The sequence below is a fragment of the Neofelis nebulosa genome, chromosome X (genome assembly GCF_028018385.1).
Source record: "Neofelis nebulosa isolate mNeoNeb1 chromosome X, mNeoNeb1.pri, whole genome shotgun sequence".
Classification (NCBI taxonomy): domain Eukaryota; kingdom Metazoa; phylum Chordata; class Mammalia; order Carnivora; family Felidae; genus Neofelis; species Neofelis nebulosa.
In genome coordinates, this window is record NC_080800.1 from 124783988 (window position 1) to 125360703 (window position 576716).

At 37.8% G+C, this 576716-nt stretch overlaps 2 protein-coding genes, 1 long non-coding RNA gene and 1 pseudogene across 5 annotated transcripts; 1 reads left to right on the forward strand and 3 right to left on the reverse strand.

The window, feature by feature from the left end:
- Positions 1–72125: 72125 nt before the first annotated feature.
- On the reverse strand, positions 72126–73913 carry LOC131502491 (melanoma-associated antigen 9-like). Its single transcript, XM_058713265.1, is given in 3 exon segments — positions 72126–72362; positions 72506–72675; positions 72677–73913. Coding segments are annotated over 2 exon segments (1125 nt in total). The 5' UTR covers positions 73745–73913; the 3' UTR covers positions 72126–72362; positions 72506–72618.
- A 23-nt stretch (positions 73914–73936) lies between these two features.
- Positions 73937–75149, reverse strand: LOC131502492 (uncharacterized). Its single transcript, XR_009257066.1, has 3 exons — positions 74897–75149; positions 74201–74303; positions 73937–74044 (listed from the first exon to the last, which is right to left on the reverse strand). It is a non-coding gene; the product is annotated as an uncharacterized LOC131502492 (long non-coding RNA).
- A 100716-nt stretch (positions 75150–175865) lies between these two features.
- Positions 175866–482997, reverse strand: GABRA3 (gamma-aminobutyric acid type A receptor subunit alpha3). Of its 3 annotated transcripts, XM_058712477.1 has the most exons (11): positions 482458–482552; positions 481910–481994; positions 375827–375992; positions 353289–353410; positions 275644–275711; positions 248474–248694; positions 226140–226222; positions 212915–213058; positions 202676–202828; positions 194158–194369; positions 175866–176692 (listed from the first exon to the last, which is right to left on the reverse strand). In XM_058712477.1, exons 3-11 carry the CDS (start codon positions 375964–375966, stop codon positions 176357–176359), a joined length of 1479 nt encoding a protein of 492 aa, XP_058568460.1. In that variant the 5' UTR covers positions 375967–375992; positions 481910–481994; positions 482458–482552; the 3' UTR covers positions 175866–176356. The 3 variants fall into 3 exon arrangements, with proteins under 3 accessions (XP_058568460.1, XP_058568463.1, XP_058568461.1); XM_058712480.1 differs by lacking the exons at positions 481910–481994; positions 482458–482552 and adding an exon at positions 482979–482997; XM_058712478.1 differs by lacking the exon at positions 481910–481994 and having other exon boundaries at positions 482458–482570.
- Positions 357709–358236, forward strand: LOC131501948 (small ribosomal subunit protein eS24-like; annotated as a pseudogene).
- Positions 482998–576716: the final 93719 nt, after the last annotated feature.

Here is a 576716-nt window from a genome sequence, read left to right on the forward strand (position 1 = left end):
ATGTGGAATTTGAGAAACTTAACAGAAGACCATAGGGAAAGGGAAGCAGAAAAATAGTGTCAAGCAGAGAGAGAAGCAAACTATAAAGGACTCTCAAATAGAAAGAACAGAGGGTTGATTGAGGGTTGATGGGGGGTGGGGGAGGGGAAATGGGTGATAGGCATTGCTGGGATGAGCACTGGGTGTTGTATGTAAGCGATGAATCATGGGAATCCACTCCTGAAACCAAAAGCAAACTGTATACAGTGTATGTTAGCTAACTTTACAATTATATTTAGAAAAAAATAAACATTTAAAAAATCTGCTTCATTGAAGGGACATCTGGGTGGCTCAGTTGGTTAAGGGTTGGACTCTTGATTTCAGTTCAGGTCATGATCTCATGGTTCATGGGATTGAGCCCCACGTTGGGCTCTGCACTAACACTGTGGAGCCTGCTTGGAATTTTCTCTCTCCCTCTCTCTCTGCCCCTCCCTCTCTCTCACCCTCTTTCCCTCTCACCATCACAATCAAGATGCAAAATATTTGCATTACCCTAAGAAGCTCCTGAATTTCATTTTGAAGCAACCCCTGCCCCCAACTACCACTCTTACCTCTCATCCCAGGTAATGCCACTTACCTAATTTCAATCACAGTGCATTAGGTTTGCCTATTCTGGAACTCACATAAGTGGAATCAGACTGCATGGATCCTTTTATGAATGACTTCTTTTGCTAAATATTATATTAGTAAAATTCATCCATGTTATGTGTAGCAGTTTATTTAGTTTCAATACTGAGTAATGTTCCATTGCATAGATATATCAGTTTGTTTATGCACTCACTTTTTGATAGATATTCATATAATTTTCAGTTTGGAGCAAACATACATAAATATGCTACACAATTTTGGCTATAAATTTTTGCCTGGATGTACATTTTCAATTCTCTTTTGTAAAAAACATACAGCAAAGGAAACAATTTTATAGAACCATCTAAACCCTACCATTGTTTTATTACATTTGTTTCATCATATATATCCATCCCTCTATTGATCTATTTATCTTATTTTTTTGGTGTGCATTTCAAAGTAAATTAGAGACAAGTTATTTCCCTCACAAATATTTCATTAGGCATTTCATTAAATAGAGTTCAATATTTGTTTACAGTTTTTTTCTTTCCATTTAAATTTTTTTTAACGTTTATTTATTTTTGAGACAGAGAGAGACAGAGCATGAATGGGGGAGGGTCAGAGAGAGGGAGACACAGAATCTGAAACAGGCTCCGGGCTCTGAGCTGTCAGCACAGGGGCCCGATGCGGGGCTCGAACTCACGGACCGCGAGATCGTGACCTGAGCCGAAGTCGGCGCTCAACCGACTGAGCCACCCAGGAGCCCCTTTCTTTCCATTTAAAACTTACATACAATGAAATGTAAAAATCTAAAGATATCACCTAAGTTTTGACAAATGCCTACACCTGAGTAAATAAAATCCTTAGAAAGAAGTAGAACATTATCATTACCATTATTAATTTATGTTCCTTCCTATTCACTCCTCGTCTATACTATCCTCTGGAAGCAAATATTGTTCTAGGATCTTTTCAAGATGATTATTTTGACTGTTCTAGAACTTCATATAAATAGATTCATACAGTATGTACTCTTGTGTAAGTCTTCTTTTGCTCAGGCTGAGATTCATAGTGCATTTGTGTGCACCAATGGTACCTTCATTTTATTGCTGAGTAGTCTAGAAATATTTTTTAATTCATTCTCCTATTGACAAATATTTGTTTCTTAGTTCAGATTTTGACTATTATGAATAAAGCTCCTATGAACATTCTTATACAAGTCTTTTTGTGAGCATATGTTCCATTTCTTTTGGATACTTAGGAGTATAATAGCTTTGTCATATAGTAGGAATATGTTCAGTTACAATAAACTTCTAGAACTTTCTTCAAAGTGGTTGTAGCATTTTAAACTCCAACTAACAATGTACAATTGCAATAGTTTCTCCCATAACCTTTTAAAATTTTAGCCATTCTGATGTGTGTGAAGTGGCATTTTCTTTTGGCTTAATTTTGCATTTCCCTGATAATTTCTGATGTTGAATACTTTCTAATGCATTTTTTGGAAATTTATATATTTTTGATTAAGAAGTGTATGTTCAAACATTTTGTCCTCTTTTAAAGTGTTCTTTTTTTGTCTTTTTCTTATTGAGCTGTAGGGTTTTTTTCCCCAATACATACCCTGAATAACAGTCTTTTGTCAGATATATGTTTTGGGAATTCTTTCTTCCAGTTTGTGACTTGCCATAAATTTTTATTAATAGTGTCTTAATTATGAGCAGAAGTTTTAATTTTAAGTCTGCTTTATTAATTTTGTCATTTATGGTTATTGCTTTCTGTAGCCTAAGGAATCTTCGCCTACACACAGTTTATTTTTCTTTAAAAGCTTCAGAGTTTTAGGGTTACATTTAGGCCTGTGATCCATCTTGAATTAATTTTTGTTTACAGTACGTGAGAGAGATTGAGGTTAAATTTTTCAGTGTAGGTATCCAGTTCTTCCAGTATCATGTGATCAAAAGGCTTTTATTACCCATAGGATTGGTTTGTAATCCTTATGGAAATTCAAATGACTTCGTAAGTGTGCATCTATTTTGGGGCTCTGAATTCTGTTTTGTTGCTCTATGTTGATATTTCCACACTGTCCTGATTACTGTAGGTTTATAGTAGGTCTTGAAATCTGGTAGTTTAATACCTCTGACTTTGTTCTTATTTGTGGAGGCTTTTAATTTTGATGAAGCTCAAGTTATCATTTTTCTCTTTTTATGATTAGTGTTTCTTTGAGTCCTGGCTAGGATAACATTTGTCCACTCTATGTCTATGAGAATTTTCTCCAAAATTTTTATCTAGTGTACTATTAGTTTCAGGTGTACAATACAGTGATGCAATAATTCCATACAACATCTTGTAGTCAATACAATAAGTGCACTCCTTAATCCTCATTCCCCCACCCACCTCATTCCCCTACTCCCCTCTGGTAACCATCAGTTTGTTCTCTATAGCTAAGAGTCTGTTTTTTGGTTTCTCTCTCTCTCTCTCTCTTTCTCCCTCTCTTCCTCTTTTTTCCCCTTTGCTTATTTGTTTTGTTTCTTAAATTCCACATATGAATGAAATCATATGGTATTTGTCTTTCTCTGACTGACTTATTTCACTTAGTATAATACTCTCTAGCTCCATCTAAGTCATTGCAAATGGCAAGATTTTATTCTTTTTGATGGCTGGGTAATATTCCGTTGTATATACTGTATATACCACATCTTCTTTTTTTTTATTTTTTTTAATGTTTATTTATTTATTTATTTTTTATTTTTTAATATATGAAATTTACTGTCAAATTGGTTTCCATACAACACCCAGTGCTCATCCCAAAAGGTGCCCTCCTCAATACCCATCACCCACCCTGCCCTCCCTCCCACCCCCCATCAACCCTCACTTTGTTCTCAGTTTTTAACAGTCTCTTATGCTTTGGCTCTCTCCCACTCTAACCTCTTTTTTTTTTTTCCCTTCCCCTCCCCCATGGGTTTCTGTTACGTTTCTCAGGATCCACATAAGAGTGAAACCATATGGTATCTGTCTTTCTCTGTATGGCTTATTTCACTTAGCATCACACTCTCCAGTTCCATCCACGTTGCTACAAAAGGCCATATTTCATTTTTTCTCATTGCCACATAGTATTCCATTGTGTATATAAACCACAATTTCTTTATCCATTCATCAGTTGATGGACATTTAGGCTCTTTCCATAATTTGGCTATTGTTGAGAGTGCTGCTATCAACATTGGGGTACAAGTGCCCCTATGCATCAGTACTCCTGTATCCCTTGGATAAATTCCTAGCAGTGCTATTGCTGGGTCATAGGGTAGGTCTATTTTTAATTTTCTGAGGAACCTCCACACTGCTTTCCAGAGCGGCTGCACCAATTTGCATTCCCACCAACAGTGCAAGAGGGTTCCCGTCTCTCCACATCCTCTCCAGCATCTATAGTCTCCTGATTTCTTCATTTTGGCCACTCTGACTGGCATGAGGTGGTATCTGAGTGTGGTTTTGATTTGTATTTCCCTGATGAGGAGCGACGTTGAACATCTTTTCATGTGCCTGTTGGCCATCCGGATGTCTTCTTTAGAGAAGTGTCTATTCATGTTTTCTGCCCATTTCTTCACTGGGTTATTTGTTTTTCGGGTGTGGAGTTTGATGAGCTCTTTATAGATTTTGGATACTAGCCCTTTGTCCGATGTGACATTTGCAAATATCTTTTCCCATTCCGTTGGTTGCCTTTTAGTTTTGTTGGTTGTTTCCTTTGCTGTGCAGAAGCTTTTTATCTTCATAAGGTCCCAGTAATTCACTTTTGCTTTTAATTCCCTTGCCTTTGGGGATGTGCCGAGTAAGAGATTGCTACGGCTGAGGTCAGAGAGGTCTTTTCCTGCTTTCTCCTCTAAGGTTTTGATGGTATCCTGTCTCACATTCAGGTCCTTTATCCATTTTGAGTTTATTTTTGTGAATGGTGTGAGAAAGTGGTCTAGTTTCAACCTTCTGCATGTTGCTGTCCAGTTCTCCCAGCACCATTTGTTAAAGAGACTGTCTTTTTTCCATTGGATGTTCTTTCCTGCTTTGTCAAAGATGAGTTGGCCATACGTTTGTGGGTGTAGTTCTGGGGTTTCTATTCTATTCCATTGGTCTATGTGTCTGTTTTTATGCCAATACCATGCTGTCTTGATGATGACAGCTTTGTAGTAGAGGCTAAAGTCTGGGATTGTGATGCCTCCTGCTTTGGTCTTCTTCAAAATTACTTTGGCTATTCGGGGCCTTTTGTGGTTCCATATGAATTTTAGGATTGCTTGTTCTAGTTTCGAGAAGAATGCTGGTGCAATTTTGATTGGGATTGCATTGAATGTGTAGATAGCTTTGGGTAGTATTGACATTTTGACAATATTTATTCTTCCAATCCATGAGCAGGGAATGTCTTTCCATTTCTTTATATCTTCTTCAATTACCTGCATAAGCTTTCTATAGTTTTCAGCATACAGATCTTTTACATCTTTGGTGAGATTTATTCCTAGGTATTTTATGCTTCTTGGTGAAATTGTGAATGGGATCAGTTTCTTTATTTGTCTTTCTGTTGCTTCATTGTTAGTGTATAAGAATGCAACTGATTTCTGTACATTGATTTTGTATCCTGCAACTTTGCTGAATTCATGTATCAGTTCTAGCAGACTTTTGGTGGAGTCTACCGGATTTTCCATGTATAATATCATGTCATCTGCAAAAAGCGAAAGCTTGACTTCATCTTTGCCAATTTTGATGCCTTTGATTTCCTTTTGTTGTCTGATTGCTGATGCTAGAACTTCCAGCACTATATTAAACAACAGCGGTGAGAGTGGGCATCCCTGTCGTGTTCCTGATCTCAGGGAAAAAGCTCTCAGTTTTTCCCCATTGAGGATGATGTTAGCTGTGGGCTTTTCATAAATGGCTTTTATGATCTTTAAGTATGTTCCTTCTATCCCGACTTTCTCAAGGGTTTTTATTAAGAAAGGGTGCTGGATTTTGTCAAAGGCCTTTTCTGCATCGATTGACAGGATCATATGGTTCTTCTCTTTTTTTTTTGTTAATGTGATGTATCACGTTGATCAATTTGCGAATGTTGAACCAGCCCTGCATCCCAGGAATGAATCCCACTTGATCATGGTGAATAATTCTTTTTATATGCTGTTGAATTCGATTTGCTAGTATCTTATTGAGAATTTTTGCATCCATATTCATCAGGGATATTGGCCTGTAGTTCTCTTTTTTTACTGGGTCTCTGTCTGGTTTAGGAATCAAAGTAATACTGGCTTCATAGAATGAGTCTGGAAGTTTTCCTTCCCTTTCTATTTCTTGGAATAGCTTGAGAAGGATAGGTATTATCTCTGCTTTAAACGTCTGGTAGAACTCCCCTGGGAAGCCATCTGGTCCTGGACTCTTATTTGTTGGGAGATTTTTGATAACCGATTCAATTTCTTCACTGGTTATGGGTCTGTTCAAGCTTTCTATTTCCTCCTGATTGAGTTTTGGAAGAGTGTGGGTGTTTAGGAATTTGTCCATTTCTTCCAGGTTGTCCAATTTGTTGGCATATAATTTTTGATAGTATTCCCTGATAATTGTTTGTATCTCTGAGGGATTGGTTGTAATAATTCCATTTTCATTCATGATTTTATCTATTTGGGTCATCTCCCTTTTCTTTTTGAGAAGCCTGGCTAGAGGTTTGTCAATTTTGTTTCTTTTTTCAAAAAACCAACTCTTGGTTTCGTTGATCTGCTCTACAGTTTTTTTAGATTCTATATTGTTTATTTCTGCTCTGATCTTTATGATTTCTCTTCTTCTGCTGGGTTTAGGCTGCCTTTGCTGTTCTGCTTCTATTTCCTTTAGGTGTGCTGTCAGATTTTGTATTTGGGATTTTTCTTGTTTCTTGCAATAGGCCTAGATTGCAATGTATTTTCCTCTCAGGACTGCCTTTGCTGCGTTCCAAAGCGTTTGGATTGTTGTATTTTCATTTTCGCTTGTTTCCATATATTTTTTAATTTCTTCTCTAATTGCCTGGTTGACCCACTCATTCTTTAGTAAGGTGTTCTTTAACCTCCATGCTTTTGGAGGTTTTCCAGACTTTTTCCTGTGGTTGATTTCAAGCTTCATAGCATTGTGGTCTGAAAGTATGCATGGTATAATTTCAATTCTTGTAAACTTATGAAGGGCTGTTTTGTGACCCAGTATATGATCTATCTTGGAGAATGTTCCATGTGCACTCGAGAAGAAAGTATATTCTGTTGCTTTGGGATGCAGAGTTCTAAATATATCTGTCAAGTCCATCTGATCCAATGTATCATTCAGGGCCCTTGTTTCTTTATTGACTGTGTGTCTAGATGATCTATCCATTTCTGTAAGTGGGGTGTTAAAGTCCCCTGCAATGACCACATTCTTATCAATAAGGTTGCTTATGTTTATGAGTAACTGTTTTATATATCTGGGGGCTCCGGTATTTGGTGCATAGACATTTATAATTGTTAGCTCTTCCTGATGGATAGACCCTGTAATTATTATATAATGCCCTTCTTCATCTCTTGTTACAGCCTTTAATTTAGAGTCTAGTTTGTCTGATGTAAGTATGGCTACTCCAGCTTTCTTTTGGCTTCCAGTAGCATGATCAATAGTTCTCCATCCCCTCACTCTCAATCTAAAGGTGTCCTCAGATCTAAAATGAGTCTCTTGTAGACAGCAAATAGATGGGTCTTGTGTTTTTATCCATTCTGATACCCTATGTCTTTTGGTTGGCGCATTTAATCCATTTACATTCAGTGTTATTATAGAAAGATACGGGTTTAGAGTCATTGTGATGTCTGTATGTTTTATGCTTGTAGTGATGTCTCTGGTACTTTGTCTCACAGGATCCCCCTTAGGATCTCTTGTAGGGCTGGTTTCGTGGTGACAAATTCCTTCAGTTTTTGTTTGTTTGGGAAGACCTTTATCTCTCCTTCTATTCTAAATGACAGACTTGCTGGATAAAGGATTCTCGGCTGCATATTTTTTCTGTTTAGCGCACTGAAGATATCGTGCCAAGCCTTTCTGGCCTGCCAAGTTTCAAAGGAGAGATCAGTCACGAGTCTTATAGGTCTCTCTTTATATGTGAGGGCACGTTTATCCCTTGCTGCTTTCAGAATTTTCTCTTTATCCTTGTATTTTGCCAGTTTCACTATGATATGTCGTGCAGAAGATCGATTCAAGTTACGTCTGAAGGGAGTTCTCTGTGCCTCTTGGATTTCAATGCCTTTTTCCTTCCCCAGTTCAGGGAAGTTCTCAGCTATAATTTCTTCAAGTACCCCTTCAGCACCTTTCCCTCTCTCTTCCTCCTCTGGGATACCAATTATGTGTATATTATTTCTTTTTAGTGTATCCCTTAGTTCTCTAATTTTCCCCTCATACTCCTGGATTTTTTTTATCTCTCTTTCTTTCAGCTTCCTCTTTCTCCATAACTTTATCTTCTAGTTCACCTATTCTCTCCTCTGCCTCTTCAATCCGAGCCGTCGTGGTTTCCATTTTGTTTTGCATTTCGTTTAAAGCGTTTTTCAGCTCCTCGTGACTGTTCCTTAGTCCCTTGATCTCTGTAGCAAGAGATTCTCTGCTGTCCTGTATACTGTTTTCAAGCCCAGCGATTAATTTTATGACTATTATTCTAAATTCACTTTCTGTTATATTATTTAAGTCCTTTTTGATCAGTTCATTAGCTGTTGTTATTTCCTGGAGATTCTTCTGAGGGGAATTCTTCCGTTTGATCATTTTGGATAGTCCCTGGAGCGGTGAGGACCTGCAGGGCACTTCCCCCGTGCTGTGGTGTATAACTGGAGTTGGTGGGCGGGGCCGCAGTCCGACCTGATGTCTGCCCCCAGCCCACTGCTGGGGCCACAGTCAGACTGGTGTGTGCCTTCTCTTCCCCTCTCCTAGGGGCGGAATTCACTGTGGGGTGGTGTGGCCCGTCTGGTCTACTTGCACACTGCCAGGCTTGTGGTGCTGGGGAGCTGGCGTATTAGCTGGGGTGGGTAGGCAAGGTGCACGGGGGCGGGAGGGGCAGGCTTAGCTCGCTTCTCCTTAGGTGATCCACTTCAGGAGGGGCCCTGTGGCAGCGGGAGGGAGTCAGATCCACTGCTGGAGGTTTGGCTCCGCAGAAGCACAGAGTTGGGTGTTTGCGCGGAGCGAGCAAGTTCCCTGGCAGGAACTGGTTCTCTTTGGGATTTTGGCGGGGGGATGGGCGGGGGAGATGGCGCTGGCGAGTGCCTTTGTTCCCCGCCAAGCTGAGCTCTGCCGTCCGGGGGCTCAGCAGCTCTCCCTCCCTTTGTCCTCCAGCCTTCCCGCTTTCCGAGCAGAGCTGTTAACTTATGACCTCCCAAACGCTAAGTCACGCCTGCTGTCGGATCACAGTCCGTCCGGCCCCTCCGCTTTTGCCAGCCCGACTCGGGGGCTCTGCTTGGCCGGCGAGCCGCCCCTCCGCCCCGGCTCCCTCCCGCCAGTCCGTGGAGCGCGCACCGCCTCGCCGCCCTTCCTACCCTCTTCCGTGGGCCTCTCGTCTGCGCTTGGCTCCGGAGACTCCGTTCTGCTAATCCTCTGGCGGTTTTCTGGGTTCTTTAGGCAGGTGTAGGTGGAATCTAAGTGATCAGCAGGACGCGCGGTGAGCCCAGCGTCCTCCTACGCCGCCATCTTCCGGAACTCCTATACCACATCTTCTTTATCCATTCATCAGTCGATGGACATTTAAACTCTTTCCATAATTGGCTATTGTTGATAATGCTGCCGTAAACATCAGATACATGTACCAGTTCAAATCTGTATTTTTTAATCCTTTAGGTAAATACCTAGGAGTGCAATTGCTGGATCATAAGGTAGTTTCATTTTTAACTTTTTGAAGAACCTCCATACTGTTTCTCAGAATGGCTGCACCAGTTTGCATTCCCACCAACAGTGCAAAATGGTTCCCCTTTCTCCACATCCTCACAACACCTGTTGTTTTTTGTGTTGTTTATTTTAGCCATTCTGACAGATGTGAGGTGATATCTCACTGTAGTTTTGATTTTTATTTCCCTGATGATGAGTGATGTTGAACATCTTTTCATGTGTCTGTTGGCCATCTGGATGTCTTCTTTGAAAAGTTGTCTATTCATGTTTTCTGCTCATTTCCTCTTTAACATCAGTTATAGCAACTTCTTACTAGATAAGTCTCCTGAGGCAAAGGAAACAAAAACAAAAATAAACTATTGAGACTTCATCAAAAAAAAAAAAAACTTCTGGAAAGTGAAGGAAACAATTAAAACTAAAAGGCAACTTATGGAATGGGAGAAAATATTTGCAAATGACATGTCTGATAAAATGTTAGTCTCCAAAATACATAAAGAACTTATAAAACTCACTATCCAAAAAACAACATAATTAGGTGTTTTATACTTTTAGCTTTTACATTTAGGTCTATGCTCAATTTCAAATTAATTTTTGTATATGGTGAACAGGGGTTAGAGTTCATTTTCCCCATAAAGTATCTGACTATTATAACACCATTTATTAAAATGATTTTCCTCATTGAACTGACTTGACGCATTAGTCTAACATCAATTAAATGTATGGACAAGTGCTTATTTCTAGACTCTCTTCTATTTAATTGATGTTTATGTCTAACCATTATATCAATACTGCACTGCCACTTTACTGTAGCTTTATTTTATTTTATTTTATTTTTAAACTACTCTATTAAAGTATGGATGACATATAAAAATTGTACATATTACTATACAGAACTTGAAGAGTTTGGAGATAAGTATACAGACATGAAACCATCACCACTATCAAGGCCATAAACATAACCGTCATCTCCCAAAGTTTCTTCTTTTTCTCTTTACTATTATTATTTTTATGTGTGTGTGGTAAGATCTCTTAACATAAGATCTACCTTCTTAGGAAATTTTAAATATACAGTGTTATTATCTATAAGCACTATGGTGTATAGTAGTATCTCCAAAACTTATTTACCTCATTGATGGATGAACAGCTAAAGAAACTTTGTATCCTTTAACCATTGCCTCCTTATTTTACCCTCTCCCCAGTGCATGGAAACCATCATTCTGTTATCTGCTTCTATAAGTCTGACTATTTTAGATTGCACATATAACTGAGATCATATAGTATTTGTCTTTCTGTGTCTGGCTTATTTCACTTAGCATAATGCCCTCCATGTTCATCCATGTTGTCACTAATGGTAAGATTTACTTTTCTTTTCAGGCTAATATTTCATTGTTTGTATTTGCCATATTTTTATTTTTATTTATTTTTTTTAAATTTTTTTTTCAACGTTTTTTATTTATTTTTGGGACAGAGAGAGACAGAGCATGAACAGGGGAGGGGCAGAGAGAGAGGGAGACACAGAATCGGAAACAGGCTCCAGGCTCCGAGCCATCAGCCCAGAGCCTGACGCGGGGCTCGAACTCACAGACCGCGAGATCGTGACCTGGCTGAAGTCGGATGCTTAACCGACTGCGCCACCCAGGCGCCCCATGTATTTGCCATATTTTTAAAAATTCATCCATCAATGGATGTTTAGGTCATTTCCGTAGTGAATACTACTGCAGTAAACATGGGAGTGAAGACATCTTTTCAAGATCCTGATTTCAATTCCTTTGAGTATATACCCAGAATCAGCATTGCTGGATTGTATGGTATTTCTTTTTGTAATTAAAAAAATTTTTTTAAATATTAAATTTATGGGGCGCCTGGGTGGCTCAGTCGGTTAAGCGTCCAACTTCGGCTCAGGTCATGATCTCGCGGTCCGTGAGTTCGAGCCCTGCGTCGGGCTCTGTGCTGACAGCTCAGAGCCTGGAGCCTTTTTCAGATTCTGTGTGTCCCTCTCTCTCTGACCCTCCCCCGTTCATGCTCTGTCTCTCTCTGTCTCAAAAATAAATAAACGTTAAAAAAAATTTTAAATTTATGGTCGAATTGGTTTCTATACAACACCCAGTGCTCATGCTAACAGGTGTCCTCCTCAATACCCATCACCCACCCTCCTCACCCTCCCATCCCCCATCAACCCTCAGTTCTCAGTTTTTAAGAGTCTCTTATATTTTGGCTCCCTCCCTCTCTAACTTCTTTTTTTTTTTCCTTCTCCTCCCCCATGGTCTTCTGTTAAGTTTCTCAGGATCCACATAGGAGTGAAAACATATGGTATCTGTCTTTCTCTGTATGACTTATTTCACTTAGCATAACACTCTCCAGTTCCATCCACGTTGCTACAAAAGGCCATATTTCATTCTTTCTCATTGCCAGGTAGTATTCTATTGTGTATATAAACCACAATTTCTTTATCCATTCATCAGTTGATGGACATTTAGGCTCTTTCCATAATTTGGCTATTGTTGAAAGTGCTTCTATAACCATTGGGGTACAAGTGCCTCTATGCATCAGCACTCCTGTATCCCTTGGGTAAATTCCTAGCAGTGCTATTGCTGGGTCATAGGGTAGATCTATTTTTCATTTTTGAGGAACCTCTACACTGTTTTCCAGAGAGGCTGCATCAGTTTGCATTCCCACCAACAGTGCAAAATGATTCCCCTTTCTCTACATCATCGCCAGCATCTATAGCCTCCTGATTTGTTCATTTTAGCCACTCTGACTGGCGTAAGGTGGTATCTCAGTGTGGTTTTGATTTGTATTTCCCTTTCTCATGCCATAATAAATCATTCCCATGTACCTCATACTGGAGACTGCTGTTATAACCACCATGCTCTAGAAGTGCACTGAATTTACTTCTAGTAAAAGCCAGTTACAAACATATCCTGACCAAGTCAACAGAGTTCCAGCTCTGCCATTACTCAAATTCCAGACAAGAGGTAGCAGTTGAACATACAAGATAAAGAAAGGATAATTAATAGGGTAGGACCAGGAGAAATTTGGACCAATTGTGAATCAAACCAAAGGTGGGGGATTCAATCAAGACAGAAGGGTGGTCACCTTCTCTAACATAAATGAATGACACAGGTAAAGATTTGTGCTAGCAGAGGTAGTTTTATATATTTAATATACATGGCATAGGAAAAGTTCCTCCTGTTTTTATTTTGTGTATAGGAGAAGTTTTGTGCTGAGAGTGGGAAGGAGTTAAGGGAGAAAGATGTTTGAAGTTAGCAGATAAGTTTTGAAATAGTTATTATGGATAAATGGAAGATAATTTGGCAGGGGGCTGTGGTACAATTTACAGGCAGTGTTGGAGAACTGTATGAAGTTGATGATTATGCATTTAGAATGAGATCAACCTTCCTTAAGTGCAACTTTCTCCAGCATTATTCAGATGCTAAGACTCAGGCACAGAGAAAGCAGATTGTTCAATTTATGCAGAGTTGGGGTTACAAAAAAAATGAGAGGCAATAAAGTTTGGAGAAGGCATTGTCAAGGATGCAACTGAATTGATGAGTCATTTCATTCAAATAGGATAAGGGGTCAGGCAGAAAAAAGAAAGGGATAGAAGATTGGAAGTGGTAAAAAAAAGTCAGTAGTTTTTGAGCCTCAATATGTTGAAGAATGGTCATGCTGGAGAGTAGATAAGCAACACAGAATGAGAAGAGTTTGTGGTCAGAGTGCACATAGCTTGAAATACTGGTTCTGGAGGTGGAACAATTACAGGAAATGTTAAAGTCTATGGTGTAAAAATGGGAGTGGGTGGCTAAGATCAAATGAGGAAAGGGTCTTTGGAAACAAGGATCCTAAGGAATTTGGAACCTGGGGAATTGGATGAGTTAGCCACATATATTGATGCTGAAGTCACCCATGATGATGACAGGACATAGGGTGCAAAGGAACACTGTGAGCCAGGTGTCAAGTTCTCAGTGAATGACTAGCAGATCTGTAAGTTGGAAAAGCAAGGAAAGAGGGAATGTTGGATATCTAAATGATATAGGACTCACATAAGTGGAAGTTTCTTTTTTGTTCTTGTTTTGTTTTACAAGAAGGTAGAAGAGTTATTATATGGAGGAAAGAGAACACCAATACCATTTCTAGACTCTGACAAATATGAAATATGAAAAAATTAACAATCTAAGCTTGTCTTTAAGTATTCTTAGAGAAAGCCTGAAAGCCATACTGATATTGGAGGAAGGAGCAGCAAAGAAGAGGCAGGAAAACTAACAATTATTAATAAGTGCAAAAAAGATAATAAATTATGAACATTCTGAACAAGAGCAAGTATCACACCTCTAGAACTTCTGTATTGCGGTCAATGGATATCATACAATGTAAGCCATACATTATAGGTTTTATTCACTGCCCTAAATGTAATGTAGAAATCATCACCACTACAAAAATAAAAAAAAAGTAAAGCATAGAAAAGAAAATAGATTTGTCCAACATTATCCAGACAGTGTCAGATTTACAGGGCAAGATGCTTTTTCTATAGTCGGTCACCTCCCTTGTATCCTTTCCAATGGTGCTTGAAGGATGTTATAAGAGTTATTAACTATTTTCATTTATTTCCTGACCACCAGGAAATTACATGTGGACAGGTGTGGCAAGAAGGTTGTGTTATGCTCTTGGCTCCTTTATTTTATTTTCCAAGACCAGGCTTCTTGGAATGAACCACTTCTAATTCAGCTCATTTGACTTTTGATCTACAAAATAGAGTGCCAAGATCCAGGAAACTTTGGACACCTTTCATGCCTGGTTTATTCTTATAAGACATCATGAAGGTTTTAAAACATGGCTGCATATTCTTTATATCCTCTCCTTGAGGGGGGTGTCTATATATCTCTGTCCCATTTGATCTGGGTGGGCTTATGACTTCCAAAATCAGTGGAGTAATGGAGAAATGATGCTATATCACTCCTGAGGCTGGGTCATAAAAAGCCATGAATCTTCCACCTGGGTCATTGAAACATTAGCTCTTGAAGCCTTGAGCTGCTAACAACTGCAGTTACCCTGAGACCACCATGCTGGTAAGACCATGTGTCGGTACTCAGTCTTAGCTGATCTAGTGTTCCAGCCATCTCTGCCAAGGTATCAGACATGTGAGTGAAGCTGTGGTGGGCTCACCAGACTAGTCCATCCTCCAGCTGAATATAGATGAGTGATCTCTGTTGAGGCCATGGGGTTGGAAGAACCACCCAGATCAACCCTCTTGGATTCCTAACCCATGTAATTGTGAGATATAATAAAATGTCCGTTGTTTTAAGCCACTAAGTTTTGAGGTAGTTTGTTGTGCACCAACACAGGACCAGAATAGACAGTAGTAAACATATTGCCCAAATAGATTTCCAGAATGTAGAATGGATAGGTAGGAGGCCTTGATGGAGCAAGTGACATTCCCTAGAGGGAAGGTAGCTTAGGTAGGAGGAATGAGAAGAAGCTATGGCATAGTGAGATAAGTTTCATCTGGTAGTTTATTTACAGGAATAGCAGAGCATCTGTGTACAGGGTGATTCTCATGGGCAAAGAGTATGAAGAGACTTCCCTAAGGACTGGGTACAGAGTAGGGACCATGGAGGCTCTTGAAGAAGTGGACTGCTCAAAGAAAATCTCTTTCTTTCATCAGAGAATCTCCCATTTTTGTCAATGTGGTTTATAGATTTCAACTTGGTAGAGAATTGGCTGCTCAGAGCTGGTAGGTCAGAGCAAGTGGGCAGCTATGGGAATGTGCCACCATGTAACACCAGATGGTTAGAAGTTTGAAATGGCCCTTCACATATGTCCCCATTTGGTCAGTCTGGAATTATTCCTGAAGCTTGAACATATGGGCCTGGGAATCCCAACTTGAAGGTTATGAGCTCAGAGAGCAGTGAAACTCAGAGGGAAAGAGAGAGAGTAAGACAGAGACAGAGATAGAGAAAGAGAGAGATAGAGATAGAGAGATACAGAAGGAGGGAGGGAGAGAGAGAGAGGAGAGAGAGAGAGAGAGAGAGAGAATGGGATAGAGACTCCTATTACACTGTAACATTTTCTTAAATAGGCTCAATCCCCCAAGTCAGTATCTCAGATCTGGGGACCTGGTTCATAGTTTAGCATGGATTCTGTCTGACTCCTCCTAGTAATCCTCACCTCTACCCCAAGATGCAATGAGGAAGTGTTGAACCTTCTATCTGACTCCAAATATGTGGCAGTCTGACTGGTTTATACATTCTGAACAAGTCAGGATCTTGGTTTTCCATCTGTAAAATGTGGGGCTTTGCCTGACTGGTATCTCAGGGTTTCTGATGCCCTAATTCTACCAGCAGTAGCTGGAATTGAGACAGAACCTATGATCTTTCACTCTAAGGAGGCTTGGCTCCTGGCAACTCCATGTAACTGGGCAATGGCAGGTTTCCAAGGACAGATCAGAACTTCTGTGCTTGGCCAGGCCAGCGGGCCAATTAACAATAGGTTAACCACAGTCCAACATGCCCAATCTACTTATTTACTGAGTCATTATTTGATGAGGGCAATAAATAACTTTTGGATGGATTTTTAATCCCTGTGAGGCACCCATGATGTGAAAGTGACAGTGTGCAATTAACAAAGCAACAGGTGATAAATAGTAGTGACCTTACAAGGAGAAGAAAGTCATGTCCCCAGTCCCCTTAGTTCTATACATGGAGAAAGCATTTTGAGAAAATCAGAACTGGGGATAGAAGCGATGCCAAGAAGAAAACATAAACCTCATTGTGACTGTTGCAGCTTTAGAAAACTCAAACTTTTGTCATCTTTGTGGCATTACTATAAATAGAGTATCCAGATCAAGGAACTACCAGGTCTAGCCTTTTGTGAGGGAAACAGACTCTTCCAGTTACTGTCTCTCAGAGAGTCCCAGAGGCCAATGTGGGTCTGGTGCTGTGGGCAGCTGGGAGAGTTGTAAAGGCAGGGATCAGCATTGTTGGAAATGCTCTATCAATCTGAGCTCTTCAGTGGAAGAAAGCACCCATACAATCCATTGGGCAGACACCCTGCATGCCAAAGAGGCATGAATCCTCAACTCTCAAGGCCTTTCAAACATGAGAGTGCTGGAGTCCATGTTTTTGAAAATTTCCTTCTTTGTAAATGAACGCTAGGACAGGAAATGGCCAGGTGGAAAGAGAATGAGATCTTGTCTCTTCGAGCCCACCTCACCTTGTTGGTAAAATGGTTGTGATATCAATCCCTAACTCACAGGGATTGGTGCCAAGGCAGCCCAAGTTCTGGGATCACCAATAAGTCACTTAGGAAGGCAAAGCAAGGAGACATCTTAGTGGCTCCAAGTTCTGGAGTTCAGGATACTCATGGCTTAAATTAATCACCACTCTGGCCTCCACTAGAAGCGGTATGCTGGTTGTCCTGTTGATTGTAATAAGTCAGGTGGGCTTGACTGCCCTGTAGTCTGAAAGCATTCCATGTATGAGATAGCAGTTGCCAAATCAGTTCTAGGAGCAAAGTAGCTTAGGAGGTTTCCTGTAGAAAGACTACTAACCAGGCAAATCACCATGAGGCCACTCAGTTGGGGGAGAGCCAGCTTGCATTTTGCCAACAAACACACATCTATATGTGCCTTAGTCCATCATGGGCCAATAACTCCTAATCTGTGCCTGAGGCCAGATGATTACATATCTGTCTCAGGCTGAATCCCAGATAGGGACCTATGCTGCTTAAGGGATTTGCCCTTTCCAGTAATTTGCTCCCAGATGTTAATGAAAAAAACAGTCTCCAGATTTCCAAAATGAAACAACTTAGTTTGAGAAATTCAACAAATTCTTGATGGAGGAATGCTAGATTTGAAGTGCAGGTCACATTATAAAATGCTTGTGGATCCCCTAGGGATATTGTTAGAATTCAGATTCTGATTCACAGGGTCTGAGGCATGCCTGAGATGCTGCATTTCCAACAAACTCCTGAGGGTTACTTCTGCTGCTGGTTCATGGTTGTAGCTGGAGTAGCAGAGACTGAACAGGGCATAAATACAAGCCTAAATAGGCAAGACCAGGGCAGCTAGCTGGTGCTTGATAGGAAATGCCCAGGTGGGAGTGCCATCCTTGGGCACCAGGCAAATAATAATGGTCACAATAACAATCACAGTATTAGGTTCATGGTTGGGATTCCAAGGGCCAAATTTAAAACACATATCTTTCCTTATGGAGTTCTGGACTAGAGAAGCAGATATGTGAGTCAGATGGGTTAAAATGGAAGTAACAGCTCTGTTACTGGTAAAGCTTGGATGAGAGGTCTTGGTTTAGATGGTGGTCACTGTAGGTTTCACAGTCTCTCCCCCAATTCTGCAGATGAGCCCACCCAGGTATTAGCACAGCTGGTCAATTCCCTCTTTCTCCTGAGGGCTAGGCTTCTTTCTGATTGGCAGAGAGCAGATCATAAGAGCTTAACTGCATCCTGGAACAGAGGAGGAGGAATGGGATACCTAGGAGGAAGGAATGTGCTCATCTTTTTCTCTTAGGCTGTCCATCTTTGGGGAAGAGAGAGGGAAAAGGGGAAATAAAGTGGCCATGAGTATCACCTCTGATGGCCCTTGAAGCCAACGATATGGAGGCTCCTGCTCTCCCCACACTTGAATGTATTCTTTGAGCTAGGCACCATGCAGAAGACTTGAGAAGCAACAGAATTCTCATTGCCCTCCATAGTTCCTGCTGTTCCTCTGCAGTCTGTTCACTTTACAGTGGCCAGAGTGGCCTTCTTAATAACAATCAGATAATGTCATATCTTTGTTCAAAACCTTCCAGTGGCTTCTAATCACACGCGGAATGAAGTTTGAATCCCTCAGTGAGGCCCATAAGGCTGGACACAGCTGGCCTTTCCTCACTACACTCCAGCCACCTGGGCTTGTATACCTGGCCTCAGGTCTCTGCTCAAATGTCACTCCCTCAAATTGACAGGTACACACTCTTTAAAATACCTCCCTTACTTCCCCCCTTTATTGCCACTTTCCTTTGTTTAGGGGACCTATCATTGTCTATTCACATGAGAATGCTCTTCTGTTGGGATTGTCCCTTCTCTTCTGCTCAATGAAAGTTAACTATACGAGTTGTTCACAGACACCTTCCCTTGAGAGATTTTTGTTCTCTGCCTCCTATTCACCCTCCCCAGTGAAATTCACCTTTATTTTCTGAGAGAAAACAAGAGTAAGGCAGGCATTGGAGATTTAAGAGTGCCCTCTGAGAGAGGATCTCATTAGAACTATAAACAGGTCTGGGAAGTCCTTATGTAAGATGAGGTCCAGAAGGCTGATTGTCTGATCTCCCGGGTGCTAAGCTCGAGAACACTCTTTTACTTCGCTCTTCACACCTCAGTCCTGCTGGCTGTAGGTGGCTATAGCCAAATTGACCACTATTTGCTGTTCCACTGTGTAGTCTCTTCTAAGATTACTATATCTATTTCAAATCTGGTCAGCCTCTCTGAGAGCTTGGCCTTCCTGCAAATTCTTTTACCATAGATCTGTGGGGACCTGTCCTGAATCATGGGCTTTGCTTGCTAAATGGAGGTTGCATGAAATTGGCAATGCACGGAATATTCTCTGAAATAAAACTTCAAGAACAAAAGGCTTTACTTGTGACTCCTTCCACATGTTAAATAACAAAAGGAGAATGACAGAGTAGGGAGTTCCAAGGATCCATCCCCTCCACTGAAGCAACCATTAATCTACCTAAAACTTTCAAAATCAACTATTTTTGGAACTCTTGAATCTAATCAAAGACATAACAACAACCAGGAGAGTGCTAAATAAAGTGTGTTAAATTTTGGTAAAAAAAAAAAAAAAAGCATTATAGGATTTTCATTTACCGTGTCCTGCTCAGAAGCAGCTGTTGGGATGTGGGTTCACATTCATGGTGTCAGAGGGGGCGATATAGACCTTATTCTCAAATAATTATGGTTGTGTGTATTTCCTGTCTGGTGGTTCCATAAGGGATTGATTCAGAAGTTTGCCCTTGTTTTATCCCCCTCAGAACTCTCATGGATAGCACAGCTTCCTGGGAAGCATTTTAAGAAAATGTTTAAAGGCATATACTATCCATAGCTGCCTGTGGCAAGAGACAACAGATGGAGCAATTAGCACAGAAGGTGAAAGGCTAGGAATGAAGAGGCCGGACAGGAGATACATAGGGAAATAAGGGCTTTGAAAAGTGTCATATATGTCCCATAAGCCAGAAAAACATGCTCTTAATCAGAAGCATATATATATATTTCATGCTTAGAAAAGACTTGAGACAGTCCAAATCTTCACCTGTCAGTGATCTTTAACTTTCATACAAGCAGGAAATGGAGACTAAGGCAGAATTTGGCTAAACATTGAAGAAATGTCCCAACTCAAACCAATCTGCAAAGACAAACAACTACATTCCATAAGAAACAAAAATAACAAATTTTGTGGAATACGAGAGAAAATTATTTCCAAAGTTACCACGTTACATTATTAAAAATGTCCAGTTTTATTTATTTATTTTCATTTGAGAGATCTTTTTTAAAATTAAATATAATTTATTGTCAAATTGGTTTCCATACAATACCCAGTGCTCATCCCAACAGGAGCCCTCCTCAATACCCATCACCACTTTCCCCTCTCCCCCACCCCCATCAACCCTCAGTTTGTTCTCAGTATTTATGAGTCTCTTATGGTTTGTCTCCCTCCCTGTCTGTAAGTTTTTTCACCCTTCCCCTGCCCCATGGTCTTATGTTAAGTTTCTCAGGATCCACATAGGAGTGAAAACATATGGTATCTGTCTTTCTCTGTATGACTTATTTCACTTAGCATAACACTCTCCAGTTCCATCCACGTTGCTACAAAAGTCCATATTTCATTCTTTCTCATTGCCACGTAGTATTCCATTGTGTATACAAACCACAATTTCTTTATCCATTCATCAGTTGATGGACATTTAGGCTCTTTCCATAATTTGGCTATTGTTGAGAGTGCTGCTATCAACATTGGGGTACAAGTGCCCCTATGCATCAGTACTCCTGTATCCCTTGGATAAATTCCTAGCAGTGCTATTGCTGGGTCATAGGATAGATCTATTTTTCACTTTTTGAGGAACCTCCACACTGTTTTCCACAGCGGCTGCATTCCCACCAACAGTGCAAGAGGGTTCAGTTTGCATTCCCACCAACAGTGCAAGAGGGTTCCCATTTCTCCTCGCCAGCATCTGTAGTCTCCTGATTTGTTCATTTTAGCCACTCTGACTGGAGTGAGGTGGTATCTGAGTGTGATTTTGATTTGTATTTCCCTGATGAGGAGCAACGTTGAGCATCTTTTCATGTGTCTGTTGGCCATCCGGATGTCTTCTTTAGAGAAGTGTCTATTCATGTTTTCTGCCCATTTCTCCACTGGATTGTTTTTCAGGTGTGGATCTTGGTGAGTTCTTCATAGATTTTGGATACTAGCCCTTTGTCCCATATGTCATTTGCAAATATCTTTTCCCATTTCGTTGGTTGCCTTTTAGTTTTGTTGATTGTTTCCTTTACAATGCAGAAGCTTTTTATCTTGATGAGGTCCCAATAGTTCATTTTTGCTTTTAATTCCCTTGCTTTTGGGGATGTGTCAAGTAAGAAATTGCTGTGGCTGAAGTCAGAGAGGTTTTTTTCCTGCTTTCTCCTCTAGTGTTTTGATGGTTTCCTGTCTCACATTCAAGTCCTTCATCCATTGTGAGTTTATTTTTGCGGAATGGTTTAAGAAAGTGGTCTAGTTTCATTCTTCTGCATGTTGCTGTCCAGTTCTCCCAGCATCATTTATTAAAGAGACTGTCTTTTTTCCATTGGATATTCTTTCCTGCTTTGTCAAAGATTAGTTGGCCATACATTTGTGGGTCCAAGTCTGGAGTCTCTTTTCTGTTCCATTGGTCTATGTGTCTGTTTTTGTGCCAATACCATGCTGTCTTGATGATTACAGCTTTGTAGTAGAGGCTAAAGTCTGCGATTGTGATGCCTCCTGCTTTGGTCTTCTTATTCAATATTACTTTGGCCATTTGGGGTCTTTTGTGGTTCCATACAAATTTTAAGATTGCTTGTTCTAGCTTCGAGAAGAATGCCAGTGCAATTTTCATTGGGATTGCATTGAGTGTGTAGATTGCTTTGGGCAGTATTGACATTTTAACAATATTTATTCTTCCAGTCCATGAGCATGGAATGCTTTTCCATTTATTTGTATCTTATTCAATTTCCTTCATAAGCTTTCTATAGTTTTCAGCATACAGATCTTTTACATCTTTGGTTAGGTTTATTCCTAAGTATTTTATGATTCTTGGTGCAATTTTGAACTGGATCAGTTTCTTTATTTCTCTTTCTGTTTTTTCATTATTGGTGCATAAAATTAAACCTATTTCTGTACATTAATTTTGTACCCTGAAACTTTGCTGAATTCATGTATCAGTTCTATCAGATTTTTGGTGGAGTCTGTTGGAGTTTCCATGTAGAGTATCATGTGGTCTGCAAAAAGTGAAAGCTTCAGTTAATCTTCACCAATTTTGATGCATTTTATTTCATTTTGTTGTCTGATTGCTGATGCTAGGACTGCTAACACTATGTTAAACAACAGTGGTGAGAATGGACAACCGAAAAATATGCAGCCAAGAATCCTTTATCCAGAAAGCCTATCATTCAGAATAGAAGGAGATATAAAGGTTTTCTCAAACAAACAAAAACTTAAAGAATTCATCACCATTAAACCAGCCCTACAAGATATCCTAAGGGGGGTGGGGGGCACCTGGGTGGCTCAGTCAGTTAAGCGTCCGACTTCAGCTCAGGTCATGATCTCACAGTTGGTGGGATTGAGCCCCACATCAGGCTCTGTGCTGAGGGCCTGGAGCCTGCTTCAGTTTCTGTGTCTCCCTCTCTCTCTGTCTCTCCCTTGCTTGCTCTCTCTCTCTCTTTCTTTCTCTCTCTCTCAAAAATAAATAAAAACATTAAAAAAATTTTTTTAAAGATATCCTAAAGGAGACACTGTGAATAAAATGTTGCAAGGGCCACAAAGTACCAGAGACATCACTACAAGCATGAAACCTACATATAACACAATGACTCTAAACCCATATCTTTCAATAATAGCACTAAATGTAAATGGGCTAAATGCTCCAATCAAAATACATAGGGTATCTGAATGGATAAAAAAATGAGACCCATCTATTTGCTGTCTACAAGAGACTCATTTTAGACCTGAGGACACCTTCTGATTGAAAGTGAGGGGATGGAGAACTATCATGCTACTGGAAGTCAAAAGAAAGCTGGAGTAGCCATACTTATATCAGACAAACTAGACTTTAAATTAAAGGCTGTAACAAGAGATGAAGAAAGGCATTATATAATAATTACAGGGTTTATCCATCAGCTAACAATTACAAATATCTATGCACCGAATTTGGAAGCCCCCAAATATATAAAACAATTACTCACAAACATAAGCAACTTTATTGATAAGAATGTGGTAATTGCAGGGGACTTTAATACTTCACTTACAACAATGGATAGATCATCTAGACAGAGAATAAGTAAAGAAACAATGGCCCTGAATGATACATTGGACAGATGTATTTAGAACTCTGCATCCCAAGGCAACAGAATACACATTCTTTTCAAATGCACATGGGACATTCTTCAAGATAGATCACATACTGGGTCAAAAAAAACCCTCAATAAATATAAAGTAATTGAGATCATGCCACACACACTTTCAGATCGCAATGCTATGAAACTTGAAATCAACTACAGGAAAAAGTCTGGAAATCCTCCAAAAGCATGGAGGTTAAAGAATTCACCCTACTAAAGAATGAATGGGTCAACCAGGCAATTAGAGAAGAAATTTAAAAATACATGGAAACAAATGAAAATGAAAATACAACAATACAAGCACTTTGGGATGCAGTAAAGGCAGTCCTAAGAGGAAAATACATTGCAATCCAGGCCTATCTCCAGAAACAAGAAAAATCCCAAATACAAAATCTTACAGCACACCTAAAAGAACTAGAAGCAGAACAGCAAAGACACCCCAAACCCAGCAGAAGAGCAATATTAAAGATCAAACCAGAAACAAACAATATAGAATCAAAAACAAAACAAAACAAAACAAAACAATAGGGCAGATCAATGAAACCAAGAGTTTTTTTTTTTTAAATAAACAAAATTGATAAACCTTTAGCCAGGCTTCTCAAAAAGAGAGAGGACTAAAATAGATAAAATCACAAATGAAAACGTAATTATTACAACCAATCCCTCAGAAATACAAGCAATTATCAGGGAATACGATGAAAAATTATATGCCAAAAAAATGGACAACCTGGAAGAAGTGGAGAAATTCCTAAACACCCACATGCTACCCAAGTCAAACAGGAAGAAATAGAAAATTTTAACAGACCCATAAATAGTGAATAAATTGAATCAGTTATCAAAAATCTCCCAACAAGGGGCGCCTGGGTGGCTTGGTCGGTTAAGCATCCGACTTTGGCTCAGGTCATGATCTCATGGTCCATGAGTTCGAGCCCCGCATCGGGCTCTGTGCTGACAGCTCAGAGCCTGGAGCCTGTTTCAGATTCTGTGTCTCCCTCTCTCTCTGCCCCTCCCCTGTTCATGCTCTGTCTCTCTCTGTCTCAAACATAAATAAACGTTAAAAAAAATATCCCAACAAATGAGTCCTGGGCCAGATGGCCTCCCTGGGGAGTTCTACCAGACTTTTAAAGCAGAGTTAATACCTATCCTTCTCAAACTCTTCCAAAAAATGGAAAGGGAAGGAAAGCTTTCAGACTCATTCTATGAAGCCAGCATTACTTTGATTCCCAAACCAGACAGAGACCCAGCAAAAAAAGAGAACTACAGGCCAATATCCCTGATGAATATGGATGTAAAAATTCTCAACAAGATACTAGCAAATCAAATTCAACAGCATATAAAAAAAAATATTCACCATGATCAAGTAGGATTTATTCCTGGGCTTCAGGGATGGTTCAATATTCACAAATCAATGTGATACATCACATTAATAAAAGAAAATATAAGAACCATATGATCCTGTCAATAGATGCAGAAAAAGCATTTGACAAAATACAGCATGCTTTCTTCATAAAAACCCTCGAGAAAGTCAGGATACAAGGAACATAATTAAACATCATAAAAGCCATTTATGCAAAGCCCAGAGCTGATATCATCCTCAATAGGGAAAAACTGAGAGCTGTCCCCCTGAAATATTTCCAGTTTTAAACAAAATTTATGAAGCAGACAAAGAAACAAGAAAGCATGGAACAATTGTGGGGAAAAAATAAATAAATGAGCAGTATCTGTCCCAGACATTAGACTTACTATACACAAATTTTGAATCCACTATCTTAATTATGCTCAAAGAGCTAAAAAACCATGGCCAAAGAATTAAAGGAAGCTGGGAGAACAATGTCTCACCAAATAGAGAATATTAATAGAGACAGAGCTTGTAAATTATAAAAGGAACCAAATACAGATTCTGAAGCTGAAAGTGTAATAACCAAAATGAAAAATTCACTAGAGGCTTTCAACAGCAGATTTGAACAGAGAGAAGACTCAGTAAACTTGAAGATAGATCAATTTAAATTATTCTGAAGAACAGGAGGGGAAAGAATGAAGAAGATTAAAAAGCCCAAAGGACCCATGAGATACCATCAAGCGTAGTAACACATGCATATGGGAGTCCCACAAGAAGAGAGAAGAGAGAAAGGGACAGAAAGAAAATTTGAAGATATAATTGTCAAAACTTTCCAAATTTGATGAAATGCATGAATCTACACATCTAAGAGGCTCAATGAATTTCAAGATAAAGTCAAAGATCCACATTGAGAAACATTATAATCAAACTATTCAAAACCAATGACAAAGAATCTTGGAAGCAACAAAAGATATGTGAATGGTCACATATAAGAAATTCTTAAGATTAACGGCCAATTTCTTATAAACCATGCAGGTCAGGAAACAGTAAGATGACATATTTAAAGTGTTGAAAGGAAAAGAAGGACTATCAATTAAGAATCCAATTCCTGGGGTGCCTGGGTAGCTCATTCGTTTAAGTGTCTGACTTCCAGCTCAGGTCATGATCTTGCAGTCCATGAGTTCGAGCCCTGTGTTGGGCTCTGTGCTGACAACTCAGAGCCTGGAGCCTGCTTTGGAGTCTGTGTCTCCCTCTCTCTCTGCCCCTCCCCGACTCACACTCTGTCTTTCTCTGTCTCTCAAAAATGAATAAATGTTAAAAAAATTTTTAAATGGAGCACCTGGGTGGCTCAGTCGATTGGGCAGCCAACTACAGCCCAGGTCTTGTGGTCTGTGAGTTCAAGCCCCACGTGGGGCTCTGTCCTGAGCCTCGGAGCCTGGAGCCTACTTCCGATTCTGTGTCTTCATCTCTCTCGGCCCCTTCCCTGCTTGCTTTCAGTCTCTGTCTCTGTCTTTGTCTCTCTCTCTCTCTCAAAAATAAACAATAAAAAATTAAAAAAAGAATCCCACTCCAGACAAAATTGTGTTTCAAAAATCAAGGAGAAATTATTACATTCCCAGATTTAAAAAAGAGAGGAGAAAGCTGACAGAATTTGTCCCTAGTAGTGTTAAAAGGAGCTCTTCAGGTTGAAATAAGAGGAAACTATATGGTTACTCAAAGCCATATGAAGAAATAAAGCAATCTAGTAAAGGTAACTACATAGTTAGCATATACGTATTTATCTCAGTGTGTGTGTGTAGATATATATATATATATATATATATATATATATATATACACATATATATATCAATGTGTATATTTTATATATATACATATATATAACATAGATTTCTGTATATTTGATTTGTGAATCCTCTTTTTTTCTCATATATAATTTAAAAGACAAATTTATAAAGTAAGCTTAATATATCTATGTTACTTGGCACACAATGTGTAAAGACATAACTTGTGATAACAGTATAAAAGGGGACAATGAGCTACATAGGAGCAGAGTTTTGTATGCTATTTAAATTAAGTTGCTATCAATTAAAACTAGATTTTTTATAAATTTAGAATATTAATTGTAACCACTAAAACAATAATTTTAAATATACACACAAAAGGAAATAAATCAATTGAACACATTCTTTATTTTAAGTTTTTTTTTAATTTTATTTTTTAAAATTTACATCCAAATTAGTTAACATATAGTGAAACAAAGATTTCAGTAGATTCCTTAATGCCCCTTGCCCATTTAGCCCATCCCCCCTCCCACAACCCCTCCAGCAACCATCAGTTTGTTCTCCATATTTATGAGTCTCTTCTGTTTTGTCCCCTCCCTATTTTTATATTGTTTTTGTTTCCCTTCCCTTATGTTCATCTGTTTTGTCTCTTAAAGTCCTCATATGAGTGAAGTCATATGATTTTTGTCCTTCTCTGACTAATTTCACTTAGCATAATACCCTCCAGTTCCATCCACATAGCTGCAAATGGCAAGATTTCATTCTTTTTGATTGCCTAGTAATACTCCATTGTGTGTGTGTGTGTGTATCACATCTTCTTTATCCATTCATCCATCAATGGACATTTGCGCTCTTTCCATACTTTGGCTTTTGTTGATAGTGCTACTATAAACACGGGGGTGCATGTGTCCCTTTGAAAGAGCATACCTAGTGGATAAATGCCTAGTATTTATCTAGGCATAGATATCCCATGGATAAATGCCTAGTAGTGCAATTGCTGGGTCATAGGGTAGTTCTATTTTTAGTTTTTTGAGGAACCTCCACACTGTTTTCCAGAGTGGCTGCACCAACTTGCATTCCCAACAACAGTGCAAAAGAGATCCTCTTTCTCTGCATCCTCGCCAACATCTGTTGTTACCTGAGTTGTTAGTGTTAGCCATTCTGACAGGTGTAAGGTGATATCTCAGTGTGGTTTTGATTTGTATTTCCCTGATGATGAGTGATGTGGAGCATTTTTCCATGTGTTGGTTGGCCATCTGGATGTCTTCTTTGGAGAAGTGTCTATTCATGTTTTTCACACATTTCTTCACTGGATTATTTGTTTTTTTGGGTGTTTAGTTTACTAAGTTCTTTAGAGATTTTGGATACTAACCCTTTATCTGATATGTCATTTGCAAATATTTTCTCCCATTCTGTCGGTTGTCTCTTAGTTTTGCTGATTGTTTCCTTCACTGTACAGAAGCTTTTTATTTTGATGAGGTCCCAGTAGTTCATTTTTGCTTTTGTTTCCCTTGCCTCCGGAGACGTGTTGAATAAGAAGTCACTGCGGCCAAGATCAAAGAGGTTTTTGCCTGCTTTCTCCTCGAGGATTTCGATGGCTTCCTGTCTTACATTGAGTCTTTCATCCATTTTTAGTTTGTTTTTGTGTATGGGGTAAGAAAGTGGTACAGGTTCATTCTTCTGCATGTCACTGTCCAGTTTACCCAGCACCACTTGCTGAAGAGACTGTCTTTATTCCATTGGATATTCTTTCCTGCTTTGTCAAAGATGAGCTGGCCATACATTTGTGGGTCCATGTCTGGATTCTCTATTCTGTTCCATTGATCTGAGTGTCTGTTCTTGTGCCAGTACCATACTGCCTTGATGATTACAGCTTTGTAGTATAGCTTGAAGTCTGGGATTGTGATGCCTCCTGCTTTGGTTTTCTTATTCAAGATTGCTTTGGCTCTTCAGGGTCTTTTCTGGTTCCATAAAAATTTTAGGATTATTTGTTCAACCTCTGTGAAGAATGCTGGTGTTATTTTGCTAGGGATTACATTGAATATGTAGATTGCTTTGGGTAGTATTGACATTTTAACAATATTTGTTCTTCCTATCCAGGAGCATGGAATCTTTTTCCATTTTTTGTGTCTTCTTCAATTTATTTCATCAGCTTTCTATAGTTTTCAGTGTATAGATTTTTCACCTCTTTGGTTAGATTTATTCCTAGGTATTTTATGGTTTTTGGTGCTACTATAAATGGGATTGATTCCTTGATTTCTCTTTCTGTTGCTTCATTGTTGGTGTATAGGAATGAAACCAATTTCTGTGCATTGATTTTGTATCCTGCAACTTTGCTGAATTCATCAATCAGTTCTAGCAGTTCTTTGGGGGAATCTTTTGGGTTTTCCATATAGGGTATGATGTCATCTGTGAAGAGTGAAAGTTTGACCTCCTCCTGGCTGATTTGGATGCCTTTTATTTCTTTTTGTTGTCTGATTGCAGAGGCTAAGACTTCCAATACTATGTTGAATAACAGTGGAGAGAGTGGACATCCCTGTCTCATTCCTGACCTTAGGGGGAAAGCTCTCAGTTTTTCCCCATTGAGGATGATATTAGCGTAGGTTCATTCATATATGGCTTTTATGATCTTGAAGTATGCTCCTTCTATCCCCACTTTCTTGAGGGTTTTTATCAAGAAAGGATGTTGTATTTTGTCAAATGATTTCTCTGCATCTATTGAGAGGATATTATGGTTCTTGTCCTTTCTTTTATTGATGTGATGAATCACGTAATTCTTTCGCGGATATTGAACCAGCCCTGCATCCCAGGTATGAAACCCACTTGGTCGTGGTGAATAATTTCTTTAATGTATTGTTGGATCCGGTTGGTTAATATCTTGTGGAGGATTTTTGCATCCATGTTCATCAGGGATATTGGTCTATAGTTCTCCTTTTTAGTGGGGTCTCTGGTTTTGGAATCAAGGTAGTGCTGGCTTCATAGAAAGAGTTTGGAAATTTTCCTCCCATTTCTCTTTTTTGGAACAGCTTCAAGAGAATAGGTGTTAACTCTTCCTTAAATGTTTGATAGAATTCCCCTGGAAAGCCATCTGGCCCTGGACTCTTGTTTTTTGGTAGATTTTTGATTACTAATTCAATTTCCTTACTGGTTATGGGTCTGTTCAAATTTTCTATTTCTTCCTGTTTCCGTTTTGGTAGTGTATATGTTTCTAGGAATTTGTCCATGTCTTCCAGATTACCCATTTAATTGACACATAATTGCTCATAATATTCTCATTATTATTATCTGCTCTGTTGGTTGTGATCTGTGATTTGTGATTATCTGCTATTATTACATTGTATGTTGGTTGTGATCTCTCCTCTTTCATTCTTGATTTTATTTATTTGGGTCCTTTCCTTTTTCTTCTTGATCAAACTGGCTAGTGGTTTATCAATTTTGTTAATTCTTTCAAAGAACCAGCTTCTGGTTTCATTGATCTGTTCTACTGTTTTTTTTTTTTTTTTTTTTGGTTTTGATAGCATTAATTTCTGCTCCAATCTTTATTATTTCCTGTCTTCTGCTGGTTTGGGTTTTATTTGCCATTCTTTTTCCAGCTCCTTAAGGCTTAAGGTTAGGTTGTGTATCTGAGCTCTTTATTCCTTCTTTAGGAAGGCCTGGATTGCTATATACTTTCCTCTTATGACCGCCTTTGCTGTATCCCAGAGGTTTTAGGTTGTGGTGTTATCATTTTCATTGACCTCCATATACTTTTAATTTCCTCTTTAACTGGTTGGTTAGCCCATTCATTCTTTAGTAGGATGTTCTTCAGTCTCCAAGTATTTGTGACCTTTCCAAATTTTTTTTTGTGGTTGATTTCGAGTTTCATAGTGTTGTGGTCTGAAAATAAGCACGGTATGATCTAGATCCTTTTGTACTTACTTAGGGCTTACTTAGATTTGTGTACCAGTATATGGTCTAGTCTGGAGAACGTTCCATGTGCACTGGAGAAGAATGTATATTCTGGTGTTTTAGGATGAAATGTTCTGAATATATCTGTTAAGTCCATCTGGTCCAGTGTGTCATTCAAAGCCATTGTTTCTTTGTTGATTTTTTGATTAGATGATCTGTCCATAGCTTTGAGTGGGGTGTTGAAGTCTCCTACTATTATGGTATTACTATCAATGAGTTTCTTTATGTTTGTGATTAATTGATTTATATATTTGGGTGTTCCACATTTGCCGCATAAATGTTTACAATTGTTAGGTCTACTTGGTGGATAGACCCCTTGATTCTGATATAATGCCCTTCTGCATCTCTTGATACAGTCTTTATTTTAAAGTCTAAATTGTCTGATATAAGTATGGCTACTCTGGCTTTCTTTTGTTGACCATTAGCATGATAGATGGTGCTCCATCCCCTTATTTTCAATCTGAAGGTGTCTTTAGGTCTAAAGTGGGTATCTTGTAAACAGCATATAGATGGGTCTTGTTTTCTTATCCATTCTGTTACCCTATGTCTTTTGATTATAGCACTGAGTCCACTGATGTTTAGAGTGAGTACTGAAAGATATGAATTTATTGCCATTATGATGCTTGTATAGTTGGAGTTTGCGGTGGTGTTCTCTGGTCCTTTCTAATATTTTGTTGCTTTTGATGTCTATCTATATCATCTATATCTATATATCTATATCTATATCTATATATCTATCTATATCTATTTCATCTTTTCTCCCCTCAGAAAGTCTCCCTTAAAATTTCTTGCAGGGCTGGTTTAGTGGTCACGAACTCCTTTAATTTTTGTTTGTCTGGGAAAATTATTATCTCTCTTTCTATTTTGAATGATAACCTTGCTGTATAAAGAATTCTTTGCTGCATATTTTTCTGATTCAGCACACTGAATATATCCTCCCCCTCCTTTCTGGCTTGCAAAGTTTCTGTGGATATGTCTGCTGTAAACCTGATCTATCTTCCCTTGTAGGTTAGGGACATTTTTTCCTTTGCTGCTTTCATGATTCTCTCCTTGCTTGAGAATTTTGTGAATTTGACTATGATATGCCTTGTTGATGGTCAGTTTTTGTTGAATCTAATGGGGGTCTGTGCTTCCTGGTTTTTGATGTCTGTGTCTTTCCCCAAGTTAGGAAAATTTTCCGCTATGATTTGCTCACATAACCCTTCTACCCCTATTTCTCTCTCTTCCTCCTCTGGGACCCCTATGATTCTGATGTTCCTTTTTAAAGAGTCACTGATTTCTATAATTCTTAAATCGTTCTCTTTTGCCTTAATCTCCCTCTTTTTTTCTGCTTTGTTATTCTCTATAAGTTTGTCCTCTATATTGCTGATTCTCTGTTCTGCCTCATCCATCCTTGCCGCCGCTGCATCCATCCGTGGTTGCAGCTCAGTTATAGCATTTTTAATTTCATTCTGGCTATTTTTCACTTATTTTATCTCTGCAGAAAGGGATTATAATCTATTTTCGACTCTAGCTAGTATTCTTATTATCATGATTCTGAATTTTGTCGTTTCTTCGTACTCTTTCTTTTGGGGTGAATTCCTTTGTTTTGTCATTTTGAAGGGAGAAAAGAAATTAATGAGGTAGAAAAATTGAAATTAAAAAAATTAAAATTAAAAAAATATTAAAATTAAAAATTAAACACACACACACACACACACGCACACAAATTGAATAGATGATGCTAGATCCTAGGTGTATTTTGATCTGGGTGTTGAAAGTGGTTCGACGGATTAGATTTACCAACGTTTTTTTTTTTTTTTTTTTTTTTTTTAATTTATTTTTGGGACAGAGAGAGACAGAGCATGAACGGGGGAGGGGCAGAGAGAGAGAGGGAGACACAGAATCGGAAACAGGCTCCAGGCTCCGAGCCATCAGCCCAGAGCCTGACGCGGGGCTCGAACTCACAGACCGCGAGATCATGACCTGGCTGAAGTCGGACGCTTAACCGACTGCGCCACCCAGGCGCCTCCTCGACGGATTAGATTTAAAAAAAGTGGGGGAGAAAAACAAAAGGAAATCGTTTGAGAATTTGAGAAAATGAATACACTGAAGTACACTAAAATGAGATGATGGGGGTATAATAGAATTTGAAAAAATATACACAAAAGTAAAGAATATAGTAGAAAAAATTAATAATGTTTTTAATAAAAGTTAAAAATAAATATGAATTTTTTGTTTCATGTATTTATGAGAAAAGAAAAGAAATGAAAAAGAGAAAATAGATTAAAAAAAGAAAACAAAAGAAAATAAAAAAAGAAATCGTTTGAAAATTTGAAAAAGTGAATACATTGTAGTAGACTAAAATAAAATGATGGGAGTAAGATAGAATTTGAAAAAATTTACAAAAAACCAAAAAATATAGTAATAAAAATTAAAAATATTTTTAAAAGAAACTGAAAGTAAAAATGAAGTTTTCCTCTTTCTGCATTCAAAAAAAAGAAAAGAAATGAAAAAGAAAAAGAGAAAAAAGGAAATTGTTTGAAAATTTGAAAAGGTGAGTACACTGAAGTAGACTAAAATAAAATGATGGAAGTAAAGTAGAATTTGAAAAAAATTACACAAAGGTAAAGAATATAGTAATAAAAATTAAAGACATATTTTTAATAAAAATTGAAAATAAAAATTAATTTTTTCTCTCTGTATTCAAGAAAAAGAAAAGAATTGTAAAAGAGAAAAAGGAAAAAGAAAAAAAGTGAAAAAAATTTGAATAGATGAACCTAATACTGAAATTGCTTCGTTTCCCCTAGAGGTCAGTCCATGTAGCTCTTTATAGTCCATAAATTAAGCTGGCGGTGAGGCTTGTGTTCTTGAAGAGCGAAGTTGGCCCAGTTGGGTGGGGCTCAAGTAACAGCTCCGCTCCCCACTAGATGGTGCTGCTAGCCTACTGGAGTGGATTGTTGCGGTGCTCACAGGTGCGTATGCGCATGCGCAGGAGCGGTGAAAATGGCGCCACCCAGCTACCCAGTCTGTTCTCCTGGATCAGCAATCGTGCACCAGTCCTCTGTTGTCAGCTTTCGTCCACTCCCCACCTTTTCACTCTCCATGATCTGGCCCCAGGCAGTACCTCTTTCCCAAGTTTGTCTCAGATGCGGCTCTTTCCCCTGGCCCCTTCCTATGGACTGCGGCTTTGACCCATTCCGCCCCTCTGCAGGAGGGTCTCACCAAGCAATGGCCGAATAAGCAATGGCCAAATGTCAGCTGCACCCAGGAATGTTTGTGGGACCCTGCTGCTGCCGGTGCCCCAATACTGCGGCCGGGTGCCAGCCCGCCCCCAAAAAAGTTCGTGAGACAGTGTAGCAGCAGCGTTTCAGGGATTATGGAAAATCACAACACACATCTGGCATCAGGCTTCACCCTCAATGACCTTGCCCCAGCACCAGCGAATGTGGCCACCTTCTGGGGTCTGCTGGGACCAGGTGGCTTCAACAGTCTGTACCAAGTGTCCTTCCGGCAGTGGAACCACTTTTCCCCGTGTGGCCTGAGAACCTCCTGGACCCCAGTCTGTTCCTGGGGATTCACCCTTCCCACCAGAGCACTGCCAGGTATCGAGCTGCAGAGTTGCAGCCTTTGCGCTCCCCTTGTTTACAGTCTTAATGGAATTTAAACCCTCTCCTTTCTCCTTTCTTCTTTCTCCCTTTTTAGTTTAGTCCCTGCGGTTTCCAATTTTCCACTTTCTCTCCAGCTGCTTTTGGGGAGGGGTGCTTTTCCCGTATGCATCCCCCCTCCACAGTCTCCGTCCTCTCTCTGCCCACAAAATGGGTTCCCTACCTTTCACAGCCTCTCGCTCCCCAAGTTCAGTTCTCTGTGCCATGTACCTGATGAATTCTGTGGTTCAGGTTGTGCATATTATTGTGTCAATCCTCCAATAAGTTCTCTAGGTGTGTAAGATGGTCTAGTGTTGGTCTGGCTGTATTTCATGGACGCAAGACACACAAAAAGCTTCCATGCTGTTCTGCCATCTTGGCTCCTTCTCAATTGAACACATTGTAGTGTTTTGGAAGAATTAGAGGAATAGTGATGAAGGAGTCGATAAACAAAATGATATAGGATATATGGAAAACAAATAGCAAAATGGCAAAAGTAAGTCCTTCTACATAGATGAATTAAATAATCCAATTAAAAAACAGTATGAAGATTTCTTACAAACATTTAAAGAAGAATTAAAACCAATCTTTTCTGAACTCTTTCCCAAAACAGAAGAAGATGAAATACTTTTTAATTTATTCTGTGAAACCAGCATTAACCTTATGCCAAAATCAAACTATGACACTACAAGAAAATTACAGGTCAATATCCCATATGAATATAGATGCAAACTTCCTCAACGAAAGGCTAGCAAAATGAATCCAGAAGCATATGAAAGAGATTATACACAATGACCAAGTGTGGTTTAATATACAAATCTCAAATAATTCAATGCACTATGTGCATAGAATAAAGGGGGGAAATGATTATCTCAATTGATGCTGAAATAGCATTTGACAAAATCCAATAACTTTTCATGATAAAAAAAATATTTAGTAAATTAAGAGTAGAAGGAAATATCCTCAACATGATAAAGGGCATTTACAACAATCTAAAAGATAACATCATGCTCAATAATAAAATACAAAAGTCTTTTCTCTTAAGATCATATAAAGGACAAAGATGCCTACAATCACCACTGCAATTCAGCATAGTAATAAAAATCCTGGTCAGAACAATTTGGGAAGAAAAAGAAATGAAAGGCATTAAAATTGTAAGGAAAGAATTAAAACTTTCTATTCACAGATGACATGCTCCCATATATAGAATATCCTTTAAAACTTGCAGAAAAGCTATTAGAGCTAATATTTTAAATATTCAAAGTTGCAGGGTATGAGATCAACTTGGGAAAATAAGCTCCATTTCTATACATTGACAATGAACAATCTAAAAAAGTAACTTAAGAATACAATTCTATTTATAATAGCATTAAAATAGGAGTGAATTTAAACATGGAGGTGCAAAACTTATATACTGATGAAAACTACAAAACACTTTAGATATAAATTAAAGATGACCTAAATAAATGGAAATAAATATCAGATTCATGGGTTGGAAGACTTAATAGTACTAAAATGGTAACACTCCCCATGGTGATCTATAGATTCAATGGAATCCCTATCAAAACTCTAATGGCCTTTTTTTGCATAAATGGAAGTTGATCCTAAAATTTGTATGAAATCCCAAGTGACGTTAAATATTCAAACAATATTGAAAAAATAAGAACAAAGAGGATTCACTGTTCCTATTTTGAAAAGTTACTACAAAACTACAGCAATAAAAGCAGTCTGGTATGGGCATAAGCATAGATATATAGATAGAATAGAATTTAGAATCCAGAAATAAATCCATATGCATATGCTCAACTGATTTTCAACAACGGTTCCAAGAGCAGTTCAATGGAAAATAATCTCATCAACAAACAGTGCTGGGACAATTGCATAGCCAAATGCAAAAGAATAAAGTGAGACTGTACCTCACACCATGTACAAAGACTAACTCAAAATGAATGGGTAAAACTATAAAAATCTTGGAAGAAAACATAAGGTTATATATTTATGATTTTGGATTTGACAATGGGTTTTTAGATGACAACAAAACCAAAATCAACAAAAGAAAAAAAATTGATGAATTATACTTCATAAAAATTTAAATTTTGTGCATGAAACGACACTACCAAGGAACTGAAAATATAATCTACAGGATGATAAAAAATACTTGCAAAGAATATATAAAGAGCTATTACAACTCAACAACAAAAAGAATTCTATGAAATATGGCCAAAGGGTTTGAAGATACCTTTTCCCAAAGAAGACATACAAGTGACCAACAAGCACACAGAAAAATGCTCAACATCAGTCTTTAGGAAAATGCAAATGAAAGCCACTTTATATCCACTAGGATGGCTATAATCTAAAAAACTCAAAATAATAAGTGCTGGTGAAGATATAGAGAAATTGTAACCCTCATACATTGCTTTGTGGAAATGCAAAATGTGAACATTTTGGTAAATAGTTTGGCAGTTCATCAAGAAGTTAAGCAGAATTATCACATGTCTCCAACAATACAACTTCTGTGTATATACTCTAAATAATTAAGAACAGATGTTCATACAAAAGCTTGTACATGAATGTTTATAACAGCATTATTTATAGTGGCCAACAAGTGGAAACAACCCAAATGCTCATCAATAGATGAATGGATAAACAAAAGTGATATGTCCATACAATGGAATATTAAGCCATAAAAAGGAATGAAGTACTAGTACATGCTACAACATGAATGAACCTTGAGAATATTATACTAAGTAGAAGAAGAGAGAAACAAAGGACCACATATTGCATAATTCTGTTTATAAAAAATGTCCAGAATAGATACATCCATACAGACAGAAAGATTTAGTTTGCCAGGAGCTGGGGACATAAATTAATGGGGAAAGACTGGTTAGTTGATATGAAGTTTCCTTTTGTGGTGATGAAAATATTCTGGAACTAGATTGGCTGATGGTTACACAAGATTGTGAAAGTACTAAATGTCACTTAATTGTACACTCTAAATGTTTAAAATGGTAAATTTAATATATGTATTTTACAATTTAAAAAAAGAATGAAAGAACACCAGTCATGCAAATTATTCTAAGGAATACAAACATAGGCACTGTTTTCTAACTTAATTTGTGAAACTAGAAAAGCATTGATACAAAAAGATGATGAGAATACCATAAGAAAGAAAAATTATAGGTTTATCTCCCTCATGGATATAGATGAAAAAAATCCCAAATTGAAGAAAAAAAGAGAGTACATAGTGAGATTTATTCTAGGAAATCAACGTTTGTTTAGTATTTGAAAATATATGAAAAAATACATGAAGCCAAATTATAGTTGATTTTCATGGATGGAGCTAGAGTGTATTATGCTAAATGAAATAAGTCAGTCAGAAAAAGACAAATACCATATAATTTCATTCATGTGTGGAATTTGAGAAACAAAACAGATGAACATATGGGAGGAGAAAAAAAAAGAGAGAGAGGGAAACACAAGATGCTCTTTTTTTAATTTTTGAAAATATTTATTTATTTTTGAGAGACAGAGAGAGACAGAGCACAACCAAGGGGAGGGGGCAGAGAGATGAAGACACAGAATCTGAAGCAGGCTCCAGGCTCTGAGCTGTCAGCACAGAGCCCAACATGGGGCTTAAACTCACAAACAGCGAGATCATGATCTGAGCCTAAGTCGGACACTTATCCAACTGAGCCGCCCAGGCGCCCTAAGAGATTCTTAACTATATAGAACAAACTGATGGTTGATGGAAGGAGGTGGGTGGGGGATTGGCTAGATGGGTGATGGATATTAAGGAAGGTACTTGTTATGATGAGCACTGGGCGTTGTATGTAAGTGATGAATCACTGAATTCTACTCCTGAAACCAATATTGCACTGTATGTGCACAAATATTGCACTAACTAGAATATAAATAAAAATTTGAAAAGAAAAGAAATTATAGTTGATTTTCTTATTAATGAGTTTTGGAGTTTCTTTATATATGCTGGATACAAGTCCTTTATCAAATATGTAATGTGCAAATAGTTTTTCCAAATAAGTGACTTGTCTTTTCATTCTCTTAAAAATGCCCTTTAAAATGCAGAAATTCTAAATTTTGATTAGCTCATCAATTCATCACATTTTGTCTTATGGTTCTTGCTTTTTGTATTCCATCTGGGAAATATTTGTCTAGTACAAGGTTTCAAAGATTTTTCACCTATTCTTTTGATAAAAGTTTTTACAGCTTTTGTTCTAATATCTACATGTACTATATAATGCAAGTTAATTTTGTATATGGTATGAGACAATGATCAAGGTGTTTTTAATGTCCAATTTTATCAACTCTATTAGTGGAAAACACTACCCCTTGTTTGTTGATTTTCCTTTACATTTTTGTCAATAATCAGTTTACCATATACTTGTGGGTCTTCTGTTACCTGTATTTATCCCATTGATCTGTTTTCCTATGCTTTTGCCAATACCACAGAATCTTGTGGCTCATTTTGGATTTTGGAGGTGACATATTTATCATTTGGGTGTGGCACTCTAGCCCATCCACTAAGTGACCCTAAAAACTACTAGTTTTAAATATGGCTCAGGACAAGAGAAGGCTTTGCAGCAGGTCCAACCTGCTATACAACTGTTTTTTCCACCACTTGGGCCATTATGATCTGCTTGAAGTATCAGTGGCAGATAGAGATGTTGTTTGAAGCCTTTGGCAGAACCCTATAGGTGAATCACAGCACAGGCCTTTAGAATTTTGGAGCAAGGCCTTGCCATCATCCACAAATAACTACTCTCCTTCTGAGAAATACCTCTTGGTTTGTGGGTCTCAGTAGACTGAGTGATTGACTATAGACCATCAAGTTATCACATGACCTGAACTTCCCATCATGAACTGAATGTTATCTAATATACTAAGCCATAAAGTTGGTCATGAAGAGCAACAGTGTATCACCAAATGGAAGTGATATATATGTGATCAGCCCTAGGCAGGCCCTGGAGACCTAAGTTAGTTACATGAAGAAGTGGGTCAAATGCCCATGGTTCTTACTTATGCTATACTACCTTCCCTCTCCCAGCCTGCACCTATGACCTCATGAGGAGTTCCCTATGACCAGTTGACAGAGGAAGAGAAGACTTGGGCCTGGTTTACAGATGTTTCTGCATGACACGTAGGCGGCCACCAAAAGTGTACAGCTACAGCACTGCAGCCCCTCTCTGGGACACCCCTGAAAGAAGGTGGTGAAGAAAAATCCTTCCAGTGGGCAGAACTTTGAGTAGTACACTAGGTTGCCCACTTTGCTTGGAAGGAGAAATGGCTGTATGTGTGACTGTATACCAATCCATGGGCTGTGGCCAATGGTTTGGCTGGATGTGAGGGACTTGGAAGGAACATAATAGATAATTGGTGACAAAATATCTGAGAAAGAGGTGTGTGGATAGGCCTCTCTGAATGGGTACAAAATGTGAAGGCATCTATGTCCCATGTGAATGCTCATCAAAGAGTGACCTCAGCAGAGGAGGATTTAATAATCAAGTTATAGAATGACCCATTCTATGAATACCAATTAGTCTCTTTCTTCAGCTACCTCAGTCATTGCCTGGTGTTCTCATGAACAAAGTGGCCATGGTGGCAGTGATGGAGGTGACGTATGAGCTCAGCAACATGGACTTCCACTCACCAAGGCTAATATGGCTATAACCACTGCTGAGTGCCCAATTTTCCAGCAAGAGAGACTAATACTCAGGCCTTCATATGGTACCATTCCCCAGAGTGATCAGCCAGCTGTATATGTTCTGAATTAACATCCAATAAATGGTGCTGTTTTCCCCATAGCCAGGATTCATGTGTCCAGGAGTGAAGGGGAAGAAATGGGAATGGCACCACTCCTTATTAACCCTAGTGATGCAGTAGCAACATTTTGGCTTCTTGTTCCTATGACTTTATGCTCTGTTTTCCTAGAGGTCTTAGTTCCAAAGGGAGGAAAGTCTTATCTCCAACAGGAATCACAACACTGATTCCATTGAACTGGAAGTTAAGACTGCTGCCCAGCCACTTTGGATTCCTCCTGCCTGTGAATCAACAGGCAAAAAAAGGGGGTTACTGTGCTGGATAGGGTAATTGATCCTGATTGCCAACAGGAAATTGTATGACTACTCTACAACATAGGCTAAAAAAAATAGTATTTCTGGAATACAGGGGATTCCTTAGGGTGTCTCTTAGTATTATCATACCCTATGATTAAGGTCAGTGGAAAATTGTAGCAACCCAAGTCAGGCAAAATTACTAATGACATAGACCCTTCAGGAAAGAAGGTTTGGGCCGTTCCACCAGATAAAGAACCCTGACCAGCTGAAGTACTTGTTGAAGGTAAAGGGAATACAGAATAGGTAGTTGAAGAAGGTAGTTGTAAATACCAGCTATGACCATGTAACCAGCTATAAAAATGAATTCTGTAATTGTCACGAGTATTTTCTATTTATTTCCCTATGAATACATTTGTGTGTATTATTTTTTTTCTGGAGAACTCTAACACATTAATAAAAATTAATAAACTACTATTAAAGCAAGAATATAGAAATATATTTAGAGAAAAAAATAAATACTGTGATTCCACTATTACAAAGTTAAAAGCATGTAAAACTATGCTGTTAACAATCAGAACAATATTTATCTTTGGGTTGGTAAGATGGGGGTGTTATTAGAAACATCATTGAGGGTATTTCTGGGATGCTAGTTATGTTCTATTTCTTGACATGATTTTTTGTGGCCCTGGTGTGATACAATTTTGATACTTTCTGGCTATTTATACATACAATTAGTCTACTATTATATATGTGTGTGTTACTTCAGTCAAAACATTTAAAAATGAGAGCATGAAATGATACTGAAGAAAATACGTCATAAGTATCACCCATAGTTTTATGTCATATTTCTTAAACAAAGATTAACTGCTCATATCTCAACTTGCTATGTCATATATACTTTTTATGTATCAATTAATTTTATCAATTTCTTGCATTATCCTTCTATACTCTGCTTTGTGATACTGGGCCTGGGACTTTGTAAACCAAATTTCTACATTGCCTGCTGAATCCCTGATAAGCCCTACCAATAGAAGATACTAGAAAGATACTAAGTTTGGAGGAGAAAGGAGAGACTGGCTTCTTCCTATTTAATTCTATGGTCTTCTTGCAGTTTCTCTGGGCATCATTGCAGCAATTCTTCGAGCAATATGAAGTTCTTTCAGATAAAAACAAATGAGTCCATTTGCAGTTTTTCTAACACTTGCATAATAAATTTCATTGAAACTCATCTTGGAGAAATCAGATAAATAGTGTCCAGTCCAGAAGTCTGACTGTCAGCCTCCTGTAAGCTCAGAAAAACCAACACCAGCTCAGAAGTTTCTTTTATCACAAGTCTGTGCTTCAATTCCACAGGACCTCTCCCCTCAGTTTCAATGTCTTAATAAGTCTTAACAATTCTAAATTCTTCCTTTTGTTCCACCAGACCTGCTACTCCCTGTAGTTGTTACCTCCATGATCCCTTTGAGCTTTCTCATTTTACCCTTAAAGTCATGTAGTTAACAATTTTGTACCTAATAAATAATTCTTTATATTAAATCATCTCTGTTCAAATTACTTGTGCTATTTCTGTCTCCTGGTTTACAAAGAAGATGGTAACAGAAGTGGTTCCAGGAAACACCCTAAAATCATATTTGGGGATTAGTTTGGTTGTATCTTTGGGATAGAACATAATGCTGAGCTCTGAGTCAATAGAAACTGGGATGTTATTAATCCATGTATATCTTAGGTTGACTGCCATGAGATTCTTGTTAACATACATGCTTTGGGAGCCCAAACTACTGCCACAATGACTGCTATGAGAGTAATTATTATTGCAAAAGCTGTGGGGTTGGGTGCATTCTTTTGAGTAAATGGAGCTTGTGTACAGTGAAAATAACAAGATTGAGTCTATAAACTCAAATCATAGAGAACCAGAGGGCTGCTATGGTGACCCAAAATAATTTATTTCTTATAGCTGTGGGGTCAATATTACCAAAAATAAGGCACTAAACATAATTATGCTGGCTATAAAATTACAAGGTAACTTAAATTTAGCAGCTCATCAAAATTCAAGGATAGTGATACTTTTAAAACCTCTATTTAACTCATCTTTTTGGCTTGTGGAGAAGATAGATGTTGGAGAATAACTGTTGATTATTTTTATCTTAATCAGGTAATGATGTATATTTTAAGCTGCTCTTGAAGATATAGTATTCTACTGAAGAGAATCAAACATAGCTCCTGACATTAATTTGATATTCATCTACTGACCTTTACAATACTTTCTCTCCAGACTAATTTTTAATGACCACCAGAAACGTTTGCTTTACCCAGAAGAGCCAGTAGTGAATTTTCACAGTCTTTCCTCAAGAAGACATCAATTTTTTTGCTTTTTTTCCAAAATATAGAGCCTAGAAATTTTGACTGTTTGGATATTTCATACTATACACTGGTATACTCTATTGACAACATTATGCTGATCATATATAGTGACCAGGAAGTACAGGGAAAAGTATGTACTTTAATTGCCTTGGCAAGACATACATGAACCAGAGGGTGGAAGAACAAAACATGAAAATTCAGAGGTCCACTACTTTAGTGAAGTTTCTGAAGGTTCAATGGCTTGGAGAATCTTCAATAGTCTCTCCAAAAGGAAAGACAAATCCCTGTACATTTTTACTACCTACCAAAGAAAGAGGCACAATTTTATTTCCTTATTTTTTTTTAAATTTTTGAGACAATATACACTACATATGAGTATACAAAATGTACTATTTATTCAATAATCCATAATTTTTCCAGTATTGAATGAGAGCCAGAGCAAGAAAAGACAGCAGCAAGTACAAGCTTCAGTGAAACAGTGCAAGCTGCTTTCCCATTTTGGCCTTATAATACAGCAGATTCATTATCTGCGGTAAATAGTAAGGCTATATGGAACCTCTGGGAAGCATCACTATGAGAATCATATACGATATGTCTAGGATTTTGAAGAAAATCTATGCTTTTTCCTGATGATAACTTAGCCTTTGCAAAACAGTCTTGGATTGTTTCTGGGCCTTACTATAGAATGAATACCTAATCATGGGATACAGATGATAATGCAGCTCACTTTCTATCATGAGCTTGTTATTATTTGGCCAATAAAGCCTTAAAGTTAAACACACACAGCAGAAATTTATCACCAGGTGGAAATGATAGCTAAAGTCAAGGCAGGTCTGAAAGACACAAGTAATTTGCATGAACAGGTGACTCAGACTGACACACACCTGCTAGCTACATTGGCTTCACCCACTGCATTCACATCTATGGGTTCATAGGTAATCTTTTATATGAGTTGGCTGAAGAAGAAATATCAGGCTGGGGTGCCTGGATGGCTCAGTTTGCTTAAGCATCTGACTCTATTTCAGCTCAGGTCATATTCTCATGGTTTACGAGATTAAGCCTCATGTCATACTCTGTGCTGACAGTGTGGAGCTTGCTTGGGATTCTCTTTCTCCCTCTCTCTCTCTGCCCCTCCCCTGCTAACTTTTTCTATCAAAATAAATAAATAAACACAAAAAAGAAATATCAGGCCTATTTTATAGATTTTTTTCTGCATGATATTCTGGACATCTGCAGCATTAAAGCCCCAATCAGAGAGCCCCAAGGGAGAGTGGTGAAGGAAAAGTCTCTAAGTGGGCAAAGTTTCAAGTTGTGCATTTTGTTGTCAACTTGATCTGGAATGGAATATGACCAGATGTCCAAAGTTATGCTGACTCATAGGCATTTATCAATGGTTTAGTTTTGTGGTTAGGGACTTAGAAGAGGTGGAATTGGAAGACTGGTGACAGTAAAAGACCTCTCAGAGTGGTCACAGAGCATGAAGTTATTTTTGTACCATGCAATGTTCACTAATGCCATACATTACAGAGGCAGCTCAGTAATTACATAGACAAAAAGGTACACTCACAGCATGTAATTATAGTTAATAATACTGTATTACATATTTGAAATTTGCTAAGAGAGTAGATATTAGAGTTCTCATTGCAAGAAAAAAATTCTGTAACTATGATGATGGATGTTAACTAGACTTATTGCAGTGATAATTCTGCACTATATACAAATATTGACCGATGTTGTACACCTGAAACTAATATAATGTTGTACACCAGTTATGCCTCATTTAATTTATTTATTTAAATTCAAGTTAGTTAACATACAGTGTAGTCTTGGCTTCAGGAGTAGACCCAATGATTCATCTTTGACATATGACATCCAGTGCTCATCCCAACAAGTGCTCTCTTTAATGTCCATCACCCATTTAGCCCATGCCCCACCCACCTCCCTTCCAGCAGCCTTCAGTTTGTTCTCTGTGCTTAAGATTCTCTTATTATTTGTCTCCCTCTATGTTTTTATCTTATTTTCCTTCCCTTCCCCTATGTTAACCTGTTGTGGTTCTCAAATTCCACATATGAGAAAAATCATATTATATCTGTCTTTCTTTGACTATTTTACTTAGCACAATACACTCTGGTTCCATTCATGTTGTTGCAAATGGCAACAACTCATTCTTTTTCATTGTCAAGTAGTATTCTATTATATATGTATACCACATCTTCTTTACCCATTCATCAGTCGATGGACATTTAGGCTCTTTCCATAATTTGGCTATTGTTGATAGTGGTTCTATAAACATTGGGATGATATGCTACTTCAAATCAGCATTTTTGTGTCCTTTGGATAAATACTCAATAGTGCAATTGCTGGGTCGTAGGGTAGTTTTATTTTTAATTTTTTGAGGAACTTCCATATTGTTTTCCAGAGTGGCTGCACCAGTTTGCATTCCCACCAACAGTGCAAAAGGGTTCCCCTTTCTCCGCATTCTCACCAACATCTGCTGTTGCCTGAGTTGTTAATTTTAGCCATTTTGACAAGTGTGAGGTGGTATCTCATTGCGGTTCGTGGCTTCTGCCCATTTCTTCACTGGATTATTTGCTTTTTGGGTGTTGAGTTTGGTAAGTTCTTTATGGATTTTAGTACTAACCCTTTATCCAATATGTCATTTGCAAATATCTTCTCCCATTCTGTCAGTTGCCTTTTAGTTTTGTCAATTGTTTCTTTCACTGTGCAGAAGCTTTTTATCTTGATGTGGTCCCAATAGTTTAATTTTGCTTTTTTTCCCTTGCCTCTGGAGACATGTCTAGTAAGAAGTTGCTGTGGAGAAAGTCAAAGAGGTTGCTGCCTGTTTTCTCCTGTAGAATTTTGATGGTTTCCTGTCTCATATTTAGGTCTTTCATCCATTTTGAATTTATTTTTGTGTATGGTGTAAGAAAGTGGTCCAGTTTCATTCTTCTGCATGTTGCTGTCTAGTTTTTCCAGCACCATTTGCTGAAGAGACTGTCTTTTTTCCATGGAATACTCTTTCCTACTTTGTCAAAGATTAGTTGGCCATATATTTGTGGGTCCATTTTTGGGTTCTCTATTCTATTGAACAAAAATATTTCAAATAAGGAATAGAAAAGGATACATTCTGTCATTTTCTGCCAGCCTCTTCTCCAGCCATCCAAATCTTTATCCAGTGATTCCATGAACAGAGTGGCCATGGTGGCAGGGTTGGAAGTTATGCAAGGGCTCAATACTTTGCCTGGATATTATTATGGTTGAGCATCATATCTGCCAACATCAGAGAACAAAACTAAGTGCCTGATATGGCAACATTTCCTTGAGAGAGACCAACTAGCCATCTGGTGGCAGCCTGGTTATTATGGGCCTATTCCAACATGGAGGAGGAAGAAGTTCATCTCTATGGGAATAGACATGTTATAAATATGGGTTTTCCCTCCTTATCTGAAATACTTCTACCATTTTCTACCATTATCACAATTCATGAGCTCATTGGTTGCCTAGTCTACCATAATGGTATTCAATATGGCAATGTTTTTCATTGAAGAAATAATTTGACTGAAAAAAATATATAACAATAGGCTCATGTCCATGTAATTTACTGTTTTATATATACCTCATTACTCAGAAGTATGTGGCATAATAGATAGTGGAAGACCATACTGCTGAATAAAACAACCTGAAACAACCTGGGTTCTGTTTAAAAAATATGGTATATGCTTTTAATTAGAGACCAGTTGTTTCAGTCTGCTCATGCTGGTATATCAAAATACTATACATTGAGTAGTTTAAATGATACAACTTTATTTTCTAACTGTTCTGGAGGCTTGAATGTCTAAGATCAAAGTTCCAATAAGGTTTGGTTTCTGGTGAGAGCTCTCTTTCTGGCTTGCAAATGGCTGCTTTCTTTCTGTATCCTCACATGGTGGGGAGAGAGAGAGAGAGAGAGAGAGAGAGAGAGATCTAGTGTCTTTTTTCTTCTATAAGGATTATAGTTTTATTAGATAGGGTTCCACTCTTATGATCTCATTTAACCTTAGTCACCTCCTTAAAGGCCCTATACCCAATAGAGTCACATGGAGGATTAGGCATTTAACATATGAATTTTGAAGGGACGTAATTCAGTCTATAGCACCAGTATATGGTACTATCTGTCCCATAGCCAAAATGCATGGATGGGTCTGTTCATCAAGGAATAGAAGAAGGGGTGTCTTTCTCTCATAATTATACCTAATAACATATTTGTGAACTTTATGATTACTACTGTCCACAACTCAGAGCATTTCTGGTTTGGGAGTCTTAGTTTCCAAAGGGGCAATGCTTTCATGAGGGAATACAAAAATAGTTCATTGAATACAAAGTAAGACAACTACTTGACCATTTTGGGCTCTTCATTCTACTGAACCAACAGGTAAAGAAAGGAATTATTATACAGGCTGTAGTGACTGATCTGAATTATTAAAGGGGATTAGATTGCTGGTATACAATGAGGACACTGAACACCATGTTTAGAACCCAAGGGATTCCTTGGTAATTAAGAAAAGTACTTTTATATCCAAAAATAAAAGTTAATGGAAAATTATAGCAACTAAGAAAAAAAGGAAGGACCATTAAAGCTTCAGATCCTTCAGGGATGAGGGTTTAGTTTATGTCACCAGGTAAAGAACCGTAACCAGTTGAGGTCATAGCTGAGGGCAAGGGAATTATTGAATGAAAAGTGGAAGAAAGAAGATATAGAAACACAGACTACAGCAGCTATTCATTCAATTTTCTTCTCTTCTCTTCTCCTTCTCCATGTTATTTAATGCAAGTTTAGCTGGTGGTTAACTTTAAAGTTTAATCTTTATGTAAAATAATATTCAAATATATTGTGATGTAATTTGAGGAAAAATTAATATATCTCAGAGATTAATCATGTAAACTAGATACAATAATTTGGGAGACTCTGCAACCTCTAACTTTGAAAACAATGTGAGAATGCCTACTTTTATATAAAGAATGGTTGTATCTTGTCAGACACAGAGTTGTTGGCAGTTGTATTAAAGTTGGAAGCATGGTATAGGGATGTAAATGGGTATGTATGGATGTTGAGTGGCCATAGGGGTACTTAGACTATGCCAGGTATTAATTTTCTCTCAACTCCACACCACCCTTCTATGCTCTGCTCTGTGATGCTGGAGTTGAGATTCTGCAAATCTGCTTTGCCAATAAAGGATGCTCAAGGGAGATTGCACATCTAGAAGAGGGAGATAGGACTTACTCCTTTTTCTTGCTTCTGAGTTTCAGCAACAAGGGGTTTCTTCTGTAAGTTTCCAAGAATTTCAATAATTTTTATCTCTTCTCTGTTCCACCAGCATTACTTCCTGAATTCACTAGCTCTATAATATTTTAGAATTTTCTTTTTACCCTTTCATTTACCTAACTAACAAAGGTTATGCTAGTTATCAATTCTTTATATACATTCTCTCTGTTAAAAACAATGTTGTGGTTCCTGTCTACTACCTGGACACTGACCTATACATATAAAGAGTGTTAGGGAATGGCTATTTTTAAAATTTAGTCCATAAGCTGCACTATTAGTACAGGATCCTGATGGAAGTGAAAGAGAAATGGATACCACCTAAGGATCCTATACTTGGAATTGGATGCAGGAACTAATGGGCCTTTGGATTTATGCTTTTGGGGATGGGGTTGAGTGTATTTTCAATTGTGAAGGTGTTAAATAGCATTATTTTCAGTAACAGAAAGAAATAGATTTGAGAGAGAGAGAGAGAGAGAGAGATGAAAGGTAGATATTAAAATTTCAAAGTGATGAATTTTGGTGGCTGTTTGTCATTCATTTTAGCTGCTTAGACTCTAAGGCTAGAGATGGGAAGAAGCAGTGACCCCACAGAATCCACTTGGTTGGAAGTAGTAAAAGTGGAGCTAGCTAGCACCACCTGTTTCTTGAGCCAGCAGTTGGCCTCCATGGTTCTAGTACCAGCATCCCATGCCCTGCATCAGTAGTGCAACTACAGTATTTGTGCCCTTCTGAACTGTATCACCAGATCCTATTAAATCCCTTTTCACAGCAGTCTTGAGTTGTAGCTCACCTAGCCTTAGTGACTCCTGTGAGACCTTTTCCTTCTTTGTTCATATGGAATGTCCTTCATTTATTAGCTACTTCCACAGGGTATATACATAGCCACATGAACTAGTCCTATTAATAGGCTGCAGGTAAGGGTTGTTCATAATAGGTACTTCTGATACTAAGTAAGAATTTTACTCTTGCTCCCTCAAAATACAACATAAAATCTCCACAATCAACTCATATTAGAATAAATGTTACAATAGTAATAGCAAAAATATACTAATGGACACACAGTAGAGGGCATTATAAATTCTAGCTAGACCGAGAAGCATCAGTTTCATGAATAGTGGAGAAAGGCATATTAGCTTGACCTAATGGATATATAGAAAGTTTTAGCCAAAAATTAAAGACCACAGATTTTTCTCATTCATAAAGCATTTACACCCCCCAAAAAAGATTGTGGTCTAGTCTATAATGAAAACTTTAACATATTATAAAGCATTAGATATCATACAGACTGATCTGTACCACTGCAAAATTAGATAAGAAAGTAATAAAAAAGATAAACGACCATGCATTTAGAAATTGTTTAAAAACACACTTCTAGGGGCGCCTGGGTGGCGCAGTCGGTTAAGCGTCCGACTTCAGCCAGGTCATGATCTCGCGGTCCGTGAGTTCGAGCCCCGCGTCGGGCTCTGGGCTGATGGCTCGGAGCCTGGAGCCTGTTTCCGGTTCTGTGTCTCCCTCTCTCTCTGCCCCTCCCCCGTTCATGCTATGTCTCTCTCTGTCCCAAAAATAAATAAAAAACGTTGAAAAAAAAAATTTTTAAAAAAAAAAAAAACACACTTCTAAATAACTTAGGATTTAAATCAGAAGTCATGATGGAAATATAGCAATACCTAGAATTTAATGATAATGAAAGCAGCATATATGAAGCTTTCAAGATACAACCAAGGCAATGTTTTCCTTTTTAGCAAAACTATGAGGTATAATTCACATACAATAAACTGCACATTTTTAAAGCATCACCACAAGATAATGAGCATATCTATCACACTCAAAAGTTTCCTTGTGCCCCTTCATAGGTCCTCCCTCACTAATTCCTTCCCCTTCTCTAACCCCAGGCAACCCCTGATACAATTTCTGCCACTATATACTAGTTTGCATCTTATAAGATTTTATACAAATGTAATTTAGGGTGACCAACCATTTATATTTGCCTGAGGCTATGGAGTTTCCCAGGATGTCATATTTTCAGTCATACTAACAAGTATGTAATTGTGTATCATTGTGTATTTTGCTTTTTCCTAATGACCGATGATGTTCATTGTTTTCATATGCTTGTTTGTGATCTGTATATCTTCTTTGATGAAGTGTCTGTTGAAATAGCCCATTTTTTTAAATTTTTTTTCAACGTTTTTTATTTATTTTTGGGACAGAGAGAGACAGAGCATGAACGGGGGAGGGTCAGAGAGAGGGAGACACAGAATCGGAAACAGGCTCCAGGCTCCGAGCTATCAGCCCAGAGCCTGACGCGGGGCTCGAACTCACGGACCGCGAGATCGTGACCTGGCTGAAGTCGGACGCTTAACCGACTGCGCCACCCAGGCGCCCCTGAAATAGCCCATTTTTAATGGTATGTTTGTTTTCTTATTGTGGAGTTTTGAGAGTTATTTATACAACCCAGTTAAAATCCTTAATGAGTGGAGTTTTGAGAGTTATTTATACAATCAAGTTAAAGTCCTTAATGAGATATGTGATTTGCAATGAATTTCTCCCTGTATGTGCCTTTAATTTATTCAGTGTTTTTTTAAGAACAGAAATTTTAATTTTTATAAAGTCTAATTATAATTTTGTACTTTGATGGATCATGGTTTTAGTGTCTTGTCTAAAATATCTGTAGATCATAAATATTTTCTTTTAGAAGTTTTATTGTTTGAGGTTTACATTTTGGATCCATCTATTTAGAGATAATTTTGATGCATGGAAAGGTGGTTCTGATGCATGGCAAGGGAAACAAAAGCAAAAAATAAACTATTGAGATTACACCAAAATAACAAGCTTTTGCAGTGAATAAAATCATCAACAAAATGAAAAGGCAACCTAGTGAATGGGAAAAGATATTTGCAAATGATATATCCAATAAAAGGAGTGATATTCAAAATATATGAAGAACTCATACAACTCTACACTGGAAAAAAAAATAAATCCAATTGAACAATGGACAGAAGATCTGAATAAACATATTTTTTTCCAAAAAAGACATACAGATGACTATCATACACTTTTTATTTGTGCTTTTCTCTATATGTATATTTCAATAAGAAATTTATATTAAAATTGTCAATGAAAATATTAGCAAGGATATAAAATAAAATGAATTCTCATAAACTCAAAGTACAAACATAAATTATAACCACTTTGGGAAACAATGTAACAAGCTACATGTCCATCAACTAACTGTATAATGGATGAATTATTTGAGATATAGTTGCATAATAGAGTACTACATACCAGTGAAGCAAGGAAATTAGAGCTACATTGAAAATATGGATAAATCTCACAAATACAATATTTAATGAAGCAACCTGAATATTACAGACTGAAAACAGAATGTATACTTTATAGTTTTATGTCTATAAAAGTTCAAATCTAGGTTGCCCAAATTCTGCTTCTGTTTATGAGGTAGAAAGTCAAAAGAGAACATCACACTCACTTGAAAAATGAGAATAACGCAGATAGTCTATAAAATCAAAACTTTTCTCAAACTATTTAGAGTTGGTGTTACAAGGCAATCAAGACAATTAAATTCCAAAGGATGTTGATCTCCTCCAAAGAGAGAAAGAACACATGAACTCTTTCACATTTGGAAGAGCATAGGAATAAGGGCATCAAAGAATCATGTAAGAAGAAATAAGCTAAACTTGAGATATTACAACACACATCTGAGAAAGACCAACATTATTTAAAAAATACTGGTATTATTAAGTGCTACCAAGGATGAAGAAAAAGTTACACTTTCATACATAAGTATTGGAAATATAAAATGATACATCCCCTGTGACAAGTGATTTGGTAATTTCTTTTAAACATACATTTACCATATGAGTCAGCAAAGCCACTCCTAGGAGAAATAAAAAACTTAACATCTACATATGAATATTTATATCAGTTCCATTCATATTTCCCCAAATCTGGAAACAACCCAAATGTCCTTCCATGAGTGAATGGATAAACTGTGGTGTGTCTGTACAATGGATTGCTACTGGGAAATAAAAATGAATGAACTATTGATAGACACAACGTGGATGAACCTCAAAGGCATTTTCCTGAGTAAAAGTGCTTCAAAAAGTTACTTTATTTTTCCATTTATATAACATTGACGAAAAGACAAAGATACAGTGATAGAAGATGGTGGAGTAGTTGTCAAAATTAGGTGTGAGAGGAGGGTAAGACTATAAAAGAACAGCACTTGGGAGTTTGTGTCTCCATGTTTGTATGTATGTGTCGGAAGGCAGTTATAGAACTATTTTAAATCCTGATTATGATTGTGGTTACATGAATTTATATATGGGTTTTAACTTTACACCAAAATAAAGAGATAATTTTATTATTTAAACATTTTAAAAGATTAAAATAAATAAAAAGTTGGAATAACTACATTGATAGCAGAAAAAATTATTTCACTAGAAGAAAATTATTATAAACAGGAATATTAAATATAATTACTTAAGGATACTTCAAGAGGGTATAACAATATTAAGTGTGCATGCACCTAAAAGCAGAGCTTCAAAATACATGAAACAAAAACTGATAAAACTGAAAGGACAAATAGCCAAATCTAAAATTATATTTGGACAAATATAATTGTAATATAATAAAAATAATGATTCTCTCTGAGTAAATTATACAAAACGTGGATAGAAAGGATACTGTAGAACCCAAACAGCACTCTGAAACAACTTTAACTGGCATTTACAGAACACTCTACACAATAGAAGAGTATACATTATTTTCAAGTACACATGGAATATTCACCAAGATAATCCATAAAACAACCCTTAACAAATGTAAAATAATTTAAATCCTGACAAGTATATTCTCAAAGATTGTAACAAGAGATTAAGAAGGGCATTATATCATAATTAAGGGGTCTATCCATCAAGAAGAGCTAACAATTGTGTTTATGCCCCAACTTGAGAGCACCCAAATATATAAATCAATTAATCACAAACATAAGCAGAGTTATTGATAATAATACCATTGTTGCAGGAGACTTTAATACTCTACTGACAGCAATTGGACAGATCATCTAAGGAGAAAATCAACAAGGAAACAAAGACTCTGAATGACACATCAGACCAGATGGACTTAACAGATATATTCAGAACATTTCATCCTAAAGCAGCAGAATACACATTGTTCTTGAGTGTATATGGAACATTTTTCAGAACAGTTCACATACTGGGTCACAAATCAGCTCTCAACAGGTATAAAAAGATTGAAATAATAATGGAATAAAGAATACCAAAAGGGATATTTGCAAATTCCCAAAATATTTTGAGACTGGACAACACATTTTGACTAGCTCATGTTTAAAAAAAAAATTCTTGAGGGTAATTTAAAAGTACTTTGAAATTAATGAAAATAAAAATACAGTATTAGATTTGTGGGATTCAGCTAAAGCAGTGCTTAGAGAGAAACTTATGTCTTTAAACGCTTATATTAGAAATCAAGACAGAATTCAAATAAATAATCAAAGCTTTCACTTTAAAAGGTGTAAAAAGAAAAGTAAATTAAATTCTAGGCAACAGAAGAATGGGAATTATATAGGTAAAAGCATAAATCAATGAAATTGAAATTAAGAAAACAATAAATAATATCAATGGGCACAAAAGCTGTTTCTATAAAAAAGGTCAGAGAAACTGAAATACCTAGTGATACTGAAAATGTTGTTGATAAACAATGGTTTTGGATACTGTTAAAGTATAAGAAACTGTAGATCTAGAGTGAGGAATATATAATATGTGAGTTTTCAGGAAGGGTAAAAATGACAGAACACATATTGTAATCATATAAATAAATGTCTTATGATCTAGTAGTAATGTGCAATTGTTTAAAAGCTTGGAATAGCCAACAAAGCACTTAGATCTTCACCAAATACATATAAAGGGACAGGTGCTAATATGCAAAAATAAGGAAAGGTTAATATTTTGCAAGAGGAAAATCTAGGTTAAATATGAAAGGGCGTTGGTAAAAAAAAAAAGTTATTGGGGGGCGCCTGGGTGGCTCAGTCCGTTAAGCGTCCGACTTCGGCTCAGGTCATGATCTCACAGTTCGTGAGTTCAAGCCCCGTGTCGGGCTCTGTGTTGACAGCTCAGAGCCTGGAGCCTGTTTCAGATTCTGTGTCTCCCTCTCTCTCTCTGACCCTCCCCCATTCATGCTCTGTCTCTCTCTGTCTCAAAAGTAAATAAACGTTAAAAAAAAATTTTAAAAATAAAAAAAAATTTAAAAAAAGTTATTGGTAAAGATACTGGTGCTTATTATTTCCATTTTTTTGGTAGAATGTGAATCTATACTTTTAAAAGGGAAAAATAAAAATATGAGATTATTCTATTGTGAATAAATTATGTGCACAATTTTTATAACTGAAATGTATAGAAATATCACTGGATCAAAATTATTTGGTAAAAATCAGGGATTGATGAGTTTTAAAAAGAACAAAGAACAAATGATGCAGTAGTAAGAAAATTCCTGAAGCACAAGAATAACATGGAATCATATCAAAATCAGAGAAACCATTCATGAATTTGTTAGGACATGATATGAATGAAAACAGTTAAATGTTAAAATCGTCAATGCAGAAAAGGAGTATGTGAGATATAGCTAACAACAAAGCACATATTATCTACAGTACAATAGTGTTAACAAAAATCGTGAATCACAGTTCTTATTATATGGTGTTCAATTTGTGAAATATAAGAATATGCTAACTTAGAAGCTATGCATTGAATAATTGTTAAAGAAAATGTGGGCTACTTTTATAATATACTGTATAATTCTTATGAAAATCAGTGTTTTTAAAAAGTAGATTTCACTCATGACTCAGAATTAATAGATTAATGACTAGAAAATATTTTATTTATTTTTTTAATCTTTATTTTTGAGAGACACAGAGAGAAGCATGAGCAGGGGAAAGGCAGAGAGAGAGAGAGGGAGACACAGACTCTGAAGCAGGCTCCAGGCTCCGAGCTGTCAGTACAGAGCCCGACACAGGACTTGAATCCACAGACATCAAGATCATGACCTGAGCTGAAGTCAGGCACCCAACCAAGTGAGCCACCCAGGCGTCCCTAGAAAACCTTTTAAATAACAGTTTGTTGGGGCGCCTGGGTGGCGCAGTCGGTTAAGTGTCCGACTTCAGCCAGGTCACAGTCTCGCGGTCCGTGAGTTTGAGCCCCGCGTCAGGCTCTGGGCTGATGGCTCGGAGCCTGGAGCCTGTTTCCGATTCTGTGTCTCCCTCTCTCTCTGCCCCTCCCCCGTTCATGCTCTGTCTCTCTCTGTCCCAAAAATAAATAAAAAATGTTAAAAAAAAAAAAAAAAAAAAAAAAAACAGTTTGTTATGGGCTGTTACAAGAGACATATAAATGACTTTTGACAAGAGACATATAAACAACATTCAATAATGCAAGTAATTGTGGTAATTACTTCTGCCAATATTGCATATATACAATCCTGCCTATAGATATTACATCTGATATCATGTCATTGAGAATATCACTTAAATATAATTTCCCTTTTATAATATGCTAGTTTTTCTGGATAAATGGTATTTTAAAAAGATATAGATTTTTTTTTAAATGTTGATTTCTTTATTTTGAGAAATAGAGAAAGTGTGAGTAGGAGACGGGCAGAGAGAGAGGGAGAGAGAGAGAATCCCAAGCAGGCTCCACGCTGTTAGTGCAGAGCTGGATGCAGGGCTCAATCTCATGAACCATGAGATCATGACCTAGCCAAAATCAAGAGTCAGATGCTTAACTGACTGATCCACCCAGGCACTCGGTAAATGATATATATCCTTACCTGTGAAACACTGGATTTGAAAGTCTGAGAGAAATTAAAAGATTACACATAGCCTACTTAATTGGATTTCAAAGTTTCTTTGTTTCTTTATAGTTACATAACCAGCAAGTGAGCTAGGGGCTGGAAAGAATCCAGCAAGAGGTTGATCAATATTCAAATGAAACATCTAGATAATGAGTGTTTGTTTTTGGTCTAAATCACATTTTAAAATATTTGCAGTATTTTATTATGATAATGGTAATTTTTGTGTGCCTTAGAAGTGTTTGAAAAATTGAAGGCATAAACAAGAGAATTAAAAATGTGTTATATTTCCACAAGCAAGAGAAAAACATTGTTGCTATTTTGTTGTATATACTCCCACTTTGTATGTATGTCTATATTAACATATATATGTGTCTCAGTCTTTCAATCTAGATTAAATTGAAATACTGGGACTTATGTCATATGTAGATAATTCAGGTTTTAAATCTGTATTATAGGATTTCTGATTCTGCCATGATGGAGTAACAGGGACCAAATTTACTCAGCTACCTGAAACAACCACAACAAAAAGGCAAAATGCACAAAACAATGATTTTTAATTTATTGGACATTAGGCAAACGACAACAGTGCTATCTGAGAGATGAAAAACAAGTGAGATAAGTCCTATGACTGCCCAAGCTTATTGCCTAGAGAGAGATTGAAGACCATAGAGCACAGTGGAGAAGCTTGGCTATTTGCTTGAGTTGAGGAGGTGGAGCTGGCAGTCTGGGGGTGCTAGGTGGCTAGAGCTTGCAAGACAAATTTTCAGAGAGTAAAAAGCTCCACAGAGAAATCTCTAGGGATTACGTAGGTCTGGGAAGTATTCTTGCTGCCATTTGTCAGAGTGGAAAACCTCATATTTCATAGGGCTCAGTTAGAATACACAGAATGGTTTTGCCTTAGAAATGAAGAAATACTAGCCATAGTCTAAACATTGCCTTTATCTCAACTAACAAAGTTTTAAAGCAAGACCCAAAAGGAGCATACTGTTTCTAAGTAATTTAATTGTGTCCCAGAATAAAGCTCATGAATATTTATTTATAGAAACACAAAAATGGGGTGTCTGGGTGGCTCAGGCCCATTGAGCATCTGACTTCAGCTCAGGTCATGATCTCATCGTTCATGAGTTTGAGACCAAAATAGGGCTTGCTGCTGTCAGTGCAGAGCCCACTCCAGACCCTCTGTCCTCCTCTCTCTCCCCCACTCACACTCCCTCTCTCAAAAATAAATAAGCATAAAAAAAAGAAACAAAAATATCCAGCACTTAACAAGGTAAAATTCAAAATGTCTGACATACAATTAAAATTATTAACAATTCAAAGAAGAAAGAAAGTAAGATCAACAATGAGGAGACAAATAAATCAAAACTGACCTAGAAATGAGACAGATAATAGAGTTAGTAGACAAAGACATTGAAGCAGTATTATGTATAACTGTGTTTTGAATGTTCAAAAGATAAAAGGAAAGGTTGAACATGTTAAATAGAGACATGGAATATACAAAAAAAAAAAACCCAAGTAAACTTTGAGATATAAAATCTACAATGTTTATTTGAAAAAATATACCAGTTTGGGTCAATGTAGATTTGAGATGTAAGAAGAAAGATTTAGTGAACTTGAGGATATATCAATAAAACTTTCCAGAAACACACAGAGAGAAAACAATGCTGAAAACATTGATGAGTTGTGAGGCAATGAATAGAGCATTGGTGAGTGGGAAGGCATATATTTGGAGACACCAAAGGAGAGTGAAATGGGAGGATAGAAATATTTGAATGAAAACCACCAAAATTGGATGAAAACTATATAAAGCCACAGATTCAAAAAGCTAAAAGAATGCCAGAAATAAAAAGGATGAAGAAAACTATACCATGGCCCATAATAATCAAATTACTTAAAATTAGTACTAAGGAGAAAATCTTAAAAATACACAGAGATAAAAGACACTTTACTACAGAGGAACTTATAAGCCTAAGTATATATTTCTTGTCAAAAACAATAAAAACAAGCCAGGAGGAATTAAGATGGCAGAGTAGTATTGATGAAGTCTTGGGGTGATGGGGGGTTCGTGGGGTCCAGAGCTGATGGCCATGAAAGAATTGTTGAAGATGTCTTTGGTACAAAAATGTGATTTTATTAAAGCACAGGGACAGGACCCATGGGCAGGAAGAGCTGCACTGAGATTGTAATGGGTAACTGATTATATACCCTCAGGTTAGGAAGGGGTCAGGGATAGAATAAGTCTCTAAGTTTTGGAAGCTAGGTTTCCAAGACCTTGAGGGGCTAGCTGTTGCTAAGGAAACTCCACTTATTACTGTTTAATAAAACCCTAGTCATGAGATTCTTCAGATGTATATGGGGGAGCCATAAGTTTAGAGTATCATTGCCAGCATATATCTTGGGGCAATTGAGATAAAGGTAGTAGACTTACAGGATCCTCAAGGTTGGGATAATGTTAAGCTAAGGTTCTCTTTTGCCCCTAGCAAAGTGTCATCATTGAAACAGTTGAATGACGGGTTTCAAGGACTTGTCAATGGGCTGTTGGCAGTACGGGAATTTAATTTTTCATTTGCCTTAGTTTCCCACATTACCATGGCAAGCACTTAAGCCCCTTTCCTTTGTTCTTGGGTAGTCAGGAGTGTCTGAGGAATATCACTCATATTCCACCAAAGGGTGGCATTGGGTCAGCCTGTATTTTGCCCTCAACTTGCCCCACACTCCTTCATCAGTATGGGGACCCAGAGGCTGTCTCGTCCCTGAAATACAGCTAGATCAACATCAAACCATTTTAAATGCCTAGGAAGTTGATTTGATGATTAACACAACAATCTGCATAATTGGGCAAAAGATCTTGGCAAGTATGCAGTGTGGAGAGGCGAATTGGGGAGGAGGAAAGCTTCAATGCCACGGAGAGTAGGGAGCTATTTTCATGGAAAGAGGACAGAGAGAGAAAGAGAAGGGGGGAGAGAGCGCAGGGCATTGGGATTTCACAAGAAAAGCACTCCACTTGAAAGTAGCTGGAGAGAGAGAAAGAATAAAAACACTCACAGGAGACTGGACAAGAAACTGTTACCCAAAACCATTAATGGGGAAAAAGAAGAGGATTTCAATAACACCAGTATTTTATAAACAGTGGAGGGCAGTCAGAAGTTTCAGAGCACAGTGCCTGGTGGTGCTCTGGTGAGGAAGCAGGGCAAATACCCAGGAGGGTGCAGCATGGTCTAAGGGGTCCCTGTGTCACACAGGGAGAAGTGGTTCCCCTCCTTGTAGTGCATTTGGTAGAGACTATCCAGCCTCTCTGCAAGCAAAAGTCCCAGATAGCTGCCATGTTTACTGGTATAAGAACAAAGACACCCAATGAGGGTAGCAAACCCTAGTGCCATCTGTGTGTTGCAATTTACCATAAACTTTGAGCCTCTGATGCTTTGTAGTCACACAAACGTTTTCTGGGACAAGTTGGTACCTGGCCATTCATTGTTCAGTGAGACCCTCCCCCAGAGGATCAGTGTGGGTCCAAGCTCCAGGGGTCTCTTAATTGTGGGATTTTAAAACACAGTCCCATCTGAGATAAAACTCTGGAGGGAGGTGTTGCCTGGCAGTCAGACAGCTTGGACACAGACAGGATAAAGGTGGGGAGTAGACAGAAGCCTGAGACAAAGGAGGGAAGATTGGTTGCACATCTGTGGTGGCACAAAACTCCCAATCTGAAGATTAGAGAGCAGGGTGAGTCCATTTTCCTACTAGCACACCTGTACTGATAGACCCCAGTGAGCTAAGAAGTGCCATGAAGTGGAGAATGGAGCTGTTACACCAAGCCCCACCAGGCACATCTCTAGTAGGGCAAGTCAGCCTGAGAAACAGAGCAGCAGTCTCCTCCACCAGAGGACCAGCACAAATCCCTTCCACCCACTTAGTCTATGGATCATAGTGTGCAGCAAAGTTTCAGTTGTAGGGGAAACTGGATTTAGCTTCATTTGGGTTTCTTTTTCTTTGTTCATTAGTTAATTTTATTTGCTTCTGTTTGTGTTCAAATTGTTTTTTTTTCTTCTTTTGATTCATTTTCTTTCTTGGATACAGAAAGAGCTAAATTTTTTATTCTATTTTAGTATTTTTTTAATTGTTAATTTCTTAGATTTTTTTTCATTTCTCTTTTTTCTCTTTTCTTCAAGCTTTTCTTAACAAGCAGACCAAAACATACATAGAATCTAGCTTCCTCTGTTTGATTTTTTGTTCTTTTTTTAATTTTTAGTTTTATTTTATTAATGTTTTTCTTCCTCCAAAATGAAAGATGGAGGAATTCACCTCAAAAGAAAGAAAAGGAATAAATGATGGTCAGAGATTTTATCAACACAAATATAAGTGATATATCTGAACTAGAATCTAAAACCACAATTAAAAGAATACTAGCTGGGATTGAAAAAAACATAGAAGACACCAGGGAGTCCCTTTCTGCAGAGATAAAATAACTAAAATCTAGTCAGGCTGAAATTTAAAATGCTATAACCAAGATGCAATCTTGAATGGATGCCATGATGGTGAGGATGGACAAACAAGAGCAGCAAATTAGTGATACAGAAGATAGAATTATGGAAAATAATGAAGCTGAAAAGAAGAGGGAAACAAAGGCAAAAGATTATGATACAAGACTTACAGAAAACAAGAGTTATAAAAGAGGAATAACACTTGTATTATAGGAATCCCAGAAGATGAAGAGAGAGAAAAGGGGGCAGAAGTTTTGTGTTAACAAATTATAGCTGAAAAGTCTCTCTCATCTAGAGAAGGACACACACATCAAAATCCAAGAAGCACAGAGAACTCCCATTAAATTAAAAAAAAATACCATCACCAAGGCATATCAATATTATAGTCAAATTCACAAAATACACAGATAAGGAAAGAATCATGAAATCAGCAAGGGAAAAAAGTCCTTCACCTACAAGGGACGACAAATCAGGTTCACAGCAGATCTTTCCAAAGAAACTTAGCAGGCCAGAAAGGAGTGGCAGGGTATATTCAATGTGATGAATGGGAAAAAATATGCAGCCAAGAATTATTTATCCAGCAAGACTGTCATTCAAATAGAAGGAGAGATAAGGAGTATCCCAGACAAACAAAAACTTAAGGATTCTTGCAAGAAATTTTAAGGGGGGCACTTTGAGTGGATAAAAAACAAAACAGAGCAAAACAAGACCAAAGCAACAAAGACCAGAGACATCAACAGAAACACCAACTCTACAGGCAACACAATGGCACTAAGTTCATATCTTTCAATAATCACTGTGAATATAAATGGACTAAATGCTCTAATCAAAAGACATAGGGTATAAGAATAGATAAAAAAAACAAGATCCATCTATATGCTGCCTATAAGAGACTCATTTTAGACATAAAGACACCTGCAGATTCAAACTGAGTGTATGGAGAACCATCTAACATGTTAATGGACATCAAAAGAAGGGAAGGAAAAAAAGTTAGAAAGGGAGGGAGCCAAACCATAAGAGACTCTTAAAAACTGAGAATAAACTGAAGGCTGATGAGGGGGTGGGAGGGAGGGGAAAGTGGGTGATGGGTATTGAGGAGGGCACCTGTTGGGATGAGCACTGGGTGTTGTATGGAAACCAATTTGACAATAAACTTCATATTAAAAAAATAAAAATAAAATAAAATGGAGAAATCTGGAAAAAATATAACAAAGACTGTAACAAGAGATGAAGAAGGGCATTATAACATAATTAAGGGGTCTTTCCACCAAGAACATCTAACAACTGCAAATATTTATGCCCCCAATTGCAAATATTTATGCCCCCAAGTTGAAAGAAACCAAATGTATAAATCAATTAATCACAAACATAAAGAAACTCATTGATAATAACACAATATTAGCAGGTGGCTTTAATATTCCACTTACAACGACGTACAGATCATCTAAGCAGAAAATCAACAAGGATACAATGGCTTTGAATGACCCACTGGACCAGATGGACTTACAGATATATTCAGAACATCTTATTCTAAAGCAGCAGAATACACATTCTTTTCGAGTGCACACAGAACATTCTCCAGGATAGGTCACATACTGGGACACAAATCAGACCTTAACAAGTATAAACAGATTGAGATCATACCATGCATATTTTCACACCACAGTGCTATGAAAGTTGAAATCAACCACCAGAAAAAGTTTGGAAAGATTACAAACATTTGTATTGAATATTAAAGAACTTGAATATTAAAGAACATCCTACTGAAGAATGAATGGGTTAACCAAGAAATTAAAGAGGAAATAAATAAGTACATGGAAGCCAATGAAAATGAAAACACAACAGTCCAATACCTTTGGGATGCAGCAAAGGCAGGCATAAGAGGGAAGTATATTGCAACCCAGGCCTTCCTAAAGAAGGAAGAAATGTCTCAATTGCAGAGCCTAACCTTATACCTAATGGAGCTGGAAAAAGAACGGCAAATGAAGCCCCAAAACAGTAGAGGAATAATAAAGATTAGAGCATAAATCAAGAATATTGAAATGAGAAAAAAGTAGAATAGATAAACAAACTAGGAGGTGGCTCTTTGAAAGAATTAACAAAATTGATAAACCCCTAGCCAGACTTATTAAAAAGAAAAAGGAGAGGACTCAAATAAATAAAATCACAAATGAAAGAGGAGAGATCACTACCAACACCACAAAAATACATATAAGAGAATATTATGAGTATATGGTAATATATGCTAACAAATTGAGCAATATGGAAGAAATGAATAAATTCCTAAAAACATACAAACTACCAAAATTGAAACAGGAAGAAATAGAAAACTTGAACAGACTCATAACCAGCAAAGAAATTGAATCAGTAATCAAAAAACTCCAAAGAAGAGTCCAGGGCCAGATGGCTTCCCAGGAGAATTCCACCAAACATGTAAAGAAGAGTTAATACCTATTCTTTTGAAAATGTTCCAAAAAATAGAAATGGAAGGAAAACTTCCATACTCTTTCTATGAAGCCAGCATTACTTGCATTCCAAAAGCAGACAAAGATCCCACTAAAAAAAAGAGAATTACAGATCAATTTCCTTGATAAACATGGATGCAAAAATGTCAACAAGATACTAGCAAATCCAATCCAAAAATACATTAAAATAATTGTTCACCACCATCAGGTGAGATTTATTCCTGAGTTGCAGGGGTGGTTCAATATCCACAAATCAATCAACGTCATAAACCACATTAATAAAAGAAAGGATAAGAATCACCTGATCCTCTCAATAGATGCAGTAAAAGCATTTGACATAACACAGCATTTTTTCTAGATAAAAACCCTCAAGAATGTAGGGATAGAAGGAACATACATCAACATCATAAAGGTCATGTATGAAAGACCCACAACTAATATCATCCTCAATGAAGAAAAACTGAGAGCTTTCCCCTTCAGGTCAGGAACATAACAGAGATGTCCATTCTCACCACTGTTGTTCAACATAGTACTGGAAGTCCTAGCCCCAGAAATCAGACAACAAAAAGCAATAAAAGGGAAATAAATTGGCAAAGAAGAAGTCAAACTTTCACTCTTCACAGGTGACATGATACTCTACATGGAGAACCCAAAATATTCCAGCAAAAAAACTGTTAGAACTAATATGTGAATTCAACAAAACAGCAGGATATAAAATCAATGTACATTAATCAGTTGCATTTCTATACACCAATAATGAAGCAGCAGAAAGAGAAATCAAGGAATTAATCCCATTTACAATTGCAACAAGAACAATAAGATACCTAGGAATAAACATAACCAACGGGATAAAGGTCTGTACACTGAAAGCTATAGAAATCTTATGAAATAAATTGAACATTTTCACAGAGCAAGAACAATCCTAAAATTTGTATGGAACCATAAAAGACCCTGAATAGACAAAGTAATGTTGAAAAAGAAAACCAAAGCTGGAGGCCTCACAATTTTGGACTTCAAGCTATATTACAAAGCTGTAATCATTAAGACAGTATGGTAGTGCACACAAACATACACATATATCAATGTAACAGAATAAAGAACCCAGGAATGGACCAACAACTATATAGTTAGCTAATATTTGACAAAGCAAGAAAGAATATTGAATGGAGGAAAGACAGTCTCTTCAACAAGTGGTGTTGGGAAAACTGGACAGAAACAAGCAGAAGAATGAAACTGGACTACTTTCTTACAACATACACAAAAATAAATTAATTAAAAATGGATGAAAGACCTACATGTAAGACAGGAAATCATCAAAATCCTAGAGGAGAAAAGAGAAAGCAACCTTTTTGATTTCAGCTGCAACTTCTTACTAGACATGTCTCTGGAGGCAAAGGAAACAAAAGCAAACATGAACTATTGGGACCTCATCAAGACAAAATTATTCTGGGCAGCAAAGGAAACAATTAACAAAGCTAAAAGGTAACCAATGGAATGGGAGAAGGTATTTGCAAATGAAATATCTGATAAAGAGTTAGTATCCAAAATCTATAAAGAACTTATCCAACTCAATACCCAAGAAAACCAAATAATCCATTGAAGAAATGAGAAGACATGAATAGACACTTTTCCAAAGAAGACATCTACATGGCTAACAGACACATGAAAAGATGCTCAACATCACTCATCATCAAGGAAATACTAATCAAAACACAATGAGATATCACCTCACACATGCCAGAATGGCTAACATTAACAATGCAGGAAACAACAGATGTTGGTGAGGATATGGAGAATGGAGAACACTTTTGCTCTGTTGGTGGGGACACAAACTGGTGCAGCCACTCTGAAAAACAGTATGGAGGTTCCTCAAAAAAATTAAAACTAGAACTACCCTATGACCCAGCAATTGCAGTACTAGGTATTTATCCAAAGGATACAAAAATGCAGATTCCAATGGGGTATTTGCACCCCAATGTTTATGGTAGTACTTACTATAAACAAAAGCCAAATTATGGAAAGAGCCCAAGTGTCCATCGACTGATGAATGTATAAAGACGTGATATAAATAAACAATGGAATATTACTCAGTGATTAATAAGAATGAAACTTTACCATTCACAACAACATGGATGGAACAGAGCATATTATGCTAAGTGAAATAAGTCAGTCGAAGAAAGACAAATATATGATTTCATTCATATGTGGAATTTAGGAAACACAACAGATGAACATGGGATAAGGGAAGGAAAAATAAGATAAAAACAGAGAGGGAGGCAAACTATAAGAGACACTTAAATATATAGAAAAAACTGGGGGTTTCTAGAGGGGAGATTGGAGGGGATGGGCTAAATGGGTGATGGGTATTAAGGGGGGCACTTATTGGGATGGACACTGGGTGTTATATGTAAGTGATGAATCACTAAATTCTACTCCTGAATCCAATACTACAGTATATGTTAGCTAACTTGAATTTATATCTTAAAAAAGTAAAAAAGAAATACAAAAATATCCCCTCCCATTATTACTCTGCAAATATTTTTTATGAGCAATTATTGAATTTTATCAATATTTTCTTCATTTGTTGAGACATTCATGTCATTTTCTCCTTTTGTCTTATAATGAACAGAACATATTAATAAGTCTGAATATCTTGATTAATAGATTTTCTAAAATTAAAACAACTTTGTATTCTGTGAATAAATCTAAATGGTCATAATATGTCTTTAAAAACAATGAAAGCAAGAGGAGAGTGGAACAATGTATTTAATGTAATAAAATTTAAACTGTCAACCTAGAATTCTATATGCAGTAAAAATATATTGGAAAAACAATGGTGAGATAAAGGTTCAGAAATACAAAACCTTAAAGACTAATCATTAAGAGACATTCACTACAAGAAATTTTAAAGAATGTTTAAAAGAAATGTTAAACCCCGCTGGGCAGTCAGCAAAAGATGGCAGAGAAATTTAAATCTACACAAAAGAATGACGAGTATCAGGAATTGAAACTTCATGGGTAAGCATAAAGATGATTTTCTTATTTATGTAAATGTCTTTGAGAGATAATTGACTGTTTTAATGACAGTGTATGGTGGAGTTTTAACATGCAGCAGTAAAATTGTATGCCAACCACAGAGGAAAGGCTAAAAGGGGAGAAATGGTAGTATACTGTTGGTTTTTATGTGTTTAACTATTCTGAGATCCAGGGGGTATGGCCAGTTGTTTTACTTTTTGTACCAAAAGCCTAGCACAGTGACCAGGCAAGTACACATATAACAGGCATTTAAACTGAGCTCATCATTTAAATGTGAACACAATGTGGCTGAAAGGGCTGCTGTGAGCCCAAGATCCAAAATTTGCTTCTTTGTTCTGTATAGAATAAAGAACTCTTATAGGAACCACTTCCCTGTGTTCTTAAAAGGAATTAAATTACACAGCTCTAACAGATTTTTGTTGAGAGTAGGGAATCTGAACACCAGTCAGGGGGACTGTGTGCCCCGTTGTGAACAGAGACAATAGGTAAAAGCAAAATAAACCAAATTCCCCATTCTTGTTGAGGACATTCGAACATGATTTGATAATAATAATTTCAAAAGAAGGAAGCACAAGCGGAAAGATAGAGAGGGCCTACGGTGCTGACAGGCTACCAAGTCAAGGGAGGGACCTCTTTCCCAGAGGAGAGGCTGAAGCAGACCCAGACCTGGGAAGATAGAGACAGGGATTGGTGTCAGCAGGACAAAAGAGCCTGTGCAAAATCCTAAGTGGGGTGGGGGGGCGGGTTGGAGGGAGAATAGCCACTCCTGTGCTGAGAATGGAGAAACATGGGTACGTAGGAGGAAGTATATGCCTTATGTGTATCTACTTCAGGATAGTGGTCAATGAGGACTTAGGTAAACAAGAAAGGGGATAGTTAGGTGTGCTGGGGATGCAGAGGTTGGGAGGCCACAAGTTGTTGGCAGTGCTGGAAAGCCAGGCATCAAAACTAGCTTTCAGTGTATTGGACAGAATGGAGTCCACATCTATACACCTGTGCAGGAACATAAGGAAGTCTACTCCTGAGAAATAGTCTTCTAGCACAGAACATTCCCAGCTGAGCTGGGGAAGGGTAGGGAAGCCTAGGGTTCTGTGGCTGGGTGACAGGACCCACTGCACTGAGGGGGAAGAAAGGGTGCTGAGCGGATAGGACTGGGTTCATAGTTCTCATTTCCACCACACTACTCTACCTTGCTCACGTTTGTGGAGTGGATTTGTGTGGAAGGCCTCAGTTGCAGTCAAAGGTTTCACCTAAAATTTTGACAACCATAGTCTACCAGTTAGATAGATACAGAATGCATCAAGGAGATTTTCCAGTGAGATACAGGACATATAGGATGGATTCGTGGAATCCTAGCCTCCTGGGCTCAAAGTTGCCCCTAGCTGCTTGCTCTGTGTCATGAGTAACTTTAGTTACTGCAGAGCTGCCAGCTGCCTGAAACAAGGTTAGCAGAGGTAAGTGTTGAGTATTGGTGGATGCATGCTCAGCCTTGACAAGGATGCCAGGAGCAGAGTATTAAAAAGAAACCCAAAAGGCATATATTATGCCTGTACTCAACCAGAAATCCACCTATCAGAGGAATTTTTCCATGTTTCCTTTACTAAAAGTATACATGTATATACATAACATATGTATACATTGATATGTATGTATATATATCCAGTTGATAGAGGGGGCCATTCATCAACTCAAAATGTGGAGCCTGCCCCCTGCCTGAGCCTTCCACTTCCATAGCTGAAACCCATAGTTCTCCAACTGCTCATGTAACTTCAGAATTCCCATGGGAAACTATTATTGAGGATACCCATGGTGCTTCCTTCTGAGGAAACGTGGTCGGTCTGTCACAAGGTTTCCCCAGCCCATTCATGTTCCTTGTCCTGCATTGGGGCCCACACCTCCTCATCAGTTGAACAAGAAAAAGTGCCATCTTTACAGGTTTTCCATCCACCTTGCAAACATCTGCATCTTGGGCCAGTCCTGTATCCCAGACAGAATCTGATGGCAACACAGGCCAGTCATCATGGCCACAGGACATCTGCTCCTTCTATGCCAAGGCCTCAGAAGCCCTGGAAGGCAGTCCGAGCCAGGGACACCATTTGGACAACGTTCAAGCGTGTCCATGCCCAGCCCTTTATCTGCAGAGTCTGAGATGATTAGTCCCAGGGCTTTCTCCTTCTGATTTCGCCCTCCTTGCCACTGCACACTTCCTTCCACTGCTCTTGGCTGTTCCTGGCCCTTCTCAGCCATCATTCCTCGGCTCACTAACCCCTCACTCACATAGCCCCGCCCTTTATGTGGGGTTGCACTGCACCCAGAGGGAAAGTCCCCAGCCTCCAGCAGGCATCCTGACAGCTTCCAGCCCCAGGACCCTGGCAAGGATGCACTAGATAATGCTATAATGCTAGAGTAATCCAGAGATGTCGCTCACCTGAATGACGCAGGGAGCCAAGTGTACTCTTCCTGACAGAGGTAGGGGGACTCTAAGGCAGCGGGGTGTCTGGCATGGTGCTGGTCCATTCATCCAATAGACCTGCCCTGTTCAGACCACCCTGAAACTTCCAGCTAGTGATAATGATTCAGAGATTTCCCCAGCCTGTTCATGTTCTTTGTCCCAGGTCCCTCTCCCTCCCCACCTTCTCTCCTTCTGGCCCCTTTGCCCCTAAGCTAGACTCTAGATTCAGAGCCCCAACTCCCAGCCTGCCTGGGGGCTCCCTGGACTTGGTTTTGTACTCCTTTTCTCTCATGGACTGTGGCAATCGCTTTCCGCTGGATGCTCTCAATGCCCCTTCCTAGCTGAGGGTGTCCTGTCTGGTTCCCTCCCCTGGCTCCTGGTCACTCTGGCCAAATCCTTCTTTCTCAAAGTAAAGGGGAAGTATCTTGTTGGTATTGCATAATCTCAAATCATTTGCAATTTTTATGAGAATACAAATCAGTATAGCATTTTTGGAATAAAATTTCAGACGTATCTATAAAATGTTAAACTGTCCACACCCTTTCCACTTTAACCCAATGTCTATGTTAGTACGTATATATCATTAGAAAACAATGTATTCTAACGTTTACCCAGGCATTCGTATTCAAAGATGTTGTTTTCACTTCATTAATCATAGGACACAGGGAAAACCACTTACATCTCCACCAGGAAAAAAAATGTTTATGTTATTAATTGTGGTATATACATACTTTAACACTCCAGGGAGTAGTTTCAAAAGTGAGGTGGATCTATATGTGTTGTCACGGGAATATCCTGCGTCCATTTTATTAAGTAACAAAAGCTAGTGGCAGAACAATATGTCCACTCTTACCTATTATGTTGAAGAAAAACGATATATTCTGACAGCACACTATTGAAAACCATAGTCACCTTTAAATAACACACACTAGATTGTTAGTCGTGGGGACTTCTGAGGAGAAGGCTGAACTGTGGAAGATCTTTGAAAAGGGAACATTGTGACTTACCTGTATTTTTAGAGTTTCTTGGAAGCAGGAAGATATGCACTACTACCTTTGTACTTGAAATTTCCATGTAAGTCTAACAACAGAAAAGCAGCCATGTCAAAGTAACTGCTAACTGATGCAACAGACAAACCCTGACACTTGAAGGGCTAGCACAACAAAAGTGCATGCTGGTGCACGTAAATTCTGATACAGTTTGGCAGGGGCCCTCCGCTTTTCCTAGACCCTGGAGAGACAGGTTGCTTTCATCTTGTGGCTCCCCTATCTCAACATGGGCCGGCCATGGTGAATCAAGGGAGACAGCACGGAGCTGACATACTGACATACTGGCTCTGAGATGCCTGGATGTGACGAACGATGCTTCTGCTCACGTCTCCGTGGCAAGGGGTCATCACATGACCCTTCCTAACTACAAGTGGACTGGAAATGCAGGGTCCCCTGTGTCCAGGAAGGAAAGCAAAGACAAGGTATGGATGAGCATTGAAATTTCTCCCACGTATCGCTACACAGTAGGTGCTCAACCAAAGGCAACTATCATAATTTGTTAGGACAACCGACTTTATTGCTCGGAGGAGTAATCTGAGGTCAGATTTGCCTTGGTTTTCTTTGAATTTTCAAGTGCCTACCACACGACAGATACTTTCAAATAGAGAACCACATCTAATGTTAAGAGGATCCTGTACCTCTCAGCAGGAAGTGTTCACCTTCTTCACTCAATAGTACTTTTCTGCATTGCCTGCAGAAAATCCCTGCATTGCCATCTGTAATCACAATAGGCGAGGATTTCCTCCTTCTTTTTGAAACATGGGTAAAGTCTGAACCTGTGAGTCTCTGCTACCCTCCACGTGACTAAACTTGCCTGAACACCTTACCTGCACAGGTGCCATTAGGCTCACTGGCCGCCAGGGCTTTTCCGTGGGGCTGGTACCAGACAAGAGGCAGTGGGAGGATGGTTCTTTCTTTCTGGCTCAATTTGGCCTAATATGTCCACCGAGGAACCATTTTTTGCCACCCAGGAGCATTCCAGGGATTTTAGGAATTTGACTTCGGTGGATGTTTGCTCATCTACCACTTGTGATGAAGCATTACTATCTGACCACCTAAATAAGCTCCTTCATCTGAATATGTGTTCCGTTCCCAGCTTCAAATAAGAAAATCATTGAAGTCCTACTGCAAACACCAGGGTGGCTTCAAATATCCGCTGCGTAACATCAGGGTTAATCCCCAAGTCCCTGTAGGTTATAGGTGCAATGAGACATTCCTCACAGCCCATTGGGAAAACAGAGAGTGTATGGAAGACTCCCTGGGGAGGGATGAACAGCTGTCTTAAGGTCACAGTCCAAGTCCCGTTTCCCACCAAAAGGGCTTTAGCTGTCAGAGGGCCTGGAGGGTAAGCTCCAGGAGAGCCAGGGAACCTGGGCAGGGAGGAGGCATGCTCTATGTCATGGGAGGGCATGAAGCCCTTGTGCAGCCAGGAGAGGAGGCGGTGGTGATGAGCTGGCCAGCAGGCCAGGTTCCAGAGTTGGACAGGAGGGCACATGTGGGAAGACCAGGGGCTGTCATGGGGGAAAGTGTTGGGACTGGAAAGAAACGGCGGCACCTAGCAGAGTCTGCTCTGGACAAGACTCGGAAAATCCCCAAGTTGTGTTTGATTCTTCTTGTCACCTTTCTTCCTTAGGCTTGTTTTTACTACCTGGGCCTCGGGGTCCTACTTTATGTCACCTGGGAAACACCATGGGAGCGAGAAGAGAAACGTAGGAGTCAGACGGTCGGCCACAGGCTGGGGTGGGTGGGAACAGCGTGGGCTCTCCATGAATTCAGACCAGGGGTCCGGTTTCTGCCCTGTCACTTACTAGCCGTGTGATCCTGGGAAAACGACCAAGCCCTGTGGGACTCAGGTTCTTCATCTGTGAAGTAAGTGGGTTTCATAAGCCCCATCTTGCAGGACTGCAGGAATGTATGTGATGTATGGAAAGCACCTCGCACTGTGCCGGGCACATGTCGGAACTGTGATGAATGGCAGTTGTTTCTAATGTTGTTTTGATCCCAGACCCTTCTACTCTCTCCTCTGGGATATTTTTTGTTTTCCAGGTCATGCTAGAGAATATGCAGCTCAACAGAACATGGAACAGCTAATAAGCCAAAGAGGGTGCTTCATAAATAAAACTCAGTCCATTTTCTTTTTTTAATTTTTAAAACATGTTTTATTTATTTTTGAGAGAGAGGGACAGAGCACGAGCAGGGGAGGGCCAGAGAGGAAGGAGACACAGAAACTGAAGCAGGCTCCAGGCTCTGAGCTGTCATCAGATGCTTAACCGACTGAGCCGCCCAGGGTCCCCACAGTCCATTTTCTAAATAGGGGATATATGTGGGATATATGAGAATATGTGTGGAATGTAGGCGTGGGGGAGTCGTCCCAGCTGGATACAGCACAAAGCTGCTAGAATTTGAATCAAAGACCAACTTCCTCCCTCCTTCCACATGCTCTTCCATCCAAACCACTACTTTCATTCATTTCTCCCACACCAAAACCTAGACCTGGCTTACAGCTGTCTAAGGACACTCAAGATAATCAAATGAAAACATCTTTATAATGCACTTGGTTCTGGTTTTCCATGGCCAGGAACAACAGTGTCCGTCTAGAGCCTTCTGGGCTCGACTTTAAAGGAATATTATTGCATTTCTCCAGAAATCCTTGCAGATGATGGGTAGAAAACACCTAGTCCGTGCACTGTGTTCAACTACACCGGGACAAGAGTGCAGGACACTTTCACTTCCTGACCCAGGAGGAGATTTCTTTGGTTTGTCCATGATCCAAAAGGAACTTCTCAGAGCAATTATCTATTTGAGATTTTGCTCATACCCCTAAGGGACACCATCTGTGGGCCTGGCCACTGTCAACATCCAGTTTCATTGTGATCAGCTGCGCAGAAGGCATCACACTGACCAGAGACACCAAGCCAGCCTGGCTCAGGATGTCTCCACTGTAGGGCTCCCCCTGGAGCCACACTGCCTCACCCTTCTTTGATTTGTTCTGCTCCTCTTAGGGGACCCTTCCCTGCCTTCCCACTGGGACTGTCGCTGCTAGACAGTCACCTATGGGTGGGACGTGTCCTGCCTCTCCTAGTGTCCTCACTGCCAACACAGGGTCCTTCCGAGAGTGAGCAGAGCTCGGCGAATGTCCGGCCACAAATGTCCCAGTGAGCTGGGGACCTCTGCTCAGATCGAGTGTCTCCTCCTTTCTTGGAGACCCAAGCAAAGGCAGGCACACATCTCTATGTCCCTTGTCCAGAATGACAGACGACAAGGGACGAGAAGCAAGAACGAACATCTTTTACTTCTCCATGTCCTGAAACCATCCGTTTACTGCCAAGGTCTTCACGTTTGCAAGACATCCCTGTCTGTGCCCAGCCCAGGCACCGCGATTCCCTTCTGGATCCCGAACGAGGACGGAAGGGTTCCCAGCTCGTTGCACCAAACGGCAAAACTCTGACTCTCGAACACCTGTGGCGTGGGTGCCACTCCCACGCTGAGCCCGAAGCTCACGAAACCTTCTATGACAAGGAACAACATCTGAAAACTTCCTCGAGGAAACAAAGATCGATTTCCGAGGCCACGTAGACAGAGAACAAGAACCCACCCAAACGTGCTCTTGGCCCCGCTTTCCCCCAAGCCGCCCTGGCCCTCCACTACTCACAACGCCCAGCGCCCGCTCTGCTCGCACTCGCAGGGGAGAAGTGGCCTGGCTTCGTGCCCCGCAGGAGAAGCTGCTCGACCCCAGGCGGGAACGGGCCCGGCTGCCCCTCGGGCTCAGGCCCGCTCTTCCTCATGGCTCACAGCCTCTTCGGACAGACACGGAGACCCCGGGCTGCCTGCTGTTGACCGCGAGGATGTGCTGCAGCACTTGCACGCCGCTGGTTTCTGCGTGGGCCCTGGGACCCCACAGGAACTCGTAGCGTGCGGGCTCGCTGCCGGGCACCTGCCGGTACTCCAGGTACCCTTCCTGCACCCAGACTTCGGTCAGCAGCTCCCTGGGCTCCCCATAGAATACGTGCTCCCTGCCGGCATACACCCCCATGACCCCCAGCGCTTCCCACACCGCCTCCTCAGGGGCACGGTCGTCCTCCAGGAGGATCACCCACAGGACCAGCACCAGGAGGCTGGTCTTGGGCATGCCGTCCCTACCACTCGGCGTCCCATCGCAGCTGAGGCCCAGGATGCTGACCAGGACGTAGGAGTGCTCGCGGGGGTCCACTTCCTTCACGTCGACTCCAAAGACCAGCTGCAGATACTCGCAGGCTCGGCGGAAGATCACGGGGAAGCGGTCCCGGTCATCTTGGCTGACCGCCGCCAGCATCTCCGCCCGTGTGGTCGGCTGCTTGGTGCGATACTTGAGGAGCAGAAGCAGCACCAGGCCGGCCACCTTCACGCGGAGCGCATCTGGGAGCGAGGCCTGGGCCCCTGCCGGGGCCCCCCAGGTGCTCGACCCCTCCTCATCGGGGCTGCTGGAGCCCTGGTGGGACTGGCTCCCCGGAGCGCCTGCCATGGCACTGGGGGAGGGGCAGGTGCTCCGAGGGCTCTGGGGAGGACTCGGGGACCGGGCAGCAGCAGATCCCTCCTCCAGGGGGACCAGAATGAGGACAGAGCAGGAGGAGGACAGGGAGGAAGAGGAGGAGGAGGAGGAGGAGGAGGGAGATGGGCCCCCCTCCTCCTCCTCCTCTGCTTTCTCCTCCTCCAACTCCACCTCCTCCCCTAACTCCACCTCCTCCTCCAACTCCTCTTCCTCCGACTCCACGTCCTCCACCTCAACCTCCACCTCCAACTCCTCCTCCTCCAACTCCTCTTCCTCCGACTCTACCTCCTCCACCTCCAACTCCACCTCCAACTCCTCCTCCTCCAACTCCTCTTCCTCCGACTCCACGTCCTCCACCTCCATCTCCACCTCCAACTCCTCCTCCTCCAACTCCTCTTCCTCCGACTCCACGTCCTCCACCTCCAACTCCACCTCCAACTCCTCCTCCTCCAACTCCTCTTCCTCCGACTCCACGTCCTCCACCTCAACCTCCACCTCCAACTCCACCTCCTCCACCTCCACCACCTCCACCTCCACCACCTCCACCTCCTCGTCCTCCGCCTCCCACAGCGGTACATCCCATGGCAGCGGGGCCTGTCTGGGCTCCTCCTCGGCCTTGCAGAGCTCACTCATCTGACACAGGGGCATGATGGTCGCCAGACCCTGAAGACAGAAGAGGGGTGGCTCCTCAGGGGGAGGCCCAGCCCACAGAGCCCGAGCTCCCAGGCCTGAGAGCGGGGCCGCGTGGGGGTTGGGGGCCGACGGGTCCCCTCTGGGGTGGGATGGGCGAGCCCCCGGCCCCACGCGCGGAGCACGCACCTCGCCTGGACAACCGACTGGCACGCGGCCGCGCCTCCTCTGCTCTGTGACCTCGGGACTCCTGCCTCAGACCAAGGCCTCAACTCCAGAGCTCTCCGAGCCCCTGGAAGACGGAGGGAGGGAGGGAGGGAGGGACGGAGGGAGCGAGGGAGGGAGGGGGCGCCTCAGGGTCTCAGGGTGGGGACAGACCGCGTGCACCGCCCCGGGCCCCCACCCCCCACTGCGGCCAGGAGATTCTGGCCAGGACTCTGGCCGCCACCCCACCCCGGGAGCCCCCACCCCATCCAGCCTGGACCTGCCCCTTCTGGGCCTCCGCTGACAGCCAGAGCGGACCCGAGCGGCAGGGCAGGCCTCCTGGGCCCTACGTGGGTGTCCTGGGCTGGGAGGCAGCGCCTCCTCTCTCCCCTGCACCCCGGCCAGGGCCCGGGATCCTGCCTCGGCTGACCGGGGTCCAGCCCCGCACACCCAGGCCCTCCCCTCGCCCGGCCCCACCGCGGGGGCGGCTTTCCGACGGCGGCCCCGGGGCTGGGGTCCAAGGGGCCTCCGGCCGTCCTCCCGCAGGGCTCTCCCGGGGAGCCCCGGGCCCGCTGCCTCCCACCAGAGCCCTCCCGGCCCGGCGAGGTCCGGGCCAAGGCGGCTGGCGTCGCACGAGGCGACCAAGTCCGGGGAGGCCCGGGGCCGATGGCAGGGGCTCACATGGGTTCCTTGGGGTCCCTCAGCCCTGTCCTCTCGTCCCCATCCGGACTCCCTGGGCGGCCTGGGCCTCGGGCTCTGCCGCCTGACGCCGGCTCCTCGCGCGCAACCAGCTCTCAGTCGGGCTGGGACCCAGAGCCCGAGGCCGCCCACGCCTCACGCCCTGGTCACAGTCGTCGTGGTCGCGCCACCCTGCGGCCTCCACCGCCGCCCCCACCGCCGGACTCATTCCCCTCTGGGTCCCGGCTCCCTCGCTCCTCCCTCTGGGCCTCACCTCGAAGCCCACGAGGCTCGGCGCCCTTCCCGCGCCTGAAGGGATGCCTGACGGGATTCCAGGCGCGGCCGGAAGACGCCGACGACGCCGAGGCCCCCTCGCCCCGCCTCGCCCCGCCCCGCCCCGCCAGTCTCCTGAGACCCGGATGCGGAAGTCCAGACACCCCGCGGGCCCTCATTCCCACTAGGGGCTTCCCTAGGCTGCCGCTAGGGGTCGCCTTCCGGGCCGGGGCCTCCGTTCTGGGGGCCAGAGTCCCTCCCTTCGTGTTCCCTAGGTGGCCTCCTGTGCACTTGGTGGGTCCCCCGTCCTCCCCAGCTCACCCGTCCGACCCCCGAACCGCCCCCCACTCCCCGGTCCCCGCCCTCTGAGACCCAGATGCCGAAGCCCAGGCTCTAACAGTGTCCCCATCCCGTCTGGGGGCCTACTCGGACTGATTCTGTTGAGGGGTCCAGGCTCTTCCGTCCTCCCTCTGTGTCTTCACCAGGAATCGCCCCAAGATCCAGGCCCTGCTCTCTGGTGACCTGAGGTGTCCCAAACCCCTCTCCCCCCCCCCCCCCCGCCCCGTGTCTCTGAGACCCGGCTGTGGAAATCCGGACAGACTTGCTGCCGCAAGTCCGTACAGGCCCAGGGCCCTTCCATGAAGGACGCAAGGTCGTGAACTCTGGGAGGTCCCCTCTGTGTTTTCTGGGGTCCTGGGTCCCTTGATCCTCCCTCAGGGTCTTTATTTACCTTCACATCGCAGGGTCTGGGAGTCCTCTCTGTGCTGACTTGAGGATTCACACCTCAGAGGAAGCCAAACTGCCTTCCCAGTCCCCAGGTGGAAGTGACAAATACTACATTTGCCCAGACTGTCATGGGGCTTCCCACAGCTGACAGCTAGGTTGGGTTTTTGTTGCTGGTGGAGGTCCCCTCTCTTCCGGAGTCCAGGGCCCCTTCAAGCCTCCCTCAGGACCCTCCCTTTGATTACCGACAGGACCTAGGCCCTCCCTTCTGCTGACCCAAGTGCAGCACCTTTCAGATCAAAGATTTCCTCTCCTTGAGATCTCCCCTCCCTCCAGGAGATCTCAAAGGCGGACACATAGGGCCTTGTATTCCTGGGGACTCCCAAGGCTAATAGCAGATGCGGGGTTGGGCTGAGGACCCTTCTTTTCTGTGATCGAGGGTCCCCTTACTCCTTCAACAGGATATTTTGATTCATGGAAGGTACTGGCATGCCTTTCTCTGCTGATCTGAAGACATACCCCTCATCCAAGTCTCACTTTCCTGAGACCTGCATCTCTCTTCCCCAGGAGGAAGTCAGGGGCCTCTACATCCTTCTGACATGGGGCCTCTAGTAGATGACCACAGGGACAGGGCTAATCCGGGATCGCTCTCTTAAGGTTTGGGACGTTCCTTCAATGCTCCTTAAAGATCCTCACCTTGGCTTCTGGCATGGCCTTAGGCTCCTCCCTCTGCTGACCTGAGCCCTTCCCCTTCTGGCCAAGGCTTTCATTGCTCTTACACCACTGAGGCAGAATGAAGAGGGGTAGGGGACCTCTCAGCCTGACAGTTCTGCCGGGGTCTCCCAAGCCTGTCATCAAGGTTGGGACTGGATTCTCTGGGCCCTCTGGAGAGGGTGGACCCCCTCAGTCCATAGTCGTGAGTGTCCTCAGCTTCTGGCTCCTTGATTAGATGCTGCCTTGGAAATGCCCCTTCCCTGTTAGATCCAAGTTTTTGCTTAGCTACAATCCTTGCAGAGAATGACTCAGGATCCCATAGTTGATGTTAGTGGCCAGCTGCAGCACCTAAGACTTGTGGTGGGAGGTCAGAGAAGAAGCATCCTTTTTCTATCATGTTTCTTCACCAGCCAGCCAGCCAGCCAGCCAGGCTTCGTTTTGTTCGAAAAGATTTATTTTCCACATGGAAGAAGGTGAGCAGCAGGATTTGGGGAGATCCTGCTGTTACCAGTTATCTAGCATTGTATCATTGAGTGCAGTGATTTTCACTTTCTTAACCCTCACCTCTAGTTAAAAAAACATGTATTTTATGTCTCTACCAAGCGTCTACTTAGAATATGCATAACATGTGGATCACTCTGAAACTTCGTATTCTATTTCTAGTTCATTCTCTTTTTTTTTTCTCATCTCTATGAATTATTTATTTTATAACTGGAAGTTTGTATTTCTCTATTCTCTTCACCTATTTTATCCATCCCATCACCCCCTCCTCTCTTGCAACCACCTGTTTGTTCTCTATTTATGAGTCTTTCCAGTCCATTACTATATTAAAATAACTTTTTTGAAAGGCCACTCCTCACTCGTCAAAAGTTCAAACATTACAGAAGTAGAACCAATGAATTACCAAAATAGTAATTAGTAGAAGTTTATTGTGCATGCACCAAAAAGACAATTTGCAAACAGGGAGCACTCCGACCAAACATGAAATGCGGCTCAGGGGTGTATTGTTATAAAGCAGTTTATATAGTGAGAAGGTAGTGGCTGTTTATTCCTCACAGTGATAGGTTATAATATCCGAATTTTCTTAAATAATAGGGAATTAGTTAGTGGTTACCTCATATCAGTTTTTGAGAAACAATTTAAGTTTTGCTTATGATTTTTAAAGGTATAAGCAAAAAATGACCCGGGTTGTTAGCCTTGCAAAATAAGCTAAATTAAGCTTTGTTTGTATGTATGTTAATTGGTTTTGTCTGTTCAGGGTGTTTTCAAGGCTGGTCTTCTTTTGTTTTTGATTGTTAACTCACTAAAATGGATTCAGGTGGTTATTATCACAGATTTTTGTTTTTGTTTTTGTTTTTGTTTTTGAGGGGGCCTTACTACTTCAATCATCCCATCTTTCCTTCTGTCCTGGTATTACCCCAGGGTTACTGACATCTGTGATTTGAGGCCCTGCCTCATGTTTCCACAGAAAGTAGAAGCAGAAGTTTAAAATCATTCCCACTACCTATCCTGTCATCTGCATTTATGAAGCCTATAGCACCTCCCAACTTCCATCCTTCTCTCCACTCCCCTGCCCCAGACACTAGCACCAGCTCAGCAATCGTCAGTGTCTCCCAGGGCTTTTTAAGTTTTGTTTAGATTTTTTTGGTATTTCCTCCCTCTCCATTTTATAGATATTGATGGAGTGTTGATTTTGAGAGTGAAAGTCAGCAGTTGGAAGTTGATGGTCATCTTGGCACCAACAGGTAAGGCATTAAATTTGTAAATAAGGAGAATTCCCATTTTTATAATATGCTATTCATTAATGAATATGTTTTAGTGCTCTCTTTGGAGCTGCTCTTAGTTGGATTTATCAACAGATAGATTTATTTTTGCCACCATTAGTATCTTGTACATTTTTCTTAGGATTCTTTTTAGGCAATTTTGAATTTTGTTGCTGTTGTGAATGGGATATTTTCTCTTTCATGTTCTAATTAATTATTGCTTTTATTGTGGCAGGGTTCTTGATTTTGCTATTGTAATCTTCTGTATAATGTTTTTCTGAAGTCTCTTACTCATTTGAATATTCCATGTACCTATTCCTTTGAATATAGATAATAGAGATAAAATATTTTATTTTATTTTTATGTTTTAGAATTCTTAGGTTTTACTTTTGTATTGATAGTAGTAATGTGCCCAGTAACATAAAAATAGAATGTAAAAGTATGATTGGCCCTTCTTCCAAATGGAGCTCTATTACATCTGCCAAATCATTTATTAGAAGTATTTCCATCACCTGTCCCTAACACTTCCAAAAACAAACATCTTTTTCTCAAAGCAACTATATTCTCATTTTTGCTAAAAGTGCCTTAAAATTCCTGGTCTTTCATGCTTAAAATCCTGGAGCTAAAATTGCCTCCTCCCCTATATTTTCTCCAGGTCTAATAACCAAATCTTGCGTCTTATTTCTTCTCTCTTCTTCTGAGCCATCCTATTAATATTTTCCTGCATCACTTTATTCTATTTTCCAGCCATCTAACCATCTACCTATCTATCTTTATATATATCTCTCTCTCCCAATTTTTACTCTGGAATTAAGAAAATCCAATCTTCACCCCTCAGTTGCCTAACAAGCCTTCCCCTCTAGTGACCCCATGCCTTCTTCAAAATTCCTGACACCCAGTAGACATGATTCCCTGTTTTCCTGTGTTCCTCTCAAAAATTTATTCTTACCTCTAAGCCTGTTTCACATGGAATGTCCTTATTGTTTTTGTTTCTAATCATCCCCAAATTTAGTCATCCCCTAAGAGTATTCTAAATGCCTACTTTCTCCATGGGGCTTTCCTCAATTCTTCAGACGCACACTAACAGAAAGCTCTCATTAGTATCTTTCAAAAAATAGTCAATTGGCAACTCCATATGTCCTAGAGTGGTACTTAATCAAGAATCTTAGGTCGTACTAAGAATTTATACTTGTATAGTGCCTTTTCTGTACTAAGCACTAATCTCAATACTTCCATTTGTTAAATTCAGTTATTCACAACTTCATAAAGTAGACACAATTATAATCCCTATTTTTTCTTTTGAAGATTTAGGGTTTTTTATTTAGTTATTTATTTATTGTTGCAAGTTTTTTTTCTTTTCTTAAATTTTCTTTTTTATTTTTTAAAATTTACATCCAAATTAGTTAGCATCTAGTGCAACAATGATTTCAGGAGTAGATTCCTTAGTGCCCCTTGTTTCAAGTTTTAATTTAAATTCAAGTTAGTTAACATATAGTACATTATTATTTTCAGGAGTGGTATTTAGAGATTCATCACTTACATATAACACCCGGTGCTAATGACAACATGAGCCCTCCTTAATTCCTATCACCCATTTAACCCTTTTCCCTGTCCATCTCCCCTCCAGGAACCCTCAGTTTGTTCTCTATACTTATGAGTCTGTTTTATGGTTTGCCTCTCTTTTTATTTTCCCCTATGTTCATCTGTTTTGTTTCTTAAATTCCAATATGAGTGAAATCATATAGTATTTTTCTTTCTCTTATTTATTTTGCTTGGGGTAATATACTCTAACTCCATCTATGTCATTGCAAATGGCAAGATTTTATTCTTTTTGATGGCTGAGTAATATTCCATTCACATATAAATATATCACATTTTCTTTATTCATCAGTCAATGAACATTTGTGATTGTGCTCTTTCCATTATTTGGCTATTGTTGATACTGTTACTATAAACATCATGGTGCATGTGTCCCTTTGCATCACTATTTTTGTATCCTTTAGGTAAATACCCAGTAGTGCAATGGCTGGATCATAGGGTAGTTCTATTTTTAATGTTTTGAGAAACCTCCATACTATTTTCTTTTTTTTTTTTAATTTTTTTTTTCAACGTTTTTTATTTATTTTTGGGACAGAGAGTGACAGAGCATGAACGGGGGAGGGGCAGAGAGAGAGGGAGACACAGAATCGGAAACAGGCTCCAGGCTCCGAGCCATCAGCCCAGAGCCCGACGCGGGGCTCGAACTCACAGACCGCGAGATCGTGACCTGGCTGAAGTCGGACGCTTAACCGACTGCGCCACCCAGGCACCCCCATACTATTTTCAAGAAAGGCTGCATCAGTTTGCATTCCTACCAACAGTGTAAGAGGTTCCCCTTTCTCTGCATCTTTACCAACACCTGTTGTTTCCTGTGTTGTTAATTTTAGCCATTCTGACAGGTGTGAAGTGGTATCTCATTGTAGTTTTGATTTGTAGTTCCCTGATGATTAGTGATGTTGAGCATCTTTTCATGTATCTGTTGGCCATGTGTATCTTCTTTGGAAAAATGTCTATTCATGTCTTCTGCCCACTTCTTAACTAGATTATTTATTTTTGGGGTGTTGAGTTTGATAAGTTCATTATGGATTTTGGATACTAACACTTTATGAGATACATCTTTTGCAAATATCTTCTCCCATTCCAAAGGTTGCCTTTTACTTTGTTAATTGTTTCCTTTCCTATGCAGAAGCTCCTTACCTTGATGAAGTCCCAATAGTTCATTTTTGCTTTTGTCTCCCTTGACTCCAGAGAAGTATCTAGTAAGAAGTTGCTGTGGCTGATGTCAAAGAGGTTGCTGCCTGTGTTCTTCTCTAGGATTTTGATGGTTTCAGTCTCACATTTAGGCCTTTTATCCATTTTGAACTTATTTTTGTGTCTGGTGTAGGAAAGTAGTCCAGTTTCATTTTTCTGCATGTTGCTGTCCAGTTTTCCCAACACCAATTTTTAAGAGACTATCTTTTTTCCATTGGATATTCTTTCCTTCTTTTGGTGGAGATAGTTGACCATATAGTTGTGGGTCCATTTCTGAGTTTTTTTATTTTTTCCCCACTGATCTATATATGTTTTTGTACCAGTACCATACTGTCTTGATGACTACAATTTTGTAGTATAGCTTGAAGTCCAGAATTGTGATGTCTCCAGCTTTGATTTCCTTTTTCAAGATTGCTTTGGCTATTTGGGATCTTTTGTGGTTCCATATATATTTTAGGATTGTTTGTTTTAGCTTTGTGACAAATGCTGGTTGTATTTTCATAGGGATTGCATTAAATGTGTATATTACTTTGGGTAGTATATACATTTTAACAATATTTGTTCTTTTAATCCATGAGCATGGAATGTTTTTCCATTTCTTTGTGTTATCTTCAATTTATTTCATAAATCTTCTATAGTTTTCAGAGGACAGATCTTTCACATCTTTGGTTAGGTTTTTTCCTAGGTATCTTATGGTTTTTGTTGCAGTTGTAAATGTAATTGATTCCTTGATTTCTCTATTTGCTGCTTCATTATTGGTGTATAGAAATGCAACAGATTTCTGTACATTGATTTTTGCATCTTGAAACTTTACTGAATTTGTTTATCAGTCCTACCAATTTTTTGGTGGAGTCTTTTGGGTTTTCTACATAGAGTATCATGTCACCTGCAAATAGTGGAAATTTGACTTCTTCCTTGCTAATTTGGATGCATTTTATTTCTTTTCATTGCCTGATTGCTGAGTCTCAGACACTCAGTACTGTGTTAAATAACAATGGTGAGAATAGACATCCCTGTCTTGTTCCTGACCATAGAGGAAAAGCTCTCAGTTTTTTCCCCATTGAGGATGATATTAGCTGTGGGTTTTTCATATATTGCCTGTATTATGTTGTCATATGTTCTCTCTAATCATACTTTGTTGAGGGTTTTTAATCAAGAATTAATGCTATACTTTGTCAAATGCTTTTTCTGCATCTATTGAGAGGATCATATGCTTCTTATCCTTTCTTGTGTTGATATGGTATATCATCTTGATTTATTTGCCAATATTGAACCACTTTTGCATCCCAGGAATAAATCTAACTTGGTTGTAGTAAATAATTCTTTTAATGTACTGTTGGATTCGATTTGCTAGCATTTTGTTTAGAATTTTTGCATCTGTGTTCATCAGGGATATTGGCCTGTAATTTTTTTTTTGGGGGGGGGTCAGGTCTTTGTCTGGTTTTGGAATCAAGGTAATGCTGGACTCATAGAATGAGTTTGGAAGTTTTCCTTCCATTTCTATTTTTTGAAACAGTTTTAAAAGAATAGGTATTAACTCTTCTTTAAATGTTTGGTAGAATTCCTCTGGGAAGGCACCTGAGCCTGTGTTTTGTTTGTTGGGAGATTTTTTATTACTGTTTTAAATTTCTTTGGTGGTTATCAGTCTGTTCAAGTTTTCTACTTCTTCCTGTTTCAGTTTTGGTAGTTTATTTCTAGGAATTTATCCATTTCTCCCAGATTGCCCAATTTGTTGGCTTATACTTTTCATAACATTATCTTATAAAATTGTTTGTGTTTCTGTGGTGTTGGTTGTGATCGCTCCTCTCTCATTCGTGATTTTATTTATTTATTTATTTATTTATTTATTTTTTAACGTTTATTTATTTATTTTTAACGTTTATTTATTTTTGGGACAGAGAGAGACAGAGCATGAACTGGGGAGGGGCAGAGAGAGAGGGAGACACAGAATCGGAAGCAAGCTCCAGGCTCTGAGCCATCAGCCCAGAGCCTGATGCGGGGCTCGAACTCATGGACCGCGAGATCGTGACCTGAGCTGAAGTCGGACACTTAACCGACTGAGCCACCCAGGCGCCCCGTCGTGATTTTATTTATTTGGACCCTTTCTCCATTTCTCCCTTCCTACCCCTCTCCCCCTCTCCCTGACTCTCTCCATCTCTCTCTCTCTCTCTCTCTCTCTCTCTCTGTCTCTCGTGATAAGTCTGGCTAGGGGTTTATCAATTTTATTAATTCTTTCAAAGAACCAGCTCCTGGTTTCATTCATCCATTTTGGTTTTTTGTTTGTTTTTTTCTGTATCATTTATTTCTGCTCTAATCTTTATTATTTCCCTTCTTCCACCTTTAAACTTCATTTGTTTTTCTAACTCTTTTATGTGTAAGATTAGGTTGTGTATTTGAGATTTTTCTTGCTTGGTGAGGTATGCCTGTAGTGCTATACATTTCCCTCTTAGGGCTGCTTTTGCTGCATCCCAAAGATTTTGGACTATTGTGTTTTCATTTTTATTTGCTTCCATGTATTTCTTTGTTTCTTCTTTAATTTCCTAGTTAACCCATTCATTCTTTTTAAATATTATTTTTAAAGTTTATTTATTTATTTTGAGGAGAGAGAGATTGCAAGTGGGGAAGAGGCAGAGAGAGGGAGAGACAAAACCCCAAGCAGGCTCTGCGCTCTCAGTGCAGAGCCTAATGTGGGGCTCGAATTCAAGAACCATGAGATCATGACCCAAGCTGAGATCAAGAGTCAGACACTTAACTGACTAAACCACTCAGCTGCCCCAACCCATTCATTCCTTACTAGGATGTTCTTTAACTCCCATATATTTTCACATTTTTTCTTGTGGTTGACTTCAAGTTTCATAGTGTTGTGGTCTGAAAATATGCATGATATTATCTCAATCTTTTTATATTTATTGAGGGCTGATTTTTGACCCAGTATGTGATCTATTCGGGATAATGTTCATGTGCACTCAAAAAGAATGTGTGTTTTGCTTTATGATGAAATGTTCTGAATATATCTATTAAGTCCATATGGTCCAGTGTGTCATTCAAAGCCATTGTTTCCTCATTGGTTTTCTGCTTAGATGATCTGTCCATTGTAAGTGGGGTGTGAAAGTCCCCTACTATTATTGTATTATTATCAATGAGTTTATTTATGTTTGTTATTGTTTTGTATATTTGGGTTCTTTCAAGATGGGGGCATAAATATTTACAATTGTTAGATCTTGTTGGACAGACCTTTGAATTATATAGTGCCCTTCTTTATCTCCTGTTACAGTCTTTGTTTTAAAATCTAGTTTGTCTGATAGAAATATGGCTACTTATGGACCTTGGCCAGAGTGTGGCAAGTTTTACCTAGGTGTGCTCTGGTTTGTTTGTTAAAAGAAAACTGATGCTATTTCCACTAGAGCTGGATTTTTTCAGCACTCTTTGGTCAGTAGACATGGTGCATGCAGGGAAGTTTTTGTTGGTTTTCTGGGGATGGGGCCTGCTGGTCTGGTCTCAGGTATGCTGGCCCTAGAAAAGCAGCGCCTGCAGAGCACAGGGAGCTGGGCCTTGGTGTAAGTGGTTTAGGCTGCCACTGTTGGCATTGTGCTGCTTAGTGAAGTTAGTTTATGCACAGTGGGATGGGGGAGAGAAATAGTGCCAGCCCCCTCCCTCATCCCCAGAAAGGGGAGTTTGTGCACGTCACTATCTGAGAAGCTCTTGCAGAAGAGTGAACAATCTTCCTTCATATGTCCCAGGCATCCCTCAGATCCCTGCCTTCACTCTGTCTGTGTCTGGACTGTCTGCCCACTCAGCATTGCAGTGCATCTGTGTTTTATCCCAGGAAACCTGGCTGAGTTTTAAAACTCCAAACTTTTGGGTCCTAGTGTGGTGCGGCCCGGTACTGGTCCTCTGGAGGAGCATCTCACCTCACTGTGGCTGATGCAGATTTTTCCAAGAAGGGCAGTTGAACCAAAGTGCAGGAGCTTTGAGTTTGGAATAAAGCACAGTATAGAGATGGTGTCTAAGTTAGTTGCCCTCAGCTAGTGTCTCTGCACCTATGCTGAGGGGTGGGGAGGAGTAATGGTACCTGGCAGCTCTTTTGTCCCCAGAGAGACAATATTCCCTCTCCCAGATGAGCTCCAAGAAGGAGGAACCCTCTCTCCCAGGGCATCCCAGGGGATCCTCAGACTGAGCCTGCTACTGGGCTACTTACCCTCCTTCTCCACAGGAACACTGCAATGCCTGTCTGGGTTCCATACCAGCCATGGCACAGACCTCTAAAATTCCAGTCTTTAAGCTCTGCTCATTGTAAAAAGTCCCAATAATCAGCCCCTGTCATTTTCCCAGTCAATAGCTTTGGGGAAATGTTTTCCTATGTGCTCCTTTCTCTCTGTCTCTATCTCTCATCTCTCTCCATGATCAGGGCTCCTTCCCCTACACAGGACTCACGATCCTTTTTACCCCCACATCATGTCTCTGCACCTCCTACCTTGCACAATATGGCCTCTTCTATCCCTCTAGTCATGCAGTTTGTTCTCTCAGTCCTCAGATTAATTTCTTTGGTGTTCAAAATGATTTCATATTTATGTAGCCGTGTTCGAGGGACAAGCCTTGCCTAGAGTCCTCCTGCTACTTTGCCATCGTAGATAAAAATATTTCTTAGATAATATTGTCACCAAATATTATCTTTCTTTTCAATATTCATATCTCTTATTTATTTTGATATTCATAGTTGTATGTGTTCCAGTGCAATGTTGAAGAGTAGAGGAGAGGGCATACATTTTTGTCCCTTGATTTAATGGGAAATGTTCTAATACTTCACATTCAATTGTGTTTGCTATAGAATTTAGGAATTTGAAGTTCTAGTCTCATGTTAGTTTAGTTTTTTTTAACCATGAACTTGCTTTGCATTTCTTTCAAAGAAATTTTATGTACCATTGACATGATCAAGTGTTTTTTTTCTCCTTTAATTTGTACAGGGAATTATAACTGGAAGTATTTTCTAATGTTAAATCATTTTTGTTCCTCAGGTACAGCATATTTGTTTATTTAGTTCACTGCTATGTGGAATATGCTATTAAGTTATTTAGAATATTTGCTGCTATGTGAGTGAGCTTGGGTCAAATGTTCTGTTCATGGGATGTTCTCATCTGGTTTTTGAATGAAGGAGCACTAGCCTGGAAAAATGAGTTTAATAATTTCCCTTTTTATATGCTTTGGAAGAGTTTACATAAAGTGGTAATTTGTTTTTCCCTGACTATGTGGTAGAACTAGCCTCCCAAATTGCCTTTTCCTGGAACATTTGATAGTAGCTTGAGTTTTTAATATAGTTTCAGTTTGTATTGCTTGATAAAACTTTTAAATGGTCAATTTCACTTAGAATTTCTAATTTAATGGAATAATATTTATAATAAAAACTTTTTATTACAGAAATTATCAAACATAAGAACGATAAAGAAAATAGTATACCTGACACTAAGCATCAACTGTCTTCAATACAATCTGATTCCAATTATACCTCCACCTTCTCCCATTTTTTACTATTAGAATAATTTATAGCATATCAAAATAGCATACCTTTTTCCCATAAACATTTCATTTGCATTTATAAAATATATTTACCTTTTTATGAAATATAAATTTAATATAAATATCTTCTCTAAAAATTTAAGTAATCATTAAATGTCCAGGTATTTTACATGTTTACTTAACAGATGTATAATGTAAAAATTTTTTTCTTTGAATCAGTGTCCAAATATGATCTAATCATTGTAATTGTTTTTTATGCACCTTAAGTCTTTTTCAATCTATAATTCCTTCCCTCATTAACTTTTTCTTGCAATTAATTTTTTTTGAAAAACAGGAACAGCATTTATGTTCTGTTCAGTTTCCCATAGTATAGATTTTGCTGAATGCAGTGTTTGTGGTGTCCCTTAACTTGTTCTTCAGACCTTACTTTCTAACACTACAAGTTAGCCCAGGCTCATTTTGGATATTTACTGCCCCAGTCCTAGAATCAGCCATTTCCCCAAAGAGCCCTAGTTTCTTTTATTGGACGATAGTTTTAAAAAACCTAGATCTTCAGTGCAATGTATGCTTGTTGCTACTGGAGACTTGTTACTTATAGACCCTTTCAGCTAACTACACTGAAATATGTATGTGTATGTTAACATATATATGTAACATATATAACATATATATGTATTTGTATATGTAACTCTCTGTATCTATGTTAAGCTGAACATGAGTTTATGCTGAAGTTTCCAATTGTAATCAATTATCACAAAGATCATTTTAGCCCCCTCTGTCTGCTTGCCTATAACATCTTACTCCAACAGTGAGAAACCTGACCCTCACAATTTGCCAATCTAATTAATTGTTCAATTCTAATATACACATATAGTTCCTTTTGACTTTAGTATTACAACATTCATTCCCAAGGTTACTTAGGGTGGCACTTTCCCTTTATATCCTTTGGCAAGGTTGTTTCATACTTTTTTGATGCAGTTAGAATATTTTGCCACATTCTGCATTCCATTACAAGTTTCCTTTACCTCCTAAATTATTTATCATTTTTGTACATTAAGATTTACTCTTTCTGTTGTGTAGTTGTATTTTTCGAGAAACACATACTGTCATGCATACTCCATTGGAGTATCATACAAAATAGCTTCATTGTCCTAATAAATCCCTTGCATTTAAACTATTTAAACCTTTTTCTATATGTTTACCATCTCTATGACATTTCCTTTTCCATAATGTCATATAAGTGGAATCAGATACTTTCTGGCCTTTTCTGACTGGCTTCTTTCACTTAGCAATACACGTTTAAGATTCATTCAAGTCTTTGCTCATCTTGTAGGTCATACTATTTTATTGATGACTAGTGGTCCTTAGTAAGGTCATGCCACAGTTTGTTTATCAATTCATCTATTGAAGGACATCTTGGTTGCTTCCAGATTTCTACAGTTATCAAAGAAGCAACTATGGACATTCATGTGTAAGTTTTTGTGTGGTCATGTTTTTAAATCATTTGGGTAAATACGCAGGAGTGTGCTTGCTGGATCTTATGGTGATATTTTGTTCAGTTTTTTTTTTTTAAAAATTTTAATGTTTATTTTTGAGAGAGAGAGCATGAGTGGGGTAGGGACAGGCACACACACACACACACACACACAGAATCCAAAGCAGGCTCCAGGCTCTGAGCTGTCAGCACAGAGCCTGATGTGGGGCTCAAACCCATCAACCATGAGATCATGACCTGAGCCAAAGCCAGATGCATAACCAACTGAGCCACCCAGGAGCCCCTACTTTGTTTCTGTTTTTCTTTTTGTTTTTTTTTTTTTTTTAAGAAAATGGCAAACTGGGTCAGTCACCTGTGTGGCTCAACTGGTTGGATGTCTGACTCGACTTCAGCTCAGGTCATGATCTCATAGTTCATGGGTTTAAGCCCCACATTAGGCTCCACGCTGACAGTGCAGAGCCTAGTTGGGATTATCTCCTCTCTCTGCCCCCCAATCTCTGTCTCTCAAAATAAAGTTAAAAAAAGTAAAGAAAATGACAAACTTCTTCTAAAGTGGATGTACCATTTTGCATTCCTACTAGCAATGAATGAGAGTTCCTCTTGTTCTGCATTGTCTTCAGCCATTGGACTTGTTGTTTTAAATTTTAGACATTCCAGGAGGTGTGTAGAGGTATCTCATTGCTGTTTAATTTGCAGTTCCATAATAACAAATTATATTCAGCATCTTTTCCTGTTCCTATTTGCCGTCTGTTTTTTGTTTTGTTTTGCGAGATAGCTGCTTGCCTATTTTTTAATGAATTGTTTGTTTTTCTACTGTTGAATTTTAAAATATTTTTGTATTTTGTATGCAGGTTCTTTATCAGATAGGTGTTTTGCAACTATTTTCTCCCTGTCTGTGGTTCCCCTTTTCATTCTCTTAATAGTGTCTTTCACAGAGCACATATTTAAAATTTTTTAAACAAAATTCATCTTATCAATTTTTCCTTTCATGGGTCATGCTTTTGGTGTTGTATTTAAAAACTCATCATGGGGGAGGTGCCTGGGTATCTCAGTCCATTCAGCGTTCGACATCAGCTCAGGTCATGATCTCACTGTTTGCACTGGGCTCTGTGCTGACAGCTCAGAGCCTGGAGCCTGCTTAGGATTCTGTGTCACCCTCTCTCTCTGTCCCTCCCCCACTCACACTCTGTGTCTCTTTCTCTCTCAAAAAATAACTAAATATAAAAAAACCATCATGGGTTTCCTAGGTGGCTTAGTCAGTTCTAAGCATCTGACTCTTTATTTTTGGCTCAGGTCATGATCTCATAGTTCATGAGGGATTGAACCCCATGGGATTGAGAGTCTCTCTCTTCTCTCTCTCTGCTCTACCCCCACTCATGTGCTCTCTCTCTCTCAAAATAAATAAACGTTTATAAAATTAAAAAAAAACATAATTGATTCTGAAGTTATGTGGATTTTTTCCTATGTTTTCTTTCGTATGGATTTTATAGTTTCTTCATTTCTCACTTAGGTCTACAAAGCTATTTTGGGTTAATTTTTATAAAAAGTATAAACTTTTGTCCAGGTTTATACCTAGGTTTTGTTAGCTTTATACCTAAGTATTTCATTTGGGGGGGACAGAAATATTGTAAATGGTATTTTTCACTTAAAATTCCATTTATTCATCACTGATATATACAAAAGCAATTGACTTTTTAAAATGTATTTATTTTTGAGGGGGGAGGGCAGAGAGGGAGAGAGAGAATCCCAAGCATGCTCCATGCTGTCAGCGCAGAGCCCATCATGTGGCTTGATCTCATGAACCATGAGATCATGACCTAAGCTGAAATCAAGAGTCTGACACTTATCCAACTCAGCAACCCAGGTGCCCAAAAGCAACAGACTTTTTAATATTACTTCTGTTTTCTGTAACCTTGCTATAATGCAAATAAATGTTGTTGTTATCAATTCTATGGTATTTTCTCCATAGATAAACATTTCTTTGGTGAACAAAGGGAGGCATATTTTTCTTTCCCCAAATGTATATAGTTTATTTCCTTTTCTTATTGTACTAGGTAGGGCTTCCAGTACAATTATGAATAAGAGTTGCCAGAGGAGACATCCTTGCCTTTTTCCTGATCTTAGGTGGAAAGCATTGTAGAACTTCTATTCCTATTTTTTAATTTTATTGATTTCTGTAGAAATTTTTCTTATTTATTTTCTTCTGCTTGCCTTAGGCTTAATTTATTCTTCTTTCTGTAGACTCCTAAGGTGTAATCATAGGTTTAGATTTTAGATCTTTTTTTAATAATACATTTACTACTATCAATTTATCCTTAAGCACTGTTTTTGCTACATTCCACAAATTTTCATAATTTGCCTTTTCATTTTAACTTAATTCAAGATATTTTAAAATTTATACTGGGGCTTCTTCCCCAACCCAGAGGTATTTGGAAGTATGTTGTTTAATTTGCAAATTAAATTCTCTTTCTTCTCCTTATGATATTCCAATTACCTAAATGTTAGACTTTTTGAAATTGTCCCAGAGTTCTTGGATATTCTGGGCTTTTTCTCCATTTTTAAAAATTTTAATTTGGGGAATTTCTATTGACATATTTTCAAGCTCACTGATTCTTCCTCAACCAGGTCCAGTCTGTTTATGAACTCACCAAATAATTCATAATTTATTTTACAATGTTTTTTTTTAACTTCTAGCATTTCCTTTTGAATCTTTCTTAGAGATACCATATCTCAGCTTACATGTATTTACTTGTCTTCCATATTTTATCCTTTTCTCATTACAATCCTTAACATCTCTCATAGTTATTTTAAATTTCCTGTCCAATAATTTCAGCATAGTTTTCATATCTGAGTCAGTTTCGGATGCTTTCTTTGTCTCTTCAGATTGTATTGTTCCTTTTAACATACCATGTAACTTGTTGAAAAGCCAAACATATTGGACAGTGGAAACTGAAGTAAATAGGCCTTTAGAGTGTGAGGTTTTATGTGAGTCTGACTAACATTGCAGCTGTAACAGCAGAGACCTAAATTTTGTATAATGTCCTTGTTTTATTTTCCTGTTTTTTTGTGGGTTTCCCTAGGAGCTACATTTTAAATAGATTTGTATATCTTGGAGTTCTTTCAACCACAATCTACTATTGTTAGTATAATGGAGATATATTGATATGGTGGTAAGGTATAGAAAAGGGGAAGTCTTCTATATTATAATTAAATCTCAATATTCTATTGTGTCTATTTTATTGGGCTGTGTCCTTCAGAAATTTTTCTTACCTTCCTTCTCTACTTAGGTAAGACAAGCATGCTAGAGATGGCTGGAGTAGGGTAATTGCCCTTCTACCTATATGAGATAAAACTATCTGGTTAAGTCTTTTTTCATTGGAGAGTAGTTCTTTGATATGAGGAATGCACTAATGTGTATTTAAAAATGATTACTTTTCCTTTACCACTGTTGAAGACATAAGATGATTTCCCTTGGCTCCTCATTGTGATGATTTAATGGGGTTCTTAGAAGTAAAATCCATGAAAGTATGGGGCTCTCTTAAGACTATAGATCCAGGAGTTTCTCAGTCTAATGCTAGTTCACATTTAGCCTCCAATAATTTGTCAATGTTTCCATTGTTAAAAGATAAACTGAGGCATATTAAAGATGTTAAGAGTTTGAGTGAAGATTAATTTCAATTGGGCAACCCCAAACCAAAAGTGATTAGGAGCATTCTACTGACAGGAGCTCAGGAAGAGATTTTATAGAGGAAAGGTAGAAGGAAAGTAAAGAAATTTTGACTGTATCTCAAAGCCTAACCTGGCTGTTTGTGATTGGTTGTCTCTAGGTTTCAGTTTCATAGACTTGACACATTTATAGGCCTAGGTTTTAGTTTGCTTATGTAGGACACCATGGCATTAGAGCCACCTCAGTATAAAGGACTCCTTGTTTAATTAATGTCATACCATATGACTTCTGCTAAGCGGATCTCAGCTGTGCTTGTCTTTATTCACCTCTCTTTCCCGATTTTGGAGTGGCAGTTTTACATACAACCCCAATTTTCCAATGAGTCCAAGGAAGCTCCTTGGCTTTCAGTTAATTCAGCCAATTGCTATAATTGTGCCCAAAATAAGGTACCTAGGAATAAACATAAGCAAAGAGATGAAAGACCTGTATTCTGAAAACTATAAAACACTGATAAAAGAAATTGAAGACAAAGAAATGGGAAGACATTCCATGCTCATAGATTGGGAGAACAAATATTGTTAAAATGTCTTTACTACCCAAAGTAATTTACACATTTAATGCAGTCCCTATCAAAAATACAACCAACGTTTGTCATAGAAGTACAACAAACAATTCTATTGTATATGAAACCACAAAATACCTTGAATAGCCAAAGCATCCTTGAAAAATAAAAGCTGTAGGCATCACAATTCCAGACTTCAAGTCATATTACAAAGCTGTAGTGACCAAAACAGTATGGTACTGGCACAAAAAGACACATGTAACAGTTGAACAGAATTGAAAATTCAGTATGTTCAATATAAAATCTGGTAGTGGATACTCAGGTGTCTGTATCATTATTTTGTACCTATGTAATTTTTGTTAATTTGTCAAACTAAAGTTTTAAATTTTTATTAAAAATGTGACAGGCTTCCGTTTTTGCTGTCACATATAAAGTTCTTAGAAGTTTTCATTCTCATCATTACAATAAAATGGCTTAATTTGAGGTTCTGAGACTGGAGTTTCAGGCCAATCAGTCTATTAGAATCTTTCTGGGAGGCATTTGTGTGGCTCAGTCAGTTAAACATCCAATTTTGGATCAGGGCATGATCTCACAGTTCATGGGTTCAAGCCCCGCATTGGGCTCTGTGCTGACAGCATGGAGCCTGCTTGGGATTCTGTGTCTTCCTCTCTCTTTGCCCCTCCCTTGCTTATGTCTGTCTCTTTCTGTCTCTCAAAAGTAAATAAATGTTAACAAAAAAAATCTTTCTGGGTCTGTGTCTGCACTAAGTGAGGTCCAGTGTTAACAGAGAGGAATGTGTAGCTTCAATAGGTTATTAGGTTATTTCTATTCTTTTGCTGTTCCATACCCTGGCAATACCAGTAACCTTGAATGTATATTGATTTGCATATATGTGAGTAAATTTTTAGAATGAATTCATAGTAGTGGAAGGTTTCAAGGTCAAAAGATAGGTATGTTTTTTGTTCTTCAGTCAACTTTGGTAATATATTAGTAATATATTTCCTAAAATATGTTCCATTTAATGTAAATTTTCAAGTCTCCTGGCTACAAGTTGTTTATTACATTAATATTTAAATTCTTTATTATATTTATATATGTCCCTTTTTCCTTAATTTTTGATTTTAAGTTTTTATTTATTTTTTTATTATTTTTTTAATATGAAATTTATTGTCAAATTGTTTTCCATACAACACCCAGTGCTCATCCCAACAGGTGCCCTTCTCAGTTTGTTCTCAGTTTTTAAGAGTCTCTTATGTTTTGGCTCCCACCCTCTCTAACCTTTTTTTTTTTCCTTCCCCTCCCCCATGGTCTTCTGTTAAGTTTCTCAGGATCCACATAGGAGTGAAAACATATGGTATCTGTCTTTCTCTGTATGACTTATTTCACTTAGCGTAACACTCTCCCATTCCATCCACGTTGCTACAAAAGGCCATATTTCATTATTTCTCATTGCCACGTAGTATTCCATTGTGTATATAAACCACAATTTATTTATCCAGTCATCAGTTGATGGAAAGTACTCTTGGCTGCAGATAGTTTTTTTCCATTCAAAACTTTGAATATATCTTGCCACTCCCTTCTGACTTGGAAAGTTTTTGCTGAAAAATCTGCTAACCTGGATGGATTAGCTAATGGATTGTCCCTTGTAAATTACTGTCTTCTTTTGTCTTGTTACTTTAAAATTTTTTCTTTATATTATTTTTTGCCTGTTTAATTACAATATATCTTGGTATGCATCTTCTTTTGTTGATTTTGATGGGAGTTCTCTGTGCCTCCTGGATCTGGATATGTTTATTCCCAAGATTAGGGAAGTTTTAAGTATTATTTATTCAAATAAATTTTCTGTCCCCTTTCTCTCTTCTTTTTCTGGGACTTCTATAACATTAATGCTATTACCTTTCATGGAGTCACTGAGTTCTCTAAGTCTGTTCTCATTTCGCATAATTCTTTTTTCTCTCTTTTGCTCAGCTTGATTAGTTTCCATTACTTTGTCTTTTAGGTAACTAATTTGTTCCTCTGATTCTTACATCCTGCTGTTCATTCTATCAAATGTGTTTCTCATTTTGTTTATTGATCCCTTTATATCTGCTATGTTATAACTTATCTCTGTGCTTTCATCTCTATCACGTCTTCCACTCTTTTCTCAGATCCAGTGAATATGCTTATGATCATTACTTTAAATCCTCTATCAGACATGTTACTTATATCTGCTTTGCTTATATCTCTGACCATGGTCTTGTCCTATTCTTTCATCTGGGATAAATTTCTCTATCTTCTGTTTTAAGTCCCTGTGCCTGCTTTTGTGTTAGGAAAGTCAGCTGCATCTCCTGTTCTTGAGGATAATGGCCTTATGAGAAAAAATTCCTTTAGTGCCCTGCTTGTGGTGCCCCCCGTTTCTCAGGGCCTTGTGCTTCCAGGAGTATCTTCAATGTGTGCTGCATGCACTCTGCTGTTATGTCCTGGCTGCTTTAGGCCAGTCATCTGCAGAGGCTCTCTTTGCCTGTTGTGGACAGTGTTGAGTCCCAGACCTGAATGTGATGAGTTTTTTTTTATTTTTTTTAATGTTTTTATTTATTTTTGAGAGACAGAGGGGGCAGAGCACCAGCAGGGGAGGGGCAGAGAGAGAGGGAGACACAGAATCTTAACAGGCTCCAGGCTATGAGCTGTCAGCACAGAGCCTCATGCGGGACTCCAACCCACGAACTGTGAGATCATGACCTGAGCCGAAATCAGCTGCTTAACTGACTGAGCCACCCAGGTGCCCCTGAATGTGATGAGTTTTAACTAGGTGTGCTCTGTTCTGTTTGTAAAATGAGATCTGTTACCACTGTTGCAGGAACCGAGGTGCCAATAGACTCCTGTATCAGAAGATGCAGTGTGAGCAGTGATTTGGGCCTGTCCTCTGGGGGAGGAGACCCACCAGGCTGGGACTTAGGCAATTGTGACCAGGAGGGGTGGTTCCACCAGAGTGACCAGGTGGGTCTTAGTGTAAGCAAGTTAGGTAGTGAGTGCTGGCACTGTGCTGCTTCCTGAAGGTGGCCTTGTGTTTATGCTGAGTGGTGGGAGAGGGATATGGTGGTGCTGGCCAGTTCCTTTGCTCCTGGAAGGATCTCTCTGTGAATGCTGTCTCTCTTGGATATGCTCTGAGATGAATGAATAACCTTCCCACTGTGTGCCTGTGGCACTCTTTGGATTGCTGCTTCCATGCTGTATGTCCACAGGTTGTTTGCTTACCTTCTTTCCAAGAGCAGTGTAATGCCTTCCAGGCTCTGTCCCAGCCAAACCTGCTGACCTTTAAAACTAGGCTTTAAGCCCTGCTGAATGCCAAAACTCACAAAATTCATCCCCTCTTGCTGTCCAAGCCAATTGCTAAGGGGTTTCATTTTCTTCATGTGCCCCCTCTGTATGCTGGTCTGTCTCTTGCTCTTCTCTGCAACTGCAGTTCCCTCTCCATTGCAGATGCAGCCAAAATCTGTTTCACAAACCACATCTCCATACTTCCTTATTTGATATGGCCTGTTCTCTACCTTTAGTTGTGGAGTTTGTTCTGCCAGTCTTCAGGTCAATTTCTAGGATATTTAGGACGATTTGATAGTTATACAGTTGCATTTGCAAGATGAGGCAAGCCTTAGGTTCTACTCTATGCTGCCATCTTCCAACTGTGTTCAAGGACCTTTTTTCTTCTTTTTCATTTTTGTTTGAGTTTTATTTCTCAATACTTGCTGGAGGTTTGTTTTATTATTTTAAAGAAGTACCTTGATGTTTACATTTATTTATTTGTTTGTTTTATGTATTTTAGATTTCATTAGTGTCTAATTATTTTCTTTGGTTATTTTGATTATTTTCTTTGTCCTGTATTCCTTTGGTTAATATTGTTTTTCTTTATTCTAGCTTCTTGAAGTGAATGCTTAATTTATTTAACTTCAGTGTTTTTTTGGTTTTGAAGTAACTTCTAATGAATGCATTTAAGACTATACATTTTTTTCTGAATATTATCATTTGCATGCATTCCATAGATTATTCATTCCATAGATTATTTATATGTAGTAATATCATTAACTTTCATACACATTCAGATATTTTAGTTTTATTTCCTCTTTACCCAAGAGTTGTTTAAAAGCATAGGGATATTTTCTAGGTGCTCTATCTATCTATCTATCTATCATCTATCTAATCCATCTATCAATCAATACATCATCCATTCATTCATCCATCCATCCATTCATCCACCTATCCATCTATCATCTTTCAGTTCTCTATCATCCATCCACCCATCTACCTCACTATCAGTCTATCACATGCTTGCTTATTTTTGCTGTCCATTATGATGCAAGAATATGGCTTGTATTTTTCTATTTGGGAAAATGGAGGAAGTTTTAGTTTGCTAAATCAACTTTTGCAAATATCCCATGAACATTCAAAAAAACCTTTTTGTAGTTTAGGTACAAAGCTCTATTTATGTATATTTAAATATCTATCATCTATTATCTATCTATCATCTATTTATAGTAAGCCCAAGCTCCTGTATCAAAGATAACCTGAAAGATAAGCCTGAAACATTATGACTTAAGAAAAATTGCCATTAATTTCTCTTTCATACAAGTCCTAATTGATGTAACCCAGGTCTGTGAACAACTTTTCTTCACCTGGTCATTCTTGTACCTGCAGTTTTTCCATTTTGCTGTTTTACTATCACTTGAATGATGTCCTTGTTTGTAAGATTTGAGCTAGGACTCAAGAACATATTTATTCCAGGCATTGGGAAAGGATAAAGAGGATATTCAGGGCAAGGTTTTTTTTTTTTTCAATTTCATTAACTTTGGCAGAATTTGTACATATCACAGCTGCTTACATGACATTTGAAATAACTTAGTCACATGGCCTCATTTGGTGAAAGGGAGGCTGGAAATAGGAGACTAACTGGATAGTGAAATGTATCAGTCTGTTACAATATATATTTGCATTTTTATGCTTTTGTACATAAGTGAATTCAGACTTATTAAATGATATTTATCAAATTATATTTTTATTATTAGTCTTATCTCTTTAACCTGTTCATTTCTGAGAAAGAATTACTAAAATTTCCTACTATAATTGTTTATGTGTCCATTTTTTCTTGTATTTCTAATTTTTTCTTGTTTTCTACATTCTAAAGTGATATGTTTAGGTGAATAGATATTAGAAATAGTTTTTCTAATCCTTAATATGTTTAATACATTTTACATTGACTTATGCTCTGTGTGATGATACTATTTTCCCTACTATTATTTCCTTATTTTGGCATTTGCCTTAAGTATACTTTTCATCTGTTTATTTTCCTACTTTCTTAATCATTTTGTTTTAGCAATTCCATGGACATTATGTGTAACTAGACTTCTTTTTTTAAATAAGTATGTGTGTCTTTTTCTTTTAATGGAATATGTTTAATCAGCTAAACTACATTTTTATTTAAAATTTTTTAATGTTTATTTTGAGGGAGAAAGAGAGTGCGAGCAGGGGAGGGGCAGAGAGAGAGGGAAATACAGAATCCTAAGAAGGCTCCAGGCTGTGAGCTGACAGCACAGGGCCCAATGCGGGGCCCAAACCCACAAACTGTGAGATCATGACCTGAGCCAAAATTGGATGCTTTATTGACTGAGCCACCCAGGCACCCCTTAACTACATTTAAATTGCACATACTTAATGCAAATTTTTGTAACAGCTTTACTGAGATATAGTATCTTAAAATTCACATGCCATACCATTTACCTATGCATAATTCCATGATTTTTAGTACATCCAGAGTTGTATAATGTAAACATCACCAAAATCAATTAATTTTAGAACATTTTTATTACCCCAGAAGAAACTCCATACTCTTTAATTGTTACTCCCCAACATGCCCCCTTCATGCTAAATATAGAAGACCATTCATCTCCATTTTGTCTCTATAGATTTGCCTACTTTGGACATTTCATGTAAGTTGAATCATATACTATGCAATATTTTATGACTGGCTTCTTTCATGGAGCAAAATATTTTTAAGTTTTACCCATGTTTTAAAATGCATCAGTACTTCATTCCTTTTTAAGGCTGAATAATATTCCATTGCATGGATATACTACCTATTCTAAATCCACTCATCCATTGACAGACATTTGGGTTGTTTTTATCTTTTGGATACTATAAATAAATACCCATGTACAAGTTGTTTATTCATATATTTTTACTTCTCTTGGGCATATACTTGGGAATAGCATTTCTGAGTCAAATGATAACTGTGTTTAACTTTTTGAGGAATTACCAAACTGTTTTTCAAAGTAATCACACCATTTTACATTCCCACTAGCAGTGTATGAAGGTTCTGATTACTGCACATGCTCACCAACACTTGTTATTATCTGTCATTTTGATTGTAGCCATCCTAATAAGTGTTAAGTGGTATCTCATTGTGGTTTCAACTTGCATTTCCCTTATGACTACTTTTATATTAGGCATCTTTTCAGGTGCTTGTTGGCCATTTGTATATCTTCTTTGGAGAAATACCTATTTAAATACTATCCTCATTTTTAAATTAAGTTACTTCTTATTAAGTTGTGAGTGTTCTTCATACATTCTAGATACAGGACATCAGACACATGATATACAAATATCTTTCATATTCCATGGATTATCTTTTCACTTGCTTGATACTGCCCTTTTGAAGTCTTGTCTACTTTTTCTTTCGTTGTTTGTGTTTTTGGTGTCCTATCAAAGAAAACATTGTCAAATCCAAGCACATGAAGATTTACCCTTATGTTTTCTTTTAAGAATTTTATAGTTTTAGGCTTTACATGTAGGTTTTTGTTCCATTTTAAGTTAATTTTTGTATATGGAGTCAGGCAATGGTCGAACTTCATTTTTTTGCATGTGACTATCCAGTTGTCCTAGGAGCACTTATTGAAAAGACTATTCTTTCCTCATTGATTTGTCTTGGCACTCTTGTCAAAAATCAAATGAACATAGATATATAAGTGTGTTTCTGGACTCTCATGTCAATTCCATTGATATATATATATTTATCCTTGTGCCAAGACCACACTGTTTCTATTACTGTGGATTTGTAGTACATTTTAAAATTGGGAAATGTGAGTCTTCCAAGTTCATTCTTCTTTTTCAAGATTATTTTGGTTATTCGGTGTCCTTTATGACTCCATAAAAATTTTAGGCAGAGAAATTTTACATTTTTCATTTCTGCAAAAAGAAAAAAGCAATTGGAATGTCAATAGGGAATATATTGAATCTGTAGCTCAATTTGTGTTGCACTGTCATCTTAGCACTACTAAGTCTCCCGATCAATGAACACAGTATGTCTTTCCATTTATTTCTTCTTTTTTCTTTCAGCAATGTTTTGTAGTTTTTAGTGTATAAGTGTTACATCTCCTGTTTACCTTATATCTGCAATGAATCTACCAGTATCCACTTACTTTTCATCAAAACCTCCATTGTTTTTGAGAGTGCTTTCAGGCTTGGATTTCTCCATAGTTTGTATCAATGAGGTAAACTGAAGTCAGTTCCTTTAGAAAGAGGTTCAGAGATCTCTTTTTTTATGGATTGCCTCTTCATTGTCAAAATCTCTGAGCCATGGCTCTGGAGATATAAGCAGAGACAGTGGAATACTTCTTTCTTAATAACACCCCTGCTTTACTAGCTTGGTGTGTGCCATGGAGGGGAAGCGGTCAGTAGCCTCAGATATTTTTGACTTGTCTCTCCTGGAATGGTGACTGCCAGGGAGAAGTACATTGGGTTCCCAGCATTTACAGTACACTTTTCCTATGGTAGACTGTTCCACAAGTGTTGGTTTGATGGAAGAAGGGAGTCTCCACTTCTTAGCCTCACTTCACTGGAACTTAGCTGCTGCAACAGGTTGCTTGGGATGGGATGAGAAATTCTGATTTCCATCCCTGCCAGAGAGATACCAAAGCCCTTAACTGGGAGCCAGGTGGAGAGGGAGCCCTATGTTCTTGACTGCATCCATCTGGAGTGGGGTTCCCTTCACACTGTTCTGGGAGGCTAAGAGAGAGGGTCATGGTTCATATGGTCAATGCCATAAACTCTCATTGTTCTTACTGCCAGTAAATTTGTTTCAATAAGTGTTTCTTCATTTGTATATGCCCCTAGAACAATTTCCAAATATTTTAAATGATTGTTTTAAAAATAATTTCCACAAATTTCACTGGGGAGTAAATCCGTGGAACTCTTCATGTTATCAGTGCAAGAAATGGAACTTTCCTGATGTAGTTTTTGTTACTTGGTTTTAATTTTTATGTTTATCTTGGTTTCCATGTAATTCCTCTGTTTTCTTCTTCTCTCATTTTGGGAGCTTTGTAGCATCATATTTCTCCTCTCTACCATAATCTGCTGTTTTGTAAGTTCTATTTTTCATTTCCATTCTGCAAGTTGTTACCTTCAAATTTCTAGCAAATATGTATAAATTTACAACCTCCATCAACAAAGAATATTAAACAAATTTTAGTTTCTCTCCCAAATAAGGTTTTGTTTATTTTCTGCCCCTCCCACATTATCCAGGTTTTATTGATAGCAACTGAATTTTTATCTCAAATCATGTTTTAATAGTATATCCCTTCTATTTTATAAACCACTATATAAAAGGGGCACCTGGGTGGCTCAGTTAGTTAAGCATCCTACTCTTGATTTTGGCTCAGGTCATGATCTCATGGGTCATGAGATCTGTGCTGACAATGCAGAGCCTGCTTGGGATTATCTCTCTCCCTTTCTCTCTGCCCTTCCCCTGCTCACACATGCTCTTTGTCTCTCAAAATAAATAAATAAACATTAAAAAACTGTTACATAATATTATTGATTTTATAGCCTTATTGTTAATAACTATTGTGAACTGCAAGTTTTATTTTTTGCTTATCACTATTTCCTATATTTTGCCTTCCTTTTGCCTGAATTCTGTTTTTCTTTTGCCAGAGTATGTTTCAGAATAATTATTTCAGTGATACTGCATGGCTTATCAGTTTCTTGAGTCTTTGTTTTGTATGAAAAGGCCTTTAATTTGCCATCATACTTGATTGATAATTTTCCTAGCTAGGGAATTCTAGTTTAATTTTTTTAATTAATGTTTTTTAATTTATTTTTGAGAGAGAGAGAGCGAGCACAAGTGGGAGGGACAGAGAGAGGGAGACACAGAATCTGGCGCAGGCTCCAGGGTCTGAGCTGTTAGTGCTGAGCCTGAGGTAGGGCTTGAACTCATGAACCGCAAGATCATGACCTGAACCAAAGTCAGACACTCAACCCACTGAACCACCTAGGCACCCTAGGAATTCTACTTTAAAAATCCTTTTCTCTTGGGGCGCCTGGGTGGCGCAGTCGGTTGGGCGTCCGACTTCAGCCAGGTCACGATCTCGCGGTCCGTGGGTTCGAGCCCCGCGTCAGGCTCTGGGCTGATGGCTCCGAGCCTGGAGCCTGTTTCCGATTCTGTGTCTCCCTCTCTCTCTGCCCCTCCCCCGTTCATGCTCTGTCTCTCTCTGTCCCAAAAATAAATAAATGTTGAAAAAAAAAATTTTTTTTAAAAATCCTTTTCTCTTGACATTTTACAGACCTTACCCCATGGTTTCTAACATCTTGCATTGTGGATGAGAAGTCTGATATGACTTGGATTCACTTTTTTTTTTGTAAGTAATCTTTCTCTGTAGCAAATTACTGTTTCCCCTTTATCAATAGAATTTGAAAAATGATCTAGAATGTGTCTAGTTTTCTTGTGATAAGTCATTAGTGCCATCATCCAAATGTTTCTGGTTCTCCTAGGCATATGGTAAATTGTATTTCCCAGACCCCATCAAGTTATCTGTGGCCATGTGTAATATATTGGCTAAGATTTGAGAAGAAATGACATATCACTTCCATGAGAAGCTTTAAGAGCAGTACACAGTTTCCCATATTCTCTTCTCTTTACAACAGTAATTGTGGAAATCCACATTGATCTAAAGCCTCTGTAAGCCTGGTCTGGCTGCCCAACATTGAACAAGCAGTATGAGAAAGAAATAAATCTTTTATTGTTTAAAGCCACTGACATTTTTGGATTGTTTATTTTTCCTGCATAATCTAGCCTATTCAGATTAAAACAGGACAGTATTACCGTAACAAACAAATAATAAGCAGCATTGGCTGAGGTACCAGATAGTGGATACAAAATAAACTGTTATCAAGTGCTGGAAGAATGGTGAACCATGTTTCATAGGGATGAAATATTTGCTAAAACTGCCTGCATTAATTTATAAGGCAGATAATTTACCTAGTGAGTGTTTAGCTCTAAGGGAAGAGATAGGAATAGAGAATGTTGACACTGTTAGTCATTGTTGACCACATTTGACAAGTTGTTACGAGAAATTACTAAGGTCAGAAAAGAATTGTCTGTTTTCAAGCAGTGTGATGAAAGGGAATATAGAGTCCAAAAGTGTGAGGACTTGTATGATGGAAAGAAGCAATTGCTTCTAGCCTCAATGAATAAAAGGTAAAACAAAGAAAGTTTTTTTGGTTATAAAACTTCTTAAAACAGCCTTACATCAGGATTAAATCAAGGGCATGGCCATGTGACCATTTAAAAAATGTCTGAATGGACTGTGTTCTCTCAAAGGAAAGATCAAATTATGGAGAGAGCCCAAATATCCATCAACTGATGAATGGATAAAGAAGATGTGGTATATGTATGTGAATGTGTGTATATGTATACACACATACATAATGGAATACTACTCAGCGATCATAAAGAATGAAATCTTGCCATTTGTAATAAATCAGGCAGAGAAAGACAAATATTATATGATTTCACTCATATGTAGAATTTAAGAAACACAGTAGATGAACATGGGGAAGGGAAGGAAAAATAAGATAAAAACAGAAAGGGAGACAAACCACAAGAGACTCTTAAAGACAGAGACTGGGGGTTGCTAGAGGGGAGGTGGGTGGGGACAATGGGCTAAATGGGTAATGGGCATTAAGGAAGGCACTTGTTGGGATGAATACTGGGTGTTACATTTGATGAATCACTGGGTTTTATTCCTGAAACCAATACTACACCATATGTTAACTAACTTGAATTAAAAAAAAATAAGTTAGGGATGCCTAGGTGGCTCAGTCGGTTAAGTGTCTGACTCTTGGTTTTGGCTCAGGTCATGATCTTAGGGTTTGTGAGTTTGAGCCCCTCATCGGGCTCTGCACTGATGGCGCAGAGCCTGCTTGAGATTCTCTCTCTCCCTCTCTCTCTGCCCCTCCCCCACTCATGCTTTCTAAGTAAATAAATAAATAACAAAAAATTTACTTAAAAATGAGTTCAAAAACAAAAAAAAGAAAAAGAAAAGAACAGCTGCCTCTAGCAAGTAATAGGGGAAGCTGCAATTTCCTATAGGAAGCCTCAAAAGGCCCTCAGCTTAGCCAAGCCCTGGGGTTCTTTTACTGTGTCTGGAAGCATTATAGGTACATAAGCCAGAGAAAACCTATGTAGACACTGACAGCAGAAAAAAAATATTATATATATATATATGTATATATATATATATATACACACACACACATGTGTATATACACATGTATATATATGTGTGTGTATATATATATGTGTATATATATATATGTGTATATATATGTGTATATATATGTGTGTGTATATATATGTGTATATATGTGTGTATATATATGTGTATGTATACGTGTGTGTGTATATATATATGTGTGTGTGTGTGTGTATGTTTAAGCTAGCATACCACTACATTTTACTCAGATGTTTGTATTTATTTTGCATATTGTTCTTCTATTATGTTTTTGTATTTTTGTCTCTTATGGAATAGTGACACCATTTAAAATAAATGTTCATAGAAAAAAATTAGGGCTGTTGCCACAAGTAAATCTTTTATATTGGACAAATGTTTGTGGGAAAATAAACTTAGGGTCTAGCTCTGCCATAAAAACCTGAAAGGCTCAAGGTACTCACAATTCAGTTGTGAGGGACAGGACCATAAGAAAGCAAATAAATATAGCAAACAAAAAAGTATGTGTAGTAATGAATTGTGGTTATGGTTGTTGACATTTGGAGCTGAATCCAAATAAATAGATAAGAAGCCTGGAATAAATTACTGTGACTATTTAAGACTTAAAATTACCCTTAGGCTCCAAATCTACCATAAACAAGGAAATTGGACAACTTTCTTATACCATACACAAATATAAACTCAAAATGTATCAAGGACCTAGAGGTGAGACCTGAACCCATAAAAATCCTAGATCTTGCACAGTCAGTAACTTATCTGACATAGCAACATCCTTCTAGATATGCCTCCTGAGGCCAGGGAAACAAAAGCAAAAATAAACTATCGGTACTACATCAAAATAAAAAGCTGCTGCACAGTAAAGTAAACCACCAACTACATTAAAAGACAACCTATGGGGGCGCCTGGGTGGCTCAGTCGGTTGAGCAGCCGACTTCAGCTCAGGTCATGATCTTGTACTCCGTGAGTTTGAGCCCCGCGTCGGGCTCTGTGCTGACAGCTCAGAGCCTGGAGCCTGTTTAAGATTCTGTGTTTCCCTCTCTCTCTGACCCTCCCCTGTTCATGCTCTGTCTCTCTCTGTCTCAAAAATAAATAAACATTAAAAAAAATTTAAAAAAATTAAAATTAAAATAAAAAAAAAGACAACCTATGGAATGGGAGAAGATATGTGTAAATGACACATCCAATAAAGGATGTGTATCCAAAATATATAAAGAAGTTATATAAGTCAACACAAAAAAAAAATCCAACTAAAAAATGGCAGAAGACATGAACGGACATTTCTTCAAAGAAGACATACAAATGGGGGGGATCAGTGAAATAGGTGGGGATTAAAGAATGCAGTTATCATGATGAGCACTGAGTATAACACTGTATGTTCACTGTACTGGAATTAAAATTTAAAAAATAACTTTAGGGGCACCTGGGTAGCTCAGTTGGTTAAGCATTTGACTTTGGCTCAGGTCATGGTCTCATGGTTCATGGGTTTGAGTCCCACATTGGGCTCTTTGCTGATAGCTCAGCTTATGATTCTGTGTCTCCCTCTCTGCCCCTTCCCTGCTTGTGTACTGTCTGTCTGTCTGTCTGTCTCTCTCTCTCTCCCTCAAAAATGAACAAACATTAAAAAAATAAATTAAATTTGAAAAACTTTTAAAAAAAAGGGTTAAAGTATCAGAAAATAGACTCTACTTCTTGAATGGAGAAGCTATAAAGTCACATTGCAAAAACTTGAATAAAGGAAGGATTGGAGTATTTTGGCAATTTTGTTATCTATCTACCACCATTATTTAGTTTGATATTTTGTAGTTCTAGTTAAAGTATAATACCCTGGGAAAATTAAGTAATTTGCTTTACAATGAGTAATTTTTTAGTCATTTCCAGAAACTGTGAGGACTCTAGTTAAGAGAGATGTTTCTTTCCTTCTTTAGACTATATTAAAAATGTGAAGCTCTCAGGGTGCCTGGGTGGCTCAGTTGGTTAAGTGTCTGGCTTCAGCTCAGTTCATGATCTCACAGTCAGTGAGTTCAAGCCCTGCATTGGGCTCTGTGTGGACAGTTCGGAGCCTGGAGCCTGCTTTGGATTCTGTGTCTCCCTCTCTATCTGTTCTTTCCCCGCTCATGCTCTCCCAAAAATGAATAAATGTTAAAAAAAAATTTTAAAGAAAGAACATGTGAAGCTATATAATAGGGAAACTACTATTAAAAAAGATATAATTTATAGTCTTCTAATTTTTGCTTTAAATCACCTCTGCTGAGAAATATGCCTTATTAGGTTATCAGAAAAACCAATCTCTACTAATATTGGTGGTATACATATAACCCTTTAAGCTATCATAAAAGCATTGATTTATTGTGGTTAAAGATTGATATTTGAAATGGAAGTACCTATATGTCAATACTCACTCTGTTCCTTGTGGAAAATTACACAGTTAAAAGATTTATGATACTGGATCAATGTCTAATCTCTAAGCCTCAGTTTCCTTATAAAATGGGGGTATAATTATACTAATCTCTTTGGGTTGTTTTGGGACTTAAATAAGATAATGAATGCAAAGTTCTCAAGATAGTACCTGGCAAATAGTAGTATTCAGAAATAATCACTCTTTTTGTTATTATCACTAACATCATGCAACTGAAGTGTAATAGTTTGACTTCTTTGTGAATTCAGATATATGTGAAATTCAAAACAAACATTAAGGCTTTAGCAGAGTAAGGCAGATTGAATACACATATTTACTACCACTTCTTTTTTTGTTTTAGTTTATTTATTTTGAGAGAGAGACAGAAAGCATGGGAGGGGCAGAGAGAGAGAGAGAGAGAGAGAGAGAGAGAGAGAGAGAGAATCCCAAGCAGGCTCTACACTATCAGCCTAGAGCCTGATGCAGGGCTCAAACTCACAAACTGTGAGATCATGACCTGAGCCGAAATCAAGAATCAGATGCTTAACCGACTGAGCCACCCAGGTGTCCCATACCATTTTCTTCTTTAATGATAAAGGAGTATTGACAGGGAAAAGAGAGGCATTATTTTGGAAATTAAGAAGCAGATGGAAAAGTGAGGGAAATAGTTCCATGAAATTGGTGTTGGCAATGATTTCTTGGATTTGACACCAAAAAACAGGCAATAAAATCAAAGCTAAACAAGTGGGACTACATCAAACTAAAAAGCTTCTGCACATCAAACAATTAACATAGTGAAAAGGCAACCTATGGAATGGGAGAAAATAGTTGCAAATCATAGAGCTGTTAATGGGTTAATATCCAAAACATACAAGGAACTCCTATAGCTCAATAGGAAGAACAAAAACAAAATGACAAATAATCTGATTTAAAAATGGGCAAAGGATTTGAATAGACATTTTTCTAAAGAAGATATACAAATGACCAACAGATGTATAAAAATATTCTAAACATAATTGATCATGAGGGAAATGCAAATCAAAGCAACAAAGATATATTAACTCACATCTGTTAGGATGGCCATTATAAAAAATGATAACAAGTGTTAGAGAAGATGTGGAGAAATTGAAACCCTTTCATACTGCTGGTAGTAATGCAAAATGTTTAGTCACTATGGAAAACAGTATGGAGATTCCTCAAAAAAATTAAAAATAGAACTACCATATGATCCAACAATCCCATTTCTGGGTATTTATCCAAGAAAATTGAAAGCAAGATCTTGAGGAGATATTTGCATTCCCATGTTCATTGAAGCATTATTTATAGTAGCCAAGATACAGAACAACCTAAATGTTCATGGATGAATGAATAAAGAAAATGTGTATATACATTCTGCCTTGTGCAACAACATGGATAAACCTGGGAGATATGCTCAATGAAGTATGCCAGTCACAGAAATACAAATACTACATGATTCCACTTATATATGATGTGTCACTGAATTTTATACATCAATTTGACTTGGGTAAGGGATGCCCAGACAGTTGATAAAACATTTATAGGTGTATTTGTGAGGATGTTTTTGGAATACATTTGCATTTGATTCAATAAACTAAGTAAAGAGATCTACCCTCACCAATGTGGGTGGGCATCATTCAATCCTTTAAGGGCCTGAATAGAACAAAATGGCAAAGGAAAGATTAATTCACTCTCTTCTTGAGCTGGGACATTCATCTTTTCCTACTCTTGGACATCAGAGCTCTGGGTTCTTGGGTCTTCAGACTCTAGACTTGTATTAGCAGCCCCCTGATTCTCAGTCCTTTGGAATTGGACTGATTTATACCACTGAATTTCCTGGCTCCAGTTTGAAGATGGCAAAGTGTGATACTTTTCAACCTCCGTAATTGGTGTGCCAATTTCTGTAATAAACCTATCAATCATGTATATCACCTTTTACTTTTTATATCTCCTATTGGTTATGTTTCTCTGGAGCATCCTAGTTAGTACATATGAGGTATCTAAAATAGCAGTGTAGAATAGTGGCTGCCAGGAGCTGGGGGGAGGGAGAAATGGAGTTTCTATTCAATGTATAAAGTTTCAGTTATGTGAGATGAATACGTTCTAGAGATCTGCTGTACAACATTTTGCCTATAGTGAATAATACTCTATTGTACACTTAAAATTTTGTTAAAAGAATATCATGTTAAAAGTTGTTACTACAACAAAAAGTAAATAACTGCCTTCAAGTCCAGAGAAGGCCTAGGAGAAGGCTAACTAGAAACTAGACACATAGGCTTTTTCTGAAATTACTAGTGCACACACTACAAATTTTAAAAAATACAACTGACCAACAGACACATGAAAAGATGCTCAACATTACTCATCATCAGGGAAATGTAAATCAAAACTACAATGAGATATCATCTCATACCTGTCAGAATGGCTAACATCAAAATCTCAAGAAACAACACGTGTTGGTGAGAATGTAGAAAAAGGAATCCTCTTGAATTGTTCGGAATGGAAACTGGTGTATCCACTGTGGGGAACAGTATGGAATTTCCTCCAAAAATTAAAAACAGAACTACTCTACTGATGAGGGAGTGTGGGGTAGGCTGAGGTCAAAATACAGGCTGGCAGGGCCCCCCCACCCCAGGTGGGATATGTATGGTGTTCCTCAGACACTCCTGGCTGCCTAAGAACAAAGGAAAGAGGTTTAAGTGTTTGCCATGGTAATGTGGGAAACTAAGGCAAATGAAAAATTAAATTCCCTTACTGCCTACAGCCCATAGACAAGTTCTTGAAACCAGCAGAGTGACCCCCCTCTAGGAGCTCAGCTGCCTGGATGATGACACTTTGCTAGGGGCAAAAGAGAATCTTGGCTTAACATTATCCCAACCTTGATGATCCTATAAGTCTACTTCCTTTATGTCAACTGCCCCAAGATATATGCTGGCAATCATACTCCAAGCTTATGCCCCCAACCCCATATATATCTGAAGTGTCTCATGACTGAGGTTTTATTAAACAAGAATAAATAGTGTTTCTATAGCAATAGCTAGCCCCTCAAGGTCCTGGAAACCTTGCTTCCAAAATACCTTAGAGACTTATTCTATCCCTAACCCCTTCCAAACCTGAGCATGTATAATGAGTTACCCATCACAACCCCAGTGCTGCTCTTTCTGCCCACGGGTCCTGTCCCCATGCTTTAATAAAATTACATTTTTGCACCAAAGACATCTTCAAGAATTCTTTCTTGCCATCATCTCCAGACCACCCCACCATCACCCCAAAACTTCATCCCTACAATCCAGTAATCTCACTACTGGATATTTACTCTGAAAATACAAAAACACTAATTCAAAGGGATACACAAACCCCATGTTTACTGCAGAATTATTTACAATAGCCAAGATATGGAAGCAACCCAAGTGTCCATCAATAAATAAATGGGTAAAGAAGATGTGGTATGTGTGTATACACACACACACACACACACACACACACACACACACACAGGAATATTATTTAACCTTAAAAAGAATGAAATCTTGCCATTTACAACAACATGGATGGATCTAGAGAGTATAATACCAAGTTAAATAAGCCAGTCAGAAAAAAAATCAAATATTATATGATTTTACTTGTATGTGGAATTTAAGAAACAAAACAAATGAACAAAGGGAAAAAAAGACAAACCAAGAAAAAAAGGCCCTTAACTATAGAGAAGAAAGTAATGGTTACCAGAAGAGATGTGAGTGAGGGGATGAGTAATAGGTGAAGGGGATTAGAGTACACTTAATCTTGATGAGCATTGATTAATGTACAGAATTGTTGAATTACTGTGTTATACACCTGAAACTAACACTGCATGTCAATTTCACTGGAATAAAATGTTAAAATAAAAAATAAGGTATTTCAATAAAAAATGGATGCACAAACATCTGATCTACTTATACTCACGATAACCATGCTAATGAGAGTTGAAGAAGGTCCAGAGCTTGTAAGCTGTTAATTTATTTAAAAAAATTAATATTTGTTTATTTTTGAGAGGGACAGAGAATGGGGGAGGGGTAGAGAGAGATGGAGACACAGAATTAGAAGCAGGCTCCAGGCTCTGAGCTGTCAGCACAGAGCCCGATGCGCGGCTCCATCTCATGAGCCTTGAGATCATGACCAAATTAGCCAAATTAGCCGAAGTCAGACACCCAACCAACTAAGCCACCCAGGTACCCCTAGGCTGTTAAGTTTTTAATAACCCTACTTATTAATATTATTCTGAATGTACATATGAGATTTTTGGAGCAGAGTAGATTAATCATTATTTGGTTTTCAAGCACATATAACTTTGTAATTCTCCTGTGACCCAATTTCTTATACTTGGGGTGATAGGATGAGATTTGGATGTCACTCTACACAAACAATTTATATTGCAGGCAAGGGAGGCAGAAGAAGTGAATCTAGGCATTTACATAGAAGAGAGAGGGGGGCTGTCCCTTTTGGAAGGAGGGAGAAAAACCTTTGCTCCTTGTAAAGGATCTGGTGTTCTTACTCTAACCTTTTAGAATGTAAATACATCTCTCTAGGGGAAAGGTAAGACCATTGTCTCCAATTTTACAATTTAGGAATAAAATGTAACTCCTCTGATGATAAATCTCTGTGGAGTTCTCTGTCTATACAGTTGTAAATTATCTTCCAATACTTGCCTTTTTTAAATCCCAGGTTCCAAGTTTCAGTAAGATTTGCTCAGCAAGCCCTAATTGTGCAGAAACAGGAACAATTTTCTCTATGGGACCACACGGGCTCAGTAAATCCTTTTTACATAGCCTAAGAATATACTCATATGTTCTTACCCTGTCTCCACTACACAATTCCCTCTAAACCTGTTGCCCTGATTGTCCTCTAGGGGAAGCTAGATAGATCATGTGATTTTCTTTTCCTAATTGCTGGCTATTTTACTTACACACAGCTCTTCTCACTGCAATATAATTCACATAAAGAAGTAGCCTAAAATCAGAACACCTGGCAGTATTTGTATAGGTAAGTCTCACCTGGACATTCAAGTTGTTTGGTCCCTGGAATAAGGACATATTGAAGCCTGCTTATTAACTGTTTTCTCTAGATCTCTCTTGAGCTACCAGTTTAGCACATTCTAGTTTTGTCAACCAAACATTTCCAGTTTCCCTCCTCAAATAGGTATATTTTCCTCAGAGCAACACTATCTAATTAGGTGGACACTTTGTATCTTAAGATTAAAGTCTTTTCCCTAATTCAAGGAAATTTTACTTCATTATTCAATTCACTATTATTTCAATCTCTCAATCCTCTCTGTTCCCTTCTGGAAATCCTGTTAGGTAGACTTTTGCTTTTCTTAGAGCTGTCCTCCTTCCTAGTCACCTAACTTTTCTGCCATAATCTTCCTATCCTTTTCTTTTTTAAAAAATATTTTATTATTTTTTAAAATGTTTATTTTTGAGAGAGAGAGGGAGAGATTCAGAGCGTGAGTCAGGGAGGGGCAGAGAGAGAGAGAGATAGAGACAGAAACAGAGACACAGAATCCAAAGCAGGCTCCAGGCTCTGAGCTGTCAGCATAGAGCCTGATGTGGGGCTGGAACCCATGAGCCATGAGATCGAGACCTGAGATCATGCTTAACTGACTGAGTCACCCAGGCTCCTCCCACCTCTATACTTTAGCACCTCATATGGGGAGAATGACACCAAATAATTTTACAGTTCACTAATTTGTGGTAAATATATTATCTTTCTGCTATTTAATCATTTTACTGGCATTTTGACAATAGTGATTGTTAGTTGAAAATATATAGTTTCTCTGAGTAACGTTCCAAAGCTGGCTCCTCTTGTTTAGCAAATGTGCTATCCTCTTATACTTTTAGAGAGTAAAAATTACATCTATTTTTAAGTTCTCTTTTTACTTCACTATTTCTTCAGGGGTTGGTTCGTTTTGTGCACTTGATGTCTTGCATTCATGTGGTTGATTTTCCTCAAATACTTGTATTATGCCCAGAATTTGTGATCCCCAAAGACCACCAGGGAGCCGAGTCTGATGCAAAAGCAAAGAGCCTTTATTCGAGCTACCTCGAACTCAATCCCCTACCTGCACCAATGCAGCGGTGAGATGCCGGAGAGAGCCAGCGAGTTTCAAAAGCACAAAGGTTTTATAGGGATCTAGGGGCAGCTGGGGGGGGGGTGGTGGTCGTGGCCTTAGCCGATTGGCTGGTGAAGGCTCAGAGTCCCGTTGCGCAGGTTGCCGGGCATGGTTTGAACGGGAAGTTTGAACGGGTGAGCAGGAAGTTACTCAAGGGGAGGAGGTGTGGTCTGAGGTTTGAGCAGGAATTTCTTTCTGCAGTTTTTCCGGAAAGGGGGCCATGTCGGGGACATAGTCACTCAAGATGGAGGACACAGAACGAAATGGAGTTGGCCGGTGATGGAGGACACAGAACAAAATGAAGTCAGCTGGTCTAGGTCTGCTCTTTCATTCCCCCCTTGTCATGTAGCTTGCGGACCCAATCATGGGACTGGCTGCATTTCTATTTTGTCCTCTTCTGTTATTAGGGGCTTGTACTGAGCACGGAGGACCATTAGTTGGACAGCTCCCACACGGTCCCTGACAAACTGGACCAGTCTGTTGATGATACAGGGTCCAAGGGTTACTAGTAGGAGCAGGATGGCAAGGGGTCCGGCAAGGGCCAAGATGAGAGTAGTTAACCAGGGAGACCAGTTGAACAAAGACTCGTACCAAGACTGAGATTATTCTGTCTCTAACTTTCATTTTTTGCAGCCCTTCCCTTATGAGGGCCACAGATTCTTTTTTTTTCTTTTTTTTTTCTTTTTCTTTTTTAATATATGAAATTTACTCTCAAATTGGTTTCCATACAACACCCAGTGCTCATCCCAAAAGGTGCCCTCCTCAATACCCATCACCCACCCTGCCCTCCCTCCCACCCCCCATCAACCCTCAGTTTGTTCTCAGTTTTTAACAGTCTCTTATGCTTTGGCTCTCTCCCACTCTAACCTCTTTTTTTTTTTTCCTTCCCCTCCCCCATGGGTTTCTGTTACGTTTCTCAGGATCCACATAAGAGTGAAACCATATGGTATCTGTCTTTCTCTGTATGGCTTATTTCACTTAGCATCACACTCTCCAGTTCCATCCACATTGCTACAAAAGGCCATATTTCATTTTTTCTCATTGCCACGTAGTATTCCATTGTGTATATAAACCACAATTTCTTTATCCATTCATCAGTTGATGGACATTTAGGCTCTTTCCATAATTTGGCTATAGTTGAGAGTGCTGCTATAAACATTGGGGTACAAGTGCCCCTATGCCTCAGTACTCCTGTATCCCTTGGATAAATTCCTAGCAGTGCTATTGCTGGGTCATAGGGTAGGTCTATTTTTAATTTTCTGAGGAACCTCCACACTGCTTTCCAGAGCGGCTGCACCAATTTGCATTCCCACCAACAGTGCAAGAGGGTTCCTGTTTCTCCACATCCTCTCCAGCATCTATAGTCTCCTGATTTCTTCATTTTAGGGCCACAGATTCTTTATGACTTCTGAGTGATCAACATAGAAGCAACATTCTTCCCCTAGGGTTGCACATAGTCCTCCTTGCTGCATGAATAATAAGTCTAATCCCCTTCTGTTTTGGAGTACTACTTCTGATAAGGAAGTAAGGGATTCCTGTAAATGAGAAATTGATTTCTCAATTCTTTCTATGTCTAAGAATGGACATATGTCTAAGAAAGCTATGTCTAACAATGGCTGCCCTTAGGGTTCCGTAGTTTTTGTCCTGGATGATGAGTGAGGATATTCTGGTCCCTGCCCCCACTAATCCCAGTCCCAAGAGTGCAGCCAGAGTTAAGGTTGTAATAGGCTCTCTCTTACTTCGGGGGTTAGCAGAGCCTAACCTGTTAAGTATTTCTCCCCCCGAATGGTACACTAACTTGGGGATCAACTGCACGAGTATGCAGAAGCTTTCCTTCGAGGAGTTAAGGACCTGGGAGTGGACGCAGGGAGTGAGGCTGCTGGAACAGGCCCACCATGCATTTTTGGGGGGAAGTAGATACACTGTCTCCCTGGAAACTCTTAGGGTTTCATTACAGAGATGTGACTGCCCAGGGGGGCACGTGGCCTATGCAAGTGCCCTGCCCTGTTACCACCTGGAGGGTTAGTCTTGCAGTAGCCTGCTGCCATCTGCAGGAGCTAGAGTTGGAGGCTGTTGTATAATTGCCTTTAATGGCAATACCTTCGTAATATGGGGGCTGAACATGTAGACAGAGCCAACAGGACTTGGTCAGGTCAGGCCTAGAAGTGTTTAGTACCTGGTATGCTCCAACAACCGTGCTCCACAGGGGGTCTGTATCAGATAGTAAGTTGTGACCCGGGGCAGGAGATGCGGGTGACACTCCAGTAGGGACAGGGGATATGGAGGGCTGTGTGGCCAGGGCCTGGGTGTTTCTGGGCATGGCCGTCCGGGCGGGGGCAGGTCAGGGAACTAGTACTTGGTTGGGTCCTACCCTCGTGGGGGACTGCTGGGCAAGAGGAGTCGCTTGCATTTGGAGGGTAAATAATGTTCCCTTGTCCTTGGCTCCTGGCCTAACCTGGTCGTATATCCTGAGTCCCCAGGTTTTTCCACTCTCCCATCCTATTGTTTTTTTACCTTGGCTTGTAAAGGATATAACTATGGGATTACCTCACCCCCAGGCATATGGTGGTTGGGGGCCACTGGGCCACTTTACCATGTGAGATCTCTGGTGCGTGGTGGGGTCCACCAGATGTGCCCCGTTGAGACACATGACCAGGAGGTGCAAAAGTAGTCAGCTGTGTCCCTGCATGTGCTCTTGGCAGCATGACCAGTGACAAGCAGAGCTAAGAGAGTTACCAATATTAGGTGGGTTGAATGTGCTGTAGCTTAAGCTTGAGCGGGTTGTGTTGGTCCCGATTGATGGCCCATCGCGTGACAAAGTGCTTCCAGATCGAGGAGGGGTCCGCTGGCCGAACGTGGGTGTGATGGACCCAGGTTGCGATGCCATCTACTTTGAGAGCGGTAGGGGTTGTCAGCACCACGATGTAGGTCCCTTCCAGCGCGGCTCGAGGGTCTCTCGGTGGTGCCTCTTGACATAGACCCAGTCTCCTGGCCTGTACTGATGAGGTGTTGGAGTCGGGCCAGCCTTGTAGATGGCACAGAGGTGCGGCCAAATGTCCTCATGCACCCTCTGGAGCCCTCTGGGTAAGATGTCTTCTAGTAGCTTCTTAGCCACCATCTGAGCTGTTTCATGCTTGGTTGGGTATGCCTCCACCCAGCCAGAGAAGGTGTCTATAAATACTAAAAGATATTTATAACCATACTTTCCTGGTTTAACTTCAGTGAAGTCGACCTCCCATTGGGCTCCCAGTCTGGTGCCTCTGAGCCTGGTTCCTTTTTTATTTGATGTGGCTCTCGCATTGGTGAGTTGGCAGGTCTTGCAGGCAAATACAACTTGCTATTTTGGTGTCCTGTTGGTGAATCTTGATTCCGGCATGTTGGATTAAGTCTTTTAATTTTCGGGCCCCCATGTGAGTAGACCTATGCATGTGCTCTAATACTGAGACTCCAAGCCGGTCTGGCAGCACGAGCTCCTTGTTAGGTGTATACCACCATCCCTTTATCTCCTGGGCCATGGGGAGTTTCTTGATCCACTGTCACTCCTCCTGGGAATATTTGGGCTGGGCTGGTAGAACTGGGTCTCCCGGGTCTGGTAGTTGTATGGTTATGGTGGGGACTGAAGTAAGGGCTACTGCCTTGGCTGCCTGGTCAGCCTTTCGATTACCTCTAGCTACTGGGTTATCAGTTTTCTGGTGCCCTTGGCAGTAGATAATGGCCAGCTTGGCAGGAAGCCATAAGGCCATAAGCAGGTCAAGTATCTCCTGCTTATTTTTTATAGTCCATCCTTCTGCCATCAGTAACCCCCTCTCCTGATAAATTGCCCCATGAATATGAGCTGTGGCAAACGCATAACAGCTGTCTGTGTAGATGTTAAGCCGTTTTCCAGCTCCCCAGCATTAGCGCCTTGGTGAGGGCTATGAGCTCTGTTTGCCGGGCTGACGTTCTGGAGGGTAGAGCCTCTGCCCATATGGTGTCCATTTTGGTGACCACCGATGCACCCGCATACCTGTGTCTGTCCCACACAAAGCTGCTGCCATCAGTGAACCAAGTAGCCTCAGCATCGGGGGGGGGGGGGGGCGGTCAGTCAGGTCCATCTGGAATCCATGTACTTGCTACAGGATCCCCACACAGTCATGTAGTGGAGCACCTAGGTCAGGGTTGGGCAGCAGGATTGCAGGATTGAGGGCCACACTGGGGTGGAACCGCAGCTGTGGAGGGTTGAGTAGGAGGCTCTGGTAATGAGTCATACATGTGTTGCTCATCCATCTATCAGGCGGCTGTTTCAGGACCCCTTTGATGGCATGTGGGGTCGTGATCCAGATCTCCTGTCCTAGGGTCAGTTTGTCTGCGTCCTTGACTAGGAGTGGTGTCGCTGCAATAATTCTTAGGCATGGCGGCCAGCCGGCAGCCACTGGGTCTAGCTTCATGGACAGGTAAGCCACCGGGTGGTTCCAGGGGCCTAAGGCTTGAGTTAGAACCCCTTTTGCTATTCCCTTGTGTTCGTCTACAAAGAGGTGGAAGGGTCTTGTAATGTCTGGCAGGCCCAGGGCTGGGGCACTTAGGAGGGCCTTTTTTAACTGATTAAAGGCAGTTTCTTTTTCAGTCCATTTAAATGTTTCCCCCTCTTTGGTAGCTTCATATAGGGGCCTGGCAATCTCAGCAAAACCCGGAACCCAGAGGCGGCAGTTGCCGGCCGATCCTAGGAATTCCCTTACTTCCTTCCGGGAGGTGGTAGTAGGGACCTTTAGGACAGTTTCTTTTCTGGCATCTGATAACCGCCACTGTCCACCCTCTAGGATGTATCCCAGGTAACTTACCCTCTCCCTGCATATCTGAGCCTTCTTCACGGATGCCCAGTACCCCAAGACCCCCAGGATAGCCAGAAGGTCCTGGGGCCCTCGCTCACAGTCCTTGGCCATGTTGGCAGCAATCAGGATGTCATCTACGTAATGTAGGAGGGTGAGGCCAGGGTGCTCCTTTGTGTACTCACCCACGCCCTTGTGTAGTGCCTCGTTGAAGATGGTGGGTGAATTTTTCAACCCCTGAGGCAGCCGTGTCCAGGTGAGTTGTCTGCTGTAGCCCTCCTCCGGATCATGCCACTCGAAGGCGAACAAGGGTTAGCTTTGGGGTGCCAGTGGCAGACTGAAGAAGGAGTCCTTTAAATCTAGTACAGTATACCAGACCCTGGAGGGTGCCAAGGAGCTCAAGAGAGTATATGGGTTGGGAACAGTTGGGTGTATGTCCATGACCCTCTTATGTACTTCCTGGAGGTCTTGTACTGGTCGGTAGTCATTTGTGTGAGGCTTTTTGACCAGCAGTAGGGGGTGTTCCAGGGAGACTGGCAAGGAACTAGTACCCCTAGGCTTCGTAGTCTCTGGATGTGTGGCTGGATCCCCTTCTGGGCCTCCTGAGACATGGGGTATTGTTTGATCCTTACCGGACCTTCTCCTGGCTTGAGCTCTACCAGGACCAGGGTCCTGTGAGTGGCTAGCCCTATCCCCCCCACCGCCGTCTCGGCCCAAACCGAGGGGAATTCTTGTAGCCATCTGTCTATATTATCTTCTCTCGGGAGCGCCTCCTGGTGGAGGCAGTATTCATCCTCTAGTTTCATGGTCAGGACCTGGATGGGGTGGCCCTTGCCATGGGTGACCTGAGGCCCCCCTTGTCTGAATGTTATCTGAGCTCCAATCTTGGTCAGTAAGTCCCATCCTAACAGCGGGTAGGGGCATTCCGGTATTACCATAAAGGAGTGGGATACCCGTCCCGTCCCCAAATCTACCATTCTTTGGGTAGTCCATGAATAGTACCTCACACCAGTTGCCCCTTGTACCCAGGACTTCTTGCTGGCTAGCTTTTCTTGTGGGGTGCGGAGGACCAAATGTTGTGCTCTGGTGTTGACAAGGAAGTCAACAGGGGTCCCCTCCACTTTAAGAGTTACCCTGGGCTCGGGGAGAGGGTCCGAACCCCAACTCCCCTAATCACTCAGTTCATCTAGCTCTAAGACTTTTAGTCCATCAGTCTTGCTTCCCTTCCCGCCGGCCTTTTTCTGACAATCTCAGGCCCAATGCCCTATCTCCTTGCAGTATGTGCACTGATCTTTCTGCAGCCTCCACTTACCCCCCCTTGGTGGTTCCTTTACCTCCTCTTGAGTTGTCTGCCAGCTGCTGGAGATGGCGGTCCCGCTCCTCGGGGGAGTCAGCAATGGTAGCTAGTAGTATTCTGGCCAGGTCTTGAGTCTGCTGGCAGCCGCCATGGCGAGCCTTCTTGTCCTCAGGAGGCTCCCAGTTGCTATATACCTTTTTAGCTACCACCAGTAAGTCCTGCAGACTTTTTTCTCCTAGTCTATCTATTTTCTGTAATTTTCTCCTAATGTCTATGGCCGATTGGTTTACAAAGGCCATGATAACAGCTGCCTTGCTTTCCAGAGACTCTGGATCCATGGGGGTATAGGTACGGAATTCCTCCATGATCAGTTCTAAAAAGGCAGCCAGAGATTCATCTTTTTCCTGTTGTACATTTCCTACCTTGGCCAAATTGATTGGCTTCCTAGCAGCCATTCGGAGACCCCCCATTAGAGTCTAGCGGTAGACCCGGAGCCTCTCCTTACCTTCTGCCATGTTGAAATCCCACTGGGGCCGAGTTAAGGGGAAGGAGGAATCTATCTGAGCCTGGTTGGTGGTGGGATTCCCGTCTGTGCCCAGAACTAGTTTTCAAGCCTCATTGAGGATTCTTTCTTTTTCCTCAGTCGTGAACAGGACCTGCAAAAGCTGCTGGCAATCGTCCCATGTGGGCTGATGGGTAAAAAGAACAGAGTCTAATAAATCAATAAGCCCTGCTGGTTTTTCGGAAAACTTAGGATTCTGAGCTTTCCAATTGTAGAGGTCACTAGTGGTGAAAGGCCAATAGTGTTGGGGCTGATTCCCCTCCACGTCTGGGGGTCCGGTGGCTTGCAGGGGCAGAATAATGGAGTTGGCGGCAGAGGTGGATTGCTCCCTCTGTGCCCTTTGTCTGGTAAAGGGTGGGCTTCCCACTGGAAGGAGGAAGGAGGCGTTTCCACCTCCCGCTCTCGGAACAGTGTCTGCATCCCCCGGAGGGGGAAGATGGTGTTCTTCCGGCATCCTAGGGGGGTTATACGGGGGAAGAAAAATGAATTCTTCTTCAGTCCCCCCTTGTACGACAGGGTAGAGGGGTGCTGAAGGCTGAGTAAGACTTTTCTTGTTCTCCTTCTCTGTCCCCTGCAAAGCAAGAATGGGTTTTGGCTCTGGAGGGCGTGGGGCTAGGAAGGGCTTAAGCCAAGAGGGTGGGTCTGTTACAAGGTTGTGCCAAGCAATAATGTAAGGGAGCTGATCAGGATGGCCCATCTTAGGCCGAGAGATGATACCCCTGACTCGGTGGATGGTAGGGAGGTCGAAGGTTCCCTCTGGTGGCCATCTGACATTGAAAGCTGGCCACTTGCTAGAACAAAAAACCTGCCACCGACCCTTTCGGACTTCCACGCTGAGGTTGTTAGCTCTTTCCCTGACATCCTTAAAGTGATCAATCATAATACTTAAAAGTAGTCTGAGTCTGTCCCATAACGTCCATCTAGTAAGTCCACAGAACAAAACAGAGAAACACAGAAACAGACAAACAGAGGGCCCCTAGAAACAGTCTTCCAACTCTGTGGAAGCCAAACTGAAAGCTAGACGATGGCCTCATGCTGACCAGTGGGAGTGACCCGCCTCATCTCAGACCTTTGAGGGGATTCCACGTCCCTCCAGAAGGGAGGATCAGAACATCTTCCGAAACTCCCAGCCCGTGGTCCTCCAGTATGTCCACTTAGACCATGCCGGGCACTACCAGAATTTCAGAAATGAGCTCAAACAGAAGAGACAGGGAACAAACAGACACTAACCGTGGCCAGTCAGGCTCTCTGGGTCAGGGGTCCCTCGGGGGTCTTGGGGATTTTGGACAAGCCCCCAAATGTTATGCCCAGAATTCATGATCCCCAAAGACCCCCAGGGAGCCGAATCTGATGCAAAAGCAAAGAGCCTTTATTCGAGCTACCTCAAGCTCAATGCCCTACCTGCACTAACGCAGCAGTGAGATGCTGGGGAGAGAGTGCATGTTTCAAAAGCACAAAGGTTTTATAGGGGTCTAGGAGCAAGTGGGGGGGGTGATGGTCATGGCCTTAGCCGATTGGCTGGGGAAGGGTCAGAGTCCTGTTGCACAGGTTGCCGGGCATGGTTTGAATGGGAAGTTTGAACAGGTGAGCAGGAAGTTACTCAAGGGGAGGAGGCGTGGTCTGAGGTTTGAGCGGGAATTTCTTTCTGCAGTTTTTCTGGAAAGGGGGCCATGTCGGGGACATAGTCACTCAAGATGGAGGACACAGAACAAAATGGAGTCAGCCGGTCTAGGACCGCTCTTTCACTTGGTGATCCTTGTTTGTTCATATAAATGAGGATCCTACTATGGTTTTCAACCACGTTTGCTCATTAGAATTGCCTTGGGAACTTTAAAAAACCCAGATGTATGGGGTGCCTGGGTGGCTCAGTCAGCTGAGCGTCTGGCTTTGGCTCAGGTCATGATCTCACAGTTTGTGGGTTTGAGCCCCACGTCAGGCTCTCTGCTGACAGCTCAGAGCCTGGAGCCTGCTTCGGACTCTGTGTCTCCCTCTCTCTCTGCCCCTGCCCTGCTTGTGCTCTCTCTCTCTCCTTCAAAAATAAATAAAAACATTAACAAATTTTTAAAATAAAAAACAATAAAAAAACCCAGATGTGCAGACCGTACACTAGACCGATTAAACAAGACCATTGAAGTGGTATCCAAGCACTTCAATTTTTCTTTTATTTACTACTTTTTGGGGTATAGCTTGTGCAAGGTATAATGCAAAATTTGTTAGTGTAGCTCAATAAATCTTTATCTGAATCATGCACACATACAGGCATAACACACCATGACTGAGATAAAGATATAAACCAGAGAAACAGGAAGATGGCTGTATAGGAGGATGCTGGGCTCACCGTGTCCTGCTGACTGCTTAGATTCCACCCACATCTGCCTAAATAACCCAGAAAACCACCAGAAGACTAGCAGAACTGACTCTCTGAAGTCAAGCGTAGACAAGAGAGTAGGAAGGACGGAAAGGCGGTGCGTGCTACACGGACTGCCAGGAGAGAGCCGGAGTTATGTAGAGGCAGCCTGCCCGGCAAGGCAGAGCCCCCGAGTCTGGCTTGCAAAAGCGGGGGGCCAGATGAAGTAAGTTCTGACAGCCAGAGGGACTTAACATCTGGAATGTTAAAAGTCAACCGCTCTGCTGGGAGGGTGAGAGGACTCCGGGAGGGAGAGTTGTTGAGCCCTGGAAGACAGAGCTCAGCTTGGCAGGGCAACAAAGGTGCTGGCAAGCGCTATTTCCCTCTCCCATCCCCCAGCCGAAATTCCAAAGAGAACCAGTTCCCATCACCAAACTTGCTTGCACCACGCAAATACCCAATGCTGTGCTTCTATGGATCCATCCCTCAGATGGACCTGCCTCCCTCTGGGTGCTGCAGGGCCCCTCCTGCAGGGGACTACCGATGGCAAAGCGAGCTAAGCCTGCCCCTCCCACCCCTGTGCACCTTGCCGATCCACTCCAGCTAATACGCCAGATCCCGTCAAAGCAGCACCACAATGCTGGCAGTGTGCAAATAGCCCAGACAGGGACCACCACTCCACAGTGAGTCCTGCCCCTGGGAGAGGGGAAGATAAGGTACACACCAGTCAGACTGTGGCCCCAGTGGTGGGCTGGGGGCAGACATCGGGTCTGACTGCAGCCCTGTCCACCAACCCAAGTTACTCTGGACAGCACAGGGAAAGTGCCCTGCAGTTTGGAGCCACTGCAGGGTCTACCCAAAATGATGAAACGGAAGAATTCTCCTCAAAAGAAACTCCAGGAAGTAGCAACAGCTAACGAATTGATCAAAACCGATTTAAGCAATATAATGGAATAAGAATTTAGAATAATGGTCATAAAATTCATCACTGGGGTTGAAAAAAGCATAGAGGACAACAGAGAATCTATTTCTACAGAGATCAAGGGACTAAAAATAGTCAAGATGAATTTTAAAAATTCTATAAATGAGGTGCAAAATAAAATGGAGGTGGCCACAGTGCAGACTGAAGAGGCAGAGGGGAGAATAGGTGAATTAGAAGATAAAATATGGAAAAAGAGGAAGCTGAGAAAAAGTTTTAAAAAATCCAGGAGTATGAGGGGAGAATTAAAGAACTAAGTGATGTAATCAAGCGGAACAATATTTGTATCATAGGAATTCCAGAAGAAGAGACAAAGAAAGGGGAAGAAGGTGTACTTGAACAAATCATAGCTGAGAACTTCCCTGATCTGGGGAAGGAAAAAGGCATTGAAATCCAAGAGGCACAGAAAACTCCCTTCAGACGTAACTTGAATCCATCTTCTGCACAACATATCATAGTGAAACTGGCAAAATACAAGCACAAAAAGAAAATTCTGAAAGTAGCTAGGGATAAACAGACTCTAACTTAAAAAGGTAGACACATAAGAATAGTAACAGACCTATCTACTGAAACTTGGCCGGCCAGAAACGATTGGCAGGAAATCTTCAATGTGATGAACAGAAAAAAAATATGCACCCAAGAATCCTTTATCCAGCAAGTCTCTCACTCAGAATAGAAGGAGAGATAAAGGTTTTCCCAAACCAACAAAAAACTGAAGGAATTCATCACCACTCAACAAGCTCTACAAGAGATCCTAAGGGGGATTCTGTGAATGAAATGTTGCAAGGACCACAAAATACCAGAGACATCACTACAAACATGAAACCTACAGATATCACAATTACTCTAAACCCATATCTTTCACTGAGTATAAATGGACTAAATGCTCCAACCAAAAGGCATAGGCTATCAGAATGGATAAAAAAACAAGACCCATCTATTTTCTGTCTACAAGAGATTCATTTTAGACCTGAGGACACCTTCAGATCGAAAGTGAGGGGATGGAGAAGTATCATGCTACTGGGAGTCAACAGAAAGCTGGAGTAGCCATTCTTATATCAAACAAAGTAGACTTTAAATTAAAGGTTGTAACAAGAGATGAAGAGGGCATTATATAATAATTACAGGGTCTATCCGTCAGGAAGAGCTAATAATTAGAAATGTCTATGCATCACATACAGAAGCCCCCAAATATATAAAACAATTAATCACACACATAAGCAACCTTATTGATAAGAATGTAGTAATTGCAGGGGAATTTAATACTCCACTTACAACAATGGATAGATCATCTAGACACACGATAAATAAAGAAACAAGGGCCCTGAATGACACATTGGGTCAGATGGACTTGACAGATATATTTAGAACTCTGCATCCCAAAGCAACAGAATATACTTTCTTCTCGAGTGCACATGGAACATTCTCCAAGACAGATCACATACTGGGTCACAAAACAGCCCTTACTAGGTATAAAATAATTGAGATCATACCATACATACTTTCAGACCACACTGCTATGAAGCTTGAAATCAACCACAGGAAAAAGTTTGGAAAACCTCCAAAAGCATGGAGGTTAAAGAACACCCTACTAAAGAATGAATGGATCAACCAGGCAATTAGAGAAGAAATTTAAAAATATATATGGAAACAAATGAAAATGGAAATACAACAATCCAAACCCCTTTGGATGCAGGGAAGGCAATCCTGAGAGGAAAATACATTGCAATCCTGGCCTATCTCCAGAAACAAGAAAAATCCCAAATACAAAATCTAACAGCACACCTAAAGGAAATAGAAGCAGAACAGCAAAGACACCCCAAACCGAGCAGCAGAAGAAAATAATAAAGTTCAGAACAAAAATAAACAATATAGAATCTAAAAAAATACTATAGAGCAGATCAATGAAACAAAGAGTTGGTTACTTGAAAAAATAAAATTGATAAACCTCTAGCCAGGCTTCTCAAAAAGAAAAGGGAGAGGACCCAAATAGATAAAATCATGAATGAAAATGGAATTATTACAACCAATCCCTCAGAAATACAAGCAATTATCAGGGAATACTATGAGAAATTATATTCCAACAAACTGGACAACCTGGAAGAAATGGACAAATTCCTAAACACCCACACACTTCCAAAACTCAAACAAGAAGAAATAGAAAACTTGAACAGACCCATAACCAGCGAAGAAATTGAATCAGTTATCAAAAATCTCCCAACAAATAAGAGTCCAGGACCAGATGGCTTCCCAGGGGAATTCTACCAGACATTTAAAGCAGAGATAATACCTATCCTTCTCAAGCTGTTCCAAAAAACAGAAAGGGAAGGAAAACTTCCAGACTCATTCTATGAAGCCAGAATTACCTTGATTCCTAAACAAGACAGAGACCCAGTGAAAAAAGAGAACTACAGGCCAATATCCCTGATGAATATGGATGCAAAAATTCTCAACAAGATACTAACAAATCGAATTCAACAACATATAAAAAGAATTATTCACCATGATCAAGTGGGATTCATTCGGGGGTGCAGGGCTGGTTCAACATTCACAAATCAACCAATGTGATTCATCACATTCATAAAATAAAAGAACCATATGATCCTGTCAATCGATGCAGAAAAAGCATTTGACAAAATTCAGCATCCTGTCTTAATAAAAACCCTTGAGGAAGTCAGTATAGAAGGAACATACTTAAACATCATAAAAGCCATTTATGAAAGGCCCACAGCTAATATCCTCAATGGGGAAAAACTGAGAGCGTTCTCCCTGAGATCAGGAACACAACAGGGATGTCCACTCTCACCGCTGTTGTTTAACATAGTGTTGGAAGTGCTAGCATCAGCAATCAGACAACAAAAGGAAATCAAAGGTATCAGAATTGGCAAAGATGAAGTCAAGCTTTCACTTTTTGCAGATGACATTATATTATGCATGGAAAACCTGATAGATTCCACCAAAAGGAAATAAAAGGCATCATAATTGGCAAGATCACATCAAGCTTTCACTTTTTGCAGATGACATGATATTATACTTGGAAAACCCCATAGACTCCACCAAAAGTCTGCTAGAACTGATACATGAATTCAGCAAAGTCACAGGATACAAAATTAATGTACAGAATTCAGTGACATTCTTATACACTAATAATGAAGCAACAGAAAGACAAATGAAGAAACTGATCCCATTCACAATTGCACCAAGAATCATACAATACCTAGGAATAAATCTAACAAAAGTTGTAAAATATCTGTATGCTGAAAACTATAGAAGGTTTATGAAGGAAATGGAAGAAGATATAAAGAAGTGGAAAAAGATTCCATGCTCATGGATTGGAAGAATAAATATTGTTAAAATGTCAATACTACCCAAAGCTATCAACACATTCAATGCAATCCCAATCAAAATTGCACCAGCATTCTTCTCAAAGCTACAATAAATCAAAGCAATCCTAAAATTTGTATGGAACCACAAAAGGTCCCGAATAGCCAAAGTAATTTTGAAGAAGACGACCCAAGTAGGAAGCATCCCGATCCCATACTTTAGCCTCTACTACAGAGCTTTCATCATCAAGACAGCATGGTATTGGCACCAAAACAGACACATAGACCAATGAAATAGAATAGCAACCTCAGAACTAGACCCACAAACGTATGGCCAACTCATCTTTGACAAAGCAGGAAAGAACATCCAATGGAAAAAAGTCTCTTTCACAAATGGTGCTGGGAGAACTGGACAGCAACATGCAGAAGGATGAAACTAGACCACTTTCTTACACCATTCACCAAAATAAACTCAAAATGGATAAAGTACCTGAATGTGAGACAGGAAACCATCAAAACTCTAGAAGAGAAAGCAGGGAAAAACCTCTCTGACCTCAGTCGCAGCAATTTCTTACTTGAAACATCCCCAAAGGCAAGGGAATTAAAAGCAAAAGTGAATTATTGGGACCTCATGAAAATAAAAAGCTTCTGCACTGCAAAGGAAACAATCAACAAAACTAAAAGGCAACCAATGGAATGGGAAAAGATATTTGCAAATGACATATCAATGGGCTAGTATCCAAAATCTATTAAGAACTCACCAAACTCCACACACGAAAAACAAATAATCCAGTGTAGAATGGGCAGAAAACATGAATATACACTTCTCTAAAGAAGATATCCAGATGGCCAACAGGCACATGAAAAGATGCTCAACGTTGCTCCTCATCAGGGAAATACAAATGAAAACCACACTCAGATATCACCTCACGCCAGTCAGAGTGGCGAAAATGAACAAATCAGGAGACGATAGGTGCTGGAGAGAATATTGAGAAACAGGAACCCTCTTTCACTGTTGGTGGGAATGCAAACTGGTGTAGCCGCTCTGGAAATCAGTGGAGGTTCCCCGCAAAATGAAAAATGTATCTACCCTATGACCCAGAAATAGCACTGCTAGGAATTTACCCAAGGGATACAGGAGTGCTGATGCATAGAGGCACATGTACCCCAATGGTTATAGCAGCACTTTCAACAATAGCCAAATTATGGAAAGAGCCTAAGTGTCCATCAACTGATGAATGGATAAGGAAATTGTGGTTTATATACAAAATGGAATACTACGTAGCAATGAGAAAGAATGAAATATGGCCTTTTGTAGAAACGTGGATGGAACTGGAGAGTGTTATGCTAAGTGAAATAAGTCATACAGAGAAAGACAGATACCATATGTTTTCACTCTTATTTGGATCCTGGGAAACTTAACAGAAGACCATGGGGAAGAGGAAGGAAAAAAAAAGAGGTTAGAGAAGGAGTGAACCAAAACATAAGAGACTCTTAAAAACTGAGAAGAAACTGAGGGTTGAGGGCGGGTGGGAGAGAGGGGAGGGTGGGTGATGGGTATTGAGGAGGGCACCTGTTGGGATGAGCACTGTGTGTAGTATGGAAACCAATTTGACAATAAATTTCATATTAAATAATAATTTAAAACATAAAAATAAATAAAAATTAAAAAAACAGACGCACAAAAAAAGATATAAACCAAAGGTTGGCAAACATTTTTTGGAAAAGGCTAAATGTCCAGCCACTCTGTCACAACTACTCAACTCTTGTAACTGAAAAGCAGCTATGGGCAATATGTATATAAGTATGTCTGACACTTTATATATGCCATTTCTAGAACTCCAGAAAACCCATTTTTGCCCCTCCCACTTAATATCTCCCCAAAGGTAACCACTATTCAGTGTCAGTATTTATAGCTATCTAAGTGAGTATAATAAGCAAAGCCAGTGGAGAAGCACTGATCTAGACTGACCAGTATTAATAGCTGTATATTACCATGGAATAAGTAAAATTCCCTATTACCTATGCACTGACTTAGGGTTCTGATTATATAATACTGTCTATGTTGGAGGCAACCATTGCCAGGCCTCTATATCCCTTGTGCATGTTGAAGATACCTGCAGAACTGCTATAGCAGACTGAAGCTTTAACTGAAGAAAATAATACAATCAACTGCTTTGATAGCAGGTTATCAATGTGTTGGTTTTGTAGCCTCCTTGGGAGCTTCCCAGGTATAATCTGAAACTCATCCCCAAACATGGAGGTCAGGGAAAGACCAAAGAAAGAGGCAGTCTACTGCAAGTGAGTAGGTGGCGGTTTTATTAATAAGCAAAGGGAGTTTACATACAAGGTTCCTGTTTGGTAGCAGCAAAATGAGTAGATCTCTGCACCCATCTGCCAAATCTTAAAAATTTATATAGAGGCCTTAATTAGGTTTAGTTACTTTTAGGGTGCAGGTGTTCTCAACACCATACCACTGTCTCAAGGCTATCTCTTTAGAGTAACCTCTGTGATTGGGAAAGGCAAGGGGAACCCATATTCCAAGGACAAGGGACGAGGTAAGGAGCCTCTGATCACCTGAGTTAAGCTTATAGGTCAACTGGAGGCCATGTCTTTTTGATGCTGTTTGCTAATACTCCATTCCTCATGACAGGCTTTTATAATCTCACAGCCACCTCCCCTTCTGTTGACTCTGCCACAGTGCTTGACCCATATGTTCTAGAGTCACAGACACATCTAACTGAAATGGTAGCTCTCCTTGGGAGATGCCCAGAGCTTTAATTTGCTTAGTATTTTGCCTTCTCAAAGACAGCTTGCTGCTCTGATTCCTGGTTTCACAGGAATCCTGGCGCCCTTTCTTTATGGGGTGGTATAAAGGATGGAGGCACTGTGCTAGATGGGGAGTAAAGGTCTTCCCAAAGCCCCCAAATCCCTACAAAGGCTTGCACCTCTTTCATATTCTTAGGGGTTGGATAATCATGCACTTTATCAATCATAGCTTTTTGGACAACATGAATGTTACCCAACCAGAAGACTCCCAAAACCTGGTGGTGCCTGGGCCTTGAATTTTCTGCAGGTTCACTGCTCATCCTCCCCTTCACAGATGCTCTAGCAAAACCTGAAGGGTGTCCTACAGTGGACACAAATCTTCACATGTTAACATATATCATCAAAGTAATGCGTTCCCTTTACTGGTGTGGGGAAGAACAGCAACAGGTCTTGGGCTACCATCACATGACATATGATAAGGCTATGCATGTAGCTTTGGGGGAGCCCTGAAAAGGTCCATCATTATCCCTCCCACATGAAGGCAAATTGATCTTAGTTATCAGAAATCTGTACTTTTCAAAGTCGTTTGCCTGAATCTCTTCAAAATGAAGCACTTTGGCAAGAGCACTGACCAAGTATCTGAGTAAAACGATAACTGTCTGCAAATGACATAAGACTTAAAAATGGCCATGGTTAAAGATTTGATGAGAGTTCATTATAATGCAATTGACAAAGGAATTTGGTTATTTCTGTGACATACATTTAAAAATATGACTGATACCATTATATCAGAACATATCAGATTTTTATAAATTTCATAGAAATATAGCCTAAGGAAAGCTTAGCATCACTTCTAATTTGACAGTGCTTCCCATTTTAACATATACAAAACTTTAACAAAATGCAAAATTTAACATATGCAAAAGGTCACATAGTTGCAAAAAATATTAATTCTTTTAATAGAGAAGACTCGGTTTCATAAGTAATCAAAGACGTGATAAAAAAAACAAAACACAGAATCTTTCTTTTCTAGGCAGATTACATTAAAGGTAAAAAAACAACTTTATATACAATTTTCTTATTAAGAGCAAACCAATAATCTAAGAAAACTGTCTTGAGAGAGAAAACCAAATTCTAATTTTGCACCAGTGCATGTTCGATATTAAAACTCTTTTTTTTCTTTTTAACTTACATAGATCCATTCCAATCTTAGCTTTACTGTATATAATTTTTCTCTCAATATTTCTTTTCCAGAAACCTTCTGCAACTTTTTATATCCATTTTGCTTTCATTCCAAAACTCTGGCCATGTTTCAGGTACCCACCCACATGGCTAAAGCTTTTTATTGATATTTGTGATCCTATAATGACCGTGGACTAGATTTTGGGCAAGACAACTTCTACAGCAGCCTGTATTTTAAAAAGCACCCCCCCTCTTTTTCTTTAGTCTCTAAGCAATGTTTTGGTTATCTCCTGGAGTGTTTCATTTCAAAGACATGATGAGATTTAAAACTTCAAGGGTTGGAGAAAAAATTGCAAGTTTTCTTCTAGGAGTTTTGGGGTAATGACTAAAGTTTTCTTTTGTATTGGGGTCAAAAGGCATGGGGAGTTTTGTCTGTTTCCTCATTAATTACCATGACATCCTCTTGTTTTTCATTTTCATCACTTTCTCAAAGATTTTACTTATTTGCATCCCAATAAAACTGCATCCCAAAACTGCTGAGGTCTTTTACAGCTTTTATTTAAATTCCAGTTAGCTAACATACAGTGTTATATTAGTTTCAGGTGTACAATATAGTGATTCAACACTTTCATACAACACCCAGTTCTCATCACAAGTGCCCTCCTTAATACCTATCACCTATTTCACTCATCCCCCCACCCCCGCCCCTCTCATAACCATCAGTGTGTTCTCTATAAGAGTCTGTTTCTTGGCTTTCCTCTCTTTCTTTACCCTTTGCTCATTTGTTTTGTTTCTTAAATTCTACATATGAGTGAAATCATATGGTATTTGTCTTCTTTGACTGACTTATTTTGCTTAGCATAATACTCCCTAGCTCCATCCAGGTCATTGCAAATGACAAGATTTCATTCTTTTGTATGGCTAAGTATTATCTACAATAGTCAAATTATGGAAAGAGCACAAATGTCCGTTGACTGATGAATGGATAAAGAAGATATGATGTATATACACAATGGAATATTATTCAACCATAACAACCACTGAGGTCTTAATTTGAGGCATCTTGGGCCCTTGTAGCTTTGTAGAATGGCACTTTAAGACCTCTCATATATTTCCTGCTTTCCCACCTTGTCTGCCAGCCCCAAAGCTAGCAAAGTAGTGAACACCTGCATATCCTTCTCTAACCTCAGCTCTTCTTCTAACTTCTTGACCTCAGCTTTAGGCTGTAGTCAGGCATCAGTGACCAGCTGAACTGCCCACAGGAGAGGAAACCCACTGTGGCAAAGATGCACTTCCTTTTCTGCTGTGGTGCACTTTGTACAGTTTCTCCAACAAGCACATTGGACTGGCTGGTGTTTTCAGGGCATCTCCATACTCATGCAGTAGTCCAAAGGCAGTTACCATATGGGCCACCCTTTCCCACACTGAGGTGGCTAGCTAACTCAGGATTTCCCCTGCAGATGCCTCATTTCCAAGGCCCATTGCTTTAGTCTCCTGGCTGGCTTGTCAATTGTTGGTTTGCAACCCCCTTGCTTCCCAAGTATAATCTGAAACTGGCTTCTGTACTGAGAGGGCAGGAAGATACCAAAGGAAAAAAGCAGGCCACTCCAGGTTGGTAAGTGGTAGTTTTAATAAGCAAAGAGAACTTACATAGGAGGCTTGTGTTGGGTGGCAGCAAGATAAGTGGATCCCCACACCTGTGTGCTAAATCTTAAAAGTTTATATAGAGGTCTTAACTAGGTATAGTGACATATACTGTATAGGTGTTCTCAACACCACATTACTACCTTAAGGCTATGTCCTTGGAGCAGCCTCTAGGAGTGGGAAAGGTAAGTGTAACCCTTGGACATTCCAAGGACAGGGAAGGGGGCAAAGAATTTCTGATTAAGCAGGATCAGCCCACAGGTCAACTGGAGGTGTGTCTTTTAAATGTCCTCCTCTAACATAATGAAGTTAATCTTTAGATTTTCACAAGTTCAGAGGTTTCTTTCTCACCTAAATGGAACATTAGTTTACTCAGTTCTGTTTCATCATTAATTTTATCATCATTAATTTTATCCCATTTGAATTCTAGCTTCCAAAATTTGCTCCATGTTCTAGACTACTTATGGCACTCTTCAAGGCTTTCTAATGCTGCTATGGCATTATTCTTATTTTTAAGTTCCTCTGACAACTTCAGTGGGATTTGGGGAGGGAGAAGAGGTAAACGTGAGTTATTAGTAAGATATATTGAAAGTGAAGTCCCCTAAAATGTTTTAGCAAGTGGCTGATGGACATGTAAAGCTGGAAATATTTTGAGCATCCTTTCCCCCATACACATCCACTTTCAGCAATTATACATTCTCAAAGAAGTCTAAGAAGAATATATTTTGTTACCCTATAATTCTAGATGACAGAAAGAGAAATCCAAGGTGTGCAGGACAGGAATAAGTCAGAGTCTGATGAATAGTATTTCAGATTATGTCCTTCTCTCACCCTCTCCCTGTAGAAAGAAGCAGAGATAAGACTGTTATGTATCATCTACTATGCATTTGGCATTAAATAAATGAAAATAAAATTAAGCTAGTTCAAACAAAAGGAAGTTAATCAATCATAATGATGCAAAGGTAAGGTGGGTTTTAGGGCTAGCTGATCCAGTGATTTACTGATGTCATTTGGGACTCCAGTTATTCCCACTTTGTTGTCCATAGGCTTCATCTTATTGCTGGTTCCTCTTGGATTATATATAGTACAGTTTATGCTGTTAAGTGGTATTACTTGCTTTTTCACTTGCATTCAGAAGGAAGGGGAGCATCATTGGCAGAAATTCTGTCAGAAGAATGGACAAGAACTCTCCTAGAATCCCTTAGCCAATTTTTCATTTCTCATTCCCATTTCTGAACTAATCAGGGTAAAGGGGAATAGACTACCTCAGAATAATCAAGTGTGCATTAGGTGCTAAAAAGCATCAGGTTCATTCGAGGCATATATGTTCAATGTGGAAGGAGTGGACTTAAAAAGAAAATCTGGGGTTCCGTTAGAAAGAGGGAAGGGAGAAATGTATGCTGGGTATTATTGGTTGAGCAGACATTGTCATGTGGTGGCAGTTGGAAAACTATGAAAAAAGGGCAATGAGATTGAGTGATTCAGAGGCTGGGAAAAATCAGGTTGTTTGTGTATGTTACTTAACCACTCTCTGCCTCTGTTTTTTCATCAGAAAAATGGGGACAAATATATCTACCTTGATGGATTATGTGAGGGTTCATTCATTCAGCAAGTATTTTTTGAGCATTTCCTAGGCATTGGGCAATATTCTAATAAGAACTACTGTGGTGAACAAGGCATATTAAGTCCTTGCCCTCAGAAAAAAAGTCTGTTTAGTGCATATATGGGTGTATGAGTATATGTAATTGGGGAGGAAGATAATCATGGGGAAAAAAAAGTTATAATCTCCTCCCTACTGAGCAGCCCCCTTCCCCTTTTCTGTTCCAGGATGCAGTTAAGCTCTTATGATCTGCTTCTGCCAATCAGAAAGAAGCCTAGCCCTCAGGAGAAAGAGGGAATTGACCAGCTGTGCTAATGCCTGGGTGGGCTCATCTGCAGAATTAGGGAAGAGACTGTCAAACCCACAGTGACCATCCATCTAAACCAAGACCTCTCATCCAAGCTCTACCAGTTACTTCCATCTTCATCCACTTGATTTACATATCTGCCTCTCCAGTCCAGAACTCCATAAGTAAAGAAAAGTACTTTAGATTGGAACCTTGGAATCCCAGCTATAAACCTAATACTGTGATCATTATTGTGACCATTATTATTTACCTGGTGCCCAAGGATGGCACTCCCACCTGGGCATTTCCCATCAGGCACCAGCTAGCTGCCCTGGTTTTGCCTATTTAGGCTTGTATTTATGTCCTGTTCAGTCTCTGCTACTCCACCTATAACCAGGAACCACCAGCAGAAGCAGTCTCTGCTACTCCAGCTACAACCAGGAACCAGCAGCAGAAGCAACCCTCAGGAGTTTGTTGGAAATGCAGCATCTCAGGCCTGCCTCACACCCTCTGAATCAGAATCTAAATTTTAACAAAATCTCCAGGGGATCCATAGGCATATCACAGTACCTTCAACACTTGCTTCAAACACTTGCTTTCAGTCTGTGTGGAGGCAATGACAGTTTGAATGGTAAGTAAAGTTTTCATGGCAATTACTAAGCTTTTGCTCTGCCCAGTCCTCATGTCAACCTTTAATATTGTATTTATTATCTTTGCATTCTGCAGTTACTATAGCAGAGAGAATTATATAGCCTAATATTATCATTTCTACACATTAATGCAATTATTTTGTTTTGTTTTTTCAACCCATACCAATAACATTTACTCTTGAAAATTCTATTGCAATTATTTATTTTTATAACCCTTACCAAGAGTGACATCAGAATAACAACAGTCACTAAACAGAAGGCTGTCCTACTCTGAGATTTAGTCTTTATCTTGCAGATTTGGAGTGATTAGAGCCTCTGCTACCGTGATTTAAGGCATATCAAAGGCCTACTCAGGGCTGGAGGCCCCTCCTTCCTATAGAATGAGACCTATGGAGGGACAACTTTATCTTCAGAAGCTTTGCAAATGGGACCCAAAAGAGGAAGCACTCCCAAGCCCTGAACTCTAGCCAGGCCACGTGGCATCTGGAGGCAGGAAGCAGTTTCCAGGATTATACAATGGGTGTATTTATCTTTTTCCAGAGTCCAGCCTCCACAAACAGGTTCATCAGTACTACCATGGATGCTTTGAGGAAAGTCTTGGAATAGGGTTTAGAGCAGTAGTCACTAGTTCCAAGGCTAATGTGGAATGTACTCCTCAGGACTTTACCTACTTCTTTTAGGATGACTTTGGGAATTTCTGAAAACCCCTCTCTTTATCCTATTGAGCTGAAACATGGTTCTGAAACAGGAATAATTACCTTTGTCTAGAACTTGATTTATTGCTTAAACTAGACCACCTTAATGACCTCCCTGCTGCTAGTATTACTCCTCACCATTCTGTTCTACTAGCAGCATTCAAAAAGACCTTTTTAAATCTCAACTGTCCATGCTATTCTTAACACCCAACAATGGGTTTTCTTTGATCTTCAGGTAAAGTTCAAACTTCTTATGCTGTACTATGTAACTCTGCACAACTAACTTCTACTTACCTTTGTATCCACATCTCTCTCATGTGCCCCTATATTCTATTCTCTGCATTCCTCCCAGTATTCTCCTTTTGAGCCAACACTTGACTGCTAACAATTCCTCAACAGCTTCTTGTTCCCTCAAGCCTCTGTGCCATGGTACATGTTTCCTACACATATAATATTTCCCCCTGCTAATCTCAGAGTGGGGAAAGAGAGGCACAAGAGACAATGAACCATAATTTGAGAAATTCAGCTGAAGTTTTATCTTGGTTTCCAGTTTTATAAACAGAAAAAAGGTTATATATCTAGACAGGCTTTAAAGGGGAGAGAGGAAACAGGATAATCCTCTTTGATCTTTCTCTTCACTGTTGCCAGGTCCCCAAGCCTCTTCCTCCATTTTTATTTCTCTCATTCCCTTAGATGGTTGACAGCTAAATAAAATCCACTTGAAAGATGGCTTCAATGGACAGCCTGGAAGACAGCACCAAATTTCTGACATACCAATGACTAGGGCACTTTCCCAAGATGACATGTTTCCACATTGCTCCTAGGTGAGGCCACCCCACTCTCCTTTCTTGCTTTTAAATTCCATCCTTTATCCCTGGTCCTGAGTATACTCTTCCTAACTTGAAACCCCAAGAAAAAAAGTGAAACTTCTACTAGCCATGAAGTATGAGATCCACAGAGACAAAAGAATCATTAATGCAGTAGCCTTGATCTGATTTATACACCCTATAAAAGACAATTTAAAAATTCATTCTGTACAAAAATTGTGTATATATATTTACATCAGAGGAAAGTTATACAAAAAATGTTCTGATGTAAATAACTGTAATAAATTGAGCAGATGTCATAAAATGAAGCAGTTGTTGACTTTAATGTTTTTCTGGGAACCAATGTGATAGGGCAAGGCTGTGAATGCAGGCTGGTGCTTATGGCAGAAGACGTATGAAAGAACCAGAACCAGTTCTCTCTTCTCTGGGAATCCTCTTCTCTTATGTGGAAAGATGTGCTTCACTTTCCTAGTTGATACAGTGTGACAAACTTAGGGTCCTTCCTGTACCACAATTCCAGGGAGGCCCTGCTGAGACATTGCTGCCCTGGACTATCTCTTCTTGGTTCCTGGGTCTGTTGTAAAATGGAAATCTGAGGCTCTATGTGATTTCCTAAGAAATGACTGTCTCTCCTACAAGCCATAGCTCAGGGGTGGCCCCTAAAGGCTGACAGACAAAACCCTAAATGCACCTGTCTCTGCTCCCACAATCCCTTAGCTGCTGGGATTTCCCTCCCTGACTGCTCACTGAAGACATCTTTCAAGTGAGTTTCATTTAGTTGTGAATCTCTCAAGGAGGAGGGTGGAGAGAATGAAAAGGTCAATAATAGAGGAGGAGGCTTGAAGGGCTGACAGCAACAGGAAAAAAAGGTAAAAAATGATGGCCCTTTCCTCCCTTCCTTGTTCTCTCCTTGTCTCCCTTTCAGGGTTATCTATCTCTTACACTATGGCTTGTAGTCTGTGCATCTCTCTGTTCCCACTCTTCCTATAGTTGGGGAAACATTCCTGGTACTTGCATGGACCTGGGAAGTATAGACATAAACAGTCATGTGGGAGACAGCCAGGTAACCAGCACTAACAAAAACACTGCTGTTAGTGCTGGAGCAGTTACAGTGTGATGGGTGGGAGAGCTAGGACAGGAGCATCCACAGGGAATAGGTGGATCCTTGGACATTCATATCCTCAGTCTTTATACTTTCTCCCAATGTGGCATTGCTTTCCTGGCATCACTGCCCTCCAGGTCTATAAACGCCTCCATTGATTTTATATATATTCTAAATGATTTGGTCCCTTGCCCTTTTGCCCTGTCACTTGTCAAAACCTCAACTTGTGTGGCTTCTCCCTATCCATACATGTCCTTCATTAAGCACTTTTTAGAAAAAAGCCCAGTCTGATCCTTTCCTATTCTGTCGTTTTTTCCCCCAAATTTTTATTGAAATTCTAGTTAGTTAACATATAGTGTAATTGTTGTTTTCAGGAGTAGAATTTAGTGATTCATCACTTACACATAACACCCAGTACTCAACACAGCAAGTGCTTTCCTTAATACCCATCACCCGCTTAACCCATCCTCCCTCCAGGAACTTTCAGTTTGTTCTCTTATAGTTAAGAGTGTCTAATGGTTTGTATCCCTCTCTCTCTCTTTTTTTAAACCCTTCCCATATGTTTGTCTATTTTGTTTCTTAAATTCCACATATTAGTGAAATCATACAGTATTTGCTTTTCTCTGCTTGACTTATTTCACTTAGTATAATACACTCTAGCTCTCTCCATGTCACTGAAAATGGCAAAATTTTATTTGTTTTGAGGGCTGAGTAATATTCCATTGTATATATGTATATACCATATCTTCTTTATCCATTCATCAGTCAATGGACATTTGGGTTCCTTCCATAGTTTGGCTATTGATGATAATGTGACTATAAACATTGGGAACATGTACTGTTTCAAATCTGTATTTTTGTATCCTTTGGGTAAATACCCAGTACTGCAATTGCTGGATCATAGGGTAGTTCTATTTTTAACTTTTTGAGAAACTTCCATACTATTTTCCAGAGTGGCTGTACCAGTTTGTATTCCCATCAACAGTGTAGGAGGGTTCTCTTTTCTCTGCATCCTTGCCAACACCTGTGTTTCTTGTGTTGTTAATTTTAGCCATTCTGACAGGTGTGAGGTGGTATCTCATCATGGTTTTGATATGTATTTCCCTGATGATGAGTGATGTTGATGATCTTTTCATGTGCCTGTTAGTCATCTGTATGTCTTCTTTGGAAAAATGTCTATTGATGTCTTCTCATTTTTTTAAATTGGATTATTTTGGAGGGGGTGTTGAGTTTGATAAGTTTTTATAGATTTTGGATACTAATGCTTTATCATATATGTCATTTGTAAATATCTTCTCCCATTCCATAGGCTGCCATTTAATTTTGTTGGTTGTTTCCTTTGCTGTACAGAAGCTTTTTACCTTGATGAAGTCCCAATAATTCATTTTTGCTTTGTGTTTCCCTTGCCTTTGGCTATGTGTCCAGTAAGAAGTTGCTACAGCTAATGTAAAAGAGGTTGCTGCCTGTGTTTTCCTCTAGGATTTTGGTGGTTTCCTGTCTCACATTTAGGTCCTTCATCCATTTTGAATTTATTTTTGTGTATGGTGTAAGAAAGTGGTGCAGTTTCATTCTTCTGCACGTTGCTGTCCAGTTTTCCCAACACCACTTGTGGAAGAGACTGTATTTTTTCCATTGGATATTATTTCCTGATTTCTTGAAGATTAGCTGAGCATATAGTTGTGGATCCATTTCTGGGTTTTATATTCTGTTCCATTGATCTATGTGTCTATTTTTTGTGCCAGTACCATACTATCTTCATAAGTATAGCTTTGTAATATAAAGTCCAGAGTTGCGATGCTTCCAGCTTTTTTTTTTTTTTTACTTTTTCAGTATTGCTTTGACTATTCAGGGTCTTATGTAGTTCCATACAAATTTTAGGATTGTTTGTACCTCCCCATCACAGCACCTATAGCTCTTCTCTCCCCAAATCAACTCTTCACATCTCCTACCTTCCAGAATGTTGTAGGTTTTTTTTTTCACCTCTAGTTGTACATTTTTCCTTTCTCAGTCCTCAGATTGAGTTATTAGGTGTTCAAAATGATTTGATATCTATCTAGCTGTGTTTGAGAGATGAGGAAAGCCTGGAGTCTCTGCATTCGTCTACAAACTTAAGTTCTCTTCTATTCTGTATTAAAAGTGTTCCTCACCTACCCATGGGACAACAACATTGCTGACAAAAGGACTGAACTAGGACAGGAGTTTTCTAAAGGTGCAAAGCTAAGGATTGGACAGTTGTGCTGCAGGTGCCCTATTCTTACTATATGTTACTAGAAAACTCTGTCTATGCTAGTTCTATTCAATCTTGTCTGTTCTGTTCTCTGCTGTGGTCCTAGTACCTAGTATAGTGCTTTATGTGTGATAAATATTATGGAATTAGTTTCCTGCCTCCCCAAGCCATATTTTCTGTAAGAACTTTAACAAGAGTTTTGTATTCTTGGGGTTTGAAATGTTTGCCCAAATTAATAAATCAGCATTGAATCTCTCATGCCACTGGTGATCCATGGTTATTTTCCAGTGATTAGAATTCTGGAGAGAAAGAAAGGTGAGGGGAGTTGTGTCACTTTCCTATGGTTATTGTAATAAATTATCACAAACTTAAGGTCTTAACACACATTTATTATAATTATGGAGGTCAAAACTACCCTGCCATGCACCAGGACTCTGGGACTTCAGAAGCATTAAATTTCCCTCCCTCCACTTTGCTGCTATTTACACTCAAAATGAACACTGCACATTTCCTTCATGTAAACTATTTCAGGCTGTCTTATACACAGAATTGACTTTAACTCCAATAAAATTGGCTAGAATCCTGAATTATCAGATCCAGAAGGACTCTTAAAGATCACATAGCTCAAGATCTTCATTATACATGGCAATATTTGAGACCCAGAAATGTGGAAAGGCCTATCCCAAGTCAGTAACTGTTTTTTGGTTTTGAGTAAATTGCACCAATTTTATTAGGATATAATTGACATATATCACTGTATAAGCTTAATGTATAATTGTTTGACTAATGTATGTTGTGAAATGATTACTGCAATAAGTTTAATGAATGCCCATCTTTGTCCATAGATAAATAAAAAGAATAAAAAAGAAAACAATATTTGTAATGAGAACTATTAGGATTTACTCTCTTTTTTAATGTTTTTAATTTATTTGAGGGGGGTGCAGAGAGAGAGGGAGACACAGAATCTGAAACAGGCTCCTGGCTCTGAGCTGTCAGCACAGAGCCTGACATGGGATTTGAATTCATGGGACTCGAATCATGACCTGAGCCAAATTCAGATGCTTAACAGACTGAGCCACCCAGTACCTCAGGGTTTACTCTCTTAATAACTTTCCTGTATATCATATAGCAGTGTTAACTATAGTCATCACTTTGTACTTGACATCTGTAGTACTTATATTATAACTGGAAGTTTGTACCTTTTGACTACCTTTATCCAATTCCCTGTTCCCCCACCTCCATTTCTGGTAAACACAAATCTGATTTCTCTTTCTATGAGATTTTTTTTGATCCCACATATAAATGAGATGATATATTATTTGTCTTTCTCTATCTGACTTATTTCACTTAGCATAATGCCTTCAAGGTTCATCCATATTGTACCAAATTCCAGTTTTTCCTCCTGTTTTATGGCTGGATAATATTACATTGTATGCGTTTGCACCACAACTTCTTTATCGACTCATCCACTGATGAATACTTAGGTTGTTTCCATGTATTGGCTATTATAAATAATGCCGCTATGAATGTGGGGGTGCAGATATCTTTTTGAATTAGTGTTTTCATTTCTTTGGATATATTATCAGAAGTGGAATTCCTGGATTATATTTTTAATTTTTTGAGGATCTTTCATATTGGCTATACCAATTTAAAGTCCTATTAACAGTGTACAAATGTTCCCTTTTCTGCACATTCTTGCCAGCATTTGTTGTCTCTTATCTTTTGGGGATTTAAAAAATTATTTTTATTTTTTTAATTGAAGTATAATTAACATACAGTGTTATACTAGTTTCAGGTATATAGTATAGTGATACAACATTTTTATACATTGCTCAGTGCTCATCTTAAGAAGTACATTCTTTTTTTTTTTTTTTTTTAATTTTTTTTTTCAACGTTTTTTTATTTATTTTTGGGACAGAGAGAGACAGAGCATGAACGGGGGAGGGGCAGAGAGAGACGGAGACACAGAATCGGAAACAGGCTCCAGGCTCCGAGCCATCAGCTCAGAGCCTGACGCGGGGCTCGAACTCACAGACCGCGAGATCGTGACCTGGCTGAAGTCGGACGCTTAACCGACTGCGCCACCCAGGCGCCCCTTTAAGAAGTACATTCTTAATCTGCTTTATCTATTTTGCTCACCACCACCCCCCAAACTGCCCTCTGGCAACCACCAGTTTGTTTTCTGTAGTTGAATCTATTTTTCTATCTCTTTTCTTTATTCATTTGTTTCTTAATTTCCATATGAACAAAATCATATGGTACTTGTCTTTCTCTCTCTGACTTGTTTCACTTAGCATTATACCTTCCAGATTCATCCACATTGTTGCAGATGTCAAGATCTCGTTTTTTTCATGGCTGAATAATATATCATTGTAGATATATATACCACCTCTTCATTATCTATTCATCTATTGATGGACACTTGTGCTGCTTCCATATCTTGGCTATTATAAATAACACTGCAATAAACATAGGGGTGCATGTATCTTTTTGAATTAGTATTTTTTGCTTTCTTTGGTGAACTATCCAGTAGTGTAATTACTGGATCATATGGTAGTCTTTTTTCTTTTTTCTTTTTTTTTTCTTTTCTTTTCTTTTCTTTTTTTTTTTAGGAAACTCCGTACTGTTTTCCACAGTGGCTGCACCAATTTGCATTCCTACAAACAGTGCATGAGGGTTCCTTTTTCTCCACATCCTCACCAACACTAACTATTTCTTGTAGTTTTTATTCTAGCCACTCTGACAAGTATAAGCTAATATCTCATTATGGCTTGGTTTGCATTTCCCTGATTATTTGTGATGTTGAACATTTTTTCATGTGTCTGTTGGCCAATTGCATGCCTTATCTGGAAAAAAATGCCTATTCGGGTCCTCTGCCCATTTTTTAATCTGAATATTTTTGTTATTTTGGTGTTGTATTATATAAGTTCTTTATATATTTTGGGTATTAACCCCTTTACTGGATACACAATTTGAAAATATCTTCTCCCATACAGTAGGTTGTCTTTTCATTTTGTTGATGGGTTTCCTTCACTGTGTAAAAGCTTTTTATTTTGATGTAGCCCCGATAGTTTATTTTTTCATTTTATTTCCCTTGCCTGAGGAGATGTATCTAGAAAAATGTTGTGACTGGCAAAGTCAAATAAATTACTGCTTATGGTTTTCTCTAGGAGTTTTATGGTTTCAGGTCTCACTTTTAGGTCTTTAATTCATTTTGAGTTTTTATTTCTGTATGGTGTAAAAAAGTAGTCAAGTTTCATTCTTTTCATGTAATTGTCCAATTTTCCCAATACCATTTGTTGAAGAGACTGTTTCTTCCTCATTGTATATTCTGGCCTCCTTAATCATAGATTAATTGAGTATATAAGTGTGGGCTTATTTCTGAGCTCTCTATTCTGTTGCATTGATCTATGTGTCTATTTTTGTGCCAGAACCATACTGTTTTGATCACTATAACCTTAAAGTATGTCTTTTTAAAAATTTTAATTCCAGTATAGTTAAAATACAATGTTATATTAGTTTCAGGTTTACTATTGTGATATTGTGATTCAACATTTCCACACATCACACAGTGCTCACCAGAAGTGCATTCCTTAATCCCTACCACCTATTTCACCCATTCCCCCCACTTTCCCTCTGGTAACTATCAGTTCTGTATGTTCTTTATAGTTTGAAGTCTGGTTCTTGGTTTCTTTCTCTCTCTTTCTCCTTTGCTTGTTTGTTTTGTTTCTTAAATTCCATATATGAGTGAAATCATATGGTATTTGTCTTTCTGTGACTGACTTATTTCACTTAGCAGTATATCTTGACATCTGGGTGATACCTCCAGTTTTGTTTTTCTGTTTTCCAAAATTGCTTTGGCTATTCAGGGTCTTTTATGGTTCCATACAAATTTTAGGATTATTTGTTCTAGTTCTGTGAATGTTGGTATTTGATAGCAATTGCATCAAATCTGTAGATTGCTTTGGGTAGTATGGACATTTTAACATTAATTCTTCCAATCCATGAGCATGGAATATCCATCCACTTGGTTATATTATCTTCAATTTCTTTCATCAATGTTTTATGATTTTCAGAGTGAAGGTCTTTCACTTCCTTAGTTAAGTTTATTTCCTAGTATTTTATTTTTTGGTGCAATTGTAAATGGGATTGTCTTCTTAATTTTTCTTTCTTATACTTCATTATTTAGGTGTATAGAAATGCAACAGGTTTCTGTATATTAATTTTGTACACTGGGAATTTATTGAATTCATTTATCAGTTCTAGTGTTTTTGGCATTCAGTCTTTAGGATTTTCTATGTATGCTGTCATATCATTCACACATATTGAAAGTTTTACTTCTTAGCAATTTGGATGACTTTTATTTCTTTTTGTAGTATGATTGCTATGGCTAGGACTTCCAGTACTCTGTTGAATTAAAGTAGTGAGAGCGGACATTTTTATTTTGTTCCTGATCTTAGAGGAAAAGCTCTCAGGTTTTCACCATTAAGTATGATGTTAGCTGTGGGTTTTTCATATATGGCCTTTATTATGTTGAAGTATGTGTCCTCTAAACCTACTTTGTTGAATTTTCTCATTATAAATGAATGTACTTTATCAAATGCTTTTTTTTCTGTATCTATTGAGATGATCATATAATTTTTATCCTTGTTGATATGATGTATCACATTGATATGTGAATATTTAACCACCTTGCATCCCTGGAATAAATCCCACTTGATTGTGGTGAGTGATTTTTTAATGTATCGTTGGAATTGGTTTGCTAATATTTGTTGAGGATTTTTGCATCTATGGTCATCAAAGTTATTGCCATATAGTTTTCTTTTTTGTGTTGTCTTTGGTCTGGTTATGGAATCAGGGTAATTCTTGATTGGTAGAATGAATTGGAAGCTTTTCTTACTCTTCTGTTTTTTGGAATGGTTTGAGAAGAATAGGTAATATGTCTTTTTTAAATATTTGGTAGAATTCACCTGTGACTCCATCTGGTCTTAGGCTTTTGTTGGGAGTTTTTTTTTTTCCCTACTGATTCAATGTCATTGCTTATAATTGTCCTATTCATATTTTCTTTTCTTCTTCATTTAGTTTTGGGTGGTTATATGTTTCTAGGAATATTTCCATTTCTTCTTGGTTGTCCAATTTCTTGGCATATAATTTTTCAAAATATTCTCATAATTCTCTATATTTTTGTCATGTTGATTAGTTCTTTTCCTTCATTATTTATTTTATTGATTTGAGTCCTTTCTCTTTTTTTCTTGATGAGTCTGGCTAAAGATTGATCAATTTTGTTGATCTTTTCAAAGAACAATCTCCTGGTTTCATTCATTTACTGTTTTTACTGTTTTTTCCACTCTATATCATTTTTCAAAAATGCTTATTTATTTATTTTGAGAGAGAAAGAGAGAATCAGAAAAAGAGCACTGTCAGTGCGGAGCCTGGTGTAGGACTCAAACTTATAAAATGTGAAATCATGACCTGAGCTGAAACCAAGAGTCAGTCCCTTAACCTGCTGAGCCACCCAGGTGCCCCAAGTCTATATTTAATTTATTTCTGCTCTAATCTTTATTATTTCCTTCGTTCTACTGATTTTGGACCTTGTTTGTTGTTGTTGTTGTTGTTGTTGTTGTTGTTCATCGTCTTCTTTTCTTCACTCTTTCAGGTGTAAGATTATGTTGTTTATTTGAGATGTTTTCTTGTTTATTGAGTCAGGCATGCATTGCTATAAAAATCCCTCTTAGAATAGCTTTTGCTGTATCCCAAAGATTTTGAGCCACTGTATTTATATTTTCATTTGTTTCTATGTATTTTTTAATTTATTCTTTAATTCCTTGGTTGGCCCATTCACTATTTATTATCATGTTATTTAACCTCCATATATTTGTGTTCTTTCCAGAATTTTTCTTGTGATTGATTTTGTTTCATATCATTGTGAGCAGAAGAGATACGTGATATCTTTTCATTTTTTTTTGAATTTATTAAGACTTATTTTGTCCCTAACATGTAATCTATCCTTGAGAATGTCCCATGTGTACTTGCGAAGAATGTGTATTCTTCTCTTTTTGGATGAAATTTGTATATATATATATATATATAGATATAGATAGATAGATAGATAGATATATAGATATATAGATATATAGATATATAGATATATAGAATGTTTGTATAACTGTTCAGTCCATCTGGTCTAATGTGTAATTCAAAGCCACTGTTTCCTTTTGAAATTCTGTCTAGATGATCTATCCATTCATGTAAGTGAATGTTAAAGTCCCCTCCTATTATTGTATTCCTGAAAATTTCTTCCTTTATGTCTGTTAATAGTTGCTTTATTTATTTAGGTTCTCCCATGTTGGTTGCATAGATATTTACAATTATATCCTCGTGTTGGATTGTTCCCTTTATCACTAAGTAGCGTCCTTCTTTGTCTCTTGTTACAATCTTTCTATTTTGTCTAAGTATTGCTATCCCTGGTTTCTTTTCACTTCCATTTGCATGGTAAATGTTTTTCTATCCCTTTCTCTTAATCTCCATGTCTTTAGGTCTGAATTGAGTTTCTTGTAGGCAGCATATAAATGGGTCTGAGTTTCATCCATTTAGTCACCCTATGTCTTTTGATTGGAACATTTCTTCCATTTACATTTAAAGTAATTATTGGGGCGTCTAGGTTGCTCAATTGGTTGAGTGTCTGACTCCTGATTTCGGCTTAGGTCATGATCCCAGGGTTGTGGGATTGAGCCCTGTGTTGAGCATGGAGCCTGCTTAGGAGTCATTCTCTCTCCCTCTGCCCCTTTCCCCCATTCTACCTCTCTCAAATAAAAATAAATAAACCTTTTTTAAAAAGTAATTATTAACAGATACATACTTATTGCCATTTTGTTATTTGTTTTATGGTTGGTTTCATAGTTCTCTATTCCTTTCTTCTCTTGCTCACTTTCCTTGTGCTCTGATGGCTTTCTTTAATGTTATGCTTGGATTCCTTTTTCTTTTGTTGTGTATCTGTGTTTCTTTTTTTAATTTTTGGTTACCATGAGGTTATATATAATATCTTATGCATATAATTGTCTATATTAATTGATGGTCACTTAAGTTTGAAACCGTTCTAAGAGCATTGAGTGTTTACTTCCTCCACATGCATTTTATGCATATGATGTCATAATATTTTACATCCTTTATTTGGTGAATCCTTTGACTGATTTTTATAGATATAATTGATTTTACTGCTTTTGTATTTTAACCTTCATATTGGTCTTATAAATAATTGATCTATTACTTTTATTATATGTTTGCATTTACCTGTAAATTTTTTTTCCTTTCCTAATTTTCTTACTTCTCATTATGGCCTTTATTTCTACTCATTGACTTCCCTTTAACATTTCTTATAAGGGTGTTTTAGTGGTGGTGAACTTTTTGTTTCTCTGGGAAACTCTATCTCTTTTGTTTTGAATGATAGAGTTGCTGGGTAGAGTATTCTTGGCTACAAGTCTTTTTTTCTTTTTTCTTTCAGCACTTTGAATATATCATGTTACTTCCTTCTGGTCTGCAAAATTTCTGCTGAAAAATCAGCTGATAGCCTTATGAGCTTTCCATTTTAATACAAATGTTTTCTTTTTTCTTGCTGCTTTAAAAAATTATCTCTTTATCACTGCTTTTGCCATTTTAATTGTTACATGTCTTGGTGTAGACCTTTTTAGGTTCAGTTGTTGGAGGCTATCTGTACATCCTGGATCTGGGTGTCTGTTTTCACTAGACTACAGAAGTTATCAGCTATTATTTCTTCAAGTAAGTTTTCTGAACCCTTCTCTCTCTATTCTTTTGGGATCCTCATAATGTGAATGTTATGCTTAATGAGGTACAGAGTTCCCTTAACATATTCTCATTTTTTATTCTGTTTTCTTTTTGTTGTTCAGCTTGTTGCTTTTCATTGCTCTTTCAGATCACTGATCTGTTCTGCATTCTTTAATCTGCTATTGACTTCCTCTAGTGTATTTTTTTATTTCTGTTATTGAGTTCTTCTCTGACTGGTTCCTTTTTATATTTTCTATCTCTTTTTTGAAAGTCTCATTGAGATCCTACAATCTTTTCTCAAGTCCAGTGAGTATCTTTATGGACATTAGTTTGAATTCTTTATCAGGCATATAAGGCCCATTTCATTGAGCTCTTTTGTTGTGGTTTTGTCCTGTCTTTTCATTTAGTGCATATTTCCCTGTCTCCTCATTTTTCCTAACTCTCTGTATTTGTTTCTATGTGTTAGAGAAGTCAGCTATGTCTCCTGATCTTGAAAGTAATAAAAGAAACAAAGAAAGAGGAAAGAAAGAAGAAATAAAGAGAAGTAAGAGAAGAAAGAAAGAAAGAAAGAAAGAAAGAAAGAAAGAAAGAAAGAAAGAAAGAAGCCTTATGAAGAAGTTCTGTGGGGGCGCCTGGGTGGCGCAGTCGGTTAAGCGTCCGACTTCAGCCAGGTCACGATCTCGCGGTCCGTGAGTTCGAGCCCCGCGTCAGGCTCTGGGCTGATGGCTCGGAGCCTGGAGCCTGTTTCCGATTCTGTGTCTCCCTCTCTCTCTGCCCCTCCCCCGTTCATGCTCTGTCTCTCTCTGTCTCAAAAATAAATAAAAAAAAAAAAAAAAAAAAAAAAAAAAGAAGTTCTGTGGTACCCTGAAGTATAATAATACCCCCTGTTCACCAGAACTAGGCTATCCATGGCTTTCTCCTATGTAGGCTGCATGCATTTTATTGTTGTGGCTGAGCTGCATTTGCCTTTAGTCTAGCTGGCTGCAATGGCACACATTGAATGTTGTGGGCACTCTGAGCAGGGTTTGGTCCCTGTACTGTTAAGAGGTGTGTCTGTGGCCACCACAGGTTTGTAGTTGGGTGGTGTTAGCAGTCAGACCAGATGCCTGCCCTCAGTCCATCTGTAGTTGTGCCAAGCTGGAGGTTTCTCTCCCTGTGCTGCTCCCTAAGAGACTTTCATTGGTGGACATGACCAGCAGTCAGACTATATTCCTTCCCCCAGTTCAAATGTTGGGGTTGTAGTCATACTGAACTTCAAGGCAGTTTCCCTGTGCTGCCCTCTGAGAGACTTTCATTGGTGAGCAGGGCTGTCAGTCAGACAAGGTGCCTACCCCTAGTCCATCTGCAAGGCTTAGTTGCACTGATCAGTAGGATGCTGTCTCTGTGCTGCCAGCTATAAGGTTTGGCTGATAGGACTGTGGATGCACTGGTATATGTTGTTATTTTCCCCCCCTCTCCCTCGAGCAGGAGTGTCTGGAGTGGTGCCATTCCCTGGTTCCTGCCAGGGTTGTTTGTAAGGTATGTCAGGGCAGGAGCTACTTTGGAATGCCTGCTAAGTAGGGCCAGTTGGATGGGACAGATTCACAGGGGATTGTGGGAGCACAGCATGCAGTGCTAACAAGATAAACAGACTATTCTTGCTGATTCCTGCAAGAGTGTGGCTATCTAAGTTAGGTGGGGGGAAGAGAAATGGTACTTGCCAGCACCTTTGTTCTTTGAGAAGTCATCTAAAGATTTCTGCCCCCCCCCCCAGAACATGTTCTGAAATTAGTAAATAAATCTCCTTGATATATATCCCAGATGTATTTCAAACTGCTGCTTCTATGCTGTTATGCTGGCTCTTTGAGGGTGGGGACTCAGTTTCCTTCACCCTCCAGCTTTCCTGGAGCTAAAGCCGCTATTTTTAAAGTACCCAGAGTTAATTCCCATTGATTATAAAAACTCACAAAATTAAGCCCCATTGGTTTACAAAACCAAATATTATGGAGATTTGCCTTCCCAGTGTGGAATCCCTGTACCTGGGGTGCCTGGTGTGGGGTTTAATCCTCTTATTTGTGGTCAGTCTCATGGGGGCTTTGGCTCTCAAAAATGTCTTTGTTTCTCCTACACCTTTTGATGTGGCCTCCTTTGTAAGATTAACTGTGGAGTCTGTTCTTCCAGTCTTCATGTCATTTTAAGACTTAGTGGTACAGATGCAGCTGTTATCTCAGTGTGTCTGTAGGATGAGGTGAGATCAGGATCCTCCTACTCTGTCATCTTCCTGTCCCTTGTATTTTTGATGGTAGCCATTCTAACAAACATGAGGTTATATCTCATTGTGGTTTTGCTTTGCTTTCCCTAATAACTAGTGATGTTGAGATTTTTTTCATGTACTCTTTAGTCATTTATATATCTTCTTTGGAAAAATGTCTGCTCGGGTTTTTTTTTTTTGCCCATTTTTAAATTGGATTATTATTATTTGCTTTTGTATGAATTTCTTATTTTTTGGATATTAACATTTTATGGTTTGAATTTTTTTACAGTTCCATAGGTTGTGTTTTTACTTTGTTGATGGTTTATTTTGCTATGCCGAAGCTTTTCACTTTGATGTAGTCTACCTTGTTTATTTTTGCTTATGTTGCTTTTGCTTTCATTGGTGTCATATCCAAAGAATTACCAGGACCCATGTCAAGGAGTTTTTTTCCTATATTTTTTTTCCAGAAGTTTCATGGCTTTAGATCTTACATTTAAATCTTTAATCCATTCTGAGTTAATTTTTGTGAGTGGTGTAAGATAGGAGTCTAGTTTCATTCTTTTACATGTAAATATCCAATTTTCCCACACTCTTTATTGAAGGGACTGTCTTTTCTGCAGAAAGTATTCCTGGCTCCCTTCTCAAATATTGATTGTATATGCTTGGTTTTATTTCTGGGTTCTTCATTCTTTTCTATTGATCTATTTGTCTGTTTACACCAGTACCATACTGTTTTTATTGCTACAGCTTTATAGTATACCTTGACATCAAAAAGTATAATGCCTTCCACTTTTTTTCTTTCTCAGGCTTGCTTTGGCTATGCAGTGTGGTTTTTTTTTTTTTTTTTGACTCCATATAAATTTTAGGATTCTTTTTTCTACTTCTGATAAGAATCCCATTAGAATATTAATAATGATTACATTGAGTCTATCAATGGTTTTTGGTAGTATAAGATTTTAACAATATTAATTCTTCCAATCCATGAACATGGGATACCTTTGCATTTATTTGTCTTTGATTTCTTTTATGAGTCTTGTAGTTTTCAGAGTACTGATCTTTCATCCACTTGGTTAAATTTGTATCTCAATATTTTATTGTGTTTGGTACTATTGTAAATGGGATCATTTTTTAAAATTTCTTTCTTAGATAATTCATTGTTACTGTCTAGAAAAATTACTCATTTTGTGCATTTATTTTGTATTCAGCAACTTTACTAATTTATTAGATCTAACAGTATTTTTCTTTTTTAAATTTGTATTTAAATTCTAGTTAGTTATCATATAGTGTAATATTGATTTCTAGAGTAGAATTTAGTGATTCATCATTTAATATAACACCGAATTCTCATCATAACAAGGACCCTCCTTAATACCCATATCCCATTTATCCAATCCCCACCCAAATCCCTTCGTCAACGCTCAGTTTATTCTCTATCATTAAAAGTCTCTTATGGTTTGTTTCCCTCTCTTTTTTCCCCTTCCCATATGTTAATATATTTTGTTTCTTAAATTCTACATTAGTGAAATCATATTGTCTTCCTCTGACTTATTTAACTTAGCATAATACACTCTAGCTCTATCCATGTCATTGAAAATGGCAAGATTTCATCTTTTTGATGGCTGAGTAATATTCCATTGTTTGTATGTGTGTATATATACATCTTCTTTATCCATTCATTAGTCGATAGACATTTGGGCTCTTTCCATAGTTTGGCTATTGTTGATAATGTTGCTATAATCAATGAGGTGCATGTACCCCTTCGAATATGTATTTTTGTATCCTTTGGGTAAATACCTAGTACTGCAATTGCTGGGTTGTAGGGTAGTTCCATTTTCAACTTTCTGAGGAACCTCCAAATTGTTTTCTAGAGTGGCTGTACCAGTTTGCATTCCTACCAACAGTGTAAGAGGGTTCCCCTTTCTCCACATATGCATCCTTGCCAACATCTATTGTTTCCTGTGTTGCTAATTTTAACCATTCTGACAAGTGTGAGGTGGTATCTCTTGTGGTTTTGATGATTTGTATTTTCCTGATGATGAGTGATGCACATCTTTTCATGTGCCTGTTAGCCACCTGGATGTCTTTTTTGGAAAAATGTCTATGCATATCTTCCGTCCATTTTTTAACTGGATTATTTATTTTCTGGGTATTGAGTTTAAGTTCATTATAGATTTTGGATACTAATGCTCTATAAGATATGTTTTGCAAGTATCTTCTCCCATTCCGTTGGTTGCCTTTTAGTTTTGTTGATTGTTTCCTTTGCTGTGCATAAGCTTTTTATCTTGAAGAGGTCCTAATAGTTCATTTTTGTTTTTGTTTCTCTTGCCTCCGGAGACATGTTGAGTAAGAAGTTGCTATGGCCAAGGTTAAAGACTTTAACAGTTTTTTCTACAGTAGGATTTTCCATAAAACCATGTCATCTGTAAATAGAGACAGCTTTATTTCTTCCTTTTCAATTTTAATATATATTTTTTTCCTTGCCTGATTGCTCTGCCAAGGAATACCAGTACTATTTTGAATAGGAATGGTGAGAGTGAGTACCTTTTCAACCTTTCACCATTGAGTATGATGTTAGCTGTGGGCTTATTTATGGCCTCTATTACATTGAGGTGTGTTCTTCCTATACCTAATTGGTTCAGAGTTTTTATACGAGTGGATAATAAATTTTGACAAATGTTTCAGGACTACAACATAGTGATGCAACACTTACATAGAACACCCAGTGCTCTTCACAAGTGCACTCTCTAATTCCCATTACCTGTTTAACCTGCCACCCATTGACCTCACCTGTGGTAACCATCAGGTTATTCTCTACATTTAAGAGTCAGTTTCTTAGTTTGCTTCTCTCTCTTTTTCCCCCCTTTGCTCATTTGTTTTGATTCTTAAATTCCACATATGAATGAAATCATATGGTATTTGTCTTTCTCTGACTGACTTATTTTGCTTAGCATTATACTCTCTAGGTCTATCCATGTCATTTAAAAAGGCAATATTTTATTCTTTTTAATGGCTGAGTAATATTTCATTGTGTATATATGCTACTTCTTTATTAATTCACCAATCAATAGATAATTGGGCTCTTTTCATAATTTGGCTATTGTAGATAATGCTACTGAAACATCAGGGTGCATGTATCCCTTTGAATTAGTGTTTTTGTATTTTTTAGGTAAATACCTAGTAGTGCAATTGCTGGATTTTAGGGTAGTTCTAGTTTTTAACTTTTTGAGGAACCTCCATACTATTTTCCAGAGTGGCTGCACCAGTTTGCATTCCTACCAACAGTGCAAGAGGGTTCCCCTTTCTCCACATGCTCATCAACACCTGTTGTTTCTTTTGTTGTTGATTTTATCTATTTTTACAGGTGTCAGGTGATATCTCATTGTATCTTTGATTTACATTTTCCTGATAATAAGTGATATTGAGCATCTCTTCATGTATCTGTTTTTCATGATTGTCTTCTTTGGAAAAATGTCTATTCATGTCCTCTGCCAATTTTTTAACTGGATTATTTGTTTTTTGGGTGTTGAGTTTGATAAGTTCTTTATATAATTTGGATATGAACTCTTTATCAGATATGTCATTTGTAAATACCTTCACCCATTCTGAAGTTTGACATTTAGTTTTGTTGATTGTTTCCTTTGTTGTGCAGAAACATTTATTTTGATGAAGTCCCAAATGTTTATTTTTGTTATTGTTTCCCTTGCATTCAGAGACATATTTGGTAAGAAGTTGCTACAGCCACTGTCAAAGAGGTTACTGCCTGTGTTCTCTAGGATTTCAATGGTTTCCTGGCTTACATTTAGGTCTTTAATCCATTTTGAATTTATTTTTGTGTATAGTTTAAGAAAGAGATGGAATTTCATCTTTTGCATGTTGCTGTCCAGTTTTTCCAAAATCATTTGTTGAAGAAACTGTCTATTCCCCATGGATATTCTTTCCTGCTTATGTGCTCTAATCTTTAGGATTTTCTTCCTTATGCTGGATTTAGGCTTAATTTTTTTTCTAGTTCCTTTAGATATAAGGTCAGGATCTTTCCTTGAGATTTTTCGTGCTTCTTGAGTAGCCCTGTATTGCAATATACTTCCTTCTTGGGGCTTCCATGGCTTCATCCCAAGGGTTTTGGACAATTTTTTTTTTCATTTTCATTTGTTTCCATGTGTGTTTTTTAAATTGCTTCTTTGATTTCATGGTTAAACAAGTCATTGTTTAGCAGCATATTGTTTAAAAATTATGTATTTGTGCTCTTTCCAGATTTTTTCTTGTGGTTGATTTCTAGTTTCATAGCGTTGTGGTAAAAAAAAAAAGGTGCATGACAGAAGACCATGGGGGAGGGGAAAGGGAAAAAAGTTACAGAGAAGGAAGGAGGCAAACCATGAGAGACTCTTAAAAACTGAGAATAAACTGAGGGTTGATGGGGGATGGGAGGGAGGAGAAAGTGGGTGATGGGTATTGAGGAGGGCACCTGTTTGGATGAACACTGGGTATTGTATGGAAAGCAATTTGACAATAAATTTCATATTTAAAAAAAGGTGCATGATATCATTTCAAACTTTCTGTATTTGTTAAAATCTGTTTTGTGACCTAATATGTGACCTATTCTGGAGAATGTTCCATGTGCACTTGAATGTGTATTGTCTTGTTTTAGGATGGAATGTTGTGAATGTATCTTGTTAAGCCCATCTGGTCCAGTGTGTCATTCAAAGCTATTGTTTCTTTTTTATTTTCTGTTTACATAATCTATCCAATGAGGTAAGTGGTGTTAAAATCGCCTGCTATTATTTTATTATTATCAGTTCTTTTATCTTTCTTATTATTTTTTTTATATATTTGGGTACTCCCAGGTTGGGTGCATAATTACAATTGTTATATCTGCTTGTTTGATTGTCTCTTTTTTTTTCAATATATGAAATTTATTTTCAAATTGGTTTCCATACAACACCCAGTGCTCATCCCAAAAGGTGCCCTCCTCAATACCCATCACCCACCCTCCCCTCCCTCCCACCCCCCATCAACCCTCAGTTCTCAGTTTTTAACAGTCTCTTATGCTTTGGCTCTCTCCCACTCTAACCTCTTTTTTTTTTTCTTCCCCTCCCCCATGGGTTTCTGTTTCTCAGGATCCACATAAGAGTGAAACCATATGGTATCTGTCTTTCTCTGTATGGCTTATTTCACTTAGCATCACACTCTCCAGTTCCATCCACGTTGCTACAAAGGGCCATATTTCATTCTTTCTCATTGCCACGTAGTATTCCATTGTGTATACAAACCACAATTTCTTTATCCATTCATCAGTTGATGGACATTTAGGCTCTTTCCATAATTTGGCTATTGTTGAGAGTGCTGCTATCAACATTGGGGTACAAGTGACCCTATGCATCAGCACTCCTGTATCCCTTGGGTAAATTCCTAGCAGTGCTATTGCTGGGTCATCGGGTAGGTCTATTTTTAATTTTCTGAGGAACCTCCACACTGCTTTCCAGAGCAGCTGCACCAATTTGCATTCCCACCAACAGTGCAAGAGGGTTCCCATTTCTCCACATCCTCTCCAGCATCTATAGTCTCCTGATTTGTTCATTTTGGCCACTCTGACTGGCGTGAGGTGATATCTGAGTGTGGTTTTGATTTATATTTCCCTGATAAGGAGCGACGTTGAACATCTTTTCATGTGCCTGTTGGCCATCCGGATGTCTTCTTTAGAGAAGTGTCTATTCGTGTTTTCTGCCCATTTCTTCACTGGGTTATTTGTTTTTCGGGTGTGGAGTTTGGTGAGCTCTTTATAGATTTTGGATACTAGCCCTTTGTCTGATATGTCATTTGCAAATATCTTTTCCCATTCCGTTGGTTGCCTTTTAGTTTTGTTGGTTGTTTCCTTTGCTGTGCAGAAGCTTTTTATCTTCATAAGGTCCCAGTAATTCACTTTTGCTTTTAATTCCCTTGCCTTTGGGGATGTGTCGAGTAAGAGATTGCTACGGCTGAGGCCAGAGAGGTCTTTTCCTGCTTTCTCCTCTAGGGTTTTGATGGTTTCCTGTCTCACATTCAGGTCCTTTATCCATTTTGAGTTTATTTTTGTGAATGGTGTCAGAAAGTGGTCTAGTTTCAACCTTCTGCATGTTGCTGTCCAGTTCTCCCAGCACCATTTGTTAAAGAGACTGTGTTTTTTCCATTGGATGTTCTTTCCTGCTTTGTCAAAGATGAGTTGGCCATACGTTTGTGGGTCTAGTTCTGGGGTTTCTATTCTATTCCATTGGTCTATGTGTCTGTTTTTGTGCCAATACAATGCTGTCTTGATGATGACAGCTTTGTAGTAGAGGCTAAAGTCTGGGATTGTGATGCCTCCTGCTTTGGTCTTCTTCTTCAAAATTACTTTGGCTATTCGGGGCCTTTTGTGGTTCCGTATGAATTTTAGGATTGCTTGTTCTAGTTTCGAGAAGAATGCTGGCGCAATTTTGATTGGGATTGCATTGAATGTGTAGATAGCTTTGGGTAGTATTGACATTTTGACAATATTTATTCTTCCAATCCATGAGCAGGGAATGTCTTTCCATTTCTTTATATCTTCTTCAATTACCTTCATAAACTTTCTATAGTTTTAAGCATACAGATCTTTTACATCTTTGGTTAGATTTATTCCTAGGTATTTTGTACTTCTTGGTGCAATTGTGAATGGGATCAGTTTCTTTATTTGTCTTTCTGTTGCTTCATTGTTAGTGTATAAGAATGCAACTGATTTCTGTACATTGATTTTGTATCCTGCAACTTTGCTGAATTCATGTATCAGTTCTAGCAGACTTTTGGTGGAGTCTATCGGATTTTCCATGTATAATATCATGTCATCTGCAAAAAGCGAAAGCTTGACTTCATCTTTGCCAATTTTGATGCCTTTGATTTCCTTTTGTTGTCTGATTGCTGATGCTAGAACTTCCAACACTATATTAAACAACAGCAGTGAGAGTGGGCATCCCTGTCGTGTTCCTGATCTCAGGGAAAAAGCTCTCAGTTTTTCCCCATTGAGGATGATGTTAGCTGTGGGCTTTTCATAAATGGCTTTTATGATCTTTAAGTCTGTTCCTTCTATCCCGACTTCCTCAAGGGTTTTCATTAAGAAACGGTGCTGGATTTTGTCAAAGGCCTTTTCTGCATCGATTGACAGGATCATATGGTTCTTCTCTTTTTTTTTATTAATGTGATGTATCACGTTGATTGATTTGCGAATGTTGAACCAGCCCTGCATCCCAGGAATGAATCCCACTTGATCATGGTGAATAATTCTTTTTATATGCTGTTGAATTCGATTTGCTAGTATCTTATTGAGAATTTTTGCATCCATATTCATCAGGGATATTGGCATTTAGTTCTCTTTTTTTACTGGGTCTCTGTCTGGTTTAGGAATCAAAGTAATACTGGCTTCATAGAACGAGTCGGGAAGTTTTCCTTCCCTTTCTATTTCTTGGAATAGCTTGAGAAGGATAGGTATTATCTCTGCTTTAAACGTCTGGTAGAACTCCCCTGGGAAGCCATCTGGTCCTGGACTCTTATTTGTTGCGAGAATTTTGATAACCAATTCAATTTCTTCGCTGGTTATGGGTCTGTTCAAGCTTTCTATTTCCTCCTAATTGAGTTTTGGAAGAGTGTGGGTGTTTAGGAATGTGTCCATTTCTTCCAGGTTGTCCAATTCGTTGGCATATAATTTTTCATAGTATTCCCTGATAATTGTTTGTATCTCTGAGGGATTGGTTGTAATAATTCCATTTTCATTCATGATTTTATCTATTTGGGTCATCTCCCTTTTCTTTTTGAGAAGCCTGGCTAGAGGTTTGTCAATTTTGTTTCTTTTTTCAAAAAACCAACTCTTGGTTTCGTTGATCTGCTCTACAGTTTTTTTAGATTCTATATTGTTTATTTCTGCTCTGATCTTTATGATTTCTCTTCTTCTGCTGGGGTTAGGCTGCCTTTGCTGTTCTGCTTCTATTTCCTTTAGGTGTGCTGTTAGATTTTGTATTTGGGATTTTTCTTGTTTCTTGAGATAGGCCTGGATTACAATGTATTTTCCTCTCAGGACTGCCTTCGCTGCGTTCCAAAGCGTTTGGATTGTTGTATTTTCATTTTCGCTTGTTTCCATATATTTTTAAATTTCTTCTCTAATTGCCTGGTTGACCCACTCATTCGTTAGTAGGGTGTTCTTTAACCTCCATGCTTTTGGAGGTTTTCCAGACTTTTTCCTGTGGTTGATTTCAAGCTTCATAGCATTGTGGTCTGAAAGTATGCATGGTATAATTTCAATTCTTGTAAACTTATGAAGGGGTGTTTTGTGACCCAGTATGTGATCTATCTTGGAGAATGTTCCATGTGCATTCGAGAAGAAAGTATATTCTGTTGCTTTGGGATGCAGAGTTCTAAATATATCTGTCAAGTCCATCTGATCCAATGTATCATTCAGGGCCCTTGTTTCTTTATTGACCGTGTGTCTAGATGATCTATCCATTTCTGTAAGTGGTGTGTTAAAGTCCCCTGCAATGACCACATTCTTATCAATAAGGTTGCTTACGTTTATGAGTAATTGTTTTATATATTTGGGGGCTCCGGTATTCGGCGCATAGGCATTTATAATTGTTAGCTCTTCCTGATGGATAGACCCTGTAATTATTATATAATGCCCTTCTTCATCTCTTGTTACAGCCTTTAATTTAAAGTCTAGTTTGTCTGATATAAGTATGGCTACTCCAGCTTTCTTTTGGCTTCCTGTAGCATGATAAATAGTTCTCCATCCCCTCACTCTCAATCTAAAGGTGTCCTCAGGTCTAAAATGAGTCTCTTGTAGACAGCAAATAGATGGGTCTTGTTTTTTTATCCATTCTGATGCCCTATGTCTTTTGGTTAGCGCATTTAATCCATTTACATTCAGTGTTATTATAGAAAGATACGGGTTTAGAGTCATTGTGATGTCTGTATGTTTTATGCTTGTAGTGATGTCTCTGGTACTTTGTCTCACAGGATCCCCCTCAGGATCTCTTGTAGGGCTGGTTTCGTGGTGACAAATTCCTTCAGTTTTTGTTTGTTTGGGAAGACCTTTATCTCTCCTTCTATTCTAAATGACAGACTTGCTGGATAAAGCATTCTCGGCTGCATATTTTTTCTGTTTAGCACCCTGAAGATATCGTGCCAATCCTTTCTGGCCTGCCAAGTTTCAAAAGAGAGATCAGTCACGAGTCTTATAGGTCTCCCTTTATATGTGAGGGCACGTTTATCCCTTGCTGCTTTCAGAATTTTCTCTTTATCCTTGTATTTTGCCAGTTTCACTATGATATGTCGTGCAGAAGATTGATTCAAGTTACGTCTGAAGGGAGTTCTCTGTGCCTCTTGGATTTCAATGCCTTTTTCCTTCCCCAGTTCAGGGAAATTCTCAGCTATAATTTCTTCAAGTACCCCTTCAGCACCTTTCCCTCTCTCTTCCTCCTCTGGGATACCAATTATGCGTATATTATTTCTTTTTAGTGTATCACTTAGTTCTCTAATTTTCCCCTCATACTCCTGGATTTTTTTATCTCTCTTTCTCTCAGCTTCCTCTTTTTCCATAACTTTATCTTCTAGTTCACCTATTCTCTCCTCTGCCTCTTCAATCCGAGCCGTCGTGGTTTCCATTTTGTTTTGCATTTCGTTTAAAGCGTTTTTCAGCTCCTCGTGACTGTTCCTTAGTCCCTTGATCTCTGTGGCAAGAGATTCTCTGCTGTCCTCTATGCTGTTTTCAAGCCCAGCGATTAATTTTATGACTATTATTCTAAATTCACTTTCTGTTATATTATTTAAATCCTTTTTGATCAGTTCATTGGCTGTTGTTATTTCCTGGAGATTCTTCTGAGGGGAATTCTTCCGTTTGGTCATTTTGGATAGTCCCTGGAGTGGTAAGGACCTGCAGGGCACTTCCCCTGTGCTGTGGTGTATAACTGGAGTTGGTGGGCGGGGCCGCAGTCAGACCTGATGTCTTCCCCCATCCCACTGCTGGGGCCACAGTCAGACTGGTGTGTGCCTTCTCTTCCCCTCTCCTAGGGGTGGGATTCACTGTGGGGTGGCGTGGCCGTCTGGGCTACTTGCACACTGCCAGGCTTGTGGTGCTGGGGATCTGGTGTATTAGCTGGGGTGGGTAGGCAAGGTGCACGGGGGTAGGAGGGGCAGGCTTAGCTCGCTTCTCCTTAGGTGATCCACTTCAGGAGGGGCCCTGTGGCAGCGGGAGGGAGTCAGACCCACTGCCGGAGGGGTGGCTCCACAGAAGCACAGAGTTGGGTGTTTGCGCGGAGCGAGCAAGTTCCCTGGCAGGAACTGATTCCCTTTGGGATTTTGGCTGGGGGATGGGCGGGGGAGATGGCGCTGGCGAGTGTGTTTGTTCCCCGCCAAATAGCTCTGTCCTCCTGGGGCTCAGCAACTCTCCCTCCCTTTGTCCTCCAGCCTTCCTGCTTTCTGAGCAGAGCTGTTAACTTATGACCTCCCAGACGCTAAGTCGCGCTTGCTGTCGGAACACAGTCTGTCTGGCCCCTCCGCTTTTGCCAACCAGACTCGGGGGCTCTGCTTTTCCGGCAGGCTGCCCCTTGCCCCGGCTCCCTCCCGCCAGTCTGTGGAGCGCGCACCGCCTCGCCGCCCTTCCTACCCTCTTCCGTGGCCCTCTCGTCTGCGCTCGGCTCCGGAGAGTCCGTTCTGCTAATCCTCTGGCAGTTTTCTGGGTTCTTTAGGCAGGTGTAGGTGGAATCTAAGTGATCAGCAGGATGCGCGGTGAGCCCCCCATCCTCCTACGCCGCCATCTTCTGCCGGTCCTGGCTCCTGGATTTTTTTTTTTATCTCTCTTTTTCTCAGCTTCCTCTTTTTCCATAATTTTATCTTCTGCTTCACCTATTCTCTCCTCTTCCTCTTCAATCCGAGCTGTGGTCACCTCCATTTTTTTTTGCACCTCATTAATAGCATTTTTTAACTCCTCATGACTATTTCTTAGTCCCTTGATCTCTGCAGCAATCGATTCTCTGCTGTCCTCTATACTTTTTTCAAGCCCAGCCATTAATTTTATGACTATTATTTTAAATTCATTGTGTTCTGTTATATTGCTTAAATCATTTTTGATCAATTCATTAGCTGTCTCTACTTCCTGGAGTTCCTTTTGAGGAGGATTCTTCTGTTTCATCATTTTGCATAGTCCCTGGGGTGGGGCAGAACTACAGGGCACTTCCCCTGTGCTGTCTGGGGTAACTTGTTTTGGTGGGCAGGCCACAGTAAGACCTGATTTCTGTCCCCAGCCCCCCGCTGGGGCCACAGTCAGACTGGTGTGTACCTTATCTTCCCCTCTCCCAGCGCCAGGACTCACTGTGGAATGGAGTGTCCCCTGTCTGGGCTATTTGCACACTGCCAGGCCTGTGATGCTGCTTTGATGGGATCTGGCATATTAGCCAGGGTGGATCTGCAAGGTGCACAGGGGCTGGAGGGTAGGCTTAGCTCACTTAGCTGTAGGTGGTCTCCTGCAGGAGGGGCCTTGCAGCACCGGGAGGGAGGCACACCCATCGGATGGATGTATCCACAGAAGCACAGTGTTGGGTGTTTGTGTGGTGCAAGCAAGTTCGGTGATGGGAACTGGTTCTCTTTGGGATTTTGGCTGGGGGATGGGAGAGGGAAATGTCACTGGCCAGCGCCTTTTACCTGCTGAGCTGAGCTCTGTCTTCCAGGGCTCAACACCTCTCCCTCCCAGTGTCCTCTCCCCCTCTGCTCTCCGAGCATGGAATTTTGACTTTTAGCATTCCAGATGTTAAGTCCCGCTGGCTGTCAGAACTCAAGGAGTCTGGCCCCTCCACTTTTGCAAGCCAGACTCGGGGGCTCTGCCTCGCTGGATGGGTTGCCCCTCCACTGTCCTGGCTCCCTCCCACCAGTCCGTGTAGCCCGCACCAGCTCTTCACCCTTCTTACCCTCTTCTGTGGGCCTCTTGTCTACACTTGTCTCTGGAGAGTCCTTTCTGCTAGTCTTCTGGTGTTTTTCTGGGTTATTTAGGCAGATGTGGGTGGAATCTAAGTGATCAGCAGGAAGTGGTGAGCCCAGCATCCTCCTACGCCATCATCTTCCCCCAAAAATATAATCCATCCCCTCTCTTTCAATCTTCAGGTGCTTTCAGGTGTAAAATGAGTCACTTGTAGGGAGCATGTAGATGGGTCTTTTTTTTTTAATTTTGTATTTAAATTCTAGATAGTTAATGTAGAGTATATTATTAATTTCAGGTGTACAATTTACTGATTCAACACCTACATACAACTCCCAGAACTCCTCACAACAACTGTACTTCATAATTCCCATCACCTATTTCAGTCATTCCACAATTACCTCCCCTCTAGTAAACATCAGTTTGTTCCTTATAGTTAAGTGTCTGTTTCTTGGTTTGCCTCTCTCTCACATATGAGTGAAATCATTCAGTATTTCTCTTTCTATGACTAGACTCAATTCACTTAGCATAATACTCTAGCTCCATCCATGTCATTGCAAATGGCAGATTTCATTTTTATGACTGAGGCATATTTCATTATATATATATTCATATTTCATTATATATATTTCATTATATACATCATTTATATATATGGTGTGTATGTATGTGTGTATATACACATATCATAAGATACCTAGGAATAAACCTAACTAGAGACGTGGAAAAACCTGTACTCTGAAACTCCAAACCAGTGATGAAAGAAATTGGAAATGACTCAAAGAAATGGAAATTCTATGCTCACAGATTGGAAGAATATTGTTAAAATGTCTATAATACCCAAAGCAATATATACATTTTATGCCATCTTTATCAAACTACCAACAACATTTTCCCCAGAGCTAGAACAAAAAATCTTAAAAACTGTATGGAACCACAGAAGACCACAAACAGACAAAGCAACCTTGAAAAATAAAACCAAAGCCAGAGGCATCTCAATTCCGGACTTCAAATTACATTACAAAGCTGTAGTGATCAAAATAATATGGTACTGTCACAAAAATAGACACATACATCAGTGGAACAGAATAGAAAACTCAGAAATATACACATAACTATATGGTCAATTAATCTTTGACAAACCAGGAAAGAATATCCAATGGAAAAAGACAGTCTCTTAAAAAATGGTGGTAGGAAAACTGGACAGCAACATGCAAAAGAATGAAACTGAACCATTCTTACACTATAAACAAAAATAAATTCAAAATGGATGAAATGCCTAAATCTGAGGCCAGAAACCATTGCAATCCTAGAGGAGAACACAGGCAGTAACCTCTTTGACATCAGACATAGCAATTTCATTCTAGATATATCTCATGAGGCAAGGGAAAGAAAAGTAAAAATAAACTATTGGGACTATCAAGATAAACAGCCTCTGCATAGTGAAGGAAGCAATCCATGAAACTAATAGGCACCTTTGGAAGGGGAGATTTATTTGCAAATTTAATATTTGATAAAGGGTTAGTCTCCAAAATATATAAAGAACTTATAAAATTAAAAACCCCAAAAGCAAATAGTTAGAAAATGGGCAGAAGTCATGAATAGACAAATAAGATATACAGATAGCCAACAGGCACATAGAAAGATGCTCAACATCACTGTTCATTAGGGTAATACAAATAAAGACTACAATGTTTTTTTCCATCCATTTTGATACCCTATGTCTTTTGATTAGAATGTTTAGTCCATTTACATTTAGAGTAATTATTGATGGATATGTATTTATCAGTATGAATTAATTACATTGTTGTTGTTGTTGTTTGTCAAGATTTTCTCTGATCCTTTCTTGTCTTTGTCACTTTTGATCTCTCCTTACTACTCAAAGACTCCCCGTTATTATTTCTTGCAGGGCTGGTTTAGTGGTCATGAACTACTAAAGTTTTTGTTTGTCTGAGAGCATCTTTATCTCTCCTTCTCTTCTGAATCACAGGCTTGCTGGATAGATTTTTCTTCCATGCAGACTTTTCCCATTCAGCACTCTGAATATATCATGCCATCTCCTCTAGCTTGCCAAATTTTTGTTGAGAAATCTCCTGCTAGGTTTGTGGTTTTTGCCTTGTAAGTTAAGGACTACTTTTGTCTAGCTGCATTTAAGATTTTTTCTTTATCACTATATTTTGCAAATTTAATTACAATATGTCTTGGTGTTGGCCTGTTTTTGTTGAGTTTGACGGGAGTTCTCCGTGCCTCTTTGATTAGATGTCTGTTTCCTTCCTCAGGTTAGAGAATTTTTCAGCTATTATTTCCTCAAATAAGTTTTCTGCCCTCATCTCTCTCTCTTCTTCTTCTGGGGCTCCTATAATACTAATGTTATTACATTTGATGGAGTCACAGAGTTCCTCACATCTATTCTCATTTTCCATAATTCTTCTTTCTCTCTTTTGTTTACCTTCATTCCTTTCCATTACTTTGTCTTCTAGGTCACTAATTCATTCCCATGCTTCTCCCAGTCTGCTGTTCATTGCATCAAGCCTATTTCTAATCTTGTTTATTTTACTCTTCATCTCCGTTTGTTTTTAATTCTCTTATTTCTATGGTAATCATCTCACTTATGTCTTCTATTCTGTTCTCAGGCCCAGTTTGTATCTTTATGATTGTTGCTTTAAATTCTCCCTCAAGCATGTTACTTATATCTGTTTCACTTAGATCTCTGGCCATGATATTATTTTGTTCTTTCATTGGGATCAATTCCTCTGTCTCTACATTTTGTTTAAATCTTTTCCCTCTTCTTTGTGTTAGGAAAGCCAGTTATGTTTTCCTGCTGCTGAAAGTAAAAGGCCTTATAAAAAGAGGTCATGTAGTTCCCAGGGCCTGTCACTTCAGGGTATAGTCCAGTGTGTGTTGCATGTGCTCTGCCGCTATGTTTGGCTACTCTATCCTTCAGTCCAGTCATCTGCAAAGGCTCTCCTTGCCTGATATAGGCAGTGTTTGGTACCTTGCCTGAATGTGGTAACTTTTAACTAGGTGTGTTCAGGTCTGCATTAGAAATGAGACCTGTTACTACCACCACCAGAAATAAGGCCTTGAAGAACTCTCTGCTTGGAAGAGGTGGTGTGGACAGGGGTTTGTGCTGGTCTTCTGGGGAATGTCCCCACCACGCTGGACTGAGGCAAGTATGAGTGAAAAAGGCAGTCCCACTAGAGTGCAGGAATGTGTGGCTTGGTGAATGCAATTTAGGCAACCAGTGTTGGTGCTGCCCTCCTTCCTGTAGATGGCTCTGTGTTTACTCTGAGGAGTAAGGGAGGGAAATGGTTCAGGCCTGCTCTTTGTTTCTAGAAGGTTCCCTGAGAGATTCCATAGAAGAACAAATAATCTCTCAACTGTGTGCCTCAGGAACTCTTCAGATCACTGTTTCTAAGCTGTTTTACCCCCAGGAAATTTGCCTGCCTTCTCTCCAGGAGTGGTGTAGTGTCCTCTGGGCTCAATCCCAGCCATACTCATTTACCTTTTTTTTTTTTATTGAGATGTTTTGTTTAATTTATTATTTCAGTAGGGCCGACACTGAATATCACAAGAGAAAAGAATTTCAACTATGAAATTCAGAGTACATGTGAAAATAGGTAAGTTTTCCAGATAAAATACAGGAAACCCAGTTAAATTTGAGTTTCAGATTAACAATGGATGCTTTTTTTTTTTTATTTATTTATTTTTTAATATATGAAATTTACTGTCAAATTGGTTTCCATACAACACCCAGTGCTCATCCCAAAAGGTGCCCTCCTCAATACCCATCACCCACCCTGCCCTCCCTCCCACCCCCCATCAACCCTCAGTTTGTTCTCAGTTTTTAACAGTCTCTTATGCTTTGGCTCTCTCCCACTCTAACCTCTTTTTTTTTTTTTTTTCCCTTCCCCTCCCCCATGGGTTTCTGTTACGTTTCTCAGGATCCACATAAGAGTGAAACCATATGGTATCTGTCTTTCTCTGTATGGCTTATTTCACTTAGCATCACACTCTCCAGTTCCATCCACGTGGCATCACAATCCCAGACTTTAGCCTCTACTACAAAGCTGTCATCATCAAGACAGCATGGTATTGGCATAAAAACAGACACATAGACCAATGGAATCGAATAGAAACCCCAGAACTAGACCCACAAACGTATGGCCAACTCATTTTTGACAAAGCAGGAAAGAACATCCAATGGAAAAAAGACAGTCTCTTTAACAAATGGTGCTGGGAGAACTGGACAGCAACATGCAGAAGGTTGAAACTAGACCACTTTCTCACACCATTCACAAAAATAAACTCAAAATGGATAAAGGACCTGAATGTGAGACAGGAAACCATCAAAACACTAGAGGAGAAAGCAGGAAAAGACCTCTCTGACCTCAGCCGTAGCAATCTCTTACTCGGCACATCCCCAAAGGCAAGGGAATTAAAAGCAAAAGTGAATTACTGGGACCTTATGAAGATAAAAAGCTTCTGCACAGCAAAGGAAACAACCAACAAAACTAAAAGGCAACCAACGGAATGGGAAAAGATATTTGCAAATGACACATCGGACAAAGGGCTAGTATCCAAAATCTATAAAGAGCTCATCAAACTCCACACCCGAAAAACAAATAACCCAGTGAAGAAATGGGCAGAAAACATGAATAGACACTTCTCTAAAGAAGACATCCGGATGGCCAACAGGCACATGAAAAGATGTTCAACGTCGCTCCTTATCAGGGAAATATAAATCAAAACCACACTCAGATATCACCTCACGCCAGTCAGAGTGGCCAAAATGAACAAATCAGGAGACTATAGATGCTGGAGAGGATGTGGAGAGACGGGAACCCTCTTGCACTGTTGGTGGGAATGCAAATTGGTGCAGCCGCTCTGGAAAGCAGTGTGGAGGTTCCTCAGAAAATTAAAAATAGACCTACCCTATGACCCAGCAATAGCACTGCTAGGAATTTATCCAAGGGATACAGGAGTACTGATGCATAGGGGCACTTGTACCCCAATGTTTATAGCAGCACTCTCAACAATCGCCAAATTATGGAAAGAGCCTAAATGTCCATCAACTGATGAATGGATAAAGAAATTGTGGTTTATATACACAATGGAATACTACGTGGCAATGAGAAAGAATGAAATATGGCCTTTTGTAGCAACAATGGATGCTTTTTAAAAAAAAAATATTTATTTAGGGGCACTGGTGTGGCTCAGTCAGTTAAGCATCTGACTTCAGCTCAGGTCATGATCTCATGGTTTGTGAGTTTGAGCCCCATGTTGGGCTTTGTGCTGACAGTTCAGAGCCTGGAGCCTGCTTCACATTCTGTGTCTCCCTCTCTGCTCCTCCTGGCTTGCACTCTGTCTGTCTGTCTCTCTCAAATAAATAAACATTAATTTTTTAAAATTTATTTATTTAAATTCAAGTTAGTTAACATACAGTGTAGTGTTGGTTTCAGGAGTAGAACAAAGTGATTCATCACTTACATATGACACCAGTGCTCATCCCAACAAGTGCCCTCCTTAATGCCCATCATCCATTTAGCCCATCCCCCTACTCCCCTCCCCTCCAGCAACCCTCAGTTTTTTCTCTGTCTTTAAGAGTCTCTTATGGCTTAATTTTTTGAGGAACCTCTCTACTGTTTTCCAGAGTTGCTGCACCAGTTTGCATGGCCACCAACACTGTAAAGGGGTTCTCCTTTCTCCACATCCTTGCCAACATCTGTTGTCTCCTGCATTCTTAATTTTAGCCATTCTGACAGGTGTAAGGTGATATTTCATTGTGGTTTTGATTTGTATTTTACTGATGATGAGTGATGTTGAGCATCTTTTCATGTGTCTGTTAGCCATATGGATGTCTTCTTTGGAAAAGTGTCTATTCATGTCTTTTGCCCATTTCTTCACTGGATTAATTGTTTTTTGGGTGTTGAGTTTTATAAGTTCTTTATAGATTTTGGATACTAACCCTTTATCTGACATGTCATTTGCAAATATCTTCTCCCATTCCATCAGTTGCCTTTTAGTTTTGTTGATTGTTTCCTTCGCTGTGCATATTTTTGTCTTGATGAGGTTCCAATAGTCCATTTTTGCTTTTATTTCCCTTGCCTCTGGAGACGTGTCTAGTAAGAAACTGCTGTGGATGAGGTCAAAGAGGTTGCTGCCTGTTTTCTCCTCTAGGATTTTTATGGTTTTCTGTCTCACACTTAGGTATTTCATCCACTTTGAATTTACTTTTATGTATGGTGTAAAAAAGTGGTCCAGTTTCATTCTTCTGCATGTCACGGTCCAGTTTTCCCACCCACCATTTTCTGAAGACATTGTCTTTTTTCCATTCAATTCTCTTTCCTACTTTGTTGAAGATTAGTTGGCCATATACCTTTGGGTACATTGGTTATCTATTCTGTTCCATTGATCCATTGATCTGTTGTTGTGCCACTATCATACTGTCTTAATGATTACAGCTTTGTAATACAGCTTGAAGTCCAGAATTGTTATGCTTTCAGCTTTGGTTTTCTTTTCAACATTTCTTTGGCTATTTGGGATCTTTTCTGGTTCCACACACATTTTAGAATTGTTTGTTCTAGCTCTGTGAAGAATGCTGGTGTGATTTTGATAGAGATTGCATTGAATGTGTAGACTGCTTTGGGTAATATAGACATTTTAATAATATTTTTTCTTCTAATCCATGAGTATGAAATGTTTTTCCATTTCTAGTTATTCCTAGAATAACTAGCGTTATTCCTAGTTATCTTATGGTTTTGGGTATTGATTCCTTGATTGCTCTTTCTGCTGCTTCATTATTGGTGTATAGAAATGAAACTGATTTCCTATGTTGATTTTATATCCTGCAACTTTGCTGAATTCATGTATCAATTCTAGCAGTTTTTTTAGTGGAGTCTTTCATTTTTTTTTTCATGTAGAGTATCATGTTATCTGTGAAAAGTGAAAGTTTTATTTCTTCCTTACCAATTTGTATGCCTTTTATTTCTTTTGTTTCTGATTGCTGAGACTAGGACTTCCAGTACTAAGTTGAACAACAGGGGTGGTGATAGTCAACATTCCTGTCCTGTTCCTGACCTTAGGGGGAAAGCTCTCAGTATTTTCCCATTGAAGATGATATTAGCTGTGGGTCTTTCATACATGGCCTTTATGATGTTGAGGTAATGTTCTTTCTATCCCTACATTCTTGAGGGTTTTTTTTTATCAAAAAAGGTTGCTGCATTTTGTCATATGCTTTTTATGCATCTACTTAAAGGATCATATGGTTCTTACCCTTTCTGTTGTTAGTGTGATATGTCACATTGATTGATTTGGGAATATTGAATCAGCCCTGCATCCCTGGAATAAATCTCACTTGATCATGGTGAATGATTCTTTTAATGTACTGCTGAATTCAATTTGCTAGTATCTTGTTGAGAATTTTTGCATTCATGTTCATCAGGGTTATTGGATTGTAATTCTCCTTTTTAGTGGGGTCTAAAGGGCCTCTGGTGTTGCTTTGCAAACTTGTTCTAACAACCATCAGCTTTACTGATGACCATGTTGATATCTCATTCTTTTCATGGGTTTGGACAGGGACCAATCTGAATCAAAGCTTCTCACATAGCCACACTTACAAGATGAAGTAGCCATCGGCCCAAGGTTCAGACTAGGCTTCATCTGTCATCATCTTTCAAGTGGATAGTAGTATGGCTGTGACTCAAAGACAAAGTGCATAGAACTAATTCCCAGCTGAGACACCATTAACTTGAGCATCAACCTTGGGTGCTATCTCCCAAAGACCTTAACCTGGGACAGGACTGCTAGTGCCATAGAACCCTGGAAAAGTTAGCTGTAGCTCATAATAGGAAACCAGCACATCATGAATGTGGCTTGAGGAGATTAGACCATTTCAGAGTTAGTATTAGCTATTCCTCACATCAACACAGAGGGAATTTGGTGGCTAATAAGACCTTGGGTTTCACTGGCTGATACTAGTTCTACTAGCAGCTCACTAGCTTTCTACTTTGCCTATAAACATTTATTAAGCTTTCCTAATTCTTCTCCCATGAAGAGGCAGGGAGGAGACTGGCATTTATTACAGGGTAGATCTGTATTTCAGGAAGGGGGCCCAGCATGAAGTATATAAAGATCCTAGAGCCCTTGCCCAACGTGACATCAGTAGGCACAAAACTGCATCTGCTGGACTGCAGAGTCCTAAGCCCCCAACTTAGTGAAGCTTTCGGAGTTGTGCTGAGACTATGATAAAACTTACTGGCCTGCAATGGGATCTAGCAGTGTTATCATTATCCTTTATGGACTTCTGTTTATTTCCTTTGAAACTTTAATGATCTGAGAAAAGGTCTGTAGACTTTGGAACAGTGTGAGTGTGCTTGCTGTGTAGCAATGCTGGAAAGTGGCGGTAAGGATGGAAAATTCTAAGATCCTGGGTATGTAGGAAGTTGGCCTGGAATGGAGCCATCAACTCTAAGGACCATCAAATGGCTTTTCCCAAAGCAACTCACATGTACTGCTGTCATCTTTCAGGGTTTATAGAAGCCAACTTTCTGAGATCATAGGTCAGCATGATGATGGCATGTAGCCAGGTTCTCAGGTAGACGATTTGTTATGCCCCCACATCATCTTTTAGGTCAAGAACCTCTATACTCACCATCCATCCTAATGGGTAGAATGCAGACAGGAGAAATAAATTTGACTGTATACCTCATTGTATTCTCTTGCACTTCTGGGCCTTTGTGCATCTGTCTTGAATGCCCTCCTCTTCTTTTCCTGGCAAATTCTGAGTCATCCTTTAAAGCCAGCTCAGAAGTTATTTTGTCCAGTAAGTATTGGAGTTTGGACTGTGTTTTTAGTTCTACACAGTGATGTACAGGGGTAGTTCCTCCTTATAGGGCTTCGTCTAGTGGGAGACTTCAATAGTAAATGTGGGATGGTAAGAGTAATATAGAATAGAGTGAGAGCAAGCACATAGCTGCTTTGCAATGGAGAATGAGGTATGAGAGACAACCTTTCAGATGCAAACTGAGGGATAAATAGGAGTTAGCCAGGTCAAGGCAGGAAGGGAAGGAACATTCTAGACTGAGAAAACACCATACATGAAAGGCCCTGAGACATATTAGTACTTGATGTGCATTCTGAGTGAGGCAGGCATTGTGATAATAGGAGGCTAAGCAAGATTTTAAGGCCAGGGTTATATTTTGGATTTTATTTTATGTGCAACAGATGCCAGTGAAGGGTATCAAACAGGCAAGCAACAAGATCTGGTTTACAGTTTAAAAGGCTTGGGGCGCCTGGGTGGCTCAGTCGGTTAAGCGTCCAACTTTGCTCAGGTCATGATCTCACCGTCCGTGAGTTCGAGCCCCACATCGGGCCCTGTGCTGACAGCTCGGAGCCTGGAGCCTGTTTCAGATTCTGTGTCTCCCTCTCTCTGCCCCTCCCCTGTTCATGCTCTGTCTCTGTCTCAAAAATCAATAAACTTTAAAAAAAATTAAAAAAAATTAAAAAAAATAAAAGGCTAGCTTTGTAGTGATCCAGGTGAGATCATGATGAAGGTTTGAACTGGAGTGCTAGTAATGGAAGTGAGGAGGATGTGGTCTGATATGAAATTTAAATTAGAGGTTGAGTGCACGAGATTGTCAGATATGTTGAGTGTGGATATGAGGGAGAGGTATCAGGAATTCTTTCTAAGTTTTTGCCTTGGGCATCTGGGCAAATGCTGCTTCTATTAATTGATAAAGGAATGACCAAGGGAAGAATTGCATGGGTTGGAGAGTCAAGAGTTTTGCTATGAATATATTAAATTTGACATGAAAGAACTAGACTAGAGATGTTTATTTGCCAATTATCAGAATATAGGAGGTGTGGCAGTTTTTATACATGTCTGCAAATTCTTTGGCACTCCTGCCATTAATAGGTGAGGTCTATGTCCCTCCTTGAGTCTGGGCTGGCCTTAGTAACTCTATTGTAACCAACAAAATGTAGCTACTTCTCAGGTTAGGACAGTAAAAGCCATGCAGCCTCCAACAGTATCTCTCAGAACATTTGTTTTCCAAGAGGCTCCTTTTGGAAATGCTCCTTTTCAGGACCCAGCTTCCATGCTGTGAGAAGCCATAATGAAAAGCCATGTATAGATGCTCCAGTCGATAATCTAAGTTGAAGCTGTCCTTCAACCATCACAGCCCAGCTGCCAGACATATGATTTAAGGACTCTATCCCCTGGCTTAGCACCCAGAACCTCCCTCATCTTCTCAGTTTAGAACCCAACACTTTCTCTGATGGACAGGACTAGAGCTGGGCAACTAATATGCCTACATCTCACCACAGAATCCCCTGCCACATGGAGCTTGGAAGTAGATTCTCCATCTCCAGATATGCCAGTCAATTAAGTCATCCCTGCTTATTTGAGTCTTCCTTTCTGAGGTCCTGGGCATTGTGGAGCAGAGATAAGCCATCTGTAATGAACCCTGTCCACATTCCTGACCCAGGGGAATAATAAACAGTTGTTCTATGCTATTAAATTTGGGAGTAGTTTGTTACATAACAAAAGACAATTGAAATATGCAGTCACTGAAGCTACTAGGACAGATGACAGGTGAGATCATTCAGGGGGAGTGTGTAAAGTGATAACAAAAACACCTTAGGGAAACGCAGCACTTAAGAGATGAGAGAAGTTGAACAGAAAAATCATGACAAACCGAAAGGTATCAGGGGGAAAAAGTAGGGGTATCAGGAAACTATGGTGTCATAAAAACCGAAACATAAAGTTATTGTTAACAGTATCAAATACTGCTGATAGGTTCAAGTAAGATAAATGAAAAAAATGCCTTTAGGTTTTAGTAACCAGGGAGGGTAGTGGTGACTCAGTAGGAGTAGCTCACTGAAAGCAGATAATAGAAGTAGAATTATTTTAGAAGAGAGGAGCAGAGATGAAGAACAAAGGAGGGACTGGTCTCAGACAGAAGGGATGCCAACTTTTAGCCTGTGACAGAAGGGAAGGGAGTGATGGCATGTGAAGATCCCATGATTTCTGTTGATTTGGTCACAAAAAGTTTAGGGAGTTCATTCGGATGGTTTCTGTTCTATCCAAAGCTGAACCTTTGGGGGAAAAACAAAGGGGGGAGGTGTTTTGTTCCCATTATGTGCTCTTGGCTTACCTGGGGGACCCCTGTCTGACACTAGCACTTTAATATTCTCACTGTAGGACCCAACTTTTCTCATGATGGGACAGGAGCTGAGCTCCTACACACCATTACACAAGACCCTGCCACATCAAGCTCAGGCCAAGGATATGGTGTGGGGCTTGAGGAAGTCACTACCAGACATGAGTTTGTCCCTTGAATTCCCAGGTTTAACCACCTTGCTGTCTTGGTATTTAACCAAATTCTTTTGAAGCTGCCAATCCATGTGAGTTGTATGTCAGGCAACCAAAGATAGGGGTTGTGTTCCTTAAGTGGGCTGGTATGGGGGTCCCAGGATGTGGTGACACTCAGAGGTAGAGTGGACTACTAGGGCAGCTGCTGGAAAGCATACTATAATGTCTTGGCTCTGATCAGCTATTTACTAATTGGGAAACTGAGTCCAGGGGAGGGACTTACCCAACATCATCACTTAACATCTGTGATGAGATTAAACCCTGGCTGAAATCCAGGTGTTCATTCTCAGTATTTTCCCATGGTATCAAATTGTTGGAGCTCCAGAAGGCAGAAGCAAGGCAAAACAGATCCAGATTTCTCTCTGATGGGAAAGGGTAGGAGGCCTCAGAGGGAAGCCTGCCCAGTCAATAAGGGCAGGTACCTTTAGCCTCACTCTAGTGGATGATCACATGATTAACATTTCTAGGCAGAAGAGAGTCTGTGTAATTCAAAGCTGTTGAAATTGAATGAAGAAAGATCCCTGCCTCCAATTCTAGGGTTTCTTTAACAGAATTTCCCCTAATTGTGTTCTTCCTTTTCCATTTCACTTCATATTCATTCCATGTTCTGCTAGACTTATTGGAAGGATTCAGAGTTTCAGAGGGTCTCCTACCCAAGCTCAGACTGGGAAGCCCTCTGAAGGGTGTCATAATACAAATGCATCCTAGATGGGCCAGTGAGCTATGCTTGAGATTTTCAGAGGTTCCTAGTGCCCAGGAATGCCTTGCTCTCCTTCCCTCAGTACTTTAACACTAGGAACTAATAGGTCATTAATTGAATCCTCCAGATTTAAAAGCACATAGAAGCAAACAATTATTTAAGTAGAAAAAAATATTTAAAATGATTTAAAACAGAGCATACTTAATAGTACCTGGATGCTCTTAGAGTTGTTTTAGAAGTTTGCACATTGCTTTTGTTTCTATTAATCTCCACTGATCATGGTTTAGTTTCCTTTCCAACACCACCCTAAATAATCCCTCTTTCATGTAGCTCTCATCTAGATTAGCATTCATTTATTCATGCTTATTGAGTGCCTATTTTGTGTTAGGCATTCTTACAGCAGCATCTAGAACTGATATTCTAAATATCACAAAATATTTGAGTCCAGAAATACTGGTCCCAATTTGGGATAAGGGTTTCAAACTCTAGGAAGTTCAGCAACAGAAGTGCTGATGGGGACAGACTGAGCTTTTCCCTAAGACTGGAGGGGGGGCAGAGGCATTTCTTTTTAAAAAAATTAACATTTATTTATTTTTGAGACAGAGAAAGAGCATGAGCAGGGGAGGGTCAGAGAAAGAGGGAGACACAGAATCTGAAACAGGCTCCAGGCTCTGAGCTATCAGTACAGAGCCCAATAAAGGGCTTGAACCCACAGACTGCGAGATCATGACCTGAGCCGAAGTTGGACGCTTAACCGACTGAGCCACCCAGGAGCCCCAAGGGGCAGAGGCATTTCAGAGGCAAAGTGGTTTCAGAGGGTTCTCAAGGAAACAACCCTTAAATATTGGTATGCAATTTTGCCAAAGACACGGCCATCTGGTTGTTCTGGGGATATGGTTGAACTGGTGAAGGGATTGTGAGACTGTTGCAGCAGCAGGGCATCCATCAGATGACCACAGGGCTGGAATATGCACTGAGGGTCAGATTGGCCAAATCCCTGATTTTATTTCAGACAATAAAAACTTTTATATTATTTGAACTGCTCTCCCAAAGAGAATTCTCCCATCATCTAGGAGCCAGGTGATTTCCTCAAGAAGATCTCATGAGATTATTTCCCATATTTTTCCTAACTCTGTAAGAAATAAGGGTCCTCATCTATTTCCCAACACATGCATCAACCAACCAGACACCCACTCTCTCTCTGCCTAATAACTATTACCTAAGGGAACTATCATCTAAGAAAAATTGTAACCAACGGGAAAGAGAAAGTCTTTAGAATTGCAATAAGAATTAGCTATTTCCTAGGATTGGGTGAATTTGGCAGAGGAAGCATTGCAGGTGTTTCCTTCTCTTATTGGGTAATGAGACCCCAGAGTCAATCAAAGCTATGTTTTCACATGGGGTCCATTTTTGATTACTGTAATAGGTCTCTTGCTCAGGGGATACCCTTTTTTTCCAGCTTATTTCAATGGTGGTAAGAAGTGGAAAGTAAGGGTGACTTGAGAGTGGTAGTGAAAGACAACAAAGTACTGCCTATGGTAGGCAAAGAGTAACCAAAAAATGTTCTCCAGTCTGAATACAATTCAGAAGTTTAATAAACAGCCGCTAAACATTGCATCAAAGCATTTGGACACACAATTTCTACAGAAAGGCAAAGGTCAGGCTTTCATTTTAAACTCCTTAAGACAATCATTAACAGCCCTAACCCCCCACCCCCCACCCCACCACCCCCCCACCCCGCCGTCCCCACATATCCACAACACTATACCCTTCTAGTCATGAATTTGCCTATAGACACACTCAGGAATAATGGGACTGGCATGCATTATCCCAGCAATGGCAAGGAAGCAGGGGATGGGGGAAAGATGGGTGCAAAGGCAACCAGTGGCTAATGATAGATCCCTTAGGAGCTTTGTTTAGGGAGTGAGAAGGGACAGTCTGCTTTTGGTGCCATCTGTGGCTTTACTTTGGGCTTCTAGGATATTCTGGACTAGTGGCTGGGGCTACCATCTTAAACAATATCATTCCATTGAGCCGTGACTATTAGAAGTGGTTTCCTTGGGTGATACACTGTGACTTCTTCCTACAAATCTTTTTGGTGTCCAATTAAACTGCATTCAGGACTCAGTAGGACTGTTGAGACTGTGCTGATTCAGAGGTCAAATGTACCTTGCTTCTCAGTCTTGTCTTCATTTTGGCCTTTGGAAAGGGACTCATGATAGTTCTCTATTACAGACACATATAAGGAGCGTAGGCAAGTCATTCAAACATCTGAGACTCAGTGTATCTACCTTATAAAAATTTTACAATTATAATACATTAACAAATGAGATCAAATGGCCCTAAATAATATATTATCAACCTGGTAATAATAATTTACTTGACTCAAAAACCAACTAGACTTCAATTCACCCCTCTAAGAATTGGCATCAATAGAGAACCAGAGTTTGCTGACAAGGTGAGAGCAAATTTCTTAGGCCTGGGCTAGCATTTGGGGTGTGGAGGGCATGGAAGGAAGAATTTGACTTTCACCTGCCAGTGGCTTTCTCTTTTGAGCCAGACTTCAAGCTTCCACCACCCAGCCAAAATCTCTTACCCCATCCAATATTTGACTAGTTGCCTTGGCAGGGAGGGGACTTTCCTCTCTAATTAAAAAAAAAAATATTATATAGGCATTTGATCTAGATCTTTTTGTTTCTGTTTGTCTGTTTTTAGTATAAATTACAAAAATACTTGATCCTTTTCCTGAAGAGTTTGCAGGCAGTAATGAGTCCAAACTAAGTAGTGTCCAGCTGGCTACAAAGGTGTGGGGGAGGGTCAAAGAACTTAAGAGAGCTTTCTCAAAGGAGAGATATACCAAAGAGGGTACTATTTTCCTGAGGGGCTGAAACTGGCAGGGCATCAGCCATCTTTAGACCAGGCTGGCCTAGTTGATTCTGTTTTGGCTATCTATCATTAACAGTGGTAAGCCTCAACTGTCCCCACTAACCTCCAAGCCAATAAAAAGGCTGGAGCCATGTTTAGAGGTTAGCACTGGCTCCTGCCTTTGCTATCAGTACTTATACCTAGTGGGCCGTGGTGTAGGCAAGGGAAGTGGCAGACCAGGGCCACATGGGATAGTCTGGCTCCCTCAGGAGTTAGAATCATATGATCTGGACCAGTCAACAATCTTCTTTGGTCTGGACCACGCAAATAGCCAAGGCTCCCACTACAGGTAATAGAGTCTACTGTTCTTTCTGCAGTGGGCAGAGTGCAATAAAATACATGCAGTGCCCTCAGCTGGGGGAGACTGGCAGACTAAGGTGAGCAACTGAACAAATGGCAGTGTTTGGCTCTGATGAGGGTATACTCAGCAATGTCAAAGGGGCAAGTAATTTTTCTGTTATTATTTTTTCATTGAGACTCATAAATATGAATTGAGAGAGTCACAGTTTGGTAGAGAGTTAAAAAGAAGAGTCCTGAAACACAGAAAAGGGAGCCCTGGGGTTCGGGTGCCTGGATGCTTCCTAGGGTATACAGTGCTCTGGTTGCTGCATCACCACTATCTATTGTTTGCGGATCATGCCCTTGATAGCTGACTCCCTGTTGACATAGGTGGCCCAATAGACTAGATTAAAAATGGCAAAGAGCACAGGAAAGATGATGCGGGAAATTTTGTCAACCTTGCTGACACTGTTGTAGGTCTTGGTCTCAGTTGGGATGTCCTGCACGTAGGTGGTCTTGGGTGAAGCAATAATTGTCGGGGTTGAGGAGGCACTGGGAGCAGCGCCCTTGGAGATGGTGGAGAACTCAGTGTCCTTGGCCAGGTTGATGGGATAGGTGGTTCCCACGATGTTGAAGGTGGTGCTGGTTTTCTTTGTTGGGGCTGCTGGTGTTTTCTTCTAGGAGTCAGAAAAAGTAGGGAGAAGGGGGGATAAAACAAAAGCTAATTAATTCATTACACAGATCATCTTCAGAGGCTTTAGGGAGGAGGAACCATGAGGGAAGTTAAGAAACAGGGGCTAGGAAGCCAATAGCACTGAGTAGCCAGGTTTGTATCTAAGGATAATTGAAGATGAATTTGAAAACAGAAAACTTGCATCATCCTGGTTTACTAGTTATGTGGCTTTGGCCAAGTCACTTATCTTTGAGTTTTAGTCTCTTCATCTGTAAAATGAAAATCAAAATATTTGGCAGGGTTGTTGAGAGGATCAGATGAAAGAATGGTGCTAAGAATCACTGGAAAACTGTGAAATATTGGTCACATGTAGGATCTTATATAATCATGGGATTTGATCCTCACAGTAACCCTAACAAGTAGATAGGTGAGATTACTCCCATTTGACAGATGATAAAACTCAGCCTCAGACTGAGTAGCAGAGCCCACACTAGCCACCTCGGCTCCTGACTTTAATCCAGAGCTGTACTGTGCTGCTTTCTATAGGTGCGAGGCACTTTTTGGTTACCCGAGAAATAACTCCAAAAGGCTTCAACCATCAAGTGGCACATCCCCTGTGAGGAAGAGAGCTATATGAGTCTGAAAGTCATTTCATCTTAAAGACACAACAAATACTATGGCATGTTTACATGCATCATTACAACAGTATCTCACCCTTCATGCACTGTAAATGTGTTCAAGCTAGGGAGCACCCCAGAGTTTTCTACTCTCTCATGGCTGTAGGCAGGGGCCAAGACCTCCTCAGGGAGCTATGCAAATATTTCCCTCTGATACAGCAAAGGCAGGAAGAGCCAGAGTCTTGCCACGACACTGCCTTTTGTAATTTTTTTTTAGAATTAAAAAAAAAAGGGAAACAAACATGCACATATGCGCCCATTTGTTCCTAACTATATAATTTGTGTACACATGGACCTTCATGTAGAAAAAAACAGAGCTCAGATCTAGATCAGAAGAGAGAGGCTGATGAAGGGGAAGCCAAAGGCAGTGACAGTGCATAGTCTACAGTGTTTGCTGCCTCTCTCTGTAGTCTGGCCTTTTCTTCTTTCCATCCCTTTTTGTTTCTAAGGAAAAGTGACAACTACTTGCATTACCTTAATTTCACACACCTCACATTGTTCCCTTTCTCAATGTTATTTTCTTCCTAGCATGTGTATTTTACTTTACTCCTCTCCTTCCTACTTGTTTCTTTCCAGGGTTTTTCTACTCCCAGTCTTTTACTGACCGCTTTATCCTAATATCTTTCTTTTCTTTTCTTTACACCATTTTGATCTTTTTTTTTTCCGTTTAGACCATACTGCCATTTACTTTCCTGATCCTAGTAACTTTGCCAAATACTTACTGAATACCTACTGGGCCAGAAACTATGCTAGGCATTTAGGGATAGGTGGGAGGGTTAAAAGATGAGTCCATTTCTGTCCCTGTTGTCCAGAGGTTTACAGTACAGTGGGGGAGAGGGCTGTAGGAACACATGAGTGCCATATAATGTGATCAGTGTTCTAATAGATATGAGCAAACTATGATTGGAATTCAGTAAAGTGAGGGGCAAAGTACCTACAGGTATTGGAAAAGGTGGCTCAGAGAAGATAATGAGGTTTGTGATCTGTGTCACAGAAGATGAGCAGGAACTCGCCAGTTGAAGATGCAGCACAGGTCAAGGGCACTGCTTGCTTGAGGGATGACAAGAAGTCTGCTATAGCTGGATCACAGTGTACATGACAAAGGCCTTGTATGCCATGCCCTCCTGACTTCCCATCCTGACTTTAGGGTTTTAAATGAGAGAGGGGGAGTGGGGCAAATGAAAGAGTGTTGGTTTAAGTAAATGAACAGTCTCACTAATAGGACTTTTATAAAGCAATACTCTTCTTTCTCTTTGAGAATTGCAGCCACAATGCTGTAAGTGGAAGGAGCACAGAACTCTAAGGCTTCTAAGAGCCTTGTAAATTCCTTAAATACTACATGGGACTCATTTATAATTAGCAACTTCATTGTGCAAATAGAGGCCTGCTGCTAAATGCCTCTGCTATTAAATAAAAGAGCACTTTGTTTTCCTTATTAATTTGCTTAGTAATCTCTTTTTTGTGGGTAGAAAAAAACAGGAAAGAAAAAACCCCACTATCCTGACTTTGCTATAAGCTTTCACATGTTATTTAATTTAGTCACATATAAGCTGGTTATAACCAAATCTCTGAAACAATCATTCCAAACAGCAAATACTTTCTGTAGCTCCATAAGCACTTTGTGTTCTATAGGTGAGAAGAAGCAGCAGTTGATTTAATCTCAGATTTCTAAAGGAATAAAGGAAAATTACCTTCTAATTCCTCTTGCCCTTTCCAACATGGCACATTTTAATCAGCCATTCTAATTTTTACCTAAATTGTCAAAGAAGGAAATCAAAGCAAAAGTTGTAGTGTCAAGGAGACAGAAGCAGGAGACAGAGATTAATGGTTAATATTTTTCCATTTCTGTATCTAGTTTTTGATTTGATAGATACAAACTAGACTGACTTAATTTTGACCAAGTTGTGATTTTATTCCTTCCTAGCCCAGTGCCTGGTTTAGGCATGTGATAGATGCTTACTGAATAAAAAGATGACCCCCTCCCATTGAAGATTCTCAATGTGACTTCCAGTTTGTACCTCCTTAGTCTTGACCTCTCCTATATAGAGAACATATCTCTATAGTTTAGCTGGGAGTAATTCCCATACCACCAAACTGAAATTGACTCCTCCAAATTCCCCCAAGCAGTATTACTCCCAGAATACCCTTTCTTTTAGAAAGCCACCTCATGCGGGTTTTGAGAAGTGCCAACTATAGGGTTGGAGTGCTGAATGTACTTGATACCCAGCCAGGACCTCAGAATATATACAGATATAGTCCAATGCCTCTGTATCCACCACCTAACATATATCCAAATTTCCTGAACCCTACTTTTCATAAGTGGGGCAAAGTAATAGCATATATACTATAAGGGATTCAAAGACAAATCAGAAAAGTGACAAGAAAAGTCCAAGACCAGATGGCTTCATGAGTGAATTCTACCAAACATTTAAAGAAGAGTTAGGACCTATCCTTCTCAAATTATTTTAAAAAATTGAAGAGGGAACATTTATAAACTCATTTTATGAGGCCAGAATTACCCTGCTACCACAACCAGATAAAGACACCACACACACACACACACACACACACACACACACATTACAGCCCAAGATCCCTGATGAACATACATGCCAAAATCCTCAACAAAATATTAGCAAACCAAATTCAACAATATGTTAAATAAAAGGTTTATATACCATGATCAAGTAGGTCCACAAATCAGTGAACATGATACACCACAATAACAAAACAAAGGAAAGCATTTAACAACATTCAACATCCATTTATGATAAAAACTCAGCAAAGTGAGTATAGAAGTGTTCCTCAACATAATAAAGACTATATATGACAAGCCCATAGCTAACATACTCAAAGGTAAAAACCTGAAAGCTTTTTCTCTAAGATCATGAAGAAGAAAAGGATGTCCACTCTCATAATTTTTATTCAACATAGTATTACAGGTCCTAGCCAGAACATAAAAGAAATAAAATGCATACCACTTAGAAAAGAAATAAAACTGTCATAATTTGCAGATATAATTCTATATATAGAAAACCATAAAGACTCCACTAAAAAAACTAATAGAACTAATAAATTTAGTAAAGTTGCAGGATACAAAATTAACATATGGAAATCAGTTGCATTTCTAGACAGTAATAATGAACTAACAGAGAAATTAAGAAAACAATTTCATTCACAGTTGCATAAAAACAATAAAATACCTAGGAGTAAATTTAACCAAGCAAGGGAGGTTTATGACATTGATTAAAGAAATTGAAGACAACACAAACAAATGGAAAAATATAGTGTGTTCATGGATTGGGAGAATTAACATTTTTAAAATGTCCATATTACCCCAAAACAATCTACAGATTCAATGCGATCCCCATCAAAACCACAATGGCATTTTCACAGAACAAAACATTATAAAATTTGTATGGAACCACCAAAATACCCTGAATAGTTAAGCAATGTTGAGAAGGTGGAACAAAGCTGGAGGTATCATGCTCCCTGATTTCAAACTATACTACAAAGCTATAGTAATAAAAATGGCATGGTACTGGCATGAAAATAGACACATATTTTAATAGAATAGAATAGGGGGTTCAGAAATAGACCTATGAATATATAGTCAATCTATGACCAAAGGAGGTAAGAATATACACTGGGGGAAAGGCAGTCTCTTCAATAAATGGTGATTGGAAAACTGGACTGCTACATGCAAAAAACCAAACTGGATCACTATCTCATACAATATACAAAAATAAACTCAAAATGCATTAAAGAACTGAGTGGAAGACCTGAAAACATAAAACTTATAGAAGAAAACACAGGCAGTAAGCTATTTGTCATCAGGCTTAGCAATGATTCTTTGGACAAATCTCCTCAGTAAAGGGCAACAAAAACTAAAATGAACAAATGAAATTACATCCAACTAAAAAGCTTCTGCACAGCAAAGGAGACCATCAACAAAATGAAAAGACTACATATTAAATGGGAGAAGATATTTGCAAATCATACATCCACTAAGGAGTTAATATCCAAAATATATAAAAAAGTTATTCAACTTAATATAAAAACCAACCTAATTAAAAATTGGCAGAGGACTTGAAAACATACAGATGGTCAATAGACATATGAAAAGATGCTCAACATCACTAATCATCAGGGAAATGAAAATCAAAATTACAATGAGAGATCACCTTACATTGCTCAGATTGGCTATTATCAAAAAGACAAAAAAGTAAAATGTTGGTGAGAATGTGGAGAAAAGGGAAGCTGGATACAGTGTTGGTAGGAATGTAAATGGATGCAAAACTATGGAAAACAGTATGGAGGTGGCTCAAAAAATTAGAAATACCATATGATCCAGTAATCCCACTACTGGGTATTTACCTAAAATCAATGAAAACACTAATTTGAAGGGATACATAGACCCCTATGTTTATTACAGCATTATTTACAATATCTAAGATATGGAAGTAGCCTAAGATGGATAAAGAAAAAATGGCATACATATTCAATGGAACATTACTCACCCATAATAATTAAATCTTGTCATGTGCAACAACATGCATGCTAAGTAAAATTAGCCAGAGAAAGACAAATATCATGACTTCACTCATATGAGGACTTCAAGAGACAAAACAGATGAACATAAGGGAAGGGAAGCAAAAATAATATAAAAACATGGAGGGGGACAACACATAAGAGACCCTTAAATATGAAGAACAGAGGGTTACTGGAGGAGTTGTGGGAGGGGATGGGATAAATGGGTAAGGGACATTAAGGAATCTATTCCTGAAATCATTGTTGCACTATATGCTAATTTGGATATAAATTAAAAAAAATAAAATTAAATAAAAAAATTAAAGTTTTTATGTAATGTAAAATATGAATCTAGGTAGATTTTTTTTTAATTTTTTTTTCAACGTTTTTTTAAATTTATTTTTGGGACAGAGAGAGACAGAGCATGAACGGGGGAGGGGCAGAGAGAGAGGGAGACACAGAATCGGAAACAGGCTCCAGGCTCCGAGCCATCAGCCCAGAGCCTGACGCGGGGCTCGAACTCACGGACCGCGAGATCGTGACCTGGCTGAAGTCGGACGCTTAACCAACTGCGCCACCCAGGTGCCCCAATCTAGGTAGATTTTTTATAGAGATATTTAGCTCTTATATTCTGCTTTGTTAAGAAAATCTTTTTCTCAAAAAAGTATTCTGGTGTCTTAGTCAAAACTATAAAAAAAATAAAACATTACAAAAATTTTTAAGGCAATAATAATAAAAAACTAAACTTTTCCAAGATATGAATTGAAGTTGAGTATTTTTTCTAATGTGAAATATTATTCTAGAGCATTCAAATATCCTTATTTGAAAATAAAAACAGGATAAGAATTACTGTATTTTCAAAACTTAGGTAAGAATTTATGAATATTTTAAAAGCAGTTCTAAGAATAATAATCTTTTTAAATGTCGAGGCTTATTTCTTAATTTTATTTGCTTTTATCTTTAATTTTCAAGAGTTTAATGGAAGTAATGTACATAGTTTTTTATTTTAAAAAAAAGAACTTAAAGGCTAATAATGAAAACCAAAAACCCTTACCTAAAGCAAGTCTTAATTATTTTTAATTCTCTTAACTGATATTTCTAAATTTCTAAATAATATGCTTATGCTGCTATTAGTTTTATACATAGCCAATCTTTTCATGATAGAAATTTAATTCATTCATGCAACACTTCCTCCATCCTCTAATACAAATATAACAATATTTTAGTTCAATTAATAACCAGTGGTAACATCATTACAAATTACTATATAAATACATCTAGCATCCTGCCCAAACTGGACTAATCCCTCTCCAGGTTTGCTTCTTGCTGCATCATAGCTTTCATTTTAGGACTTCTGTTCACTTATCTCCTATGTTGGATACTCTCTTTTCTGGATTCAATGTCCTTCTATTTTATGTTTTACTGTTCTATTTTGTTTTGCTTTGTTTTCGTTTTGGTTTTGGTGAGAGAGAGAGAGAGAGAGAGAGAGAATGCAAGAGTGGGGGAGGGGCAGAGGGAGAGGGTGGGGTGAGAGAGAAAGGAAGAATCTCAAGCAGGCTCCATGCCCAGCATGGAGCACAATGCAGGGCTCAATCTCACAACTGTGAAGTCATGACCTGAGCCAAAATCAAGAGTGGGACACTTAACTAACTGAGCCAACCAGGCACCCTCTTTTGTTTTAATAGAACATATCCTCCTATGTCTTCCTAAGGTGGAGTGTATGGGAAGTGACATTTCTGAGATCTTAGAAGTCTGAAAATACTACTGTACCTTTCCATTTAATTGATACTTTGGCTAGGCATAGGATTCTAGGTTGAAAGTCATCTGTCCCTCATATTTATGAGATTTACTACTCTGCTGTCTTCCACCATACAGTATACTTCAGAATTCTGATGCCATTCTGTTAACAATTTCTTTGCAAAAAACATTCTAGAATCATTTTATTTATTTATTTTTAATATGAGATTTATTGTCAAATTGGTTTCCATACAACACCCAGTGCTCATCCCAACAGGTGCCCTCATCAATACCCATCACCCACACACCCCTCCCTCCCACCCCCCATAAACCCTCAATTTGTTCTCAGTTTTTAGGAGTCTCTTATGTTTTGGCTCCCTCCCTCTCTAACCATTTTTTTCCTTCCCCTCCCCATGCTATAACAAGCAATCCTAAAATTTGTATGGAACCACAAAAGACCCCAAATAGCCAAGGTAATATTGAAGAAGAAAACCAAAACAGGAGGCATCACAGTCCCAGACTTTAGCCTCTACTACAAAGCTGTAATCATCAAGACAGCATGGTATTGGCACCAAAACAGACACATAGACCAATGGAATAGAATAGCAACCCCAGAACTAGACCCACAAACGTATGGCCAACTCATCTTTGACAAAGCAGGAAAGAATATCCAATGGAAAAAAGACAGTCTCTTTAACAAATGGTGCTGGGAGAACTGGACAGCAGCATGCAGAAGGATGAAACTAGACCACTTTCTTACACCATTCACAAAAACAAACTCAAGGGGCGCCTGGGTGGCGCAGTCGGTTAAGCGTCCGACTTCAGCCAGGTCACGATCTCGCGGTCCATGAGTTCGAGCCCCGCGTCAGGCTCTGGGCTGATGGCTCGGAGCCTGGAGCCTGTTTCCGATTCTGTGTCTCCCTCTCTCTCTGCCCCTGCCCCGTTCATGCTTTGTCTCTCTCTGTCCCAAAAATAAATAAAAAACGTTGAAAAAAAAAATTAAAAAAAAAAAAAAAAAAAACTCAAAATGGATAAAGGACCTGAATATGAGACAGGAAACCATCAAAACCCTAGAAGAGAAAGCAGGGAAAAACCTCTCTGACCTCAGCCGCAGCAATTTCTTACTTGACACATCCCCAAAGGCAAGAGAATTAAAAGCAAAAGTGAATTACTGGGACCTTATGAAGATAAAAAGCTTCTGCACAGCAAAGGAAACAACCAACAAAACTAAAAGGCAACCAACGGAATGGGAAAAGATATTTGCAAATGACATATCGGACAAAGGGCTAGTATCCAAAATCTATAAAGAGCTCACCAAACTCCATACCCGAAAAGCAAATAACCCAGTGAAGAAATGGGCAGAAAACATGAATAGACACTTCTCTAAAGAAGACATCCGGATGGCCAACAGGCACATGAAAAGATGTTCAACGTCACTCCTTATCAGGGAAATACAAATCAAAACCACACTCAGATATCACCTCACGCCAGTCAGAGTGGCCAAAAGGAACAAATCAGGAGACTATAGATGCTGGAGAGGATGTGGAGAGACGGGAACCCTCTTGCACTGTTGGTGGGAATGCAAATTGGTGCAGCCGCTCTGGAAAACGGTGTGGAGGTTTCTCAAAAATTAAAAATAGACCTATCCTATGATATAGAAACATTTTAGACTATCACTTTATCTCTGGTTGTCTGAAATTTCATTATGATGTGTCTCTATGTGGGCCTATGAAGTTACTTTTAATCTGGAGACTTACGTATTTCCATTTGTAAAAATGTATTAGTTCTTTGTTAATTTCCTTTATTCCCTTTTCTCTGTTCACTCACATAGCAGCTTCTGAGTTGGATGGACTTCTTGGATACATTCTTAAGTCTCTTACCTTTCTTTTACATTCTCATCTTTTTTTCCATTTTGCCCTACTTGTAGGGAGATTTTCCTCAGTTTATTTTCCCATATCTCTACTGAAATTTTTATTTTGGTACTTCGTTTTAATTTTAAGAGCTCTTCCTTATTCTATATTTCCTTTTATATTAGCATCCCATTGTTTTATGAATATAATTACCACTATAAAAGTTAGAATTGTCTTAGTTCCCTAAATTATCCCTGTTCCTTCCGAGATGAGTTTTTTAAAAAATCTTTGCTCTTCTCTTTCACATTGCAAACATCACTTTGGTTTATTTTTTATTTTTTAACGTTTATTTATTTTGAGAGAAAGAGAGAAAGAGTGAGAGGGGCAGAAAGGGAGGGAGAGAGAGAATCCCAAGCAGGCTCCACATTGTCAGCACAGAGCCTGACACGAGGCCTGAACTCACGAATTGTGAGATCATAGCCTGAACCGAAATCTAGAATTGGACGCTTAACCAACTGAGCCACTCACATGCCCTTTTTTAAAAATTTTAAATGTTTATTTTTGAGAGAGAGAGAAATAAAGAGTAGGAGTGGGGAAGGCGCAGCCGGGGGGTGGGTGGGCACAGAGGATCCAAAGTGGGCTCTGTGCTGACAGCAGACAGCCTGATGAGGGTTCAAACTCACAAACTGCAAGATTATGACCTGAGCCAAAGTTGGACACTTAACCAACTGAGCCACCCTGTTGCCCCAGCAGACATCACTTTGGTAATCCTTAGTATGCCAATATTATTTGGCAACATAAAAGATGCCTGTATGCTCAGTGTATCTGAGCTGAGCTTGTTGACTGGTTGATGACTTAAGGAGATGAGTAGAAAGCAGGTAATTTTTTATGGAGTACTTCAAAATGTCAGTATGTAAAGGTCGTTATTCTGGAGACATTCAACTTCTTTAGAAACTTCTGATGTTCTTCTGGAAAGTATACATTTGACTGCAAACATTTCACATGTTGGGCAGGCTCTAAGGTCTTGACTACTCTGTACACAGACTTATAACCAATCTCCATAGTTTCTTTATTCTCTGCTATACCATGCACCTCAAATACTGAGTTTCTCTAAGTGTTATATCTTACTTCAGCTTGATAGATTAACTCTTATTCTCTCTTTCCACATTCATTCTTTTAAAAAATATATTAAAATTTCTTGTCTGACTAAAATCCCTTCTCCAGTTCTCCTGGTGCTTATTTATACATATTTTATTTATTTAATCTCATCTTAGTGGGATTGTAAATGAAAGCAGTGATAAATACATGTGGTTGATCCTTAGAAATCCAGTTAATCTATTTTTCAGAATGCAATTATAAGGTAGTCATTTGTCTTCATTTGTAAGTGAAGTTTTGTTTCCACCTATTCCTTCTTTTCATTTCCTTTATAATATACCCCCTCCCATTTTATCTTATCCTTAATCATAGTACAAATAAAAAATAAATTTTTAAATCATGTATATTGTTTTTAAATCCATTCTAGCTTTATGAAGCAAATAAGGTTTAATATGTCTCTCTAAAGGAGGAAAAAAACTAAACTAAGATATAATTAGATTCCAATATTTTTATTTTTAATGCACTTCATTCCTCCTGTGGGTCAGTGGTTCCAACCATTAGTTCCCTCACATTGTAGCAGTATAGACAAAGTATAGTACCCTCACATTAGAGATTCATTTTGATGTGTTCCATAGGATTTTCCCCCCAAATCTCTTAATTGCTTTCTTTTAGATAACTTAAATGGATTGACCATGGAAGGGGACTAAGGAAAGATTTCATCACCATATTTGCAGAAGAGTTTTAGATGATTCTTTTTGTTCTTTTTTTCATTTTCAGCACTCCTTGGAATTGGAGAAATGGTCATCATTTTTGACATCCAGTCTCTTACTAATCTATTCTAGTTCTCTCTCTGCCTTCAAAACAACCCTGTACTTCTTCCTGGCCATTAAAAAAAAAAGTCTACCACATTTTTTTCACAAGACATACATGACAGCCTTTCAGATATCTGAAATTAGCAATCATCATCCCCTTGAGCTATGTACCCTTTCTCCATTATAGAAACCAAACTGGAACAGAACCAAACTGGAACAGTATACTTTAAACATGGCCAAACCAGTATAGAAGAAAAAGGGCTTATTATCTTACTTGTTCTGGGTAATTCTTAACTCAGACTCAAATCAAATTTGGCTTTTTGATAGTTACACCACATAGAAGACTTACATTAAATTTTATTCCCTATATCCCATCATCTTATTTATAATGTGCAATTATTAAGCTTTCTTATTAAGAACTAATGGGTTTTTTGTGTGTCTATGTGTAAGAATTTGTTTGATTCAGCTAATGTTTATCTCTTGATTTCAGCCTGTTCTCTCAAACTTCAGAAATTATCTTTAGGGCACCTGGGTGGCATAGTCTGTTAAGTGTCAGACTCTTAATTTTGGCTAGGTCATGATCTCACTGTTGTGAGATCAAGCCCCATGTTGGGGTCCACACTGGGCATGTATCCTGCTTAAAATTCTCTCTCCCTCTTCCCTCACTCACTGGCTCTCTCTTTCTCTCTTCCTCCCTCTCTTGCAAAACAAGAAATTCTATTTGATTCATAAATCAGAAGATACTCCCCAATAGTCATGAATGCTTGCTTACAAACTTGAAGCATTAAGGACAAAATTTAAAAGGAAAGGTTCAAAGATGAACCCCTGTGGATTATCACAGGGACGTCCATTCAAGCTGAAATCTATCCATCAGTCAATTCTATTTGACTCCAAGTAGTCCATCAGTGACATAAGCTTAATTGTACTATTTTTTCAACTGCTATTTCTTCTTTATGAAGGCATTTAAAAAATAATTTAGATGTCTTGATAAATAAAGTCTGTGATATTTCCTGATCTACCAGTCTAGTAAATTTTTGTAAAATTTCTTAAGGTTAGTTTTGCATAATTTCTTCTTAGTGAATTCAGGCTGGATATCAGTTATTAGTGCTAATTTCTCTTAAAACATGTTTAATAATATATTCTAGGGAACTTTTAGTTTAATATGTCAGAGTAAGGACATCTTTTCTTCCTTCCTCTCTCTGGAACCAAGCAAATACTATTAGGAAAATGAGAAACAGAAACACAAACTCCAGTTTTGATGAAATGTGAAAGCATTTTTAACCTGATCCAAAAAAGTAAGGGCTCTCAAATGCAGTAAAAATTGGATCAGGGTAAAGACAACATTGAAGATGCCTGCTGTTCTGGATTTCAGGTCAAGAATAGAGTCCTAAAAAGTGAGTGGCAGGGGCGCCTGGGTGGCGCAGTCGGTTAAGCGTCCGACTTCAGCCAGGTCACGATCTCACGGTCCGTGAGTTCGAGCCCTGCGTCAGGCTCTGGGCTGATGGCTCAGAGCCTGGAGCCTCTTTCCGATTCTGTGTCTCCCTCTCTCTCTGTCCCTCCCCCGTTCATGCTCTGTCTCTCTCTGTCCCAAAAATAAATAAACGTTGAAAAAAAAAAAGTGAGTGGCATGACCTGAGTGAGGAAACAAATGACTCCCATTTGGAAACAAGATCAATTTTTAGGCTGGTAGTGAGAAAATCCTGAAACATTGTTTGACCACATATAGTGGCAGAGGAGGTAGAGAGTAGAAAAATTAAGGAATATTACACACATACACCTCTGCACCATACACAGAGGGCTTTCCTATATAACAGATGATGCTCAAATTAGTGTCAACTACTCAGTACTGTCCTACTCACTCTCTCAGTCCCTTCCCAAAATAATACTCTCACACACAGCAGGGCTAGTAAAGAATTCCCCCAATGCAACTTCAAGTAATAATTGAAAGCTAGCTAATATGGTACTAATACAAAATATGTTACAAAAAGAGGGAGAGGTGAAATGACCAATAAAGGATTTTGGAACAACATACAAAGCAAACATAACCATATAAAAATAAATCAACAAAGATCATAATATTAATTTAAGGGGAAAAAATACTATCCCCAAAATCAAGGTGAATAGACACCTTGAATGGTCAGAGACATGGAAGAAAGGCTTGAGAAGAATGAGTGTAGTGAAGTGGAAAATCAGTTAAAAGTTCTTAGAGAAAAATAAGGAAGACAGAGCTCTATGATATGTATATATAATTTGTGCTTCTAGGAAGAGAACAGAACAAAGATATGTTTTAGGAAACCTTTAGGAAATTTTCATAAAGATAGTTGTTAATCTACAGGCTTCTTCTCAAACTATTCAAAAAAACAGAAATGGAAGGAATTCATTCTATGAGGCCAACATTACTGTAATTCCAAAACCAGGCACCACTAAAAAAGAGAACTACAGGCCAATATCCCAGATGAACACAGACACAAAAATCCTCAACAAAATACTAGCAAATCAATTCCAACACTACATTAAAAGAGTCATTCACCACGATGAAGTGGGATTTATTACTGGCCTGCAAAGGTGGTTTAATATTTGCAAATCAGTCAATGTGAATCACCACATTAGTAAAAGAAAGGATAAGAACCATATGATCCTTTCAATACATGTAGAAAAAGCATTTGACAAAGTACAACACCCATTCACGATAAAAACCCTCAACAAAGTTGGGATAGAGGGAACACAGCTGAACATAATAAAGGACATATATGAAAAACCCACAGCAAATATCATTGTCAATGGGGAAAAACTGAGAGCTTTTCCTCTATTGTCAGGAACAAGATATGGATGTCCACTCTCACCATGGTTATTAAATATAGTACTGGAATTCCTAGCCTTAGCAATCAAAAAACAAAAATAAAAGGCATACAAATCAGCAAGGAAGAAGTGAAATTTTCACTACTTGCAGATAGCATAATACCCTATAGAGAATATCCAAAGGACTGCACCAAAAATTGCTAGAACTGATACACAATTCAGTAAAGTCATAGGATACAAAATCAACATACAGAAATCTGTTGCATTTCCATATACCAATAATGAAGCAGAAGAGAAAGAAATTGAGGAATCAATCTCATTTAAAATTGCATGAAAACCATAAGACACCTAGGAAGAAACCTAACCAAAGAGGTAAAAGATCTGTATTCTTAGAACTATAAAACACTAATGGAAGAAATTGAAGTTGACACAAAGAAATGGAAAAACATTCCATGCTCATGGATCGGTTGAAATGTCCATACTACCCAAAGCAATCTACACATTTTATGCCATTCCTGTGTAAATACCACAACAATTTTTCACATGGCTAGAAAAAACAATCCTAAAATATGTATGGAACCACAAAAGACCCTGAATAACCAAAGAAATCTTGAAGAAGAAAAGCAAAGCTGGAAGCATCACAATTATGGATTTCAAGTAATATTACAAAGCTATAGTGATCAAAAGAGTATGGTACTGACACAAAAACAGACACATAGATCAGTGGAACAGAATATAAAACCCAGAAATGAACACAGAACTATATGGTCAGCTAATCTTTGACAAAGCAGGAAATAATATCTAATAGAAAAAAAAAAGACAGTCTCTTGAACAAATGATGTTGGCAAAACTGGACAGTGACATGCAGAAAAATAAACCTGGATCACTTTCTTATACCATCCACAAAAATAAACTCAAAATGAATGAAAGACTTAAGTGTAAGAGAAACTATCAAAATCCTAGAGAAGAACACAGGCAGTAACCTCTTTGACATCAGCTATAGCGACTTCTTACTAAATATGTCTCCTGAGGCAATGGAGACAAAAGCAAAAATAAACTATTGAGACTTCATCAAAATAAACAGCTCTGCACAGCAAAGGAAATAATCAACAAAACTAAAAGGCAACCTATGGAATGGAAGAAGATATTTTCAAATGACATTTATTATAATGGGTTATTATACAAAATCTATAAAGAACTTATCAAATTCAACTTCCCAAAAATAAATAATCCAGTTAAAAAATTGAGAGAAGACATGGATAGACATTTTTCTAAAGAAGACAAACAGATGGCCAAGACACATGAAAAGATGCTCAACATCACTCATCATCAGGAAAATACTAATCAAAACTACAATGAGATATCACCTCACACCAGTCAGATGGCTAAAATTAACATCACAGGAAACAACAGATGTTGGCAGGGATGTGGTGGAGAAAAGGGAACTCTCTTACACTGTTGGTGGGAATGCAAACTGGTGCAGCTGCTCTAGAAAACAGTATGGTTCCTCAAAAAGTTAAAAATAAAACTACCCTATGATCAAGCAATTGCACTACTAGGTATTTATGCCAAGGATATAAAAATACTGATTTGAAGGGATACATGCATTCTTTTATTTATAGCAGCATTATCAACAATAGCCAAATAATGGAAAGAACCTAAATGTCCATCAACTGATGAATGGATAAAAAGGTGTGGTGTATGCATATTACACACACACACACACACACACACACACACACACACACTATGGAATATTAGCCATAAAAAAGAACAAAATCTTGCCATTTGCAATGACGTGGATGGAGCTAGAGAGTATTATGCTACATGAAATAAGTCAGAGAAATACAAATATCATATGATTTCAATCATGTGGAAATTAATAAATAAATCAGATGAATATTGTGGGGAGAAAGGGAGGCAAACCAAGAAACAGACTCTTAATCATAGAGAACAAACTGATCATTACTGGAGAAGTGGGCAGGGGGGTGAGTTAAATGGTTGATAGATATTAAAGAGGGCATTTGTGATGAGCACTGGGTCTTGTGTGTAAGTGATGAATCACTAAATTCTACACCTGAAACTAATATTACACTGTATTTAACTAACTGGAATTTAAATAACTTGAAAAAAAAACACATGCTGTCCTAAGAAAAAAATCATACAGATACATCAAGATATATCCTTGTAAAGTAATTGGAATTCTTAAATAAAAGATACATTTGTATGGACTTCTAGGCCATAAAATCAAGTCCTCTATTACATAAGAGATTCTCAGTCTTGTCTTAAATTTCTTCCTAACAACATTCAGTGCTAGAATTGAGCATAGCAATCAATGTCTATATGGACATCAGAGAGAGAATGTGACCCATGAATTGTACAACATCCCAACTACAATTCAAGTATAAACACAATTGACAGATAATTTTACACATGCAAGATAGTAGGAAATATGATTCCCATGAGCCCTTCTTAAAAAACTTCTAGTGACAGCTTTGAGGTAACTAAGCAATGAATGGAAAAATGGATAAAAGGACTATTTTGAGAAGATGGCCCATTTAAATGTGGAACTATGACTAAACTATAGGAATTATGACTGCATAAAAGCATGTAAATTCTACAAACTTTAACAATGCAGAAATAGCATTATAACAAACAATAGTTGAGAAATGACAGGGACTGACAGAGAAGGTCAGAGGTAAAACAAGTATACTAATTTTCTCATGTCTTGAAGTGTGTAAGGGGTCAGTAGATCCTGTTCATAGATGACAAATCAATTATTAGATGGATAAATATATTTTAAGGATACAAAGGCAACAACTAGACTAAGTATAATAATAAAGCCAGCCAAAATTTCCTATGATAGAGTGGATATAGTTACTAGAAATACGCTTATTTCTTCATAATTTACAGCAAGGAGTTAATGAATTCTATCTAAATAGTGAAAATCTATTCTAAAATTTTGCCAACTCACCAGTCTGTATTCTATGAAATATATCTTTTCCTCCAGTTTGAAAAATCTTCATTATCTTTTCTCTTCTCCATGATTCTTCATATTACTGGAATGGTTCTGGGACCACATCTGCCAGTTCTTTTTAGCATCTTTGGATAGTCTTCATCTAGATCTAGAGATCTGAACTCTTTTAAAGCAGCCAAGGACAATAATCTTGATTTCACAGTATTTATGTTTTATTCATATCAGCTATAGTTGGTTTATTGTTTTTTTTTCTTTTTACCTCCTTCCCATTTCTCCACCAATCCAACTAACATTTATTCAGCTTTTATTATGAATCAGGTGCTGTGCAAGAATGTTGGCTAGTTAGAAAGATGATGCAGATAAGACCCTGCCCTCAAGATATTCAGTCTAGTGAGGAGGCAGATAAACAACTCTAACACAAATACAGGATTTTAATAATAGAAACACTCTTCCCCTACCACAATAAAAGCTAAAACTATCTGGATGATTCTTAGAAAGATTCTATAGAGAAAATAGCATTTCATATGGATCTTGAAGAATGAATGGATCTTCCCCAGGCAGGAAAAAAAGAAAAGAACATTATAGGTAGAATGTAAAAAAAAAATAAGCAAACATACAAAAGGAGTAATGATCACTTTAGTTTGACTATAATAAGAATATACTGAAAAGTGAGGAGCAGAGTTGGCCCTGGAGATTGTACACTTTTCTGAGTGGCTTTATAAATACAGTGTGTTCCCCTTGAGTTTAGTAGTATCATACTTAAGATTGGTCCCTCACCACAAGATGTCAACACTCCAAGATACCTACCCTCTTTTACCCCCAGCAAACACTCCACATTGCCAAGAAACACTCCAGTTGAGAACTGGATTGATGACCCCAGTGAATAGCACACAGCCTTGGCCAGTTCCCAAAGGCTGCAGGCTGCCCACTCCTGGTTCCAATACAGTTCTCTCAGGGAGTGCTTCCCAGCCCCCACCTTTGCTCTATCTCACCTTCATCTCCAGGGCCTCTGGCACCTTCTTGCCTTCCCAAGCCCAACTCCGCTTGGTGAAGTAGTTAACAGTGGCAAATTCAATCAGCGCAGAAAATACAAAGGCATAACAGACGGCTATGAACCAATCCATGGCCGTCGCGTATGCCACTTTAGGTAAGGAGTTTCTGGCACTGATACTCAAGGTGGTCATGGTGAGAACAGTGGTGACACCTGGGGAGAGAGAAAATGAGAACCAGTTGCCAGTGGAAGACATTTAGAGCATATGTGATGAGATCACCAACTTCCTACTTACAAGGAGGAGCTATACCCCACTCAAAATGACCCCCTTAAAGTAAAATACAGAGAATGTCAATGTGGGATGGTTCTACCTAGTTACTACCCCATCCTAGTTATCACAGGAATAGTAAGCTCCAGTAAAGCACTTTTAAATGTTGTCCTAGTCTCTGCTTAAACATTTCTATTGAAGAACAGGTAACCTATTTCATTGTAACAGAACTTTTTAATTAGAAAACCCTACCTTCATTAGAATACCTTCTTTAATTAGAAAACCTTCAGTCTGAGCTGAAACCTGCCTTCCTCTAATTCCTAGCCCACTGACTGATCTTAGAATCCTTTCTCTGGCAACACAGGAAAGAAAAACCTGCTTCCTCCTCCTCTCTCCTTCAGGGAGTTGGAGATGGTGGCCATGATTCCTCGTGAATCTATTAATCTCCAGAATGACATGGCCACTTTCTTCTCTTGTTTCTCCTTCTTCCTTTCTGGTAGTTTTCTTTTGGAAAGCCCATAACTGAACTCAACACTCAGGATCTTCACTTCCCTTACTGTGGACAGTATTCTCCTAATACTGTAAAAAAAACACTGTAGAAAATGGTTCTTTAACTGCACCAAAGTCTTTGTACTATTGAGCTTTGTGGACAACCAAAGCTATTCCAATATCTATTTCTCTTTTTTTAAGTTTATTTATTTAGTATGAGTGGGGAAGGGGCAGAGGGAGGGAGGGAGGGAGAGAATCCCAAGCAGGCTGTATGCTGTCACTACAGAGCCCGACATGGGGCTTGATCTCATGAACCATGAGATCATGACCTGAGCTGAAATCAAGAGTTGGGCACTTAACTAACTGAGACACCCAGGCAGCCCTCCAATATCTATTTCTTGTGAGTTTTTATCAAGCCAGGATTTCTTTTTTTTTCAACATTTTTTATTTATTTTTGGGACAGAGAGAGACAGAGCATGAACGGGGGAGGGGCAGAGAGAGAGGGAGACACAGAATTGGAAACAGGCTCCAGGCTCCGAGCCATCAGCCCAGAGCCCGACGCGGGGCTCGAACTCACGGACCGCGAGATCGTGACCTAAGCCAGGATTTCTTTAAATAAATTGATTCTTTTTCTTGGTGGCATTATTAAACTAAATTTAAGATTTCCTTTTATTCACTTTTAAATTCTATTAAAATCATTTTTCTAATCTTCATTTTATATATACATATGAGCTATATAGTGTTGCGGCTAACGAGTGAGCTTTACAGACAAATTGATAATAGGCTGACATTCTGGCAATTCCACTTACTGGTAATATACCTTGAACAAGGTGATATATCCCACCAAGCCTGTTTTATCATGTGTAAACTGTGTGTGATCTTACCAGCCTCAGAAATTTGTTTGGGGTTCCAGTGAGATGATGTTTATAAAGCCCATAACACAATATCTGGTAAAGAGTAAGCACTCAAGAAATAGTAGCTTCTATAATTAACATTACTCTTATTTTCACTGTTGTTAATAATATTGTCATAATTATATGATTAATTATAGTGGTATAATTATAAACAAATTTTAAACAATAACACTATAATAATAATTTTATAATTGTTATCAATAGTATTCTAGCCTCAAATACCTGCACTAGAAGTTAGAAGTCCTGAGTTCTGCCACTTACTTGTTTCATATCTTTGACAATTTATTTGATCTCTCTGTGCATCCGTTCTGCCTATCTATGAATATTTCCTAAGTCTCTATACCCTAGAATTTTAACAAGGTACTTGTTATACCCAAAATCATCCAGATTTGAGGACAGGGGAGTAGTCAGACCTTCTTTCTGAGTGTTGGCATGCTCAAGAGGATAGGGAATATAAGTCTGGGTCAAATAGGGCATAGAAAGAAGTCCTAATGTGGTGAGAGATATTATATAGAAAAGCAAGCAAATAAGGCCTATCTTTTAACTCTACCCAGAGAGTCAGCCATGTGTGCTGCAGCCTCTTGGGCCTTCTTTCACATCTTGCTCCCTCAAGTACCTTACTTATACATTTGCTATATAAATGAAAATCCAGACTGGAAAAGACTTAGTACAGTTTCAACAGAGAGATCCTAAGGAAGCACCTTTGTACAAACTAGGTAGTCAGCAAGGCTGATTGGCAAAACCAGATTTTAATCCCTATCAGGAATCAGCCACATAGCCAGTACCTATTAACAATCTATCTGAGTATGTTACCTGGTAAGTTCTGGGACTGAACCCAAGGCTCAGTAATCCTCTGACCACACTGAGCAAGGAGTGATTCATGGGAGAAACAAGCTACCTTACTTATGGTTATTAGCAAATGCAGTTGTCTACCCTGGCACAGTCATAGCAGTGTGCCTATGCATGGATAGAGAGAACTATACTGCAACATAAGTGTTTCTGTATCATATCTCAGTAGAAATTTTTGCGTTTTAGCCTCTAGAGCTTCATTAGAATAGTCATCTTGTGAAGAATTCTTAGCTAGCCAGCTGGTAGGATCCTCAATCAAACATTTACATTTTGTGGATGAACAATGAGGTTTGGCATTTTAAGAGATGCAGTCTTATCACCCAGTGCTTCTCTTTCAAGACTCTCCTAGAAAGTATTTTGTGACTTCCCCACCTCACTTCCATGAGCACTTCTAAAAATCTAGGACACTTCTTTGAGAACACATGTCTGTCTGTACTACCAAAGCAGGAATTGCTTGAGAATAGGGATCATGAGTAATCTGTCTCTATCCCCTCAACCCTGAATATATACCTGGGACAGAGTAAGCCCCTAGTACATGTGTGATGAATGAAACTGCTCTACCCTCCCTGGCCTCAGATAACTACTCCTCTGTTTTCTTTCAGTATGGTTAGATTTTTTTCCCTTAGAGTTTCATACATATCATATAGTATGTACTCATTTGTGTTTGGTTTTCCTCACTTAGCATAGTATTCTTTAAATTCACTCATGTTGTTGCATCTATCTTTAGTTCATTCCTGTTAATTTCAGAGTAGCATTCCACTGCATTGATATAACAATTTGTCCATTCACACATTAATGGACATCTGGACTATTTCTAATGTTCAACTATTATGAATGAAGCTTCTGGGAAGATTTACATATAAGTCTTTGTGTGAGCATATGTTTTCATTTTTCCTAGAAAACACTTAGAGATGCAACTACATGATTATATTGTAAGTAAACCTTAACTATAGGAGACTGCCAAACAGCTTTTTAAAGTGCATGTGCCATTTAACATTCCCATTAGATGTATGAGTTTCAGTCAGCATGAACCTTTGACTTATGAAAATTTAATATTAATTGGTAGCTTTACACATTTCACTGACAATTAAAGTCCTTAGAACACCTTATCTCCATCTCAACTTACATACACTGCATTAAGGTCTAGTCTTTTATTCTAAATATGTCATATACCCAATAAGCTGCTGTTATTATTTTATACATTCAATTGTCATTTACCATTCCCCATATATTTATTATTTTCATTGTTAAAATGCATCTTAAACCTTCCTTCTTGGATAATTTTACTTTTTCTTAAAGAACTCTTAGTGAGGGTTTGACAATAATGAACTCTTAATTTTATTTTTTTATCTGAAAAGGTCTTTATTGTTTCTTTTTTTTTCCAACGTTTTTTTTTTTTATTTATTTTTGGGACAGAGAGAGACAGAGCATGAACAGGGGAGGGGCAGAGAGAGAGGGAGACACAGAATCGGAAACAGGCTCCAGGCTCCGAGCCATCGGCCCAGAGCCTGATGCGGGGCTCGAACTCACGGACAGCGAGATCGTGACCTGGCTGAAGTCGGACGCTTAACCGACTGCGCCACCCAGGCGCCCCAGGTCTTTATTGTTTCTATTGAAGTCAGCTGGTAATCTATTTATCATTATTTTATTTTATTTTTTTTTTTTAATTTTTTTTCAACGTTTTTTATTTATTTTTGGGACAGAGAGAGACAGAGCATGAACGGGGGAGGGGCAGAGAGAGAGGGAGACACAGAATCGGAAACAGGCTCCAGGCTCCGAGCCATCAGCCCAGAGCCTGACGCGGGGCTCGAACTCACAGACCGCGAGATCGTGACCTGGCTGAAGTCGGACGCTTAACCGACTGCGCCACCCAGGCGCCCCTATTTATCATTATTTTAAAGACAATGTGTTTTTCTAGACTACTTTAAAGATTTTCCTCTTTGTTTCCAAAAGTTTCATTATAATGTGTCTCTGTTTGTCTTTTAATTTATCCTCCTTAGGTGCATAGAGCTTTTTGTAATTGTGCATTTATGTCCTTTATCAGGTTTAGACAGGGTTCAGCCATTATCTCTTCAAAAAATTGCTTCTATACCACTCTCATTTTCCTTCTACGATTCCATTATATCTGTGTTAGACCTTCTCAATAAATCATATATTATTTCTCTATCTTCTGCATTTTACACATTTTTGCCTTTCTGGGCCTCATTCTAGATATTTTTTTCAGTTAATGGGTTCTCCCTTCAACTATATCTAAACCACTGATTTTTTTAATCTATATTTTCCTGTTTTAGAATTTCTAGTTTGCTTGTTCTCTCACATGTGCTTTTTCTCTCTACCTAAACACACTGTTTATATAATAGAATTCTTATATTAGTTTCACCTACTTGAACGTGTTCATCATAGCTATTTTAAAGTTTGATAACTATCTGAAGTTCTATTAGGTCAGTATTTTTAATTGGGTTATACATTATATACAATAAAATAAAAGTAGATTTTTGTACCTTTCTTTTTTATGTTGTACATTTCAAAGTGGGCAAACATATACAGTTATATAACTACTACCCAATGAAGATATAGAATATTCTACTTTACCAATAAGTTCTCTTATACCTAATTTCAGTGAATCCACCACCCCAGAGGAAGAACCGCTTTGGTTTCTAACAGCCTAGCTTAGTTTTGCCTGTTTTGGAATTTCATATAAATGAAATCATATATTATGTACTATTTTGTGCCTGGCTTCTTAGTTTGACATAATTTTTGAGATCCACCTATATTGTTATGTGAATCAATAGTTGTAAATTCACTGTATGAATATGCCACAATATAAACACACATTCACTTGTTGATGTGCATCTGGATGTTTTTCCAATTTGGGATTTTATGAATAAAGCTATTATGAACATTCTTGCATAAGCCTTTTATAGATATATACTATGGATATATATATATTTTCATATCACTTGGGTATGAAGTGAAATACTTAAATTTTAGGGCAAATATATTTTTACCTTTTAAGAAATAGCCAAACATTTTCCCAAGTGATTGTTCCATTTTACAACCTCACCAGCAGTGTGTGAGAGTTCCATTTGCTCCTCAATCTCACAAATATTTGCAATTGTCGTTCTGTTTTAATTTTAGCCACTCTAGTGTTTATAAACTAATGTCTCCATGTGGCTTTTATATTTTCCTGATACAAAATGATATTAAGTATATTTTCATGTTCTTATGGGGTGTTTGCATATATTCTTGGTGAAATGTCTTTTCATGTATTTTTCCAATATTTAAAATTAGATTCTTTATATTTTTATCACTGAATTATAGGATCTCCTTATATTTTTTGAATAGATGCTTTGTCAGATCTGTACATATATAAAATATATTCTTCCAGTCTATGGCTTGCCTTTTCATTTTTTTACTGCTATTCTTTGATGAGTGGAAATTTTTAATTTTGACAAAGTCCAATTCTTTTATTCTTATTTTTTTGTACACTAAGGAATTTCTGCATTCCAAAGGTTACAAAGACATTGTCTTATATTTAGTTCTAAGAGAATGACATTTTTAGCTTTTATATTTAAACCTATATCAATCAGATTAATTCTCTGTAATGCCATCTGTGTCATGAATCAAGTTCTCATATATGTGGGCCTACTTTTACTCTCTCTGTAGTGTTTATTTTTCTTTCCCTTATGCCTATAACACAGTTTTAATTACTATAGCTTTTTAATCATTTTTGGCATCTCATGGGGCAAGTCCCTCCACTTTGTTCTTCTTGTTTAGGAGGATATTGGCTATTCTTGGCTCTTTGTTCTATCATAAAAATTCTGCAATCACTTTTTAAATTAATGTGTTAATGTAAAATTTCGAAGTTTTTACATCAATGTAGTGAGTGTAAATATGAACTCTAAACTCATGTGAGGCCAAAGTTTAAATTAAAAAAATAAATTCTTAAGGAATCCTATATTTTACACAGATCCCTGGCCAAAATAGACATGCCTCCTTATTGTCTCCCTGATTACTGTATTTTTCTAGTGCTCTTTCTAGGGTATAACCCTTAAATGGTGTTGGATTGATGAGATGAATCCTTGTATTCGTCTCCTATGGTTTATGTAAAAAAAAAAAAAAAACCACAAATTTAGTGGCTTAAAACAACACAAATATTTTTTCTTACACTTTTGGAGGTCATAAGTCTGGCAGTTTTATAGGCCTTCTCCTCTTTCAAAGCCAACGGCAGAGCATCTTCAAATTTCTTCAGCTTTTTTCATCAAACTGCCTTCTGCTCTGTAGTCAAATATCTCTCTGCCTCCCTCTTATAAGGACACTTGTGATTATATTTAGGGCCCATCCAGATAATCCAGGATAATCTCTCCATCTCAAGATCTTTAATTTAGTGCACATCTGCAACACCTCTTTTGCTATATAGGGTAACATTCACAGATTCCAGAGATTAAGACATGGATATATTCAGGGGACATTATTTAGTCTACCACAGCCCTAGTTCTAATCCTAAACTTCACTCAGGCTCAGAGCCTTTCTTGTGTAACCTTAAAACTCAGAGCCTTATTGCGGCACCTGGGTGGCTTCATCGATTTAGCATCCCACTCTTGGTTTCGGCTCAGGTCATGATCTCAGGGTTTTGTGGGTTGAGCCCTGCATCGGGCTCTGTGCTGACAGAGCAGACCCTTCTTCAGATTCTCTCCCTCAATCTCTGTCCCTCCCCCACTTGCTCTCTCTCTCTCACTCTTGCTCTTTCTCACTCTCTCTCTCTCCCTCTCCCTCCCTCCCTCCAAATAAATAAATTTAAAAAACCCCCAAAACTCTTATTTACCAAGACTAGTAGTCTATCTACCCATCTTCCAACTATAACAGTATCAGCTCATGTGACTAACATTCCAATTTTTAGTTCCCTCTTTCATTTGGGCCCCTGAGCATCTCCTTTAATTTCTTATCATTTCACATATTTAAAAAGAATATTTTCTATGTTTTATCTAACATTTCTAGAATTTTGTAGAGGGAGATTTTCAGGGTATCTAGTTTGTTATATTTCTAAAAATCAGTGACTCCTATATAGATTCTGCTCCCTCCACTTCACCAGAACTGTTGTTGTGCATGCCTCACAGCCACCACTACTATGGAGGCAGGTTAGTAGACTAAAAAGAGTGAATATTTGTCTCTTAAAAATGTTTACAGTGGGGAAAACAGGCAGAAAATGTTCTATATGTTTAAGTCTTCCAGGAGAAAATGCTAATAATATGCAAATCTCTTTTAGACATCGGTAAATTTATATTAAAGAAAATTTTCCTGATTGTAGGTACTATTGAAAAACCCTTCAAGCTTTGTGTACCCTTTACTGATAATTTGCAATTTAAAAAAGCTAGAGGAGAAACATCAATGTCAGATGCTTATAGAAAAAAAAAAGGATCATAAAAAAACACCCAGTCCACTTCTTTGTTGTCAACTTAGTTTCTCACTTCCAACCTTCTCCAGCTCTGCCCACTAATTTTCTCTCTTTTTCACTGAAGGCTCAGTCCCTCCCCAGTTCCAAAAGCAAACTTGACTGAGACAGGAAGCATTTAATAAACTTCCTACTCCAACACTCTTTTTATAAAAATTTATTTTAATGTTTATTTTTGAGAGAGAGATATCATGAGCAGGGGAGGGGCAGAGAGAGAGACCTAAACACAGAATCCGAAGCAGACTCTAGGCTCTGAGCTGTCAGCACAGAGCCTGAAGCGAAACTGGAAGTCATGAGCTGTGAGATCATAACCTGAGCCGAAGGTGGATGCTCAACCAACTGAGCCACCCAGGCGCCCCCAACACTCTTCTTATTCCCACTTTTTTGTTAAGAACTCAGTTGCTTGAAATACCAGGACCTGATGACTCACTTACCAATGCTAGGCCCAGGCATTGCTTCCATCCACTTTCCATATCCCTACCTGACAGTCCATCATAAGATTTAGCAAATGCCCTCATCTCCCCATTCTCCATAAAACAACACTCACCAAAGACCGTGCGGGCAGGGACAGACTCTCTGTTGAGCCAGAAAGACACTTGTGACAGAATGACAGTCATGATACATGGCAAGTAGGTCTGGATCACAAAGTAGCCAATTTTTCGCTTGAGATGGAAGTGGGTTGTCATGACGACATATTCTCCTGTAGAGAGTAAAATTAGGCAATATGTAGCTGAATAAACATTGTTAAATCAAGGTGGGCCCCAATTCAGTTCACCAAGCTCTTTAACCTTATAGTCAAAACAAGACATTCCAGCACCTACCAAGTTCACATAACCATATCTCTTTAATAATCATGAAGCAGTGCTTTTGTGTGAAAATATATGCTAATACTATACCAACACAGCTTGCTCAGAGCAATTTTGACACAGATTCATTCAAATACATTAGTGTATTCATTTAAATAATAATAAATATCATTCTTTTCTATAGCATTTGCTTTGTGATTGGCACTCTTCTAGCGCTTTAACATTCTTAACATACTTAATGATTACAAAAATGCTATAAGGTGGATACTATTGTTATCCTCATTTTATAGTCCAATAAACTCAGGCAAAGAGAGATTGAACAACTTAAGCACAGTTTTCCAGCTACTAAGCAGCGGAGCCTGAATTAAAGGTCATATGGGTGGGCTCCACCATTTATGCTTTTTAACCATTCTGCTCTTTTGTTTGAATGGACTTATAGGGTTAGAACCAAAAGTTCATATAGCAGAATGTGGGTTAGCCTAGATCACCCCACTCCAAAACAAGCATTATCACTTATTGAACTCTTACTATGTGCCAAACAATTTTGAGTGTTTGGGGAATATTAACTTTACACCCTCCCAACAACCCTGTAAGGTAGATTATCAATTATTTATCAGTCTTAATGGATCTGTCAGCAGCATTTTCCATAGATGAGCACTCCATCCTCCTGGAATGACTCTCTTCACCAAACTTCTAGGTCATGACACTCTTCTGGTTTCCTTCCTATCTTTCCAGTCCCCTTTGCTGGTTCCTTCAACTTTCTAAACACTTGAGAATGTCAGGACTCAATACTTATCCTATTTTTCTGCTTCACTCACTTCCTTGGCATTCTCATCCAGCCTGTCTTTAAATAATATCTTCTTCCTGGGCTTCCTACTTGTTATCGGTTGAATTGTGTACCCCAGAAAGATATGGTGAAGTACTAACCCTGAGTACTTCAGAATGTAACCTTTATTTTTTTTCATTTTTAAAAAATTTTTCAATATATGAAATTTATTGTCAAATTGGTTTCCATACAACACCCAGTGCTTATCCCAAAAGGTGCCCTCCTCAATACCCATCACCCACCCTCCCCTCCCTCCCACCCCCCATCAACCCTCAGTTTGTTCTCAGTTTTTAAGAGTCTCTTATGCTTTGGCTCTCTCCCACTCTTTTTTTTTTCCCCCTTCCCCTCCCCCATGGGTTTCTGTTAAGTTTCTCAGGATCCACATAAGAGTGAAAACATATGGTATCTCTCTGTCTCTGTATGGCTTATTTCACTTAGCATCACACTCTCCAGTTCCATCCACGTTGCTACAAAGGGCCATATTTCATTCTTTCTCATTGCCACATAGTACTCCATTGTGTATATAAACCACAATTTCTTTATCCATTCATCAGTTGATGGACATTTAGGCTCTTTCCATAATTTGGCTATTGTTGAGAGTGCTGCTATCAACATTGGGGTACAAGTGACCCTATGCATCAGCACTCCTGTATCCCTTGGGTAAATTCCTAGCAGTGCTATTGCTGGGTCATCGGGTAGGTCTATTTTTAATTTTCTGAGGAACCTCCACACTGCTTTCCAGAGCAGCTGCACCAATTTGCATTCCCACCAACAGTGCAAGAGGGTTCCCATTTCTCCACATCCTCTCCAGCATCTATAGTCTCCTGATTTGTTCATTTTGGCCACTCTGACTGGCGTGAGGTGATATCTGAGTGTGGTTTTGATTTATATTTCCCTGATAAGGAGTGACGTTGAACATCTTTTCATGTGCCTGTTGGCCATCCGGATGTCTTCTTTAGAGAAGTGTCTATTCGTGTTTTCTGCCCATTTCTTCACTGGGTTATTTGTTTTTCGGGTGTGGAGTTTGGTGAGCTCTTTATAGATTTTGGATACTAGCCCTTTGTCTGATATGTCATTTGCAAATATCTTTTCCCATTCCGTTGGTTGCCTTTTAGTTTTGTTGGTTGTTTCCTTTGCTGTGCAGAAGCTTTTTATCTTCATAAGGTCCCAGTAATTCACTTTTGCTTTTAATTCCCTTGCCTTTGGGGATGTGTCAAGTAAGAGATTGCTATGGCTGAGGTCAGAGAGGTCTTTTCCTGCTTTCTCCTCTAGTGTTTTGATGGTTTCCTGTCTCACATTCAGGTCCTTTATCCATTTTGAGTTTATTTTTGTGAATGGTGTGAGAAAGTGGTCTAGTTTCAACCTTCTGCATGTTGCTGTCCAGTTCTCCCAGCACCATTTGTTAAAGAGACTGTCTTTTTTCCATTGGATGTTCTTTCCTGCTTTGTCAAAGATGAGTTGGCCATACGTTTGTGGGTCTAGTTCTGGGGTTTCTATTCTATTCCATTGGTCTATGTGTCTGTTTTTGTGCCAATACCATGCTGTCTTGATGATTAAAGCTTTGTAGTAGAGACTAAAGTCTGGGATTGTGATGCCTCCTGCTTTGGTCTTCTTCTTCAAAATTACTTTGGCTATTCGGGGCCTTTTGTGGTTGCATATGAATTTTAGGATTGCTTGTTCTAGTTTTGAGAAGAATGCCGGTGAAATTTTGATTGGGATTGCATTGAATGTGTAGATAGCTTTGGGCAGTATTGACATTTTGACAATATTTATTCTTCCAATCCATGAGCAGGGAATGTCTTTCCCCTGAGATCAGGAACAAGACAGGGATGCCCACTCTCACCGCTGTTGTTTAATATAGTGTTGGAAGTTCTAGCATCAGCAATCAGACAACAAAAGGAAATCAAAGGCATCAAAATTGGCAAAGATGAAGTCAAGCTTTCGCTTTTTGCAGATGACATGATATTATACATGGAAAATCCGATAGACTCCACCAAAAGTCTGCTAGAACTGATACATGAATTCAGCAAAGTTGCAGGATACAAAATCAATGTACAGAAATCAGTTGCATTCTTATACACTAATAATGAAGCAACAGAAAGACAAATAAAGAAACTGATCCCATTCACAATTGCACCAAGAAGCATAAAATACCTAGGAATAAATCTAACCAAAGATGTAAAAGATCTGTATGCTTAAAACTATAGAAAGCTTATGAAGGTAATTGAAGAAGATATAAAGAAACAGAATGTAACCTTTAGAAATAGGGTTGTTGCAAGTATAATTAGTTAAAATGAGGTCATACTGGAGTAGGATGGTCCCTAATACACTATGACCGATGTTTATATAAAAAGAAGACAGACACACACAGGGAGATGTATGATGACATGTGATGACAGAGACGGAGATTGGAGAGATACATCCACTAGCCAGGGAACCCCCAAAATTGATAGCAACCATCACTGATTTCTCTCTCTCCTTCCTTCTTTCATGTATGCATCTGTGTGTGCACACACAGATACCCAATCAATCAGCAAACGCTGAGAGTTCTTTCTTCAAAATATTCATAATTTAACCACTTCTCACTACCTCTACTACTACCCTTCTAGTGTAAGCTACCATCATCTTGTACTTAGATACTGTAATAGCTTTATAATTGGTCTTGGCCCCTTCAATGTATTCATAGCACAGCAAAATGATCCTATTGAAACATAAATCAAATTTTATCTCTCTTTTGCTTAAGATTCCAGGTGCTTGCCATCTCTCAAAGAGTTTAAAAAAAGTGAATTTCCCCCACAATAGTCCCCAAATAGACCCATGCAATCTTATTCCTCTACTATTTTACTTTGTTAGAGCTTCTTACTTTTCATCTCTCCCTTTGCCGACATTTGTTTTTGGCAGTTCTCCCATGAGGCAATTTCCCATTTTCCTACCCCACCCACTCCCTTGTACCTAAGTGTAGAAAGCAGCATCTGGTCATACAAAGCTCAATGCACAATCCCTATTGTGTGTGTATTCACATTTCAACTTGTTTATGTGAACATGGAAAATACAAATTGGCTTATTATTATTACTTTTTTTAATATGAAATTTTTGTCAAATTGGTTTCCATACAATACCCAGTGTTCATCCCAACAGGTGTCCTCCTCAATACCCATTACCCACCCTCCCCTCCCATCTACCCCCCCATCAGCCCTCAGTTTGTTCCCAGTTTTTAAGAGTCTCTTATGTTTTGGCTCCCTCCCTCTCTAACTTTTTTTTTTCCTTCCCTTCCCCCATGGTCAGTTTCTCAGGATCCACATAAGAGTGAAAACATATGGTATCTGTCTTTCTCTGTATGACTTATTTCACTTATCATAACACTCTCCAGTTCCATCCACATTGCTACAAAAGGCCATATTTCATTCTTTCTCATTGCCACGTAGTATTCCATTGTGTATATAAACCACAATTTCTTTATCCATTCATCCGTTGATGGACACTTAGGCTCTTTCCGTAATTTGGCTATTGTTGAAAGTGCTGCTATAACTATTGGGGTACAAGTGCCCCTAGGCATCAGCACTCCTGTATCCCTTGGGTAAATTCCTAGCAGTGCTATTGCTGGGTTGTAGGGTAGATCTATTTTTCATTTTTTCAGGAACCTCCACACTGTTTTCCAGAGTGGCTGCACCAGTTTGCATTCCCACCAACAGTGCAAGAGGGTTCCCATTTCTCCATATTCTCTCCAGCACCTATAGTCTCCTGACTTGTTCATTTTAGCCACTCTGACTGGCATAAGGTGGGATCTGAGTGTGGTTTTGATTCAATTTGGCTTATTGTTAACTTAGCAATGAATTCTCATACGAAATTATAGAATATGTTATTCATTATAATTTTTGAGTTCCTTTTTTTCTCTTTCCTCTTTCAGTCCTTTTATTTCTGCCTTTGTTCTTCACACTCTCCTGCTCTCATCTTATCCCCCTCTGCTGTCTGTTTTCATTTCTATTCCTTTCTCTCCCTCTTCTTCCCTTCAGTCTCTCTCTCTCCACTGAAAATGCTTTGAATACTTATTTTTAATGAGATTTGGACTTTGATTAGCTAGGGCAGTTTTCCCCTTCTCCATCTTAGTCTCACACCTCCAAACTCCTGTCTATTAATCCTGTATCTGATCATGTGGAATATTTAATGTATAAAATATGTAATAAATACTGTTCATAAATTAGTTGTATTTTGTAGATCTCTTAAAGCGAGTAGATTTTACAAAAACTTATCAAATTAGCCATTTGTTTTAAATAACTGAATTTATTTTCTTCAATCTTATTTTTCTAGCCTTCTTTCTTTCAATTTCTGTCTTCCTGTTTTATTTCCAAAGTAGCAAAGAGCATGCCGAAGATGAACAAGATGGTGGAATACAGCATCCCTGGCTCCAGTATCCCATCACAAATATATGGATTAGCAACTATTTATGGACAATACTTTTGTGAAAATCTCAGAGCCAGGGAATAAAACAGAAGCATCCTCCTGCAGCACAAAATCCAAGAAAAGCCACATTAGAAAGGTAAGAGAAGTGCCTTCACTTTGCCAACTTCTTCCCTCCCTCAGGCCAGCCCAATGTATCACCTAGAGGGTTCCTCTGTGTCTATGGTTTCTCTAATGGAAAAGGAGAGACTAAGGTGGATATCCAGCTTCCCCAGTATTCCAGAGCACTCCCCTGGAGGCCTACTTCTGCCTTGCCTCATGGGAAATACTGGAAGAATCAGTGAAGCTAGACCATTTGAGGTCAACTAGGAACAAAAAAGGGGGATGGTGGTGAAACATATAGCCACCTATGCATGGATCTTGGCCATGATACCAGGTCTCTGCTAGCAACCTCACACATCAGAGTCCAGCCAGCAGTCTGTCCCCACTTGTGCAGGGAACACAACCTCTGAAAGTAGTCTGCATCTCTGGGAAACAGATGAGTACAGAGGCACCACACAACAGCAGAGTTTGGACTAACAGCACAACTCCAGCAGAGGCCTTACCCAATGGTGGTAGTCTAGACAAAAGGATCACACTCCTTGGTGTCCTGGTGTCCCCACCCACCAAAATAGCGACCTCCACAGGTCCAAAATGCTCTGGCTTTCTTGCCTGGGTGTCATGGTGACCCCCACTACCAAAATAGAGACCTCCACAGGTCAAAACCCACTGACTACACTGCTGAATGGGAAGGGGAGTCATGGCACTCCACTCACCACAATGGTGATCTCCATGAGTTGAAACAGGCCCACTGTAATACCTAGGGATCCCCACCCCAAGCAGTAGAGTATGCCAGGGTTAACCTGTGTTTCAAAACAGCAGGGTACCCAACTGCTGCAAGTAGCTAGTTCTCCATGCAACAGAGGCCCCCTGGGGCGCTGCTGAAAAGTGGAGTATGGACCACTGAATCATAAATAGAAAATCTAAACAGATCAATGTGGTGCAAGGAGACATAATCAGTAATTAAGCACCTTCCAACAAAGAAAATCCCAGGACAAAATGGCTTCATGGGTAACCAAACATTTAAAGAAGAATGAATGTCAGTCATCCTTAAACTCTTCCAAAAAATTGAAAAGGAGAAAGTGCTTCCAAACTCATTTTAGAGGGCTAGCTTTGCCCTGACGCCAAAACCAGATAAAGACTCAGAATGAAAGAAAATTGCAATTGAGACTTAAATAACACTGGATTTAGGGACACCAAACCCCTACACAATGGAAAATCTGCCTATAACTTCTGACTCCCCCAAAACTTAACTACTAATAACCTACTGTTGACTGGAAGCCTTACCAATAACAGTGGATTAACATAAATTTTGTATAAGTATCATATACTGTATTCTTACAACAAAGCTAGGGAAAAGAAAACATTATTAAGAAAATCATATGGAAGAGAAAATACATTTACATTACTGTACTGTATTTATTGATACTCTAAGTTTACCTCAACTGTTTATAAGACAAATCATCTGTTAGTACCTACATCAATATTGTCTTATATAATACAAAACATTGCAAATGTTATACATATTACTGACACTAGACATCAAAAATGAAAATATGTAAAAAAATTAATATTTGTTTACAAGTATAACAATTCATGCCTTGATAACAAAGAAGCAGCACTATGATTGCTTTATGGTAGCCTAGTATAATCAATACAATTACTTTGTGGTGGCTCAGCCTATACACTGATGAATGAGTCATTATAAAATTTTTATGTCATACAGTATTATAGTCATATTCATGATATAGTATTGGAAACACTTACTTTTAAAAAATGCATGCCTATTGGAGTTCCGGAAGATGGCGGCGTAGGAGGACGCTGGGCTCACCGCGCGTCCTGCTGATCACTTAGATTCCACCTATACCTGCCTAAATAACCCAGAAAACCGCCAGAGGATTAGCAGAACGGAGTCTCCGGAGCCAAGCGCAGACGAGAGGCCCACGGAAGAGGGTAGGAAGGGCGGCGAGGCGGTGCGCGCTCCACGGACTGGCGGGAGGGAGCCGGGGCGGAGGGGCGGCTCGCTGGCCAAGCAGAGCCCCCGAGTCGGGCTGGCAAAAGCGGAGGGGCCGGACGGACTGTGTTCCGACAGCAAGCTCGACTTAGAGTCTGGGAGGTCATAAGTTAACAGCTCTGCTCAGAAAGCGGGAAGGCTGGAGGACAAAGGGAGGGAGAGCTGCTGAGCCCCCGGACGGCAGAGCTCAGCTTGGCGGGGAACAAAGGCGCTCGCCAGCACCATCTCCCCCGCCCATCCCCCAGCCAAAATCCCAAAGAGAACCAGTTCCTGCCAGGGAACTTGCTCGCTCCGCGCAAACACCCAACTCTGTGCTTCTGCGGAGCCAAACCTCCGGCAGTGGATCTGACTCCCTCCCGCTGCCACAGGGCCCCTCCTGAAGTGGATCACCTAAGGAGAAGCGAGCTAAGCCTGCCCCTCCCGCCCCCGTGCACCTTGCCTACCCACCCCAGCTAATACGCCAGCTCCCCAGCACCACAAGCCTGGCAGTGTGCAAGTAGACCAGACGGGCCACACCACCCCACAGTGAATCCCGCCCCTAGGAGAGGGGAAGAGAAGGCACACACCAGTCTGACTGTGGCCCCAGCGGTGGGCTGGGGGCAGACATCAGGTCGGACTGCGGCCCCGCCCACCAACTCCAGTTATACACCACAGCACGGGGGAAGTGCCCTGCAGGTCCTCACCGCCCCAGGGACTATCCAAAATGACCAAACGGAAGAATTCCCCTCAGAAGAATCTCCAGGAAATAACAACAGCTAATGAACTGATCAAAAAGGATTTAAATAATATAACAGAAAGTGAATTTAGAATAATAGTCATAAAATTAATCGCTGGGCTTGAAAACAGTATACAGGACAGCAGAGAATCTCTTGCTACAGAGATCAAGGGACTAAGGCACAGTCACGAGGAGCTGAAAAACGCTTTAAACGAAATGCAAAACAAAATGGAAACCACGACGGCTCGGATTGAAGAGGCAGAGGAGAGAATAGGTGAACTAGAAGATAAAGTTATGGAGAAAGAGGAAGCTGAAAGAAAGAGAGATAAAAAAATCCAGGAGTATGAGGGGAAAATTAGAGAACTAAGTGATACACTAAAAAGAAATAATATACGCATAATTGGTATCCCAGAGGAGGAAGAGAGAGGGAAAGGTGCTGAAGGGGTACTTGAAGAAATTATAGCTGAGAACTTCCCTGAACTGGGGAAGGAAAAAGGCATTGAAATCCAAGAGGCACAGAGAACTCCCTTCAGACGTAACTTGAATCGATCTTCTGCACGACATATCATAGTGAAACTGGCAAAATACAAGGATAAAGAGAAAATTCTGAAAGCAGCAAGGGATAAACGTGCCCTCACATATAAAGGGAGACCTATAAGACTCGTGACTGATCTCTCCTTTGAAACTTGGCAGGCCAGAAAGGCTTGGCACGATATCTTCAGTGTGCTAAACAGAAAAAATATGCAGCCGAGAATCCTTTATCCAGCAAGTCTGTCATTTAGAATAGAAGGAGAGATAAAGGTCTTCCCAAACAAACAAAAACTGAAGGAATTTGTCACCACGAAACCAGCCCTACAAGAGATCCTAAGGGGGATCCTGTGAGACAAAGTACCAGAGACATCACTACAAGCATAAAACATACAGACATCACAATGACTCTAAACCCGTATCTTTCTATAATAACACTGAATGTAAATGGATTAAATGCGCCAACCAAAAGACATAGGGTATCAGAATGGATAAAAAAACAAGACCCATCTATTTGCTGTCTACAAGAGACTCATTTGAGATCTGAGGACACCTTTAGATTGAGAGTGAGGGGATGGAGAACTATTTATCATGCTACTGGAAAAAATGCATGCCTATGATGATAGGCTGATATGCATTGTCTCCAGTTACAAGAGAGAATTATTGAATGGTAATGTAATTCTTTGAAAGCAAAGTTATAAAACAAAACAAAAGCCCCCCAACTATACTTCATTATGCCAAATACCCTAAGCTTAGCTTAGATTCAGGGTGTCTTCTTCCTTAGGCCCCAGGAACTTGTCAGTTTCCAAATAGGATTCAAGGCTACAAAACAAGTCTCTAGGTGCCATTTATTAATATCCAAGGATTTAGCTATTAAGAGGACCTGACAAGGTTTGCCAGACAGACTTGTTTTGGAGATGGGCGACTCACTTAAAAAAATAATTCCATGGCTCATCCTTAGACTTATTGGCTGTGTACCTGGTTTCTCCTGGGTTATTAATTTGTCACCTCAGCATTGGAAGAGTTGAGCAATTGTCTTCATGAAGCCTTTAGGATCAAAGTTCAGTTTTCCCACCATCATGGCTTCCCTTTGCCTTCTCTTCTACCACAGTCCAGCCCTAATGCTTTGACTTTCTAACCCACTCACCAAGAGACAGGAGGGCATCACAATTAAAAGCATTGTTTTAGGATCCAATCTATCTGAGTTCAGATCTTGGCTCTATTACATAATGTGACATGGGACAAATTACTGAATATTTCTATGCCTCAGTTTCCTTATGATAATAGTACCTACATCACAAGACTGTTTTGAGGATTGCATGTTATTACAAGGACTTACAATAGCAACTGGTATGTGATACATGTTACAAAAATGCTTATTAAATAAAATAAATAAATACCTGTACTAGACCGGATTATCTCCGTCCCAACAACATGGCCCAGCAGGTCGTACTGATTCAGGCGGGAGCCATCCTGTGCTACTTCCACAGATTTGTTCTTCCCAAGAGTCCATGAATAAACCACTTCAGCTGTTGTATAGGCATCTAAGGCAGAAAAGGGTCAAGAAGAGGTTGAAGGGAAAGGAAAATCATTATCTTTAATACTAAACTTGCATGAGATTTATACATCCATCTAGTAAACACTCATTGAATGACTACTATAGTTTATGCTGGGTACACAGAAGTGAACCCAAAGTGGTCTGTTCTTTCAATAACTCACCATCTTCTGGACTGACAATAAATTGTTAAACTTTTCCTTCTCTTGGAGGGTCAACAGTAGAGGCAAGGGGAGGAGTAGCTAAAATATTATCTAATGTAGATGTCATAAATTCAAATGCCTGCAGGAGCTACAGGGGTATCTTACATAAGTAAATGAGGCTATTTGGGTGATGGGCATTAAGGAGGGCACTTGTTGGGATGAACAATGGGTGTTGTATGTAAGCCAATTTGACAATAAATTTTATTTTTTAAAAAGCCTGTCAGAAATATAATAAAGCTTTTTAAAATGATTATGGGGTGAGCATATGAGATAAGGCAAAAAATCATAGTAGGAATATTTTAAATTAAAAACATGAAAATTCCAAATTAAAAATAGCCATAATTAATTATTACAATTTTATTTTTTATTATTTTTTAATGTTTATTTTTGAGAGAGAGAATGAGAGAGAGAGAGAGAGCATGAGCAGGGGAGGGGCAGAGAGAGAGGGAGAAATAGAATCTAAAACAGGCTCCAGGCTCTGAGCTGTCAGCACAGAGCCTGATGTGGGGCTTAAACCCATGAACCGCCAGATCATGACCTGAGCTGAAGTCGGATGTATAACTGACTGAGCCACCCAGGTACCCTATTGCAATTTTCTTTTAAAAACTATTACCATTTTGATTTCAAAACAGAAACCTGCTTCCTTTTCTTCTGCACCAAGATGTTAATGTCAGATTTTGTATTTGGAATTCCCACATTGAGTATGGAATTTAGTATGGATTAGTTTTAACAGAGGTGTGGGCAAGAGAAATGGTGAGAGACTAAGGAGTGAGGTTATTTAAAGTCAGTATCTTAAAGGAAAAGAATTGCTCTCTTTCCAGATACAGATTTACTCTTTGTACAGTGGGTTTAATTTTGGGGGCAAGCACTTTGCCCTAACTTAGGCACCTAGGCTCATAAAGAGAAACTGAAACATACTGTTCATCCATTTTGCCCAACTTTTGAGCTGTTGTTCAAGTCAGTTCGAGGTCTCCAGCTCCTGGTAGCAGCTGCTGTCTCTATAATATGCTCTATTTAAGCCTTTTTACCACAAAGCAAATAATTCCTAGTGAATCTACCAATGAACAAACATAAATTTGTCTCTATAAAACTTTGCAGCATTGGATATACATTTCATAAATCTGACATTAACACTCAAATGTACTAATTGTGGTCTGCTTATATTATACTTAGAAATTTTTTCAATATACCCAAGTAAAGCATTTTCTGATTTGCTTGTAATGGGAAAAAGCCAAAAATTTCTTCATTCACATCAAAATTCTCAATGTAATCATGGAAAAATACACATTACAGTATCTTTTATATCTGTTCTCTCATAAGCTACAAAAGAAAATGCCACAAGAAATCCAACTTTCCACATAATATGCTCTGTATATGGCCTCAGTCATTTATTCAACACAGAAAAAAATATTTCTAGTTCAACATATAATTCTTCTGCAATAGACATTCTTATAAATTTGGCATCTATAAAATATTTTGGTACTTGGGAATGTTTGTTGCTCAATGTATTAATTGCATTTCCCAGCAGCAACACTTAGTGTAGGCATTCAAACACAAAACCTGTTGAATTTTCAGTCTATGTTTTAAGGTTAATTAATATTTCTATTGTACATCTTTTTTATATATCAGTTATAATTCTCTATACCAAATTGCATGATGTTAATACCTGAAGTCGTATTTCTTCAACAAAGGCATACTTTGCATGCATAGTAAAGATGTAGAAACATTCATTTCTAGTTTTTTTTTTACTTTTTGAGAGTGAGAGAGCAAGTGGGGGAGGGACAAAAGGAGAGAGAGAGAGAGAGAGAGAGAGAGAGAGAGAGAGAGAGAGAGAGACTTAAGCAGGCTCCATCTCCATGGTCAACATGGAGCCTGATGCAGGGTTCAGTCTCACCACTATGAGATCATGACCTGAGCTGAAATCAAAAGTTGGACACTTAACTGACTGACCCACCCAGGCACCCCAAAATATTCTTCATTTCTATAAGGAAATGCAAACTCCCCTATATGTTTTGAAACCAGTCCTCTCAGTCTTTTTTCCTTATGTTTTGACAGCTACAGGTATAAGAACTATGTCACATTCCTTTTAATTCTACTAGCAGCTCTCAATTCTACTATATGTAAAAATGCAAGCGAGTTGATTAATGGCAACTAACATTGGACCCTTTTTCAGGAAGAGAGTAAAAAGTGATAGAGATTTGGGGGAATGGCAAGCATATGCCCATTAACAAGAACAACCACTACTCAGCCGATTGTGGCCATGTGAGAGTTTGAGACCAATGTCATATCTTCTGACTTCATAAAATAATAAAAAAATCTGGGGATTTATGTGACATCTCCCAAATTTCAAATCATTGCAAATAACTTTAAAAGTTATGGGGCACCTGTGTGGCTCAGTTGGTTAAGCATCCGACTTTGGCTTAGGTCATGATCTCACAGTCTGTGAGTTCATGCCCCATGTCAGGCTCTATGCTGACAGCTCAGAGCCTGGGGCCTGCTTTGGGTTCTGTGTCTCCCTCTCTCTGCCCCTCCTCCGCTCACAATCTGTCTCTCTCTCTCTCTCTCTCAAAAATAAACATTAATTTTTTAAAAAGTTACAAACACTATATGGATCAAACAAATTAAATTTTCAAGCTACCAATTTGCAACCTCTGGTCTAGAGATCTCCTATAAATGGCTATGGTCTTTTGTGATTCAGTCTTGGAAACAAAGCATCTTCTGATGCCTGTGGGTATCTAGGGTTCCCAACTTGAATTATAGATCTTTAAATTATTATCACCAAGAAGAAAGGGAAATCCTCTCCTTAGGATTCTTCTCATTTTCTTATTTAAAATTTATAAGACTATTAAGTGAAGACTATCACAAGGCCCTATCCTTTCATTTTCCCCAGTGCCTTCCATCCTTAGTATATATGCTTGGGGTTCCACTACTCCTAAGCAGAGAATCACCTGTATATTTATTCTTATCTTTGCTGTTCAGGTGGTTGTAACTCTTTGTTTATAGGACAGTGCAATCAGTGTTCTGCCCAATATACTCAAGAGTTTGACAATGTAAAGACTAGACCAGGTGTGTTCAGGGAAAGAGTAGGGGATAGAGATATTTTCCACCCCTAAGAAAGAAAAGGAATTTCTTGGTGGATCTCTTAACTTCAGCTGAGTACTTTGAGTGGACAATCCTGAATACTAGCCCTAAAAATCCTAGCAGTTCTAGTACAGATGTGACAATAAAACATGCTGCTATCCATACCTTAGAAATGTCACCGGGCCCAGAATGTCAACTTGTTTTAAGCAAAATGTAATAGTTTCATTTCTTTGACAATAATATACAGGAACAGAGGGATTTATAGGGAAAAAATTATCTTCTATGATGGATGTCAAAGCAGGAAAGGCCTGAACTAATAAAGGAAGAGATGAAAGAATGAGAAATAAATTCAAAAAATAAATTGAAAACTACTTGATTATTCACAGCCTAACCCTGTAACGGTAAACAAAAGTTAAAGGAACCCATGGTGGTGGTGGTGGGGTTGGGTGTGGGGATGGCACCATTGTTTCTGCTCAGAGTGGACTATTAGGGACGGATTCATAAAGTAGATAATGCTTAGAGACCACCTTTAATGAGACCACCTTTAAAGGGTGAAATGGCATTCATATCAAAAGAACAACACAGCAAAGGCAAAAAGCATACAGGAACATCAGTGTTAAGGGAATTAATGGTACCCCTCGATTTAGATGCTAGAGAGAAGCTGAGGTAATATTTGCCCTAATTGCCCACACTAAGAAATGAGGGTTTTAGTTGTGGATGTGCCTCAAGTAGAGAATGACATAGCAAAATGTATGCTTATGAAAGAATGCCCTTGCTGCAGTATGGATAACTAGGTGGAAATAATGAAACTAAAGCTAAAACATCAGGTAAAGGCCTTCACAAATTTTGGTGTAAGTGACCCTTAGGGCATAACAGATGGTAATTAAGTTTAATTGAGTGAGATAAAGGAGATTTCAGAGGTAGAACAGATTATAACTGATAGATTTTCATGAAGGTTAAGAAAGGAAAGGAGGACATTTAAGGAAGGATTCTACATGACTCTAAGATTGTAGCTTTTGCAAGTTGTAGATAATGACGAAATTCATTCACCTAGTGAGGAACAGAACTCTTCCCCTTTAGGTCTTCTCTTTCTTCTCTCCTTCCTCCATGCCCCTTGGGCTGCTTTAACCTCTCAGCTTCTCTCCCATACCTTTCTTTTCTATCCTTATTTCTCAGTTCCAATAATTCTATTTTCATGGAGGAGCAGGGGTAGAGTGTGTGTGTTGGAGATGAATGCTGCAGAAAGAATATCTACCACAATATTGGAACTATTACACCCCCAGAATGGCCCCCTCAACATATTGTATAGGTTATGATGACACAAACATTTCATTCTCTTTCTGTTATTTGAGCCTTGGTATGTGTTAGGCTCCAGGAAAATGGGAAATAAAAAACAATCCTGCCACAATGGCACCAAGAGAAAGCATTCCCTTTGCACTTATCTTGTCAGAGACTGATTGCATGCTTGACTGATTAGGTCAGTCAACAAATATTAAGATATTATATTAGAAATATAAAGCACAGAGCTGGGGAGGGTTTTCATTAGATACAGTGATCAGAGAAGACCTCTTTGGGGGAGTGGTTTTTAACCTGAAACCTAAAAAATGAGAAAGAGCCAGAGCTTGATGGGTAATATTTTAGGCCAAGAAAACAAGTACAAAGGCTTCTAAGTAGGAAAGATCTGCACTGTTCTATGAACTAGCAGAAGGCCAATGTAAAGGAGACAGCAATATAAGATGAAGTTGAAGAAGTATGTAACAATCAGAATACAGAATCTAAATAAACCAAGAAAGGGAACACAAAAGGTTTTAGAGAAAAATTAGTCAGTTTGGGCATATTGAGTAAAAATACAAGGATTCTGATGAACATAACAACTATAGCCTAAGGTTGGTATATATGAGACCAAATGGAAACATTGTATAGGTTTATAACTAAAACAAACACTTAAATTCTCAGGACTTCAAATTATCTGAAATGGTAGGACAAGTTATAGCTACTACTTACTGGACAAATTTTAGATTTCTAGCATGGGGTATATGTGTTTCTGCATCTATTGTGGTGATCATGTGGTTTTTGTCCTCTATTCTACTAATATGGTGTATTACATTGAATTTTGGATATTAAGCCAACTTTATATTCTTAGGATGAATCGCACTTAAACATAGTGTATAATCCATTTATAAGTTGCTTCATTCAGTTTGCTAGTATTTTGTTGAATATTTTATTATTTATACTCATAATAAATATTTTCCTTTTCTTGTGATCTTTTTTTTTTAAATCAGAGTAATAATGACCTGATTTAAGAAGTAAAAAATGTTACCTCTTCTTCTATATTTTGCAAAACTTTGTGAAGACTTAGTAATAATTCTTCTTTAAATATTTGGTATATTTCAATGGTGAGGCCATTTAGCCCTGTTTTTTGTTTGTTTGTTTTGTGTTTTGTTTTGTGTGTGTGGGGGAAGTTATATTACTAATGTAATGTCTTTGTTATGAGTTCAAAAACAATTTCTATTTCTTCTTTAGTCAGTTTCAATAATTTGTATATTTCTAGTAATTTCTCCATTTCATCTCAGCTGTCTAATTTGTTGGCATACAGTTGCTCATAGTATTCCTGTATGATCCTGTTTATTTCTGTAAGGTCAGTAATAATTTCCTTTCTTTAAAATTTCACTAATTTAATTCTTCTTCTTTTTTTGGCTTGGTGAGTCTAGCTAAAGGTTTACCAGTTTTGTTGATCTTCTCAAAGAACCAACTTTTAGATTCTTTGATTCTCTTAAAATGTTTTTTATATTATCTATTTAATTTAATTGCCCTCCAATATTTATTATTTTCTTCCTTCTACTTGTTTTGGGTTTAGTTTGCTCTTCTTTTTTCTAGTTTCTTAAAGTAGAAAGACAGATTGTTACTTTCTTCTGTCTTTTTAATATATGCTTTACAGTTATACATTTCCCTCTGAACACTGCTTTAAGCTGATGCATTCCATACATTTTGGTATATGGTACATAACTTTCATTTATTTCAACTATTTTCTAATTTCCCTTGTGATGTTTTCTTTGACCCATTCTTTATTAAGGAGTACACTATTTAGGAGTGCATATATCAGCACGTTTGTGAATTTCTCAGATTCTCTGGTTTTTCATTTCTAATTTCATTCAATTGAACACACTTTGTATGGTTTTAATACTTTTAAACTTATTGAGTATTGTTTTATGGTCTAATATGGTCTAACATATGGTCTACCCCAGATAAATGTTCCATGTGCTCTTAAGAGTAATGTGTATTTTGATGTTGTTTGGTACAGTATAAATGTTAGATCTAGTCAGTTTATAATTTTGTTCAAGTCTTTTACTTCTATGTGGATGTTTTCTCTAGTGATCTGTTGAAAGTGGAGTAGTGAAATCTTTAGCTATTACTATTATCTATTTCTCCTTTCAATTCTTTCAGTTTTGCTTCATGTATTTTGGGGTTCTGTGGTTAAATACATATATCTTTACAAACATTATATCTTCCTGATGGATTGACCCTTCTATTATTTCAAAATCTTCAAGACTTCTACAGAATGTGGAAGAAATGGATGGCAATAGGACTCCCTGATTTTACTGAGGATAAGTACTTCTCTTGAATAATACTCCTCATATTGGCTGTGAACCTTTGGAGAGAGTTTGGAGAAACTTTATTTTGAAAAATTTTTACAATGTTCTCATTGGTTTTATGGAAGAGATTTTCAGAAGACCTTACTCTACCATTCCAGAATTGTTCCTCATTAGAGATATTTTTCCCATTGTATTTTTTTCCATTATTTAAATTCCAGTATAGTTAACATAGAGTGTTACATTAGTTTCAGGTGTACAATATAGTGATTCAGTAATTCCATACATCACCCGGTGCTCATCACAAATGCACTCCTTAATCCCTATCCCCTTTTTCACCCATCCCTCACCCTTACTTCCCCCCTGGTAACCACTACTTTGTTCTCATTAGAGATTATTTTAAGACTAATTTCCACTGCCCACTTAATTTAAGAACTTAAATTACTCTTTTCTTCTTGATGCACTCTCTTTGGATTCCAGGATAATATGTTCCAATAAGATTCCTAATACTTTACCTGTCTTCTCCTCCATATTTACTGTGTTATTCTCTTCTCTGTAGTCTTTAAGTGTTATAGTGACTGAAGATACAGCTCTTGATACTTTTATCTACATACAGTCATTTCCTTAGTGATATCTTCCAGCCTATGGCTTTAAATGATACCTAAATTAGATCTCCAGTCATCTTTTCTGAACACCAGACTTATATTCCATATAATCAGCATCCAGAAGCACTATTTGTGTCCCTGTTTAAGCACAGCCTGCACCATGGGTAACCACTATCCTGACTATTGTTTCTATGTAGGAATTCCTTCCTGGCATTTATTAGAAAATTTATATACTTTCTGAATATCAAATACTGATAAAAATAGTTGAAAATGAGCAAAATAGAAAAAGTAATATAATTCTCCTGTAAGAATTAAAGCTTAAAAATGGACATACAGATATTACTGATTGGAAGGAATCTACTAATGTCAAGTTAAAAGCAAGAGCAGGAAATGCTGGCACATTGAGTAAAAGATTATGAAATTTCCACATATCAGTACAGGAGTATACGTTGATCTTATCAGTTGATTTTGCTTATTGTATATATATGTTTGTGGCCCTGTATTCTGGTAATGGTGAGTCTTTCTTACAAATTATACGTTAATAAGTCTATATTATATGCATAGCATAAAATATACAAACTCCGTGAGTGTGATTTCAAGAATAAGTTTGAGAAGCAAAGTAAACCCTTAAACTGGTAATTTTGACTTTTGATTCTGTGTAGTGCTGCTTGCCTTGCTAAGAAATAAAGAAAATCTTGTTATTCAAACAGTATATAATAAGATTTGCTGGTATTTTCCAGGTTTTGAGTATCTTTTATACACTACTGGTCCTTGCTTCTACTTCTAAACTTACAATTTCTTATTTATTAAAAAAAAAGTTGGATATTTATTGGACTAAGGAACATAAAGAAGGTTGGAAATATTTTATGAATAACATTTAATGTGTAAGATTTTTAAGAATTCCAACTCCTATTCCTGAATCCCATAGTTTAATATGTTAGAAGTTTGGGTATATTATCAATAGCAATGTTAGATAAAATATTAAGGACATCTTATTAATTTTTTTTACTGTTTATTCATTTTTTGAGAGACAGATGGAGAAAGAGTGTGAGTTGAGGGGCAGAGAAAAAGACACAGAATCCAAAGCAGGCTCCAGCTCTGAACTGTTAGCACAGAGCCCAAGCGGGGCTTGAACCCACAAAAACTGGGAGATCATGACCTGAGCTGAAGATGGAGGCCCAACCGACTGAGCCACCCAGGCGCCCCATATATTAAGGACTTCTAATACCACAGATTAATTCTGCCTGATATTGTATATGATATAAATGGAATCGTGCACTATAATACATTTATGTGTCCGGCTTTTGCTCAGAATTAAATCTATAACCTCATCCATGTTGTTGAGTGTAACATATCTGTCATTGTACAGTATTTTATTGTGTGAATATATCATAGATTTTGTATCTGTTCTGATAGATATTAGAGTAGTTTTCAGTTTGGAGCAACTAAAATAGCTCTTCTATGAACACTCATTGTATGCTTTTTGGTAGATATAAATACTGATTTATGTTTAAAAATATACTCAGGACTAGAAATGCCAGGTTCTATGATATGTATATGTTTAGTACTAGTAGAAACCACCAATTTCCCAAAACTTTTGTACAAATTTACATTCCTGTTAACAGTGCATGAGAGTATAGTTGTGTTCCATATCCTCACCAACATTTGGGATTAAGGAAGAAAAGTTGGAATTCCTAAAAATTTTATACACTATATGTTATTCATAAAACATTTACAACCTTCTTTTTTTCATTTTAGTTATTCTAGTGGGTGTAGAATGGTATCCTCTGGATTTTAATTTATATTTCCCTGATGACTAATATAGTGGATCATTTTATATGTGTGTGTGATTGGGAAAGTGTTCTACAAGGTGCCTATTCAACACTTTTTTTTCTATTGAGGTTTCTGACTACAAAACAGATGAACATAATGGAGGGGAAACAAAAATAATATAAAAACATGAGGGGACAAAACAGAAGAGATTCATAAATATGGAGAACAAACTGAGGGTTACTGGAGGGGTTGTGGGAGGGGGTTGGGCTAAATGGGTAAGGGGCACTAAGGAATCTACTCCTGAAATCATTGTTGCACTATACGCTAACTAATTTGGATGTAAATTTAAAAAAATAAAGAATAAAACAAGTTAAAAAATAAAAAAATAATTATGGATTTGAGTCATTTGTCATGTATATGCAATACACATATTTTCTCTCACCTTGTGACTGGCCTTTTTACCATTGTCTTTTGATAGACAGAATGTATTAATTTTTAATATATTCTAATTCATCCTCTTTTACCTTTGTGATCAGCGATATTTTGTGTCCCATTTAAGTAATCTCTACTTCTTCAAAGATCATGAAAATATTCTCTTATATTTTCTTCTAAAAAAATTATTGTTTTACCTTTCACCTTTTCACATTATATCTACAATCCATCTGAAATTTATTTTTGTGCATGATGAGAGATAAAAGTCAAGATTTCTTTCTCTCTCTTTCCTTCCTTCCCTCCCTATCAGCCTCCCTTTCCTTCTCCCTTTCTTTCTGCTTTTGGACTTCTGTTATGTCCCATTAGTCTATTTGTCTGTCATTCCAATAATACCTACAGCTTTAAAATATACAGGTAGTTTTAAAATTTTAAAATAAGTCTTGATATCTGGTATTAGATTTGATTGTAAGTTCTCTAGCTTTATTCTTCTTCTTCAAGATTGCCTAGATATTTTTTACACTTTTACATTTCTATATAAATTTTAGAATCAGTGTTTTCTTTGTATTTGTCCTCCTTAGTGCTTACCAAATTCTTGAATGTTTAGATTGATAACTTTAAAAATGTTTGGCCTGAACATAATTATTGCTTTTGCTCCTTTCTCTCCATTTTTCTTCTGCAAAATTACATATTACAATGTATTTTACTGTGTCCCATATTTCTTACTCTTTTCTGTATTTTTGTGTCCCTGTGCTTCAGTTTTGCTATTTTCTGTTTATCCATTTTTAAATTCTCCAATCCTGTCTTCTGCTTGTTAAATCTATCCATTGAATTCTGAATTTTGCATATGTACTTTTCCATAAGTAATTTCTAATTTGTTCTTCTTTATAGATTCCAATTTTCTGCTGAAATTCTGTTTTATCTATCTCTTATATTCATCTTTTCTCCTTTTCCTCGAACATATTAACCATAGTTTTTGTTTTTTAGCATAGTTTTTAAAAGTCCTTGTCTACAAACTCTGATATCTGGGTCACCTGTTGACCTATTCTATATTCCCCCTCCCTCTTTATTTATTTTTTGTTTTGTTTTAAAATCTTGGTTTTAGGTCATATAGTCCTATTGGTGTGCCTAATGATTTTTTTATTGAATTCCAGACACTATATAATAAAATTGTTTAGTTTTCAGATGATGTTGACTTATACCAGAGAGGCTTAATTTTTTCTTTGCTAAGCAGATAGTTTAGGATAAATATTACCTTAATCCTATAAGAGACTGAGTTGGGTTATAGTTTTGGTTAAACTTGATGTATGTCCCTGCTGTTCCCTTGTAACTAGGACATAGCTTCTCAGGGGTTGTAAACTGATAGCCTAGCATGCTTTCTTTTTTATAGCATTGGGAGACTGTAGGAAAGCCAGCTTTACATTTCAGAGGTTTTCATATTTTTATTTGGCCTTATGATTTATGCATATTCAAAATTCAGCAATTGTATTGACAGGGACATCGGCCAAGAATTTGAGATCTTCTAGATCTCTATTTTTATCACTTTAGCTCTGTGTGCCAATTAAACAATTGCTTTGTTTTCCCTATCATCTAGTATCAGCCCTATGCCTAGGGCCAAACTTGAATTCTAAGCTTCAATCAATGGCTAGAATAGACAGGTACCATAAAGAATGAATAAGCTGCAGGTCACAAATTCATTTATGAGAGGTTCTACCTTTTCTCCAGAATTTTTGTCTTTCAATCCTCATTGCTTCTACAGTTCTAGGTTTTCTAGTTATTCATGAGCCATTATTATTTATCATCTGAATTATTGCAATAAACTTTTAACTGGATTTCCTTCTTCTATTCTTCCCAACTTATATTTTAACAGAGTATACACAATTATTAAAACATGTCAGATAATATAATCATTTTGTTCAAAATATCCCAATCATTCTTCATTTTCTCTCAGTAAAATTCAATGCCCTTTAATGTCCTAAAAGACTCTAGATGATCTGTCTTCTTTGATCTCATACTCTCCTAGTGCTTTCCCCTTTACTGTGTCTATATACTATACTGAACACTTCAATATTCCTTGAAGAAGTCAGATACTTTTCTGACTCAGGGTCTTATCCCTGGTTGTTCTCTCTACCTAGAGCACAGTTTCCTCTAATATCTGCACTGTTAATGCTTTTACCTTCTTAAAATCTCTGCTCACTTTTTCAAAGAGGCCTATGCTGAATCCCTACTTTAAATTTCAGTGGCAACACCTATCTTCCACCTAGACATGACTGATTCCCCTTATTCTGCAAAAATTTTAGGTCTTCCCATGGTTATTTTCAATTTACAACATACTTTATACTTTACTTTTTAATCCATTGTTTATTTTATCTTCCACCATCACTCTCTCTTCTATAATATAAGCTCCAAAAAGACAGGGTCTTTGCTTTATTCATGGATGTTTTCCAAACTCTTACAATAGAGCCTGGCACAAAAGAGACAATCTATAAGTATTTGACAATGATTGAAAAAATATGTCACATGTAATTACTTGGGTCTTCTCAAATGCTCTTTCTACTTTAAAATACAGAGTTAAATTTAATTTAGACACAATCAACACAGACCTTGATATATTGCTCAGATGACTCCCTATATGAAACTTACTCTGAAATTCTTAGAATTACACTCACTCAAATTCTATTCAATTTTAATTTTTCTAATTTATTTAAAAATGTGCTATGTATCTACTCATTTCTCTGTCAGATTTGCAGTTACTGGTAAAGGCAATACTCTGTAAAAATGAGAAAATCTCCAGATTTTCTTTCTCTCTATCTACCATTTACTGTAGAGAATTAGATAGAACTATATAAGATGCAGGTAGGAAAGGCATTTCAAAAATATAAACACATTTCCTTTTGGATATCATGTCCTTAGGAAGTGGCTACTATACTCTAATTTGTTTGTTTGTTTATTATTCATTTATTTACTCATTCATTCTCAAGTATGTATTTAAATTCCAGTTAGTTTATATTCAGTGTAACATTAGTTTCAGGTGTACAATATAATGATTTATCACTTACATACATCACTCAGTGCCCATCACAATATATTAGCTCTGTCTTGCTCTATCTTCTGGACAATTTAGGAAACAGATGTTAATGTTTCAATCTAATGATAGAAATGAATCTGAAATAGTGAGATAATATTTGCTATCTAGAAAGAAAACTCTATTAAAAGCTAAGTCTCCTCCTCCTGATTAGTTAGTACTATTGAACACCACTCCCTTTCCTCATTCCCATACCGGCCTGGGTTAAAGGTTTCAGCTTTAGAAACTACTAGGGGACAGAATAGGAAATACTCAGTTTCCTTTCAGAAGAACAGGTAAACAGAAACTGAAAAACAATACGTACAGCTTCCAAACTTCAGTGGGCAGGCATGTACATCCATAGGAAAATCTTCCAAATGCATGGGGCACTCAGCATGAATTGTTAATCTAACACAAAGGAGAAAAGAAAATTAGATTAAGCAAAAATGAACAGTATTAAACACAGAGCTGAGTTCCCACTCACCAGCAATGGGGTGCCCCTAAGAATAATGGGATTTCATTTATTTAGGTTCACTGAGATCGAAGTCTTTATGAACCAAGGGATGAATTAATTGAACCAAAGAGCAACTCAAAGCAGCATTCAGTATTCAGATTTTTAAATCAGATTTGAATCCCACCTTACCACCTTTAGAAAAACACATATAACTTATCTGCCTCAGCTGAGTTCCCTCAGCCAACCCTCCCTCTCAAAGAAGGCTTAAAACACCAGATTCTGACTTATGCACTCTTTGATAGCAGTTTAATTATTTATTAAATAATTCTTATCAGCAGGCTATAGAGTGAGTTAACCAATGTAAAGACTACACTGGGAAGGAGAGATGAATATCTTTATCTTGATAATGAACAGGTACAAAAGATGTCTCTGCTGCTCACAGCAACTGCTATAGCTTTGTTGATGGAGATGCCTCTTGGAGAACATATACTGCATGTGCTTGTGCACACACACATGTGCACACACAAGCATGCACACACACACACATAACTGGTCAGGAAAACAAAATATGAAGGTAATGGAGGACACCAAAAACCTCAGAGGTTAAGTCTAAAGACCTCATGCTTTATTTTTTTTACATTTTTTAATGTTTATTTATTTTTGAGAGACAGAGCATAGGTGGAGAGGGGCAGACAGAGAGAGGGAGACACAGAATCTGAAGCAGGCTCCAGGCTCTGAGCTGTTGGCACAGAGCCCAACATGGGGCTCGACTTACAAGCTGTGAGATCATGACCTGAGCCAAGATCATGACCTGAGCCAAAGTCAGATGCTTAACCGACTGAGCCACCCAGGTGCCCCATAAGGACCTCATGTTTCTTAATAGGAACAACATGTGAAAGACACTGCATGGATTCCTCAATGAAAATCTGAATGGGGTATGATTTACAATGCTCACATATTCATTCTCCTGCATTATTCTGCATAAATAATCTATTCTAAGATTTCTCCTCTGATTTCTTGCCAATAAACTAGGCAATCTAGAAGTGGGCAAATTCTTAGAAACTCACACACTATCAAAGCTGAATCAGGAGAAATAGAAAATTTGAACAGGCCCATAGCCAGCAAAGAAATTAAATCAGTAATAAAAAATCTCCCAACAATTAAGAATCCTGGACCAGATGGCTTCCCAGGGGAATTCTACCAGCCATCTAAAGAGTTAATGCCTTTTCTTCTCAAATTGTTCTAAAAACCAGAAGTAGAAGGAAAACTTCCAAACTCATTCTATGAAACCAGCATTACCTTGATTCCAAAACCAGACAAAGACCCCATGTAAAAGGAAAACTAAAGGCCAATATCCCTGATGAACATGGATATAAAAATTCTCAATAAAATACTAGAAAATCAGATTCAACAGTACATTAAAAGAATTATTCACCATAATCAAGTGGGACTTATTTGTGGGCTGCAGGGCTGGTTCAATATTCGCAAACCAATCAATGTGGCACACCACATTAATAAAAGAAAGGATAAAAACCATATGATCCTCTCAATAGATGCATAAAAAGCATTTTACAAAATATAGCATTCTTTCTTGATAAAAACTCTCAAGAAATTAGGGATGGAATGAACATTCCTCAACATCATAAAGGCCATATATGAAAGACCCACAGCTACTATTCTCAATGGGGAAAAACTGAGAGATTTCCCCCTAAAGTCAGGAACATGACAAAGGATGTTTATCACTCACACACTCACTACTGTTGTTCAACATAGTACTGGAAGGCCTAGTCTCAGCAATCAGAAAACAAAAAGAAATAAAAGGCATATGAATTGGCAAAGAAATCAAACTTTCACTCTTCGCAGATTATATGATTCTTCATGGAAAACCCGAAAGGCTCTTTTTTTTAAGTTTATGTATTTATTTTGAGAGAAAGAGCATGTGTCAGCAAGGGAGGGGTGTAGAGAGAGGTAGAGAGAATCCCAAGCAGGCTTTCCACTACCAGCACGGAGCCTGATGTGGGCCTAAACTCACAAACCATAAGATCATGACCCAAACCGAAGTTGGATGCTCAACCAACTTGAGCCACCCAAGGACCCCTGAAAGACTCTTTACAGAATTTTGAGCCTTAACTTTCCTTGGCCTAGGTAGTAGCCTTCCATGTAGAAATGAGACCTGCAGAGCATAAAGTCAGAATTCTTTGGAGCCTAGCTTTGATGAGTTATTTCTAGCTAATCTGTGTGTTTCCTGGTTATACTGGATTCAATCTATGCCATCCTTTTAGAGTTCTAGGTGACCAACTGGCCAGCATTTCCAATCCTAATTGTTAAACCTGATGAATATGTAACACTTCACAAATGTTCAGAGGAGCAATACTAGATATTGCTTAAAGCAGGATAACTAAAACATGTTCATGTGTATGCTAGCAAGAATTCTAGACTAAAAGGTAAAAACCAAGTGTATACTCTTCAACAAGTACTTATCCATCTCTTATTTTTAGTTCTCCCAACAAAACAGTAAAAGGTTGAATCTAGATGGCAAGTATCCTTGAAGATCTAACTAATCCCTTTAATATTTACAAAATTTTTCATGTGTCTTGGACAAAGGCTTAATTTTCAAGTCAGGCTGCAATATTCCATCAATCCACTCTTTATTCTCAAGGCATAAAGGAGGTTTCATAATTCAAAGGATCTGACACACAGAAAAAAATTATTTCACTGAGAAACCTGTTCCTTGTGTTGGATACTTAAAATATTCCATGACGGTTTAATAAAGAAAATTGTGTTCCTTCTTTCCACTTATATTAGTATTTCCAAGACACTGTCTTTTATGAGTAATGTCAAGGGGAAATTACTTTATGTCTACCCAGCAGTCCTGAGGACATGGCAAATAAGACCACAACAAATAGATTATAAAAGCAAGATGCAAAGGGCATCTGATTTCTGATTAGGAGTGGAACTGATTTATAACATTTCTATCTTGCTTTCCATACACTTCTTGCACATCCTACCTAGGCACATAGCAGAGAGGGAGGAGAAAGCAGATGTTGGTGAGGGCAGAGTACTTCACAACCCAGATTATGCTGTGCTCCTTTCATTCTTAAACACATCCTAATGCTGACATCCCATGTCATACTGTGTTCCCTTCTTCCTTCTCTTTACTTTGCTACAACTTTCAAGACCTTTTCAAGATTTTCTGCAGCAGAAAGCACCCTGGCAATATCCAAGCTAATATACTAATCACTACAGTCTATGCCATAAAAATATCCATCCCCTCCAAAAGTTTCCTTCCATATTATTATTATTATTATTATTATTATTATTATTATTTTGTGTGACTAGAACCCTTAACATAAGACCTGTCCCACCTGGCAAATTTTTAAGTAAACAATACATTATTGTTTATTGAGAAAAGGACCTGAATAGACATTACTCCCAAGACATACAAATGGACACAGTTATGTCAAAAGGTGCTCCACATCACTAATCATCAGAGAAATGTAAATGAAAACCACAATGAAATACCCCCTCACACCTGTTGGATAGGCTATTATCGAAAAAGACCAGAGATAACAAGTGTTGATGAGGATGTAGAGAAAAGGCAACCCTTGTGCACTGCTAGTGGGAATGTAAATTGGTGCAGTCACTATGGAAAGCAGTATGATGAAGGTTCTTCAAAAAATTAAAAATACAATTACCATAAGATCAAGAAATCTCTCTTTTGGAAATATATATCCAAAGTTACTGAAATCAGGATTGCAAACAGATATCTTCACTCCCATGTTCATTACAGCATTATCCACAATAGCCTAGACATGGAAGCAATCTAAGTGTCCATCAACAAGTGATAAGAAAATGTATATACATACAATGGAATATTATTCAGCCTTAACAAAAGAAAGAAATCCTCCCATTTTGAACCACACTGATGAACCTAGAGGACATTATGCTAAGTGAAATAAACCAGACAGAGAAAGACAAATACTATATGATCTCACTCATACGTGGAATCTAAAATAGTTAAACTCATAGAAGCAGAGTAGAATGGTGGTGGGGAGAGAATGAGGAAATCTTAGTGAAAGGGTACTCAGGTTCAGTTTTTCAAGTTGAAGAAGTCCTAAAGATCTACTGTACAGCAAATAGTCTTTAGTCTTTCTTTTCAAGAAAGGTTAGAGACTCCTCAAAATGTGGCATTCAGATCATAGGCATTCAGTTCCACTCCAAGGTTTAGCTTGCTTTGATTCCTATGCAAAAACAAGACAGAAATTCCCGTAAGAGGATGTCCAGGAAATGCCTTTCTTTGGGAGTGAAAGATACAGATAGAAAGGAAGCTTTTTTAGCCCTACACGTGTGCATTCATATGTGCACACGCACACACACACACAAAACCCTACATTACTGCCCTCATTTCACTGCTTTGCAGCATTCTGGCTCCCTTGTTCCTACCTTTTGCTGCCCAACTGTTGGTTTTTATTCCACCACAGTAAAAAGTTAAAGTTTTGTTACTTTCATGGCCTCCTAGCTAGTCTCTTTCCTGTAACCTTTTGCCCTTACAGTATATTCTCTGCACGATAGCCTTCTAATGTTTCCTCATCTTATATAGACTAAAATCCAAAGTCCTTGCCATGGCTTATAGGGTCTTGTATGACCTTGTCTTCTTTTTTTTTAAGTTTATTTATGTATTTTGAGAGAGAGAGAGAGCGAGCGAGCAAACGTACACAGGAGGGACAGAAAGAGAGAGAGAGAGAGAGAGAGAGAGAGAGAGAGAGAAAATCCCAAGCAGGCTCTGCATTGTCAGTGCAAGGAAACTGATGTGGGGCTCGAACTCATGAACCCATGATATCATGACCTGAGCCAAAATTAAGAGTCAGATGCTTAACCAACTGAACCACCCAGGTACCCCATATGACTTTGTCTTCTGTTTCTCTTCAGCTTATGTCCTACAATTCCCTCCCTTGTTCACTTTGTTCTAGTCACAATGGCTTCCTTGCTTCTCTTTCAACATGCCAGGCTCCCATACATCATGGTCTTTGCACTTGCTATACTCTCATACCTCTTTCAAGTCTTTGTTTAATTATCTTCTAAATGAGGCCCACCCTAACCTCCATTCAGTTTACTATTACACTGTGGTTAGTAAACCTTACCATGCTCTTTCTTTACCCATAGCACCTAACATATAACATGCCATATAATTTATTTTTTCTATTTATCATCATTTTTTCTCCTTACTATAAGGTTATGGATTTTTGTCTTGTTTTCTCTTTCATGTGCTCCAGGAACCTAGCACATTACCTAGCACATTGTAGACATTCAATATATATCCATTGGTGAATTAATTAATGAATAAGTTTTCTCTCCTAAAAGCATATATTTCTATGGTGATCTTGTAGAGACGAGGTATACACTGGGCAGACAGGGTTTAGGCATTTTTAGCATTCCAGGCAAAATAGCATTTTTTTTAACTTAAGAGAGAGAGAGACAGCTCACAAGAAGAGGAAAGGGGCAGAGGGAGAGAGAAAATCTTAATCAGGCTCCATGCTGAACATGGAGCCCGATGTGGGGCTTTATCCCATGACCCTGGGACATGACCTGAGCTGAAATCAAGAGTTGGATGCTCAACTGACCGAGCCTCCCAGGCACCCCTGAATAGCATCTTAGTTTGATTCCTTAATAGCATAATATCTCAACTTATTATCTTAACTGGGCATATAGCCTCTTTCCTAGAATTTCAGAGCAGAAAGAGCCTTACTGAAAACATCCAGTGTTATCCCTTCAGATGTTTCACTTATGATGAAACAGAAGGGAAGGAAATTGCCCAAATCACCCAACAAGTCTTTCCTAGAGTTGACTAAAAGTTTCTGGATTCTTTGATGTAGTCATCAAATATTTTTTGATCACCTACTATGTGCCAGGTATTATTCTAAGCAATGTAAGTACATTAGTAAACATACCAAGAGTGCTGCCCTCTTAGAGCTTACATTTGAGTAGAGAGAAAACAAAAAATATAAAGTATGTATAGATAGATAGATAGATAGATAGATAGATAAATACATACATAACATACATACATACATACATACATACATACATACATACATACATACATAACTAGTATATTAAAACATAATATGCCTCAGGAAGAAATATAGTATGTGAATACATAGTATTGGGAAAGGATTGTAATTTTCAATAGGGTGTTCAGGGAATACCTCACTGGGTATTTGAGCAATGATCTGAAGGAAATGAGAATGAGCCTTGTAGACAATAGAGGAAGAACATTCGAAATAGAGGGGGTAACAAATGCAAAGGCCTTGAGGTTGAGGTTTACCCAGTGTATTTAAGGAATAGCAACTAGACCATTGTGGCTATAGTGGATAGATGAAGAGGGAAGATTAATAAAAGATAAATTTAAAGAGGAAACTATGGGAAATGGACTATATAGTATAAGGCCCTCCTAAGATATTTTGGTTTTCACCTTAAATGAAATGTGGAAGTATTGCATGATTTTGAGTAGAATGGTGATTTGATCTAATATTTTAGGATTATTCTAGCAGCTCTGTAAAGAATAACTTGAAGGGAAACAGAAGTAAAATGAAATTCAGCACCCATTCATGATCCAAAACTCTCAAAAATCTAGAAACAAAAGGGAATTTTCTCAATTGATAAAGAACATTTGTGAAAAATCTACATCTAGAACCATACTTTATGATGAAAGTCTATTTCTTCCTAAGATCATTTACAAGACAATGATGTCCACTCTTATTAAACATTTTCCCAAAGATTTTAACCAGTCTAAGAAGGAAAGCAATGGGAAGTGACTGCTAATTGCTTTGGAGGTTCTTTTTAAGAGCAACTAAAGTATTCTGAAATTATATATTAGTGATGGCTGCACAGCTCTGTAAATAAACTGGAGAATATTTAGTTGTATACTTTAAAAAGGTAAATTATATGACATGTGAATCATATTTCAGTAAAGCTGTTTAAAAATTTAGGCAAGCAAAAAAAGTTAAAAACATAAAAAATGGAAAGCAAGAAGCAAGACTGTCTTTAATTGCAAATAGCAGGTTTTAGATATTCTATGTTTATAGATGTCCTAACATCATTAAGATTCTCTCCAAATTGATCAATAGATTCAACATATTCCTTATCAAAATCTCAAAAGCTTTTATTTTTGTAAAAGTAGCAAACTGATCCTAAAAGTTACACAGGAGTACAAAGGATCTAGAATAGGCAAAATGTATTTAAAAAGAAAATAACTGTGAATACTTTCACTTCCCAATTGCAAAGCATACCAATAAGCTACAGTAATCAATGCAGCATGGGTTTGGTCTAAAGACAGACAATATAGATCAAAGGAAAAGAATAGAAAGTACAGAAATGAACTTGCACATTTGTGGTCAACTGACATTGACCAAGGTCCAAGGCAATTCAATGCACAAAAAATAGCTTTTTTAATAAAAGGTGCCAGGAGAATTTGATATATACGTGCAGAAAAAAATGAACATAGATTCTTACCTTATATCATAAGCAAAAATCAACTCCAATGGAACATAGAACAAAATTGAAGAGCTAAAGCTTCTAAAAAACTATAGTAGAAAATCTTTGTAAACTTGAGTCAAAGATTTCTTAGAACACTAAAATTAGAACTACCCTATGATCTAGCAATTGCACTATTGTTAGAATTACCCTATGGTCCAGCAATTGCACTATTAGGTATTTACCCAAAGGATACAAAAATACAGATTTGAAGGGGTACATGCACCCCAATGTTTATAGCAGCATTATCAACAATAACCAAACCATGGAGAGAGCCCAAATGTCCATCAACTGACAAATGGATGAAGAAGATGTGGTGTATGTATATATGTGTATATACATATATAGGTGTGTGTATACACACACACACACACACACGTGTGTGTGTATGTATGTATATATGTGTATATGGAATATTACTCAGCCACCAAAAAGAATGAAAATTTGCCATTTGTAATGACGTGGATAGAACTAGAGGTTATTATGGTAAGCAAAATAAGTCGGTCAGAGAAAGACAAATACCATATGATTTCACTCATATGTGGAATTTAAGAAACAAAACAGATAAACATATAGGAAGTAGGGGGAAGAGAAGAGAGGGAAACAAACCACAAGAGACTCTTAATGATAGAGGACACATTGACGGTTAATGGAGGGAGGTGGGTTGGAGATGGGCTAGATGGGTGAAGGGTATTAAGGAGGGCACTTGTGATGGGCCCTGGGTATTGTATGTAAATGACAAATGACTGAATTCTATTCCCGAAACCAATATTGCACTGTATGTTAACTAAAATTTAAATGAATGAATGAATGAATGAATGAATAAATAAATAAATAAATAAATAAATAAATAAATAAATAAATAAATAAATATTTTAAAAATTGGGGCACCTGGGTGGCTCAGTCAGTTAAGCACGCAACTTTGGCTCAGGTCATGATCTCACAGTTTGTGAGTTTGAGCCCCATGTCGGGCTCTGTGCTGACAGCTCAGAGCCTGGAGCCTGCTTCAAATTCTGTGTCTCCCTCTCTCTCTCTGCCCTTCCCCCGCTTGTGTTCTGTCTCTGTCTCTCAAAAATAAATAAATGTAAAAAAATTATTTTTTTAAATTAAAATTAAAAGTATGATAAAATGGACTTCATCAAAATTTAAACCTTTTTCTCTTATAAAGACACCATTAAGAAAATAAAAAGACAGCCATAAAGTGGGTGAATATATTTGTAAATCATATCTTGATAAATAACCTGTATTAAGAACATATAACTGACTCTTACAACTCAAAAATGAGAAGAAAACAGCCCAATTTGAAAATAAGAAAGATATTTAAATATATATTTAATAAAAATATTGTGTCAATTAATAAGGACATAAAAAGATACTCAATATCATCTGTCATTAGGGGAATGCAAATTAAAATCACAATGAGATATTGCTAAATGTGTATTAGAACGGCTAAAATAAAACAGCCTGAAAATATCAAGTGTTTGCAATAATTTGGAAAAAATGGAACCTCATAAATCCCTGGTGGAAATGTATAATGCTAAAGAATTCTTTGGAAAACATTTTGGCAGTTTCTTAAAAAGTTAAACATATACTGTCTAGAAAAGTCTGTGGTTCCACTCTAATTCTCCATTATTGAATAGAAATGAAAATATGTGTCCACAGAAAGACCTGTTCATAGCAGAATTATTTATGAGAACCAAAAGGTAAAAACAACCTATCAAATAATGAATGATGAAAATGTGGTGTATTTGCACAAAAGAATATTAGTCACCAATGAAAAGTAATAAGGACAACAGAATGGGTGGCTCTCAAGTGTATTATGCCAAGTGAAAGTAGCGAACACAAAAAGTCACATAGTGTATCTTTCCATTCATATTAAGTGTCCCAGAATGGCACATCTATAGAGACGGGAAGTAGATTAGTGATTGCCTGGGGCTGAGTTTGAGAATGTATGGTGACTGCAAAGTTTTGGAGAAAGTTTTAGAGGTGATGGAAATGTTCTAAATCTAGTTTGTGGTTATAGTTGTACAACTCTGTAAATTTACTAAGAATAATTGAATTGTACACTTACAACATAAATTTTATCATTCATAAACAATACTCCAAAAAGAGCTCTTATGAAATTAAAAATGCAAGAGAGGCATTATAGTATAGCCTTTAAGAGTATAGATACAAAATCCAGATTTATAAGATTTACAACCCACTCTACCTCTTAGTAGCTATGTGCAAGTTATTCCAGGTCTCTGTGCCTTGTTAGCTTATATTTTACAAATGCCAATTGAAGCTCTAAAACTGGATAGTATTATGTAGGAAGACAAGATATCTAAGCACTGAGATTCAGAGTACAATAACTAGATTAATGTCTTTTACACTGAATCCTAACACCAGTGATTCTCAGTATCTCATCTATTTCCTATGGTATACACTACCCATGGGTAATATAAATTTTACCTCTGAGGTGCCTGGGTGGCTCAGTCAGATAAGCATCCAACTGAAGCTCAGGTCATGATCTTACGGTTTTTGGGTTTGGGCCCCGTGTCAGGCTCTGTGCTGACAGCTTGGAGCCTGGAGACTGCTTCTGATTCTGTCTCCCTCTCTCTCTGCCTGTCTGTCTGTCTGTCTCTCTCTCTCTCTCAAAAATAAACATTAATTTTTTTTAATTTACCTCTGGTAGAAGGTATGTATATCAGAATCTCAAAGTGGTAGGGGTGCATGAAATAAGGAGGTAAACAATGGGCTGAATATGGTAGTTTGAAAATGTTTACACCAATGATTAAGCTATGCCATCTCATTATTGACTTAAAGCCACTGAGTAAATAGTTTATTTTTTACTCCTTTGGAACTAAGACAAATTTGTGACTTGGTTATTTGGTGTGTTATCTCATCCCATTGGAATTATCTAAATACATTTTCAAAATGAGCACATATATCAGAGATTATTCTTACTATGCTATTTGCTGATTATTTTTCTATTATAGCATTGACACAATAGTCAACATTTGTTTTATATTTATTATATAGTGCTTTGCATTTTTAGGATTTTTTTTGGTACATATGTCTTATCTCCTGAACTAGACTGAATACCACATGTAAGTCATTTGCTTTTACATGGGAATGTATGCCATGCATTAACCCAACTAGAAAAAAATTCCAACTCAGAAGCTACTGCATGTATGTTCTTAGTGCCCATTTGCCTTTGGCTCAGGGAAAGTGATCCTCCTGGAAAATGAGGCTCTGGTCTTCTCTCACTTTACTAAGCTGCTTACCCATTTCTTTACCCTTATACTACCTCAACATCTAGAACACATTCCTCACTTAGAACATTGTGGAGCTATACACATAACATCTGTACACCTCAAAATATGCATGTCATACAATTAAAAAGATTTAAAAATTATAAAATGAATATGAGTCAAAATGAATCACCCAGCTCTTAACAACTGCCTCACAGAAAACCATCAAATTATTTCTAGATTTTTGCATATAGAATACTAATTTTTTAAAGCAGAGGCATAATGTAGGAAAAAATTCTGGAGAAAAGAAGTTTCTGAACTAACTGAAGTCCTAAAAGTTAAAGATCTAAATTTTATTGAGTATATGCACTCATTGTTCAGTGAGACTGTCAACACATTAAGAGTAATAAAGGAAGGAGAAACAAATTTAGTAGGGCACAGAGGCCTTTGGAGTTCAGTCTGAGCCCCCTGTAGACAGTATGTCACCTGGCCTTTTAGAAATGGAATAATCTGTTTTGAATTCTGAGGAATATTCTTTCTACAAACCAAAGAGTAGAAAACACTTCAGAAGTGGTTGAGGTGCTAGGTAGGCTCTTTCTATGACCATGGAGTAAAGGGCAGGGTGTGAGATTTATGATGCAAAAGAAAAAAATAGTAAATCATTACTAGCTATTATCAGTAGAGGATGAGCCATTTCAAATATACCACCACCAAACACCCAAACCAAGCAGCATATTAGTCATAAGAATGCCAGTTGTCTGCAGGCTTACCATTAAATCCTTGTGCTATAGGCAAAAGTCTTTAGTACATTGGGCCTCCTAATGTACATTTAGTACCTTGAGCCTCCTAATTAGAAGACCACCAGTTTAGCAGTGCATTTAGCCTTTATAGGGAACACATCTAAATTTTAACAATTACTTCAGACATGTAGCTCCAGACTCATTTTCTGACTTTCACACTTTTCCCCACTCTCCATCCATCTGCAGATATGTGTGATTTCAGCAAACAAAGCTCTCATGTTTCTGTTTTTGCACACATTTTTTAAGCCTGAAATGCCATTTCCCTTGATATGTGCAACAAATTTTCTTCAAGTCTTTGCTTAAATATTACCTCTTCCATGATGCTTTTTATGTGTGCTATAGGCATAGTGAGTTCTCCAGATCACAGAAATCCCAGAGCACTTTGGGCAAACACCTCAGTCCTTACCACTGTTGAAATGAGTTTCTAGGTCCAAGATGGAGCTCCTTCTGTTTGGGGTGCTATGTCAACAAACTGAAACTTAGATAACTTTTGTGTTCCTGTAAATATTCTACTTGGCCAGAAACACTGTATAGCCACTCAGCCAAGCCCCAAATGCCAAGCCAACTCTGGGCCTTTTTATCCCAAACAAGGTTGACTATGTGGCCTCACCCAATCAGATATTTTCTATTTTTCTCCTCCTAGTTCTTTATTCTTTATCATATGAAAGCTTTCTATCTTCTGCCACATTTTTCAATTTTGCAGTAGGAGACTGTCTACTTCATGAAGTGAAATAAAGTTTATTATTATTACCTAAGGTGTTTTCTTTAATCATTTTTAACAGCACATAAAATTATCATGATCTGTTTATGTGTCTGTCTTCTGAACAGGCCTGTGAGTAACTTAAGAGAAGAGACTCTATCATTGTAAGTAATCCTAGCCCTACTATGGTTGTTGGCCCATAAGAGATAGGCAATAAATTCTTGACCTAATAAATATTTCTGCAAGACAGAGTAATTCTTTTCAGCCCTGCTTCCCAAAAGAAACTGCAGCCCACAGAGGAGAAATGCTTTGTCCATGGTTACATGCTGATGTGGGCCAAAGTTGGGACTCTTACCCAGAGTCTTAATTCCTACTCTAAAGTTTATTTCACTATAACATGCAGTCTTCACTCTATCTAGGAGTAGCATCTAAAATAAAATAATAAAATGAAATGAAATGCAATAAAAAATAAAATAAAATAAAATAAAATAAAATAAAATAAAATAAAATAGTAAAATAAAATGGCTTGGTTCTTTAGAACTACAGAGAGTCTTCTGGTGATATGTGAATCAGTCCCACCCTGTGTTAGAATGAGTTTTTTAAACAGACTCAATCTGTCTGGAGATCAGCTTCTTGCCTTTGAGAGTAAAGGCAATTCTTGTTATTTCAAGACTCTGATTTTCCTCTTGAATCTGACCACTTGGGAATACATTCTTCCTTTCTTCCTTCCAACTCAATGCCAGTTCCCCTATAAAGCCCTTTCATATCTGGACCCATGCTTCCAATTCATAATGAAACCTGTACTTTTTAGTTCACAGCACTTCATTGTTGGCTTTTTGTGAAAATTCCATTAAGCCTGGTAGTACAGTGAATGACGTGTCCTATCTTTCCTGCTAGGATATGAGCTCTTCAAGGGTAGGGGTTGATATCACCATACAGAATACACAGCATAATTTTGTGTATGTGTAACTGAGGACTTGTACTATTACTTGCTTCTCACCTCATTGTAAGCTTTCTCAGAGCCCAAAATGAGTCACTCTACATCTTCTATGCTCTTACTTCTGTTCATTAGAGTGAGGCTTACTAACTGGGGTTCTGTGAGTCAGTTTCTAGTTTAATGAAACAGGAACTACAGGTGGAATCCCCTAGAGCAAAATCCATTACAAAAAAGAACTGTGAAACAAAGCTATCAGTGCCTAGTTGATTTGACTACATTAAATCCTATACAGCGAACAACGTGACCCAAATGCCCTCCCTGGTTCCTGACCATTTCAGAGGCAATCTCTATAATAAAGACTCCTGTGCAAGCTATTTGCATCTAAACTAGGAAGAGACTAGCTTTACTGTTAACATTTTCACAATTTATCTTTGCAATAATCTGTCTTTGGAACATCCCAAGTAAATAAGCAAAACTGACCCAATCATACAATCAAAGAATAAAGGAAGCCATGAAGCTCTGAATATGATAGTAAGCCTCTTTTAATTGCTTCAAAAATGCTACTTTCTTGTCAATGATACATTATGGAGAAGTGAGTTCTTATTTTCTTTAATTTTCAGGTAAGTGTGAGATACTATTACTGCGTAGCTTAACACAAAAATATACTTTGTGCAATGTATTCAATTTTATAAAATTTCATTGTGTCAAAGTTCTGAGCTTCAGAGCTGAATTTCCAACTGCAGCTTGTCATGTCTACCTCAGACTCATTATACTTAAACTTTATATCCCCTACGTTCCCTTCTTAGAGGAAGTGGTGAGATGTAGTAAAGGGAAAAGTGTTTGCTTTAACCTAAAAGTGACTTGGGTTTCTGTACAAGTTCTGCCACTTACTAGTGGTATGACTTTGGCTCAGTTCAGTTCACTAATCAAAAAAGTGGGGATTATGAAACTAAAAACCTCCAAAGTGGACATGTGCCAGGATATATCAAGCAATTCATAAGGCTTATCATATTTACTCCACACAATAGCCTTATGAGACAGGCATTGTTATGATTCACTATATTTTACAGATGAAGGACCAGAAGTAGTCTTAATGCAGAACCTACCTTCTTAATCACAATGCTGCATACATTGCACAATGCGCAATCACTGCCATGAGAAATGAGATAAATATGTGTGAAGCACCTAACACATCACCTGGCATATAGAAAATCCTAAATAAGTGTAGATTCTCTAAACACACTTTCCTCTCTATAAAATATCTGCTGCTTCTTCTACATTGCTTTTTAAAAATAAAATAATAGCACCACAATCTTCTCAGTATCCAGAGAAAATATGTAAGGGACATTCTCAATATTCCTTCTTCCTCATTACCCCATATCTAGTTGGACACCAAGTTCTTTTGAAAGCCTCTACTTTCTTCTCCACTCTTACTTTTTGCTGCCTTTGCTTCATCCCTGAACAGTCTTTCCTGGATTACAAAATGGTCAACTAACTAGTATCCCTGCTTCCAACTGATTCTCCAGAGTGCAACCTTACATTTTAATAATAAAAAAAACCCTCTGGAATTGGCAGAGAACTTCAGCCATTCACCAAATCCATTCTCACTTTTACTTGGGACATAGCAGTGTTGCTTTTCTCAACCTCCTTCGCAGTTAGGCATGTCCATGCGACCTCATTCTAGCCAAAGAACTATCAGTAGAAATAAGTACGCCACTCAAGACCCAGATTTTAAACACTACTCACATACAGTCCTGAATGCTTTTTCATCTTCTACTTACTTGATACAGAGAAGCACAGTGGTCTTGGAAACCATGTATTGAATATGGCAGAGACACCAGATGAAAGGAGCTTGGGTCCCTGAAACACTACTTAGGAATGAGCCACTTGCCAATGAGGAACACCTGCTTTATAATTTATAATTTATAATTCATAATTTATAATTTAAGGAGCAAGAAATACACTTCCATCAGGTTTAAACTATTGTACATTTTTGAGTTCAGCAAATTGTAACACAAATGATCTGATTATGCTACTTCATTTTTTTTTTTTCAACGTTTATTTATTTTTGGGACAGAGAGAGACAGAGCATGAACGGGGGAGGGACAGAGAGAGAGGGAGACACAGAATCTGAAACAGGCTCCAGGCTCCGAGCCATCAGCCCAGAGCCTGACGCGGGGCTCGAACTCACGGACCGTGAGATCGTGACCTGGCTGAAGTCGGACGCTTAACCGACTGCGCCACCCAGGCGCCCCTGCTACTTCATTTTTAAAAAAAAAATCAATAATGCTTCCCTATAAGTACAGGATGAATATATTCTGTATCACTTCCAGATTATTATCCCTCATCTATTATGCACAAATCCTTCCAAATAGGTATGCTATTTGGCTATATTTACCACTACCCCTCCTTATCACTGTCATTTTCCAAAAACTTATTTATTTCTCCACATTCAATAGGAATGTTAATACTTGGATTATTATTTTTTCTAACCCTTAGTACTTTCATTATCCAAGGAGACTTCTTTACTCGTTAGTAGCACTCATACAACATCCTGACCCTCACCAACTTCCATTCAGGTACCAAATACCACCAATGCTACATATTGTTCTTCAAAACCTTTTTAGTGCAAAAAGCAGTAGCTTGAGACAGACCTGCATTTGCTTAATAAGTGCATCATCTTGGGCAAGTCATTTTTATTTTTCAAGCTTCACTTACTGGATCAGTTCAATAGGGATAATAATGCCTATATATTGAATAGTTTTTGTGAATATTACAGATGTTTTACATAAAGTGTCTGGAACATAGTATTGTTCAACACAAAATAGTTGTTATTAATATTATTGTTAGAGTATTATAGCTCATATGTACAGCTTATCTTCATCCTTGCCTTCTTCCCATCTACCTTCCACCATTGTTCCCAGACTGATGTGTCTAAAATGCAAATCTGTGCCACTCCCTTGCAATAAACTCTTTAATGTCCTCCTATTATTTTTATGCCAATGTAGCTCATACTCTCCACTCCAATACTCTGCACATTACTCTATGGTGCAGTCATACTGAATTTCTTTTCACTTCTTTAGTGTATCATTACTACTTCCCCCACCTCATTCTCCTGGACTTCATACCAACCATACTCTCTCTGGAACATTCCCTCCCTATCTTTTGGTCTAATTTATTTCTACATATCTTTTAAGTCTCAGTTTAAAAGTGATTTCCTGGGGCGCCTGGGTGGCGCAGTCGGTTAAGCGTCCGACTTCAGCTCAGGTCACGATCTCGCGGTCTGTGAGTTCGATCCCCGCATCAGGCTCTGGGCGGATGGCTCGGAGCCTGGAGCCTGCTTCCGATTCTGTGTCTCCTTCTCTCTCTGCCCCTCCCCCCTTCATGCTCTGTCTCTCTCTGTCTCAAAAATAAATAAACGTAAAAAAAATTTTTTTAAGTGATTTTCTCTAAAATTCATTGTAGATATTCCCCACAGACTCACTTCATTGTCCCTGCTAAATGTTTCCATAGCATTCTGTACTTCCCTGATCACAGCACTTATTCTGTTATCATTATGGTTTAATTCTTTCACCCACTAGAATGTAAGTGATATGAGGGCAGAGACCTCATCTACTTTTGCTTACCACTTTATCCCTAGTGCCCAGAATACTGTTTGAGTCTCATTAAGCCTCCTAGAAATACTCTTGGAAGAATAAATAAATGAAAGTTCTAATGAAAGACATGGATTTTCTGATGCATGATGTCAATTCATTAATACCTATCTTTATGCATGCTATTGCCTTTGCCTGGAATACCCTCCTATAGCTCACCTTATCTCTCACCTGTTTGATAGTTACCTATACCTCCTTCAAGATTCAAGACACAGGATTAATTGGCTCCTTTTTACAACTTTCCTTGATGCCTCCACATGATTTTGGATATTCATCACCCTATGATTCTATCACATTTCACGCCTCCTTTGATTTAAGGGCTTTTACATTATTTTGCAGCTATCTGTAAAGAATGTCTGCTTTAATTACTAGACTGTAAGGTCATTATGAGCATGAGATGTGTCTTATTTATGTTTGTAGCTCAGCACATGTCTCAAAGCCTTAAACATAATAAGTACTCATAAATGTGTTGAATGCATGATTCAGGTCAATGGGAATAAATCTAGTTAAATTCAATAGGTACTTGTCCCTCCTACTCAAATAATCAGTGGAACTTGCTTTTACTGCATTATGTATTATGCAACATTTACACATAATAGGTATAAAGAACAATACAATGAACATGTTTATCCATATCTGCCTCAATAAATGCTATTAATAGAAATGAAATATCCTATATATCTATGTCTAAAAAATGGAAAATACTTCACAAACGTATGTATCATCCTGATCTTGGCTCTGTTTGTCTTCTCTATACTATTTTAATTTTAGTATGTGTGCTGCTGAAGCAAGCAGCAGGTAATGTCCTTTGACTTGCATTTTTATGGTTGTCCTGAAGTCTCAAGATGAAGGTTTCATTCTAAACAGCCCTAGTTACATAACTATGAAATCTTTGGTGAGATTTTCTAAAGCTGACCCTCTGTAGTTTTCCATAGAATTGGGATAAGATTTCCAAGGGTCAAAATAATAATAATAACAATAACAATAACAATAATAATAATAATAATAATAATAATGTAGAATAACACTTCCTGAAAAATTATGTGTTCTTTTACCCTTATCTAATTTACACTTTTCATATGTCTGCAAGACAGGCAGCAGCTACATTATCATCAGAATGAGAAAGCAGATAGTTTGTGTCTTGCAAAAGGTCACTAGATGAATAAATTGTGGGGCCATAGAGCCAAGCTTTAATATTTTCAGTTTTGAACATAGGTCTCCCTCCAGACCCATCCTCCTGGGTCCAAGGCGAATCATTTACTATGTAAGGTAACCAATGGCCTTATGCTTCTGAACTGCTATACTTCCTTTATTCTGTCCTTCAGAATAAACACACAGGCATTACACATATATTCCTATTTTATCAAACTCCACTTTCTTGTTCAGTTCAGACTGGGATGAATGAATTAATGGTCATCTTCTTCCCATTCATCTAACTTTATTTTCTGGTAACTAATCCTTTGGTCTATTTCATCTGCTGCCCTCCTCAATCTTCATATTTCAACATTCCCATCTTTCCCTCTCTTTTCTTCTTTTTTTCTATCATGCCTCCAAAACTCAAACCTATATTCAATTCTATTTTCTTTTATTATTCACTTTCTCCATTATCCTGTTCTCTTCATTCGTTCTCTATTCTTTCTCTTCAATTTCCATGTGTTGACTTCCTCTTCTGCCTCTCACTTGCTCTTCATTTTCTTATGGATTTTTACCCATCCACATCTCATCATCCTCATCCATCTCTCCAACTACCTCATTCCACAAACCCCTCCTCTGTTAATATATAGTCTGCTTCATTCTCTCCACAATTGTATACACTCTCATCTCTTCTTCAAACCCTTCTCTTTTATGCACTTTGTTACAAGTATGTCACTCATATTTCTCCACTTATGCCCTATTCTCTCCAAATTCTCCTTCATACATTATAACTGTTCATATTTCTACTCTGTCCTATGAAATGTCCCATTTCTACCATATCTTCAGTCTTTGTCTTTCTGATGTCCACTTTCTGCTATCTCACAAATAAGTGCAAGTCTCTACATTTAAAAAAGCAACTATTTTGCCCCGAATGTATCTTTCATTTTCAAACAAGCTCCCAGAAAGTATTTTCTTTATTTATTATCTTCACTACTTCTATGCCAACTCCTAAAAACTCACTAGTACACTAAATAATACATTGAAATAGTGTATGTGAAGAATGCCAATGCCTTCTATGTTGCCAAACCTAATACATTTAATTCTCTATATTCTTGATCTCTTTGTAATAATCAAAAATGTTGTAAAAATGTATAAATAATAGTAAAGAGGATGAACTTGCAGCAAAACTGCCAGAGTATGAATGATGGATCAACCATTTACTCCCTAGGTGATCCTAAAATTTTTCTTACCCACTCTTGTCTCAGTTTCCTCAACTGTAAAGTGGAAATAATAGTACCTATCTTACAAAGTCATTAGTTTATAAAAGTGGAGTGATAAGAACTGTCCATAGCACATTATAAATACTATATTGATGTTAACATTTATACTTAGCTGTTACTGGTGTTATTATTATTGATCACTGTATTCTTTTTTGAAGCCCTTTACTCCTTTGATATATCAGTCAAAATAGGTTAGATTAACATGCAGTAACAACAAATGCTAAAATTTGAGTGTCCTAAAACAACAGAGATTTATTTCTCACTCACACTACATGTCTATCTCAGGTTGTGGGGAGGGGCATTCTCTTCTATAACATCTTGAATAAGGGACACAGAATGATAGAGTCAAGGCCACCTGGCATAATGCTACTCACTGTGGCCAGGGGAGAGGAACATGGAAAATTATGTACTGCTCTTAAAAGTTTCCCAACCTCCCTCAGAAACGACACATGTTATTTCCAGTCACATTTGGTTAGTCAAAGTCACCTATACATGCCTAACTGCAAGGCTATATGGAAGTAAAATACTACCATGTACCAGAAAGACTTGAGTTGGAAATACTGAAAGTAGCAGTACTATCACACTTAGATTTCAAGATACTGTACACTGGGAGTTCTATTAACACCTTCCTTACTTTTTCTTCTTGGTCCTTCATAGGTTCCTCTTTCTCCACTTCTGCTGTAATAATGATGCTACATGATTTGATCCTTGGTATGATTTTCTCACTCTGCATACTTTCCTAAAGTGAGCACATCCATTCACATGGTTGTCCCAATATGCTGACAATACCAAAATTCACATCTCTAGCTTGTATCTGTCTTTTAATCTTAAGATTTGTATATCTAACTACTATTATACCCTTGTCCCTGGATAATCTACAATCTTTTAAATCTTATCTTGCCCAAAATTAACCTTAAAGATTTTCCTATCTAAATTTCTCCTGTTTTATATGATCTGCCCTATTTTGTAGCACCATCATTCACCCATGTTATTTGAGTATTTACTACCTTGACTCCTGTCCCCCCTGTCATTCTAACATTGGCCATTTTTACTATTTCCTCAGTGTATTTCTCCTTCTCCATCTTAATCAGCTGCTCTGAATTAGAATTTCACTACCATTTGCCTAGACTATTTAAGCTATCTACTAACCATTTTCCCTAATTCCAGTTTTGTTCTCTTCAAATACATCCTTTCAACAGTAACTAGAGTGCCATATATAAAATTAAAAACTGACCACCTCATTATCTTGCTTTTGTTGAAAGAAACCATTCCATTTCCTATAACTGCTTACTTGGTTTTCTCTGCATACAATGTCCTTCCTCTCTTTCTTTCACTTTATACCAACAATTTTCTTCACTACATTCTAATAGTACAAAAATGAATGTTAATACTAATAACCAGGAGCAACATACACATATAAACATATATACAACATATATGTAAATATATAAGCTATGGGAAGAGATCAATAAAATATATATGCTAATTTTATTGACCTTTCTTCTGGATTATACTTCCTTCCTCTCTCCACCTTCTTTTTCCCTTTTATATCCACTTTCCTTCTTTCTTTTCTCCATCATTCTCGCTTCTATTCTCATCTCTCCTCTAGTGTCTCAGCTCCTCCTCTTTAATTCAACTTTTCTCTTAATTATCCACTTGCTATCCATTCTTCTTTGCCTATATTCTTAGCTACCAAATTTTTTCAGGAGAAACAATAAATAGCAAATTTGAAGTAACTAAGGACTAGCATATGGGCAAGGATACTTTGTGTATTCATTACATGTTTACCAGGCCTGTATTATTTCAGTTTTATTGTACAAAATAACAAATACTCAAATTTAAAAACAGCCACAGAATCTGCACTGAAGGATCACATTTTTTCCATTCAATAGTGTTAATTCAGCTACTTAAAACTGAAACTCATTAATGTGGAAGGGAGCTACAGAACAACTGATAGCACAGGAAGTAGCAAAAACATAAAACAAGAATCAAGAAAGTTTTTTAGTGTTGGATCAAAGAATATTATGGAACTGAAAATGTTTTTAAAGTCATTCTTTTTGAACGCAAAATTATACATATATATGTATATATGTACATTATATAGACTTATACATATTATATATATATGTATATATGTGTATATATATACTTATACATATATATGTGTATATACACTTATAAATATACATGTATATACTTATATGTATATGTATCAGCTCATACATATAAGTATATATAAGTATATAAGTATATATATGTAATAAGTATATATTACATATAAGTATATACATATACATATATATAAGTATAAGCTTATAAATACATATACATATAAGTATATATACATATATATGTATAAGTATATAAATGATATTTAAAAGAAACATTCTTGTTTGGAAACCTCATTTACATCAAACTCCTCAGCATTCCCAGGCAACGTGGGATAAAATATGTGTTGCTATAATTTTGTGTATATATTGTCTATAACATTGTATGGTTCAGAAAATATCCACCATTATCTCATTTGATTCTCACAATTCTGCATCATAGGGGAAGTTTGTTGCTGCAATTAAACAGTCCATTATGACTGTCACAGTGTTCTGCCTGTATATATGGCTATGGGTTTGTGTATTTAAGTGTCCTTGAATGTATATGCTTATGTGTTAATCCACGTGTCTCTGAGTATGCATACATTTATATATCATGAACATATATCTGTATATGAGAATGTTCATATGTCCAACTACATTTATATGTGTATCTATAATATATGTCTGTGAATGTGTATACCTGCAAATATGTTAAGTATATACTTATATGTGCATTTATAATATGTAAACTTGATAGACTTTTTGATGGATAGCTTAAAACATGCTACTTTCAAGCCCAGTCCTACCCCCAGTATACTTTAGATGGGGGGGCATCACTCTCTAACCTCATTGTGTAGAGGAGCGTTCCATTGTCCACCAGTCTGAGCAGCTTGTTAGGTGTGGTCATGTTATGGGCTACTGATTTCTTGCCATTGTGAAAGAAGGTGTCAGGTGTCCAGATCTTACTAGCCAGGAGATTGTTCAGGGGAAGGATCTTCATGGGTCCATCAAATTTAAGTCTTTCATCATGCCATGTCTGTCGAAAAAATACATCAATGGTGTACTCCTAGGGACAAAAAGAGAGAGGACAATGTTTGAACATAGTTCTGGTGATGACCCACAGTGCCCTTAGCGAGTATTAATCACTTTGCAAGATTTCTTCCAATGCACAGAAGCAGCAGTCTATTTACAGTACTTACTGGTAAGTATGGCAAATGGTCATGATTGAAAAATAATGTATGGTGATCCATAAGTATGAAAATAATACATCTGACAATATTTTGCTTAGAAAGGTGACTGCCAACACTGCCATGCACATCATACAAGCTGACCACAAGACTTTGCCTTATGGAAAGGCAAGAGTTTCTTTCTCTATGCACTGGCATCTCTAATAAGAACAAACTCTTTGCCTTGTCTATTAAATGATCCCATATGAAGATTAAAGGCCAATATAAAACCACCATAAAAGCAAAACCTTAAATTTTAAAACACATTTGAGCCTCACAAAACATCTGATGAGTTCATATATTATTATCTTCAATAAATAAGGAACTCTTACCTATAAATAAGATCAAAACAAATAGACAAATAGACAAATTGGTAAATTACATTACCGAAAAATAATAAAATGGATAAAATTGCTAATAAACATGAAAAAAATTTCAAAGTTGTTCTTAATCTAAACACAATTTAAAATAACAATAAATGTTTCAGCTTTTGGTAATAGCAGACCAAATTGTTTGTTATACTTTCTTGTAACTATTATAAAATTTGAACATATATATTAGAGAGATAGGAGGAGAAGGAGGCAGGGAAGGAGGCTGAACCTATTGAAAAGCAATGGGGCACAACTGAAAGCAGACAAAAACTTGAAGAAAATTTACTCTTGAAAGATGGCAGCAGCAATGGGTGTTCCCCCCAAACTAGAATTCTTGTGGCAGATAACACAGGTTTACTGGCTCAAGATGGCCGATAATATGGAAATTTAGGGGTGGTACTCTTGGAACCAAGAGAATTACAGAAGGGATGGGATCCCAAATCTGCATATATACTCTGCCCCAAATATTGGCTGACCATTACACTATACACACATGAGTAAGATTCTGGGACTCTGTTAAAAAAAAAAAATTCAGGCTGAAACCATAGGGAAGTCTTCCACTAAATGACAGATGACAAAACTGTGCTGAGTAATGTTTGTAAGATTGACAGAAATTGCGAAATGCGTTGGCTTAATATCTCAGGGGATAGAGTCCAAGGCTGGCCAAAAAGCTAAAAATTCAGGAGAAAGCCCTGGAAGCAAGAGAAACACTGAGATGGTGAGTCCCCAAATCTGAGTGCAAACCTTGCCCAAATATTTGGCCACTAAACTACACAAGGCATGGGGGATACTTTTAGATAACTATGTAAAATTAAGAAGCAGCCAGAGCTGCCTAAAAACCTATGGCTTAAAATCCCTTAATGCCTTTTAATCACATCTGAAATAAATTTCAATATCTTTCCCTTACCTAGAAAGCACTTCATCTTCCCTTCTTCTCTGAGCTCTTCTCTAACCATTCTTTCCTCTACAAATTAGCCAGTCTGGCTTTTCTCCTCCTCCAGCATACCGAGTACATTCTTGACTAAGGATTAGAAGATTATATAAATATTGTCTAAACTGAGATACTTTTGAGAGCCAGAAAAGTTTTTATCAAAAATTACACCAAGTAAAAGCTGGAACTAGACTCCCACATAAAACCAAGACCCTGAATGGCTCCAACTAAGCAAAAGGGTGATAAATAAAATGAAGTAGACAAAACCAGTCCACAACATGAAAATTCAAAAAAGGAAATTTGTCTATCCAAGCATGGTTTCTGAATTAGAGAGGCTTAGGGGAAGCATTTCTACTGAAATTTAGCAACCTTAAGCCTAATCTTATATGGCATTGATGATTAAATACACAGTATCTTCCTGGTTTTGAGTTTACAAACTGAAAAATTAACATAGGAATTTGCCACAATGTGGGGATACCTCTTTATTGACTTGAAAAAGCAAACAAAAACACCCTGGAAGGATGACCACAAATAAATGCTTGCTGAAAATAAGCTCACAGAACACATAAGGAAGTGGTCATGAGTGAGAGTCCGCTGATAAAACATATAACTGAATTAAACCTCCTCAAAGAACTTCATATAACAATCAAATAGATACTGTAAAGGAACTAAATTAAAATAATAAAGGGGGCACCTGGGTGGCTCAGTCTGTTAAGCCTCTGACTCTTGATTTAGGCTCAGGTCAAAATCTCACAGTTTGTGAGACTGAGCCCCGCATCAGGCTCTGTGCTGACAGTGCAGAGCCTGCTTGGGATTCTCTCTCCCTCTCTTTCTCTGCCCCTCCCCTGCTCATGTTCTCTCACTCTCATTCTCTCTCAAAATAAAAATAAAAAAAACTTTAAAAAATTTTTAAAAATTTAAATGATAAAGGCATCAAAAGAGGGATTAAGAACATAAAATCCAGACATTATGGGGTAGGAGCAAGAAAAAACAAATTTAAAAAAAAAGGTTTATTTAAAATAAACAATCGTGGGGCACCTGGGTGTCTCAGTCGGTTAAGCGGCTGACTTCAGTTCAGGTCATGATCTCACGGTCCGTGAGTTCGAGCCCCGCATCGAGCTCTGTGCTGACAGCTCAGAGCCTGGAGCCTGTTTCAGATTCTGTGTCTCCCTCTCTCTCTGACCCTCCCCCGTTCATGCTCTGTCTCTCTCTGTCTCAAAAATAAATAAATGTTTAAAAAAATTTTAAAAAGTAAATAAAATAAACAATCTGTAGGGGTACCTGGGTGGCTCCGTTGGTTAAATATCTGACTCTTGGTTTTGGCTCAGGTCATGATCTCACAGTTAGTGATTTTCAGCTCTACATTGGGATTTGTGCTGGTGGCACAGAGCCTGCTTGGCATTCTCTCTCTCCCCCTTTCTCTGACCCTCACTGACTTGCACGTGCTCTCTCTCACTCACTCATAAATAAATAAATACTAAAAATAAAATACATAATCTGTAAAAGAAATATAGTCATTGAAAATAAAAGCTCAATGGATACATTATATAAATGATTAGACAACAATGAAGAGAGATTAGTAAACTGGAGAATGGATATGAAGAAAAATTGTTCAGTGCACATTTCAGACAGATAAATGATGAAAAAATCATGAAAAAGAAGTATAGTAACAGGAGGATAAAAGGAAAAGATTCAGCATAATCTAATAAAATTATAAGGTTAGATAATAGAGAAAATGTGGAGAAATGATATTTAAAGTACTAATAGATGACAGTTTCTTACAATTGTTGAAATATATACATCCCTAGCTTTGAGAACCATAATGAGTTGCAATCTCAATATAATAAAAAAGACCCAAGCCAACACATAGTGGATTTGAAGAATACCAAAAAGAAGATCCCAAAAACAGCAAAATAGAAAAGGCATATTACTTATAAAGAAACAACAATTTCACTGATAGAAGACTTTGTGAAAACAATAACAGAAGCCAAAGGATTCTATAGCCAATTCAATTATCATTTAAGAGCAGGTTGAAATATAGACAATTTTAGGTAAATGAAATAAGATATTTTCATGTCTGGGTCAATCACAGCATTCAGATCTTATTCAGAAGTATTCATGTCAAAGAAGCATTCCTTGAACATACCAACATAAACAGTAATTCCCCTTTCCCTTACCATGCATTATTTTTCTTTGTGCATTATTTTGTCAGATAGCACTGACAAAATGTATTTTTATTTGGTCACTGTTTCTTTCATTCCACTAGTCTGGAAGTTTGGTGGGAGCAGAGACTTTGTTTTATTGTTTTATTTATTTATTTTATATAGAGATATATGCTGTATCTCTAGTACCTAAAACGCTACCTGGTATATATTAGGTGCTCTATAAATATTTTTAAATTTTTATTTCAATTCTACTTTAGTTAACATAGAGTATTATATTAGATCCTGGTATACAATATAGTAATTCCACAATTCCACACATCACCTAGTGTTTATCATGACAAATGCACTCCTTAATCTCCATCACCTATTTCACCTATTCCCCTCCCCTCCCCTCAGGTAGTCATCAGTTTCTTCTCTATAATTAAGAGCCTGTTTTTTTGTTTCTCTCTCTCTCTCTCTCTCTCTCTCTCTCTCTCTCTCTCTCCCTCTCTCTTCACTTTACTGCTTTGTTTTTGTTTCTTAAATTACACATATGAATGAGATCATATGTTATTTGTCTCTGACTTATTTTGCTTAGCTTTATACTCTCTAGCTCCATGATGTCATTGCAAATGGCAAGACCTCATTCTTTTTTATGGCCGAGTAATATTCCATTGTGTAAATATACCACATCTTCCTTATCCATTCACCTATCAGTGGATACTTGGGCTGCTTCCATAATTTGGCTATTGTAAATAATGCTTCTTTAAACATGTTTCCTTTCAAATAAATATTTTTTTTTGCATTTTGGGGAGAAAATCCAGAAGTGTGATTGATTACTGGAACATAGGATAGTTGTATTTTTAACTTTTTGATAAACTTCCATACTGCTTTCCATAGTGACTACATCAGTTTGCATTCTGACCAACAGTGCAGTAGGATTCCTTTTACTCCACGTCCTCACCAATACTTGTTGTTTCTTATGTTTTTAATTTTAGCCATTCTAGCAGGTATGAAGTAATATGTCATTGTAGTTTTGATTTGCATTTCCCTGATTTTAAGTGATAATGACCATCTTTTCATGTGTCTTTTAGCCATCTGTATGTCTTCTTTGGAGAAATGCCTGTTCATATCTTCAGCCCATTTTTTAATTGGATTATTTGGGGTTTTTTTGGTGTTGAGTTGTGCCAGTTGTTTATATATTTTGGGTACTAACCCTTTCTCTCCCTTCCAAGATTTTATTTAAATTCAAGTTAGTTAACACACAGTGTAGTATTGATTTTAGGAGAATGTAGTGATTCATCACTTACATATAATACCCAGTGTCCATCCCAAAAAGTGATGTCCTTAATGTCCATCACCCAATTTAGCCCATCCCACACACATCTCCCCTCCAGCAACCCTCAGTTTGTTTTCTATAGTTAACAGTCTTTTATGGTTTGCTTCCCTCTGTTTTTATCATATTTTATTTTTCCTTCCCTTTCCTTCCCTATTTTCATCTTTTTTTGCATCTTGAATTGCTCATGAGTAAAATCATATGGTATTTGTATTTAACTTATTTCACATAGCATAATACACCCTAGTTCCACCCATGTTGTTGCAAATGGCAAGATGACATTTCTTTTGATTGCTGAGTAATATTCCATTGTGTGTGTGTGTGTGTGTGTGTGTGTGTGTGTGTGTGTGTGTGTGTATGCCACATCTTTTTTATCCATTCATCAGTCAACAGACATCTGGACTCTTTCCATAATTTAGCTATTGCTGATAATTCTGCTATAAACATTGGGGTGCATGTACCCCTTTGAATCAGCGTTTTTGTATCCTTTGGATAAATGCCTAGTAGTGCAATTGCTGGGTCATAGGGTAATTCCATTTTTAACCCTTTTTGGATATGTCCTTTGCAAATACCTTCTCCCATTCACTAGGTTGCCTTTCATTTTTGTTGGTTGTTTCCTTTGCTGTGCAAAAGATTTTTATTTCTATGTTGTCCCAATAGTACAGGACTATTCCCTTGCCTCAGGAGACATATCTAGAAAAATATTGCTATGGTTCATGTCTCAGACATTACTACTTGAGGTCTCTTCTAGAATTTTTATGATTTCAGGTCTCACATTTAGGTCTTTAATCCATTTTGAGGGTTTTTTTTTGTATGGTGTAACAAAGTGTTCAATTTCATTCTTTTGCATGGTACTGTCCAGTCTTCCCAACACCATTTGTTGAAGAGACTTTTTCCCAATCGATATTCTTGCCTCCTTTGTTGATTAGTTGACCATATAATTGTGGGTTTACTTTGGGGTCTTTTACTCTGCTGAATTAATCTATGTGTCTATTTCTGTGCCATTACCATACTGTTTTGATTACTACAGCTTTGTAATATAACTTTAAATCTGGAATTGTGATACCTCCTGTTTTGCTTCTCTTTCTCAAAATTACTTTAGCTATCGGTGTTTTTGTGGTTCCATATAAATGTTAGGATTGTTTGTTCTAGTTCTGTGGAAAATGTTGTTGGTATTTTTATAGGGATTGCATTAAATCTGTAGATTGTTTTGGCTAATATAGACCTTTTAACAATATTTGTTCTTCCAATCCATTGGAATAGAATGGCTTTCCATTTCTTCGTCTTCAATTTCTTGCATCAATGTTTTATAGTGTTCAGAGTACATGCCTTTCACCTCTTTGGGTAGGTTTGTTCCTAGATATCTTACTATTTGGGATGTGATTGTAAATGGGATTGTTCTCTTTTTTTTTAAGTTTATTTATTTTTAGAGAGAGAGCAAATGAGCACAAGTGGGGGTGGGGTAGAGAGAGGGAGAGACAGGATTGCAAGCAGGCCCTGCTCTGTCCATGCAGAGCCCAACATGGGGCTTGAACTCATGAACTGTGAGATCATGATCCAAGCCAATACCAAGAGTTGGACACTTAGCCAACTGAGCCACACAGGTGTCCCAATGGGATTGTTTTCTTACTGTTTCATTATTAGTATATACAAATGCAACAGGTTTCTGCACATTGATTTTTGTATCCTGTGGCTTTACTGAAATCATTAATAAGTTCTAACAGTTTTTTGGTGGAGTCTTTAGGGTTTTCTATACATAGTATCATGTCATCTGCAAATACTGAAAATTTTACTTCTTCCTTACCGATTTGATACTTTTTATTTCTTTTTGTTGTCTAATTGCTGTGGCTAGGACTTCCAGTACTATGTTAAATAAAAGTGGTGAGGGTGGACATCTTTGTCTTGTTCCTGACTTTAAGGAAATGCCTCAGTTTTTTCCCATTGAATATGACATTGACTGTGGGATTTTCATATGTGGCCTTTATTTTACTGAGGTATAGTCCCTCTCAACCTACTTTGTTGAGGGCTTTTGTCATGAATGGATGTTGTACTTTGTGAAATGCTTTTTGTGTCTTTTGAAATAATCATGTAGTTTTTACCCTTTCTTTTATTAATATGATATATCACATTGATGACAAATTTCTTCTCTTACTATGATGTATCACATTAATTTACAAATTTCTTTTTTAATATGATGTATCACATTAATTGATTTACAAATACTGAATCACCTGCCTTCTGGGAATAAATTCCACTTGATGGTAATAAATGATTTTTTAATGTATTGTTGGATTCTGTTTGCTAATATTTTGTTTAGGATTTTTTTTATCCATGTTCATGAGAGATATTGGCCTGTAGTTTTCCTTTTTTGTGGTATCTTTATATGGTTTTGGGATCAGGGTGACATTAGCCTCATAGAACAAATTTGGAAGTTTCCCTTCTATTTTTGGGGATTGAGAGGAATAGGTTTTAACTCTTCTTTAAAAGTTTGGTAGAATTTCCCTGGGAAGCCATCTGGTCCTGGCCTTTGTTTGTTTGGAATTTTTTCAATTCATTGAAAAATGAATTGAATCCCATTCATTCAATTTCCTTGCTGATAATCAGTCTGTTAAAATTTTCTATTTCTTCCTAGTTCAGTTTTAGATTTTATGCTTCTAGGAATTTATCCATTTCTTCTAGATTGTCTAATTTAACGACATATAGTTTTTCATAATATTCTTTTACAATTGTTTGTATTTCTGTGGTGTTAGTTGCTATTTCTCCTCTTTTATTTCTGATTTTGAGTACTTCTCTCTCTCTCTCTCTCTCTCTCTCTCTCTCTCTCTCTCTCAATATTTCTCTTTTGATGAGTCTGGCTAGAGGCTTATTAATTTTGTTGATCTTTTCAAATAACCAGCTCCTGGCTTCATTGATCTATTTAATTGCATTTTAATTTCTATATCATTTATCTATGCTCTAATTTTTATTCTTTCCTTCTTTCGGCTGGTTTTAGAATTGTTTCTTGTTCTTTATCTAGCTCCTTTAGGTGTAAGGTTAGGTTGAGATATCTCTTGCTTCTTGAGGTAAGCCTGTATTGCTATAAACTTCCCTCATAGGAATGCTTTTGCTGCATCCCAAGGAAGTTGGACTATTGTGTTTTCATTTTCATTTGTTTCTATGTGCTTTTTGATTTCTTCTTTGATTTCTTTGTTGACCCATTCATTGTCTGGTAGCATGTTATTTAATCTCCATAAATTTATGCTCTTTCCAGATTTTTTCTTGTTGATTTCCAGTTTCATAGCATTGTGGTCAGAAAAGATGCATGGTATTACTTCTTTTTGAATTGTTGTGACTTGTTTTATGGCCTAATATGTGATCTATTCTGGAGAATGGTACATGTACACTTGAAAAGAATGTGTATTCTGATGTTTTATGATGGACTGTTCTGAACATATCTGTTAAATCCATCTAGTTCAGTGTATCACTGAAAGCCACTGTTTCCTTGTTGATTTTCTGTTTACATGATCTGTCCATTGCTGTGTGTGGTTAAAGTCCCCTACCATTATTGTATTACTATCAATTAGTTCCTTTATGTTTATTATTAACTGTTTTATGTATTTGGGTGCTGACATGTTGGATACATAAATATTTACAATTGTTCTTCGAGTTGGATTGTCCACTTTATTATTTTATAGTGTCCTTCTTTGTGTCTGTTTATAGACTTTCTTTAGCAATAAATATTGCTACTCTGGCTTTCTTTTGACATCCAGTTGCATGACAAATGTTTCTCCATCCCCTCACTTTCAATCTGCATGTGTCTTTAGGTCTGAAATGAGTGTTTGTAAGCAGCATATGGATGGGGTCTTGTTTTTTTTTTTTTTAATCCACTCTGACACCCTATGTCTTTGATTGGAGATTGGAGCATTTACTTCACTTACATTTTTATATATACCATTTGCAAATAGCAGTCTAAATTAAGAAAATGATGATCACTTAATTTTGAACTCATTCTTTACTCTTCCCCCTCCTTGTTTCAAATAGTTGGTATCATATTTTACATCCTTTTATTTTATTAATTCCTGGACTGATTTTTACGGGTATACTTATTTTTACTGCCTTTTTGTTTTCTACTTTCCTTACTCCTACTTATGGTCTTTTCTTTCCCTTCAAAGGGTCCCCTTTAGTATTTCTTGTAGGGGTGGTTTAGCTGTCATGAGTTCCTTTAGATTTTGTTTATCTGAGAAACTCTTCATCTCTTCTTCTATTCTGAATGATAGCCTTGTTGCATAGAATATTCTAGGCTGCAGATTTTTCCCTTTCAGCATTTCGAATATATCCTGCCATTCCCTTCTAGCCTGCAAAGTTTCTGCTGAAAAATCAGCTGATCACCTTATTGGGTTTCCTTTGTATGTAATCATCTTCTTTTCTCTTACAACTTTTAAAATTCTTTATCACTTTTTTTTGTCATTTTATTGCTGTGTGTCTTGGTATGGACTTCCTTGAGTTGAATTTGTTGGGGGATCTCTTTGCATCCTGAATCTGGATCTCTATTTCCCTCTCCAGATTTGGGAAGTTTTCAGCTATTATTTCTTTGAATACATTTCCTGCCCTCTTTTCTATATCTTCTGGGATCCCTAAAATGTGAGTGTTGTTATGGTTGATGGAGTCACTGAGTTCCTTAAGTCTATTCTCATTACGCAGTATTTGTCTCTTATCTGTTCAGCTTGATGATTTACATTACTCTATCCTCCAGGTCACTGATATGATCCTCTGCTTCCTGTAGCCTACTGTGTATTCCATCTATTGTATTTTTAATTGCATGTCTAGAGTTCTTCATCTCTGATATGTTATTTTTTATCTTTGTGAATTGTCTCACTGATATCCTGCACTCTTTCCTCAAGTCCAATGAGTATCTTTATGATCATTGCTTTAAATTCTCTATCCAGCATATTATTTATTTTAGTTTTTCTCTTAGATGTCTTGCTGTGGTTTTGTTGTGTTCTTTCATTTGGGACAATTTCCTCTGTCTCCTCATTTTGTCTACCTCTGTGTGTCTGTTTCTGTGTATTAAGAAAGTCAGCAACATCTTCTGCTTTTGAAAGTGGTGGCTTTATGAAGAAGAAGTTCTGTAGTGCTCTGCAGTGCAGTGTCCCCTGTTCACCAGAACTCCTATGTGTGTTGCTTGCATCCTGCTATTGTGTCTGAGTAGCTTTCCCTTTCAACCCAGACTTCTTCACTGACTCTCTGCCTGTTGTGGGCTTTGCTTGCTTGTGTTCATGAGACCAAGGCAGTCTGGCTTTGAGGAGACATGACTGTAGGAGGGCTTGGAGGTAGGGTGGTGGTATTAGCAAAATTTACACTAAGGTACTAGTCCTAGACTGAGCCCCCAAAGCACAGAAACATCCAGGGGTGTGGCATGCAGCATCAGTGGTGGCCAGGAGCACAAGGTATCTGTGCACATGGCAGCTGGGCAGGGTGTGCACATGGCATTAAGAAAATTTGCACTAAGCCAGTAGCTCTAGGCAAGAACCCCCAAGCATGGTGGCTTCAGGGATGCAGCACAGGGAGGCAGTGGCTGCACAGGGCATGTGTTGTACTAACAAAATTTGTGCTAAATCCAGGTCAGAGGCTAGTGGGCTTGAAGTGGGCCAGTCCTCTGGAGAACTCGTGGGTAGGGCACACTTCTAGGTTAAGTCACAAGTGTCTGTGCAGTGCCACTTCTCACAAGTGGCTCTAAGTTTATGCTGCAGAGTGGGGTAGGAATAAGGTGCCTTCCAGCTGCTTTGTTCCCAGAGAAGTCCCCCAATATACAATATACTCCAAAATCAGTATGAACAGATCTTCTTCCAATTGTGCAAGCTGTCACATCTATGTTGCCTTTCCTCTATCCGTTGTCTCTTTAAGGGTAGTGACCTGGCTCTCACTTGCCCTCCCTGCTTGCCCAGTGCTGAGTCAGTTGACTTTTAAGGCTCCAGGCTCTAAGTCCCACTGTTATATAAACTCATGGAATTCACTCCCCTGGTTTTTAAGACCAGACATTATGGGGATTCACTTTCCCTGTGTGGGCTCCCTGGTGCTTTCCCCTCTCCATGATCACAGTTCCCTCCCTTCTACAGACATCTCCCTACCACACTGGTTCTGCCCATCTAATTTTTCTGATGCACTTCTTGTCTACATTTAGTGGAGTTTGTTCTGCCAGTCTTTGGATCACTCTCTAGTTTATTGGCTTGGATGCAAATGATATCTAGTTGTAAACATGGGAAGGAGTGAGCCTAGGGTCCTCCTACTCCACCATCTTGCACCTCTTTCTACCAAAGAGCTTCCGAAAGTATAAATATTTGTTTTACAAATAAAAGATTGAATGAATCCTCATGAAAAGAACTACTAAAATGAGTTTTTTTATGTAGTTGAAAATTAAACCAGCAGCAAGAAAGGGGTGCTTGGGTGGCTCAGTCTGTTAAGTGTCCAACTTCAGGTGAAGTCATGATCTCGCTGCCTGTGAGTTTGAGCCCCACATCAAGCTCTGTGCTGATAGCTTGGAGCCTGGAGCCTGCTTCTGATTCTGTGTCTCCCTCTCTCTCTGCCCATTCCCTGCTCGTGCTCTGTCCCTCTCAGTCTCAAAAAATGAATAAATGTTAAAAAAATTTTTAAACTGCAGCAAGATGAAAGAAGGAATAGTGAGCACAAGTATTAATAAACTTATGGGTAAACAAATAATGGCTCTCTACAAATAATAATAAGGACTATAAAAACTAGGTAAAATAAATAACTAAAGTAAACCTAATGGAAGGAGGGAGTAGGAATATGTTGGTTAATGCATTATTGCATTATTTGGGAGGAGAGTGAAGATATTAAACTTTAGGTCACGTATGTATGTAAACATTTAAAGTAACCACTAAAGAATGTACTAGAAACAAAATGTAAAACTTACAAAATAGTAGCGAAAAACAATTAGGAATATAGAAAATGCTTCATTCTATAGAAAACAAGAAAAAAATAAAGCATGAAAAAACATGGGAAAAAGAATACATAAGATAGTAGAAACTTAATATACTCTAAGGTTAAATAAACAGTATAGCCACATTATATATATATATATATATATATATATATATATATATATATATACACACACACACACACACAAGGGTACACCTAAATAAACATAAAAACACAGGTTAAAAGTAAAGTAAGAGAAATATATATGGGCAAATCCTATCAAAATAAAGTGGTAAAACTATAAAGTACAGACAGAGTGGACTGTAAGATAAACATTTTTTCTTTGGGATAAAATATCTCATTACATTAAAAAATAAAGTATCTTCAGTGGAAAAATAACAACTCTAAATTTTTATGTGTAAGAAATGTGGACTCAAAATACATAAGGTAAAATTTGAATTATGAAGAGAAAGTAACAAACCTTAGATTCTCAAAAAATGGAAGAACAATCAGACCAAAAATTTGCATGATTAAAATATGTAAACAACCCAGTTGACAAGATGGGCTAATATAGATATATATATATAGAGAGAGATAGATATCCTTTATCTACCTAACACTTAGTAAAACATAATTTTTTTTACCAAAAACAAGTGATCATATGCTAAGTCATAAAGCAAATCTCAAGACACAGAAACATTTCATAACCTCCACACTATCTTTTTTCAATATGAGGTAATAAATTAGAAATTAATAACAAAGTTTTACATTTGAAAATTGAAAACCTCACTATAAAAATTTCAAGAAGCAAAGAAAAAAACATAAAGGATATTAGAAAATACTTAAGACTAAAAAAAAAAGAAAAATAAAATACTTAAGATTAAACAACAATAAAAAAAATACTTATAGAATAAGAAATCTTGTAGTAGTACACTGAAGTGGTACTTGGAAGGAAATTGATAGCTGTAAGAAGCCTTAAAGAAAGCCTTAAAAAAAGTAAAAGCCTAAACTAATCTACCTAAAGAAACCAGAAGGACCACAGAGTACTCCAAGTAAAGTGAAGAACAAGATAATTGACATTTGTGGGGAAGACAGGGGGTGCAGTAGTGGCAGGAGCATCTCTGGTCTCTGCCCCTGTTTCCCACTCTCCTTGCACCTCCAACCATCCATAGACTCCCTGGAGTCACCCTGCTGCCTCTACTTCCTCTCACTGCTCACGATGTGTGTGTCAGTCCCCATACTGTGTGCTCCTCTGTCTGGGCCATAGATGGTGGGGATCTGATGAACTTCTAATAAGAAAAAAAGAAGGAAGTATGGATGGATGAGAGGGAGAGAAGGAAGGAAGGATGAAAGAAAAAAATGATGCAGACAAATGCAAAAATCAGTAAAACAGAAAACAAAAAAGAAATAATACACATGATGAACAAAACTCAAAACAGGCTACTTTGAAAATAACAATATAGAAAACTTCTGATAAGTTTAATAAAGAAAAAGAGACAAAATAAAGGAACAGTTGTGGGGAGGGGTAGGAATACAGATGAAATAAGATTTGCCAAAAACTATTAATTTTTGAACTGGGTGATGGATACATGAGGCTCCATTAAAGTGTTCTGTGTGTGTGTGTGTGTGTGTGTGTGTGTTTTATATATATCATCACTACCATCCTGTAGAGAATAGATTATAGTATGACAAGAATAGAGGCAGGGGAATCAGTTAGGGGCTTGTTGCAGCTGGGTATGCTAGAGGCAATGGGGGCCTGAACCAAAGTACTATCAGTTAAGGTAAGGAGAAGTGGTTTAATTTGGGAACTCCTATGAACACAAATACAAAGAATCATGAATAAAATAATAAACAAACCAATAGATGTATTTAAAAATCTTTATCAAGTTTAATTCTTTCAAGAAATGTAAAGATGACCTAATATTTAGAAAATCTTATCAATGGAATTAACTGCATTAAGAGATTAAAGAGAAAAATCATGCAATCATCTTAATAGGTGACAAAAGAGAAGTTGCAAGATTTGAAATACATTTATAACACACACATACATACCTTAGAAAACTAGTAATAAAATGCAGAATAGATCTATATATCTATCTATCATCATACTTATTACTGTTCACTATCATTTGTTTGGCCTTTCTATAAAATCTTGCAGAAATTCTCATATTATGAGTTCTGTCTTCCTAAATTAGGAATCAAAATAAATTACCAGTGTTTCTTGGAGTTAGACTAGTGATCTAAGAAACACCTCTCTCTCTCTCTCTCTCTCTCACACACACACACACACACACACACACACATCCCACAGGATACTTCAATTCAGAAGTGTCAACATGAAGAAATAGGATCAGCATGGAGTTTCTACTTTTGCTGTGGTGGTAATAGAGGTGGTGGCAAAGGCAACTTGTTTTTAATGGCCATAGTGGATAAAAAGGATGCTTACCCTCAAAGATAACCAGGAAAGTGCAAATAATATCAATTAGACATGATTTCATACCTAACAGAATGGCAAAAAATGTGTAACAACAGAAAGTATTAGCAAAAGTGCAGAGAAATGGACCTTTCATATGTTACCAGTGGACTTATAAATTGGTAAAAACCCATCAAGAGAGTAATGTGGCCCTATCTGAAAAAAGTTAAAAATGTAAAATGCCTACAAATAAAAAATTTTATCTATAAGTTGATACCCTACAGAAACAAACTCAAACATATTCTCAATAAGACACACATAAGAATGTTTTTTGTATTGGTGTTTTTAATAACAAAAATTTGGAAAGAGCCTAAATGCACAGTGGCAATATAATTGGACAAATGTATGAATAAAAATATGCATACATTGTAAAGTCTATAACAGTTACAATAAATGAATTAGAGTTAAATGCATCAAAAAGAATAGAAGAGAGAGAGTTCCGGAAGATGGCGGCGTAGGAGGACGCTGGGCTTACCGCGCGTCCTGCTGATCACTTAGATTCCACTCACACCTGCCTAAAGAACCCAGAAAACCGCCAGAGGATTAGCAGAACGGAGTCTCCAGAGCCAAGCGCAGACGAGAGGCCCACGGAAGAGGGGAGGAAGGGCGGCGAGGCTGTGCACGCTCCACGGACTGGCGGGAGGGAGCCGGGGCGGAGGGGCGGCTCGCCGGCCAAGCAGAGCCCCCGAGTCTGTCTGGCAAAAGCGGAGGGGCCAGACGGACTGTGTTCCGACAGCAGGCGCGACTTAGCATCTGGGAGGTCATAAGTTAACAGCTCTGCTCAGAAAGCGGGAAGGCTGGAGGACAAAGGGAGGGAGAGCTGCTGAGCCCCCGGACGGCAGAGCTCAGCTTGGCGGGGAACAAAGGCACTCACCAGCGCCATCTCCCCCGCCCATCCCCCAGCCAAAATCCCAAAGGGAACCAGTTCCTGCCAGGGAACTTGCTCGCTCCGCCCAAACACCCAACTCTGTGCTTCTGCGGAGCCAAACCTCCGGCAGCGGATCTGACTCCCTCCCGCTGCCACAGGGCCCCTCCTGAAGTGGATCACCTAAGGAGAAGCGAGCTAAGCCTGCCCCTCCTGCCCCCATGCACCTTGCCTACCCACCCCAGCTAATACACCAGATCCCCAGCACCACAAGCCTGGCAGTGTGCAAGTAGCCCAGATGGGCCACGCCACCCCACAGTGAATCCCGCCCCTAGGAGAGGGGAAGAGAAGGCACACACCAGTCTGACTGTGGACCCAGCGGTGGGCTGGGGGCAGACATCAGGTTGGACTGCGGCCCCGCCCACCAACTCCAGTTATACACCACAGCACAGGGGAAGTGCCCTGCAGGTCCTCACCACTCCAGGGACTATCCAAAATGACCAAACGGAAGAATTCCCCTCAGAAGAATCTCCAGGAAATAACAACAGCTAATGAACTGATCAAAAAGGATTTAAATAATATAACAGAAAGTGAATTTAGAATAATAGTCATAAAATTAATCGCTGGGCTTGAAAACAGTATACAGGACAGCAGAGAATCTCTTGCCACAGAGATCAAGGGACTAAGGAACAGTCACGAGGAGCTGAAAAACGCTTTAAACGAAATGCAAAACAAAATGGAAACCACGACGGCTCGGACTGAAGAGGCAGAGGAGAGAATAGGTGAACTAGAAGATAAAGTTATGGAAAAAGAGGAAGCTGAGAGAAAGAGAGATAAAAAAATCCAGGAGTATGAGGGGAAAATTAGAGAACTAAGTGATACACTAAAAAGAAATAATATACACATAATTGGTATCCCAGAGGAGGAAGAGAGAGGGAAAGGTGCTAAAGGGGTACTTGAAGAAATTATAGCTGAGAACTTCCCTGAACTGGGGAAGGAAAAAGGCATTGAAATCCAAGAGGCACAGAGAACTCCCTTCAGACGTAACTTGAATCGATCTTCTGTACGACATATCATAGTGAAACTGGCAAAATACAAGGATAAAGAGAAAATTCTGAAAGCAGCAAGGGATAAACGTGCCCTCACATATAAAGGGAGACCTATAAGACTCGTGACTGATCTCTCTTTTGAAACTTGGCAGGCCAGAAAGGATTGGCACGATATCTTCAGGGTGCTAAACAGAAAAAATATGCAGCCGAGAATCCTTTATCCAGCAAGTCTGTCATTTAGAATAGAAGGAGAGATAAAGGTCTTCCCAAACAAACAAAAACTGAAGGAATTTGTCACCACGAAACCAGCCCTACAAGACATCCCGAGGGCGATCCTGTGAGACAAAGTACCAGAGACATCACTACAAGCATAAAACATACAGACATCACAATAACTCTAAACACGTATCTTTCTATAATAACACTGAATGTAAATGGATTAAATGCGCCAACCAAAAGACATAGGGTATCAGAATGGATAAAAACACAAGACCCATCTATTTGCTGTCTACAAGAGACTCATTTTAGATCTGAGGACACCTTTAGATAGAGAGTGAGGGGATGGAGAACTATTTATCATGCTACTGGAAGCCAAAAGAAAGCTGGAGTAGCCATACTTATATCAGACAAACTAGACTTTAAATTAAAGGCTGTAACAAGAGATGAAGAAGGGCATTATATAATAATTACAGGGTCTATCCATCAGGAAGAGCTAACAATTATAAATGTCTATGCGCCGAATACCGGAGCCCCCAGATACATAAAACAATTACTCATAAACATAAGCAACCTTATTGATAAGAATGTGGTCATTGCAGGGGACTTTAACACCCCACTTACAGAAATGGATAGATCATCTAGACACAGAGTCAATAAAGAAACAAGGGCCCTGAATGATACATTGGATCAGATGGACTTGACAGATATATTTAGAACTCTGCATCCCAAAGCAACAGAATATACTTTCTTCTCGAGTGCACACGGAACATTCTCCAAGATAGATCATATACTGGGTCACAAAACAGCCCTTCATAAGTTCACAAGAATTGAAATTATACCATGCATACTTTCAGACCACAATGCTATGAAGCTTGAAATCAACCACAGGAAAAAGTCTGGAAAACCTCCAAAAGCATGGAGGTTAAAGGACACCCTACTAACGAATGAGTGGGCCAACCAGGCAATTAGAGAAGAAATTAACAAATATATGGAAACAAACGAAAATGAAAATACAACAATCCAAACGCTTTGGGACGCAGCGAAGGCAGTCCTGAGAGGAAAATACATTGCAATCCAGGCCTATCTCAAGAAACAAGAAAAATCCCAAATACAAAATCTAACAGCACACCTAAAGGAAATAGAAGCAGAACAGCAAAGGCAGCCTAAACCCAGCAGAAGAAGAGAAATCATAAAGATCAGAGCAGAAATAAACAATATAGAATCTAAAAAAACGGTAGAGCAGATCAACGAAACCAAGCGTTGGTTTTTTGAAAAAAGAAACAAAATTGACAAACCTCTAGCCAGGCTTCTCAAAAAGAAAAGGGAGATGACCCAAATAGATAAAATCATGAATGAAAACGGAATTATTACAACCAATCCCTCAGAGACACAAACAATTATCAGGGAATACTATGAAAAATTATATGCCAACAAATTGGACAACCTGGAAGAAATGGACAAATTCCTAAACACCCACACTCTTCCAAAACTCAATCAGGAGGAAATAGAAAGCTTGAACAGACCCATAACCAGCGAAGAAATTGAATCGGTTATCAAAAATCTCCCAACAAATAAGAGTCCAGGACCAGATGGCTTCCCAGGGGAGTTCTACCAGACGTTTAAAGCAGAGATAATACCTATCCTTCTCAAGCTATTCCAAGAAATAGAAAGGGAAGGAAAACTTCCAGACTCATTCTATGAAGCCAGTATTACTTTGATTCCTAAACCAGACAGAGACCCAGTAAAAAAAGAGAACTACAGGCCAATATCCCTGATGAATATGGATGCAAAAATTCTCAACAAGACACTAGCAAATCGAATTCAACAGCATATAAAAAGAATTATTCACCATGATCAAGTGGGATTCATTCCTGGGATGCAGGGCTGGTTCAACATTCACAAATCAATCAACGTGATACATCACATTAACAAAAAAAAAGAGAAGAACCATATGATCCTGTCAATCGATGCAGAAAAGGCCTTTGACAAAATCCAGCACCCTTTCTTAATAAAAACCCTTGAGAAAGTCGGGAGAGAAGGAACATACTTAAACATCATAAAAGCCATTTATGAAAAGCCCACAGCTAACATCATCCTCAACGGGGAAAAACTGAGAGCTTTTTCCCTGAGATCAGGAACACGACAGGGATGCCCACTCTCACCGCTGTTGTTTAATATAGTGCTGGAAGTTCTAGCATCAGCAATCAGACAACAAAAGGAAATCAAAGGCATCAAAATTGGCAAAGATGAAGTCAACCTTTCACTTTTTGCAGATGACATGATATTATACATGGAAAATCCGATAGACTCCACCAAAAGTCTGCTAGAACTGATACATGAATTCAGCAAAGTTGCAGGATACAAAATCAATGTACAGAAATCAGTTGCATTCTTATACACTAACAATGAAGCAACAGAAAGACAAATAAAGAAACTGATCCCATTCACAATTGCACCAAGAAGTATAAAATACCTAGGAATAAATCTAACCAAAGATGTAAAAGATCTGTATGCTGAAAACTATAGAAAGCTTATGCAGGTAATTGAAGAAGATATAAAGAAATGGAAAGACATTCCCTGCTCATGGATTGGAAGAATAAATATTGTCAAAATGTCAATACTACCCAAAGCTATCTACACATTCAATGCAATCCCAATCAAAATTGCACCAGCATTCTTCTCGAAACTAGAACAAGCAATCCTAAAATTCATATGCAACCACAAAAGGCCCCGAATAGCCAAAGTAATTTTGAAGAAGAAGACCAAAGCAGGAGGCATCACAATCACAGACTTTAGCCTCTACTACAAAGCTGTCATCATCAAGACAGCATGGTATTGGCACAAAAACAGACACATAGACCAATGGAATAGAATAGAAACCCCAGAACTAGACCCACAAACTATGGCCCACTCATCTTTGACAAAGCAGGAAAGAACATCCAATGGAAAAAAGACAGTCTCTTTAACAAATGGTGCTGGGAGAACTGGACAGCAACATGCAGAAGGTTGAAACTAGACCACTTTCTCACACCATTCACAAAAATAAACTCAAAATGGATAAAGGACCTGAATGTGAGACAGGAAACCATCAAAACCTTAGAAGAGAAAGCAGGAAAAGACCTCTCTGACCTCAGCCGTAGCAATCTCTTACTCGGCACATCCCCAAAGGCAAGGGAATTAAAAGCAAAAGTGAATTACTGGGACCTTATGAAGATAAAAAGCTTCTGCACAGCAAAGGAAACAACCAACAAAACTAAAAGGCAACCAACGGAATGGGAAAAGATATTTGCAAATGACACATCGGACAAAGGGCTAGTATCCAAAATCTATAAAGAGCTCATCAAACTCCACACCCGAAAAACAAATAACCCAATGAAGAAATGGGCAGAAAACATGAATAGACACTTCTCTAAAGAAGGCATCTGGATGGCCAACAGGCACATGAAAAGGTGTTCAACGTCGCTCATCATCAGGGAAATACAAATCAAAACCACACTCAGATACCACCTCACACCAGTCAGAGTGGCCAAAATGAAGAAATCAGGAGACTATAGATGCTGGAGAGGATGTGGAGAAACGGGCACCCTCTTGCACTGTTGGTGGAATGCAAATTGGTGCAGCCGCTCTGGAAAGCAGTGTGGAGGTTCTTCAGAAAATTAAAAATAGACCTACCCTATGACCCAGCAATAGCACTGCTAGGAATTTATCCAAGGGATACAGGAGTACTGATGCATAGGGGCACTTGTACCCCAATGTTGATAGCAGCACTCTCAACAATAGCCAAATTATGGAAAGAGCCTAAATGTCCATCAACTGATGAATGGATAAAGAAATTGTGGTTTATATACACAATGGAATACTACGTGGCAATGAGAAAAAATGAAATATGGTCTTTTGTAGCAACGTGGATGGAACTGGAGAGTGTGATGCTAAGTGAAATAAGCCATACAGAGAAAGACAGATACCATATGGTTTCACTCTTATGTGGATCCTGAGAAATGTAACAGAAACCCATGGGGGAGGGGAAGGGAAAAAAAAAAAAAAAGAGGTTAGAGTGGGAGAGAGCCAAAGCATAAGAGACTGTTAAAAACTGAGAACAAACTGAGGGTTGATGGGGGGTGGGAGGGAGGGCAGGGTGGGTGATGGGTATTGAGGAGGGCACCTTTTGGGATGAGCACTGGGTGTTGTATGGAAACCAATTTGACAGTAAATTTCATATATTAAAAAATAAATAAATAAATAAATAAATAAATAAGTAAAAAAAAAACTGAGAACAAACTGAGGGTTGATGGGGGGTGGGAGGGAGGGCAGGGTGGGTGATGGGTATTGAGGAGGGTACCTTTTGGGATGAGCACTGGGTGTTGTATGGAAACCAATTTGACAGTAAATTTCATATATTAAAAAAAAAAAGAATAGAAGACTTGGGAACCATTCAATACATGCTTGAAAAAATAAGTTGTAAAATAATATACAAACTGCTGCATTTTATAGTTTGAAATATACTTATAGTATGAAAACCACTATATGTTATTTATTGTAATATTTGCTATTGTATGTTATATAATAAGTCTAGGTATAAGTCTAGAGTATGTTTGGAAGTGACCAAAAAATTCATTACTGTAATTATCTCTAAGGAGGGGGAGAGAGAGAGAAATGGGATCAGGATAAGGTACATAGGGAACTTTATCTGTATCTCTAAAGATTTCTTATTATGAGAAAAAATATGCTTAGTGAATCTACTCCTAAAATCATTGTTGCACTATATGCTAACTAATTTGGATGTAAATTTTAAAAGATAAAAAATAAAATTAAAAAAAAAACCTAAACAAACAAAAAGAAAAAATATGCTAAAATGTTTAAGATTTTTAAAAAGCTAGGTGATGGGTCTCCAATTTTTAATATATTTTTTTCTGTTCAGTAAGAACTATTGGGGAAAATCACATAGTGATTATTTGCTCCATAAGTATCCCATGACCTTTGGCCAAAAGCAATCAATTTTGACCTGACCATTCTAGAAATGCAATCAATTCCTTCCTTGTAAATTGAACCTTTGCATACTCTTCAAGAATGATGGCTTCCAAATTGACAAATAAATTTCATCGTTTTGTGAGGCATTTAAAGAAAATATTCCAGGGGCGCCTGGGTGACGCAGTCGGTTAAGCGTCCGACTTCAGCCAGGTCACGATCTCGCGGTCCGTGAGTTCGAGCCCCGCGTCAGGCTCTGGGCTGATGGCTCGGAGCCTGGAGCCTGTTTCCGATTCTGTGCCTCCCTCTCTATCTGCCCCTCCCCCGTTCATGCTCTGTCTCTCTCTGTCCCAAAAATAAATTAAAAAAACGTTGAAAAAAAAAAAAAAAAAAGAAAATATTCCAGATAATAAGCCCAAATCTGCCTCCTGAGAAAAGCACTACACTTGGCAGAGATGACATGTACCTCTTGGGGAAGAATTTTTGCTTTGGTGTTAGACCCTGAATGTCTTCAACTCTCTAACACTGTTCAGTGTATCAAAGCAGGTTCCCACAAAGGGCCTGCAAGTCTGAGACCAAGGTAGCTGACAACAGCATTACAGTGAAGGTATTGTCACTGCATCACAGGCCACTCCTCCCTTATTTTGGCCATCTGGACTTCCCTTTGCTCTTTGTCTTATTATCATTCTGAATTTTGAAGAATGATAATCCACCTGCCCTTTTCAGTTGCATTTAGGTCTTGAGATAGTCTGATTAGCCTATTTTACATAAAAGTAGCCCAGGAGATTATTGGTTTGGACTTCTAAGCAAAACCCCACAGACTTGGACTCCTTTCTATATTGCATCTGGGAATGTTATCCAATGGAAGAGGGGGAAACGGACAGCCCAAGAGGCTTTCAAAACAGACAGAAACAGTCTCCCCTTAATTCTGTGCCTCAGACCGCCAGTAAGTGAGGGCTTGAAGTGAACATAGCCACTTTTTCCAGTGCTATGGGGGAAACAGGTAATTTCAAGCCCACTGCCACCAGGAAAGAGGTCCCTGCTCTACTTTCTTTTTAATCAATACAACCTTTTTTTTTTTTACTGTGTGGTCTTTGGGTACTCCGGTAACTTTGCATGATTTTCAAAAGCAGCTGTCAGACCAAAATATATGCCTTATGTTATCAAGACTTATGATTATCTTTTATGAATTCTTATTTCCCAAGCCTCTAATTTTTTTCAATAGGCTATATGATTAGTTCTTTTACTATATTACTACTTGCATCATTACCTTGTTGTCCACTGTATACCCTAGGAAGTTTCTCTGTTGACAAGTGGCAGGTGGCAGTTGTTACCTAGCAAGTATCTAAACAATGAAAGTATTCCTGGGAAGAGAGTGAAGTTGACAATACTTAAAACTGGCATTTTGTTTCCTAGTTGTTCTCATTCTGACTCTACTAACATTATTACTCTTTGTCCTCCTTATTTTCTCACTATCTTTATCAGCACATTCAGATAGATATTTATTAAATACATAATTCAAGACCCTGAACCTATGACATGTCCAAACCTGGAGCCTTAGGATGGGAGTTAGAGTGGAAATTTTGTCAGAAAGTGATTTGGACCAGGAGAGAATCCAAAGTTTTTCTCAGCTGGTATATTTTTTTTTTTCAAGCTTTATTGAGGTATGAGTGTCAACTAAAAATTGTACATCTTCAGGTTGTACAATGTGATTGTAAAGTGTGTAATGTGATAGTTTAATACATGTATACATTGTGAAGTTATTACCACAAATTATCACATCACTTCACATAGTCACGTGTGTGTGTGTGTGTGTGTGTGCGCTTGTGTGCTGAGAACACCTAAGATCTACTCTCTTAGAAAATATCAATAGTGACCTTTCTACTTTCTTTTCAAATCACTGGCCATATGCATAGCATTCCATTTTTAAGCCAGTATCCAACTCTTTTTGCATTCTAATTCAAAGGATCTTGGGAGACCAGGGAAAATTTATACTTTCCAAGACCATTGCTCGCTGGTAAGAAATGGACATACCCAATTTGAAAGAGAAGTGGCAATTAAACTGCATTTTCACTAAATCTTTTGCAGCCTTCCCCTCATTGCCACTACACCATCTTCCCATACACCAATTGAGAAAATGGTGTAAACTCTTCTAAAGTAGAAAGTCATGAAAGGGCACATTGCCTTAGTTAATTCAAGTTGGGATTGTATCCCTTTTTCTCTTTCTCTCCCGGGAGACCACGGGTATAGGATTGGTATTACTGCTGAGAAGCAGCATGTATTTTTTTAACCATCAACCTTTATTTGTTACAAATGGTTAACAAAGCCTTTCATTTGTGATGCCTGTAAAATTCCCACTGTAATCAGTTTTCAATTTACATCCTGTACTCTTTAATAAATTTTCTTTCTCTGAGTTTTCCCTTAGAAACATCTACTGCTGTTTGTTTTCATTTATGCCTGATTCCCTATTGTCATAGCTCCTTAAGTTCATACATGGAGAAGCCACCAAAATTAGCAGCCCAAAGCTTAGAGTCATCAATTATTGACTCACTAGTCTTGCTACTGGATAGTGTCTGCCAAAGAAAGCTACTTTTACTCTTTGTCTACAGGGCTTGCTACTAATGTTTCATATCATCTCAATAAACACTTACAAAAGACCTGTGTCAGGTCCTATGCTAGATGCTAGAGATACAGAAATGTACTTGATATGTTCTCTACCTTGACAAACTCAGTCAAGTGGAGGAAAACAGTCATAATTTCCCCCTCAAATTTAATTTGTTTCATCTCATTTATTCTTGCATTTAACAAATGGTTGAGAGTCTACCAAGTGTCAAACATTGATTAGGTATTGGTGGTACTGAGATTAACAAAAGAGATACGGCCTTTCATGGAGCTTTTTGTAAAACTCAGAATCTGTGTCTGTGGGGAACAGTGTTTGAGCAAGGAGAACAATAGCTGCAAAGGGTTATGGGTGATGCTGTTTCAATACTCAAAGTGGCACCACAATTTTTCCTCTTTAGGAACAAAAAATATGTTTCTATTTCTTTAGGAAAGTATTCTGGACCAAAATTCCATTTGGTTGGAAGTGAGTCAAGAATCCAGCCAGCTCTAATTTTCATCTACTTACCCAAGCAGTCTGTGGTCTCAGGGGAGCCTGGGTTATTGCTTCAGCTAGTTACTAAATCCAGACAAGTCTGTGATGCTTCATCCAAAGTCATCCCTGACCCAGGGTCAATTGCCACAGTATACTAATTAGTACAGGAAGAACAAATTGTTAAAAACACCATAAATGTATTTCCCAGCCAGATCATAGCCATTCTGACTTGTAACAAGATGGAAGTGTAGCTAAAAATAACCTGAAATGTATTTGATCTAATTCTGCTGCCTTCCCTATCAAGAAAGCTGTTCTGTTGCTTCTGTTTAATCATGAGGGAGAAAAACAAACAAGCAAGTGGAATATTAAACTTCAAGAGATAGAAAATATGGATTGCTTAAAATGTCTCCAGCCTCTGCATACCCATGTGTGCCTGCTTGGGTGCGGTAGGAGCAGGGAGAGTATCTGGTTTGGGTAACTGTTGCATACGTGTGTTTCTGTAGTATCCCTGGATTTAGATATCTGTTTACACACATGTGTTCATGAAGTACCTGGGATAGGATTGGACTATTTTTATTCTGTATGTATTTTCTTGTATGCATGTACATTTGTCTGAATGAATTTGTGGATACTGGCACATGAGTGAGAGTGTGTATGTGTTCAAAGAGTAGCTTCAGTCACTTTCTTGTAAAAATCCTAATCCATCACTAGTTCCCAGAAATACAAAGAGAGAGCTCATACCCTGGTGAATCTAGTTACCTCCAATGGCCTATAAGTTCTCTGAATATAGGGGTCCCTAGAGCTCCTTAATGCAGAGTTGGCCTTCTAAGGAGTACTTGTTGAATGACCAACTGATAATAGTTTTAATGCATGCTTGGATCTGAAGCTGTGGGCATTAGTAGTCAATAGGTTGTGATGGAACAATCTAGACATACAGGCTTTCCTGATGCCCCTTTGAGAGACCCATCTCCTCCACTCCTCATACATCAAACATGCCCCTTACTGAACTCTCCCTATGTGTCAAGTACTCTATTAAGTACCAGGGAAGCCATGAAGACTTGGTACTTGCCCTTATGGAGTACAAAAGGAGCCTGCCATTTCTCTGTATCCTCTTTTTTCCACACTTGAAAGATAAAGTTCAGGCCTTGCCTCACAACCAACTCATAACTCCCTCTGCTGAAAATGAGCCTGCTTCTCCAACTGACTTGTAGACCTTGCCTAATTGAAGGAAGTGCCAGGTAAAATCAATATACCTAAACCAACCCTCAGCCTCCAGTCTTTTCCCTTAATAGTTCATCCTATACAGACTGCTAGAATGCTATACAGACTGCTAAATCATTCTAAAACAACACCTGTATATTTTTATTTCTCTACTCAAATCTACTCAATCATTCTGTCTATCAAGGCAAACTCTATCATGTACTTGTACAACTGTTTGTATCTACCCAACAGGCCTAAAGAAGATTGTCTCCTGCTTAAGTAGTAGTCCCATGGAAGATACATAGAAAAGAATCCAAGTAGCAAACATTGACATTTCATATTTTTGGACATTTTATATTTTGGGGGCATTTCATATTGTTAGGACATTTTTTTCTGACTTTAAGATTTTTATTTGCCATACAAAGTCACTCATTCAACAAAAATTCATTGAGCATCTAATAACTGCCAGGCATACTGAGCAGATAATAGCTTATTTATTTCCTTACATGATAATTATTCAACCAAATATCTGACACTTAGTAGATATTGATCAGATGGTCCTGATGGGGTCTCCTGCCTCAACTCTCCACTAACTACATTCTTTGCTTTGGCAGCAAGGGATAATGGAAGAAGTCCTTGAAGAGAGCTCATGAGTCTCCCTTTAGTAGCTCTGCTATGCCCTGACTTATTCCTTGAATCTGCTCTAAAGCTCTCCCCTGCTCACATCTGTAGAAGGATCAGTTTTCAGAAGTGGTTTTGACTCTTCCTCCAAACATTTTGCATCACCATGTTCAGTCCATGTCCCCAGAGAATAGGGCCTGTTTGCAAGGAGCAGACTTCTTGGATGATACTACAGACTGCTTGACTGAGAGTCCCCACCGCAGTGCTCTCCTCACATGACCTATCTCTGCTAATATGTGTGTAGTGCTAGAAAATGTGAAGGGAGACATCAAGGAAAATTTAATTGAGGTTAGGGAGACAAGCTGAATTTTGATAGATGTGTTATGGAAATAAAGGAAGGGCATTCATGATGAGGGGATATGCTTTATATGTGAATAGGTAGGGAGAGCAGGGGAAAAGATGAATTTGACCAAATGCAGGATGGTGAGCATAGGGAATACATAAGACAAGACTATTCCTTAGAACATAGCTACAAACCCTAATTTCTTTTCTTTGATCTTTTGTATCATCTTTCACTTTTACCTTTGCAGGAACTATACTTACCATGTCAGTGTCCGACACAGGGCCAAAACTGGTTACATAGATGTCAGTCTTCACTTCAGTTACTGCATCTAGGCCAGAGAAAGTGGGAAAGCAGAGTGTCATCAATGTCAGTTCCCTCATCTCAGAGAGAGTCCAACACAGTACTCCAAATGACAACTAACTTGCTACTTCTGAGAAAGTATACTTGACAGTGATAAGAAAACCTGTAATATTTCTTCAGAGAACATGTTAGGTACAGGTAAAAGTTTATCCCTTTAGATATCACTAAGAACGACAACAGAATCCCCAGGACGCCTGAGTGGCCCAGTTGGTTGAGCGTCCAACTTCGGCTCAGGTCATGATCTCACAGTCCGTGAGTTCGAGCCCCTCATCGGGCTCTGTGCTGATACCTTGGAGCCTGAGGCCTGTTTCAGATTCTGTGTCTCCCTCTCTCTCCACCCCTCCCCCACTCATGCTCTGTCTCTCTGTCAAAAATAAATAAACATTAATTTTTTTAAAAAAAGAACAACAGAATCCCCAAAGTTTAAGAGCCCTGAGAGATCACTGACATTATTATGTGCTAGACTTTCACATTGGGATTACCCATACCTGTGGTAGGTTACCAATGTTCTAATATCCAACTCTAATACTTCCATAAACATGGAATGGTTGCCTTCCCACTCCCCTGCCCACTTAATGTAGGGAGAGGCGACATAACTGATTTTGGTTGTGGGGGGAAGTTATATGTGTCACTCTCTGGCTGGAACAATTAATGTCCAGTGTGAGACCATGGAAACATGTTATTCTAGAGCTACCATAAGATTGAAACAGCCTGGTGATGAGCCAACACATGAAGGACAACTGCCCTGGAAAGTTGCCTGGATCCACAACAGACTTTGCATGAATGAGAAATGAACTTTAGTTGGGTTAAATGACTGAGAGTTGAAAATGACTGATATCACCTGATAAATGGTCTTTGCATTTATTTTTCTTTACTGTAACTGTCTGTTTACTTGTGTGCCTCCCCCACCTTACCCAAAAGCTCCTGTATGGCAGTGTCTCTGTTTTCTTATCTCTGTATTCTTAGTACATTGAAAAGGACCCTGTTACTCACATGGTACTCACTAAACATTTTTAGTATGGATGGATAAATCTCATCACATATTTACCAAGTTGGAAAATGATACCCAGAGAAGTGAAGTTATTTCATTACTAGGCTTCTCTTTTCCTGCTTCAGTCAGCCCTGCTTACCCCATTGCAGCCCAGACTAGCCCACACACTCCAGAATTCCTCAGATGGAACACAGGGAAGCCTATGCCAGCCTAGCAAAGACCCCATCTTTATATTAAATTCAAATAATCCCAGTTTAGATCAGCATACCAAACCCCAGTAGAGTATACCAGTAGCCCAGCCAATACCAATAAAGCCCACACAAGACTTGATGTATATTTATATACATATACATATTTATATATAAATATATAATGAGGCTGACTACTATAATCTATGACACTATTTCTTTTCTCTTATGGACAGGTAGGGAACATATCTACCTACTTCATCTGTAGCATATTCACTATATTCATCCAGTCCTGGGTTCTGGCCCAGATGTACTTTAGATATTGTTGACTTGCTACTTTTCAGAACCATCTTTTCGGCTTAATACACTGTTCCTCTACTCATGAACTGAGTATATTCAAGGTCACTGTGCAAAACCACAAACATTATGTTTTCAGAAGAAACTATGAGTATCATTTAATAATAATCAGCACTACAGTCAATTCACCAAACACACACCTTACTCCCAAGCTTAATCAGGAAATAACATGCTTTTGAAACCAGAGCTGTGTTTTAAATAGTTTGGAGCACAGGCTTACCTCATTGCCATTTCTATGCTTGAAGGAGAAGAGACAACACTTCAGGACCCAGAAAACACCTCCTGGAGACTTGTCCCTTCAGATACACTCCCAGGTTTATTGGCTAGAGAATCATTGTCCTACCCTCAAGTAGTAAAATAAACTTAACTAATTAATGGAAGAGACCACAATTACATTTGAATCCAATATTCTATCTAGGTACGACATAGTTAGATACAGAACTTTCCAAACCAATATAATTGTAAAATGGTAAGATAGTTATGCAGACTAAAAACTGGTTACTCAGACTACAGGAAAAAAAAGGAGAAAGATACTGGTGGTAAAGTTAAATTGCAAGAGACCACCAAGGGGACAGTGGAGTCACTATAGGTGGAAAGGGAAAGGGCTATAACAAAGAGTCTTGGGTTCTGGATCTCTGCCCCTGACTTGCTGAATGCTTCAAACAAGACTGTTTTCATTTTAGCTGCTCTCTTGTACAATGAGGGTATGGGACAATCTAAATTCCAAATTTCCTTTTTGTTTTAACTAGGAACTATGACTGTAAATCCAAGCAAAAAAATGTCTGACTAAAGATGCCCAATGGTAGCAAGAAATAAGCTGCCTGAGGAATGTAGGAGATTTTATGCAAATGTGGTGCTCCTGCTCTCTTTTAATTATTCACTTTCACTTAAAAGGCACCCCTTGATTGCTAAAAGGGAAACAGTGGCGAGATGCTGCTTTCCCAATGAATTAGGGCTCACCCAAGCTTCAGAGATTTCCCTGGCTTTGCTGCAGGGAAAGGGAGTTGGGAAGTCTGGTTTAGCACACAGGATGCCAAATCCCTTCTTCCTCTATATCTGTCCCATTTGGAAAGAATCTGGAGGATAAGAGAATTAAGGGAAGTGGAACAAATAAAGGGGAGGAAGTGTAAAGAAGGGGGGAGGAAAGAAAGAAGAGAGAGAGATAATGAGAAGAAGATTGAAAGAAAAAGCAAGAAAGGATTAAATGGGAAAAAGACAAAGAGAATAGACAAAAGTTGCCCAGAAGTCTAAGGTCCTGGGTCCCAGACATAGAAGGGAGTGTTCACTCACTACTCCAGATTCTCTGTGTGAAAGAATGGTTAGAAGTTTGCTCTTCTTTCATTTAACTTAATGAAAAGATGAGTGAATTAGACTAGAACTGATAAGGGCTACAATTCATAATCTAGCTCCTTTTCATAGTCTTCCTGGTAGAGACAAATGTGAGACATGAATTAATGAAGAGATAAGAAGGCCTCCCCACTCCCACTTTATTTAACAATTGTTTTCAGATGCTCCTTGGTGCTTTCTTTATTTGCTTTGGGTATCCAATTTCCTTCCAATGTTATCCTTTGAAACCAAACATGAACAGAATTGTTTCCTTTTGCAAATTTACTGTGATATTGGAAGTGCTTGAAAGCTCCTGTCTTTACATTAACATACATGACCTCAGTGGTACTCCCACTAGTGGGGAACTTATCAACCAGTTCTTATGTTATTTCTGCTTGTTTTGATCTGAAAGACTAAATAGAAGCCAGTCAGCAAGTGAACACTGTCTTTATATTGAATATATTGTTCTTAACAAATTGTATTTTCCAGTTTGACTTCAAATAGATTGACAAGAAATTGTGAATTTTCTCCTTTGAGCAAAAACCAGAGTAGGTTGCACAGCAAAGGAAACAACCAACAAAACTAAAAGGCAACCAACGGAATGGGAAAAGATATTTGCAAATGACATATCAGACAAAGGGCTAGTATCCAAAATCTATAAAGAGCTCACCAAACTCCACACCCGAAAAACAAATAACCCAGTGAAGAAATGGGCAGAAAACATGAATAGACACTTCTATAAAGAAGACATCCGGATGGCCAACAGGCACATGAAAAGATGTTCAACATCGCTCCTTATCAGGGAAATACAAATGAAAACCACACTCAGATATCACCTCACGCCAGTCAGAGTGGCCAAAAGGAACAAATCAGGAGACTATAGATGCTGGAGAGGATGTGGAGAAACGGGCACCCTCTTGCACTGTTGGTGGGAATGTAAATTGGTGCAGCCACTCTGGAAAGCAGTGTGGAGGTTCTTCAGAAAATTAAAAATAGACCTACCCTATGACCCAGCAATAGCACTGCTAGGAATTTATCCAAGGGATACAGGAGTACTGATGCATAGGGGCACTTGTACCCCAATGTTTGTAGCAGCACTCTCAACAATAGCCAAATTATGGAAAGAGCCTAAATGTCCATCAACTGATGAATGGATAAAGAAATTGTGGTTTATATACACAATGGAATACTACGTGGCAATGAGAAAGAATGAAATATGGCCCTTTGTAGCAACGTGGATGGAACTGGAGAGTGTGATGCTAAGTGAAATAAGCCATACAGAGAAAGACAGATACCATATGGTTTCACTCTTATGTGGATCCTGGAAACTTAACAGAAACCCATGGGGGAGGGGAAGGAAAAAAAAAAAGAGGTTAGAGTGGGAGAGAGCCAAAGCATAAGAGACTGTTAAAAACTGAGAACAAACTGAGGGTTGATGGGGGGTGGGAGGGAGGGGAGGGTGGGTGATGGGTATTGAGGAGGGCACCTTTTGGGATGAGCACTGGGTGTTGTATGGAAACCAATTTGACAATAATTTTCATATATTAAAAAAAAATTGTTCACCCGTCCATGTGGGATATATACCTGTGATGCAGGGCTGGTTCAGTATCCGCAAAACAATTAAAATGATTCATCACATCAAGAAAAGGACAAGAACCATATGATCCTCTCAACAGATGTAGAGAAAGCATTTGACAAAATACAGCATACTTTCTTGATAAAAACCCTCAAGAAAGTAGAGATAGAAGGAGCATACCTTGAGATCATAAACGCCATATATGAACGACCCAACACTAATATCATCCTCAATGGGGAAAAACTGAGAGCTTTCCCCCTAAGGTCGGGAACAAGACAGGGATGTCCACTCTCACCACTGTTATTCAACATAGTATTGGAAGTCTTAGTCTCTGCAATCAAACAACACAAATAACAGGCATCCAAATCGGCCAGGAAGAGGTCAAACTTACACTCTTTGCAGATGACATGACACTCTATATGGAAAAACCAAAAGATTCCACCAAAAAATTGCTAGAACTGATTCATGAATTCAGCAAAGTTGCAGGACATAAAATCAATGCACAGAAATCGGTTGCATTCCTATACACGAACAATGAAGTGGCAGAAAGAGAAATTAAGGAATAGATCCCATTTACAGTTGCACGAAAAACCATAAAATACCTAGGAAAAAATCTAACCAAAGAGGTGAAAAATCTATACGCTGAAAACTATAGAAAGCTTATGAAAGAAATTGAAGAAGGCACAAAAAAATGGAAAAAGATTCCATGCTCCTGGATAGGAAGAACAAATATTGTTAAAATGTCAATACTACCCAAAGCAATCTACATATTCAATGCAATCCCTATCAAAATAACACCAACATTCTTCACAGAGCTAGAACAAATAATCCGAATATTTGTATGGAACCAGAAAAGACCCTGAATAGCCAAAGTGATCTTGAAAAAGACAACCAAAGCATAAGGCATCACAATCCCAGACTCAAGCTATACTACAAAGCTGTAATCATCAAGACAGTATGGTATTGGCACAAGAACAGACACTCAGATAAATAGAAAAGAATAGAGAACCCAGAAATGGACCCACAAAGGTATGGCCAACTAATATTTGACCAACCAGGAAAGAATATTCAGTGGTCTTCAGCAAGTGGTGCTGGGAAAACTGGACAGCGACATGTAGAAGAATGAACCTGGACCACTTTCTTACAACATACACAAAAAGAAACTCAACATGGATGAAAGACCTAAATTTAAGACAGGAAGCCATCAAAATCCTTGAGGAGAAAGCAGGCAAAAACCTCTTTGACCTTGGCCACAGCAACTTCTTACTCAACACATGTCCAAAGGAAAGGGAAACAAAAGCAAAAATGAACTACTGGGGGGCCCCTGGGTGGCTCAGTGGGTTAAGCCTCCAACTTCAGCTCAGGTCATGATCTCACAGTCTGTGAGTTCAAGCCCTGCCTCGGGCTCTGTGCTGACAACTCGGAGCCTGGAGCCTGCTTTGGATTCTGTGTCTCCCCCTCTCTCTGCCCCTCCCCTGCTCATGCTCTGTCTGTCTCAAAAATAAATTAAAAAAAACATTTAAAAAAATTTTTAAATGAACTATTGGGACCTCATCAAGATAAAAATCTTCTGCACGGTTAAGGAAACAATCAGCAAAACTGAAAGGCAACCGAGAGAATGGGAGAAGATATTTGCAAACAACATATTAGATAAAGGCTTAGTATCCAAAAACCATAGAACTTATCAAACTCAACACTCAAAAAACAAATAATCCAGTGAAGAAATGGGGAAAAGACATGAATAGACACTTCTCCAAGGGAGACATCCAGATGGCCGGCCGACACATGAAAAAATGCTCAACATCACCCATCATCAGGGAAATACAAATCAAAACCACAATGAGATACTACCATACACCTGTCAGAATGGCTAACATTAACAACTCAGGCAACAACAGAATTTAGCAAGGATGCGGAGAAAGAGGGTCTCTTTTGCATTGTTGGTGGCAGTGCAAACTGGTGCAGCCACTCTGGAAAACAGTATGGAGGTTCCTCAAAAAATTAAAAATAGGACTACCCTATGACCCAGCAATTACACTACTAGGCATTTATCCAAGGGATATAGGTGTGCTGTTTTGAAGGGACACATGCACCCCCTTGTTTATAGCAACACTGTCAACAATAGCCAAAGTATGGAAAGAGCCTAAATGTCCATTGATGGATGAATGGATAAAGATGTGGTATATATAGACAATGGAGTATTACTCGGCAATCAAAAAGAAGGAAATCTTGCCATTTGCAACTATGTGGATGGAACTGGAGGGTATTATGCTAAGTGAAATTAGTCAGAGAATGACAAAAATACTATGACTTCACTCATATGAGGACTTTAAGAGACAAAACAGATGATCATAAGGGAAGGGAAACAAAAATAGTATAAAAACAGGGAGGGGGACAAAACAGAAGAGACCCATAAATATTGAGAACAAACTGAGGGTTACTGGAGGGATTATGGGAGGGGGGTGGGCTAAATGGGTTAGGGGCACTAAGGAATCTACTCCTGAAATCATTGTTGCACTATATGCTAATTTGAATGTAAATTTAAAAACATAAAAAATAAAACAAGTTAGAAAGAAAGAAAGAAAGAAAGAAAGAAAGAAAGAAAGAAAGAAAGAAAGAAAGAAAGAAAGGAAGAAAGAAAAAGAAAAAGAAAGAAAGAAAATTGTAAAGTGGCACTCATAGTGTAGGATCTTTAGTACAGAGTTTTGAGTCAGATAATATCAATGACCAATGATAGACTCAAGAATATCAAGAAGGTTAATTGACTAAACCTTGGCTCTTCTCCACACCTGATTTAATGCTACCTCCCTAGTAAACATTGCTGAAAGCTACCCTCATTAGGAGATAAGAGGATAACGAAAGAAAACAATAATAATATTGAAAGGCTATTATTTGTCATTTGATGTCTAAATTTATTCTTGGTCCTGGCCTTTTCTGGCTGCAGGTTATACAACCTCTCTACTTCAATTTGGGCTTTGCTGCCAACATTATTTTGTAACCATTCTAGGCCAGCTCTGCCTATTGCCATGGATTCTAGACAAGTATACCATTAAAAGAGGTGTTAAGAGATTTGGAAGCAGAGAACTTGCTTCCTGATTTTCCTTACCTCTCACTTCTCCATTCTCATTATGAATGTGACTGAGCAGTAGTTTTGGCATATTAGGCTCAACTTCCTGCCAAGCAGATATATATTTTCACTCATTTTTAAAAATTTTTTAATGTTTCTTTATTTTTGAAAGAGAGAGAGACAGAGAATAATGGGGGAGGGGCAGAGAGAGAGGGAAACACAAAATATGAAGTAGGCTTCAGGCTGTGAGCTGTCAGCACAGAACCTGACACGCAGCTCAAATTCACGAGGCATGTGATCATGTCCCAAGCCAAAGTCAGACGCCCAACCAACCCAAGCCACCCAGGAACTCCTACATTTTCACTTCTGAGGGTGTTTCCATTAATCAATATCCCAACTTATGGCCCAGGGTTCAGTCTTCCTGATAGGTGGCTCCATATTTAATATGCAGGTAATTCCACTTCTCTTTTCTTTCCTTGTTTTCTTTTTTTATGGAAGTATAGTTGACACACAATGTTAGATTAGTTTTAGGTGTACAATATAATGATCCAACAAGTCCAAATGTTATGCTTTGTTCACAAGTATAGCTACCATCTGTCACCATACAAAGCTATTACAATACCACTGACTATATGCCCCATGCTGTATTCCCTGTGACTTATCCATTCCATAACTGGAAGCCTGTATGTCCCACTCCCCTTCATTCATTTTGCCCATCCCACCACTCCTTCCCCTCTGTTTGTTCTCTATATTTGTAGGTCTGATTCTGATTTTTGTTTGTTTATACATTTGTTTTGGTTTTTAGATTCCATGTATAAGTGAAATCATATGGCATTTGTGTTTATATGACTTATTTCACTTAGTATAGTACACTCTAGGTACATCCGTGTTGTTTCAAATGGCAAGATGTCATAATTTTTTCCTGGCTGAGTAACATCCCATTATGTATAAATATGTGTATATTAAGATGTATCACATCTTTATCCATTCATCTGTGGATGGACACTCGAATTGCTTCCATACCTTGGCTATTGTAAATAATACCGCAATAAACAAGGGGTGCATATATATTTCTGAATTATTTTTTGTCTTTTTAATTATAGCCACTGACAGGTACAAAATCATATTTCATTGTGGTTTTGGTTTGCATTTCTCTGATGATTAGTGATAATGAGCATCTTTTCAGGTGTTTATTGACCATATGCATGTGTTCTTTGTGAAAATGTTTACTCAGGTCCTCTGCCCATTTTTAATCAAATTATTTGTGTTTTTTTCAGTGTTGAGTTGTTACAAGTTTGGATTTTAACCCCTTATTGGATATATCATTTGCAAAAATTTTCTTGCATTTAGTTCATTGCCTTTTTGTTTTGTTGATGTTTTTCTTCACTGTACAAAATCTTTTTATTTTGGTGTAGTCCCAATAGTTTAATTTTGTTTTTGTTTCCCTTGCCTTGGGAGACATATCTAGGAAAATGTTTCTATGGCAACATCACAGAAACTACTATTTTTTTCTAGGATATTTTATGGCTTCAGGTCTAACACTTAGGTCTTTAATCTATTTCAAGTTTGTGTATAAGAAAGTGGTCCTGTTTCATTCTTTTGCATATAGCTATTCAGTTTCCCCAGAATCATTTATTGAAGAGACTATCTCTTCCCCACTGTATATTTTTGTCTCATTTGTCATGGACCAATTGACCATATAGGTATGGGTTTATTTCTGGGCTCTCTATTCTGTTCCATTGATCTGTATGTCTGTTTTTGTGCCAGCACCATGTTGTTTTGATTAACACACCTTTGTAGTATAGCTTGAATCCTGAGAGTGTCATATATCCAGCTTTGTTCTTTTTTCTGAAGATTGCTTTGGCTATTTGGGATCTTTTGTGATCTCATACAAATTTTAGGATCGTTTGTTCTAGTTCTGTGAAAAAAATGCTGTAGGTATTTTAACAGGGATTGCATTGAATCTGTAGGTTGCTTTGGGTAGTACAGAATTTAAAAAATTTTTTTAATGTTTATTTATTTTTGAGAGACAGACAGACAGACAGACTGCGAGTAGGGGAGGTGCAGAGAAAGAGGGAGACACAGAACTCGAAGCAGGCTCCAGGCTCTGAGCTGTCAGCACATAGCCTGACTGGGGCTCAAACTCACAGACCATGAGATCATGACCTGAGCTGAAGCTGGACACTTAACTGACTGAGCCACCCAGGTGCCCCCTTATTTTTTAATTTTTTTAATGTTTATTTATTTTTGAGAGAGCAGACTTTTTAAAAATATTTTCCAATCCTTGAGTATAGAATATCTTTCCATTTGTTTGTGTCATCTTCAATTTCTTTCATCAGTGTTTTATAGTTTTCAGAGTACAGGTCTTTTATCATCTTGGTTGTTTATTCCTAGGCATTTTGTTCATTTTGGCACAATTGTAAATGGAACTGTTTTCTTAACTTTTTTTTTTGCTACTTCATTGTTAACATATAAAAGCACAACTGATTCCTGGGTATTAATTCTGTATCCTGCAACTTTCTTGTATTAATTTATTACTTCTAATAGTTTTTTTTTTGCTAACACTTTTATGACCTTATATTTCTGAGCAACTCCATACTGAATTTTCCTTGACCATATTGACCTCTCTGTAATTTATCATCTTTTTAAAAATTGTTATTATGAGTTTGCAAACAGAATTTTTTTTTAATTTGAATATAGTTGACACACAATGTTACATTAGTTTCTGGTCCATAACACAGTGATTCAGTAAGTCTATTCCATCTTATGCATAGGTGAAAAAAGTTATGATTGGAATATAGTCTTCCAGATAGGTCTTCACCAAGAGGACTATGCTTGTAACAATCTGTGTAACATCGCAGCTACTTTCCAGCCTTGAAGGCCTCTGGATAAAATACTTTATTTGAACAGCTTCCTGTATTCATTTCAAACTTGAAATCCCTTCAATAACTGACTCAGGTTATTTGGTACTACTTTTGTCAGCATCTTCTCTGGGCCAACCAAAAGGAATACATATCTGCTACTCCTAAGATGGAATTTCTGAGCCACACCTTATCTGTCACAAAGTTTAAAAAGGTGTCAGTAGTTCTGAGGGGAGGACTTTTCATCCCCTGTCAATTAAATGTACTCAGCAATTCTTGGGTTTGGCCAATACCGCTAATGGATGGTTTATTCTTCAGTTGTGTCTACTTACAATCTCTCGGATGTATTTCCCTGGAAGTTTGAAGATGTCAAGATAGAGAATTTGATGAAATAATAAAAAATTAAACTAATCCTATATGTCTGCTTAAAGTAGTCTAGCATGCATAGGATGCATGGATGAGCATTTCATTGCTCAGTGGAATCACCTAAATACTTAGGTTTGTATAAAAGACAGTACTTAGAGGCATATAATGCTGATAACTGTCAATCAATGTATACTTTGAAAAAGGAAACCTATATCTAGGCATTCCACAAAGCCACTCATTATAACAATGAGTATGGCTCTCAGGTATCTTTAGTGGCCTCAAATCATAAATATCACCCTACATTGTATTATTATCTGTGACACCCATGTGATCCAAGAGTTTACTGCAACCTTTCCCAAACCTCAATATCCCCTGAGCATTGTTATCTTGCACTTTGATCTCTTATCTTGTATTCCAATGGAATTAGGCACCACTAATTGCTGCTTACTCTTATCCTGTTTTACAAAATGGTCTTCTACTCAATGGGCAGCCAAGCTTCCTCATTTCTGTCCACATTCTCCTTTGGGTTTTGAGCTTATCAGCTGGGTCTTGGCAAAATTGCAATACTGATATATTCCCAGTGATACTTCCACTGATCAATTTACCTGGCTACACTCCTTCACATAAAAGACCCAATACAATAAATACAGTAGCTTCTTGCTCCCATGATTTCCTTAAAATAACTATCACAAGTGACAATATTGAAGCTGGTTATTTGCTATGCAAATAAGGTTTCCCAAAAGGACCTTCATTATATCTGGCAGACCAAGGTTTGGGATAATTAGTATGCTGACCAGTACTGGATCTTGAGAGAAAAAAAGGTGACACTTCACACTCCTCTCAATAGATATAAATTACTAGCCCAAATTCAGGATCAGGGCTCAAAGCTGGATGATCATTAACTCCCCTGTGCCCTTCAGGATAACAGTAATCACCAATTTAGTTGCCTTCTGACTCTAGAGCTGACTTGCAGGTATTTATATTCTTTATGCTTTCATCGAGATCCTATCTCTTTCTTAGGGATCAGTGGGATAATCCAAAAAAAATAGTAGAGCATATTTCAAAGGAGATGTTAAACATACAATTCCTTGGCCAGATCTGATATTTGGTTCGGTGGGATATGCCTAGAAAAGCTAAATTGGTGCTATGTTTCCCACCTTCAGAATGTTCCAAAGCCTGTTCAAGCCTTCCATTTAGTGTTGCCAGGGAAACAATGATCTTATTCTACCTATGGCAAGGGTTACAGAGAGGTGGTCTCTGAATTAGCTCAGAACTATCAATAGCTCCTTTTAGCAAGGCCAGAAGTAATGTATAGTATATTTTTGTGATTTTGCAACAACCCCTCAGAAAACTCTCCAGTTCTACCTTCTACATTTCCTTCCACTTTTCTCACTCAGAAAACCTACTTTTCTTGCTCTGCTCTTATGATTTTCCATACTGTTGCCTGGTAACTGCTTTCTTACTCTGAATTGTTTGCACTAGTTAGATTGCTTGGGCTCTCTCTTTCAATCTCACTCTTGAGTATTTTCTTTCAGGGCTTTCTTATCTCCACATTTTGTATCTCATGATTTAGTCACTCCCTACCCAGCTCTGACATTAAGAATTCCAACCTAAATTTAATATATCAGGCCTCTACTTTCCCAGAGAGAAAAAAAAATATGATACAGACACATAAATACCCCCCACCTCAAAGTAAAGAAGTGCTACTGGGATTCTACCAAAAGACATGAGTTTGGGATAGGAAATGGCTAATTCCAACTGAGGGAAATAATAAAAATGGTAACTCACATTTATACTGTTTAATCTTATGAAGCACTTCTACATACACTATTTGATTTTCACAATAAACCTGTAAGGTAAGTGTTCACTCACCAGACAAATATTGAGAACCTAGTATGGCAATTTAGCAGTGAACCAAGTAGTCAAAAATCTACACCCTCTAAAGCATACATTTAAGTGGGAGAAAGCAAATCATATATAAGCATATTATCAAAATGCACAAATTGCTATAGAGAAAATAAAGCTTAGAATGGCATGTGAAATTTTAAATAGGATCACTAGAAAGTGGCTCACTGAGAAGGTTCCATTTAAGCAAGAGGAGACTTGCATAATAATTTAGGTGATAAGTAATGGTGACTCAGACCAAGTTGGTAGTGATAGAGGTGATGGAAACTAGTCAGTTTTGGATATCTTCATGCAGAATATATTACTGAATTGTATTTGGAAAAGGAGTAAAGTTTCTTCACCAGCTACAAGATATACTGGTTATCCTCACTTTGTAGCCAAAGGAAGGACAATGAGGCTCAGAGAGGTCAGTCAAGTGACTTTCTTGAGGTCATTTAACTAGAATGAACTGAAATAAAGTTGTGAATTTAGATCTTCTAGACCATGTGGAAGCCCTTGTATTAACTATTGAATAAAGAATAGGATATTGAATGGTAGAGAGTTATGAGTGCATGCTAGACTAAGAGCATAGCCTGAGTGAACCCATTTCTAGGATTCGAAACTACTGATGGCTTTCTACTAGACAAAAACATAGGGAGGCTCCTATGATGAATGCTGAATCACTTAAAGCAGAAGAGAAAGATTAATGACCAAAAACAAAACAAAACTAACAAAACAAAGAGAGAGAGAGAGAAGGAGAGAGAGAGAGAGAGAGAGAGAGAGAGAGAGAGAGAGAGCAAGCAAAGGAATCAAGCATGAAACCAAAGGATGATAGTCAGATGAAAGACACTAACACCAAAAGATCAAAAAAATCAGTAAGAGGTCACATTGAACAGGAACTAGTCAAAATCTGGTGACTACAGATTTGTAACCTTGCTGCTCACAATTCAGACAGTGAAATGATAAAGTGCCTAAGACAAAAAGCAGTGATGAGACAGGCACAAGAAATCCATTTGCAACCCTCTTTAAATGAGGCAGAATGAGAAGGTGATACCGCAGAGGCCAAAAAAAAGGGGGGGGGGAAGGAAGAAAGAACTATCTTCATAAGAGCTTTGTATTCTAACAATAAATAAATAAATAAATAAATAAATAAATAAATAAATAAATAAATAAAATAAGAAGAAAAGAAAGGCAGAAATAAAGGCCTGTGGAATTACAAGAAGAACCCAACAGTTATTTATCATTTATGGTTTTCCCATACCTCCCCTATGGGCAAAGCTCTATGCTCAGCACTGGAGGGGTATAGAGCAGTGGACACAGCATGGTTTCTGCCTTAAAGTAACTTGCTCTGGAAAAGGAAGATAAAAGAAGACAAAACAGAACCATGCTACTGTCTACTTGTAGCTAGCACTGTTTCTCTTAGATCATTTCCAAAATCCATTATATTGGACTGCAGAGGTGGTAGTTTGAATTGGATGACAGAAGAGACTCTTTCTACTCATTGCTTTGCCTCATGCCTTTCCTTCTACTGTGAAGGCTTCCAGACTGCTGACTATTTGTAGCTAAAACCAAAGAATTCCAGTGAGAGAAAGGGAGATTGATCTGGTAAAAATCCCATTGGGAAATTCCACCAGAGCTTGACTAAAACATTAATGCTAATTATGTCCATATAGCCTCATTAGAAATGCATAAAAGGTGATGTTCTGATATTCCAAAAGTTCTTCCCAGTCTATCCTAAATACCTTCTCCTATTATTCCCTCCTGTCGTGTTTTCAGAGATAGTAGTAACCATCTGGTGACTCTAAAGGACCACCATGACATGGAAACACTGTTGTGGTTATTTGAAAGTGAATTTTTAATTTAGTTATGTATTATTGCTATCAGAAAAAAAATGCTCACATGTGATGGTGGGAAAACTTTTGTGCTGTAAGACAAGGTACTTATTTGATGTTATGTGATAAATTGGTGCTACATCCAAAGACAGAATTTAATCTGTGCAATCCTGACCTTAGGTATATTCCAGCTGTCTAGACCTATGCCTTCTCTACCTCTCTACACTACAGGATCACAGGAAATAAATAGTCTAGAGAAGAATTATAGCAGGAAGGTGCTATATTAGTATCAAATTTGTGGTAACAGGTAGCTCCCAGATACATTAAAAGGAAATCTATAAAAGACAACTGCAGGGGCGCCTGGGTGGCGCAGTCGGTTAAGCGTCCGACTTCAGCCAGGTCACGATCTCGCGGTCTGTGAGTTCGAGCCCTGCGTCAGGCTTTGGGCTGATGGCTCGGAGCCTGGAGCCTGTTTCCGATTCTGTGTCTCCCTCTCTCTCTGCCCCTCCCCCGTTCATGCTCTGTCTCTCTCTGTCCCAAAAATAAATAAAAAACGTTGGAGAAAAAAAAAAGATAACTGCATATAACTTGTTTATAGAAATGGCAAGCAATTGAAAGAGGTATTATTATAAGGGTGAGTTAAAAAATGGATCTTCTATTCACATATCAAATTAGAGAGAGAGACTAAAATGTGGAAATCTTGGTGATGGATGAGAGGGTGAAAACCCATGAATGTGTGACAATGTAGAAAATGTAAGGTGACATGGAATGTACTCAGAAGATGAATTACCTCAAAGGCAGCTTATTGGCAGAATGACTGTCAGCAAGTTTACCTTGTGAGAAGAGTCCCAGGTAGCTAGCTCTGCTATGAGTAGACACATATGCAATATTTTATACATCCTGTCTTTTGTACTTCTTTTCCTGTATGCCTTCTGCAATCTTTTCTGTGTATCAAACATTTACTTTTCCTCTGACATACACATCTTTTCCTTTTCAAAGCATTTTATGATTCTTTATTTCACTGGCAACACCACTTGTTCTCTCAGTACCACACACATACTTCTATTGTATTTATTACACCTGATTGTAATTTTATGTTCACAGGTTTCAGCTTTGCCCACTACATTTAGCTTATTTTTTTTCTTAATTGAAGTATAGTAGACACACAATGCTACATTAGTTTTAGGCATACAACATAGTGATTCGACAAGTCTATATGTTATGATATGCTCACAAGTGTAGCTACCATCTGTCAAAATACAATGCTATTACAATATCATCAAGTATACTCACTATTCCGTACCTTTTATCCCTGTTACTTATTCATTCTGTAACTGGAAGCCTGTATGTCCCACTCTCCTTTACCCATGCTGTCTCTCCCTACATCCACTGTCTTCTGGCAACCATCAGTTTGTTCTCTGTATTTATGGGTCTGTTTCTTCTTTTTGTTTGCTTTATTTTTATATTCCATATATAAGTGAAATCATATGGTATTTGTCGTTTTCTGTATGACTTGTTTAACTTGGTATAATCCAATCCATACGTTTAGCTTCTTGAGGACAGGAATCATATTGTTTATTTGTGTCTACCTGGTGTCCCCAAACCATGAGATCTATAAATATTGGTTGAATTAAATAAATAAATGAAGCTGTCACACTATCCATTTTCCAGGGTAATGATTTATTTTAAAAGTAAAATCTTATCATTTCCCTGGTTCAAAACCTTCTGATGACTTTACAACATACCTTGAATAAAACTCAAGTCCTTACCATGATTATAAGTTCTGTATAATTTGGTTTCTGCCCAGCTCTACAGTTTCATGGCCTCCTTAGTATCTTTTACTATGCTCCAATCCCAGTGGCTGTTTTAGTGTGTGTGTGTGTGTGTGTGTGTGTGTGTGTGTGTGTGTGTGTGTTTTGTCTCTGTAATCAAGGCCCTTATCAACCTCATATTCTTTACATATACTGTTCCCTCCATCTGAGAAATGCTAGTGAATATTCACTCCTTCTTTAGATCTTAGTTTAAATGGCACTATATCAGAGAGGTATTCCCTGATCCCTCCTCCTGAATATGAATTTTGTTGTACTGCTATTTTATCTCACATCACAATTTTTAATTAGAAATTGTGTTATTATTTTTAATGTTCATGCACCAGACTATAAATATGAATATTTTTTGCCATTTTATTTACTAATCTAACCTTGGCACCAAGCACAATGGTTGACACATAGCTGGTAATCAAAAGAAGTGTTGAATGAAAAGATGGATAGGCAGGCATATAAATGGGAAAATGTCAGGCATTCCTGCCTTTAAGTCACCTGCGTGACCTCACAGTTGGTCATCCTTAACAATGACCAGGTAGAGGAGGAATAAAACTTCTCAGAGTTCTATAATCTTCAATATCTTGTTATTCTACCCTGCCTCCGACTCCTCCCAACCAACCTGATAAAGGCTTTGACTAAAACAAAAAAAAAAAATTGCTTCTCTGTTGCTTGTTTGTGGCTAAGTCTATTCACCTACCAAACACCTGGTTGGTGATACCGAGCATCACAAATTGTTTTGTTTTTACATGTTCTAGAGTCTTCTGTAGTATGGAAGTTAAGACATGGTTGAAAGGAATTGAAGAATTCAAGGTGGAGTATAAAAAGAAAGAATAAAGCACAGAGAGATTACTTTCCTGTCATCTCTCGAGGCAAGGCCTCACATAAAGTTAAAGAAGTGGTTCCCAAACTTAGCTGCATATTAGAATCACCTACAAAGCTTTTAAATCTCTTGATATCCTGGTTCCACCTTAGGGCAGTATAAATAAGAACATCCGGGATAGCAGCCAGGAATCAGTACTTCTGCTATGATAAAATACAAGGAACCAGTATTTTTTTTTAGATTCCCAGGGGATTATAGTGTGCATCAAAATTTGGGAACCACTGGCTTGAAGCCTTGATGGCCTCATTGTTGATGTGACACACAACTCCCTGTATTAGACCTTAGGTATCTCCTTTGTCTAACTCCAGATCCAAACCCACTCTCTGGAGATTTATATTAAAAACTAATTTTGTTCAACCTCTTGGGCAGAAAGTCAAACCAATTAGGAACATATGGTTGTAGTTTTCCTGTTGCCATAGACTGTCCATTCTCCTCATTCAGTGATCCAGAAAATGTTCATGAAAATCTTCCCATTTTCTTAATTGGATTTTCATGCGAGAGAACCCTCGTCACAATTTCCATGACAAATAGTGAGAGTTATACAAAGTACACAGATATTCATTTCAAACATACTGACTTCTCTGTCTGTCCCTACCATTAATTAAGTTAAACAGTTTAACAAATCTTTAAAAACTTAAACATAGTATTACCTTTTGAGTCCACAATTTCATAAAACTGAAAATTAGTGTTCAAACTAAAGCTTGTACAAGAATGTTCATAATGTTCATAAAACACTATTCACAGCAAAAAGGCAGAAGCAGCTAAAATGTTCACCAACAAATAAACAAATTGTTATATATATATATATATATATATATATATGTGTGTGTGTGTGTGTGTGTATACATATACGTATGTATTCCACACAGTGGAATATTATTCAGCCAGAAAAAGGAATAATATGCTACAATATGCACATACCTCCAAAACTTATACTAAGTTGAAGTATCACAGACACAAAAGTTCACATATCATATGATTCTACCTATATGAAATATCCAGAATAAGCAAATACATAGAGACAAAACACAGACTGATGGTTGCAAAAGACTGGAGAGAGGGAAGAATAGAAAGAAACTGTTTAATGGGTATGAGGTTTTACTTTGGAGTGATGAAAGGTTTAAGAAACATGTAGAATTAGTGGTTGTACAATATTGTGAATGTACTAAATGCCACTAAATCATTCACTTTAAAATGGTTAATATGTTATGTGGATTTCACCCCAATAAATTATTTAAAATACATAAGACTTAGATTTAAGTCTTAGTCACCCCAATGTCTTTGCCTCCATCAACTGCTACTAAATTGTTTGAAGTGGGATATGATTATTATTCTCATACCTACCTCCACTATGGTTTTGGGTTTTTTTTTCTTTTTTAGTTTTAGTTTTCACTTTATCTTGAGTTTCAGCTCTAGTATAGGTAGAGCAGTAAATACACTGGATCAGAATTTAAGAGGCCAATGTTCTGTTCCTGAAACTGGGTCAACTTGTGCACATTTCTTTTCTTCCATGAGCCTTGTTTACACCATCTACAATGTTCACATTCTCTCAGTGATGTTGTGAGAACACAGTAAGACAAGAAAGGAAAGACTACAAAGATATAAGTGTCCCGCTATGTTTATGAAGGGTAACAAGATAGTGGGAATCTCCATTTTCTCTTCCAAATAGAGAAATAATTATTTCTTTACTACTTGCAATTTACAAATGAGTGATATATTTTGGGATATATTTTTTTCTTCACATTCCTTGAAGCAACTTTGCTAATGAGAAAATTGTAATTTTTTTTATTAAAAAGAAAATAAACACCAACCGTCTCTAATCACATACATGCACATAATACTATTTATGTTTATACTGATATCTTTTAAGAAAGCTGAAATACATAGTCTGCCTGGACAGTAAATCCCTATTTAGAAAAGATAAAACAAATGAACTCCCAAGAGGTCAAGGAGTCCCTCTCCTTGTTTTCACTGAGTTTGTTTTCCCTACCACAACCCAGACATCTTAGCTTTGGAATCTACCCTTTGTCTCATTGAGCTAATTGCTATATCTAATGTACAATATTTGAAGAAAAGTACTACATCTTATTCATTCTTTTATACCTCAGAGCACCTAGCAGTTCATCTGGCTTATAAAAGGAACTTAGTAAATTAATAAACACATAATTTAATCTATCAATACCCCCAGATCAGTGGTGGAAGGTATAACACTCATTTTCTCATTGGTAGAAACTGAGGCTACAGAGGGGCTAGGAAAATCTTCCAAAGCCACAGAAAATATTCTCACTTCAATCGTGCTGTGTTATAATCAATACTTTGGAAAGATCAAATTTGGTTACACAGGATACTTTCTTTATTAAAGCTTATGTCAATTAACAGTAAAATTCCAGATCAGATTTATATACACACAAAAAAAATCATAAACATTGGAAAAAGATAATTACTAACAGGAGCTACCATGAGTTCACTAAAAATAAATTATGCCAAGGCTATCCTTTATGAGAAATGAAATTGGTACATTGAAGAGAGGATCTATTGAAAAAATAGATCTAAATCTCATCAAGGCACTGACAAATTCTATTTTATATATATGAGGCCATATGGAAAAAATGGAATCAATTGAAATATATTTATGTGTACTTTTAGCTAGCAAAATCATATCCAAAGATTCAAATTATCAGTGTCAAACATTTATGTAGTTCCTGATGGTTAAAACAAGATTTTATCCTTAAATAATTCAATAATTGTGGTTTTTAAGTTTATTTATTTACTTTTTAGAGAGAGAGAGTGCATAAGGGAGGGACAAGAAAGACAGGGAAAGAGAGAGAATCCTAAGCAGGCTCCATGCTGTCAGCACAGAGCCTGATGTGGGGGGCTCGAGCCCATGAACTGTGTGAGATCATGACCTGAGCTGAAGTCAAAAGTCAGATGCTCAACCAACTGAGCCACCCAGGTACCCAAAGAATTGTGTTTAAAAAGAGAAACTAAATGTTGACAGAATATTGACTTAGATCAATGGAACAGAACAGAGAACCCAGAAACAAACTCATGCATACATGGTCAATTAATTATAACAAATGAATCAACAATATACAATGGGGAGCGGAGAGTCTCTTCAATAAATGGTTTTGGAAAAACTGGACAACGACATGCAAAAAAAAAAAACTGGACCCCATCTTACACCATACACAAAAATTGACTCAAAATGAATTAAAGATGTAAACATAAGCCCTAAAACCATAAAATTCCTATGAAAAAATATAGTGGGGTAAGCTTCTTGACACTGGTCTTGGCAAAGATTTTTTTTTTAATTTGACATGAAAAACAAAGGCAATAAAAGCAAAAGTATGCCATGGGAAGATGGTGGAGTAGGAGAACGCTAAGCTCTCCTCATCTCATGGATACAACTAGATAATATGTACATCCGTGTAATAACACAGAAAACAACCTGAAGTCTGGCAGAACATACCCTCCACAGCTAAATGTAGAGATGAGGCCACAGTGAAGAAGATAGGAAGGGCAGAGATATGGTTGGGAGCTAAACGGATCTGTAGGACTGTCCACAGGAGGGAGGAATGCTGTAGGTATAGACAGGGAAAGAGAAACAAACTCTCACACCAGGAAGCCCATATGTGGAAAACAAATCCCCAAAACATTAGGCTTCCAAACCAGAGGAGCCGAATTTTGCAAGTTCTCACAATCATCTTAAAACTTGTAAATTTAAAAGTCAGGTGGCTCTGGGGAGAGCCAGGAGCATGAGAGGAAACTGTGTCCATAGCCTTAAAGAGACAGCACAACAGACAGCCCTTGGAGACACAACATAGAAGCAGTAGTTTGAAAAATGTGTGGGGTATACAGGAGGGAAATTTGTTTACTAATCTCAGAGCATGTGCTGGAGGGGAAGTGATTGTTAGAAGATTTCTCCAGGAACAAAAGAGCTGGTGGCACCACTTCCCTCCTCTGCCACCCAGCATAAATACACACTTGTGTGAACAAGTGTATCACAAACACTTGCTACATAACTCGTTAAAAGTGCATCATGCCCCTGCATTCTCCTGTGGACATACCTCCTTTTCAAGGCTATGGATCTCTGTCCCCTCTCACAACAGACCCATGCAAACCTTGCTAACACCTCCCACCTACCCCTCCAACTGGGCCTACCCAAGTCCCAGATGGCTGGATGAACACTCCTGATGGCTTGGACCTTGCTGGCACAGTGTGACCCATCCCTGCATTCTCCTGCAGTTAACAGCTACTGCATCTCTGGCAAATGCCTCATCTAACTCAACCTAAGACCAAGCTGGCCCTTGATTGGCCCACTAACAATACAGGAACCTTGCCAAAAACAGGCAAGACAACCATGTAGATAGCTGGACTGAAGGCAAAAGTGACCCAACCACAACAGCAGAGCACATGCACACACATCAAAGACATCCCTAAAGTACCAAGTTCTGGGGACAGGAGAAATTGTACTGCAGGCCACATCAAGACCTCTGTGCCATAAGATCACTACTTCCAAGAGAAGGATACCTAAAAAAATGAAGATAAGTAAAATGCCTGATAGATAATTTAAAGTAATGGTCATAAAGACACTCAATGGACATGAGAAAGGGGTGGAGGACTTCAGTGCCACCCTTAAAAAAGAGATAGAAAACATAAAAAGGAACCAGTCAGAGATGAAGAACTCTATAAATGCAATTAATAATACGCTGCATGGGACAAAGAGTAGACTAGAGTAAGCAGAAGAATGGAGCAACAACCTGGAGGAAAGAGTAATGGAAAGCAATCAAGCTGAAAAGGAGAACAAAATAATAAAAGATGAAAATATACCTAGGAAATTCATCAAATCCATCAAGCCTATTAACATCCACATTAAAGGGATCCCAGAAGGAGAAGAGAGAAAGGGGGAAGAAATTTATTTGAAGAAACAATAGCTGAAAACTTCCCAAATCTGGGGAAGGAAACAGACATCCAGGTCTAGGAGGCACAGTGAGGCCCCAAAACATCAGCTCAAGACACATAGTAATTAAAACGGCAAAAAGTAGTGATAAAGAGAGAATTTTAAAAGCAGCGAGAGAAAAAAAAAACAGTTACATACTAGGGAAATCCCATAAGACTCTCAGGTGATTTACAGCAGAAACATTGTGAGCTAGAAGGGAGTGGCATGACTTATTCAAATTGCTGAAAGAAAAAAAAAACACCTACAGCAAGAATACTCTACCTAAAAAGGCTATTTTTCAGAATAGAAGGAGAAATAAAGATTTTCCTGTACAAAAATTAAACGAATTCATGAGCACTAAACTATACCTACAAGAAACGTTAAAGGGGATTCTTTGATTGGAAAGGAAAGACAATAAATAGGAGTAAGTAGGAAACACAAAACCAATACAATTAAGTATATGTATGTCAAAATCAGTCAAGACACTTACAAAATAAAAGGATAGTGTAAAGTATGACACCTTAAATATTGGGGGGGGGTAGTAAAGAATGTATTCAAATGTAAGCAACTATCAGCATAGAATACTATATGCATGTTATATGCAAACATAATCACAACCACAAATCAAAAACCAATAATAGATATGAAAAATAAAAAAGAGAAGAATCCAAGTATATAACTAAAGGAAGCAACAAACCATGAGAGAAGACAGTAACAGAAGACAGGAACAGAGAACTACAAAAGAACCATAAAACAAGTAACAAAATGGCAATAAATACATAACTATCAATAATTACTTTGAATTCAAATGGACTAAATGGTCCATTTGAAAGACATATGGTGACATAATGAATTTAAAAAGAAAGATCCATCTATATGCTGCCTACAAGAGACATATTTTATGTCGAAAGACACATGCAGATTGAAAGCAAGGGAGGTAGGGGACCTGGGTGGCTCAGTCGGTTAAGCATCCAACTTTGTCTCAGGTCATATTCTCACAGTTCTTGGGTTTGAGTCCTGTGTCAGGCTCTTTACTGACAGCTCAGGGCCTGGAGTCTGCTTCAGATTCTGTGTCTCCCTCTCTTTCTCTGCCCCTCTCCTGCTCATGCTCACTCTCTCAAAAATAAATACAACATTGGAGGAACCAAGATGGCAGAACAGGATGGAAGTTTTTTTGTGTGTGTCGTGTCCATGAAATACAGCCAGATCAACACTAAACCATCCTGCACACCTAAAACTGATTTGAGGATTAACACAACAATCGGCACAACCTGAACCACAGAACTCAGCAAGTATGTGGTGGGGAGAGGTGAACTAGGGAAGAGAGAAGCCATGGAGGGCAGGGAGCTGTTTTTGTGTGCAGAGAGAGGACAGAGAGAAGGGGAAGAATATGGGAAAAGCACCCCCCCCCCAAAAAAAAAGCAGATGGGAGAGAAAGTGGAAAAATGGGAACAGCCACAGAGACTGAACTAAAAAGGGAGAAAGAAGAAAGGAGAGGGCTTAAATTCCATTAAGACTCTATAAACAGAGGGAGTGCAGAGTCTTAAACTCTGCAGCTCATTACCTGGCAGTGCTCTAGTGGCAAGGGCGAATCCCCAGGAGCAGAGAGAAGTCCAAGGGTCTTTGGGCCACATGGGGAGAGGCAGTTCCCCTGCTGGGAGGACACCTGGTAGAGGCTATGTGGCTCCCCCACAGGCAAAGGCCCAGTGGACCGGGGAGAACAACCACATTTGCTTGTGTTGGAACAAGGTCATTGGGGGTGAAGCCTGGCGCCAGATGCGTGTTGTGATTTGCCATAATCCCTGAAATGCTGCTGTTACACAATCATGTGAACTTTTCCTGGGGTGGGCTGGCACCAGGCCACAGTCTCTGGGCATCAGCAGGAGCACAGTCCCACAAATGCTCCCAGGTGTGGCTGGCACCTGGCCATTGCTCAGTGAGACCCTCCTGCAGAGAGGCAGAATGGGTCAAAGTCACAGTCCATCAGAGGTAGTGAGCAGGAAAAATAGCCACATCTGAGATAAAACAGGAGGCAGGTGCTGCCTGGGGCTTGGTCACAGACAGTGTAAAAGCGGGGAGTGGATGGAAGCAGAAGATGAAGGACAGGTGCGTGATTGCTGATCAGGGAGAACAGAGTTCTGATACTAGAGACTGGGTAACTGGGTGATGCCATTTTCACTGCTCCCACACATGCACATAAACACCTACAAGTGCCACAACACTCCATCCAGGTAAGCTAAGCAGCGCCATCTAGTGGAGAATGGAGCCATTACACTAAGACCCACCCAACTGGGCCAACCTGGCTAATCAGGAACACAAGTCTCTCTGCAGGCTTAGTTTACAGAGTAAAAAGTGCTTCATAGTTTAACTTCTAGGGGAAAACGAATTATTTTCAATCATATTTCAGTCTATACACTGGTCCATTTATTCCATTTTCTTTTTTTTCTTTTTGTTTCTTGAATACAGAAAGAGAAAAATTTATTTTTATTTTCAATTTTCATTAAAATTATTTTTTTCCACAATTATTTTCTACTATACTTTTTAACTTTGTGTATTTTTTTCAAATTGTAGTTTACTTCCATAATTTCATTTTAATTTATTTCAGGGTATTCATTGTTTCAAATTTACAAAATATTTCCCTTTCTGTTCTTTCCCCTTTTTTCTCTAATCTATCAAGCCCCTTTCAACATCCACACCAAAACACACTAAGGATCTAGCATCATTTATTTCATTTTAGTGTGTGTGTGTGTGTGTGTGTGTGTGTGTTGTTTTTAACTTTAATTTATTAATTTTAATGTTTTTAATTTTTTCACCTCATTAATACTTTTTCTTCCTTCAAAATTTCAAAACGAAGGATTCACCCAAAAGAAAGAGAAAGAAGAAACAACAGCCATGGAATTAACTAACACAGATACAAGCAAGATATCTGAACCAGAATTTCCAATCATGATAATAAGAATAGTAGGTGGAGTCAAAAATAGATTAGAATCCCAAGTAAAAGATAGTTAGGATGAAATAAAAAAAATGCTATAACTGAGCTGCAATCTCAAATGAATGCCATGGTGACAAGGATAGATGAGGCGGAACACAGATCAGTGATATAGAGGACAAACATAGGGAGAATGATGAAGCAGACAAAAGAGAGAGATTAAGGCATAAGAGCACAATTTAAGAATTGAAGAAATCAATGACTGTTTAAAAAGGAACAACATCAGAATCAGGGGTCCCAGAAGATGAAGAGAGAAAAAGACATAGAAGTGTTATGTGAGCAAATCATAGTGGAAAATTTTCCTAACCTAGGGAAAGACATAGAAATACAGGGAGTGCAAAGGACTCCTATTAGATTCAGCAAAAACTGACCATCAACAAGGCATATCATAGTCAAATTCACAAAATACTCAGGCAAGGAAAGAATCATGAAAGCAGCAAGGGAAAAAAAGTTCCTAATGTACAAGGGAAGACAGATCAGGTTTGCAGTAGACCTATCCACAGAAACTTGGCAGGCCAGAAAGGAGTTGCAGGATATATTCAATGTGCTGAATCAGAAAAGTATGCAGCCAAGAATTCTTTATCCAGCAAGGCTGTCATTCAAAATAGAAGGAGAGATAATAAGTTTCCCAGATGAAAAAAAAAATTAAAGGAGTTTGTGACCACTAAACCAGCCCTGCAAGAAATTTTAAGGGGGACTTTCTAAGGGGAGAAAAGATTAAATACACACACACACACACACACACACACACACACACACACACACACACCAGAAGCTCGTTCTTTGAAAGAATTAACAAAATTGATAAACCACTAGCCAGGTTGATCAAAAAGAAAAACAAAAGGACCCAAATAAATAAAAACAAAAATGAAGAGGAGAGATGACAACCAACACAGCAGAAATAAAAATAATGAGAGAATATTATGAGTAATTATATGCCAATAAAATGGGCCATCTGGAAGAAATGGACAAATTCCTAGAAGCATATACACTACCAAAACTGAAACAGAAAGAAATAGAAAATTTGAACAGACACATAACCAGTAAGGAAATTGAATTAGTAATCAAAACTCTCCCAAAAAACAAGAGTCCAGGGCCAGATGGCTTTCCAGGGGAATTCTACCAAACATTTAAGGAAGAGTTAATACGTATTCTCTTGAAGCTGTTCCAAAAAAATAGAAATGGAAGGAAAACTTCCAAACTCTTTCTATGAAGCCAGCATTACCTTGATTCCAAAACCAGACAAAGACCCCACTAAAAAGGAAAACTAGACACCAATTTCCCTGATGAACATGGATGCAAAAATCCTCAACAAGATATTAGCCAACTGGATCCAAGAATACATTAAAAAAAGTATTCAAGTGGGTTTTACACCTGGGATGCAGGGCTGGTTCAACACTGCAAAACAATCAATGTGATTCATCACATCCATAAAAGAAAGGACAAGAATCGTATGACCCTCTCAATAGATACAGAGAAAGCATTTGAAAAAATACAGCATCCTTTCTTGATAAAAACCCTCAAGAAAGTAGGGACAGAAGGATCATACCTCAAGATCATAAAAGCCATATATGAAACACCCAATGCTAATATTATCCTCAATGGAGAAAAGCTGAGAGATTTCCTCCTAAGGTCAGGAACAAGACAGGGATGTCCACTCTCACCACTGTTACTCAACATAGTATTGGAAGTCTTAGCCTCTGCAATCAAACAACACAAAGAAATAAAACTCATCCAAATTGGCCAGGAGGAGGTCAAAAATTCACTCTTCACAGATGACATGATACTCTATATGAAAAACCCAAAACATTTCACCAAAAAATTGCTAGAACTTATTCATGAATTCAACAAAGTTGCAAGATATAAAATCAACACCCAGAAGTCGGTTGCATTTCTGTACACAAACAATGAAGCAGCAGAAAGAGAAATCAAGGAATCGATCCCACTTACAATTGCACCAAAAACCATAAAATACCTAGGAATAAACCTAACCAAAGAGGTGAAAAATCTATACACTGAAAACTATGAAAAGCTTATGAAAGAAATTGAAGAAGACACAAAAAGATGTAAAAATATTCCATGCTTCTGGATAGGAAGAACAAATATTGTTAAAATGTCGATACTACCCAAAGCAATCTACATATTTAATGCAATCCCTATCAAAATAACACCAGAATTCTTCACAGAGCTAGAACAAATAATCCTAATATTTGTGGAATCAGAAAAGACCCCAAATAGCCAAAGCAATCCTGAAAAAGAAAACCAAAGCAGGAGGCATCAAAATCCTGGGCTTCAAGCTCTATTACAGAGCTGTAATCATCAAGACAGTATGGTTCTGGCAGAAGAACACTCAGATCAATGGAACAGAATAGAGAATCCAGAAATGGACCCACAAACATACGGCCAACTAATCTTTGACAAAGCAGGAAAGAATATCCAATGGAATAAAGACAGTCTCTTTGGCAACTGGTGCTGGGAAAACTGGACAGCGACATGCAGAAAAATGAACCTGGATCACTTTCCTACACCATACACAAAAAGCAACTCAACATAGATGAAAGACCTAAATGTAAGATAGGAAGCCATCAAAATCCTCGAGGAGAAAGCAGGCAAAAACCTCTTTGATCTTGGCCGCAGCAACTTCTTACTCAACATGTCTCTGGAGGCAAGGGGAAAAAAAGCAAAAATAAACTATTGGGACCTCATCAAAATAAAAAGCTTCTGCACACTGAAGGAAACAACCAGCAAAACTAAAAGGCAACTGATGGAATGGGAGAAGATATTTGCAAATGAAGTATTAGATAAAGGGTTAGTATCCAAAATCTATAAAGAACTTATCACACTCAACACCCAAAAAAACCCAAATAATTCCGTGAAGAAATGGGCAAAGGACATGAATAGTCACTTCTCCAAAGAAAACATCCAGATGGCCAACCAATACATGAAAAAATGCTCAACATCACTCATCATCAGGGAAATACAAATCAAAACCACCATGAGATACCACCTCACACCTGTCAGAATGGCTAACATAAACTCAGGCAACAACAAATGTTGGCAAAGATGTAGAGAAAGAGTATCTATTTTGCACTGCTGGTCGGAACACAAACTGGTGCAGCCACTCTGGAAAGCAGTAGAGGTTCCCCCCAAAAATATAAATAAAACTACCTTATGACCCAGCAATTGCACTACTAGACATTTATCCAAGGGATACAGGTATGCTGTTTTGAAGGGACACATGGGCCCCAATGTTTATAGTAGCACCATCAACAATAGCCAAAGAATGGCAAAAACCCAAATGTCCATCAATGGATGAATGGATAAAGAAGATGTGGTATATACATACAATGGAGTATTACTCGGCAATCAAAAATAATGAAATCTTGCCTTTTGCAATTACGTGGATGGAACTGGAGGGTATTAATGCTAAGCAAAATAAGTCAGAGAAAGACAAATGTCATATGCCTTCACTCATATGAAGACTTCAAGACACAGAATAGATGAACACAAAGGAAGAGAAGCTAAAATAATATAAAAACAGGGAGGGGGGAAGGGGACAAAACATAAGAGACTCTTAAATATGGATAACAAACTGACGGTTACAGGAGGGTTTGTGGGAGGAGGGATGGGCTAAATGGGTAAGGGGCATTAAGGAATCTACCCCTGAAATCATTGTTCCACTCTATGCTAACTAACTTGGATGTAAAATTTTAAAAAAAAGTTTGGGGAAAAAAAAATAAAAATATATAGCAAATTGAAAAAAAAAGAAAAGAAAAAAATGAAACCGCCAGTCACAGACTTTCAAATCTAGACAAAAGAAAATTGTTTTTAAATTAAACATTAACCGTTTTATTGTGATTCTTGGACTTTTTAAAAAAAATAGAATATTAAAATTTTTTTTAAAAAGCAAGTGAAGGGATGAAAAAGCATTTATAAGACACATGGAAGTGAAAAGAAAGCCAGGGTAGCAATACTTTTATCAGACCAAATATACATTATTTTTTTATTTATGTTTAAATTAATTAGTTAACATTATATTAGTTTCAAGTGTACAATACAGTAAGTCAACAGTTCCATAAATCAACCTGTGCTCATCACAAGTGCTCCTTAATCCCCATCACCTATTTAACCAATCCCCCCAACACCTTCCCCTCTGGTAACTTTGATAACCTTCCCTCTGGTTCTCTATAATTAAGAGTCAGTTTTTCTTTCTTTCTTTCTTTCTTTCTTTCTTTCTTTCTTTCTTTCTTTCTTTCTTTCTTTCTTTCTTATTACTTTCATTTGTGTGTTTGTTTTGTTCCTTTTTATTTATCTTGGAAAGACAGTGATTTTTTATTCTGCTTAATCTTTTTTCTTTCAAGTTTTTATTTAAATTATATTTAGTTAAAATGCAGTGATGTTAGTTTCAGGTGTAGAGTTTAGTAATTCATCACTTGCATACAACACCCACTGCTGATCACAGGTGCCCTCCTTAATCCCCATCACCCATTTAACCCATCCCCTCACCAACCTCCCCACCAGTAACCCTCAGTTCATTCTCTGTAGTTAAGAGTATGTTTTGGGGCGCCTGGGTGGCGCAGTCGGTTAAGCGTCCGACTTCAGCCAGGTCACGATCTCGCGGTCCGTGAGTTCGAGCCCCGCGTCAGGCTCTGGGCTGATGGCTTGGAGCCTGGAGCCTGGAGCCTGTTTCCGATTCTGTGTCTCCCTCTCTCTCTGCCCCTCCCCCGTTCATGCTCTGTCTCTCTCTGTCCCAAAAATAAATAAAAAACGTTGAAAAAAAAATAAAAAAAAAAAAAAAAAGAGTATGTTTTATGATTTGGCTATCTATCCATTCATCTACTGTTAGACCCTTTCATATCTTGGCTATTCTAAATAATGTTGCTATAAACATAGGGGTGCATGTATCCCTTTGAATTAGGGTCTTGGGGTCAGTGTCAAAGAATTTACTGCCTGTGTTCTTTTCTAGGATTTTGATGGTTTCTGGTCTCACATTTAGGTCCTTAATCCATTTTGAATTTATTTTTGTGTATTGTATAATAAAGTGGTCTAGATCCATTTTTTTTGCATGTTGATGTCCACTGTTCACACCATTTGTTGAAGAGACTGTCTTTTTCCCACAGAATCTTCCTTCCTACTTTGTTGAAGATTAATTGGCCATATAGTAGTGGGTTTATTTCTGCATATTCTGTTCTGTCCCATTGATCTATCTGTCTATTTTTGTGCGAGTACCACACTGTTTTGATTACTACGACTTTCTAACATAATTTAAAGTCCAGAATTGTTATGCCTCCAGCCTTTCAATATTGCTTTGGCTATTCTTTTTTTTGTGTGGTTCCACACAAAATTAGTATTGTTTGCTTTGGTTATGTGAAAAAATGCTGTTGGTTTTTGATTAGGGACTATATATAATCTGTAGATTGCTTTGTAGATGTTTTAACAATATCTGTTCTTTCAATCCATGAGCATGGAATGTATTTCCGTTTCTTTGTGTTGTTTTGAATTTCTTTCATTAATGTTTTATAGTTTACCGAGTACAGGTCTTTCACCTCTGGTTAGATTAATTCCTAAGTATCTTATTATTCTGGTTGCATTGTAAATGGGATTTATTTCTTAATTTGTACAAAATAGACTTTAAATAAAGACTCAATTTGACAATAAATTATATTTTTTTTAAAAAAGACTAACAGACAAGGAAGGACACTACTTAATGATAAAGGGAGCAATTCAACAAGCTTTAACAATTGTAAGTATTTATTCACCCAACATGGGAGCAACCAAATACATATAGAGGTTAATAACAAATATAAAGGAAGTAACTGATAGTAATACAATAAGAGTAGAGGACATTAACACTCTCACTTACATGAATGGATAGATCATCCAAAAAGAAAGTCAACAAGGAAACAATGGCTTTGAAGGACACATTGGACCAGATGGATCCAACAGATATATTCAGAAAATTCCATCCTAAAATAGAATACACATTCTTTTCAGGCGCACATGGAACATTCTCCAGAATACATCACAAAAAAGGCTCAAAGAACTCAATAAGATGGAAGTCATACCATACATCTTTTCTTACCATAATGCTGTGAAACTAAAAATCAACCACAAAAAAAATCTGGAAGGAATACAAGTATATGAAGGTTAAATATCATTCTACTGAAAAGCTAGTGAATGAGTCAAGCAAGAAATCAAAGACAAAATCAAAAAGTACCTAGAAACAAATGAAAATGAAAACACAATGGTCCAAAATTTTTGGGATGCAACAAAAATAGTTCGAAGAGGGAAGTTAATAGCAATATAGGCCTACCTCAAGCAGCAAGAAAAATCTCAAATAAACAACCTAACCTTACATCTAAAGGAACTAGAAAAAGAAAAACAAAGCCCAAACCCAGTAGAAGGAAGTAAATAATAAAGATAGAGCAAAAATAAATAAAATGGAGACTTAAAAAATCAATAGAACAGACCAATGAAACTAGGAGCTGGTTCTTAGAAAAGATTAAAAATAATTGAGAAACTTTTAGTCAAATTCATCAAAAAGAGAGGGCTCAAATAAAATCAGAAATGATGAAAGAAGAGATAAAACAACCGACATCAGAGAAATACAAAGGATTATAAGAGAATGTGATGAAAAATTATATACCAACAAATTGGACAACCTAGAAGAAATGGATAAATTCCTAGAAACACATAACCTCCCAAAACTGAATTAGGAAAAAAATAGAAAACTTGAACAGATTGATTACAAGCAATGAAATTGAATCAGTAATCCAAAAACTCCCAAGAAACAAAAATCGGGGACCAGATGGCTTCACAGGGGAATTCTACCAAACATTTAAAGAAGAGTTAATGCCTATTTTTCTCAATTTAATGCAAAAAAAATAGAAGTAGGAAAGCTTCCAAATTCATTGTACAAGGCCAGCATGGTATTAATACCAAAACAATATAAGAAAGTGCGCGCACGCACACACACACACACACACACACACCCCAGAACTACAGGTCAATAACTTTGATAAACAGAAGCAAAAATCCTGAACAACATATTAGCAAAACAAATGCAACAATACATTAAAAAATCAAAACGAATGCAACAATACATTAAAAAATCATTCACCATGATCAAATGGGATTTGTTCCTGGTATTCAAGGATGGTTCAGTATTCACAAACTAATCAACATGATACTTCACATCAACAAGAGAAAGGGGAAAAAAAACATATGACTGTTTCAATAGATGTAGTGAAAGCATTTGTCAAAGTACAATATCCACTCATGAGTAAAATCTTCAACAAAGTATGTTTAGAGAGAATATACCTCAACATAATAAAGGCCATAGATTAAAAAAAAAAACCTCACAGCTAACATCATACTCAATGGTGAAACACTGACAGCTTTTCCCCTAAGGTCAGGAAAAAGACAAGGGTGTCCACTCTCACCACATTTATTAAACAAAGTACTGGAAGTCCTAGCCACAGCAATCAAACAACAAAAAGTAATAAAAGTCAACCAAATTGGTAAGGAAGAAGTAAACCTTTCACTATTTGCAGATGACATCATATTATATAGAGAAAACCCTAAAGACACCACGAAAAATTACTAAAAGAGATAAATGAATTCATTAAGTTTGCAGGATACAAAGCCAATACACATAAATTCAGCACACTTCTATACAGTAATAATGAAGCAGCAGAAAGAGAAATTAAAATAATCCCATTTACAAATGAACCAAAAATAATAAAATACCTGTGAATCAACTCAACCAAGGAGGTGAAATACCTGTACTCTGAAAACTATAAAACATTAATGAAAGAAACTGAAGATGACACAAACAAATGAAAAGATATTCCATGCTCATGGATTGGAAGAACAAATATAGTTTAAATGCCCATATTACCCAAAGCAGTCTACAGATTGAATGCAATCCATATCAAATTACCAACAGCATTTTTCACAGAACTAAATGAAAAAATCCTAAAATTAGTAGGGAACAACAAAAGACGCTGAATAGCCAAAGCAATCTTGAAAAAGAACAAAACTGAAGGTATCAGAGATACCTGGAGATTTCAGAAATATTACAGATTTCAGAAATACTCAGAAAACTGGAAATTTCAGGATATACTACAAACCTGCAGTAAGCAAAACACTATAGTACTGGCACAAAAATAGACACACATATCATCAGTGGGATGGAATAGAAAGTTCAGAAATAAACCACAATTATTTGACAAGGGAGGCAAGAATATTCAATGGGAAAAAAAGCAGTCCCTTTGACAAATGGGGCTGGGAAAACTGGACAGCTCCATGTGAAAGAATGAAATTACACCACTTTCTTACACTATACACAAAAATAAACTCAAAATGAATTAAGGAGCTAAATGCGAGACCTGAAACCATCAAAATCCTAGAAGAGAGGACAGTCAGTAATTTCTCTGAAATCAGCCATGGCAACATTTTTCTTAAGGTATTCTGAGGTGAGGGAGACAAAAGCAAAAATAAACTATTGGAACTATATCAAATAAATGTTTCTGCACAGTGAAAGGATCAATAAACAAAACAAAAAGACAATCTACTGAATGGGAAGAGATAATTTGCAAAAAAAATATTGGATAAAGGGTTAGTATCCAAATATATAAATAACTTCTACAACTCAATGCCAATTAATCCAATTTAAAAAGGGGCAGAAGACATAAATAGACATTTTTTCCAAAGAAGACATAGATGGCCAACAGACAGATGAAAAGATGATCAACATTACTCATCATCAGAGGACTGCAAATCAAAACCACAGAGACATATCATCTCACGCCTGTCAAAATGGCTAAAATAAAAAAAAATCAAGAAACAACAAGTGTTGGCAAGAATGTGGAGAAAAAGTAATCCTCATGCATTGTCAGTGGGAATGCAAAGTGGTTCAGTCACTGTGGAAAACAGTATGGAGGTTTCTAAAAAATTAAAATTAGAACTACCCTATGATCCATTAATTCCACTACTCAGTGTTTATTCGAAGAATGTAAAAATACTAATTCCAAAAGATATATACACCACTATATTTCTTGCAGCACTGTTTACAATGGCCAAATTATGGAAGCAGCTCAAGTGTCCATTAATAGATGAATGGATAAAGAAAAATATATATAAACCTATACACATTAATATATATACACATTAATATCTATTGCATATACACACACAATGGAATATTACTCAGCCATATAAAAAATGAAATCTTTCCATTTGCAATGACATGAATGGAACAGTAGGGTATAATTCTAAGAAAAATAAATCAGAGAAAAAATATGATATGATTTCACTCATATGTGGAATTAAAGAAACAAAAAAAAAACAGAAAAGAGAGAAACTAAGAAACGGACTCCTTTTTAAAGTTTATTTATTTATTTTGGGGGGTAGGCACAATCAGGGAAGGGACAGAGAGAGAGGGAGAAACCTGACATGGCGCTCAATTTCATGAAATGTGAGATCATGACCTGAGCCAAAATCAAGAGTCAGACGCTTAACGGACTGAGCCACCCAGCCACCCCAAGAGGACCCTTAACTATAGAGAACAAACTAATAGTTACCAGGGGGTAGATGGGTGAGGGATGGGTGAAATAGGTGAAGGAGATTAAGAGTTCACTTATCATAATGAGCACTGAGTAATGTACGGAATTGTTGAATCACTATATTGTATACTCAAAACCAATATAACACTGTATGTTAACTATACTCAAAGAATGAACAAAGCCAGAGGCATCAGAACACCTGAATTCAAGTTATGTTACAAAGCTATAGTAATAAAAACAATATGCTACTAGCATAGAAACAGGCACATAGGTCAGTGGAACAGAATTAGGAATGTAGATAGAAATCTACATATTTATGGTCAATTGATGTTTGACAATGTTGCCAAGAACACAAAATAGGGAAAGAATGCCTTTCCTATACACACACACACACATACACACATACACTGGAATATCATTCAGCCATAAAAAGAATGAAATCTTGCCATTTGCAAAAATATAGGTGGATCTGGAGAGTATAATGCTAAGTGACATAAGTCAGTCACAGAAAGACAAATACCATATAATTTCACTCATATGTGGAATCTAAGAAATAAAACAAATCAATAAATTATAAGAGAGACAAATAAAAATATATACTCTCAACTATACAGAGCAAGCTGTTAGTTCCCAGCAGGCAGGTGTGTGGGGGATGGATGATAGGGATTAAGAGTACACTTACCATGATGAGGAGTAATTGTATTTAATTGTTGAATCACTATATGGCACATTTGAAACTGATATAACACTGTATATTAACTATACTGGAATAAAATTTAAAAAATAAAAATAAAAAAGCAAAAATAAGCAAGTGGGAATATATATAGATATAGATATAGATATAGATATAGATATAGATATAGATGTATAGATAGGTACATATCAAACGGCCTCTCACAGTGAAGGAAAAAATCAATAAAACTAAAAGGCAGTCTACAGAATGGGAAAAGATATTTGCAAATGACATATCTGATAAAGGGTTAGTATCCAAAATCTATAAATAACTTACCAAAGTCAACACCCAAAAAACAAATAATCCAATTGAGAAATGGGCAGAAGACACGACTAGCCACTTTTCCAGAGAAGACATACAGATGGCTAACAGACACATGAAAAGACCCTCAACATTGCTCATCATCAGGGAAGGAGAAATCAAAAGTATAACGAGATACCACCTCACACCTGTTAGAATGGTTAAAATTAACAACACAGGAAACAACAGATGTTGCTGAGGATTTGGAGAATGGGAAACCCTCTGACACTGTTGGTGGGAATGCAAACTGGTGCAGCCACTCTAGAAAATATGGAGTTTCTTCAAAAACTTTTAAATAGACTGACTTACAATCCAGCAATTGGACTACTAGGTATTTACACAAAGAATATTAAAATACAGATTTGAAGGGACACATGCACCCCAATGTTTTATAGCAACATTACCAACAATATGCAAATTACGGAAAAAGCCCAAATGTCCATTGACTGATGAATGGATAAAGATGTGGTATGCACACACACATGCACACACACACACACACACACACATGCAGACACACACACACAAACACACACACAAAATGGAATATTAGTCATCAAAAATAATGAAACCTTGCCATTTGCAACGAGGTGAATGGAGCTACAGGGTATTAAGTGAAATAAATCAGAGAAAGACAAATACCATATTATTTCACTCATATGTAAGAAACAAAACATATGAACATAGGGGAAGGTAGGAAAACAGAGGTAGCCAAACCATAAAAGACTCATAGAAACAAACTTGCTGGAGGGGAAGTGGGTGTGGGATGGGCTAAATAGGTGATGGGCATTAAGGAGGGCACTTGTTATGATAAATACTGGGTGTTATATATAAATGATGAATCACTAAATTTTACATGTGAAACCAATATTACACTATATGTTAACTAGAATTTAAATAAAGACTTGAAACAAAAAAGTAAATAAAATTAAATTAAATTAACTGAAAGACACATTTGTAACCCTAAAGAATTTAGCCTTTCAGTCAGTTAAGTGTCTGACTTCGGATCAGGTCATGATCTCACGGCTTGTGAGCTTGAGACCCGCATTGGGCTCTCTGTTGTCAGCACAGAGCCTGATTTGGATCTTCTGTCCCTCTCTCTCTGTATCTACCCTGCTCATGCTCGCTCTCTCTCGCTCTCTCTCTCTCTCTCTCTCTCTCTCAAAATTAAAATAAACATTTTTAATAATTATAAAAAGGATTTAGCCTTTATTTCTGGAAGAAAAACACCTAATGTTTACTTGTATACACAAAACAAAATTAAGGATATCCTATACAGTAAAAGAACTCTCCTCTTCTGTGAAATTAATATTGAAACTACAAAAGAAATGGAATTTGGTAACCAGGAGATTACTTCAAGCTGTATTATAGGCCATGTTGCTCTTCCCATACAAGACAGAATAAGATCCCATTCTTGTGCCAACATTGAGGAGCAATGGTCATGTAATTTTTATACTACTACCACACTTCTTCCAGAATCTCAGAAACTGCTACTACTAACAGGTAACATTTACTGAGCTGATACCATGTGCCAGGCATGGTTGTAATTTTATGTGTACATTTTAATGCATTTAATCTTCACAACAGCTAAGATAGGTGTTAATATTATTTCCATCTTAAAGGTAAGGAAACTAAGACTTTGACATTACTTCTAAAAAATGTTATGAAAGAACTCAGAATCCAGAAATATATGAAGAAAAACAACCCATCTTCCCACACTCCTGGGTAACTGCTGTCAAGTTGACATCTGGATGCAACTTTCCCTCCAGTAATGTATTTTAAATACTTTATTAAAATTTATTTCTATGGAATTTCTTTTGAGAATTACATCTAGGGAAGGCAAAGGGAAAAAAAAAGTATAGCATGTCAATTTAGCAAGGCAATTTAGTCTGATTTTTAAACACATGTTTTAGAGTAACAAAAATTGCCAGTGTAGAATACAGGGGAATGAAGGCAAACATTTCTATTGGAAGATATCTTTCACACTTTTAAAAAATGACTGAAATGTGGCAATTTAAGTGTTCAACAACAGAACTGACAGTAAATTAGAGTATATCAGTATAATGGAAAGTTATATAGGCATTAAAAGGTTTTATTTAATCTTTATTTATTTTTGAGGGAGAGAGAGAGACAGACAGACAGACAGACAGACAGGGCAAGCAGGGGAGGAACAGAGAGAGAGACACAGACACAGAATCCAAAACAGGCTCCATGCTCCGAGCTGTCAGCACAGAGCCTGATGCAAGGTTTGAACTCACAAACTGTGAGATCATGATCTGAGCCAAAGTCAGATGCTTAACTGACTGAGCCACCCAGGCACCCCTAGGCATTAAGTTTTAATTACAACTAACTGCTGCAAATTATTAACTTGGAAAATATTCATGATATAATATAGAATGGATAAAACTGATATAATCATATAATGACTTCAAGAAATATTTTTGAACAAAGGAACTATGTAAATTATATATATGAATGTGCATATATGTAAAGAAAAGTAGATATTAACAGTAATTCTACTTCCAAATGGAATACAAGTAGTTTTAATTTTTTTCTTTATAAAAAAAAAAGTTAACCTAGAATTTTAACAACTTTTTTTTGTTGTTAGAATGAATTTACCCAATTCACAATTTAGTACTACACAATGCCATTCACTGCTTAATAAGCATTCATGAATACACAATGGTTTGATTCTGGTACTATATACCTGACATTGCCAACCAAAGATACAGGAAATATTGATTTCCTTTGGAAATATTCTTTGACTGTTTAGGAAAAAACTTGTTATCATCAGCAATCTCCAGAGTCAAATGCTTTCCTAACTTTGATGATTTATACAGCCAAAAGTTTATATTTCTTGTATAAACTCCTATATAAAAAGTAATAAAACAATTATGAATGAAAAAAATAAAAAATAAAAATACCAGGTAACTTACTGATTTCTCATAGGATATTAATATTTGGTGGCACAGAGTTTGAAAAATGCTGACAGGAGCACTGATCAGGATTTGTCGAAGGTCTTGAAATGGGATAACACAAAGGATACATGAAGACACTAAAGATAGAATTCCTTCAAAAATCCAGAGGCTCATCATGTGAAAAGGGAAATAGACTTTAGAAGGCAGTAAGAGTCAACTCCCTGAAAATAAGGAATAATTTTCTGTTTAAAACTGCCCAACAATGTAAAGAACTCCCTACAAAAGTTTAAATTGTTTTAATGTTTATTCATTTTTTTTGAGAGAGTGTGAGCACACAAGTGGGGGAGGGGAAGAGAGAGAGGGAGACACAGAATCTGAAGCAGGCTCCAGGCTCTGAGCTGTCAGCACAGAGCCTGATGTGGGGCTCGAAGTCACGAACCATGAGATCATGACCTGAACTGAAGTTGGACGCTCAACCAACTCAGCCACATAGGTACCCCTCCCTACAAAGGTTTAAAGTGGGAATACTACCTCATTTACTAGAGATATTCAAATAGAATCTAGACAGCTAAACATTAGAGTTTCTATAAAAGGTATTATTACACTGGAAAAGAGGTTGGTCCAGAAAAAGTTGGAAGTCCCTGCAAGAGATAACATTCTTTGCCACACTAACCAGCTTACAGACATTTCATGATTGAACAGGCATTTCAACAACAATGTTTGTGAAATATAGAGTGATGCAGTAATGAACTGAAACTAGGTGATGGTGTTCACCCAGGCATATATAAGATGTCATCCTTGGTAAAGTAAAGACCAGGTGTCACACTTAATTTCATACTATCCAGTCATTGCACACTAGGGGGCCAGGAAAGGATACACAGTAGGCCAAGACTTGGATGGCAGTAAGACAATAGATGCAGCACTTTATTTTTAAATTTTTTTAAAGACATAGGTTTTGCAAAGTCTTTCTTTTTCTTTTAATGTTTATTTTTTTATGAGACAGAGAGAGAGAGAGTAGGGGAGGGGCAGAGAGAGAGGGAGACACAGAATCCAAAGTAGGCTCTAGGCTCTGAGCTGTCAGCACAGAGCCCGATGTGAGGTTCAAACCTACAGATCACAGGATTGTGACCTGAGCCAAAGTCAGACGCTTAACTGACTGGGTCACCCAGGTTCCCCTACAATAGATGTAGCACTTTACAATCATCAAACAGAAGAATAAAAAGCTGGAATCTAAAGTTATTTACATATCATCAAGTAAAAGGACAGAAATGGGTTTCCTCAAAGTTAATAAGCTATTGGTGGTAGAGCTATGGCTATAACTGAAGACTTTTCTCACTCCAAGACTATTCCCACCACTCCAACATCCTGAGATCCTATGACCAATAATAATATGGAGTCCTCTCAAGAAGGAACTTACCCTTTGCTTTTAATATAAATCTAATTAATATTCAATAAATATTTAGTCATTACACACCAATTCTAAACTTGGTTGATGGGGTTCTTAACTTCTCAGGGAAAATTTTAATGACTAAATAAAGATTTATTGAGCTCAATAGCTTGCATATATACATTTTCTATTTAACTCCCTTTTTCTAAAACTCAAAATGTTGTAGCTATGTTCTTAATTTAAAAACTGTCTTGGTTATACACAAGGTCTATCTATCTTTCAATTTGAAAATAATTTATGTGCTGCTCCTTGCCATCTAATACTATGGACATTACTCTGCCAGATATGTGATTTACATGACTTCTCTCTTCATAATGCATGAGGAGAGAATATTTATACCCATTAATTCATTCCTTCTTTCCCTTGTCCTGGTGGAGAATGGAAGATATTTTCCCAAAAGAATGTTATATTAAAATTGCCACTTGGGAGAGGTTTTACCCTTTCTGTCCACCTTGTGTTCATTATTTCACTCCCAGAAAGCACCTCCCAAGCACCTTCCTTCACAGTGCTTAGGTGGAGAAAAAGGAACAAAACTAACTCACACTCATTGAATTTGCCTGGTGATTTATGTAATTTGTTTTCTTAATCCCCAGAACAACATGACAAAATACATATCTCAACTCTGTTTTTAAAGATGAGAAAAAGTCTTGAGGAAGGTAATAAAGTGCTACATGCTCACATAGCTAGAACAACTGGCAGAGATAGGACTGACCTCTTGTTCTGTCTGATTAAAAAGCTAATGTTCTCTGGTGCAATTCCTGTTTGGAGGGGAAGACATCCATGTCAAGGGAGAGTTCAGAGTGGACAGAAGCTGTCCTACTATGAGCATGGCATAAGCCCTTAGAATGCTTTTTGTTTCACCCACAAACATTATCTTGCTTCTCATTTAAAAAATTTATTGTCAGATATTCTCTTTGGAAGCTCTGGAACTAAAATTCAGCAACTTAAAGTGAAATAAGTCAGTCAGAGAAAAACAGATATCATATGTTTTCACTCATATGTGGGATTTGAAAAACTTCACAGAACACCATAGGGGAAGGGAAGGAAAAATAAGTTACAAACAAAAGGAGGCAAACCATAAGAGACTCTTAAATACAGAGGACAAACTGAGGGTTGATGGGGGGTCAGTGTTTGGGGGGGGTGAAGAAAATGGGAGATTGGCATTAAGGAGGGCACCTGTTGGGATGAGCACTGGGTGTTGTAAGTAAGGGATGAGCCATGGGAGTCTACTCTCAAAGCCAAGACTACACTGTATACACTGTACATTAGCTAACCTGACAAAAACTATCTTAAAAATAAAAATAAAATTCAGCAACTTAAACCATTCTAATTATTGAAAATTTCTTCCTTCTGGCATGGGTCTTCTTCCTTTGTACAAGTCAACTTTGCATAGTTTACTAGGTATACCAATTCAAAGAGAGGAAAATCATTAGGATGTGAACTGTGTGATGAGAATGTGCAATTGTTTTTCTTCCTGGAAGCATTTTCTAATCCTAGGTAGTTCCTAGAGTCCAATATTGTGGGTATAGTTCTGATCAAGGCTCACTGTTTAGAAACTACCAAAGCTTTTAGGAAATACATGAGACTGGTATAGTAGAATTTGAAATTTGCCAATGTTCCTCCCATAGAATATTTGTTGAATTCTGAGGCTGCACAAAAGGCTGAAAGGGCAATCCAAAACATCTAAAAAATATGGTAAAATGTCCTATAGTCTTGTAGTACTGAGGAAACAAAGACTCATAAGGGATGAGAGGACCAAAAGCAAAAGAGGCAAGACTTTGAAAGACTTATAAAAGGTCTACATCCATTTTTCACCCAAGGTTTCTAGGTACAGAAAAACATTGAAAATCCATGCCTGGCCCCTGGAAGAATGTCACTACAGGGAAACAGTGTAGCCAGAAGAAACACTGGAGTTCAAATGGGGTTGGAGTAACAACATTGGAAATTAGAGTGACTTCACACAGTTTCTCTCTAAAGCACTTGAAAAATTTTGAAGATGTTTAAAAGTGGAAGGCTAAACAATAAAGCTGATAATATTTGACTAGTAGAACAGAATCTCTTGCTCTATTTCAGCATTGAGGAGACGAAGACCAACAGGGATCTTACTTAAAAACCTTGGAGGGCCACAGAATGGGAAATAGATTGAGTCTTGGGGCGCCTGGGTGGCGCAGTCGGTTGGGCGTCCGACTTCAGCCAGGTCACGATCTCGCGGTCCGTGAGTTCGAGCCCCGCGTCAGGCTCTGGGCTGATGGCTCAGAGCCTGGAGCCTGTTTCCGATTCTGTGTCTCCCTCTCTCTCTGCCCCTCCCCCATTCATGCTCTGTCTCTCTCTGTCCCAAAAATAAATAAATGTTGAAAAAAAAATTAAAAAAAAAAAAAGAAATAGATTGAGTCTTAACTAAAAATGGTATCAAGTCTCAAATCAGATCACTCACTGTATTGAATTGATCAGTCTCTTGCCTATAAGAAGAAAGGGTAAAACATCTCTTGTGGAAGATAATATTATCTTAATATTCTTAGGTTCTTTTATAACATAAAACGTATAAACAGTGGAGGGAGCCAAGATGGTAGAAGAGCATGGAAGTTTTTTGTGTGTCTCACATCCATGAAATACAGCAAGACCAACACTAACCCACCCTGCACACCTAGAAAACTGATCTGAGGATTAGCACAACAATTTGCATAACCTGAACCACAGAATTCAGCAGGTACACGACCCAGAGAGGTGAACTGGGGGAGAGAGAAGCCATCAGGGCAGGAAGGTGCTTTTGCAGGTGGAGAGAGGATGGAGACCTGGGGGAAAATATGGGAAAAGCATCCCACCCCAAAAGCAGCTGTAGAGAAAACAGAAAATTGGAAACAGCTACAGGGACTGCACTAAAAAGGGAGAAAGGAGAGGCTTTAAATTCCATTAAGACTGTAAACGGGGAGCACAGAGACTGCAACTCTGCAGCTGGCTGTGCTCTGATGGGAAGGGTGAATCCCCAGGAGCAGAATGGGGTCTGTGAGGTGCTCAGACCACATGGGGATAAGTGGTTCCACTGCTGGAAGGACATTTGGTAGAGGCTGCGAGGAAACCTGGACCCAGAAGACCCCAGAGAACAGCCACATTCACTGGGACTGGAACAAGGTTGTTAAGGGTGAACCTGGTGCCAGATGTGTGTTGTGATTTTACATAATTCCTGAAACGCTGCTGTTACACTATCTCGTGAACTTTTTCTGGGGTGGGCTGGCACCTAGTCACACTCTCTGGGCTTCGGCAGCAGCACAGTAATGTGAAATTTCCTGGGTGCAGCTGGTATTCGGCCAGTGCTCAGTGAGACCCTCCAACAGAGGGGCAGAACAGGTCAAAGCTGAAGTCCTTCAGAAGTAAGGGGCCGGTTGGGGAAAACAGTCACATCTGAGACAAAACATGGGAGAGAGGTACTACCTGGGGCTCAGTCACGGACAGTGTAAAAGTGAGGAGTGGATGAAAGCTGAAGATAAGGGATGGGTGTGCAATTGCTGATCGGGGAGAACAGAGTTCTGATATCAGAGACTGGATAGCTGGGTGCCCCCATTTTCACCACTGTGGCACATGCACATACTCACCTACAAGCACCACAACAATCCACCCCAGTAGGCTAGCAGCGCCATCTAGTGGAGAACAGAGCCGTTACACTAAGTACCACCCAACTAGACCAACATTGCTCTTCAAGAACAGAAGTCTCACCACCTGCTTAGTTTATGGACTATAAAGTGCTTCATAGCCTGACTTCTAGGGGAAAACAGAAGTAATTTCATCGTATTTCAGTCTGTCAGCAGGTCCATCTATTCAATTTTCTTTTTTTTCTTTTTACTTTATTTCTCCTTTTCATTTCTTTTCTTTTTATTGAATATAGAAAGAGAAAAATTCATTTTTATTTTCAATTTTTATTGAAAATCTTTTTTAATTTTTTCTACTATATCCTTTACTTTTGTGTAATTTTTTTTAAATTCTAGTTTATGTCCATCATTTCATTTCAGTCTACTTCAGTGTATTCATTTTTCAAATTCTCAATTTCCTTTTTTTTCTTCTTTCCCCTTTTTTTCTCTAATTTATCAAGCCACTTTCAACACCCAGACCAAAACACACCTAGGATCTAGCATCATTTATTCGATTTTTTTATTTGTGTGTGTGTTTAATTTCTTAATTTTAATACTTTTTTAAGTTTTTTAAATTTTAGTTTTTTCTACCTCATTAATTCCTTTTCTCCCTTCAAAATGACAAAACAAAGGAATTCACCCCAAAAGAAAGAGCACGAAGAAACGACAGCCAGGGATTTAACCAACAGAGATACAAACAAGATGTCTGAACCAGATTTTAGAATCACGATAATAAGAATATTAGCTGGAGTCAAAAATAGATTAGAATCCCTTTCTGTGGAGATAAAACAAGTAAAAACTAGTCAGAATGAAAAAAAAATCCTATAACTGAGCTGCAATCACAAATGGATGCTGCAGCAGCAAGGATGGATGAGGCAGAACAGAGAATCAGTGATATAGAGGACAAACTTATGGAGAATAATGAAGCAGAAAAAAAGTGGGAGACTAAGGCAAAAGAACATGATTTAAGAATTAAAGAAATCAGTGACTCATTCAAAAGGAACAACATCAGAATCGCAGGGGTCCAAGAAGAGGAAGAGAGAGAAAAAGGGGTAGAAGGGTTATGTGAGCAAATCATAGTGGGAAACTTTCCTAACCTTGGGGAAGACAAAGACATTAAGTTCCAGGAAGCATAGAGGACTCCCATTAGATTCAACAAAAACCGACCATCAACAAGGCATATCATAGTCAAATTCACAAAATACTCAGGCAAGGAAAGAATCATGAAAGAAGCAAGGGGAGAAAAAGTCATTAACATACATGGGAATAGAGATCAGGTTTGCATCAGACCTACCCCCAGAAACTTGACAGTCCAGAAAGGAGTGGCAGGATATATTCAATATGCTGAATCCAAAAAAAATATGCAACCAAGGATTGTTTTTTAAGTAAGGCTGTCGTTCGAAATGGAGAGATTAAAAGTTTCCCAAACAAACATAAATTAAAGGAGTTTGTGACCACTAAACCAGCCCTGCAAGAAATTTTAAGGGGGACTCTCTGAGGGGAGAAAAGATGGAATAATACATACATACATACATACACACACAAAGCAACAAAGACTAGAAAGGACCAGAGAACATCACCAGAAACTCCAACTATAAAAGCATCATAATAGCAATAAATTCATAACTTTCAGTACTCACTCTAAATGTCAATGGACTCAATGCTCCAATCAAAAGACATAGGGTAACAGAATGGATAAGAAAACAAGATCCATCTATATGCTGTTTACAAAAGACCCACTTTAGACCTAAGGACACCTTCACATTGAAAGGAAGGGGATGGAGAACCATCTATCATGCTAATGGTCAACAAGAGAAAGCCGGAGTAGCCATACTTATACCAGAAAATCAAGGCTTTAAAATAAAGGCTGTAGCAAGAGATGAAAAAGGGCATTATATCATAATTAAGAGGTATATTCACCAAGAAGACCTAACAATTGTAAACATTTGTGCACCAAAGTGGGAACACCCAAATATATAAATAAATTAACCACAAACATAAAGAAACTCATTGATAATAATACCATAATAGGGGACTTGAACACCCCACTTAAAACAGTTGACAGAACATCTAATCAGAAAATCCATAAGGAAACAATGGTTTTGAATGACACACTGGACCAGATGTACTTAACAGATATATTCAGAACATTGTGTCCTAAACCAGAGAATATACATTCTTCCCCAATACACATGGAACGTTCTCCAGAATAGACCACATACTGGGACACAAATCAGGCCTCAGCAAGTACAAAAAGATCAAGATCATACCGTGCATATTTTCAGACCACATTGCTATGAAACTCGATATCAACCACAAGAAAAAAAATTGGAAATGTAACAAATATTTGGAGACTGAAGAACATCCTAGTAAAGAATGAATTGGTTAACCAAGAAGTTAAAGGGGAAATTAAAAAGTATACGGAAGCCTATGAAAATGATAACACCACAACCCAAAACCTCTGGGATGCAACAAAGGCAGTCATAAGAGGAAAGTATGTAGTGATCCAGGCCTTCCTAAAGAAGGAAGAAAGATCTCCGATACACAACCTAACCTTATGCCTTAAGGAGCTGGAAAAAGAACAGCAAATAAAACCCGAAACCAGCAGAAGACAGGAAATAATAGATTAGAGAAGAAATTAATTCTATCGAAACCAGAAAACAACAACAACAACAACAACAACAACAACAACAACAACAGAACAGATCAATGAAACCAGAAGCTGGTTCTTTGAAAGCATTAACAAAATTGATAAACCACTAGCCAGGTTGATCAAAAAAGAAAAAGGAAAGGACCCAAATAAATAAAATCAAGAATGAAAGAGGAGAGATCACAACCAACACAGCAGAAATAAAAACAATAACAAGAGAATATTATGAGCAATTATATGCCAATAAAATGGGCAATCTGGAAGAAAGGAACAAATTCCTAGACACATATGCACTACCTAATCAGAAAGAGGAAGAAATAGAAAATTTGAACAGACCCATAACCAGTAAGGAAATTGAATTAGTAATCAAAACTCTCCCAAAAAACAAGAGTCCAGGGCCAGATGGCTTTCCAGGGAAATTCTACCAAACAATTATGGAAGAGTTAACACCTATTCTCTTGAAGCTGTTCCAAAAAATATAAATGGAAAGAAAACTTCCAAACACTTTCTATGAAGCAAGCATTACCTTGATTCCAAAACCAGACAAAGACCCCACTAAAAAGGAGAACTATATTTCCCTGATGAACATGGATGCAAAAATCCTCAACCAGATAATAGCCAACCGGATCCAACAATACATTTTAAAAAATGTTCACCACGACCAAGTGGGATTTATAGCTGGGATGCAGGGCTGGTTCATATCCACAAAACAACTAACGTGATTCATCACATCAATAAAAAAGAAAGGACAAGAACATATGATCCCCTCAGTAGATTCAGAGAAAGCACTTGAAAAAATACAGCATACTTTATTGATAAAAACCTTCAAGAAAGTAGGGATAGAAGGAGCATACCTCGAGATCATAAAAGCCATATACGAAAGACCCAATGCTAATATCATCCTTAATGGGGAAAATATGAGAGCTTTCCCCCTAAAATCAGGAACAAGACAGGGAAGTCCACTCTCACCACTGTTATTCAACATAGTATTGGAAGTCTTAACCTCTTCAATCAAACAACACAAAGAAATAAAACGCATCCATTTCGGCCAGGAAGAAGTCAAACTTTCACTCTTTGCAGATAACATGATACTCTATATGAAAAACCCAAAAGATTCCACCAAAAAACTGCTAGAACTGATTCGTGAATTCAGCAAAGTTGCAGGATATAAAATCAATGAACAGAAATCAGTTGCATTCCTATACACCAACAATGAAGCAGCAGAAAGAGAAATAAAGGAATCAATCCCATTTACATTTGCATCAAAACCCATAACAGACTTAGGAATGAATGTAACCAAAGAGGTGAAAATCTATATGCTGAAAACTATAGAAAGTTTATGAAAGAAATTGAAGAAGACACAAAAAAATGGAAAAATATTCCATGCTCCTGGATAGGAAGAAAAAACTATTGTTAAAATGTCAATACTACCCAAAGCAATCTACATAGTCAATGTGATCCTTATCAAAATAACACCAGCATTCTTCATAGAGCTATAACAAATAATCCTTTTTTTATTTTATTTTATTTTATTTTATTTTATTTATTATTATTATTTTTTTTTTTTTTTTTTTTTTTTTAGGAGGAGGACTGTTTATTCCATCCAGTGTGGTTTTGGCCTTGCAGTTTTTATTTTTATTTTTATTTTTATTTTTATTTATTTATTTATTTATTTATTTATTTATTTATTTATTTTTTAATATATGAAATTTACTGTCAAATTGGTTTCCATACAACACCCAGTGCTCATCCCAAAAGGTGCCCTCCTCAATACCCATCACCCACCCTGCCCTCCCTCCCACCCCCCATCAACCCTCAGTTTGTTCTCAGTTTTTAACAGTCTCTTATGCTTTGGCTCTCTCCCACTCTAACCTCTTTTTTTTTTTTTTTCCCTTCCCCTCCCCCATGGGTTTCTGTTAAGTTTCTCAGGATCCACATAAGAGTGAAACCATATGGTATCTGTCTTTCTCTGTATGGCTTATTTCACTTAGCATCACACTCTCCAGTTCCATCCACGTTGCTACAAAAGGCCATATTTCATTTTTTCTCATTGCCATGTAGTATTCCATTGTGTATATAAACCACAATTTCTTTATCCATTCATCAGTTGATGGACATTTAGGCTCTTTCCATAATTTGGCTATTGTTGAGAGTGCTGCTATAAACATTGGGGTACAAGTGCCTCTATGCATCAGTACTCCTGTATCCCTTGGATAAATTCCTAGCAGTGCTATTGCTGGGTCATAGGGTAGGTCTATTTTTAATTTTCTGAGGAACCTCCACACTGCTTTCCAGAGCGGCTGCACCAATTTGCATTCCCACCAACAGTGCAAGAGGGTTCCCATTTCTCCACATCCTCTCCAGCATCTATAGTCTCCTGATTTCTTCATTTTGGCCACTCTGACTGGCGTGAGGTGGTATCTGAGTGTGGTTTTGATTTGTATTTCCCTGATGAGGAGCGACGTTGAACATCTTTTCATGTGCCTGTTGGCCATCCGGATGTCTTCTTTAGAGAAGTGTCTATTCATGTTTTCTGCCCATTTCTTCACTGGGTTATTTGTTTTTCGGGTGTGGAGTTTGATGAGCTCTTTATAGATTTTGGATACTAGCCCTTTGTCCGATGTGACATTTGCAAATATCTTTTCCCATTCCGTTGGTTGCCTTTTAGTTTTGTTGGTTGTTTCCTTTGCTGTGCAGAAGCTTTTTATCTTCATAAGGTCCCAGTAATTCACTTTTGCTTTTAATTCCCTTGCCTTTGGGGATGTGCCGAGTAAGAGATTGCTACGGCTGAGGTCAGAGAGGTCTTTTCCTGCTTTCTCCTCTAAGGTTTTGATGGTTTCCTGTCTCACATTCAGGTCCTTTATCCATTTTGAGTTTATTTTTGTGAATTGTGTGAGAAAGTGGTCTAGTTTCAACCTTCTGCATGTTGCTGTCCAGTTCTCCCAGCACCATTTGTTAAAGAGACTGTCTTTTTTCCATTGGATGTTCTTTCCTGCTTTGTCAAAAATGAGTTGGCCATACGTTTGTGGGTCTAGTTCTGGGGTTTCTATTCGATTCCATTGGTCTATGTGTCTGTTTTTATGCCAATACCATGCTGTCTTGATGATGACAGCTTTGTAGTAGAGGCTAAAGTCTGGGATTGTGATGCCTCCTGCTTTGGTCTTCTTCTTCAAAATTACTTTGGCTATTCGGGGCCTTTTGTGGTTCCATATGAATTTTAGGATTGCTTGTTCTAGTTTCGAGAAGAATGCTGGTGCAATTTTGATTGGGATTGCATTGAATGTGTAGATAGCTTTGGGTAGTATTGACATTTTGACAATATTTATTCTTCCAATCCATGAGCAGGGAATGTCTTTCCATTTCTTTATATCTTCTTCAATTACCTTCATAAGCTTTCTATAGTTTTCAGCATACAGATCTTTTACATCTTTGGTTAGATTTATTCCTAGGTATTTTATGCTTCTTGGTGCAATTGTGAATGGGATCAGTTTCTTTATTTGTCTTTCTGTTGCTTCATTGTTAGTGTATAAGAATGCAACTGATTTCTGTACATTGATTTTGTATCCGGCAACTTTGCTGAATTCATGTATCAGTTCTAGCAGACTTTTGGTGGAGTCTATCGGATTTTCCATGTATAATATCATGTCATCTGCAAAAAGCGAAAGCTTGACTTCATCTTTGCCAATTTGGATGCCTTTGATTTCCTTTTGTTGTCTGATTGCTGATGCTAGAACTTCCAGCACTATATTAAACAGCAGCGGTGAGAGTGGGCATCCCTGTCGTGTTCCTGATCTCAGGGAAAAAGCTCTCAGTTTTTCCCCATTGAGGATGATGTTAGCTGTGGGCTTTTCATAAATGGCTTTTATGATCTTTAAGTATGTTCCTTCTATCCCGACTTTCTCAAGGGTTTTTATTAAGAAAGGGTGCTGGATTTTGTCAAAGGCCTTTTCTGCATCGATTGACAGGATCATATGGTTCTTCTCTTTTTTTTTGTTAATGTGATGTATCACGTTGATCGATTTGCGAATGTTGAACCAGCCCTGCATCCCAGGAATGAATCCCACTTGATCATGGTGAATAATTCTTTTTATATGCTGTTGAATTCGATTTGCTAGTATCTTATTGAGAATTTTTGCATCCATATTCATCAGGGATATTGGCCTGTAGTTCTCTTTTTTTACTGGGTCTCTGTCTGGTTTAGGAATCAAAGTAATACTGGCTTCATAGAATGAGTCTGGAAGTTTTCCTTCCCTTTCTATTTCTTGGAATAGCTTGAGAAGGATAGGTATTATCTCTGCTTTAAACGTCTGGTAGAACTCCCCTGGGAAGCCATCTGGTCCTGGACTCTTATTTGTTGGGAGATTTTTGATAACCGATTCAATTTCTTCACTGGTTATGGGTCTGTTCAAGCTTTCTATTTCCTCCTGATTGAGTTTTGGAAGAGTGTGGGTGTTTAGGAATTTGTCCATTTCTTCAAGGTTGTCCAATTTGTTGGCATATAATTTTTCATAGTATTCCCTGATAATTGTTTGTATCTCTGAGGGATTGGTTGTAATAATTCCATTTTCATTCATGATTTTATCTATTTGGGTCATCTCCCTTTTCTTTTTGAGAAGCCTGGCTAGAGGTTTGTCAATTTTGTTTATTTTTTCAAAAAACCAACTCTTGGTTTCGTTGATCTGCTCTACCGTTTTTTTAGATTCTATATTGTTTATTTCTGCTCTGATCTTTATGATTTCTCTTCTTCTGCTGGGTTTAGGCTGCCTTTGCTGTTCTGCTTCTATTTCCTTTAGGTGTGCTGTTAGATTTTGTATTTGGGATTTTTCTTGTTTCTTGAGATAGGCCTGGATTGCAATGTATTTTCCTCTCAGGACTGCCTTCGCTGCGTCCCAAAGCGTTTGGATTGTTGTATTTTCATTTTCGTTTGTTTCCATATATTTGTTAATTTCTTCTCTAATTGCCTGGTTGACCCACTCATTCGTTAGTAGGGTGTTCTTTAACCTCCATGCTTTTGGAGGTTTTCCAGACTTTTTCCTGTGGTTGATTTCAAGCTTCATAGCATTGTGGTCTGAAAGTATGCATGGTATAATTTCAATTCTTGTAAACTTATGAAGGGCTGTTTTGTGACCCAGTATATGATCTATCTTGGAGAATGTTCCATGTGCACTCGAGAAGAAAGTATATTGTGTTGCTTTGGGATGCAGAGTTCTAAATAGATCTGTCAAGTCCATCTGATCCAATGTATCATTCAGGGCCCTTGTTTCTTTATTGACTGTGTGTCTAGATGATCTATCCATTTCTGTAAGTGGGGTGTTAAAGTCCCCTGCAATGACCACATTCTTATCAATAAGGTTGCTTATGTTTATGAGTAACTGTTTTATATATCTGGGGGCTCCGGTATTTGGCGCATAGACATTTATAATTGTTAGCTCTTCCTGATGGATAGACCCTGTAATTATTATATAATGCCCTTCTTCATCTCTTGTTACAGCCTTTAATTTAAAGTCTAGTTTGTCTGATATAAGTATGGCTACTCCAGCTTTCTTTTGGCTTCCAGTAGCATGATAAATAGTTCTGCATCCCCTCACTCTCAATCTAAAGGTGTCCTCAGATCTCAAATGAGTCTCTTGTAGACAGCAAATAGATGGGTCTTGTTTTTTTATCCATTCTGATACCCTATGTCTTTTGGTTGGCGCATTTAATCCATTTACATTCAGTGTTATTATAGAAAGATACGGGTTTAGAGTCATTGTGATGTCTGTATGTTTTATGCTTGTAGTGATGTCTCTGGTACTTTGTCTCACAGGATCCCCCTTAGGATCTCTTGTAGGGCTGGTTTCGTGGTGACAAATTCCTTCAGTTTTTGTTTGTTTGGGAAGACCTTTATCTCTCCTTCTATTCTAAATGACAGACTTGCTGGATAAAGGATTCTCGGCTGCATATTTTTTCTGTTTAGCACACTGAAGATATCGTGCCAAGCCTTTCTGGCCTGCCAAGTTTCAAAGGAGAGATCAGTCACGAGTCTTATAGGTCTCCCTTTATATGTGAGGGCACGTTTATCCCTTGCTGCTTTCAGAATTTTCTCTTTATCCTTGTATTTTGCCAGTTTCACTATGATATGTCGTGCAGAAGATCGATTCAAGTTACGTCTGAAGGGAGTTCTCTGTGCCTCTTGGATTTCAATGCCTTTTTCCTTCCCCAGTTCAGGGAAGTTCTCAGCTATAATTTCTTCAAGTACCCCTTCAGCACCTTTCCCTCTCTCTTCCTCCTCTGGGATACCAATTATGCGTATATTATTTCTTTTTAGTGTATCACTTAGTTCTCTAATTTTCCCCTCATACTCCTGGATTTTTTTATCTCTCTTTCTTTCAGCTTCCTCTTTCTCCATAACTTTATCTTCTAGTTCACCTATTCTCTCCTCTGCCTCTTCAATCCGAGCCGTGGTGGTTTCCATTTTGTTTTGCATTTCGTTTAAAGCGTTTTTCAGCTCCTCGTGACTGTTCCTTAGTCCCTTGATCTCTGTAGCAAGAGATTCTCTGCTGTCCTGTATACTGTTTTCAAGCCCAGCGATTAATTTTATGACTATTATTCTAAATTCACTTTCTGTTATATTATTTAAATCCTTTTTGATCAGTTCATTAGCTGTTGTTATTTCCTGGAGATTCTTCTGAGGGGAATTCTTCCGTTTGGTCATTTTGGATAGTCCCTGGAGCGGTGAGGACCTGCAGGGCACTTCCCCTGTGCTGTGGTGTATAACTGGAGTTGGTGGGCAGGGCCGCAGTCTGACCTGATGTCTGCCCCCAGCCCACCGCTGGGGCCACAGTCAGACTGGTGAGTGCCTTCTCTTCCCCTCTCCTAGGGGCGGGATTCACTGTGGGGTGGCGTGGCCCATCTGGGCTACTTGCACACTGCCAGGCTTGTGGTGCTGGGGATCTGGCGTATTAGCTGGGGTGGGTAGGCAAGGTGCACGGGGGCAGGAGGGGCAGGCTTAGCTCGCTTCTCCTTAGGTGATCCACTTCAGGAGGGGCCCTGTGGCAGCGGGAGGGAGTCAGATCCGCTGCCGGAGGTTTGGCTCCGCAGAAGCACAGCGTTGGGTGTTTGCGCGGAGCGAGCAAGTTCCCTGGCAGGAACTGGTTCTCTTTGGGATTTTGGCTGGGGGATGGGCGGGGGAGATGGCGCTGGCGAGCGCCTTTGTTCCCCGCCAAGCTGAGCTCTGCCGTCCGTCCGGGGGCTCAGCAGCTCTCCCTCCCTTTGTCCTCCAGCCTTCCCGCTTTCTGAGCAGAGCTGTTAACTTATGACCTCCCAGACGCTAAGTCGCGCTTGCTGTCAGAACACAGTCCGTCCGGCCCCTCCGCTTTTGCCAGCCCGACTCAGGGGCTCTGCTTGGCAGGCGAGCCGCCCCTCCGCCCCGGCTCCCTCCCGCCAGTCCGTGGAGCGCGCACCGCCTCGCCGCCCTTCCTACCCTCTTCCGTGGGCCTCTCGTCTGCGCTTGGCTCCGAAGACTCCGTTCTGCTAATCCTCTGGCGGTTTTCTGGGTTCTTTAGGCAAGTGTAGGTAGAATCTAAGTGATTAGCAGGACGCGCGGTGAGCCCAGCGTCCTCCTACGCCGCCATCTTCCGGAACTCCTTTCTTGAACTTCATATTGTTGGAATCATTCAAGATGTAGCCTTTGAAGATGGCAATTTTCACTTAGCAATATGCACTGAAGCTTCTTCAATCTCTTTTCATGGCTTGATAGCTTTTCTTTTTATTGCTGAATACTATTCCTTTGTATGGATATACCACTGTTTATCCATACTACTCGGGTGCCTTCTGTCTCCCCTCTGCCATTTTTTGTTGTTCCTGTGCCTCTAAGCCCACAGGAAAATCACGGGCGTGGGTAGCGGGCGACCGGATCATGGGACTGACAGAGCTCCCTTAGGAAGATGAGGCAAGATGGCTGCTAGAGCAAACGGTGACCAGTGCGCTGGAGGCCCCCGCGTGGCGGTATAACAAATAATCCTAATATTTGTATGGAACCAGAAAAGACCCAGAATAGCCAAAGCAATCTTGAAAAAGAAAACCAAAGCAGGAGGCATCACAATCCCAGACTTCAAGCTGTACTACAAAGCTGTAATCATCAAGACAGTATGGTACAGGTACAAGAACAGACACTCATCAATGGAACAGAATAGAGAATCCAGACATGGACCCACAAATGTATGGCCAACTCATCTTTGACAAAGCAGGAAAGAATATCCAATGGAATTAAGACAGTCTCTTCAGCAAGTGGTGCTGGGAAAACTGAACAGCAACATGCAGAAGAATAAGCCCGGACCACTTTCTTACACCATACACAAAAATAAACTCAACATGGATGAAAAACCTAAATGTAATACAGGAAACCATCAAAATCCTTGAGGAGAAAGCAGGCAAAAACCTCTTTGATCTTGGCCGCAGCAACTTCTTACGCAACACGTCTCTGGAGGCAAGGGAAACCAAAGCAAAAATGAACTACTGGGACCTCATGAAAATAAAACCTTCTGCACAGCGAAGGAAACAATCAGCAAAACTAAAAGGCAACTGACAGAATGAGAGATTTGCAAATGACATATCAAATAAAGGGTTAGTATGCAAATAGTATCCAATATCTACAAAGAACTTATCAAATTCATCACCCAAAAAGCAAAGAATGCAGTGAAGAAATGGGAAAAAGACATGAATAGACACTTCTCCAAAGAAGACATGAAAAAATGCTCAACATCACTCATCAGGGAAATACAAACTAAAACCACAATGAGATACCACCTCACACCTGTCAGAATGGCTAGCATTAACAACTCACGCAACAACAGAATTTGGCAAGAATGTGAAGAGGATCTCTTTTGCATTGTTGGTGGGAAAGCAAGCTGGTGCAGCCACTCTGGAAAACAGTATGGAGGTTCCTCAAGAAACTAAAAATAGAACTACCCTACAACCCAGCAATTGCACTACTAGGTATTAATCCAAAGGATACAGGTGTGCTGTTTTGAAGGACACATGCACCCCAATGTTTATAGCAACACTATCAACAATAGGCAAAGTATGGAAAGAGCCCAAATGTCCATCGATGGATGAATGGATAAAGAAGATGTGGTATATATACACATACACACAATGGAGTATTACTCATCAATCAAAAAGAATGAAATCTTGCCATTTGCAACTACGTGGATGGTACTGGAGGGTATTATGCTAAGTGAAATTAGTCAGAGAAAGACAAATATCATATGACTTTACTCATATGAGCATTTTAAGAGACAAAACCAATTAACATAAGGGAAGGGAAACAAAAATAATATAAAAACAGGGAGGGGGACAAAGTGTAAGAGACTCATAAATATGGAGAACAAACAGAGGGTTACTGGAGGGGTTGTGGGAGGGGGAATGGGCTAAATGGGTAATGGGCATTAAGGAATCTACTCCTGAAATCATTGTTGCACTATACGCTAATTTGGATGTAAATTAAAAAAATAAAATTAGAAAGAAAGAAAGAAAGAAAGAAAGAAAGAAAGAAAGAAAGAAATGCCAATAAATTTCACAACTTAAAAATATAAACAAAATTTACTAGATGTTTGTGTACATATGTATGAATATATACATATGCAAATTGATATAAATATTTTATTACTCCAATAAAGGTAAGAACTAAGACAAAAAGGAACATAAGAATGTGGGCAACTAGAATTTGCAACAACATGGATGGAGATAGAGGGTATTATGCTAAGTGAAATGAGTCAGACAGAGAAAAATAAATACCATATGATTTAACTCCTATCTGAAATATAAAAAGCAAAACAAATGGATAAACAAATGAAAAGCAGAAATAGATCCATAAATATATAGAACAATGGTTTCCTGGGCGGCAGGGTGGGGGAGAAAATGGGTGAAGGGCAGTGGAAGAAATAGGCTTCCAGTTATGTAATGAATAAATAACAGGACAAAAGGTACAGCATAGGGAATTTAGTCAATGATATTAGAATAGCAAGTGGTGACAGATGGTAGCTAGAATTGTGGTGAGCATAGCGTAACATACAGAGAAGTTTAATCACTATGTTGTACACCTGAAACTAATGTAACATTGTGCATCAACTATTCTTCAATTAAAAAAAAGAAGTTGGGCAAGTAAAAAAAAATTAAGGTAGTATAAATGATCTTTCAGTAAATTATTTTAAATTTAAATAAGCTAAATACTCCAGGTAAAAGACTAAGATTTTCAAACTGGATAAAACAACAAAACTCAACTATCAGCTGCTAACATGTGAAACATTTAAATATAAGGATACATAAACTTTAAAAACAAAGAATGGACAAGGATATATAATGCAAATACTAACTCTCCCTCCTCCCCAAAATAGCAGTGTAGCTATACTGATTATAGTCAGGGTGCATAGATTCTAGGGCAAAAAGCATTATTGAAAAACTAGAGGGACTTCTGACATAATGATAAAGGAGTTAATCAAACAGGAAAATATTACAATAGTAATCTCTGTGAAGTCTATATCTTGCATTTATATCTGTAAAATAAAAACTGAAAGGGGAAATATATGTATCAATCAGAATTTGTTCCAGTTTAAGATATTTTTGATATATAACATATATAAGTTTAGGCTGCAAAATGTGATGATCTGATACATGTATATATTGCAAAATGATTACCACTATAAGGTTAGTTAACACTTCCATGCCGTCACATAATTACCTCTTTTGTGTGTGTGATGGGGGTGATAACATCTAAGTTCTTCTCTTTTAATAACTTTCAAGTATATAATACTGTACTGTTAATTATACATTACACTTCCAGAACTTACTCATCTTAGTAACTGGAAGTTTGTATGCTTTGACAAACATCTTTCCATTTTTCCTACCCTACCCAACCCCTGGAAACTACCATTCTACTATTTCTATAAGTTTGTATTTTTTACTTTTCACTTATAAGTGAGAACATATATTATTTGTCTTTCTCTTATTTCACTTAGCATAACATCCTCTAAGATATTATATTTGTCTGTGTATTTACCTTAGATTTTACAATATTTAAATCATTTAGAGTTTATTCTCTGGCCATAATGAAATAAAGCTAAAAATAAGTTTCAAAACAATAAGAAAATCACCAACTCCATGTAAATTAAACAATAAACTTCTAAACCATTCATGGATCAAAAAGAAAATAAAACATGTTGGAAAATATTTTACATTAAATATATATAATAATGAAGATACACTTTAAAATTCAGGGGATGCAGCTAAATCAGTGTTTAGCCCTAATATTATACATTAGAAAAGGAAAAAAATGAAAATAAATGAGAGGAAATACTAAATATAAAAGCTGAAATCAATGAAATACAATAGAAAGAGGAATGAAGAAAAAACCAATAAAAATGAAGGCAGTTCTTTGAAAAAATAAATAGTTGTAACGCAGATCAAAAAAAAAAAGGTAAAAAATAAAAATGACCAATATTAAGAATGGAAAGTTGATTATCACCACAGGTGCTACAGAATTTTAAAGATATATATAGATATATTAGAGATAGAGATAGAGATAGAGATAGAGATAGAGATAGAGATAGAGATAGAGATAGAGATAGAGGTAGAGATAGAGATATGTAAATATATGATAAGATATTAACAGTTTTTTGGCAATAAATTTCACAACCTGTATAAAATGGACAAATTCCTTGAAAAACACTTCCTATAGAAATGAAAGAAGAATCGGAAAAGGCGAATAGTCTAATGTCTAGTAATGACGTTTAATACTTGATTAAAAACCTTTCCACAAACAAAACAACTGGCTCTAATAGTTTCACCTATGAATTCTTCTAAACTTCTAGAGAAGATATAACACCAATCTCACATGAACATTTTCAGAGAATAGATATGGAGGGAAAACTTCTCAGCTCTTTTTATGAGATCAGCCTAAACTTATTACCAAAATTGAATGAGGACATCACAGAGGAAGGTGATAGACCAGTGTCTACTTTAAAAAGATGCAAAATTCCAAAATAAAACATTAGAAAATTAAATATAGTGATATATATAAAAAATAATGTACTGTGACCAAGCAGAGTCTATTTTAGGAACTCAAGGGTCATTTATTACCCACATTTAATTAAAAATGTTTTTGAATGTAGTTGACACACAATGTTACATTAGTATCAGGTATACAACATAGTGAATCAACTTCTCTATACACTATATTATGCTCACCACAAGTGTGGCTACTGTTACCATACAATATTATTACATTATCATTGACTATCTTCCCTATGTTGTGCCTTTTGTTCCTGTAACTTACTCATTCCATAACTGAAAGCATATAACATCCTCCCTTCACCTATTTTGCCCATGTCTCTACTCTCCTCCCCTCTGGCAACCATCACTTTGTACTCTGTTTTTATGGGTCTGTTTCTGCTTTTTGTTGGTTTATTCATTTATTTTTTTAGTTTCCACATAGGAGTTAAATCGTATGGTATTTGTCTTTCTTTGTGTAACTTATTTCTATTAGCATAATATCCTGTAGGTCCATCCATGTGGTTGCCAATGGTACAATCTTATTCTTTTTTATGGTTGAGTAATGTTCCAGATATACACAGATAAAGCGTATCTTCCTTATCCATTTATCTATCAATGAACACTTAGGTTGCCTCCATATATTGGCTATTTTAAATAATGCTATAATAACCATGAGGGTGCAAGTATCTTTTCAAATTAGTCTTTTAATTTTCATTTTGTAAATAGCCAGTAGAAAAATTATTGAATTGTATGGTATTTCTAGTTTTAAACTGTTGATGAACTTCCATACTATTTTCCACAGTGGCTGAATTAAACTCCCACCAACAGTGCATAAGGATTCCATTTTCTCCACATCCTAATACTTAGTATTTCCTGTTTTTTTTTTCATTTTAGTCATTCTGGCAGGCATAAAGTAGTATCTCATTGTGGTTTTGATTTGTATTTCTCTGAGGATTAGTGATATTCAACATCTTTTCATGTGTCTGTTGGTCATCTGTATGTCTTCTTTGGGAAAATGTCTATTCAGCTCCTTGGCCCATTTTAGAATCAGATTATGTGTGTATGTGTGTGTGTTGAGTTGTTAAGTTCTTTATATAGTTTGGGTATTAAACCCTTATTGGATATATCATTTGCTAGTATTTTCTCCTATTCAGTAGGTTGGGTTGCTCTTTCAATTTTTTTGGTTTCCTTCATTGTGCAAAAAAGGTTTTTGGTTGGTGTAGTCCCAATAGTATGGACATTTTACCAACATTAACTCTTCAATCCATGAGTACAGAATATCTCTCCATTTGTTTGTGTCTTTAATTTCTTTCATCAGTATTTTATATGTTTTAGAGTACAGATCTTCCACTTCCTTGGTTAAATTTATTCCTAGCTATTTTAGTCTTTTTGGAGCAATTGTTACAGGAATTGTTTTCTTAATTTCTCTTTCTGCTACATCATTATTAGTGCAAAGAAACACTATTGCTTTCTGGGTATTAATTTTGTATCCTGCAACTTTATTGAATTCATTTACTTCTTCTAGTAGTTTTTTGGTGAAGTCCTTAGGGTTTCCCATGTATAGTATCATGTCATCTACAAATAGTGACAGTTTAACTTTTTTCTTTACCAATATGGATGCCTATTATTTCTTTTTTGTCTAGTTGCTGTGGCTAGGATTTCCAGTACTATTCTAAATAAAAGTGTTGAGAATGTACATCCTTGTCTTGCTCTAGATCTTAGAGAAAAACTCTCCATTTTTCTCCATTGAGTATGATGTTAGCTATGGGCTTTTCATAAATGGTTTTTATTATGTTGAGGTATGTTTCCTCTAAACCTACTTTGTTGAGAGTTTTTATCATAAACAGAGGCTGAATTTTGCCCGGTACTTTTTTTCTGCATCTCTTGAGATGATCATGTAATTTTTATCCTTTTTTGTACTGATGTGGTGTATTACATTGATTGATTCGTGAATATTGAACCACACCTGCATCCACAAAATAAGTCCCACTTGATTGTGGTAAGTGATCCTTTTAGTGTATTATTGAATGTGGTTTACTAATGTTTTGTTGAGAATTTTTGCATGTTCATAAGATATATTGGCCTGTAGTTTTCCTTTTTAGTGGTCTCTTGTCTGGTCTTGGTATACAGGATAAGACTGTCCTCATAGAATGAATTTGAAAAATTTCCTTCCTCTTCTATTTGTTGGAGTAGTTTAAAGAGAGTAAGTATTAACCCCTCTCTAAATGTTTGGTAAAGTTCACATGTAAATCCATCTGGTCTTGGACTTTTTTTGGTAGTTTTTTTTGTTTACCAATTAAATTTTGTTGTTAGTTACACAAAAATAAACTCAAAATGGATGAAAGACCTAAATGTGAGACAGAAAACCATCAAAATCCTACAGGAGAAAACAGGCAGCAACCTCTTTGACATCAGCCACAGAAATTTCTTGCTTGACACATTTCCAAAGGCAAGGGAAATAAAAGCAAAAATGAACTATTGGGATCTCATCAAGATAAAAAGCTTCTGCACTGCAAAGGAAACAATCAACAAAACTAAAAGGCAACCAACACAATGGGAGAAGATATTTGCAAATTACATATCAGATACGGTGTTAGTATGCAAAATCTACAAAGAACGTGCTAAACTCAATACCCGAAAAACAAATAATCCAGTGAAGAAATGGGCAAAAGACATGAATAGACACTTTTCCAAAGACATCCAGATGGCCAACAGATATGAAAAGATGCTCAACCTCACTCATCATCAGGGAAATACAAATCAAAACTACACTGAAATACCACTTCACATCAGTCAGAGTGATTAAAATTAACAACTCAGGAAACAGCAGATATTGATGAAGATGTAGAGACAAGGGGACCATCTAGTGCTGTTGGTGAGAATGCAAACTGGTGCAGCCATTCTGGAAAACAGTGTGGAGGTTCCTAAAAAAAGTAATAATAGAACTACCCTATGACCCAGCAAAACACTACTAGGAATTTATTCAAAGTATACAGGAATGCTGATTCACAGGGGCACATGTACCCCAATGTTTATAGCAGTGTTTTCAACAATAGCCAAATTATGGAAAGAGCCCAAATGTCTAATCAACTGATGAATGGATAAAGTGTGGTTTATATATACAATGGAATACTACTTGGCAATGAGAAAATGAAATCCTGTAATTTGCAACAACATGGATGGAACTGAAGGGTATTATGCTAAGTGAAATAAGTAAGTCAGAGAAAGACAGATATCATATGTTTCCACTCATATGTGGAATTTGAGTAACTTAACAGAAGACCATGAGGGAACAGAAGGGGAAAAATAGTTTCAAACAGAGAGGGAGGCAAACAATAAGAGACTCTTAAATACAGAGAACAAACTGAGGGTTGATTGCAGGGAGGAGGTATGGGGAGGGGAAAATGGGTGATGGGCTTGAGGAGGGCACTTGCTGGGCATTGTATGTAAGCACTGGGTATTGTATGTAAGCGATGAATCATAACAATCTACCCCTGAAATGAAGAGCACACTGTATATATTGTAGGTTAGCTAACTTGACAATAAATCATACTAAAAAAATAAAAGGGAGTCAGCATAGCATAAATAAGGAAGGCAGTACAGTATAATGGGCTCTGAAATCAGACTCTTCCATGGGCATGGATCCCAGCTTACTACTTAGTAGCTGTACCATCATGGACAAATTATAGGACCTTTAGTGCCTTGGATTCTTCCTCTATATATGGACATGATGATGGGACCCACCTTAATGGTTGGGAGGATTAAATGAGATAATTTTATGTAAAGTGTTTAGGTGGATGTTGACCAATAGTAAAGGCTCAATAAAAATCCATAGCTCTTAAATTACTTAATTAATTAATTTTAATTTAATTAATTAATTAATTAATTTTGTTGCTAGTAATTAGTCTCTTTAGATTTTCTTTCTTCCTGATTCAGTGTTGAAAGAATGTATGTTTCCAGGAATTGATCCATTTCTTCTAAGTCATCGAATTTGTTGGAATATAATTTTCCAAAGTATTCTCTTATAATCCTTTGTATTTCTGCTGTGTCAGTTGTTACTTCTTCTTTCTGATTTTATTTACTTGGGTTCTTTTTATTTTTGTGTGGAAGCTTCTTTACTGTACATTATTGAGAGATAAATTTGACAAATAGGAGGAAATAACCAGAAATATTCTTATATTCAGGTTAAACTAGAAACCATGTAGTGAAGGAGGTCAACACAGTTACATCTATGATTGTAAAAATGGTCAAGGAACACACAAGATGAACATTTCCACCCTCTAGCAAGAGAATTCTTCACTTATATTGCATTAAGAAATCGTCACATGATGGGAATATTTTTTTAACATCTTTGGACTACATAGATGAAGTCTATGTCTATCTCTCTGTCTCTCCCTCCTTTCCACCCTCTCTCCCTCTCTTCACATTGATTATAAAGAAAAAAAAAGGGTCACTGGCTATTTAAAGCAATTAATCAAATATACTCCAATATAAACCATAGTTCCACAAATACTTTAAAAATAGGATTTCAGGGGACAGCTGGGTGGCTCAGTCAGTTGGGTGTGCGACTTCAACTCAGGTCATGATCTTGCAGTCTGTGAGTTCGGGCCCCACGTTGGGCTCTGTGCTGACAGCTCAGAGCCTGGAGCCTGCTTCAGATTCTGTGTCTCCCTCTCTCTCTGTCCCTCCCATATTCATGCTCTGTCCCTCTCTCTAAATAAACGTTAGAAAGTTTAAAAATATGATTTTTTTAAGGTAAATATTATACCCCCTTCTGGCAACCATCAATTTGTTCTCTATAGTTAAGAGTTTGTTATTTTGATTTTGGGAATTGGTGGGATGGGTGAAATAGGTGAAGGGGATCAAGATTATACTTATCATGATGAGCACTGAGTAATGTATACAATTGTTGAATCACTATATGGTATACCTTAAACCAATATAACACTGTATACCAACTATACTGGAATTAAATTTTTTTTTAAAAAAAGTAAGTATTCTAAATTTTCATCTTTTGTGACTTTGGTGGACAAGTTTTTCTATATCACTTTTATGTACATTTTTATTCTGTTTCAATGGTATTCACACAGGCTAAGCTAGGATAAAAAGAGTAATTTAAACACCAAGTATTTTGGGAGAAAAATCATTAGAAAATTCTTTTATAAATAGCATTTGATTGACTTAAACAACTTGTTCTCAGCATATTTGACTTAATTCAACCAGTTTTTTCAAGTTAATTTGATTAAATAAATTCACTGTATATTCAAGATCTTTATTTTTTTAATTTAGGATATTTATTTCCTTTATCATCATTTAAAAATACGTATTTTATATTTGATCTATTACCAGACAGCAACATGCAGAAGAGTGAACATGGACCACTCTTTTTTTCTTGATGAGTCTGGCTAAGGGTTTATCAATTTTGTCTATCTTTTCAAAGAACAACTTTGTCATTTTACTGATTATTCTATTGATTTTTTAGATTTTGATTTCATTTATTTCTGTTCCTAATTATTTCTTTCCTTCTAATCACCTTGGGCTTTGTTTGTTCCTCTTTTCCAATTCCTTTAAATATAATTTGAGTTTTCTCTTATTTTTTAAGATAGGCCTGTATCACTATATATTTCTTTCTTAGAACTGCTTTCACTGTAATCCAAAGATTTTGGACCATTGTGGTTTTAAAAATGTTTTTAAGTTTATTTATTTATTTTGAGAGAGAAACAGAGCAAGCAGGGGAAAGGTAGAGAGGGAGAGGGAGAGAGAGAATCCCAAGCAGGCTCTGCAGTGTCAGCTCAAAACTCCATGTGGAACTCAAATTCACGAACTGTGAGATAATGACCTGAGCCACAACCAAGAGTTGGACACTTAGCAGACTGAGCTACCTAGGCACCACTGGACCATTGTGTTTTCATTTTCATTTGTCTCCATGTATTTGTTATTAATTACCTTTAATTGATTACTTAATTGACTCATCAGTTGTTTAGTTTCATGTTGTTTAGCCTGTATATATTTGTGTTTTTTTCCAGTTTTTTTTCTTGTGATTGATTTCTAGTTTCATATCATTATGGTTGGAAAAGATGCATGCTATGATTTCAATATTCCTAAATTTATTGAGTCTTGTTTGTGGCCTAACATGTGACCTATTCTGCAGCATGTTACATGTGTCCTTGAAAAGAATGTGTATTCTGTTGTTTTAGATTGATGTTACGTCCATCTGTGTAATGTGTCATTGAGAGACATTGCTTCCTTATTGGTTTTCTGCCTAGATGACCTATCCATTGATGTAAGTGGGATATTGAAGTCTCCTATTCTTATTGTATTGCCATCAATTTCTTTCTTTATGTTCATTAATACTTACTTCATGTATTTAGGTATTCCATTTTGGGGTATATAGATATTTATAATTTTTATATCCTCTTGCTGTATTGACTCTTTTATCATTATGTAATTCCCTTCTTTGTCTCTTATTACAGTCTTTGTTAAATTCTGTTTTGTCTGATATAAATACTGCTACCAGGCTTCTTTTTTTTTTTCATTTCTATTTGCATGGTAAATGTTCTTCCATCCCTTTACTTTCAATGTGTCTTTGGGTCTGAGATGGGTCTCTTATAGGCAGCATATAAATGGATACACTTTTTTAAAATCCATTCCACGACACTATGTCTTCTGATTCAAGTACTTAGGTCATTTACATTTAAAGTAATTACTGATAGGTAGGTACTTATTGTAATTTTTTAAATTTGTTTTCTGGTTCTTTTGTAGTTCTCTGTTCCTTTCTTCTCTTGCTCTCTTTTGTAGTGATTGAGCAGTTTCTGTAGTGTTCGGTTTGGCTTTTTTTTCTCCTTCTTTTCTTTTTTTAAAAATCTTTGGACCTGGAGGAAGATGGCGGCATAGGAGGATACTGGGCTCACCTTGTCTTGCTGATCGCATAGATTCCACCCACATCTGCGTAAATAACCCAGAAAACCGCCGGAAGACTAGCAGAATGGAATCTCCAGAGACAAGCGTAGACAAGAGGCCCATGGAAGAGGGTAGGAAGGGCAAAGAGGTGGTGTGCGCTACATGGACCGGTGGGAGGGGCAGCCCGCCCGGCAAGGCAGAGCCCCCGAGTCTGGCTTGCAAAAGCAGAGGGGCCGGACAGAATGAGTTCTGACATCCAGCGGGACTTAACATCTGGAATGTTATAAGTCAACAGCTCTGCTTGGAGAGTGGGAGGGCGAGAGGATGCTGGGAGGGAGAGTTGTTGAGCCCCGGAAGACAGCTCAGCTAAGTGGGGAACTAAGGCGCTGGCCAGTGCCATCTCCCTCTCCCATCCCCCAGCCGAAATCCCAAAGAGAACCAGTTCCCATCACCAAACTTGCTTCCACCGTGCACAAACACCCAACGCTGTGCTTCTGTGGATCCATCCCTCCGATGGGTCTGCCTGCCTCCCTCCTGGTGCTGCAGGGCCCCTTCAGCAGGGGACCACCAATGGGAAAGCAAGCTACACCTGCCCCTCCTGCCCCTGTTCACCTTGCGGATGCACCCTGGCTAATGTGCCAGATCCCATTGAAGCAGAACCACAAGACTGGCAGTGTGCAAGTAGCCCAGAAAGGGGCCACACAACTGCACAGTGAGTCCTGCCCCTGGGAGAGGGTAAGATAAGGTACACACCAGTCTGACTGTGGCCCCAGCTGTGGGCTGAGGGTAGACATCTGGTCTGACTGGGGCCCCACCCACCAACACAAGTTGCTCCAGACAGCACAGGGGAAGTGCCCTGCAGTTTGGAGCCACCTGGAGACTATGCAAAATGGTGAAATAGAAGAACTCTCCTCAAAAGAAACTCCAGGAAGTAGTGACAGCTAACAAACTGATCAAAAACTATTTAAGCATTATAACAGAACAATAATTTAAAATAATATTCATAAAATTAATCGCTGGGCTTGAAAAAAGTATAGAGGACAGCAGAGAATCTATTGCTACAGAGATCAAGGGACTAAGAAATAGTCATGAGGAGCTAAAAATGTTATAAATGAGGTGCAAAATAAACTGGAGGTGACCACAGCTCAGATTGAAGAGGCAGGGGAGAGAATAGGTGAATTAGAAGATAAACTTATGAAAAAAGAGGAAGCTGAGAAAAAGATTAAAAAAAAATCCAGGAGTCTGAGGGGAGAATTAGAGAACTAAGTGATGCAATCAAATGGAACAATATCCGTATTATAGGAATTCCAGAAGAGGAAGAGAGAGAGAAAGGGGCTGAAGGTGTACTTGAACAAATCATAGCTGAGAACTTCCCTGATCTGGGGAAGGAAAAAGGCATTAACATCCAAGAGGCACAGAGATCTCCCTTCAGACATAACTTGAATCTATCTTCTGCACAACATATCATAGTGAAACTGGAAAATACAAGGATAAAGAGAAAATACTGAAAGCAGCTAGGGATAAATAGGCTCTAACTTACAAAGAAAGACCCATAAGACTAGTGGCAGATCTAACTGCTGAAACTTGGCAGGCCAGAAAGGAATGGCAGGAAATCTTCAATGTGATGAACAGAAAAAAATATATACAACCAAGAATCCTTTATCCAGCAATCTGTCATTCAGAATAGAAGAAGAGATAAAGGTCTTCCCAAACAAACAAAACCTGAAAGAATTCATCACCACTAAACCAGCCCTACAAGTGCTCCTAAAGGGGATTCTGTGAGTGAAATGTTACAAGGACCACAAAGTACCAGAGACATCACTACAAGCATGAAACCAACAGACATCACAATGACTCTAAACCCATATCTCTCTATAATAACACTGAATGTCAATGGACTAAATGCACCAACCAAAAGATATAGGGTATGAGAATGGATAAAAACACAAGACCCATCTATTTGCTGTCTACAAGAGACTCATTTTAGACCTGAGGACACCTTCAGATTGAAAGTGAGGGGATGCAGAACTATTTATCATGCCACTGGGAGTCAAAAGAAAGCTGGAGTAGCCATACTTATATCAGACAAACTAGACTTTAAATTAAAGGCTGTAACAAGAGATGAAGAAGGGCATTATATAATAATCACAGGGTCTATCTGTCAAGAAGATCTAACAATTATAAATGTCTATGCACTGAATACGGGAGCCCCCAAATATGTAAAACAATTACTCACAAACATAAGCAACCTTATTGATAAGAATGTGGTAATTGCAGGGGACTTTGACACCCCACTCACAGCAATGGATAGATCATCTAGAAACATGGTCAGTAAAGAAACAAGGGCCCTGAATGATACATTGGATCAGATGGACTTGACAGATATATTTAGAACTCTGCATCCCAAAGCAACAGAATATACTTTCTTCTCAAGTGCACATGGAACATTCTCCAAGATAGATCACATACTGGGTCACAAAACAGCCCTTCATAAGTATACAAGAATTGAGATCATACCATGCATACTTTCAGACCACAATGCTATGAAGCTTGAAATCAACCACAGGAAAAAGTCTGGAAAACTTCCAAAAGCATGGAGGTTAAAGAACACCCTACTAAAGAATGGGTCAACCAGGCAATTAGAGAAGAAATTTAAAAATATATGGAAACAAACGAAAATGAAAAAACAACAATCCAAACGCTTTGGGATGCAGCAAAGGCAGTCCTGAGAGGAAAATACATTGTCATCCAGGCCTATCTCAAGAAACAAGAAAAATCCCAAATACAAAATCTGACAGCACACCTAAAGGAAATAGAAGCAGAACAGCAAAGGCAGCCTAAACCCAGCAGAAGAAGAGAAATAATAAAAATCAGAGCAGAAATAAACAATATAGAATCTAAAAAAACTGTAGAGCAGATCAACGAAACCAAGAGTTGGTTTTTTGAAAAAATAAACAAAATTGACAAACCTCTAGCCAGGCTTCTCAAAAAGAAAAGGGAGAGGACCCAAATAGGTAAAATCATGAATGAAAGTGGAATTATTACAACCAATCCCTCAGAAATACAAGCAATTATCAGGGAATACTATGAAAAATTATATGCCAACAAGCTGGACAGCCTGGAAGAAATGGACAAATTCCTAAGCACCCACACTCTTCCAAAACTCAAACAGGAAGAAATAGAAAACTTGAACAGACCCATAGCCAGCGAAGAAATTGAATCAATTATCAAAAATCTCCCAACAAATAAGAGTCCAGAACCAGATGGCTTCCTTGGGGAATTCTACCAGACAGTTAAAGCAGAGATAATACCTATCCTTCTCAAGCTGTTCCAAAAAATAGAAAGGGAATGAAAACCTCCAGACTCATTCTATGAAGTCAGCATTACTTTGATTCCTAAACTAGACAGAGACCCAGCAAAAAAAAAAAAAAAAAAAAAAAAAAAAAAAGAACTACAGGCCAATATCCCTGATGAATATGGATGTAAACATTCTTAACAAGATACTAGCAAATCAAATCAACAGCATATAAAAAGAATTATTCACCATAATCAAGTGGGATTCATTCCGGGGTGCAGGGCTGGTGCAACATTCACAAATAAATCAATGTGATACATCACATTCATAAAAGAAAAGAACCATATGATCCTGTCAATGCAGAAAAAGCATTTGACAAAATTCAGCATCCTGTCTTAATAAAAACCCTTGAGGAAGTCAGGATAGAAGGAACGTAATTAAACATCATAAAAGCCATTTATGAAAACCCACAGCTAATATCACCCTCAATGGGGAAAAACTGAGAGCTTTCCCCCTGAGATCAGGAACAAGACAGGGATGTCCACTCTCACCGCTGTTGTTTAACATAGTGTTGGAAGTGCTAGCATCAGCAGACAGCAAAAGGAAATCAAAGGCATCAAAATTGGCAAAGATGCCAATTCAAAGATGAAGTCAAGCTTTTACTTTTTGCAGATGACATGATATTATACAAGGAAAACCTGATAGACTCCACCCAAAGTCTGCTAGAACTGATACCTGAATGTAGCAAAGTTGCATGACACAAAAGCAATGTACAGAAATCAGTTGCATTCTTATACACTAATAATGAAGCAACAGAAAGACAAATAAAGAAACTGATCCCATTCACAATTGCACCAAGAAGTATAAAATACCTAGGAATAAATCTAACCAAATATGTAAAAGATCTGTATGCTGAAAACTATAGAAAGCTTATGAAGGAAATTGAAGAAGATATAAACAAATGGAAAAACATTCCATGCTCATGGGTTGGAAGAATAAATATTGTTAAAATGTCAATACTACCCAAAGCTATCTACATATTCAATGCAATCCCAATCAATTGCACTGGCATTCTTCTCAAAGCTAGAACAAGCAATCTTAAAATTTGTATGGAACCACAAAAAAACCCCAAATAGCAAAAGTAATATTGATGAAGAAGACCAAAGCAGGAGGCATCACAATCCCAGACTTTAGCCTCTACTACAAAGCCGTGATCATCAAGACAGCATGGTATTGGCACCAAAACAGACACATGGACCAATGGAATAGAATAGAAACCCCAGAATTTGACCCACAAAAGTATGGCCAACTAATTTTTGACAAAGCAGGAAAGAGCATCCAATGGAAAAGACAGTCTCTTTAACAAATGGTGCTGGGAGAACTGGACAGCAACATGCAGAAGGTTGAAACTAGACCACTTTCTGACACCATTCTCAAAAATTAACTCAAAATGGATGAAGGACCTGAATGTGAGACAGGAAACCATCAAAACCCTAGAGGAGAAAGCAGGAAAAAACCTGTCTGACCTCAGCTGTGGCAATTTCTTACTTGACACATCTTCAAAAGCAAGGGAATCAAAAGCAAAAATGAACTATTGGGACCTCATGAAGATAAAAACCTTCTGTACTGCAAAGGAAACAATCAACAAAACTAAAAGGCAACCAATGGAATGGGAAAAGATATTGGCAAATGACATATTGGACAAAGGGCCAGTATCCAAAATCTATAAAGAACTCACCAAACTCTACACATGAAAAACAAATAATCCAGTGTAGAAATGGGCAGAAGACACGAATAGACACTTTTACAAAGAAGACATCCAGATGGCCAACAGGCACATGAAAAGATGCTCAACGTCGCTCCTCATCAGGGAAATACAAATCAAAGCCACACTGAGATACCACCTCACGCCAGTCAGAGTGACTAAAATGAACAAATCAGGAGACTATAGATGCTGGAGAGGATGTTGGGAAACGGGAACCCTCTTGCACTATTGGTGGGAATGCAAACTGGTGCAGCCACTCTGGAAAACAGTGTGGAGTTTCCTAAAAAAAATGAAAAATATATCTACCCTATGACTCAGCAATAGCACTGCTAGGAATTTACCCAAGGGATACAGGAGTGCTGATGCATAGGGGCACTTGTACCCCAATGGTTATAGCAGCACTCCCAATAATCAAGTTATGGAAAGAGCTTAAATGTCCATCAACTGATGAATGGATAAAGAAATTGTGGTTTATATACACAATGGAATACTACGTGGCAATGAGAAAGAATGAAATATGGCCCTTTGTAGCAACGTGGATGGAACTGGAGAGTGTGATGCTAAGTGAAATAAGTCATACAGAGAAAGACAGATACCATATGTTTTCACTCTTATTTGGATCCTGGGAAACTTAACAGAAGACCAAGGGGGAGGGGAAGGAAAAAAAAAGGTTAGAGAGGGAGGGAGGGAGCCAAAACATAAGAGACTCTTAAAAACTGAGAACAAACTGAGGGTTGATGGGGGGTGGGAGGAAGGGGAGGGTGGATGATGGGTATTGAGGAAGGCACCTGTTGGGGTGAGCACTGTTATTTGACAATAAATTTCATATTAAAAATTTTAATGTTTATTTTTGAGAGAGAGAGAGAGAGTGACCAGGGTGGGGAAAGGGAGAGACAGGGAGACAAAGGATCCAAAGTGGACTCCTTGTTGAGAATGGAAAGCCCGATGCAGGGCTCAATCTCACAAATTGCGAGATCATGACCTGAGCTCAAGTCAGACGCTCAACCGACTGAGTCATCTAGGTGCCCCTCTTTATTATCTGTGTCTATTAGGGGTTTTGGGTTTGTGGTTGCCATGAGGTCCATATACAACATCCTAAGTATATAGCAGTCTATATTAAGTTGATGGTCATTTAAGGTCAAACATATTCTAAAAGAAAAACTCTGCTTTTCTTTTTTACTTCCTCCTCCATGATTTATGTATATGCTGTTATATTTCACATGTTTTATTCATAATTTTATTATGTCTAATTATGGCCATTTCTTTTCCACTTAAGTCTCTTTAACATTTCTTGTAGGGGTAGTTTAGTGGTGATAAACTCTTCTGACTTTTGTTTTCTGGAAAACTCTTGATCTCTCCTTCAATTCTGTATAATAACTTTGTGAGGTAGAGTATTCTTGGTTATAGGATATATTTTTTCTTTCAACACTTTGAATATATCATGCCAGTGACTCTAATTTGGGCAAGGCACTGCTGAGAGTACTGTGGGCTCTAGTGTCCTTGACCTGGCTTGTGGGGCAGTGGTCTATGCTGAAATATGTGAGCTGAGGAAATTTGGGGCTGCTACCATTATCCCTCCATCAAACATTTGGTAACTAAAGTGGGGTTGTTCCTCAGAGAAAAGTATGCCATTGTTCTCACTCTCAGAATCAGAGACATGTCTAAGGGATTTTTTGCCCAATTGATTCATGCAATTTATTATATTGTTACCTCTTCTTTTTTTTCTGGTTTCTTAAGTGAAGACTTGGGGCACTGATTTAAGGTTAATATTTTCTGAGATACCCATCTAGTGTTATCAGCTTTCCTATTATCACCGCTTTATGACATATTTTTTATTCAATTGAAAACGTTTTGCATTTTCTTTTGAGTTCTTCTTTGACTCATGGTTTAATTAGCATTGTATTATTTAGTTCCCAAATACACTGAGATTTTCCAGATATTCACTTTCTAATTTTTCCCACTGTGGTGAGAGAACATACTTTGCATGCTGTAAGTTCTTTTAATTTTTTTATGATAAAGAATATGGTCTATTTTTGTAAAGGTTGTAGGCATATTTGAAAAGGATGTATATTCTGCTGTTGTTGATTGGAATGTTGTATAAATGCCACTCAAGTCAAGTTGGTTGATACTGTGGTTCCTGTTTCTACTACCTTTACCTATTTTCTGTCTACTGTTACATTGCTTATTGAGAAAGGAGTGTTGAAATCTCTACTATAACTAAAGATCATATCTTTCTCCTTTCAGTTCTCAATCTTTGTCACATGTGGTTAGATGCTCTGTGATTAGGTACATAAATATTTAGGATCATTATGTACTCTTAATGAATTGACCCCTTTGTTATAAAATGGTCCTCTTTATTGCTAACAATATTTTTTGCTCTAATATTTTCTTTTTCTGATATTAAAATAGCTACTCCAATCTTCTTTTAATTAGTGTTAGCATGGTGTACCATTTTCCATACTTTTACTTTTATTTACAGCTTTATATTTAAGGTGGGTTTCTCTCAGTAATTTTGCATCCTGATTTTTAAAAAATACGATTTGACCATCTCTGCCTTTAAAAATGGATCCTAAAGACTGCTGAGGTGATTCAGTTGGTTAAGTGTCTAACTCCTGGTTTTAGCTCAGGTCATGATCTCACAGTTCATGGGTTCGAGCCCCACATCAGGATCTGCGCTGACAGCACGGAACCTGCTTGGGCTTCTCCCTCTCTCTTTCTCTCTCTCTGCCCCTCTGATCACGTTTTCTCTCTCTCTCAAAATAAATAAATATTTAAAAATAAAATGGATGTTTAAATTATTTATATTTAATGTAATGATTCATATGGTTGTTCTTACTTTTCTATTTGTTTCATCTTTTTTTACATTTTCTTCTTTTTCTGCCTTATCAACCAACTATTTCTATTATTACATTTTTATAACCTTTTTTGCTTTATTAGCTATAATTTTTCTTTAAGTTCTATAGCACACTTCCTTATCACAATCTGCCAACAAGTAATATTATATCATGCCATGTACAGTATAAAAACCTTTCAACAGTACATTTCTATTTCATTTTCTCCTGGCCTCTGTGCTATTGTTGTCATACATTTTCCTCATATATATATTTTAAGCCACATAATACACTGTCATTATTTTTGCTTTAGTAGTCATTTATCATTTAAATAGATTGGGGAAAAAACTGCTTTATATTTACCCACACAGTTTTTTATTTGTGTTGCTCTTCCTTCCTTTCTATAGATCCTTATTTCTATCTGGCATTGTTTTCCTTCTGCCTGACGTATTTTCATTTACATTTCTTGTAGTACAGACATGCTGATGAATTTTTCAGCTTCTAGTGTCTGAAAAAGTATTCATTTTGCCTATATGTTTAAAGTACATTAACTCTGGTTACAGAATTCTAGATTGACAGTTTTTTTCCAGTACTTCAAAGCTGTCACTAACTACATTCTTGCTTGCTTATTTCTGACAAGAAGCAAAATTGTTCCTCTGTACATAATGTTTATTTTTCCTTCCAATATTTTACTTAAATTCAAGTTACTTAATATAAAGTGTAGTACTGGTTTCAGGGATAGAATTTAGTGATTCATCACCTACATATAACACCCAATGCTCATCATAACAAGTGCCCTCCTTAATGTCTATCACCCAGTTAAGCCCTTTGCCCAACCCACATACCCTCTAGCAAGCCTCAGTTTGTTCTCTATAGTTAACAGTATTTTATGGTTTGCTGCCCTCTCCCATTTTATTTTATTTTATTTTATTTTAATTTTATTTTATTTTTCCTTCTTTTCCCTTATGTTCATCTGTTTTGTTTCTTAAATTCCACATATGAGTAAAATCATATGGTATTTGTCTTTCTCTGACAGATTTATTTCACTTAGTATAATGCACTCTAATTCCACCCATGTCATTGCAAATGGAAAGATTTCATTCCTTTTGATGGATGAGTAATATTTTATTGTATACCACATCTTCTTTATTCATTCATCAGTTGATGGAAATTTGGGCTCTTTCCATAGTTCGGCTATTGTTGATAATGCTTCTATAAACACTGGGGTGCAAGTACCCCTTTAAATCAGTGTTTTTATATCCTTTGGATAACTACCTAGTAGTGCAATTGCTGGGTCATGGGGTAGTTCCATTTTTAACCTTTTCAGGAACTTCCATACAGTCTTCCAGAATGGCTGTACCAGTTTGCATTCCCACCAGCAGGGTAGAAGTGTTCTCCTTTCTCCACATCCCCACCAACATTTGTTGTTTCCTTAGGGTAGTTCTATTTTTAACCTTTGCTGGAATCTCCATACTGTCTTCCAGAGTGGCTGCTCCAGTTTGCATTCCCACCAACAGGGTAGAAGTGTCTCCATTTCTCCACATCCTCACCAACATTTGTTGTTTCCTAACTTGTTAATTTTAGCCACAATGTTTTGTTTTACTCTGTTTGCTTTGAAGATGTTCTCTTTATATGAAGGGGAGCAGAAAATTTATTTGAAAAAAATGGTCAAAAACATTCTAAATTTGATAAAAGTTTTAATTCTCTCAAACCAAGAAGGTCAACAAATAAGAAATGTGAGTAGGGGTGCCTGGGTAGCTCAGCCAGTTAAGCATCCGACTTTGGCTCAGGTCATGATCTTGCAATTCCTGGGTCTGAGCCCCACATTGGGCTCTGTGCTGACAGCTTAGGGCTTGGATCCTGCTTTGGATTCTGTGTCTCCCTCTCTTTCTGCCCCTACCCCACTCTCACTCTGTCTCTCTCTATCTCTCTCTCTCAAAAATAAATAAAACATTAAAAAATAAGAAGCATGAATAAAATTTCACAAAGGGATATGATCAAATAGCTTAAAACTAGTGATAAAGGTAAATCTGGTCCCTGTTACTCTATGTTATCCAGAAGCCAAAAGCTCCACCCATATTTTTCATGGGTAGTCAAATTCTACATGTCTACAACCAATTAACTTCCACCTACTCCCCTGCTTTCTTTGTTCCAAGCACACTTCAAAAGAAACAGAATAAAACAAAATAGTACTGTCCCTCTTCCAACGTCCCTTATTGTAGAAAGTAGCACCACTCAGTCATCCATGCCAACAACCTAGAAGTTATCTTTTTCTCCCTCCTTTTACCAGCCCCATAATTTAATCAGTCACCAAATTCTCTACATTCCCACAGCCATCACTTTCATCCTGGACAACTGCAATTGATTTGTAACTGGTCTTCTATTCCTCAGGAATATTGCCCTGATCCAATCATTATTTATACCAAAGCAAGTGTCATACATCCTTCATCTAAAAACAACAACAACAAAAACTGCAAACATATCTTCAACTTTACTTAATAAGTGAGTTTATTATAATGGTATGGATATAGTAATTCCAACACCATTTTATGTATTTTGTAGGACCAAGAAAATGAGTAAATCAATGAATGCTGTGTTGAACTGAACTTAATGGTATCAGTACAAACTCATTATACACGCACACACACATATTTGTACATATGTATGTGTGTGTATGTATATATAGAAATATATACAGGTATGTGTATATATTATGTGTGTCTATATACACACACACACACAATATCCACATGTTATATATATATATATATATATATATATATGTAAATACATATGAATATACATTAAATTTTTAATTTTTTTTATTTTCTAATTCTGTCTGATGAAAGTTTCTAAAAGCAATGACACCCTACTAGCAATGAATACACCTAGCACTCAGAAGTTGAACTTTAAATATACTGTAATTTCCCACAAAAAATGTGCCATGTCTTCTTGGAAAAAGTGGCTGCTTCCTGGGAAGGGAATAAGGGAAAATTACAAGATAAATATGGAATATACTGTTATGCCAAAAAGTAAAAAGGTGCCCCAAATATGTGAAGAACAGATCAAAAGGAAACAGAAGCCAGCTTGAATAGGCTTCTGCTAGGCAAATATGGAAAATTATGGACACAAATTCTAATTAAAATGAATAATATTAATGGATTACAATTCATTGAATAAAATATGAATCCATATGTTCATGATAATAGTTACCTAATTAAAGAGAAGGGTTTTTTTCCTTACAATAGAATACCATCTAATAAATATAGAGGAATAATACATTTAGAAAATCACCATTTGCAACCATAACAGTTATTATTCATGTAAGAATATTTAATAGTTACTATAATGATTGCATGCAACCTGAATTAGGAATATAATAATCTCAAAGTACTTCCTCACAAATTACTTATAGATTATAAACTCAAAAAAAAGTGATTTTAAAGTGGAATAACTGTGAACATCAAAGTGAACATTACCAATAATGGGCCAAATAGACATCATATCCCTTTTGGAAAAATGCACTAAAAAGATATGATTAAATCTGTGTATTTCCTCTAAAAATGAATAAGGAAAATCTAATGCCATGAAAGACAAAGAAAATATGAGTAAATTATACCAAATTATAGGCTGAATATATGTGAAAATAAATGCTATGCATAATCCTGGTTTGAATCCTATATCAATGGAAAATGCTATATAGAACACTTTTGGGACAAGTGGCAAAAATTGAATATCAACTACAGATCAGAACACAGTATAATGTCAGGTTACATTTTCTGAATTTATAATTGCATTGTAATTTTGTAAATTAATTTATTTGTTCTAAGGAAAAGCACATTGAAGTATTTAGGGACAAAGGGGTACGATATCTGCAACTAGTTCTCAAATGGTTCAGGAAAAAATCAAACTCATACATTTGCATACTTGCCATTTAATTATAGCCCATGATGTACTCTGATGCATTTATCTCATTGTGATCATATGGCTAATGATACTAAACTAATGGCCAACCAAGATCCCACCTAGCCAGCAGGTTGCTCCTCATTGGAAGTTCAGGCTGACATGTGCTGAGGGTTTTGAGAGCAAAGGTATGTTTCCCAGATATGCCGGGGCCAAGCCTCCCATTTAGACAGGGATTGGTCTTTTGATACCAGAAATGGGCTTTGTCAAATATTAGTGTAAAATACATTACATGCATTTAGCTAAGTGAAATTCAGAATTTTCCAAAACCATACCAGAGAGATTGACCATTGAAATGAAAGGTTAGAACTAATGTCTACTGCTCAGAGGGAAGAAACTTAACTTTACACTAAACCCATTGGTCAAGGGAGTGCTGAAGTTACCTTAAGAATCTTTCTTTTTAGATAACAATAGCCAAGAAAGGGATTTTAAAATAGTAACTGACCTCCAAGACCAGGTCGCAGCCGGTTGTCATAGCCATCTAGAAGACGATCTAAGATTCTGGTAAATATAGTGATGTTGTCAGTGCTGTCATCAGGAATATCTGGGGCGTGCTTAGGAGAGAGCCTGCGACAGTGGAAGAAACAGAGATGGAAAATAATAGTTCTTAATAGAAAACACTTGCATGTGTAAACACTTTAAAACAATTTCAATCAATAGACTGGGCCAACTAAATAGACCTGTATCTTAACCAAATCAGCACTTCCTACTTGCTATGATGATTACCTGTGTAAAAGGCAGACAGTGGTCACTATACTTGAGCTCTTACTATAGCATTGACAAGAGATTTATCAAACATGTGCTCCAGCCCCGACTCAAAAGTGGAGAAATGCAAGCAGAAATTGTTAATACAATGTTCTGGGGAACAGTCGGTGGCATAAAGTTATACATCAAATTTTGGTGCATGAACGAACAGTCCTCAAAGTTAAAAAAGAAAAATTGTGTTACAAAGAACTTACCCCACTTCTGGCTGAGAGAAGCATAAGTTCACAGAACAATAGAATCAGACTGTTGGCGTGTGTTTATTCTACCTACCCACCACCTTATGGAGATAGGGTAACAAAACAATAGTACTCCATTAAATGTTAAAGCTACGGGGACTCTTAAGAGATTCCTTAATTTTGCTCATTTTATACATGGAGAAATAAGCTCAAAGAGGGCACCATCAAATTTGCCCACAAATTTGAAATTTGAAAGGCAGAAATAGGACTAGAATCCAAGTTTTCTGATTTTCTAGTGACCCTCAGCTACCTCCTGCTTCTCCAGTTTGGATGCCTTCTGTAAACCTTTCCAAGTACTAGGCACTTTGCTAACCACCTACTCAGACCCAGGTTTACTGATACTCTCACTTTATGAGGAGGGTCTTGTTGTGGTTTGACAGGACTAAAAATGAAACTCTCTGGGTAGTTTAAGAGAAAAGGGGATATAACTAAAGAGATGGCTGTTTCCAAGGATCAAAAAGCATGGTATAGAATCAACTAATAAACTAGGAGTCAGAAATCCTGGATTCTACTGCCAGCTGTATTCATGAATTAAAGTAGATAATGAAGCAAGATACAATACTGTATCTCCTTAAGTCTGTTTTCACCATTCCTACCTTGGACCCAGAAGGTTTCCATTAATAGGTATAACTGTTCCTAGCATCCAATTAGTCAAATTGATAAAAAACATAAGAAGGGCACCCGGGTGGCTCAGTCAGTTGAGCAACCAAATCTTGGTTTTGGCTCAGGTCATGATCTCACAGTAGTGAGATCGAGCCCTACATTGGGCATGGAGTCTGCTTAAGATTCTCTCTTTCTCCTCCTGCCCCTCTCCTCTGTTCTTTCTCTCAATAAATAAATAGATAAATAAATAAATAATAAATACATACATACATACATACATACATAAGATAATAGTTGAGAAGGAGTCATAAGAGAGAGTCAGTATGTCTTCCCACAAATATATATTCTTAGTGGCAAGAAAAGTTCATTTTATTTTTAAAAAGACCTGAGAAAAATCTACAGAATAGAAACATCAAAATTGAATGGTCCTCACTCTAAACTGCCATTCTCCAGCAGATAACTTTGAAAAAGTCATTTTGGACCTCAACTTCCTTAATTCATAAATCTAATTCAATTCACTTAATTATTCAATACATCTTTATTGAGAATCAACTATGTGCCTCTACTTTGGGTACTGTGATAGAGCATAATAAAGATAAAACAAGGTGAGTAATCTTTTCCCTGATTACAGGGTTGCTGAGGGAATCAAATGATAAAATAGTTACACATGGAAGGAAAAAGAGACCTAAGCTTAAAAAGTCTAGAGACATGTATTTGAATTTTTTAGTGTGACCATAGGAAAGTCATATAACACCTCTAATAATAGCTTTCTCATATTTCAAATTAAAATAACTTCACAGATAGATTGTATTAACATTAAATAATATATTAAAATTGTCAGGCTTAATGTTTAATATGTGGAAGTATTCAAAGTTTGTTTTCTCTTTTTTGAAATAGTACTGTATGCACTTGAATGCATTATTCAAATGCAAATAGTAACAAATATATTGGCACACCCATCAACCAAAACCCAAAAAGAAAACTTTGGCCAGAGAGGCACTGGAACCCAGTGAAAAGTAGAGATGATTGGCTGGTTTAGTGGACAGAGCACTAGAAGTGATACAAATACCTTACTGGGAAGGGGCTGGGGGGGATAAGGGAACTATAGCACAGGGCTAACAAACTGGCATTAATATGCTAAAGAGATAAATACAGACAACCTTCAGGTGACAGCTCAATACACCAATATTCTGAATTGGTCTTACATGGGCTGTGGAGAGAGAGGCTCAATTGATTTTGTGCACACCACTTTTTCATTATCCTTCAACCGTCACTGTGGGGACTCTTAGCTGTGATTAGCCTAATTTGATTTCTAGGAAATAGGTCAACAAATTGTATGAAAAACAATTTCTTGGATTACTGAAAGCAGATAGAAAGGAGAATTCTCACAGAGTCATAGATGAGGTATAAAGGGCTTCAGAAATTATTTACTCCAGGTGGATTGATAGATGGGAATTCTAAAGCCCATGAACATAATTTTTAACCACCCTGAATGTTAATGGAAAAGCTAAGATTTGGGACCAGAATTCTTGAATATGAGGCCAATACACTATGCCACCTCTCTTACTAAAATACTAACTTCCATGACAATGCATTTCCATTCATTGCTGTTGTGTTAATTATGCTAGCAGCATTCTACACTAATAATTTTTAAACTTTTAAGTAAAAAAAAAATCAATGCTAAATATCACTCTAATACAAATTTCAATAGATTTCTCTATGATTTTGCCCTTGGTTACTGCTATTGTTTTTCTCCTAATGTGCACTACATTATTTCATGGGGAACTGGAACATGGTTTAATCTAGAACCCAAGTCAGAACTCTCTTCTTCAATAACTCAACTGCAACAAGCTAAAAATGCTCTAGTTTGTTCCAATCCAAAGAAGTTTGGGAGAACAACAAAGAATCATGGTATATCAGGATTATGGGAGAGCCTTAGAGATCACATATATTTTTTTTTCATTTTACAGATGAAACACATAAGACACTGATGAGAGGAAGAAATTGTTCAAAGCCACATACTTATTAGGTTGATAAAACTGATGCACCCATGACTGTTTTGCCTCATCTCTGTTATTACCAGTTGGATTTAACATCAATAATCCATTATTTAAACATTAAAATCATGTTACTAATATACTATGTGTAGGTAAGGTTGATTTAGTCATTTTTTTAGTTCTAAACATGGAATAGTGGTAAGTCCATAGGATTAGGGTCAAATGAACAGTTTTAGTCCTGGCCTTGCAAATAAATGATTGTGTAACATATTTCCTCATAAGATGGGGATAATGATTTCCTACCTTATAAAGTTTATGGAAGAAATAAGTAAATAAGACAATGAACAAAAATTCACTTTGCAAATGGTAAAGCACCATATACATTGAGGGTTGTTCATTCCTTTCTCTGCCTCTCCCCCCCAAAAAAAAACTTCTGAAAATGTAATGAGACACTTTTGAAAGACAGGCACTTTTTGTACACATTTTTGTGTGGACATAGGTTTCCATTTCTCTTGGGGAGATATCTATGGGTAGAAATGCTAAGTCATAGGGTTATTCTGTTAAACCTTTTTAAAAACATTTCTTTTTAACTGAAGTGATATTCACATAAAATTAACCAGTTTAAAGTGAACAATTCAGTGGCATTCAATACATTCACAATGTTGGGAAACTACCACCTCTACATAAATCTAAAAAATTTTCATCACCCCAGAAGAAAATCCTGTAAACATTAAGCACATGCTTGTTATTCTCTCTGTCCTGCAGCCCCTGGCAACCACCAATCTGCATTCTATTTCTATGGATTTAGCCATTCAAGATATTTCATATAAATGTTATCATACAATATGTAGTCTTTTGTGTCTGGCTTCTTTCACTTAACATGTTTTCCAGGTTCATCCACATTATAGCATATTTCAGTACTCCATTTTTGAGGCTGAATAATATTCTATTATATGTATATACCACAATTTGCTTATTAGGCACTCATCTGTTAATGGATATTTATGCGTTTTCTACCTTTTGGCCATTGTGAATATTGATGCTCTGAAAATGAGTGTACAATTCTTCTTGGTATTCACCTAGTAGTGAAATTGCTGGGTCATATGAAAATGCCATGTTTACCTTTTTGAAGAAGTGGCAAACTGTTTCCCATAGTAGCTGCACCATTTTCCATTCCCACCAGCTATATAAAAGGGATCCAATTTCTCCAAGTCTTTGCCAATGCTTCTTACTTTCCCTCTTTTTTAAAATAAACTTATGTATTTTTTTTTCCTCCCTGGCTGCCTAAAGCTCGACCGCCATCATGAATGACACAGTAACTATCCGGACCAGGAAGTTCATGACCAACCGACTACTTCAGCGGAAACAGATGGTCATCGATGTTCTTCACCCCGGAAAGACAACAGTACCTAACAGAAATTCGGGAAAAACTAGCCAAAATGTACAAGACCACACCAGATGTCATCTTTGTATTTGGATTCAGAACCCATTTTGGAGGTGGCAAGACAACTGGCTTTGGCATGATTTATGATTCCTTGGATTATGCAAAGAAAAATGAACCCAAACATAGACTTGCACGACATGGCTTGTATGAGAAGAAAAAGACGTCGAGAAAACAGCGGAAGGAACGCAAGAACCGAATGAAGAAAGTCAGGGGAACTGCAAAAGCTAATGTTGGTGCTGGCAAAAAGTGAGCTGGAGATTGGACAACAGAAGGAGTAAAGATGCTTCAGGGACTATCTGGCGTTTGTGCAGATTTTTCATGAGAGGATTAATAAACTAAGAACTTTTATGTGAAAAAAAAACTTATGTATTTAAATTCAAGTTTGTTTTTTTAATTTTTTTATTATATGAAATTTATTGTCAAATTAGTTTCCATACAACACCCAGTGCTCATCCCAAAAGACGCCCTCTTCAAAGCCCATCACCTACCCTTCCCTCCCTCCCACCCCCCATCAACCCTCAGTTTGTTCTCAGTTTTGAAGAGTCGCTTATGCTTCGGCTCTCTCTCTGACTCTAACCTCTTTTTTTTCATTTTTTTTTTCTTTCACCTCCCCCATGGGTTTCTGTTAAGTTTCTCAGGATCCACATAAGAGTGAAAACATATGGTATCTGTCTTTCTCTGTATGGCTTATTTCACTTAGCATCACACTCTCCAGTTCCATCCACGTTGCTACAAAGGGCCATATTTCATTCTTTCTCATTGCCACGTAGTACTCCATTGTGTATATAAACCACAATTTCTTTATCCATTCATCAGTTGATGGACATTTAGGCTTTTTCCACAATTTGGCTATTGTTGAGAGTGCTGCTACAAACATTGGGGTACAAGTGCCCCTATGCATCAGTACTCCTGTATCCCTTGGGTAAATTCCTAGCAGTGCTACTGCTGGGTCATAGGGTAGGTCTATTTTTAATTTTCTGAGGGACCTCCACACTGTTTTCCAGAGTGGCTGCACCAGTTTGCATTCCAACCAACAGTGCAAGAGGGTTCCTGTTTCTCCACATCCTCTCCAGCATATAGTCTCCTGATTTGTTCATTTTGGCCACTCTGACTGGCGTGAGGTAATATCTGAGTGTGGTTGTGATTTGTATTTCCCTGATGAGGAGCAACGTTGAGCATCTTTTCATGTGCCTGTTGGCCATCCGGATGTCTTCTTTAGAGAAGTGTCTATTCATGTTTTCTGCCCATTTCTTCACTGGATTATTTGTTTTTTGGGTGTGGAGTTTGGTGAACTCTTTATAGATTTTGGATACTAGCCCTTTGTCCGACATGTCGTTTGCCAATATCTTTTCCCATTCCGTTGGTTGCCTTTTAGTTTTGTTGGTTGTTTCCTTTGCTGTGCAGATTTTTATCTTCATGAGGTCCCAATAGTTCATTTTTGCTTTTAATTCCCTTGCCTTTGGGGAAGTGTCAAATAAGAAATTGCTGTGGCTGAGGACAGAGAGGTCTTTTCCTGCTTTCTCCTCTAGTGTTTTGATGGTTTCCTGTCTCAGATTAAAGTACTTAATCCATTTTGAGTTAATTTTTGTGAATGGTGTAAGAAAGTGGTCTAGTTTCATTCTCATGTAAGTTGCTGTCCAGTTTTCCCAGCACCATCTGTTAAAGAGACTGTCTTTTTTCCATTGGATATTCTTTCCTGCTTTGTCAAAGATTAGTTGGCCATACTTTGGGGGTCTACTTCTGGGGATTCTATTCTATTCCATTAGTCTATGTGTCTGTTTTGGTGCCAATACCATGCTGTCTTGATGCTTACAGCTTTGTAGTAGAGGCTAAAGTCTGGGATTGTGATGCCTCCTGCTTTGGTCTTCTTCTTCAAAATTACTTTGGCTATTTGGGACTTCTGTGGTTCTATATGAATTTTAGGACTGTTTATTCTAGCTTCGAGAAGAATGCTGGTGTAATTTTGATTGGGATTGCACTGAATATGTAGATAGCTTTGGGTAGTATTGACATTTTGACAATATTTATTCTTCCAACCCATGACCATGGAATGTTTTTCCATTTCTTTATATCTTCTTCAATTTCCCTCATAAGCTTTCTATAGTTTTCAGCATACAAATCTTGTACATCTTTGGTTAGATTTATTCCTAGGTATTGTATGCTTCTTGGTGCAATTGTGAATGGGATCAGTTTCTTTCTTTGTCTTTCTGTTGCTTCATTATTAGTGTATAAGAATGCAATTGATTTCTGTACATTGATTTTATCCTGCAACTTTGCTGAATTCATGTATTAGTTATAGCAGACTTTTGGTGGAGTCTGTCGGATTTTCCATGTATGTTATCATGTCATCTGCAAAAAGTGAAAGCTTAACTTCATCTTTGCCAATTTTGATGCCTTTGATTTCCTTTTGTTGTCTAATTGCTAATACTAGCACTTCCAACACTATGTTAAATAACAGCGGTGTGAGTGGACATCCCTCTCGTGTTCCTGATCTCAGGGGGAAAGCTCTCAGTTTTTTCCCCATTGAGGATGATATTAGCTGTGGGCTTTTCATAAATGGCTTTTATGATGTTTATGTATATTCCTTCTATCCCGACTTTCTCGGGGGTTTTTATTAAGAAAGCATGCTGAATTTTGTCAAATGCTTTCTCTGCATTGATTGACAGGGTCATATGGTTGTTATCTTTTCTTTTATTAATGTGATGTATCACATTGATTGATTTGCGAACATTGAACCAGCCCTGCACCCCAGAATGAGTCCCACTTGATCACGGTGAATAATTCTTTTTATATGCTGTTGAATTCGATTTGCTAATATCTTATTAAGAATTTTTGCATCCATATTCATCAGGGATATTGGCCTTTAGTTCTCTTGTTTTACTGGGTCTCTGTCTGGTTTAGGAATCAAAGTAATACTGGCTTCATAGAATGAATCTGGAAGTTTTCCTTCCCTTTCTATTTTTTGGAATAGCTTGAAAAGGTAGGTATTATCTCTGCTTTAAATGTCTGGTAGAATTCCTCCGGGAAGCCATTAGGTCCTGTATGCTTATTTGTTGGGAGATTTTGATAACTGATTCAATTTCTTCGCTGGTTATGGGTCTGTTCAAGCTTTCTGTTTCCTCCTGTTTGAGGTTTGGAAGTGTGTGGGTGATTAGGAATTTGTCCATTTCTTTCAGGTTGTCCACTTTGTTGGCATATAATTTTTCATAGTATTCCCTGATAATTGCTTGTATTTCTGAGGGATTGGTTGTAATAATTCCATTTCATTCATGATTTTATCTATTTGGGTCATCTCCCTTTTCTTTTTGAGAAGCCTGGCTAGAGATTTATCAATTTTGCTTATTTTTTCAAAAAACCAAGTCTTGGCTTCGTTGATCTGCTCTACAGTTTTTTAAGATTCCATACTGTTTATTTCTACTCTGATCTTTATTATTTCTCTTCTTCTGCTGGGTTTGGGATGTCTTTGCTTCTCTGCTTCTATTTCCTTTGGGCGCGCTGTTAGATTTTGTATTTGGGATTTTTCTTGTTTCTTGAGATAGGCCTGGATTGCAATGTATTTTCCTCTCAGGACTGCCTTCGCTGCGTCCCAAAGCGTTTGCATTGTTGTATTTTCATTTTCATTTGTTTCCATATATTTTTTTTTAATTTCTTCTCTAATTGCCTCGTTGACCCATTCATTCTTTAGTAGGGTGTTCTTTAACCTCCATGCTTTTGGGGGGTGCCTGGGTGGCGCAGTCGGTTAAGCGTCCGACTTCAGCCAGGTCACGATCTCGCGGTCCGTGAGTTCGAGCCCCGCATCAGGCTCTGGGCTGATGGCTCGGAGCCTGGAGCCTGTTTCCGATTCCGTGACTCCCTCTCTCTCTGCCCCTCCCCCATTCATGCTCTGTCTCTCTCTGTCCCAAAAATAAATAAAAAACGTTGAAAAAAAATTAACCTCCATGCTTTTGGAAGTTTTCCAGACTTTTTAATGTGGTTGATTTCAAGGTTCATAGCATTGTGGTCTGAAAGTATGCATGGTATGATCTCAATTCTTGTATGCTTATGAAGGGCTGTTTTGTGACCCAGTATGTGATCTATCTTGGAGAATGTTCCATGTGCACTCGAGAAGAAAGTATATTCTGTTGCTTGGGATGCAGAGTTCTAAATATATCTGTCAACTCCATCTGATCCAATGTATCATTCAAGGCCCTCATTTCTTTATTGACCGTGTGTCTAGATGATCTATCCATTGCTGTGAGTGGGGTGTCAAAGTCCCCTGCAATTACCACATTCTTATCAATAAGGTTGCTTATGTTTGTGAGTAATTGTTTTATATATTTGGGGGCTCCCGTATTCAGCGCATAGACCTTTATAATTGTTAGATCTTCTTGACGGATAGACCCTGTAATTATTATATAATGCCCTTCTTCATCTCTTGGTACAGCCTTTAATTTAAAATCTAGTTTGTCTGATATAAGTATGGCTACTCCAGCTTTCTTTTGACTCTCAGTGGCATGATAAATAGTTCTGCATCCCCTCACTTTCAATCTGAAGGTGTCCTCAGGTCTAAAATGAGTCTCTTGTAGACAGCAAATAGATGGGTCTTGTGTTTTTATCCATTCTGATACCCTATGTCTTGTGGTTGGCACATTTAGTCCAATGACATTCAATGTTATTATAGAGAGATATGGGTTTAGAGTCATTGTGATATCTGTAGGTTTCATGCTTGTAGCGATGTCTCTGGTACTTTGTCTCACAGGTTCCCCCTTAGGATCTCTTGTAGGGCTGGTTTCGTGGGGACGAATTCCTTCAGTTTTGTTTGTTTGGGAAGACCTTTATCTCTCCTTCTCTTCTAAATGACAGACTTGCTGGATGAAGGATTCTCGGCTGCATATTTTTTCTGTTCATCACATTGAAGATTTCCTGCCATTCATTTCTGGCCTGCCAAGTTTTAGTAGAGAGATCGGTCACGAGTCTTATAGGTCTCCCTTTATATGTTAGAGCACGTTTATCCCTTGCTGCTTTCAGAATTTTCTCTTTATCCTTGTATTTTGCCAGTTTCACTATGATATGTCGTGCAGAAGATCGATTCAAGTTACGTCTGAAGGGAGTTCTCTGTGCCTCTTGGATTTCAATGACTTTTTTCTTCCCCAGTTCAGGGAAGTTCTCAGCTATGATTTCTTCAAGTACACCTTCGCACATTTCCCTCTCTCTTCCTCCTCTGGAATACCAATTATGCGTATATTATTTCTCTTTAGTGCATCACTTAGTTCTCTAATTTTCCCCTCATACTGCTGAATTTTTTTTTATCTTTTTTTCAGTTTCTTCTTTTTCCATAATTTTATCTTCTAGTTCACCTATTCTCTCCTCTGCCCCTTCAATCCGATGTGGTCATCTCCATTTTATTTTGCAGCTCATTAATGGCATTTTTAGCTCCTCCTGGCTGTTCCTTAGTCCTTGATCTCTGTAGCAATAGATTCTCTGCTGTCCTTTATACTGTTTTCAAGCCCAGCGATTAATTTTATGAATATTATTTTAAGTTCTTGTTCTGTTATAATGCTTAAATAGTTTTTGATCAATTAGTTAGCTGTTGTTATTTCCTGGAGGTTTTTTTGAGGGGAAGTCTTCCGTTTCGTCATTTTGGATAGCCCCTGGAGTGGTGCGGAACTGTGGGGCACTTCCCCTGTGCTGTCTTGAATAACTTGCTTTGGTGGGTGGGGCCACAGTCAGACCTGATGTCTGCCCCCAGCCCACCGTTGGGGCCACAGTCAGACTGGTGTGTGCCTTCTCTTCCCCTCTCCTAGGGGTGGGATTCACTGTGGGGTGGCGTGGCCTGTCTGGGCTACTTCCACACTGCCAGGCTTGTGGTGCTGGGGATCTGGCATATTAGCTGGGGTGGATCAGCAAGGTGCACAGGGGAGGGAGGGGTAGGCTCCACTCTCTTTTCTTTCGGAGGTCCACTTCGGGAGGGGCCCTGCGGCACCTGGAGGGAGTCAGACCCGCTGGAGGGATGGATCCACAGAAGCACAGTGTTGGGTGTTTTCACAGTGCAAGCAAGTTCCCTGGCAGGAACTGGTTCCCTTTGGGATTTTGGCTGGGGGATGGGCGAGGGAAATGGCACTGGTGAGCGCCTTTGTTCCCCACCAAGCTGAGCTCTGTTGTCCGGAGCTCAACAACTCTCCCTCCCATTGTCTTCCAGCCCTCCGGTTCTCCAAGCAGAGCTGTTAGCTTATAACCTTCCAGATGTTAAGTCCTGCTTGCTGTCAGAACACACCCCATCCAGCCCCTCTGCTTTTGCAAGCCAGATTTGGGGGCTCTGCTTTGCCAGCAGGCTGCCCCTCTGCCCCAGCTCCCTCCTGCCAGTCCGTGTAGTGTGCACCACTTCTCTCCCCTTCCTACCCTCTTCCATGGACCTCTCGTCTACACTTGGCTCTGGAGAATCCGTTCTACTAGTCTTCTGGCGATTTTCTGGGTTATTTAGGCAGGTGTGGGTGGAATCTAAGTGATCCGCAGGACATGATGAGCTCAGTGTCCTCCTACGCCGCCATCTTCCCCAAGTTCTCTAAATTCAAGTTTGTTAACATGCAGTGTAGTATTGCTTTCAGGAGTAGAACTCAGTGATTCATCTCTTACATTTAACACCCAGTGCTGATCTCAACAAGTGCCCTCCTTAATGCCCAGTCTTAATGGGCTCATTTAGCCCATCCCCCCACCCACCTCCCTCTAGCATCATTATTCATAATAGCCAAAATGTGGAAACAGCCCAAATGTCCATCAACTGATGAACAAATAAAAATTTAGTATATCAAAAAAAGTGGTAAAAATAATTTTTCTTGATCGTTGGAAGATGGCTGCATAGGAGGACGCTGGGCTCTCCGCGCATCCTGATGATCACTTAGATTCCACCTACACCTGCCTAAATAACCCAGAAAACCACCAGAGGATTAGCAGAATGGAGTCTCCAGAGCCCAGCGCAGACAAGAGGCCCAAGGAAGAGGGTAGGAAGGGCGGCAAGGCAGTGCGCGCTTCACGGACTGGCGGAAGGGAGCTGGGGCAGAGGGGCAGCCTGCCGGCCAACCAGAGCCCCCGAGTCTGGCTTGCAAAAGCGGAGGGGCTGGACGGAGTGTCCTCTGACAGCAAGCGGGAATTAGCATCTGGGAGGTCATAAGTTAACAGCTCTGCTCGGAAAGCGGGAAGGCTAGAGGACAAAGGGAGGGAGAGTTGCTGAGACCAGGGATGACAGAGCTCAGCTTGGCGGGGAACAAAGGCGCTTGCCAGCACCATCTCCCCCGCCCATCCCCCAGCCAAAATCCCAAAGGGAACCAGTTCCTGTCAGGGAACTTGCTTGCACTGCGAAAACACCCAACGCTGTGCTTCTGTGGAGCCACCCCTCCGGCAGCGGGTCTGACTCCCTCCCGCTGCCACAGGGCCCTTCCTGAAGTGGATCACCTAAAGAGAAGCGAGCTAAGCCTGCCCCTCCTGCCCCCGTGCGCCTTGCCTACCCACCCCAGCTAACATGCCAGATCCCCAGCACCACAAGCCTGGCAGTGTGAAAGTAGCCCAGACGGGCCATGCCATCCCACAGTGAATCCCACCCTTAGAGAGGGGCCACACCAGTCTGACTGTGGCCCCAGCAGTGGGCTGGAGGCAGACATCAGGTCTGACTGCAGCCCCGCCCACCAACTCCAGTTATACACCACAGCACAGGGGAAGTGCCCTGCAGGTCCCCAGCACTCCAGGGACTATCCAAAATGACCAAACGGAAGAATTCCCCTCAAAAGAATCTCCAGGAAATAACAATAGCTAATGAACTGATCAAAAAGCATTTAAATAATATAACAGAAAGTGAATTTAGAATAATAGTCATAAAATTAATCTCTGAGCTTGAAAACAGGATAGAGGACAGAAGAGAATCTCTTGCTACAGAGATCAAGGGACTAAGGAACAGTCAGGAGGAGCTGAAAAATGCTTTAAACGACATGCAAAAGAAAATGGAAATGACCACGGCCTGGACTGAAGAGGCAGAGGAGAGAACAGGTGAACTAGAAGATAAAATTATGGAAAAAGAGGAAGCTGAGAAAAAGAGAGATAAAAAATCCAGGAGTATGAGGGGAAAATTAGAGAACTAAGTGATACACTAAAGAGAAATAATCTACACATAATTGGTATTCCAGAGAAGGAAGAGAGAGGGAAAGGTGCTGAAGGGGTACTTGAAATAATAGCTGAGAACTTCCCTGAACTGGGGAAGAAAAAAGGCATTGAAATCCAAGAGGCACAGAGAACTCCCTTCAGATGTAACTTGAATCGATCTTCTGCACGACATATCAGAGTGACACTGGCAAAATACAAGGATAAAGAGAAAATTCTGAAAGCAGCAAGGGATAAACGGGCCCTCACATATAAAGGGAGACCTATAAGACTCATGACTGATCTCTCTTTTGAAACCTGGCAGGCCAGAAAGGCATGGCAGGAGATCTTCAATGTGATGAGCAGAAAAAAATATGCAGCCAAGAATCCTTCATCCAGCAAGTCTGTCATTTAGAATAGAAGGAGAGATAAACGTCTTCCCAAACAAACAAAAACTGAAGGAATTTGTCATCACTAAACCAGCCCTACAAGAGACCCTAAGGGGAATCCTGTGAGACAAAGTACCAGAGACATCGCTATAAACATAAAACATACAGACATCACAATGACTCTAAACCCATATCTTTCTATAATAACACTGAATGTAAATGGACTAAATGCGCCAAAACCTGACTCTTGATCTTGGCTCAGGTCATGATCTCATAGTTCATGATTTTCAGCCAGGGCAGAGCTTGCTTTAGATTCTCTCTCTCTCTCCCTCTCTCTATGCCCCTCTCTCTCACCATCTCTCTCTCAAAAATAAATAAATAAACTTAAAAAAATTAAAATTACTGTGCAGGAAATGACATCAGCAAGATGGAGGGCTATGAAATCCCAAAACTCATCTCACCCCAACAAAAGAAGAAAACTAACAAGAACCATAAACAACTATAAACTGAAGAAAATAGTGCAGGGAAAACTCTAGATAAAAAATAACCAGCAAAAATCCAAGGAGCTCAAAAATTGAGGATGGCCACATAGAAAAGTACAGGAAGAATGTTACCTGTATCATCCCATCCCCTAGTCAGGATCTGCTCAACTCCTGGAAGAATGCCCTCATAAGGAGTTCACCACACAGGGAGGAGAGCAGGAGAACTCTAGGAAGCCTCACCATTGTGAATATTTGCAGCTTTTGCTATAGACATCTCCCACAGTCTTCACTGATGCTGATCTCAGCTTACAGAGCATGGAATGTCCCTGTCTTCATCTATCCCCCAGGATGGAGTTGTTTCCGAGGTAACACTTACCTTCAGGGGGCCCAGTTGCTTCTATGCCCTATTCTCAGAGATCTGGCATCAGAGTACCTGATAATACATGAAACTGGAGCTGTCACTGCTCTTACCAACCCCTGTCCCCAGGTCACCATTTGTCTCACCATTACCAGGACAGCCTCCAATACCCTGAGTTCCCCCCCACTCAGGTCACAAGTTGTGCTTTGACAGTCATTATTTGGGCCCTGCTGCTGACTTCCTTATCCCCACTCACCAGGTTCCATGTCCTGGCTCTGGGTTGTTATTGCAAAGAGTGCTACTACTGTCCTGGCCAACCCCCATCTCAGGTCAAGACTCTAAACTGTCATTGCTGAGATGGGCTGTCATTTCCCTGAACTCTGCCCCCTGGGTTCCAGGCCATGCCCCATCATTGCCAGGTGTGCTGCTACTATCCTGAGCCCCATTTTCCCCAGCCCAATGGTAGGTTGTAGCTCTGACCCATTGCTGGGACCAGGCTGCTTCTACACTGAGCTCCACCTGAAAGTCCCCAGGTGAAGACTCTGAACCATCATTGCCAGGGTGCTACTGTTGACCTGAATCCTACCTCTAAGGTTTCAAGTTGGGTCTCTGACCCATCATAGCTGGAGCCAAGCTCATTGCCCTGAGCTTCATCCCTTGGATCCTAGGTCACATGGCTCTGAACTGGAATTGCCAGGGCTGTGCTGCCACTGCTGTGCCCAGCTCCCTAAATCCCAATATATGCCTTTCATAGACTACCATGAGTTGTGTTGCTGCCGTCCTGTGACTGCCCTTGGAGGACATAGTTGAAACTTTGACTCACCATCTCCAGGCTGTGCTACCACAGCATCTTATCCCTGGACCCAAGCCACAACTGCACCTTGTCATCTCGGGGCTTGAATGCCAGTGCTGCATTCTCTCCCACCAGCTGGAATTATAGCAGTGAGCCCTTGAGACCTAGGTACTGGTTCCATGATATATCTACATAGGCCCACACCCTAGACACCAGTACCATAGCTACAGCAAATGTGCCTATGCCCCAAGACAAAGATTCTGTGGTAGTTTCACATGAACCTGATTCTACAACACTGGTTCCAATAATTCTCCAAGGGCTCTGAGTGTCAGGACATCCGTCCAGGCACTGGGAAGGATCTTCTTGGCTAGGAGTGTCAGGACATCCATCCAGGCACTGGAAAGGATCTTCTTGGCTAGAACGTCCTCCCATGGGCAACCAAAGGGAAAGGGGAGAACAGGAAGACCCTAGCAGCCTTAGCCTCTGAATATATAGATAGCCCTACCTGGTACTACTACCTGCAGGGCCTCTGAAGCCTTAACCACAGAAAATCCCTAAAGTCTGGCCAATGGCAACCTCAGCCAAAGGAATAGGACAGAGACTTTACCACTGTGCCTTCTCAGGAACCAAAGATGCTGGATCACACCCAGCTGACACCCTTAGAGCCACCTCTAGGTGAAAGTCGTTTACTACTGAAGCCACTTTTAAAAGACTGTAAGAGGTAACAGCATGCTCAAATGGGCAGACATCAATGCAAATCCATCAAAGACATGACAAAGCAATGAAATATGACACCACCAAAGGAATAAAATAATACTACAGTAACTGAACCCAAAGAAATGGAGATCTGTGAGTTAACTGAAAAAGAATACAAAATAATGATTTTTAAGGACGTTCAGTGAAATTCAGGAGAGCACAGATAGACAAATTAATGAATTCAGGAAAACAATACATGAACAAAGTGAGAAATTCAACAAAGAACTAGAAATCATCAAAAGAACCAAACAAATTCTGGAGATGAATAATACAATTAATGAAATTGAAAATGCAATAGATAGTTTCAACAGTAGGTTTGATCAGGCAAAAGAATCTTTGAGCTTGAGAACAGATCTTTTCAAATTATTCAGTCAGAGGAGAATAAATAAATTAAAATGAAAAAGAGTGAAGAAAGCCCACAAGAACTGTGGGACATAATCAAAAGAAACAATATTTCATTATGGAGGAAGAGAGGAAGAAGGGGACAGAAACTTTATTTAAAGAAATAATGGCTGAAAACTTCTCAAATCTGAGGAGAGATATGGTTATCCAGGTACAGGAAACTCAAAGATCTTCAAAGAGAATTCAACTTAAAGAGATCTTCACTGAGACACATTATAATCAAACTCTCAAAAATTAAGACAAAGAGAGAATCTTGAAAGCAGCAAAATGAAAAAAAATCACATACAAGTAAACTCTGATAAGACTATATAAGCAGATTTCTCAGCAGAAACCTTATTAGTCATAAGAAAGTGGAATGATATCTTCAAAATACTCAAAGAAAAAAAACCTGTCAACCAAGAGTACTTTACCCAGCAAAGCTGTCATTTAGAAATAAAGGAGAGATAAAAAGTTTCCCATACAAACAAAAGCTGAGGGAATTCATAACCACTAGACCTGCCCTACAAGAAATGCTAAAGGAAGTTCTTCAAGATGAAATAAAAATGTGCTCATTACTAATATGAAAACATACAAAAGTATAAAACTCATTGGAAAAGGTACAAATATAGTCAAATTCAAAATACTGATTGGGGTATAAGTCACTTTGAAATCTAGAATATAGGTTAAGAGACAAAAGTATTCAAAAATAGCTATAGCTACAATATTACATTAATAGATACAAAATATAAAAATATTCAAATGGGAATATCAACATAAACTGTCAGGGGGGGCAAGTAAATATATAAAAGTTTCTTATGCAACTGAATTTAAGCTGTTATCTGCTTGAAATAGATTATTATAACTATAAGATATGTCATGAAAGCTTTATGGTAACAGAGCAAAAACCTATAATAGACACAGAAATGATAAAGAGAAAAGAATCAAAGCAAACCACTACAAAAATTTATCAACTCACAACAAAAGATAGCAAGATGGGAAGAAAGAAACAGGAACAACAAAACAATCAGAAAGCAATTCACAAAGTGATTATAGTAAGCTCTTATCTATCAATAATTACTTTAAATGGAAATTGATTAAGTTGGACACAAAAAGACTGGATAAAAAAAACAATACTCATCTATATGCTGCTTACAAGAGACTCATTTAGGCATTAAGAGTACTCACAGGCTGAAAGTGAAGGGATGGAAAAACATATTACAAGCCAATAGAAACCGAAAGAGGGTACCTATATCTAAGTTACACTTAGATAAATCAAAATATACTTTAAGTCTAAAACTGTCACAATAGACAAAGAAGGTCCTTATAAAATGATAAAAAGGTCAATTGATCAGGAGTATATAATAATTATAAACACCTATTCACTCAATATTGTAGCACCTAAATATATTAAAAAATTATTAACAGATCTGAAGGAAAAAATATATAGAAAAACAATAATAGGGCACTACAATACCTCACTTTCAACAATGGCTACATCATTCAGATGAAAATTAGTAAGGAAATAATGGATTTTTTTTTTAATATGAAATTTATTGTCATACTGGTTTCAATAACCAGTGCTCATCCTAACAGGTGCCCTCCTCAATGCCCATCACACACTTTCCCCTCCCTCCCACCCCCCATAAACCCTCAGTTTATTCTCCATCTTTAAGAGTCTCTTATGGTTTGCCTCCTTCCCTAACGTTTTTTCCCTTCCCCTCCCCCAAGGTCTTCTGTTAAGTTTCTCAGGATCTACATAAGAGTGAAAACATATGGTATCTGTCTTTCTCTGTATGACTTATTTCACTTAGCATAACACTCTCCAGTTCCATACACATTGCTAAAAAAGGCCATATTTCATTCTTTCTCATTGCCAAGTAGTATTCCATTGTATATATAAACCACAACTTCTCTATCCATTCATCACTTGATGGACATTTAGGCTCTTTCCATAATTTGGCTATTGTTGAAAGTGCTGCTATAAACATTGCAAACTAGGGCAGCCATTCTGAAAAAAAGTATGGAGGTTCCTCAAAAAATTAAAAATAGATGTACCCTATGACCCAGCAATAGCACTGGTAGGAATTTACCCAAGGGATACAGGAGTGCTGATGCATAGGAGCACTTGTACCCCAATGTTTATAAGGAAAAAATGGATTTGAATGACACCTTCAACCAAATGTACCTAAAATAGGTACAGAATACTCCATCCAGCAGCAGCAGAATACATATTCTTCTAAGTTTACATAAAATATTCTCCAGGATAGATCACAGGTCAGAAAATGTCTTAAAATTTAATAATATTTAAATTATATCAACTATCTTTCTACCACAACAGCATGAAACTAGAAATCAATAACAGGAAGAAACCTGAAAAATTTGCAAATATGTGGAGATAAAATATGTTTTTGAACAACATAGAAGAAATCAAACATGAAATAAATATATATTGAACCAAACAAAAATGGAAGCACTACATATCAAAATATAGGAGATGCTGCAAAAGCAGTTCTAAGAGAAAAATTTATAGTGATAAAGGGCTAGATTAAGAAATAAGAAAGATCTCAAATAAACAACTTCAAGGAATTAAAAATATAACATACTATGCCCAAAGTTGGCAGAAGAAAGGAAATAACAAAGATCAGAGTAAAAACAAAGTAGAGACCAGAAAAACAATAGAAAAGATCAATGAAACTAAGAGCTAGTTCTTCTTTTATTAAAAAAAATTAATGTTTATTTTTTTAATGTTTTATTTATTTGTGTGTGTGTGTGTGTGTGTGTGAGAGAGAGAGAGAGAGAATGTTGGGAGTGTGTGTGTGTGTGTATATATATATATATATATATATATATATATATATATATGTATGTATGTATATACTCAGCCATAAAAAAGAATGAAACCTTGTCATTTGCAAGGATGTAGATAGAGCTAGAGTGTATTATGCTAAGGAAAATAAGTCAGAGAAAGACAAATACTATATGATTTCACTCATAGGTGGTGGAATTTAAGAAACAAAACTGATAAACATAGAGGAACAAAACAGAGAGGCAAACCATAAAAAAGACTGTTAACTATAGAGAACAAACTGAGGGTTCCTGGAGGGGAGGAGGGCAGGGAGACTGGTTAAATATGTGATGGGTATTAAGGACGGCACTTTCTGGGTTGAGTACTGGGTGTTGTATGTAAGTGATGAATCAGTAAATTCTACTCTTGAAATTAATATTACACTCTATGTTAACTAACTGGAATTTAAATAAAAACTTGAAGTAAAAAAGAAGTGGATAAAATAATACAGCAAATGGATTTTTTTCAACACACAAAAAACATCATTAAGAAGTTTTGAAAACAAGCAGACAAAAAGAAGCAGCTTTGGTAAGTATCAGAACTACCAGTGTTTACCGCATATTTTAAAGTTGTATTGGTTTCTTAATTTATAGCAAATACAAATGCAGTGCCGACCTTAATATTTAGAGCCAAGGTTTAACTAGTTTCATCCCTCCAAAACATCAGTTGTCCTGGACTTGGAAGAAAGCAACCCCCACAAAAAATATTTTAATGCCCTTGTATTAAATCCAATCATTTCTCTTAGCTTTTTCAAGGAGGATTTCTTGGCCTCCTCTTTAATATAATTACTAAAAGTTTTGGCTATCTGGTTTTCTAAGAATCAATAGGATGTAAAAAAAAAAACAGTGTAAACAGGAGAGGCTGCAATTCACTCTGAGCATCGAGACACAAAAAGAAAAATAGAAACATAGAATTAACATAATGAATGTTCTTTATGATGATCATAAAGTCACCAAGAGACTATTTTCTTTCAAAATTTGTATTTAAGATTATAAGAAACAATGCAATACATTTTTAAAAGAACTTTTAAGAACTTTATTCTCAGAGTTAAAATTTAAAAGACTTTAACACTTGAAAAAAATAAAGTTCATGTATTTAGAACTTCCATCTCTCATGGCCCAATGAAATCAGATTCATGAGGAGTTAATAAAACAGAATTAGTCTATATTTCCAGTCTGGAGTGAAAAACAAAAAGAGCTTCATTGGCCAAGTTTCTAAGGGCATATTTGTCTAGTTCTGTAACCCTCAGCCCCAGGAATTACTGTTGAAAATGCTGATAGATGGAAAGACTCAGTGTATTAAGATAATCAACTCTGCGAAAATAATTAGGAACATACTTCCAAGAATATGGGACAGTAGCCAAGAATAAAACAACAACACAAAAGATACTACCAAATAATAAGAGATCTTGTGTAATACTTAAATATTTCAAGGCTAAGAGGATCATTTCTAATAATAATATTCTCTGAATGAAATGGAGTTTTAAAATCAAAAGAAGTTTAATACAGCTGAGGAACACAGTTTGGTGACTAAGAAATAAGACTGCCAAGATGGGAGGAGGCTGGGTTACAATGGGCCTTATAAAATCATGTAAAGGAATTTGGACATTAGTCTAGGGACAATAGGAAGCAATTAAATGACTTTAAACAGAGTAGCTATGACTCAACATGCATTGTAGAAAAAATATTGGCTACAGAGTAGAGGTTAGTTTGGGTGGGAGCAAGACATTAGGAAGTAGGACCAACTAGAGACTCTTTTTAATTTTTTTTAAATGTTTACTTATTATTGAGAGACAGAGCATGAGCAGGGGAGGGGCAGAGAGAAGAGGAGATACAGAATCTGAAGCAGGCTCCAGGCTCTGAGCTGTCAGCACAGAGCTGAATACGGGGCTTGAACTCACGAATAGTGAGATCATGACCTGAGCCAAAGTCGGACGCTTAACTGACTGAGCCACTCAGGTGCCCCAGACCAACTACAGACTCTTACAGTAGTCCAAATGGAAGACAATATTGGGCTAAACTTGGGTGGTAGCAGAAAAGTTAGAGGAAAGTAGATGAATCAAAAGATGTGGGAGGTAGAAATTACATATCTTGATGAATAATTCAATCTAGAAAGTGAAGGGTAGAAAAGTGGCAAAGATGATTCCAAGTTTCTGGCTTGAGCAATGGGGTGCATAGTAGTGCTATTGACTAAAATAAGGAAACTGGAAGAGGAGCATATCATGTTTGTTTGTTTGTTTGTTGTTTTGTTATTGTTAAGAGTGGGGGAAAGAGATGGAGATGATGGGACTACTTTGGACATACTTAGTTCAAGGAGTTTATGGAACAGCCAAGTGGACATGTCCAATAAATAAATATAGAGGTCTGACATTCAAGAGAAATTAGGAATGACAATTAAGATAAGAGTCATAGGCATATGTAGAAGGTTATGTCATGGAGATAGATTAAATCACTCAGAGTCTGTATGGTAAGAACACCTAAAACAAAATAAAGAAAAACATCAACACATTAGTGATGAACAAAGGAAAAGAAGATTACCAAAAAGACTACAAAAGATCTTTATATCACAAAAGCTTTTAATACAGCTGTGTAATATTGTGGAAAATACTATAGAAAGCATAGCCATAAAAGTATGAAAAAAATAGGTGTATTATGTACTGTTGGTATTATGTCCAGCCCTCTTTTACTGGACCAGTGAAACTGTCCCTCTGCTACTTCAAGTATTAACATTGGCTGAAGGAAATCACCTCACCTGAAAATACTGGGGAGGTTATGCCTTCCTCCAGGCAGCCCACGGGCAATGGCTGATTAAGAAGTGTCTACAGAAGTCCAGGCCCCTTGCCTGAATGTAGGCCAAATCTGTAGTACCATTCATCCCCATGGGTCAAATGGAGGCTATACTTCAAATGAAATCACATCTTTCCTTTACTTTTTCCCCTTCCTGACCTTGCTTTCCTTGCTTCCTTACAAGTTTCTCTGAGCACACTCTCTATAAATTATATGCTTTTGAATCCTTGTCTCAGGCCCTGATTCTAGAGAACTTAATCTAAGAAACGGAAATTGTGGTGTCTCTGAAGTAAAAGAAGGAATTATTCTTAAACCACTTATTTATATTTTATGCATGCGTGTGTGTGTGTGTGTGTGTGTGTTATTTCACAAGAAAAGGGAGTTAAAGAGGGAGGGAAGAATCAACAAGTTTGAATGTTGCCACATGATACTAAAAAAAGTTAAAATGTTAAATAATATAAGAACAGACAAATGTTCATTTTAGTAACAAAGCCAACATTGGCCACCTTGGTTGCAGATATTGCATTAGAGTCATGGGGTTGGAAGTCAGAGTGCAGCAGCGGAAGAATGGATGAGAGGTGAGTATGTAAAGGGTAAATAAAACTGCTTCTTCAAGAAGTACAACTGGAAAGAGGAGAAAGGATTTAAGGCACTATTTGGAGGGAGGATTTTAAAACTTAACATGGGAGGTTCTTGATCACATTTAAATGCTAATGGGACATTAGCAAATGGGACAGAGCCAATAAAAAGGGACAAGATCTAACAGAGAAAAGAGACAACTGAATGCAAATGGTTGGAGAGAACTGCTCTTAAGATGTTACAGAGGGAATTTAAACATGGGCTAGAGAGTTGCTCAAAAAGACCTTTGAGATCTATTTCTACCTTGAGAGTCTGAGCTGAGGATGTTTTTAAAAATACAATGTAATGTCTTAGCATCAGGAACAGGAGTACCTAAATTCATCTGAGAAAAAAATCAAAACTTTTGGTCTAAGGCAAGAATTTATCACAGTTGTCTTTTGTTCTAGGAGTTAAACATTCTTACCCGCCAATATCCTGCTTCACAAAGTCCCCAGGTTCTTGTCGTCTTGATTCCCCTTGGCCAGTTGTTCCAGGAAAAGTATTAATCAGGAAAAGAAGCCCAAGGCTGCTTGTGTAGAAGTGACTCATTTGTGTAACTATCATCTTCTTAGCCACCAACTTGGAGAGACCTGTGAGATTCATGTTCAGGGAAAAGAGGAATGAGAAGGGGTAGAAGACAAAAAAGAAAAATGGGAAAAAATATTTTATTCAACTCTATTAGAGCCATTTAACTTCCCTAGTATCCAGTTACTAAATGATTACTGAGACAATTCCCTTTCCCCAGTTCATCAATGCCACCAAAATTTACTCCCAACATACTGCTTTCTTGAATATTCCAAAGTCCATTCAAGAAAGAGTAAAGAGCTCTAAATCAGTAATTTGGAGTCATAGGTTAGTTCCATCTCTTTCCCTGTCTTCTCTCAGCTGCAGTTACTTTTTCATAATTCGAGTTTAAAATAATCCTCCATGTCTTCATTTTCCTCCAATGCCTTTGCCATAGTTAACTGTGTAACATTGTAGGTGATATTAGAATTTTAAGACCTGAACTCTCTTTATAGCATGTTTGAGAGTGATTCTCATTTGATAAAATTAAGCAACTTTCCAAAGTATCAAAGGGCTTGGAGTAGATGAACTGTTTCCTCTGAATCAGGTTGAGAAAATGCTGAATGATGAAACACCATGGCTCTTGAATAGAAATCTAATGTTTCCCCATAAAGAGATATTTGAGAGCAAAGTCAGCCCCATATAGAAGCCACAACATAAAGAAATCCAAGCATGTCCTCTTGGTACAGAAGACCCTTAAAATGGTACGAAAATTATAGTGATGATAGAATTATGTTATTTAGAGTTGCCTATGTGCAAGGCTATTTTATGAACTCTGGACTGGTGGGTGTTTAGCTAAGACATGGGGTTTGAAAACAGTATAAAGTGGCACTTTCTTGCCATCTATGAACCTTATGGCTTGAGTCTAAGACACCGACCACTTGAATGATACCTAATTCTGATCCAATACCATACTCTTTTTAAGTCCTATCAGTGGTTTCACTTCCAGTGAGAATAGAAGGATATAAAACTATTTTTCCAAGGAAAGTTTATGCAAGGGACTAATATGTAAAACAGATACTTAGTGGAGAGCTATTGTGGTTGATAAGAAGATAAAGAACAAATCTTTTTAAATTTATCCCACCCCCCAAAAAACAGACATTAGGTTCTATACTCAATTGTCTTCTTGAATCTTTGTGATGAGAAAACATCTATTTTGAGTTGCTGCCTAGGCATTTTATACTACGCAACCCTGCTCATACCCAGAATCTCGACATTTAAATTTATTCATTTATTTTGAGAGTGGGGGCAGGGGGATGGACAGAGAGAGAGAATCCCAAGTACGCTCCATGCTGTCAGCCTGGAGCCTGACACAGGATCAATCTCACAAACCATGAGATCATGACCTGATCCAAAATCAAGAGTCAGACACTTAACTGACTGAGCCATCTAGGCACCCCAAGTCTGGATATTTAGATAAGGACCCAAGCTTATGACTTCTACCAGAAGTTTTTGCTTTGCTTTTCCCACAGCATCTTTTCAAATAACCACTTAGAATTGAGCCCACAAAAAGTTAGTGATCTCCATCCCAACCACCTCATAAGTAACAAGTACTTGTGACCTTGCTTTTTATCTCCTGCTAGCTTGTGACCTAGGATGGAGGACTGACATTCCCCCAGCTCATTCTACTTCCCTGTTCTGGGATTTGTAAGTAAATGAATCTCGTGACTTTATTTCTTTTGTGTGAATGTATTAAAACTGCACCTGCAAATCAAAACAACCCCAGGGTTTTCACTTTTGCAAAATAGAAGCTTGTATGCTGAGGGAGCTACCTGTTGACCTTGTGTGGGTGGTTCATGCCTCTTCGTTTATCGGGTCATAATCCACATATTCTTTTTATTTTTTTATTTTTAAAATTTTTTTTAGTGTTTATTTACCTTGAGACAGAGACAGAGAGAGACAGAACATGAGTGGGGGACGGGCAGTGAGGGATGGAGACACAGTATCCGAAGCAGGCTCCAGGCTCCAAGCTGTCAGCACATAGCCTGACGTGGGGCTCGAACTCATGACTCATGAGATCATGACCTGAGTCATGATACTTAACCAACCGAACACCCAGGCACCCCTGCATATTCTTAATTTAATACACCAACTATGGGTCTCCCTCAACAGAATCTGGTACAGGCATAGAAAACTATGATATGGAAAAGATGAACTTCTGACATGAAGAAATGCCCACATTACAGATAGAAATAGTCATAACATTAGATTGTGTCATAAAAAATTGCCAATATTTGACAATGTTTGCTTTATAAAAACAGCAATTTTTTATGTTCAATTTAGTATATGGGCTGTGACATTCATGATTTATTAACTGTACAAGAGTTGATGGTCATTTTACAGAAATGAACAGAAACCATACAATTCAGAAAACCATAGCATATAAGTAAGAAATTATGGTGCATGAACAGATGATTCTGGGGCATGAGAAACATCTATAGTGTGAACAGTATGATATATGCTTGAACATCTATAGTTCTTTAGCATAATCTAATGTTGTATGATTACATGATAAATATTAATGCTCAAATAATCATGATGCAAAATTAACAATTGCTGTACAGGAACAAAGAGACTTGGTATCGTATATGAAGGCCAAATTGCAAAAATAATCCATGGAATATGTGACAGAACTATGATGGATGCTCAGAAAACATAAGTACATGAGCAATAATCCTGAGTATATGACAAGACAGCCATGCTGCATGAACAAGGAGACTCAGTGTGTGTGTTTCAACTACACTATCCTACTATATACTATGGGTTATGATTATGGAAGACAAGCATTTATTTTTAGTTCTCACACTAAGAATAGATGCCAGTGATGCAGAAGCAAATGTCCATGATTTAGAAGCATAAAACTATGATATATCATATGATGCATAAAAGACAATTTTATATCAACTCGGACTAAGGTACATGTTCACATAACTATGAGAATATAGCCATCACCTATAGAAGAGATTAGACATAATATGTGTCCTCCAACTACCATAAAGTTTTGTTAATAAACATCATTATTATAATTCATGTGAATACATTTGTGCATAAAACCATTTGACCATAGTATGTGTCAGAAAACCATAGCACATGAGCCTAATAATCACTGAGCAAGAGAACAGGGCCTTCATAAACAATTCCTTAAGACATTATACATGATCAAAAGCATGCCACTGGACTATTTCACAACAATGTGAATATAGTTAACACTAATAAACTGTACATTTAAAAGTGGTTAAGATTTGTGGCACCTGGGTGGCTCAGTTGGTTAAGTGTCTGACTTCAGCTCAGGTAATGATCTCATGGTTCATGAGTTTGAGTCCAGTGTCGGGCTCTGTGCTGACAGCTCAGAGCCTGGAGACTGCTTCTAATTCTGTGTCTCCCTCTCTTTCTCTCTCTGCCCTTCCTCACTCAGGCTCTCTCTCTCTCTGTCTCTCAAAAATAAACATTAAAAAATTAAATAAAAATAAAAAATAAAAATGGTTAAGATTTGTTATGTTTTTTTTTACCACAATTAATTTTAATTTAAAAAATGCTACTGGAACAGGTAGCCTTAGAAAGTTATCAAATATGTACAAAACCAGCCTCAGCCCTTGTATGTATATAGAAAAATGTGACACATTAGCAGATATTAACATTAAATGAACATACATCCATGACACATGCTCAGATGACCATCAAACAAACACAAACAAGGACTGTAGGACATCAGACCCTTAAAATTCTTATGACAAGCTTGGTGAATTTTCAAGTGACCATAGTGCATAAACTAAAAACTGTAACACTTAAAGATCCTTCAGCTAGAGCCTTTAGCTGGAGACAACTAAAGTATACTTAGACAACCATGATGTGTGTGAAGAGGTATTTTGTATAACAGTTCTTAACCATGATGTGTGCATACACAATGTGTGTATCATAGCAACCATGATCAGGAATTAAGTGACATGGTTTAGGAGCAGATGGCCATGCTAGCCAAGTGGACTGCATGGTGCAGAACAGAAGGCTATGGTGCAAAAGTAAACAGACATCCTCAATTTTTTTTTTCACTAAAGGGCTAAGACACAGATGCAAGTGGCCACAATGAAGAACTGATATTTTTAGTTATCATGATCAATAGTGAATAAATAGCTATTTATAGCATATGAACAAAGAAATATAGCACACACAACCATAGTGAATAAAGTGAAAATTATAGCAAGGAAACATCACATAATAACATGGCTATTTAAACCACTATGCTGCATGAACAGAGTATAAACCTAATACTAGTTTTAAAGTTAGTGTAAAGAAGCCAGGCCACAGTGCAAAAGTACACAACCATGATGTATGCTTATATAAGTACAGCACATGGATAAACACCAATAACCTATGAACTTACAACCAATGAGCATATTCAGATAGCCATGGGCTTAATAGCAGATGCCTGCAATAGGAGCAGACTGACTATGAAATAGGAGGGACAACCCGTGTGCAGGCTAAGATAATCTTGGTGTTAGAATGGGTTGTCTGTGGTACATGAACACACAATTTTGACACTTGCTTAAGGCACCATAATACGTGATTGTACAGCCAAAATAGCAAACGGTTACTGAACCAATTGAGTCTGCTCAAGAGCTAAAGAAGAGTACAAGTAACAAATCAGAGGGAAATACTATCTATAAGGTGATGACTTATAAATTAATATCTCTATATCAGATATCGCTGCAATCCATATCTGTACTAAGATTACTGAGAAGTATCTTAAGCCTAACATGTTAAAATCTGAGGTTCAGATATTCATTTGCCTCCACACACAAAGTCGCCCTGTAGTCTTTGCCATTTCAGGTAATGGTAATTCTACCCTTCCATTTGCCCAGAGTAAAAACTCTGATGTCATCTTGACTCCTCTTGTGTCATACTCCACATCCAATCCATCAGAAAATCTCATTGGCATTCTACTTAAAAAGAAACATATCCAGAATAAAACCACTGGTTGTCACCTCTGCTGCTATGACTCTGGCTCATTATATCATTGTAAAAGCCTCTTAACTGGGCTTGTTGACTCTGCCCTTGCTCCTCTTACAGTCTTTTCTCTACACATATAACAGAGCGAACTTTAATAGTGTTAGGTCAGATCACATCTCTCTTCTGTTCAAAATCCTCCAATTTCTTCCCAGATCAAAAGCCATGTTATGATCTACAAAGACCTATATGATCTAATCTCCAAATAGCTGGCTAACCTTATCCTCCACTACCCTTTTCTCTCACTCCACTTTAGCCACCATGGCCCCCTTGCTGCCAATTGGATATTCCAGCCATGCTCCAGCTCTAGGGCCTTTGCAACTGCTATTGCCTCTACTGGGAATATTCTTCCATCTAATTTCAAGATACTTTGCTCCTTCTCTCACTTCCTGTTTTTGTTCAACTATAACCTTTCTCATTGAGGTCTTCCCTGACCATCCTGTCTAAAATTTCAATCCTTCCTTACATCCCAGATACTTCCTATGCAGTTGCTTGCTCTATTTTTCCTCATTTGTACTTCTAATATATATTTCATATTTTTATTATTGTCTGTTATTCCAGTAGAATATAAGATCAATGAGGACAAGACATTTTGCTTGTTTTATTCACAGATATATGCCCAATGCATAGAAGAATGCCTGATAAATAATGCATACTTAATAAATAGTTAATTAATGAATTTTATTTTGCAAGTCACATCCATAAATGAGGTAAGATAGTATAAAGGATAGGGTATAGAATAGGCTTTGGAACCCACCAGATCAAGGGACTACTAGTACTACCAAATACTAGTTGTGTTAGGCTTTAAAGACTTCCTTCTTCATGTAAAATGGGGATAACAATCTTCATAAGAATTCTAAAGATTAAATAATATACATAAGATGCCTGGCTAAAGACTTGGTACCAGGATGAGTCTGCTGCTAAATCCTGTCCAAATATAAATTCATTTTATCACAAACTTTTGAGCACCTACTATGTACAAGGCACTGTTACAGCATATTCTTCAGTTAGGATTCCTAAATATTCTTTACCTCAGTGTCTAGAAACTACCAGATACTGATACTCTGCCCACCAACTCCCCTATTGGATGCTATGAGGCACTATCTGCCACAACTTTACCTGAACAGGCATCCCAAGCTGCTACTCAGATACTACAAAGCCAATTCTCACATTTCTTTGCCTCAGTGTGTCACAAGAGTTTCATTTGAGGCCATATAATTCCACTTAGCTTCAAAGCACAGCCATTATTAAAAGTTTTGGAGCCAGAAACATCTTAGTGCCAATTCTTGATATACCACACAGAAATCTGACATTGAGTGAATGATTTGACTTAGCATTCTCATCTATAAAATGTTGATAATGACAATAGTACCATAGAGGAGTGTTATGAGAATTAAATGACATAATTCACAGGTAGAATTAAGCCTTATGTTTAACATATAGCAATCCTTGGTCACTGTAAGCTACAGGTCAATTCCTTGACCTCTTGCTGTCCAATGAGCCTCAGCTTCACCATAATCCAGTCACTCATTCATTTATGGTCATATCCTAAATCTTGTCATTACAAATCCATGATCTCAAATAACTATCTGACCACATCTTTACAACACTTTTCATTCAGTACCTTTATACTGTCAATTCTTTTAGCCTCCTAAACTTTAATCCCTTGATCCTGCCACCTTTAAATTGCCCATTATCACCTTCATGTTCCTACTTCCTTTCTTGCTGCACTTAGGTTACATACATAGTTCATAATTAATATCATTAAAACCATTCTCTGGTATGTATCTTCAACGCACTTGCTTCCCTCTTACTCTATTGTAATTTCCTGGAAAAACATAAACCCTAGTTAAATCCATCCTTTTGCCTGCAAATGAGCAGCTAAATATAGCTGGAGAAAAATGCATAATTATGCTTGACTGGTCTGTCTTTAAATTTTTCTTCACCATACTTCAAATGTGCCATGATCCTTTTACATTTGCCAAAAAATTTTACTCTTCCACTCCCTGAAACAGCTATTATTATTTTTTTTACTTTCTTTTAAGTCTCCAGTAACTCCCCTCCTAGACTCTCAGAAGACAACCTTGCTTCTTATTTTACCAAGAAAAGTAAAACAATCAGAAGGCTTCATTTTCTTCCACATGTGCCCTGGATTTCATTCCCTGTCTCCTGCCCAAGGATTTTACTTCAGTGATTTTTTTTTTATCTCTCCCACACTTATCAGTTTTCTTCTCTCCACTGACTCATTCCCTGTAGCATAAAAAATGATATAATATCATCCATCATTTAAAAAAGAAAGCCTTCCCTTGACCTATATTCCCTTCCAACCCTTTCCTAACATGTTCTCTTCCTTTTATTGTAACTCATTTTAATAATTTTTGATATCACTATCTCAACTTCCTCTCTTCTCATTCTCTCACACCACTTATACCAATCAGGTATTTTCACCTATTACTCCACTGAAACCACTCTTTTCATTCATTCAAAAGTTCTGGAGCACCATTTACATACCAGGCACTGTTCTAGGTGTTGGGAATACAGCAGTCAACAAGACAATCAAAAAGCAAATAAAGAGAAGAACACTAGACCAAGAACTCCTCTCTCATACACACCCCACGTCAAATTCACCTATATCCAATCCACATCTATACTTTGATTTCTTTCTTCCATAACCTACATCCAAACTATCAGTTTATCCTTGTGACTTCAAGACAGATTCAGACTCTGACCACTTCTTAACACCTCCAGTGCCCACAAACTGGTATAACCCATCATCTCTTACACCCAGAGTAGTAGCCTCCCAACTGGTCTGCTTCCTCTCCTGCCCCCTACAGTGCATTCTCTGCACAGCAGCCAGAATGAGGTGTTTTTTTTTTTCAAATATAAATCAGATTATATCACCCCATTCTCAATTTTTTATGTACATTTTCATTGGATCCAAAGTACTTGCCATGGCCTATAAGAATATATTTTATTTGTACACTGCCTACCTCTGAATTTCACCTCTTTCTACTTGTTTTCTCCCTACTCATATTAAGTTCCTACTATTCCTGGAAAACACCCAAGATGTTCCTGCCTTAGGGGCATTGCACTTGTTCTTCCCTCTGTGATAAATGCTCTTCTTCAATATATCAGTTTGGTTCACTCCTTCACTTTTTTTAGGATTCTAGTCTTGTGTCAGCACTTCAGAGAAACTTTCCCTGATTACTATTATCTAAAACTGCATATTTCTTCCTCACTTCTCTCTACTCCCTTACCCAGTTCCATTTTTTATAGGATATAGCACTGCATAAAATTACATTGTATATTTATTCTCTGTTTCCCCCACTAGATATAAGCCGCATTAGTACAGAAACATTATATCTTTTTCTGGGCCACAGAACAGTGCCTGGCACATCGTAACTACTCAATAAAATATTTGTTGAAAAACAGAGAAAATACTTTCATGCCTACTTTCATGTAGGAGTTCATGCCTACACTATTCTAGACATCTTTTCCTTCCCAGAGATATATTCTTAAGACTATCTTTCCCTCCTAAAGCCTTTTCCCCATGTTTTTTCAATCCTTCACTTTATGGAAAACAAATGATCCTATGTCCTCAACCTCTGAACAGAAAAATCTCCCTTTCTCCTTTCTATAAATGGATTTGGGTTGACATCAAAAACACTACTTCACAGGGGCGCCTGGGTGGCTCAGTTGGTTGAGCATCCCACTCCGGCTCAGGTCATGGTCTCACGGTTTGTGAGTTCAAGCCCCTCATCGGGCTCCGTGCTGACACCTCAGAGCCTGGAGCCTGCTTCAGATTCTATGTCTCCCTCTCTCTCTCTCTCTGCCTCCCCTGCTCACGTTCTGTCTCTCTCTCTGTCAAAAATAAATAAACATTTTAAAAAAAACAGTACCTCAATAACTTTCCTCTTAAGTGTAGATGTGCACATTCCCATACATCATGCAACTGAGGGACAGGATCAGAATTATCTCATATCCTGAATGCCACTTTGAAATTATTCCTCCTCTGTGTGCACACACTCCTTGTCATTTGAGGTTCATGCCACCTATCTGTATCACTCTGTGCCTTCATTAGTCTTCTGTCAACCTCCTTGTAGCCTTTTCACACTGACTCAAAAACAGTGTTCAGCTCACACTTTTTATGTCCTTCCATCATCTTCAGTATTTCATTATTGATGTTGATAATGTATCTATCATGATTATTTGATCTACACAATCCCCATGACTTTCTCTTCTTTTCCAGTATGGCAGATCTGTGCCCATAGACACATTCTGTATCGTATGCATAATTACTCACACATCACAAATGTTAAACTACAGTAACTCTACTTTCTGTCATTCTGTTATTCTTCTAGTTTTTAAATATTACTTCTATTCTATTCACTCTTTGAAATTAGCGTTGTCTATTGGTCCTTCCATCATCTTCTAGTCTCTTGCTGTTGCATAGTGTTACTTCTTTTCATTTCAAGGCTGAACCAAATAAAAAATTACTCTTTTACCAGCACTTTATATATCCGAACTTCCATTGTATTTGCCCAGAAATACTTCTTTGGACCAATGAAAAAAATCTGTGTTCCCTTGGACTGGTGAGTGATGCTTAAGAAAATTCCACAATCATGCAAATCAGCTGTAGGACAAACCTGTCTCCAATGCCAGCACCATTATATGATCTTTTGATCTGTCATGAATCAGCTCTCTTCCCTACTCTTCTCAACTGTTCTAAACTTTTGTCATTCTTTCCCAAGTTACCGATCCAAGGAAATTTTCATTTTCTTTAGTAAAAATCCAAGATTATCAAGGACAAAACATCCATAGGAGACACTAACAGTGCTTTACTTATATCCTTTGTCTTATATCTCTTTGTCTAAGGACTACCCTCCGGTTGTTGAAACCCACTTTTGTCTGTGCAAATTGAAAATCAGAAGTGCCTGGAAATTTGAGTCACCGACCTAGAATAGCCCTTAACCAGGATTAGCATGTGCAGAGGTTCAAATACTACAGCATCCCAATGGGGACAAAACTGAGATGTGACTAACACTGTCTCATAATACTTGGCTTGACATATTCTTGCTTGTTCTCTTTCCCTTCCTTGCTCCATTTTCCACTCCTCTATAGATTTTTTGGGGGAATGCTTCTTAATAAATCATTTTCACATAAATCCTAATCTCAGAACCTGCTTCTGTGGGACCCAATTTAAGACATCAGCCCTGTCCCAACCTATAAAATTTATTCATTTTTATATTTATACTTACTTTCTCTTCCATTCATTTAAGAAAGTAATATTAACCTGTCCCTTTAAAGATTACCTATCAACCTTAGATTTTAGACTATCTTTTAGACTATAAACATAATCAAGTTTCTCTCATCCTAAAAAAATATCCTATTAATATGTTCCTTTTTAGTTATCTTCTTCCCTTTCTCTATCAAGGTTTTTAAATGGGTAATTCACAATTGTTAATCTCAACTTACTCCTCTTCTATTTATTATTTTATCAACTATTTTCTACCTTCTTCTTTGACCACTTCAATGAAACTATTATCTCAGTGTGCTCATTTCACTAAAACTGCTATGTCAGTGATCACCAATAATGTTGGTATTAAAAATATAAACCACATCTTAGAGCACCTATTGGATTAAACTTCCTTCTACCTTCCCTCCCTCCTTTATTTATTTCCCTTTTCCTCCTCTCCTTCTTTCTAGCACTGATAAAAACCTCATCCTCTGAAATTCCTTGGGCTCCACGTTACCATGCTAGTTATACTACACCTTTGACCATTTCTACTCTATCTCTTTTGTAGGCTTCTCCTTTAGAGGGATAGTTCTAAAATTTGAGGCTTCCTGGCTTGGGATACGATTCAAGATATATTTCCTATCAGACACAAATGGTGAAAAAACTATATAATCTATACTGAAAAAAGCTTAAAATATCTGAATATAACAAAACATTATGAATAGTAAACTAGGAGACTTGAAATAGAACAGAATACAACTTCTGGAAATAAAAGGGCTTTGAAAAGTAAAGTGTATGTATTAATACTACACATACTACATATAAATAGAAACAGATTACCTATCTTCTACACCAGAAGAGAAGAGAAAAAATAAAATAACTTAAGAAATACCAATCCAAATAAGAAACAAAAGAAAACAAAACAGGCAGGATACATAGAAAACATTAAAAGTTGACAATTTGGGGGGCACCTGGGTGGTTCAGTTCGTTGAGCATCTGACTCTTGGTTTTGGCTCAGGTCATGATCTCATGGTTGGTAGGATCAAGCTCCATGTGAGGTTCTACAATGATAGCATGGTGCCTGCTTGGGATTCTCTTTCTCCCTCTACTTCTGTCCCTCCCCACTCGCACATGCTCTCTCTCTCAAAAATAAATAAATAAACATTTAAAAATCAGGATAGATAAAAGATTTTAACAAGATGAGTAACAAATCTGACCTAATGGAAATATATAGAATAGTATATCCATTGGTGGCAAAAAATATACATTATTTTAATCTCACTAGATATATTTTCAAATTATTATTTATTTATTTTGAGAGAGAGAGAGAGAGAAGGGACAGGAGGGGCAGAGAGAGAGGGAAAGAGAGAATTCCAAGCAGGCTCTACACTGTCCCCACAGAGCCCAACACAGGGCTCAATCTTGGGAACTATGAAATCATGACCTGAGCCAAAATCAAGAGTAAAATGCTTAACCGACTGAGCCACCCAGGTATCCTCTCACTAGGTATCTTTACAAAAATTTACAAGACTATAAAGAAACTTACAACAAATTTGAAATGATTAAAGTAATATAGGATATATATATTGGACATATATATATATATATGAAACTTATCAAAAAATAAAATCAAAATACAAATTATAACATCATAAGTGTACCATAACTAAATGACTATTAAAACTAATGGCATGCAGCTAACAGTACTTAAGGAAAACATGTGGCCTTATATATGTATATAAAAAAGGAAAAAAAAACTTAATGGGCTAAGAAAATCAAAATAAGCCCATAGAGAAAAATGATACTAATAAAGACATGAGCATCAATTTTTGAAATAGAATATAATTTATAAAAGAAATGATTAAGAAAGCCAAAAGTCGATTCAATGAAATAACTAACAGATTATGAATGTAGTTGAACAACTTTATGATAACACATTTGAAGATTTAGGTGAAATGAACAAATTCCTAGAAAAATATAACTTACTAAAACAGGATCAGAAAGAAATTAGAGAAAATGAATAGTTCTGTAAGCAGTAAATAAATTGAAATAATAGTAAAAAAAAAAATGCCCCCCCCAAAAAAACCCAAGGCTAGATGCTTTAACCAGTGAGGCTTGCTGAATATTCAAGGAAGAAATAATGTAAATTATATGTAAATTTATCCACAAAATAATGAAAGATGCAACATCCCTATATCTGTGTTACTAGATTAGCATAACCTTAATACCAAACCCTGACAATGACAGCATGAGAAAAGAAAATTACTGGCAAAACTCCAAAGGAAATTTAGTAAATTATATCCAATTCCTAAAATGAATAATATATCATGGCCCAACTGGGTTTATTCTAGGCATTCAAAATTTGGTGAATATTAGAATATCAATTAATACAATTCATCTACATCAATAGATTTTTTAACAATTTTTTAAATGTTTTTATTTATTTTTGAGACAGAGAGAGACAGAGTATGAGCAGGGGAGGGGCAGAGAGAGAGGGAGACACAGAATCTGAAGCGGGCTCCAGGCTCTTAGCTGTCAGCACACAGCCCGACACAGGGCTCGAACTCACAGACTGTGAGGTCATGACCTGAGCTGAAGTCAGATGCTTAACTGACTGAGCCACCCAGGCACCCCTACATCAATAGATTTTTAATGTTTGTTTATTTTTGAGAGAGAGAGAGAGAGCATGAGTGGGGGGAGGGACAGAGAGAGAGGGAGACAGAGAATCTGAAGCAGGCTCAGTGCTGTCAGCACAGGCCACAAATGTGGGAGTTGAATCCATGAACAGTGAGATTATCACCTGAGCTGAAGTTGGATGCTGAACTGAGTAAGCTACCCAGGTTACCCTCAATAATTTTTTTTAAGTTATGACAATAACAACATAACCATAACAACATAACATAATAACATAAGACTAGAAGGAGATTCCTTTGATTTAATGAAGGGTATTGACAAATCAACCTATAGAATACAACATACCAAAAAGAGAAATTATAAAAATTGTCCTTTTGAGATCAGGAACATGATTCAACTACTGTTCTACCTTCTATTAAAAGTCCCAGGTAGTAGAAGAAAATAAGAATAAGAAAAGAGATAGAAAGGAAGAAACAAAACTCATTACCTGGATATGATAAGACTATGTACACAGAAAATCCTAGATAATCAACAGATAAGTTATTGGAATTTGTGAGAGACTTAATAAAAATAGATGAATGAAAAATTAATACCCAGAAATAAATTAAACTCTAAAGATAAATAATTATATACTTAATTTTTAAAATTACATATGTAATACTATAAAGTGAGGAGGTACCATATGATCTAGTAAGTCCACTACTGGATATTTATCCAAAGAAAACAAAAACACTATTTTGAAAAGATAAATGCACCCTTATGTTTACTACAGCATTATTTACAATAGCCAAGATATGGAAGTGACCCAAGTGTCCATCCATAGATGAATGGATAAAGAAGATGTGGTGTGTGTGTGTACACACACACACACACACACACATACACACACACAGTGGATATTACTCAGCCATAAAAAAGAATGAGATCTTGCTATTTGTAGCAACATGGATGGACCTAAAGGGTATAATGCTAAGTGAAATAAGTCAAATAGAAAAAGACAAATACCATATGATTTCACTCATATGTAAAAAAAAAAAGCAAAACAAAGAAAAAAGAGACAAACAAACAACAACAACAACAAAACCAGACTCTTAAATACAGAGAATAAACTTGTAGTTGACAGATTGGGGGTGGTTTTGGGCTGACAGGTGAAATAGATAAAGGGGATTAAAAGCAAATATCATGATGAATACTGAATAATTTATAGAATTGTTGAAACGTTATATTGCACACCTGAAACTAATATAATCCTGTATGCTAATTATACTTCAATTAAAAATGAAAGAATCACCTAGACCTAGAAATAAATCTAAAAAATGATGTACAAAGCCTCTGTAAGATAAAAGTATAAAATGGCAAAGACATTATAAAGACCTAAATAAATGCAGAAATACAACTTTAAACACAATATTTTCAAGTTGTCAATACTGGTCAATTTATTTTTTGAATGATAGATTGGTTAGTCTTGACAAGCTGATTCTAAAATTTTGCATGGAAATGCAAAGAGCCAAGAACATATTTTGAAGTCTTGAGGAAGAATAAGGTGAAAGGACTTGCTCTATTGATATCAAGACTGATTTTACTAATTATAATGGGGCAGAAGTGTATTGATGACAGGAAAGAATAACAGAATAGTGAATTCAGAAACAAATCCAGGCATATCTGGACATTTGATTTACGACTGAAGTAGCACTGAAGAATTATCTGGTAAATACAGGATTTTCAATAAATGGTGCTATGACAATTGGTTATTTTCATACCTCATACAATAATTAAATTGTAATCTTATCCATAGCATACAAAAATTTATTACAGGTGGTTGAAGATTTAAACATTAAAGTCAAAAGTATAAGACTAAATAATAGAAGTGAACTTATTCATAAATTTGGAGGAAGAAAGTATTTCTTAAATGTACACAAAGTGCTAATTATAAAGAAAGCAATTAATAAGACAGAGTATATTAAGTTCAGAACTCTTTTCATCAAAAGATGTAAGAAAAAGAGTAAAGAACAACCACAGAATGGTATATTCTTGTCACACAACATACATGTACTTGCTAAAGAAACATTATATAAAATATATGAATAATTTCTATAACACCATAAGAAAAAGAGAGAAAATCCAGTAGTAAAAATGGATAAAAGACTTGAAGAGGTACTTCATAAAAGAGGAACTACAGATTGTTGTTAACCTTTAAGTAAAAGTGCTTTCTTTTATTAGTAATCATGGAAATAATAATTAGAGCCACAATAAATTCTCACTACACCTTCATTGATTGACAGAAAATTTACAGTCTCATAAATATCAAGTTTGACAAAGATCTGAAGCAACAGGAATTCTCCCACACTGTTGGTGGAGGTCTAAAATGGAACAAACTCCTTAGAGAAAAGTTTGGCATTAGATTGTAAAGTTGATAACACACATACCCATTATCCACAATTTCCAATGCTAGACATATGAAAGGGACAGTTATTTACTCAGCTCAGAGCGTGTTCCAGAGATACAGGGATCACAAGGAGACTCCTCCAGAAAGAAAGGAGCTGGCAGGCACTATTTCCCTCTCCACCCCAGTATAAACACATGCCCACCAACACCCACACTCCCTACCTATACACTCATACCAAGCCCTACCCCTCTGTAATTAAGTGGATCCACCCTTCCCAGTCACACTTGCCTGATTCCCCTTGCTGCAGGTCCCCTACCCCAGAAGCCTGGTGCAATCCCTCCTAGCATCTCCTGACCCATGCATTTTGCAGGGCCTCAATTCTGGCAACAATGGCAGGTCTCATTCACATGCCAGGGTACTCCTTGTTAAAATGTGCCCCCACCATAGCCGGGACCAATCATTGCCCACAAAAGGCAAAGAGAACCTCTGTGAAGGACTGAAGGAGGTGTGGCTAGGATCCGAGAGCAAAGCAAAAAATAGAAAGGGAAAGAAAATTTCTAAGTTCATTCTTCAAGGCCAGGATTTCCCTAATACCAAAACCAGATAAAGACACCATTGAAAAGGAAAACCTCAGGCATATATCCCTGATGAACATGGATTCAAAAATCCTCAACAAAATACTATCAAACTTAATTCAACAATACATTAAAAAAATCATTCACCATGATCAAGTGGGATTTATTCTTCATATTCAAGGTGATTCAATATTCACAAATTAATCAACATGATATATCACATCAATAAGAGAAAGGATAAAGACCAGGTAATCATTTCAGTATACACAGACATTTGACCAAGTACAAAATCCATTCATGATAAAAATCCTCAACAAAGTAGGTGTAGAGGGAACATCCCTCAACATAATAAAGGCCTTATATGAAAAACAGAAAGCAAACATCATTCTCAATGGGGAAACATTGAGAGCTTTTCTCTGAAGGTCAGGAATAAGACAAGGATGTCCACTCTCACCACTTTTATTCAAAATAGTACTGGAAGTTGTAAACACAGCAATCATACAACATAAAAAAATAAAAGGCATCCAAGTGGTAAAGAAGTAAAACTCTCACCATTTGCAGATGATACAATACTCTGTATAGAAAACCCTCAAGACTACACCAAAAAACAAAACAAAACAAAACAAAACAAAACAAAAACATGAACTGATAAATGAATTCAGCAAAGTCACAAAATACAAAATCAATCTAGAGAAATCTGTTGCATTTCTATACACTAATAATGAAACAGCCACTGTGGAAATTTGCTTCATGAGCAGATGGAACAATGCAAGAGTACACTGGTACATGCTCAAGTACCCATGGTGCATGAACAGCTACTAAAGTTTGAGCAGTTGATCATGATGTACACTCAAACAACCCCATAACACATGATTAAAGGCATGAATCTGGACATGAAAGAGGAGTAGAATAGTGATAGAAAAGTAGGCAATCATGGTACATGAGTCAGTTATCTAATGCTTATAGTACTTCATTCTCAGGCCTGGTGTACACAATCATGGTTCAAGCACATAGTAAATAAGTACACCTCTACAACTTAAGACAGAAAGGAATGATACTAATGATCTGTTTACTGAAGTATATGTGTTGGATGAATTAAATATGCACAAAACATGAATGAAATGAGTTTGGTCCAGAAATAGAGGGTAATATACAGTGTAAAAGGGATTACCCTGGCATAGATCAAAAAGGCACATAAATATCAAATTTTTGCCTTTGCTCCCTTGTTTTGATTCTTAAATTCCACAAACGAGTGAAATAATATACTATTTATCTTTCTCTGATGGACTCATTTCACTTAGCATTATACTCTCTAGCATCTGACTGACTTATTTCACTTACCATTATACTCTCTAGCATTAATTATTCATATGTGAGAATTTGACCATGATACATACCAAACTTCAGAACACAACTAAAATTATGAAACAGGAAGAAACTGCAATGGAACAGGAATAAATGGATATAATATAGAGGTAATTACAAATGCTGCTATGTGATAAAAACATGGAACATGAGTTTTAAAAAATGGCTTTGGTCCAGGATCTAAAGGAATTAATGCAAATGGAGATCCCATGGTGCATAACCAAATGACCAGAGTACATGATGAAGATGCAATACTAGAGTCTCAGCATTTGACTATGAGGCACAATCAGAAAGCCTTGTGAACAAGCTGACAGTTATTATAGAGGAGGAGATAGCAATGATTCAAGAGCAGATATATATCACCCAAGTGCAGGCAGTTATTGATATATAAAGGAATAAACAGCAATGAGGCAAAATGAAACATTGAACACTATACAATCATAATGATTCTCAGAAAGCTGTGAAATGAGCTCTTAGCCATGATATAGTTAGATGGTATAGGAGCATATAGTAGTGATGGAAAAGAAGAATACCTCAGTACAGGACCTGAAAAACAACATGAATAAGCTAATGCATGGTCTAAGGTACAGAAGATAACATTCACTGTACAGGATAAAATGATGATTCGTGCTAAGAAAACTGTGATATATCATATGGAGTATGTGGAAAGCATGGTGAATTATCAAAAACTTAAAGGAATCCAGGTTTAGAGCTTGTTCACATGGATATGGTATAAGATTAAAAAAAAACTACAATGAAGGGATAGTAATTTGTGTGCAAAAGCATATATACTCAAATAGCAATTGGGTATTAACAAACATCACTGGTCACTTGAGCTTCTAACTTATAATCAAATAACTTCAAAATATATGCTGAGAGCCAATAATGGGAAGTCATAAAAAGGAAGTTCAAAATAAATTTGCTACATAAACATTTCTGTAACAGAAAATGGCAATCTCATTATAACAGTAGATGTGATCATGTCATATACAAAAACCATGGCATATGAACATACCAGATAAACATGATGCACATATATTATAGAAGAAGTTAGAAATAGTAGGTAGAGAAAGCCATAGAATAATACTTACTAAAGTAGATTTGGTATAATATTTAAGAAATTATAAAATAAGCTGACATGGAATGGTCCAGAATCAGATGGCAATGACCCAGTATGTGACATCATGGCAAATTCCCAGACATTTGTGTTTTGTAAAGACACCACAGTGCTTAAGCATTTGACTATAATGTAAACCATGACAATCTCAGAACATAGGCTGTCACTCATACTATAGAGAACAAAGGAAAATAATACTAGTATAATAATGCCAATGATGAAAATAGTTTATATTTATTTAGTAGTTATTATATACCAAGAAATAAGGACTTTATATATAACTATTTCACTTTCAAAACAAGAATATGAAATAGACATTACTATTATTTTAGGATTAAGGAAACTAAGGCAGAAAGGTAGGAAGTGATTTGTATATCAGTCTAACCTCACTATATATCAGTGGTTCTGTGATACCTCTGATGTACATGGTGGGAGATAAAAAAAAAAAAGTAATAATAATGACAGGGGTGCCCAGGTGGCTCAGTTGGTTAAGTATCTAAGTTCGACTCAGGTCATGATTTCATGGTTGGTGGTTTGAGCCCCACGTCAGGCTCTGGGCTCAGATTGTGGAGCCTACTTTGCATTCTGTATCTCCCTCTCTCTCTGCCCCTACCCCACCCCACACGTGTACTCTCTCTCTGTCTCTCAAATATGAATAAACATTAAAAATAATAATAATAGGGAGGAGCCAAGATAGCGGAACAACATGGAAGTTTTTTTGTGTCTCACATACAAGAAATACAGGCAGATCAACACTAAACCATCCTGCATACCTACAAAACTGATTTGAGGATTAACACAACAATCTGCACAACCTGAACCACAGAATTCAGCAGGTATACAGTGCAGATAGGTGAACTGGGGGAGAGAGAAGGTGCAGAGGGCAGGGGGCTATTTTTGCTTACAGAGGGAGGACAGAGATGTGGGGGAAGAGTTTGGGAAAAGCACCCCCCCAAAAAAAAAGACAGCTGGAGAGAAAGTGGAAAAGTGGAAACAGCCACAGGGACTTAACTAAAAAGGGAGAAAGGAGAAAGGAGAGGCTTTAAATTCCATTAAGACTCTATAAACAGGGGGAGAGCAGAGTCTGAAACTCTGAAGCTCAATACCTGGTGGTGCTCTGGTGAGAAGGGTGAATCCCCAGGAGCAGAGTGAAGTCCGGGAGTCTGCAGGGCACACAGGGAGAGGCAGTTCCCCTGCTGGGAGGACATCTGGTAGAGGCTGTGTGGCTCCCCCACAGGCAAAGGACCCAGTGGATCCGGGAGAACAACCACATTCACTCGTGCTGGAACAAGGTCATTGGGGGTGAATCCTGGTGCCAGATGCATGTTGTGATTTGCCATAATCCCTGAAATGCTGCTGCTACCCAATCGCGTGAACTTTTCCTGGGGTGGGCTGGCATCAGGCTGCAGTCTCTGGGCATAGGCAGCAGCATGGTCCCATGAACATTCCTGGGTGTAGCCAGGACCTGGCCTTTGCTCAGTGAGACCCTCATGCAGAAGGGCAGAAAAGGTCAAAGCCACAATCCCTCAGAAATAAGAGGTCAGGATAAACAGCTTCATCTGAAATAAGACTCAGGAGGGAAGTGCTTTCTGGGGCTTGGTCATTGAAAGTGTAAAAGTGGGGAGTGAATAGAAGCTAAAGACAAAGGATAGGTGTGTGATTGCTGATTGAGGAGAACAGAGTTCTGATACTAGAGACTGGGTAGCCGGGTGATGCCATGTTCACTGCTTCCGCACATGCACATACACACCTACAAGCACCACAACACTCCAACCCAGTAAGGTAAGCAGTGCCATCTAGTGGAGAATGGAGCCATTACACCAAACCCCACTTAGCGATTCATAGTTTGACTTCTAGGGGGAAACAAAGTAATTTCAATCGTATTTCACTCTGTTTGCTGGTCCTTATATTCAATTTTTTTTTAATTTTTTTTCTCTTTTTCATTTCTTCTTCTTGAATATAGAAACAGAAAAAATATTTTTATTTTCAATTTTTACTAAGGATATTTTACTTTAATTTTTTCTACTATATTCTTTACTTTTGTGTAATTTTTTTTCCAAATTCTATTTTACTTCCATCATTTCATTTTATTTTATTTCACTGTATTCATTTTTTCAAATGATTTCCTTTTTTTTTCTTTCCCTTTTTTCTCTAATCTGTCAAGCTCTTTTCAACATCCAGACCAAAACACACCTAGAATCTAGCATCTTTTGATTTTTTTCTGTGTGTGTTGTTTTTAATTTCTTAATTTTCATTATTTTAATTTTATTCTTTTTACCTCATTAATTCCTTTTGTCCCTTCAAAATGAGGACATGAAGGAATTCACCCCAAAAGAAAGAGCAGGAAGAAACAAAGCCAGGGACTTAACCAACACAGATACAAGCAAGATGTCTGAACCAGAATTTAGAATCACGATAAAAAGAATACTAGCTGGAGTAAAAAATAGATTACAATCCCTTTCTGGAGAGATAAAAGAAGTAAAAACTGGTCAGGATGAAATAAAAAAAATACTATAACTGAGCTACAATATTGAATGGCTGTCATGGTGGCAAGGATGGATGAGGTAGAATAGAGAATCAGCGATATTGAGGACAAACACATAAGGAGAATGATGAAGCAGAAAAAAAGAGAGAGACCAGGGCAAAACAGCACGATTTTAGAATTAGAGAAATCAGTGAATCTTTAAAAAGGAGCAACATCAGAATCATAGGGGTCCCAGAAGATGAAGAGAGAGAAAAAGGGGTAGAAGGGTTATGTGAGAAAATCATAGTGGGAAACTTTTCTAACATGAGGGAAGACACAGACATCAAAATCCTGGAAGCACAGAGCACCCCCATTAGATTCAACAAAAACTGACAATCAACAAGGCATATCATAGTCAAATTCACAAAATACTCAGGCAAGGAAAGAAGCATGAAAGCAGCAAGGGGGAAAAAAGTCGTTAATATACACAGGAATAGAGATCAGGTTTGCAGCAGACCTACCCCCAGAAACTTGGCAGGCCAGAAAGGAGTGGCAGGATATATTCAATGTATTGAATCAGAAAAATATGCAGCCAAGGATTATTTATCCAGAAAGGCTGTCATTTGAAATAGATGGAGAGATTAAAAGACTCTCAGACAAACAAAAATTAAAGGAGTTTGTGACCACTAAACCAGCCCTGCAAGAAATTTTAAGGGGGACTTTCTGAGGGGAGAAACGATGAAATAATATATACATACATACTTACATACATACATATGCAAAGCAACAAAAATTAGAAAGGACCACAGAACATCACCAGAAACTTCAACTCTACAAGCAACATAATGGCAATAAATTCATATCTTTCAGTACTCACTCTAAACGTCAATGGACTCAATGCTCCAATCAAAAGACATAAGGTAACAGAATGGATAAGAAAACAAGAGCCATCTATATGTCGTTTACAAGAGACCCACTTTAGACCTAAAGACACCTTCAGATTGAAAATAAGGGGATAGAGAACCACCTATCATGCTAATGGTCAACCAAAAAAACTGGAGTAGCCATACTTATATTAGACAATCTAGGCTTAAAATAAAGCCTGTATCAAGAGATGAAGAAGGGCATTATATCATAATCAAGGGGTCTATCCACCAGGAAGACCTAACAATTGTAAACATTTATGCACCAAATGTGGAACACCCAAATATATAAATCGATTAATCACAAACATAAAGAAACTCATCAATAGTAATACTATAATAGTAGGAGACTTCAACACCCCACTCATAGCAATGGACAGATCATCTAATCAAAAAATCAACAAGGAAACAAGGGCTTTGAATGACACACTGGACCAGATGGACTTAACAGATATATTCAGAACATTTCATCCTAAAGCAGCAGAATATACATTCTTCTCCAATGCACATGGAACGTTCTCCAGAATAGACCACATACTGGGACACCAATCAGCCCTAAATAAGTACAAAAAGATCGAGATAATACCGTGTTTATTTTCAGACCACAACACTATGACACTCGAAATCAACCACAAGAAAAAATTTGGAAAGGTAACAAATACTTAGAGACTGAAGAACATCCTACTAAAGAATTAATGGGCTAACCAACCAGTTAAAGAAGAAATTAAAAAGTATATGGAAGCCAACGAAATGATAACATGACAACCCAAAACCTATGGGACGCAGCAAAGGCAGTCATAAGAGGAAAGTATATAGCAATCCAGGCCTTCCTAAAGAAGGAAGAAAGATCTCAGATACACAACCTTACCTTACACCTTAAGGAGCTGGAAAAAGAACAGAAAATGAACCAAAAACTATCAGGAGACAGGAAATAATAAATTTTAGAGCAGAAATTAATGGTATCAAAACAAAAAAAAAGTAGAACAGATCAATGAAACCAGAAGCTGGTTCTTTGAAAGAATTAACAAAATTGATAAAGCACTCGCCAGCTTGATCAAAAAGAATAAGGAAAGGGCCCAAATAAATAAAATCAAGAATGAAAGAGGAGAGATCACAATGAACACAACAGAAATAAAAACAATAATGAGAATTATGAGCAATTATATGCCAATAAAATGGGCAATCTGGAAGAAATGGACAAATTCCTAGAAATATACACACTACCAAAATGGAAACAAGAAGAAATCTACCAAACATTTAAGGAAGAGTTAACACTTTTCTTTTGAAGCTGTTCCAAAAAATAGAAATGGAAGGAAAACTTCCAAACTCTTTCTATGAAGTCAGCATTACCTTGATTCCAAAACCAGACACAGACCCCACTAAAAAGGAGAACTATACACCAATTTCCCTGATGAACATGGATGCAAAAATCCCCAACAAGATATTAGCCAGCCGGATCCAACAATACATTTAAAAAAATTATTCACCATGTCCAAGTGAGACTTACACACCTGGGATACAGGGCTGGTTCAATATCCACAAAACAATTAATGTGATTCATCACATCAATAAAAGAAAGGACAAGAAACATATAATCCTCTCAACAGATGCAGAGAAAGCATTTGACAAAATATAGCATCCTTTCTTGATGAAAACCCTCAAGAAAGCAGGGATAGAAGGAGCATATCTTGAGATCATAAAAACCATATGTGGACAACCCAACGCTAATATCACCCTCAATGGGGAAAAACTGAGAGTTTTCCCCTTAAGGTCTGGAACAAGACAGGGATGTCCAATCTCGCCACTGTTATTCAACATAGTATTGGAAGTCTTAGCCTCTGCAATCAGACAAATAAAAGGCATCCAAATCAGCCAGTTAGAGTTCAAACACACATACTACACACACACACACACACACACACACACACATACATACATACATACATACAATGGAGTATTACTCAGCAATCAAAAAGAATGAAATCTTGCCATTTGCAACTATGTGGATGGAACTAGAGGGTATTTAGCTAAGCGAATTAGTCAGTCAGAGGAAGACAAATATCATATGTCTTCACTCATATGAGGACTTTAATACACAGAACAGATGAACACAAGGGAAGGGAAGCAAAGGTAATATAAAAACAGGAAGGGGAACAAAACATAAGTGACTCTTAAATATGGAGAACAAACAGAGGGATACTAGAGGGGTTATGGGGGGGGATGGGCTAAATGGGTAAGGGGCATTAAAGAATCTACTCCTGAAGTCATTGTTGCACTATATGCTAACTAACTTGGAAGTAAATTTTAAAAAATTAAATTAAATTAAATTAAAAAATAATAATAAAGAAACTAATGGCCATATCATCAATACAGACAGCATTACTGTTGCCTAAGTAGATACATAGCCAATTATCAAACATCCATGGTGCATAAACAGCCACCACACTAGGCAGATCATTTGGCTACAAGGCATAACCCAATTTTCCTACAAAGTGTGCTAATATCAGGATGACAGAGGTATAGGCAAACCAGATGCTGTCACAATTAATAAACTGTTATTCATGACAAAAGGTTCCATTCTTAATTCAAAAGTAGACAATAACTGCATTTTCACAGAATCATAGCATATGAGTAGAAATCTATATAGTACAACCCTAAACATATTATATGAACAGAAATTCCTTATGCATGTTTAGACTACCATGGAAAATGAGCCAACATGTATATGTTAGGGAAGACAGAATGGTACAAAGAAAATAATCACTTAGTGAAAATTGCACAGGTAGTCACAATATATGATCAAAAAGCTACAAAACAGGAAGGAATTACTTGATCCAGGAGCAGATGGTAATAGTGAGAAATACCATGATATATGCTCAGATTATCACAATGCAAAAGCAATCAATCACTGTTGTTTATTTGAACATGATGCACATTAATATACCTTGAAACATGGGCTATCAATTATACAGATACAGGTGGAAATGGTAGAGTAGTCAACTATTATGCTATTCTTGCTCAGGTAGATGTGATGAGTAATGAAGAACACAACACAGCAATAAATGGTTTTATTGAAGAAGACATTATTGCAAAAGGAGAAACAAAGTCATAACATCAGATGAATATGCTGATATATAGCCACGACAAGTAATTTAGCATATGACTAAGACATACAACCATACAATCTCAGAATGCAAGCTGAAAATCACAATAAAGAATAAAGAGACATACTAATTTAATATTATCAGCATTTACTATGTGCCAGGCATTAATCAAAGCATTTTACATTTAACGCTTTGAATCCTCACAACAACCCTATGAGGTAGGTATTATTGTTACTATTATTTTGCAATTGAGAAATCAGGGACACAAAAGAGTGAAATGACTTGTGTAAGGACACCAAGCTATTAAATGGCAGAACTGGGGTTAAATACAGGCATTCTAATTTCAGAGTCAGCACTGTGCATATACACTGATGGTGCTATGATGCTTCCTCAAATGGACGTGGTACAAGATTTTAAAATACAGAGTACAGGAACAAATGGCTTTGGTCCAGAAGTAGACGGCAATGTAGCAAAAGTAGACACCGTAGCACATGCTCAAACATCCGTGGTGCATGAGCAGCCACCACAGGAGTCTGAGCATTTGACTACGATGCACACTCAGAAGATCCTGCAACATGAGCTGACATCCAGTGTATAGGAGTAGATACTGAAGACAAAGGAGGAAACCAACATGTTGAAGTAAATAATTATGGTGCACAAAATGATATTTATGGTACAGAAATTTTCATTTTTAGTACAAAGCAGACAGTGATGGTGCATTTTCACACACATGATGAATAAACAGAAGATTGTAGTAAACAGAAAATAGTAGTAAAACTTCAAACACAATAAAAGAATAGAACATATTATGCACTTTCATACAACTATAGAGATGAGCCAACAGCTATTTAGAGCCAAGAGACAAAGTACAATAGGAAATAACCATGAGTGGAGACATCACAGATGGATATTGCACATGATGAAAACATCTCAATACATAAATGATTGTTTCAGAAGCAGATGTCAATGGTATATAGAGAGACACTATGGAATATGTTCACACAACAGTTGATGAAAGCCAACAGCAGTGTTTGATCATTTAATTATAATGCACACAGGTAAAAACACTCTATACTGTGTCATAGTATTCATGATACAGGAGCCACAAGATATAGGATACGGTACACAAAGTTGTTTTGGGAGAAGAAAACCATGTTGTGGTGTTCATGATATCTGGTACTCAGATAGATAGTTCATGATATCTGGTACTCAGATAGACATTACAGAACATCCATGGTATAGGAGTGAATAGTTTTGCCCATTAATAGAAGTCAGGTATGCCAAAGGAGACCTGACACAAAATACTCAGATTACCATGTTGCATTAACAGCCACAACTAGTATTTGAGCATTTAATTATGGTGGTTACCTATATAACCCCATGGCATGAATCAAAAGTGATGACACAGAAGCAAATAGACATGCCAGTATGCTTTCTGAAATGGATATGGCTGGTGATTTTATTATTTTTTAAATTTTTTAATGTTTATTTATTTTTGAGAGAGAGACAGAAGTGAGTGAGGGAGGGTCAGAGAGAGAGAGACAGACAGACAGACAGACAGAATCTGAAGCAGGCTCCAGGCTCTAAATTGTCAGCACAGAGTGTGATGTGAGGCTTGAACCCACAAACCGTGAGATCATGACCTGAGCCGAAGTTGGATGCTTAACTGACTGAGCCACCCAGGCACCCAAGTTGGTGATTTTTTAAAACTCAAAAAATTTATTAAGGAGCAGATGGCATGATGAAACAGGTGAAATTATGGTACATGTTTAAACAACCAAGTGCATGAACAGTCACCACAGGCATTTAACAGCGATATACACTCAAGACAAGTCAGTGACATGTGACAATATCTATCATTTTTGAATATGTAGGTACAGCACAGGAAAAGGAGGAGTGATCAAGGAGTAGAGAGCCATGGAATAGGAGCAAATTACCATAAAGCATAAACTGATATGCATGATGCATGAAACACCATTTCACTGTAGAGCACTAGGCAATGAAGTTTTCTGCTCAGGAACCATGGGGTATGAGCACACAAGCATGTTGCATGCTCAGACAACCATGGTGCATGAGCAAAAACCTAGCATATAAAAGCATGTGGATATGATACAGAAGCAAACAACATGTAGTGGAATATACTTAGATAGACTGGGCATATGAATCAAGGAAACATAATACATGAATACATTTTCTTTAGGCCAGCAGCATATGACAATAATGCTAAAAGGAATATCATAGCACATTTTCAGACAATCATGGTGCATAAACAACTACCACTAATGTATGAGCATTTTACTGTGGTGTACACCCAACACACTAAGAAAAGGAGCTGATGACCACAAAATAGGGGCAAATGAACAAGGGTATTAGGGGAGATAGTAATGATACAAGAACACAAAACAATAGGGCAGGAGCTAATAGAATAGTGCAAATAGCAGTTATTCAAAGGGAGATTCAATGGCATGTGCTTATATCATGGTGCTTTAAACATTAGCACAAGTGTATGAGCATTATGACATAATGCACACCTAGAGAACTCCAAAATTTGAGCTGACAATCATGATAAAGAATCAAGGGACACAGTATCATCATCATCATCACCACCACCACCACATACCTCTTACTACAAGCCAGGCAGTGTTTGAAATATTTATGTATAATAACTCATATAATCCTCACAACAATCTTCTAAGGTGTTATTTTTTTCATTTTGCAAGAAAATAAAGCATAGAGATGTGAATTGATATTCCCAAGATCTCACAGCTAGTAAGTGGATAATTCAGGATTCAAATCCAGTCATTTTGGCTCCACTATCCATTCTCTTAAATACTATAATAAATGACAATATGCTGTGATTCTTTTGACAGACATGACAGAAGATTTAAAAACAGAATAATGAATGGCTTTGTTCCAGAAGCAGATTGCAATGTTGCACAAGTAGACACCATAGCACATGATCAAAAATTCATGGTACATAAGCAGCCACCAAGGAGTCTGAGCATTTGACCATGATGCACACACAAAAGAATCTGCAACATGAGTGACATCCAGGTTTGGGGGTAAACAGTGATGCAATACCAAAACCATGGTGCACAAATTAATGTACATGGTACAAAATAGTAATTCCCAGTATAAGAGTAGACAATGATAGTGTATTTTCAACCAAGCATAGAGTTTAAGTGGAAATCCATAGTGTAACTTCAAGCAGAGTATATGAGCAGAAATTAATTATGCATGTTTAGACTATCATGGATAATGAGTCGATTTATATATGAATAAGGAGACTGATTATGGTACACCAAGGAAGAATCATATAGTGAACAACTGCTCAGATAATTTTTTTATTTACTTGAATGTATGGTATTTGTCCAGGAGAAGATCACACCACAAACCTATAGGACATGCTGCACAACCACACACCTATAGGACATAAGCTGTCAATTATGATACAGGTACAGATGGACATGGTAATAAAGTATGGTGTGATTCTTACTTAGATACAATGCATGATAAAAATCACCATGCAAGCAATGAATGACTTTGGTCCAGAAGAAGATGACAATGATAAAAAAGGAGACTCAGATGGACATAATGCCTAATTAAAAATAATCATTTGGTGAATATCCAGAATTTATCTTTGAGCCTGTTATATACTCAAACTATGCCATCATATGAGCCAACAGCTATGATACAGTTAGTAGATATGGTACAGGAGCAGACAGCAAATATGAAGGAAACAACCATTGCACAGGAGCTAATGACCATAACACAAGAGCTAATATCCATGTTATAGAAGTTGTCATTCTATACACAAATATATATATATATATATATATATATATATATATATATATATATACACATATATATATAATAAAATATATATATATAAAATAAATAATATATATATATATATATATATATATATATATATATATATTTCTAGTCAATGAGTAAACTCATACTATACACAGTTGAATATCCTGTAGGAGCAGATAAACACTGAGTGATATTCAGTGATTTGAACATCACTACCCAAAATCCATAGTACAGAATTCAGTTCTTTCAGTCAAGGATGAGATGATAATGGTGCAAAATGAGACCCCATCCAATATCAGATGGCTATGGTACATAAACATACACCTCTTAAGTTTGAGTATTTTACCATGATGTACATCCTGACAACCCCAAAAATGTAAAGTATGAATGATGATGATACAGGAGGACATATCACAAGAAAATATCCAACAAAAATAAATGTGTCACCTTGAACAAAAACTAAATATATCCAAAATGCAGGTGCAGTTGAACATGGTATAGGACCAAAGAGCAATGATACAGTAGAAGATAGATGTGACTGATGTATGAGTTAGTAACAGTACTGCCCAATATGATAATTATGACATAGAACATCATCACAGATCATGCTCACACATCAGCAGTATATGAAAAAGCTGTGGTACTTACTCAGATGGATATAACACCTAATCAAAAGCCATAATATAAAAGCAAATTTTGAGTGGAAGATACAGGCTTCCAGTTATGGAGTGAATAAATCATGGGAATAAAGGCACAGTAGAAGGAATACAATCAATGATATTGTAATAGCAATGTATGGTGACAGATGGTAGCTACACTTGTGGTGAACATAGCATAATGTATAAACTTGTTGGATCACTATTCTGTACACCTGAAACTAATGTAACATGTGTCAGTTATACCCAAATAAAATAAATAATAATTTAAAAATTATTGCACATATTCACTGAGAAACACAATGTACAAAATGCTTACTTCCATGTTGTAATAAAATTAAGATAAATAAACCATGGCATGAAGAACAAAGAAAAGCAAATGTTGAAACAGTTAAATATTAGTTGATAGTGACTGGGATCTCATTGTCTTAATCATCATATTTTCCAAAATGTTGTTTTCTCATTTCAGCAAGATAGACTCTAAATCTAGATTGCAATGATCTACCAATTTGGGTACTTTAAAATTCTATTCGGGGTGCCTGGGTGGCTCAGTTGGTTAACTGTCTGACTTTAGTTCAGGTCATGATCTCATGGTCCGTGGGCTTGAACCCTGCATCAGGCTCTGTGCTGACAGCTCAGAGTCTGGAGCCTGCTTCAGATTCTGTGTCCCTCTCTCTCTGCCCCTCCCCCTCACGCTCTGTCTCTGTCTCTGAAAAATGAATAAACCTTTAAAAAATTAAAATTCTATTCAATGCTTCACCATGCATAAAAATCTTTACAATCTTTTTAAATAAATAATAAATATTATTAAAAAGCTTTTAAAAAGTAAATATCTTCAAGTGTAGATGCCATTATGGGTGGAATTATGTCCCCTCCAAAAAGAGACCTTGAAGTTCTATTTCCTGGTACCTATTTATGTCACCTAATTTGGTTATAGGGTCTTTGAAGATATAATCAAGTTTTAAGATAATGTCATACTGGATTAGGGTGGGCCCTAAATCCAATGGCTGGTATTCTTTTTAAAATGTTTTAAGTTTATTTACTTTGAGGGAGTTGGGGCACAAAGGGAGAGAGACAATCTCAAGCAGACTCTGTGCTGTCAGTGTAGAGCCCAATGAGGGACTTGATCCCACAAACTGAGACCATGACCTGAGCTGAAATCATGAGTTGGACACTCAACCAACTGAGCTACCCAGGCCCCCCAATGGCTGGTATCCTTATAAGAAGAGGTAAGTTTAGCAAGAATGTTATGTGATGACAGAGGCAGAGATTGGAGTGATGATGCAATAAGCCAAGGAATACCTGCAATTATCAGAAACTTGAAGAGGCAAGAATAAATCCTCTTCTAGAGCCTTTGGAGGGAGTACAACCCTACTGACATCTTGATTTTGAACTTATAGCCTCCAAAACTGTGAGAAAATGAATTTCTGTTGTTTTCAGCTACCCAGTTTGTTGTACTTTATTACAGCAGCCGTTTAAAACCCAATATAAATGGCATTGTTGCAAACAGAGATGTCACGGTATATGATTAAATGACTGTATGCTATATAAAATATATGTCTGTAATTTTACTACCTGAACAAAATACACACTCAGAAAGCCCCAAATATTATCAGTCAGCCATAATATGAATAGATATATGTCAGCCACAGTAAAGTGTGCTGCATTTATCTACTAGATGTACTTTACAAGTATCTATATTATAACTGTATTCAACATTGTACACAAGACTATATTGATATATACATTTAAATAATGTAACATGTCAAGAAAGCCATGATTCATGAGCTAGTAATCATATTACAGTGGTTTAAAGCTCCAGTACAAGTATATAATGTTATGGTGAATGTTAAGGGAAACTACCAAAAAGGTAAGTTATATGTAACATGGAAGTTATAGGCCCTGGCTCTACCCAAAGAATAATAATATCAAGAAAAGATGACCATGGTAAGTGATAAAATGACCATGGCACGTGGCAGACACCGACATATGTTTAAAGACCATAATAATGACATCATGATCATGGTTCAGGTTCATATGCATAAGCTCTTGCTATACTTCTAATTCAGGAACAGAAGGCCCTAGTGCTTGCGTGGGTATCTAAAGTATAGAGACTCATATTTAGAGGGGCAAAGTTATGCTTCAGGGGAAGAAAACCATAGATATAATTTAAATATATGATCAGTTGCCTATTATTTATGCCAAGGTGACCATGGCATGTGTTAAGGTGATGATGTGACCTTGGGGCAGGAACTTATGCTATGATTAAGTTCATACTGCCATGATGCATAAATTTCAGCATGTGCTCAGCTCACCATACTGCTGAAGAAGGTGCCTGTGGCACAGGAGTAGGTGACTATAGTGGTGAATGTTCAAATGACCACAGTGCATTAAGAACTGACCATGTTACTTAACCAAAGATGACATTTGTTTGCTTTGATGTCTATAATGCACGAACATTTAAGTTACTGATCATGATAACCATGGGGGAAAAAAGGAAAAAAGTAGAAGACATGAAATAGGAACCAAGGGCCATAGTGAAGGTGTAGCACCAACTTTATTCTTATGTTACTTTTTTAAGTTTATTTATTTTTGAGAGAGAGGGAGAGAGAATGAGTGCACAAGCAGGAGAGGGGTAGAGAGAGAGGGAGACAGAGAATCAGAAGCAAGATCCAGGCTGTCAGCACAGAACCTGATGCGGGGCTTGAACCCATGAACTGTGAGATCATGATCTGAGACAAAGTCGGATGTTTAACTGTCTGAGCCACCCAGGCACCCCTTCTTATGTTCTTTTTAAATTGAAATATAGTTGACGTACAATGTTTTATTAGTTTCACATGCACAACACAATGACTTGATAATTCTGTATATTATGCATTGCTTACCAAAGTCAGTATAGTCACCGTCTGTCACCTACAATGTTATTACAATAGTATTGACTATACAGAATCAGATAAGTATAATGAAACAATCATGATACATGAACCTAAGTGCACAATTCCACAGAAAGAGGCATAATGCAGAAGCAAACAACCATAGTATTGGAGCAGATGGTCCTTAAGTAGTAGACAACCATAATTTTTAAAAAACGTAGATTTATGAACAGGCAGCCAAACTACATGAGAATACATGTTCAGATAGCCACGGTTCATAAGCAAATGGTCATGGTACAGGAGTAGGTGGCCTTAAGTATAAAAGCATATAGCCACGTTGTATGTTCATAATACCACAGTACATAGGCCAATAAACATGGAAGGGAATCAAATGGCCATAGGAAGTAACATAGAAAAGAAGGAAAGAACCATGGTGTGGAAAAGTATTCCTAAGATGCTTTTGGGGATAGCCAATGGTATACTAATATTTGGTCATCCTCCAAGGGGAAAACCTTTGAAGTCTCAGTTTGATTGTTGACTTCGCAAGAACTAACATCTGATCAGGTTAGGGTTCCCAAGAGGCAAACTTCTTAGTCTAGTACAGACCATCCAGATCAGTGCTAGGGCGAGAAGGGTTATGAAAGGTTAATACTAGTCCCAAGTTTCTATATCTTAAGAAAACAGAGATGCATTATCACATCCGCTCAGACTAGAGCAAAATATTTCACAACCATGCTAAGTTATGACAACATGATATCTAATAAAACAGACATGATGCTCATCTTCAAGGAGTTGATGGCTTACTGGTAGAAGTAGAAATTAAAGTATGATAAAAGTACAATGAGAAGGAAAAATAAAGGGTACAATGAAAATAAACAAAAAATTTAAAGTGAGATTTGGGGAGTAATGGAAGATATCACGGAGGAGGTAACATTTGAACAGAGACATGAATGATGAACTTATGGAGTTCAGATTGCAAAAGAATTTTCTATCACATAGGAATATTGAAAGGGTAAAGAGATCCCACTATGCTGGAAAATATGAAAGTTGTTCAGTACTTCTGGAACAAAAACAGAGAGGAGGAGATGGCTAGAAATAAGGGCAGAAAGGTAAGCAGCAACCAATTTATGCATGGTCTTGAAAGCCACTACAAAAAGAGCTTAGTTTTAATTTTTAGAGCAAAGAGAAACCACTGAAGGATGTTGTAACAAACATTTATGCATATTGGAGAGGGAATTCTGGTTTCTGTGTGCATATTGGGCTCAAAAGGGGTATAATAGAGTACAAATAGAGAACAAAATTGATGCTGGTGAAAGGAGAAAGAAGTTACAGTTAAATGTGCTTTGGCAATTCTGGAATAGCTGAAAGGAAGACTCTAGGAATAGCTTTCAAGCTCTTCTGGGAACCTCTGCATCTAAAATATAAGTGAAACTTTATAGTTTACTTACTTGACAAATATATCAGTAGACAGCTCAACACTACCTTCTGCAGTAGGAATCAAAGTCTTTATGTTGAAGAGCTAAAATGGATAACAGACAGTAAGAGCCTCATCACTGCAAATAAGAATCTGTGGCAGAAAAATTTGGTAAGGGACATCTATTCCCTTAAGCAGAGAGGATATATGTATATACAAACAAACACATATATACACATCACTTTAAAATGTATGAAATACTTACACTCATTAATTTATGTTTTATTAATCTTATTATGAGTTTTCTGATTAAGAATATAGACATTAAAATTAAATAAAAGTGTCTCCTTTAGTGTGGTAGCAAAACTTTGGTCCCCATGATCTTCACCCACTAGTATTATGTCCATGAATATGTTAACACCACAGGGTCAAAAAGAATTTACAGATGGAATTAGTTAATAATCAATTGACCTTAAAATAGATCATTCTGGATTATCTACATGAGCCCAGTGTAATCACATGGACTCTTAAAAGCAGAAGAGAAAGAGAGGAAGCAGGAGAGATTCAAAGCATGAGAGGAACTCAATCCTCTGTTGCTGCTTTTCAAGATGAAAGGATCCTCAATCAGGGAATGGAGGTGGCTTCTAGAAGCTAGGGAAGACCTCTGGCCAACGGGGCAGTGAGGAAATGGGTACCTCAGTTCAACAACCACATGGAACTGAAATTGGTCAATAGTCTGAATGATCTTGGAAACAGATGTATCCCCAAAGCCTACAAAAAGAAATGAAGTCCTGACAACATTTTTTTATTTCACACTTGTGAGGCTCTCTAAGCAGAGGACCCAGCTTAGTCAAGCAAACTTCTGACTTCCCGAATTGTGAGATTAAATAAATATATGTGTTGCTTTATATTGCTAGATTGTGTGCAGTTTGTTACATCAGCAATAGAAACTAATATAGTTAGTTTCTTTATCTCAAATAAAAGGATAATAATAGCTATTTCTTTTAGACTGTGTGATGATTTCATGAGAAAAATTATATATATAATACACACTATATATTAGTATAGAGTACATATTATATATTATATGTAACTGAGTAGAATACATATTATATATTATATATAACTGAGTAAACAGAATAAAATGGGCATCCAATAAATGGTTGCAAATGGTGTTGCATTAATAATAAATTCTATCTGTACACTTATGATGTATTTTGCCACTTATTGTCAGATCTTATTCTTATCACAATCCTGATAGGTAAGCAAGGGAAGAATTTTTTAAACTATATAAGGAATAGGAATCTAAAACACAAAGAGGTTTTAATGGTCACAAACCAATAACTAATAAGTGTCAGAGAGGGACTGAGACTTCTGATTTCTGGGTAAGTGTTGTTAATCCATACCTTACTTAAAAAGTGAGTATTTCCTGAAGGGGTTTCTATGATGGTGAGAATTCAGTTATACTATTGTGATAGGGGAAAGTACTTTTGGGCCAAGTTGTTGCTTTGATGCTCTCCATGTAGCACAGGGCTTCCTAGGCTCTAGGAATAAATACTGATTATTGACAAGAAATATAATTTCACAATGGGTCTGCTTGGAGACCATCTAGGAGAACAGTGGAGACTACAGTATAGAGAGATTTGGATAAGGCCATGTAAAAACCAGCACTAAGGGATTTAGGAATCTGATATAGCTGTCTGAAGTACAAAAACCATGTAGTTCTTAAAACCAGAGTGTTCTAGTTTCCGCCAAAGCCATTAATCCTCTGTTTCCTGCTTCTTCAGTTCACTCACACACCTCTCCCAAAATTCTACAATTCACCTTTATGTCAAAGTTCAAGAATCTCAAATATAAATCCAGCATGATACTTGAAACTAGAAGGCAACTGCAGGTAACAAAACCAAAGTCTATCCAAGGTGCTTTCATACATTAAAATCCAAAAACACAATAGTACATGATCACCCTAAGGAATATTGTTCATACTTAAATGGTGAACCAAAGCAGAATCTGGTATCCCAGAAGCTGGAGGATGAAAATCTCTTTTCTCTCTCCTTCAGACTGTGCCATTGCCTTAAGCCCATGCAGATCTATAGGACTGCACATTGTCTATGTGTCAAGAGGAGGAATGACAATAGAGAACTCATGACAATTACCACACCTCAAAGATAAGATTATGTCTGTATAATGCCATCTCTTTTTGCAACAAAGGTAAATTTATGTAAATTGATTTAATATTAGTTCTGAGTTTGAGCCAACGGAGTTCCTCTACTAGGTCTCAGTTTCTTCATTTATAAGATAAATGGCTTAAAGTAGATGATAACTAAACTACCAGGTCCAATATTCTATAATTCAGAGAAATATCAACTGAGAATGAAGCAGGAGCATAAGCAGAACTGGGTCCATATTTACCTTTCTTTTCCTAGGTCTAAACTTTGCTTAGGATTAGAAACCTCCACCTCTACCAATTCTGCATAGTCAAATATCATGACAAAAATATTAATAAGAATTAATTGCATAAAATCATTGACTACATACAAGGGACAGATACTGTACCAAGAATGGGAGTACAGATATTTTTAAAAGGCAAAAAGTCTTCAAGGAGATAAACAAAAAATAACATTTACTTAAAGGCAGAATTAAAAAACTGAAACAACATTATAAGCTAGCCAATTAGAGAATGATTTGGAAAGACCAAAGGGGGTATAAAACTAGAGAAAGAAGTTTGCAATTCAGTGAAAACTTGAAAAAGATTTCAAGCAATGGGGTAGATGTTTATAAGAGTTAATAATTTATACCTGTTGTAAAAAATCAACTTGGCTTGATAAGGATTATTTCCTAAACATCTAAATTCAGTAAAATATATTCATATGAAGTCTACAGAAAACTTCATACTTAATGGTGAAACATTAAAAGAATTCTTGATAAAGTGAGAAAGGAGATAAAATTGACTGTTAACATTACTACTGTTTCATGTATTATTATAAAACCCAAGCCAGTAGGTTAAGCTAAGAAAAAATGGATAAATGTTAGAAGAAAAAAAACTATCACTTTGGAATAAAGAATTGCTTTGCTATAAAATACACCAGTTAACATCCTTTGTAAACAAAGCAATAAGCAATTAGAGAATGTAATGGGAAAAAAAGAATATTTATATTATTATCAGCAAAACTATAATTGAGAAATACATTTAACAAAATATATTTGAAAATCTATTTAAAGGAAACTATAAAACTTTACTAAGAATTTCTGCTATGATTGTGAGTGACTTTATACAACAAAGCTACCCACCAAGAAAATCTATAAAATTGAAGTGTGTGTGTGTGTGTGTGTGTGTGTGTGTGTTTTATTACATCAAAATCTACCAAGGCAAACAGATTTTGAGGGGCAAAGATCCTAGACTGAAGGGAAACTCACTGAGGTGAACATGATATACTACACCTCTTAATCTCTGTAGGAACTAGCTGGCTGTTAAGAAATACAGACACAGAGGTTTAAAAATTAAGCAGAAAGCAGCTAAGATATAGAGAAACTAAGCAGAGCTTTCCAGTTTCATGGAGATGATGAGGCAAAAGTCAAAGTTCAGGAATTCAAGTAACAAGATTTGGGAGAAGGAAGAAGAGCAGTGAAATAAGCATGATAGTCTGAGCCACATTTTCCATAGAGGAATTTACTGATTTCTAAAATTTTTTTTTCAACTTTTATTTATTTTTGGGACAGAGAGAGACAGAGCATGAACGGGGGAGGGACAGAGAGAGAGGGAGACACAGAACGGAAACAGGCTCCAGGCTCTGAGCCATCAGCCCAGAGCCTGACGCGGGGCTCGAACTCACGGACCGTGAGATCGTGACCTGGCTGAAGTCGGACGCTTAACCGACTGCGCCACCCAGGCGCCCCTGATTTCTAAATGGCTATGCTGGAGAACACAAGTAGAAAAGAGATGTTAAGATGATGACAAGATAAGCAGTTATCAGCAGTCTTGAGGAGCTTGTTGCCCAAGATGGCAAAGAATCCATAATAAGCCCCTAAATTTTCAGCTGGGATGTTAAAGGGGAATACAAAGAGTAAAAGTACTTTACAAAGATATAATGCTTGGGGCACCTGGTGGCTTAAGTCATGATGTCACAGTTCATTAAATCGAGCCCCACATGGGCTTCTGTGCTAACAGTGCAGAACCTGCTTGGGATTCTCTGTCTCCTGTTCCCTCTGCCACTCCCCCTGCCCCCTCCCTCCCACCCTCTCTCTCAAAATAAACATTAAAAAAAAAAAAGATATAATGCCTTACCAAAACAAACAAACAACTTCATCCTTGAAGTGTCTTAATATCTAATTGGATTAAAGTGATCTGCTTCCACTTTAACTGCCTTCCAGAAGCTAAAGCAAATACTTTCTAAAAATTAAAACAGAGGAATTCTGTTTCCAGATGACAATAGATTTATTTCTCCCTATTCTTTCCAAGGAATTATAATTAAAACCCTAGACATAATACAACAGAAAATCTTAAAGGGATGCTGAGAGGTGGAAAGAGAAGGGCAGACTGGCTAGGGACCTTGGGACTTATGGAACAACACAGCACTGAGTTACCTGCATTTTCTTTTCACCTTCCATTTATCACAAAGTATGCACTGGAAAATTCTGCAATAAACAAGCAGACGGCACACACACACATGCACACACATGCGTGCACACACACAAACACACCCCTAAAAAAAGCCTGCTCACTCTAGCCAAAGAATAAAGGGAGCAGCCCACCAAGATAGAAAACTTACCGACAATACATGCTCTATCCTAGTCAACCACTACAGTGAGGGCCATCAACAATAATGAGGGTCAGGAGAGACCAAGTACAGAGTCTGAACTCCCAACTCTGTCCAACAGTTCAGACAGTGTGACATGATGATCCCTTCCTCTGTGGCTAAAGCACCAGCAGTGGCTGAATGATGGGTCTGGACTCTAAACCCAGGGAAAGCAGAAGACCCAGGAGATAATTTATTTTTTAGTTTTCATTATTTAAGGAGATTTTTGTTAAACCACCAGCTGACTAGCTAACAAAACACAGACTTCAGTGACCACAAGAACAAAGAATACAATATTAGAAAATAGCTTAGAAGAGCTACTAAACAAACAAAAAGCTATACCCCACAAAAAGCAGCAACAACAAATCCTGTGGTGGGAGTGGGGACAATGTGATCTCCACAGTAACATAGTATAATATTCATAATGTCCACTTTACAAAAAAAAAAAGATCACAAGGCATGTAAAGAGAAATTATGGTATATTCACAGAAAAACAGGAAATGCAAACTATCCCAAATGAGGCTGGACATTGGACTTATTAAACAGAAACTTCAAATCAATTGTTTTATTTTTTAAGTATATTTATTTATTTTGATAGTGTGAGGGGGAGTGGGCAGAGGGAGAGAAAGGGAGAGAGAATCCCAATCAGGATCTATACCATCAGTGCAGAGCCCGACATGGGGCTTGAATTCACTGTGAGATCATGACCTGAGCTGAAAACAAGAATCAGACACTTAACTGACTGTGCCAACCAGGTATCCACAAATCAATTGTTTTAAATATGCTCAAAGAGCTAAAATAAGCCAGGAGAACAATGTCTCACCAAATAGAGAATAACAATAAAGAAATAGAAGTTATAAATCCTGAAGTTGAAAAATATAATAAGTAAAATGAAAAATTCATTAGAGGAGTTCAACAACAGACTTGGGCAGCAGAAGAAAAGAATCATCAAACTTGAAGATAGTTCAGTTAATTTTTTCACTCTGAAGAAAAAAAATAATGAGACAAACACAACTGGATATCGACATGCAAAAACAAGGAAGTGGATCCTTTTTACTCACCATACAAAGATTAATTCAAAATGGATCAAAGACCTAAATATAAGAGCTAAAACTATGAAATTCTTAGAAAGAAAACTAGAAGTAAGTCTTCACAAACATGGATTAGGCAATAGTTTCTTAGAGACACCAAAAGCACAAGAAACAAAAGGAAAAGTATTTGGACTCCATAAAAATTAATAACTTTGGTGCATTAAAAAATACAGTCAAGAGACTGAAAAGACAAATGGGAGAAAATACTTGCTAATCATATATCTGATGAATTTTTAGTATCCTTAATATAAAGAACACTGACAACTCAACAACAAAGCCAAACAACCCAACGAAAAGGTGGGCAAAGGTAAAGTTTATGCTATGTGAATCATATCTCAATAAAGCTATTAAAAAGAAGTATCACATAAAGTTCCCTGCTTGCTACTAATTTTTTAAAAATTTGTAAACATACTTGAATAGCCATTTCTCCAAAGCTACACAAATGGCCAACAAACACTTGAAAAGATGCTAAATGTCACTAGTCATTAAGGAAATGTAAATTAAATCCACAATAAGCAAGAGAACATTTCACACCCATGACTAAAATGTCTATAAAGAAAAGAAAACAAACAGAAATTAAACAGGTGCTGGTAAGGATGTGGAGAATTTGGAATTGCCACAAATTGTTTTTGTTTTTTTTATTAAAAAAAAATTAATGTCCAGGGCAGTTCACTGCAAGAGGCCAACATGGCAGAGAAATAGGGGGATCTGAAGTTCCCTCTTCTCACAAAGAAAGCAGTGTTGAAGCTAAATTACTGAATAGGAAAAATATGCAGCCAAGAATCCTTTATCCAGCAAACCTGTCATTCAGAATAGAAGGAGAAATAAAGGTTTTCCCTAACAAACGAAAACTGAAGGAATTCATCACCACTAAACCAGCCCTACAAAAGATCCTAAGGGAGGCTCTGTAAGTATTGCAAAGACCACAAAGGACCAGAGACATCACTACAAGCATGAAACCTACAGATAACACAATGACTCTGGGTGGCTCATTTGGTTTAGCATCTGACTCTTGATTTAGGCTCCAGTCATGATCTCACGGTTTGTGGGATTGAGCTCTGCATCAGGCAAAGCACGCTTGGGATTCTATTCCTTTCTCTCTTCACCCCCTCAAAATGAATAAACATTTTTTAAAAAATACAGGCCAATATCCTTCATAAATAGAGAGATTCCTTAGACCCTCAAGAAAATATTTATAAATTGAACCCAGCAATATATAAAAACAAGTATACACTATGATTAAATAGGGTTTATCCCAGTTATGCAAGGTTGGTTCAACATTTGAAAATCAATTTAATACACCATAACAGATGCTAAAGAAGCAAAATCATATGATCATATCAACGGATGCAGAAAAATAACATCAAAAATTCCAATATGGGTGCTTGGGTGGCTCAGTCAGTTAAGCAACCGACTTCAGCTCAGGTCACAATCTCATGGTTTGTGGGTTCAAGCCCTGAGCTGTGCTGACAGCTCAGAGTCTGGAGCCTGATTAAGATTCACTCTTTGCCCCTCCCCTGCTCACTCTCACTCGCTCTTTCTTGCTCTCTCTCTCTCTCTCTCTCTCTCAAAAATAAATAAACATTAGGAAAAAAATTCCAATATCTATTTGTGATAAAAACTTGCAACACCAGTAATTTGGTACAATACCAATAAATTTGTAAAGCAAGATTAAAAAAAATAATTCTGATTGAAATATAAAATACTACAGTTGACCCTTGAACAACACGGGGGTTAGGGACACTGTCCTGCATAGTCAAAAATTCACATACAACTTTTTATTCCCCCAAAACTTAACTAATAACCTACTGTTGACTGGAAGCCTAACCAAAAACAAGTTGATTAACACACATTTTATATGTTATATGTATTATATACTGTATTTTTATAATAAAGTAAGCTAGAAACAAGAAAATGTCATTAAGAAAATCATAAGGAAGAGAAAATGCATATCTAATACTGTATTGTATTTATAAAAACAAATTCACACACAAGTGGACCCTCACAGATCAAACCCATGTTGTTCAAGGGTCAGCTATATAAGTGCTATGGAAAATTATTTGGCAGTTTCTTTAAAAAGTAAACATGTACATACCATAAGATCTATGAATCACACTTTTGGATGCTTATCCTGGAGAAATGAAATTTTATGTAAACACAAAAACCTATATTCTGATGTTCAGCTTTATTCTAAATAGCCCCAAACCGGAGACAACATAAAAGGCTTTCAACAGGTAAACTGCTAAACAAGTTCTGATAAACCCATACTACAGAATACTACTGAGAAATAAAAGGAAAAAACTGTTGACACAGGCAATAACTTGGATGGATCTCAAGAGTATCATGCTTAGTAAAAATGCCAATCTTTTCCCAAAGAAGATATACAGATGACAAATAAGTATATGAAAAAGATTCTCAATATCACTTATCATTAGGGAATTGCAGATTAAAACAATAATGAGTGTGGGGGATAAGCTGAGGAATTCCCTGGGCTTGCACAATGGGTTAACAAGACATAAAGAATTACAAAGCCATAGAATACTTACACCTGATTTTGGGTAAGCAAGATTAGGTAAATAAGGATAGAGAAGGGGGGCTAAGGCCCTCAGAATAGAGTAGGGGGGCAAAGGTCCCCAATACAAAGGTATAAGAGGTAAGCAAGATTAGGTATTCAGGGCAAAAGTGCCCCCCAATTTAGTACTATAGCAGAAAGCTGCTTTCACAGGAAGGAAGGACCAAATTAGGTAAACAGGTAAATAGGTCTATAGACGGCTGCACTGTGGTGAAGCTGTCCGGAGTGGAGCTAATTAACAAAAGAAAGGTACCTTGTTAACCCTGAGGTTATGTGCTCTGTCTTATCCCCTAGACTAGCTAATATAAACAGACATGGCATCTCCTGTCTGCCATTAACAACCATCTGCCCATTGGCCCGGCACCAGGATTTTGGTTTACATTTACCCAAACTCCTAACACCGTATATCTTCAAAACCCCCTTTCCCTCATGCCCATGAGTTAATGTTCACAGATTCATTGTCTCTTTGTGCACGCCCATCACATTTGTAAGACTTCTTATCTTAATAAGTATGGAGCAAGGACCCTTATTCGGGGCTCTTGTCTTTTCCCGGACATTAGCCATCTCTCACTTTTAATCCTGCACCCACTGTCTTGCTGGACAAGTGAGAACTTTAGACTTAGAGTCTATGACAAATAAGATATCACTACCATTTGTTAGAATGGTTACAATCCAAAATATTGACAATACCAAATGCTTGCAAGGATGTAGGGCAACAGGAATTCTCATTCATTCCTAGTGGAAATGCAAAATATTATAGACACTTCAGAAGACAATCTGACAGTTACTTATAAAGCTAAATATAGTCTTACCATATGATCCAGCAATTGTACTCCTTGGTAATTACACAAACAAGTTGAAAACATATGTACATGAAAAGGTGTACACAAGGATGTTGATAGCAACTTTATTCCTAATTGCCAAAAACTGGAAGCAACCAAGATGTCTATCAATGGATGAATAGATAAATTTTAGTACATCCATACAACACATTATCCAGCCATAAAAGATATGAGCTATTAAGCAATGAAAATACATGAAGAAACCCTAAATTCATATTGCAAAGTGGAAAAAAGGCCAGTCTGAAAAAGCTACATACTGTATGATTCCAATTACAGGATATTCTTGAGAAGGCAACAATATAAAGATTAAAAAGGTCAGTGGTTGCCAGGGATTCAGGGAGGAGAGAAGAAGATGAATAAGCAGGAAACAGGGATTTTTAGTGTTAGTGAAACTTTTCTGCATGATACTATAGTGGTGGATACATGATATTATACATTTGTCAAAACCCATAGAACTATAGAACACAAAGAGTAAACTCAACTGAAAACTATGGACTTTGGTTAGCAATAGTGTATTAATAGCTGATTATCAATTTTAACAAATATACTAATGCAGGATGCCAACAATAAGGAAAATCTGGAGGGGAAGGAGAAAGAGTACTCTGTATTTACTGTTCAATTTTTCTGTAAACCTAAAATTTCCCTAAAAATAATGTTCATTAATTTTTAAAAGCAAATCCTAAAAAGGGTACATAGTATATAATTATGTTTATATAGTATTATCAAACTGGCAAAACTACAGAAAACAGATTAATGGTTTCCAGGGAAAAAGACAGGGATGGGAAGTAGTAGGTGCTATTATAAAGGACTAACATGAAGGAATTTCTTTGTGGTAATTATAATAGTTCTGTATCTTGATTGTGGATTAAATCTACACATGGGAATAAATTGAATATGGGATGAGATTTACACACGGGATTAAATTGCATAGAATTACAAACACATACACACACTAAAGAACTACAAACACACAAACATAAATGAGTGCATGTAAAAACATTCTTGTATGGCTACAGTACAATAAAGTTAATGTGGCTTGTGGCCTAGCTAATATAACAAGCATTGGTAAGATGTGAAGAAAAGAAAACCCTTGTGTACTGTTGGTGGAAATTTAAACTGGTGTAGCTGCTATAGAGAGTATGGAGTTACCTCAAAACATAAAAAAAAATAGAACTACCATATGATTCAGCAATTCCACTTATGGACATTTATCTAAAGAAATGAAAATACTAACTTGAAAAGACATGGGCATCCCCATGTTCATTGCAGTATTCACAATAGCCAAGATATGGAAACAATCTAAATGTCCACTGACACATAAATGGATAAGGTAAATGTGATGCACACACACACACACACGCACACACACAATGGAATATTATTCACTCATAAAAAAAGAATGAAATCTTACCATTTGTGGCAACACAGATGGATCTTAAGGGTATTATACTAAGTGAAAGAAGTCAGATAGGAAACGACAAGTAGTATATAATCTCACTTGTATATGAAATCTAAAACAAAACAAAACAAAAAACCCTGCCAAGTTAATAGAACAGGTTGCCAGAGGTAGGGGACTGGCAGTGGGTGAAATGTGTGAAGGGGGCCAAAGGTACAAACTTCCACTTATAATATAAATAAGCCATGCACATGTAATGTACAGCATGCTGACTATAGTTAACAATACTGTATTGCATATTTAAAAGTTGCTGACAGCAGATCTTAAAAGTTCTCAGGAAAAAAAATGTTTAACTACATCTGGTGATGGATGCTAATCAGACTTATTATGGTGATCATTTTGCAATAGACACAAATATTGAATTATTATGCTGTACATCTGAAACTAATACATGGTTGTATGTCAATTATACCTCAATTAAAGAAAAGATCCAATGAAAATGAAAAACCACCAGTAAGGCTGATGAATAACAAAGAAAACAAATAAGCAATCTTAGGAATGGAAAGGCACATATCATTAAAAATCCAATAGAGATTAAAAGGATGGGAGGATGTTATTTTTAAGAGATTTTATGCCAATATATATAAAAATTTTAAATTGACATTTCCTAAAAATATAACAAATCAATAAAAGAAAATAAAAATCTCAATACTCATATATGCTTTAAAAAATTGAATCTATAACTAAAGAATTCCCCCGAAAAGAAAACTTGCAGTCCAGATGGCATTACCAATGAAATCTTCTAAACATATAAAGAATAAATAGCATCAGTCTTACATAATCTCTTCCAGAGTATAAAAAAAGTTTCATACTGCAATTCATTTTAGAAGATAACATAACCTTAATACCAAAACCTAACAAAAACTTGACAAAATAAGATTGAAGACCAATCTCATTTATGAACAGAGATGCAAAATTTTTAAATACACATACATGAATACTCACACATATCCCATTCTGTTATGCAAAATAACTGAAAAACCAAGGTTCATAGTGAGAATAAAATGTTAAACACTTGAAAGTCAACTAATGTAGTTCACCGCATTTACAGAACAAAAGAGAAAACAAGATTAAGTCAAATGGAAAAAAATCTGTTAAAACTCAACACTCATTCATATGGTAACTAACCTTATTGTGGTAGTCATTTTTCAATATATATGTATATCAAATCTTCATATTGTGCACCTTAAACTTAAATGTTATATGTCAATTATATCTCAGTAAAGCTGGGGAAAATTTTCAACATCCACCCATAATTTTTATATATTATATTAAGGCTTTATAAACCAAAAATAAACAAGAAACCTCCCTAATTTGATGAAGAGCACCTGCAAAACTATAGCAAAAACCATACCTATGGTGAAATAATGAAAATCTTTTCTCGGGTCACAAATAAAATAAAAGATGTCTGCAGTCTCCACTTATATTCAGCATTGTATTGGAGGCACTAGGTAATAAGTCATGAAAAAATTAAATATATACAAATTTGAAATAAATGAAAATAGAATTATCTGAAGATTTCATAAAACTACAAATGAATTAGTACTATTAATAAATGGACTCATCAGTATCTCTGCCTGCAAGACCAATATTCCTAACTCAATTATATTTCTGTATAACCACAAAAAAATATTTATAAAATAAGCTTTTTAAAAAGATAGATTTATAATAGTATCAAGTAACACTAAATATCTAAGAATAAATTTTAAAAAATGTGCAAAATCTGTATGAAATAAACTACATAAAAATACTGAGGAAAAATTAAAATCTAAATAAATACATAGATACACATGACCACATATTGGAAGACTCCATTTGGTAAAAATAACAGTTATTCCTGACATTGAAATATAGATTCAGTATAATTGCAATACAAATTCCAGAAATGTCCTTTACCGAATGGAAATTGGCAACCTGATTCTACACTTTAGAAGGACAAAGAGAATTATGCTACCAGATTATCAAGACTTATTAAAATATTCTGTAATTAATTGAATATCTATTGGATATCCACATAAAAAAAGAAATGACTCTTTAATACTATCTTATATCATACACACATATACATATTTATTGATATTGCATATTATATATATTGATATTTATTTTTATGTGTATATCAACATAGAAATTGTATGTGTGGCTTCTAGAAGATAATATCTTCATGACACTGGGGTAGGCAAGGATTTCTTTTTCTTTTAAATTTTATGTTTATTGTTGAGAGAGAGAGAGATGAGTAGGAGAGGGGCAGAGAGAGAGGGAGACAGAATCAGAAGCAAGCTCCAGGCTCTGAGCTGTCAGCATAGAGCCTGACATGGGGCTCAAACCCACAAACCACGAGATCATGACCTGTGTTGAAGTCGGACTCTTAACCAACTGAACCACCCAGGCACCCCAAGGATTTTTTGAATGGAATAAAAAATACTAACCATTAAATAAAGATTGATCAATTAAATTACATTAAAATTAAGAATCACTTCATCACAAAATAGTATTAAGAGAGTAAGAAGACAAACTCAATAGAATGGGAAAAGACATATATAATACATATATCTTACAATAGACTAGTATTCAGAATATTAAAAGCTACAAACCAGTAAGAAAGTTATAGACAATTGAATCAACAAATGCACATATGATTTCAATAGACTTTCAAAAAATATATGTAAGACATTCAAATTGTAAATAGCACATATAACAATAATCAAATTCATAAGGAATTAGGGAAATGCAAATTTAAACTACTATAAGATACCAAAACATGTGTATTATAGTGGATAAAATTTAAAAATATAACAGTACTAAGTGCTAGAAAGGATGGAGAGCCATAGGAACTCTTGGATAGTACTGGTGGACATGTAACTTGGTGCAAAAACTTTGGAAACTCCTTGGCAGTTCTAATAACCTGAATATATGCATACCCCATGTCCCAGCAACTCCACTCCTAGTTGTACAAACAAGAGAATTGGAAACATGTATTCAGCAAAAAAAAAAAAAAATCCAAATTTCCATCAACAATAGAATGGATATATAAATTGTGATTTATTTATACAATGGAATACTACATAGCACTGAAAAATAATGAACTGTAGCTAGTGCAATGACATGAATGCATCTCCAAAAAATGTTGAGGCAAACAAGCCATACACAAAGGAATACCTACTGTATTATTCTGCTTATATAAAGTTCAAAAACAGGTGAAATTAATCTGTAGTATAAGAAATCAGGCTAGTAGTTATTTTTGAGAAGCAAAATATGGACGGTGACAGAGAAAAGGCATGAAGGGATGATGTGGGGTATAAGTTTTCTATTTCCCAATCCAGGTGGTGGATACCTGGATTTGTACATTTCAAAAATATTCATTGAGCTATTACACTTATTTTTGAATTTTTTTATACATATCAATGAAAGTTTAATTTAAACAAACAACAACTACTGAAAATAAGACCTGAATAAGTGAAACATAGCATATTTCTGACTGGGAAAAACTAATTAACTAAAAGATACCAATGTTCTCAAACTTATTTATAATTCTAATAATTCTATAATTCTATAATTCTAATTTATAATCCTAATAAAAGCTGCAACACAATTTCCTTAAAATAAAACTTGTCAAGTTTATTTTAAAGTTCCTAAGAAAATGCTTGCAACTAATTTAAAAAAGGAAATTTGACCTAATAAAGAAAACATACTATAAATCTAACAAAATAAAACATTGTAGTACTAGAATACTTGCATTTTGGTATGTATGTGCACCAAAACACTAATAACAGGTATTGCCTCCTGGAAGGGGGGACTGAACTGTTGTTTGGGTAAGAACAAAATTTACCTTTCACTATATACCACTTTCTTCCCTTTGGATTATGACCCCTGTATGTGAGTTACTCATTAAAAAAGCAAATTTTAAAAATTCAAACCTTAATATTTAGGTAAAAAAAGAAAAAGAACAAGTGAAATTAAACAGAGGGTTCCAGAAGCAGATACATGTGTATATAGGGATTCAATAAATCATGAAGGAGCAATTTATGATCAATCAATAAATTATGGACTATTTAATTGTGCTGGGAAAATGGCTATTTGTTTAAAAAAATCTGAGATCTGGAGAAACAGGAGTTAAGATGGCAGAGCAGCATGGAGACCCCAAGCTTGTCTCATTCCTGAAATACAGCTAGATCAGCACCAAACAATTTTGAACACCTAGGAAATTGATCTGAGGACTAACACAGCAATCTACATAACTTGAGCCACAGAATTCAGCAGGTATGCAGTGTGGAGAGGTGAAGTGCAGGAAAGAAAAGCCACAGAGGGTAGGGAGCTATGTTTGCAGAGAGAGAACAGAGAAAGAGAAAGGAGGAGAGTGCAGCACATTGGGATTGTGCAAGAAAAACACTCCCCAAAAGGAGCTGGAGAGAAAGAGAGACAAAGAGTTAAAACACTCGCAGGGGACTGAACAAGAAATCTGTTCCCAAAGACTATTGACAGGAAGGAGAGGGTTTCAATACCAACAGGAGTCTATAAACAGTAGAGCACAGAGTCTGAAGTTCTGGAGCTCAGTGCCTGGTGGTGCTCTGGTGGAGAGGAAGGGTGAATTCCCAGCAGCAGGCTTGGGGTCTGAGGGGTCCATGTGCCACATGGGGAGAAGTGGTCCCCTGCTTGGAGTGCATTTGGTAGAGGCCATACAACCTCCCCACAGACAAAGATCCCATTGGACCCCAGAGAGCAGCCATGTTTGCTGATGTTGAGACAGAGACACAAGAGTGTGGTAAAACCTGGCTCTGGCTGTGTTGTGATTTGTCATAATCTCCAAACCTCCCCCACTGTGCTATCGCATGAAGGTTTTCTGGGGCAAGCCGGCACCCAGCCATTGCTCAGTAAGACCCTCCTTCAGAGACTCAGTGTGAGTGAAAGCCACAGGGGTCTCTGAAGTGTGGGGTTTTGAAACACAACCCCATCTGAGATAAAACTCTTGAGGGAGGTGCCACCTGGTAGGCTGATGGCTTGGACACAGACAGGGTAGAGGTGGGGAGTGGACAGAGACCTGACACAAAGGAGGGGTCCATGATCACACGTCGGTGAGAATGAAAATTTCATGTGCCAAAGACTAAGGATCTGGGTAAAGCAATTTCCACTTCACTGGCGCACACACACCCATGCACGCAAGCATGCACACCATACTGATGCACGCCAATAAGCTAAGCAGTGCCACACAGTGGAGAATGGAGCCATTACACAAAGTCCTGTCCAACTGTGCCCTCCCAGCACATCCCCTAGAAAGCCAGCACAAGTCATTCCACCTGCTTAGTGTACAGACTATAGAAGGCTTCATAGTTTCATAGTTACAGATGTAACTTCATTCCGGTTTCATTCTATTTTCTGGTTCATTTATTTGTTCATTTTCTTTGTTTCTGTTTTTGCTTAAGTTGTATTCTTTTTTATTTCTTTCTTTTCTTCCTCTTTAGATACAGAAAGAGAAAAATTTATTATTTTTTACTTTATTTTTTTATTTAAAAATTTTATTCCATTTCATTTTATTTTATTCTATTTTACTATATAATTTATTTTATTTTTTTATTTTTATCTACCTTTTTTTTCCTTTCCCTTTTTTCTCTATTCTAAAAAAGTTCTTTCAACAAGAAGACCAAAACACATCTAGGATCTAGCTTCTTGTATTTGACTTTTTTGTTTTGTTTTTATTTTTTTAATTTTTAAATTTTATTTTATTATATTATTTCTTCCTCAAAAATGACAAAGATGAAGGAATTCATTCCAAAAGAAAGAATAGGAAGAAAATTAAGCCAGGGGCTTAATTAAAACAGATATAAGCAAGATGTATGAACTAGAATATAGAACCATGATAATAAGAATGCCAGCTGGGCTTAAAAAAGCAGAGAATACCTTTCTCTGGAGATAAAAGAAATAAAATCTAGTCAGGACTAAATTAAAAATGCTATAACCAAGATGCAATCTCGAATGAATGACACAATGGCAAGGATGGAAGAAGCATAACAGTGAGTCAGCAATATAGAAGATAAAATTATGAAAAATAATGAAGCAGAAAAAAAGAGGAAACAAGGCAAAAGAGCACAATACAAAAATTAGAGAACTCAGTGACTTATTAAAAAAGAATAATATCCAAATCATAGGAGTCCCAGAAAATGAAGAGAGAGAAAAAGAGGCAGAAGGTTTATGTAAGCAAATGATAGTGGAAAATGTTCCTAGTCTGGGAAGGACACAGACATCAAAATCCAAGAAGCACAGAGAGCTCCCATTAGATTCAACAAAAGATGACCATCACCATGGCATATCATAGTCAAATTCACAAAATACTCGGACGAGGAGAGAATCATGAAAGCAGCAAGGTTAAAAGAAAGTCCTTAACCTATAAGGGAAGACAGATCAGGTTTGCAGCAGACCCATCCATAGAAACTTGGAAGTCCAGAAAGGAGTGGCAGGACATAGTCAATGTACGGAATTGGGAAAAATATGCAGCCAAGAATTCTTTATCTAGCAAGGCTGTCATTCAAAATAGGAGAGATTAAGAGTTTCCCAGACAAAAAATAAGGATTTCACAACCACTACCAGCCCTGCAAGAAATTTTAAGGAGGACTCTGAGTGGAGAAAAGAGAAAACAAAACAAAAAAGACCAAAAGCAACAAAGACGAGAAAGGACCAGAGAACATCACCAGAAACTCCACCTCTACAGGCAATACAATGGCATTAAATTCCTATTTTTCAGTACTCAATCTAAATGTCAATGGAATAAATGCTCCAATCAAAAGATATAGGGTAACAAAATGGATAAGAAAACAAGACCCATCTATATGCTGCTTACAAGAGACTCATGTTAGACCTAAAGACACCTTCAGATTGAAAGTGAGGGGACAAAGAACCATCCATCATGCTAATAGTCTCCAAAAGAAAGCTGGAGTACTCATAATTATATCAGACAAACTAGATTTTGAAATAAAGTCTGTAACAAGATATGAAGAAGGGTGTTATATCATAATTAAGGGATCTATCCACCAAGAAGGTCTAACACTGGTAAATACTTATACCCCCAATGTGAAAGAACCCAAATGTATAAATCAATTAATCACAAACAAAGAAACTCATTGATAATAATACCACAATAGTAGGAGACTACAACACCACACTTACAGCGATGGACAGATCATCTAAGCAGAAAATCAACAAGAAACAATGGGTTTAAATGAACACTGGACAGGAGGCACCTGTGTGGCTCAGTCGGTTAAGCGTCCAACTTTGGCTCAGGTCATGATCTCACAGTTCATTGGTTCAAGCCCCATGCCGTGCTCTGTGCTGACAGCTCAGAGCCTGGAGCCTGCTTCAGATTCTGTGACTCCCTCTTTCCCTGCCCCTCCCCTACTCATGCTCTATCACTCTGTGTCTCTCAAAAATAAATAAACATTTTAAAAAAATAAACACTGGACAGGATAGACTTAACAGATATATTCAGAACATTTCATCCTAAATCAGAATACACATTCTTCTCAAATGCACAAGGAACATTCTCCAGAATTGATCATATACTGGGTCACAAAATAGCCCTCAACAAGTACAAAAAGATTGAGATCATACCTTGCATATTTTCAGACCACAATGCTATGAAACTCAAAATCAACCACAAGAAAAACTTTGGAAAGACCATGAATACTTGGAGATTAAAGACCATCCTACTAAAGAATGAATGGGTTAACCAAAAAATAAAAGAGGAAATTTAAAAAATACATGGAATCCAATGAAAATGAAAACACAACAGCCCCAAACCTCTGGGATGAGCAAAGGTGGTCATATGAGGGAAGCACATAGCAACCAAGGCCTTCCTAAAGAAGGAAGAAAGGTCTCAAAACCTAACCTTGCACCTAAAAGAACTGGAAAAAAGACAGCAAACAAAGCCCAAAAATAGCAGGAGAAGGCAAAAAATGATGACTAGAGTAGAAATCAATGATGTTTAAAAAAACAGAACAGATCAATGAAATCAGGAGCTTTTTATTTGAAAGAACTAACAAAATTTATAAACCCCTAGCCAGATTGATCAAAAAAAGGAAAGGACCCAAATAAATAAAATCATGAATGAATGAGGAGAGATCACAAACACCACAGAAATACAAATGATAACAAGATAATATTAAGAGAAATTATATGCCAACAAATTGGGCAATCTGGAAGAAATGTACAAATTCTTAGAAACATATAAACTACCAAAGTTGAAACAGGAAGAAATAGAAAATTTGAACAAAACCATAACCAGTAAAGAAACTGAATCAGTAACCAAAAATCTCCCAACAAACAAGATTCCAGGGCCAAATGGCATTCCAGGGGAATTCTACCAAACATTTAAAGAAGAGTTAAGGAGCGACTGGGTGGATCAGTCTGTTAAGCCTCCAACTCCTGATTTCAGCTCAGGTCATGATCTCACGGTTGGTGAGTTTGAGCCCCATGTCAGACTCTGCACTGATGGTGTGGAGCCTGCTTGGGATTCTCTCTTTCTCTGCCTATCTCTCTGTCTGTCCCCTGCTCATTCATTCTCTCTCTCTCTCTCTCTTTCTCTCTCCTCTCTCTCAAAATAAATAACCATTAAAATAATAAAATATTCTATTTTAAAAAATAAACAAGAGTTCACACCTATTCTTTTAACGTTATTCCAAAAATTAGAAATGTAAGGGAAACTTCCCAACTCATTCTATGAGGCCATCATTACCTTCATTCCAAAACCAGACAAAGACCACACTAAAAAGAAGAACTACAGAGCAATTTCCCTTATGAACATGGATGCAAAAATTCTCAGCAAGATACTAGCCAGCAAGATCCAACAATACATTAAAAGAATTATTCACCACAATCAAGTGGGATTTATTCCTGGGGTGCAAGGCTGGCTTAATATCTGCAAATCAATCAATGTGATACATCACATTAATAAAAGAAAGAATAAGAACCACATGATCCTCTCAATAGATGCAGAGAAAGTATTTGACAAAATACAGCATCTTTTCTTGATAAAAACCCTCAAGAAAGTAGGGAAAGAAGGATCATACCTCAAGATGAAAAATGCCATATATGAAAGTCTCACCACTAATATCATCCTCAATGGGGGAAAAAAAGGAGAGGTTTCCCCTTAAGGTCATGAACACAACAAGGATGTCCACTCTCACCACTGTTATTCAACCTATCGTCAGCAATTGGAGAACACAAAGAAATAAAAGTTATCCAAATCAGCAAGGAGAAAGTCAAGCTTTCATTCTTCACAGACAACATGATACTCCGTGGAAAACCCAAGACTCCAACAAAAAACTGCCAGAGCTGATATATATTTTCAGAAAATTCACAGGATATAAAATCAGAAATAGGTTGCATTTCTACACACCAATAATGAAGCAGCAGAAAGAGAAATTAGGGAATCAATCCCATTTACAATTGCACCAAAAACCATAAAATACCTAGGAATAAACCTAACCAAAGATGTGAAAAATCTATACAATAACAACTATACAAAGCTTATGAAAGAAATTGAAGAACACACATACACAAAAAGGAAGAACATTCCATGCTCATGATTGGAAGAACAAATATTGTTAAAATGTCAATACTACTGAAAGCAATCTACATATTCAATGCAAACCCTATACAAATAACACAGCATTACTCACAGATGTAGAATAAACAATCCTAAAATTAGTGTGAAACCAGAAAAGTATCCAAATAGCCAAAGAAATCCTGAAAAAGAAAACCAAAGCTGGAGTCATCACAATTCCAAACTTCAAGATGTATTACAAATCAGTAATCATTAAGACAGCATGGTGCTGGCACAAAAACAGACATATAGATCAATGGAACAGAATAGAGGACCCAGAAATGGACCCACAAACTTATGGCCAACTAATCTTTGACAAAGCAGGAAAGAATATCCAATGGAAAAAAGACAGTCTCTTCAGCAAATGGTGCTGGGAAAACTCAACAGTGACATGCATAAGGGGGAACCTGGACCACTTTCTTACACCATACACAAAAATAAACTCAAAATGGGGCTCAAGCCAAGATGGCGGAAGAGCATGGAAGTTTTTTGTGTGTCTCGCATCCATGAAATACAGCCAGACCAACACTAAACCATTCTGCACACCTAGAAAACTGATTTGAGGATTAACACAAAAATCTGCACAACCTGAACCACAGAATTAATCAGGTACATGGGCAGTGTGGAGAGGTGAACCTGGGTAGTGAGAAGCCATGGTGGGCAGACAGCCGCTTTTGCAGGTGGAGAGAGAAGGGAAATGGGGGGAAAGAAAAGCACCCCTCCCCAAAAGCAGCTGGTGAGAAATCAGAAATTGGAAACAGCCACAGGGACTAAACTAAAAAGGGAGAACAGAGAAAGGAGAGGGTTTAAATTCCATTCAGACTATAAACAAGGGGAGCACAGAGTCTGCAACTCCGCAGCTTGATACCTGGCAGTGCCCTGGTGGGAAGAGCGAATCACCAGGAGCAGAGTGGGGTCTGGGAGGTTTTCGGGCCACACAGGGAGAAGCAGTACAACTGCTGGAAGAACAATTGGTAGAGGCTGTGAGGCAACCTGGGCCCAGCAGACCCCAGAGAACAGCCACATTCGCTGGTGCTGGAACAAGGTCCTTAAGGGTGAAGCTTGGTGTCAGATGTGTGTTGTGATTTTCCATAATCCCTGAAACACTGCTGCTACACTCGCAAGCTTTTTTGGAGGCAGGCTGGTACCTAGCCACAGTCTCTGGGCTTTGGCAGAAGCAGGGTCCAGCAAGCAAGCGTTCCTGGGTGCAGCTGGCATTCTGCAATTGCTCAGTGAGACCCTCCCACAAAGGGGCAGAAAGGGTCAAAGCCCCAGTCCTTCAGAAGTAAGGGGCCAGCCGGGGAAAACAGTCACATCTAAGACAAAACTCAGGAGAGAGGTACTGACTGGGGCTTGATCATGGACAGTGAAAAAGCGGGGAGTGGACGAAAGCTGAAGACAGAGGACCGGTGCAAAATTGCTGATCAGGGAAAACGGAGTTCCAATACTAGAGACTGGGTAGCTTGGTGATGCCATTTTCACTGCTCCCGTGCAAGCGCATATGTAACTATGAGCACTACAACAATCCACCTCTGTAGTCTACCAGCGCCATCTAGTGAAGAACAGAGCTTTTGCACTGAGCCCCGCCCAACTGGGCCAACCTCCCTCTTCAAGAACACAAGCCTCACCTCCTGCTTAGTTTCTGGACTATAAAGCACTTCATAGTTTGACTTCTAGGGGAAATAAAGTAATTTCAGTCATATTTCAAACTATTAGCAGGTCCATCTATTCAATTTTCTTTTTTTCCCTCTTTTTCACTTCTTTTCTTTTTCTTGAATACAGAAAGAGAAAAAAATTATTTTTAATTTTTATTAAAAAATATTTTTAATTTTTTTTACTATATTTTTTACTTTCATGCAATTTTTTTCAAAATCTATTTTACTTCCATAATTTTATTTTGCTCTACCACAGTGTATTGACTTTTTTAAACTTTCAAACAATTTCCTTTTTTGTTCTTTTTTTCCCCTCTTTTCCCATTTTCATTTCTTTTCTTTATCTTGAATACAGAAGTAGGAAAAAATTCATTTTTTATTTTTAATTTTTACTAAAAATATATTTCTGTAGATTTTTCTACTACATTCTTTACTTTTGTGTAAAGTTTTTCAAATTCTATTTTACTTCCATTCTTTCATTTTACTCTAAGTCAGTATATTCATTTTTTTCAAATTCTCAAATGATTTCCTTTTTCTTTTTTCCCCTTTTTTTTCTCTAATCTATCAAACCACTTTCAACACCCAGATGAAAACACACCTAGGATCTAGCATCATTTATTTGATTTTGTATATGTGTGTTTATAATTTTTTGACTTTAATACTTTTTTTAATTTTAATATTTTTTAATTTTAATATTTTTTTAATTTTAATATTTCTACCTCATTAATTCCTTTTCTCCATTCTAAATGACAAAACGAAGGAATTCACACCAAAAGAAAGAGCACGAAGAAATGACATCCAGGGATTTAACCAACACAGATAAAACCAAGATGTCTGAACCAGAATTTAGAATCATGATAATAAGAATACTAGCTGGAGTCAAAAATAAACTAGAATCCCTTTCTGCAGAGATAAAAGAAATGAAAATTCGTTAGGATGAAATAAAAAATGCTATAACTGAGCTGCAATCATGGATGGAGGCAGTGGCACAAAGGATGGATGAGGCAGAACAGAGAATCAGCGATATAGAGGACAAACTTATAGAGAATAGCAAAGCAGAAAAAAAGAGGGAGATTAAGGCAAAAGAGCACGATTTAAGAATTAGAGAAATCAGTGACTCATTAAAAAGGAACAACATCAGAATCATAGGGGTCTCAGAGAAGGAAGAGAGAGAAATAGGGGTAGAAGTGTTATGTGAGCAAGTCACACAGAAAACTTTCCTAACCTGGGGAAAGATACACACATCAAAATCCAGGAAGCACAAAGGACCTCCATTAGATTCAACAAAAACCGACCATCCACAAGGCATATATCATAGTCAAATTCACAAAATACTCAGGCAAGGAGAGAATTGTGAAAGCAGCAAGGGAAAAAAAAGTCCCTAACCAACAAGGGAAGATAGATCAGGTTTGCAGCAGACCTATCCACAGAAACTTGGCAGGCCAGAAAGGAGTAGCAGGATATATTCAATGTGCTGAATCAGAAAAATATGCAGCCAAGAATTCCTACCCAGCAAGGCTGTCATTCAAAATAGGAGAGATTAAAAGTTTCCCAGACAAAAAAAAAAAAAAAAATTAAAGGAGTTTGTTACCACTAAACCAGCCCTGCAACAAATTTTAAGGGGGGCTCTGTGAAGGGAGAAAAGATGAAAATATACACAAACAAACAAACAAACAAACACCAAAAGCAACAAAGATTAGGAAGGACCAGACAACACCACCAGAAACTCCAACTCTACAAGCATGATAATGGCAATAAATTCATATCTTTCAGTAATCACTCTAAACGTCAATAGACTCAATGCTCCAAACAAAAGACATAGGGTAACAGAATGGATAAGAAAACAAGACCCATCTATATGCTGTTTACAAGATACCCACTTTAGACCTAAAGGACACCTTCAGATTGAAAATAAGGGGATGGAGAACCATCTATCATGCTTATGGTCAACAAAAGAAAGGCAGAGTAGCCATACTTATATCAGACAATCGAGACTTTAAAGACTGTACCAAGAGATGAAGAAGGGCATTATGTCATATTCAAGGGGTCTATCCACCAAGAAGACCTAACAATTGTAAATATTTATGAACCAAATGTGGAACACCCAAATATATAAATCAATTGATCACAAACATAAAGAAACTCATTGATAATAATTCCATAATAGTAGGGGACTTCAACACCCCACTCACAGCAACGGACAGATCATCTAAACAGAAAATCAACAAGGAAACAATGGCTTTGAATGACACACTGCACCAGATGGACTTAACAGATATATTCTCAACATTTCATCCTAAAGCAACTGAATATACATCCTTCTCCAATACACATAGAACATTCTCCAGAATAGATCACATACTGGGACACAAATCAGCCCTCAACAAGTACAAAAAGATCGAGATCACACCGTGCATATTTTCAGACCACAATGCTATGAAACTCGAAATCAACCACAAGAAAAAATTTGGAACAGTAACAAATACTTAGAGACTGAAGAACATCCTACTAAAGAATGAATGGGCTAACCAAGCAGTTAAAGATGAAATTAAAAAGTATATGGAAGCCAATGAAATGATAACACCACAACACAACACCTCTGGGATGCAGCAAAGGCAGCCATAAGAGGGAAGTATATAGCAATCCAGGCCTTCCTAAAGAAGGAAGAAAGAGCTCAGATACACAGCCTAAACTTAAGCCTTAAGGAGCTGGAAAAAGAACAGCAAATAAAACCTCAAACCATCAGAAGACAGGAAGTAATAAATTTTAGAGCAGAAATTAATGCTATCAAAACAAAAAAAAAAACAGTAGAAAAGATCAATGAAACCAGAAGCTGGTTCTTTGAAAGAATTAACAAAATAGATAAACCAATAGCCAGTTTGGTCAAAAAGAAAAAGGAAAGGACCAAAATAAATAAAATCAAGAATGAAAGAGGAGAGATCACAACCAACACAGCAGAAATAAAAACAATAATGAGAGAATATTATGAGCAATTATATGCCAATAAAATGGGCAATCTGGAAAAAAAAGAACAAATTCCTAGAAACATATAAACTACCAAAACAGAAACAGGAAGAAGAGATATTTGAACAGACCCATAACCAGTAAAGAAATCAAATTAGTAATCAAAAATCTCCCAAAAAAACAAGAGTCCAGGGACAGAAGGCTTTCCAGGAGAGTTCTACCAAACATTTAAGGAAGAGCTAACACCTATTCTCTTGAAGCTGTTCGAAAAAATAGAAATGGAAGGAAAACTTCCAAACTCTTTCTATGAAGCCAGCATTACCTTGATTCCAAAACCAGACAGAGACCCCACTAAAAAGGAGAACTATACACCAATTTCCCTGATGAACATGGATGCAAAAATCCCCAACAAGATATTAGCCAGCCAGATCCAACACAAAACATTAAAAAAATTATTCACCATGTCCAAGTGAGATTTACACCTGGGATGCAGGGCTGGTTCAATATCCGCAAAACAATTAACGTGATTCATCACATCAATAAAAGAAAGGACAAGAAACATATAATCCTCTCAACAAATGCAGAGAAAGCATTTGACAAAATACAGCATCCTTTCTTGATGAAAACCTTCAAGAAAGTAGGGATAGAAGGAGCATACTTCGAGATCGTAAAAGCCATATATGAATGACCCAATGCTAATATCATCCTCAATGGGGAAAAACTGAGAGCTTTCCCCCTATGGTCAGGAACAACACAGGGATGTCCACTCTTGCCACTGTTATTCAACATAATATTGGAAGTCTTAGCCTCTGCATTCAGACAACACAAAGAAAAGGCATCCAAATCGTCCAGGAGGAGGTCAAACTTTCACTCTTTGCAGATGACATGATACTCTATATGAAAACCCCAAAAGATTCCACCAAAAAACTGCTAGAATTGATTCATGAATTTAGCAAAGTTGCAGGATATAAAATCAATGCACAGAAATCGGTTGCATTCCTATACACCAACAATGAAGCAACAGAAAGAAAATCAAGGAATTGATATCACTTACAATTGCACCAAAAAAACATAAAATACCTAGGAATAAATCTAACCAAAGAGGTTAAAAATCTATACACTAAAAACTATAGAAAGATTGTTTAAGAATTTGAAGAAAACTCGAAAAAATGGAAAAGATTGCATGCTCCTGGATAGGAAGAAAAAATATTCTTAAAATGTCAATACTACCATAAGCAATCTACATATTCAATGCAATCCCTATCAAAATAACACCAGAATTATTCACAGAGCTAGAACAAATAAACCTAAAATTTCTAGGGAACCAGAAAAGACCCCAAATAATCAAAGCAAACTTGAAAAAGAAAACCAAAGCAGGAGGTATCACAATCCCGGACTTCAAGCTATACTACAAAGCTGTAATCATGAAGACTGGCACAAGAACAGACACTCAGATCAATGGAACAGAATAGAGAACCCAGAAATGGACCCACAAATGAATGGCCAACTAATCCTTGAGAAAGCAGGAAAGACTATCCAATGCAATGAAGACAGTCTCTTCAGCAAGTGATGCTGGGAAAACTGGAAAACGACATGCAGAAGCATGAACCAGGACCACTTTCATATACCATACACAAAAATAAACTCAAAATGGATGAAAGACCTCAAATGTAAGACAGGAAGCCATCAAAATCCTCGAGGAGAAAGCAGGCAAAAACCTCTTTGATCTTGGCCGCAGCAACTTCTTACTCAACACGTCTCCAGAGGCAAGGGAAACAAAAGCAAACATGAACTACTGGGACCTCATCAAAATAAAAAGCTTCTGCACAGCGAAGGAAACAATTAACAAAACTAAAAGGCAACCGACAGAATGAGAGAAGATATTTGCAAATGACATTTCAGATAAAGGGTTAGTATCCAAAATCTACAAAGAACTTATCAAACTCAACACCCAAAAACAAATAATCCAGTGAAGAAATGGGCAAAAGACATGAATAGACACTTCTCCAAAGAAGACATCCAGATGGCCAACCGACACATGAAAAAATGCTCAACATCACTCATCAGGGAAATACAAACCAAAACCACAATGAGATACCACCTCACACCTGTCAGAATGGCTAACATTAACACGTCAGGCAACAACAGATGTTGGCGAGGATGTGGAGAATGACGATCTCTTTTGCATTGTTGGTGGCAATGCAAGCTGGTGTAGCCACTCTGGAAAACAGTATGGAGGTTCCTCAAAAAATTAAAAATTGAACTACCCTACGACCCAGCAATTGTACTACTAGGTATTTATCCAAGGGAAACAGGTGTGTTGTTTTGAAGGGACACATGCACCCCACTGTTTACAGTAGCACTATCAACAATAGGCAAAGTATGGAAAGAGTACATATGTCCATTGATGGATAAATGGATAAAGAAGAGGTGGCATATATATACAATGGAGTATTACTCAGCAATGAAAAAGAATGAAATCTTGTCATTTGCAACTATGTGGATGGAACTGGAGGGTATCATGCTAAGTGAAATTTGTCAGTCAGAGAAAGATAAATACCATATGACTTCACTTATATGAGGACTTTAAGAGACAAAACAGATTAACATAAGGGAAGGGAAATAAAAATAATATAAAAACTGGGGGGGGGACTAAACATAAGAGGCTCATAAATATGGAGAACAAACTGAGGGTTACTGGAGGGATTGTGGGAGGGGGGATGGGCTAAATGGGTAATGGGCATTAAGGAATCTACTTCTGAAATCATTTTTGCATGATATGCTAACTAATTTGGATATAAATTTAAAAAAAATTTTAAATAATAATAATAAGAATAAATATAAACTCAAAATGGATGAAAGACTTAAATGTAAGACAGGAAGCTATCAAAATTTTAGAGGAGAAAACAGGCAATAACTCTTAGACCTTGGCCACAGCAACTTCTCACTCAACACGTCTCTAAAGGCAAGGGAAACAAAAGCAAAAATAAACTATTGGGACATAATCAAGATAAAAACCTTCTGCACAGTGAAGGAAGCAATCAGCAATCTAAAAGGCAACTGGTGGAATGGGAGAAGATATTTGCAAATGACATATTGGATAAATGGTTAGTATACAAAATCTATAAAGGACTTGTCAAACTCAACACCCAAAAAATAAATAATCCAGTGAGGAAATGGGCAAAAGACATGAATAGACACTCTTAAAGAAGGCATCCAGATGGCAAACAGACACATGAGAAGATGCTCATCATCAGTTATCATGAAGGAAATACAAATCAAAACCACAATGAGACACCACCTCACACCTGTCAGAATGGCTAAAATTAACAACTCACCAATGACAGATGTTGGTGAGGAGTGGAGAAAGAGTATCTCTTTTGCATTGCTGGTGGGAATGCAAACTGGTGCAGCCACTCTGGAAAACAGTATGGAGGTTCCTCAAAAAATTAAAAATAGAACTACCCTAAGACCCAGCAATTTCAGTACTAGATATTTATCCAAAGGATACAGGAGTGCTGATTTGAAGGGGCACATGTACCCCAATGTTTATAGCAACACTATCAATAATAGCCAAATTATGGAAAGAGCCCAAATGTCCATTGACTGATAAATGGATAAAGAAGATATAGTGTGTGTGTGTGTATATATATATATATATATATATATATATATATATATATATAGAGAGAGAGAGAGAGAGAGAGAGAGACATATATATATGGATTTAAATTATATATATGTGTGTGTGCGTATATATCACTATCTCTATCTCTATATCTGATGGAATGTTACTTGGCAATCAAAAAGAATGAAATCTTGCCATTTGCAACAATGTGGATGGAACTAGAATGTATTATGGTAAGTGAAATAAGTCTGTCATAGAAAGATAAATATCATATGTATTCACTCATATGTGTAATTTAATAAGGAAAACAGATGAACATAAGGGAAAGGAAGCAAAAATAACATAAAATCTGAGAGGTTGACAAACCAGAAGAGACTCTTCAATATGGAGATCTGAAGGTTGCTGGCAGGGTGTTTGGTGGAGGGATGGGCTAAATGGATGAGGGGCATTAAGAAGGGCACTATCTTGGATGAGCCATGGGTGTTATATGTAAGTGATAGATCACTAAATTCTATTCCTGAAATCATTATTACACTATATGTTAACCAGCTTGGATTTAAATTTTTAAAAAATAATAAATTAATTTCAAAAAATGTGAGACCCATATGAACAATGGAATATAATGGTAGCACATATAAACAACAAATACTAAATGTATTTGAGGTAGGGAAGAGCTTACAAAGTAAAACCTAAAATTCATAAGCCATGAAAAGAAACACCAAGAGACTTAAGTATACATTAATTTTAAACTTCTATGCAACAAAATTTCTCATTGATAAAGTTAGAGATAAGCCACAGACTGGGATTTATAAGCAAAATGTTAATGTTTCTGACAGATAAAGGGTTATATGAATCAGTAACTAAAAGATGAAACAAAATACAAAATTGAACAAAGGATTAAAAAAAATTCAGAGAACATTAAAAATGAATAATAAACATAAATACATACTCAACCTCAATAGCAATTAGAGATATATATGTTAAAATAACCAGACATCTACATTTAAAAGTATTGAAAGGTAACTAATACATTGATTTAAAAGTTAGCTATTGTTAGGGTTGGGGGAAGAAAACAATATTGATAAGGATTGTGATAGGAACAAAATTTCTGCTGGATATCATTATTTACTTTATTTTTGAACTTTTCATTTTCTAGGGGTCCCAGCATTCTTCCAAAACTAAATACTCTTTCATTATCCCCTGTCTCAGCAAACATTACCATCATCCATCCAACTTCAGAATCAGAAGACTAGAAATCATCTTTCATATCTCCCTCTCTAATATCTCCATATTCGTCTATTCAAATTTCTACCAATTTAACCCCCCAAGCCCTTTTCAAAACATCATTTCTCTTCACATGTCCTCTATAACTCCACTGAAAGCTATCATGAACTCATTCGTAACCACTGCTAAAGCCTCATTCACACAAGAAATATTTATTAAGCATCTATCTTGTATATGATACAGTGCTAACTGGTTTCTTTGAATTTACTTGCCTCTTTCTAAATCATTCTACACACTGCAGCCAAGTTTAGCATTTCAAAACTTGATTTTTTCAGCAGCTGCCCACCACTTTAAATACCTTGGTGGTTTCAAAGTACAGACATACCTTGGATATTGCAGATTTGGTTCCAGACCACTGCAATCAAACAAATATTGCAATAAAGTGAGTCAAATAAAATGTTTGGTTTCCCGGTGTATATGAAAGTTATATTTACACTATACTGTAGTCTATTGAGTGTACAATGGCATTATGTCTAAAATAACAATGTATGTACCTTCATTTTTAAAAATACTTTATTGCCAAAAAATTAAAAAAAATACTTTATTTCTAATCATCATCTGAGCTTTCAGTGAGTCATAATCAATGATCACAGCTCACCATAACAAATACAATAATAATGAAAAATCTTGAAATGTGAGAATTACCAAAACATGACACAGGGTTGCCATGAACTTTCAATTTGTAAAAAATACAATATCTGCAAAGTGCAAGCAAGTGAAGTACAATAGAATGAGGTGTATCTATAATCTTAAGGAAATTAATAATTATTAACCTAGGCAAAAATTAACTGCATAATCAGGCCCAAACTACTTTTTCAGCCCTATATTTATATCAGTCTCAGGTCTACCATAATCTCATGCTACATGGTCCTCCTTTCAGATCCCACGATGCACTATATTGTTTATTTTGCATTGACATCATATCCCCACAAACTCAATTGCCATTTGCCTAGTAAACTCTTTAAAAAAAATAAAGAATTCAGAATAGAAAGCATTGTATAATAATTTGGCAAACTGGTGCAGCCACTCTGGAAAACAGTGTGGAGGTTCCTCAAAAAATTAAAAATAGATCTGCCCTATGACCCAGCAATAGCACTGCTAGGAATTCACCCAAGGGATATGGGAGTGCTGATGCATAGGGGCACTTGTACCCCAATGTTTATAGCAGCACTCTCAACAATAGCCAAATTATGGAAAGAGCCTAAATGTCCATCAACTGATGAATGGATAAAGAAATTGTGGTTTATATACACAATGGAATACTACGTGGCAATGAGAAAGAATGAAATATGGCCTTTTGTAGCAACATGGATGGAACTGGAGAGTGTTATGCTAAGTGAAATGTCATACAGAGAAAGACAGATACCATATGTTTTCACTCTTATGTGGATCCTGAGAAAATTAACAGAAGACCATGGGGGAGGGGAAGGAAAAAAAAGTTAGAGAGGGAAGGAGCCAAACCATGAGAGACTCTTAAAAACTGAGAATAAACTGAGGGTTGATGGGGGATGGGAGGGAGGGGAAAGTGGGTGATGGGCATTGAGGAGGGCACCTGTTGGGATGAGCACTGGGTGTTGTATGGAAACCAATTTGATCATGAATTTCATAAAAAAGAATAAATTAAACATTTTTTAAATAAAAAATAAAAATTAAAAAAGAAAGCATTATATAATAATTTGTATTTATAATCAAATACACCAATAATTGCATTATATATAAACTGACTCAGTTATCTGAATAAAGGCAAATATTATCAGACTGAATGTACAAAAACTATGTTACAAGACATAACATCTAAAATACAAGGATGCAGAAAGTTTGAAAATAAAAGGTTGGAAAGAGATACACCAAACATTAATTTTAAAAAAGCTAATTTGATTCTACATGTAAGTAAAATAATATGGTATTTGTCTTTCTCTGACTTGCTACACTTAGCATAATACCCTTTAGGCCCATCCATATTGTTTCAAATGTCAAGATCTCTTTCTTTTTATGGCTAAGTACTATTTCACTGTGTATATATACATATTCCTTATCTATTCATCTATCACTAGACATTTGGATTGCTTCCATCTTAGCTATTATAAATAATGCCACAATAAACATAGGGGCACATGTATCTTTTCAAATTAGTGTTTTTATTTTTATTTTCTTCTGGTAAATACCCAGTAGTGGAATTGCTATATCATGTGGTAATTCTATTTGTAATAATTTAGGGAACCTCCATACCATTCTCCACAGTATGCACCAATATACATTCCCAAACAAACAAACAAAAAAAGACTCTTGAATTCAAAGAGTGAACTGGTGGTTGCCAGGAGGGAGGGAGGTGAGGGGATGGTTGAAGTAGATAAAGGTGGATTCAGAGGTACAAACTTCCAATTATGGAATAAATAAGTTGCAGAGATGACAGGTGCAGCATAGGAAATATAGTCAATAATATTGTAATAAGGTTATATGGTGACTACACTTATCATGGTGAATATTGAGTGATGTATATAATTGTTGAATCAATATGTTGTATATCTGAAACTAATATAACATTGTATGTTAATTATACTTCAATTTTTAAAAAAGAAAGTTGGTTTGGATAAATCAATTATCAGACAAAGTAGACATTAAGACAAACATCATTACCAGCAAAATAAAAAGAGACACTTCAGAATGATAAAAGATTCTATTCATGAGAAAGCTGTAACAATTGTAAATTTGTATGTACCTAATGTTGCCTCAAAAGATATGAGTAAGATATGAGATGAAGAAAAACTAGACAAAACCCCAATTAGAAATACACTATCAAAAGGGCACCTGGGTGGCTCAGTTGGTGAAGCATCTGACTCTTGGTTTCAGCTCAGGTGGTGATCTCACGGCTCATGGGATTGAGCCCTCCATCAGGCTCTGTGCTGACTGCATGGAGCCTGCTTGGGATTTCTCTCCCTTTCTCTCTGCCACTCCCTCTCTCTCTCTTTCTCTCTCTCTCAAAATAAATAGACTTTTAAAAAAATGAAATACATTATCATAGTGGAAGATTTTAATCCATCTTTCTCAGTAACTGATGAAACAAAGAGAAAAAAATCAGTAAGGATATATGGCAACTTAATAACATTAACAAATTGGACCTGTCAGAGATGGAACACTATACTCAACAACTAAAGAATACACACTCTTTTCATAAACACATGGAACATTTACATACACTGAACATATTTTAGGACAAAGGTCAGCAAACTTTTTTGTCAGACAGTAAAAACTTTAGGCTTTGTGAGTCTCATGATGTTGTTGTCACATATTTTTCTTTTTTATTAGCCACATTTTAAAACTTTAAAAAAAATAAAAATAAAAAAAACAGGGGCTACTGGGTGGTTCAGTCAGTTAAGTGTCTGACTCTTGATTTTGGCTCAGGTCATGATCTCATAGTTCATGAGTTCCAACACTGCATCAGGCTCTGCACTGACCACATGCAGCCTCCCTGATATTATCCGTCTCCCTCTCTCTCTGTCCTTCCCCCCTTCATTCATTCATTCATTCATTCATTCATAAATAAATAAATAAGCAAAAAAAAAAACATGTTTAGATTGAGGGTCATACAAAAACAGTCCATAAACCAGATTTGGCCTATGGACCACAATTTGCTGACTTCTGTTGCAGGCCAAGAAGCAACCCTCAACAAATTTCAAATTAAAATTCTACAGAGTATACTCTGGCCACAGTGCAATTAAGCAAAAAATAAATAATCAAATTACAATTATAAAATCCACATCACTTCAAAATTAAGAAATACACTTCTAAATAACCCTGGGTCTAGGAAAAAAATCACATTAAAAATTAGACACTTTTTAAACTGAGTAATATTGAAAACAATACATATGAAAACTTATGGGCTACAACTAAAGTCATGCACAGAGGAACATTTTTGACCTCAAAAGCATATATTAGCAAGAATAAATGTTGAAAATTAATAAGCTAAGCATCATGTCATTAATCTAAATCAAGTAATGCAATTAAAGACAAAGAAAGTGGAAGGAATTAAATAAGACCAGAAATGAATGAAACAGAAAGCAAATACACAATGAAGAATATCAACAAAGCAAAATTTGCCTATTTGAAAATAACAAAGTTGATAAACCTTTAGAAGGACCAATGAAGAAAAAAAGAGCAAATAAAATGTGGAACTTAAAGGATATATAACTACAGGTCCCACAGATATTAAAAATATCATAATATAGGAGCGCCTGGCTAGCTCAGTCAATAGACCATGTGACTCGGTCTCAGAGTCATGAGTTTAACCCCACGTTGGGTATAAGGTTTACTTAAAAAAATAATAAATAAACCTTTTAAAAAACATAAGATATGATTAAAAAATTGTATGCCATTGATTTGAAAATATAATTTAAATGTACAAATTGCTAGCAATGTGCAACTTACCAAAACTGACTCAAGTCAAAACAGAAAATCAGAACAGGGGTGCCTGGGTGGCTCTATCAGTTAAGTGTATGACTCTTGGTTTCAGCTCAGGACATGATCTCACGATTAGCTAACCCTGTGTCTGGCTCTGCACTGACAGCACAGAGCCTGCTTGGGATTCTCTCTCTCCACTTCTCTCTGCCCCTCCCACACTCACACAGGCTCTCTCTCGCTCTCTCTCTCTCTCTCTCAAAATAAATAAATGAACATTTATAAAAAGAAAATCAGAACAGTACCATAATATTAAATACATTGAATCTGTAACTTAAAACCCTTTTAAGGACATCACTAAGATGGCAAAGTAGGAGGACCTAGGCTCCATCTCCTCGAAAAGATCATAGATAGCTATTCGTGAACAAAAACAACTCTGGTACAGCTCAAGAGTCCACTTAGGAAACCAGCAACAGTAGAACGAAAAACCTGAGAATAACTGCACACAAAGGGAAAGATGAACATTTCTTTTGACTATCATCATCCTTTCCTCCAGGCTGGTACTGCTCAGTGCTGGCTGGCACAGCTAGAAGGAGTTCTCCATTCTGGGAAAGGGAGACTGGAGTGAGTGACCATCTTTCCCTTTGAAAGCACCACACAAAGGACCTGCTTAGATTTCACCCTCCCACCCAGACTGGAAAAGCTGAGACATAGAGATATGAGTAGAAACAAGGAAGAAAATCTGGGGCTACCAGCATAACCCACAACCTGCTATGCAGAGGACCACAATAGTTTTCCTCATTGAAAAAAACAATGGCCAGGATAGCTATCATAAACTCCATATAGATTTCACTAGTTATTGTCCCGCAGGTAATAGCATTCAAAGATGACGGACACCTGAGTTCTTCCCTGTTCCCTACCCCCAATCTCTGCCAGAGCTCAGAATCCATACCAGCAGCCAGCCACTGATCATCAGGGAAATGTAAATCAAAACTACAGTGAGACATCACCTCACACCTGTCAGACTTTCTTGAAAGCCAACCCATTCTTAGCTTTGGAAAATGTTATTTTGATCACGTCATTTCATGTTTAAAGCTCTTTAATTGGTTTATAACCCTCTTTACTACATAGCATTCAGCTTACCTTCAAATTACTTGTTCGAAGTATCCCTTCCCTTTTAGATTGTTAGCTCCAACAGAGTGGGGGCCAGGTCTATCTGATTCACTATTATGTCCTCAACACCTAACACAGTGAAGTGATATATTTAACATACTATCTAATAAATAGATATTAAAATGAAAATAAAAATCTCTGGTCTCTCACCAAGAAAAACCAAACACTCAAGAAAGGGGTTCATAAAGTAGAACTTGAAGACATCTGAGAAGTTCTGCAGAGACGGATGACACAGGACCTCCAATAAGTGAACACTGACCTTGTCAATTCTGGCCACAATATTCACAGGTAAATTCTGCCTGGGGCTACAGTACACCAGAACATCTGGAAAGGTGTCACCCATCCATATGAATTGCTTATATGACCCTAAACATCTTTTTTTTTAATTTTTTTAACGTTTATTTATTTTTTTGAGACAGAGAGAGACAGGGCATGAACGGGGGAGGGTCAGAGAGAAGGAGACACAGAATCTGAAACAGGCTCCAGGCTCTGAGCTGTCAGCACAAAGCCCAACGCGGGGCTCGAACGCATGGACCGCAAGATCATGACCTGAGCCAAAGTCGGCCGCCCCACTGACTGAGCCACCCAGGTGCCCCCCTAAACATCTTCTTATGCGAATACAGGTTATATCTCAAATTATTCCTTTACTTGCCACTGGGAGGTACATGGCAAAGCCACAAAACCATTTATAGACAGAGACTCAGACTCACCAATTAGACACAGTAATTCAAGAACTAAGTCACTAAGGAAGGAGAGACACCCTGTGTAATTTGCACAAGCACCTCAGACTGCTGGCCTGATTTACAACAGGCTCTATTCTAAGAGTGTATTGACTCATAGTCCCTTCCAACTCAGCACCCAGATTCCAAAACACTCACCCTGCAGACAGTGATTCAGAGTCCTGGCACTATGCTATGCTGCTGTGTCCTGCCTCTCATCCAAATAGCTACTTTCAATAGTAGTCCCTGGGGCTGCAGGCAGACAGATGAAGCTGTATGCTAAAAAGTGACTACAGATTTGTAGTTTGTCTTCAGGGTACATAAGCTATTAACAGGAATGTGCAATGTACATTGTTCAGGCAACCCACCTTTATCTAAAAATGGGAAATCTACAGACAAGATACAAAAATGGAGAAAGGTTATGTTCATATATACCAATTTCAGCTTCCAGACCACACTGAGCATATAAATTTGAGCATTATTGTAACATGGATACTGCCATAGATCCCCAAATACTTCTAGAACCTGTGTCATTTATATATTGCTAAATAGGCACTCAGAAAGCAGGAGGAAATCACTCCTGGAGTAAAAATGAAAATGAGTTCTAAGATTGAGTATTTACTTATTTCTGCCTGGGTGTTAGTGCTGCTGGAATGTCACTTGTAACAATGACATACTTCTTGCAAACATTTGGAAAGCATACACCCACTCCCCAAGAGCAAGAGAGTTTATTTCTCAAATGAACCTCAGCTAAAAACTGAGAAAGAAGGATTGAAAGAAAACAAGAAATGGGGGAAAGCAATACAGACCACTGAAAATGAAGAATGCTCTTAGTCACTGATGTGGAAGTAGAATAAAGAAAATTAGAGGTTGACTAAAGGATGCAGGCACAAAAATATTGTCAAGACCTTATGTCAGTGAGAGAAAGCAGAAGCTTGAAGGTTAAAGTGGAAGAAAGAGTGAAATTAAGAGAAAGGGAAGAAGAATAACTGTATATGTGGGTAAATTAGACAGGTCAGGAAAACTGGTAGGAAATAAACTTAGCAAAATAAACACAATCATAAAAACAAGTTCAGCTCTTGCAAGCTGGCCCTGGGCAAGTAGAGCTACCAGACAAAACACCAGACCAGGATTGCCAATGCTGAGGCAAATCTGAGAAGCCCATTGAAAAGAAGAAAAGCAACAGGAAGCTAATTTGAAAAATAGGCAGAGGAGGAGTTAAGATGGCAGAGTAGGAGGAGGACCTTTTGGTTGTCTCATCCCTTGAACACAGCTAGATAATTATCAAATCATTCTGTACACCCAGGAAATTTATCTGAGGACTGAGAGAACAAACTGCACAACTAAAGACAGAAAAGAGGCCACATCATGGAAGGTAGGAGGTGTGGAGAAAAGAGGCCACATCACGGAAGGTAGGAGGTGTGGAGATGGAGACATGCTTTGAGAGACAAAAAAAAATCCCAGATGCTGTAGAGGGGAGGGAGCCCTGATCACAGAGAGAGAGAAATATAAAGAAGCATGCAGGGGATTGCACAAGGAAAAACTTATATACAAAAATAAATTCAAAATGGATGAAAGACCTAAATATGAGACAGGAAACCATCAAAATCCTTGAGAAAAACACAAGCAGCAACTTTTTTAATCTTGGCCATATCAACTCCTTTCTAGACACATCCAGAAGCAAGGGAAACAAAAGCAGAAATGAACTATTGGGACCTCATCAAGATAAAAAGCTTCTTCACAGTGAAGGAAACTATCAACGAAACTAAAAGGCAACCTATGATTTATCAAACAAAGGGTTACTATCCAAAATCTATAAAGAACTTATCAAACTCAATAGACAAAATAAATAAATAAATAAATAAATAAATAAATAAATAAATAAAATCCAGTTAAGAAATGGGAAGAAGACATGAGTAGACATTTTTCCAAATAAGACATCCAGATGGCCAATAGATACATAAAAAGATGCCCAACATCATTCATCATCAGGGAAACACAAATCAAACCCACAATGGGATACCACCTCACATCTGTCAGAATGGCTAAAATCAACAACACAAGATACAACAGGTGTTGGTGAGGATGTGGAGAAAGGTGAACCCTCTTGCACTGTCAATATGAATGCAAACTGGTGCAGCCACTCTGGAGAATAGTATAGAGGTTCCTGAAAAAAAAAAAAACTAAAAATATAACTACCCTACAACCCAGTAATTGCACTACTAGGTACTTACCCAAAGGGTACAAAAATACTGATTTGAAGGAGAATGTGTATCCCAATGTTTATAGTAGCATTATCAATGGCCAATATGGAAAGAGCCCAATATGAATATTAGTCAGCCATCAAAACAAATGAAATCTTGCCATTTGCAAGGGCATAGATACGGCTAGAATGATGGTAAGTATAAAGTCAGTCAGAAAGACAAATAGCGTATGATTTCACTCATATGTGGAATCTAAGAAACAAAACAGATGAACACAGGGAAGGAAAAAAAAAAGGACAGAGGCAAACCAGGAAAACATATTCTTAAGTATAGAGAACAAACTGAGGATTGATGGAGGAAGGTGGGTGGGAGAATGGTTTAAGTGGGTGATGGGTTTTAATGAAGGTACCTGTCATGAGTACTGGGAATTATAAAGTAAGTGATGTATCACTAAATTCTTCCTGAAATCAATGTTACACTATATGTTAACTAACTAGAATTTATTTTTTTATTTATTTGGATTTTATTTATTTTTTATTTATTTTTTAGATTTATTCTCAAATTAGCTAACATACAGTGTAGCATAGTGTAGTCTTGGCTTCAGGAGTAGATTCCCATGATTCATTACTTACATACAACACCCAGTGCTCATCCCAACAAGTGCCCTCCTCAATTCCCATTACCCATTTTCCCCACCCTCAACAACTCTGTTTGTTTTCTGTATTTAAGAGTCTCTTATGGCTTGCCTCCCTCTCTGTTTTTTTCTAATTTTTCCTTCCGTTTCCCTATGATCATCTGTTAAGTTTCCCAAATTCCACATATGAGTGAAATTATATGATATCTTTCGTTGGCTGAGTTATTTTGCTTAGCATAATACCATTCAGTTCCATCCATGTTGTTGCAAATGGCAAGATTAGAATTACCCTATGACCCAACAATTGCACTACTAGGAATTTATCTAAAGGATACAGGAGTGCTGATTCGAAGCAGCACATGCACCCGAATGTTTATAGCAGCTCTGTCAACAATAGCCAAATTCTGGAAAGAGCCCAAATCAACTGATGAATGGAATAAGGAGATGTGGAATATGTATATATGTATGTGTGTATATAAATATACATATATATAAATGTGTGTATATATATATACATATACACATACATATATACACACATATACATATATGTATATATGTGTGTATATGTATATAAATATAAATACACACACACACGCAATGGTGTATGTATGTATGTATGTATGTATGTATGTATCCACACACATAAACACACACACACAATGGAATACTACTTGGTGATGAAAAAGAATGAAATCTAACTAGAATTTAAATAAAAATGTTGAAACAAAAATAACAAGTTCAGCTATTTTGGACTTACTAGTGTTTGGTAAATATTCCATCTAGTATTCCTATCAATCTATGTCCAGTATATCTCTCAAACTCATCTTCCTACTCTCTCCTTCTCTCTCCCTCTCTCCAGATACCACTGTATCAAAGTGGTACTGGCCTCCTTACATTCACCCTGGCTACTTTTAAACTGCATTAATTCATTCTTCACACATGAACCTGAGGGACCTATTAAAATATCAAATTACTTTACTCCTTTGCTTAAAACTATGGGTGGCTATGGGGCGCCTGGGTGGCGCAGTCGGTTAAGCGTCCGACTTCAGCCAGGTCACGATCTCGCGGTCCGTGAGTTCGAGCCCCGCATCAGGCTCTGGGCCGATGGCTCAGAGCCTGGAGCCTGTTTCCGATTCTGTGTCTCCCTCTCTCTCTGCCCCTCCCCCGTTCATGCTCTGTCTCTCTCTGTCCCAAAAATAAAATAAAAAAAAAAAAAAAAAAACTATGGGTGGCTCAGTAGGTTAAACTTCAGACTCTTGATTTCAGCTCAGGTTATGACTTCATGGTCCCAGCATTAGGCTCCATACTGACAGCACAAAACTTGCTTGGGATTTTACCTCCCTGTCTCTCTGACCCTCCCCAGCTTGCACATGGGCTCGCTCGCTCTCTCATCTCTCTCTCTTAAAATAAATAAATAAACTTAAAAAATGATAGCTAAGTCATAAAACATACTTTAAAAATAAAAACACAACCACTATTGCTTTAAAAAAAAAAAAGAATAGAAAGAGAGAAATATGTCCATGGAGCTGAAACAAACGAAAAAAGAAACTTAGCAATAGCGGGATCTAAAGTCACTCACCTATTAGGAAACATGCAGAGGCAGCCAACTTTTGTGGGAATTGTGGCAGGGTAGCAAATTTAGATTATTGAAGAAAACAAGAAAGGAAAACAGGAATTTCCTGCCTAATCATTATGATGTTAAAAATCCTATGATGTGTACACAAAGCTGAGATTGGCAACTAAGGTGCTATCAGAGTGGTAGGAAGTAGTATAGATAGCTATGCAACTGAGACTTGCATCACACTATCCACTAGCTCAAAAACTGGACCTTTCATATCCTCATGTAACAAAAGGCCCAAACTGCCAACACAAGCACTTGTTCTGAACTGGGGAGCTGATCAAATGAAACATAATCCACCCATACCTAAAAGGGAGATGTATAGCAAATAAAATAATTGAATTTTCTCATTTAAGTTAGTCTTACAGCAAGTTAAAATTCCAAGCCTACAAAAAAGTATTGAAAAAATAATAAATTCAAAAAATGTGATGTTAGAGTCCTAGGGAAATACAGTAATTTGAAAAGGACTTTAAAACAAACGTTTGACATCCTCAAAAAAAACTGTAGGAATAAACTTATGAAGAGCAAGAACAAGGGATTATAAATAAAAAAGACATGCAAATCAGAAAATGTGTATATTAAAAAATAGAAATCCTATGAATCAAGAGTATAGACTCTGGAATAAAAGCTCAAAACACAGCATAAACCCTGAACCAGATATGGCTAAGGAAATAATTAGTCAATTTTAAGATATTTCTAAAAACTGGACTTAGAATGAAACACTGAGAGATAAAGAAATTGATAAAATGAAAAAGAAGTTAAGAGACCTGAAGAACAGACTTAGAACCTCTAACCAAAAACTAATAATGGTTCTAGAGGTGAAAATAATAAGTACAGAAGAGTGATAATGGCACATATATATATGTGTATATATATATGAAATTTATGCTAATTTAAATTATAATAGTGGTGGCAAAAGAATGATACATGCAGACATAATAAACTAAGAGTTTACCACTTACAGACTTTCAAAAGAGAAAATAATTATAAGAAATAACTATAAGAAAATATATAATAAATTATAAACTACAAGAATTTTTAAAACTTGAGTCCTTCCCAGTTAAATATAGTCAATTGAGCATCAGCATTTGTTTCTGCTTTGTACTGAAACCCCACTAAAGAGGCAGTAAAAGAATTTAATTCACAAACCAACAAAGAGAAAGGGAGATATGACCAAAAAAATTTTTTACAAGACTCCTCTAACCCTATTTCTCACTCAGAATACAAGGAATTAGATATGTGTCCTCCAAGGAATATACTTAAAATATTAATTTCTGTTGAACCTTCTTAGTCCAAAGGAAAAAACCTACAAACATTGATATCATAGCTCTCAACAAAACAACCTCATCAGATAATATATCTATTCATTCAGCATTTACAATCAGTTTTTAATGTTCCACTCTTCAATATAAACAACTAACCAAGAAAAAGAAGATCCAAGAATGTGGGTAGCCTCTAGATGCTGGAAAAGGCAAGGAAATGCATATTCCCCCAGAGTCTCAAGAAAGGAACACAGCTTTGCCAACACCTTGATTTTAGCCCTGGAAAACCTCCAGAACTATAAGATAAATTTGTATTGTTTTAAGCCACTATATTTGTGTTAATGTATTATAGCAACAACAGAAAATTAATACAATATATTATCTGGCTCAGCTATGAATGGCATTAACATAGTCACAATAACACAAAATTTAATCAATATTATGCTGCAATTAAGCAGAGTATGAAGGTTGTACAAGATGGGGTTTTCAAAGTACCAAAATCTTTCCACTCTTCCAGAGTGGGAAATTAATAAATGGTGCCTAAACATTTAAAATTAAGAAGGATGAGGGCACCTGAGTGGCTCAGTCAGTTAAGTATCTGACTTCAACTCAGGTCATGATCTCGCGGTTTGTGAGTTCGAGCCCCGCGTCTGGCTCTGTGCTGATAGCTCAGAGCCTGGAGCCTGCTTTGGATTCTGTGTCTCCCTTTCTCTTTGCCCTTCTCCTGCTCGTGCTCTGTCTCTATCTCCCAAAAATAAATGTTTAAAAAATTTTAATTAAGAAGGATCAATATAAGTATGTTATTTAGGGATAGGTTATAAATACCAAATATCTGAAAGGGTATCTTCTGGGAAGAGAGCAGGGAACTACTGCTTATTTTTTTTCAATAGAAGTGTTGGGAATGGACATCTTGCCTTATTCTGTTTTGTTGTTTTTGCTGTTGTTTAGTATGGTTGACACACAATGTTACACTAGTTCCAGGTGTACAACTTAGTGATTTGACAAGTTTATACATTATGCTATCTTCACCACAATTATAGCTACCATCTGTCACATTATATCGCTATTACATTATCATTGACTGTATTCCTTATGCTGTGTGCCTTTATTCCTGTGGCTTATTCATCCATAGCTGGAGGCTTATATCTCCCTCTCCTCTTCTCTTATTTTACACAACCCCGCTTCCCCTTACCCTCTGGCAACCATCAGTTTGTTCTGTGTATTTATATTTCTGATTCTGCTTTTTGTTTTTTTTTTTAATTCCACTTATGAGTAGACTCACATGGTATTTGTCTTTTTTAGTCTGACTTATTTCATTTAGCATAATATTAGGTCCATCCATGTTGTCTCACATGGCACAATCTCATCCTTTTTTATGGCTTCATACTATTTCATTGTGTGCCTGGATGTGCATGTGTGTATGTATATACAACACATTTCTTTATCCATTCATTTACTGTTTTTTGTTTATTGCTCTATTATTTATCCATTCATCTTTGGGTTTTTTTTTTTTTGGTGTTGAGTTGCATAAGATCTTTATATATTTTGGATATTATCTTCTCCCATTCAGTAAGTTGTCTTTTTGTTTTGTTGATGGTTTCCTCTGCTGTGCAAAAGCTTTTTAGTTTGAGATAGCCCCAACAGATTATTTTTGCTTTTGTTTCCCTTGCCTTAGGAAATATATATACAAAAATGTTGCTAAAGCCAACACCCATGAAATTATGGCCTGCTTTCCCTTCTAGGATTTTTATGATTTCAGGTCTCACTTTTAGGTCTTCAATCCATTTTGAGCTTATTTTTTGTATGATGTTAGAAGGAGTTACAGTTTTATTCTTTTACATGTAGCTATCCAGTTTTCCTAGCACCATTTATTGAAAAGACTGCTTTTCCCCATTGTATATTCTTGTCTCCTTTGTCATAGATTAATTGACCATATAACTGTGGGTTTATTTCTGGGCTCTCTATTCTGTTCAATTGATCTAAGTGTTTATTTTTGTGCTCTACTGTTCTATTTAACAAATTTTGGAGAAATATTTGACTTTAAACTCAATCCTCATATAATTTTGATAAAGGTCAAAACAAATTTAAAAAAATTATAACAGAATATTATGAATAGCTTTAGGTTACTACATTCAAAAACAAAATAAATGGATAAATTTCTATGGAAACAATAGAAGAAATAGAAAACTGGAAGAAATAAAAAATTGAACCCACAGGTTAAACATACCACCATACCCTGTTGTAAAGAGGAAATGGGGCCACACAAGAATCAAGTCAGTGTTATTAAACTATCATGAAAGTTAATCTTACCTTCTGCAAACTGTTCTAGAAATGAAAAAAGATGAAGAATGACATAACCCATTTTGTGAGCTTAGTATAATGTTGATTTAAAATTTGAACATAAATAATAAAATCAACTTATGAACACAGATAAATTTTTAAAGGAAAAAAACACAAATACAGCCACATATAATACATAATCAACTAGATTTATCCAAGAAATCAAAGTACAGTTCAATATTAAATAATCTATCAATGCAATTCACAATTCTGAAAAAAAGAAAAGGGTCCAAAAGGGGTTTAATTACCTATAGTAATTTAAAAATATGTATATTAATATCATATCAAAAGTATATGAACGTCTCAATAAATGAAGAAAAAAGCATGCAATGAAAGTCTCCTCTTATTCATGATAAAAATCTTAGCACACTAGAGATACAAGGAAACATCCCTTATTTGATGAACAGTATCTACCAAAATCTATACCAAATGCTGTACTTAATGAAGACACTTTTGAAACAATCTCACTGAAATCAAGAACAAAACTAAAACTGCTGCATCCCTATCACTAAGCAATATTCTTTTGTATGTCCCAGCCAAAACAATTAGAAAAAATAATACTGAAATATAAAAATTTTTAAAGGAATAAAGAATTGCTAATATATTCAGGAGATATGAAAAACTGTAGAAAATTTAAAAAAATAAATAACATAAGAATGAATAAGAATCTTCAAAATTACTATATATAAAATCAACCTACAGATATCAATTAAAAATGTAATAGAAAAAGGATCCCAGTTGAAATGGACGTAAAAATAAAAGGCATTTATCAAAAATTATCAAATGCAGCTGAATAAGTACATATCAAAGTATTTATAGTATTAAATGCTTATATTAGATAAGGAAAAAAAACCCTCAAATCAATGACCTAAGATTGTACCTATGAAATCTAAGATCTAAAAAACATCTTATCTAAGAACTAATCAAGATCTAACAACCTTGAAATGAAAAAAATTAACACATGCTTACACAACCAATTAATCTATGACAAAGGAGGCAAGAATATACAATGGGGAAAAAACAGGCTTTTTAGTAAATGGTTTTGGGGAAACTGGACAACTACATGCAAAAGAATGAAACTGGACCACTTTCTTATACCATACACAAAAATAAACTCAAACTGCATTAAAGACCTAAATGTGAAACCTGAAAAAATTAAATTCCTAGAAGACTACATATGCAGTAATTTCTTTGACATCAGCCTTAGCAACATTTTTCTAAATATGTCTTCTAAGGCAAGGGAAACAAAAGCAAAAATAAACTATTGGGACTAACACAAAATAAAAAGCTTTCACAGAGAAGAAAACCATCAACAAAACAAAAAACAACTTACTGAATGAGAGAAGATATCTGCAAATGATATACCTAATAAGGAGTTAATATCCAAAATACATAAAGAACTTATACAACACCAAAAAAAAATCTGATTTTAAAAATGGGCAGAGAACCTGAATAGACATTTTTCCAAAGAAGACATACAATAGCCAAAGACACATGAAAAGGTGCTGAATATCGCTAACCATCAGGGAAATGCAAATCAAAACTTATACCTCTCAGAATGCCTAAGATAAAAAAGACAAGAAATAACAAGTGTTGGCAAGGATGTGGAGCAAAAGGAACTCTTGTGCATTGTTGGTGGTAATGTAAATCGGTATAGTCACTGTGGAAAATGGTTCTGAGATTCCTCAAAAAATTAAAAATAGAAATATATGACCCAATACTTCCACTACTGGGTACTTACCCCCTAAAACAAAAACACTAATGAGAAAAGATAAATGTAACCCATATTTATTTGAGCATTTACAATAGCTAAGATATGGATGCAACCCAAGTGTCCATCAATAGTTGAATGAATAAAGATGTGATGTATATACATATACAATGGAATATTACTCAAACATAAAAGAGAATGAAATGTTGCCATTTGTGACAACATAGATAGCTCTAGAGGGTAATATGCTAAGTGAAATAAGTTAGACTGAGAAAAACAAATACCATATGATTTTACTTATATGTAGAATTTAAAAAAACAAAACAAATGAACAAAGAAACAAACAATGACAACAGACTCTTAAATGCAGAGAACAAACTGATGGCTGACAGAGAAGAGGTGGATGGGGGGTGAGTAGGTGAAATAGATAAAGGGATTTAAAAAAAAAAAGAAACTTGAAAATGAAGAGCAAATTAAATCCAAAGGAAGCAGAAGAAACAATAAATATAGAATTCAATGAAAGAGAAAATAGGAAAACAATTTAAGTTTTTTTAACGTTTATTCATTTTTGAGAGAGAGACAGAGTGTGAGCAGGGGAGGAGCAGAGACAGAGAGGGAGATACAGAATCCAAAGCATGCTCCAAGCTCTGAGCTGTCAGCACAGACCCCAAAGAAGGGCTCAATCATGAACTGTGAGATCATGACCTGAGCTGAAGTCAGACACTTAATCCACTGAGCCACCCACGCGTCCCAATAGGAAAACAATTTCAAAAAATCTGTGAAACTAAAAGTTAGTATTTTGAGAAGATCAATAAAATTAGTAACTTTCTACAAAGACTGATAGAAGAAAAGAAGGAAGATTACCATTATCAGTAATGAAGACAAGTATGTAATTACAGATCTTACAAACATTAAAAGGATAACAAGGAACTATTATGAACAAATTTACGGAGATAATGTAAATTAAATGAAAAAATTTCTTGTAAGACATAAATCACCAATTCTCAAGAAGAAATAATCTGAATATAGCTTTATCTATTAAATCAATTAAATTCACACTTTAAAACCTTGATCGTAAAGAAAATTCCAGACAAAAACACTCCCAAAAGCACAGATGGCTTCAGTAGTGATTTCTACTAAGTGTTTAAGGAAGAAACAGCACCAATTCTACATAAAATCTTCTAGAAAACAGAAGAGGAATAAACACTTCCCAACTTATTTTATGAGACCAGAATAACTATTTACCAAAATCAAATAAAGTTCAGAAAAGAAAATTAAAGGTCAATATTCCTAATGAACATAGATACAAAAAAACTTTAACAAAATATTAGCAACTGGAATCAGAAATACATAACAAGGACAATACATCATAACCAAGCAGTTTTATCTTGAGACTGCAAAGGTGATTCAACATTGGAAAGACGATCACTGTAATCCAGCACATCAACAGATTTAAAAAAATCATTTCAAAAGGTACACAAAAAGCATTTTAAAAAATCCAACATACATTCATGATAAAATCCCTCAGCAAACTATAGATACAAGGGAACTCCCTCAGGGGCTCCTGGGTAGCTCAGTCAGTTAAGTGTCAGACTCTTGATTTCAGCTCAGGTCATGATCTCATGGTTCCTGGGTTTGAGCCCCACGCATCAGGCTCTGCACTGACAGTGCAGAGACTGCTTTGAATCCTCTGTCCCCCTCTCTCTCTACCTTCCTCTCCCCTGCTTGCAGAAGCTCTCTCTCTCAAAAATAAATAAACATTAAGGGAGGGAAGATGGCGGCATAGGAGGACGCTGGGCTCACCACGCGTCCTGCTGATCACTCAGATTCCACCTATACCTGCCTAAAGAACCCAGAAAACCGCCAGAGGATTAGCAGAATGGAGTCTCCAGAGCCAAGCGCAGACGAGAGGCCCACCAAAGAGGGGAGGAAGGGCGGCGAGGCGGTGCGCACTCCACGGACTGGCGGGAGGGAGCCAGGGCGGAGGGGCGGCTCGCCGGCCAAGCAGAGCCCCCGAGTCTGGCTGGCAAGAGCGGAGGGGCCGGACGGAGTGTGTTCCCACAGCAAGCGCGACTTAGCATCTGGGAGGTCATAAGTTAACAGCTCTGCTCGGAAAGCGGGAAGGCTGGAGGACAAAGGGAGGGAGAGCTGCTGAGCCCCCGGACGGCAGAGCTCAGCGTGGCGGGGAACAAACGCTCTCTCCAGCGCCATCTCCCTCGCCCATCCCCCAGCCAAAATCCCAAAGGGAACCAGTTCCTGCCAGGGAACTTGCTCGCTCCGTGCAAACACCCAACTCTGTGCTTCTGTGGAGCCAAACCTCTGGCAGCGGATCTGACTCCCTCCCGCTGCCACAGGGCCCCTCCCGAAGTGGATCACCTAAGGAGAAGCGAGCTAAGCCTGCCCCTCCCGCCCCCGTGCACCTTGCCTACCCACCCCAGCTAATACGCCAGCTCCCCAGCACCACAAGCCTGGCAGTGTGCAAGTAGACCAGACGGGCCACACCACCCCACAGTGAATTCCGCCCCTAGGAGAGGGGAAGAGAAGGCACACACCAGTCTGACTGTGGTCCCATCCGTGGGCCGGGGGCAGACATCAGGTCGGACTGCGGCCCCGCCCACCAACTCCAGTTATACACCACAGCACAGGGGAAGTGCCCTGTAGGTCCTCACCACTCCAAGGACTATCCAAAATGACCAAACGGAAGAATTCCCCTCAGAAGAATCTCCAGGAAATAACAACAGCTAATGAACTGATCAAAAAGGATTTAAATAATATAACAGAAAGTGAATTTAGAATAATAGTCATAAAATTAATCGCTGGGCTTGAAAACAGTATAGAGGACAGCAGAGAATCTCTTGCCACAGAGATCAAGGGACTAAGGAACAGTCACGAGGAGCTGAAAAGCGCTTTAAACGAAATGCAAAACAAAATGGAAACGACGACAGCTCGGATTGAAGAGGCAGAGGAGAGAATAGGTGAACTAGAAGATAAAGTTATGGAAAAAGAGGAAGCTGAGAGAGAGATAAAAAAATCCAGGAGTATGAGGGGAAAATTAGAGAACTAAGTGATACACTAAAAAGAAATAATATACGCATAATTGGTATCCCAGAGGAGGAAGAGAGAGGGAAAGGTGCTGAGGGGGTACTTGAAGAAATTATAGCTGAGAACTTCCCTGAACTGGGGAAGGAAAAAGGCATTGAAATCCAAGAGGCACAGAGAACTCCCTTCAGACATAACTTGAATCGATCTTCTGCATGACATATCATAGTGAAACTGGCAAAATACAAGGATAAAGAGAAAATTCTGAAAGCAGCAAGGGATAAACGTGCCCTCACATATAAAGGTAGACCTATAAGACTCGTGACTGATCTCTCTTTTGAAACTTGGCAGGCCAGAAAGGATTGGCACAATATCTTCAGTGTGCTAAACAGAAAAAATATGCAGCCGAGAATCCTTTATCCAGCAAGTCTGTCACTTAGAATAGAAGGTGAGATAAAGGTCTTTCCAAACAAACAAAAACTGAAGGAATTTGTCACCACTAAACCAGCCCTACAAGAGATCCTAAGGGAGATCCTGTGAGACAAAGTACCAGAGACATCACTACAAGCATAAAACACACAGACATCACAATGACTCTAAACCCGTATCTTACTATAATAACACTGAATGTAAATGGATTAAATGAGCCAACCAAAAGACATAGGGTATCAGAATGGATAAAAAAACAAGACCCATCTATTTGCTGTCTACAAGAGACTCATTTTAGACCTGAGGACACCTTCAGATTGAGAGTGAGGGGATGGAGAACTAGTGATCATGCTACTGGAAGCCAAAAGAAAGCTGGAGTAGCCATACTTATATCAGACAAACTAGACTTTAAATTAAAGGCTGTACCAAGAGATGAAGAAGGGCATTATATAATAATTACAGGGTCTATCCATCAGGAAAAGCTAACAATTATAAATGTCTATGCGCCGAATACCGGAGCCCCCAGATACATAAAACAATTACTCATAAACATAAGCAACCTTATTGATAAGAATGTGGTCATTGCAGGGGACTTTAACACCCCACTTACAGAAATGGATAGATCATCTAGACACAGAGTCAATAAAGAAACAAGGGCCCTGAATGATACATTGGATCAGATGGACTTGACAGATATATTTAGAACTCTGCATCCCAAAGCAACAGAATATACTTTCTTCTCGAGTGCACATGGAACATTCTCCAAGATAGATCATATACTGGGTCACAAAACAGCCCTTCATAAGTTTACAAGAATTGAAATTATACCATGCATACTTTCAGACCACAATGCTATGAAGCTTGAAATCAACCACAGGAAAAAGTCTGGAAAACCTCCAAAAGCATGGAGGTTAAAGAACACCCTACTAATGAATGAGTGGGTCAACCAGGCAATTAGAGAAGAAATTAACAAATATATGGAAACAAACGAAAATGAAAATACAACAATCCAAACGCTTTGGGATGCAGCGAAGGCAGTCCTGAGAGGAAAATACATTGCAATCCAGGCCTATCTCAAGAAACAAGAAAAATCCCAAATACAAAATCTGACAGCACACCTAAAGGAAATAGAAGCAGACAGCAAAGGCAGCCTAAAACCAGCAGAAGAAGAGAAATAATAAAGATCAGAGCAGAAATAAACAATATAGAATCTAAAAAAACTGTAGAGCGGATCAACGAAACCAAGAGTTGGTTTTTTGAAAAAAGAAACAAAATTGACAAACCTCTAGCCAGGCTTCTCAAAAAGAAAAGGGAGATGACCCAAATAGATAAAATCATGAATGAAAATGGAATTATTACAACCAATCCCTCAGAGATACAAACAATTATCGGGGAATACTATGAAAAATTATATGCCAACAAATTGGACAACCTGGAAGAAATGGACAAATTCCTAAACACCCACACTCTTCCAAAACTCAATCAGGAGGAAACAGAAAGCTTGAACAGACCCATAACCAGCAAAGAAATTGAATCGGTTATCAAAAATCTCCCAACAAATAAGAGTCCAGGACCAGATGGCTTCCCAGGGGAGTTCTACCAGACGTTTAAAGCAGAGATAATGCCTATCCTTCTCAAGCTATTCCAAGAAATAGAAAGGGAAGGAAAACTTCCAGACTCATTCTATGAAGCCAGCATTACTCTGATTCCTAAACCAGACAGAGACCCAGTAAAAAAAGAGAACTACAGGCCAATATCTCTGATGAATATGGATGCAAAAATTCTCAATAAGATACTAGCAAATCGAATTCAACAGCATATAAAAAGAATTATTCACCATGATCAAGTGGGATTCATTCCTGGGATGCAGGGCTGGTTCAACATTCGCAAATCGATCAATGTGATACATCACATTAACAAAAAAAAAAGAGAAGAACCATATGATCCTGTCAATCGATGCAGAAAAGGCCTTTGACAAAATCCAGCACCCTTTCTTAATAAAAAGCCTGGAGAAAGTCGGGATAGAAGGAACATACTTAAAGATCATAAAAGCCATTTATGAAAAGCCCACAGCTAACATCATCCTCAACGGGGAAAAACTGAGAGCTTTTTCCCTGAGATCAGGAACACGACAGGGATGCCCACTCTCACCGCTGTTGTTTAATATAGTGCTGGAAGGTCTAGCATCAGCAATCAGACAACAAAAGGAAATCAAAGGCATCAAAATTGGCAAAGAGGAAGTCAAGCTTTCGCTTTTTGCAGATGACATGATATTATACATGGAAAATCCAATAGACTCCACCAAAAGTCTGCTAAAACTGATACATGAATTCAGCAAAGTTGCAGGATACAAAATCAATGTACAGAAATCAGTTGCATTCTTATACACTAACAATGAAGCAACAGAAAGACAAATAAAGAAACTGATCCCATTCACAATTGCACCAAGAAGCATACAATACCTAGGAATAAATCTAACCAAAGATGTAAAAGATCTGTATGCTGAAAACTATAGAAAGCTTATGCAGTTAATTGAAGAAGATACAAAGAAATGGAAAGACATTCCCTGATCATGGATTGGAAGAATAAATATTGTCAAAATGTCAATACTACCCAAAGCTATCTACACATTCAATGCAATCCCAATCAAAATTGCACCAGCATTCTTCTCGAAACTAGAACAAGCAATCCTAAAATTCATATGGAACCACAAAAGGCCCCGAATAGCCAAAGTAATTTTGAAGAAGAAGATCAAAGCAGGAGGCATCACAATCCCAGACTTTAGCCTCTGCTACAAAGCTGTCATCATCAAGACAGCATGGTATTGGCATAAAAGCAGACACATAGACCAATGGAATAGAATAGAAACCCCAGAACTACACCCACAAACGTATGGCCAACTCATCTTTGACAAAGCAGGAAAGAACATCCAATGGAAAAAAGACAGTCTCTTTAACAAATGGTGCTGGGAGAACTGGACAGCAACATGCAGAAGGTTGAAACTAGACCACTTTCTGACACCATTCACAAAAATAAACTCAAAATGGATAAAGGACCCGAATGTGAGACAGGAAACCATCAAAACCTTAGAGGAGAAAGCAGGAAAAGACCTCTCTGACCTCAGCCGTAGCAATCTCTTACTCGGCACATCCCCAAAGGCAAGGGAATTAAAAGCAAAAGTGAATTACTGGGACCTTATGAAGATAAAAAGCTTCTGCACAGCAAAGGAAACAACCAACAAAACTAAAAGGCAACCAACGGAATGGGAAAAGATATTTGCAAATGACACATCGGACAAAGGGCTAGTATCCAAAATCTATAAAGAGCTCATCAAACTCCACACCCGAAAAACAAATAACCCAGTGAAGAAATGGGCAGAAAACATGAATAGACACTTCTCTAAAGAAGACATCCGGATGGCCAACAGGCACATGAAAAGATGTTCAACGTCGCTCCTTATCAGGGAAATACAAATCTAAACCACACTCAGATATCACCTCACGCCAGTCAGAGTGGCCAAAAGGAACAAATCAGGAGACTATAGATGCTGGAGAGGATGTGGAGAGACGGGAACCCTCTTGCACTGTTGGTGGGAATGCAAATTGGTGCAGCCGCTCTGGAAAGCAGTGTGGAGGTTCCTCAGAAAATTAAAAATAGACCTACCCTATGACCCAGCAATAGCACTGCTAGGAATTTATCCAAGGGATACAGGAGTACTGATGCATAGGGGCACTTGTACCCCAATGTTGATAGCAGCACTCTCAACAATAGCCAAATTATGGAAAGAGCCTAAATGTCCATCAACTGATGAATGGATAAAGAAATTGTGGTTTATATACACAATGGAATACTACGTGGCAATGAGAAAAAATGAAATATGGCCTTTTGTAGCAACGTGGATGGAACTGGAGAGTGTGATGCTAAGTGAAATAAGCCATACAGAGAAAGACAGATACCATATGGTTTCACTCTTATGTGGATCCTGAGAAACGTAACAGAAACCCATGGGGGAGGGGAAGGAAAAAAAAAAAAAAAGAGGTTAGAGTGGGAGAGAGCCAAAGCATAAGAGACTGTTAAAAACTGAGAACAAACTGAGGGTTGATGGGGGGTGGGAGGGAGGGCAGGGTGGGTGTTGGGTATTGAGGAGGGCACCTTTTGGGATGAGCACTGGGTGTTGTATGGAAACCAATTTGAGAGTAAATTTCATATATTAAAAAATAAAAAAAATAAAATAAATAAAATTAAAAAAAAATAATAAAAAAAAACTTAGAACAAACTGAGGGTTGATGGGGGGTGGGAGGGAGGGGAGGGTGGGTGATGGGTATTGAGGAGGGCACCTTTTGGGATGAGCACTGGGTGTTGTATGGAAACCAATTTGACAGTAAATTTCATATATTAAAAAATAAAAAATAAAATAAATAAATAAATAAACAAACATTTAGAAAGGAACTCCCTCAAACTTATAAATAACAAGTATAAAAAATGTAAAGCTGATTTCATATTGAATGGTGAATAATGGGGAAAATAAGATTGCGAGCAAGGCAAAGAGATATGCTTTAACCACTTCTACTGAACATTTTATTAGAGGTCCTATTCAGTGCAAATAAAGCAAAAACAAAACAAAGCATACAAGTTAGAAAAAAGGAAATAAAAATGTGTTTATTTTTACACAACATAATCATCTACATAGATAATCCAAACAATCTTAAAGAAAGGTACTAGAATTAGTAAGTTTTATAAGATCATGGGATACAGAGTCAATATATAAAAATTAACTGTATTTCTGTATACAATAAACATTCAAAATTTGAAAATTTTAAATGCCATAACATCAAAAATGTAATACTTAGAATAAATTTAACAAAATATATGCAAGACCTACACCCTGAAAGCTACAAAAACATTGTTGAGAGAATTTAAAGAGGAAATAAATAATGCAAAACTATACCCTGTTCATATATCAAGAGACTCAAGATTGTTAAGATGCAATTTATCTCCAAATTAGTGTATAATTCAATTTAGTCCCATTAAAACTTTCAGTTGGATTTTCAGGGGGAGAAAAGATCAGCTGGTTAAAAAATTTATATGGAAATGCAAAGGACCTAACAACCTCAACACTATTAATGTTTTGGGCTGGAAAATACTTTGTTGTTGGTAGCTGCCTGGCTCCTCCTCACTAGATGCCACTAGCACTCACCTCCAGTAGTGACAATCAGAAATGTCTCCAGACATTGCCAAATGTCTCTTACCCCAAGGGAGGGGGATGGTCCTAGTTGAGAACCACTGAATTACAATATTCGATACAGTGTGGTAATGTTTCAAGGTTACACATATAGATTAAACAGAGAAAAAAGAGTCTAGAAGTAGATCCACATATACATGGTTAATTGATTTTGAACAAAGGTGCCAAGATAATTCAATGAGCAAAGGATAAATCTTGTCAACAAATAATGCTGGAAAAATTAGGCATCCATGTGGAAAAAATACATAGACCTGGAACTTTACCTTGCCTCAAAGACAAAAGTCATCTAGACATACATCAAAGATATTAGTCAAAGAACTTAAACTAAAATTCTACAAGAAAAAAAAATGAGAAGATCATTTTGAACTTAAAGCAAAGACTTCTCAGAACACAAAAGGTAAAAGTCATAATAGAAACTCCACATAGAAAATGGAAAGACATCACAGAATGAGAGAAAATATTTTTCAAAACACCTTTTAAAGGATTATAATATTCACTTATCTTACAACTTACTAACAAAAATACAAATATCTCAGTTTTAAAATGGGAGGGGTGCGTGGATTGTTCAGTCAGTTAAGCATCTGGCTTCAGCTCAGGTCATGATCTCACAGTTCATGAGTTCCATCCCCACATCAGGCTCTCTGCTGTCAGCACAGAGCCCAGTTCAGATCCTCTGTCTCCCTCTCTCTCTGCCTCTCCCCCACTCTCTCTCTCTCTTTAAAAAATAAACATTAAAAAGTTTAAAATAAAATGGACAATTTTAATGGACATTTCTCCAAAGAATATGTACAGGTGGCCAATTAGCACGTGAAAAGTTGTTTAATATCATTAGCCATAGGGATATGCAAATTAAACTACAATGAGGTACTACTACATACTGACTAGAATGGCTAAATAAAGACAGACAAGGCAAGATACAAGGTTAATATACAAAAGTCAATTACTTTCCTATATACCAGCAATAAACAATTTAAATTAAAAAATTTAAAACCCCACAACACTATTGGGAGCTTGGGAACATGACAGAGTAGGAGGACCCTGAGCTCACCCTGTACCATGTTTACAATGAGATATCATCCACATCCAAGTCAATAAACTGGAGAGCAATCCCAAGACTGGCAGAAAAAACTCCACAACTAAATGTAGAGAAGAAGCTGCATCTGAAAGGTTGGTAGTTCAGAAAGGCAGAGGAAGGCTGCCCACAAGAGGGAGGGAGCTGGTCATGGATAGGACAGAGAAATGGGCCCTTGCACCAGGGAGCTCCACATAGCATTTGGCTTTAAAGACCAGAGGATCTGAATTCTGTGAGTTTGTATAACCAGTGGGACGTGAAGCCTGGAGCTTTAACAGCTAGCTAACTCAGCATTGGGCTAGCATGGAGGGCAAGTGATAACTGGATTATGGCCCTTGAAGAGACAATAGCCTACAGAGATGACCCAAAATAAAAATGGCAGTTTACACAATGCCTGGGGCAAACAGGAGGCAAATCTGTTCACACTTGTTTTGGAGTGTGTTACGGGACTTCTCCAAAAACAAGGGAGCTGGCAGGCACCATTTTCCTCCCTCACTGTCCCCCACCCCACATAAGCACAGAGACACGTGCAGGAGATGGGGTTATACAGACATTTGCTACCTAATCTGCTAGCAGTACACCACACGCATGAGTTCTGAGGACTCACCCACTCCAAGCCTGCTGGACTTAGACCTAGACTTATTGCAAATTTTGTTAAAGCAATGCAGGCACCCTGCCCATCCATTGGGTGCACAGCTGCCATTAGGCACTACACACATCCACTGTGCTGTGCCCAGCCGTGCACCCCCAACCAATGAGAGTACTGCACTGAGCCACAAGCCCCCAACTACTGTCATGCACCCCCAGGGACATGGAGCACATGCCCAGCCCTCCTTTGCACATAGCACTCAGTTGTATGCACTTATGTGCCACATGCCCTCAGACACTGTAGCATGCTGTGTCCAGCCTCACACCCCCGGCTATCCCAGCATGCAGCCCCCAGCTGCCACAGTGTTTCAGAAGATCCAGCATAGGACTAGTGGCCCAGAACAGATTTTACTAACACTGCCATCCTGTTCCCAAGTTCCCCAGTGGGCATACCCCCTCAGAGCTGGCCTGAGTATAACTAACACCACCGAGAACAAGCACAGCCCACAACAGGCAGAAAGTCAGTGAAGACAGCTACACTGAAAGGTAAAGTAATTCAGAGACAATAGTAGGGTATAAGCAACACACATAGGAGACTCTCCTGAAGTATCAGTTTCAAGGGAACAGGAGACACTGCACTGCAGGGTGCTCCAGGATCTCTTCTTCATAAAATCACTACTTTCAAAAGCAGAAAATACAGGTGACTTTATTAACACAGAGAAACAGGCACAGAGAGGAAGACAAAATGAGGAGAAAGAGAAATTTATCCCAAATTAAAGAATAGGACAAGGCCATAGCCATAGATCTAAGGGAAGCCAACAGAAGTAACACGCTTATAGAGAATTTAAAGCAATCATCATAGCAATAATCACTGGACTTGAGAAAAGAGTAGAAGACATGATGGAGACACTTAACACAGAGGTAGAGAATAACATAGCAGAGATAAGGGGCACAAAAAATGAAATAACAAATACACTTGCTATGGGACCTCCTCAAAAAAAAAAAAAAGCTTCTGTACAGTGAAGGAAACAATCAGCAAAACTAAAAGGCAACCGACAGAATGTGAGAAGATATTTGCAAATGACATATCAGATAAAGGGTTAGTATCAAAAATATATAAAGAACTTATCAAACTAAACACCCAAAAAACAAATAATCCAGTGAAGAAATGGGCAAAAGACATGAATAGACACTTCTCCAAGGAACACATCCAGATGGCCAACTGACACATGAAAAAATGCTCAACATCACTCATCATCAGGGAAATACAAATCAAAACCACCATGAGATACCACCTTATACCTGTCAGAATGGCTAACATTAACAACTCAGGTAACAACAGATGTTGGTGAGAATGCGGAAAAAAAGGATCTCTTTTGCATTGTTGGTGGCAGTGCAAGCTGGTGCAGCCACTCTGGAAAACAGTACGGAGTTTCCTCAGAAAGCTAAAAACAGAACTACCCTACGACCTGGCAATTGCACTACTAGGCATTTATCCGTGGGATACAGGTGTGCTGTTTCAGAGACACATGCACCCCCATGTTTATAGCAGCACTATCAACAATAGCCAAAGTATGGAAAAAGCCAAAATGTCCATTGATGGATGAATGGATAAAGAAGATGTGACATACACACACACACACACACACACACACACACACACACACACACACAATGGAGTATTACTCAGCAATCAAAAAGAATGAAATCTTGCCATTTGCAACTATGTGGATGGAACTAGAGGGTATTATGCTAAGTGAAATTAGTCAGAGAAAGACAAAAATCATATGACTTCACTCATATGAGGACTCTAAGAGACAAAACAGATTGATGGAAGGGAAACAAAAATAATATAAAAACAGGGAGGGGGACAAAACAGAAGAGACTCATAAATATGGAGAACAAACTGAGGGTTGCTGGAGGGGTTGTGGGAGGGGGAATGGGCTGAATGGGTAAGGAGCATTAAGGAATCTACTCCTGAAATCATTGTTTCACTGTATGCTAACTAATTTGGATGTAAATTTAAAAAAAAATAAAAAATTAAATAAAAAAAAAGAAATACATTTGCTAGAATTAACAACAGGATGGAAGAAGCAGAGGAATGAATTAGTGACCTAGAAGACAGAGTAATAGAAAGTAATTAAGCTGAACAAAACAGAAAAGAATTATGCAAAACAAGAAGACACTTAGGGAACTCACTGTCTCCACCAAACATAATAACATTTGTATTATAGGAGTCCCAGAAAAGAGGAAAGGGGGCAGAATATTTATTTGAAAAAATAATAGTTGAAAACTTCCATAATCTGGGGAAAGAAACAGCCTATTCTAGGAGGCACAGAAAACCCCCAACAGAATCAACAAAAGAAGATCCACACCAAGACATACTGTAATTAAATTTGCAAAATACTGTGATAAAGAAAAAATTTTAAAGCAGCAGGACAAAAGAAGTCATTAACTTACAAGGGAAAATCTATAAGGATAGCAGGATATTTTTCAACATAAACTTTGCAAGCCAGATGTACTCAAAGGCATGATATACTCAAAGTGCTGAATGGGAAAAACCTGCAGTCAAGAATACTCTATCCAGCCAGGCTATCATTCAGACAAGAAGTAGAGATAAAAAGTTTCCCAAACAAAAACTAAAGGAGTTCATGACCACTAAACCAGCTCTGCAAGAAATATTAAAAGGGACTCTGAGTGGAAAGGAGAGGCCAAAAGTGACAATATGGTGGTAGGAAACATAAGAGCAGAAAAAAGATTTTTTCAGTAAAAAATCAGTCAAGGAATTCACCAAAAAAGGGATATGAAATATAATAACATATACCTAAAACAGGAAAAGGAAGGAAATAGTGAGTTTAAAGTTAAACGACCATCAATTTAATATAGACTGCTATATGCAGAGGAGGTTATATATAAACCTAATGGTAACCATATATCAAAAGCCACTAATACGTATGCAAAGAATAAAGAGAAAGAAATCCAAATATATCACTAAAGAAAATGAGAACACATGAAAGAAAGATTAAGAAAGGACCAAAAAAATCTTCAGAAATGACCATAAAACAAATAATAAAATGACAATAAATACATATCAATAATTATTTTGAATGTAAATGACTATATACGCCTATAAAAAGACATAGGGAGTCAGAATGAATTTTTAAAGAGGCCATCTATATGCTGCCTACAAGAGACTCATTTTAGACCTAAAGACACCTTCAGATTGAAAGTGAGGGGATTAGACAAACATTTATCACAGAAATGGATGTCAAAAGAAAGCCAGGATAGCAATATTTATATCAGACAATAAGGACTTCAAAAGAAAGACTGTAAAAACAGACAAAAAGGACACTATATAATAAAGGGTACAATCCAACAAGAAGTTATAACAATTATAAATATTTATGCACTCAACATGAAAACACCCAAATACATAAAATAGTTAATAATAAACATAAAGGCACTAATTGATAATAATACAATAATAGTAGTGGACTTAAACACCTCACTTACATCAATGGACAGATCATCTAAACACATCAACAAGGAAACAATGGCTTTGATTTACACACTTTTAAACAGATACATTTAACAGAAATATTCAAAACATTGTATCCTAAAACAGCAGAATACACATCCTTTTCAAGGGCATATGGAACATGCTCCAGAATAGATCACATATTAGCCCACAAAACAAACCTTAACAAATTTAAGAAGATCGAAGTCATACCATGAATATTTTCTGACCATGATGCTATGAAACTGGAAATCAACCACAAGAAAAAATCTGGAAAGACCACAAATACATGGAAGTTAAATAACATGCTACTAAACCATGAATGGGTTGACCAGGAAATCAAAGAAATAAAAGTACATGAAAACACAATGGTCCAAAACTTCTGGGATGCAGCAAAAGGGTCCTAAGAGGGACGTTTATTGAAATACAGGCCTATGTCAAGAAGAAAAATTTCAAACAACCTAACCTTACATCTAAAGGAGAAATAAAAATTACAAACAGAACCCAAAACCAGCAGAAGGAAGAATAAAGATTAGATCAGAAATAAATTAGAAACAAACAAAAAAACAGAACAGATCAATGAAACCAGGAGCTGATTCTTTGAAAAAATCAACAGAATTGATAAACTTCTAGCCAGACTTATCAAGAAAAAAAGAGAAAGGACTCAAACAAATCACAAATGATAGAGGAGAAACCACTACCACCACCACTGAAATAAACAAGCATAACAGAATATTATGAAAAACTACATGCCAACAAATTGGACAACCTAGAAGAAAGGGATAAATTGCTAGAAACATATAAACTACCAAAACTTAAACAGGAGGAAAGAGAAAATTATAACAGACTGATAACCAGCAAAGAAATTAAGTCAATAATCAGAAAAATCCCAACAAACAAAAGCACAGGACCAGACAGCTTCACTGGCAGATTCTACCAGATATTTAAAGATTTAACACCTATTATTCATAAACTATTCCAAAATATAGAAAAGGAAGGAAAACTTCAAAATTCATTCTATGAGGCCAGCATTACTCTAACACCAAAATGAGATAAAGACAACACTAAAAAAGAGAACTACAGGCCAATATCCCTGATGAGCATGGATGCAAAAATCCTCAATAAAATACTAGCAAACTGAATTCAACAATATGTTTTACAAAAAATCATCCACCATGATTGAGCTGAATTTATTCCTGGGTTGCAAAGGTGGTTCGGTATTCATAAAACAACCAATGTGATACATCAGATTAATAAGAAAAAGGATAAGAAACATATGATCATTACAATAGATGCAAAAAGAGCATTTGACAAAGTACAACATCCATTCATGATAAAAACCTCAACAAAATAGGCTTAGAGGGAACATACCTCAATATAATAAAGGCCATCTATGAAAAACCCACTGCTAACATCATCCTTAATGAGGAAAAACTGAAAGCTCTTACCTGAGGATCAGGAACAAGACAAGGATGTTCACTATCACCACTTTATTCAACACGGTACTGGAATTCCTAGCCACAGCAATCAGACAACAAAGAAATAAAAGGAATCCAAATTCATAAAGAAGAAGTAAAACCTTCACTATTTGCAGATTACATGATACTCTATACAGAAAACCCTAAAGATTAAACCAAGAAATTTCTAGAACTTATAAACAAATTCAGTAAAGTTGCAGGATACAAAACCTAGAGAAATCTGTTGAATTTCTATACACCAAAAATGAAGCAGCAGAAAGAAATTAATAAAACAATCCCATTTATAATTGCACCTAAAATAGTAAGATACTAGTGATAAACCTAACCAAAGAGGTGAAAGACATATACTCTGAAAACTATAAAACACTGACGAAAGAAACTGAAGATGACACAAAAGAATGGAAAGACATTCTATGCTTATGAGTTGGAATAACAAATACTGTTAAAATGTTCATACTATCCACAGCAATCTACAGATTTAATGCAATTCTTATCAAAATACCAACAGTATTTTTCATGGAACTAGAACAAATCACCCTAAAATCTGTATGGAAGCACAAAAGACCCCAAATAGCCAAAGCAACCTTCATAAAGAAAAGCAAAGCTGGAGGCATCACAAGTGCAGACTTCAAGTTATATTACAAAGATGTAGTAATCAAAACAGTATGGTACTGACACAAAAATAAACACAAACCTCAATGGAACAGAATAGGAAATCCAGAAATGAACTCACAACTATAAGGTCAATTAATTTTAGACAAAGCAGGAAAGAATATCTAATGTAAAAAAGACAGTCTCTTCAACAAATGGTGTTGTGAAAACTAGATAGCAACATGCAAAGCAATGAAACTGTACCACTATATTACACCATACACAAAAATAAATTCAAAATAGATTAAAGACCTAAATGTGAGACCCAAAATCATAAAAATTCTAGAAGAGAGGACAGGCAATAACCTCTCTGACATCAGCCTTAGCAACTTTTTTCTAGATATGTCTCCTGAGGCAGGGGAAACAAAAGCAGAATTAAACTATTGGGACTTCATCAAAATAAAAGGCTTCTGCATAGCAAAAGAAACAATCAACAAAACTAAAAGACAATCTACAGAATGGGAGAAGATATTTGCAAATGACATATCTGATAAAGGGTTAGTATACAAAAAAATATAAAGAACTTATAAAATGCAACCTCTCCTGCAAATAATCCAATTTTAAAAACCTAAAAAATCCAAATAAGACATGAATAGACATTTCTCCAAATGAGACATACAGATGGCCAACAAGACACATTAAAAGATAATCATCATCACTTACCATCAGGGAAATGCAATTCAAAACTACAATGTAGTATCACCTCATACCTGTCAGAATGGCTAAAATCAACGACACAAAAAACAACAGGTGTTGGCTAGAACATGGAGAAAGGGGGACACTGTTGCACTTTTGGTGGGAATGTAAACTGTGCAGCAAATGTGGAACACAGTATGGAGTTTCCTCAAAAAGTTAAAAATAGAACTACCCTATGATCCAGCAATTGCATCACAGCATATTTACCCAAAGAATACAAAAACACTAATTCAAAGGGATACCTACACCTATACCTATGTTTATAGCAGCACTATTTACAGTAGCTAAGATATAGAAGTAACCCAGGTGTCCATCAATTGATGAACAGATAAAGAAGATGTGGTGTCTATATAATGGAATATTATTCAGCCATAAAAAAAGAATGAAATCTTCCCATTTTCAATGATATGGATAGAGCTAGAGAGTATAACACTAAGTGAAATAAGTCATTCAGAGAAAGACAAATACCATATGATTTCATTCATATGTGGATTTTATAAAACATAACAAGCAAGGGGGAAAGAAAGAGAGAGAAATCAAGAAACAGACTCTTAATTATACAGAAGAAACTGATGGTTATCAAAAGGGAGGTGGGATGGGGTATGGATGAAATAGGCAATGGGGATTAAAGAATACACTTAGTATGATGAGCACTGAGTAATGTACAGAATTGTTGAATCACTAGGTTGTATACCTGAAACCAGTATAACACTGTATGTTAACTATACTAGAATTAAATTAAAACATTAATTAAAAAAAAGAAAAAGAAGCAAGTGTTAATGGCTGTAGGTTTTGTGTTTTGGAAGGATATGAAGAGAAATTAAGCTGAGCTAAACACAGGAAAGTAAAGTTTATCTGTAATGTTTTATTTATTTAAATATATCTGAAGCAGATATGACAAAATGCTAACACTCATTCATTCTGAGCAGTATATATGCAGTTATTTGGTCGTTGTTTTAGATTCTTCTTTGAGTTTCTAAATATTTTAGGTCCTTCAAAATTAAAAAATAAGACAGAAACAACAAAATAAACTTGTAAATGATAAATTTATAATAATAAATTTGAACAAAATGGAGAAATAGAAATTAATACTGTAAATAGCAATTTCTCTGTATACAAGCCATAATAAATTAGCAGAAATAATGATAGAAAAATCCCCTTCAAAAACTTAAAAGCATAACATAAATGTTACTATTGTACAGTCTATACAGACAGACATATAAAGGGTCAGATTCCACGCAGCTAGTAAGTATAAGAGGTACTGAAGTAATAAAAATTATTTTAAAGCTACAATAATATTTAAACTTTGTAACTAGGACAGAGTCAGTCTACAAAATATGGAAAATACATAAATCCCAAAGAGAATCATTCTATATCTATATATAGATATATAACAATTTATACATATTAAATGTGACATCACAGAATAGTGGGAAATAATTATTCAATATTTGTTATTGTGAAAAAATGGAAAGGGAAAACAGTTTAGAAAATTACCTCACACCACACACCAGAAACTCCAGAAATATTAAACAACTAAACATAAGCAATAAAAATGGGAAAAAATCCACTTAAGCACTTATCTAATTTGGGTGGAGAAAAACTTCTTACGTGTGAGTTCATCAGAAAAAAATACAAATAAAAAGATATATATAATTACATAAACGTTAATTTGTGCATAAAAGTTCATTTAAAACAGAAACTTCCACATATGCCACAGAAGAAAGGCTTAGTGTCTATTAAATGTATGTTATCTATACAAATGAATAAGAAACATAGAAGTTCTCAATAGAAAAATGTATACAGGTCATGAATATATGTTCATAGGAAGGAGGCAAAAGTGACTGAGAAACACGAGAAAGTATTCATGCTCAGCATAATAAAAGAAACAAATTAAAACAGCAAAGATATCATTTGCCTCTATCATACTGGCAGATTTTTAAAAAATGACAATAGCCAGTACTGATAAAGGTATATGAGCAGAAATTGCCCATCTTAGGGGCGCCTGGGTGGCGCAGTCGGTTAAGCGTCCGACTTCAGCCAGGTCACGATCTCGCGGTCCGTGAGTTCGAGCCCCGCGTCAGGCTCTGGGCTGATGGCTCGGAGCCTGGAGCCTGTTTCCGATTCTGTGTCTCCCTCTCTCTCTGCCCCTCCCCCGTTCATGCTCTGTCTCTCTCTGTCCCAAAAATAAATAAAAAAAAAAAAAAAAAAAAAAAAAAAAAAACGTTGAAATTGCCCATCTTATACAGTGAGACAACTTCACACATATATCAAGAGCCTTTAAAAATTTAATCCTTAGGTCCAATAATGACTCTTATAAAAACTCATCTTAAGAAAACCATTCACTCAACAAATATCTTGTAAGGATCTACATTGCCATAGGTACTGGGAGATGCAATAGTGAATACAAAACAAAGAAAAATCTCCATGCTCAAGGTGCTTACATTTTAATACGAGGATCTGGACAACAAATTAATAAAATACCTTGGCTATTAGGTTATGATGCACACCAGGGAGAAAAAAATAAAGCAAGGAAAGAGAAAAGTGAGTGTTAGAGGAGAAAGGTTTACATTTTTATGGATAGTTGTTATAGGAGACCGTACCAAGGTAACATTTGCATTAAGACCTAAAAGAGTGAGGTTCAAAAAAGCAAAGATTTATGTATAAAGGGCTATTCATGATAACTTATGATTGGCAATAATTTAAATGGTCAATATGGGATTTGTTAAATAATCATAGTAGGTACAAATTATGCAACTGAAAATTATGAAGCCATTAAAAATTGTTTGAAGGCTGGTGAATTACATGGTAAAATGGTCACAGTATAAAACCAGTAGAGAAGCCAAATATAAAATAGTACATATTATGGTATGATCCCAATTATGCAAACACGGGAACACATCTGGAAGGAAGCAGAGCAAATTGTCTTTGGACTAGGTATTTACAGGTGATATGTGTTTTCTCTCCATTTTTAAAATTTTCTATTATGAGGCTGTTTCATTTTTATGAATAGAAAGAAATTAGAAGTAGATATGACAGTCTTAAAGTTGATTAATAAATGTACAAAATTTTTAAATGGTGGTGCTAATCAACCATACCTAGAGTACTGGGTCCAGGTCTGGACATTATGTATTAAGGGTGATACTGAAAACTTAAGCATCTCCTATAGAGGATACTAAAAATATATGTCATATGAGCTCAAGAACTAGCAGTATATGGACTAGAGAAAAGATAAAAAGAAGAAAAAACTATCTTTAAACTTTTAAATGGCTAATTACAGGGAAAGGAAATAGAAATTAGTCAGCATTACTATTGTTCTGAGGAGCAACCAATGGGTTGGTTTCAGAAGACAGATTTCACGTCAATATGAAGAAGTACTTGCTAACAATCACAGTTATCAGGTGGTATTAACCAACCTTTCTTGCAACTATTCACACTGAAAATAGATGACCATATGTATTGGTTGATAAGATTGCTGTTGTATGATTGGTAAGGACCCTGCTATTTCTGAGCTCCTCTTACACTATTTAAAAGAGTTATTTTATGCTATGATCACTTACATAATTCCACCCCCACCTATCTCCCCTTCCCTTCCCTTCAAAAAAAATCTATGTAATACTTGATTCCTTTTAGGAAATTATTTTTAAACAGAAAAGAGTACCCTTCAAAATATACATCCTGGAGATTTTTATTCTTCCTTCTGTGTAGAGTGAAGAGATATTTTGTACAAATATCAATACCTTTAAAATCATATTTTAAGTATAAAAAATATTTTTCTATTACTGACCAATATTTCCCTTGACCATATATCTTCCCCCTAGGAAGAGACTGTCCAGACCACTCCATTTCAGAAGATGAGATAATCACCTTGCTCTACTCCATAGTATCCTGCACCATTTTCTTTTCAGTGCCCTTATTCATTTTAAAACCAAAAGTGGTGAAAATATCACCCAGTACTCAGAGTTACTACAGATTTTAGAACACAGTCAGTTCTTTTCTTAGCTTTTATGGCAGTGATGATTTCAGCAATCTTAGTAATAGAACAAGGAAAGGGCATTCCTGTGATCTCTTCCAAGCCCTATGAATACTTTCACCAAAATTAGCAACCTTCAGAATTCCATATAAAATCTTTAGTGTTGCTTAAATAAATGACTTGCCTGAAATATCAAGCACTGGACCATGAGAATGTAGTAAAGAACAGAGCATAAACTATAGAACTTTACTGCTAGTAGGGTCTTTATAAATCATCTGGATGTAGTCCAACCGTACTCATTTTACAGCGATGGAAAAAGAAGTTCAAATAGGTAATTTGTCACAGGAAACTGTAAGCATCCAAACCCAGAGTAGAATCTAGACCAGGTTATCTGAAATTTCATTATTATCTGAAATATTTTTAATATCTAATTCTTCATATTTTTTTTCTTATCAAGCATCTTTTTCTACCCTGTTGAATTGGGAGTATAAAGAAGATCTGGAAAGAGTGCTGACTCATTGAGAATTTCAGTTAAGCAATATAACATATAACCTGGTTTCAAGTAATCCTGTGCTTTTGTGGACCTGAGGCTGGAGGGAATCTTATCTTTCCTTACAGCACTATTATCTGCCAAACAACAGCAAAATGAATACGAGCATCCAGTCTTAACAGTTAGTAAGCATCGTGAGCATCATAGTGGGGAGGACTATTAGAATCTGGATGTTATTTATCAGTATAAAATTCTACTGAAAAGTCTAATAATCTTGGCGACACATTCCTTCTTTTTTATTATTATTATTTTTAATGTTTTACTTATTTATCAGGAAGAAAGACAGAGCATGAGAGGAGTAGCGGCAGAGAGAGAGGGAGACACAGAATCCAAAGCAGGCTCCAGGCTCTGAGTTGTCAGTGCAGACCTCTGACGCAGTGCTTGAACTCACGAACTGCGAGATCATGACCTGAGCTGAAGTCGGATGCTTAACCAACTAAGTCACCCAGGTGCCCCCTGACCACACATTCCTTCTTAAAGCAGTATATTTTCCTCTATACACCTATCACAATGTACAACTATATAATTTAATAGTTTGTAGAATAAGGGCTATCTCACTACCTAAACCATGGGCCCCAAAGTGGCAACAACCATGTTTATTTTGCTCATCATTATATTCTCCATGTTCAGTAAATGGTATGTATTCAATAAATATTTATCCAACCAATGGATGAGGCCTCTCCTCTCTTGGCTCTTTCATAATACTGTATTCTCCTAATGTTCCTTCCACATATCTGCCCTCTCCTCTGTATCCTTTGTTTTTTATTTTTGTTTTCCCATATCATACAGCATAATCATTACCCTGAGAAGAGATCTCTGGATCTCTTCTTTCTACTTCAAGTATTTCCTCTATATCAATGACTCTCAAAACACTTGACTTCTTTTGAGAACTCCAATTCCACATTTCTTTCAACTGTACCTAGTACATTTTGCTAGACTGTGTGACCTCAGTCAAATCGAGTCACTCCCCATCTCAAGATCAGTTAGCTCATCCATAAAATGAGGGAGTTGTCTCTCTACTGCATATAGGAGAATGTTCTAATTCTCCAAGCTAGCATTTAATATCATTTACAGTCAAGCTTTCTACGGATGTTGCCAAATACTTCTCACATACTTTTACCATATGTTTTACTCCAACACAACTGAGATCCTCACTGTTCCTAATACATGTCCTCTGCTTTTCTGGCATCTTCCTAGAACACCTTTCCCATCCCCCAAACTCTGCATCTCCAAAGTTTGCCTAATCTTTGAAGTGCAATTCAAACACCACTTCTGGGAAGGTGTCTTTGATCTCCTTGATCCCCTTTGCCTCTCTTTAATGTATGTGGATTTCATTCTTCTAGTATTATAGTTGTTTATTTCTTCTCTCTCTTACTTGACCCTGTCATCTTGGAGGGCAAGGGCTATTCCTAAATCAGCCTGTATCCCACATTGCCTTTGGTTCATAGCACTTAGTAACCTTATACGGAATGGATTCAGTTTAGGTTGTATCAGTCATCCTGCTTAAAAAGCCTTTAATCAGTCCCTGCATTTCTGGAAAATCCTTACAATGTCCCACTTCGGCCACACCAGCTTTTGTTCAATTTTTCAAATTCACTATGCATCTCAGGGCTCTCATGCATGTTCTTTTCTTCATCTACAAAACTACTCCAACCCCATAATCCCAACCCACCCCCATGTCTCTACACACCCTTAATATTACTTCATCAAGGAAGCTTTTCTTAAACCCCAAGCTAGATCAGTTTTTTCTGTTATATACCTTCATAACCCCACCTTCATACTTTTCTTTCATAGCATTTATTACTAACTGAAATAACAGTTGTGTGAGTATCTGATTTATGGCTACTTCACCATCAAACTGTAAGCTCCAAGTAAGCAAGGGCCTTGTTTGTTTTCTCACCATTGTACCATCTGCATTGTGCTTAATCACATCACTGAACAAATAACCATTGAACCCACTGAATTTATGAACAAGTTATTTAAAGGTAAAGACTTGGGACTTAGAGTGCACAAAATCTTGGCCTGGCTTGATATAATTCCTTTAAAGTAAACTTGGGATGCCAGGTAAACTGGCCTTATAGCCACCATTAGAAATTTATACAATAGGATAAACAATGTTTCCCCAGTTCTGGAAGGAAACCAAAATTTCCTTTCTTTAATGAATGTATAGCTCCAAAAGGCATAACTAACACCAAGTGCCTTGCTCATTCACTTAACATTTATTAAACACCTACTCTATACCACACACTAGGCTAGTGGCTGATAGTACAATAAACTGGAATGACACAGCCCCCTACTTGCTTGGAATATATAGTCTCAGAGTGGCATTTATGGAAGCTTTTAAAAAAATCCTTTTTGACAGTCACAGCATCTAAGTAATGCTACTTTGTAAGGATATTAAGTTCTCCATCAAAGGAGACATTTAACCTGAGGGTGAAAGTGGTAGCAGAGTCACACAGCAGAAGCGTGCTGGGCCCATAACCTCAGGGTGAAAAATAATTTGGCAAAAATGATTTAGAAATTATAACTGGGCCCAATCTGGGCCTCTTAGCAGTAGCCTAGACCAGTGCTGTTCAAAGTGTGATCTGCCGATCAATGCCTGTCTGCAAACTTTTATTGCCAAGCAGCAATGACCTAGGTGCAGAAATTGAGAATAAGTACTTATAAAATATTATAGAAATTTAAAGATAATTCTTATGTTTGTTGAATCTACTAATAAAAATGTGGGCTTATATTTTATTTCTCTTTTCTTTCATATTCTAATAACCCATAATGTATTTTACTAAAGTAGCAGTCTGTCATGGATTGGAAAATTTTTAAAAACTGGTCTTTCAACAAGGTAGTTTGAAAACCACTGGAACAGCAGATTCAGGCTTACCTGGCAGTTTGTTAAAATGGAAAATCTCAGGTTGTACCCCAGACCCTCTGAGTTAGAATTAGCATTTTAACAAGATCCGCAGGAGATTCGTTTGGACATAAAAGTTTGAGAAACACTGGCCTGGATGATTTCTGAAGCCCTTAGAACCCTGACATTTTATAATTTACTTCAGATAGAGAAGTATAGAGCTGAAAGACCTTTGGTGATACAATCCACCTCATCATTTTTAGATGGAAAAACTGAGGTCCATGGAGAGGGACTTATGTGTCCAAGGTAATTGGCAAATTAGCAGAGCTAGGAATAGAACTCAAGTTTCCTAACACCCAGATCAGTTTTAGAACACTAGATGCTCACTCCTATTCCACCCAATCCCACTCTGTGGGATTCCATCAGTGATGTCATTGTTTCTGAAATACTTTCTGATACAAGAATTTATTCTTCTACCTTCTATATATTGTGTGGACCTTGAATCTCCACTATTTCAAGTGTCTCCTTTTTGATAGTTGCCCTTAACCCCTGTTCTCAAATCTTCCCATATGCCTATTGTTTGGCTGCTATTTGGACATTCTGGGGCTTCAGAAGGACTAGCACTAAACTGATTTTTGTTCTTTAGGGAAAAAAGAGAGATTCTTTATTCCCATGAGTCCACTTGATACCAAATAGCAAGCTTTTCCAAGGAAGAGAACATACACTATCAAGGCTGCTTTAGAAAGCTCAGTGTTCTCACTGTGTGGCTGACAAGAGAATGGGATACTGGGCCATATTAATAAAAGTCTAGCTTCCAAAATGAGGCAAATGGTGATCCTTTAGTTGCAGTCTTATCAGATCTGAGGCCTGAGGGAAGAGGTATGATTGCTGTCTTCAACTAAGAAGAAGCAAATTTGTTGCAGCTAGTCCCAAAGAACCTATGAATACAAGTTACAGGGAGACAGACCCTGGCTTATAATGGGAGCTATATTGTGGCAATCAGAATTATTCAAAGATAAAAAAGAAGCCATCTAATGAGCTTTCTGTCACTGCAGGGAGATCAAATAGAAATAAGTCAATGAATTGAATGCTTAGGAAAAATTCAAGAACTTGGTGGAGAAGCAAAGCTTAATGACCTTCCAGTTCCAAGGTTTTAATCTAAAAATTTCAGGACAAGGTGACTCTAAGCTCTCAGAAAATAAGGGCAAGATCTGGTCCTGAAAAAAAAGCAGTCTTTTGGTGAATGTGAGATGGGTGAGGCTACAACAGTGGAAAAGTGAAGTCTTTCCAGGTATCCTTTTCAAAGGAAAGCAGGCTGGCCAAGGAAAACCTTTTAGGCAGCTCCTCCAGGAAACCCAGGTGAGAGTTCCACAATGACCAACCACTATGCCCCACTCTAAGTTCCTGTTACTCTACACAAAGGTTAGGCTACTACTTTCCTTTCCCCCCCCTCCGCCAAGCAGTACCCTTCCTACCACACATCCACTTGCCTAACGGACAAAGGTGCAAAATTTTCCCCAAGGAGAAAGTAGGGCTTAATGGTCAAGACCAAGCATTTTGGAACCAGGTTGCCTGTGTTTTAATCCCCAGCTGGGACATTTAATTATTCTGTAACCTCGGACACGTTATTCAACCTGTGCTTCAGTTTCCTCATCAGTAAACCAAGGATAATAGTAGTATCTGCTTCATAGTGTTGATATAAGAATACACATTAGACCCTAAGCCTAAGATCCAAAACATACCAAGCACTCAGCAATGTTAGCAATTAGTATCTTGATGTAATAATTGCTACCATGGGCATGGCAGTGTTGCTAACTGAAAAAGCTCCCATCAAGCAACTAGACCCCTTCTCCTACCAGTTCAGAGGGGATATATTACAAGACCTTCAGCCAGTCCTTGCATAGCTCCAGACATCCAGAACCTGCTGATCCTCAATAAACCATACATTTCACACCAGGAATTCTGGCTTCTCACCCTGCTCTAAATCCAAAAGCCACCCCTCCCCCAGTTCTCCTGCCTATGCCATCCTCAGCCACAATTAGAGAAGCAGCAAACTGGGAAGCCAATTCCAGACAAACCATCAGGTGTTTCTTCCCTCTCAAGGACACTGCTGGACTTAATACCATGATGCCTGCCAGTGGGATGGGGTAGGGTATCTAAATCCCTGGTCTGGCATGTCTGCTTTACTACCTAGGATGGAGAGAGGGCAAGCAATGGGGCTCCCCACTGGGAAGCAAGAAAAGCCTCCCAAGTTTGTTAAGGAACTCAGGCCCAACCCCACAATGAACCCCTTAAAGGAAGGGGGGAGGTCTCAACCTGCTTTCAAAGGAAGCAGTTATTTACAACTTTCTACTCACTTGCATCTGCGAAAGGTAATAGGGAGATGGAGAAAAGGGCTGCATGGTATTCTCCCTCTTTCTCAATTCCAGCAATGAGAAACAGCTGCAGAGAAAGAGTTAAAGGAGGAAGGAAGCTCCAGCCATTACCCCATCCCCGTGCCTTGGGCTGTCTGGGGGGTCATGACAGTGCTGTCTGCTCTGGCTAAGGGACACTGGGTGGCTTTCTGCAGCAGCTGCCAGGCCCCCCAAGCAATTTGCAAGGTCAAGGCTGACCTGTTTCCAAAAAGGAACAAAACAATTCACTGACAATGAAGCAAATCGCGCATACAACCACATCGCAACCCCCCTCCCCAAATCAGGTTTTACCCCAGTGCCTCCCTGCCCAGATGCCAACTCTGGGCTTCCACCAGCCCCACTGGGGGAACCCAGGATAGCATCACAGCTGCAGAGCATGTCTCAGCCTCCCCGGCCAACCCAAGGAGACTCTCAGTACGGGGGAGAGATGCTATCGCTAAAGGAGACCTGAGCTTGGGGGAGGGGGAAGGAGGGACATCTGTGTTCCTTACCAAGCGCCACAATCACTTCCCCGAAGCGGAGAGAAGAGAAGAATGAATGAATTGAAACAAGTTGGAGGTTGAGTCCTCACGGAGCTCGGCTTCCTCTTCTCTTTCTCTGGGTCTTTCTCCTGGTCCCTCTCTCGTCTCTCTGGTTTGCTCGCTAGCTTGCGCGCGCTCACGCTCTCCCTCTCCCTCCCTCTCCTCCCCCTCTCCCTCTCTCTCTCTCTTTCTCCCGCCTCTCCCTATCTCTTCTCTATTCCCTCCTCCCCTCCCCCTTTGCTGGCTTTAGATTCACCATTGCCTAGTGCTGAGCACGCGGCTGTGCCGGGGCTCCGAATACAGTGCTGCAAGGCTTTGGATCTGTGGTTGTTTCAGGAAAGACTAAAGTAGTATTTTATTATTTAATGTTTCCAGCAGAAAAAATAGAGGGAAGCTCAGAAGAAAGGGTAGGAGCAGAGGAACCAAGGGGAAGAGAAAGAGAACAAAATGGTAAGAGCAGTGAATAGGAGGATAAAGGAAGTATGGATTACCATGCTGATGTGTAATGCTTGCTAGCTGCTCCAAGACGGAAAATAAATGGTCTGTCTCCCTTATATCCCTATGGGTGTGCCTTCTTAGCTTAGGCTCCAAATAAAGGTTTCACAATCCTGTCTGTTCACATTCCATCTCTGAGGACAATAACAGCTAAACAAAATTACATCAAAGAGGTTGTCATGCCCCCTCCACTCAAAAGAAAGGGTTCAGCCACATTGATCCCCTAATGACCTAACTGCCACCTCCACCCCCAACCAAGTAGAAGTGTGAACCCAGTTCAGAATTGTCAGTTGGAGCTTCCCTCCAGGCAAAACAGACAAGCAGCAGAACCACAATGTTTTCCTTTCAAAAACCTCAGAAGGGAATATAGGTATAGGGAAGTATGTAAGCCCACATCTGAGTTTGCCCATAGGGGAATAGGACAGAGAAGAGACGGAGATTAGTAAACTCAGAATATAAAAGAATTGTGTTCCCTTTGGGGGAAAAAACTGGGCAAAGTACAATAACAATGCAACAGAGGGTAGAAGGAGACCTAGGCTAAGAATAAAATAAAGGAACTTAGGTTTGAGTCCTGCCTCTCAAAATTGCTCCACTGTATCTTTGACAAGTCATTTGTTTAATCTGGCTCTCATCTTCAATGGTAAAATGAATGGTGATAGATGTAGATAATCTTAAAAAATGCTTTGACACCTAATAATCTACGCTTTAGAAAGGAAAAATCCCAAGTGATGAAGACATCTGTTAATAGTGAAAAATACACTACCAAATTTCAAATGTTCTCCCAAGATGGGTCCCCAAATGGGACCCCAAATCACACTAACATGACATTCCATTTTGAATGTTTTAAGGGCAATATGAAAATGAGCATATGTGTAAAAAGCTGCTCCTATCCTACATATAATAATTAGCATAAAAGTACTGACCTCAATGTACATACAATGACTGAGGTGTGGTAGGCATTTAAAATTTTTCCCACAGTGGGCTATTTTTATCCCCCTACCCAAAATTCCCAATACTCTACTCTTGTCCAGTGAGGAACATGTGCTCCACTTCAACTGTATACTTCTTCTAAAACATATACCCATATACTGAGTAGAGAGAGAGACAGGGATCCATAGGCTCAGAGTCAGAGTTAAAAGGACCCAGAAAGATAACCAACTCATTATGCAGAAACAGAAACTGGCCTGCAGGAAAAATTATAGCTCATATAATCTCATAGTGAATCAGTGACAAAATCAAGCACCTAGTCTGCTGGTCCCAGATACAGTATTTTTGTCTACCAAAGCAACATGTAAGCTGTACATAAAGCAAGTGTATTTTTTTGCATAAATGTCTGTTGGATTTGATTGATTAACAAAATGGCAAAAAAATGCTATGAACTGGCATAAGGCTGCTATGTTATTTCCTAGGTCTGCCATAACAAATAACAATAAATTTGGTGGCTTAAAACAACAAAAAAAATTTTGTCTCACAGTTCTGGAGTCATGAAGTCTGACATCAAAGAGGTGGCAGGGCCACATTTCCCCCAAAGGCTCTAGAGGAGACTTTTTCCTTGCTTACTCCAGCTTCTGGTAGCTCCTGAAATTCCTTGGCTTGTAGAAGAATCACTCTAATCTCTGCCTCATTCTTCAAATTGTCTTCTCCTCTGTGTCTCTGTATGACCAGATTTCCCCATATTTTTTGTTATAAATACACCAGTCATTGGATTAAGGCCCACCCTAAATCCAGAATGATTTCATCTTGAGATCTTTAATTACTTCTGCAAAGATCACATGTCCAAATAAGATCAAATCCTTAGACTCTGGGTGGACAAAAATTTGGGGGACATGCTATTCAACCCACTACAGTGGCCAACTTTTTTTGTGTGAAATAAATATACTAAACAAATAAACCATCTATGATATCATTTTTAAAGAAAAGATATTTTAATAAACATAAGCTAGATGAAGATAATCTCATAATAAAAGCTATTATTTAAATCACATAATTTTAGCTCTGTGTAAAATTAATAGCATTTTCATAAATATTCCCCATCCACTGTAAACCACCAAAAAATTTTACTAGGACCACTTCTAGTAGTGATGGAGCAGTTTTTATCAAGCAGATAATAACAATAAACTCTGGACAAAAATAAACAAAACAATCTGAATGCATTGGAAAGTGATCATAAGTAGACATAAATTGGGAGAGAGTTGATGATGGAAGGTTGACAATCATAAGAAAGGTACAATACCATGTGAATTTGCATTTTCTAAGAAATTTTTGCTCCATGAGGCAGGCTCCAGGCCAAAACAGTAACTAAAACTTACAGAAACTACAAGTGTTGCAGCTGTTAAATGTTTAACAACTGGTTCTTCAGGAAAAAATAAAAGCCTGATTTATAACATTTCCCAATTTCCTTAGTGTAAATATTCCCACCGTGGCCAATTCCATCAACATGAAGTTGGGAAGAGATGTGCACAGTTGGCTCTCACAAATCAGTGCCATTCAGCTACCATTCAACTGCTCATAGTCCTAGTGGCTTGAAGAACCAGAACACAAAATTCAAGATAACCACTGAAGTTGGAGTGTGATGAGAGAAATTCATGAATTGAGAGAACAACACTGTGGGAGACCCCAATTCTGTGTATAAATTTCCCAACCAAATCTCTGGTGGAACCATAAATTATGCATGTGGGGACAGATTCCAAAGAGCCTAAAAAAGCTGAAAGAATTAAACCGTTTTCAGTGTTGTCCACCACAGGGAGAGTTTAGAGTTTCAGTTCAGTTAACTACCTACTGGAAAAAAAAAAAACTTTACAGAGAAATAAAGGAATATAGAGATCCTACATTATATCAGGCACAAAGTTCAGGGTACACTCCAAAATTACTAGGGAAAAAAACACACAAGGAAACAGGAAAATATCATTTATACTCAAGAGAAAATACAATAGTCCTAAGAAGGACCAGATGTTGGAATTAGCAGAAAAGAATTTTAAGTCATCATAACTACACTAATGGACATAAAAGAAAATACATTTTAACAAATGAACAAATAGAAAATCATATCAGAGATATAGAAACAATTAAAAAGAATCAGATGTAAATTCTATAACTGAAAATTGAAATATCTGAAATAAAATTCACTGGGTGGGCTTAACAGCAGATTGGAAATGAGAGAATAAAGAGTAAGTTAACCTGAAGACAAATTAATAAATATTATTCAATCTTAAGTACAGAGAAAGAAAAGATTGAAAATGATTAACAGAGCCTCAGTGATCTGTTGGATAATATCAAAGTTCTTACATACATGTAATTGGAGTCCCAGAAGGCAAAGAACAAAAGAAGAGGGGGAAAAATTTGAAAAATAATGCGTAAGATATTTCTAAATATAATGAAATGCAAATTTACAGATTCAAGGAACTCAGTAAGCCCCTCACTGAGCAGGATACCACACCCAGATAAATCAGTCACATTACTCAAAATCAAATATAAAGAGAAAATCTTGAGACAATCCAGAAAAAAATAACATACTGAGGAACAACAATACAGTTGACTGTTAACCTCTCATCAGAAAAAAAAAAAGATATCTTTAAAGTGATAAAATGGAAGAAAATATCTATCAATACAGAATTTTACATCCATCAAAAATATCCTTCATGAATAGAGGCAAAATAATATTTTCAGATAAATGAGCATTAGGACAATTTGTCACCAGCATATTTATAGTATCAGAAATATTAAAGGAAATTCTTAAGTCTGAAGGGAAATAATACCAGATGAAAATCTGGATATTCAGAAAGGAATGAAGAACATTAAAAATGGCAATGTGTGGATAAATAAAATAATTTATCTTAATTTATTTGCTCTATACATGAGCACTTAAAGAAAATGTTATAACATTGGAATGTACAGTAAATAATGCAGATAGACATAATACAGTTGACAACTGTAACATGAAAGAGGGGCAGGGATAAGAAGAACTATACATTGACAAGGTCCTTACATTTTACATGAGAAAGTACAATATTGACTCTAAACAAACTTTGAAAAATTAAGGGTGTAATTCCAATTTCTAGTTCCCAAAGTCACTGTTTCATCCTAACAAGTAAACCCTGAACAGACTAAAACAACAAGAACAAGAACAAGAATGTCTTGAATCCATATAAGAGGTGAGGACACAAGGCAAACTGCTATCTCCAAGACTGGAGAGACCTAGAAGTTAATTTAGGGAGTAACAGCTCACCACAGCAGAGACTCACTCACTGAAACTACCAAAGAACTCAATGTCAGGGTAGGAAAACCTGAATTATAATTGATGAATTGCTTGGAGGCTCAGGATGGATAAGTATAAGAGTTAAAAACTCCAGGGGGACCCATTAATAGGGAGGCCCCCACAATACTGTCACATTTACCTCTGAGAGCTTGATCAGATTCTCAATAAATAGCAGAGAAAAAAATCCCTTGGACTTCTGGCAGGGGGAGGGGAAAAGGAACCATCTTGAAATATGCCAGAGCACTCTGTTCTTCTTAACAGGCCTGCCCTCAGGAGAATTTAGTTAACCAGAGCCTAATCTGCTAGGGTATTATCAGATCATAACTGAGCCCGGGGAAAGGAAATAACCAACTCCAATAGGCTCTAATCTTTTGCATGGGAGAAGAAAAATAGCCAAGTCTAGCTCACTCTCGTCATGCTCTCTTAGGAAGAGAGAAAAGAATTGATAAGCCCTTGTGAAGTTCACAGCCCAGGTGCACAGGCTTACTAAACACTGAGACCTAATCACAGGAGAATAGAACACTTCCCACACACTTCACCATCACATTACTAAAGGCCTATATACAGTAGTTTCTTCTAACTGGTATATCATGTCCAACTGCCAAGAAAAAATTACAAGGCATGCCAAAAGGCAAAAGCAAAACAAAACAAACAAACAAAAACAAAAAAAAGCCACAATTTGAAGAAACACAAGCATCAGAAACAGGCATGACAAGGGGCACCTGGGTGGCTCAGTTGGTTAAGCGTCCAACTTCGGCTCAGGTCATGATCTCGCGGTCCGTGAGTTCGAGCCCTGCGTCAGGGTCTGTGCTGACACCTCAGAGCCTGGAGCCTGCTTCAGATTCTGTGTCTCCCTCTCTCTCTCTGCCCCTCACCCACTCACATTCTCTCTCTCTCTCTCTCTCTCTCTCGCTCTCTCTCAAAAATAAATAAGCATTAAAAAATATTTAAAAAAACAAGAAACAGGCATGACAAGGATGTTGGAATTATTAGACCAGGAATTTAAAACAACTATGATCAATAAAGTAAGGGCTCTTATAGATAAAGTAAACATGTAAGAACAAATGGACAATGTAAACGGAGATGAAAATCCTAAGAAAGAACCAAAAAGAAAGGCTAGAAATCAAAATCACTGTAACAGAAATGAAGAATAACTTTTATGGGCTTATTATTAGGCTAGACACAGCTGAGGAAAGAATCTCTGCACTGGGGGATATATCAGTAAAAACTCCAAAACTGAAAAGCAAAGAGAACAAAGACTGGAAAAAAAAAATAGAACACACTATCCAAAGATTTGGGACAACTACAAAAATTGTGACATATGCATAATGGGAACACCAGAGAGAGAAGTAAAAAGAGAAAGGAACAAAAGAAATATTTGAAAAAATAATTACGAAGAATTTCTCCCAAAATAATGTTAGACACCAAATTACCAATCTGGGAGCTCACAGAACACCATGCAAGAAAAATGCACCCCACAAAAATAAAAAAATAAATTACACCTAGGCATATCATTTTCAAACTACAGAAAATCAAAGTTAAAGAAAAAAAATCATGTTCTTGATGATCAACAGGGGTAAAGCAGATATTTTGAAGCTTTTTGTGAATTTTAAAAGTGCAAAATAAAGCAACCAGGTTTAAATTTTAAAAATCATGTTTTTTAATTTTTTTTTTTTCAACGTTTTTTATTTATTTTTGGGACAGAGAGAGACAGAGCATGAATGGGGGAGGGGCAGAGAGAGAGGGAGACACAGAATCGGAAACAGGCTCCAGGCTCCGAGCCATCGGCCCAGAGCCTGACGCGGGGCTCGAACTCACGGACCGCGAGATCGTGACCTGGCTGAAGTCGGACGCTTAACCGACTGCGCCACCCAGGCGCCCCAGTTAAAAATCATGTTTTAATTACTGTAGCTCTATAATATAGTTTGAAATCAGAAAGTGTGACGCCTCTGGCTTTGTTCTTCTTTCTCAAGATTGCTTTGGCTATTTGGGGTCTTTTGTGGTTCCATACCAATTTTATGATGGTTTTCCTACTTTATGAAAAATGCCATTGGAATTTTGATAGGGATTGCATTGTGTGTATAGGTGGCTTTGGACAGTATAGACATTTTAACAATATTAATTCTTTCAATCCATGAACACAGAATATCTTTCCATTTCTTTGTGTTTTCTTCAATTTATTTCATCAAAATTTGTAGTTTTCATTGTACACGTATTTCACTTCCTTGGTTAAATTTATTCCCAACTATTTTATTGTTTTTGATGCTATTGTGAATGGGATAATTTTCTTTATTTCTTTTTCAGATATTTTGTCACTACTGTATAGAAATACAACTAATTTCATATAAATCTTAAACCCTGCAACTTCATTGAATTTGTTAATTCCAACAGGTTTTGCTTTATGACTTTCTATATATAAGATTATATTATCTGCAAATAACAATTTGCTTCTACCTTTCTTTTTAGAATCTTTTTATTTCTTTATCTTGCCTATTTGCTTTAGCTAGAACTTCTAGTACCATGTTGAATAAGATTTGTGAGAGTGGGCACCTTTGTCTTATTTCCAATCTTAGAGAAAAAGCTTTCAACCTTTCATTGTTGAGTATGATTTTAGTTGTGGTTTTGTCATATATGACCTTTATTATGTTGAGATACATTTGTTGAGGGCTTTTTGTCATGACAGGATGCTATACTTTCTCAACTGCTTTTTCTGCATCTATTGAGATGATCATATGATTTTTGTCTTTCATTCTATTAATGTGGTATATCACAGTTATTGAATTTTGTATGTTGAACCATCCTTGCATCCCAGGGATAAATCCCATTTGGTCATCATGTACCATACTTCATATGTATTGTTGAATTCAATTTGCTAATATTTGTTGAGAATTTTTGCATCTGTATTCATCAGGGATATTGGTCTATAGTGTTCTTGTGGTGTCCTTCTCTGGCTAATGAAGATAATGCTGGCCTCACAAAATTAGTTTGGGAGTATTTATTCCTTTTCAGTTTTTTGCCCCAACCCCTAGAAATCACCAATCTATTCTTAGCTTCTACGAGTTCAGCTTTTTTAGATTCCACACATAAGTGAAATCATTCAGTATTTGTCTTCCTCTTCCTGATTATTTCACTGAGCATAAATGACCTCCTGGTCCATCCATGTTGTCACAAATGTCAGGATTTCCTTCTTTTTTTATGGCTAATGTTCCACTGCATATGTATACCACATTTTTTATCCATTCATCCATCAATAGACACTTAGGTTGTTTCCATGTCTTGGCTATTGTAAATAATGCTGCACTGAACTTAAGGATGCCGATATCTCTTGGAGATACTAATGTCATTTTTCTTCCTTAAGATATATCCACAGAAGTGAGATTTGTGGATGATCTGGTAGTTTTAATTTGATGGACCACCATACTGTTTACCATGATGGCTGTACCATTTACATGCCCATCAACAGTGCATACCAGTTCTCTTTTTTCCACATTCTCCAACACTTGTTACCTTTGTCTTTTTTATAATAGTCATTCTAACAAGTGTGAGGTGATATGTCATTGTGGTTTTGAATTACGTTACCCTGATAATTTCTTTTTATGTTGAAAGCCTTTTAATGTACCCGTAAGTCATGTATATATCTTCTTTGAGAAAATGTCTATTTAGGTTCTTTGCTCACTTTTAACTGGATTATTTGTTATATTTTTGTTATAGAGTATTATGAAGTTTTTTTAAAGTATGTTTTGGATATTAACCCTTTATCAGATACATGGCTTGTAAATATGTTCTCCCATTCTGTAGGTTGCCTTTTCATTGTGTTTATTATTTCTTTTTCTAAGCATAAATATTTTAGTTGATGTATCCCTACTTGTTAACTTTTGATTTGTTTATTGCACTTTTGGTATAATATCCAAAACGTTATTGCCAATCCCAATGTCATGGAGGAGCTTTCCCCTATGTTTTCTTCTAGAAGTTTTATGGTTTCATGTCTTACACTTAAAATTTAATCCATTATTAACTTGATTTTTATGAGTGGTGCAGGATGGGGTCCAATTTCATTCTTTTGCATGTGAATATCGACTTTTCCAGCACCATTTATTAAAGAGACTATCCTTCTCTATTGAGTATTCTTGGCTGCTTTATGAAGTATTAGTTGGCCATATGTATGTAGGTTTATATCTGGGCTCTCACTTCTATGCCATTGGTCTATGTGTCTGTTCTTATAATAGTACCATAATGATTTGATTACTATAGCTTTTTAATATAGTTTGAAGTTAGGAAGCATGAATGCCTCCGGCTTTGATATTCTTTCTCAGGATTGCTTTTGCTATTTAGGGACTTTGGTGATCCCACACAAATTTTAGATTTATTTTCTATTGCTGTTGCAAATTCCATTGGAATTTTGATATGGATTGCATTAAATCTATAGATCACTTTGGGTAATATGGACATTTTAACAATATTAGTTTTTCTGATCTATATACTTAGGATATATTTCCTTTTAGTTGTGTTTCCTTCAATTTTTTCACCAATACCATTTAGTTGAGTTTCCTTCAATTTTTTCACCAATGTCTTATTGTTTCAGTGTCTAGATCTTCCACTGCCTTAGTTAAATTTATTCCTAAGAATAGTATTTTTAATGATATTGTGAATGGGATTGTTTTCTAAATTATTTTTGCAGATTATTCATTTTTAGGATATACAAATACAACTCATTTTTGTGTGCTAATTTTGTATCCTACAATTTTGCTGAACCCGTTTATTAATTCCAACATTTTAGTGTGTGGAAACTTTAAGGTTTTATAAATATAAGATCATGTTATCCAGAAACAGAAATTTTAGCTTTTTCCTCGTAATTTGGATGCCTTTTATTTATTTTTCTTGCTTAGTTGTTCTGGGTAGGACTACCAATACTATGCTGAATAGGAGTGGTGAAAGTGGCACTTTTGTCTTATTCCTGATCTTAGAGAAAAATTTTTTAGGGTTTTACCATTAAGTATTGTTTTAGCTGTGGGTTTCTCATATACGGTTTTTATTATGTTGAGGTACATTCCTTCTATATCCAATTTCTTGGCAGTTTTTATCATAAAAAGATGTTGAATTATTTCAAATGCTTTTTCTGCATTTGTTGAGATTATCATATGATTTTTAGACTTCATTCCATTAATATGGTTATCACATTTACTGATTTATATATGTTGAACCATCCTTGCATCCTAAGGATAAAACCAGTTTCATCATGCTGTATGTTTTTTTAATGTGCTGCTGAATTAGGTTTGCTAGTATTTTGTTATAACATTTTCATCTCTATTCACAGGGATATTGGCCTGTAGTTTCCTTTTTCTTGTAGTGTCCTTATCTGGCACTGGTACCATGGTACTGCTAGCCTCATAAATGAGTTTGGTAGTGTTCCTTCCTCTTCAATTTTCTGGAAGAATTTGAGAAGCATCAGCTTTAATTTTTCTTTAAATATTTGGTAAAATTCACTAGTGAAACTATTTCTCTGGGGTTTTTCTTGTTGGGAGGTCTTTGATTACTGCTTCAATCTCCTTATTGTTCTGTTCAGATTGTCTATTTCTTCATGATTCAGTCTTAGTAAGTTGTATACTTATAGGAATTTATCTGTTTTTCCTGTTACCCAATTTGTTGATATATAATTGTTTATACTAGTGTTATGAACCTTTGTATTTTGTGGTATCAGTTTTAATGTGTCCTCTTTCATTTATAATTGTGTTTGACTCTTCTTTTTTCTTAGTTAATCTAGGTAGATTTGTCAATTTTGTTTATCTTTTAAAAAACTAACTCTTGGTTTTAATATTTTCTATTTTCTTTCTAGTCTCATTCCACTTATTTCTGCTTTAATTTTTATTATATCCTTCCATATGCTAACTTTAGGCTTAATTTGTTATTCATTTTCTAGTTCTCTGAGGTATAAAATTAGGTTGTTTATTTAAGATCTCTTTTTCTTATTGTAGATGTTTATCAGTATAAACTTCCTTCTTAGATCTGCTTTTGCCCCATCTCATATGTTTCCATATGTTGTGTTTGCATTTTCATTTGTGTCTAGATATTTTCTGGTTTCCATTTTGATTTCTTCTTTGACCCATTGATTTTTTTCTGCAGTGTGTTGCTTCTTTTCCAAGTATTTGTGAATTTTTCACTTTTCTTGGTGTTATTGATTTCTAGTTTTATACAATTGTGGTCAGAAACAATATTTGGTATGATTTCAATTATCTTAAGATTGTTAAGATTTTGATCTATGCTGGAGAAATTCCATGCACACTTAAGAATTTGTATTCTGTTGTCACTGGATGGAATGTTCTGTATATGTCTGTTAGGTTCTTTTGGCCTAAAATGGTTCAAATCTGCTGTTTCCCCATTGATTTTTTTTGTCAGGATTATCTTTTCAATGTTGAAAGTGGGGTATGAAGACTAGTTTATCTGATGTAAGTATAGCCACTCCTGATATCCATTCCTTCAATTTGAGCTATGAGTGTCATTAAAGCTGAAGTAAATCTCTGGTAGGCAGCATACAGATGAGTGTTGTTTTTTCAGGGTTTTTTTTCTCTCTATTCAGCAACTCTTTGTCTTTTGGTTGGAGAATTTAATCCATTTAAGTTTAAAGTAACTATTGACATATAAGAACTAAATATTACCATCCTGTTAATTGTTTTCTGGCTATTTTATAGCTTTTTTGTTTTCTTCCTCATCTCTTGCTATATTCCTTTATGATTTTATGATTTATGTAGTGGTATGCTTTCATTCCTTTCTCTTTTTCTTTTGTATAACTTCCATGGGTTTTCACTTTTTGGTTATCACCAGACTTACGTAAAACATATTATGTAGCCTATTTTGAGATAATAACAACTTAACTTCAATTGCATATGAAAACTCCCCTATTATTCCCCCAAACACATTTTATATTTTCATGTCATAATTTACATCTTTCTTATTGTGTTTCCATTAAAAATTATAGTAGTTATATTTATTTTTAATATTTTTTGACATTTATACTACAGTTAAAAATGACTTATAAATAACAAAAATTTGGAAAAATACTTTTATAGACACTGCAAAAAGAAGTTATATTAAGATACACCGTGGTGTATCTACACCAGATGCATCATTACTCCTTATAGAAAACCAAATTAACACTATAATGAGGTATCACTACACATTTACTAGGATGAATAAAGACCAACTTATATTCACTTTTTTTAAGTATGTCAAACAAATAGAACTGTCATACATGAATGGTGTAAGTATAAAACGGTACAACCATTTTGAAAAAAATCTTTAGCAGTTTCTCATAAATCTTAACATACACCTATAACTATAGTCCAGCAATACTATTCATAGATATATAACCAATAGAAAGGAAATTATATGTTCACAAAAACACTTGTATAAGGAAGCTCATAGCAACTCTATCCATAATAGCTAAAAACTGGAGGAAAACCAGTCCATAGCAATAGAATGTATAAACAAACTGTAGCATAGTCAGACATTGGAGATGTAGTCAATATTAAAATGAAAAGTTTCATTAATACAGCAGGCATGGATGTCAGAAACATGATGCTAAGAAAAAGAAGTGAGATAAAAGAGGAGTACACACCCTATGATTCATTCCATTTATATAAAGAGCAGGAACAGACAATTCTAATCTATATAATAAAAGAAGTCAGAACAATGATAACTTAAGGGAGTGAAGAGTGACTAGAAGGAACACAGGGAACTTTCTAGGATCATGGAATGTTCTGTATCTCAATCTAGGTAATGCTTACATGAATGTATCTCTTTCTCAAAATTCATCTTTTTGTTTATTTAAGATTTGTGATTTCCCCTGTTTTCATATCACATAACAATAAGGCAGTTAGAAAACAAAAGTATCATCTGAATATTATAATTATTAAAGCAAGAAAAAACTAAAATTTACTTACAGAGAAACTCTAGGCCAAATTGGCTTCACTGCAATTTCCATTGAACATTTAAGAAAGAAGTAATTACAATCTAACAAAATCTCTTTCATAGAGTAAACAAAGGTACAACACTCCAAAAATAATTTTATGTGGCCAACATAATATTAACACTAAAATTTGAAAAGGACTGTATGAGCAAAAAAAATTGTAAGTCTTTTTTCTAAGAATTTTTAATGTCTATTTTTGAGAGAGAGAGAGAGAGCGTGAGCGGGGGTAAGGGGCAGAGAGACGGGCGGGGAGACAGAATCCGAAGCAGGCTCCAGGCTCTGAGCTGTCAGCACAGAGTCTGACAGTGGGGCTCAAACTCACAAGCCGCGAGATCATGACTGAGCTGAAGTCGGACACTCAACTGACCAAGCCACCCAGGTGCCCCAATTGTAAGTCTTTTCTATTCATAGTCATGGATGAACAAATCCTAAAAACTGTTCATGAATCATATTTAACAATATAAACAACATAATATATCATGACCTCTTTGGGTTTATCTCAGAAATTCAATTCCAGTTAAAATTTTTTAAATGTAATTCACCACATTAACATTTTAGAAGAGAACAATATTTTGATTATGCAAAGACACATAGGAAAAAATCTTTTGATAAAATTTGATGTTCATTCTTCCCCCCAAAATAGCAAACAAAGAATGAAAGAGAACTTCCTTAAATATTATAAAATATACCTATAAAAATACTTACTGAAAACATCACACTTACCTGTAATATATTAAAATACTTCTCTTTGACATTGCGAATATGACAAGATAGCTGCCATCATGACTACTATTTAACATTATTATGGAAGTACTATTTACTTCAGTTCATTAAGAATTTAAAAAAAGAGGGGCACCTGGGTGGCTTAGTCACTTGAGCATCCTACTCTTGATTTTGGATCAGGTCATGATCCCAGGGTCTTGGGATCAAGCCCTGTATCAAGTCCCACATAGGGCTCTGCACTGAGCATGGAGCCTGTTTAAGATATTCTCTCTCTCTCTCTCACTCTCTCTCTCTCTCTCTCCCTTTGCCCCTCTCCCTGGCTCATGCTCTATCTCTCTCTCTCTAAAATTAAAAAAAAAGAAGAAAAAAAGAAAGAAATATGTGAAAAGAAATACAAAATTATCATTATTCATAGATTTTATTATTGATTACATACAAAACTCTAAAAGAATCTATGGATAAATTATTACATTAAGAAGAAACTTTAGTTAAATTTCTGGATTCCAAAATAATATACAAAAATCAATATTTTTATAAATGAGCAAGAAACAAATCTTTGTTAAAAGATTCCAGTAATAATAGCACCAAAAATATCTATTCAAGACATTTTTCCAAAGACAACATACAGATGGCTAACAGACACATGAAAAGATGCTCAACATCACTCATCATCAGGGAAGTACAAATCAAAACTACAATGAGATACCACCTCACACCTGTCAGAATGGCTAAAATTAGCAACACAGGAAACAACAGATGTTGGCGAGGATGTGGAGAAAGTGGAACCCTGTACACTGTTGTTGGGAATGCAAACTGGTGCAGCCACTTTGGAAAACAGTATGGAAGTTCCTGAAAAAGTTAAAAATAGAACTACCCTCCAACCCAGCAATTGCACTACTAGGTACTTAACCCAAAGGATACAAAAATACTGATTTGAAAGGGTCTGTGCATCCCATTTTTATAGCAGCATTATGAACAATAGCCAAATTATGGAAAGAGCTCAAATGTCCATCAACTGATGAATGAATAAAGAAGATGTGGTATATATATATATGATGGAATATTACTCAACCAACAGAAAGAATGAAATCTTGCCATTTGCAACAACATGGATGGAGCTAGAGTTTATTATGCTAAGCAAAATAAGTCAGAGAAAGAAAATGTCATACGATTTCTCTAATATGTGGAATTTAAGAAACAACAGATGAACATATGGGAAGGGGGGGGGAAATAGAAGGAAATAAACCATACGAGACTCTTAACAATAGAGAACAAACTGAGTGTTGATGATAGGACATGAGTGGGAAATGGGTTAAATGGGTGATGGGTATTAAGGAAGGCACTTGTTGTATTGAGCTCTGGGTGTTATATGTCAGTAATGAATCACTAACTTCTACTCCTGAAACCAATATTATACTATATGTTAAATAACTAGAATTTAAATAAAAACTTAAAACAAAATTTAAATTACATTAATCCTTAAAAACGTATCTATTCAGATACCTCTGAATAAAAAGTCATGAGAGCCAACAATCCTCTATACCTAGAAAAAACTAAATAATTGACAAGAATAGTTTTAAATGTACCAGATAGTAATGGAAACAACAAGCATTAAATAAATTAACATTCCAAGGAAGACAAAATTTTTCCAAAGTGAATTAACAATCTCCAACTATTTTTCTCCTCTGGAAAATGTACCAACTCTAATAACAGGTTGAAGATCAGGCTTACCCAGGCAAAAAGCCTCTACTGGGAGAAAGGAAAACCAACAAAGCTTTTAACAGTTTGGCAGGACTAGTTGACAAATTGAAAAGTTGATGAGACTTAAATGCTCAGCAGATTTCCCATACCAGACATTTTCTGACTTCTGGTACTGCACAAGAATACAGGGAGCTAGGTCAAATACTTCTAAAAGGTAAGGTGAAATCTGCATCAACTAAACAATTTTTAGGAAACAGACATGCTCCAATTTGAAGCCATGGGAGACTGCAAACTGAATGGCAGATGTAGATCTTCTGCAGTCTTTCAGCAATTTAAAAAACAAAGTCCCACCAAGGTTTTGCATTCTAGAGAAGAACAAACCAGAAGTAAACTGAGATTTATTAAAACTGAACTTCCCTAGAGAAGATACACACATACTGACATTTGAGGGCTTTTCAATGAAAAAGTTATTTAACCATTTGATTATTTAATTGTGAAGTCCACTGGCAGACAAGGCCCACCCATGGACAAAGAAGTTCTTGTTATCTCAACTTTAAATATGAATGGGCTACCAAGAATCACCAAATGTTTGGAGAAAGAGATCAACACAGAAAAAGGGACCAAAAAAATTGAGATAATGCAGAGAATAGAAGAACGTAACTTGTATCTTGATGGATTGAGAATGTGTTCTTCGACAAATACCATATGATTTTACTTATATGTGGACTTTAAGAAACAAAACAAATGAACATATGGGAAGGGGAGAGGAAGAGAAGGGAAACAAACCACAAGAGACTCTTAATGATAGAGAACAAGCTGAGGGTTGATGGAGGGAGGTGGGTGGGAGATGGGCTAGATGGTTGATGGATATTAAGGAGGGCACTTGTGATGAGCACTGGGTGTTGTATGTAAGTGATGAATCTCTGAATTCTTCCCCTGAAACCAATATTGCACTATATGTTAACTAACTAAATTTTTAAAAAAAGCTGCAGTCTAGCCCTCACTCAGCTAAATGTCCAACTGGATTGAGGCAAGCATTCCTTTATCCTATCTGCCTAAAAGGGCAAAGGTAGAACTCTCTTTAGAATATCTCATCAAGAGCTTTTGTTTGTGGTTCTTTTATACATGGTGCATGACATGCAATAAAAAATTCTTAGAATAGCCAAAATCTGGAATACTGACTACACTAAATGCTGGTGAGGGTGTGGAGCACAGGAATTCTCATTCATTACTATTGGGAATAAAAAATGGTAAGACAGGGGCACCTGGGTGGCTCAGTCAGTTAAGCATCCCACTTTGGCTCAGGTCATGATCGCCCGGTGCGTGGATTCGAGCCCCACATCAGGCTCTGTGCTGACAGATCAGAGCCTGGGCCCTGCTTTGGATTCTGTGTCTCCCTCTCTCTCTGCCCCTCGCCCCCCCTCTCAAAAATAAATAAACATTTAAAAAATGGTAAGACAGTTTGGAGATTTCTTACAGAATTAAACGTACTTTTACTTTACAATCCATCAATCATGCTCCGTGGCATTCACCCAAAGTTTTGAAAACTTGCAACCACATGTAAACATACACACAAGTGTTTATAGCAGCTATATTCATAATTTCTAAAACCTGGAAGCAACCAAGATGTCTCTTAGTATGTGAATAGGTAAATAAACTGGTACATCCAGATGATAGAATCTTATTCAGTGTTAAAAAGAAATGAGCAAGGAGTGCACTTGTGATGAGCACAGGGTGATGTATGGAAGTGTTGAATCACTGTATGGTACACCTGAAATTAATATAATAATGGATGTTAACTAACTGGAATTAAAATAAAAACTTTTTTAAAAAATGAGCTATCAAGCCATGAAAGGACATGGAGGAGTCCTCAACGTATATTACTCAGTGAAAGAAGGCAATCTGAAAAGGCTGCATACTGTATGATTCCAACTATATGACATGCTGGAAAAGGCAAAACTATGAGACAGTAAAAAGATTAGTAGTGGTTTTTGTTTTATTTTGTGGAACTATATAGATTGATTCTAAAACTTATTTAGAAGTGAAAAAGATAAAAACTAGCTTTCCATGTACTTGTTAGCTATTTGTGTATCTTTGGAAAAACATTCAGGTCCTTTGCCCATTTTTAAATTAGATTATTTATTTGCTATTAAGTTGTACAAGTTTTTTATATATTCTGAATATCAATCCAAATTAGTGGTTTTGTTTCGTTTGGGTAAATACCCAGTAGTGTGATTACTGAGTTGTAGGCTAGTTCTATTTTTATCTTTTTGAGGAACCTCCACTGATTTCCACAGTGGCTGCACCAGTTTGCATTCCCATTAACAGTGCAAGAGAGTTCCTTTTTCTCCACACCCTTGCCAACACCGATTATTTCTTGTGTTGATTTTAGCCATTCTGACAGGTGTGAGGTGATATCTCATTGTAGTTTTGATTTGTACTTCTCTGATGATGAGTGATGATGAGAATCTTTTCATATGCCTGCTGGCCATTTGGATGTCTTCTTTGTAAAAAGGTCTATTCATGTCTTCTGCCCATTTTTTTTTTATTGGGTTATTTGTTTTGGGGGTATTCACTTTGATAAATTCTTTATAGATTTTGGATACTAATCTTTTATAAGATACTTCGTTCACAAATATCTTCCTGATTCCATAGGCAGCCTTTTAGTTTTGTTGATGATTTCCTTTGCAGTTCAGAAGATTAAACTTGATGTATTTGTTTATTTTTTGCTTTTGCTATCTTACTTCTGGTGTCAAATCCAAAAAACACCAAAAAATTCGCCCAACCACAATTTTCTTAGTCACAATAATAACAAAAACAACAACAATGTGGTAAAACTATTACTGAGGGTTTTTTATGATCCAGACATTGTTTTAATTACTTTAAATGTATCATAATACTTATATTCTGTAATTGTTATTATTTATCCCCATTTTACAAATGAGTAAACTGAAGCTTAGAGAGCTTAAATAATTTTCTCCAGGTCAAAAAGCTATTTCTGGGTTTGTGGCTTATGCGCAATGCTGATGTTCTTTTGCTCAACATTTTGTTTGTAAGATTCAGATTGCTGTATATTGTATATTATTACAAATACTGTGATTGTGGCTTGCCAAAAAAAATACATAACCAAACTGGCCTGTCTAAACTCAGGTAGGTCCTTGGTGCTACTCAACAATCCAACCACATTTCCTTTCCATCCATTCTCACACTCTCCTAGAAGAGTATTTTCCACTTCCTTTTTATTGAAACCATCAGTGCCTCCTTCCACCCACCCCCCTCACTTGGTAGCATTTTTCCTGTTTCACTGAGAAGAGATAAGGGATCAAAAGAAAATATCTACCAGCTTACTATATCTACTCACCCACTAGCATCATGCCTATATATTATGGCTTCTTTCTAGTATATGAATAAACTATCATTTCTCCTACATTTCCACTTGTGCACTGGTTGCCATCTATGTTTCTTCAAAGATAGAACCACAAAAATTCTACCCTCTTCCTTGTGCATCATCATTTCTCCCACTTGACTGGACTGTCTGGATTGTCCTCATCAGTACTGTGTAATATAACCCATCAATAAAAACTTTCTTTAATTCCCACATCTCTTCTCAGCTACAGCCTCATTTCTTTGCTCTCCTTTATAGTAAAACTATAAAGTATAGTGTTATCTAAACTCACTATCCAAATTTCTCTCTTTATGTTCTCTCTTGAGAGAGAGTGCAAGGGAGAGAGAGAGAGAATACCACCACCACTCCACTGATAATTTTATATAGGATACCACTTAATTCACCCTTGCCAAATCCAAATCCTATGGACAATGCACACAACTTTTCATCAACATTTGACCTAAGTGACCACTCACCCTTTCTCAAAACATTTTCTTTATTTGACTTCCAGAATACCATTACTCTTCCCTCTTTATTTTCTTTCTACTGCACTGGCTATTCATCGTTAGTCTCCTTTGCTGGCCATTCTTCATTTCTCTGCCACTAATGTTGGAAATCCCTAGGATTTAGTGCTTAAAATTTTCTTTCTGTGTTCATTCCTTAGGTGATCTCTTCTAGTCTCTTCATTTTAAATAGGTTTATATGCTTATAACTCCAGAATTTATATTTCTAGACTGGATATCTTCCATGAAGGGCACCTCAAACTTAACATATCAAAAACCAAAAATAGATCTCCACCTCTAAATCTGTTCTCCCTACAGTATTCATAATCTCATTAAATAACAATTACAACCTTCCCATTACAGATACCCCAAAGAACTTGAGAGTGATTTTAACTTCATTCTTTTTCTCATATCCTACATCCAATCCATAAGCAAATCTTGTTGACTGTGCTTCCAAAGCACATTCATAAACTAATCACATCTCACTACATCCATTTTAACTGCTACCACTCTAGTCTTAATCATCATCATCATCTTCAGCCTGGCCTATTGTAATAGCCTCATAAATTCCTGATTCCACTTTTGAAACCCTACTGCCTATTCTCCCTGCAACCAAAGTGAGCCTTTTAAAACATACATAATATTATGTCACTCATTTGTTTACAATTCTCCAATCTGTTACATCACTCAGGGTCAAAGCTAGAGTCTTCATAATAGCCTACAAAACCCTAAGTAACTTTTTAAACTTTATCTCCTACTACTCTCCTTCTCCATCACTTCACTCTTTGCTATTCTCAAATACATCAAGTATGAGCTCACCTCTTCCTGGAGCACTCTCTCCCAGTGTATGTCTCCCTCCCTTTTTTCATGTCTCTGTTCTAACTAACTTCAATAGAGAGGAATTCACTATCTTACTAAATTAAAACTTAACAATCACCTATATCCACATATTCTTTCACCTTTACTGTTTTATATTCTCCATAGCACTTATCATCTGACCAACTCTATTAGTTTATTTTCTATCCCCTCACCAGAATATAATCTTCATGGGGGCAAACGGTTTGCCTGACTTTTTAAAATACAATTCATCCCCCAAAAATATGATAGCTCCCAGCATACAAAAAGTTTCTAATAAATATATACTAAAAGAATGTATGAACAAATGAAGCATTATACCTATAATTCCTTCTCCCTTCATGTAAAGCATTCTAATAAACAACAGCAAAAAGAATGAAAAAGTCAGTGGTTTGTTTACTTAGTTTTTTAAAGGAATTCTGATGAGATATACAATTCAGGAATTGATTAGTTTCCTATTTGTGCTGTAACAAATTACCACTGGCTTAAAACCTACTGGCTTAAAACAAGACAAATGTATTCCTTAAAATTTTAGAGGTCAGAAATCTAAAATTGGTTGGCAGGTCTACCTTTCTACTGGAGGGTCTAGGGGGAGAATCTATTATTTGCCTTTTCCAGCTTCCTGTGCCTGCCCTCCATGATTGTCTCATGACTCCTTCCTACACCTTCAAAGCAGCAGCATAGTATCTTCAGTTCCTAATATCTCTCTCTCTCTCTCTCTCTCTCTCTCTCTCTCTCTTTATCTCTCTCTCTCTTCTTCCTTTGATTTCATTGTAACATGTCCATCTTTGATTCTAAACTTCTTGCCTTTCTTTGTAAGGACCCTTGTGATTATATTGGGCCCACCCTGATAATGAAGAACTTCGCCACCTCAAGATATTTAACTTAATCACATCTGCAAAGTCCCTTTTCCTATATCAGGTAGCATATTAACAGATTCTTGGTATTAGGGCATGGACATCTTTTGAGTGACATCATTCAGACTACTACATGGTAGATGAGCAATTTAAAAAATAAAATAGGTAACACTTATATAGTGCTTACTATGCACCAGGCCATCGTTCTAAGCACTTTACATACAGCACCTTATTGGGTTTTAATTGAATTGAATTTTTTTTGAATTTTAATTCCTTGAGATGCTGTATATAAAGCCGCACTATTAGTAGTTACTATTATAAGTCACACTAATTAGTAGTTACTATTATTATCTCAAATTTTAATACATTAGGAAAGTAAGATACAGAAAAATCAGGCAACTTAATCACAAATTTCCAACATGTTTAGTAAAAAGAAATACTTCTCAGATCAACACAAAAAGTTAGAAAATAATGAGATATTCCTTTAAGGTTCTGGAAAATAATTATTTCCAACCTATAATTCTGTACCAAGCAAAGTAGTAAGCAATTTTGAAGCTAAAATAAGTGTTTTTAGGGACACCTGGCTGGCTTAGTTGGAAGAGCATGCATCTCAGGGTGGTGAGTTCAAGCCCCACACTGGGTGTAGAGATTACTAAAAAATAATAATAATAATAAATAAAGTTAAAATAAAATAAATGTTTCTACAGAGTCTGAAGACTAAAACATTTTACCATCAACACATTATTTCTCAGGGAGCTACTAGAAGAGGTGCTCCAGGAAAACAGTCATAATTTAAAAGAGAAAAACATAAGATACAAAAAATAGGTATTCCACCCCAAAATAGTAGAAAAGGAAATTCCCAAATTGTCCTGATAATGGATACTCCTAGGATAATAACTGTGTAACAGACCTAGAAGAGCAACTATTCCAAATTGAAGCAACACTGAGGTCTCCAACCAAAATATGCAATTGAGAGTTTACCTAATATTTATTAACATATTTAAGAGATATTTATGCTAAATGATTGATCAAGAAAAAAGGAAACAGACAAATAAACAAGATACCATGAACTCCAGGGAAGGCAACAGGTTGTATAAGAGAACTGTAACCGTATTATGCTGTTGCCAAACTCTATTGAGAGGATAGGAAAAAGAGATATGTATGTGTGTCTGAGTGTGTGTATGTCTCTGAGTGTGCATTTGTTGATGGGAATGAATGTCTGTGAGAAAGTTGTCTTTATCATCCATATAGAAAGCAAATAGATAATATAAAAATACAAAAATACAAATAAATAACAGTTTATAAATGTTATTTAGAAATATGAAATTAACAGAAAAAATATGTAAAGTTTCAAGTGATTATGTCAGGGTAGAAAGAATCAGATGTGAAGAGAATTAGGGCAGGAGACAATTTTTTTCTTTTGAAGTTTAACATTACTATCTGGCTTTTAAAACCATGTCATATGTGTGGCATTGCTAGTAGGAAAAAAAGGCTATGTGAAAGTCTCTCTGAGATAGGCTGGGTCTAGATCTTAGCCTTATCTTATGGTTTGTTGTATGACTTTGGACAAAAAAAAAGCAGATTCTGCCAGCCAAAAGACAAAAATATAGAATGACAGTCAGAGTTGAAGTTTTAGCTGAGAATGGAAGAAAAACATGATTTTTTACTGGCACCAAACCACTATATTACCCATTTTTTAGTCTTTGCCAATCGTGCTCAACTGCTCCAGCATCAGGCATTTATCTAACTTTGGAGGCTGGCTGTGCTGTTTGATGTAACTATGTGTATATGTTACCTCAAAAAGAATTTAAAAATTTTTTTATTGTTTATTTATTTTTGAAGGAGAGAGAGACAGAGAATGAGTGCAGAGGGGCAGAGAGAAGGAGACACAGAATCCAAAGCAGGCTCCAGGCTCTGAGCTGTCAGCACAGAGCCCTGACACAGGACTTGAACCCATGAGTTGCAAAATCATGACCTGAGCTGAAGTCAAAAGCTTAATCAACTGAACCACCCAGTCACCCCAAAAAGAATTTTTTAAAGAATTTTTCTAAATGGAATGAATTACAAGAGATGGTGAGTGAGTCTTCAATACCTATGGTGACCATACCTTCCATTTTGTGCAGAAAATTCTCAGGTTCTACCTGTTGTTCCAGCATAATTATTCATAGTGCCCGATTTTACTTACAAATGTATTACAGTTTGGATTATATATTATATAGTTTCTCTACCAATACACGTAGGGGATAAAAGAGAGGCTAGACAGCTATTTAACAGGGCTATTTTCCATGTGGTTAATGTGTCAAAAAGGAGGTTGAATTACATGACCAGTAAGGTATTTTCCGACTCTAAGCTTCTAGGATACTGACCAATATACTTCATAAGGAAGAAAAAAGATGTTCTGCTGCTTCTGTTGTCATAAAGTTCAAAGCCATCTGTCTGCCAACTATTCATATCTGCCACTACCCACCAGCCCTAACATCAGGCTCCTCCCCTAATGCAAGAATTTACCACTCAACCTTCCATATGCTTCTGGCTTCTCTGACAGAGACATTAAAGTTCACCAAATATTCCTTTTGCTCTCTGATAGTTCCAAGTTGCCCTCATGTTGAGCAGCATCATATGACTAGTTCTGGCCAACTCAATGTATGTGGAAGGGCATGTACCACTTCTATGGTGAGGTGGTGAAAAGCCCCTGTATCATTCTCCAGTTCCTTTCTTCTGCCATGAGAATCGTGAAGGCCAATGTGCCAAATGATGCAGCCATAAGATGCCATCAGTCTCGGTCCCTGAGTGACTGGAGCAGAGCTCTCCACGCTGACCAGTACTGGAAAGGTACTTGAAGGAAGAAACAAATGTTAGTTGTGTTTAAACATGAAGTTGGGGATGGGAGATATCTGTTACCACAGCATTGCCTAGCCAAACCTGACTAACACACTCTCACTGACAGGCATCTCCAAATCCTTTGCCAAGTGGCTTAGGTTGTATTTAGTCTCTCTACTGCCAGGTAAGATACGAATACTTTCTGTCTGAAGAGGTAGATAAAGAAAGCCAATTGGGAGTCATTTATTCTAAAAGAAGTGAACAGAACATCTACTTGTGCTGATCACCATGGAAAGAGTAATGTGAGGCCTGAGCATATTCTCCTCCTGAAACCAGATGCTCGGGTCTGTTTAGAGCATAGTCTCATTTCAACTTGCTACAAATGAAGGTGACCTTTAGGTCTATAACTAGTTTTTTACAGATAATTTTTTACACAGCTATTTCTTTGCTTTTCTTATATATTTTTTCAACTAATCATTTCCTGAGAATAAATTATGGGAAATGATTCCAGGTTGAAAGTCACTTTCTTTTCTCAAGAAGTTCAAAGTCTAACAGGATAGCAGAAATCTAGTCACCCTAATACAATATAAGGTGGAATCAAGTCAGTGCTGTTTTGAACATGTATGCTCTGACAGAGTGAATAATTGAAGAAGACTTTGCTATCTTTCAATAGTTTTAATATATAAGATATACTTTATATGAAAACAATATTGGGGCACCTGGATGGCTCAGTCAGTTAAGCATCTGACTCTTGGTTTACTCAGGCCATGATCTCACGGTTCATGAGTTCAAGCCCCACATCATTCTCCATGCTGACACTGTGGAGCCTGCTTGGGATTCTCTCTCTCTTCCTCACTCTCTGCCCCTCCCCCACTTGCTCTCTCTCACTCTCTCTCTCTCTGAAAATAAATAAATAATTTTAAAAAACAATATTTAATGCCCTTGGCAAAGATTTGGTGGACTAAAATGTATACACATTCAAGATAAATTTGGTCAAGATATCACAATTTTTATAATATGTCATAAAGATGGATGATCTGGCCCTAGAGGTAGGACCCAAAACTTTCTACTCAAGGCTACTGGAAGAACCTGGCATGCCCTACAGATATTACCAGTCTACACATATTATTACATAGTCTTAACCTATGCTATCCATGTCTGCTCTGGCCCTCAGAATGGATGCTGCTTCAGCCATCTTTGTAGTAGGATTAAGTTGACTCATGTACCTTCTATGGTAAAATCAAACACAGACGGGGCGCCTGGGTGGCTCAGTCAGTTAAGCATCTGACTTCGGCTCAGGACATGATCTCACGGTTCATGGGTTCGAGCCCTGTGTTGGGCTCTGTGCTGACAGCTCAGAGCCTGGAGCCTGCCTTGGATTCTGTGTCTCCCTCTCTCTCTGCCCCTCCCCCATTCATGCTCTCTCTCTCTCTCTCTCTCTCTCTCTCTCTCAAAAATAAACATTAAAAAATTTTTTAATTAAAAAAACACAGAAAAAAGTTTGATACTAGAAATTGAATCTTAAGTTGAGGACACCTAATTATAAGTACTAATTCTACATAATCCTGACTGTCGCTTTTTCCTCAAGGGTGCAATTTAACACTTTGTGTCCCCCAAACCCTTTTACTTGGTTTCTCCTTAGCATAACTGAGACAGATCAGATTTTTTTCAAAGCAAGAAACCATTTTTTAATAAGGGAATTTTTAAATATGAAAATAAATAATACAAAACACAAAAAAGATACACAGTTCAGTGTATATAGACCCCATCTACGCCATCTGCTCTTGTTCTAAAGAACTGACACAACCTCACAGTACCTTGCCTTGATCCCTTCTTTACCTTATGACTACTGTGTTACCTTGTTTTCATCAACGTTCCACCCAAAGATTCCCCCTGTACAAGATAATAACATCCATTGGATGGAGAGAGACAGACAGATAGAGGCAGACAAGATATTGATTCCCCCTATATTGACTACTTATTAAAATCCTTTCACTCATATCTGGCTTTCTGATTTCTAAGCTGAATTATATTTCTCTCTTTCTCCCTGGTGAATGACCTTACAGATGATATTCTACCCTTACATAAAGACTGTATTCCCACGCCAAATACCCAAATGCACTACCCATACATCTATATTTAAATATATTTATAGGGGCGCCTGGGTGGCGCAGTCGGTTAAGCGTCCGACTTCAGCCAGGTCACGATCTCGCGGTCCGTGAGTTCGAGCCCCGCGTCAGGCTCTGGGCTGATGGCTCGGAGCCTGGAGCCTGTTTCCGATTCTGTGTCTCCCTCTCTCTCTGCCCCTCCCCCGTTCATGCTCTGTCTCTCTCTGTCCCAAAAATAAATAAAAAACGTTGAAAAAAAAATAAATAAATAAATAAATATATTTATAGAGAATAACAGGGCAGGTATGGAGAGGAAAGGGCATTTCATGATATATAATGCTTCTCAAAGTGTATGTATATGTATGTATAGCAGAATCTATTGCAAAATGAAAATTGCTGTGTGCTGCAAAAGACTAGTGAGTCAGTGTTTGGATGAAACTCACAAATCTGCATCTTTATAACAGACCATATGAATCTGATGTACCTGAAAGAATCCCTCAAAGAAATAATCAGGCAAAAATAGATTATTAAATTCAGATTGTGTTAATACAAAACACCTATTATGTGCCCTAAAGTATGCAATATGTTTTACATACATGAACTCCTATAAATTTTACACCAGGCCTGTCAAAAAGGTCTTATTTTGCTCTCAAGAAAACAGAAGCATAGAGAAATAAAGTGATTTCCCAAAGCTACACAGCTACTAGAGGTAGAGTTTAAAGGGCAATGTGCTAGTCTCAAAGAGAAGTGTGGGAGGAGGAAAGGGAAATTGAGGAGTAGTTAATTGCCTAGACTTTGGAGCCAGATTTGGCTGTGCTAAGATCACAATTCTATCACTTACTAGCTCTATGACATTGTGAAAGTTATTGAATGCTTCTGTACCTCAGCTTCCAAACTGCAAAATGGGGATTAGACCAAAACCTGCCTCATAGGTTTAAATGCATTTAATATGCGTGAGGTACTTAGAGTAATATTCAGCATGTAGTAGGTTCCATATAAATATCAGCTATTATTATTTTATTACTTCAATTGTATTTATGTACATTAGGTTCAGATATCCTTTAGCAGCAACTGCTATATCCATAGAGCTGACCTCTTGCTCCTCCACCACTATCCCTAATGAACTGCTTGCTCACCATCAGTATATAAATCTCAGGGTCTCTGAAAAATTGGGGGAATGGGCTCTAAATCTAATTTTATGCCCCAGGAAGAACTGTGCCCTCACAAGTCTGTTACAATGGCTGCTGTGTCTACATTAGAACTATTCCATTATGTTTACACATTGAAGAACACAGACAAACTATAGGTAACTTATCAAGGTTGGAAGGTAAGATATTAACCTATCAAGTCCTTAAAAATCAGCTACCTGAAGCTTAGGATAAAAATTCCACGGAAATGTAAGACGATTTTGGCAAATTTCAGAACTGAGACTATCACAATATGTGACACATGGGAGAGGCTCTAGTACCAATTTATCTCAGAGCCACTGATCTTTGTGAAAAATAACACAAACTTAAAACCTGTCAGATTCTCTATACTAGAACAGGTTTGTTACTAAAAGCAGTAGCAGAGTTTGGTGCTCTAGGCATAACTAAACTACCTGTAGTAGAATCTTGGGAATGCTTCATAGAAATAACATATAAGTGAGCACTTACACAGTGGATAGGTGGGGAAAGGAGAAAGATCATGACAAACAAAAGGAAATTATAACTACCTTTTCCTCCTCCCCATTTAGGTAAGGGGGCGTTGGAGAATGGTAGTAATACTTCTAAACTTCTTCCTGATGGCAGAGGCTGGTACATCATGTAGAAAGGGCCCTGGAGACGACATTGGCCTGGGAAAGCAGTGCCTGTTCTCTACAGAACTAAATCAGGACATCCATATGCCATATCATCCCATGCTGCTAGCCCAGCTGCCCAAAGGTATGAAACTTCATAATTTAAATAACTACTTTCACAACAGCAAGACATAACTCGACCCAGTACAAACAGACATACTCCAAGTTGCTGATGCCCAGTAAAGGGCTATTCTTCTTGGAAGAATCATCAAATAATTCCTATTTGCTTTTATCTGTTAGAACCAAAAATTCAGAATCTTCACATTCCAGTATTGGAAAGAACTTCAAAGATTATGCAGCTGAAAGTTCAAGTAACACAAGGAGAGGATTAAACATTGGCTAAGAAGCAATAGATGCCCAATAAATATTCATACATTTAAACTAAAGTGAATTATAGTACTTTAAAGCTATTTTATTGTTTGGATACTAAACTGGATCTTCTCCCACATGTTGTTTACAATAATTCTTCAAAGCAGACTGACAAAGCCTCAAATATGATATCATAAAGTTCTTTCAGTGTTCTAAGATGAAATTCACCTCTTCTATGAACTAAATTTATTTATTTATTGTCCATCCTTTCTTGGAATGTAATTCTTTTTCTAAAAAAATATATATTCTAGTTTTTTGCAATGAGGGCATTGGTGGCATCTGAAGTGGAACAATTCTCTATCATACACCATCCTGCAATTTGAAGCACTTTATAGCACATCTGGGTCCTGCCTACTAATCTATCAATTCCAGTTTTCTAACTCTTCTCCCTTACAGGAAAACATGGGCACAAAATTAAAGGTGAGTAGTTCTACTTTCTGTCTGACATCAGTTAACTTTACACCAGCTGTTCCAAATTGTGCGGCAGATAAAGGTAACCTCAGGGATAATTTAGGTAGGGAAAAATGAAGCGTGTGTATAGTGATGGCTTATTGCTGCTGGGTTTTTGTTTTCTGTTTTAGGAGAAATAGACAACCAGGAGTTGGATTTGGGACACGAATCTCAGTGGAGATGCTAAGTAGTTGGAAATATACCTGTTAGGAAAGGTGTTAAGACTGGAGATATGAGTTGTCACCATAGAGATAATATTTAAAGTCACTAAGAAGATCACCTAGAAAGAGAATAAATCAATATAAGAGGTCTTAGGATTGAGCACAGAGGCACCCCAATATTTGGAAGGCAGGAAAGGAAATGAATGACAAACACTGAGAGTGGCCAACGAGGAAGGAGAATAATTAAGAGAGAATGGGGCAACAGAAACTAAGGGAAGGTAGAATTTCAAGAAGAAAAGGAAACTAAAGTTTCAGATGATTCTGAAAAATTGGGTATGATGAGGAATTAGACTTGATCATTGGATTTAATAAAGTTCTTTGGCAAATTTAACAAGAGAAGTTTCAGTGCAGTGATGAAATTGAAAAACCTGGTTGCAATGGATTTATGAGAGAATGGTATGAGAAAGGGGAAACAGCAAGTGTAGAAAATTCTTTTGAGAAAATTTGTTGTAAAGAAAAGTAGAGGCACACTTAAGGAATCAGAAGGGGAATGTGAGGTCCAAGGAGTTGTTTTTAGTACTAAGATAGAAAGTATTATAGTATGTTTGTCAACAGACACAAATAATTCAGTAGAAAAGGAAAAGTTGGTGATGCAAGAGAGAAGTGAGACTTACTGGAGTGCTGTATAAGTGGAGGGATAAACATTAGAAATGCATATAGTTCAAATAAATAGGAGCAAGGCAGGTTATATGAGCACAGATAATGAGAGGTAGATAGTTGAAGTTGTGTGAGCATAATAAAAACCATCCAACAAAAAGTTAAACTTTAATTAAAATACAAACTTTGAAATAATTGGCCCATATGCAGCTTTAAGAAAGGTCATTGATAGCTAGAGATGCCTCATCAGACACTGCTGTAAACTTTTCTCCATCATTTAATGGGACTGGGATGAATGGTCTGACCTGGTTTTCAACAGAAAGAGGAAACAGTTTAATAAATCACTAAGATTTTAGGAAAATATTCAGAAAGCAACCTTGCTCCCATCATGGCCATGTCTCCAGCACTATGGCTTACAAAATAAAACTTCCAACATGCACTAAGTCCAGTCAACAACATCTCTCTGAACCAAGTTCTGTGCCAAGCCAAGGATTTGAAAATAGAAAAGAAAACCTAGGAAAGCAACATGGAGACAAATGCAATCTGCTCCCTAATGTATGAGCTCTATCTGTGCTTGTATTCTAGCAGAGAAAATAACACAAATATAAGAACAACTCATTTAGGATGAAAGGTATAACGTATACACTAGGAGATTTATCACTCTTTGTTTGGCTGAACCTCCACCTAGAGTATCAAACTTTCACCCCTGGATATCCAGGCACTATAGAAAGAGATATGATTCAAAATAAAATAGTGTCAACAAATAAAGACCAAATTTCTCCCAATCTCTCAAACTCCCACCAATGCTCTTCGGCCTCTCAAAATTATTTGCATATGCCTAGTTCTTCCAAGTTCCTGGTGAGTAGTACCCAACATAACTTATAGCCTCTGAAAGTAAGACTTATTCATGGGGTTTCTCTCAATGTTGGTACATTTAATTCCCATGTCATCATAGGCATAATCTCATTACTGGACAGAACCAATCACAAATCTCCCTGCAGGAACAAACTGGTCATCATTATCAGGCTCAAATAAGTTTGTGTTTTCTCTTTGATGGTCTACTCATGTCTACTCTGACCAACATTACCCAGTTAATGTTTGCTCATAATTAGGGTGCCAATACTTCACCAGAGAAATCTTCATATCCACAGGGGAACTTCCAAGGTCCATTTCTGTACCTAGTCTCTTCTAGTGACTTCTCTTTCCAAACTTCCTGTCCTTTATGAGAAGAATATTGACTCCACTTCTAAAAATGACATTGTATCTTTCCTTCCATCACATCATGATAAGGTAATATGATTCCTTTATAATTCTTGGCACAATACTGCTTGTGAAAGAGCAATTGTAAACACAAAGAAGACATTATAAAATAAAAATCTCTAATATATGTTACAACTCACAACTTTTGATGAGAACCATAAAATAAGCACCATGACAAACACATGAACAAGTACTATAGGAACATAAATATGGTAACTGTTGCTGATGACTGAGAAATGTTGAGAAGTCTTCATGGGAAAGGTATCCCTGCACAATAAATAAAAATTAAACAATCTATGATAAAAGGGAAAAATATTTACAAAAAGAGAAAATATACAGAGACAAGTTTGCAAGTAACAGTCCAGTTGTTGGATAAGTAAATAGATGTAGCAAATAAGGTGATAAAATGTAGATAGGGTGGTCACATGACTAGAATATTTGAAAGCTAGGAAACTGAATTTGGACTTTAAACCACTCTGATAACATTAAAGAACAGAGCTTACTATCAGCATTATTTTATGGTAAGAAGCACATGTTATAGTGTAAGGGGCAAGAGGTCTAAGATTCACTATTGATTCTATTTCTAGCTAGCTGTGTGAACTTGAGCAATTTATTTAACTCAGTTTATACCACATATGTATGAAGGAGTTAGACTTAATGGTCTTTAAAGGCCCATTTTGCTCTGACACAATGTTATTGGAAAAGTCTAACCTATTTCCCTTGGTCAAGCCTATATGTGACATCTATTTATCTACAGTCTATATTAAATAGCTTTACTGAAAGCTTTAAGCTAATAACTCTGATTTATCAGGGAAAAAAATCTTTGATAATAATTAATATCTTAGAAGTTCTCCCAACGACCATGGGCTGTAGAAGATTATCTGTAAAAAAGTAAATTAAATTAGTTCAACATTTTGAAACTAGGTGAGAATTATTTTATAAAGCAAAAGAAACACACACACACAGGGAATATCTACTACCTCCTTGTAACTCAGGAAAAGCAGGAAGAAAAGTCCAGTTGAAAAGGGATGCAAAGGAGGCTAATATTAGAAAGAGAATGTGGATTTCTACTCTGAGACTATGAAATTAGCTCAATTATTTACCTCCTTGAAGATCGAAATACCTTTAGGGATGAGCACTGGGTGTCATAAGTAAGAGATGAATCACTGGGTTCTACTCCTGAAGTGGATGTTAACTAACTTGAATTTAAATTTAAGAAAAAGAAAAATATAAAGAAAATAATACATTGCAATGAAAAAATACAAATAGGGGAGGCATCAAAAATTCTGAAGAATTTTTACAAGATAGAAAGCAAGTATAACATTGATGGAAAACCAGAGCACAGACTACACGATGTAAAAATAGGAAGAGTAGGAAGACAACTATTGCAGAGATAACAGACATGCTTAACGATGGCACTTCAAAGAAATTACAAGCTTTCGGGAAGTAAAAGCAGGTAGCATAAGCAGGTCACAGAAAAATCATCATGGTGACAAAATATTGGAGAATAGCTGAAACAATTATCTACATCTTGCAACACCAATACAAATACCAAGTTATGTATAAAGAGTATCTGGATACAGTATTTTGACCCTTAACCTCAGTTATAAGTTTTGAAAACATGGAGTATATTTCATGATGGACTTTCATTATGTGTACTGGGACTAAAGTGATATCTTCAAGTGACAACCAAAAAATTGGGGGATGAGGGGAAATACAGCTCTGCACAAGAGTTAAATACACTAAAGTATTCTGCCCCAGGATGAAGACTTCCTTACTTTGAAAATAATAATAATGACAAACTCTGGTTTGCCTGGTGGTTTTATACCAAATATACTGGTATGATCTCAATCTTTTTGTACTTGTTTGGAGCTGATTTGTGTCCCAGTATGTGACCTAGTCTGAAGAATGTTCCATGTGCACTTGAGAAGAATGCGTATTCTGCTGCTTTAGGATGAAATGTTCTGAATATATCTGTTAAGTCCATCCGGTCCAGTGTGTCATTCAAAACCAATGTATCATTGTTGATTTGCTGCTTACATGATCTGTCAATTGTTGTGAATGGGGTGTTGAAGTCCCCTATTATGGTATTAATATCAATGGGGTTCTTTATGTTCATGATTAATTGATTTATATATTTGGGTGTTCACATATTGGGGGCATAAATATTTACAATTGTTAGATCTTTGTGGATAGACCCCTTAATTATGATATAATGCCCTTCTTCGTCTCTTGTTACAGCCTTTATTTTAAAATCTAGTTTGATATAATTATGGCTACTCCAGCTTTCTTTTGGTGACCATTAGCAAGATAGATGGTTCTCCATCCCCTTTCAATCTGAAGGTGTCTTTATGTCTCAAATGAATCTATTGTAGGCATCATATAGATGGATCCTGTTTTCTTATCTTATTCTAATAACCTGTATCTTTTAATTGGAGAGTTTAGTCTATTGACATTTACAGTGAGTGCTGAAAGATATGAATTTATTGCCATTGTGTGTTGCCTATAGAGTTAGTTACTGAAGATGTTCTCTGATCCTTTCTAGACTTTGTTGCTTTTGGTCTTTTTTGTTTTGTTTTGTCTTCTCTCCACTCAAAGAGTTCCCCTTAAAATTTCTTGCAGGGCTGGTTCAGTGGTCATGAACTCCTTTAGTTTTTGTTTGTCTGGGAAACTATCTCTCCTTCTATTTTGAATGACAGCCTTGCTGATAAAGAATTCTTGGCTGCATATTTTTCTGATTCAGCATGTTGAATATATCCTGACCCTCCTGTCTGGCCTGCCAAGTTTCTGTGGATGGGTCTGCTGCAAACCTGATCTGTCTTCCCTTATAGGTTAAGGACTTTTTCCCCTTGCTGTTTTCATAATTCTTTCCTGGTCTGTGTATTTTTTTAATTTGATTATGATATGGTGAATTTGATTTGGTGATGGTCAGTTTTGGTTGAATCTAGTGGGAGTTCTCTGTGCTTCTTGAATTTTATGTCTGTGTCTTTCCCCAGATTAGGAAAGTTTTCCACTATAATTTGCTCATATAAACCTTCTACCACTTTTTCTCTCTTTTCATCTTGTGGGACTCCTGTGAATCAGATATTATTCCTTTTTAATTGGTCACTGAGATCTCTAATTCTTGTATCATGCTCTCTTGCCTTAGTTTCACCTATTTTTCTGCTTCATTATTCTCCATAATTGTCTCTTCTATATCACTGATTCACTGCTCTGCTTCATCCATCCTTGCCACCATAGCACCAATCTTGAATGGTCAAGATTGCATTTTGGTTACAACATTTTTAATTTTGTCCTGAATAAATTTTACTTCTTTTATCTTTTCAACAAGGGATCTATGCTTTTTTCCACCCTAGCTAGTATTCTTATTATCATGGTTCTAAATTCTAATTGAGACATCTTGCTTATATCTATGTTGATTAATCTCCTGGCTGTCATTTCTTCCTTTTGTCTTTCTTTTGGGGTGAATTCCTTCACTTTGTAATTTTTGATGAAGAAAAAAATTAATAAAATAAAAATTAAAAAATTAAAAACAACACAAAAAATCTAATAAAGGAAGCTAGGTGTGTTTTGGTCTCATTGTTGAAAGAAGCTTGCTAGAATAGAGAAAAAAGGGAAAGAAAAGCAAAAAAATTAGAAAAAGTTTGAGAATTTTAAAAAAATTATATAATAAAATAAATGAAGAAAGTGAAATAGGATAAAAAACATACAAAAAAATAGTAAAGAGAATTTTTAAAAATTTTAAAAAAGGAAAATAAAAATATTTTTCTCTTTCTGTATCCAAGAAAAAGAAGAGAAAGAGAAAATGAAAAACAAAAAACAACCAAAAAAAATAGATGGATCAGTAAATAGAAATAACCCAAACAAAGTTACATCCAGTTTCCCCTAGAACTGAAACTATGAAGCACTTTATAATATAGTCACTAAGCAAGCAGAAAGACTTGTGGTGGTCCTCTAGGGCATGTGCTAGGAGGGCTCATTTGAGCCAGACTTCGTGTGACATCTCTATTCTCCACGAGGTGGCACTTCTTAACTTACTGTGGTGGATCAGTGTGGCGTGCTGTGCATATATGCACAAGTGCGAGAGAAGTGAAAATGTCTTCACCCAGGTTCCTAGTCTCTGACTCAGGAACTGTGCTCTCACCAACCCATTATCTAGCACCCCTCCTTTGTCTCTGGCTTCCATCCACTCCTTGCTTCTACACCATCCATGTCCAACCCATTAGCGTGCCAGGCTGGCAGCACCTCCCTCCCAAATTTTATCTCAGATGGGGCTGTATTTCTAAACCCCTCACTTCAGAGAACCCTGTGGTTTGGACCCACTCTCACCCTCTGGGGGAGGGTCTCACTGAGCAGTGGCTGGGTGCCAGCTTTCCCCAGAGAACATTTGTGTGATTGCACTGTAGCAGAGGTTCAGAGCTGCTGAACACCAGTGGCTGGGTTTTGGCTTGCCCCAGAAAAAGTTTGTGCAATCATGTGGTGGCAGAGGTTCAGAGATTATGGCAAATCACAACACACAGCCAGTGCCAGATTTCAGCACACTCTGGCATCTTTGTTCCAATACCAGCAAATGTGGCTCTTCTCCAAGGTCTGCTGGGGCCTTTGTCTGTGGGTAGGCCATATGGCCTCTACCAAATGCCCTCCATGCAGGGGAACCGCTTCTCCCCATGTGGCCCACAGACCCCTCGGAACTATCTGCCTGCTCCTGGGAATTTGCCTTTCCTCCACCAGAGCACTGCCAGATATTGAGCTCTGGAATTTCTGACTCTGTGCTACCTTGTTTATAGAGTTCTAATGGTATTGAAACCTCCTTTCTCTCCATCAATGGTTTTGAGGAACAGATTTCTTTCTCAGTTCCTTGTGGGTGTTTCCACTGTTTCTCTTTGTCTCCAGCTGCTTTCAGGGGGAGTGCTTTTCCTGAACTCTCCCCCTCCCCTTTCTCTGTCCTCTCTCTGCAAAAACAGCTCCCTACCCTCCATGGCTTCTCTCTCCCCAGTTCACCTCTCCACACCACATACATGCTGAGTTCTGTGTTTGAAGTTATGCAGATTGTTGTGTTAAAACTCAGATCAATTTCCTAGGTGTGCAAAGTGGTTTGATGCTGATCTAGCTGTATTTCAGGGATGAGGGAAGTTGAGAACTTCCAAGCTGCTCTGCCATCTTGGCCCCTCCACTCTTCTGTCTTTGGTTCTTTGTAGTCTTTGCTGCTTTACACTCACAGAGTCCCCCTTAGGATCTCCTGCAAGGCTGGTTTAGTGGTCATGGACTCCTTTATTTTTTGTTTGTCTGAGAAAGCGTTTATCTCTCCTTCTATTCTGATTGACAGCCTTGCTGGATAAAGGATTCTTGGCTGCATATTTTCCTATTCAGCATATTGAGTAATTCCTGCTACTCCCTTCTGGCCTGCCAAGTTTTAGTGGACAGGTCTGTTACTACCCTTATGTGTCTACCCTTGTAGGTTAAGTCCCATTTGTCCCTAGTTGCTGTCAGAATTCTCTCTTTATCTTTGTATCTTGCCAGTTGTACTATGATATGTCATGGTGTTGACCTGTTTTTGTTCATTTCGAAGGGAGTTCTCTGTGCCTCTTGGACTTGGATGCCTGTTTCCTTCCCCACATTAGGGAAGTTCTCATGTATAATTTGTTCAAATAAACCTTCTGCCCCTTTCTCTCTCTTCTTCTTCTTAAACTCCTATGATATAGATATTACTTCATTTCATTGAATCATTTTGGTCTCTAATTCTACAGAGTGGTCCAGTAACTTCCTTTCTGTCTTTTTTTCAGCTGCATCATTTTCGATAATTTTATATTCTATTTCACATATTCTCTCCTCTTCTTCTTCCATCCTCACTGTCACTGTATCTGGTTTATTTTGCATCTCATTTATAGCATTTCTTAATTCATTGTGACTATTTCTTAGGTCTTTGGTCTCTGCAGCAATAGATTCTCTGTTGTCTTCTATGCTTTTTTTCAAGCACACCTATTAGTCTTATGATTGTTATTCTAAATTTCTGTTCAGATATATTGTTTATGTCTGTTTTGAGCAATTCTCTGGCTGTCATTTCTTCCTGGATTTTCTTTTGAGGAGAATTCTTCTGTTTCATCATTTTGGCTAGGTTTTGTCATTTACGTGTTTTAGTAGCTTGTTATGTGTCCTGCATCTGCAAGTACTACTATATTTAAAAGGGTTCATACACTGTCCAGGACCTGGAACTTCAGGAAGTGTCTTTGGAGTGTGTTGTGTGCACTCTTTTTTTGCATATTTGGCTGCTCTATCCCACTGCTCACTCCTCTGCAAAGGTCCTCCTTGCTTGTAGGTGGAGTTTTTGGATCTTTAATCAGGTGTGCTTTTATTTGTTCATTGAATTAACCCCAGAAAAAGAAAAGACAGGGAACATGATCCCATACAAAGAGAAAAAATTAAAGGGGTGAAATAAAAGACCAAAGAGTGAATCAAAGAAACTATAAGACTATAAGTCTAAATAGAGAGAAAAAGAAAAATAAAAAAGGAGATATAGAAAAGGTACAAATGAATAGAGTTAAAATGCCTGACTAAACAAATGAAACAGAGAAAGAAAAAATATATATATAATAAGAATTGACAAAAAAAATCAAATTAGAAACTATGAGCCTGATTCCAAAGGAAAAAAAGAAGTGGGTAGAAACACAAAGAAGAGAAATGAGTAGAGGAGAGAAAAGAAGAGAAGAGAATAGAGAAAAGGAAAGGAAAGGAAAGGAAAGGAAAGGAAAGGAAAGGAAAGGAAAGGAAAGGAAAGGAAAGATGACAAGCAAACTAACACAAAACCATAGGATAGTTTTCTGTTGGTGCCTGTGACCGGTGGCTGTGCTGGTCTGGAGGAGAGGCCATTTGGTTTGCTCAGTGTTAGTCCTACTCCAGTAGATAAGTAGTTATCAGGCATGGAGGAGTGGGGTTTATTTTAAGTGGGTCCCACCTCCATTGGGGCCACTGTGCTATTACCTGAAGCTCCACTGTGTTGGTGATGGGAAATATGGCAACACCCCAATCTCTCCTCCCCAGACTTGGAGTGTCAAACCACACTATTTAGACATCCCTGACAGAGTAGTGCGGGCAGTTGGCTTGCCCTGCTCCACAGTTCTCTCACGCTTCCTAGGCACTCATCTGGGTTTCAAAACCTGGTGTTTTAAGAGATCCTGTACCACAAGGATTCTGTTCTGATGTAGTGCCACTCAGCCCTGCCATTAAAGGCCTTCAATATGCAATAAACCTTCTTCCCACAGTACTCAAGGAAGGGAACTGTTCTCTCCAATGCCTTCCTGATATCACCACCATGCCCAGGGGCTGACTTCCCAACCCAGGTGCACACTCATGGCCAGCTCCAGTCCAGAGAAAGTCATGCACTTTTGATAACTCCAATCTTCAGCTCCTGAAGCTGTTTGCAAAGTAAAAACTGGCATTTTCCATATTTCTCATTCCCTAGTCCATGGTCCAGAGAGGCTTTTCTCTTGTACTAGCACAATACTGCAATTCCACAGACTCTCTGTGTTTCTCTCCCTTTTGTCTTTCCACAGAAGTAGTACCCTCCCCTCCGTGCCTACACTGTTTTATCTCCCACAATTGGCATACTCACAGCTTTGTCCCACTAAGCCGTTTCCCTTTACCTGTGGAGATCTTTCTGTTACTCCACAGATTGACTTCCTGGGTGTTCCAAATGTTCTGACCTCAATACAGCTGTGTTTGAGGGATGAGGGAAACCCCAGTCCCCCTACTTCTCTGTCATCTTAACTTCCTTCCCCATCCCAAAGGTTTTGGACTGTCATATTTTCCATATTTTCATTTTCCTTTGCTCCCGTGTATTTATTTTTATTTTTTTCTTTAATTTTCTGGTTAACCCATTCATTTCCTAATAGGATGTTCTTTAACCTCCACGTATTTGAGGGCTTTCCAAATTTCTCTTTTGGTTGACTTCAAGTTTCATAGCGTTGTGATCTGAAAATATGCATGGAATGATCTCCATCTTTTTGTACTTGTTGAAGGCTGATTTGTGACCCAGTATGTGATATATTCTTGAGAATGTTCCATATGCACTCTAGAAGAATATGTATGCTGCTGCTTTAGGATGAAATTTTCTGAATATATCTGTTAAGCCCATCTGGTCCAGTGTGTCACTCAAAGTCACTGTTTCCTTATTGGTTTTCTGCTTAGGTGATCTGTCCATTGTTGTAAGTGGGGTGTTAAAGTTCCCTACTATTATTGTATTATTAGTGAATTTCTTTATGTTTGTGATTAATTGATTTAAATATTTGGGTGTTTCAAGTTGGGGGCATAAACATTTATAATTGTTAGATTTCCTTGATGTATAGAACCCTTAATTATGATATAATGCCATTATTCATCTCTTGTTACAGTCTTTGTTTAAAAAACTCCAGTCTCATATAAGTATGGGTACTCTGGCTTTTCTTTTTCTTTTTTTTTTTAACAGTCATTAGCATGATAGACATTTCTCCATCCCCTTACTTTCAATCTGCAGATAACTTTAGGTCTAAAAGGAGTCTCTTGTAGGGAGCATAGAGATAGATCTTGTCCTTTATCCATTCTGATACCCTATGTCTTTTGATTGGATCATTTAATCCATTTACCTTCAGAGTGATTATTGAATGCTCTGAATTTAGTGCCATTTGTTACCTGTAGAGTGGTGTTTCTGGTGATGCTCTCTGGTCTTTTCTGGTCTTTGTTGCTTTTGGTCTTTTTCTTTTTTCTCCACTCAAGGAGTCCCTTAAAATTTCTTTTATGGCTGGTTTAGTGGTCACATACTCCTTTAGTTTTTCTTCGCCTGGAAACTCTTTATCTCTCATATTTTGAATGACAGACTTGCTGAATAGAGTTCTTTGGCTGCATATTTTTTCCATTCAGCATGTTGAATGTATCTTGACACTTCTTTCTGGCCTTCCAAGTTTCTGTGGACAGATCTTCTGTGAACCTGATTTGTCTTCCCTTATCAGTTAAGGACTTTTTTTCCTTACAGCTTTCAGGATTCTTTCCTTGTCTGTGTATTTTGTGAACTTGACTATGATGTCTTGGTGATGGCCAGTTTTTGTTGAATTTAATTGGAGTTCTCTGTTCCTCTTGGATTTTGATGTTTTGTGTCCTTCCCCAGATTAGGGAAATTTACACCTATAATTTGCTCATATAAACCTTCTGCCTCTTTTCTAATCTCTTCATCTTCTGGGACTCTAATGATACAAATATTACTACCTTTCAATAAATTTCTGTGTTCCCTAAGTCTGCCTTTGTGATCACTGACCTTTGTTTCCCTCTTCTTTTTAACTTCATTATATTCCATAATTTTATCTTCTATATTGGCAATTTGTTGCTCTGCCTCATCCATCCTCATTTGTATGACCTCCATTTTGGCTTTGCATCTGGGTTATAGCATTATAAATTTTGGCCTGGCTAGATTTAGTTTTTTTTTTCCAGTTTATTTATTTTGAGAGAGAGAGAGAGAGAAAGAGCACATGCGTGATAAGGGGAGTGACAGAGAGAGAGGGGGAGAGAGAATCCCAAGCAGGCTTTGCACTGACAGTGCAGGGCCCAATATGGGGCTTGATCTCATGAAACTGTGAGATCATGACCTAAGTCGAAATCAAGAGTTGGACACTTAAACTGAATCACCCAGGTTCCCCTAGATTTTAGGGTTTTTTAAAATCTCTACAGAAAGGGATTCTCTTGTGTCTTCTATGCTTTTTTCAAGCCCAGCTAGTATCCTTATAATCATTGTTTTAAACTCTAATTCAGACATCTTACTTATATCTGCATTGACTAAATCCCTGGCCATCATTTCTTCCTGTTCTTTCTTTTGAGGTGAATTTCTCCATGTTGTCATTTTAGAGAAAGAAAACAACAACAACAACAGCAACAGAATGAAATAAAAATTTAAAAAATTTTAAAGATAAAATAATAGAAGCTAGATCCTTGGTGTGTTTTGGTCTGCTTGTTAAGAGAAGATTGATAGAAAGAAGTGAAAGGAGAAAAAAAGAAAAAATTCAAGAAATAGTGAAAATAAAATAACAACAAAATTTTTACTCCTTCTGTATCCAAGAAACAATAGGAAAGAAAAAAAATTAAACAAAAACATAAGCAACAACAACAAACAAATGAACAAACAAAAAACAAATGAACCTAGATCCAGTTGCCCCTAGAGTTGAAACTTTGCAGCACTATATGATTAGTAAACTAAGGGCATGGAAGGGATTTGTGCTGGTCTTCTGAGGCAGGGGCCTGCTGTCTGATTCTCAGGCTGACTTACTCTCCTGGAGATGTGACTGTAGGGCACAAGGGGGCGCAGTTGGTGTATTGGTTCCATTCTCCATTTGGTTGTGATGTTTAACTCATTGGAGTCGATCAGTGTTGGTGGGCTAATGGTGAAAATGGCTTCACCCCTCTCTCTAGTGTCCAGAGTGGGAAGTTCATACCCTCACAGACACCAACCTGTGACCTCTGCTTCCATCAGCTTCCCGCCTAGGTTCATGCTGTCCACCTACCAAGAAGCACCTCTCTCCAGAGTTTTATCTGTGTTACAAAACCCCAAACTTCGGGGACCTCTGTGATTCAGACCTGCAATGATCTTCTGGGGGAGGGTCTCACTGTGCTGTGGCCAGAGTTGGCTTGTCCCAAGAACCAGTCAAGCCACCACACAGGGGAAGCTGCTCAGAGTTTATGGTAAATCGCAATACACAGCTGGCACCAGTGTTTGCTGCCCTCAGCCAGCATCTTCGTTCTTATATGGGTGAATGTGGTAGCTTGATGCCCACAGGGTCTTTTATCTGCAGAGAGGCTGTATCACCTCTATCAAATGCACTCCAAGCAGGGGAACCGCTTCTTCCCCTGAGATTCATGGGATCCTCAGAAATGCACTGTCTGCTCCTGAGTCTCTGCTCTGCTTCCTCGCTAGAGTACCACCAGGGTCTGACTTCTGAAACTTCAGATTCTGTGTTCCACTGTTTATAAAATACTGGTGGTATTGAAAACCTCTCCTTTTCCCCCCATCAATGGTTTTGGGGAACAGTTTTCTTGTGCAGTCTCCTGTGCAAGTTTTCACTCTCTCTCTCTAGATGCTTTCAGGGAGAGTACTCTCTGGAGAAAACTGGATGTGCTGCTGCTCTATCCCCCCTATGTTTTTCTTCTCTGTGAAAATGACTCCCTCCCCCGTGTGGCATAGTGGCTCTTCTCTCCCCCAACTCACCTCTCCACACCATGTACCTGCCATGTTCTCTCCTCAAATTATGCAGCTTGTTCTGTTAATCCCCAGATCAATTTCCTAGGTCTTCAAAATGGTTTGATTTTGATCTAGCTATGTTCGAGGGATGAGATAAGCCCAGGGTTCCCTTACTACTCCACTTTCTAATTCTTCCCTTCAAGTAGTCTTGTGTAGTAGATGAACTTCCTCAATCAGCCTTGAGTTCCTGTTTGTCTCTCAAACTTGTGTGATTGTCCAAGCCACTTTCTTTGTTATTAGTGGATCCCAGTAGTTGAAGATGTGTCAAGTCCCATCAGTGTCCCAGAGGGAAGGATCGAAATCAGCACCTAGATGCAGGGTGATTAGAAACTGGGCTCTCAGGGGGCACCTCGGTGGCTCAATTAGGTGTCTGCCTTTGGCTCAGATCATGACCACATGGCTTGGGAATTCAAGCCCTGTGTCAGGCTCTGTGCTGACAGCTCAGAGCCTGGAGTCGCTTTAGATTCTGTCTCTTCCTCTCTCCCTGTCCCTCCCCCATTTGTGTACATTAAAACATCAAATTTTTTTTTTAAAAAGGAAGAAATGGGACTCTCAGGCAGTAGCTGGTAAAGTATGTAGTTAAGACCTTTCCAGGGAGAAACTGGGAGATGGCCTGGTGCTGTGCCCTGGGGCAGTAGCCATGTAGGGAGTCCTCCTGCACCCATTTAAAAATTTCTTTGTTGTATATAACTTGTAGGACTTATGAATGCAAGCCTTGTTGTCTGTCAGAGCTAAGTGATTTGGGTTCCCATCCTGGCTAGCAGCTGCAAAAGGTTGGGTGCCAGATTTGTATATAAGCTCCTTCCAGGGAGATACTGGTGACTTGATTTTATCATTTGAGCCAGGAGGAAGAAGGATGTAGGGGATGTTACCCTTAGCTTCCCTGTCTCTGGAGAGGATTGCAGCCAGTTTCTAAATGCATGTTGAAGTTAGGATCCAGACCTTCAGACAACAGTTTATAAAATATACAGTTATACCCCTTTCAAGGAAAGACTGGGAGATGGGTGTTTTGGTCTGTTCTCTCTGTGCTGAGACCTGGTGGACCTATGCTATATAAGCCCTGCTTACACCCATTAAGATTTGCCTCTTTCTTTGCTATTGTCATCTAGGTCTTATGTACAAAAGTCCTATTGGCTTTCAGAGGTAGGTGTTTTGGGGGCCCATTTGAGAGTGGAAATCTTAAAAGTTGGGGCACTAGATATACAAGCAAAACTATTTTCTTCTCAGTGAGAAGCTGTGGTCTGGGGCTTCCCTCCCAACTGTACAGTACTTTGCTTGGGTAGGGTTTATGGTGAGAGTGTGTTTCAGCCTTTTCTACCCATTTTGATATGAGTATTTTCTCATTCACCTTATTTGTAGAAGTTGCTTGGCTACTTTCTGGATTTCTTTCAGAGGGAATTGCTCCATGTATAGCTGTACATTTGGTGTGTCTGTGGGAGGAGGGAAGTTCAGGAGCCTTTTGTGTCATGATCTTGTTCATCTCCCCTTGATGTTTTCTATTTTGATTGGACAGTTTGCCAATTTACCTGGTTGACTAGAATTGTAAACATGTGGGAACTGTCAATGGAGGCAGAAAGTAACAAAATCTCTCAAATAGCATTGTTCTTTTGGTTTGTATGTTAGATTATCACTGAGGAACTTGATTCAGACAAATTTGAGTTAAATAGTTCAGCATATTTGGTCATTTGATACTTGAACAGAAATTTGCACCAGCCCCAGGGGCAAGAGCTGAGAACATTGCCAGGAGGAATTTATTTAAGACTGCAAATCTATCTTTAAATAGGCATTACACCTCCAGCTCTGCTCTAGAGCTTCCCACTGCATACAATGTCTGGAAAATTACAGTCTGGGGACCTGGGAGAGTAGCTGAGCACAGCTTTTCACAGCTGTTTCCTCTGTATTCCATTTCTCTCTGGGAACCCTAAAAGACCATTTGATTCAGAGTTCTATGAAGAAGAAGGCTACTTTTGTATCTGGAGCCACTTTTCCCTCTTGAATGGTCCTTCCTCTTCTTTTTTTTTCCTTTCATACTCATTAAATGCTTGCTATGAACCAGCCACTGCTTCTCTTTCATCCTCAATCACAAACACATGCATTGATTCATCATCCTAAATCTTAGCTCTGATTTATGCCACTTGTCTACTTAAAAAAAATTTGTACCTTTCTCTGCAGCACCTAACAGAAAGCTTGATCTCTGTTTTGAGTACTAGTCTTGATCTTTGCTTTGTGATCTTGGATTAGAGATTATCTGAGACCTCTTCTCCTTTGGAGTTTCTGTGATTCTGGGCTATGGGGCCCAGTTTAGGTTCTGACATTGTTTGTTTGTTTGCTGCTATATCCCTTAGTCAATACAACAGTGTATGATCCATAGTAGGCACCCAATAAATACTGGTTGAGTGAGTAGAGGCCTAAGACAAAAAGAAATTTCTTGTCTAATCTACCAAATCACAGCTCCCTGGAATGATCCAGTTATATCTGTGGTTCTTGATCATTAATCATAAGAAAAGATGCTCAACTTCATTTAAATAAGAAACATGGGGGCTCCTGTGTGGCTCAGCTGGTTAATCGTCTGACACCTGACTTCGGCTTGGGTCATGATCTCATGGTTTGTGGGTTCAAACCCCACATCGGGCACTGACAGCATGGGGCCTGCTGGGGATTCTCTCTCTCTCCCTCTCTCTGCCCCTCCCCAGCTCTCATCCTCTCTCAAAATAAATATATAAACTTAAAAAAATAAAAATAGATATTAAAATTGCAATTATATTATTTTTAACTGTTGGATTGCAAAGGGTGAAAATATTTGATAGCATACTGTGTTGGCAAAAGCTTGAGGCACCAGACTTATTACATGTGGGAACTTGAACTAATGCAACCTCAGAGAGCTATTAGTATTTAACAAAGTGAAAATTGTATGTACTCTGTTACATACAACAGTTCTATATGCAGGTGTTTTTTTTGTACAAATGTGCTCTCATGTTACCCTACTCCTTTCACCTTTAAGCTCTTCTGAACAATTTTGTTTTTCTCCTCTGGAATATGCCATACTTCCCCCCCAACTCATTCTTAGCTGATGATCTTACGTCCTGCTTCACAGAGAAAACAGAGGAAAACAGAAGAAAATCTCCACATACTACCAGCATCTCCACCACCTACCTACGTTTGTGCCCAGGAACTCTGTCTTCACTTTTGTTACTGTGGATGAACTGTTCATACTCCTAGCATCTCTGCACTAGATTCCATTTCCTCTAGCTTCTTAGTACAATGGCAAATCCAAAAATTTTCCCCTGCCTCCTATATGATCAATTTTTTTTCTGTTTTCTAAATAATTCTGATCATACAAAAAAGCTGTGGTTTCTCCAACCTTAAAAAAATGTTGATGTCTCACACTGCCCTTTTCCTTATTTCTCTTCCCAATGGTTCCCTATAGTAAGTAGTGTCTTCATTCCCTCTTTCTCCATTCCCCTTCATCTGCTTCCAAACAAACTTTGTTTCTCACCACTCCGCTCAAATGTTCTTGTCAAAATTGCCAGTCACCTTCAGTTAACCAGATTCTAAGAACAATTCCCAGTCCTCTTGGCATTTGGTCTATGTGCTTTATTTGACATAGTTGATTGTTCCCTACTCCTTGAAAACTTTCTTCACTTGGCTTCTAGGGGAACCTACTCTCCTGATCCTCCTCCAATGTCTTAGCTCCTTCTCAGAATCCTCTTATTTTTTATCATCTTTCTTAACTTCTAAATGTTGGGATGTCTTAGGGCTCAATTTTTATATTCATTCCCTAGTCTGATTCAGTCACAATAGCATATATATGTTGATTAATTCCAAATTAGATTTAACTGATACTTGTACCATAAATTCTAGATGTCAATCCAACTGCCTACTTAACATGCTCATTTTGATGTTTAACATATAGTCACTTATGCCATAACACTTGCTTTGAAGACACGAATTTGCTCCAATTTGGTTGATAAATTTGGGGACAACTTAAGTGTAATGTGGATTTCGCTTCTGTGTGATTTTGTCCAAGAAAAAACACTTGGCGAACACAGATCTCTAGCTGAATTGAGCTGTGCAGGATTGCACAAAATACACATCTGCACACACTTTAAATAGCTACCAGCTACCTCAATTACCATGTGTGTTAGGAGCCACACTGATCCATATATGACCTTAAAACTTTCCCTCCAATTTTAGATAACCCCCTTTCCATCTCTTCAAAGTAACTCATAAACTTTAACCCTTCTGATACCCTCTTCCACCAGCAATTTTCCTGTCTTTTTCAAGGTAAAGAGCCCGTTTATTGTGCAGTGTATATATATATATATATATATATATATATATATATATATATATATATCTTAACCATTTGACGTATGTAACACTGTGCTACATTTTAAAATAGGCTCCTTTTTTTAATGTATCATTGATGAAATTTTTCAGTTTCGTGTTCATAACACCATTTTTTCCCATAAACTCTGGGTTTTTGCTGAGTAATTTTGCACATCACAGTGATTTGGGGGAACACATATGTCATGCTATAGCAGGAATGAATGTATTGCATACTGAATTTCTGTCCTTACTCACAAACACGTTTCTTTAAAAATATTCCCTTGTTAGTATATGGCAAGTCCAACATTCTAGTTGTTCATATATAAAATCTTGTAGTCACTTTTGACTTCTCTCTTTAATATAATTATTTAGGGTGGAGGACCTGAGTAGACATCTTTTTAAATAAGACATACAGATGGCCAACGGACATGTGAAAAGATACTCAACATCACTAATCCTAAGGGAAATGCAAATCAAAAACATTTTTAAAAATTTCCTCTAGTTGTTGTAAGTTTTTGTCTAGTTTATAGAGTCTTACAAAGTTAATTCTGAGGTTTTAGCAAATTTATCTGTTGCTTTTGTCAACACAGGGCCATGGAGTTCCCTATTATGCTCTTTTCTCTGATAACACTATGTTCATTTTGACAAATTTATTAATTATTATTAAATTTTCCGTATTCTATTTTATTCTCTAGTGGCTGGTTTTCACTTTTTATTTTTATTCTACCCATGGTTACTTAAAATTTTTTCTTTTCATCAATTTTATAGAGAGCAAATACCTATGTTTATAAAGCTAACAGCTATGTAATCATGATTCAGTTCAGAGATAGAATATTACCAGCACCCTAAAAGCTCACTGCATGTCCCTTGGAAATCATTTCCCTCTAATTCCTTCATAGAAGAAACTGATAACCTGAAATTTCTTATTAGGATGTTTTTGTTTCCTTTACAGTTTTACCACACATATATGCATCCCTATACAATATTATACAGTTGTGTTTGTTTTTTGAACTTTATATAAATGTAATCAGAGTGTATATATTTTATTGTATTGGTTCTTGCTTCTTTCTCTCTGTGAAATTTAGAGATTCATGCATATTTGGTAAAGTGAGAGTTCAAATATTTTGCCACTTATTATGCTGCTTGCCTTTTTATTCTTGAACTGTAGGATTTTGATATGGTCTCTATACAATTCCTTTGTCAGATATATATACTTTTTCCACATTTTTTGTAAAAAAAATCTCTTAGTCTGTGGCTTACCTTTTCATTTTCTTAACAGCATCTTTGGAAGAGAAAAAAAACCTTTAATTTTCATGAAGTCAAATTCACTTTTTCTTTTAGATTTTGTGGTGGTTGTGTCCTATTTAAAAAATATTTTCCTGTTCAAAGTTACTCAAATGTTTTCTTAAGTTTTCATCTAGAACATTTATAGTTTTAACTCTTCATTTAAGTCTATGATTGATTTCCAGTTAATGTTTTTGTATGGTAAGATGTAATGGTTAAGGTTCTTCTTTTTCATATAAATATTCACTGTTCCATTAACAGTACCATTTGTTGAAATGATTATTCTTTCTTCAATTAATGCCTTTTCATTTTGTCTGTATGTCAATTAGCAATATATGTGTGAGTCTATTCTACACACTTCACTCTGTTTTAGTGATCTGTATATTTATATTTATACCAATACTATACTGTCTTGATGGTTGTGGTTTTATAGTAATTCTTTAAATAACTATAATTATTTTCTTTTTCAATATTGTTTTGGTTATTTTACATTCCCTGAATTTCCAAATGAATATTAGAATTAGTTTGTCAGCATCTACAAAATAGTTTGCTGAGATTTTGATTGGTATTGCATTGAATCTATAGATCAATATTAACAATAATAGACTTCTGATCTGTCAACATGGTATATCTCTCCATTTATTTTGGTCTTCTTTGATTTCTCCCAACAATGCTTTGTAGATGCTGTTTTTCGTATCTTGCATATCTATTGTCAAAATTTTCCTTTTCATTTGAACATTTTCTGGATGCTATTTAGGAGTACTTAATTTTTAATTTTGGGGGTGCTGTTCTAAATGGCAATTTTAAATTTGTATGTTGATTTCTAAGTGTTCATAGCTAGTACATAGAAATGCAATTAATTTTGTATATTGACCTTATGTGCTCCCTAAATTTTTTCATAATTCACATATTAGTTCCTGTAACTTATTTGTGGATTCTCTAAAATTATTTTCTACACAGATGATCATGTCTTCTGCTAATAAATATAATTTTTAATCTTTATCTTTTCAAACTCTACACTTGTTCTCCCTGTATCTTTTCTTATTGCAGTGGATAACACCTCCAGTACAATTTTGAACAGGATTCTTACCTTAAAATATTATATCACTCTCCATAGCAGAACAACCAGCAGTATACTTCCATTTCTTTCCCCAAGCTTTTGTGCTATTTTTTGTTCCACATTTTATTTCCATATATGTTTGAAGCCCCATACTCACTATGTTGTCATTATTTTTTATTTAAACAATTATATTTTCCCCTATTTTACTTTTAAATTTATTTGGCAAGGTAGCACTGCACAAACTGTTCAGCAACTAGGACACAGCTTACACAGCATGCTAAATTCATATATATTATTGGCAGCAAATTAGAAATATAAAAAGACATTATTGAGCTATAAGTCTCTCTTTTTTTAAAGAAAAAGGAAAAGCTATGATAGTTAAGCCAAATCTGAATAGGTGAGGATTTAAAGAGACATCACCTGCCATCTTCTTAAGTTTTAATATTTACAGATGCCTACGTTAAATGTAACAAGGCAGCTGGTTGTATCTACAGCATACTATTCCAACACAACATCAAAATCTTTCAGAAAAGAAGCTCATCTATATTTTTTAGTAGCATCTAACAGATATCCAACTACCAAGAATAACTTGTGAATTGTAGTGTTATCTGATACTCAAAAACAATCTTATAAATTAGTATCAGAATAGAATGAAATGTCTAAGAAAAGAAAAATCACTCCTGAAAATCAGAATTCAAAAACTAGTTTTCCATTTTTCAGAATTCCTTTTAATATTGGGCTTGGATTATAGTTTTCATCAAATTTGTAAATTTTGGCCATTATTTCTTCAAATAATTTCTCTCACTTCTCAGTCTCCAGTTACATATATGTTAAATCACTTGATGTTCAATGGCTCACTAACACTCTAACCACTTTTAAAAATATTCATTCTCTCAAGCCCAATGTCCATTGACTGATGAAAGGATAAAGAAGATGTGGTATATATATGCAGTGGGATATTACTTGACAATCAAAACGAATGAAATCTTGCCATTTGCAACAACATGGATGGAACTAGAATGTATTATGCTACGCAAAATAAGTCAGAGAAACACAAATACCATATGATTTCATTAATATGTGGAGTTTGAGAAACACAACAGATGAATATAGGGGAAGGGAAGCAAAAATAAGATAAAAACAGAGAGGGAGGCAAAGCATAAAAGACTCTTGAATACAGAGTACAAACAGGGTTGCTGGCGGAGTGTTGGGTGGGGGGATGGGCTAAATGGATGATGGGCATTAAGGAGGACACTTGTTGGGATGAGTACTGGGTGTTGTATGTAAGTGATGAATCACTAAATTCTATTCCTGAAATCATTAAAAGAATCGATAAGGGAAAATTCTTTTTCTGTTTCATTTTGTATATTTCTATTGCTATGCTTGAAGGTTTAACAGGGTTTTATCCACAAAGCCTAATCTATTGTTAATTTAATCCAGTGATTTTTCATCCCAGGTATCATATTTTTCTCTAGAATTTTAATTTGGATCTTATATCTTCTATTTCTTTCCTCATCATGTTCATATTTTCCTCTATCTTGTTGCATGTATGGCGTATAATTTATAATTTCTGTTTTATCATCTTTGTCTACTAATTCTATCATCTGTGTCATTTGTAGTTCTTTTTCTGTGGATTAATTTTTCTTGAATTATGGAATTTTTAAAAGATTTTGTTTATGGAACTAAATTCCAGTTAGTTGACATACAATGTTGTATTAGTTTCAAGTGTACAATATACTGATTCAACACTTCCATATAGCACCCTGTGCTCATCACAACAAATGCACTTTAAGTCTCCATCACCTATTTCACCCATACTTCTACCTACCTCCTCTCTGGTAACAATCAGTTTTCTCTCTATAATTTAGAGGCTGTTTCTTGGTCTGCATCTTTCTCTCTTTTTCCTCCCATGTTCATTTGTTTTGTTTCTTAAATTCCACATGTGAGTGAAATCACATAGTATTTATCTTTCTCTTACTGTTGTATTTGCTTAGCATTATACGCTCTAGCTCCATCCATGTCATTGTAAATGGGAAGATTTCATTCTTTTTTATGGCTGAATAATATTCCATTGTGTATATATACCACATCCTCTTTATCCATTCGTCAGTAAGTGGACACTTGGGCTATAGCTAACTTGGCTATTGTAAATAATGCTGCTATAAACATAGGGGTACATGTTTTCCTTTCAATTAATGTTCTTGTATTCTTTGGGTAAATACCCAGTAGTGCAATTGCTAGATCATAAGGGAGTTATATTTATAACTTTTTGAGGAAACTCCATACTGTTTTCTAGAGTGGCTGTACCAGTTTGTATTCCTACCAATAGTACACGAGGTTTCCTTTTTCTCCACATCCTTGCCAACACCTGTTCTTTCATATATTGTTGATTTTAGTCATTCTGACAGATGTGAGGTAATATCTCATTGTATGATAAAGGGATAGTATCCAAAATATATAAGGAACTTACAAAATTCAACACCCAAAAAACAAATGATTCAATTAAAAAGTGGGGAGAAATGTGAACAGGTATTTCTCCAAACACGACATACAGATGGCCAATGAAAAGATGCTCATCATCACTTATCATCAAGGAAATGCAAATAAGAACTAAAATGGATCATAGCTTTTATTTTTTTCACGCCTGGAAACTTTTATTGGATGCCATATATTGTGTTGTAAATTGTATATTGGATTGTTTTTGTATTTCTTTAAATATTTTTTATATTTTGTTCTGGGAGAAAGTTAAATTACATATAAAATTTTTGATTTGTTTGAGCCTTGCTTTTCAGCTTTGTTAGGCAAGTCCAGAACAGCCTTTCATCTATAACTAATTTGTCCCCACTATTTAGGCAATATTCAACTATTGATAGATTTATTCCAAACTAGTTTAGTTTTTATGCTATTGTAAGTAGTATTTTTATTTTATTTTATAATTGTTCATGGTTGGTATGTAGAAATACAGAAACCATGTTAAATTTATTTATTTTTTTAACGTTTATTTATTCTGAGAGAGAGAGCAGGTGGGGGGTGGGTAGAGAAAGAGGGAGAAAGAGAGAATCCCAAGAGAATCTGCACTGTCAGTGCAGACCGTGATGTGGCGCTCAAACCCACAAACTGTGAGATCATGACCCAAATCAAGAGTCAGACATTTAACTGACTGAGCCACCCAGGCATCCCTAAATTTATTTATCCTAATGACGTATAGACTCTTTTGGATTTTATATATACACAGTTAAGGTATCTGAAAATGATGATTTTATTTTTTACTTTCCAATTGTACTCCTTTTTCCTTTTTTTATTGGCTAAAACCTCTATAGTACAATGCTGATTAAAAGTTAAGATGTTTTCATTTTGGCTCACTCCTAATCTTATAGGGAAAATTACTAAGATTATATTAACTATGATGTTCGCTGTAGATTTGTTTGTAGCTATTCTTCATTAGATTAAGGAAGTTCTTACCCATTCCTAGTTTTTAAGACCTTTTTTTATTGATGGAACACTTTTTATTTCATTGTTGACATGTTATATATAGGTTTCTCCCTTATTTTGTTAATGTGATGAATTACATTGATTTAAAAATTTTTAGATTAAGACTCTGGAGAGGAAGATGGCGGCGTAGGAGGACGCTGGGCTCACCGCGGGTCCTGCTGATCACTCAGATTCCACCTACACCTGCCTAAAGAACCCAGAAAACCGCCAGAGGATTAGCAGAACGGAGTCTCCAGAGCCAAGCGCAGACGAGAGGCCCACGGAAGAGGGTAGGAAGGGCGGAAAGGCGGGGCGCACTGCACAGACTGGTGGGAGGGAGCCAGGGCGGAGAGGCGGCTCGCCGGCCAAGCAGAGCCCCTGAGTCTGGCTGGCAAAAGCGGAGGGGCCGGACGGACTGTGTTCCGACAGCAAGCGCGACTTAGCATCTGGGAGGTCATAAGTTAACAGCTCTGCTCCGAAAGCGGGAAGGCTGGAGGACAAAGGGAGGGAGAGCTGCTGAGCCCCCGGACGGCAGAGCTCAGCTTGGCGGGGAACAAAGGCGCTCGCCAGCGCCATCTCCCCCGCCCATCCCCCAGCCAAAATCCCAAAGAGAACCAGTTCCTGCCAGGGAACTTGCTCACTCCGCGCAAACACCCAACTCTGTGCTTCTGCGGAGCCAAACCTCCGGCAGCAGATCTGACTCCCTCCCGCTGCCACAGGGCCCCTCCTGAAGTGGATCACCTAAGGAGAAGCGAGCTAAGCCTACCCCTCCTGCCCCCGTGCACCTTGCCTACCCACCCCAGCTAATACACCAGATCCCCAGCACCACAAGCCTGGCAGTGTGCAGGTAGCCCAGACGGGCCACGCCACCCCACAGTGAATCCCGCCCCTAGGAGAGGGGAAGAGAAGGCACACACCAGTCTGACAGTGGCCCCAGCAGTGGACTGGGGGCAGACATCAGGTCGGACTGCGGCCCCGCCCACCAACTCCAGTTATACACCACAGCACGGGGGAAGTGCCCTGCGGGTCCTCACCACTCCAGGGACTATCCAAAATGACCAAACGGAAGAATTCCCCTCAAAAGAATCTCCAGGAAATAACAGCAGCTAATGAACTGATCAAAAAGGATTTAAATAATATAACAGAAAGTGAATTTAGAATAATAGTCATAAAATTAATCGCTGGGCTTGAAAACAGTATACAGGACAGCAGAGAATCTCTTGCCACAGAGATCAAGGGACTAAGGAACAGTCACGCGGAGCTGAAAAATGCTTTGAACGAAATGCAAAACAAAATGGAAACCACGACGGCTCGGACTGAAGAGGCAGAGGAGAGAATAGGTGAACTAGAAGATAAAGTTGTGGAGAAAGAGGAAGCTGAGAGAAAGAGAGATAAAAAAATCCAGGAGTATGAGGGGAAAATTAGAGAACTAAGTGATACACTAAAAAGAAATAATATACGCATAATTGGTATCCCAGAGGAGGAAGAGAGAGGGAAAGGTGCTGAAGGGGTACTTGAAGAAATTATAGCTGAGAACTTCCCTGAACTGGGGAAGGAAAAAGGCATTGAAATCCAAGAGGCACAGAGAACTCCCTTCAGACGTAACTTGAATCGATCTTCTGCACGACATATCATAGTGAAACTGGCAAAATACAAGGATAAAGAGAAAATTCTGAAAGCAGCAAGGGATAAACGTGCCCTCACATATAAAGGGAGACCTATAAGACTCGTGACTGATCTCTCTTTTGAAACTTGGCAGGCCAGAAAGGATTGGCACGATATCTTCAGTGTGCTAAACAGAAAAAATATGCAGCCGAGAATCCTTTATCCAGCAAGTCTGTCATTTAGAATAGAAGGAGAGATAAAGGTCTTCCCAAACAAACAAAAACTGAAGGAATTTGTCACCACGAAACCAGCCCTACAAGAGATCCTAAGGGGGATCCTGTGAGACAAAGTACCAGAGACATCACTACAAGCATAAAACACACAGACATCACAATGACTCTAAACCCGTATCTTTCTATAATAACACTGAATGTAAATGGATTAAATGCACCAACCAAAAGACATAGGGTATCAGAATGGATAAAAACACAAGACCCATCTATTTGCTGTCTACAAGAGACTCATTTTAGATCTGAGGACACCTTTAGATTGAGAGTGAGGGGATGGAGAACTATTTATCATGCTACTGGAAGCCAAAAGAAAGCTGGAGTAGCCATACTTATATCAGACAAACTAGACTTTAAATTAAAGGCTGTAACAAGAGATGAAGAAGGGCATTATATAATAATTACAGGGTCTATCCATCAGGAAGAGCTAACAATTATAAATGTCTATGCGCCAAATACCGGAGCCCCCAGATATATAAAACAGTTACTCATAAACATAAGCAACCTTATTGATAAGAATGTGGTCATTGCAGGGGACTTTAACACCCCACTTACAGAAATGGATAGATCATCTAGACACAGAGTCAATAAAGAAACAAGGGCCCTGAATGATACATTGGATCAGATGGACTTGACAGATATATTTAGAACTCTGTATCCCAAAGCAACAGAATATACTTTCTTCTTGAGTGCACATGGAACATTCTCCAAGATAGATCATATACTGGGTCACAAAACAGCCCTTCATAAGTTTACAAGAATTGAAATTATACCATGCATACTTTCAGACCACAATGCTATGAAGCTTGAAATCAACCACAGGGAAAAGTCTGGAAAACCTCCAAAAGCATAGAGGTTAAAGAACACCCAACTAAAGAATGAGTGGGTCAACCAGGCAATTAGAGAAGAAATTAACAAATATATGGAAACAAACGAAAATGAAAATACAACAATCCAAACGCTTTGGGATGCAGCGAAGGCAGTCCTGAGAGGAAAATACATTGCAATCCAGGCCTATCTCAAGAAACAAGAAAAATCCCAAATACAAAATCTAACGGCACACCTAAAGGAAATAGAAGCAGAACAGCAAAGGCAGCCTAAAACCAGCAGAAGAAGAGAAATAAGAAAGATCAGAGCAGAAATAAACAATATAGAATCTAAAAAAACTGTAGAGCGGGTCAACGAAACCAAGAGTTGGTTTTTTGAAAAAATAAACAAAATTGACAAACCTCTAGCCAGGCTTCTCAAAAAGAAAAGGGAGATGACCCAAATAGATAAAATCATGAATGAAAATGGAATTATTACAACCAATCCCTCAGAGATACAAACAATTATCGGGGAATACTATGAAAAATTATATGCCAACAAATTGGACAACCTGGAAGAAATGGACAAATTCCTAAACACCCACACTCTTCCAAAACTCAATCAGGAGGAAACAGAAAGCTTGAACAGACCCATAACCAGCAAAGAAATTGAATCGGTTATCAAAAATCTCCCAACAAATAAGAGTCCAGGACCAGATGGCTTCCCAGGGGAGTTCTACCAGACGTTGAAAGCAGAGATAATACCTATCCTTCTCAAGCTATTCCAAGAAATAGAAAGGGAAGGAAAACTTCCAGACTCATTCTATGAAGCCAGCATTACTCTGATTCCTAAACCAGACAGAGACCCAGTAAAAAAAGAGAACTACAGGCCAATATCTCTGATGAATATGGATGCAAAAATTCTCAATAAGATACTAGCAAATCGAATTCAACAGCATATAAAAAGAATTATTCACCATGATCAAGTGGGATTCATCCCTGGGATGCAGGGCTGGTTCAACATTCGCAAATCGATCAACGTGATACATCACATTAACAAAAAAAAAAAGAAGAACCATATGATCCTGTCAATCGATGCAGAAAAGGCCTTTGACAAAATCCAGCACCCTTTCTTAATAAAAACCCTTGAGAAAGTCGGGATAGAAGGAACATACTTAAAGATCATAAAAGCCATTTATGAAAAGCCCACAGCTAACATCATCCTCAACGGGGAAAAACTGAGAGCTTTTTCCCTGAGATCAGGAACACGACAGGGATGCCCACTCTCACCGCTGTTGTTTAATATAGTGCTGGAAGGTCTAGCATCAGCAATCAGACAACAAAAGGAAATCAAAGGCATCAAAATTGGCAAAGAGGAAGTCAAGCTTTCGCTTTTTGCAGATGACATGATATTATACATGGAAAATCCAATAGACTCCACCAAAAGTCTGCTAGAACTGATACATGGATTCAGCAAAGTTGTGGGATACAAAATCAATGTACAGAAATCAGTTGCATTCTTATACACTAACAATGAAGCAACAGAAAGACAAATAAAGAAACTGATCCCATTCACAATTGCACCAAGAAGTATAAAATACCTAGGAATAAATCTAACCAAAGATGTAAAAGATCTGTATGCTGAAAACTATAGAAAGCTTATGCAGGTAATTGAAGAAGATATAAAGAAATGGAAAGACATTCCCTGCTCATGGATTGGAAGAATAAATATTGTCAAAATGTCAATACTACCCAAAGCTATCTACACATTCAATGCAATCCCAATCAAAATTGCACCAGCATTCTTCTCAAAACTAGAACAAGCAATCCTAAAATTCATATGGAACCACAAAAGGCCCCGAATAGCCAAAGTAATTTTGAAGAAGAAGACCAAAGCAGGAGGCATCACAATCCCAGACTTTAGCCTCTACTACAAAGCTGTAATCATCAAGACAGCATGGTATTGGCATAAAAACAGACACATAGACCAATGGAATAGAATAGAAACCCCAGAACTACACCCACAAACGTATGGCCAACTCATTTTTGACAAAGCAGGAAAGAACATCCAATGGAAAAAAGACAGTCTCTTTAACAAATGGTGCTGGGAGAACTGGACAGCAACATGCAGAAGGTTGAAACTAGACCGCTTTCTCACACCATTCACAAAAATAAACTCAAAATGGATAAAGGACCTGAATGTGAGACAGGAAACCATCAAAACCTTAGAGGAGAAAGCAGGAAAAGACCTCTCTGACCTCAGCCGTAGCAATCTCTTACTCGGCACATCCCCAAAGGCAAGGGAATTAAAAGCAAAAGTGAATTACTGGGACCTTATGAAGATAAAAAGCTTCTGCACAGCAAAGGAAACAACCAACAAAACTAAAAGGCAACCAACGGAATGGGAAAAGATATTTGCAAATGACACATCGGACAAAGGGCTAGTATCCAAAATCTATAAAGAGCTCATCAAACTCCAGACCCGAAAAACAAATAACCCAGTGAAGAAATGGGCAGAAAACATGAATAGACACTTCTCTAAAGAAGACATCCGGATGGCCAACAGGCACATGAAACGATGTTCAATGTCGCTCCTCATCAGGGAAATACAAATCAAAACCACACTCAGATATCACCTCACGCCAGTCAGAGTGGCCAAAATGAAGAAATCAGGAGACTATAGATGCTGGAGAGGATGTGGAGAAACGGGAACCCTCTTGCACTGTTGGTGGGAATGCAAATTGGTGCAGCCGCTCTGGAAAGCAGTGTGGAGGTTCCTCAGAAAATTAAAAATAGACCTACCCTATGACCCAGCAATAGCACTGCTAGGAATTTATCCAAGGGATACAGGAGTACTGATGCATAGGGGCACTTGTACCCCAATGTTGATAGCAGCACTCTCAACAATAGCCAAATTATGGAAAGAGCCTAAATGTCCATCAACTGATGAATGGATAAAGAAATTGTGGTTTATATACACAATGGAATACTACGTGGCAATGAGAAAGAATGAAATATGGCCTTTTGTAGCAACGTGGATGGAACTGGAGAGTGTGATGCTAAGTGAAATAAGCCATACAGAGAAAGACAGATACCATATGGTTTCACTCTTATGTGGATCCTGAGAAACGTAACAGAAACCCATGGGGGAGGGGAAGGAAAAAAAAAATAAGAGGTTAGAGTGGGAGAGAGCCAAAGCATAAGAGACTGTTAAAAACTGAGAACAAACTGAGGGTTGATGGGGGGTGGGAGGGAGGGCAGGGTGGGTGATGGGTATTGAGGAGGGCACCTTTTGGGATGAGCACTGGGTGTTGTATGGAAACCAGTTTGACAGTAAATTTCATATATTAAAAAATAAAAAAAATAAAAAAATAAAAAATAAAAAATAAATAAAAATTTTTAGCCACCCATGCATCTCTGAAATAGATTAAACTTGCTCATAATGTTTTTAAAATCTTTTTAATATATTTCTTTTTTTTTTTTTTTTTTTTTTTTTTTTTAACGTTTTTAATTTATTTTTGGGACAGAGAGAGACAGAGCATGAACGGGGGAGGGGCAGAGAGAGAGGGAGACACAGAATTGGAAACAGGCTCCAGGCTCCGAGCCATCAGCCCAGAGCCTGATGCGGGGCTCGAACTCACGGACCGTGAGATCGTGACCTGGCTGAAGTCGGACGCTTAACCGACTGCGCCACCCAGGCGCCCCAATATATTTCTTTATTCAGTTTGCTAACCTTTAGTTTAGGATTTTTACTTCTATATGAGTAAGAATCACCTTTAATTCTCTTTTCCTTACCATTTTTGTAAGGTTTTGGTATCAAGGTTATGTTGCCCTTATAACATGAGTTGAAGTATTCCCTTACTTTCTCTTTGTAGAAAGAGGTTGGGTAATAATTGCCTTTATTTCTTCTATAAATATTTGATCGGATTCACCAAAGATATCTTGACCTGAAGCTTTATCAGTGGGACAGTTTTAATTACAGGGTATTTCATATCATTATAGGATTATTCAAATATTCTACTTCATCTATTGTTTTTGTCTTGATTGTTATATTATTTTCCTTTCTTAGAGATTTTGAAGAGAATATCCTAGTTAGCTCTTCCAAATCACTAACTTAATCTTTAGCCATTTTCCCCCCACCCCCGTTTTCTATTATGTTGAATTTTTAAAACTTAAACAATAAATATTGTAATTTATGAGAAGTCAGACTGATACAGTTTCATAGCAGTATGTTCTTGTTTTATTATTTTGAATTCATGTTGACTTTCTATGAGGGTATTAAATGAATTCATTTTAAAGTCTTTCTTAAAAGTACGTGGAAGCCAATAAAACTGAAAACACAACAACCCAAAACTTCTGGGATGCAGCAAAGGCAGTCATAAGAGGGATGCATATAGCAATCTAGACCTTACTAAAGAAGGAAGAAAGGTCTCAGATACACAACCTAACTTTACACCTTAAAGAAATGGAAAAAGAACTGTGAATAAAGCCCAAAACCAGCAGAAGATGGAGGAAAAAAAAGATTAGATCCAAAATCAATGATACTGAAAAAAAAAAAAAAAAAAGTAGAACATAACACTAAAGCCAGGAGCTGGTTCTTTGAAAGAATTAACAAAATTTATGAACCCTGAGCCACATTGATCAAAAAAGAAGGAAAGGGCCCAAATAAATAAAATCAAGAAACAAAAAGGAGAGATTACAACCAACACTGCAGAAATGCAAATGATAATAAGCAAATATTATGAGCAATTATACACCAACAAATTGGGCAACCTGGAATAAATGGAAAAAAATCCTAGAAACATATAAACTACCAATACTGAAACAGGAAGAAATAGAAAATTTGAACCAACCCATAACCAGTAAAGAAATTGAATTAGTAATCAAAAATCTTCCAAACACCAAGAGTCCAGGGCCAGATGGCTATCCAGAGGATTTCTACCAAACACTTAAAGAAGAGTTAGCAAATATTCTTTCCAAGCTGTTCCAAAAATAGAAATTGAAGGAAAACTTCCAAACTCATTCTACAAGGCCAGCATTATCTTGATTCCAAAACCAAAGAACCCACTAACAAGGAGAATGACAGACCAATTTCCCTGATTAACATGAATACAAAAATCCTCAACAAGATACTAGCCAATAGGATCCAATAATACATTAAAAGAATTACTTACCACAATCAAGTGGGATTTATTCCTGGGATGCAGGGCTGGTTCAATATCCACAAATCAATCAATGTGATACATAATATTAATAAAAGAAAGAATAAGAACCACATGATACTCTCAATAGATGCAGAGAAAGCATTTGACAAAATACAGCATCCATTCTTTATAAAAACCCTCAAGAAAGTAGGGATAGAAGGATCATGCCTCAAGATTATAAAAGCCATATACAAAACAGCCACCGCTAATATCATCCTCAATGGGGAAAAACTGAGAGCTTTCCCCCTAAGGTCAGGAACACAAGGATGTCTACTCTCACCACTCTTATTCAACATAGGGCTGGAAGTCTGAGTTTTTTAGCAATCAGACAACACAAAGAAATAAAAGTTATTCAAATCAGCAAGGAGGAAGTCAAACTTTCATTCTTCGCAGATAGCATGGAAAGCACACAAGAGTCCACCAAAAAACTGTGAGAACTGATACATGGATTCAACAAAGTTGCATGATATAAAATCAATGCACAGAAATGGTTGCATTTCTATATGCACCAATAATGAAGAGGCAGAAAGAGAAATCAGGAATTGATCCCATTTACAATCAACCATAAGAAAAATTTTAGAAAGCTCCCAAAAACATGGAGGTTAAAGAACATCCTATTAAAGAATGAATTGGTTAACCAGGAAATAAAGAGGAAATTAAAAAATATGTGGAAGCAAATGAAAATGAAAACACAACAGTCCAAACCCTTCGGGGTGCAGCAAAGACAGTCCTAAGAGGCAAATACATTGTAATCCAGGTGTATCTCAAGAATCAAGAAAGGTCCCAAATACACAACCTAACCTTACACCTAAAAGAGCTAGAAAGGCAACAGCCAAAGAAAGCCCAAAGCCAGCAGAAGCAAAGAAATAATAAAGATTAGAGCAGAAATAAACAATATAGGATGAAAAAACAAAAAACAAAAAACAGAACAGATCAATAAATCTAAGAGCTGGGACTTTGAAAGAATAAACAAAATTGATAACCCGCTAGCCAGACTTCTCAAAAAGAGAAGAGATAGGAACAAAATAGATGAAATCACAAATGAAAGAGGAGAGATCACAGCCAACACCACAGAAATACAATTACTAGAAAATACTATAAAAAATTATATGCCAACAACTGGACAATGTGGAATAAATGGACAAACTCCTAGACACACACACACTACCAAATCTCAAACAGGAAGAAATATAAAATTTGAACAGACCCATAACCAGCAAAGATATTGAATAGTTGTTATCAAAAATCTCCCACTAACAGTCCTGGGCCAGATGGCTTCCCAGGGGAATTCTACCACACATTTAAAGAGTTAATACCTTCTCTTCTCAAACTGTTCTAAAAAAAAAACACAAATAGAATGAAAACTTTCAAACTCATTCTACAAAGTCAGCATTACCTTGATTTCAAAATTAGACAAAGATCCCACTATCACCTTGATTTCAAAATTAGACAAAGATCCCACTATCCTTGATGAACATGGATGAGAAAATTCTCAACAAGATACTAGCAAGTCGAATTCAATAGTACATTAAAAGAATTAATTCACCATGATCAAGTGGGATTCATACCTGGGTTGAAAGTCTGGTTCAATATTTACAAATCAATCAATATTATATATCACATTAGTAGAAGAAAGGATAAGAACCATTTGATCCTGTTGATGGAGGCAGAAAAAGCATTGGACAAAATACAGCATCCTTTCTTAATAAAAACCCTCAAAAAGTAGGGATAGAAGGAACATGCCTTAACATAACATATATAAAAGCTATATATGAAAAGCCCACAGCTAATATCATCTTTAATGGGGAAAAACTGAGAGCTTTCTTCCTGGGATCAGGAACATGACAGGGATGTCCATTCTTACCACTGTTGTTTAACATAGTGTTGGGAGTCCTAGCCTCAGCAATCAGACAACAAAATGAGATAAAAGGCATCCAAATTGGCAAAGAAGAAGTCAAACTTTCACTTTTCACAGATGACATGATACTCTACATGGAAAACCTGAAGGACTCCACCAAAAAGTTGCTAGAACTGATACATGAATTCAGCAAAGTTGCAGGATATAAAATCAATGTACAGAAATAGGTTGAATTTCTACACACCAATAATGAAGCAACACAAATACATTAAGGAATCAATTCCATTTATAATTACAGCAAGAACCATAAAATACCTAGGAATAAACCTAACCAGAGAGGTAAAATATCTGTATACTGAAAACTATAGAAAGCTTATGAAAGAAATTAAAGAAGACACAAAAAAAGTGGAAAAACATTCCATGTTCATGGATTGGAAGAACAAATATTTTGAAATGTCAATACTACCCAAAGCAATATACACATTCAATGCATTCCCTATCAAAACAACACCAACATCCTTCACAGAGCTAGAACAAACAATCCTAAAATTTGTATGAAACCAGAAAAAATAGGAATAGCCAAAGCAATCCTGAAAAAGAAAACCAAAAGTAGAGGCATCACAATTCCAGACTTTAAGATGTATTACAAAGCTATAATCATCAAGACAGTATGGTATTGGCACAAAAACAGACACATAGACCAAAGGAATAGAATAGAGAAACCAGAAATGGACCCACAAATATATGGCCAACTAATCTTCAATAAAGCAGGAAAGAGTATCCAATGGAAAAAAGGCAGTCTCTTTAGCAAATTGTGCTGGGAGAACAGGACAGCAACATGCAGAAGAATGAAACTGGACCACTTTCTTACACCATACACAAAAATAAACTCAAAATGGATGAAAGACCTAAATGTGAGACAGGAAACCAGAAAATACTAGGGGAGAAAACAGGCATCAACCTCTTTGACCTCAGCTGCAGCAACTTCTTATTTGACATGTCTAGGAAGGCAAGGGAAATAAAAGCAAAATTAAACTATTGGGACCTCATCAAGATAAAAAGCACAGTGAAGGAAACAATCAGCAAAACTAAAAGGCAACGTACAGAATGGGAGAAGATATTTGCAAATGACATATCAGATAAAGGGTTACTATCCAAAGTCTTTAAAGAAGTTATCAAACTCAATACCCCAAAAACAAATAATCCAATGAAGAAATGGGCAAAAGACATGAATAGACACTTTTCCAAAGAAGATATCCAGATGGCAAACAAGATATCTCTCAACATTGCTCATCATCAGTGAAATACAAATCAAAACCACATTGAGGTACCACCTCATGCCAGTCAGAGTGGCCAAAATGAACAAATCAGGAGACTATAGAGGCGGGTGAGGATGTGGAGAAATGGGAACTCTCTTGCACTATTGGTGGGAATGCAAACTGGTACAGCCGCTCTGGAAAACAGTGTGGAGGTTCCTCAAAAAATGAAAAATAGATCTACCCTATGAGCCAGAAATAGCACTGTTAGGAATTTACCCAAGAGATACAGGAGTGCCGATGCATAGGGGCCCTTTTACCCCAATGTTGATAGCAGCACTTTCAACAATAGCCAAATTATGGAAAGACCCTAAATGTCCATCAACTGACAAATGGATAAAGAAATTGTGGCTTTGGGGCGCCTGGGTGGCGCAGTCGGTTAAGTGTCCGACTTCAGCCAGGTCACGATCTCGCGGTCCGTGAGTTCGAGCCCCGCGTCAGGCTCTGGGCCGATGGCCCGGAGCCTGGAGCCTGTTTCCAATTCTGTGTCTCCCTCTCTCTCTGCCCCTCCCCCGTTCATGCTCTGTCTCTCTCTGTCCCAAAAATAAATAAAAAAAAAAAAAAAAAAAAAAAAAAGAAATTGTGGCTTATATACACAATGGAATATTATATGGCAATGAGAAAGAGTGAAATATGGCCTTTTGTAGCAACATGGATGGAACTAGAGAGTATTACGCTACGTGAAATAAGCCATACAGAGAAAGACAGTTACCATATGTTTTCACTCTTATGTGGATCCTGAGAAACTTAACAGAAGACCATGGGGGAGGGGAAGAAAAAAAAAGGTTAGAAAGGGAGGGAGCCAAAACATAAGAGACTGTTAAAAACTGAGAACAAACTGAGGGTTGATGGGGGGTGGGAGGGAGGGTAGGATAGGTGATGGGTATTGAGGAGGGCACCTGTTGGGATGAGCACTGGGTGTTGTTATGGAAACCAATTTGACAATAAATGTCATTAAAATAAATAAATAAACAAAAATCTCCAGAAACAGATCTTAATGAAACAGAGGTAAGTGGTTTATCTGATAAAGCTCAAAACAACCATCATAAAGACATTCACTGAGGTCGAGAAGAATTCATGTATAATGTGTGGAATGGGAGAAAATATTTGCAAACAACATATCCAATAAATGGTTATTATCCAATACACACAAGGAACACATATACAATTCAATGGCAAAAAACACAAATATACCAATTTATAAATGGGCAAAGGACCTGAATAGACATTTTTCCAAAGAAAACATACAAATGGCCAATATAAATGATCAACATAATTAATCATTAGTTAAATGCAAATGAAAACCAGAATGAGGTATCACCTCACATCTATTAGGATGGATATTATCAAAAAGACAAAAGAGGGGTGCATTGGTGGCTCAGTCGGTTAAGCATCCAACTTCTTTCAAAAATAAATAAACATTTAAAAAATTAAAAAATATAAAAAGACAAAAGATACCAAATGCTGGTAAGGATGTGAAGAAAAGGGAATCTTTGTACACTGTTGGCTAGAAATTAAACTGGTACACCCACTTTGGAAAATACTATGGAAGTTCCTCAACAAATTAAAAATAGAACGACCATATGATCCAGCAATCCTATTTCTGGGTATAGATCCAAAGTAAACAAAATCACTATATCAAAGAGATATCTGTATTTCCATGTTCAACTGCAGCATTATTCACAGTAGCCAAGGTATGGAAATAACCTGTCCCAGCAGATGAATGGACAAAGAACATGTAGTGTATATACACAATGGAATATTATTCAGCCTTAAAGAAGAAAATCTGGGGCTCCTGGGTGGCTCAGTAAGTTAAGCATCCAACTTCAGCTCAGGTCATGATTTCACAGTTCATGGGTTCAAGCCCTGCATCAGGCTCTGTGCTGACAGCTCAGAGCCTGGAGCCTGCTTCAGATTCTGTGTCTCCCTCTCTCTGCCCCTCCCCTGCTCGTGTTCACTCTCTCTCTGTCTCTCAGAAACAAAATAAACATTAAAAAATTAACAACAAAAAAAGAAACTTCCTCTTGACTACCTGGGTGGCTCAGTGGGTTGAGCGTCTTACTCTTAATTTCAGCTCAGGTCATGAGCTCACGGTTTATGAGATCCAGCTGGGTCGGGCCCTGGGCTGACAGCTCACAGACTGCTTGGCATTCTCTCCCTCTACCCCTTCTCCATTTATGTGCATGCACTTGTGTGCCTCCCCCAAATAAACAAATAAACATTAAAAAGAAAATATAGGGGAGCCTGAGTGGCTCAGTTGGTTAAGTGTCATGATCTAAGGTCATGATCTCATGGTTCATGGGTTCAAGACCCACATTGGGCTCTGTGCTGACAGCTCAGAGCCTGGAGCCTGCTTCACATTCTGTGTCTCTTTTTCTCTGCCCATCTCCCACTCGCATTCTGTCTGTCTGTCTCTCTCTCCTTCAAAAATAAACATTTTTTTAATTAAAAAAATAAAGAAGAAATTCTGCCATTTTTGACAACATGGATTAAACTCGAGGGATTTATTCTAAGTGAAATAGAGAAAGACAAATTCTGCACATACTGCATGGTATCACTTACATGTGGAATACAGGGAAGACAGGAAGGAAGGAAGGGAGGAAGGAAGGGAGGGAGGAAGGAAGGAAAGAGAGAGAGAGAGAGAGAGAAAGAAAAAAGAAAACCTCATAAATAGGGTAGAAAATGGTTGCCAGGGCATGAGCTGGGATGTGGAGGAAATGGGGAGAAGCTGGCAAAAGCATCCAAAATTTCAGTTATAAGATGAATAAGGTCTGAGGATCTAATGTAAAACATAGTGACTATAGTTGATAATTCTATTGTGTAATTTAAATTTACTAAGATAGTAGAACTTAAATGTCCTCTCTCTCTCTCTCTCTCTCTCTCTCTCACACACACACACACACACACACACACACACACACACACAAAGGTAAATCTGTGAGCTGATGGATGTGTTAATTAACTCATTGAGGGGTATCCTTCCACAATGTGTACATATATCAAATCATCATGTTGTACATTTTAAATATCTTATGATTTTATTGGGCAATTATAACTCAATAAAACTGAAAAATAGAAAACATTTGACAGATTTAATCATACAATTCTTGGCCAGTAACCTGTGGTAGGGTCTCTTGAATCTGTAGACATAATTTGGAAAAGCAATTTGCTAGGCAGTGATGATGCCCAGTCTTGTTCCCTGTCCAGTCACCCATATTGGGGTTCCATTGCAACCAGTTACCAACAATTCATAACTTACCAGAGCTGTGTTGAATATTGAAAATCTTAGTTGCCCCAAACCTCCTTCCAGTCCTCATGAAATCCAACTATATAGCTTTTTGCACTGAGATTCCTGCTCATTTCTTCACAAATCTTGACCATCCCAAACCAATCCCTTTAACGTGTGAATTTACCTGAACGAGTCTATGTTCTTGTAACAATAGGAGCTGACAGAAAATCCTTCCTCTGCCATTTACTGGCTATTTGGGAATGAACCCATTACTTCATCACTGAACATACCTAGCAACCTGAGCAACGTTTCAATGGCTGTGAAGAAAAAGTGTATTACCATTTATTTACTAAGTACCTGTATGTAACGGCACTGTGTTAGGTGTTTTTAAAAGTTATCTCATCAACAGTGCAAAAGGTTCCCCTTTCTCCACATCCTTGCCAACATCTGTTGTTTCTCCTGTTGTTGATTTTAGCCATTCTGATAGGTGTGAGTTTTGATTTGCATTTCCCTGATGATCAATGATGTTGAGCATCTTTTCATGTGTTTGCTGGCCATCTGTATGTCTATTTTGGAAATAGGTCTATTCATGTCTTCTGCCCATTTTTAAGTTGGATTATTAATTTGGGGGGTGTTGGGTTTTATAAGTTCTTCATAGATTTTGGATACTAAACCTTTATCACATATGTCATTTGCAAATATCTTCTCCCATTCTGTAAGTTGAGTTTTAGTTTTGTTGATTGTTTCCTTTGCTGTGCAATGCTTTTAATTTTGATGTAGTCCTAATAGTTTATTTTTGCTTTTGTTTCCCTTGCTTTGGGAGACATATCTAGAAGGAAGTTACTATGGCCATTGTCTAAGTGGTTAGTGTCTGTTCTATTCTAGAATTTTGAAGGTTTCCTGTCTTATATTTAGGTCTTTCCTTCATTTTTTATTTTATTTTGTGTGCGGTGTAAGAATGTGGTCCGGTTTCATTCTTTTGCATGTTGCTGTTAAGTTTTCCCAACACCATTTAGGTATTTACCCAAAGAATATAAAAATACTAATTCAAAGGGATACATACACTCCTATCCTTATAGCAGCATTATCTACAATAGCCAAATTATGGAAACAGCCCAAGTATCCATCAACTGATGAATGGATAAAGAAGAGGTGGGGATGCCTGGGTGGCTCAGTCAGTTAAGTGTCAGACTCTTGATTTCAGCTCAGATCATGATCTCATGATTTGCAGTATTAAGCCCTGAATTAGGCTGTGTGTTGACAGCATGGAGCCTGCTTAGGATCCTCTCTCCTCTTTCTCTGCCCCACCCCCGCTTATTCTCTCTCTTTCTCAAAATAAATAAACATTTAAAAAAGAAGAGGTGGCATATACAATGGAATACCACTCAGCCATAAAAAGAATGAAATCTTGCCATTTGCAATAGGATGGATGGAGCTAGAGAGTATTACGCTAAGCAAAATAAGTCAGAGAAATACTATATGATTTTACTCATGTGTGGAACTTAAACAAAACAAATGAGCAAAGGAGAGAGAGAGAAAAAAAAACAAGAAAGAGACTCTTAACTAAAGAGAACAAACTGATAATTACCAAAGGAGAGATGGGGGGTATGGGTTAAATAGGTGATGGGGATTAAGGTGTGCACTTGTGATGAGCACCAGGTGTTGTATGGAAGTATTGAATCACTATATGTACACTTGAAACTAATATCACACCATATGTTAACTAACTAGAATTTAAATAAAAACTTGAAAAAGAATACAAGAGGGGCACCTGGGTGGCTCAATTGGTTAAGTGTCCAACTTCAGCTCAGGTCATGATCTCATGTTTCAGGAGTTCTAGCCCCACATCAGGCTCTCTACTGTCAGCACAGAGCCCACTTCAGATCCCTTGTCCTTATCACTCTCTGCCCTTCCCCTGCTCATACTTTCTCTCTCTCTCTCTCTCTCTCTCTCTCAAAAATAAATAAGCATTAAAAAAAGATAATGCCAGAAAGTGAAATTATAATAAATTCTTATTCTGACTTACTTAAAAATTGAAATTTAAAATAATGTGCTTTAATACATCTCTTTACTTTTTCAAAATCTTTCATGTTAACAGGACAAATTAACCATTAAAAATTAATGAAAGTAAAAAATTTAATGCGAGTATGTATATTATAAACTTTTCCCTTTTGTGTGAGGATTCTGTATATGTCAACCATGCACATCTATGTCCCCAAAGTCATTGGACTGGAAGGTCTCAATATCTTGTATATTCCTTTCACAATTGTGCATGTGTTTACCTCTCTCTGAATCTGTGTGGGAATTAAAAAAATAAATAAATAAAGTAAAAAAATTATCTCATTTCAGTATAGATTACGACCATAATATAAAATGCCTTGTTAACAGTAAATGCTATAAAAATGTAAGAAATTATTTTTTGGGGTGTTATTCCTGCAATCCCTCCCTTACAATAGGTAAATTAGCAGAAAGCATTCCATAGTGCCTCATACTTTTCTCAAGGTATGATAACAAAAGGCAAATGGTGTTATTGCATGTGTCTGCATTCCTTCATTGGACTGTAAGCAGTCAGTGGGCAGTGACTAGGTGTTCCTTCTCCTTTTAGGTCTACAGCTAAACACAATGAGCACAGTGCTTAACTCAAAATAGGTGCCTAGTAAATGAGTATTAAATAATCCAAAGGCAATTTAGGGTGAGGGGATCAGACACTAATTGACAATGCTGATAAATGTGATGACTGACTGATTAAGGTGATAAAAATAATGGAAGTTCCATGCTTAAAAACAATTTTTACCTTTGCCATGGCCTAGAGTCCTACAGTGTCTTGCTCCTGATGACTTTTTCTACCTCATTATACTCTGAACATGGCAGTCTTCTTACTATACTTCACACATTCCAAGCAACTCCTACCTCAGTGCTTTTACCTTTGCTGTTTCTTCTGACTGGATCACTCCTCCCCTAGAAATCTTCATGGCTTGCTCTCACTTCATTCAGATCTATGCCAAATGATACCTCCTTGGAAGGAAAACTTTTCTGACTAGCTTTTCTAAAACAGAATGTCTTAGATCTCTCTAGCCTTTTACCCTGCTCTATTTTTATTCATCACATTTATCAATATCCAACATTATAAATCTAATTATCTATCTCTCCCACTAATCTATATGCTTAAATTAAGAGAGGAATGTTGTCCTTATTCACTGTGGCAAACTCCAGGACCTAGAATAATGCCTGGCATGCAGAAAGTACTCAAAACTTTGTTGAAAGAATAAACAAATTGATGAATGATTTAGATATAGAGTTAAATGTCAGGTTGCGGGGCAGCTGGGTGGCTCAGTCAGTTAAACGTTCTGACACTTCACTTTGCGTCAGGTCATGATTTCACGGTTCATGAGATCAAGGCCTGTATCAGGCTCTTTGATGACCGTGCAGAACCTGTTTGGGATTCTCTCTCTCTCCCTCTCTGTCTACCCCTCCCCCATTCGTGTGCTGTGTTTCTCTTTCTCAAAATAAAGAAACAAACTTTAAAAAACAGTCAGGTTGTATCATCTGAAATCTAAATATTCTTGACACTTTTCACATCATAATTAAAATAGAAGTGGGGCGCCCGGATGGCTCAGTTGGTTAAGCATCCGACTTCAGCTCAGGTCATGATCTCACAGTCAGTGAGTTCAGGTCCCAAATTGGGCTCTGTGCTGACAGCTCAGAGCCTGGAGCCTGCTTCAGATTCTGTGTCTCCCTCTCTCTTTGCTCCTCCACTCACGCTCTGTCTCTGTTTCTCAAAGATGAATAAATGTTAAAAAAAATAAAATAGAAGTATATAGCTAGATATGTTGCTAATAATACATAAGTTACTCAGCCTTTCAATTTCTGTATCTTTCTGGAGATATTTAATCTGGAAAATGAAATTAATCCCACATTAGTTTACTCAAAATAAACCTTGAATGATTAAAATACCACGAATTCAAAATCCCAATGAATAGCAAAAGATAAAACAAAGTTAAAAGAATTTGAACTGCACAAAATAAACTAATTCATACAGTCCTAATTTGCATTCAGAACAAAAAAGAAAACATCTTAACTAAATACAGTTGTTTTCTTTCTCTAGTTGGCCCACTATACCCAGAGAATCTGCCAGCATGGACTCTAGTTGTGATCAGTAGGGTCAAAATGACATGACAGAAAAATCTGACATATCAAAAGGAGTAACAGAAATGGAGCCTTTTCCTAAGAAGGCAGGGGAAATATGTGAGAAGGGTGTCTTTTTCAAAATACGAAATGATTTTCTGATTAAATATATATATGCTGCCCAGGAACCCCTATGTTTCCTGGATTTTTTAAAAATCAAAAGCCTATAATATTATTGCAATAATTTTAAGTTATCATGGATTTTATAAAAAGCCATGAGGCTACTAGCTTAAGTGAAAACCTCTCTCTAAAGCAGTGAGGAGGAACTTGGTAAAGTCCTTGTATTGATTCTGAATTTTGGCTTTAAAAAGATCATCACTCAATTTTTAAGAAATATAAATATTAACCAATCCAATAAGTAGGTGTCTCATTTAACTGCTGAGATTTTTCTTCCCCACCTGTCTTCTACTTTTGACATTGGAACTTTGACATCCATAATGGTGTCACAATGAATGCCCTAGCCATGCTATCCCTCCTCACAATCCCCCTCATTAATCCCACTGAACTCCTTGCTGATCTGCATTTCACTCCAGCCATTTAACACCTTAAGCCAAGTTTACTATAAAACATCTGACAATACTGACTATAACCACTGTCATGAGAAAACAATCATCCTATTATTGAATTTTCATAATTCTTGGAGTATGGTTCTCATGGTTACTGTTCAGCTAAAGAATTGTTATATGATCTGCAGTCAAATGTTCTACCCCTGAGCTATACCCCCTCTACTGCTGATGGGCATTAAAGAGGGCACTTGTTGGGATGAACACTGGGTATCTACTCTCAAAATCAATACTACACTGTATGTTAACTAACTTGAATTTAAATAAATAAATTTAAAATTTTAACAATAAATTAAAATAAATTAAAAAAAGAATTGATATATGGTGAGGCTATAACTGGAGGGATTTTTAAAGTTACTATTATTGTATGTCTTGAGGAGTTTAGGAGTGCAAGAGGTTTATTGAGGAGTAATGCCTGTGAAAGAAAAAAGGAAAGAAACAGGATGTGTAGGAAAAGCCTTCCAACTGATGCAGATCTGTGATCTTTTAAAGGAAAGTGGGGAGGAAGAAAGATTTGGCAAAAAGAGCTTCAGATCAATTCCAGGTCTGAGAAACTCTTGGCAGACCCAGTGGGGAGATCTGGAACAAAGATTATCCACTAAAAGTATCCCTCAGAGGACAGAAAGGGCCAGGCACTAGTAACTACACGGCGCTCAGTCATTGGCTAGAGGCCACCCGAGAAGAGCATGGCCTCCCCTCAAACACTGAGGCAGATCATAAAACTGCTGCACCTGAAGGATGTCAGCTTGTTAGTACAAAACCTCCCAGAAGCTTCCCTGGTATAATCTGAAACTGACCCCTGTACTCAGAGGGCATAAAAAGACTGAAAGAAGAGACAGGCCAGGTTGGTAGGTAGCAGTATTAATAAGCAAGGGAAACTTACATATAAGTCTTGTCTTGGGCAACAGCACGATGAATGGATCCCTGCACCTACCTGCCAAACCTTAAAAGTTTATAAAGAGGCCTTAACTGGGTTCAGGTATGTAAACCATGCAGGTGTTCCCAACACCACATCACTAACTCAAGGCTACATCTTTGGGGCAGCTTCTGGGAGCAGAGTGGAAAACACAAGTGGAATCCAAATTCCAAGGACAGGAGAGGAGATGAGGAGCATCTGGGTGCCAGAGTCCAGCTTACAGATCAACTGAAGGTCAAGTCTTTTTGATGATGTCCCTCAACACAGCTCACTGCACTCCTTGCAGATGAACAGCCAAGTTATTTCTTAAAGGTAGATCCAAGCAATGCATCTCCATGGCTGCCACACCTGGAGCTCAAATCTCACCTGGAAGTTATAGCCATTCATTTTTTCAATCATCTCTGAGTGAGGCAGGTCCTTTGAATTAGAAAACAGGGCTGGATGGGAGAGTCCTAGGTAGATGACAGTGTTAGAATCTAAACTTTTGTACATGTTCAAAAAGAGAACACATTGACCAGTTTCTGAGAAGTATAAAATAAGATGAATGGCCACATGAAGATTAATTAGGGGTTGGGGGCCAGGCAAAGGAACTATGAAGATATATGCTTTTTAAGGCTTAATGTTACTTTAGTTCAAAAACTTGAGTTTGAGAACCATGTGCCATTGGTATTTTTTAACTGTAATTTTTATTGAGATAATTGTACATTCTAATGCCGTTGCAAGAAATAATACAGAGATTTCCAAGGTACAGTTTATCTAGTTTCCTCCAACAGTAATATTTTGCAGAACTACAGTATAATATCACAACCAGGATATTGACTTTGATACAATCCACTGATCTTATTCAGATTTCCTGTTTTATCTGTATTCATTTGTGGATGTGTGTATGTGTGTGTGTGTGTCACAATGATAGTCACAATACTAAATAATTCTATCACCACAAGGACGCCTCATGTTGTCCTTTTATAATTTTGCTTACTTTCCTCCCACCTTCCTATCCCCATCTGTAGCTCCTGGAAAACAACAATCTGTTCATCTCTCAAATTTTCCCATTTTGAAAATGCTATTTACATGGAATGATCCATTGTGTAACCATTTGAGATTCTTTTTTTTTCACTCAGAATAACACCCTTGAGATCAATCCAAGTTTTTGCATGTATCAAAAGTGTATTACTTTTTATTGCTTAAATATATTTCATGATATGGATGTACCACAGATTGTTTAGCCATTTACCCATTGAAGGACATATGAGTGTTTTTCCCCCAAATATTTGGCTACAAGTATCCTTGTGTAGATTTTCGTATGAACATAAGTTTTTATTGCTCTGGGATAAATGCCCAGAGATGCAATTGCTGAGCTGGATTGTAGTTGCATGTTTAGTTTTGTTTTTTTTTAAAGAAACTGCCAAAATGTTTTCTGGAGCAGCTGTACCATTTTACATTCCATCAGTTTCTCTGCATCCTCACCAGCATTTGGTGTTGTCCTTATTTTTTGTTTTAGCCATACCATTTGTAGTGACATTTCATTATGTTTTCAATTTGCATTTTGCTAATGGCTAATGACATTGAACATTTTTTCATGTGCCCATTTGGATTTTGACTTTCTTTACTGGCTTCTCTGAGTATTTAGCCACGTTAGTTTTGAAAAGACCAACAACCACTAAGCATGAGAAGCCAAAGGAAGGGAAGAGTGAGATCATATGAGGTTGAAGTTTTAAAGAGGAACATTATACATTCCATGATCATACTTAGACTTATCTACCCATATTCATCCCACATTCCTCATCCAATATAATCCACTTTTCAGAAAACAATTACCCAATGCTCCCTATACATACCCTGTACCTTCTAGGCTCTGTGTTTCTGTCTAGATCGTTTCTCCATTTCCAAATGTTCAAATTGCAAGAATCACAAATGCCAGTTCAGATGTCACCACTTCCATAGAATTTGCCAGTTCAGATGTCACCACTTTAATAGAATTTCCCTTGATCCCAGCAGCTGGAATTAATCTCTCCCTCATCTGAACATTCCTAAGAACACTCTAGAAAATTTTTCATTTTTTGCTTTGTATCACAATTATATGTCATATATCTTAAATATCTAAGTAGTCTGTGAATTCAGGAGCTAGTGGCAACTAGACCATGTCTTCTATCTCCTAGTCCAGTTGTCTTACCTATAGCAAGCTCTTTACATTAAAGTGTAAATTGTTAAAGACCAAATCCAGTGTGTCCTCCCAGTAGGAAACAATCCTCTAATTATCCAAGAAGTACCTCAGGGTCAGGGCGCCTGGGTGGCTCAGTCGGTTAAGCGGCCGACTTCGGCTCAGGTCATGATCTCACGGTCCGTGAGTTCGAGCCCCGCGTCGGGCTCTGGGCTGATGGCTCAGAGCCTGGAGCCTGTTTCAGATTCTGTGTCTCCCTCTCTCTGGCCCTCCCCCGTTCATGCTCTGTCTCTCTCTGTCTCAAAAAAAAAAAAAAAAAAACGTTAAAAAAAATTAAAAAAAAAAAAAGAAGTACCTCAGGGTCATACACCATTTAACACTTAGAATGTATGAATTTTATTTTATGGAAATAAAGCCTCAATACAACTGATAAACAAAAAATTAATGGGATGGGGGTTATGATATTACATAGACTACTCTAAGAAGGTTTTCATGAGAAGAAAACATTTTATCTGACTGCATTTAATCTCTAATCTCTTTATGTCACAGACAAGTTTACTCTCCTCTTGCCTTGCTCTCAACATTTTCTTCCAGCTGAAAAATATTTTAAGAGAATAGACCTCCCAAATTACAGAAAGCAAGCTGAAGATAAATTCCTCCATTGTTAACCTTTCAGCATAGCCTCTGTAATAAAAATAAAAGTGATTATTTACTGCCAGAGTCCTGTGATTCATTTTTTTTAAGTTTCTTCATTTATTTTGAGAGAGAAAAAGGGACAGAGAGAGACAACACAAGCTGGATATGGGGCAGAGAGAGAGGGAGAGAGAGAATCCCAAGCAGACAGAGCCCTGTCTGGTGCAGGGTTCAGTCCCATGAACCATGAGATCATAACCTGAGCCAAGATCAATAGTCAGGCACTTAACTGACTGAGTCACCCAGGCACCCCAGTGATTCATTTTTATTTATAACTAACAATCTAGATATTTCAAAAACAGTACCTCACGTAAAAAGTTATTAAAATGGAAACAATATACCATTGGAGGGAGTATATGGTAGTGTGACCTTTTAAAAGGTAATTTGAGGGGCGCCTGGGTAGGTCAGTTGGTTGAGCATCCAGTTTCAACTCGGGTCATGATCTCCCAGTTGGTGGGTTTGAGCCCCACGTCAGGTTCTGTGCTGATGGCTCAGAGCCTGGAGCCTGCTTTTGATTCTGTGTCTCCTCTCTCTGCCCCTCCCCCTCCCATGCTCGCTCTCTCTCTCTCTCTCTCAAAAAAAAAATTAACATTTTTTAAATAAATAAAAGGTAATTTGATATTCCTTTGACCCAGAAATTAAACTTCTAGTAATTCATCTTCACAAATTTATTGTCCAACAAAAAACACCTACTATGTGGCAGACACTGAGCTGGACAATGAAGAGATAGCACTAAACAACTCTAAGTTACAGACTCATAGGATTCTTATATTCCTGCAGGGAGTGAGACTACAAAAACTATGTTAGATGGTGATCAGTGCTATGAAGGAAAATCAAATATAGTGTTCATTTGCTTGCCTTGTTCATAATCATTCATAATTTAAATATACATGGCATGCATTATTTTGCACGAATTTCATATGTATCAAATAATATATAACAAATGAAAGACAGGGGCACCTGGGTGGCTCAGTCAGTTAAGCATCCAACTCTTGATTTTGGCTCAGGTCAAGATCTCACAATTTTGTGATTTCAAGCCCCACCTTGTTAGCCTGGAGACTGCTTGGGATTCTCTCTCTCCTTCTCTTTCTGCCCCTCCCCAACTCTCACTCTGTCTCTCTCAAAATAAGTAGATAAACTTAAAAAATTGAAATAAAAAGCATGATAAGGGGACTGGAGTGATGGGGGGAAGGAGGAATGTCATTGTTTATTGGGTGGAAAGCCAGGAAACACTTCTGTGATAAGATAACATGTCAGAGAGACCTGACGCAAGTTAGGGGGTGAGTCACACAAAAAATCCAAAGCAGCTAAAGCAGAAAGCTGCTTGGTATGTTTAAGGAAAGGCCATTATGGCTGTAGTGGAGTGAGAAATAAGAAAAATGATGATCATGGTGACAGGTAGCCATATCCTGAAGGCCCTGATAGACCATGGTGAAGAAGTTAGATTCTAGCTAAGTGAGATGGGAAAACGTTGAAAAGTGTTAATTAGGCTTGTTTTGCGTCATGATCATAATCTGGTTGCTGTATGGAGAACAGATTTTAAGAGAACAAACATATAGAAATGTACAATGATGATTACTGCCTCTGCATTTAAAATAATACAAAATAGAAATAGTTCATATATCCATTAATGAGAATAGGTTAAAGAAATGGTGGTGCAACCATCTCCTGGATCACTAGGAAGTCATTCAAAAGAATGAGGCGGAACTATACATAATGATTTGGAAAGATGCATATGATACACTGTTAGGTGAACAAAATACCTACTGTGAAACAAAATGGTAAAAATCTTTGTTTACTTAAAAGCAAAAAATAAGAAAATATATAGAGCATTCACATGCACACATGCATGCACATTCACATCAATTTATAGAAGCAGAGAAAAATTAGAAGTACATGGAACAAACTGGTAAGCTATGGTAGACAGAATAATGGCCTCCCCAAAATATTCACATCCTAATTCCTGGTATATGTAACTATGTTAACGTACATGGCAAAAATGACTTTGCAGATGTGACTAAGGCTGTGGCCCCTAAAATAGGGAGATCATGCTGGTTTATCTGGGTAAACTCAATCCAAGGACATGAGTCCTTAAAAGTGGAAAAACATCCCCAGCTGAATCAGAGATGGCAATGTGAGAAGTACTTGACAACCCTTTACTGGTTCTGAGAGGTAGAAGGCCAATGGAAAGGACCAGAAAGAGGCTGCTAGGAGCTAAGAGCAGCCCCTGAAAGACAGTGATGCAAGAAGGACCTCAGTACTGCAAGGCCACTGAATTCTGTCAACACCTGAATGAGCTTGCAAGCAGATTCTCCCTTAGAGCCTCCAGAAGGGAATGCAGCCTGCCAATAATTTGACTTAAGCCTAGTGAGACCTGTAGCACAGTTCTGACATTTGGAACTGTAAGATAATAAATGTATCCTGTTTTAAGCCACTGAATTTGAGGTAATTTGTTACAGAAGCAATCAAAAACTAATACATAATTTCTGGCAAATGGGATTGGAGAAGGGAACATAAGGATATAGACTTCTATCTTCTATATTCACAAGTGTTGAAATTTTTACAAGACACAAATGAAGAGAGAAAGAGAGAAATTAAATTAGATCAAATTGCTTGTCTCCACCCCAGAGTCGCTGAGTCAGCTGGTCTCAGGGGAGGCTTCAGAGTTTGCATTTTAAATGAATTCCTGGGTGCTGCTGATGCTGTGGGTCCAGCACTGAACACTACTGGTTTAAAAATTTTTTTTCAACGTTTTTTATTTATTTTTGGGACAGAGAGAGACAGAGCATGAACGGGGAAGGGGCAGAGAGAGAGGGAGACACACACAGAATTGGAAACAGGCTCCAGGCTCCGAGCCATCAGCCCAGAGCCCGACGCGGGGCTCGAACTCACAGACCGTGAGATCGTGACCTGGCTGAAGTCAGACGCTCAACCGACTGCGCCACCCAGGCACCCCTGAACACTACTGGTTTAAAGAATGGTGTCTGGAACCAGACTTCCTAGAATCAAATTTTGGTTTCGCCACTTACTAGCATTTTGGCCTTGAACCAGTTATTTATCCTCTCTTTGTCTATAGTTTCTTCAACTATAAAATGAGAATAATATCAGTACCTACCTCACAAACTTAGTATGAGAATAATATGAGTTAATACATGTACAACATTTGGAACAGTGTCTGGCATGTAGTTAGAACTAGGTAAGTATTAAACCATTATTACTTTATCTCTTTACTTAACCTGCAAGCTTGTTTTAAATCATCCAAAATCCCTTCTTAAAACTCATTCATATCTTTCTCCAACTGTCTTTTTTTCTCACTTTCCATAATTTATCCATCTTTTGAGGAAAGTACCCTTAATAAAACTTTTGTTGTAGCCATCCTACACAAAACCTTTTTGTTTTGACCAAAACCTTTACAGCTGGCTCCTTTCTTCAGCAAATCTGGACCTCATTGGGCTAGTGAATACCTCCAGCTATAGACCAACAATTGCCCTTTCTCCTTTTCTGCACCTTATCCTGGTAGTAGCAAATCCCTCTTGCCCAGCCTTAGTTGCAGTAGTTTAGCAATTGGACTGGCCCATCCCACCCTGGATGCACTCCAGAATTATTGTTCTGGTGAGAATTTGATGAGGAGATACTGAAATAACAAATGTTATTTACTTCCATTTTTGCTAAAATAAACAAAATAGTTTATGCATCATGCCCTGTCTTTTTGGTAAGCTGCCTCTACTCGTGTTCAAAATTATATGGCTTATAAATAAATTCAATCAACATTCAAGGCACTTTTGACTCGTTAAATTGCTAATCTCTATTGTCAGCGGCAGCAATTTCAGCTAAAAACCACTCTCAGCCTCCCTCCCCCTACATTTGCAAACTAAGCCTGACTGGCCTCTGCAAACCCCTTCTTCACACTCTTCCCTTACCCAGCAGCCAGTACGCAGGCTCTCAGCCTAATTGTATCCTTTTCTGTGACAACTTTGAACCCATAAAAATTTACACCGGGTGGTGCAAATTTTACTGATAACGAGTTAATTTACACAGATGGTGGTTCCTTCTCTGGCTTTCCAGCCTCTCTTCTGGAAAAGAAGTATGAGGAGGGGTGGGTTCCAGATCTGCCCTGGCTCTGGCTCCTGAGCCCCACTCTGGCCTGGGACTCCAGTCAGGGATTGGCATCCCCACTAGCTCCAGAGCAGATCCAGGCTTGCCCACAGACTCTGCCAACTGGACTTTAACCCCTGTGTAGCTCAGATCCTACACAGAGCTAAAACAAGGCCACCTGACCCATTAGTTGGGGGATGGGGGAGAAGAGATTTATTTATTTATTTTGTTTGTTTGTTTGTTTGTTTGAGACAGAGAGAGAGCACAAGCAGGCGAGAGGGAAAGAAGGAGAGAGAGAAACAATCTTAGGCAGGCTCCATGCTCAGTTCTGGACTCCATCCCACAACCCTGGGTTCATGACATGAGCCGAAATCAAGAATTGGATGCTCAGCCAACTGAGCCACCCAGGCGACTCTATCAGTACTTTATTTTAAATCCCAGGAGATCCATCTTTGCAATTGCTTGTGTTGGCTTTTCAACCCAGAAGGCCTCAAATGTGTGCTAAAGCATTTTGTGAAAGTGCTAATGGGGGACGCAGCACCTCTGAATTAGATGCTTCCAAATATGGCACCTTTCAACAAGGAAGGAGGCAATCTTCTTACTGTGTGATAACCTCTGAGTTATTTGGTTCTCTGCAGACAGGGTGGCTGTGACACAACCTCCCAGAATGCCCACCTACCCATGGGGAAGCTGATGGGGAATTCTATTGATAATAGTAATATGTAATGTTATAAATAATGTTATATGTAATAACAATATAATGATGTCAAATATAATTAATTCATTAATATTTTTCTTCAATGCCTTAACCCAGTGGGTCCCAAAATTGGCTAAATGTTCTTATCACCTGGAGAACTTTGCCAACCCCCTCACCACCAATGCCCAGGTGGCACACCATAGCAGTCAAATCAGGAGAATTCAGGGTCAGGAGTGAGTGGGAAATATTTGTTAAAGATGATTAAAAAGGTGATTCCAATGTACAGCAAAGTTTGAGAACCACTATCTGAACCCAAAGAAAAGATATTGAGAACCCCGGACAGGCAAGCAGGAGCTAACTTTTTGAGCTGAGCCAATTCTCCACATAAAGTACTATCTCCTCGGGGCGCCTGGGTGGTTCAGTCAGTTAAGCATCCGACTTTGGCTCAGGTCATGATCTCACAGTTCGTGAGTTCAAGCCCCGCGTCGGGCTCTGTGCTGACAGCTCAGAGCCTGGAGCCCGCTTCACATCTGTGTCTCCCTCTCTCTCTGCCCCTTCCCTGCTCATGCTGTGTCTCTCTCTGTCTCAAAAATAAATAAACATTAAAAAATAAATAAAGTACTATCTCCTCAATCCTCTTGCCTCTTACAATTCTGCTGTTTCAGAATTTGTGTATGTGGGGTTGGGATCATTGCAAGGGTTGCCCAGGTATACAATGTTTTTAAGACAGAGGCTGTAAGAAAGTATGCTTTACAAACCACCTACTAGTAACCTGGGCTTCCGCAAGCCTTTCATTACCCATTCTGGCCCCTAGCCAATCTGAGCAGCAACCTGACCCTTATCTACCCCCTCACCTCCCAGTCTGTGACCATTGTGTTCCTACCACTATAGTGCATTCCCTAAGTCCTGGCTCCAACCATTTGCCTTCTAATCATCAATGGAGGCACAACGCAAATGCCATTTCCTCCGTGAAATTTACCCTGATCCTCTCTCCAAGGATTCACTTAAAATATAAGGGTCAGACCTATAGATTTCATGAAAAGAGTATCACACTTGTGACAGTAGACCTGGACACGATGCTAGTTATTAAGTTGATTTTAATTCTCCTCTTCTTCCTTAAAAACTAACTCGAGGCAACAATATCCTCAACTCAATAAATTAACCTCCTTTGCAGCTGAGAGTGGCCAATAAGATGGAAATTCTAGCTGGCATTTCTCAGAAAGCTCTTCAGAGTGAATTGACTTGGTTTGAAAACAGGCACCATTTGCCTCTCTGTCTCCCCATCATGTCACAACTGGAATTACAGTAACCCTCTTAAGCCTCTGAGGCACCACTGAAGATGGAAGATAGCACTCAGGATGACAAAGCATACAGATAAGAAACCAGGATCTCTGACAACCCCCAAAGACTGAGAAGCTGCCATACTGATCCTAGACTGCCTAACACTTTGTTGGGAAAAAATAAACTTCTATCTCATTAGGCCTCTTTATTAACAGGCAAACCTAACTCAAACTGGAACAAACAGCTTCTGGCTGTGGGATCCTGAGAAAACTATTGTTTATTTTGAGTCTTAGTTTCCTCAACTAAATGGGGAGAAATGGAATTGTGAGAAGTAATTACAATCACCAAACAGTTGCAGGAACTCAAGAGATTATATTTGAACCTATCTATATCTTAATCAATTAATCTACTAAAACGTTTTCAGTTAGTAGACAATGGAACTGAGCACTGAAAGGGGAAGTGATTTGCTCAAGGACAGAAAGAAAATTAGTGGCAGCTGCAAGAGTTGAAAACAGGGCTCTTTTTTTTTTATTTATTTTTGAGAGAGAGGGAGAGACAGAGCATGAACAGGGGAGGGTCAGAGAGAGGGAGACACAGAATCTGAAACAGGCTCCAGGCTCTGAGGTGTCAGCACAGACCCTGACGCAGGGCTCGAACTCACGGACCGCGAGATCATGACCTGAGCCGAAGTCGGCCGCTTAACCGACTGAGCCACCCAGGCAACCCATAAACAGGGCTCTTTTGAGTTGGGTCCAGCTTAATACATGTACAGAGTTCAGATATAACTACCTGCAAATCGTTGTAAGCAATAATGGGAAAATATTGATTTAAAAAACATGATAGTGAATGATCAAACACAAAGGCTATTTAAACCATGGGGGATTGCTTTTAAGTTTGCAGTGTGTGGGAGTGATCTTATAGATAAATAACCAATAGCCAATTACCCCCACACTATATATGGAAGAGTTTATTCTTCCCCCACCTATATGAAATTCCATCTTCACATACACACACGCACACAGACACACTCACACAGAGAGAGAGGGAGAGAGAGAGAGTCTCACTGATCTGTTTATTTCTGTGCCCAAAACTCATTGTACTAATTATTAGTGACACAAGCCCTTCCCCCATGTTCTTCGTAAACTTTTTCTTGGCTTTTGTTACTTGATTTCTCTTTCTAAGGAATTTTAGAATCAGTTTCTCAAGTTCTAGAAAATATCTCACTGGGATATCTACTGGGATTGAATTACATTTATAATTTCTGGAGAATTGACACTTTAATAACAGTGTTTATTATGTGCCAGGTAATTTCCTAAGCATCTGGGATACATTTGCAAAAATATAGACATTTTACAAAAATAGAAAAAAAATATTATTTCCCTCAATGAGCATATATTTTAATAAAAGTAGGCAAGCAATAAGCAATAAATATAAGAAATAAAGAAATGTATAGCATGTTAAAAGGTAGTAAATGCTACAGAAAAGAAAAAAGTGAGGAGAGTAACATGTGAAGGTCAGGAGAACAGGGTACAGGTCATAGCCATATAAACATTCGTCATGGGACAGTAACTAATTTAGTCCTGCCTCTATAATGTACAGACTATCATGATTATTACCACAAGTAAAAGAAACTGAGGTATAAAGAGGTTAAATAACTTGGCCAACTTCCCACTGCTAGGAAGTAACAGATCCAGGATTTGAACTTGAGCAGTCTAAGCTCCAAATTCTGGAGCCAGAGTCCGTACACTACATCTCATTCAGGCTCCAAGTATGCTTTATTTATTCTTGTCATTCTATCCATAATCAGTAAGGTATAAAGTTTCTTGTTAGATATCTTTCTAGGTATTGGTAGTATTTCTTGCTATTGTCATGTCGAATATTTTTACCATATTTTCTAATTAGCTTTTGCTAATATATGAATAAGCTATTGATTTTTATGTGGTAATCAGTCATTTCTATGAGTGCTTTTTAGTTCCAATAGTTTTCAAGCTAATTTTCTTGGATTTTATAATTAGAAATGCATATAATGACAATTTGTTTTTTTCTTTCCATTATGTTTTTATATTTCATTTTCCTTATCTTTCAGTTCTAAGTATTTGTTAATTTCCACTATGATTCCATTTTTGACCCATTGGTTATATGTTGCTTAATTTCCAAACGTGGGGGTTTTATAGTTATCTTTTTGTTATTTATTTCTAGTTTAATTCTACTACAGTCAGACAATTTGTATGTTTTGAATCTTTTGAAACTTGGTTTTTGGGACAATATATGCTCAATTTTGGTAGATATTTTGTATGCACTTGAAAAAAAGTACATTCCACCATTGTTAAATGTCAGTTGGTCAAGCATGTTAACCATATTTACTTGTCCTATATACTTACTAATTTTTTGTATCTGCTTATTCTTTTAGTAGTTAGTTTAGGGAATGCAAAATGTATGGCTTAATTTTTGGACTATAATATGAATTAGTACAGGGCCACGTGGGGTATTAAAACACTTTAATTAACTGTCTCCTGCCACTTGTGCTATTTATGGTCAGGTATATATATGTAATATTTACATTTAAATGACATTGTTGTTTCTTTTTATTTTTTTAAATTTTTTTAAATTTTTTTAACGTTTATTTATTTTTGGGACAGAGAGAGACAGAGCATGAACGGGGGAGGGTCAGAGAGAGAGAGGGAGACACAGAATCTGAAACAGGCTCCAGGCTCTGAGCTGTCAGCACAGAGCCTGACGCGGAGCTCGAACTCACCGACCGCGAGATCATGACCTGAGCCGAAGTCGGCCGCTTAACCAACTGAGCCACCCAGGTGCCCCTGTTGTTTCTTTTTAACATAATCAATATTTTTGTAGGTTTTTCTATATGGTAGTAATTACTTTTCCATTGCTCTGACACACTGGACCAGATGGGTGGGGAATGGGCTAAATGGGTGATGGGTATTAAGGAGGGCACTTGTTATGGTTAACACTGGGTGTTTTATGTAAGTATTGAATCACTGAATTCTATTCCTGAATAGGAATATTCTCATATTGCAGCATATGATAACTAGAATTTAAATAAAAATTTGGATTAAAAAAGAAAAATTACTGTTGTGTACAAGAGAACAAAATGATACTCTGTCTTAAGATGAAAATATAAATATGAAAATATGAAACTCAAAAAAACACTGATGAAAGAAGTTGAAGAACAGAAAGAAATAGGAAAAACATTCCATGCTCATGGATTGGAAGAACAAATATTGTTAAAATGTCAATACTACCCAAAGCGATCTACATATTCAATGCAATCCCTATCAAAATACCACCAAACATTTTTCACAGAATTAGAACAAACAATCCTACATTCATATGGAACCACAAAAGATCCCAAATATCCAAAATAACCCTGAAAAAGAAAAGCAAAGCTGGAGGCATCACAATCCCAGACTTCAAGTTATATTGCAAAGCTGTAGTGATCAAAACAGTATGGTACTGGCACAAAAATAAACACATAGATCAATGGAACAGAATAGAAAACCCACAAATGGACCCACAACTATATGCTCAGCTAATCTTCAAGAAATCAGGAAAGAATATCCAATGGAAAAAAGACAGTCTCCTCAACAAATGGTGTTGGGAAAATTGGACAGCAACATGCAGAAGAATGAAACTGGATCAGTTTTTTACACCATACACAAAAGTAATTTCAAAATAGATGAAAGACCAAATGTAACAGAAAACCATCAAAACCGTAGAGTAGAAAACAGGCAACAACCTCTTTGACATCCACTGCAGTAACTTCTTACTAGATAGGGCTCCTGAAGCAAGGGAAACAAAAGCAAAAAATAAACTATTGGGACTTCATCAAAATAAAAAGCTTTTGCATAGCAAAAGAAACAATCAATAAAGCTAAAAGGCAACCTATGGAATGGGAGAAGATATTTGCAAATGACATATCCGATTAAGGGTTAGTATCCAAAATATATAAAGGACATGGATTTTTAAAAAGTTTTTATTTAAATTCTAGTTAGTTAACATAGTGTGATATTAGTTTCAGGTGTACGATATAATGATTCAACACTTACATATATCACCTGGTGCTCATCACAAGTGCACTCCCTAATCCCCATCACCTGTATAACAAACTGATGGCTACCAGAAGGGAGGTGGAGGGGGGTGGACATGGATATTTTTTAAGAAACCAGGTAATAAAAGTGATGCAGGCTTTATCATTTTAGTTCTGATCAAGGAAACGTGAGCTTTGTAATCATAATTACATAATTTATTAACAAGTCAGAAAGTAGTGAGTTATAAACATGAAGTTCATACTACCACCACCATCCACTCCCAGTTTCATCACTGACTTCCAGTATGTCCTTGTTTTCTAATGACATTTCAGGCGGACCTCACAGAATTTGCAGCAGGAACAATTCCATTGCAGGCTAATTCAGTCAATTGCAAATTTTAATCTCAGAACTTCCCCATCTAAGCAAGTGCTAGCTAGGCCTCTTCCAGTACAACTTGAAGTGAGGAAGAGATTGCCCTCTAACAACTACCCCTCCCTCCTCTGGGTCTCCCTTTCTACTTATATACGCAAATGGTTTCTTTGTCCTATGGAATGTGTGCAAAGATAGGGCAATGTGGCCCTATTTAGATCATAGGGTTACTCAGAAACTGTTATTGGCAGAGTTGGTCCTTTAGCCACAGATATAAGAGAAAAGGTCTTATTCAGCATACTTTAATTATATATACCACAAAGAAATACTTAAACAGATAAAGAAATTTTACTGTTTTGAAAGGCCACAATACTCTCAATATTGGTTTTAAAGAAAGAATCTTGTATTCACACTACTGGTGGTATACATTTTGTATTCCTTCATTTGGAGTTTGATAAATACTTATTAAATATGCATGAGTTCTTGGTAGAGCTTAAGATTCTACAATAAAGACCTGTCAATACAGACAAGGTTCTTGTCCTCCAGGAGATTACATTCTATTTAGGGGTAGACATACCAGAAACAAGTAAATAAAATTTTTGATAAGTGATATGAAAGAAATAAAACTGGAGGACGTGATAGAGTGAAGGGGAGTGTGAGGCTATTTTAGAAACCATCAAGGAAGACTACCCTAGGAAAGGATATTTTAACGTTTATTTATTTTTGAGACAGAGAGAGACAGAGCATGAACGGGGGAGGGTCAGAGAGAGGGAGACACAGAATCTGAAACAGGCTCCAGGCTCTGAGCTGTCAGCACAGAGCCCAACGCGGGGCTCGAACTCAGGGACCGTGAGATCATGACCTGAGCCGAAGTTGGACGCTTAACCGACTGAGCCACCCAGGTGCCCCTAGGAAAGGATATGTGAGCCAAAATCTGAAGCATAGCAAGGAGGAAAGCACTCAAAGGATCTGGGAAAGTGTTTCAGACAAAGAATAGCAATTGCAATGTAATCTTGAAACTGGAATGAACTTTGTGGAACAAGCAACAAAAACCCAGATAGACTGTAGTTCCATGAAGGAGATGGTTGGCAAGTCAGCCAGGAAATAGATCAGCTACAGCCTTATAGGTTGTGGAGAGAAATTTGAATTTATTCCAAATGCTATGGGAAACCTTAAATGGTTTCATAAGAGGATAGAAATGGACTGGTTAATTTTTGTAAGGATAATTCTGGCTGCCTATGAAGAATGGAATTTAAGGGAGCAATGGAACAGGCAATGAGCTCCATGATGCAAGTAACACAGTATGGTGGCTGGGACTGAGGTGGGTGGCAGCACTGGATATGAAGAGAAGTAGATGAACTAAAGATATATTTTAGAGAGAGATTAAGACACATTTTCTGTGGAGGATGAGGAAAAGGTAGGAATCAAGGATTATTTCTAGGTTTGGGGATTCAACAATTGGGTTGATGGTGGTACCCCTTACTGGGCAGGAATGAGATGGTGGTAGAGTAATCAAGAGTTCAGTTTGGGAAATAAGGTTTGAGATATCTATGAGATATTCAAGTGGAAAAATCAGGTAAGCAGTTGGAATAGAGTTATAAATTGCATGCAAACACAGAGGCAATATTTAAATCCATAGCACTAGATGAAATCATATAGGATTAAAGTATAGTAAGTGGCCTGAGCTATAGGGGACTCCATAATGGCTATGATATTTGTATTCTAATTTTTGCAAAGAAGCTTAAAAGGAAGAAGATATCTGTAAAGAGGAAAACTTGGAGGAATTAACTCAAGAGCAGTCTATGATATATTCACAGAATCAAGGAGAATTGTTTTAATTTTCTACTCAATTACAGGGGGCCATCTCTGACTCCAGAAGAATGCTATAGCTTTCACTCCAACAGTCAGAATACTGAACACAAGACCAGAGCTCTTTCTCATGCTGCAGATAGGTAAAAGAGAGTTAAATATTTTTCTCACTAAAACCTGATGCAAAACAAGTAAAAACATTAAAATTTGTAACAAAGATGAGTAAGATGCCTAATTGTACCCAGGTGTTTGCAGTTCTCTAAATCTTGCTTTAAATGATATCCTGTTTATATTTAATAATTACACCAATACTAGTTACTATTTATGCATAGTTGATTTAGTAAAGTGTTCTCTCTCTATGGAAAAAATGTAAATTAGTGGAAAATCATGATAATTCTCTTTAATTCTGTTTATCATGCCAAGCTATTCATGACATGATACCATAACCAAAACACACCTTCCACCTGTTGGCAGCTTATTCAAATTGCAGAGAGAACAGGGTGAAATAAATAGTCGGTTGAGTGTTAGCCTTACATAGCAAAGGGTATATGCAGAGATTGCAAATAGCATGGCTATGAAAGAGTTGCCAACATGGAGAAACATCATCAGACTAACAACCCTTACAACAATTAGTCCTTTAGGGTAGAATCACTCTGCAAGTAACATGTATATTACTTTTTCATATTTACACAAGTAAATCACTGGTACAAAAACAATCTCACTTACCACTTCTGTAAATAAATTCCACACCAATGAATGACAGGGATAGGTGAATTAAATTAATCACATCGATATACTTTTTAAAAGCCTTTGGTCCATCAAAATCCCAGTTACCTATTTTTCATGAGAAAAAAAAATTTTTTAAATTACAGGAGATTAGAGGTTAAATCATATGTGGATATAATAAACAGAAAAAGAAAGGTCTTTGTTTTTTTTTTAATGTTTCAAAGAAGTAATATAATAACTGCCTGTGTAACTCCAACACTAGTCAGATTATCAGGGACAGGAGAGGTGGTTCAGGTCATTTTTCATTTTTGTCATGGCTGTCAGAAAACTCAAAACTAAATCTGAATTTAAATCACAGCAACAATATCAACCCCTTTGGTAGCATATTTCTTCCTTCCTTGATCCTCATTTTCTATTTTTTGTTGTTGTGTAGGCAGTGGCATTTCAGAGAGCCAAAATGCCCACCTCTTCCAGTCTGGAAATCCCAACTGCTTTTCATCTGTCTTCTTCCCAGACTTGAGTTTACATTACAAAAGCTATTTGGAAGTATGCTGTCACCAGGTTTGCCTGCACAGTGTGAAGGTATGCTTGCTTTCAGGGAGATGTTCTCTGCCAAACATGAAGATGGCCACACGCCGTACTGTAAGTTTGGGGTTAGTAAATCCATTCTGTAGATTCAGTATGGTCTATTGAAATCTTAAGTGAAGAAATTACAGAACCATTTATATTACCTGAGCTTTAGGTTGGAACACTTAAGGTTTACCATTGAACAATTGTTAGTGTGATGGTTTGCACTACTGATTGAGAGCAGATATGTATATGCTTTAGAAACCAGTCAAAAGATTTGTAGACATATCATCCAGCAATCTCATTTCTGGGTGTATACCCAAAGGAATTATAATTAGGACCTTGAAGAGAAAGCTGCACTCACATGTTCACTGCTGCATTATTAACAATAGCCAAGACAAGAAAGCAACCTAAATGTCCATCAATGGATTAATAGATAAAGAAAATGCAGCATATATAAACAATGGCATATTATTCAGCCTTTAAAAAGGAAATGCTTCCATTTGTGACAACATAGATGGACCTGGAGAGCATCATGCTAACTGAAACTGAAACAAGCCACACAGAAAGACAAATACAACATGATTCTACTTATAATGAGGAATCTAAAATAGTAAAACTCATAGAAGCAGAAGGTGGAATTGTGGTTGCCAGAGGCTGGGGGAAGAGGGAAACAGGAGATGTTGGTCAAAGGATACAAAGTTTCAGTTATGCAAAATGAGTAAGTCCTAAAGATCTACCATACAGAAGAGTGCCTATAATACAGAGTAACATATTGTAGAGCATGCTATTAAGGTAGATCTTATGTTAAGTGTTCTTATCACACACACACACACAAAATAATAATAATAATAATAATGGTCAGAGGAAACTTTTGGAGATGTTAGATATGTTTATACCATCGATTGTGCTGATGGTTTTAAGGGCGTAACATTATCTCCAAACTCATTAAGCTGTTTATATCAAATATATACAAATTTTTGTATGTCAATCATACCTCCATAAAGTGTTTTTTTTTTTTAAATAGACATTAGTAGAGCTGATGTTCTATTATGAAACTTCATTTTGGGAACTATGGTCAAGATTGAAGTTTTATTCTTGTCCTGACCGGTCTTACTGATCTCAACTTTTGCCTGAACCTCAACTCTTGCATTCCCCATTCCTTACACTCATGTTAGTCATATATCCCTATTCTTCTCCACCCAAGATTAAAGTTTGGAAATGTAAATGGTTTTCCCATATCAGCTGACATATCTATTTTCTGCTTTGGAATTTTCCTAATCAAGTGGGAAATAAGATGTAAGGAAGACAAATGGCCAATGGAGGAGTTGGAGGGTAAGGAAATGAAACCAAAAGTAATGCAGAGGGAAGGCAGAAAAAGCCTTCCGGCATGTGTGATTTTGGCAAAACTCTACTAGTGTTTGCTTCTCAGTTTGCTCTTTTGTAAAATGGAGATTTTTTTTAGTCCCTAATTTTTACCTAATGAGTATTGTAAGTCCCATAAGATGACATGTGTAAAAATATTTTGCAAATCATCAAGAGCCAAGCCTATCTAATGGGTTAGTGATGAAAGACTTAAATATGTACCAACAAAGTCAGAACAAAAATGATAATTATTTTGTTTTTTCCTCACATGCCACTTAGTTTCACATTCTTTATAGCCCTGTATTATCATCTATAATATTTCTGTAATGTATTCATCTAATAGCCTATGATTTTCTTTATCTTATTTTCAGTTTCTACTTTAAACTGATCTTTGTAGGCAAACATGCCCCGGGTTCCTCTTCAGAAGGCAAAAATAAATGAAAAGGATATGATTACTAGATTATTTTGTGTTATGTTGCATACAGACACATATTGGTAATACCTTAAATGCATAGAGTACACTCCTGGACTCACATATATGATTAAATACATAAACACAAATACATACATGCTCTCTCTCTCTGTCACACACACACACACACACACACACACACACACACCACAGAGAAGTCCTCACCCTCTTTTTTACACCTAGCATGTCGCATAATACAAGAGTGACATGGTCCTTGGGAAGGAAAGTCTTACAATCTAGGTCGTGTTGTTAATTTGCCCATCCAAAGATTATTTTACCCAATGAGATGCTCCACCAATTTCACATGTTCTGTTTCTATTTTAATGTGAATTGAAGCAGAACTAAATCATCTTAAAGCATCTGTCGATAGGCAGTTATCCAGCCACTTAGCTTCATGTTCTTCATAACTCAGTGTTAGCATTTGGAAACTTTTTGTAATCCATTTATATAAGAGCCTCTCAGTTTTCCTTCTTTCTTTTAGTTTCTCTTTCAAATTGATGTTCATAGGTAGGCAGGGTGGGTGGTCACAGGTTTCACCAGGAGGCAGAAGCAAGGAAAAGAGTCACATTTTATGATGACCTTGTGTCATGTTCCATAAGGAAAAACCCATGCAGTAATAATCCCTTGGATTAATACAAAGTGCTTTCAAAACAGCCTAATGCTCCTTATGTGATCATAGACGTCACTTTACTTCCCTGAATTTATTTCTTCATCTGTAAATGGTAATAATATTCTTAATTTAATCAGTTCATTTGAGGCTATAGCCACTCAACTAATTAGAAATTGACCTAATCACACCTGGGTGGCTCAGTTGGTTGAGCGTCTGACTTTGGCTCAGGTCATGATCTCATGGCTCATGGGGTCAAGCCCCACATCAGGCTCTGTGCTGACAGCTCAAAGCATGGAGCCTGCCTCTCTGCCCCTCCCCTGCTCGCACTCCATCTCTCTCCACCACTCAAAAAAATTAAATAAAATTTTAAAAAATTTTTAAAAGAAATTTGCCTGAACATTTTCTCATTTTCTCATTTCTCTCTACCTTGTCCATGAAAATATCATGAAGGACTTTGTCAGATGCCTTGCTCAAATTCATATTCACTGTGTTCAACATTTCATTGATCTACAAGGATAGTAAGAAACCTGATTGAAAATTTAAAAAGAAAGAGAAAAATGATGATGCGTGGAGTGATCTATACTCCACATCACCATATCATCTTCTGCTGATGGTCACCTCATTCCCCAAGTGCCCACAAAACATGTATTTCTCCTCGGCCAAATTTTTGGAACTTGAAGTTCACTGGTGACTATTTTCTAAAAATGACTATTATCTCATTTTTAAAATAAAATTATCTTTCACCCAGTTGTCACTTCTCAACACAATTTCTCGAAAATCATGGAGAGGAGCTTACATCCAACAGCAGAGAAGAATTTGGAGGAAGCATCCCATAGATGCAAGTTTCCAACCACTCCTCATCTACTCTCAGAGGACCTTTCATTCCTCCCAAGGAGTTTCATGCTCCTCCCAGGTCAGTGGCAGCACCACTGGGGATTTCCTGAGGTGACTCTCAAGTCACTGAGAAGGCATGTGGACAGTTACACTTTCATTTTCATTTCAACCAACATTCATAGAGGGCCTACTCTATGCCAAGATCCTGCAGGCACAGAGTAACACTCTTCACAGACTTCATTATCTAGTGTGAAAGACAGGTACATGAACAAATAAGTATAACCCAATTGTAAATGCATCTGAACTTCCATGTCTATGGACACTTCTATTCTAGCTAAGAATAGGACTAAGTATGACCTGGTTTACTGCAGGACAAGACAAACTAGATGGGACCAAGACCTGAAAGTATGCTGCATTAATGAAGCAAAACAAGTACATGAATGACAGATTCTGGAAGACAATTCGGTCTGCAAGTAAAGGTGTCGTATAGTGGCAGCTATAGCTTAAAGAAGTGGGATGACAAGGGTCCAAGCCTAGGTAGAGATGGAGTATCCCAACAGGTGGCCCAAGTATAATGATGGGAAATTCAGAGAAAGACAATGCTTATGTCCTAAGGAAACAATCTTTCAGCATTAGTGAGATATACTAGCAGGTATGAAGCCCCAGGTAAAATTCAGGGCAAGTTCTCTAGTTAGCAATTTCCCTGCCTTCAGTATATTCTCAAATAACAAAATTAACAAGCCAGTATAGTCTCATTGCACATCTGAAAGGCTACTGCTCCCCATGGAATAGTAAGTTTCAACTCTAGAACTACCTACAGATATGACTTAATATGCCTCTTGAGTATGTACTGGACCCTAAAGTTTATCTCCAATGACCTGCATCCACTATTCCTGAAGTCTGCCCCAAATTCAAGCCTATGTGAATGTGTGCACTGAAAGAACATCAAAACTCAGTATGAGGGCCACGAAACCTGTATAATTATGGATGGGAAGAAGGGGATAAGGATTGTGTAGATTAGTGGTTTTCATTTGGAGGGTATGAGCAGGGGACCAGAAGAAAAGAAGAAAGGGGACGGTTGTGTAATTTGAACAAGTTTCCCCAAGTTCTTCTTTCTTATCTATAGATGCCCTATTGAGAATCAGGAGAATCAGTGGTATAGTTGAATAATTTTATTTTATTCAATATTGAAATCTCTCTCCTGAGACGTTAAACTGTTGGTGATATTTGGAGAAGAAACTACAAAGACCATCTTTGCTGGACTGATATTCAGAAAAAGGAAATCCAGTAGCTTTACAAATAATTTTAAAATCTAACTTTTACATAAAGTATATAAATACTCCAATTTAACAAGAAGTGCTTATAATCAAAGTGCTTATTGAGGTTTGAGCACCATGACTTAGAATTTTCTTTCAACTACAAATTAAGCCCAAATCGGAGGCCCATACAAACATTGATGTACCACCTCTCATTCTCACGTCCAGTTTTCTGATCGAATCCCAGGGGCTAAAGTTGTAAGAACATTTTATGAAAGTCTTAAGAGGCTTATAAACATCACAAAACTACACTAAATCCAGACTTATAGGAAAGAGAGCTCCAGTATCATTTCCTGGGGCTGGCCCCTGGCATGAATGTACTGGTCTTGGAATAACCTCTGTGCCACAGGCAGTGGGGCAGGAACACTATTGAGTGCTAGGCCTGAAGGGGTCTGTGGGAAGGGCCAAGCGTATATTCTGCACTCCCATCTCTTCTCAGGACACTTGGTAGTAGCTTATTACTTTCTCCTGAACTAAGATAAGAGGTTTATTCTATTTTATACAACATTTCTGAGGGTATTCCACCCTCTGAGGGTATTCTAAGGGCTTTTGAAGAAAATTTATTTGACCATACTTACAGAAGCATAAGTTCAAACCTTAAAAATTAAAAGGAAAAAGTATTTTTGTGTTCTTATAAAATCGATGCTAAACATTAAGAGTGTTTTAGCAGATATGGGGATGTGCCACTTAGAACAGCCTTCAAAAAAGAACTTGCTGCCCAGCTGCAAGTAGACATCTTTCAATTGTGAACTCCTTAAGAACCCACCTCAGCATTGAGCAAGTCATGCTCTTAACAAGATGGCCTCAACTAATGACTGAGAAAAATAGCAGTATGAGGACCTAGCTGTTTCCATTCAGTGGGACTTAGCAAGACATCTTAGTAGTATTCCTGTAAGAGGCAGTCTTTGTTTTTATCTCTCCTTTGGTATAGCAGAGAGTGTATCATGTCTACATTTGAATATGACTACTCCCTCTGCCCAGTTATATTTCCTACCTTTTCTTTTCACAAGTGTTACTCCACAAACAAATTTTAGCACTCCTAACTCCATTCCAGTGTCTGTTTCCCATAGAACCTAAATTGGTACACATATCAAATTAATAATCTGAGAAAATTTTATGTGTAGACTGACTGCACAAAATCATTGAAAGGGAATGGTATAACACTAATGAAAAGTGGAAAAATAACACTATTCTAAATGGGATTCTAAAAGGGAGAACTGAACTGGGAATGGTACACTAGAACTTCAAAGAGAAGAATGCACTAGGAATCAACAGATTTGACCTCTAGTACCTGTCTAACTACTCAACACCAACATACACATGAACCATTCCCTTAGGCATGCTGGAGTCTCCTTGATTATCTATCCTAAACTTACAAATGAATACCTGCATTATCAGCCCTCCAGTTTCTCTACACTG

Coding starts and splice junctions, on each gene's coding strand:
- GABRA3 (XM_058712480.1), bottom strand. CDS start 375,966: ATGATAGTTACACAAATGAGTCACTTCTACACAAGCAGCCTTGGGCTT. Junction 194,370..202,675: donor CCCTGCCCGCACGGTCTTTG/GTGAGTGTTGTT, acceptor CTCTCTCCCCAG/GTGTCACCACTGTTCTCACC. Junction 176,693..194,157: donor CAGAGGCCCTGGAGATGAAG/GTGAGATAGAGC, acceptor TCTGACTCCTAG/AAGAAAACACCAGCAGCCCC.